Source organism: Meleagris gallopavo, chromosome 4 (genome assembly GCF_905368555.1).
Source record: "Meleagris gallopavo chromosome 4, MGAL_WU_HG_1.1, whole genome shotgun sequence".
Taxonomy (NCBI): domain Eukaryota; kingdom Metazoa; phylum Chordata; class Aves; order Galliformes; family Phasianidae; genus Meleagris; species Meleagris gallopavo.
This window is the reverse complement of record NC_139407.1, coordinates 22066850-22643565: the sequence shown is the minus strand read 5'-3', so window position 1 is coordinate 22643565 and position 576716 is coordinate 22066850. Positions and strand designations below refer to the sequence as shown.

The 576716-nt window shown below is 35.8% G+C and overlaps 3 protein-coding genes and 1 long non-coding RNA gene across 6 annotated transcripts; 1 reads left to right on the top strand and 3 right to left on the bottom strand.

The window, feature by feature from the left end:
* Positions 1-172743: 172743 nt before the first annotated feature.
* Positions 172744-398809, bottom strand: LOC146544439 (uncharacterized). The gene is made up of 7 exons (XR_014882906.1): positions 398535-398809; positions 389328-389464; positions 253170-253254; positions 250582-250726; positions 175065-175496; positions 174493-174589; positions 172744-172870 (listed from the first exon to the last, which is right to left on the bottom strand). It is a non-coding gene; the product is annotated as an uncharacterized LOC146544439 (long non-coding RNA).
* On the top strand, positions 398770-414665 carry NEIL3 (nei like DNA glycosylase 3). 3 transcript variants are annotated; one of them, XR_014882905.1, is made up of 11 exons: positions 398770-398948; positions 400000-400115; positions 401131-401265; positions 402363-402576; positions 403467-403541; positions 405667-405833; positions 408895-409064; positions 410011-410422; positions 412576-412750; positions 413592-414146; positions 414534-414665. XR_014882905.1 is itself a non-coding variant. In XM_003205527.5 (10 exons), exons 1-10 carry the CDS (start codon positions 398832-398834, stop codon positions 413766-413768), a joined length of 1758 nt encoding a protein of 585 aa, XP_003205575.2. In that variant the 5' UTR covers positions 398770-398831; the 3' UTR covers positions 413769-414353. The 3 variants fall into 3 exon arrangements, 2 of the variants coding, with proteins under 2 accessions (XP_003205575.2, XP_010708064.1); XM_003205527.5 differs by lacking the exon at positions 414534-414665 and having other exon boundaries at positions 413592-414353; XM_010709762.4 differs by lacking the exon at positions 414534-414665 and having other exon boundaries at positions 398944-399074; positions 413592-414353.
* An 8264-nt stretch (positions 414666-422929) lies between these two features.
* On the bottom strand, positions 422930-436242 carry AGA (aspartylglucosaminidase). The gene is made up of 9 exons (XM_010709867.3): positions 436053-436242; positions 434179-434332; positions 433466-433578; positions 431698-431810; positions 430629-430740; positions 429864-429939; positions 428933-429040; positions 426650-426783; positions 422930-425855 (listed from the first exon to the last, which is right to left on the bottom strand). The coding sequence occupies exons 1-9, from the start codon at positions 436174-436176 to the stop codon at positions 425755-425757; spliced, it is 1035 nt and encodes a 344-aa protein (XP_010708169.2). The 5' UTR covers positions 436177-436242; the 3' UTR covers positions 422930-425754.
* Positions 436243-488937: 52695 nt separating this feature from the next.
* On the bottom strand, positions 488938-490738 carry LOC146544438 (uncharacterized). Its single transcript, XM_085221910.1, has 3 exons — positions 490027-490738; positions 489264-489337; positions 488938-489070 (listed from the first exon to the last, which is right to left on the bottom strand). Exons 1-3 carry the CDS (start codon positions 490393-490395, stop codon positions 488980-488982), a joined length of 534 nt encoding a protein of 177 aa, XP_085078036.1. The 5' UTR covers positions 490396-490738; the 3' UTR covers positions 488938-488979.
* Between the last annotated feature and the right edge of the window lie 85978 nt (positions 490739-576716).

Here is a 576716-nt window from a genome sequence, read left to right as displayed (position 1 = left end):
GACTCCAAATACCAGCCTAAAATAGTTCCTACTTAATTAACTGAAACTCAGAAACTAATTACCAGATTTGCGTGAGACATCACAGAAAAAAACCCCAAAACTTTAAAAATTGTTTAGTTGCAAAGAAAAAAAAAGTGATTTGAAGACATTTTTCAGATGAAACAAAGAAAATGAGTTTCTATTTGAGTGTATAAAATAAAAAATTCTGTACCAACATAGAGGTCAAGTCTATTCAGCAATAATAATTAGCTTGAGGCAAACAAAACAGGCACATATAAATTCAATAATTGCAATTATTTAACTGCATTTTTGTTCTTTAATATAACACTATTATATGTCACGTTTAAGTTTCACATTAACTAACAATGTTAATTTAAGAAAAAAATTTACTTTTCTGCATACACAAACCCCATTTTCCATCTTAGTCTCCAGGTTTGAGCAAAGTAATGACCTCAACTTAAAAACTTCAATCTAAAAAGACATCCGCTTTGAATTCTAGCCACTGCACTGACATTCTGCGTCAGAATTCAAACATCCATATTTATGCTGCCTATTCATCTATTTGAAGTCAACAAAGTCACCTTCCACTGTAATCTCTAGATTATTACTCAATATAAAGGAGAGCGGAAAGACTTCTGAACTAATTCAACCACCATTACTGAATGTTTGCTTCAGCTATTTCTAAATATGTTGCATGACCAAAAATAATTAATAGGTAAATACATTAGCTGGGAGAAGGTTGTTAGAAACTAATTTCTTTTTTGGTTTATTTTAAAACCTTACGAAGAGGTAGTAACTTATACAAAAATGTAGAACCTTTTTTAAGCACTGAGAAAAAGCGGCAAAGAACTTTAAGACCAAGAGGGATTTAAAGCACTGAAGAAATAATTTGTGGAGAAGGAAAGGGGCCTCTGGAAATGAATGTTTATTATACTGCTGAAATCATAATAAAAGAAGCACAGGCAGTGTGCAAATTCTCTAATAAAAGAAAAGGGTATCAGATTAAGATGGAAATTAAAAGCATGACTGATGGCAACTACTATTTATTAAAAACCATAAGAAAAGTGATCTTTTTTCGTTTGTCAGGAACACAGAGACAACAGTTTCATGTATTTATTATAACTTCAGTAATGATAATCCTCCAATAAAAATAAGTTGCAACATCTTTAATGCAATTAAAAGATTACTGGTATGAAGTTCAGTCTGAAAAATCTACAGCTAGGGAAATTGAATTTAAATGACAGTAGAATACAGTTTTGAGTTTTTAAAAATGAAAGACTCAAAAATTCTTTCAACCTCCCAAATGAAAGACAAGTACTATCACTTGTCACATAAATCATTAAAAGAAAAAAAAAAACATTCCTTACTGTAAGGAAAGGCAGTGGCAGATAACCAGTTCTAATTTACTGAAAAAGGGTAACGATCAGGATCCAGTTATATATAGAAAGATTTTCTTACCCATCCCAAGGAACAGGGCCCAACAAATACTCCAAAAGGAAGATATCTCCAATAGAGATGTGTCATGTAGTTAACTAGATCAATCTATGCCCATAACAGGGAGGCATACAGAACTCCCAGTGCACTACATCACATTATGATGTGGAATATTGAAAATCAAAAAACAAAACCATGACAAGATGCTTCCCATGTGGCAGCCAGCCCTTAGTGAGGCTTAGGGAGGGGTTGAACCTAGTGAATTTCTTTCACCTGTGCTCCCAGGGCTGGCTATATCCCTTCACCAGGTGCTCAATTATTGGTTCACACTGACTTAGCAGTTCCCATACACTGAATTTGCTACGTGATTTTACAATTTCTATTTTATTTCAGAATATTGTATTGCATTTACATTATTTTCAATTTACATGGAAGAAGGGAAGAAAGCAGCAATGATAGCAAGAAAAACAATCAATGGCTTACTGTGAATGCAAATATGAAGCACTGAATTTGTTTGCTCAAAACCAAGAGCTAATTTTAATTGTTTTTATTACATATAAAGACACTATAGACCAGATCATATGTAAGCCCAGTGGATTCTTCAGTCTATCCTTTTAAAAGTTAGACATTTGTTTCAGGAGTGTTACTTGGATGTTACGTATGCATAACGTATCCAATAACTTTAAAATATCATTTGAATTTTTTGGAAACAAATCATTTGATTATTTTAAAAATGCTTTCAATGTTATCATCATATATTCCGCTTGAAAATAAAGCAGAATTTAACAGATGTGCATAGAAAACTATCATAGAATCACTTTTTTTATGGCTGCACTGCACGTAAGAAGAGTCTTTACCATCTAGTATCTAGGTGACCACAAAAATTTGGCAGGCAGTAGTATCATTCCAAAATTCTTAAATACACTTAATGAATCTCATTCAAACTTTCATTAAAATGCTTTGACAATTTTCTATGAGTGGTTACACAAGAACATTTCAAGCATCTAATTTGACCAGCTCAAGTCACTATTCAAAGAATGTGAAGAGACTTTTTCCAGACTATGCAGCAATATTTGTAGCAAATGCAAAGTAAAAAAAAAATCCCCAAACAACTTGAGTTACACCTGGTACTTTCCATCTAGGAACAAAAATATAAGTCTAGACAGTAATTGGAACCTATGCCAAAGAATAGCATCTGATAGACTCCCTAAGTTGTTTTATTGTTTCTCGATTAGACGCCAAATAATTTCCACAAAGCAAATTCCTCCTTGACAGCATTCTTTTCTTGTTAGAGACAATGAATGAAAATGAAATTAATGAAATTAATGAAAATGTTCTCCTTTTCCACTATAATTGGTGGTCAGTTTCCCTTATTAGAATTTGCTCAGGTTCTTTAACCCAACCTTTGACTCAAAGCAAGATTTCTACAATGTGAATGTAAGCCAGCCACATGTTAAAATCTCCACAGTGTCCATTATTTGTTGTACAGCTAACCAGCTTCTTCAAGAATTATAATTCCTCATTTTATTCTTAAAAGTTCTATCTTTTGGAAAAAGAAATAAATGCAAGATTGGTGAAAACAGACCATCAGAAAGACCGGAAGTTTATCAGCTCTTCTAACTAAGTGATTTGTCCAGCATGTGTTGTTTCCTCCCTCTGCACACCAGAAGTTTCTTCTTTCTTTAAGAAAATTACAAATTTTTTAGTATTGCTGCAACAGTGTTTGTAACAAATCCTCAGTATAAGTAATCTGAGGCAGGCAGGTATTGTTCTTTACAAATGAGAGAGACAGCTTACAGAACAGCAACCTTGCATAAGCTTGTATAGAAAAAGAATCTGAACATAAGGTAAGTTTACATCTCAGGAGTTTCTTCCAAGGTCTGCCAGTCATGTTTTGTCTTCTTGTTCCTTGCTTGAGTCTGCTCTAAACTCAACAGCTGCTTGGGCTAACCCACTTGAAAAGCTCATTGCAAATTCTGGCAGGGGGCAAGCACAGATATTACTAATGCATAATCAGTAAAAGTTGGTCAAGGACATATTTTCACATCATTCTTCCAAAGAGATAAATCTTTTCTTTACTGTTTCCACAGTTCCTGTGAGCATATAGGTTAGCACAGTCTGAGCGTTCCTAAATTGCTGAAGAAATTTTGCTGTGCTGGGACTTGTCCATGCAACTTGTTTGTGAAGGTTGCTTTCTCAACAACTGAGTTCAAAATCTACTCCAGTTTGTCTAATGTGTTAACCTGCTGACTAAAGATCCATTTCACACTTTTAATTCTGCAGTGACAGCTCTATAGGCATGTCAGTAGTTTTTAAGCTAGTTTTGAAACAAGAATACATTTTGCCATAACATAATAGTCTGTAGTACACTTACTGTTTCAGTAGTGAGCACACTCCTCAGAATTACATGAAATAGACTGTTTTGTGACACTCACTTGCCTTGTCTTCTATCTCCTCTGTATTTTTCACTTATATACCTGCTTCTGAAAAACTGAGATTTAAAAAAAATGCGCTACTAACAGAGCTAGGGAAAATGTAATTGCTATTCAAATGTATCAAGATCCAATACGTATTTCCTAATATTGGATTCATAGCCATTTTGTTATCCACTTTGTGAAGTTCCTTTCTTCTATCAGCACTACAGCTAAAAGGCTTTCTTTTTCAAAAATTTTTTTTTTCTTTTTTTTTCCCTGATAAATATCAATGACTAACCTACATTTTTTTCAGGTACCATCAGCAAAACAATTATGGAAAAGCCTGTCAAGACCATCCTAAAACCCACAAGACTGCTTGGTAAGAGAAATACCACTATCACTAATCATTTAGGCCTCAGCCAGAGCTGTCTCCTATCCACAGGAAAATGCGTATGCAAATACAAGAAAGAGACAATTTCAGAAAGACGTTTTGAAAGATCTGGTCAGCGTTTTATGATGTGTCAGAGCAATCTCACTAATAAGAGAAGTTCTTAACATAGATTTCAGCTAGATGTCTGCACTCAAATGATTGCACTCAATGACTTAATATCCATATGGAGACCAGGTAAAAAAGGCATTTCCGAGGGGTTTGTATTGGGACTGAAACTGTTGAGTATCTTTGTTGATGACAGACAGCAGGATTGAAAGCATCTTCTACAAGAGTACCAATCACACCAAGTTTTGTGGTGAGTTTAGCACACTGGAGGGGAGGAATTCCACCTAGAGAGGCCTTTGCATTCTTGCGAGGTGGGTCCATGTAAACTTCTTGAGTATCAACAATGTCAAGTACAACGTCCTATACTTGGGTCAGGGAAGTTCCAGACATAATCTCACTTTGTATTACAAAATAACATAATGCATAAAGTAATCATGTCACAAAGAAAATGTGAATACTTATCTTGCCATTACCAGCAGGCTGATCATCATTTACACCAGGTAGCTTTGACTTTGTATATTGAACGGCATTTCCAACATTAATGGGAATGATAGAACCCTTACCTTTTCAAAGGAATATCTGCTCTGTTTGCTTCCTGTTATTTTAAAAATAATCCTCTTCTTGCAGTTCACTCACCCCTATAAAGCAACTTAACTCCTGTGACTATTATGGCAATTAATATTTTAAAAGCCTTAGACAAGTTGTAATAAAGTACGGACTTAACTAAAAATTCATAGACAAACGTGTTTTCTTTAAGAAATTCTTTACTCACTATTTAACCATTCCAACCTATTACCAACTAAAAATATGGGATGGTGTTTAGAGAACCAAAAAAAAGCATTATTAGTTAGAACTGCAAAGAACAGTAGTAAATCAGATACATGCTAGACAGATAGACAAAGCCAATAAACAAAATAACTTCTGAAACCTCAAAACATAAGGTTTGCTTTTGGTAGAGAACAAACACAAACTGAAAAAAGAGAAGAAAACAGTAACTGATTCTTGCTGCTCTTTCTAAGCAAGAAAATAAGGAAGAAATCTTTCCTTCTCCTCATGCATACACCTATCACCTTTTCACTGCATGTAAACTAGGAACAAAAATAATCCTGAAAGAGATCACCAGAATTACTAAATCTAGTTCCCCAGAATGGCACAAAAGTTATAACTCTAAACAACACCTATCTCAGCACATTTGAAAACACTGAAATTACTCTTATACAAAGGGCAAAAAAAAAAAAAAATTATCTCCTAAGAGCTAATGTGGAAATTCCAGAGCTATTATTATTAAGAATGCTAATTACTGCATTTCCAGAGTTAAGAAAGCCTTTCATTTATTTATGCTATAAGTGTGAATACTATTGCATTACCTGCTCTTAAGAAGTGCTGTTTTTGACCAGTTCTTGGTTGAACCATTTAGGATTCATCACAGCTGAAGTGGACCTCTCCAGGTTCAGGAACACCTGTGGAAATTCATGCATATTCATACACAACACCTAAATACAATATTTTTATAAATCAAACCATTTTGCAGATTCAGTTAGTGCTTTGATACTGCATAGAAAATATTTAAATGTTTCCTTTTAATAGAAACTCTTCTCGAGCAAGCTAGCTTATGCAAGAATAATGTTTCTCAACTGACCCAGGTTGGAATGGTAACAAAGTTTGTAAAGGGAGAATATTTCATAATTTGTTGGCAAGGGAATCACACCTATTTTCAGCAGTGAGATCAAGGTCAGCTGCTGTTCAAATTAAAATAAGGCAGGCTTTAATAATGGAAGTTGCATCAGACAAATTTAATAAGCATACTTGTTATAAGGCCTTAAGTCTAAAAGTTTCTCACCCACCTTTCTTAAATAATTCATTAAAAAGATTAAGATTACTCAAATTTGCAAGCACACTTTGTGAAGTCAGTCTATACTAAAAAACTCAAATATTTTTCTTACAAGTGTCTGAGTATCTGAAACTAGTATATATTTGAAAACTTACAGCAGCTGATAATATTCAGCACACTTACCTAATTTATTTCCTTCAGCTTTCATTAATTCTAATAGTTTACTAATATGAGTTTATATCTAAATTCTAATTACCACATGACATCAGCAATACAGGAAATTGAAAGCAGAGCACCAATTCTCTTTGGGACTAGGTATAAAAGAGATTTTGCAATTCTACCCAGACCAGAGGTTCCTCAGCATTTATCTGACATGAAGCAAAGTGACTTCCAGAGTACTATGTTACAGTGATGTTAAAATTAGACGGTCAATTTCCATCTTCATTTCGTAAGTATTGACTATGAACATTAAAACAATTTGAAAATTCCACTGATTCCTAGAAGAACAGTATGGATATTGACACTCTTGTCAATGAGATTACTGTTTTATCAGTCTATTAAATACTGAAAGTAATCTCAAGTAGATTGGTTTTACCGCAGGCATGTATTCTGGTCATGGAAATCAAGGGTTTTTTTTATGCCTCATAGTACAACTCAACATATACAGGAAAAAATAAATAAATAAAATCACTTTTCGGTGTTCAGGATTTACTTCATGTCTTAAGATGCTGAAGTAATCTAAGATTATGTTGTTACTATAGCAAGCAGGGTAAGCATAATCTTTGTGCATCTACCCCAGCTCATCTAAAATTCACAGATTCCTGTACTGCTCCATTGTTGCCATTGCAGCCCACAGCTCAGCTTTTGTCATCAAGGCTCCAGCAGGATACTGCAGCTACATGGAACCTCATACACATACCCGTACATAAGCCAAGAATTTTCAAGTTAGGTTCGGCTATATCATATATTTAAATGCAGTGCTATCATTCCTAACTTGTTTAGGATTGTTCATAACTGAGCTCCTATCTGAAAGTATTTGCAATGACACGGCATAGCAACTACGTAATTTTGAATACCAAAAAGTTATTTCGCAGTGTTTACATACAAAACACATCCAGAACATGCATTTCATTTTCAAATTAATATGGTTCCAATTGTGCTGTTTTTCTTCTCAGTAGTCTTTAGCATAATTTATTGTTTACATATTTGTAATTCCTTCAGACAAAAAGTTGCATTGATTTAAACACAGAATCACAGAATTGTAGGGGTTGGAAGGGACCTCTAGAGATCATCGAGACCAACCCCCCTGCCAAAGCAGGTTCCCTACACCAGGTCGCACAGGTAGGCGTCCAGGCGAGACTTGAACACAAGTGAAAAGAGTTAATCCAGCTCAGTTCTACTACAGTTATGGGCAAATAGTTGAGTATAGCAGTAGTAGACTAAAGGAATACAACTAATTATTATTTATTTTTACTTCAAAGTGTCCAAGAGGCAACCCTTTTGGTGTGACTATGTTTGTTTGCCTAGAAATCTTAAGAAACTTCAAGAAACAGATCAGTAACAAATGCTACATCACGAGAAGTTTAAAATCGTATGTCCATGCTAGAAAAATTGTATTTACTTTTTTTAGTGAGGAAATTCCAATAAAATCTTGTTGAATAAGGAGAAAAGAAACCAAAAAACACATCTGCCTTTAGTTTAGTAATAAATCAGAAATTGTTAAGCACAATTTAACATTTTTGCTTATGGTACAACAAAATACATAATGCTGCCATTCAATTCCCAAAAGATCATTTTGGGACATATTCCATAAATAGAGGAAAATCCTGATATAGCAGTCAAAGAGTATCACCCTGGCGTAATAACTGCTGTCTCTTCTGCACTTGCCTCCAGAATTACTTGTCTTGCAGAGTCAGCTAGTGTAATGCTATAATGGGATGGGAAGTACCACAATAATAGGGGGGTGGAAAAGTCTTTGGCTACAGCAAATGAGAACAAGCTGAAATGCAACAGCCATGGATGCAGAAATGAAGAAAAAGAGCTGCTTACCTTTGAAAGGCCTCAGGTAGACAGGGATCTCCAGCAAGAGATGCCCTTGCCTCCGCAGCCAACCCTTAAATGAGGTCTGGGAAGGGGTGGATCCTGGCTACACCCCTTCAGTCACTCAGATCCATTGCATGCATCTGAGCTCCCCTGGGTTAGCCTTGCCTTCCTACCAGGTACTCAGTCACTATTTCAGGCCACGACTTAGCATTTCTGCTACAGCTTGCTAGCAGTAGAACTTAGACATAGTTGCTCCTTAACTGCCATATATTTCAAATGTTTACTATCACATCTCAGAATGTACCTCTGACTCCCAAATGTCTTCCTAGACTTATTAGAAAATCTGAAATTCTCTGAAAGATTCACACATTCTTGAAGAATAAATTTGTATGTGGTAGAACTACCCAAGGAAATTTAAAATATACTCCAATGTTCTTCTTTGTAGAACTATCACTGAATTTCAATCTGAAATACAGTCATCTGCTGAAAAGAAATTGCACTTTGGTTTTCCCTGTCTTGTGAAAGAGCACTTAACAAAAACGCACTGCCAGGCACAAGGCAAATGGAAAGCCTAGTTGTGTCATAGAGAGAAAAACTGTTAAGGAGAAAAAAATAATTTTTTAAAAATTCCTTTTAGTTCAAGAGTTTCTTCCTCAATTACAGAAAAATAATAAAAGATGGCAAAATCCAAGATGCCAAAGAGACATTAAGGTTTTTTTTTCTGTATCCTTTGGTGATTTTAACTGTGTTAGAGGTTAAAGAAGTGATGCAAAAGCATCTCAGAACAGCAATAGATCTCAGAACCTCAGGTCATTTTTTACCTTGAAAAGACAAAAAGCTTTTTTGATACACTTAAGAGCTCAAAAAGTAACTCTTGTCTATTTTTCCTTTTAAACTTCAAAAGAAAATGCTATAAGTTTCATTCAATGAGTTTCATTGATAAGATGTGAAATATCCTACTTGCTTTATCTCTTTCATTTACTGTTTTCCCCAGGGTAGGCTATCTTATCACATCTACTATTAATAATCATTCGTTCTAATCATATATTCTACCAAATATATTAATTTGTTCATTCCTATGGCTTTACAGCATTTCTAATCATCTCTCATCCTTTGTTTTGGATTAAGAGGTTCCTGACATTTTTATTACATTATCATTCATATCTCTGGATTAGATGAATTCTGCTTAAATTATCTCCTACGAATTCCAGTTTGTGTCAAGTAACAGCATTTTGCATCATGATTTGTATTTATGATGACTATTGACAATATAATGTTGGGCATTCAGGTAATAACGTTATTTAATCAATGGATATACAGATGGTATATATATCCAGGAGCTTGGCTAATATAATTCACATTGGAGGAAATGAGAGAAAGTCACTCACCCTGTCCTGGGCTCACGAGATGAATTCCTGATGGAGCAGATCTCCAGAGAGAGATCCTTCCCCACTGGCAGTCAGCTCTTAAATGGGTCTAGGAGAGGTGGAGCCAGGCTCCACCCCTTCCTGCAGCACAGGTGAATTGCCTTCACCTGTGCTCCCGTGGCTGACTCATTGCTCACCTCAGGTGATCAATCAAAGGTTCAGGCCGTGATTCACCAGCCCCATACAAACGTTAACAAATTTTGTTATTGTTACCAATAACCACAGCAATGTTTATTGAAGCAGGCATAAAAACTAATGCAAGATACCACTGATATTAAGATCATTTGTTGATGTTTTAGACTTCCTACTGGATATATGATTTTTACTTGCTAAAGAAAGTTTTAATACAAAGATATGTTACATAATGTTGAATTTCCTAATTCCTGTTAAGAATAGGAATAAAATATAAATACAATCACTTTTGCAAGGTTAGGTTTTGTTTTGAAGTCTTCTACTTTTAACTACACTTTTTGTTTCTGTTCCCTCCCCCCCAGATTTTTATTTTTATTTTTTTAAGTTTCTGTGAATAACCTTTTTATTTCTGCCGTATTGCAACACCAAATCTCCCTCACTTGACAAATGCTCTCCTCTTGGGGAAAAGAACGAACTAGAACAAGTACATGATTTTTTTTTCTATGTGACATCAACATTTTTTGTGGATACATTCTTATGATTTATTTTATATACAGATAAGACACGAGTTTGATTCAGAGATTTTTTTTGGAGAATATAATATAGTGAAGCCAGTAAGTTTCACTATGACATGTATAGTGGTTGTGATACAGCTATATACCACAGCAACACAGAACAGTAATAGTCTGGGGTAGTTTGCCTTTTATATCAGTGTAATTTTGTTTTGGAGAGGATGAAATGCAAGCATTGGAGAAGCTGAATAAAGATGAGCATCTTCCCAGTACTTAGTTTGTTGAGGGTGCTGACATTCTCCATCCTTCTAAATCATGCTTACTACTTGCAGGATAGCTGTATATATTTATATGCACTATAACATGAGAACCAATAAAATATATTTTTAACATTTCAGTTTTTAGATTTTTGAAACAGAACCATCAGTAAAACTGTAAAGGAGACAGTGTTCTAATATATTTTAAGGCATAAGATATTTGCCCTGTTTGACAAGTGCCAAATTCTGGGTAATTACAGGGATAGCATTTAGTACTCTTCCATCTATACACTATCTAGCTATGCCATTACATATAGCAGCACCTTGACACACTATATTTGGGGCTCTGTTTCATGGTTCAGCAAGACTAAGACTGCTGCAATTGGACAATCCAAAGGAAACCATAGTACAAGTTTCCCCTCATTATCAAGGTCACATTCCCACAGGATCCAGATAGGACCATGTTAGTGGCATGGGACCAATCTATGTGCTCAGACAAGGTGAGGTAATGAATGAGGACCACTGTCTATGGTGTTCTGTCACAAGAAGACAGACATCCAAAGATAGGAGTGTACACAAAACTATTTAAGTGTAAGTCCATAGTTGAGCTAGGAAAATGAGCCTGCAAGCAGGATCAGCTCTGACATAGCTCAGATGAAGACATGTATGCCCAGGAGCTTAAATGGGGCTCCTCTAGAATGTGTAGATTGATGCCCTGGCAAAGATATTCAGAATACTTAAGATGTAGTAGCATTCTCAAGACCCTGACATCAAGACAGCACACAGGGCAATACCATTGCCTGAAGCTTAAAGCAGTTTAACCTATGTTTGTATACATTATTTAACAGCAGTAACTCTGAGGTGGATTTTAGGTGACAAAAAGTATATTCATTCCCAGGTTATGAGGATGGCAAAAAGTGAATAAAGTGGTAAAGAGTTCTCCTTCAATAAAATATTTATTTTTAAGGAAACAGATCTAAGATTGAGTTTATAACAGATTCCTAGGAATTTGCTCTAATACAATTCCTCCAGTGCAGTAGTTAACCCAGCAATATAGATTTAGTGTGTTGCATCTCACTAAACACCTCACATTTAATGTTGGTGGGAATTAATCTAGTCTAGTATAGGACTCTCTTCCAATTTAGCCTAGAACTGCAATAGTTAGTATATGAGCAAGATAAATAGACAGCATGCATGTTTGACCATCTAGTCAATTCATATGTATGACTGATTTGCAGATTTGTAAAAAGAAAATTAATTATTACTGAAAGCATCACTAAGATGATTTTTTTCTTAGTAAACATTTCTTGTCACATAGAGGAAAATAAAGGAGATTTAGAACTGATAGAACCATTGAAATTAGAAAATATTTAAGATCATCTATGCCAACCATCCACCTATCATCAATATTGCCCAAGAAAAACATGTTCCTCAGTACAACATCTACATGTCTTGACTACTTCCAGTGACAGTTACTCCAACCCTGCCCTGGGCAGTCTGTTCCAGCACCTGATCACACTCTTTTGGAGAAGCAACTTCTCCTAATATCCAACCTGAACTACTCCTGGTGCAACTTCAGGCCATTCCCTCTCATTCTACCACTAGTTAGATAGGAGAAGAATGGGAACTCTGGGGAAAAAAAAAAAAAAAAAAAAAAAGTAATAAAAAAATAGGCTAATCAATCAATCACAACAAGGCACTTTTTAGAAGGCTTCTTAATTTTAGAGAGAATTGAAGTTGCTGTCTGAGTAGGAGCTGACAGTGAAAGAAGTTACTGCGTCAACTCATCCTGCTTTGGGCTCAGAAGGGAACCAGATGTTCATATCTTTCTGTAAAGAAAGGGATGTTTTCCATGTTCAGTTTTACATACTTTCCTAGCTAAAGATCAGTGACAATCCTTGTGTAGATGAGATTACCATACTAAATAGTATTTGTAATAATTACTGATATTTCAACTCCAGAGTGAAACGTCAACTACTTTGTAACCCTCTTTACCTTCCTTCACATGTACTAAGGATGCAAGCAGGAACCCAAAGAAGTAAATGTTTTGATTGCCTTCAAATGTCAAGCTATATACATTTATATAGTCAACGAATAGAAGGATGTTATAATTATGAAATAAACCAGAGAGTTCGGCAAAGCAGATTATAATAACAAAAAGAGAATAGATAGAAAGCTTATCCATGTCCTAGGCTCACTACAAGACTCCAGTAGAATGGATCTCCAGAAGAGATCCTTCCCTACTGGCAGTCAGCTCTGAAATGGGTCTAGGAGAGGTGGAGCCAGGGTCCACCCCTTCTACCAGCACAGGTGAATGGCCTTCACCTGTGCTCCCGTGGCTGACTCATTGCTCACCTCAGGTGATCAATCAGAGGTTCAGGCTGTGATTCAGCAGTTCCCATACAACATTCAAGTGAAAGATTCTGCTCAGCTCCTATTCAATTGAAAACAGTGTTCTGCTCTGCTAGTTCTCAGGTTCCAGATACTTGTTTTCCTGGTTTAGCACTGACAATACTTTGGGCTAATTAAGAGAATATATTTTCATATTAAACATTTGGAATAAACACCAGAATCTCCTGAGCGTTGTACCAGAGATGAAATGCAAGGTGGAACATTCAGTTTCAAGTGTGAACATGTACTTATCACTCATCTGCCTCACAAACTCCAGCCTAATTAGGCACACATGCAGTAAAAGAAAAAGGTGAAGTTCCTTAGTACTTCTGAGATTTTTAGTAGGCAATCTTCACTCAGAAAAGATACCCCAAATAAATACAGAATAAAAACTGTCTGACTATTCTGCAAACTGTGCAGATGTGCCAGTTTGTTCAGCATGATGCACCCTAAGCCATTCAGCTTAACAGCAGGGGACTCATCAATTTTCACTTCCTTCCCAAAGTGCCCAGCTCAGCAGGACTGTTAAGTATATTTTAACTGTAATCTCAACATTAACTACCCGCTCACTTGCCATCACCTCAGGTTTACATGTGAGACACATGGGAACAAAATGTAACGTACTTCGCAAGTAGAAATGATTCTGTCAGCTTACATTGCAACACATTTCCCTGTGTTTCTGTACATGGGCCAAACTCTAAGCTGCCAGAAAATTAATTTTGAGAGATTAATAAGGTTTCAAATATTCAATAAACTTTTTAATCATATGGGAACACAAGGCTGTTAAATTAGAGTTATCCATTATCTGGCCAGCACTCCAATGTAAATGCCTAAATCCCTGCATTTTCTACAAGTTGTTTAAATATTCTGGGCTTAAACTTTGAACTCATTGAAGCCTACCTCATCAGAAATTTCTGTCCAGACACCAGGAATTAATAGGTAATAACATAAATGAGATCTAATGTAAGTCATACAATACTCTTGGAGAATAAAAAATTAATCTTTTCTGGCAAACAAAACACTCTCAGATCCACCTATATAGCTGCCCAGCTATCTGAGAGAGATTGAAGAGAAACAGAAAGTGACGTGCCTCCAATTTTTATTCCCTTCTGACCCAGCTTTCATCTCCTCAGGCTTCAAAAGTCACAGACCTGTCTCTCTATCTGAAAGGCTTGTGATTTTCTGCTGCTGTAGTCATTAGTGGAGAAGCATAATTCTGTCCTCCTCCATCCACATTCCTGACTGATTTCTCTGTGGTAACACCTGCTGTAGGAGCTGCAGAAGAACTAAGAGTAGTCACTCCCTACCAATAACAGAAAAACTCAAAGTTTGCAGTTGCTAGGCTAAGCACATAGAGTTTCAAGTTTTCAGCTTAGACAAATTTGAGTAGATTTCTCACATGTCAAAAGACATTTCTTCACAGAACCATTTCTCTGTCAAGTTTTAAATTCTCGGTATTAAAGAAAGATTCTAGAATTATGCTGTATAAAGCAATACGAAATAATGTAGTAACAAAACATAAGAAGCAGAGCTTCAGAATTTATCTTTATTGTACAACAAACATTTGCAGCCTGGCTTGGCTTTCATACACAGATGAGCAAAGCAGAGTTTAACATATCTAAAGTAGTCAAAACTTAGGGCAGGTACATAGCATGGAAGACATCAATCCAGATGTTTAGCATTTAACAACAATACAAGTGACAAAAAACAGTCTTGTTACAGGAAATTAATGCTACTAGAGCATTGCAGAGCTCACACTTCCAGTAACACTGAGGTAGCTTTTATTCCTTGTCATCAGTCCTAATTTACTTTATATGTTTGGAAAACATTTCTGTGTGAATTTCTGTCATGTTGGCTGCTACTTATCAGTTTAACAAAGAATGTAATTCTGACAGTATGCTGGAGGCTAGATGAAAGTTATCAACATAGTGCTTTCTACCCTTCCACATGGAAGTTCTTTATGATAGCATAGTTGGAAACTGCTACTCCATTGCTACTGCTGCTTCTTTTTCCCATTGCGCACTTTGGAAGAAAGGAAAACAACAATAAGCTGAAAGTAGTGAAATATTTAGTCTCCACTTCTGATGGAATCCATCTGACACGATAAAAAACTTGATGTCTGTCCGCCAGAGATCTAGGTTTTAAATTCTTAGAACATAAGCCAATAGTCATCAGTGATCAGTTAAGCAAAGGTATAGCAACCTTCGGATTAAAATTAAGAATCTTGACTGTATCAGGGCTGCTCCGAGTGTAACACCTCCTGTTTCACGTTGTTGGCCCATGACATCAGAGGCAGATGTTTATGGCACAGCAGTAGAGATTGAACTTTCCCACCAGTGTTCTGTTACATGTTGTTGCTATGTGACAGATGGCAGCAGAGGGGCGCTTTGGGACCTGCACACCAGAGCTGGTAGTTTCTGTCCAACAGAGCTTCGTGTTATTATTTATATGCTCTTATGGATGCTCTATCCAGGGATTAAATATCAGTGTTAAAGCATTACAGCAAAGAGGCAGAGTTCAGCAAACATGAGATACAATGTGGAATATAATAAGGACTACTAGGACAATACAGTATTTTTATAGAAGTCAAAGCCAAGAGCACAGATAAATCTATATTAAAGCAAGAAGTTACCTCTCATCTATCATCGGAATTGTCTTCTTAACTAGCATTTTTTTTAAAAAAATGCTAGAGTTTAGAGCTGGTTAAAAAAGAAAAAAAAAAACTTTCTGGAGAACATTTTGATAGCCATACTTGTATTTAAACTTTCTTTTTTTCTTGGCTTTTTTTAGTATGATGTGCATTTGATTGACAGTTCTGAAGTCTTTCAGATAAAAAACTGAATTTATATTCTTATGGATTGTAAGAATCAGGTCACTATCTAAAACACATTCTAGACAATTTTAACATTAATATTAAACACTAGTGTAAATAAGCAGAATTTTAGGTGAGATGTTCATGATCAGAAATAAAACGTAAAAAAAAAAAAAAATGCATGGAGATGATATGTTTTTAAATAACAATCCTTTTTTCCCTTTCTTATTTGACTTACTCAGTGGGACCCTTCCATGTTCTGTTTTGAATCATGTGTACCTTCACTGAATTACATTTCCATTATGCCAGTTTAATATCAAAGAGATTTGATCTCCAAAGCAACTGGTATACAACATAGTTGGTAGTTGGTGCATACATTTCCTTCCTTGATTCATGAATATCACTTATTACATTAGCCTTTGCCTAGAGGATTTCAGCTGTGCATTGATGTCTAATGCCTTCCCAAAAGACTCTGTCATGAAGAATAAATACTTTGATTGACTTGGGGGAGAAAATGCACAGATAATAAGCAAGTCAGCAACATAAAATTTTATTTTCAGAGAAATGGCCTAAAATCTATGGCTTGCTCTCCCTAGAGATCAAAAAGGATCATAAGATTTAGTGAACTGGAAATAGAGTTGGTTTTTTTTTTTTTCCCCTTCAAGCGATGTTGGAACTTCTGGGGTCTCGGGGCAAATACTGTAAGCAGAGACAATGGTCTTTACATTTATTCCTCAACAGGAAATCTGATAACACATTTTCTGAGAGCTGAAACACTTTAGGGGAAGATTCTTATCCAAAATCTTCTTTCAGGGTTTCTGAAAGTTGAGATATTTGAAACACTGATAAGGACTGATGAAGTCAGTGTAATATGAGGGTCTGGGTTACCAGAAGATTAGATATTTTAGACAAATCAAAGTGAATTAAAATTTACAGAGAAGACTTCTCTTTCATTTAACCTCAGTGATGCAGTAAGAATAAGTGCTCTAAAGAAATTTATCCTTGTGAACTTATGCGTAAGTGAACAAGCCTTGCCTATACTTAATGTCCTTTAAAACGTACCAACTGGCAAACACTTTGATAGTCCTTTATTATCTACATAAAGAAAATATCTCAGTACAAATAACTAAAAAAAACGGCCTTTTCTTCAGCATTTGTGAATTAACCCTGGTTCCTTTTGTGGAACACCAGGATACAGTTGTTCCTGTTAGTACAGTGACAAATAACTGTATTTGTTGGTTATGGATGTCAATGAGAATGAACTTGTAGAGGTCATCAGCAGTGTTTGCTCTTGTTTTTGTCTTTTAACACATATTGCAAAGGTGAATTAGTTCTGCTTTTTTTCCTTTTCACCATAGCTAAGTGTGTTTCCGTTAATTGTCTTTACTGTATTAGGAAAGATAACCAAGTGTGTATTTCCCATGTTCTTTGGATAGCACCAAATTATTCTTGCAGCAGAGCAGGTGCAGCTTACACCAATGATAGTCCTGAAGCTGGATCATCATATTCATTCAACTGATGAACACTTGATTATATGCTGAATATATTTGTTTGCAAATTGTTCTCATGCAGATTATCTTCAGATAAAAATTGCACTTACCTCTAAACCACAAGGACCAGATTCTATCATCTTTACTAAATCATCTTGCATCTTTATTATAACAATGAATAATTGAAATCAGCAGCAGCACAGGGTTTGGGGAATCTGTTCTTAAATAAAATTTGGAACAAAATGTTTTCCTTAAAAGTTTTATGGAAAAAACTCAATGCCTTTATTGTCCCCAAAACAGCACTTAAAAATCTGATTCAGAAATACTATATATTTCTCCCCCTCTAAATACCTTTACCTTTCCCATGAAAGAGAAAAACACAATTCAATTTGGAAACGCTCAAGTCCACAAACGCACACGAGGTTGCTTTGTATTCCCAAATGTTGCCTTACAGAATTCAGGCACTTAATCATAATCATTTGCATTTGAAAACTAAAGTACCTGAAGAATGAGTGAAGCAGAAACTCTAACATAGGCAGATATGTTGAATACTCCTGTTCTTCAAGTTGATTTTAATGGCTATTAAATGAAAGCTAGACAGAAATTCCCCCCAGAAGGCTTGAGGTACTTGGTTCTAATTCTTATCCCACTTGTTTCACAACCTTTGGCAGAAACTGAAACTGGAGAATGCCTTATGTATTCTTTATTCTCTTTTCGAACATCTTCATTAATTAAAATACAACAGGAATCAAAGGGAAAAGATGTAGGCTTCAAAAATTGACATTTGTGTGTGGAAATCATTCAACTGAACATCCAAGAGCACAGCTCATGTGCTTTAGTGGAAAAAAAGCTTTTAAACAAGCTCAAGTTCTTTCTCCTCATCTAACTACAAGCTGTGGTGGCTAACTGAGGACTTTATCAGATATACAGCTTTAGGCTGATGCCCTGTTCATTCTTTGCTGACTAGCAGTATCACAGCTGCACCCTATCTGATGGATAACTAATAGTGCTTTAGCAAGGATACTTACGGTAGTATGTTTTGAAATGTAGCTACAGCTGCCAGTGCACTCTGGTATTACAGAGTAGTACCTACTCGAAACACCTGCCTTTCTCTCCTCTTTTGTAACATCACATACTGTGTAACACATAGGAAAGTGCATCAGTAACAGCAAAACAGCAAGATCCCAGGCCACAGTGAGTGGCTGCAACAGCAGTAGGCACAGAGATAAGGGAAAGAAACTCCTTACCTTAAGAGGGCCTCAGACATACACAGAGTTCCAGAGAAACACCCTTACTTCCACTGCCAACTTTAAATGAGGTCTGGGAGGGATGGATCCTGGCTCCACTCCTTCTGGTCACTCGGACACACTGCATGCACCTGAGTTCCCCTGGGTTGGCCCTGCCTTGCCACCATGTGCTCAATCACTGGTTCAGGCTGTGACTTAGCATTTCCTCTACAACTGTACTCTTACCTTGAACATTCATACACTTATGACAGTATTTAATCTGATGTTAGTTAATCAACCGTCAAAATTAAGGCAAAAGTAAGCCAACATTAAATGTAGATGATTTCAGCAACGGTGGGTCATTGGAGATTCCACTTTCATGGTAAACTTGAAATTAGTAAGTACATCTCCCCTAATTACTACTTGCTTCCTTGTTTTTTGAAAGTTCTTCACAAATAGGCAAGTGGTCAGTGCTGCTATTTTTCAGGGGCATATTCTTTGTTCTTGCCCAGCCCCAGGACAAACTCCCTCCCTGTCCTTGTGGGCATAAAGATTTCCATGATCATCTTCAACACCTTGGATGACATAGCAGTTACTTTGAAATGATTCATTGTTAGTAATTTGACTGTGAGCAGTTTCTCATTGCAATCGTTAGATAAAATCTGACAAATGGATCTTCTTACACATCTTGTTTCTGGTGGGCTCAGAATATTTTAGAAATAGAAATGTCATGACATATACAAACATTCTTTTTAACATCACCATTTGATAGAGAATAATGGTGAATCTGCTTTGTAGGGCTTTTGAAGCTTGACCAGTCTGTTAACTTGAGAGAAGTTATAGCTTGTCCCGCTACAGACTTGCCTTGGCCACAGATCAAAGCTAAGGGAAAAGTCATAAAACCTATTATGCGAGTAATCTTGGAGTGATGTTTTTCCTCCTATAATTCTCCATAGGTTTCCCTATCTGGCCAGTCTTTGTAAGGATAAGTATTCCCTTCATATTCTTTCAGCAGCCTATGTATATCAATATAGTTTTAAAAAAGCTATCTGATTATATTCTATTAAAAATAATTATGAAAAGTCTTATAACTTGAAACAGGAAAACATTCATTTGACAAATCAGAGGTTTTTGCTTAAATGGATGCTATACATATTAAGCTGGAAACAATCCAGACAGTAGATTGACTGTTCACAATAAATGTAGTCTAGGAGAATATTTTAGATTAAACTTTTCAGAGAATAAAAAGCAAAAGAAGTAGAAGCTTTTGAGATTTATCTCATTTTCAAAATAATAGATTTTTTCAAGGTTATATTTCACTACATTTGGAAAAGGTGGTGCTAGTGCAATGCTTTGTCCACATAGCAGACAATCCTCAAGGGTCAGTCTGTCAGCCTTCACTCTAACCACTCTCATCTGTCATTTTCACACCAGTGATGATAGTTCTTCAGCGGGAGCCTTCAGTGAACAACTCAGTGAGAGCAGATAAAGTGAAATCAAGGAAGGAGGTATGCCTATTAAGAAAATAATCATTAAAAATTATTAAAGATATTCTTTGTGTGAAAATATAAAATTGGTACTTTTTGCTAGAATTAAACTCACTGAAACAAAAGAAAGGTCTTAATTATTCCATGACACTAAAATTATATGTCTGTCTACAAGGAATTAAATAGAAGTCAAAATCTTCCCTTCTCTATCCCTTCCCAGTGTTAAATGGCTGTATGATGAATTATCTTGGCTAGCTGAAAAATATTTTTCCTTTATATATTATTATAGATATCATAATAAAATCAAACTAATATGAGTGCCGCAACAAACAGAGATTAAAAATTTTGGTAAATGGCACAGTGGGTTTAAAGACAGTAAAAAAAAAAAACTGATCCAGAACATTCCTTTTCAAATAGTCTAATGACTGCTTTTTTTTCTGTGTTTGAAGGAAGAAACAATTTGCTGTACTATTTCTTAATAAAGAAAGAAAAATCAATGCAGGTTGTGTAATTAATTTATGTACTATGATGCAGCACAGGACATTTGTCATGCAGTAAATTTTACCTTAATGCTGCCTGGGCATTTAAGATATTGATCACTTGCAATTGAATTGCACTGAGTTTTCCATAACAATGGAATCTATATCAAGCACAGTATTCCTTGTTCTCTGTCAGAGGATACATATATTCAAGATAAAGATCTTGGAAAAATGTTTATTAGGACTTCAAAGAAGAGAGACTGCGAATCATAGTAAATAGTCCTGGTTAGTCTTCAAAAACATAAATATGGCAACCATATTTTAAATCAGACACCAGAAAGCAGGTATGTGCTCCCTGCAGCCAGGTTTCCAGAAGAGAATTTTGTCATTGATACATTAAAAAAAAAAAAAAAAAAAAAAAAAGGAGGATGAGCTAGAATTTCAGTATGCAGAAAAAATAATATATTTTGCTGCTGATAATATTTTATTTTTCCTTATTTCTTTCAGGGCATGGTAGAAAACATGGAAACTTGTACTTTGAAAATTACTGGATTCCCCTGGCTATCTCCCAAGCACATGCATTCAACTTCACAACAGTGTCCTCTTCCTTCGTCAATCACAGACTGTTTTTTTTCCAATGAAGAATATTTGGATTATTTTGTTATTTGCTCAGGAGGATATTTTATTCACCACTGGAAAGCATGTAAATTATTAAAGCCATCCTTGAAACTATGCAATTGAATAGAATTTCTAATCCTTGTTTGAAAACATAAATTATTCATTGCAGGATTTCATTTAAAAGTTGTCTATGTCATTCCTATAGTTGTTTACATTAGTGAAATTCTAGTGAAATTTAGAACATGAATTAATTCCACTAGGTTTTGTTAGACACCTTCTGACTTGTTGTATCTGAAGATTGTCTTTCAATTTCTTTAAATATGTAATCTCTTTGTTTTTTGCTTCCTGTATCAAAATAAAATATAGATAAAAAGAGAAAGTTGCTTAGTGCCTTCAGCAATAGCATTTCACTGGAAGCTGCAATCCATTCACACTGGCTAAAGTTGACTCTTGGATGAGAAACACCCAGAGGAAAATTGATATCTAAAGTGATAGTACTATTTTTGTATATTATGTTTCACTGTGAGCAAGAAACTTATGTGCTCAGACCCCAATAATATCAAAGTACTGAATAGTCTATATCAATTTTGAAAGAGGAGAAATTGAATTTGTGGTCTAGATTAATTTTGTTTGGATAATTTTATCCTTTATAAATGTTCTGTACCCCAATATCCATTCTATTCTAATGTTTTAGGAACATTATTATTATAATAGCTTAACACTAAAGTTACTGCAGTAATTAAGCAATGTATTTTCTCTTTCATGCTATAATGTTGCTTTTAACAGATTAATTTATAGAGATGATTTCACATGTGCTGTGTTCTGCCTATAATTCATTCCTGTTTTTTCTGACACAAAACTTTTTCCAAGCCACTCCTGTAGCATGATGTTATAGTATGGTTTAGGTGTAAATTCTTAGTTTCAAAACACTAGTTTATATTGAAAATCCACACTCAAAAACAGTTGTGTTTGTCTTAAATTGTGTGATGTTTCGATTTGTTACCATGCCCCAAGAAGATTTACATGCTTTAATTCTATGTATTGTCCCCATTACAGGCCTGGAAAAATCACGCAGATCCAGTTTTAATACACCTCAATCATTTCAAAATTATATCAGAAATTTGCCTCTCTCTTCTTTTAAAACAGAAGAATTAAATAGATAGTGTATTAAAAATGTTAGCTGGCAGCAAACAGAATAAGGCACTAGTAAAAGGAACACTGCAAAGTTGTTGTATGTGTCAGCAAGTCTGAGAACTGAGTTTGTGTCATTCTCATTTTATCACTTTAACAAAGCAGGGCCTGAGTTTCATGGAATCATAGAATTACCAAGGCTGGAAAAGCCCTCCAAGATCATCTAGCACAACCATCAGCCTATCACCAATATTCCCCCACTAAAACACATCTAAACATTTCTTGAGCACATCCAGGGACAGTGACCACGTCCCTAGCCAGTCCACTCAGTGACTCACCACTCTTTCAAAGAATAAATTTTTTCTATCATCCAATCTGTGTACCTGGGTACACAGCTGACTCACATTCAGACAAGCATTGACGAACTCCCCCAGGTCCATTTCTTCTGTACAGTCTTGCAGTCATTCTGATTCAAGCTTGTAGTGTTGCTTGGAATTGTTGTGACCAAAGTGCAAGATCCTGCACTTGGTCTTGTTGAACTTCATCCCATCAACCCAGCCTGTCCAGAGCCCTCCGTGGGGCCTTCCTATCTCCAGTCAACTTCGCGTCATCTGCAAATTTACTGAGGCTGTACTCAAACATCTGGAAAAGAGCAAGTCAGATGAACTTCCATCTTTCTTCCAAACTCTCCTTCCTCATGATGTCATATGGTATGACATCATCAGCCAGTTTAAGCCAGATGTTTTGATTCTGTTCCCTCCCAGCTCCTTGGAACTCACGCTTCATTAGTAGTAGCTGAGAAACTAGAATGGCCTTGGCTCTGAACAACATTACTTAGTGATAACTAGGAATTCTGATGTGTTATCAACATTGCTTTCTTCCTGAAAAGAAAGTAAAGCATCAGACACTCCAAAGAAAAACAGTTGTTTCAGCTAAAACTAAAATACTTTATTGACTGTAAGAGAATATTTGCAATTAGTATTTTAATACAATGTATTTTATGTTTGATTTGGTGTTTGTTCCTTTTTTTCACCCCGTTCTTCTGTTCACCTCAGATATCAATATATGAAACAGCCTGATGCTAAAAACAAAGCCAATGGTTTTCTGTGATTCTGTTTGCACACCCCAGTGAATCCTTCATTGTATTCTAGTTCTAGAAAGTTGGTTATATCATTCTCAGTAGCTTCAAGCCTTCAGCTAGGGCCTGTCAAATACGCAGTTTTGCAGTCCTTTCTAAGATACTGTCCTTTATATTCTTAGACTCCTCCTTTCAAAATCATGTATGTAAAACAGTAAGAAATGCTTTTCTCTTCTATAGTTATAACATTTTAGGATCTTTATGGAAAAGAGAAAACAATTCTTCTACTCAAACACTGAAGAATTTGCACATTTCCCTCCCATAACCATTTATATAGCCTGGACATATACAGCATTTCCAGTCACATAAAATTTTCTCTGAAGTTCAGTATTAACATGTATAGAATTTAAAAAAAAAAAAAAAATGTTCCACAGTGCACCTTTGCTGTGAAGGGCCTTCTAAGTCATTGTATTCTGGAAACAAGTAAAGATGCGGATTTTCTTCCTTCCAGACTAGGCTTTCTAGAATAGCTTCTTTTCAAAATCATCATGCATACTCTCTAGGGACTTGGCTTATACTTTAGCTTTCAGGAAGCAGACTTCGGAAGATAAGAACATAAGATCAACAGTTGCAAGTCAGACAAATTGTCAGCCTGTATTCTTTGGCTAATAGCAGATGCCAAGGGAAATGTGTGAGATCAGAACAAGTGCCTAATGATGTACTGCCCTACATTACTTGCCCAGCAACCAACAATTTGTAGCTTAACTATTATTGAATCAAAGGTAGTTCCTTTTCTTTTTAAGATGTTGTGCTCTGTCAATCGCTTCTTGAAATACTGTAAGCTCCTAGACTCTGTAGCATCCTTTTGTTGAAGCTGCAAACACAAGCAGTGAGTGTAGGTTTTAAACTCAAGTATTTGCAAAAACTCTTTTGTTACATCTTTTAGAGAGGAAAAAAGGAAGTATTTATTTCCAACCTGAGGTATTAACATGTTTGATTGAGATTTTAATCAAGAACATTTTTGAGACCCACACTGAACTCTGAAGAAAGCTTTACTGGAAACAGACTTTTGACTTAGAAGTGAACAAATCAATATAGTCCTACTCTGCTGTGAAAGAAAATAGACTGTCTCATAGAACTGCTGCAGGACAGATTGTTATTATTCATCCACATGGTTGCAATACTTTTGATTAAGTGGGTATGCCTCCGTCACTATATGGAAGTAACGAGGCATATTTTGAAATGCTTATTTCATTGTCAGATTCATGGTTATCTCTATGGTTTGCAGAACAAATACAGATGAAAGAGACCTTACACAATTCTTCAGTCTCCCTTTTTGATATTAAAAATAGATGAACTAAATAAGGTGAAAATACAATGCATGAAGTTGCATCCTCCTCTAGTAAATATATTCCTTGTATACTCTGCTGATTTTTCTGATACACTGTTTCATATATCTCAGAGCACATCTCACAGTTTTGTTGTTGTTTGTTTTGCTTTGGCAAGGGAGCTGAGTGATGGTATGACATTTTCTCTGAGCCTTTCTGTATGTGGAAAAGGAACCATCCAATAACACAGACAGCATTTGCTTGTTTTTGTTAAGTAGAATATGTGAAATATAAAAAGGCAGCAAAAAACTAATCACATCCTGAAAAATGAGGGAAAGATCAGGCCACGTTAAATTGAGTAGCTAGACAGTGATTACGATTAACTTACTACTGCAGAAAAAGACCATATTTTTACAGTGAAAAAAAAACCCCTCTTAATAAATGCAAGGTGCTGCACTTGGGTCAGGGCAATCCCAGGTACTTACACAAACTGGGGGAAGATCTTCTTGAGAGCAGACCTGCGAAGAAGGACTTGGGAGTCCTGGCTGATGAGAAGCCAGACATGAGCTGGCAATGTGCACTTGCAGCCTGGAAGGCCAACTGCATTCTGGACTGCATTAAAAAAAGGGGTGGCCAACAGGAGAGGGAAGTTATTGTCCCCCTCTACTCAGCTCTTGTGAGGCCCCATCTGGAGTACGGTATCCAAGCCTAGGACCCTCAGTACAGGAAGGATGCAGAACTCTTGGAGTGTGTCCAGAGGAGGACCACTAAGATGATCAGAGTGGAAGTACCTTTCCTGTGAAGAAAGGTTGAGAGAACTGGACTTGTTTAGCTCAGAAAAGAGAAAGCTCTGGGGAGATCTCATTGTGGCCTTTCAATACTTGAAGGGAGCATATAAACAGGAGGAGGAATGACTCTTTACAAGGGTGAATAGTGCTAGGACAAGTACTGTGGTTCTTTTCAACCCAGGCCATTCTATGATTCTATGATAAATGGCCAAGGAGAATGCCTTGGTTCACAGTGCAAATGAGAAACTAAAGTTATGAGTCAAAAACAATGAGTGTCTTTACTGATCCCACAAAATATAAACAAGTTAAAGTCAGGCTTGTGAAGTGCTCCTAAGAGTGACCAATACTTTTGTGGGAGGTAGATTTTACAAACTAGAAAATGTGTAAATGCTACTGACTTGTGTTGTGTCTGATTCTGAGGCTGTCTTGAAATCATAGCTCCAAAGGAGAAAGGGTGTAGAAAAAAATTTCAGAGGAGTCTACGTTTTGTTTTGCATAGCAATATGAGCACTTGGAAACATAAGTCTAACTAATAGGACCTCTAATCCTTAGGGAATTTATGTTATTCTGCCTTGGGCATAATATACCTAAGTCCAGCATACTATTACAGACAACAGCACAAAAAGACATCTGTGTGGTACCTGAAATTAATACAGTTACACAAGTATCTTTCTAAACCTCAGTTCAGAATCTCTCCTGCTATGAAAATAGAAATACTTCTGTATAACGGTATTTCAAAGGCACAGCCTGGTAACAGTAATTTTTGTGATTCTCTTGACTGTACTGTTCCAGAAACATGGATATGCTCATGACACAGAATCACAGAATGGCCAGTGTTGGAAAGGACCTCAAGGATCATGAGTCTCCAACCCGCCTGCCACAGGCAGGGCCACCAAACTCCCCATTTAATACTAGAACAGGCTGCCCATGGTCCCATCCAATCTGGCCTTGAACACCTCTAGGGACGGAACATTCACAACCTCTCTGAGCAGCCTGTTCCAGCACCTCACCACTCTCTCTGTAAAGAACTTCCCCCTGACATCCAACCTAAGTCTTCCCTCCCTCAACTTAAAACCATTTCCCCTTGTCCTGCTGTTATCAACCCTTTCAAAGAGTTGATTCCCCTCCTGTTTGTAGGCTCCCCTTAGGTATTGAAAGGCTGCAGTGAGGTCACCCTGCAGCCGCCTTTTCTCCAGGCTGAACAAGCCTGGCTCCCTCAGCCTGTCTTCACAGGGTAGGTGATCCAGTCCCCTGAACTATTTCATGGTTCTCCTCTGGACCCTCTCCAACAGCTCTTTGTCTTTCTCCAGACCTGGACACAGTACTCTAGGTGGGGCCTCACAAGAGCAGAGTAAAGGGGGACAATCACCTCCCTTTCCCTGCTGGTCACTCCTCTTCTGATGGAGCCCAGGATACCATTTGCTTTCCGAGCTGCAAGAGCACCCTACTGGCTCGTGTTAAGCTTTGCATCCATCAAGACCCCCTTCTCTGCAGGGGTGCTCTCAAGGATTGCTCCTTCCAATCTGTATAGATGCCTGGGATTTCTCCCACCCAAGTGCAAAACCTTGCACTTTACTATGTTGAACTTCATCAGGTTCACCTGGGCACACCTTTCAAGCCTGTTGAGGTCCCTTTGAATGGCATCCCTTCCTTCCACCATGGCAACCGCACCACTCAGCTTGGTGTCATCAGCAAACTTTCTGAAGGTGCACTCAATTCTGTCATCGATGTCATTGATAAGGATGTTTAAGAGCACCAGTCCACCTTTTGGACACCCTCATTATATTTGTTTTATTATCTTTGATTCTAATTATATCGTATTATAGTGTATTATCATGCATTCTGATACCATATTTAGTAAACTAGTTTGTTTCGCCTCAGATTGTTGCCACTGTTTTTAATTATTTTGGGGTCACATTTCCCCTTTCTGGAGGCATGGATTCATGAATCCCTCCACCCTACTAGCCACAGAACTGGGCTAAACCAGCCCATAAACCGCTGACACAACTGAATTTATCATTGCTGCTGGAGATATCTTGCAATCACAATTTGGTTAACAATTCTGTTCATATGACAGTTAGAATAGAGTCTTTGTGTTGCTGGCTGCAATTAATTGTCAGCAAAGAAAGTAGATACACCTTGAAATTCTCACGCAATATATAGGTTCTCACAAAATATTATGAGAATGACATCTTGCTTGAACATTGCTAGGAACTATCTGTAACACTTCTGATTAAACCTTTAACCTTCTATTTTAGAGAAGTGGAAATATACTGTGGGCATACAATTTCAATAGTATTCTACTGGACTTTTTCTCAAACCTGTTGTAGTTTCCTCAGTTACATGAATAAAGAAAAATAAGAGCATGACTCAGAAGTTTCTATATGAAATGATTGCAAAGGTATCCTTCTTTCAAAAAGAAAATTTAGTTGTTTTTTTTTTAAACCACAGAATCAAATAAAAGCAGTGTTCAGAAACTGAATGCATACAAATAACTCCTTTAGATCTAATACACTAAAATTTCTAAACTTGATGGCCTTAACTGTGATTTTTTTTTTTTTAAGCCAGAAGTCTGATTCTGTAACTTAAGTTCTGTAAAGTATATTTTTCATTATGACGGGTTTTAGTAGATTCAAATAAATTTAAAATTATCCCATTCCTTTTGCATATTAAAAAAAATAAAAAAAAAAAATCACAACTTAATTAAAGAAAGAAAGAGTTACTTACCTGGGTCGAGAAGTAGGACTCACCAAGTACTCCAAAAGGAGTATTTGCCAGGTATAGAATCTTCCCTTACCGCAGACAGCCCTTAAATGAGGCTTAGGGAATGGTTGAACCTGTTTCCACCCTTGTGATTGCACATGTGAATTGCTTTCACCTGTGCTCCCAGGGCTGGCTGTGTCCCTTCATCAGGTGCTCAATCATTGGTTCAGGCCATGATTTAGCAGCTCCTATATTCCTATCTGCAGTGTTTAAAATTCAATTTTATTTTACTTGTTTATTTAAGCAGTTCTTATTCTGGAATGCGTTATATGAGAATTCCATTCCATAGAATGGAAGCATTCAGATTTACTATGTATACTTTGTATATTGCCTGATGTTTCTATATATTGTGTATCAAACAGCTATATGATGTTGTGAATTGTTATAAAATAATACAATCTTAAGGTTCACATACTGGGAACACAAATTCAAAATTCCAGTTTAAACTTAAATCAGTGACAAGTTTGAATGAGACAAAATACTGATTTAGACTTTGCCAAAATCATGAAATGCTGATTGATCCATTTCATATACTGAATGAATGTCATTGATTTTAGTAAAAAACTGTTCTGTACCTTGAGTAAGAATTAATACAATTTGCATTTAATGAGGCGAATATTCTTTCTTATACTTCTTTGAGCTCCTTGCCAAGTCTAGTATCACCCGGGCTTTGGCCTTCTTAACTTCATCTCTACACAGCCTAGCACCATCCATATATTTCTCCCAACCTATCTGCCCTCTTCCAATGCCTGTGCATTTTCTTCTTGCTCTCCTATTTGATCAGCAGGTTTTAGATCATACATGCTGCTCTCTTAACTTCTTTTCCTGACTTCCTACACGTGGGGATAGAGAGCTCTTGTGACAAGAAAGAAACAGATTTTGGTTTGCAGGTCAGGCTGACTTTTGGGGTTTGGGAGAAAATGACCAGTATGGGGACAGCGCGCATGTTCCTGAGCCCACCATGTAGCAGGTGTGTGATTGCTGTATGATTAACTGTCCATCACCTGGCAGGGGAACAGGTGCCATTGCCCCAAGCAACCAGAGGTGCATGAGTGCAGAACAAAGAGGATAAAAACTGAAGAGTTTGGAGGTAGAGTCGGTATTCTCTCCACCAAAATACAGCCATGCACATCAACAAGATGTCACTGACCAACTTGCAGCCCCCTACGGACCAACAAGACATTGCTGCTTCTATGGTGCTGAATATCACAGCTTTATAATCCATTCACTAGGAATCCTCTCTTTACTATTTCTCTCTCCCTTAATTTGTTAGAATTTGTAAAAAACTGTTTGGACAATATTTGATGGCATATTCAGTTTTTAATCTCACTCTGGAGATACATATAAATATACAATTTGAATAATCTCCTTCAATTATTGGAGCAAGATAGCTTCAACCACTATTTTGGGTGTATCATCCTGCTGCCTTTCTCATGGGTGTGGCAGGGAGTTGCTCCACCAGTCTCTTGAAGCTCCTTAACCTCTCCAACACCTCCTTGAGGTCTGCCACTATACTGAGCAGATCATCCACCTGCTTACCACTCACACAGGTGGAATTCCTGCCACCCTCCAGCAACAGGTTCAGGCACCCTGCAGCCAGTGAGCTGCCACGTTTTTGGGAAGGCACTCCATCTGAGTTGATACATTCTTTTTGGCAACAGCTTTCTGCCTAGTGGAGAACACAGCTAGATTGCTGTGATTGATTGTATGGGAGGCAGCTGATAGGTGAGCCAGTCTCTCAAGTAGGGAGGTATACTCTGCCCTCCTGCTCATCCTGCTAGCAAGAACTGCTTTGCAAACTGCTGTTTGCCCACTTCGTTCCCACCCCTCCTAATGCATTGGTATCTAACATCTGACACTTTAAGGATGTTGGACAGTTGAAAAAGCTACATTGTAGAAATTTTTAATAGATTAGGTGGTTTTTTGTTGTTTTTTTTTTTTTTTTTTTTTAACTGAGATGTCTTTTTTTTCCCCTTAAGATCTTTGTGATTTTCTTTTGCTTTGAAATGAATCTTCTTATCTTTCAGGATAAGATGATTTTATGTTTAGTTTACATTAATATGATTTAAAATAGAAGTTTTCTGAAATGCAGAAAATATTGTTTGTATCAAATAAATAATTTATTTGTGTTTTTAATGTTTCATCATTCTGATCACAGTGGGAGGAAACACCTAAACTATTAATCTTTCTTTTCTCTTTCTGTTCAGTCAGAAATCAGTTCAGTCCTTAAAAGGTCTAGTTGAAGTCCTGAGCAATTTTTAGCTCTTATTATCTCCTCAACTGCCCAGCTTCCTAAAGCTAATAGACAAGCCAGCTATAGATACAAAACAAAAGGACGGAAAAGATGGAATAAAAATTATCAATTTCCTAGGCTTTCCCTACTGACCTATAAAATCTAAAAAGGCACATGTTAACATCTGTTCTTGATATTACTTTTTCACTGTAGTACATCCATGTATTCAAGAATAATCATGTATCAGTAAACTTCTATAACAAAGGTAATGTCTTAAGTCTTTTACCTATAGATTTTTTAGAATTGATATTTGCTACAAACAATGTATACATATATATAAATTCTCTTTGTCCTTGCGTATTATTACTGTATTCAATATTTACATATCTTCTATTGGTGCCCATAGCAGTATAGATGCACTGTAGCTTTTCATTTGGAAACAGTAGTGTAAAGCACGAAGGGTTGCTCTTACCTCCTGTACCATGGAAGTTATCATTTCTGTGATGCTGTGTGAAGAACATTAAACAGCATAATGCTGTCTGTAGGATGAGACCTACAAAGAAGGATTTCAGTTAAATAACTTATTCCCATGAAATCATAGACTATCAGTCTAAATCAAAGAAATGAAAGGACGACATGAAAGATTTCTTTTTCCTGTGGTGATTTTTATTTATATTGTTTTTATGACTTCTTTTTTACCACCATCAAGTTTATTTATTTAACGTATTCCTCAGTTTATTTGTTAAATTGTTGAACGTGACATCTTGGGAATTAAAGGCATGTTTGTAAAAAAAGCTGTTTAGAAGGTAGGCTGCATAAACAAAAAGAAATCAAACGCTGATAGGTTCTGGACACTGGAGCTTGATTGTCTTGTTGATAAATTGTTGAAACAGTTTTGCCACAGTTATGACCCACAGACTTTCAAACAGTTCTCAGGTGCCATTCAGGTATTTGTGTGGCCAGGGGCTGCTTCCAAAAAGCAATTTGGATGCAGTCACCTCCTCTTACAGCACTAAGAGACTACAGAAGAAAAGTATTTAATGCCAAGATAGCCTCAGTGCCTAAGAATGGTCCTGAGCACCTTAAACATGTTAGTGAAAAAGTAGTTTTCCAATCTGTGCTACATGTAAAGGGGCAAAGAAGGGAAATCAATATATATAGGGCTTTTTATTTTCACAGAATATGCAACATGTTATGGAAAATCATTTTTTTTAAATTTATATTTTTCTCGGTGACAGATAGTTATCTCTGAAGACCTTTATATTTATTGCATTTTTATTTAAAACAACAACAAAATATCTATTTCTCTCACGTACCTTACTGGAAATATCTTCCTGTAATTTTTACATTCCCATTACGGTATAGTGAGTAGAGTTAATATGATTGAAGTTATGAATATTTTTTAAAAGGCTTCTTTTTCTCTCCTTTCCCCTGCCTTTTTTCCTCCTTATTAAATCACCTTTAACTTCCAGGCTGGTAAAGTCATCAAACCCACATCACCTATCTATATCTTAATCTAAGATATACTTTCCTAGAAGACAAAACAAAGTAAGCTAAGTAGTTTTCAAAATTATGAATAAAGGATAATGGACTATATTTAATTGTCCACTCAGTTTATGATAGACTCAGCAAGGGCATAGATTGGTAAGAGAGTGATTAGGGTTCCCTGAATCTCTGGTTTCCCCTTGGCTGCTGGTGAATAAATGATGCTTGTTCACTTTGCTGTATCTGCTGTGTGCGATGTGGATTGATGTGGCACATTTGATCACCTTTTCTACCTCTAAAAGTAGGAAGTTTCTAGCAGCTCCATCTTCTGCCAGTTTGAAACTTCTGTAGAAAAAGCAATAATGGTAAAGTAAAACTGATACATATAGAGTGGATCAATATCTGCAACAAATGCATTTTTTTGTACCTACCTGTTGGCTGTTTGATTTCATAGTGCAGTGATATTTTTGGTTATAATATTTTCTTTCCGTTCTACACAATATTTTCTTTTGACAGAAATGTGACTGCGAAGCCCAAACAGAGCTTCTCTACAGACCTTTTGTATTGAAGCCTGGGCAAAGATCTGAGCTCATTTATTTTAAGTTTTGGTCACTAGATGGTATGTTATCCTTTCTATGCAGTAAAAAATTGATTTCAGCACCTACAGAGGATGTCTAATTAAAGCCTTTGGGGTAAGCATTGTGAGCAATTCCAATGTTACATTTGATACAAGCAAAGTGGGGCCAAGGATTAATGGGTTTGCTCAAGGCTGGTGAATGAGCTAGAGATGAGGTTAGAATTTACTGCTCTCTCCTAGTTCTCTTGTACTTGTGGAAAAATGCAGAAAAATCCTGAGGCGGAGATAGAGCCCCCACCTATTTAAGGAACTCTGAAGGAAACAGAAATGAAAGCATAAGCTATAGTTTTATTCAGAAAAGAACCTGCCATACAAACTTGATTGCTCTCTGCTTTAGTAAGAAATGTAAATCACGAGAACAGCTTTTCTATATTGTGTGAACAGGCTTTTGCATAACTTGAGCCACTAAAAACTGAAGGATGGAGGCTTCCATAAATGTAAGCTCAAGAACAGAATGTGGAGGAGGCTGTGGAGCTTGTTGTCAAGTGAAGATAAGAAAGTAGAATAGATGTCTTGCTGTTGAAGATAAGATGGCAAAAGAGATGCTTCAGCTCAGCATAACATCAGTGGGAACTGGTTTGGGCTACTAATATCCCCTACTCCCCTCCCCCCAAAAAAGGGAAATTCACAGCAAGAATGCATCCCATGACCACCAGAGATGTTATTTCTGCCCATGTCCTTGAAATGTAATGAATACATATATGCTATGCCTTTAAATATGTAGTCACTGCTTCTCTTGGGGTGCATGTTCAGTGGGAGCAAACCCCTATGCACTCAGCGCTGTAATAAAGGGAATACTTCACTGTCATGTCAAGTTACTTTGTCAGTTTTCTCAGCTTCAAATGATAAAGTTAGTTGAGATTTGCATATATTGATTATGATGGCTAAGTTTTAGTATTGAGAACTTGTTTTTTGCTTTTGATTTCTGAGCACTTGGAGATTTTTGTTCTTGTACGTTTAAGTATCTCTGTATGCACAGGCATGTAAACAAAACGTACACGTATGGACATACAATAAAGGTATCTGACCACTTTGTATTCCAGCCAGCAAAGAGATCGATTGCAGAAGCCAGTTTCTGGGAATTGCTGACTCTAGCATCTTTCCACTACTCTTAATCCAGCAATTCTGTTTTACTTCCAGCCCTTGAGGCTGATAAGGTGATATTTTTGCCACTTTCCAGTCTCTACCTTTTAAAGTGAAGCTTAGGAACTGTTGCCTTAGAACTGATCTGCATTAGCAGAATAGCACAAAGTACCCAGAAACAAGAAAGAAATTCCATTAATTAATTGAAGATTTTCACCTTGGGTATAGCTATTAAAGATGAAGAACTGGCCAATAATTCAATGGGTGCAAATTTCACTGCAGGGCGATGCTGATCAAAAAGAGGTGAGGACTTGCTGAATGCACCTTCTATAGTCTTATTTTTAGATATAATGATTCATACTGCTATTGGCTATTATTGCATAGCGATCAATTTGTTAAATATGACAAAATGCTTAGCTTCTAGATCTTTAAGTTCTTTGTGATCCCCTACCCAGGCAACAGACTCTATACAAAAGTTCAACAATACTGAACAGATACAAAGAACCAGATTGAATAATAGAGATGATTCATTCTTCTCTGTACAGAAAGTAAAATAGAGGAACCATCTATCATCTCTTCTGTGGAGAAAATTGATGTAGTATTATTGTAGTTCTTCTCAGTCTGTAACACCTCCAACACTGAAAAAAGCTGATATTTGGTCCTATTTCAATATCTACGGGGACCTCAGAAGAATTATAAATTACATACATTCAAAATTATTTTATTTATAATATCCCATAGCAGCTCTTACCTTCTGTAGGAATTAAATTCACATCACTCAAGTGAATACCATGGATGCTTTTCCTATGAAAAATCAAGGCTCAAACTACTTCTGTAGGTCTGAGGATTATTGTAACATCTGAAAGCTCACTTCCACACAGTAAAGATGAGATAAAATCAAACTACTTGGCTGGCTTCTAGTATGATCATTATTTTTTTTTAATTTAAGTAGATAATTTTACATTATTGCTCCTACTACCATGTTTAGTTAAATGCTGAATTAATATTTTCATTTGGCCCAATTACCTTTAAGAATTCATAGGGGAAAAGTAGTTATGTGCCTTTTAATACATGAATCAACTAAGAATATCAAAATAATTGTGATTTATTTAAGTATATAATGAAGGGCAGAAAAGTGTCAAGATAATTTCATTCTTGGCACAGCTAGTTCAGAGGACTTTCTGAGAATTTTGTCTTGATTTGCCTATTGATTTCCTGTTGTGACTTCTATTTTACAAATAATAATTCTGTGCACTTGGGGTTTGCCTCCCAAATCTGTAAAAAATATGACTGCTTTTCAATGCTTTCATTTAACAAATTTAAAGCACATTAATTTCCCTTCATTATTAAGTTAATAGCAAAGCAATTTCCCATAGTATTGAGGACTCTTTTATAAACTAAAAGAAAAAAACTCCACTCATTAGTTAGTCATTCCCCCTGAAAAATAAAGCAATGCACACAGGTCAGCACAGTGTAGACATTTATCCTAATTTACTCAGTCCACAGAGTCTTCCTTTTTTTCTTCTTGAAATAAAAGCTGAGGAAATACAATCTCTGCGTTAGTTTTTTTCCTAGTCCAGTAAAATTAGCACTGATATCTCTGTTCTGGTCCTTAATTGGCATTGGCTGCTCTCTTTTCTTTTCTTTCTGAACCTTGAGAAAGCAGCTGATTCAATGGGAGGTACTAATTTCACTGCTATGTCAGTGAAGTACAAATGAAAGCAACCCCCTTTCCCCTTACCCCCCCCAAAAAAAACCCCACCTTTTTTTCTTAAAAATAAAACAATGGTCTTTGAACCAATCCTTTGCTGCTCTCAAATTAATAGCAAGTTGGCTTTATATTTGCTGGAAGTAATGGGAAATAGTTATTTCTCCTACTTCTTGTAATTGCTGAGCTAATCATTACTGTGATTTGTGACAGATGTCTCTGTAACTTGTCTCTGTTAGCTGCTTTCTGGAAATCAGGGTTCATATCTGAATAAACAGTAAGACCATTAAATGTAATTCCAGATATTGCATCATTCAAAGAGGGACAAGTTTGGAAGGAAAAAGAAAATATGAGCTGATATGTGATAAGAGTTTCTTTCCTACTGTAGATCCAAGGCCAGGAATACATCACAAATCACAAAGAAAACAGAGGGCTCTGTTCTCTGTTATTGGCAGAAAGCTACAGAGGACTATGTTTGGAACAACCTTACCCTTGTTATTCCAACAGCTATTTGATTCATTCTGACCCATTTTTATACTGTCTATCTCATTCAACTGTAGGCTTGCTTTCACTTCAACACTTCGTATTTTCAGTAACAGCTATGATACCAAAGCATTTTTTTCCCTACGTCTTGCTTAGGCACAGTATGCCGTTTCTGGAAGGAAGTTCTTCTTCTAGAGAAATTTTAAATGTTTTGCCAAGGCAGTTGAGTATGCACCAGTAATCTGTATTTCTGCGGGTTTTTTTTTTTTTTTTTTTTTTTGGTTATTTATTCTAGACCATAATTACAGAGCTCCCATTAGCCCTTTTTGTTAGTGTTCCTCAAACACAATTGTCTTTCTTTATTTATTTATAGGCAGTAAGATCCATTTTTTTAATCAATTTGAACATATACCTAAATGTTTATGGAGAGCTTGATGCTGCTCACGTTTTTGTAATAGCTTTACGGTTGGTTTCCAGTTCTTAACTAATGGACAATTTAAAACCAATTGAAAGCATCAAAATGTTCTATTGGAAATGCAGCCACTTTTGGATTGTCATCTTTCCATTGACATCCACTGCCTACAGACACATCTCTGAACTGATTATCTTCTTTTCTTCTACTTTTAACCTTTGAGAAAATGGACTCGCTCTAATTTCCTTTTCAATTTATTTTATTATTAACTCTGGGAATCAGTTAGGTTCTATGGTGAAGTCCTTATTGGTGAATTACCAGCTGCTGCTGTTCCTAGAAATAAATGCTTCTCTGACATCCTTTCTTCACTTTTCACAAGTTAGAAAAAAAATAAATAATTAAAGGAACAGTGCAATGGAGCACTGTTCAGTATTCATGCTGCAGTCATTACATCCATATACTGTCTTGAATGTATTTGCTTTAATGGTTTCTGATATGGTCAGGAAGAGCCAGGAAGGGCTCTTTCCATGGGCTGAGTTATTCAGTTCAGTGAACAGGGTACTGATTGGTTTGAAGGCAAAAATATCATTTAATAGTGAGAATACAAAATATTTTTCCTTTGCTTGTTCCAGCTTAAATATTTAATTATAGGAGTAGAGGGAATGGCCTCAAATTGTGCCAAGAGAGATTCAGGTTGGGTATTAGGATGAAAAAGTGGTCAGGCACTGGAACAGGCTGCCCAGGGATGTGGTGGAATCACCATCCCTGGAGGTGCTCAAGAAATGTGTAAATGTGGTACTAAGGGATATGGTTTAGAGGAGAAATACTGATGCTAGGTGGACAGTTGGACAGGATGATCTCGGATGCTTTTTTCAACCTTGGTGTTTCCATGATTCTACAGTTCTATGAATATGCAGCTGACGTTCTGAATCTTTTCTTGAGTAAAGCAAGCTGTCTTCATCCTTCTGAAAAAGAATTAACTGACTATCAAAAAACTCTTTTCTCAATACAGTTTTCATAGGTGATGAAGTTAGAGACAGATCATTGATGGGTTCAAAATGGAGCCGATGAGAGAGACTGCTCTCCAAAAAAGTGGAATGTGATTTCAAGAATGATCTCCATTCCTTTTTATTTGCATTGGAAATTTTTTACGCCAGGGAGTTAGTCTACAGGAATTCAGAAGAATAGAGATTTGGTCTACGGGGAATTAGAAGAAATTTTATTTAAATAAATAAAACATGGATAAAATTTTTAGTTTTACCAAAATCTTTAGGATGAGTCAAACTATGACCTTTTTTTTTTAATTATTATTTATTATTTTTTATTTTTTATTTTTTTTTTATTTAAAGCTTCAGCAACAAGTCAATAAAAATTTAAAATGCATATTTAAGAAAAGCATTTCATTTTGAAGAGAACACGGTATGCATATTACCGAGGACAAAAGTGCTTTTGCAATGTATTGTAATTAGTCTTTGCAAAATTTAAGCAACAGATAAGAGGCTAGCTCTACTTGCTCTCATTAATTGGTGCTTTATTTGGGTTTGTTTCTTTACCTTTTTAGCAGGACTAAGTTGCAGCTATATATTCGTTCTTGTTCATTCTTGATGGATGTTTCCTCTGGGAACAATGCATCTATTCTAAGAATTTTAGTTTTAAGGAGGATTGCAATGCAGAGAGAGTACCTTGATTAAGATGAACATTAATTAAGATAAATGATGGCTGCTTAGTCATCTGTTTGGCATGGTGAGACCTGTATCTTCAGACTAACGTTAGAAGTAATGAAAATTTTTCATTTTCTTAGCGAAAGCACAAATTAGATTTTGGCAGAATTGTTGCCCACCTGTCCTGATAAGTGTATACCTGTTAGAAAGCAGTAGTAAGCAATTTCATTCTACAGATTTTTCTGTTTAATGAATTTGTGTTATCTTCCCAGTATCCTATAAGAATACTTGTCAGCAGTATCTGTTCCAGGAATAATAATATTTAATCAAGGTTAAGCTTAATTGCTACTGATGCAAATAGATCTCATTTCTTAGTTCATAAAGGAGGTGGGGTGGTGATTTTTGATTTTGTAGAGAAGATGATCCATTCAGAAATCAAGATAAATTGATTAATGGAGAAAACTAAAGAATGTATATATTATTTAGGTGTGACACTTCTTCTTTGTTAGTAGTATTGAGCACATCAGTGTGAATAACAACCACTAGAGGTACAATTTTTGCTGTACATCCATAGTTAAATTTGGATCTTTTGCAATGAGGAACAATAGAAAATAGCTAGATCCTTAACGTAAGGTTTAAAGTGAACCATTATCTTTCTGGGAATAATTTTCAATACTACTGGGTTACTTGTTTTTTACAACAAAGCATTCTCAAGGTTCCACTTGAACAATAAATGTATGATCCAAATATGCCCCAGTGGATTTATGTCTGTCTTAAATAAAATCTTTATCCAAAATATAAACTCCTTAGACCCACCAAGGCCATGGAGAAAGTTCTGCCCTTTTTCTGGTCTCTGGGTTTTTCAGCAGAGTTCTACCTTTAGACCTCCTCAAACCCTCAGGTTTCTTCAAGGATGTGTATATGCAAAATATGACTTCAAATGAGTCATGCAAAATAGGTTGCAGCTCCCTTCTAGAGGGATAATACATAATACGAAGGTGCCATTTTTGTAGGCTTTCTACCCTTCTGTGAGAACAGTACTTGTCATAGATACAAGAGTCTACATTGTAATACAGACACATCAGTGAATCAGTGAATACCTTTTCTGCTACAAGCCTACAATGCAATCCTTACAGAGGAGGTCCACTATTCTCACCGGCAATTCTTACGTTCCAATTGTATGATTAGACAAATCACTTAGTGTGGCTTGTCCACATCCATCACATAAAGACCCTCTAATTGCACTCTTCAAGGTTTCATTGTAGTAAATCAGTGAAATTGGTAAGTGTCCTGTAAAAAACACAGCATGATCCAACTTAGTCCAGGGCTTGATTTAATAGAGAATTTGTTGAAAAATAGATTATGGCATCAAACATGTAAAATAAAGTTTTCTTCAGCAAGGCGTGTTTCCTATTACTTCTAAGGATGTCATTATTTTTTCACTCTGTTAGTAATGAATAGCTATTGGAATGAAACAACGTTTTTTGCAAGTCTAAATGTTTGTTGTTACAGTTGTCATACTAAATTTTAATGGTAATGTTTTCTTAATGTGAATACTTAGAGAAACAAGTGACTGGGAGAGAAGGAATAATAGTGTTACTCATTTTAGGTTTTATTTTAAACTACCATTTTCCCCCCTCAACTTTAATAGGATTTGAAAGAATGAGAAGTTCTTAGATTTTATTTTATAATACATGTATGCTTGGCTAGGTAAGATTTTTCAAAGGATATTTTTGAACCGTGAGCTTGAGGTAGTTGAATAATTATTAGTCATTTACTAACTCTTGTAAAGTGCTCTCAATAATACGTTCTGAAGTGCCAGAGAAAAAAAGTACTCAGAGGAAAGTGATTAGTGATACAGTAACAAAAAAAAAAAAAAAAAAAAAAAAAAAAACAGTCCATTTGATTGTGAAAATACTTAAAAAATACTTATAATAATACTTAAATACTTAAAAAAAAACCTGATCAGAACCATAATTTTATGAAAAATGCATATTTTGAGAAATTTTACAACTGCATAATTTATTATTTGGTTTCACTGTATACCATTTACTGCTATATACTGTTTTGCTGAAAGTATTTTTGATGTCCCAACAGATGGGTAAGGGGAAGAAATCTTATCACTTGGAAAAGCATCATTATTTTGAGATGTTAGTAGAGAAGTGGAAACCATATGTGAAAACTGTTCATTAATAAAAACATAATAAATGTGACCTATTTTCCTTATGAAATAGAATCAATATTTTCCATGGATGTTTTATTCATTTGGAATATTTGTTAAATATTTACACTCCAAGATTCATTTACAAAATGAGATTGTACTGCAGAAGGCTAATATATTTATTAACCTTTGATTTTGGCAAATAAAAAGCAACAGACTGTGTAAGAGTTGGCCAGTGTTTATCTATTTTAGGTAAAGAGGAACTCTATCTACAGATTTATGCATTGCAAGACAGGAAGAGGAAATAGGACAGTAACACTGCAACAAAGGCGGAAAGTTTTAGCAAAGGTGTAAGGCTGTCTGACATAGAATCAAAGAAGATATCCTGTGCTTCAAACAAACAAAACAAAAAAAACCCACTCTTTTCTGCTTCTTAACCGTTAGTAAATATCTGCAGCCTTCATCTTTTCTTACAGGTGCTTTCTAATCTGTAGATCAAAGTAGAATTAGGTATTTGATAATATAATAGCATCAAAAGTTTTAGGGGTTGAAATAACATCCGCACACCTTCTCCAGGACTATAGCTAGGTTTTAGTCATATTTATTTTTTGTTTTCATCTCATAGTTTCTTAGTGCTTCCCTCCCATCCTGGGTAGTAGGAGCAGGTAATGTCCAGAGGATTGGCTTAAACATCCTACTTCTGTGCAAGAAAATAAATAAATCTTTTCCTTCACAAGGTACAGGTTATGTTTTTATGTACAGAAGCGGTGTTCTCTTGTAATTTTAATCTCTTATGTTTAATGTCTGCATTGCCCACCTTTTCTTTATGCTGGAATGTCCTGCTACCTTCTTCTTTCTCCCTCCAAAGTATCCAAGTTTCAGTCAGCCAGTTTCTTTATTCTGCCTGCATAAGCCCAGAGCAAATTGGGATTTACAGTTTTTGTCTTTGATTCCTGAGGGGTTGATAAATGTTTTGTTTTGTTTTTAGTTATTTTATTCTACTTTTTCTGAGTAAAGTGCATGCACAAATGAGGGCATTGTCTTCTGCTCTCATGAGGCATCCTTTTGTTTCCCAGTGTTCCTGTTGACCAAGATGGAATGTAATGTTGATATTACTGTAGTAACTTCTTAAAAGTTACTCACACTTTCTGTGATTATTGTACCTGCAAAGCTGTAGCATCAGTTGGTAGAAGATGATTTGTAAATGGATAGCTTTTATATTTTATCATACGTTATGTAGCACAATTTATATGGGTGAAAATATATTTGTTCCCAAAGTATAAAGGAAAGAATTAGAAAGAATCTTACTGTTATCCTTTTTTTTTTTTTTTCCTTTTTTTTTTTTTTCCAAATAATAGAAATGTTATTTGAGGGCAAACTCGGTGAGAACTCACCTGTATTTTCATTAGTGTCTGCACAGTCAAGTGCTGGAAGGTATGTCTGGCTAACGCTTTCGCCAATTCTCATGAGCTCTGAGTGACAATCATTAAACCCCGGGCTACTTTCATTGACGTTCACAGCGTAGCAATGTTAATGAGGTTCAGTTATTGGTATGAACTGTCCTTTGGTTTAGAAATGTTGAGACCATGACAAAGAATAAGAATTGTCTGACTGACTGACTACTGATATGATTTTGTCACTGTTGTGATAGAACCTAATTTTCACTGTCTACTCCAAATTTATCCAATTGTCTCATTGTGAGATAAAACAGCAGCTGGCATCTGTGGGTGCTCTGTTTCTCACAACTAGCCAGCTACAATCAACTAAAAAAACATCTATCACTCTCACACTACAGATTTAGTTATGGATCACAGATTTGTGTAAACAAGGAAGAAAAAGATGAGAGTAAATCAGTAAAGAATACTATTCTTTGTGGGTTGTTAAAAACTCAACCAAGTAAAAAACAAAGGAAAAAAAATCAACATCAAATAAGTTATCTTATGTTGCCTTATTATCACCTGATGACTTCGGTGTGAGATATTACTTTCTAAATCTGTTAATCAGTAGAAATTATGTTTTGATCTTGTGTGTTCACTGACCTGCTTGGTAGCTGTTCTGGCCCAGGTCAGTTGTGTCTTGAGTTGATGTCTTGCTTTCAAGTTAATCAATATATACAGTACTTCCTATTAAAATTTTTTTACCTCTATGAGATGCTCTGTGAGAAGACAATTGAAGCAATGGAGGATATAGCCATAACTTTTGGGGAACATGAAGGAAACTATTCCTGATTGCTGGGGGTGATAAAACAATATTGTCATAACTGTTAGTAAATATTTATTTTTAATTAACTCTGGCAAATTAATGCATGTAAGTAACACTCGAAAATACAGAAACTATGGTAAGGCATCAGCATCATCTTCTCACCAAAGGGAATTTTAAGTTTGAGAAAAAGGTATCAACAGCAAATCATGCACACTATTAACAAGGTACACAAAACATGGCTAAGGAATGAAGCTTGTACTATGAAAAGCTTTAACCCTTTTAATTCAACAGTACTTCCTTTCTTGCAGCAGTATCTATAAATACATTTATTTTTTCCCTAAATTTAGACTGGCAGCAAACATTTATGTGAATTACTGAGTCTGACATCTAATTAACACAGTCTTTACAGGCTTAATGAGCAGAGATAAATTTCTATCTTTTCTTTGGCACATTTTAATTAGTTGTAATTACAAGCAGAGTGACCTGAGAAGATTGTTGTCTCACGGATTCATCAGAAATTTGTAAAATTTATATCTGTAAAAACAGAATGAGTTTTTATGGAACTGAAAAAACAAAGGTTATTTGAACTATTGCATCTGTCATATAACATCCTTCTATAAAACTCAGGTAAACGTAACAGTGGACGTAAGTATTTGACTTTATTGCAGGTGTTTCTTCATAAATTAAATTTACTGTCTTTTGCTTGTCTGTGGAATAATTATGAATTGAAATCTACTTCATCTGTTGCTCATAACTGAAACATTGACTGCTGACATTCATTTTTAGAGATATTATAAATTTAGAGATCAGTGTATGTGTTTGAAATATTTTTTATAAAGATTATAGCACTAAATAGTTGCTGAAGTGAAAGTCAAACAAACAAAAAAAATAACCTTAATTTAACATGAGTACAAAGCATTTTCCTTACTAAAGTCATCCTGCAAAAGTAATGAAGAATAAAACTTCTTAACAGTTACGACTATTATTCCTTCACAGGGAGTTCTGTATAGTCTCTAGAGAAAGACATGAAAGAATTGTCAATGAGATTAATGCAAACTTGCATTACCTAACACAGCATATGAAAGTAACTGAAAGGTTTGGCCATTAAAATAAATGTGTATTTCATAAAAACTGTAAAAATGAAACATGCTAACATTTTATAAAGCTCTCAGTCATGATCTGTGCTTTGATTAAATAGACAAGATTTCATAAAATGGGACTGCATGTAGCATTTCTCTCCTGTAAGGCTGATATTTCATCTCCTACATTAAAGGATGCTACAGGAGGGTATGCTAAGACAGGGCTGAAATCATTTTAGACTCAAAGCTGTAAAGTGCTACACTCTTAGGGAGCTGATGGGAAACAAAATGGTAATATGAAGCTGCTGTTCTCTACAGCAGGAGGCATGTTGTCCTACTCACAAAAAATGGCTCCCCCTGTAGTGCAAGTATCTCTGGTGTCTTTTTTTTTTTTTTTTCCCCCAAACCTGACAGCTACTATACCACTGTGCAAAACATCTGAAGATATAAAAGAGAGGAGATAACTTGTGGGTATTTTTTTGTGAATAAGGGAGCAAAGGAAATATCAGTTGTCAACTCAATGAGAAAAAAAATACGGTGTCTTAAAGGTGACTATAATAAACACATTGTGAAACTCAAGAACAATGTCTGAGTGTGTTTCTGTGATTTAGGCTCAAATTCTCTTTCCTGGAATGGTGATTGAAAGCACTGAACATATTCCTAGGCACTGCATTAACAGAGAACTTCGAATTCCTCTGGTGTCTGCTGCTATTTCAGGTTGAGTCAACAGAGCTTTTGGAAGCTGCTGCCAAAAATATATATATTTTTGGTAACGCTTCTTAGAAAGCTCTTTGTTTGAATCCACGTCTCTCATATGGGGAACTTGCAAGTGGCAGGGCTGGAGTGGAGCAGTAGGAACCACTCTGGCTGTTTTTCCAGTCTGTTTCCCATTGACTGTAGCTAATGATGGTTTGAAACTCTTATTTGATCTAAGCTGTGGTTTCAGTGAACCCAAGAATTATCACTGGACTAATGTGAAGTGAAATACATGACAGCAGAATTCAACAAATGGTGACGGTAAAGACTACAATCTGAAATAGTGATATTAAAACATTTTTAAAAGATACTATTAAAATAAGGATACTAGTAAAATAAAGTTGTGTCACTGTCAAGCTCAATCTCTGTTGTAGTGCCTGCTTTTAATAAACAGTGTTAACTATCTTTGTAGTCTGCCTTCATTTTCACTGTAATTTTTCTTTTATGAAAAATAAGTAAGTTGCTCTTATTTGCTTTGCATAATGATTGATGACAGTGTCTTGCTTAAATATTTTTTTATTTTTCATTTTTTTTCTGACACCATTGCGCTCTGCAAGCAAAGTGTTTAGTATTTGTTAATACAGACGTGACAAAGAGCTCACTTGATGAGGAAGCTGCATTAGATCTCATGTGAAACTGCACGTTGGCTTCCTACGAAACATTTGCTGTTGCTATATCAGGCTAGTTTTAAAAAGTGCAAAGGGTAGAGTACATAAGCTTTCTTCAGAGCCCAGATAAGAACTGATCAGTAGACTGTACTCTCTTTCACAGCCATCCTAAATCTTTTCCTTGTATATGGTCTGCGAATTCTCAGAAAATTAACAGAAGCTGATATTTCAGTACTAAAAAGCATAAGTAATGTTTTAAAATATTTTATTCTGAAATTAGTTTATTAATATCAGAGTAGTTCTTTGCAAAGGACTGTTAGATGGTACATGAGAAGTATGACCTCATATTTTACCAATTTGCTTTGAGTCTCATAAAACTATTTTCATAATCTGGATCATTTGAGTCATTAACATAATGTCATTCCAAGGTCTGTTTGCTCCCCTAGTAAATTTGATCAGTAGCCTTTCCTTTATTTCATTTTGTTTGTTTGTTTAGTGAACCTAACTAACTTTAGCTTTTACTTCATTAAAGACAGCCTTTTTTCTTCAGCTGCACTATCCTATAAAATAATAAATCAATAACATTTTTGATGTAGCATTTTAAAATTGAACTGTGAAGACTTAAAAGAGAGCCTTAGCAGATGAACCTCAGACATTTTCTAAGACTGAAAATTCACTTCTCCCAGTAACACCTTTGAATACAAGGGAATGAGAGTTTAGTGTGTTGATTTGCTGAGCTGGCTTTTTTTCTCTGGTGAATTCATCAGGAGCAAAAGATGAAATAAAATATTATAAGAATCAAAATAAAATTATCCAACCTGTGAGAATGAGATAGGTCCCAGAATAATTACCTTTCCTCACGTACTGCTGCTCAGATCTTTTCCACTGCTATTTTTTCTTGTACCATCATCAAGGAGAAAAATATTTTCATCCTAAATTTTCTTCACTACAGAGATGAAAAGAGATAATGAAAACTCCTTGCTCTCCATTTGGAGATGCAGTTTGACCTTTCTTGTAATTCTGTCAAAACTACTCTGTAAATGGAGAAGGAACAGTGACAGAGGAAATACATCATTGTCCCTACTTAATCTGCAGAGACTACTTAGAAAAGATAATGATGATACACATTAATTCTGACAGGTATCATTTCCAAACAGTGTAACTTCCTTTTGGGGAAGTGTATAATACGTTTATAACACAGTGCATTTTGTGCACAGCCTGGCAATGCTGTTTTCAACTCTTTATACCCATTTGTTTACCATATGTATGGGAACTGTTATGTCACGACCTGCACCAGTGACTGAACACCTGATGAAGAGGCACAGCTATCCCTGGGAGCTCAGGTGCAAGCAATTTATCTGCATGACTGGAAGGAAGGGACACAGGGTCTACCCCTCTCTAACCTCATCTAAGGGCTGGTAGCCAAGAGGGAAGCATCTCTACTTGGAGATTGCCTTCCGTGGAGTGTTTGATGAGCCCTGATCCTTAAAGGAGTAAGCTATTACGTTGTTGTTACTGGACTGTGACCAATACTTTTTTTGAGTGACCCAAAAACTTGTCAAGGGCAATTATATCTGCTGCTTCCTTTCCTTGCACCATGAAAGCAAATACCTCTCCCACTACGATCATGCAGAGGGAAGATATGGTCTGAATGGTCTGTGCATGGAATTAAACAAGTATTAGCTCAAAAAAGTTATTTTACAGCTTTGCAAAAAGATGAGTAGAAACTGCATTTAGTGTATGCAATACCTTTTCCTCATAAATGATTCTGAATTGTTTTTAGAATGTATCTGTGTTGATACAAGAATTCATGAAGTAAATCTTTCCACTTAAAAATGGTCTGACTCAGCCACACCACTGAAATGGGTGAGACAGTGAAGAGGATAGCAACATATTCTTTGGAGAATTAGCACTCTATATTCTAGTTCTACTGTATATTTATTGCTTCTTAAAAAATTGTACAGGGCCTTATTCTTAAAAGTATTTATTCATCTTTTCAGAGTTTGACTGACTTAATCTAAATTTCATCAGCAATGAATGATACAGAAAGCTTGAACTAGTATGATTTATGTAATTTAGTCATCCTTAAGTTTTGTTTCAGGCATTTAAGTCATTGTTAAAAACTCAGAACATGAGAGTTAAATAGATCCCACCTTCTTGCATTTTTAAATTTCTGTATATACAGAAAGTAGTTCTAGCATTGCTTAAATCCTAGCAGGGTCTAGCAACTAGATGATGCTCTTCCCAAATTTTCTGTAGTCCCAATTATTATACCTCTTAAACACAGGTAAGATCTTGCTCCTCTTGAAGTGTAGTTGACACCCTTGTGTTTCAGGGGAAGGTCTGTGATGATACACTTCATGAAACAAACCTATTGTGATGCAGGTCATTTATCTAAACATATAAAATAGAACCAGTGGTCATTCAGAAGAGAAATAGACCAGAATGACCTGTGTGAGTGAAGAGTACAATGCCTTTTTAAATTTTTCCTGTGTGTTTTGTCTCATTATAATTATTAAATTCTCTTTTTAGAAAAGTAATTTCTTAATTATTTCAAGTAAGAGTTGAATTCATGTGTGCTTATACATCTGAGATTTGTAACTCTCTCTTCAGACATACTCAGCAGTCATAGTTACAATATTCCCAAGTTGGACTAGCTTCTACTTTAGGTTCTTTATGATGCTACTATATCTGGAAGTAGGGGGATTAATTCCAAGATTAGATTATTTTGTAAAAATCTGTATGTGAAGCTGCAAGGGGGAGAGAATTGTTATGTTTTATATATGCTGGTATCTTTCTATTCTCGTTTATTGACTTTGTGAGCCTCTCATTGTCAAGGTGTAGATCTGGAATTTGCATAGCTGCTAATGTTGCTAGCCTTCCTTCCTGGTTGTACTGTGTCATCTCAAAGGATTGTCCTTTTCTGACTGGCTTTTCTAGTAACGCTTTCTGTGTCCAGGTAGTTTTAAACAGAAAATACTACGCTGAAATTTAGGGATCTGAAGTAATTTCATGAGACCCCTTACCACTTTACCATTTTACCATGGAAAGATTGAATTCACTGTGCTAACATTCTTTTCCTGGACTGGATAAACGAATAAAATTTAACTCAAAACAAATAAAGAGCAATTTATTGCAATCTGCATTCATTGAATCCACCCAGAAGTACATTTCACTGGAAGTAATTTTTTTACATTTTTTTTTATATTATATATAACTATAGCTTAGTAAGTCCAGATTGTTTGTTTTTTAAATCTGTGATTCTGACCATTGGGTCTGGCCATCATCCCACCAAATTTTGTCAGTTACTAAAAATAGAAGTTAATGTACTGTCTTGTATTGTCATTCAGGACAATTGTCTACACCATCAAGGCAGCAGAAAGCAGAAGTCCACGTGCTTTGCATGGACCTGTCAGAGCTAAATGCGCTTTCTGAGTTACAGTGAAAGACTTTTTCGAAGAGAAGAAAAACAGATTCTTAAGAGGTGATAGGTGAAAAGATGATGCATAATGTAGTAATAAAATCTTTCTAATACTAAACTAATGCTGTATACTATACAGGAAGTAGTAAAACATGGATGCAAATTAACAGTGTAATAAATGAAATTTTAATTTTAAAATATTTAGAAATTTTACTTTAATAAACTTTCCAAATGATGAATAATAACTATCTTTCAATGATTTTTTTTTCAGATGTGAAAACTTAAATAAATGAAATTAAGTGATTAATGGTAGCATGTACCGTTCCTGTCCAAATTAAAAAAATATGTTCAGATAAGAAACTGCATACACAGGGGAAAGAAATCTTCATTACTATTAGAGTGCAAAGTGAAAGATAATCCTTTAAAAAGTTAGCACATGCTTAGAAGAAATGTTATGGCATGATGTTTGGTGACAAAATGCCATCCTCTAAAATCTAGTCAGGGTTGGTTTTTTTTGTTTTGTTTTGTTTTTTTTTTGCAAAAATCAGCATTTGTCTCAAATAAGACATAATAAGGAAACTAAGATGCTACTCAGACAGGTCAAACGTTATCAGAGAAAACAGCAAGTAGACATGTTCTACACTATTTATTTGGAAGTCTCATCACTTATCAACAAGAAAATTAGAACTGTATAAATACCAGCTTTGCAAAAAAAAATTCCACCTTTTCATATAATTAGGCACTTTTGTTTTGACAGAAACTGGATAGCTATACAGAGTCCAATCTAGGTGAATGAGCTGCCAGACAAGCTACCACAAGGGTAATCTTCCCACACTTGTTTTTCTAGGCTGTTCAGTTTTGTTTGAATCTGTACTCAGGATGCTTTAAATGCCAATACTTGTAACCACTTCGGTTGGATTTAGGGTATATGGACCTAAAGCATGACTGGAAGTTATTTTATCAGGCACCCAACAGATAAATGTATTTTTGAGGAAGTGAGGGAGCCCAAACAGCCTGGTTGTATCCAGTTTTCAATCACAGAAGCCTAATTTTTCTATTTAGTTATCCCTGGTGTACACTTCATTTTTTATGTCTCCATTCGTTTCATCTTTCCTAAGTAACTTGAAGACTGTAGGATATTTTTCCAGTCTAACAAGTTTTACTAGCTGAAAGCTTTTGAGATACAGGCCTTCCCTTTTATTTCATCTCATGTGACATTCCCTCTCCAAGTAAACAGAGATAGAAGTTGTCTTGTGTGCTTCATTTTTTTTTCATTATATTCGTGTTTTTTCTTTATAAAAAGGTAGTTGTTCTCTTACAACAGCCGCCCTCTGCGTGCTCCCATTTACTTTCTGCTACATTAAAAATGAAATGGAAAAGCATGTTCTTAGCACAGTCTTATGGGTGTCATATGGCAGAGGCACCACCTGCTTGTTTAATGACATGGTACATCTGCTTTATTAAGACTTCATTTTCATACCTGCCTATCTACATTTGATTTTCTCTTCATTTCCAACATATGAAGATTGCTGTCCTAGTTCCTTCTCTTCTGTAGAAGAAATGTACATACTGCTATCTCATATTTTTCATTTCCACATTTTCTTCAGCTTAGAATTAAATTGTTTTACCTGTATTTCTAATGCATCTGGTACTAATTCTAATTAGTAGAATTCTGTATCCTCACCTACTAATACCACCTATGAATTTCACTAGTATTTATGTAATTCATTAATTGAAAATTTGACTACAAGTTTATACAGTTTTCTTGCAGTACATCTATGATTTTCTTGGGAGATTTTATTGTGGGAATCAATTCAATCAATTCTGGAAAACAAGTTGGCTATCTAAAATTTTCTTTGAAATTGAAGAAAGCATCTATATACTTGCATGTATTGTTTCCCTCATTTACCTTGCTTTGAATTTTTGTCTACAAAATTTTTACCTGAACTGTAGGAAAAAATGTTAATTATAGTTTCACTCCTGAGAAATCCTAACCAAGAAAGAATTATTCCAGGTTGAAACATTCCAAGTTCCAAAATAACAGTATTTCAAATTCTTCAATAATAGTTTGGAAGTCACTTCTGAAGTATGTTGATGATTAGTCTTAGTATTACATTAACTAGCATCTGCATCACAATCCCAGCTGTGTATATTTACCTATTAACACCTTTCTGCCAGTCTCAGTGCATAGAACAAGAAATTAGGAAAAGAGATGTTCAGTCATTCTGTCATGAACCCATCTTCTGCTCGATTGACACTGAACTATTTATTCCAAAGACAACAGTACTGTTTTTCTTTAAAAAATTAAACAAGCAAAAAAAAATAAAGTTAAAATTATAAAACTAAATATGTATACACGTTTACCATCTTGTAGAACTATTTGTGAAATCTTCCATGAAATCTGATCTTCAAATGCTGTCTATCTTAATCCTATCAGACTACTCAGAAGGGCAATTCCATTTGGAAGGGATCTCAGGAGCTCCGTAGTCAGTCTTCTGAAAGCAACATCTGCAAGGTTAGATCAGGTTGCTTTGAGTTTTATATAGTTAGATGTTGAAACCTCCAAGGATGGCAGCTAAACAATCTGTGATTAACCACTTTACTGCTAAGCATTTCCTATAGCAAAAGCCAGTCCAAAACTATTCAAAATTATGTCTTTATAATTGGGAATCCCAAAACTGGATGCAGTGTTTTATATATGGTTTTAGAGGCAACTGAGTGTTTTTAAGATTTCTAGTTTTTTCATCCCTCTTGTTTAAAAAAAAAAAATAAAAAAAATTCCCACTGCTGAAGGTACTGGATTTAGGACACTGTTTTCTTAATCCTCAGTAAGTTTTGCAGATCTTTCTTCCTGGGGAGAAATCTTGCTTCTAATTACACTCAGGAGATACAGTGTGAATAACTGGAGGAGAAAAGCAAAGAGCATTCTTTCGACTGAATTCATTATATTTAGCAGCAGCATGTTGCATATAGGATTCTCCTTTGACACAGCTCACTTGCTGGGGGATATCACCCAGAGTCTAACAGTCAGTGCTCTTGAATATCATATTTAAAGAGACAGAGCGTGGCAGAAATCAGGTATTTGAATGTATTAGCAGAATTGTATTATTACTGAGGAAAAAGAGTTATCTTTTTCAGGATGACTAAAAGCAATAATAGGCTCCAGGTCCTGTAGGCCATTTATATTGTCTCCCTCTAAACTTCTCCTGCCCCACAGAAGCAGTTTCCTACTTCTCTCTAAGCAAGTTCTCTTCTTCCAAAATGCAGATGTTTGACTTTCCTCCTTGGGCAGAAGCTGACCAACCCCACACACGTACCTTCCCTCTCTTATTCTTTATTCACTGTATTCAAATTACTTCCTCCCTTAGAAAAACACAACACATACAGATCAGTCCTTTTGCCCTTCCTCTTGCAACACTACTGTGGCATGGCATTAGTGAGCCTCTCAGCAACTGAGATGTGGTAGGTGCAGCAAAAACTGTTGGAACAGCAGGTTCCAACAGGGAGAAAAATAAAAGTTTGAATCGAAAACTCTTGTAGGATTTCTGGTGGACCATGATGATTTCTGTCAAAGATGGATATCTTAAAATGTTCAGCTCTTTTGTGGTGAACAGCTGGGAACTTTAAGATCTGAATGTACTTCATTCATCCCAAAGGAAGCATCTCTGTATAGCTTTAATAGAAAACAGATGCTGTGCCTGGTAGGGTTCTTTCCTGCCTAAAATACAGCAGCTTCACAGCTGTATCAGGGCTCTTCAGAACTCTGTTAGCTGCTGTTCTGGTCCAGTGGACATTAATGGATGGGCTGGCTGAGGTGACTGCTCAGTGAAGATTTCTCTTTCTAACTGAATATCTCAACCTTTTCAGCACTGAATAAATGGGTAAGGATGGGAAGGAAGAGACAAAGAGAAAAGAATGGGCTTCTTATGAGGGGAGACAGAGGCTAGAAACATGCTGGGAGCCACAGATAATGAAAACTACTTTATATAAATAGTTTTCTGTCCTAGCTTATTTGCTTAGTCAGAAATGATCACACAAAATCAAACGAAGAAAAACAACAAAATTTTGTTAAATATTTTCCTCCAGATATGATACCTTTGTTTATTTTTTCAAGTTTATTTTAAAGCTGATGTCATAGCTCTAAAACATACTAAAAATGCATCACATCCTGCAACAGCTCACAGTACCTGACGCTTTTACGAATCTAGTTTTTGATATGTCCTTTCTTTTATATTAAGCATACATCAGAATGGATACAGGTTCTTATCGAGATCCTTGGCTAAACAGTTAAATCTGCAGTACTGCAGTATTTGATGAGGAGTCTCCTCAGAGAGAATGCTGCAATATTACTAAAAATAAAGAAAGAGAAAATACATGTCTAGCCCTTTTATCCACTTTGTCATGTAATTTGAACATTCTGGATCTGTTTTAATCTGGAATATGATAATACTGAGATTTCTGAGATTCAGATGAGTGATTGTTTTATTAGGAGAAGGCAAACTTGGTTTCCATTGGGTTTGAACTTTGATCATTCCATTCCTGAAGTTGCATCACTATTCTAGAATATAGAAGTATCTGATTAAAGTCTCCACTTCATCTGCTCCACAGCAGAATTTTAGAGTTCTGTTATCCTATTCTCTGCTTGTCCTTCAGAAGTGACCAGGGAATCCCAGAACTCCGTAGGAGGTAACTACTGCACAAGATACTCCAAACAACCAGTGCAAATAGCTCTGCATCATGATAAGCACACATGAAAGTTAAAATTGATCAGACCTTGTTCGGTCAAAATGTTGGGAAAAACAATGGCAGATAACCAATTCTAAAACTATCAAAAAGAGTGATAATCATAATTCAGTTAAAGAAAAAAACATTTTTGCTTACCTGTCCCAAGAATCAATACTCACTAAATATTCCAAAAGGAGGGATCTCCAGTTAGAAACCCTACCTTTGTCTCAGCTCAGCTTTAGGGAGGAGAAGAACCTGGTTTCAATTTTTCTAGTTGCACAGGTGAACTGCTTTTACCTGTGCTCCTAGAGCTGGCTGTGTCCCTTCACCAGGTGCTCAATCACTGGTTCAGGCAATTAGTACTTACTTAAAACTTAGCAATTCTCATACACCAAGTATGGAATACCTGAAGAAGATGACCCTGTATATCTTAAGAGCATATATTGGTTTCCCTGGGAGGAACTTTAGCTATTCATGATGAAGAAACATTCCTTTTTTTTTTTTTTTTTTTTTTTTACTTTATACTGTTAGCAAAGAGGTGAAGATCAATAACATGTAACAGCCACCTTGGCATTTTAATAAGAATTGTTACTATTCATTATGATTGAGCTTTCAATTTTATTTTTATATTTTTGATTGTAATTTTATCCAGTAACTGTGAAAGACTAATTTGTTCCTGACAGTTTACAACAAATTTGTTTATCATCCCAAGCTGGAATATAATCAACCACCCAGAAAAAGCACAAATGAGGTGCATTAGTAGGGTGGAAATAGGACCACTCCCAGCATCAACCCCTGGGGAACACCACTCATTATAGGCCTCCAACCAGCCTCTGCACCACTGATGACAACTCTCTGAGCTATGCCAGTCAGTCAGTTCTCAATCCACTTTGCTGTCCACTCATCCATCCCACAGTTTCTAAGCTTCATTAGAGGAATGTTGTGGGGAGACAGTGTCAAATGCCACGCTGAAGTCAAGGTGTGCAATATCCACTGTTCTCCCCCCATCCACTCAGCCAGTGATGACTTCACAGAAAATTACCACGTTGGTTGAGCATTGTTTGCCTTTGGTCAACCCATGCTGACTTCTCCTGATAGCCTTCTGCACTTCTAATTGCTTGGAGATAGCATCCAGAACAAGTTATTCCATCATCTTACCAGGATGGAGGTGAGGCTGACTGGCATGTAGTTTCCTGGATCCCCCTTCTTGCACTTTTTGAAAACTGGAGTGACATTAGCTATCCTCCAGTCTTCAGTCTCCTCTTTCATTCACCAAGACCTTCCAAAGATGACAGAGATCTGTTTGGCAATCACTTCTGCCAGCTCCTGCAGCACACACAGTTGCATCCCACTGGGGCCCATGGGATTGTGTGCATTGATTTTTAAGTAGACATTCTCTGATCAGATCCATCTCAACCAAGGGGAAGCCTTCAGTTCTCCAGACTTTCCCTCTTACCTCCAGAGTCTGGGATTCCCAAAGAGCAGTATTTGTAGACTGAAGCAAAGAAGGCATTCAGTATCTCTGCCTTTTCACTGTTTCCTGTTACCAAGACATCTACCTCATTCAGTAGCAGACCCATGTTTTCCATAGTCCTCCTTTTACTTCTGTACATATTTACAGAAGTCTTTCTTGTTATCCTTGATTTTCTTTACTAGATTTAATTCCAACTGGACCTTAGCCTTCCTCATTTCATCCCTGCTGGCCCTGACACACTAGTGGATCTTCCCACTGCTTTTTCATTGCCCTCAAATCCTCTAAGTATCATGTGCTGCTATGGCGACTTCAGGAGTAGATATGATTAGCCTGGGGAATCTTAAACAAGAATATTTTAGGCAATTTATAGGTGTGTCCACATTAGCGTTTTGTATTAGGTGAGGAGACTCTTTACAATTGTGCTTTGGCTTGCCAGTATTTTTGGAGTGCTCTTACTCAATTATTTCCTGATGACTGAATTGGTAGGAGATGCTGTGCAGAAAGAGCACAGCTAATGAGCTCTAACTCCTAATAGGCAGTTTGTTCACAGGATCAAACTGGAACTAGTCAGGAATAACACTTTCAAATATATATAACTTAGATTGCTCATCCTCTGCAGCAAATAATTCATTGTAAAGATTTCACTCTTGTGCCATGTACTTGCTAAATTACACATAGCCTATATTCATCCTTCTTCCATTGTATTTTCTATTGCTTCAGCAACAGTGGAAATATATGTTCTCTACCCCATATGTGGAGGAAAGGATCTGTAAAGGGACACTAAGCTTTTAAAGAGAAACAGCCATTTTTAGATGCAGTGATCTCAGCTGGGTTTCGCTTCAGAAGTATCAATGACAGCATAAGAGAGAGATAAAAATAGCGTAGGCATTTAAGACTTGATGCACTTATTTTAATTCCAATATCTGATAAGAATGCTATGCCTGAAATGATTTCTTCACTTGGTAGTAAATGCACATTCCACTGATTTCAGCAGAGATTACATGACAAAGTCAGAGTTCAGCTTTCATCTAAAAGTTGCTTCTGCTGTGAGTAACAGAAACTCAGTTCAAGCTTTCAACTCAGGTAAACAAGCACATTTTTAAACTTGACAGTTTTAAGCTAATTTTTCAAGGTGTGAAAAAATCACTAGGGAAGAACAAAAGTGTAATTTATTGACTGTAGCAATATTTTTCAAATTATAGAAATGTTATTCCTTTCTCCATCCTTTCTCTGAACAGACTATGCTATGCCTTACTGAAGACTAAAAATCTAGGTTATGATGATCATCTCCATGAGAATGAGTTTCATTATTCAGAAGACTGAAGTACATTACAAGGTCATCATATTCCCAGAAATAAACCCAGAAATAATGCTGTTTCCCCTATGTTTGGTAAAGACTAAGAAAGCAGAAAACCAAGTATATTTGAAACTGACTCCAGCTGAATTTCTGTAGAATTGTCAACTACTCATTGTATAACGGCAACACACAATTTAACAGGGCCTTCTGAGCTGATGACCACTGCCTGTTCTTCTGTCCTTACTAAGATCCATCTTTCTCTCATTCTTTTGTCTTGAAGCTGGCATACTCTGGTACTCTCAACAAATCATGCAAAAAGAAATTGTTTACAGTTCTTGGTTTCTCAACTCTCCATTTGGGGATTTTGCAATACTTTCCAGACTTTGTTTCATGCCCCTTACATTCCTCAGTAACCCGTGAATTCTGCTCAGGAGTTTTGTTTCACAGCTGAGAACATTTCTACACTTCTCATTTCACTGATCAACTGTAGAAATAATCTGTATCTCCTGGAGTCCTTTCAGGCTTGTTTCACTGGTTTTGGGCTGCTTGTTCCATAAATCTTTTACATGAACTTTATTAGGCTTGCTATCGTTCTACTTAAAACTGCCAGAAGATTGATTAAAGCTCTTCTTGGGACCACCAGAAGAAGATGAAGGAGGGAGAATGTAATCAGGATACAAGAAATATTTACACATATCCTATGCTAAATTTTCTATTAAAATATTCTTGTGAAAAGTATTTGACATATTCTTGTGAAAAATATTCCTTAATAGTTGACTTTAAACACTGTGTAATGTTTAACTGCAATGTGTAATTTTACGGAGTTCTTGAAACGCTTATGCGACATTGATTTGGGTCTTGTTTTATATAAGATATATGGCTAAGTAGCCATAACTTTCAGAGCTAACATTGCTCAGATCAAAAAATAAGCTTGAATTAGAAAGTGGAAAATTACTGTTGTGATGGACAAAACCCCCCCTCTGCTCTCCTGCTTTAAAATGTTGCAGATAATGACAGAAAACAATTGGCATTGGCTGTAGGTTGTTTCTGATTTTGTTGTACTTTCCCCCCTCTTTTCATTCTTCATTATGGGAACATGTTATAATCTTATAAAGTGCACATTCATACAAGTTTTTGAAGATGTAGTAAACAGCATGTTCATCCTCTGTGAAGAAAACTTTGAAGGAAACTGGATAGCCACTCTGTTTACTGCATACTCTGCCAACTGTGTTGCAAATTAATGTACTGACTACTGCTGGGCAAAATGGTTTGCAGGTTTTCAGTACGAATGTGGACTGTTGCCATAAATATAGATTTATAGATCAAACACTTGGCAATGCAGAGAACTGAGAATGATGACATCTGTCCACAGACAGAAGCAGTATTTTGCATGACCTTTCAGGCATCTTCCATGTGGATTAGCACGGACACAGTCTCTGGATTGACAATTACAGGCACAAGCTTTGTAAGAAAGGAATATGTGTTTATTACTGAAGGGTAAAGGAGCATATTTGCACCTTCAGTGTAGCGTCCTTCCTTTCTCTAAAGTACTGTGGTTTCCTATCTTCCAGTTCCAGTTCTCAAAACTGCTCTGAGAAAAACAAATGTAGTACATTAGTCATTGCAGCTTATGTGAACAGGTTCAGAAGCTGTGATGTTGACAAAGAAACTAGGTTTGAGTTTGGGTCTAATTCTTCAGTGAAGTAAAAACTCTTAGTTCCACTAAGATCTGAGGATTCAACATTTTTCTACAAGCAATTCAACACCCTGTGGAATTAAAATCATAGGAACTTTAGATTTTATGATTCTAATTCCACAAGGTGTTGAATTGCACTGAAGAATTGCACTGAAGAATTAGGCCCAAACTCAGAACTTTATTATCAGTGTTACAGCTTCTGAACCTGTTTACATTGGCTGCAAAGATTAATTAGTTTCTGGCTGAATTTAGATGATGTGCACAGAAGAAGTAATTATGCTGAACAGGTATTAAAAAAATCTGTGACATTTAAGATACAGTCAAAGAGATGCTGTTACGGTTAGTCACTAACATTCTTGAAAAAAGAAAACAGTAACACAAAGAGTGCTTTCATTCTATTAACTGCTTTCTAATAAAACCAAGAACCTAAATAATTTCTTGTGAATTTCAGAAGTATGCGGAGGGAACATCGTCACAAAGAAACAAGAGAGAAAATTTTACAAATGACTGGCTGAATGAGAGTAAACTCAGCTCACTTCTTGCATGACTGAAGTGACTTCAGTATATGTGACCTAGGTATAAATTCTTAGAATTACAAAAGCCTTATGAAAGGTTTTGGATGCGTAACTGATGCACTTACTGATACTAAAGACAATAATTGAAAACTTTTCTTTTTGGGAAAAATTGAATGAAATGGCTGACACCTAACATGTGATGTCTGAAGATATGCATAGATTGCTGCAAAGAAGAGTTCTTTGCTAAGAAATAGCTTCACCCTGAAAGTATGTGTGAAATCATGGTCTATTGTTAGCAGTGCTGTGAATACGCTTGTAAAATACTGTACTAAACCAATAATAAGTATTGATATATGGTAGTTCTTTTAGCATAATTTATCACTATTGGCAATGACAAAGAGTATTTAGCTTTTTTTTTTTCATGACTTCTCTGGGCATTTTCATGTGGCAATTTAAGATCCAAATGGAACTTTAGATTTAAATCTTAAACTGCCCTTTTCAAAGTGATGAAATCTCTCTGTTGATGGGATAGGAACTTTGCCAGTGACATGTAAACAACATCTATATGTGATGAATTGTGTTAGTTTAAGCCTGTCTTATTTAGAGATTTTCACCCCCTGTCTTTCTGGGGCTGTTTTTGCTGTTCACAGACAATAATGGCTAGGAAAAGGATCTCAAAATTGTTAAGGGCTGATTTCAAGAAAGTCATAAGAAGGACAAGCAGAATGGTAGTATATCAATCCACAGAATATTTTAATTGTTACTAATTTGAGAAGTAAAAGAAAAAACAGGAAGAGCGGAAGTCTTAATTAGTAATCGCAACAGTTACTCAATTGGCATATGAGAGAATCACAGTAGGATAATTCACATGATTAGAGTATTAATGAGTATAATTGCTCCAGAAACATCTGCAAGGGATGAAAATGAGAGAGTCGGTTTTTTGTGTTTCTTTTTTTGGAAGGCAGTTAGATCCAAAAAGAGAACATACACATTTTCTGGATAAGGATGAAATGATCAGATCAGCTGTAAAACAGCAATTAAGATGTGATTCTTGAGGGAGATAAGAGTTTTTTTCTGGAATAAAGAAGAGGAGAAAAGAAAGTAAAAAAAAATCAACTTTCAACTGTGTAGACAATCGTAGTAAAAGTTTTTAATAAATAGGTATGGCAAAGCAAAGAATATCCAGCATATTTTTATATGAAAAAAAGAGTGGATATAATAAAAAGAATGGTAAATATCTGATTCTAGACATCAGAGAGGAATGGCAGAAAATAAGAAAGTGGCAAAAAACCTGCGAGAGAATGAACATGAAAAGAGAGAGACTATAGCCCGTAGAAAGGAAATAAAGTCTCCTACAAAATAGTGAAATAGAGTTCAAGAAAGTAGACTTAAATTTAGGGAAATGGTAGGAAAATGGAATGGGATGAAAGTCTAGATAGAAAGGGAATTTGGATCAGAGCAGTTCCTATTCCTCAAACAGACTAAGTTATGCATGCATTTATTCTAAAGTAGACAAAGACTAAAAAATACAAGCAGAGGTGAATTTGGTACTGTAATGAAAGCTCCAGTGATCTCAAACAACATAGCACATACAGAATGTGGAAAATACATTGAACTATTAAAATCATTAAAACAAAAAACAACATTAAAACCTAGGCACAAAATCAGAAGTGCCAAGGTGGAAAATGAGATACAGTTAGCAGAACATTATGAAGGAAAAAAATAAAATCTCATTGCGTGAGATTTCTCCACTTAGTGCTAAGAGAAAGACTACAGAAAGATTAGATTTTTAAATCAATGTGAGGGAGAACCTACTGAAAAATGACAGCTGCAGCTCACTTAAAAGTTTTCAATGTGATTTTATTTCATTAAAATTAGTCTGTCAAAGATCTAAGGTGACACCAAAATCTCGAACTGAGAATATAATTCTGAATTTATTTATTTACTTCTAGTGTAGATAGGTATTTTTGTACTTAAATTCTATTACATTTTTCAAAGTTTATGTGTAACTTCTCATTTTTTTTTCTCATTGTACAGAGATAAACTGTTCTCATACTGCTAGTTGTTAACAATCAAAAGTGGGAAAAAAAATTTTTTTTGAAAAAAATATTATTGTGGAGCAGATATCAACACCATTAACCCATCTCCATAAATTTGTATGTAATGAGTTCTTTCCCTTGAGATCTTGCTTTATTTTAGTATTAGTATTCTCAGATTAGCCTTTGTTATATATTTAATCTTGAGTATAGATTCTAAAAAGGTAACATTTTAAAAAATTACTTTAGTTCTAACTTGCAAGTTGAATAGTAGAGCTGTATCTTCATCAGAATATTATTAGTTTTCTTGCCACATTCTGCCTTCTGCTTCTCCGATTGCTTTAAAAAACATTGTCTTCAGTATCACAGAATCACAGAATCACAGAATCACAGAATTGTAGGGGTTGGAAGGGACCTCTAGAGATCATCGAGACCAACCCCCCTGCCAAAGCAGGTTCCCTACACCAGGTCGCACAGGTAGGCGTCCAGGCGAGACTTGAATATCTCCAGAGAAGGAGACTCCACAACCTCCCTGGGCAGCCTGTTCCAGTGCTCCGTCACCCTCACCGTGAAGAAGTTCTTACGCACATTCGTGCAAAACTTCCTGTGCTGCAGCTTATGTCCGTTTCCCCTCGTCCTGTCTCCACGTACCACTGAAAAGAGACTGGCCTCACCACTATGGCCGCCACACCTCAGATATTTATAAACCTGGATCAAGTCCCCTCTCAGTCGTCTTTTCTCAAGGCTAAACAGACCCAGTTCACTTAGCCTTTCTTCATAGGGGAGATGCTCCAGGCCCTTCACCATCTTTGTGGCCCTCCACTGGACTCTTTCCAAGAGATCCCTGTCTTTTTTGTACTGGGGAGCCCAGAACTGGACACAGTACTCCAGATGAGGCCTTACCAGGGCAGAGTAGAGGGGGAGGATCACCTCCCTCAACCTGCTGGACACGCTCTTCTTAATGCACCCCAGAATGCCATTGGCCTTTTTGGCCACGAGGGCACACTGCTGGCTCATGGCCAACCTGTCATCCACGAGGACGCCCAGGTCCCTCTCTGCAGAGCTCCTCTCCAGCAGCTCATCCCCCAGCCTGTATTGGTGCATGCAATTATTCCTCCCTAGGTGTAAGACCCTACACTTGCTTTTGTTGAACCTCATCCGGTTTCTTACTGCCCAGCTCTCCAGCCTGTCCAGGTCTCGCTGAATGGCAGCACAGCCTTCAGGCGTGTCAGCCAATCCTCCCAACTTCGTATCATCAGCAAACTTGCTGAGGGTGGCCACTATCCCCTCATCAAGGTCATTGATGAAGATGTTGAACAAGACCGGACCCAGCACAGACCCCTGGGGGACACCACTGGTTACAGGTCTCCAGCTATCTATCATTGATAGATAACTATCATCTATCTATAACTATAGATAACTATCATCTATCATTGATAGTTAATCACTGATGCAGAGGAAAATAGAATAAGGGACATCATTTTTACAAAAAGAAGAAACAAGCTCTATTATCATTTAAAAATCTCGGGCTTATTAGATATTTTTGTGCTCCAGCACTCAAAATAAGTCTTATATGTCAGGCATGGTATTTCTATGATTCTTTCAGCCTATTATTCCAGCTCTAATAAATATTCAGATTTCACAGGGGAGTTCAGTTTTCCCTCTCATTCCCCACTCTATTCAGCTAAGAAATTTGCTTGTGGGCTTGTTATTAAGTTGCAGAGACTCCTTCACAGTTTCTCCTGGTCTCTTGGTCTCTCTGTTGGTCTCTCTTGGCTACGGTGTTCCCATCCTCATCATAGACGTGTTCTGAGATGTTATGTAGGAAAAGTGTCACTGACCAGTTTTCAGGAAAGAAGCAAAAGAGGCCTTGCCAATGGCAATTCGTTGTAGCAGTTTCTGTCTGAAAGAAAGTGAAATTGCAGGTGACCGAACACTGGCACAGGCTGCCCAGAGAAGCTGTGGAGTTTTCCTCCTCAGAGATCTTTGAAACCTGCGTGGACGTGGGATCTCTGCTCTGGGTGGCCCTGCTGGTTCAGGGGTTGGAGCAGATGGACTCAGAAGGCTCTGCCAGTATTAGCCGTTCTGAGATCCTGTGAAGCAGGCAGACAGAAATGGTACAAAAAAACTCACATAAAAAGGGATTCAGGGAACCTTACCTTTACCCTACAGGTAAGGTGATGGAGATAAACAGTTACTGCACATTTCTGAATGCCATTTGATCTGTAGGAGGTTTACATATGGCAGCTATTTCCTTGGGTTCATACGTATGTCAGTTCCAGTGATAGTTAACAGGGTCACACAGACCTGTATCATCCACTACAGCTCTCCAGGATCAAGCAAGCTGAAGTAGCAGAAGCAAGGACCAAGGGGGAGACCTGAAGTAGCTCTGGAGTCAAGCAGATTCCCTCCACAATGCTCTTACGTCTTTAAAGACTTCACAGTGTTGTGTATCAAGACATACACCACATCAAAGAGCTTCAGGCCCTGACCATTTGCAAAAATAGTGTTCTGGTATGCAGAACAATATTGAAAAGAATTTTGAAGAAATATTTATAGGCAAAATCTACTAATCTAAAAGTCTACTCAGGAGATGTATAATTACAAGAAACAAACAGTGGCTCCTGTGGACAGTGTATTATCAGTGTATTATCTATGCATTTATTCTATACGAAATTAACTAAAGTAAAGCAGTAATTAATATTTTAGGTGTTCTTTTAAAAGTGCTTAAACATTTTTTTTTTTTTTCCCACTAGAAACAAGTGTATTTTCCTTTTAATGTGGAAATTCAAATCACATTCTTTAGGATATCACCACGTTGTCTTGCTTAAGTGGTTATTGCAAAGTCCCCAGTGGCTGGAAAATGGGAAACATCACTCCCTTAGTCAAGAAAGAGAGAAAGGAATACTTGGGAAACAAGAAGACAGTGAATCTCACGTCTGTGCCTGGGGATATCATGGATAGATCCTCTTGGAAGAGATGTAATGGCACATGTGAGATGAGGAGGTGATCCGAGACAGCCAGTATAGTTTCACCTGGGGCAGATTGTGCCTGACTAGTCTGATGGCCTTCTCTGATGGAGTGAAGGCATTGGTGGACAGGGAGAGGTTGGTGATTGTTCCCCATCTGGAGTACTCAAGTACTGGGAGTACTCAAGCCTGGGACTCTCAGCACAAGAAGGATGAAGAGCTGCTGGAGTGGGTTTGAAGGAAGACCACAAAGATGATTAAAGGGTTGGAGCACCTCTCTTATGAAGAAGGCTGAGGGAGTTGGGTTTACTTAGCTTGAAGAAGAGAATGCTTCACTGCAGCCTTCCAGTATTTGAAGGAAACTTACAAGCAGGAAAGAGACAATTTTTTTACAGAGTCTGATAGGGACAGGACAAGGCGGAATGGTTTTAAAATAAAAGAGGGTAGATTTAGAAGTCAGAGGGAAGTTTTTCACTGAGATTGTGGTGAGGTGCTGGAACCATCTCTGGATGCATTCAGGGTTGGGTTGAATCAGACCCTGGGAATCTTGATCTAGCGGTTGGCAACCCTGTCTATGGCAGGGCGGTTGGAACTACGTGATTTTTAAGGTCTCATCCAACCTAAGTCATTTTATGATTCTATAGTCATAATTCTAATGCAAAGAGGGCTGGTCACTGAGAAGCTGTTTTGGTTTGGTTTTCTAGGCCATGTGTCATCCCAGTGCTTTTTTTGGTATCAATTTTTTTGCAAAGAGTGCAGTGACATCTGAATTACCATTTTCAAGTAGAATTATCTGTAACAAAAAGGACATTCTGAATTATGTACCTTTTGAATTTGAAAACCTTTGTCCTTCTCTTGCTCCTTTGTTTGTACTAGGTATTTCATTTCCAGTGGATGTTGAAAGAACATCCCTATTGTTAAGCATTCGTAAGGATGTTCCTCTTAATCCTCAGACTTCAGGCCACTAGATTCACATTCAGCACAAAATACAATATGGATGACATACTTCTGTGAAGTGTCCTCACTCCTACAGGTTGTGTTTATGCTCAGTTAATGAGATTAAACTACTAAGTGTAGCTTGAAATTTCAGATATGTGTGGAGTCTATTATTTATAGAAAGATTTTATAACTCTTTCTTTACAGTAGAGATATTAATCTAGTACATCTATACAAACATACAAAGAATGTCCAAGGATATTTTATACAATCATAGAATGATCCAGGTCAGAAATACCTTCAAGGTCATCAAGTCCAGTCATGCATATATTTTCAACCAACTGCCTACATATTTGTAGTACAGCTTCCATTTAGTATGAACACACAGTGTGAGAGTGATCATGTGCTTGCTCAAGGGAAACAAGTCCCTGTGAACTGTTAAAAACAAATAGTATATTTTTTTATTAGTTTGTTTTAATGAAAAACAGTGATTTATGTTGCAGATATTGAACAACTCTAATTATGTTTTATAGCTGCTTTATAGTTTATGGCAGAAACTTGTATTTCAAATTGATAGCAAAGAAATTTAATAATTATTAATTATATTGGTTATTGTATTATGTAGATGATCAAGTCTCCTTGCCTGATTAAACAGCTGACAGAATACTAAAAATGTATCATTGAAAAGATCTTCTGTTTGCCATATATCTATCTCATACATTTGTTTTGAGATATTCAATTTGTATTTGTGAATAACTTTTATATACATGAGTATGAAAGGCTACTTAATTTTAAACTGCCTACAGAGTTCATATAAAAAATGGACTTTAAAAACAGGCCTCTCTAACAGCTAGGTCTTGCTTCCTCCCTCATCCTTCAAAGCCATATTGCAGTTTTTGTTCACTTCTATAAGAGATAAAAGCTCTTCCCAAAGAGCTAGTTTTTCGCTTTCTGCTTTCACAGACATAACTGATACTTAATCTCTTTTTGATATGTTTCTGTCCTATCTCCTTATTTCTCAGCAATTCTTCTGAGTACATACTGCTTGCAGTAATTTTCTTTTATTACTCTTTTCAGCTCCTTTGCCATTTACCTTCTATATCATATCAACATTGTAACATTAATTTTAAAATTCAAACTCATTCCACTACTTATTTCTTAGTATATCATTTATTTAACTTTCCATCTCCTGTTCCTTTTCGTATTCCTTTTTTTCCCTCTTTTTTGCAAGAGTTTTTTTACTGTTCCTGCACTATCTCATCACCTTTACCTATGTCCACAGGGACATAGCCAGAGGTAGATAAAGGGGAAGGGCTAGCACTTTTGAAATCATCTCTGCTCTTTGTTGAATTGCATTATATGAAGGCTGCTTGGAAAGCAATGCCTCCTATTTTATGATGTTGGCCCATAACATCAGAGGTGGATATTGGTGGTACGGCAAGAGGCTGAACCTTCCCACTCATATTCCATTACATGCTGTTGACATGTGACAGATGGCAGCAGAGAGGCAGTCTGACAAAATGTCATGTGGTATGGAAGTGTGGATGAAGCAAAGGTGTGTTGTTGAACTCATCCATGCAGAAAAATGGCACCCATTGATATTCTTTGATGCTGGTTGACTTCTATGGAGAACAAACAGTGGACATTAGTGCAGTGAGGCACTGGATGGTGAATTTCAATACTGGTGACAGTAACAGTCCAGATTTTGATGAGTGCAGCATGCAGGTTCTTGTTCACCACTGGCAAAAATGCACAGCTAATGATGGTGATTATTGAAAAATAATGTTTTGTAACTGAGAATCTGTTCTATCTAGTAGTAGTATTGTCCATGGAAATAAACAGGAGACATTACTTTTGGAGCAGCCTACATACTTACGTATTTATACAAGCATCTGAGATGTTATATATAATTTAATACACCTATATAATAAATGTATGATAATTTACTAATTTATTAATTGGTTTAAGGGTAATCTTATATATGCAGCTCCTGAGAATGAGAGCTATTAGTTTCACGTTATGACAGGCAAAAACATATATAACCTCTGTGATAATTTGCCCAAGAATAAAATCACTGATTCATAGAAATGATGATACAGACAGGGATGAAAATGGTAAACAGTTTACAAAGGAATTGCAATTGCCTTTGTATTCTCTGCCCAACAAAACAAAGCCTCACAACTTTTCTCAGAATATTAGCCAAGAACCTTTTGAAGAAGGTTTAACCTAAGAAACTAGTGCAGCAGTCTGCGAAAGTGCGAGCTATTGAGCTGGAGAGTGGATATGATGCTGTAGCTGTGTAATACAGAGGTGAGATGAATACGAGCAGACAGTACAAAACTTCAGTCAACATTTCTTTAAGTGTAGATGAAAAACTTTCAGTATTCAATAGATAGCTACAAAACTGTTTTGTCTGATACTTAAATAAATTTATTCTAGATATCAGGAAAATAACTGAGAGATGATCTTATTTATAGTCACAGAAAAACAGAGAAGAAACAAAAGTTCATTAAAAAAAGCATATAAAAAGATAAGAACCAATGTGTAGATTTTACCACTGGTAAAATTTAAGCATAAATTACCTAGCTATTTGTTATGAGGATGATTCAATTCTGGAATAAATGTTGTTGGCATTAATCTCTGTTACCTCGCTTAGATCAAGAAAAGAATCACAGAATCCTTTTGATTGGAAAAGACCTCTACGATCATCAAGTCCAACTATTAACTTAGCATTGCCTAATTACCATTAAACCACATCCCTACGTATAACATCTACATATCTTAAATGCCTCCAGGGATGGTGACAACTTGAACAGTCCATTGAAATGTTTCACAACAGTATGGGAAGAAATTTTTCCTAATATCCAACTTAAACTTCCTGTGGTACAATTTGAAGACACTTCCCCTTATTCTGTTTCTCCACACCTCTCTATGGCCTCCTTTGTGGTATTTGTAGAGAGCAGTAAGGTCTCTCTCCCAGCTGCTTGTCATAAGCCTTATGCTTCAGGCTCTTCACCAGCCTCGTTGCTCTTCTCTGGACATGCTCCAGCACCTCAATCTCTTTCTTGTACTGAGGGACCCAAAACTGAACACAGTACTCGAGGTGCAACCTCATCAGTGCTGAAGGAGGATAATCACTGTCCTAGCTCCAGTGGCCACACCATCCCTGCTAAAAGCCAGAATGCTGCTTGCCCCTCTGGCCTCCTGAGAACACTGCTGGTCCATCCAACCAGTACATCCTGGTCCTTTTCTACCAAGCATCTCTCTGGTCCATCTTCCATCAGCATGTCTGTGGAGAAGTTCTGAATCATAGAATCATAGAATTGCTCAGGTTGGAAAAGACCTTAAAGATCATCGAGTCCAACCACAACCTAACCAAACTACCCTAACTTTAACAACCCTTCACTAAATCATGTCCCTGAGCACCACATTCAAACAGTTTTTAAACACATCCAGGGATGGTGACTCAGCCATCTCCCTGGGGAGCCTATTCCAGTGCTTAACAACCCCTTCTGTAAAGAATTTCTTCCTGATATCCAACCTAAACTTATCCTGGTCCGACTTGAGGCCATTTCCCCTTGTCCTGTCACATGTCACCAGTGAGAAGAGACCAACCCCGCTCTTGCTGTAAGCACCTTTCAGATATTGGAAGAGAGCAATAAGGTCTCCCCTCAGACTCCTTTTCCCCAGACTGCACAGCTCTGTTCCTTCAGTCACAATTAGCAAAAACACCGCAAAAACAAACAGCATAAAGACAGAGTGAATTACAGGTTATTCTTTTGGTTTTAAAAGATCTGTATTTTAAAATAATATCTGACCTCACAGTAATGTAACACATATTCCTGGCTCAGAAAATAATTAAAATTTGTTTTATCAAGTTTATAGATGTGACACATTTTATTACTTTCTGTGTCTCAGCTTAATCAGTAGAGATCAAAACTTGTGTTCTGATCTGTCTTGATTTTGAAAGGGTTCAAAAATGGGAAGAAAGATACAGAGTACTTTATAATAATATTCTTCTAAAGGAAATTAATTTTTTCAACTCACATTCACTACTACCAAGTTAGTATATATCAATTTTATATGATTGCTATCAGTTGCTCATTCAGAAGAACTTATAAATGAATTCAGAGAGCTTAACAAAAATTCATATTACTATTTCTTTATATGAAATCAGCACCATGATCAATTTTCCAGCAACTCTGAACACATAGAGCAGAAACCATTTAAGTCTCCAAGCAAACTGTCTACACTAAAAATCAATGAAATAAGAGATTGATCTGTCTTGATTAAGCTAATATATTTCTCCATAATGCTCACTTTTTTCAAAACGTGTAGGGCAGAAGCTCTCAGTATTTCACATTTTTGCTCAGTAGTTCAGGACTTAGAACACCTAGAGAGTGGTTTAATTCCCTCTTCTTCCTTACTAACTTCCACAGACTTCCACAGCTCCTCATTCCTGAAACATTCCTTAACTACACCACTGATTAACCTGAAGTCACTATCATAATCCTTTACACAAAAATTCCTTATATCTTCTTGGAAGATGTGAGGACTATGGAAATCAGAGCGAGTATAAAAGAGTACAGAAGTCTGTCCATCTTCTCTTTTGGTCAGACATTCCTTGGTTGGGGGTAGGTCTGAGCTATCTGCCAGAAAAAAAACTGATTATTAAATTCTGTTCAAAATCACATTTTTGAAAAATGCTCTTCTCCAAGGCAGAACCACCCCAAAGTTTGCTGTTATATTTCAATTCAGACAGCTGTTCTCAAGTATCTTTTAAGAGTTTCTCCACATATTGCACCTATGCTGTAGAATGCTTCTGTTGATAACAGTTCTGCATTTAAGGTGGTAGCTTAACCTATTCATTCAGCAGATATCCAGAGTTATCTCAAGACAGAATTGGTTTTGCACTTATGCGCTAATCAAGGCTAACAGAGAGAACTCAGTCATGGAACTGGGATCCCAAATTTAAAAAAAAGATTGCCAGTTATGTGGCTCATGTAAGTAAATCAGAAATCAAGGCATTAGGTTTGAGAATGCAGTCCTCTAGGAATAATGTAATTCTTCAATATGGTGATAAAAATCAGTGACAATTCCCACCTGATGAGGGAAGAAAGGCCTAAAAGAATACAGACTGTTATGGGATATAGGATACTTGTTTCTCTTTTGTATGTGGCCTGACCCACTTATTTCTGTCCCAGCTGTAACAGTAAGTAGAGGAACAACTTGCTGGAAGGTTTTGCACTTTGCATTAATATAGTGCCCACAATCCATGCTCACATGTAGATTTTACCTGCAACACTAATATGAATAAGACTGTGTTAAAAAGTATACTACTATTGTTTTTAAATATATTTGTCCTGGAATTAATAGATTAATAGATCAAATTCTGACTTATATCAGTTACCTGTATTTGGACCTGTATTACAATTGGAATTTTGGCTGATGTTCAACATATGTCATTGATTTCTACTTAAAAGACTTGTTTTTCCTCTCATGAAAAATGTGAGTTCTTTAAACAAACTTCTGAAGGTAAGGAATTTATTTATTTATTTATTTATCCATCCATCTATTTATTTATTTATTTATTGTATTTGAATAGCAATCTGTACTGATTAGCATTTATGCTGTTGTGCAATATTTCGAGTGCCTAATCCCTATGATTTTGTCACACACAAATTACATTTTTCAGCCCTACTGTTTTTCTTGTAAAGTTCTCTACTTTTCAACTTAAAATTAGAAAATAAAATTAATAAAAATAAAAAAAAATTAATATTTCTCACTATGTTTCTCAGAATCCCAATAAACAGTGCTAAAACTAGACAGAATACTGAGTATATATTTTACAGTCAGTGCAGATGTTGTTGCTGCCATTTGTAACACACTGATTAAATTCCATGTGCTCTATTCACTGAATTTGTTTGGTTATTTTAAATTTAAGCATTGTAAAAGTATTATGCCGAATCTGGAAATCACCATGAAATTTATGGGGAAAAATGATATAAAATGAGTTATTATACTTCAACATTCAAGTGAGAGTCTGCAAGAGAAAAGTTATAATATGGAGAGATTACATAGTAACACATTTTCCATAGTCATGTTACTTTTTTTTGTAATATTATGAACAGGTCATTTTGTATTGTATATGGTGTATGCGACTAGACACAAATAAATACACTTTTCACAAAAGCAACTCTACTTTTGCTGGTGCAGTAAACAGAGAAAGTCAGCAGAGTTGTATCAGAGATTAATCTGAGCTACATATTGAGTAGCTATTCATTTTAACCTGACTTTTGAGAGATAAAGACATATAGTTACTGATCTAGAAATAAAATAAAAACAAAGGAAGGTAGGAGTTTCAACTGTTGTTCAATTTTCCTATTGGTAAACTACTTAAGGAGACTTCATAGGAACTTAGCCAAAATATAAGACATTTTATGTTTCTCTTTCATGAGTGAAACTCAAACTCTAAACTCCTTTACTTGAAATCTAGCAGGTACTATTTTTCAGAAACCATGTATGTTTGCAGAAAAGAAAGAGATGGAAAATGTTAGTTTCTAGAAGAATTGAGTATTAGGCTTTGGATGGAACAAGAAACCTAAACCAGCAAATTATTCCTATCGTCTCTAAAATACAGAAATTAAGTACCTGTGTAGAATAGCCAGAGTTCATGGGCTTTATCTAATTTTCTGCAAATGAACAATAATACATTTTTCCAAACAATAATCGATTGGTACCTGAATGGTATCTCCGGTGCATTTCATACCGCATGTCTGCCCATATGCAAGAAAATAACATCTATCAGATCTATCATTTCTTTTTAGTGAATCTAAGTCTTTTCAGTGAGTATTCTAACCACAAAGCATTCATGCAAAAATTACTTTTGTATACGCCAGATCATTTTTACAGTAACCTGAGGAAGAAAAACAGTGTCTAAAACCAAACGATCAAGATATTTGTTAACAAACAGTGCTGATCACTGGAGTTCCTTCCAGTCCAAGCAACATGTGGTTAAGAAATTGCCCAAGAACGGTCAGGTCACAATTGGTATCTCATTAGGGAAGGACACATAAACTAAATGTTCTAAGCCATTTGGACCTGACATCCCTTATGTTTACCGAATTCCTTCTCTAAGGTTCTAGATTACTCTTAACTTCTAACATTCTCTTACCTTTTCTCCTTTTACATTTTAAAATTATTCATTAAATAGAAAAAGTATATCTTTCAGACCAGTATGATAATCACACAATCCTCCAGTGACCTTAAAAATTTACTAGAACATTATGATGAAATTTCATGTTGCTCAATAAGTTGGAGAGTATATCTAGGATTTCTCTTTCATTTTCTAGTATTTGAATACTCATACTAGGCATGATCTATTCTGCCGTTCCTTAGATTTGTCATACAGTATGAATAGTTCCCTCCACAATTTTATAAGAGAGGAAATTATGATAATGTGGAAAGGTTCATATAAACAATGGATAAAATGTGTAGATTAGCATTGTTATGGTCCTTTTATATACTTGTTTTACCATGTGTTTCTCTTGTGTTTTTCAAAAAGGAACAGGTATATATTGAGGAGATTTTTAAACTTATTTTTCAAAATTTTAGAAGAATACTAATGGAGATGTTGACATATATATTTAATTACCTGTAATTTCTACTGGTGTGAGAACTTAAGAGGCAGAGTTTCCTCCTCTTGGGAAGATAAACAAAACTTCAAAGTCATGTTTAACTTGATGACTTGAAATGAATCATGTGATGATTGGTGGGTTACCTCTTTGCTTGACTGACAACTGAGATCACATAGCTTGGAACAACCTTTCCAGCAGAAAGGTTTCACTTTTAAACAACTCATTTCAAGAGAAGCAGACATCATTTTACCATATATATCCTTAAAATAAAACAAAAGAAAAAAGAAAAACAACATGACAGTTCTAAACAACAGGATTTCTATTATGTTCTCATATCCTAAGTATGAATGGAATGGTTGCAGATAATATTTTTTAAATACCAGAAACTTGGCTAGATCAGCAAATTGGCTGCTGAACACACTGGCATCATGAATATAATGCTTATCAGCAAGTGAGCCAGCTGACTAACAAGACTGCCAGTTACAGGTTGTCTTTTACCTCTTTAGCAGATTGACTTTTCAGGAAGATTGAATCTCTAAAACTGTCTTAGAAACTGACAGAAGGGGATCAAAGCAGCATTTGAAACTGTGTAGGTATTACCTAAACAAAATAATCTAGCACAAAAAAAAAAAAAAGCAGTCTACACGAAAGCAAATTCACAAGGGTGAAACACAAGGAATAAAAAAAAAAGAAGGGAAATATTAATGTATAAAAATTAGAGCATACAAAGGTCTGCAGCTGTTGTCTGTGTGTGATGAAGGGGAAGGGAGGGAGCTGCAGAACAATGAAAGATATAGCATGTACTTTATATGTTTCACATGCATTATCTCCTTAGGTTATTATTATTTTTTTTTAGTTGTGTATTTCATTTGCCTTAATTTTTTTGTGTTTTGTGTAGGGCTTTTTGTACTTTTGTTCCTTTGTTTCTATTAACAAAAAATACCTTTCATACACAATAGAAGAAATGTACAGGAGCAAGTCACAGCAAAGAAAAATGTTCAGAAAGTCTTCTGAAGACTTACTTAGGTATAAAGAAATTCACATTTTGTTGACCAAACTACCTTCTGCCTGTCACTTGTTTTTCTGTTTTTTTTTTTTTTTTTCCCCTCACTTCTAAACAATCAGCATCCTATTAATCACAAACATAAAGTATGGCTCAAATTTCAGTTTTCTATATAGTGTGTACCTTCATTGCATCGTTGTCATTTTATCCTATATTTTATAGGGTATTTAGGGTGAGCTGAGAGAATACGTGATAAAATCTGTGGACAGCACAACTACTGAAGTCAATTTCACTTAAAAAAGATTTTGAAAAACAGAAGACCTACAGGTATTGACTGCTTCAAAAATGAGCTGAAACAACTTGGATGCAAGCATAACCGTAGATAGCTCATGAAAATGTCAGTTCATTGCACAACAGTCAGAAACCAAATGTAAGAGGTGTGTAAAGAGATGAGAATAATAAACGCATTAAAATGACATTATATAAATTAATGAAATTGAATCTCTTTGAAAATTCTGTTCAGCTTGATTAGCTAACCTCTAAATGGTAAAAACAGAAATAGAATAGTTCCAAAGGAGGTCAATGAGTCTGGTTACAACATGGACAAATTCACAAATTCTCAAACGAAGAGAAATTTTTAGAGACTACTGTTTAGGTCTAAGGCAAGAAGAATAGGAGGTGATTTACAAGGCTACAAAAAAAAAAAAAAAAAAAAAAACCAAAAAACCCCACACAAATACCATAGAAAAAAAATGTCAGTCAATAGCTGTTTCTATAATTAAAGAAGAGCAGAGGTCACATCCAAAGAGGAATCAAAACATGATTTTGATAAAATGAAATATTTTTTAATGTACTGCACAGCTAATCCTTCGAACTTCAATTTTATTGTGAAATTCAAGGGGTTAGCAGGTATCCATAAAGATTACAGTATATTAAACAGACTGGACAAATTCGGTTGTAATTATATATTAGCATGAAAGAACCTATGGGACAGGAATCTTCAGCTCAGCAGAATCTCTGTCTTGAACCAGTAACAGGACTTGACACTGTTTGCTTCATGCACCTGATATCAACCACACTTGAAGAGAGGGAGTGCAAATATCAAAAATTCTGCCACAGTTTACAGGCTGAAGTCACAATGACTTCAGTTTAATAAATGCTCTTACTGTCCTTTCCCTAAAGCCATAAAAGTCTCAGAACAAGTTTACATTAACAAGTGATGAAAACAAATGGGAGCAGTCCTATAGAGCTAAAAAGCCTTTGCACAAAATATAAACTCCAGAGTACATACCTAGCCAGAACATTTACTCCAGACAATTCAAACCTTGTCCTTTGGACTGAATATCCTTTTTCTGCATGGACCACTGCAGGTATTTTCTGGGAGTGCTGCTTCCACCTAGATTCATCCCAAAATACCTAACTTGTGCAAGTGATGCTTCTCTACTGTAGAGACTAGTCAGTGGGGAGGACTGGAAAAACTTTCAGGGTGCTTTTCTAATTCAAAGGATGTTATTAGAGACACCTCTTAAATCTAAAATGATCATCCAAAGAAAACCTTCACAAAATTCTAAGCCAAAGAAAATCCCTTTCTATATACGGAATGGTCATCTAGAAAACTCAGTGTAACATCAATGGAAAAAAAGGGGGTGGGCAACAAAGGCTTGCAGAGGGAGAAACTGAGAAATATGTAGTAACGCTATGAGCAGAAAAATTATTCTAATCATTGTTTGTAGCAAATGTAGCAATAAACAAGTACAAAAATCAAGGGAAGGCTATATTAGTTTGTGTTTTATTACTGATGACCATGAATATTTTCTACTGAGAAAGTCTCTTAGTCCCTTTTTAAATTAAGTTTGTACATGCATGGAAATACCTTCTCTGATTTATTATAGTACTAAGTATGGCATATCTCCAAGGTATTCAGTATTATAGTTCTTCTGAAGTAATATTTCAAATAGCTTCACTTTCTTTACTGACTAGCAGTTTACAGGAATTTTCCAATTGAGCAAGTTAGCAGAAATAAAAAATATATATATGCTCATCTCAGTGTGTTTTCTTAGATCATTGTTTCTAAATAATTACCACGAACTAGAATGGAAGAATGAGTCATGAATAATTAATAAGCTCTCTGAGAGTATCAACATTTCTATCATGTTACTCATTTAAGAACATTTTGATTCAATAAGAGATGGGTAGGAAAATAAGAACAAGTGAGTATTACAGTTTAGTTTGATGTAGGACCATATAACTCTGGTTTAATTCTTTGTCTTAACATCGTATCAATTTCAATTCTATGCTTCTATTTCTTTACTCACCCGGTATTAATTTCATGCCTAAGTGCCTAAATGCCCTTAAATTCATCAGTCTAAAATCAGTAGCTGGAAGAGGTTATAGCAGCAGGAGCATGATAAAAAGTAAGATTCACTGAACCAAATACAGGTTTGAAAGTTAGATATTCCTTAAAACAGTTGTATCTGGCAATTAAGAGAAAGGCCTAAATATTGACCTGTGTTAGTTTGCATTTAGAGAGAATGGAATTTCAGTTATTTTTCTATATAATCTCCTATGATGGTTCCACTGCAGCTGAAAAAAAACTCATTTTCATTAAGAACATTTCATTTGATTTGTTGCCTCTAAGTTCATTACCATTAATCACCAAAAATTCCTTCCAACTTAGATGGACTTTCTCAGCAGGACACAGTATCCAGTTCATAGCATGCTAAAGTACTATGTCTGAGCAATCACTGTGCCTCCTAAATGACTCAAAAAATTAAACCTGGAATAATCTGACCTTTTCTATGTATTTAGAGGAAAGAACATCACAGTGTTAAAAACTCTCAAAGCAACCAGAACCACACTCTATATTATTCTTGCCTCAATTTTTTTCTAAGGTAGACATACGTTAATGTTTATATGTTAATAAAATAATAATAATTAAAACATCTCATTTTGGGAATTAAGTCCTTTCTACTCTGTCTTGTCCTTTTGCTCCAAGATGACTTCTATCTACCTCTCCCTAAATCTAATCCTTATTGCACTAAATAGTGAACAAATATAGTAAAAAGCAATTCTCATTTCTAAGGATCTTTTAGTTCTGCAGTCATGGGAAAAAAAAGGTTTTTACAGAGGATTTGATTTGAAAAAAGACCTAGAATGAAACTTATAGTAATATAATAACACAAAATTTCCCAGAAATAAAGGTTGTGAAAAAAAACCAACAAACAACTCTGTTTCTAAAACCCAAGTTACAGTTGTGTCTCAAGACTTAGTTCTGTCACAGAATCTATAAAGCCCAACTAGAGGCACTTAGTCACTGGAGTAGGTCTTTAAAAATTATTTTGTCAGCTGGAGATTCAATGCTCTTGTTATGTACTTTTGATTTGAGACTTCACAGAAATTCCTCTAAGAGTGGAATAGTGTACAGATAGTTAAGATATGACTGGAAATATTTCATAATATAGAATACAACTCTTTCATGCACAGAACCATGTTGTCTCTTCTTCATAACTTAATATTTTCAGTGTTGCTACTGACAGATCACAATAAAATGACACTGGTTGCTTTGAGAAGATGCTTAAAGCCAATCAACAAGAAAAACCTTTCACAATGATCTTGAAGTATAATTATCCAGCAAAATTGGTTCTATGTAAACCAAGATATAGCTTCACAATACAGTAAAATTTGGTAACATAGTGGTAAACAAGGAAGGTAGAGTTACCTTTTAATGTATTGCTAAAGTAAGTAAATAAAATTTTCCTTTGCTGAACTATGATATAGCCAAGCAATTCTCAATAAACCTATTTAATATTCTCTCATTAACCAAATAAGATTTAGCTATAATGTGCTTAGAAGATGCCAAGACTTGAAATAAAAGATAGAAGTAGATTCCTAACAGGAAAATCAACAGTACCATAGCAATTTGTATGGCTCATGCCACCCCTCTTCAGACAGTTAAAAAATAATGAATAACTTTCTCATCATGTTCTTGTGCTTCTGTTATTATTTCTCAAAACAACAACAACAACAAAAACAAAAAAAAAAAAAACAAAAAACAACCAACCCTAAGAAGTATAGATATATACTGAAAAAGCATGTTAGTATCTCTCCTAATTTGATTAGAATGAGGTAGGTCAGTGAATGAGTCCAAGAGACATCTTTCTTTTCTTATTATAATAATTTGCTCCCAGCTTGCTTATTTCTCTGTTCTTGTTTACGTGTTAATATTATTTACCTGCAAAATGTTTTGTACCTTTTGTGTTATTTTAAATTCACTACTCTCCTAAAACATCACTACAGTTTCCAAAACATGGATTTTGTCTCCCAAAGACTTCTGAGTTTCATCCTCCCTCACTTGCAGATCTGCTTGCCTAGTTAATACATTTGCCATGTAATATTTTTATTTGTTTCTGTTTCCTGTGTTTTTTCTTCTTATTGTACTAAACTTTTAGTTCTGGGGAATGTTTGAGATAAATTTTATTGAACAAGTTAAGTAATCAAATCTGCTTTGCACTGCAATTTTAATCTAGTTAAGTATTAAATTACATTTAGAGAAATGCCAAAGGGAGAAAACGAAGATACTGGGTTTCAGAATAACAGGGTTTAAGGGAAGAAACTCAACAGGTTGAGTGCAATTGAGTATAATAAAATAGCAGAGAGGAAACAGCAGAGAGAGAAACTGAAACGTGTGTAATGAGATTAAAGTGTGCCCAAAGGATATGGAATGCATAACATGCAGCAATAAAATGAGGAGTTTAAAAAGCCAATGCTTTCAAAGGAGGAAAGGCAAGGGAAAAAAACAAACAAACAAACAAACAAACAAAAACCCACAAAAAATACAAAACACAAAGTAAGAAAAAGCACTACAGCTGGAGTCTCACCAGCTGTAGACATCAAAAGATTCATTTGGTCATCTTGACCTGCAGGTTATGATAATATTTCGCTCAGCAGGTAGAGAGAAAAATTTGAAGGAATATCAGGAGAAATTGTGAATATTAAAAGCCAATTAAAATAAACAAACAAACAAAAAAAAAAAACAACAAAGCCACAGTTTAAAAGATAGCCACGCAAATAATGACATAAACAAAAAAATGTCATGGGACCAATGCAAGAACTGGCAGAATTCACAAACAATTCCTTTTGTGTTTGGTTATGAAAATTCTAAAACTAGGGGGCAGAAGAATGGGAGGGAGGAGGAGAAGTTTTCAGAAGTGCATTTTCTGTTATAAACCAATTATCCCCAAAATTCCATCACAAATGAACTTTTTTGAAATCTGTCATTACCAGCAGAAAACTACAAAGCACAGCCTACTCACTGAACTATGCCACTGTTTACTTCTCTGCTTCTCTGGTTGCATTTAAGTCTGAGTTCTTCTGCCATGTAAGTGACTCACAGTGGTACTCTGACCACTCAGACTAAAGATGTATGTTTCCTACCACTTGACCCATTAGCCTTCAGAAATAAGAGAGTTGCGTTTCTCCAAAATATCATTCAGAAGATGTGAGTTGTGATCCTTCTGTGAATCATTTTCTAGAGCCTCACTGTTTAGGAACCCAGGGGAAGCCTAAAGAGACAAGCTGAACAAGACAGATTCATGAAGTTGAGCAGGTTAACGTTGTTTTACTACCTTATGCAGACACCTCAAAATAGAAACTCTGTAGTGAACTTCCAGGGATAAATATTTTTTATTAGAAGAGATATATCAAGTCAATAGTTAAGCTATATATTCTCTATATAAATACAGGTTTATACATAACTTAAAATTTTCATTTAAATAATAAAGGGAGGAGTACATTTCTGAAAAACAGTAAAAATCTAGCTTTAGATCAACCAGTCTGTATTTTAAAAAGCTTCATTTAAGCATTGATTTGAGAATTCCACGCATGTCTTCCTTACTGACCACTGATAGGAGTACTGAGCTAACTGACCTAGTAGGGAAAGCAAGGAAAAAAAAGTCAAAGGAATAATTCAACCAAATGACAAGAAAAAAGTAGTTTGAGAGAGTTATAGCTCATGTGTCATTCAGATGTATGATCTGTTTCTGACTACAATTTATCAGTGTTGCAACCAGCAGGAAACTTTACAAATAAATCTATAAATCTCTGAAGTCATAAATCAGCAGTGCTGAGGTTCTTGTACAATACAGCAATTCAGAGAATTACATAGTTCCTGTCTCCAGTTTTTGGTATTGTAGCACAGATGGCTGGAGTGGCAACTGACCCTTAATTAAGCATACCTACTGTCCATAATAATTCAATATTGTTTCAACAAGATAAATCATGGAAATTTCGCCATAGAGAAAAACAGGGATTTTTTTTTTCAACTGGAAAAAAAATACTTAAAAACACCAGATTTATGATTTTAGCCGTACTTAGGGGGAAGGGAAAGCTGACATAGAAAATAAGATAAACTACATTTTCTAACATCAGATTCAGCACAGCTCTATTTCAGGCATACTACTAATTGTCAAGTTTATGACTGTTACTTGTCATCACTCAAATTAAATAATTTGAAAAGGAACCCAAATCAAAATCTGGATTTCAAAATCAGCTCAGCATGTAAGGTACTCTTGGTGGAGTTTTAAATTGTACATTGAAGAAATATCTACTTCAGGTCAAAAAAAGAAAAAAAAAAACATTTCAAAAACCATAACATATCACAAAGCAATATTCTTTCCCCCTCCCCCCAGACTAAATAGAAAAAAAAGTGTAAAAATATTTTAAATAAATGCACGTGAATTATGATTTTAATTGAAGATTTCATATAACAGCTCTTTTTTTTACAGCCAACTGCCCATCTCTGCCAAATTAAATCTCTTGATTAATTCTTAGACTTTTCTTTCTATGTAAGCAGCTCATCACCTTCAAAGACACAGAAGGGCAGACAAGTCTCCATGACTTCCTAGGAATCTGTTTTGATTATCTTGTTTGAGTGGCATCTTTTATCTCGGCACAAGCAACTGAATTGTGGTCTGTTATACTTGGGTAAATAAATATTAAGCTCTAAATAAGTGCTTGGCACTGAGAAAATAGCTAATTTAACTAAACATATTGATAAAGAAAAGACTTTTATTGGAAGAACAGCCCAGCAATAAGGAGCCTCAGCACAAACAAGACAACTATGGTACAGCTGTCTTCTTTCCTTATTGACTCATAGCATTTTAAAAGCCACAGTTTTTATCTCTGGTAGCCAAAGAATGGATATATATACACCCTAGCACTTGCAACTGGTACATGCCTTGCTATCATGACATGGTAAAAGGTTAATCTAGAGGCTTCCTATGCTACTGTTATTAGATGTTTAAATGATACCTTACACATTTTAGAATTTGCTTCCACTAGAAAACAGTTTTTCGTACTGGACTAGTATGTTGCAACTTTCATTCCAAAAATACAATCTTTTAAGCTCACATTTCACTCTGAGTTCAGAAATCATCCTTATATACCTCTTAGAAAACTTCTCTAAGGAGTATGCTCTCAGCTGGAGAATTTAAATAATTTTTACAGAATTGCATTGTAAATCTATTTTTCCTGGCTCCTGAAAGAGTAATAAACCTAACACTTTCCCAAAATATTGTATTTGTTTATTATTTACAGCAGAACAAATTTCCACTATAAATGTAAAACTTTGCCCATAGACAAATATGCAAAAGTAACCTGATAAAATCAGCAATAGAAAAATGGATGTGTATGGCATACAAATTTATTGTATTGAAGACAATCAAAGAGATGTGCCTTCTTACATAGTTAAGAAATACAGTCCAATTCTTTCAGTGTACAAGTGTAAAATTACATGAAATTCAGCCAAACTGAGCAGTGCCAAATCAGGACTCTTGAAGCCTTACCTATTTAATCAATGAGAATGTAATGACTTATTGTATGTTCTCATCACTCTCTCTACAGTATGTTTGGCAATAGTTCTTAATATGATTATTGGGGTTAATAATGAGTCATATCAGAGTTTTCTCTTCCCCAACAGTCTCTCACATTGTTGTATTTTAACCCAGCAGGTAGAGTCGTTTGCTCACTCCCCCCCTTCCCAATGGGATAGAAAAAGAAGAAGTAGAACTTGTTAGTTGAGATAAAACCATTTACTAAGATAGAGAAAAGAAAAAGGAAAATAGTTATGACTATGTATATATATTTATATGAATGTAGAGAACAAATGATGCACAAGGAATCACTCACCACTCGCCAACTGATGCCCCACTTGCCCCTGAGCAATGGAAGAGAGCGAGATGAACTCCCACCCCCTTCAAAACTCCTTTTGCATGATGCAATATGATATGAATACCACCTTGGCCAGTTTGAGTCAGCTCTGTTTTCTCTCAGCTCTTTTGGCTCCTCACTGCAAATGACCTACTAAGCCACTACTTAATGGAAACGATAAACATCAGTGTGTTATCAGCATTATTTTTCTTCTAGATCCTAAACATAGCATCATACCAGACACTCTGAAGAAAGCAGTTTCATCCCATTTTAACTAAGACACATGTATTAATATGTATTAACACACAGTACAGTGAAATTATTGTTTCACTGCCCACCATCTGCCTTACTTGGTAAAATTCATGCGTTGAACAGACTTTTGAGCCATTATCTTTTATCTTGTAATAATAAAATGCATTCCATTTTTATGTAGTGTCCATAATGCAGACTGCAACAAAAAAACATTTATAAATAGAGTTTTACAGATTAAAGAGAAAAAGGGGAGAATATTTTATAGTCTTCAAAATACTGTGCAGCATCTCTTATGCTTTCTGTGCCATTATAATCAATGGGCTGAAGTTAGAAATGTTAGCTATTGACACCACTTCAGTTGATAAATTGTATTTATTCTTTTTAAAAGAAATTTGTAATTCTAGAGTTGATTTTTATATACATTTATCTAGAGAGAATAACTTTTAGTCACAAGCAGCTTATTAGAGAGAATTATATTCTTCATACAAACACTTTCCATTTAATGCAAACATAAATGTTTATAATGTACTGCATTGCATACAGTAAGAACAGCTTTTGACCACTAAGACTAAAGTGAGTATTTGGCACATTAAAACAATACATAACATGTAAATGCAGCTGCTGCAGTATCTGCATTTTGAAAGCAGCATGATTCCTTCCTCATATTACCTGATGTGTTCTTAGTGATTGTACATACTATCATCAGCTTTGTGGTTGATATAAAGTTCCAGCTTGCACACTAATCTCTCACAAATTCATATGAGCTCTTTGATTTGATAGTAACAGACAGGATTACATTTCAGAAGCTGAAGAAGAGCTCTGGTTGTTGGATAAAAAATTAACACCTCAAAACCTTTAGTTTTTGTCAGACATTACTAAAATGCGTTTATCCTCGAATCTGGCATAGAAAGTTGCAATGGACTCCAATCCTTGTGGATTTGAATTTCTGGAATAACTGGATGACAGAGGCTGACTGAAATCTGTTTCACCTTTGTGGAGCAGAAAAACTGACAAGCATTATCAATGTAATAGTTAGCACAGTCAGCAACAAGACCCTAAACTGGCTAGGCATTTAAGATGGATTGGACAAGGAAAAAAAAAAAAAGAAAGAAAAACATCTGGTAAAGTTTTGTGAATGTTTGAAATTTACTGTAGGTTGGAATGATATTGCTTCATAGTCAAACATGCCTCTAGACTATGATTTGACCAGAGCTGCCGGAGTGTTTACACTAATGGAAATCCTAGACCTACTGAAGGCATTAGGAGAAATATGTACAAAGCACAGACTTAACTGTTCAGTTTCATTATTCCCTTACTATTAAATCTCTCATTAGTTCAGTGATACTCTGCTACTTTATAGTATAAAATCAGAATTCACTCATTACCATTGTTAAATTTTAAAAGTAAAGACTACTAATATGGTCTTTTATATCAAAGTAGAGCTATGGTGTTCTGATCTCAACCTAGAAACTTTGCAAAAACCAGAATTGTTTAAAAAAAAAAAAAGTTACATAAGTTTTTCATTATAAGGAAACTTATGATGAAAACAAAACTTGATGCCATAGTGACTGGGTAACCTTTAGGATTTTTAGTTCTGTCAAGTCACATATGTTCTTTTCTCTTTCATGTGATTATGCCTATATTTGAGTTGACAGAGCTTAATTTCTACATCTGCCAGAGGTATTGCTATTGCAAACTTATCTAGAAGGTACTATGTCATATTCCAGTTGCTTGCCTTACACACTGAATTCATGTTGTCTAAAGGAGAACATAAAGTTGAGCACTGAATAGCAAAGAAATAAATAACTTTTAACTTTGATCCTCAGTTACTAGTATCATTATCTCAAATTTTGACTTGACAGAGATCAAATCATGCTTACGTTCATGCTCTTGTAGAAGTTTTGCACAAAAATCTGGATGTATTGAGAGGAAAAGAGAAAGCCTGTGAGGCAGGAAATTATACTGTTTCAATTTCATCTATGATCAAGAGATCCACTAGCCAAGATTTATACCTATCAGTATAGGTATATCAGTAAGCCTGATAGCAGGTGTGAGGCAAAGCTGGGAATAGATCCAAGAAGGAAAAAAATAAAATAAAATCATTTCTTTGTTGCAGTTTAACTTATTCTCTGAAAAAATTAGACTGCAGAGAGTGTCATGTATTTGGTTATTATTTATTCCTCACTAATTTACAGCAGTAGTCAGCTCTTAATTTTTGAGTCTCTTCTACACTTTCCCTTTGGCTCTAGAGAATGCCTGATCCATTGGATTCTGATGATAGTATGTGACTCACTATCCATCACATAAACTGGGTCATTAAAAAGGAAATGTTTGATGGCAATACATCAACCAGAGTACATTTCTACTGTCTTAGGCAACTGGCAAGGGAAAAAATCTTTCAAGTCTCTTACAAAAATTTAACTAAGAAATTTATTTCTTACCAAGAAAGGAAAAAAAAAAATACCAAAAAGCTTAGAACAAAGGTTTATTTTGGCTAAACAGTTTTTTCTCCTTATTCATAATTAAGAAATTAATGAAACAAATCGATTCAAATGAATTAGGGCATAGGAAAGAGAAATATGAGCAAAGTTTAAAAAAATGGTGGGGAGGGAGATTGTAGGTGGTTTACATAACTGTCTGCTATCAAGAATGATGTTTTTTCAGTGGTTCTCTATTTACTTCAATGTTCTCAGGTTTACTTCATGTCTTAGAGGTTTAATTCGCCCTTTTAATAAATCAAGTCATTTGAAAATTAATCACAGTAATCTGTTTTACATTCAAAGTAATGTCTGATGTGTGTAAGTCTTCGAAAAATCTTTCTCTAAGTGCTTAGATTTCTTGAATTTCTTAAATTCCTCTAGCTAAATCTCTGTAAAGAATACTGTATATTTTTAATAGCAATCCCACTTTGTTTATACAGTTTTTTTTTCACCCAACCATTTATCCATAAGTAAATTGGAGCCAAAGAAATGGAAACAAAATCACCCAAGTCATCAAAGAGAAGAGATCAGCACTTGTCCCTCCACTCCCCTCATGAGGAATCTGTACACTATGAGCTCTCCCCTCAGTCTCCTCCTCGCTATCCTGAACAAATGAAGTCACCTCAGTCTCCTCCTATGTCTTGTCCCCTATAATGATTTTCAATGGTAGGAAAAACCTTGTTTTGCTTATGGCAGAGATGAGAACTCTGAAATTGTGAACAAGTTCATATTAATGCTAACTCATTTCCCATCTTAACCATATTTTCTATATAATTTTATTTCCTGAAGTCCATAACAATTCTGAAATATGTTTTTAGACTCCTTTGTATTGTCTTATGTAATTTCCCTGATTCCTTTGCTGAAAGCTGAGGACACGAACAAAAGGAAATTATAATACAAGAAAAAACTCAAGAGTTCATGGTGTTTCTTTCAACCCTCATGTCCAGAGGAAAATTCCTGAAATTCAGCATAACTCTCTGGACAGAATAGCCTACTAACATCATAATGATACTTAATGTGACTAAAAAGGACATTTTAAGAAGTTGAAATGGCAGTACTGCCACTATTACATTCCAATTTAATGAATAACAATCTATTTTCTTAGTTTAAATCACCCTGTCAACCTGTCTCTTTGTCTTAATATAAAATACAGGTAATACACTTAAAAAAAAAAAAAAAAAAAAAAAAAAACCACTTCAAGATTAGGAGTGGAAATACCCTTTGCAGTACTGACAAAATGACAATTGCTTGTGAAGCAATAGATCTGACAAGCAGCAATCTGCTGTTGACCTGACCTGTCCTCGATCTACTGGTTCAGAATGCATGGTTCTCCTGTGAGTGTTGTGTCAAATCTAGTGGAATCATATATGCCCTTCACATATTCCTGGACACCTCAGATAGCACTAAATGCCTTTTCCTGACAACTGAATTAGGCTCTGTGTTATGTCCCATATGATATTTAAAAAAAAAAAAAAAAAAAAAGAAAGTTATCTAAGTAGTTGTGTATTCATGATGTTCATGTCTAACCTCTTCTTATAGTCAAGAGTAGATTGGTCAATGAAGTCATAGATGTTGAGAATCATTTGACCAACAACTAGGTGTTTGCTTTAAGGTGAGTTGGACAGTTCTCTCTGTTATAGTGAATGCACCAACAAGATATTCAGTTGTCTAAATACAGTGAACTAATAGAATTTGATAAGATCAGTGTGAGCCAGCAGTGTGTGCTTGCACCTGTCCACGAAGAAAGGCTGAGGAAGCTGGATTTGTTTAGCTTGGAGAAGGAAAGGCTCTAGGGCAGGCATGTCCAACCCACAGCCTCTGGGCCACATGGGGCCTGGTACAGCTGGCATTGTGACCCATTCCTTGCCCTGTGCCCCCTGCTACCTCTATGGCTCTGCCCACAGAGCAGTCTGGCCTGGCCCGTGGGAGCACACCCACTGTTCACCCACAGCGAAACATCAGTGTGTTATTAATGCTGTCTGAGCTGCAGCCAGGACGTGGAAAGAATGCTAGCTCAAGTTATAGCAAAAAACTGCATGCATTTTGATTCATTGGCTAAACACAGTTCTGTGAACAACAACAACAACAAAATGCAGCCCTGATTTCCATTTTGATAAAGGAATTTGAGAACAGATTTCAGATTGCTAGAAAAATCAATTTTTTTTTTGTATATTTGCAACTCCATTATCAGTTGACATAAATACATTACCTGCACATTTTCAAAAGGAACGTATAGAATTGCAATCAGATGTTCAACACAAAAATATGACCACATCTCTTTATGTTTATAAGCCCTACCTCACCAGAGAAAAACATTCCTCACCTCACAATCACACCTTTTTCAAGTCACTGCCTTTTGGCAGTACATATATTTGTGAACAGCTACTTTCAAGGATGAGGTACGTGAGGAGTAAATTTCATCAAAAATCTCTGACAAACACCTTGATGGCTCACTAAGAATTGCAGTCACTGTCACTGAACCAGCCTGGATTGTTAATTCACACCAACAGGGTCATATATCCCATTATTTCTGTGTTTTTGTTGCTCTTTTTTTTTTTTTTTTTTTTTAATATTTTTCATACAAAATATTAAAGAGTAAGATGTCTTGTTACTTAAATACATTTACTATATTGTATATTTAATGGGAGTTGCTCCAAAAGTAATGCCTGCTATTTTATTATAGCATATATATAAATAGCATATATATGCATGATCTTAGAAGTCTTTTCCAACGTTAGCGATTCCATGTCTTTGTGATCATACTGGCCTACAAAGTCAGAGGTAGATGGTGGAAGTATAGCAGCAGAGGCTGAACATTCCCACCAATATTCCATTACATTTTGTTACTGTGTGACAGATGGCAAGAGAGGGGCAGTCTATTGAAATAGTGCCTAATGTGAAAGCACACATGAAGCAAACTGAATTCCTCCATGTGGAAGAAAATAGCACCCATTGACATTGACTGATGCCTAACGAACATTTAGGGAGACCAAACAGTAGATGCGTGTGTGGAGATGAGTGGCACTTTCCAGCTGTGGTGACAGCAACAGCGTTAACACCACTGATACAGATTGCTATAAGCACAGCATGCAGGCTCTTGTTCATTACCGGCAAAAAACCATATAGCAAATGGTGGTGACTGTACTGAAAAAAAAAGTGTTTTGAAGCTGAGAATTTACTATATCAAATAGTGTTATTGTGCTCTCTGTATCAGCTGTATTTCCACAGGAATAAATAGGAGGCATTACTCTCAGAGCAAATTATGTGGCCCAAGACAATTCTTCTTCACTCAGTGTGGCCAAGCCAAAAGGTTGGACACCCATGCTGTAGCGAGACCTCACTGTGGCCTCCAGTCTTTTAAGGGAGGTTATAAACAGAAGGGGAGTGACTTTTTACACAGTCTAACAGTAATAAGACAAGGAGCAATGGCTTTAAACTAAAAGAGCGGATATTTAGGTTTGAAGTTAGGAGAAAATTCTCTACTCAGAGAGTGTTGTGGTACAGGCTGCTCTGAGAAGTTGTGGATGCTCCACCCCTGGAGACATTCTAGGCCAGGCTGCATGGAGCCGTGGACAGCTGATCTAATAGTTGGCAACCCAATTTACAACACAGGGATTGGAGCCCAATAATCTTCAAGGTCACGTTTTAACCTAAGCCATTCTACAATTCTATGAGATATCCCAGTGTGCTTGAGGTATCTATATGTAGAAGGAAGTTCAATCACTGAGTCAATGGGAGAACTCATGTTTGCACATAGAGAATTAACTTCAGATGTCTTAAACTCAAACACTCAACAAACAGGTGGTCAGCAGAAGTCAGTTAATAAAGAGGTTCACCGTTTCAGTCCAGAACAATAATCTGTAAGTTTAGGAGGGAAGAAACTTTAGAATCAGCTTGGTCTTGTAACTCTTATGACCTGCAGAGGGAATCTTTCTGTAGTAATGAGAACAACACTACTGCTTTTACTGAAGAAAGAATATGTACAGTATTATGAAAGAATATTATAGAACAAATATTTTAAAGGCAAGACATATGTAGTATTTGGAACTTGTTCAGTTTTAACAACAAGCAATTCAGTAACAGAAAAGGTGAAAGATTTAAGAAGGTGATATCCTGTTGAACCATAAGGAAACAAGCAGGGAGAATTATGGGATTTGTTAAACTAATAGAAGATACGCTTTTATTTTTTCTGAGAAGAGAGGAAGTGCAATGCTCTTTTAAGACTGGTTTTTCAAGAGTCTGTAAGAGATTATTCTTATATAGCTCGCCAGTGGAATGACAGGTGAAACATTTTAAAGAACAATTTAATAGAGTTATTAATTCAAAACCCTTCCTGAGAGATTCAAGTGTCCAGTTGGACAGTGGCTGCTTAGCCTGAAAAGAATGAAATAAATGTTAAGAATAACACAAAGCTATCAACATTTGAGACAGACATGCTGCCAACAGAAACAAGACCACAAACTCACATACAGGGAGCAAGTAAAAAAATCCATCCATATATATATATATATATATAATCCAAAGAGAAAGAAAATCTCTTGCTCCCACTAACAGTGCTGAAATCATACAATCCTATGTCTCCATGGATCATTTTTCTTTATTTTCTTCTCACTTTCAGTGAGAGTATGATATGAAATTAAACACTCTGTACATTTGTTTTTTGTTGAAGTGTGATATTCTTTCTGGCCTATAATTTGTAAGTAACATTCTCAGAAGAAAAAAAAAAGGGTTGAAGGAACTGTTATCGCGATTTCTCTGTTTTCTTCTATAAATTTTATGAAGAAAGATGATTGTATTGTTACTAGGAACTAAACAACTGAAATTTTTTAGGCAAACAGCAAATTAGTTGCACGTTATTGTTTGAAGTGGGTATCCTGTGAATACAGGGATGACTTCTGTGCTGGAAGGAAGAAAAGGGGAAAGGAGGTGTGGTATTTTCCATTTGGTTGGAGCTGTGTTATCATGTTCAGCTATAAATCTGCTGTTTGTACCACTGATCAATAACTATAACAATGAGCATTACTAGTCACCAGCTTGACAGTGATGAATGAAATAACCAAGAATGGGAAAAATCTCCAGATAATGACATCTAGCCTCAAAAAATAATCAATTCTCCACTTACTTTCTCTTGGGCCTTATTGCAGGCTGTTGTTGCTCTAAATAGAAGCTGCTCCCTTTTTTGTCAGCTCTTAGTACTTATTAGTGCTAAGGTTCTTCTTAGTACTAATTTTGCTTTAGTGCTGTCTTGCACACATTCATCTTCCTATACAATTCGCCAATTAATCCATCTTTCCATAGCAATTTCTAAAATGTAAGCAACAGCTTAAAAAGATACGTTGTTCTACTTTCCTGCAATGAGTTTCAGAAACTAGAAACAGGAACAGAAATTTTCATTCAGTAAAATTAGCACTCCATAGATAAATAGACAAGAAATCTTTAGGCTAGCAGTTGAAAACATACTTCTATTAACTCCTGGGAGAACAGGGTAACATTTAAGCATATATGCAATATATTTTACGTGTTAAAAGTCATCTATTTCTTCATCTATAGATTTCATTATTTTTGGGAGATCACGTAACTTTGACATTATGTTACCAAGTCCAACAAGTAATACTGCTCACTGGTGGCATCAATAACTTATGACAGCATGAGCTAAGATAGTAGAGTTAGACATGCACATCAGTAGTTACATTATCTATTTATCATATTACAAAATTCAGACTTATGTTGAATTTCTCATCAGTGGAAAAAAAAAATAATCAAGCAAGAACAAAAAACTCTTACTCTTCACACTTATCCCTCGAGATTTTTACTAAATTGCTTCAGAGGAGGAGTTCAGGCACACTGATAGTGGAAAATACTAATTATATAATTTCATCTATAACAAAATTTAGTTTCTGCTTTTGTTTAATTGTTGTAAAGTATGAATGGAATAATGTGCTATTTTCATGTGATTAGTAAAATTCAATTATAATTCTAGCTTTGTTGAATGCAGTCTTGTTTTTCTGTTCCAATGTAGTTTTCTGCAAACACATGCCTTTTATAGCATTAAAGATTCAGGTCTAGTCTCTATAAAATGGAAAACTCTATCCCCATCTGTAGAAAAAAGAATTATCCTGCTTTTCTATCAATATATTTTTTTTGTCATTGTTATTTTTTGTTTATCTGATCTCAATGCTGTTGCTTTTAAAGAGCCCAGAATCATTTTTAAAAAGACAAATGGCAAAAGATATTGACCTGGAGATACCAAATTTTCTTCAACTCCATTGAACTAGAAAAGTCCATTCTCAAGATTACAACTTAGAAGGGAGGTGAAAACAAAACACTGCGTAGTTCTGGGACAAAACAATCTTCAAGTGTTTTAAGAGATCAGGAGCTACATTGCTACACTCCTCCATTGTCTGCTGGCTAAGAATTTGAGTCATGTAGGTACTGATTCATTTTGTGACATCTCATCTGACATTGCAATCGTACCTTTCAATTCATCTTCAGTTTGGAGGGCACAAAGAGGACCTTCTCAGTGATAGCCTCTTAGATATCCTTTGGTATCCTTTGTGCTCAAGTGTTCCTCTGAAGAATTGTTACAGTCTCAAATGGGCTTTAGAGGAAAGAGTTAAGTACATTTTACGGACAAGTCACGTCCCAGTAATCTTATTCTTATGCCTGACACCTGTCATAGGTGGTACTTTCACAGAAAAGTCACAAGCTAAAGCATCCCACCATATTTGGAAAGCACAATCACATCCTGGAAAACCTTACCTATTTTTAACAAAGCTGTACATCTTATTGTCCTTCTCAAATACATCAAGCAACCCTAAAAGCCTTCAGCTATATTCTATATATAGATCTTCCTATGGTTAATCTGAAATTTACATTAAATTCTTTCCCTTTGCATTCCAATGTCTGTACCACTTTGGTCTCCATTGCTTCTTCACTGCAGGCTGGATGGGTGCACGCTTCCTAAGTCAAACTGAATATCAAATAAAGGTCTGCAAATTACAGAAAATGTTCTAAATATGTGCCGTATTGAAGATTACAGTAGCTTTACTGGAAGACTGCAGCATTTTTAAGGAGAAAGCACCACAGTAGTAAAGCTCTTGTGCTGAAAACAACAGAAACATCCCACACATAGGCTAGAAAGGTGTTTTTTTCGTTGTTGTTGTTTTGTTTTGTTTTTTTAACCAGTTCTCAGCTTTTTAGTAATTGCAAACTGTAATAGTTGTTTTCATAGTTTTTTTATGAGATACTTTTTTGCCAGTTAAATGATATGGTAAGCTCAGATTTAGATAAGACGACATTTTCAGTGATGATGGTATGATCTTACAGCAGGACCCAAATTGAATTCCTATTTTATTGTAAATTTTAGAAAACACAGAAACTGAATAATTGTGATCCTCTCCTGTCATCTTTTTCTTTCATTTCATAGACATATAAATATGACAGAATATTTCCTGTATGGCCTTCACCAAAATAAAAGCATGCAATTGTTTTCACATACTATTTTCATATTCAGGTTAGCATTTTCAATCACTTTTCAGATATCAACTTTTTTGAACTACTCAGCCAAAAGACAGTTGTTTGAACATACTATCAGCTTGATAAGAATTTTTTTTAAAGGTTACTTCTCATTTCAGTAACCAAAGTTACTTACTAAATTATAAAACTTCTCCTTTTCCTGTGTGTTTTAATTTCACACCAGCACTGTTTTTTTCTTTTATTTGTCTTTTTCAAAGGCAGCTTTCTCTCATCAATGGGACAAGAAATTATAAACACCATACAGACCACAACTTCCAGATAACTGGAAATTATGATACTGCAGAAAGCTGTAGATAGGTGTTATATTCATCACAGTAAGAGCAAAAAATGAGATGACTGCAATATCGCATTCTCAATATATTGAAGTGGCAGAGCATATGTTAATGTTATTAGATTAGCAAAAAAAAAAAAAGTGATCAGATTTCTATTTTTTATCACCATTAATTAGCAGTGGGCTCTTCCCACTTCCCATCTCAGGCATTTATTATCTCATATCTGCTTGCATTACTGCTTTCTTTTCTAACTTATTTATTCCATATAAGACTAGTTTAGAGCAAGCATACACAAATCACTACCTAATGGCACACTTGTTAGTGTCTTCTGTCATGCATGTACAGTTTAATAATCTTTTATGAATCAGGCAGTTGCAGAACGTGTACTGACTGTAGATCTAATGCAACTGAAGCAGCAAGCAGGACGAACTAAAAAGTAAATCCTTGTGGGAGAAGACAAGCTTAACATTTCTTCAGGGTGACAAAGAAATGCCCAATCAGAAGTGTTTTGAAATTGTTACTGATAGTATCTATGAAACTATCAGTCTTCTGCCAGTGTGTTCCGAGTGTGCCCATTTTCACTGCACACAATAATTTCACATTATCTAGCACACAATGCCTTTGATCAGAAAACAGAATGCAAAAAAATGAGGTTGGAGGTTTTCTTCGGTATCCTAAGACAATTCCTTCCTAGGATTGATCAACTAAGTGTTTGCACATTACATTGCACTAAACCAGGTGTCATTAACTCAAATCCATTCATTTCAGTAAGTTCGTACTTCCATTATGACCCTCCTTCCTTTCCACTCCAGTCAAAGACAGAGTTTTATTTCACGTCAATAGCAAAGGGCTGCTATGCTTCTCTATCAGTAGGTAAGCTTTCATTTACAACCACTGAGTTTTTACTTTTGCTGGAAATCTGGATGGACACTGAACTCTACCATCCACTTGCTCTTTCTTCATTTTGGTCTTGTAATTAGATTTTTATTTATCTAATAGCATACAGTGCAGACACTACCTCATCATTTCACTTATATTTAACTTCCACCATCACATGGAAGAAAAAAAAAAACATGCATCCTATCTCAAAGATTTATATTTCATACTAAAGAATTGTTTTCTTTTAGCTGTGGAGTCACAACTGCCTGCCTCTCTTTCCCAATATACTAGTTAACCACAAAGTAAACATCAGGGCAAACATCTGCACATTCACTTCATAAGAAAAAAATTAAAATTATATTGTCCTTTTAAAGAACAAAATATTTATCTAATAGATGTTTAGGAAGAAAGACAATTGATTCAAAGGCATGGCAATACAAAATGGTTTTGGTGGTGGTTGCTTTTGCATTGTTTTGCTTTTAAAAAAAAAAAAAAACAAACACGAAAGGTATATACTTTACAATAAAACATCAGTAGCATTTTAGGTAAGCCTAAGTAGAGCCCTTGGACACTCCAAAGCCAATGCTTGTTTCAAACCTTAAAAGACAGAGAAAGAATATAGAATTGGTGAAAAGGGAAAAGGGAAAGTTGAGACAAATAAACATTATCCCAAGCCTGAACTGAAACACTGCCTATTTTTTTTTTTTTTTTTTTTTACAGTACACAGTTACTTTGTTCACCTACTTTTTCAGATAGGATTCAAATCAGAAATCCCAGAGCACTTTAAGACAGACTAGTTAGCTCAGAAAGGGAACATCTGCTCCAGAATTTAAGCCCCCATCTATCATCTCTAGTTTGTCTTAGCAGTTCAACTGTCATGAGTAGATTTAGAAATATTCCCTTTTTCATCTGTGCACATTCTGGTAGTGATTAAACTCTCTTTCAATGTCCCATTAAAGTTTTGAAATGCAGTTTTACTGCGTCTTCATTTATTCTTTGAGAGAAATTGTTAAGGAATTATAGTCATACTAACACACATACACAAGAATTCCATCTTGTTACAGCATAGTTAAATGCTGTTATTGTAATACAATGTCTTAGGTACACATGCAAGTATTTTATCTTAAGTGAAAGAGAACTAACACAAGTTAACCACCTTATAGAGAAAAATTGCTCATTTTGAATTTTGATGTGAACTACCTAAAAATTTAGGAAAAAATAAGAATTACCATATCTCAGGATCAGTGGGGTTGGAGGGGACATCTGGAGATCATGGAGTCCAACTCTCCTGCTAAAGCAGGTTCTCTATACAGGTCACACATGTAGTTGTACAGGACGTCTTTTAATATCTCTAAAGAATGAGGCTTCAGAACTTCCCTGGGCAGCCAGTGCCACTACTGCATCACCCTCACAATGAAGATCTTCCACATGTTTGTATGGAACTTCCTGTGTTCCAGTTAGTGCCCATTGCCCTTTGTCTTGTCACTGCACATCCCTGAAAAGAGTCTCACCCCATCCATTTAACCCCTGTAGTTTAGATATTTATGAACAGTGATCAGTTCACCCCTGTCTGTTTTGATTTGGGGAGCCCAGAACCTTGCAAAAAGTTCTTGAACAGGTAAGTAATGGGAAAATATAATTACCATTGAGCTAATTTTTTCCCACTTCCAGCCATCAGTAGAACACTAATAGTCAGAACAATAAAGTGAATGAACTAAATCAAAGTACTTTCAATTGTTATTTGCAGAGTCAAAAAGTGTTTTATTTTCCCTTTCCAGGAAAAAGCTATCAACCAAAAGCTCTGCCATTAGATTAATACAACAATAAAGTAAAAGAGTGATTCAGAAAACAAATCACACTTGGTTGTCTTAAGGAAATGATTAGCAGGGAGGAAATCAGAGTAAAGCCGGTCTTCATAAAATAATGTCATGAAAGTCATACATTTCTACATCTGGCAAAAGTGAAGGCCTATATTATTACTCTTCTGTATATCAATATCTCTAAAAGCTCTTTTTTGTTTTTCTGGACCCATTTGGGATTTCCTTCATATTTCATATACCGTAGCATCACACAAATGTGATTTTTGAGAAGTGAGCACATATTTTGGCACTTTGCTCACAAGCAGACAAATTTTAAATACTCACAGAGCCAGTTGATCACTTCTTCCAAACACTCCAGTAATAATATCTTCTAACCTGACTGACAGCTCAAACCAGGCTACATAATACTAACAATATCTACTGGCTTCAGGATATTTTTAAATAATTAAGTAAAATTAGCTATTTCTAATAATCATATAGCATTTTGGAGAATTATGATAATGGGCAAATTACAATATACAGAAAGATGTGCAGCTTTGCATTTAGGAAAAAATGAGGTTTTTCCTCTGAAGATGGAAATCCTGTGCTTGACAGTTCATATATATTAAAAGCGTATTTGAGGAAAAAAAAGAAAAAAATCAGTCAAAAAGCAGTTGTTTTGATCATCTATAGCATGAATAAGAAAGCCAGAATAATAATATTCATGCTTACATATAAGAGTTATATTAAATGTACCGTACATATTGAGACCATGACAGTCAAGTGCCTTAGGCTCTGATAATCTTTCAATAAAAATCAATCTGTGGAATTATTTTAAAATTGTTCTCCTGGACATAGGCTAACAAGAATAAACTTACAATGGATGAAAAGGCAAGATCATTAAAATCACCGAATAAAAGATATACAGAAGGCAGGTAAGCCAAAGACACAAGCCACAGGAAAGAGTTCACTAATAAGTGTTTTAGCTTCTCCCTCTGCAATTCAAAGTGGTATCTGATTCAATGTTGCAAGATTAATTCTTAGCTGGAAAAATGATAGCAATAGAAGTGATATGCATTCTTTACAAATTTGGCTCATATAGCGTTAAGTTTAAGTTCCTTGCATTTTGAGTTTAGTAATTGTAGATAGCATAGCTTGTAGTCTCTCACACAAGCACACACCTCTATTCACTTCTGCTCTATTCACTTTTGCTTGCATTACAACACTGCAAAATAAGCATTCAGCAAGTATTCCTTAAATAGTCTGGAGGTTTATATCTTCCTGACCTCATTTCCCCAGAGGAAGAATTAAAACTATTTTAAGAGAAATTGATAAAGTTAAAGCATACAGATCCCATGCCTTTGTAGACATTTTGTCAGAGGGAGGAATAGTACTGACTGAAATCAGCTCTGATACTTTCAGTTCCCTCCACCTCAAACTTCCACACTAAGGTATAGAAAGACATTGGAAAAGGTTTAGGGGTGAACACAGAATACTGGTAACGGAAAAAAAAAATCACTTTATTTAAGGTACTACTTAAGACCTTAAGTAGAATCTCCTCATGCCAGAGAAAGCTAGAAACAGTTTAAGGAGTAAATATTCTAAGCATTGTACGGGAATCACTTATTCACTTTCTTAATCTGATACAAAAACCAGGAGGTCAGCAAGTGAAAGCAGACGATGGCAAGTTCCAAACACACGTGAAGAACTGGCAACTGATAGCAAACCAGTAGGACTAGCTGCCAGAGAATATTCTAATAGACATCTGGATAGATTCAAGAGGACACTCAGCAATTACTTAAATGGAAAATCCACTAAGGGACATAAAAATACACAAATATGTCTACATCATTTGAGAACTCCCAAAGTTGGAAAGATCTGGAGGATGGGAAATTACTGCTATCATCCTTGACATTTTACAGAAAGTATGTGTTGGCATACTGCACTTTTTGAAGATTTTGTTCTGTCTTCAGGGCCATTATTTGACAGCTGTAATCAAACGCATCATTTTTTAATAATAAAATAGTTGCACGCTTTCTAGGAACTCTCTACTTGGAACCTCAAATACTTTAGGAAGTATCAACAGAAGTTTACAGGGATGGAAATACTTTGGGTATGATTTTGGGGAGCATGCTGATGTTATGAACATTATCAGCCTCAAGAGAATCCAGACACGATTTGAATAGAAAACCTGAATATCAGTACAACAAAAAAGAAGTCGCATTAAGAGATATATACATCTATGTGGTGCAATTTAATTTTAAACAAATAAAGCTATTTATAGGAGAAGAGCTCTGTGGCATCTAGATCAGCCTTACCACCTGTTATCAAACGAAATTAGTGTCACATCAGATTTTATGAATGGAAGCTTTGAACTAGGGTTTGCTTAAACTTGCATGCCATTCTGCTTTTCTCTACTCTCTGAAGTGTTGCAAACTGAACAGGACAGAAACAGCTATTGAGACTATGAGATAAATCTGTATCTTTTAAAACTAAGAGTCTTAGAACATTAATTTTAAGAACTATTTTTGCAGGCAGTTAATCTGTAACTAAATTTGTCACATTTTATTTATTGTGCTCCACAAATTTTTCTTTTAATTGAAATGCATAGATTTTCATAGCTTTGAGTTCTTTAGTAGGGCAAGTAAAAAGAAGAAACCAAATTATTGCATACATTTTTAAGAATTAATGTGGAAAAAAAAAAATCACTGTAGGATGAAATTAAAACAACTATAGTATCATAAACTAAGAATGAGAGGTATTTTTTCAAAATTGAACAGTTAGGATTTCCAGGTCATGTTGATGTAGTCCATTTCCCTGGACTTGATTGACAAGTACAATAAAAAGTTGAAATATGCTGAAGTTCAACTTCTAAGGATGATTAATAAACAGCTTCAACTTCTGAGTGAAACTTTCTAGGGTTTGCTCAGAAACCTTAAAACACTGAGTGAAAGTCTTCTGCTAATCCTTTTCACAGTTCCACTGCTGAATACAAACAGAATCATTTAATTGCTCAGGCTGGAAAAGACCTTAAAGATCATCAAGTCCAGCCACAACCTAACCATACTACCCTAATTCTAACAGCACTCCACTAAATCATGTCCCTGAGCACCTCATCCAAATGATTTTTAAACACATCCAGGGATGGTGACTCAGCCACCTCACTGGGAAGCCTATTCCAGTGCTTAACACCCCTTTCTGTAAAGAAGTTTTTTTCCCCCGATATCCAACCTAAACTTCCCCTGGCACAACTTGTGACATGACAAGGCGAAGTGGCCTCCAGTGAGAAGAGACCAACCCCAGTCTGGAAGAGAGCAATAAGGTCTCCCCTCAGCCTCCTTTTCCCCAGACTAAACAGCCCCTTCAGTTGTTCCTTGTAGGGCATTGTCTCCCTTATATTTGGGTAATCTTTCAGCACCTCAAAAACAGACTAAACACACCAGAGACCCTGGAGCTCAAAGCTGAGCATAGGATTTCCATTTTCCCCTGGAATCTGGAGATGGTTCTTCAGTATTCTTTAAACTTACTGAGCAGTTGCATTGCTATTCATCCAACATTTATCTACACATAGAAAATTTTACTAATATAAATTACCTTGTGGTTTTTAAAGCTATGTTTAGTTTGTGTACACACACAGTTTTTAGTACCTAGAACATAAATTCATTTAACTGCAAAAGAATTAATATTTACTTATAGACACAATACAATCAGGAAGTCATTATAAAACCTAGTTGAAAGTTTTTCTGTTATTAGGCAAACAAGCTATGCTGTGAACTCAAAATCAACTTTTCCTTGATCTTTTCAAAGCTTCTAAAAAGCACAGTACCTAGACATCTACCACCTAAATATCCATGCAGACAATTAAATAACACCAGTTGACAATTACAGAGTAGACCAGATATGAAACCAATTTCTAATTCATAGAATTCTTAGAATTGAAAGGGATCTCTGAGGGCAATCTAATCCAACTCCCCTGCAATGAACATGGACAACATAGCTAGATCAGGTTGCCCAGGGCCTTATCCAGCCTCACCTTGAAAGTGTCCAAGGATGGGGCACCAATCACAGCACTAGGTAGCCTGTTCCAATCTCTCTTTTACATCCTTACTGTAAAACATTTTTTTCTCATATCTAACATAAATATACTCTCCCTGAGCTTGAAGCCATTTCCCCTTGCTCTATCACCACAGACCCTGCTAAATAGTTTGTCCCATAATTGGAATGAAACAAAGTGAAATAAATTTATCAGGGTAGTGGATACAGATTTGATCCCTAGTCTTGCATAAAAAGTAATTACAAAAGAAATCTCATAGTTCTAAACTGGAGCTCTTAAACATTCACATATGTTTTGTTGCATGACAACAGTGAGAAGAAGTGCAAAGGTAACAATGATCAGTGCAAAATTACGTGCATGTTGGCCTTGTTTGTTGTGTTTTTGGACTTTTCGCTATCTTATCTTTCTATAAGAGAATTTCAAAGCACTAAACATACACTCTATAACCTTCTTAGAACCCAACCTGGAGAACTGAATTAATTCATTTGCAGCAAATGTCTCAGTAATCACAGTGCTCTACAATGAAATCATGATTTCTAAACCTATTCTGAAAACCACATCACACTTCCTTTTCTGCCTTTCTCTAATCTTCAGTGTAGTGCCCTGGTGAATTAGCATTTATTTTTCTAGCTCTTTCATCTATATTCTCAGTGCCTCAAGAGGGCAATAGGCATTTTCCTAGGACAAGGAATAAAACGCTGCAAAAGGAATAGTTTTGACTGCATTTTTCTTACTGTAACATTCAGATTATGTGAACATCTTGTTATAAAAGTCTGATGTATTCAACCTATAGGAAAGACTAAAAGAAGCAATTTTGTTGTGCTATTTAATTTGTTTGAAGTCAGATTACTAGTAACAAGAGAAAGAAGGCATATTACTTATTATGCAAGTGAATGAAAGAGCTGCATCACAATTACTATAAAAAGATGAGGAAAAATGCTGTGACATTCAGTTTATTGTCATTTAAACAAACATTCTTATTTCATATTCTTTGTGATCATGACCTTAAGTCTACCAGGTTATGAAATCAATTTACAGGCAGACCACACTCAAAAGGATAATCTTTAAATGACTTCAGTGAGACAGAAATTTTCCTGGAATGTCTGCAGTCTAAATATTTCATCTTTCCCACCTTTTTTGACACAATTCTTTTGTGATTGATTGTATGAAAGTATAAAAAGTTTATTAAGTCTTATCTTACAAAATAGGAAGAATTATGAACTAGCATATCCACTAGCATTAGAATGCTGCAAGATCAAAGGGAATGGTGACCACTGACTTTCATCAAGAAGTAGGAATAAAATCTAGATAGCCCTGTTTTCTCTTAGAAGGCCAGAACACCAATTAAGTAAACATAAATAACACCTGCCTTAAGTATTGCATGACTCAAAGATTTAGACATTAAAATAGGTTTTTAAAGTAGCTTCTTAAGCTAAAGAAAAAATATTAATGGAAAGATTCCAGACAGTGTTCTACAGTGCTATGTAAGGTCTTGGTACTCTAGCAAATACTAATGTTTCATTCCAAATTTAAAATACGCTCTCTCTTACTCAAGAATGCTGCTCAGATGACGTACTCACCATATACTGGATTCCATAACTTATTTCCCTAAAAAAATTTACTCTTCTATAGATCAAAATACTGACACTAAATATATTTCATGTAACTTTATAATAATATCATCAAAGGTAATTAGCACTACAGTGGGGTAAGGAAGCATACAATTAACAAATATACAGTTAGAAGACTAGCATGATATTTTACAGGTTTATAGTTAGAAAGATTATCGTGGTGGAAAGAAAAAATCTTCACCCATATCCTAGGCTCGCAATAAAAAAAAACTCCAAAAGAAGGGATCTCCAGAAAGTGATCCTGCCTAGGAATAGTCAGCCCTTACATGGGGTCTAGAAGAGGTGGAGCCAGGCTCCACCCCTTCTGGTCACACAGGTGAATTGCCTTCACCTGTGCTCCCAGGGCTGACTCAGTCCTTGCCTCAGGTGATCAATCAGTGGTTCAGGCCGTGACTCAATACTTCCCATACAGGAAGAAAGAAAAGCGTTTCCAGAAATAAGATCCAAGTTTAAAACTCAATCAATTTCATCTATGTTAAAAAGTTGATACAGGGTACATTTCTCACCTTGCAATGTCAGCTGGGTTATTCAGCATGCGCTGCATATCAGACTGCAGCATGAACAAAGTCAAAATAAGTGAAAAAAAAAGATAATTCATAAAAATGCTAAATAAAACTTTATGCTTTAACTGCTGCTTATCTGTGACAAGTAACAGTCCATGTAGGTTAAATTCCTTCTTTCCCTTTCTACTTAAATGAATGAAATCCATTATCTTGGATAATAGATCCATACAGGTAAACCTCACAAGAGAACAATTCCTGTTAACTCAGTAGAATTTAGTCTTGAATAAAGGGGTCATACTGTCCTCTTAATTAGCAATATCTTGAGAGCAATAAGTATAGATAACACTCAATAAATCTGATGTCTTAAAAAAAATGATTAAAACTGCAATTACGGTATAGAACAAAAGCATTTTATTAAATAGAAATCAGTTGAATTTCATCAATAACGACAATTCCACCTTCATTAAGCTCTTAATGCTATAGCAAACACAGGTGTAAGTAGTTCCCTGTTCATTTTACCTCTCATTAACAATATTACATTTTTCATTATATGAAGCAGCAGGGGAAAGGAGAAAAAGCAGTCACTGTCTTTTCATTCATTTAAAGTGATGAGGAAGGACAGTATATTTCTCCTAATTAATGTTTATCTGATTCAAATTCCTGACTCATGTAAATAACACCAAGGTTCTCCAACTTTAAGAAATAATTCCTTGTTTTGATAAATCATACAGGCATGTGGTAGGACACAACTATATATCAGATTAGCCACTTGATGATCAACATACAGTTCTTAGATTAAACTAAGATTAAACGTCAAGAGAAAAAAACAAACAAACAAAAAACATCAGCAGTCCTGTTGTTGCCTCTTCGTTGATGTCAGAGCAGAATACAAATTGCATCCATATCAGAACTCTCCAGAGGAAAAAAAACAGTCTTTTTCTTAGGAATGCTAAGATTTTTGAAAGTGGAAATGTTGTGACAGATGTAGTTTGCCTGCATCTTTAAGATCCATTTAATTTCCAGTGTTATGTTGCCAAACTGTAAAGCAAAGATATTTTCACATTTCCTCTGGAAATTCCTGAAAGAAGGGTGCAGGGATAGCACCTGAGCTTGCATTACTGGAGTATGAGGATTTTAGTACTGGTCTATAACCTACGAAAGAAGTCCATGTACTTAATTCCAACAACTGTAGCAGGGGCTCCTGACTTTCCCCACTTTTCAGGCTTTTTGTAGAAATACATCACAAAGCACTTCCCTGTTCTGCTAGATGTCCTCGGAGTACCTAGAATTCTTCCCCTAGAATATTCTGATTTCAAACCAACCAACAAACATACAGCAAAAGAGAAAACAGAAATTTGTCAAGCAGTGTCTTGTATCTTAAAATATCTTTGTAAATACCTTCTAGGACAAATTGAAATCTATCATTCATATTTTACCACATTATCAAATGTTGCTAGTGAAATTCACTCCAGCGACAGAGGACAAAATTTGTAAATTAGTTCAATACCTTACTCACCCTTTGGCCACCTTACAACAGTAGTCTTAAAACACTCAAAAAGGTCATTACAACGATCGACAATCTAGTATTGTTAATCCTCACCACTGAAAAGGAATAATAATGCATGTTATTCAGCAGAGCACTCTTTTCTGCTATGGGATAGGAAATTAGTAGAAACAGGCTTGAGATACTACATATAGCCTACATAGATACTACATACAGAGTTTGTTTTGCGTTAAGCTCAAGTTGCTGCTCTTACTGCTTCCACAGGTACATGTGCCTTCACCGCATGCGTTCAAGCTGTTCTCATACTGACAGCTATGCAGCTAGGAGAATTCCTGTTCAATTAGCCTTTAAACTATGGAAGTTATGTTTTGTTCAGTCTCATGCTTTTAGTACATTATTTATAGCCAGACCTCAAAGACAAAAGTTTGGAATAACATTATACCTTTATCATCATTAATTTTGGCCTTCTGTAACAATGCCAACAAGAAAGATCACTTTGATGTCTCTGCATTCAAAACAGCATATGTAATGATATTTAAAAGTCTGATGAACAGCAAAAACTAAGACCTTTGCCATTTGCTGTCTTCCTGCTACATGACCACCAAATGCTCCACAGCAAAATTTACTGCAATTAATACTGTACACAAATTATTTATCTATGATAACCCAGGTACAGCACATAATCCTAAATACCCTGGAGTCATTACATAACTACTACAAAAAGCAGCTGAACTTCTTGGCAATCACTGAAAAGACAAACTATCACGTTTTGTGAATTGTACTAAAGATTGCTTTATGAGGAGTCTGAAAAACAAGTAACAGGAAATCCACTGTACTGCTTTGCTACCTAAGTGTACTGTCTTGAAATATGATCTTTTAGTACACTAAGTATTTCCCATTAATTTACCTTGAAGACTCCACATTTCTGTCTGAGATCCACAACTTGCACCTCTACCCCCCACAGTTAATAAATAATAAGTAATATAAATAAAAAGTAGAATACGTGCATATACATAAAATTAAAAATTGGTAAGACTAACAAGCCATGCAAGAATGCAAAGAAAACCATAAAAATTATGTGGAGATATCAATAACTCCTTTGAAATTATTTCAGAGAAAGAGCACAAGCTGGAACAAGAGTTCCAAGTAATGCAAACACTTCTCAAAAAGGAAATGGATGTTTTTCATTATAAAGCTTCTCATGTGTTGTATCATAGTGCTTAAAATTCAAAGCAGCTAAGACTACATTCCATCCAATGCACTTGTCAGTTGTATTTCTTGGGTATATAATTTACTTGACAGGCACAGTTTAAATGCTTTAAAATAAACCATTGTACCAAGAACTGATGCAGTCTAGTAATACAGCTTTAAGTTTTATTAGGCTTTTAAATGCAACCAATTTGTTAGGGTGAAATCTTTAGAAATGACCCCTAAAACCTGTCAGTGTAAGAATCCATTTGAATAGCCTCTTCTCCCCTCATTGAACCACTCAAACCTTTTGTATTATTCATATGCAAAGTCCCCTGTAATATATTATCTATATTGTAGAAGACACCCTCTACTATGACTGTGGCTCCTATAACTAATGTAACTCATGAATGAGTGCTGCTGAAAACCAGAGTCAGCGAAATATTCTAAATACTTCAAAAGTTAAAAGTGATTTAAGTTTTACACTTCTACACCTTCCATCCATCATATATTGAACATTAAATAATCTTAATTTTTCTTTTGGGAGGAGACTTAGTTGGTTCGTTTTATGTTGTTTTTGTTTTATTTATTTTCAAAGCAAGCTACTTTAGATCTAAAACTGTATCTTCCAAACACAGTGAAGAGGTTACGAAACTACAAGTATAAAACATGTATCTCTTCTAAAGAAAATAAAGCTTATTTCTTCTTAGTTTTAATAAACATGGCACTAGTCGAAGGGGGGCTTAATTCTTCTAGATACTAATTCAGCTGCACTTCCTTAAATTTTACTCCAATTGCATTATCAATCTATTGGTCTCATCCTGAAAACAGCAAATCATGCTAAACACACTACCTGAAATTGTTCTTTATTGAAATAAACATATATAAAATAAATGAAAAAAATTACATTCATTACAAAACCGCAGATGGAAAATAGAAACAAAAAATAGTCATTCTCTGAAATGTGCATTTTCCAGAACAATTTAATTATCCCATAATAAGGTACCAAAGCAATGGGGTTAAACATTGTCTTAATTAAACTTCAGTATAAATTTAATTAAGTTTAGTTTAAACTTGATTAATCTCTAAAGTTTAGACACCTTCTAGAAAAAAAGAAAAAGAAAAAAGATTGCAGCATTGCTTAAATCTTAGATTTCTCTGCCACTGTAAAACATTTCCATGCTCTAAAATATGTCTGTTTCATTCTCTTCCTTGGCTTGTTGAGAATGATTTTCTAATTTCTTTCTATCTGTATTGCATTTGAGCTGCCTTAGTGATTTCTCAAGGTTATATACTCTTTTTTTATAATCTTCTATTGACTAACCACTCAATTTTATTGATTCTATGCAGCTGAATTTTTGTTGTTTTGTTCTTTAAAACATTTTTAGAACAAAACAATGTTCCATTTGCCACACACATAAGTGTGGTATCTACACACTTATAGACAACCTTACTTGAAAGTCTATGGAGGGCCTAAAAAACTAAACTAAACAAGAGTGACATGAAGCAAATCAATGCATTCAAGTACAAAGGAGTAGGTAATCATGGAAAAGATAGCTATTAATTTGTATCGCAAACACACATAAACAATACAGATGTGAATAAACAAAATTGATTATATGCAAAGACTTCTGGTTTCTCGTGGGGCAGTTTCTAGACTAAAACAAAAGATGTCAGATAGACAACTATCATGGAAAAGAGATTTAGGTGCTCTGCATAATCTGAACAGGTGCAAGTGTTTTTAAATGTACACTGCATGCAGCTTTTCTTCAGAGTCTTCCCATTATTATCTACCCATTCATTCCTCTTCCTTAGGAACATGTAGTACAAAGCAGGTCTTTACATAAGAAATAACAAGACATCTAAAACAAAGATACATGAAGGAACCACAGAAATAGTCATAAGTAGTTAATTGGAGGGATTTTCAAGTTTATTATCAAAGTTCAAATTTCTACAGAACTGATATATCAAAACTACTTGTTAATATGTGCTAGTAAGATTTGTGAATGCCAGTACAGTACTGCATTCTTTGCAGTAGCACTACTTTATCACTCATTAACTGAGTGCTTTACAGTGAAGCAAAATGAAGGGATTCCCCAGACTGCCATGAAAGAGTATAGGGTCCTGTCATCCTGGGTTGAGTGTAGGAAGACTTGATAGTCATAATTAATAAATCTTACATATTAGCGTCTACTTTCAAAACTACTTGTATGCTTTTTGTTAAACGTCAGCATTTACATCTATGTGTATATATTAGATACCTATGTAGGTATTTATTACTTTAATCATAAGAGTTCAGGGCAACCACACTAAAAACTGCCAAAGCAACAGAGAAGGTAACCAAAAGTGTTGATAGGTTCTGAATTCCACTGGTTTGTGCTTAGTTAGTTTTGCAAAATAGACTTTGCAAAAGACTTTTACTTTGAGAGAGAGCATCTCCATCACTCCTGTTGAAAGTATTTCAAGTTTCAAAAACCAGTATCTGTAATGTCGAGGGAATGAGACATTCAGGACACGGGGACCAATTTCTTGATCCTAACCAACTTGATCCTAACAGTCTTTTGTGACATGACAGTCTAATAGGGTTCAAGCTTGCATACTTCAAGTTGTTTGTTCTTTTTTTTTCCAACTCCCTCCCTGTGCACTGTCAGTTTCCATAGAAAAAGTACTGGTTTGTGGCATGTCAGCTGGACAGGAGCAAAGTTATACTTTTTCAAAATGTTCTTTTCATCTTCAAATAAATACAGAAATCCTTTAAAATGCTTTTGTTTCCTTCTCATCTCTTCCTCTTGATGACTGAATTTAATTAAAAAAAAGTAACAACAACAACAAAAATCAAAACATGAATTACAGGAGTTGCTTTCCTTCAGTACAACAAACCTATCAAGTTGGCCCAAAGATCATGTATCTGTGATTGATAATAAGACTCTCACAAGCAGTGAAATTAATAACTGTTTCTCAATGTGATAGCTGACCTAGAGTCCCGTGGTTTTTCTCAAATTCACTATTTCAAAATTACCCTGTAGAGGTTTCACATGACACAGGGATTCTTTTGTACTTGTCAGAAAGTCAAGGTGGCCTCTCATCAACAATATGGCATCAGGTTGATTTTGTTTCTACTTTTCAGAGTCCATTTCCCTCCTCTGAATACAGATTAGTACAGACACCTACTTTGCTCCTTTCTATGACTTTCAATCTTTCAATTTTAACAGAGTCAAACAAATTCAACTTTGTGAAGACAGCAACTAGAAAAGTGACTGTATGAGGCAGGAGTATGTGAAATCCCTAAGATTAAAGGGATTGTCTATTCCCTAATGCATTCTTACAGTACCATTCCTCAAAATTGGTGTGAAGAAAATGCACTTCTATCTTTCTCCAGAACGTCTTGCACACACTGTGACACTTGACAAGAATAACCTAGTGTTACTTTTTTATTGCTAATCTTTCTTCATAGCATAGCAAGAGAAGTGGAAACTTGCCGAAATAACATTTCATGGAGGGAAAATTACAGACATCGAATTAAATATGTCTGATGTTAAGTTCTTGCACACCAAGACGTGCTGACATTTTAAAGCATGCACACAACATGTTTCTGTGTTGATATTGTGTGATCATCAATTATTTTTCTCCATTAGAAGTTTCCTTGCATCAGTAGCTCCGCTCACTGCAAAAAAGAATTTTCAACATTGACTTCATGCTTTATTTTCATAACACTAACCAGGTTTTTCGAGCATCCAGAATGGTTTCCTTTCTTATTAAGTGTGTAGTGTTTAGTCCTTATTACTGTCAGAATGAAAATAATCAAAATAAGAGAAAATGTATCTGTAGTTTGTATATGGGGAAAAAAAAGTGATAGGATGTCAGAAAAATCAGGAGAGAAAGCAGGCTTGTTTTAAGCACATTGTTATGTGCAGAAGCTTTCACAATCCTCAATCCTATCATCTGACACTTGAAGGGAAGAAACAGATATTTTTTTTTTTCTTTTTTCCCTGACCACTGATTCAAGAGATTTTCACAGCATCTCAGAGGAGATCTGCAGCAGAAAAGATTTAAAAAATAAATTATCCATTTCCCCTGAAATTATTTTTTCTTTACAATATTTTTTATTAATTGTGAAATCTTATACATTTCATAGAGAAATAATTAAGTAGGGAATCAGTTTGAACAGATGTGTCAGGGACTTAACGGTCCTGACCAAAGAATAATCCTGAGTTTTAAAAAATAAAAAATTAGAAAAAAAAGAAAAAAGAAAAAGTGTATGTCTATGTGCTGCCCTGAGTGAGTAGTTGCTTGCCTCTACTCCTGGCACATACTGTCTCTCAGATCCAAACGTACCCTGAAATAACAGGCAGTTTCACTACTGAGCTCTCATAATTATCAGACAGAGACTAGCCTGAAAGGCTAGCTACTGAAGGTGGAAGTAAATAAATAAGCAAACTAGCTTTAAAAGAGACTTAACAGAACAAGTTCCATTGGCATTCCTACATACAGATAATTTCAAGCACATTTTTGACTAAAAGAAGTACAAGCAACCACACCAAAGTAAGACAGAACCCAGAATATTAGCCAGTCCTTATGAACTGTTTCAAACAAATAAGAGAATAAACAGAAATATTTCTCCTCCTATACACATTTGTTGCAAGAACTTAGAATAAAAATAGTAAGAGACTATAAAAGCAGGTATTCTTTATGTTCTAAATCATTCTATATAAATTGGTAAGATCTTAATACAAAGCTGAAAGTGTCTAGAAGAGAAGCAAGATCAGATTTACTTTACAAGCACAAAATTAAGCATAAACATTTTCAGGGATTTTCTATTCTCTCAACAGAATAGAAACTTCAGTTCTGATATAGTCAAATTATTGCAAGTTATCTGACTAAGGAGCAATTCATACAGGCAATCACTTTTATCTCAAACCATAATAGTATTTAGGATTAGCAATATGATACTGAATCTCAAGCGTCCTCTGTAATAACTCCCATTCATTTCTAGATTCACATGGGGAAAGTGGGAGAGAGGAAGATAAACAGAGAGGGCACAAAGAAAATAGGGAATTAATTTGTTCAAACATAATAAGGTAGAGTAAGGAAAGTATCTGAGTGAGTGGATTTGGGTAAATAAATATCATGTGCACAAAACTCTCCACAAAAGAGTTGCTTAAGGTCACAAAAAGTGTGATTATTTCAGGAACGTAGATCTACCTTTATCTAAAAAAAATAATCCCGCTAGTTCTTGTTCCTTTCTGTACAAAATGAACACACACATTCCTCCCCTCCCCCCCCCCCAAAAAAAAAAAGATAATTGTGTACTGGTGGCAGTGAAGTGAGAATCAGGATATGTGAACGTGTTCTTTACCATTTATGAGGAAAAAGGAAACAAAGAAAAATAACCCACAACACTACCACATTGCACAAAGGATTAAGATAAGTCCACAAAGGTTTTAAAACAGTATATGTAAACTAAACGTCATACAGCAGCTTGATCATATAGGCATTTATTTCACAAACACTTCTGAGAAGGTGATCAAAAGAGATTCAGATTTTTAATTTTAGTAGAAGCCTTCAATATAACAGCACAAAACAGGAGCTGCACCAGTTGAAAACATGCAGAATATGTTGCACAGTTTATGTGAGTACGAACATTTATCAGCCACTGAAATGGAATTAGTCAGTCTTTTAATCCCCAAAGGGCTGTGGACCTATTTCCTATTTCCACATCAGTGGATTCAGTGGAAGCTTTGACACAAAAAATGCAAGTCTGGACTCTACCAAGCACGCTGTAGGCTATCGTGTCACTCTAGGCAGTGAGATATAGACAGCATGCAAACTACTTCTGGTATTAATAACTCATGAGTTATTGTAGGAGTCACTATAGCCTAGAAAGACATTTCAGTCACAGTTTTCCCTCCCAGTTTCTTTCTCTGAGAGCATATCTGTTTTGAAAGACATCCTCAGTGACTTACCATTCACTCTGTCCTACTTCAAGCCAATCTAGCCAGTAAACAGGACTGAAGGCAGTGCTAAGATCACATTTATTCCTCATTAGTTCCCAGATGTGGGAAAAGGGCATTCAGGGAGGCTCTGACATACAATCAATGACTTATCTTGAAGAGCAAGACTATGGAACCAGGATACAGGGTATTCCTGTTCTTCCTCAGACCTACACACAGAATGATGGAGAGCCTGGGAGATTAACTAATACAAAACTCTGCTCAAAGCAAGGCCACCTACAGTAGGTTTAATGTGAGGGCTGTAATCTCTATATCTTTTTTCCAATTACTTTTGACACCTGAGATGTACGATCAAGCATAAATCTACATTTCTAGAATACACAAGAAGGTAGCAGAATATAACCTGTGGGAGAAGGTAACAAATGATTAAATGTATAGGAAGAAATATTAAGAATCATTAACAAGCTCAATAAAAGCTACATAGAGAAAACTGTTTACATTTCAGGAAAGATTTGAAGTAGACTGAAGAGGACAAGCTGAGGAAAAAGGGCTTCAGAAGATAAAACTTTTTTTTTGCTCTCCAGCCTGACCAGGGAAGAAAGTTGGACTGAATTAAAGAAATATCTACAGGCATCCCTTCCGTGGATATCCAAGACAGAGACTAGACTGGACTATAACCAGGTAAATAGAGAGGAAAGCCGGAGAACAGTTTCCTAATTTTTAAAATGTGAAAAATTAAAAATTAAAAAAAGGGGGATGATCCCATAGCAGGCTGAACACTTTTCCAGAAGAGAAGCAAAAAGTCAGAAAGAGAATGGAGTCACTAAAAAAAAACCTGCTGAGAAAATGATTGTTTTCCTCCGTTATCTGAACTAAAAATACAGTATACCTATTACATTAACTAAAAATAGACTGTTAGTACTGTTTTGATATCTTCTTAATGCAAATTTAGTCTCAGAATATTCAATTCTTATCAGGCCAGACTACTTTCCTTTTCTGTAAGTCATGAAATATTAATGTCAGAAGAGAACTTATTTCAGAAGGAAGGAATAAGTATCTCTTGAAACATAATATTCAGAAAAACAAACCCAACGCTTTACTATTTAGCACTAGTGAAACAAACAAGTAGACCCATAAGAAAGCAGAGAGCTGTAAGAGAACAACCTCAGCTGCTATGAATTTGTATTTTTCCTTAAACATATCATCAAATAAAGACCACTGTTGCATAACAGAGAAAAGAAAAGAAAATTGGTGAAATCCAAGTCATCTTTTAGTATTTCCAAGGTAAATGATGCTGCTTTATGACCTTTGTTCAATGTTCTTTCCATCACTGTTAATATAGAGTAGATGCATAGTCGCTAAACTTTAAGAATAATATTTTGAGTTTTAATAGCATGGGTTAGGGAGGAACGCCAGTCAAAATTCTCTAATATTTGTTTTCTGACAACTAGGCAATAAGATATACGCTTCATGCAGTTACACAGTGGTAAAACAGGAAGAACTCCACTATAAAGCATAGGATAAGTCCTGAATTTGTACAGGTAATATTAAATCTTAGTTGAAATTCACTAATATTTATTTTTTATAAGATAGGAAATATCTTCTACTGGCAGAAGTGAACAAAATGTAAACAGTGTGGACATAGCCTACCTAGACTTCAGTAAAGCCTTTAACACTCTCTCCCATAGCATTCTGAAGAAACTGGCAGCTCATGGCTTAGATAGGTGTTACTCTTCATTAGTTTCACAAAAACAAGACCAAATATGCCAATAGTTTTGTGGATTTTTTTGTTTGTTTCTTTTTTAATGCTTTAATAAAAATATTAAAAACTAAAATAAGCTTTGTTACTTAATATACATTTACTATATTATATCCTCTATAGGAGCTGCTCTAAAAGTTATGTTTCCTGTTTTATTACTCTGGTCCACAAGGTCAAAGGCAGATGGCGGTGGTGTGGCAGGAGAGGCTGAATCTTATCAATATTCTGTAATACATTGTTGCCATGTGATAGATAGCAGCAGAGGGACAGTCCGATAGAATGGCATCTAACATGGATTCTAACATGGACGTGTATGTCACTGAACTCCTCCATGTGGAAAAAATTGTATCTATTGACATACACTGGCATTTGCCGAATGTTTCTGGAGACCAAACAGTGAATGTGAGCATACTGAAGAGGTGTGTTTCAGCTGTGGTAACAACAGAAGTGTGTCACCTCCACTGTAGCAGGTTTTGACAAGCATGGCATGCAGGCTCTTTTTCATCACTGGTGAAAATAACAAAATTACAGAATCCTAGGGATTTGAAGGGAGTCCAGCTCCTATGGTAAAGCAAATTCCCTTCAGTATGCTGCATAGGAAAGTGTTCAGGTGGGTCCTTCAGAGGAGATCCACAACCTCTCTGAACACTGAGCAGCCTGTTCCAGTGCTCTGGAAAATACTAATGGTGTTGATTATTTAAAAAAATAGTGTTCTGCAGCTGAGAAGTTGCTCTAATAAATATTGTTATTGTGCTCTTTGTATCTGTCATTTCCATGGAAAAAAAATGGGAAGCATTACTTTTGGTGTGACCTACAGATATGTGGCTCAAGACAATTCTTCTTCACTCAGTGGAGCCCAGGCAAGCCAAATGGTTGTACATCCAGAGAGTAGATGGTCTTAGAGGTCTTTTCCAACCTTGATTCTACGATTCTATACTCAAAAACTATTCTTAAATACACATTTTTTAGTTCCTCATGTAGTTTTCATATCACTATTTAATTGCACATTGTTAAATACTCCAGAAGAAGTATAGCTCTTATGACTGATAATGTAAGGAGGAAAACCAAGTATTAGAAAAACCAAGGTTGATTTGGAGTTGAAGTTGGCATGGGATGCAAAGGGCAACAAAAAGGGATTCTACAAATATATAAACATTAAAGGGAGGACATGGAAGAAGAGAACAGAGAAAAAATCTGAGATGACAAATTTCTCTGCCTTTAGGAATCACAGGCCTTGAGAGCAGAGGGAAAATCTGAAAGAAGACAGACTTACCCTTAGCGGAGGAAGACCACTTCAGGGAGCATTTCTGAAAACAAGGATTCTAAAAATACATCTTAAGCCTAAGTTAACTGGAAATTGAGGGAAAAGAAACATGGCATGAAGTAACTATTGGAAATACCCACTTGGTGCTACTGCAGAATGAACACAAAGTGCCCAAAGAACTTCTCTGCAGACCTTGGTTAACCTGTGAAACATTATTACTGGATACAAACTAAGATAAGTCCCAAAAAGCACTGATGCTCAGAAAAAAGATTAGAGATTTTTATGAATAGGAAGAATATCTATATCTGTGTGTTAAAATATAAATACTAATCATCCTTCCTGAAAAGGAACATTATTTGTAGGGACAATGAGCAAATACATCATCAAGCAGGTTATCCTGTAATTTCCAGTATCAAACTGATTCATTTTCTCTGGAACACTGTTATCAGTGTCTGTATCTACCCTGAGCAAAGACAAATAGTTCTACACTGACAGTAGTTTGTTCTCCTAATTGATAGGATTCATCTGAATTTACAGCTACAAGAGAGAAATAGAAGACAGAAATCTAGTTTGGAAATTATTAATTTAGGTATCTGAACAGTCTTACAAGTGTCACTATAACAAGCAGCACCAGCAGTTTGCCTTTCAGTATCAGTCCTCTAAATTATCATGCAAACGTTACAATTAGTGCAAAAAAAATGTGAAGTCTTTATTGAGTGTAACAATTAAGACCAGTAAGTTTACACTAGCTCTTAGACTTGCCTAATCTAAATATTAAAAACAGATTCAGAAGTCAGATGCTTGCATATAACTTCTTCCCACAAGTCTATCTTCACCAATATAGCAGAATACAAAGCGTGGGTTAGTGCAGTTAGTGCATACTACATATTTCTTAGTTTCTCCTTTCTTTCATCAAATGGAATAAATCACAGTACTTGGAGACTACATGAACAAGCTAACAAGCCTGTTACACTTGTTAGCAGAAGTATCAAAAGACTTCATGGAAGGTAATCAGTGTGAATACTTATACAAGGCACAGGGTAAGAGAGGTTGAACTTACTGGTCAGTTATGAAGAAGGGAGTCCTGCATTAAATATTTAAGTATACACATATGATATTCACTCTGAAAACATTTGGGAAATTTTGGTTTGCAGGGAATATAGCAGAAAGAAAACAAATGCCAAGACCTTGAAAGTTATTGTGGACACACTGTCCTCTGCCAGGCACAACAAAACCAAAATCTAGTGTGATCTCTTCTCTCCCACATTGTTCTCCAGGCTCTCATCTTGAAAGGACCACATCAGATAACACCAATAATATTATCTCCTCTTGATTGGAACATGCTTTAAAAATATATATCTATGCAAATTTGTTAATTTAAGTTAATAAATGAAGAACAAAGTGAAGGAAAAAAATTAAGGATGATTACTGCTCTTCAAAGTAAATGAGAAAGTATGTCCAGCTGTATCTAAAAGCAGAGAGATGTTAATAAAATGAGATTTCTTCTTTCCCTTGAAGTGTGCTGTAAATAAGCAACGGCATCCCCACACCTGAGAGAAGAATTGGGTATGAATTTATGCATTATTTATACTGTCTGGAATAGATTTAGGTTCTTTTAGACATTCTGTGAATTTTGCAGTCAAGATGCAATCTTTCAATAATTCAGATCTCATCAGAAGAGAATAAGAAACCTTGTTTGGATATATTCTAGTAAACAACTTAAAAGTGATGGATACAGTTCAAGGACAAGGCAAAGTTACTGTTTAGTCGATATGTGAATTTAATTTTTTATATTATTAGGTTGATTATAAGCTACAAAAGGAACAGTTTAAAACTATTATTCCTGTGGAGAAGTAGGATGAACTAGAATTTCTTATGCTATGTATGTAGCATGTTGTGGAGATGTTCTAAAGGTAAGTGTAAATACTGAAAGAAAGAGAGCATGAAACCAAGGGTCATCACTGAATATATGAACATCTCCGTATGGATTTTAATTCTGACTAATTCAAGAAAGTTGACTGTTTGAAAATTAAATACTTTTCTAAAAAAAATACAAAAACAAAACAACAAACTCAAGAAAATATCAATGGTAACTGGGCATGCAAAATTTTGTACGGATTTTATCCAGTGAATAGTAATAACTTTTGCCAGCTTAGCACTCCCTGATTATATTCTCCCTATTTCCAGTAATTACTGATCTTTCCTCCTCAAGCATAGCTACACTCAGAACTTTGAGATAGAGTTGTCCCTAGTTTTCCCTAAGATGAGCTTATAATACTTAGCCTAGACAGTCTTTAAATATGACTCACATTATGACACAACTACTGACCTGAAACAAGATATATCTGAGCAAAAATGTGAGAAATCATTGATGAAGCAGATAAGACATCCCCTCTGGCTAGTATCTTTAGTACCTTTCCTTTCATTTTATTTTCTAGTGTAGACATTCTACTCACTGTCTTTGTTGAACTCCAAGTCCTCTTGAACTCTTAGAAAAGCTTTGTTCCTTCTGCCCTAGAGAAACTTTGGCCTGCCAAGGAACCTGCTCCTCAGTCTGGGGAAGGAGAACTCAACCAGGCATTTCTCCACATCCTCCCCAGCAATCATTAGGGCTGGGTGCTGTGTAATGAACCCAGTATACACACAGGTCATTACTAAAATGATGAACAAGATATTTTTTCTCCCCCACAAATATACAGTGTAGAAAAGGAAAGCTCACCCTAGGCTGTCACTCCATTTAGTTAACCTAAGTTAAATCCCTGTCTCCCCCTTCCTGTTCTCCTTTTAGGTGGCTGATGCTGTACAAGACTCCCTTCACCATGGTAATGCAGCATTTTTAAGTTGGAAAGACAGAGTGGACACATTACAGCAGCTGTTTTTACCTCAGGCAGCATTAAGAGGAGTGGACATCTGCTGTGTTCCAGAAATAGTCACTCTTACAAGTCCCTCCTAAGATTATAGAAAGATCCATGGGGTTTTTAGTGACCTTCAGCTGACAGCACCAGTCATAGCAGAGTATTTTATCCCATCAGATACCCTCAGTTCAAGGCCACAAAAATGATGCAAGGGAAGGAACAACTCTCTTATGAGAAGAGAAGGCTCCTGGAGATCTGATAGCAGTCTTTCAGTATCTAAAGGGGGGTGTAAGAAAGAAGGGGATAGACTCTTTAGCAGGGTCTGCTGTGATTTAGCCCAGCAAGTGGCTGAGCATCATACAATTGTTTCCTCGCTTCCTCCTTCCAAGTGGGATGGCAGAGAGAATCAAAAAAACAAAGTAAAACCCATGGGTTGAAAAATAACTAAGATAAAGATAATAATTACGATAAATATGTATATATATAAATGTATATAACAAATGATGCACAAGGAATTGCTCACCACCTGATGACCGATACTCATCTTACTCCCTGAGCAATGGGAAGAGCAAGATGCACTCCTACCCCCTTCAAAAATTCCTTTCACATGATTTCATATGGTATGGAATATCTCTTTGGCTAGTACAAGTCAGCTGTCCTAATTCTTTTCTCTCCCAACTCCTTGGGACTTTGTTGCAAATGGCCTTGGTTCTGTATATAGCAGCAGCTATAAACATCGGTATATTATTAGCATTGTTTTTCTTCTAGAACCAAAATACAGCATTATACCAGACACTCTGAAGAAAACAATTTAATCCCAACTGAAGCTAAAGCAGAGGACAAGGGGAAATGGTTTCAGATTAAGAGAGGGGAGATTTAGATTGGATATAAGGAAAAAGTTTTTTACAATAAGGGTGGTGAGCACTGGCACAGAATGCCCAGAGAGGTGGTAGATGTCCCAGATGTCCCATCTTTGGAGACATTCAAGGTCAGGCTGGTCAAGGCTCTGAGCATCTGATGGAACTGTGGGTGTTCCTGTTCACTGTAGGGGACAATGCAGGGAATTGGAACAGATAACCTTTAAGGCACCCTTCTAAATCAAATGACTCTATGATTTCACTAATTCAGCTCTCCTATACCATCAAGAGGTAGGAAGAGGATCAGATTCAAAACAAGGCTGCAAACGGAGGTGATAAAACTCAGCATCCAAGCATGATTCCCCATATCCTTTTACCTCTGCTGAGGATGTGTTCCAGCAAGTCCTGAGCTAGAAGACACCGTGCAACACAGAGCTGAATATAAAGCCAAGTGGATTAGCATGCAGCATTGGAAAGCAGCTGTGTTGGTGTTAGAAAGGTTTGCTTTAGGTTATTTCTCTGTTCTTACACACTAGAGTCCTTTCAGCTTCACATGTATAACATGGATGTAAATCTACTTTTTACTTCTGGAACAAATTGGATTCCACTGATGTAACTACTCTAAGGACAAAACCTATACATGCTATAGCACTTGTACCTATTGGTTGTCTTTTGACTTTTTTAAATTTTTTAATTTTTTTTTTATTTTACCTTTTTACTGAAGAAAAAGAAATAAATTGAATTATTGTATAATAAATGCCACACAGTCTTCATATTTATGGAGCGCTAAATTAAAGCATTAACTAAATACTGACAGCTTGAGCAAATATTTTTTTATCAGTTTACAGTTTATCTGCAGCACAGCAGTGGAGAGATGCATGCAAATAATACCCTAAGACACTTGTAGCCTCCTGCTGATGTGTCACATTTGATGGCCAGATATAAAGTGCATTTACTAGGAGTCTATGCCTTAAGATGGAAAAAACAGCAAATGACTTCTTCTTTTCTTCTAGAATAATTGGGGTTAAAAGTTTAGAGAAAACAATGACAAAAATTAAAGAAAGAGTATACATATATTTACTCTGAGGTGCAGAAAGCTTTCATAGACTTTTCTGGAGACTGCAGTTTCTTTCGACACCAAAGGTTTACTCAGGGAAAAACAAGAAGTGATGCCTGAGCAAAATATGCACTGTTCTTGTGCTAAAGTCTGTTCTTACGCAGGTATATCCCAATCCTCTAAGCTTACAGACTTCAATGTAGAGTAAATCTCTTGAAGGATTCTTCCTGCCTGAGGAAGGTACGTAGATTTCTGGATGTGGCTTAAAACATAGAGAGCAAGGCAGTCTTTAAAGCTGGTTTACAGCGGGATGAGGTGTGGAGAAGACTACTCTAAAAAGCTCTGAAGCACTTAAACCTCGTCACCTTCTCTCTCTACCTGAGAACAATTCTAGGTTGTTTCTTCTGAGCAACATAGATGTTTTCCTCACATCTTAAATTTCAGTGTCTTGATGTTATTTTCCTGATAATCAGACAGATTGCAAGAAGGAAAAAAAAAAAAAAAAGCCTGGAACAATTTTCTGGTTTAAATATCCCATCCCAAATATAAACTTAAAAGATGGACTATTCTGTGTTTACAGATTTATTTTTTTTTTAATTTTCACTGCTGTTATTTGTGACTGCTTTCACTATTTCTGTGCACACAAAATGTTTACAGAAAGGATAGACACATGTTGATCCCCTAAACATAATTTGAGTAATTGGTAAGTAGGTAAACCGCTTCCAGAATCACATTTACTTTAGTATTAGTTACACTTCTATCCCCTGCTATTAATTAATGCTAGTTAATTACAGGTCTAATTTCATAAGAAGATATGCACCATTTCATCAATTTTCATTTCCCCTAAAGGATGACAGTAGGAAAGAAATGAAGTAAAGAGAAATACATAACGGAAGGCAATAATGAAGACCAGGACTTAGAGCTTGGGATGTGCCGGTAATTCACTGACTAATTAAAAGAACCTAACCAAATAGAACAAGTTTCAGGTCTTGTTACAACATCAAGCATGTCATTTTTATTAAAAACACTGAAATTTAAGGTAAGACCTGCAAGATTTGTGGAAGCATAGTGCTTCAAAATGCTACAATACATGGTAAATAACTAAACACTGCAAGTGTGAACATAAGCATTTCTGTAGAGCTGGCTGTAACTACACGCCTATATGTTAATCAAAGATATGATTCCTTTTGGAAACATCTTCTTAAAGATCCCTGAGTTCTGACATTCTCAAAATTTGCTATACGAAGTTTTTTGTAATTCGTTTTCTTATTTTCATTATCTTACGTGGAAACTTTTCCTCAGAAGCTTGTTCTTTACCTGGAGTAATAATATTTTGAAAGAAAAAAATGGTTGTGATGTCAAAGAGGTAAATCAAGAAGCTGTGATGCTTAAGTGGTTCTTTTAATAATGAGGGACTGTGAATATCCTAATGATTAGTTCAGAATGAAACATCTCAAGTACTAGCAGGCTTCAAAACAAGCAATAATTTGGAAAGAGATTTCATTTCAATTTAAACATATTTTCCTTCTTTCTCTGTTTTAAAAGGGCAATTTCCATCCTAAATTTTCCTTTCAGTTATTTGGTGTCTCAAAATAATACCTTACATTTCAGTCTACCTTAAGAGTATAGGAGGTAGTATTAAGTCTCAGCCATGTAGGAAGTAATATTAATCAAGAAGTAACACACTGTTACACTGGAGATTGGTCTGGATGCATTTATGGACACCGTGCCATCTCTTCTCAAACGTGTTCTGTTCTCCCTGAAATATCAGTGTCTTTCCTTTGCCTACAGTGCTATCCACTATAAAGCCTCTGTAACTCCTACCCATTTTTCAGTCAGTGAACTGTATCAACTCTCTTTTAACCATGTTCCTGCAGGTACCCTTTCCATATATGACTTCAATACCCTTCTGTAAAGAGAAGCACAGACTGAAATTGCTATTGACCATTTATTCAAGATTAATCAGGCCAACTGAACAGTGAGCAGAGGGCAAAATATCCATCACTGACTTAAAAATTAGGTGAAAGACAATTAGCTGAAAAAATTATGAAAAATAGCAGTAAAAGTAAATCACATAGGAGCAAGAAAAATGATATATATTTTTTAAATTTTAAAATTCCATTGCTTTTTAATCATGTATTTTGTTTTCACATGTCCATATTTATTAATTAGAATCAAATGACGTCACAATTCTTTTTTTTTTTTTTTAAATTCTCTTAATAAGCAGAGATTACTCCCAATAGTTACACTTAAGAAGGTTAGCATAAGAAGTAGTACATATTGGAGAGACAATTTTGTGAAAGCTATTATAACAAAAAGATTGAAATTACATAGATTTGGAACATTCAAGGCTGAATTCAGATTTAAGTTTCCTTTTAGCATCACTGAAGTTCAAATTATAACTCAGGCTTTTGTTTCAGAAGAGTAGCATCATGAGGTTGTAAACAAAAGTTCAACTTATTAACAACATCTAGAGATCGAGTTCTGCTCTATTTTATACTTTATGCACCACAACCATCACAACAGTAGATTTAAAGGTATCTTGAAAGTAACAAACAACAATTTGCTAAGCATGTCACAGATTTGGAACTGAGCATATTTTAGAGTCTATTGTTGCTTTTTTTTTTTTTTTTTTTTTTTAAATCAAGATGGTATCTTGGCATAGCGATAACACCACAACAACATTATATCCGTAAAAAAGCCTAAATATATGCACAGCAAATAGAAGAATACATTATTTACTGAAAAAGAGTATTATTCTTTATGGAATTTTTCCAAAATCATACTATTTTTTTCTTCTCCCTGCTTTTATTAAAAAAAAAGCAATCAGGTAATTATATATTATTTATTTAAAAGTTTGGAAGTGAAAATCTCCTGTTCTCTAGATCCAGTATTTAAGAATGTAATGGCTTACTTCTGTAGTAAATTTATCTCAAGAAACAGAAAGAAAATCAAATAAAAAAAAAATTAAAAAATCTGATAGCTCTGAGTCCCTTCTCCAATACTGGAGAGATACATACAGCCCTCTTCCATGAGTGATCAGTCTTTGTACCATCTAGATGTACCTATTTTCTTTTGCATTCTTGTTAAAAGGAAAGAGAATGATGCTTTACACTGGACTACATCTGGATGTGAATGGAAAAATATACAAACCAGTTTAATAAGAAAGGGTGCTGGAAACTTTACTGTTTCTTCCTCTACTGCAAACTGCAGAAGGTGGGTAAGCAAGAGCTAAATGGAATCCAATCCCCATTTCCTACACTGCAGGGAAGTTCTCAGCAGCATAGGATAAATTACTCCAATCACAGGTCATCTTTAATGTTTATAGAGCATTTTCCTTGTGAATGGTCCCAGAGTGGGTCATGAAAATTACAAACTAATTACACTAACATTACACAGTGGCTTGAGCTTGCCAAAAATAAAAGAAATTCAGTATGCAAATGATGCACTGAAAATTCTTAGCTAAATAACATTTTTACTTTCAAATACTAAAAAATTATTTCACAAAAATGTAACTAGCCCAAATATACTCAATTTGAAATAGAAGTTAGTGTTAGTCAAAAGAAAAATACCTAACCTTAGCCCTGAATCTTGGCCAAGACTAATTGTTTCTTTCTATCCTTCAGTAGAAATTGCTGGACAGTTTAGCCACTAGATAAATTCCTTAAACTACTGCTGTTCTTTTAACACCTTTGCCACTTGTGATTGTTGGCCAAGGTTTTTCTTTGTCTGTTTTTACAGAGTTTACATTCCCCTGTTTTATCATTCAGACTTCCTTAAGTAATCTGAAGAACTGGCCACATAAATTACTTTATAGTATAAAGAGTGTCACATAGGAGAATCAGAAAATACTAATTGGGCATGGGAAAGAAGGGATGCTTCATAAAAGAAAAACAAAAAGAATGTAACACAAATATTTTCTTCCCTTCTGCCACTCCCCAAAGAACATAAGTTCTGTGGAAGTGTAAGAAACTTACTGCCTTCTTTTATACATGCTGTAAAAAAACAACAAAAAACACTTTCTGGGGTGTGCTTGGTATATCTCAAGCACTTGAAGTGCAAAGCCATCATCATGATAACCAGCTGAAGGCTGATATCAGCAAGTATATCCTGTCCTCTAACTGGCTTAGCCTTCCTGCAAGAAAATTTTGGCTATAAACTTACTTTTGACAAACTTGTTTTTGCAACCTTGGGATAGTGCAGCATACCTGCAAAAGTAGCAGGCATAAAAGGATGCCTCATAAGGAATCCAAGGGGTTGTCTTCTTGGTGGTCATTGTTGCTGTTTGCTGGTTGGAGACTACAACCTCCTCATCCCTTCTCCAGCACAGCAGGCCAACACTGGAACTCTTTGGAACAGACTGGTGATCAATCTTTCTCCTGTTCATTTTCTGACTATTGTTTTTACTCCGTTTTCCTTAGTTTGCTTTTTTCATTCTTTTTCTCTCATAAAACTAAGTAATTGCAAGGCCTATTTTGGTTTCTTAAAAGCTGTATCTCTCAGAAAGGTGTTAAGTATTTGTGAGACTTATTTTGGTTCCTTAAGGTCGTATAGGTAGCCACACAGATTAAGATAGGTTCTAAACATTAGATTGCCAGTATTTTGGGGATAATTGTACACATAGATTCTCATTAAAATTGATGATTGTGTGAGGAACTCTGCACATTGTTTTATCTTAATCCAACCAGAGGTATTCATGAAATCTGAAAACATGACTATCCCTCCCTTTATGAGTCAGATGTGACGCATGCCTAGGAAACCCAGACATGAAAATGAAAGCTACATTCTTTGTAACTCATCCACTTTCCTGATAGATAAGTTCAGTGAGTCTTTCTGTATTTTCATGCACTGACCAGCAAAGCTGACAAGTGATCATAAAAGCCAACAAGTTTTATTTACAAACATTATACATACTGCATTTTTATGTCTAGCTGCACCTGCTCTTTTTTCCATACTCGTATTAAAGCACTCACACAAAAGCCTTTGTAGAGCATCATCTCAATACACAATTTCATTTAAACCTCCTATTTCCAGTTCATTTCCCATTCACCATTTTCTCTGCCTCCATTCCCAAGAGACACTTCTTGCCACACACTTTGAGAATGCATTGGTGGATCACAAACCTGTTACTTGACATAGATTTAATCTGTGACTGTTTAGGGAAACAAGGGTGTCTGGTTTTGTTTTTAGAAAAGTTCCCTAAGATAAACCAGTGGATCAGTCACTCAAGAAAACTACGCAATAATCAATTTATTCTTTTTTTCATAAAAGGAAAGATTTCCTTGACAGTATTCTTCATAGCACTGGCATCATTACAATTATTTGTTTGGAAAAACAAAAAAATACACTCCTCTGGCCTCCTGCTGCTTCAAGTATTTTATTTTTTGAAACATAGAAGGATATAGATTGCTTAACAGTTTACAGATATATGTTCCTGTTCACTACTGAACTTCTACATTTTCTAATATAAAACCGGTTTCATCAATTTAATGTGATTAAAGTACCATGCTATCACTAAAACATGGTTTTGTCAAAGAGAGATTGATGTCACAAGAAAAATAATTATTAAGAGAACTACCGTAAGAAAAAGAGTTTATGTTATATGATGTAATGTCCACAGCTTAGTGTGCAACTACAAAGGAAAACCTTAGTTTCAAGTGTTTTCCTATGTTACCATTTCTGTTAGATACATAAAGGCAAATTCCTTGCTCAGCAGATTTTGCTACAGTGCTCTTATCCAAAATTAATGAAAGTCAGTAAGTCACTTGCAGCAGATTTTGCCAGCTGCAATGCTTCAAGCCTATTTTTCTTTATAAGAATCAAGGGTAGAGGAAAAGAGGCAGATAAATAAATAAATAAAATAAAATAAAATAAAATAAAATGCAAGTGTTAGCTGCTGCTTTTGGCTCACTTTCAGCTAAAGTACTATAAAATTCTCAAATTGTGTACTTTATGTTGTTAATAATTTAGGATAAGTAAGTTCTTGAGCAACTTTGCCTTTTCTGTTACAGACATTCTGGTTTCCAAAACCCACCAAAGCCTCTGTGCTTTCAGTATTAGTATCCAAAGCCCAAAGAAAAATGTAATTGCTCTTTAGAATTTCCATTGCAACTAGTTTATTCAACTTCACTACTACATTTTCGCTACAGCATTTCAGTGAAATCAAGAAATATCAATAGTACAGACTCTTATCCAAGTGCAGCATTATTAAAATCATATTAAAATTAGAAATACGCAAAAAAGAAGGAAGATCTAATACTATTGTCAAATAACTTAAAATATATCTTGCTCACTGATAACTTCAAGACATCTCCTGGTTTTACAGGTACTTGACTTCCTAGTTTTTCAAAGTTGAGTTTAAAAAAGAACAGTAATAATTAAAAATATTTCCTCATTTCTCAAAGGAAGAACAAGTTCTGGAGTTTATTCTGCTAGCATCACTCAGAACAGAAAGCATCGTTCAATTAATTTGGTGAATATATTTGGAGATTGTATTTCTCCAAAATATTCATCAGGTGTATCACACAGCAATTCAACATTTTTGGATTTTAAAAAATATTCACTTTAACAGCAAGCATATCCTATGCTAGTTCAGATTACTTTTTCCCACAGATCCAGATGCAAAACTTCCTTTAAAGTAAAAAAACAAGCAATAATATTTCCATGCTCAGTCTAAGCAGAATCACTTCATCACGTCCCATAAGGAGAGGGAAGCAGTGACCAGAGCCTAAACTGGGAGTATAACAACAGAGCTCTGAAAGGTATCTGAAGAGAACATTATCTTGTTCCCCTGCAGCAAGATAATAAAGCAATCCAAGGCCAGCACATACATGGCAGAGCAACATAAGGGGCAAAGTTGGGGGGAAGAACAGTATGTCAAGAAGCACGTTTCTATTTAATAAGACAAACTGATAGTCATTGAAAGCAAAAGAATTTCAAAATGGTAGCTAAGTTCTATAGTCAACAGCAGCGCTCTTAAAGGTTTCAGTCATTACACAGCCAAAGCTTTCCTTCTGAAATACTCCTGAAGCACCTCAGCCTCCCAAAACTATTTCCATCCTTCATGCTCCCATTCTTGCGGAAAAACACTGCAGTTGAAATCAGTGATTATGCTAGTGCAGATTACAAGTGGAATCCTTAGAACCAATTTGAGCTCAAGTACATTTTTTTCTACTTTTTCAAATACCCATGGAAAAAAAAATGGCTGACATGCGCTATGAAAGAATTCTAAAAACCAGACAGTTTTTATGAAAATAAATATGCAAGCATTTGTGAAATTAATTTAAGATGTAAAAGCCGAATTCCAAAATAAATAAAATGGTAATCTTTATTGAAATCATCAAATACTAAACAGATCTGGAGATGCTGCATTTGCATTTCTTACCATTCTTAGATAATTTGAGGGCATAATCCAAAGTTCCTGAGTATTTTGTTCCATTTTCTTTTTCCTGCTGAAGACGCTCCCACTAGTTTTAAGCCACTCTCTTGTTTCTAACCTATTTTTCTTTTCTTAGAATAATAACTAAGAAATTGTATTGCTATTTAATGAGCCATAAGAAGTTAAAAGCATTCTTTAAATTACCAAAACAAAAGACCACCAAAAAAACAGTCAGTGATAGTTAAGCAGGTATACAAAGTTTAAGGAGCCTACTAGTATCCTAGTTGAAACAGAGGAAATGTAGAAGACAGAAGAAAGAGGAAGTGTTCCATGTTTACACAAGCATCTGAATCTAATTTGATTCAAATGCAATTACTTGATAAAATTGTGTAAAACAGCTAAAGTAAAATAAATAAATAAATAAAAATTTAAAGATACTTTAAGCAGCAAAAAAGTGGAAAATACGATGCAAATTTTCAAGCATATTATGGTTGCTGTAACAGTGCTAAGGATTACCTAGACACTAACAGATGGAATTGATGAGAGATGTGAAGTCAGCAGGGCAACAAGTCAGCAGGGAGAATACCAAGCTGGTGCTAATAGCAATGAAAAAAGTGGATTGGTCTTATAAGACTAATGAAATAAGGACCTTGAACCCCAAAATAGCCCTATACCAACATTTCTGAAGTATTTTAGGATACTTGAGTAAATACTGAAGTTGTTCCTAGTTAGACTAATATCTCTTCATTGCTATCTTTCTAACAACATCAGAAAGAACAGAAATCTTGAAGCATAGTGCAGTAATACGCAACAAATATAGCTTACATCCATGAATTAAATTACTAAAGTGCTTCAGGTGCTTTTCTCCAAGAATTTCAGTTTAATAGGGAGGAAATTGGCTGCTTTATCTCTTTAGGACTTTTTGAATCTAGTTTACAGAATAGTACTTGAACACCAGAAGACTAAAATAGCATTGATTATGCCCTAAATAACTTTGTTCCGAGTTTCCCAACCATCTCAGAGGATGTTTTTAAGGTTTTCTGTCTCTGTTGGCCTACTCATAGTTTTACTCAGTAAAGTATGAGGTAGAATAGTCTTCAGAAGTGTAATTTCTATGGTAAGAAAAGTTGTGGCACTAACAGTTTTCTTGTACAAACATTGTTTATATACCAAAATTCTGAAGAAGAAGTTCTAAAAGGAAGAGTAAGCCAGAACAACGTATTCTGCAAAAATAAGAATTAGCTTTAATCATTTAACAAAGGCCAGTGATTTTGAACAAGTCATCTACAAGATTAGTGAGCTGATAGGTTATTCACACTTATTCAAGAACCAATTCATACATCTAAAAGTTTGGTACAATAGTGGAGCACTGTGCTGCCGTACTTATGGACGTGTGACATGCATGAGATTGTCAAACCTAATCGTTACAGAGGATAAAAAGTAAAGAAGCTTAGCTGAAGGATATGATTTCAATACAACATATAGAAAAAGTATGATCCAACACCGTCACTACACATTTTTCCCTGGAGGAGTTCCCCAGATATTACTTCTTTTGAATGGCCTAACTTTTCCAAACTTTTCTTAGGGCAGAGACCAAATTCACATGGAACTTTCTGGGGAAATGAATTAGCTAAAAGCATCTCTCAGAAGGAGGAAGCATTTAAACTAAATAGTAGGACACGAGAAATTCAATTTTTATTGGCTACTGCAGTGTTTGTTCTCTTCTAATACAACTGGAAACATAGGAGCATCATGTCTATTAGCTTTATAAAAATAAACATTGGCCTGGGACAAGAAACAGACATTATAAAATTTATAATTTTATTTTATGATATTATATTTAGGACATTTGTTTTAATAAAACAGAGGCATGCACCTGAAATGTTAGGATACTAGTACTTCTACATAAAGACTGTCCTCAACTTTGTGTGTAAAAGCAATTTCCACAGCCAAATAAAATGGCCAGTGCAGAATCAACAGTAAGATCCATGTACCTTGAGAGAAATAAAACATGCATATGATGAAAGATAGTTTTTCTTCAGTGCTTGATTACCTATATATATCACTGTTATTTCAGATTCTTATCAGTATCTATAAATTCAGTGAGTAATGTGAAAACATACCAGCCAGGCAGCTTATTCATTATTAACCAGCATATAAAAATCAGCTAAACAGATAATGTTATTTGCTGTCTCTTTTTTAAGCAAGCCAAACCTAAGGATATTTTAAGAACAGGATGTTCATGCTGGTCTACTTAAACATTAATACACAGACATAAAAACTCGTGCTTCTAGAGCAGTACATAGAACAATGCTTATTTTGGCCTGATACATAGCTACCAGTACTTTAAATCTTTGTAACACCCTACTTATATATGAAGAGAAAAAACATGCTGAGGCATTCTTTCATGCTTTGGGATATGAAGCTATTTAAGTTGTTTTAAAACCTCTATACTCTTTTTCTGATAGAGATGCCTTAATTAGAGAGGACAGCACGCCTCCTCTTGAAAGCAGTCACGTGCTAATGACCTGTTCTTCTGCTTTCTGCTTTCTTGGGGAACAGAGATTAACACAATGGCAGTTCTCTGGCAGTAATAGCACAATGCTCTTTGAAAAATTTTATATTTAGCTCATTATCAAGGACAGGAAAAACTGCTGCTGATAAAAGAGAAACTTTAATCTGATAATATTACTGTAATATTTACTTTATGCTTTGTTAATGTCAGATGTGTAATAATCAAAACCTGTGAGGATCTAATAACAATAGGTGAGAAAGGCTGCTGATCTTTCTTGATGTCTCTTTGCCTTAGTAGCTAACAATTTAAACCATAATATGAGCCATGCAAGTCCTGCCTTCTATTTATGTTACGCTCAGTATAAAGGTGATGGGTCATATTTAGTTTCAGATTCTAATCTGTAAGCATCTGCAGAGTTCAGTGACTTTTACAACCAACAGTGCCATTAATATTACGTGTCACTAACCCAGAATCTCTGCTGCCTATCCTACTGGGATCAGTTTTATTCAGGTGAGAATGAATTGCCTTTCTTAACAGATGTCAGAAACTTCATCTTTATTTCTTGCTCTCCTCTCTATATGTACACATAAATCTAACTAGATTACAAACTCAGGTGAAAATTTTTGACAAAACTCCAACTTTTAAGAGAGTTATTCTGGAGAAGCCTCATTACTGGATCTTAACACAATAAAAATACATCATAAAGTGAAAAGTAGACAAAGAAAATAGCTCAGTTCCACATACTTTTGTGGGGTCAGGAGAGGAGCCTTGGCAAACAGATTACATAACGTAGTAGCATTTGGGAGCTTCCACAAATAGGAGAAATAGTGAGAGAAATACAGAGCAATTCACAAAAACAGTATTTCCCACTGAGTAATAGAGACCTCTAGGAGGCTAACAAATGAAAAATACAACAAAATCAGCAACAGCTAACAGGGAAGAATTACATTGTTGTGAAAATGAAGTGACTGTTTCTGATGAAATTTTACCCAGAAACACTCCAAAACAATCACATATGCATCCTTGCATATATGCAAGAAGAAACCTCAGCAAAAATATCTTCTTCTCATAGCATTCATAAGATTCTTCAGTGGGCAATGTGTTAGCTGAAACTACAGTGAAACCCTTCACAGCATCTCCTGACAGGAATGCTGGCTATGTGAGAGAAAAGCAAAATGAGCTAACTTCAAAGAATGAAAAACAACACACACCTGAATAATTTCAGCAAATTACATGGGTCTGGAATTTCTCTTACTTGACCTGCAGACAAGTGTAAAGCATAAGACATTTTCCAAAATCCAATGGACTAGCTGACGAATACAGCTAAGCCTATACTAGCAAATCACAGGTCTCTGTTTAAGAAAACATCTTCAGTGTGAATTCACCTCAGAAAACAGCTGAAGGACACCACAGGAAACCAAAGTTTCACTGCGTCTTTTAAAGAATGCTAAATCAAGCATAGTTGCTTTACTCCTTCTATTCAGGAAATGTGAAACCTGAGGGAAAAAAAAATATATATAATCACAGGAATGGAGGTGTTTTAGAAAAAGAGTCAAAATCAATTTTATGCATTCACTCTAAGACAAGAGAACAGCAGAAAATATTCAGAGTTACTTCAGCTTGAATTTAAAAAAAGCTCATAACAAAAGTGCTAGTAGTTTAATCTCAGTAAGAGTTGAGTTTAAGCTTCTTTATTGCCCGTAGAATTTTTTTCCTTTTCGCTTTTGTTTTCCCATAGGTTTGTACATATTATTATTATTATTTTTAGAAGTAATAGAATTCACATTTACATTTAGGGTATTTGTTAGTTCATAGCTGTCCAACCTTTTGGCTTGCCTGGGCTGCATTAAGAGAAAAAGAATTGTCTTGGGCTGCATATATATAGGTCGCTCAAATGCAATGCCTCCATTGCATTTCACTTCCATGGAAAACACAGATGCAAAGATCATGTTAATACTACTTGATGGAGCAAATTCTCAACTGCAAAGTACTTTTTTTTTGTCAGCATAGTCACCATCATTAGCTCAGCATTTTCATCAGCGATGAAGAAGAGCTTGCATGCTATGCTCATAAAACCTGTACCACTGTTGCTATTGTCACTAGGGAAATGCACCACCTGCCACCCCACTGTGCACACATCCACTGTTTGGTCTCCATAAACACTGAGTAAACATCAGTGAATGTCAGCAGGTACCATTTTTTCCACCATTTAATTCCATGCCTTTATTTCATATACACTACCACGTTCAACTCCATTCTATCAGACTGCCCCTCTACTGCACACAGCAACACGTCATTGGATAGTGGTGGGAAGGTTCAACCTTTACTGCTATACCTCCAACATCTGACTCTGATGCATGGATCAGCATAATAAAATAGTAGGCATTACTTTCAAAGCAGCCCTCATAAAACTATATCTGTATCTATCTATCTATCAAACAAGAGCAACAAATCCATAGAACTAGTGGGATATTTGACCTTATTTTTGTGAACTAATACATTAGTGTAATTCCATGAATGTGGTTTAAATTCTTAGTGAGTTCTGAAAGTGTTCATCAGAGGCTTTTGATGAAGTTTTATTTCTCCTGTGCTTCATCCTTGAAAACAGTTGTTCACAAATGTACATACTACCAAAAAGCAATGACATAAACAAAGCATGACAGTGCAATGGGGGATGTTTTCCCTCCTAAGATAGGGCTTAGATAAGTCCAGTAGAGAAACATGATCAGCTTTTTTTAGTTGAATATCCAATTGAAGTTCTACACATTCCATATTAAAATCTGCAGCTCACGTATTTACACTGACTAGAAATTGATTCAGAAACATACAAAAAAATAATATATATTTTTTGTAAACATGAAACTTGTTTTCAAATTCCCTTATTGAAACAGAAAGCATGGCTAAATACTTTTTGTTGTTCATAGGACTGAGCTTAGCCAACATATCAAAATGTGTACAACTATTTGCCATTACTTGGCACTGCACCGGCATCCTTTTTTCAGTCCAGATAGAGATAGGGAACCAATGTTCAGTTGGTGCCAAGCAATGGGTGTGCAACTGCATCTGGGACCAGGCTGGGCAACTCAGCATGGCAGGCTGCATCGTGAGCTGTGCTGGGCAGCATTTGGCTATGGGTTGTAGATTGGACATGTCTGTGTTAGTCTATTTCTCCTACAACATACACTCTGACTGTATTTGAAAATTTCTCTGTGACATAACCCACAGCATCTCTTCCATCTTCTCCTAAATGCTCACAGATATCCTGGATTTAGATTCCAGGTATTTCTTTGCGTATATTGATTTAGATCTTCCAGTATTCTCATATTATTATGCAGTCTCTTTATCATGGTGAAATTGTCATGGTCTTATTTTTCTCCCATAAATTTCACTCCATGCCAGATGATTTTCCTTGCTGAAACTCTTTTTTCATTTGAAAGTAACCTTAGATCTATTAAAAATGGGTAGATCCCTGTGCAATCTAGTGAGTTCTGTTTCTCTTTATTCATCAAGCTAACAAAGGAAAAAAAAAAAAAAAAAAAGCAAGAATATTTCTAACTAGAAACAGATTAAAAAAAAAGTCAGCTACATTCAGTTACAGAGTGTATTGATCCATGTAAACAGGAATGACCTTCAGATGTAACTAGGTGCTTCACACAAAAATAAACAGAAAACATTTTGGTAAATCAATCTCAAAGCATGCAGGTATATTTTCTTATAACTGTACTTTACAGATACAGGAAGGACTTATAGCATCCCCAAGGGACCTAAGATTTACTTTAAAAGCATCTTACTTTTTCACTGTGGATCTTCTAGGTGAATTCTCTGTGTCAGAGGGAGAATCCAATCAGAAGAAAGGTATGTGGAGAATGTAATTAAATAACACATTACTACCACTGAATTAATGAACTTCAAGACATATTTTGAAAATATTGTTCAAAAACTTAAGGTTGTTGTTAACCTGCAGTTTTCTGTATCACTTTATCTGCAGATCTGGCAATAACCTGACATGTGCATTATTCCTTTATGTTACCTAATCCTTGGATGTATGATGGCCTGTTTTTCTTGTGTTTAAATATATGAGAGCAACATGTGAGAGAGACGCATTTTTAAGTAAAAAAAAAAAAAAAGTTCACTTTCATTCTCAATAAGGCAAAAAAATTACCACCATAAAATAAGGAATTCAATATTTCCTTTCCTAGAATACTAGGATTGGCAACAATCAGATTTTTAGAAATTAAATGGTTTAAAGCTTGAGAGCAATGTTCTTAGACACGCTGAACACGACCATAATTTTTGTGTGAGCAGTTAGCAATCTAAGCCCTCCTTCTGCAAAACACTCCACCATAACAAGAGCAGGAAGCATCCTTTATCTTCCTTTCCCTTAAAGACAAGCTTTAAGCAGCAGTTGTTTAAGATACATGCTTGGAAGAGAACAACAGCATCAGAGGAAACTATCTTGGTCTTCAAATCAGCCTTTTTTTTCATTGAGTAATCATGGATTGTAACTCTTACAGCTATATAGAGATAAATGGAAAAAAAAACAAAACAAAACAAATGCATTCCGCATTATTTTAAAAGCCTTATCACTCATTGTCCTGAACTGTTCATGTATGAATTTATAATGGCAAAACCAAAGCTGTTTGAGCTGCTTTCTTTTAGAAGATAAAAAACAAAAAGAACCAAAATGGACTGAAATTGCCAACTGTGCATCTGTAAAGTTTAAAGGGATAGCTTTGTGAGACAGGGGAAAAAAAAAAAAAAAAAAAAAAAGAGATAACACAGAACTCTGACCCCTGTTAACACAAAAAAAGGAGGCACTGTCACTATGGCAACCCACTTTGATTACAGATGGAGGTAGTTGACATTTTTCCCTTTTTTTTTCCCCTCTGTGTAATCTCCCTAAAGGCTAAAGAAGAACTCAGGAAAATGTGTCTTTTCTGGAGGTATAGATTTTTGTTTCAAACTGCATTGCTGAATTTTATCCACTGTGCAGCACTGTTACAACAAACTGAAAATGTGAGAAGAACCAAATGGCTCCATGGACCTTACATTCAGTAATGTCACTGAATGCAGAGGGCTTGCATTCATTTATACTCACTATGAATTTCAGACAACCTCTGGTGTCATTGCAAATCAGAAGATATACCAAATCCCTAAGTTTACATTAATTTCACCATTTCATGCCTTTTAAAAGCCTCCTTTCACTATGAAACAGGCTATTAATCCTCAATTTTTTTTTTCCTGCACTTCATAAAAGGGACTCAACATGACTGAAACAGTTGATAAACACTTTCCTGTAACATACACATGCACAGGAGCCGGTCTCTCTATTCTTCCTTTCTTGGACAGAGTGAAATGTCCTATGAGTTATACTGGCATTATCATTGTGAAAATGGGCTTATTGGCTTCTTAGCTGGATTATCAAGAATGACTTACTTTATATTAGTACTAAGTAGTAAGTAATTTATGAACTTCTCTTATTGGAATGCATTCCCATCCAAGAGACTAAGCTTGGCAAACGGCATTAATTTTCACAGAAAACAGAGGACCCTGCAACAAAATCATGATTTCAAACATAGTTTGTTTAGCACTTGTAGAAGGGCTAATGAACTTTGGATTCTCTATATTTAATATCTATACATATCCTGAAGGTAGCATCACTACTCAGTTAAAATTGTTCCATGTTTTGCAAGCTAAAGACTATAAAAAGTCGGGTTTTTTTTTTTTTTTTTTTTTTAATGAACACAAATGAGTTTTCCTACAAAAAAAACCAATCTCCTTAATCTTATCAATAAATAGTCAATGCCAAATGAAATATTGCCTCTGTGAATAACATCTTTAAATTTACAAATACAAATGCAGATTTTTCTTTAAAATTTATATTAGCATTGAAGTATTTCAGGTGCCAAAGAATTGTAATTATAAATCCTAAATTCCTGTTGTTTTTTTTATATATATATTAGTCTTAACTGTAAACTCAGATTGCTAGACAGTTTAATAGAGTTGTAATCTGCAGGGCTTTCTTCATCATTTTTCATTTGACAATTCTTTTATAAGGGTCATAAAGGCTATGGTCTGTAAAATCTATTTCAGGTTTTCCTGTTCAGTTGTACTAATCTTGGTATCTTTTTCTTTTCTATAAGAGGCTGATGTCTTTCTTTTTTCAATTAGAATTCTCTGAATGATTCTTCATGATGTGGAAAGTCTTCATCTCTTGAAGGAATCCGATTCAGTTAACCTAAAGTGACCTCAATTTTGTACACAATAGAAATAATTTGTTTTCTTTACCTCTACCTTTTAGCACAGTCATGCTTAGATGATCTTTTCTGGTAACCTCAGTAGGAACTTAAAAAGAGGATTTAGGTAAAACATTATAAGAACAGAAAAGCTAATTGAAATTTCAATAAAAAAATAATTGCCACAGCCTACTACAATAAAGAGGTCAAATCATCCTCTTACACTCATAGTGTACACTGTCAAAAATACACTGATGCAAAAAAAAAAAAAACAAAACAATAATGGAACCATTGATCTTGCATTCATTTGCAATTGGGAAGAGGATAAAACAAAACATTTATAACCCTGTTCTCACAGCACAGTGAGCATACAAAGAGGAACAGAAGATGTCCAGCTATACGCTATCAGATTTACACTAGTTCTCAATATTTTATAGAAGCATGTGCTTATATAGACATAGGCTATTTTGGAATGCTTCTGATCATGCCTTTCTATCAGATAAGCAAGGAATGCTCTGGAATATGGCCTGGAAGTTTTCTTTGTACTCCGACAGATTTAAAACACAGTGTGATGGGTTTTATCTTCCAGTTGTGCTTTCCCCCATTAAAATACACATGTTCACTGAGGAGAGAATCTTCACACTAATTATTGTCCTTCTCAGTGCAAACTAGTTTTCTACCCTTGACGTACTCAGGTCTTTCCCATCCAGGCACTGGTGACTGCTGTTGTCAGAATTTTGACAGACATCAGCTAATGGCCTACTTCTATTACAAGAGGAATGTATAACATCAACATCATATTTTCTACAACTGCACCTATTATCTTCTCATTCTGTACTAATAATAGAGTCTTACCATTCATGTTTGTTTAATCTACCATGATACATGAAGGAACAACTGTATAAGCAGTAATTTGGAAAAGGAATGGAAATTTGCCTGGATCTTTTATTAAATCCCATCAAAAGTAATGATTGTGGCTACATTTCTTATGAAAAGCATTTTATTATGGACTTTTTTACTCGATTTTGATCACTTGATAGAACTACAAGAACAGAGATGTTAAGCCTACCTATTTTGAGAGTCACTATATATGAGCAATACAGAAAATTATACATAGTCCCTAAAGAAAATAGAAAAGATCTCGAGTCAGAGAGATGAATCATCTCAGTATTCAAGAAGAGCTACTTAAGAAAAAGATTTCCTTTATTCTTCTCCAGGCAAGTCTTACATGTTGTAAAAGTCATGGTTTCTGCTAAATAGCATTGAACATTGGGTTAAATAGTATTGAAACTGGCATGTATCATTCCCTGTTTGCCACCCAAGACCAAATGAATAAGCAACTAATTGCCCACTATACCAGCAGCAGACCAGGGGGGCAATGTCATGTTTTGTAGGTAAGAGCTAAATAGCAAAGGCAGACAGCTAAGTAGTGGGTTTAGCAAGTGTTTCAGTAACAAAATAGAGAAAAAGGTGATTTTGGGGAAACTGAAACAACTAATTCCTGCTCTTTATCTTTCCTTGCTTTCTCTCTTCATTAAATCTTGAAGATAGATTTTTTTTCACCTCAATCTGTACTGAAAACAGCATGAAACTGAAAAGGTAATGGCTTTTACTGCATTCTTCATGCTTAGGGTTTAGAATGATTTTTTTTTTGTTGTTCGTTTTAAGTAAAAAAAATTAATCAAACTCGACACCTGTTTCTCTTCCTAATTTGTACAGCCAAATTTGGACAACCTTCAGTTAATTTAAGTGTTCATTCCCCTATATTCTCAATAGCTAATAAACCCATTTCAAGGAAAGATATGTGGAATTAAACATAGACTTGAAGTCTGCCGACTGGATATACAGCATGTTAATATCATTACCAACCAAAAAGAAAAGAATTAATACAATTGAAGTTATTGAATGTATGACAGCTAGACCATTGCTGATTTCAGAAGGAGCATAAGTAGAGGAAGGCAGATAATTGCAGTGAAATTCAAATTGAGAGACTCAGAGAAGCACCAATAAACCATATTGGGAAGGTTAAAGAAGAGGAGGAAACTAGATAGGATATATCAGAAGACTTTTTTCAGTCATACAGTGAAAGAAATAAATCTGGTTATGACGACAACATGACATGAATAAGGCTTTAATAGTCAGTTTCAAGTCTGCTTAACATAAAATCATGTCTTAAGCATTGCACCATCTAGGATGCACCTAATACACATTTTCTATGGAAATAAAAATTGTGTGTGCTGGTTTCTCATTTAGCCAGGGATCATCAGGTATAAGCATTATTGCAGGGAATTTTATTCAGTACTCAAGGTACAATGAACTGACTCACTTTTCTTTTGAATAATTGCATTTAAAAAGCCAGGGAAGTTTAAATAGTTTTATTCCTATGTACTGTATTTTCCTCAGAACTGTCCCCAGTGTCAATACTTACTCTAAGCCTAAATTCACACTACAGGTAAGGAAACAAAATGAGAAAAAGAAATAGATTTCCAATCCCTCACTACTAAAAACCTAACCATTTTTTTGCAAGTATCTCTGCCAGTTCAACGGAACATGAGCATAATACACCATAGATAATGCACCATCAAGTGCAATCAATGGTATTTGCTGACAAGAACATTTTAATTATGCATTACAGAAATGTAGTTAATTTTAGAGGATCTTTGTACTTGTAGCCTCAATTCATAATTATTTCAAGAGTTCCATATGTCACAGCTTGATCAATTGAAGGGCAAGGAAGCACTGATGTATACATTACAATGATACAATATCTGTAATAAAAATGCAGCACACAGCAATCTTCCTCACCACCACTTGCAATATAGTTTAATCTGTGTTATTAACACTCATGCTACGTACCCAGTGATAACGGCAAGCCTAGCCATTATTCCTTTGCAAGAACTAGCCAAACATAATGACCAAGACATAAAACCATAATCTGTCTAAAAGTGTCAATAGACTTCAAAAAAACTCTGTGCACTGAAATAATTTCCTCATTAGCACGAGACTGTGATTTCCACCCAAAGACCCTGCAGGCAGCAACATTTTCTACAGCCACATCAGAAAAGAGTCTTTCCACCTTGATTCTATTAACTCCCAGTTGCCAAACTGGCGTCATGCACAGCAAAGCTGAGCTCTGACTACATAATTTTCAGGTCCTTCCATGGCAAAGAGGAAAACTGTCATTGCTCAGAACACTTCTGTCTGCACATTTAGCACCAAGGGGCTGATGCAGGACAGGTAATGTGCCACCTAAACCACCTTTCACTGGAGCTGTGAAGCACAAATAAGCTTGACATCTTGAATTTTAGTCAGCAGCAGCAGAGTCATATCTGAAAGCAGGCTGACAAAGAAAGGTCAAATGTGATGGGAAGATCTAGAAGGTGTCAGTTCAGGGGTGGTATTTAGCAATACTGTCTGTAAATGGGAACCAATGAGGTGGCCTGAGGACAGTCCATAGGAGAAAGAGGAAGAAGAATGAGTCTCAGATCTCTAATGGAAATGGAAAGCAGACAAAAGTTAAAAAGAAGTGCTTCTTTGATTCTACAAACAGAAAGGAAGCTAGTAGGGTACGCAATACCAGTCTAGATAAATGAGAAGGAGATGACAGATCATAGGATTTGAGAGAAAAACTAAGGTTATGAAGCCTGATAAATGTTCTCAACACTGTACCATTTTCATGACAGAATTTTTCAGAGAAAAAACTAAGATAATTTAAAAGAAAATTAAAAAAATAATAATAGTTATAAGATACTATAGCTTTTTCTTTTGAAGTTCTTCCCAACTGCTGAAATAAATTACTATTTATACAGTGAAAAAAAAAACACCACAAAACAGTGTCTCTGCATAGCCCATCCCCCTCTCTGTCACAACCAATTTGATATGGGATAGGATATCATACATCAGATCCCTGATACTGTATGGCAGTTTATAACAAATATGTGGCTTGTGTAATCCTGTAACTCGCTAATACAGGTGATAGAAACTTCATTGCATTGCACTGGAACCAGGATTCTGCATTCTCTTTTCAGGTCAGAGTTGTAAGAGAGGGGCTATTGTCTTATGTCTTCTCTCAAAGCCCAGTGGTTCTTGAAATTTTGGTCCATATTGGGATTTTCCAAAAAAAGTCATTCCTTATAGACTAGAACAACATAGGATATTCTCACAGAAGACTGAGGATGTACACTTGAAATCTCTCTGAAATAGAAGGTATGAAATTTCTCTCCCCTATATTCTGGGCAAGTAGTGTTCTAACTACCAAATTACTGTGGGACGCTAAGATAACCTACGGGAAGAAACAAGCTGAAAGAGGTTTGAAAGAAATCACTCAAGAAAGAAATCCAGCTTGTAAATCTTGAGTGAAGAGTATCTAAAGCCTCAAATAAAGTGGACAAAATTCACAGGAGAGAAGAATTCAAGATGTATCCACACTGTCTGTGCTTTTCATCTCCCTCTAACAAGGCAACAGTTTATTTAAATTGTATACAATATGAAGCCCTTTTCAACCCTACAAACATGACCTACAACAAACAACCCTACAAACAGCAGTAGTTGCTGTACCTTACACTGTTATATAACATCAACATAAGAATCCAGTCAAATAAAGCAGAAGTAAAATCCATACTGTTTTCTAAACTGATTCTTCAGAGAGTTAAAAATTACACTGCATTCAAATAGTCTACTAATCTAAGTAGACTTTTGACTTTACACCTGGAAGACCAAAAATGTGTAGTGAAGTTTTGTAAGTATTTGCAAAGTAACAGAAGCATTGCTCTCTTGTTCCATTAGGAACACTAATGAAAATTTAAAATTCCAGTTATTTTGAGAGTCTGTTCTTAGAACTGCTGATACAGAAGAGAGAATGAAACTACATACTGAAAGAAAAAAGACACAGTCCAATATGTATTGTGAGACAGGATGGTGGTTCTTTACCTCAAAAAAAAAAAAAAAAAAGTTACTTTACCCTTGTCATGGACCCTTTTACCTTCTGTCCTTTTATTCATCTGACATTTTGAAATGGAAGATCTATAGCAGAAGATAAAATAAAATCTATGGCTATTTGAATCAGTTGAACTTTTGTCCTATAACCAACATGGGGCAGGGGGGAATTAACTTTGTGTATTGCATTCAGAAGACATCTCATAGAAAGTAGTGTCAAATTTAAGATCTCTTGCACTTCCCAGTAGAAGAATTATGTATTAATACTTAACCTGATGATAATGCTTTTGGAGAGTTACAGAAAAAGATGACTATTATTATTAGCTAAAGATAAGCTAGCAAATATCATTCCTACTGAAAAGATGGAATAAGTTACATCACTATATAAATGTCTTCTTAACATTGAAATGCGCATTTTTTTTTTTTTGCAAACCAGTCTGATTTGGATACCAGAGTGGAACCATTGTTAAAAAATACGAAACTTATTAAGTATATATATATATATATATATATATATATATTCAGTTGCTTTGTTTGAAGTGGGTGAGGTATATGTGTGTAAGTCTGTATAAAAGCATTCAGCAAACCCCAGCCTGCTTTTGCTAACAATCATGTTTATATAGTCAATTATTGATATCAAGTCTTTAAAAAAATGCTAGTTGTATTCTGCTCCAACATACCCCCTAAGAAACATCCTTAACCACTGCAGAAATAAAACAAATTTGAAGATATAAAAGACCACTCCACCTTCCAGATCTGATCTTGAGCAATTTATTCAATTCTATCTTGGAGAAGATGACCTCAAGAGGGTCTATTATTGAAAAGGCATTAGGTAGAAAGAAATATATGCAGGAAAGAGGGCACAATGTAAATGTTTTAGTGCAAACACAAGAGAGGTAGCTTTGACCAAATTTTATGTACAGATACCTGTATTTATTAAATATATATATTATATATATATATAAATGTACAATCAGGTTCACTTAAAATTAACCGGAAAACTGCCACTTAAGAACAACAAAGGAAAACAAGTTGAGAGAAAAATGTTTCCTTCCTCATGTAAATATTTTTTTCTTATTGTCATGGCCACACAAAAGAATAAAGGCTTACGCATGATTTGCTATTGACTGACAAGTTTGCAGTTATGCATAGGGAGAAAAGGTTCCATTCAGTCTCCTTTTCTGCTTTCTCCCATCCCCTCAGTTTCTACTTTTAAATTTACTGCCACTAAACACAGGATGCTTTCAAACCCTTTTACTCTGTGATTCCTTGAAAAATCATTGTGAGATAAAAAGGAACAGCATCCAATCATCCCCTACTAAATCAAGGTGAAATTCCCCACCTCAGCCTGCAAGAATATCAAAAGTTCATCTCTATTTCTTGTGCTTTTCTCTCCTATCACTTTCAGCTTTGTCCCTTTGGCTTTGTCAGTCTGCTGTTCCTTTTTCAAATTCTGTCTTCATTTGTTTCTTTTGCCCTGCTCTTAGGGTGGCTCAGGCTCTTGCTCCCCCTTGAAAGACTCCTAGGCTTCCTTCTTTCAAAAGTTACTCCAAATAGCCACTCTCCTGAAGAACAACCTGTTTTCTCTATGATTTGATGCTGATTTTTGTCTGTACACACAGAAAGCTACAGTAAAGTAATTTTTTCTGTCTTATAGTCTCAAAGCATCTCAGATTAGATACCTTTATTTGTGGTTCATTTATTACTCACAAGCTCACATTTAAACTAATTATCTGGAATTTGTCTTTCCAATGTGCTACAATGTATAAAGTATTTGTTATAGTTGGCGTTTCAGCTGGAAAAATTATCGTAGTGAAAATGGGAAAAGAAACAAGCAGAGGAGGAATGCTCACCTCCATCTGAAGATCAAGATTTGCAGAAAAGACTCCAGAGAGGAGGGATCTCCAGAAAGAGAACCTTCCCCAGTGGCAGTCAGTCTTTAAATGGGGTCTAGGAAAAGTGGAGCCAGGCTCCATCCCTTCCAGTCACACAGGTGAATTGTCTTTACCTGTGCTCCCAGGGCTGACACAGACCTTTCTCAGGTGATTAATCAGTGGTTCAGGCTATGACTCAACAGTTCTCGTACAGTATTTAAAATAAAAATGTATTTAAAACTGGTTAGTTAGCAGGCAAAATGGAAATTTCTCAATTTAGACCTTGTCTTTTACTCTATGCAAGTAGGCAGCAGTAACCATCAAACCATACTGAGCAGTAGTGAGTGGAAAGCACATTGCTTTAGACTGCACAGAGAAACTTTTGCATTAATTGTTCAGAGCTTTTTCTAGTAGAAGAAATCAGTATAACTGGACCAAAGCTTTAGATTAAGCAGAAGTAAATAAATGCACTGTGTATTTTCATATGTGCATATATACATATGCATATATACAAGGTTATGTAGTAGGAGGTATCCATGCATATTAATTGTTCAGCTGCAACTTCATAAATATACAGAAGCAGCAGAGGCTGATAGTTAGGCTTGATTTTGAGAGTTAATCCAGCAAACTGGATTGGTGGGTACAGAAGACGCTTGCTCTTTTCTAAAAAGTCTATTAGAGAACTACGGACAATAGTCAAGAGTTTTACATTAAAAAAATTAGTTGATGGCACATCATTTTCAGACTCTAACACTTTGACAAATAACAGGAAAATATTTTTAAATAATAATGAGAAACTTCAAAATGCAGGCGTTTTTCACAATGAAGTACATTTAATAAGTTAAAAAATATGAGCAGACCTAAAAACATTCTAATATGAAGTGAAAATGTTAAAATCCCAAAATAAATAACTACTTTGTCAAAACATCTCAAATTATTAAAAAAATTAAAATGTTTTAGGGCTTTCTCTTTGTGACTTATTCATAAACATGATGTCTTTTCCCTTTGCAAAAGGATTTTTCCTCTTTTACAAAGCTCCTATGTCTTGCTGTTCACTGGGATATTAATTCTACAGGACAATGAAGAAGAACAACAAATCGCCTCTGAAATGTATCAAATCCCAAACACAGAATTCTGATGCTGAGTGCCTTGGTGCCCTATAGCCTTAGGAGCATGAAAGCCCCATTATCTGCATCTTTGCCTTCCCTTACCTCCCATTTTCCATATCTGTTTATCTGAGAAATATAAACACCATGCAAAACATGTTAGATAAACACTGAAATACTTTGTAAATATTATCCAACAATGCATGCACACAGGATCTTAACAAACAAGCAGGATGCTATGACTGCACCAAGTTAGCATACTCCAATTGGCACTAGCAGCTTCACAAGCAAGAATGACCTTCAGGGAGACTGAGCAAGTCCCAGTGAAAAACATAAAACATGTTCCAGAGCATGCCATCAGCTACAGATCCCATTGTAACATCTTTTCATATGTGAAGTTGCCTCAACATTCCATGTCAAACAATGTAATTTAGATATCTATTGATAAATAAATACTATAGAATTTGGTTGGAACACTTAAATTTGAACACTTTTTTTTTTTTTAATCAGCCCTGTCAGACACAAATAGGTAATAACGGCGATGTGTCATTGCATTACCTGTCTGCACATAAGTTGAATATAAACTCAAACATTTTCAAAGTGATGTGGTTCCAAGCAGTAGGAAGCTTCTTTTAGCTGCCCTCTGCTACCTGCTAGCCTCAATGATGATCATTTTGATATGTTTCAGAAGAAGCTGAGTCTACCCTGAGGCATAAGGCTGCTTTTGAACCATCAAACCTTGCTGAAGTCCATACATACATACTCAGAGAAAAACTTTGGTATATTAGTGATTGCTGTATTAAAAGCAGATGTTCTATGCATCATGTGACATACCAAAAACCTCCAGTTAACAGTGAGTAAAACATTTCACAACCACTGACTTGATCTGATGCACTAATAACACAGTAAGTTTTGGATTTGTATTGGTGCCAGATATTCTTTTAAAGCAACTAAGTTAAATCCACTGTATGAAGAAATTGAAGATGCCAATCAAGATGGAAGGAAGCAGAAGTGACTTGCCACTACACGTGGCAGAGGCATGTTGATTATCATGCCCTTCTTGTCTGCTTCTGCTACTGATTTATAATCTGCTACTGATACCCTGATATGCCCCAGCTTTCATAAATATCCATAGACCTTTACACCACCTGTTAGGGTGTAATACTGCTGGATTCTTACGACTGTAACAGCTGTTTACTCATTTTTTAATCTTATTTTATTGGGAAAAGAGAGGAACTTGTAATCAGACTCATAGTCATTTGCTCTTAAAAGAAAAAAAGAGTGAGAAGCTGTATGCCAGCTTGACAAGAAACTCAAGATAGCTTGTGTTTTTTGTGTTTCAAGTCTTTACTTCAGTTTAGTTATAACTACATAAGTGCCCCTTCCTTGACAATGTGAAATTCTGAAAAGCATTTAATATATTTCACAAAATGTTTGTGTACCACCTCTTTGTTTATCACATTTTCCTAAATTTATTTTCTCACTTTGTTTGTATTTTAGTCTTACTACCTTTGCACCTTAATCTTCTTAGATTTTAAATCCACATAAAGATTTTGTTATGTCTTGTATGTATTTCTTAAGAAATATGATTTTTGATGCTATCTACTTGTTAGAATAAGAAGTACATTAAAAATACATTAAGTAATAAAGCATGAGGAGACAGAAAGCAGAGAAAAAAATTAAAAACTTACTGGAAAGTATTTCCAGGAAAGCATGGTTGCCTGAAAATGGAAATGGTCATTTTACAAAAGGAAGTTTTCATTTCTGTCATCACCTTCAATTCTAACATTTGAGCCTGTTTCAAGTTTGTCATTTCTCAAGGACATTGCTTATACATATAGTATAAGTGGTAAATAAATTTTATTCCTGTATCAAAAACCATCATAAGTTCATAACAAACATACAGCTGTCAGCTGAATTACTAATAGGGATTTCAGTCTCTGCTACTGTTTATGACTCATTCCACACTGCCAATATTCTTCTCTATAAATTGACTGATGCACTGAAATGTGCAACTCTTCACAAACAAACCTCTTTAACAAAATGGAAATACATTTCATAAAACATTTGCAATTCACATACATTTTTACAGACTTCCCACTGATGACTGACTGTGGAAGCAACAACAGTACACACCAAGAAGGCTGAAGGACAGTGAATGACAGCTTCACTTTGCCATGATTCAGCTTGCTCAACTTTGAAATTTGCATAAATTCTGAGCAGGCAGAGGCCTAAACATTAACAACAGGTTTAGACAGCTCGTTTTGAATACCTATGCTGATAACTGTTTCATCTTATACATCAGCTCCAAGCAGTCAAACTAGCCTTTACATTTTGTAAGTACTGAAAATTTAAGCATAAGCGAAAGACCATTAGCCCATCTAACAAGGAAGCATCTCCAGAGATAAGCAACAGCTGCTGCTGAGCCAGAACTTTCCTCAGTTTTTCTTTCTAAATGAGAGGAGATGAAGCATTTCTTAGACACTGAACAAGCATTTTCCTTGAATTAAAACAATACTCACATTTACAACTACTACCAATATTGAACCCACTACTGAACTAATCCATTGAGTACAAGTTTTTAAAAAATGGTTACATATGTAGACCTTGTACCATATCTATATGTGACATGACAATACAGAAGATAAAAATTAAAAGATATATGAAAAATGAATATATATTATTTTACCTTTTATTTCTCCTACCAAACTAGTTTTTTCCTTGTTTGTTTGTTTTGTCATTAAGCATGCTATTGTGATTTAAACATAACATCTAAAGCTGCAAGAGCTTTTATTTCTCTTTTTTTGGCAAAATCCCAGATCTTGCCCACTAAGTGAAAGAAGCCTTTCACTGCTGTAGTTTTTGCATCCATTTCTATACATCTCACTGGCCTGCTTCCTTCTCTGAAGAAATATAGCCTCTGAATCCAGGCAAAAAGCATTTGCTTTCAATGCAGCAGTGAAGCTAAACAGGCGGCAATGTCAGTAGGTATGAGCAATGCCCTTTTTCATCAAGATGGAATGTAGCAGAAAACTTGAGCCAACATAAAAATCAGACATGAAATATATTACAGAATGCCACATAAGTTTTGTTACGTTAAGGTTTTTGATTTTATGTACTGCTTACTCATTATTTCTGGTATGTTTTTAAGTACATCAGACTAACTCAATCAAGAATGGTTCCAGCTTATTGAAAAGACAACCATAAAAATTCATTAAGAAATAAATCGGGATAACTATGTGTAGTATCTCCAAGATTCATTAGGATGATGATATGTTAAAAATATAAAGACAATCTTTTAAAGTGAAATATCTAGCACTAGTCCATATCTCTGCAGTTTGAGGAAGATTTTAATTGTCAGTTACTGGCTAATAAAATATTTCCTTACAGTTACCTGCAGTTTGCAAACATACACCACGGGCAAAGGCTGACAATCCTTATTTTTAGCAGTATACTAAATTCAGCCATAATCTGAATTTACTACCACAAATAGGTCTAACGGATGGAAAGATCTTGTGAGAGGAAAATCTGAATAGACAAACTTCCAAGTGCTTTCAACAGGATTTAATCAATTTGAATCTAGAGTATTTGATCTGATCCTTACCTTCGAAGAACCCTTGGAGCAATCACCTCTGGCATGTAGATCTATCCTATACTCTTAAGGACTGAAGATGTTAGATGATGTAGGCCGGCAGTCAGACTATGTTGATAGAAGTGTTTTCATCAGCTTGAGTAATGTAGCTCTAAATGATGTGGACCAATTTTGACAGTAGTTGTGCTAAATTATGCTAACAGGAATCATAGAATTATAGAACCCTTAGAGTTGGAAGGGACTTTTAAAGGTCATCTAGTCCCCTGCAATGAACAGGCACATTCATAGCTCAGTCAGCTTGCTCAGAGCCCCATCCTGCCTGGCCTTGAAAGTCTCCAGGAAAGGGGCTTCCACCACATCTCTGGGCAATTTGTGTCAGTACCTCACCACCTCATAATCTATTCTATAAAAACACCGGAAATAAAATATACCAGAGTATGATACCTGCTCCTACTTCTGTTCATTATTCAAGGAGGAAGTTCATTATATAGGTTAAAATAATAAAATAGGAACTTTAGACAGTGACAATGCTTCTCCTCCTGTACTGTACTAACGTTTATATAGATGTTCCTGTTTGCAGACACACTAAAACAACTGTAAAACCTAGACAGTTAAAAAAGATTTCCTCCTAGCGATCAATTAATTGTGGTTTTTGTTGCATTTTTTTAAAGACATAAAAGTTGTCATGAAAAAAAAAAAAAAAACAAAAAACCAAAAAACCAAACTAGTTATTTCCGAACAAAATAGCCATCCAACAATGGAACCTACTGAAACTTCCATCTTAAATAAGTTGCTTAGTTGTTTCATTGACAATGGTTTTAAGTAAGATAGCCATTATGCATTGGTGCCAAACAGCACATAAACATTATATATATAAATAGACATAATTTATCACAATGAACAGCTTTGATCTTTACAACTGTGGGTGCTGCTTCAAGTTCTCTCCAGTATTTCCCAGATTTCATTCAGTTAAAGCGTTCTATCAAAACATTATCAGTTTCAACAGATGTTGAAATGTGAAGGATCAAAGGGAATGTGACCAGATCTTGAACTCCTACACAAATAACACAAATATGTTATAGCACAAACCATGCATTTACAGGTTTGCTGGACACTATATATCTGGGACATATAGTGGTAACTAGGCGCTGTGGCCCAAATCTTTGGAGATTTTAAGAATCTGCTAATTAGCACGAGGGCTGCTAACAACAGCTGTTAACAACAGTAGGCACTAAAATCTCCACACATCCCTGAAACAAGTGGATGAAAAAACAGTCCTGTAGTTTATTACTTGTAGTTTGCTATAGGTATGTAGTTGAGTACTTATTGCTGATCTTTGTACTTTTGCTTATTATTTTATGCATCATTTATGTATCATTCTATTTTTAACCCTTCAACCAAATATTCCATCATTCAGATAAATCACATTCATTGAAAAAGGAAAGGAAAGAAAAATACGAAACAAATAATGAAATCAATCATCAACTTTATTGTATTTTTCTGCGTACAAGTTCTCAGTTACTTAATTTCTCAAAGCTATACATTGTAACTTAGGGAGACTTATAGCTACAAGTGATACTTGTAGGAGCACTTTAACATATAAGCAAGGAATGTCTTAGTCAACTGCCAAATCTCAGCAAACATGGAAATTAATGACTGCTATAAACTCTTGACATGTTATGCAAAGCCCTTTCCATGTCTGAATTTATTCTTTGGAAAAAACAGTTCTACCTATCATTTTGCTTGGAGGAAATGCATTGATTATGAAATAGAGTTACTTACATGATCATGTGCCGCTTTATTTTCATTTCCCTGGTATCTCTACTTGTTTGACTTATTCATAAAGTTTCAAAGAAGATAAATTACCTTTAAGCATTTGTTAAAATTCTGTTCACAAAGGAATTTCAGAGAAAATGTCATGCAATAAGATCAGTCCACTTTTAAAAGTCTAATTAAAGCCATCAGAATGAAATGACCTGGGGGTAGAAAGAGCAGTTAATGGAAGTTTCTTGTCAGAAATTATGAAATGTGCTTTAGCAATGGGATTAAACATATTCATTGACATCATCATGTAATGACAACACTCACTGTTTGCCAGTTCAGACTATCGGAAAGAGAAATACTTTTCCATTTATTTTAGTTACGACACCGTTACACCTATGGTGACACAGGAACAGAAACATTTCTAAATTAAAAGAGACCAGCTTTACGTCTCCCTAACAAAAAGTAGGTTAGCTTTCTCTTTGCTCAACTCCAGCCTTCCTAGGAAATCTCTCAGACTTCCTTACTACTCCATTATGAATGAAGAGCCTTTCTTAAACACTGCATGATTTGGCTGTGGGTTGCAAGCTGGGAGACAGAGCCCTAAATGCTTCCCATCTTAATATTGTTGCTCTCATCATCAGTTTCATCATTTGACATCAGGACCATTTAGTTGTTCCCCACAGCAACAGGACTGCACACAGAAGTGGTTGTAATAGTGAGTCTCTCAGAAGATAGGTGGGTGAAATGGAGCAGGAGGACTCATAAAGGACCTCATGGGGCTTCCAGCTGCTCCTTCTATGATGACTGAGACATACAGATGCTGCAGAGCAAGCATGCATACATGTTGTGGCACAGCAAAACAGCACTTGGCACTGTGTGCTTTATGAGCCTTGAGGATGTCAAGACAATTTTTAACAACTCTAATCTCACTTAAAGACAAAGCAGAAACAGAAATTTCACAAAAGGAAAACACTAAAGCAATAATAATTCAAGTACATAAAAAATAATCTGAGTCTCATGAGAAAACTTCATGTTTAATTTTATGTGTGATGTGAAGACTAACTTTATTACAGGGTATCTATTAATCTTTCTATGAAATGTGTTAATTTTTTTTGCAATGCCCTGTAGACAGTGATAAATCACTGCAATTAAGATTAGGCTAAATGAATCTTGCGACTTTATTTTATGTCTGTCCTATTTCACTTGCTTTAGATGATCAGTTTTTAAATTCAGGGTGATGGCAGTGAATAGGTAATGTCACAACTCAGACAAAAAAAAAAAAAAAAGAGTATAATTACATATTGCCTTTAATGTAATTTGCAACATATGAGTTTCCTGTTTGTGATTCCTGTTGCCTGCTCTTCAAATAGCCAGCCTTCCTCACTGTGCAACCAATCTCAATGGCTACCCGCAGCCATACCAAAGACTCCAGAAATTCCAGAACACTGATCTCCAGCAAATACCAGCAGCCAAGGAATACTAACAAACAGTCAGTTAATCAGGGGGAGCTGATTCACCATGCTGGCCACAGTGTGGCCACATCAACTTCTGGAGATGTTTATTGTCTCTCCCAGGGACTAGCTTAATGCAGATGTCCCCTTCTGCAGTTCGAACCAACAGTGAGGCTGTATATCCAGTGTTAATGTTAACTTCATTCAAAAGCTGATAAAAAGGTATTGCAGAAAAGTTACCTGCTCAAAGACCTGAAAATAAAACTTTTAATTGGCACCTTATATATTGATAAGTGCATTTTAGATGCTGCCATTTTCAAGCATGCATTTTACTTTTTTTTTTTACTTTAAAGTCCCATTTCTTATTGTTTAGGGAATATTGGAAAAGCTACAATGAAGCCAGTCCTCATTTTGTTTTGCCTATTGTTACAACACAAGCAAATCTCCCCAGATCTGCAAAAGTTATCATTAGCAGGTCAAATTCTGACAGAGCTCTCAAGACAGCTTTCTTCACCTAAGGATAAGAACAAAAAATAGTCTTTGCCTATTTTCTCATTTTGCACTTCTTTTTCTCTATTCATAAATAATGGTATTCCATCTTAATAATTCCAAGCAGTAGCTACATATCAGCATAGAATACATATTATTGGGAACTACAAGCAAATTTTTACAAGCAACAATACAGCTGAAAAATAGCCCCAACCCTGGATATTACATATCCAGAACCCACTATTTGTGTTACATATTCTTTGCATTACACCAGCTTTTTTTCAGGTGTAACAACATGTTTGTTGATATACATTCCTAAGTTAGAAACAACTTTAAAACCAAAATTGTACTGAACTTAAAAAGATGAGAAAAAAAAAAACTTCAAAAAACAAGCAAATAGGTTTTTTTCAGGATCTTGTACCACCAAATCATTCCTATCTTGATGGTTACAAATAAAACACTTTATCCACAATTGTCCTCAGTGAATTCTTTAGTGAACATACAATATCTAAAGGATCAAAATCTTGAGCATCTATTGCTGATATTCTAATGTGAATGTTACGCTTATGTTTACAGAGCAATTGTACAACAATACTAACAATTCCAAACAAGTTTTATGATAACTGATAAAAAAAAATCCTGAAAAAGCAAACCTGACCATAAAGTGCCATGAAAAAGTGGTTGATGGTGGTTTGGTTGTTGTTATTGTTGTTGTTGTTTTTAATATTTGGAACTATTTCAAATTATTTTCGGCATTTTTCAGTGCATAAATGATTTTTAAAAGGGAGTATTACTAAATTTAGGCACACACCAAAAAAACAAATAAAATTAAAGTCAGTAATTCACATTGAGTGCCAGCAGGCAGCCCAGAACTGAGTGCTACAGACAGGCAAATTTGATGAGTGGGTATATATACATTAGGTCTTTTGAGAAAAAAAAAATACGATAAATGAGCATTAATATGATAAATAATACACAACATAGCATATGGCTTAGTGACTGTTGTGTCTTGCAAATGCGAATTTTTATGTATATATCCATATTTGCTGCTATTTTAGCTTTGTTAATATAGGCAAAAGTATCTTGACAGCTTATTAGAAGTGGGTTAAGTGCTTTTGCCTTCATAAATGTCATGATTTGATATTTAATAAATGCCAAGAATTCTCACCAGATGTCAAGTGTGCTTCTGGCTGACTTTCCATCAGCTCTTTAACACATAACCCTTACCCCATGGTAACTCCATGCTTTTCTAACCAACATCATCTTTTTTTTTTTTTTAATAAAAAATGGTTGTAAAATGTCAGATGTGAGTGACATGTCTAGACCACTGTTGTGCTAAACAATAGGTTATCACTTTACTGTAAAATAGCCTACTGATTGAGAAAGCTTAAATTAATAATAAATCAACCAGCTAATTAAAAACAAACTAAACTGAGACGGAGTTCCTATAAAACATTAGCAGTTAACTTATCAGAGATATGCAACTTTAACTAAAATTTCTGGACTAAACACTGACCATGTTGACGCATATGATCTAAAGAATTAAATTTTGCCCATTAGTAGTCTCAATGTTTGAACAAAAAGATAAAAGGACATTTCAGGCATGAGCTTGTATTAGCTACAAGGAACTTCATAAATAATTTCTACTCTCTCTCATAGTTCCCACACTTCCATTTGATTTTTCTCTGACAGGTTTTCTGTTCTATAAAAGGGAAGCTGCACTGTGAAGGATGACATCCCATACTTGTCTTACATATAGATTGAAAAAACAGTGTCAGTACAGTTAATTTTATGGGAATACCCTATTTTAGTGAGTAGAATTTGATTTTCATGTCATTAACTGAACTTTTATCTGGCCTAGCAGAATACTAAATTATCAGAGATAGGCCAGATTGCTAAAAAAAAGATGATAGTACTTACAATTTTGAAGAGTGTCTTTCTAAGCCATTGGTTTGTAGCAGCAATAGTTTGCAAAATGGGTAATTTGGCTTGCAGCTATCTGCGCCCCATACCAGACATGAAGATTAAGAGCTGATCAATGCATTTGGCTATGCCATATATTATAAACATTTTTAAGAGTTTAAGGAAGTTTATTTTTTCAAAAAGGTTTTTTCAAAACCTTTCTCTTTTTTTCAATTACGTGACAGTAATGAAAAAACAAATCTGGTAAGTAGTAGATATTATTTTAGCATGTCTTTGGTTTTGATTTGGTTTACTCTTTCGGGGAACTAAAATATAAAACCTAAGAAATTAGAAAGAGATTGATTAACTAGTCTGTTTTATTTATTACTGAGAGAGAGCTATTTTAATTTGTGTCTTAGCTAGAAGAAGGCATGTAATTGATACAGTACTCCAAGGAAATCTTAGCTCATTCAAGGCAATTACATTTATATTTGTTTAAATTATGGAAGCATTGAAAATGCTGCTTTATTTGCCAGTTTTGTAAAATAACATGTAACAGATGCTCAAAACTTGTTGTTCAGTTTATTTGAAATAAATGAGTGTGTTTTTATTTCATGTATTTACAAGAATGCACACCCACAGGAAGCATAATCTATGCATGTTTCCTCATACATTTCTCAAGTTGCCTAGGTGACATCTGGGCTCTCAGGATGATTTTTTTTTTTTTTTCTTTTATTTGCTATTTTTGTTACAGTAGGGAGAAGATTTCTGATGACCAATCTTGGGATTAACTGGATTTTTTAAATGTCTTCTCTGAAGATTTTCTGACTGAATGTGCTCTTGTACTGTTGGTTTAGTAGTGCAACTTCCATTTTGACCACTTACAGGCCAAAAATTGGAGATACAATCACTTAAAGACAGATGGGAGTTTCCACATTTAGTCAATTTGCCAGCAATTGTGATTCATATTCATTTATCTTATACTGAGACGACACTTCCTTCCTTGGCTATGGTTCTTTAGTCTAAGGGAAAATTATAATCATGTTAAGCTCTTAGGTGTCTTCTGCATAGCCTAGCCATGTCTCCTCATTTATATTTACTAACTAATTTATTTATAGAAATTACAATATTGTTTGCATGGCATCCCCTTCTAGAATACTAACTGCTTCCCATATTTTAGTTACTTATGTTTTTGAGTGTCTAGTTTAAAATACCTAAGAAAAAGGGATTTTTGTTTGCTTGCTTTGCTTCATCATTTACAGGAAGATGCTCTGTGTTAAGCTGAGGCAACAAGATGAGATCATTCAGACTCCAGGGTGATTCTTTTTGCCACAGAGGCAGGAAATAAGGCAGGAGAGAAAAAAGGCCTGGAAAGACTTCTGTTAAGGTCTGCGGACTTTGATTAACCTAATGCCAGAGAGTCATAATTTAGTATAACCTCAGTGCAAAAAGAAGAACATCTAATATATGTCATACTATAATCCTTCTTCATTTTTAATAAGAGTTATATTAACCTCTCCCATTAGCGGGATTAAATCAAAGAACCTACACACCTATACTACAGGTTGTAATAACTTTTATCCTATTCCCACTTCAGATAGGCCTTTCTCATTAAGTTTTAAATTGTGTTATTCTACCTGTAATATTAATATTTATATAGAAGACTCACATTTTTGATACATTCCTAAACTATACATTCAATAAATAACACATCCAGAAACATTATTTTATGCTACCGCAAAATGTGTTTTTCTTTACTTTTATTAAAGAATCAGCAAACCGCTTTCTTTCTCTGCTGTAGTAGATCCTTGAAATGAATAAGCAGAGGCCATAGGAGCTAAGGAATTTTGTTCCACAATTAAAAAATCTATGTGGGAATATTGTTTTTACCAAGAGATTCCCATCACACAGAATAAAGAACTCTTCTGCAACTGCATCTACAGTGACTACTTGTGTATGGTATATAAAAACAGTAGAAGTGACTTCAAAGGAAATCCTGTCTCAGTTTTCCTGGGTTTAGGGTGAGAAGGAAAAGAGATGCCACTCCACAACTTGATTACAAGGAAAGATATATGGGATGGATGACTTTGTTCTGATTTATGCTGACTTTAATTACCTGAGTTGACAAAATTTGAGCTTATGTTGAATAATAGCAGAAGTTGCTTGTAAAAAAACTGCATGCAACTCTTGCACTTCTGCCCATGGAGTTCAGTTTGTAACTTCTATACAGACATCACATCTGTGTACATCATAGCAGTTTACATAGAGTCTCTAACTAATGCTACCCAGTATATATTCTGCTCCACAAAGCATACGCAGACACCAAATCTCCTACACTGGAGATACAAGGAGAGAAATCCTCTCTTCTCTGGAGCAGTTTGAACTGAGAGGAATAAGGGGGTTCCACATTTTTTTCCATGCACAGAAGCCTTACTGATATCTCCTATAGAGATCAGTGTGAATCATGATCTCCTTTTCTTCCTCCCCTTAGGTCAAATGATTTTCTTTATGCAAGTTCAAAAAGAATGTCAGCTTCTGTGGAAGACAGAGGTACTTCAGCATTAGCTGAAGTAGTTTGTCACGTATTGGCACGGCAATGAGAATGGAGACAGCAGTGTTGGGACAATGCAGAAGGGATGTGCCCCATGCCACCAGCTGTCACAAGTTAGACCCCAGAGATACCTTTCGTGCTATGATGATACAGGCTGACAATGAATGAATGATAAGAATACAAGCTGTGAAGAGGGGGACAAATAGACAGGGTTCTCATTAAATAAACAGTGATACTGATACAGCCTGCAGTGAGTCATCATGTAGATAAATGACCAGATATGGGGGGTAACAGAGGGTGAATGATGCTCATATAATTGAAAAATACATTTGAAGCTTGCTGAGAATGTTCCAGCAGCAATTTAATGGTTTCATTCAGTTTTGAGGAACAATGAATTACTGGTTGGTTTTTTTTTCATAAATTTCATATTTGCTTTTTACCTTTTTTTTCACATGAATATTATAGATGTCACTGTGCTGAATTCAGTTACTCTTTCTTTCTAAAATAATTTTCTTATTATGTAAAAGGAATCATCAAATTTTTAGGAAATTTAGTCAGTACATTCCATCAAAGTATAAATCTTTGCAGGGATCATAATTCTAAATATATCTAAAATAAATTTAAACAAATTTAAATTAATGCTGCTATTCTCAAAAGACTGTCTGTTTCCCCAAAACATTCTGTCAACCATTTAAAAAATAAAGCCAGCAAAGCCAGAGCATTTACTAATCAACAAGAGAAACTGTACTATCCATTTTGCTCAGGGTAGTTGAACAAATCAATATCGCTTTATCAAAGACGCTTAGATTTAACTGCTTCCTAGATTAAATGTATTATAAATATTAAAATGCTTCCTTAAATAAACTCTTAAAATTATACTTCAGTTTTTCCCTAAAAAATTATTTACACAGTTACAGTATGCAGTATAGAACCAGAAGGGATTTCACATGAACAAAGAAAATTACTCAAAATTTGAGGACTCGAGGACTGATGGAGGACATGTTTTTTGTTTTGTTTTAAAGAAATAATGCATTTGAAATATACAAGTGGAGAAGAGAAAGTGAACAGATTACTTGTAATGGAGGCGTTGTACAAGGGTAACACAGCAGTGCAGAACAACTTAAGAGGTATTTTTTCACTTGGGTGGTTTGGATTTTTTGGTAACAATTATGGCTCATTTATTCCTTAATCCTCAGTCTGTGTAGACCTGGTCTATCTGGCAAGAGTTTTACTAGGCTGTACATGAGTTTTAGAACTACTGTGTTTATTCTCTCTTTGATTCAGCAAGAAAAATTTCCCTGAAATGGATGAGCACTCTTCCCAATTCATCCCTCTATATAGTTTTTAAAATTAATATGCTGAAATCCTACGAGTAGTTTTTGTAGGTCTGGTTTAGAAAACATCTGACTTTAACATGTAAACTAGATAATGTTCATACATTGTTTCTAATGTTGCCTTTATCAATCCATATTTGTTTAACAGGAAATAGATGTTGCTGTCTCCAGGACTTACTTGCTGTTATAGTTTAACCCGGCAGCAGCTCAACACTACATAAACGTTCCCTCTCTCCCCTCCTAAGTGGGGCGCAGAAGAGAACTGGAAATAAAATAGAGTTTCTGGGTTGAGATAAAAACTATTTTCTAAGACAGAAAAAGAAAATGGAAATAAAACCAATGACACTCTGCTACCAATGCAAGATCTCCCCACCCACTGATCAGCACTCAGCTAATCCCTGAGCAGTATTTAGGCCACCTTGTCAACACAACACATTTTCCCCACACAGACCTTTCACACGTGACACTGTATGGAACAACCCTCTGTCTAATTCAGAACAACTATCTTGGCTCTATCCCCCACAGTACTGCCCCATCATAATGGCAGGGCTCTTTTCCACCCAGAAATTGATCCTGGACCCAGATGGGCTTCTATCACTCAACTAGAACCAAAACACTGGTGTGTTATTAATGCTGTCTTAGCTGAAACCAGGACACTCACCATAATGCTGTCTTGTGGATTTCCAGATAACGCCACATAAACTTTAAAGGTCAGGCTTCACTAAGGATGGAATGACTGCAGCAGTATAAGAAACACCACTCTAAATTATATGTTTCCAAAACCACTAAGTTGATAGCATAGTCAAATGAAGGTCAAGCCTTTCTTCCTTGTGACAAAAGAAGAAGAAAGAATAATAATGATAAAGAACAAACATGCAAAAAACCCCACAACACTACCATACGCACAAACACAGCTTAAGCAGTATAATAAAGTATGAGAGCAGTACAAAAGTATATTTTAAAATCACTTGTGGTTTTATAACGTTGCTTTGATCAGACAGAGTGGAGTACAGTGGTAAAAGAAAAGCAGGGATAGAAACTGAAATACAAGAAGTTTTGTATAGCATGATATCTAAAGGGTGTGTCTGACAATTTATAAACAGATTTGGTCAATAATGTAGTAGGAAACCAAGTACAAAATGATTGATGACATAATGTGTGAGCAGGTATATCGTAAAATACATAAATGTAAATGTGTGACCATTTGGAGATCATTCACATGTTTCTGTCAATTCATATGAATAGCAGTGTACATGTAAAATCATGGGGATACATGGGGATCCCATTCCTCATCAGATAAGCAACTGCACTGAAGCAGATACCTGAAGAGGAGTTACTGAGATTTTAGATGTTTGTTTATATGTCTCAGCCACATCATGCTGAGCGCTTCTGTGTAATGAAATGATAACCATTACAGTAACAAAAACGAAGCCATTAAAGAATAGCAAATGTGGAAGAGGACAATGCAATATCTACAGATTTCTGGTGAGCAATGATTTATGGTTGACAATTAATGAACACAAAGTTATTAATGATTTTTAGCATGCCAATATCTGTCCAAGTTGTCGTAAACTCACAAACTGTACTGAATTGTTTCTTTTTTTTGAAAGTAGGAAAAGATGGATAGTGATCTGAAGAGTCTGTGGATTATTTTCTACTACTGTATGTGCTGTACTTAGGAAGAACAGCAAACAGAAAAGTAGAGCAGTACAATGATGTAATAAATGTACCTGGCTGATGGAAAAATGATAAAAAATGGAGATAAATGTAGACTAATGAGTTTGGATTAAAAAAAGAAGAGACAGTGTATAGCTGCTAAGTGGAAAGAACAAACAAACAAACAAGCAATGTGGCATTGACCTAAAAAGAGATTTGGGAGTGATTATAGGCAAATTCTTGAACTTTATAGCCCATTATGTGGCTAAACTGAGAAATACAAATGAGATTGCTCGGATAAAGCTAAAAGCACAAAATATAAATCAAAGTATAAACCTAATTTAGCTAACGAAACCTCATTCTCGTTACATATTAGTTAAACCTCAGAGACTGGATCCCAAATCAACCCCTAAGTGTGATGATCCTTAAAGATGGATGGCAAAAATTTGATCTAAATACAGTCTCAGAAGCTCACAGGCAGATTTAATTTTAAGAAGGATAAATACGTGGCAACTTTCATTCAAATAAACTCAGGTGCCTACTTCTCTAATTGGTAAAAACAAAGCACAGAAAAAACTATATTTCTTAGTATTTCCAGATAGAGATCCAGATTTTATGGTGAAGCAGTTTAGTGCAAATCTGGAGAAATCAACATGCCTACACTTGAACTCACAGCAGATATCTAGATTGTCTTGGGCAAAGAAAACAAAAAACAATCCTGATATTACTGTTAGTACACCACGATACTTTGTGTTTTTTGCATATGACCTCAAAATGGTCTTAAACATAACTGGCCATCAGTGTTCTATACTGGTGGTTTTATTTATGTATTTATGTGTATATATAAGTGTGTGCATATGTGTATACAGTGTACATATTATATGTTGTAAAAATTACATATGTATTCTGAACTGTATTAAAAACTGATGAGTTTAGGATAATGGTTTTGCTGAAAGCTGTTCCTTTTCCAGTGCATATATTCACTAAATGTTGTCAGTGAATCACTTGCATAAGAGAATTATTTGTGAGCTGTAGTCTAAGTACTTATCACATATAACTGGCTTTTATTATATTTTTATTTTAAGGTTTTAGCGTTCTAACATTTCCTTGACAAAGTTAATAATAAGAGAGAAAAATACTAAGGTATACAAGTGAGTGTTATTTATTTTATATATTGGTTAATAAGGTCTTAATGTTACAAACCTATCTGAATTTTCTTAAAATATTAGTAGATAACAGTAACCTAAATCTCACAAAACTAAATTTATCCAAGATCAGCCTGAAGAGAGGATTTCCCGGTTAAATCAAACCCTGCTCTCTGAGTTGCTCTTTCCCAAAGACTCAGTCCAAAATGCCCAACTCCAACAGATATCTTCTCCTCTCTGCAGGACTCTCTTCAAAGACAATGGGGTACATTTGTTGAACTGCCTGCAGTTCTCACTTCTGAAATCTACTTTCTCCTACCATCAATTATCTCTTTTGCTCTCTTTAGATCTCTTATAAGAAGAGAAAATCACCTTGCCATTACGCTAGGTATGTGAAATCATTTGGCTGGGCAAAATCTGCAGCTTTTTCAACCAAATACTTCTGAGTTTACAGAACTTCTTTGTTGTTTAAGATAATTATTTGATCAAAATTATGCTTTATTCTCTGAGATAACTCATTTTCCTACAGTAGTCAGATCCCATATCTATCACTTTATATAGTCATGATAGAAATGTTAATTTCTTAGACAGGAAAAAGATATTTGCCTTCCAAGTTGCAAGTCCTCATACAGCAGCTGAAGACTTTCAGTGTGCTGCGGCGCCATTTAAGGATAAAACTAGAGGTGGGTAAGGAAAGTAAATGCCATTCAGAAGGCTATTAATAGTGAGTATGAACCAGTGTAATGCCCAGAGCAAAATTACCATGTCAAAAACAAAGATTTTTTTTGAAAATTGTGTAATCATAAAGGTTTAACAAATTGATAAAATCCCTTTTACATCTGCATATAGTCACTGTGAAAGTTATATATTTATGCATATCATAAATTACCGGGTAATATCCTCTAACATAAAATCAGCTTCAGTACCCATCCATCTATAAATGTCACAGTGTATTAATCACTGAGACTGCAAACAGCTATCTTATCCCTGATGGGACATCTGGCACAACAGACAGTCAGGCATACTTACATTCAGTCATTGACGCCTCAGCAAATTACATTTGAAGCCCTAGATTTTGAAAGTACTTCTCTTTAAATGCAGCCCTCTTTGGTAATGATTATATGATAAAACATAATAAAGGAGTTTTTATAGTTCCAATATGGATGTGAAGTATACTATGTGGAAATATTAAAAGTATTCATCTCTAAATGTCACTCAACTACAAAGCTTGATGACTGCACAAACTCGCCCAAACAGCAACGTAGGGAGCAATACAAAATCCTCATTTTGGACTTACTTTGACAGGCAGTTGGGGACTACAAAAACACATTGCAGCCATTGTCTGACTCTCACTATGTTGTAAACAGAGAGCTCTGTGTACGGTAACACAATATAAAATAGTGCATTTGTTCAAACAGTGATGGGAACTTAATGGTAAGCTGCTCCTCCAGAAACATACACATCTTTCTAAACCTACTGACATTTGGAGCAAAAATAAAACTTTAGAAGGACTTCTGCAGAAATTATAGATAACTGTTCTGCATGCTGCAACCGTGATCAAGCAAAATTCTTTAAACACATACTTTGCTTTCCACTTGAATAAACCACTGATTGACTTCTATTGACTTCACTCACATAATTGAAGAAAAGAATCCATAGATGTCCTTTGCTGGATTGTTTATTAAATTCCTCCTCCTTGCCATAAAATTCTGAACATAACTGCCAATTCTTTTAATTGGATTAAAAACAGACAACTAATATAGCAAAGAAACAGCCTCAGAAATACTGCCATTAATGTCAGTGGAGAAATGAATTCTCCCTTCTTTTCATACAAACATCTCCTTGAGTAGTAATATTGCATGATCAAGCACTACTGAGATTCAATGTGAGTTTTGATATTGATTTCAGGAGGGGAAGACCCATGGTGAGAAAAGAAAACAAAAAAGAGTAGAGCGCTCTGTAGATTCTGGACCAAACTTCATACTGAAATCAATGAGGCTTTATGTGGTATAAAGCCAAAACAGAATTCAGACTGTATAATTTTGAGTAATTAGAAGTACCCAGACTTGCGTGGTACCAGTCTCCTATTGATTTTTTCATTACGTTGCAATGCGTCTTTTAATGGCAATTATATTTTCTGGCAAGCTTTTTTTTTCTCTCTCAGCATCTGAATTGTTGCTTCTTGATTAGTCAACAGGAAAAATCAATACTCCATACATTACACTTCCAAACTTTAATTCAATTACCATCTGTGAACTAATCAAACATTGATCTACCTATGTCAGTAAGTAGAAGACAAATTTTTTATACTGTGATCTTCCCTTGTCATTAAAGATTACATTTTAAATCATTCACTATAAGTCTAAAATATTTACTGTAGCTGAAGGAAACCTCTGCTTTTCAACTTCAATTTCACTTAATTAGTAATGTATAAAACCTTTTATGCCCTATTGTCTATTTTCTGCTACTCATGCCCTGTGAATGCATAACTATTTCCTACTCAGTACCTCAAATTTCTTTTTCCAGTGTGATTTTAATAGACTGAAACAACAGGGAACATTTCCTTTTTCCATCTTGTCCGAAGTTACTTTCTTTTATCTTCCTTCCAACCCTACTGGCATAGGCTTCCTTTTCATTTATTAGCTACTCTGTCCATCCAACTAAGGTAAAGTCTAAGGAACATGAGAAGTTGCTTTGAAAGAGGCAAATATCATTGAACAGAAACTGTCCTGAATTTAATTGCACTATTCCTTCCTTTTCAACAAATGTCAGCTCATGCCTCCCCTCTGAGCACGTAATCACTGAAGAATTTGATATTTTATTAGAATTAATTTCTTTATTATGTTGCAACCTCAGTTATTTGCATCAGCTTTATCTAGATGTTTTAAAAGTAGTCTTATGGAATGACTTAAATTTCTTCAGTTATCCCTTAAAAAAATAGCCCTATTTTTTTGCATTTACTCATTATCAATCTTGGACAATATTGACATTTTATTTGACTTGAATAATAAGTGCTTATTTTTCTTTTATTTCAAGAAATCTAAAAGATTGGATTGTGTTAGCAGCCTCTGGAAAGAATGCTCTGGATTTACCGTGTTTGGAAGGAGTTTCTTCAAGCACTGTGAGATAATTACTTACTCCAACTGACAGTAACATGGTAACAATGGGATTGCTCCCATTACTAAAGTGATGCAATGGATAATTATAAGATCTTCAGGAGGGATAGGAAAGGAAAGAGGGGTGTTGGTGTGGTTCTCTATGTTAGAAAGTGTTTTGACATGCCGGAAATGATAGAGTTAATCCTATGGTTAAAGATCAGGGAAGGGTCAACAAAGCTGACATCTTGGTGGGGTTCTATTGTACATTGCCTAACCAGGATGAAGAGATAGACAAGGTGTTCTACCAGCAGCTGGCAGATGTGCAATAGCCAGCTCTTGTTCTCACGGGGAACTTCAGCTGCCCTCATATATAACGGAAATACAATTTTACAGAGAAGGAACAGTCTAGGTTTCTAGAGTATGTGGAGGATAACTTCCTGATGCAACTGGTAAGAGAGTCTACCAGGGGAAGTGGCGCACTGGATCTGCTGTTCACAAACAGAGGAGGGCTGGTGGGATATGTGGAAGCTGGGGCTGTCTTGGGCAGAGTGACCATGAAATGGTAGAGCTCTTGATTCTTGGAGAAGTCAGGAGAGGGGACAGAAAAACCGCTACCTTGGAATTCTGGAGAGTGGACTGTGAACTCTTCAGGACACTGGTACGGAGGGTCTCTTGGGAGTCTGTTCTGAGGGATAAAAGGGTCCAGGAAAGTTGGACCCTGTTCAAGAATGAAGTCTTAAAGGCACAGGGGCAGGCTGTCTTTGTGTGCTGTAAGAAGAGCCAGCGGGGAAGAAGATCAGAGTAAATCAATAGGGAACTTTTCTGAGACTTCAGCAGAAAAAGACAATTTACCTCCTAGGAAAGAAGAAACAGGCAACTTGGGGTGAAAACAAAGAATTTGCTAGGATACACATTGAGAAAATTAGAAAGGCAAAAGCCAGGCTTAAACTCGACCTGGCCACTGTAGTAAGACAATTTTTTTTTTTTTTTTAATAAACGTATTAACAGTAAGATGAGAGCTAAGGAGAATCTCCATCCTTTCCTGGATGCAGTGGGGAATATGACCACTGAGGATAAGGAAGAGGCTGAGGTTCTCAGTGCCTTCTTTACATCAGCCTTTAAAAGTCAGACCAATTATCCTTGGGATACACTATCCCCTGACCTAGAAGTCTGGGATGGGGAACAGAATAAAATCCTCCATGATTCAGGTGGAGACAGTTAGAGACCTCCTATTCCACCTGGACTGTCACAAGTCCATGGAGCCGGATGGGTGCTGAGGGAGCTCATAGAGATAATTATCAAGCTGCTTTTCACCATCCATCAGCATTCCTGGTCAACTGGAGTGGTTCCAGAGGAATGTGGAGGCTTGCCAGCATGACTCCCATCTACAGGCCTGTCAGCCTGACCTCAGTGCCAGGGAAGGTTATGGAACACAGACCATTTTGAGTGAAATCACATGGCATGTGTGGAACAAATGGGGGACCTTATTCACTCTAGAACTCCCTAAAAGGAGATCGTGGTGAGGTGGGGGTCAGCCTCTTCTCCTGGGTAACTAGCAATAGGATGAGAAGGAATGGCCTCAAGTTGCACAACAGGTGGTTCAGGTTTGATACTAGGAAAAATTTCTTCTCCAAAAAAGTAGTCAAGCACCGGAACAGCTGCCCAGGGAGATACTCAAGTCACCATCCCTGGAGGTGTTCAAGAAATGTTTAGATGCTGTACTAAGAGATATGATTTAGGGAAATACTCGTAGTAGGTGAACCGTTGGACTAGGTGACTTTGGAGATCTTTCCCACCTTAATGATTCTATTATAATATTTTTACTAATAATAAGTTGTATTATCAAATGATCTCAATATATTTTTCATAAGTGTTGTAAATATTCATATATAAATATATTAAGAAATTATTACATGAAGGTTATATGAAGATACACAACTTTCACAACACATCTTAAAAGCCTCTTGTCATCTTAGCCGTAAAGAAACGCCAAGATTTATTGCACTGAGAGGAAATACGAGTCAAATAAAAATGGTTTTACTATGTTCTTTTAAGGAAAATATTATTCTACAAATCAGAAGTCTTTACTTGTGAAACGAATAGAAACAAGTTCTTTTTGTAGTAGCATTCACGATTCTAATTAGGATTTCAATACCATTATGTTTGTCCTTTTTTCTCAGTAAGGTATTCTTAGGTAGCCCTGCACTAAGTATATTTTAAAATGAAATATAAGCGACTTTTCTTCAGCTATAAGTATTTCCAATATTCCAATTCTCCCAAACAGTCTAGTTTCTGAGGAAACACTCTGTTGGAATGGTGCTTTGCACACTTATGACTTGCATTTCAAAGGAAAAAAAGTAATCAGTAATCAATAATTATTCTTCAACAGTACATAAAATAAATAGAGAATTAAAGTGGCATGTAAATTAAGGAAATCCGCATTTCAGAGTCTGCACAAATTCTGGCATTTCATGATCTTGAATTGTATCTTCCCTTACACCACCTTAGGCATAGCATGAGACTCAAGAAGCCTTCCCTAAATTAGCAAAGTATTGCAAGAAAATAAACAGATGAAACACAAAAATCTACAGTACTGTATCTAACTTCAAGGTAGCAAGAATATACAATTTTAAATATCTTGTAAATGTTAAAAGTGCACAAAAAGATATTGCAGTGGTCTAATTTCACAATATTATCTGTTTTGTTAAAAATCCATTTTCATGCTGCGGAATGAATGCATGCACGCATGCTCTGTTCTCTGAAATTCTGAATAACTTCAAAAATAGAGATTCTGTTGACTTTCTTGATAGCTTTCCCCAGTACTTCACCACAATCATTGTGAAAAACAATTTTTTCTTCTTTTATATCAAGTAGAAATTTTCTTTTGGCTGTGTCTTGTGACTATAATCTCATTTATTTCATGTACCCTTTTGAAAATGCTGGTCCCAGTTCTTCCTGAAATCTTTTAGTGGAACAAAACAATTAGATGTCCTCTTGGTTTACTTTTCTCATTCTAAGCTTTAAAAAAAAAAAAAAAAAAAAAAGCCAGTTGTCTAGAACTGTATATAATATGCTAGGTACGACCGAAAGAAAGAAAATGAAGGATGTGGATGAGATTTAGCCTGGTCAAAGGCATCTCTGCCCATGGCAGGGCTGTTGGAACTAGATGGTCTTTAAGGCTCCTTCCAACCCAAACCATTCAACAATTCTAAGAAATTGGGACCAGAAAAGGGCACTTTCAGTGGAGTCAGTAAATTCAAAGGTTATTATATGCTTAAAAACTGTTTTGAATGGGGCTGGACTTAAATATTGTTCTACATTTGTTCCTGATCACAGGTCTCCAAGCACTGGCAAAGCAAATTCAGATAAATAACTTAACTGAAATTTGGTTCAAAGGAATGGATCATATTTACAGACAATACTAACATATACATGTATTTTAGATAGATGATATTCAATACTAGGATCCTACTCCCACGGCTATCAGATTAACTGTGTCAAATGAAGATGAGCAGTGCTGCCATTCACCAGAATTGAATCCAACACTTGGAGCTTTGGAAAATACCATTATATACCAGTGGTATAGAATGAAGCCAGCAAGACCATTTCAAATACAGATTTTTTTTTTTATTCGTATATTGCTTTCATTCTCATTTGTTTAACATTTCTGTGGAATAAGTTTCCCAAATCTACATTATGTAATTCTTATCATATTTTTTAGCTAACATGACCTTGTCCCACTAAACTCACTTTGTAAAAATGTCCTCAGTTCTTAGCTTTAAAATGACCTCTGTGCTTAGTCCATTCTTTCATAAAAGACATTTTGTGGGATAAATTCAATCTTCCTTTCATCCCAAGTACAAGTAATGAGACTCTTTCTTTTGAAATTTCTGTAATAGTGCAGCACACCCACCAGGCAGCTTAAACAAATTACTACAAACGTAACAGTAAATGTTTTTAGCACATGTTTTGGACTCCAACACAGAACTATATTACATATTTTATTAGATCATTTACCATCTACTAGGTTATATTATTAGCTAATTCATTGAACACAATACGTGTTAGGTAGATTTGGCTTCCACTTTAACTCTTAACTGAATCTGCTTTGCATTTTTGTGAATCCACAAAAGTCAGTTCTACTGTGTTTTTATAAATAAAAAATAAGCCTCAGAGATGTAGGAAAGCATAAAATTAAAATATAGGCTCTACTTGTCCCTGTCAAAATACTGTTTTATAGAAGTAATTGATTTACTCATTGTCTTTGTTCAATAGATCTGATTTGCATCCCATTATGGTTAATGAAAGCAAAGGACCCATGAGTGAAACCTGAACTTCACTTTGGTCATTGTTAGCATTAACACTGACTCTGGGAACTGGGATTTCAGTACACATCAGTAAAAGTGGCAGAATCTAAATCAAACAAATCCCTTTAGACTTGAAATTTGGTGGGACACGTCATATAAAACTCTCCAGTTCTGCTGAATATTCTCATTCTAAAAAAAAATTAAGCTAGATTTTAATAGTCTAGTACTGCCAAGCATTAATTGTATAATTACATGAATAAAGAGTGACTGTGATGCCAGGAATATCTTTCTCTGCTAAAATAGGGATTATAAAAGTCTGGTAAAGAGGCAAGATCAGATTTTTGCGTTGAATATGAGATTGCAACTCTGTATGTTTCATTTTGAAATTTTGCAGGTCATGTATTTATATCAACTGAAAATGGTCTCGCAAATGTAAATTGATGTTTTTTTGGCAGTCTTGAAACCCTAAGCTGTGTGGTGCAGTTGACACTCTCAATGGATGGGATGCCATTCAGAGAAATCTAGACAGGCTGAGCAGCAGACACAGGAGAACCTCAAAAGGTTCAACAAAACCAAATATGCAGCCTGGAGAAGAGAAGACATTGAGATGACCTGATAGCTGCCTTTCAGTATCTGAAAAGGAGCTGTAAGAAGGAAGGGGACAGACTCTGCAGACTCTTTTGCAGTCTGTGGTGATAGGACAAGGAAAAACAGTCTCAGACTTCAAGAGGGGAGATTTAGGTTGAATATAAGGAAAAAAATCTTTTATAGTGAGAGTGGTGAGGCATTGGCACAGGTTGCCCAAAGAGGTGATGCATGCCCCATCCCTGGAGACATTCATGGTGAGGCTGGAGGGGACTCGGTGCAATCTGATCAAGTTGTGGATGCCCCTGTTCATTACATGGGGGTTGGATTAGATGACCTTTAAAAGCCCATTCCAACTGACATGATTTTGTGAATCTAGTTTCAAATTCTTTGATCAAAATGGAAAGCACAGCTATGTGTTCTTTGCTGCTCAGAGTCCTTTGTGTAGTCAATGTATCAAAATGCATAGTTATGAGCCATTACTTGAGTCAGCACTGCGCACACTGCCCTCCTCATGCCCTGCTTTCTGTCAACACAGCATTAATAGCACACTGTTTGTGGGCTGCACTGCCAGCTGTGCTGGGCTGCATGTGGGCTGGACATGCCTGTTAAAGCCTTATGTTCAGTTCAGGTTAATAACAATAACCAAATCCTGCACACCACTGTATAATATATGGATATTTTAGGGATTGTCATCCCCAATAGCTGGTTCTGCCTTAATAAAGCCTGAGCTTGCACTATTAAGGAGCATAACTTGAAGGGAATTTGCAGTTTATTCTTGCTGCTATTATCTTAGAGAAAGTAAGTTTTTAATAATACATAGCTTTTTAATAAAACACAGCTTTTCTCATAGTAGCTGGCAAATATGTTTATAATAAAAGCTCTGGATTCTGAAGGGCAGCACTGTGATCCATAAATACGTTTGACACTTCCATGGTACTAAAGAGACTTAAGAAATTCACTGGGGAGCTTAACGTTATTAAGAATGAGCAGCAAGGAAACGTGCTACACAGTGAACTGGTCTGAGAATGGAAAATGAGGACCATTAGTTAGAGTAAGAACAAAAAATGAATGATGAAGAGGAAGGCTGTTACAGCAACCATCAAGCAGAAAAGATCTTCAGTTTTAAATTAAGAAACGATGATGCAGGGCTGCGGTTTTATGCTTTTTGTTATCGGTATTCTACAAAATAACATCATATAGTGCACTGGGAGTTAGAGAGTTAATGCTGGTGGATTGTCCGATAGTTCTGACAGATACCTGTCCCAGAAGAGATGAATGAACTACAGCTCCCAGAAGACTTCACTGTTCCATTCCAGTTTTCTGTTCAGAGGGAAAGATAAAATTGACTGGGAGTCATGAGACTGCCCTTTTTTTTTTTTTTTCCTACTCATCTCTGCAGCGTGCACTCCCTAGCCATCTCACCTATAGCATTACAGTAAGACCTTCAGTTTGGATGCTCTCTCTTTCATTTATTAGATTGATTAGCTTCGATTCCAATTGTACTATATTATATTGTGTTATCTCACATTCTGCTATCATATTTATTAAATTGGTTTTCTTCCTTAGCTTGTTGCTGCTGTTTTCCTCCTCTGGGTCCACCTCCCTATCTTTTCCCCTCCCCCTTTCCCAGGGCATGAGACCCTCTGCCCCATTAGTCATGGAATTAGGCTGAACTGAGGTGTAATCATCGACATACAGCCATGCCCTAAGAGGGAGTCAGCTTAAAGAATGACATGAGATCAAAGAGTGAGCATAAGTAAAGTCTAAAGTGAAAGCAACATACTGACAAACAAAGTTGTGACAGCATTCAAAAATAGCTAATAAGACAGAATTAATTAATTAAATGGAAAGAGAAAGTGAAGATGTGGAAGAACAAGAGTTTGGAACTGAAGCAATGGCAATGTAACAATAAAAAAGAGAGACTGCCTTTGAATGTATTAAGTGCTTTTGACTTTAGAATTAACAAGATTGGGAATCACATTTTAATCAGGTTTGGAAGTGAAGAAATGTCTGATAAGACAATCAAATCTAATAGGAAATAATAGAATGGACTGAAAAGAACAGGAAACAGAGCACATCACCATTCCTCCTGTGATTCAGAGAAAGTCCTTTTATGGCCTGTGCAATTATGGTGCCATGGGGTAATATCCTGACTTACATCTTAAAATAAATGTAACCTCTATAATTGCCCACCATCACAGGTATGTTGTACTTTAGGATATTGCAAACTGAGAATTACAGTGTGAGACATAATATTCCTATCTGTGGGCCAGAATCTTAACTCTTGTATTTCTCACTGAGGAGGATTTATCCGTACTTACTGGAATATCACATCCTTATGAAAGCATCTTCACAGCACCTCAGCCGAAATGCTTTTACATAGAAAAAGATTCATAAATAGAAGAAAAAGCCATATTGGTAAGTCTGTGAAAACATAATACCCAGCTTGCCAGGCTCCCCAGACTTTTATATTTCTGCTTGCAGAAGAACCTCTGAACTTTGAGCAGATCTAAGTATTCCCTTGGTAAGAAGCAATGGTTCAGGAGTTTTGATTTTTTATTTTTTTTTTTTTTAACTTTTGTTGCCGTTTTTTGTTGGTTTGCTTTCTTTCAGAGACACAGCATAATAATAATTATTATTTTATATGCATATAAAACTAAATCTCCTTTCACCCCACCTTCTTGCAAATGAGGCCTATGAGGTATCAGACTATTCAACGTCAAAGCCTCATCTGGTCTCTGACAATCACCTGTCTAAGTGAGAAATCCCAATGGACAACTGTACCATGGTTCTAGCAGTCTCCCAGCCTCACCAGCTCCTGGCCACGACTACTTTCTCTCCTGCTTGTTACCAGCTACAGCAGCAGAACTTCCTTTACAGGTGTGCTCAGCAGTTGCCCTCCTGCTAGAAGGGTCCACCTGAACTAATCATTCCTCTATTGAAATAATGAGGCATAGAAACCAAAACAAAAGAGTAAGAAAATCCTGTTTATAATTCTGTCTCTCACTAGCACATCTGTGCTGATTCCATCTGGAGGACTTAAACCAAGCCTAGAAACTTCAGATAAATTCCTGTGTGACAACAATCTGAGGCAACATTAAAAAAAAAAAAAAAAGAAAAAAAAGGCAAGCAGCATTCAAGTAGGAAACAGCCCTAGAACACACCCACTGACATTCAAAGAGTGGTCAGTTAAATGAATGGAATTATATCTGCTTCCTGAGCTGTGCTGCAATATGACTGGAAGTCTTCAGCTTCCCAGGGCACTGCTGCTAGCACAATTATTCTGCATATCAGGATTTTGCTAAGTGATACTATGGAGAGAAACACACGACTTCTATCTGCAAGCCAGACTTTTAACACTTGTATTTCCAATTTTGCCCCATGAAAAAGCTTGCCAGCTGTGTTGCTTCAACATTCTCAGTGGTGAGGTTCTGCAGCATCCAGCAAAAGCTGTGGCTATGAAGAAAACCAAATTCTCCAAGGTAGATATTCATTGGAAGAACTTCAGACTATAAAAAAGAGTTTAATTTCTTATAGTTAGCATAATTAAAGGTACATCAATTTGATGGTTACCCAGATGGTTTTTGTTCATCTAACACTATTCTGCACTTCACTCATTTCTTTCTCATCAAAATGGTTCAAGGGTAGGGATCAATGATGTTAAAGCATGTACTTTCAAGATTTCTCGGAAAAAAACAAAACAAAACAAAACCAAAAACATTCTTCCATTTTTCCACTGTATTCCTTTTTGCTTTGTGGAGTGTAGGAGAGCATGTTAGCATGACCGATTATTCTAGCGGTGCCAAGAAAGCTTTAGTTTTTTATTTGGCCTCTCTTAGGCATGCAATCAGCGCCAGTTGCCTTTTTGCCTCATAGCCTTTTCTACAAAGAGAGATGAAAGAGAAGCCTTACTGATACGCACAGGATGGCAGTGTGGTCACCACACTGGCATGATTAAGCTTTTCTCCTGTCATTTCCCTTAATGCATGCCAATTTGGCCTTGTCAGTCATTTTATCAAGTCTGACAGGAGCTTTTATCCAAATAACATCTCCAGAAACAATCTAAAAGCACTATTTCAAACAGGGTTTGAAATATTTTTCATGTACTGAGAACTTCTTTTGTTTAATTTAAATAATAATAATAAACTAAGCATTCTCTACTACTGTATTGTCAATAGTGTATCAAATTTTAGAATTTGTCTGAATATGCACAGTATAGTTTTTTTTTAATCTACCAGGATTAGTTGTCTTAAAAAGGAACATATTTCTCTTAATGATTCACATGAAATAGAAAAGCATTAGGTCTTTTGCCCAAGAAATTGATCTGAAATGTCCACCCTTCCTCCTACAGCAGCTTATTCAGTTAGACCCTAAGCATTTTACTTTCAGTGCACCACATCTCCCAAGGATTTTTGCCATGTGGTTAACAGTGCATTTAGCAGGCTGTTTCTTTACTAAAGATAAAATTTGTTTGCCGTACTGTCAGGCAAAGCATCTTCAAGGTTGTCCCTTCATTCTTCTTTTTCAAAGATTTTTATTTGCAAAAAAATTATCAAAGCATCACCAAGGTTGGAAAAGATCTACAAGATCATCCAGTCCAACCATCCACCTATCTCCAAAGTTCTCACTAAACCATATCCCTCAACACAAAATCCAAACATTTCTTGAACACCTCCAGGATCGGTGACTCCACCTCCCTGGGCAACCTATTCCAGTGCCTGACCACTCTTTCACAGAAGTAGTAGTTCCTAATGTCCAGCCTAAATCTTCCCTGGTGCAGCTTGAAGCCATTCCCTCTAGTTCTATCACTGTTTACATGAGAGAAGAGGCTGACTCCCAGCTCACTACAACCTCCCTTCAGGTAATTATAGAGAGCAATTCAAAGTAAAGAAGATTAATTATTAAAGATTGAACAAGAGAATTTTTTTCTTTCAGCTTTCCTAACGCTTATAAATTTCATAGACAATTCTGCAGTGTGTTGCAGTGTGTAGCTGCTTGTGAGTTGCAGAAGCCAAGTCCAATTGTCTGGTCCATTTCACTGCTTAATGATACTAACGGTCCATTCTGAGTCTAGGGACTTTTTTTTATTTGATAGAGGGGAAAAAAAAAAAGCAATCCTGGATGAAAAAATGACTTCTTCAGAGAATAAAACAAGGTGGATGGTAGATGTTTTCTGCTGCTTCTTTAATTTTCCAAGATGAACCTTAAACAACTCTAGTCTTTGCAAGGAAACTTTCAGACTTTGAATGAAATACAGAGGACAATGAATAGGAAACTGAATTAATCACAGCTGAGTCCATTATGAAATGGACAAGAAGGAGTTAAAGTAAAATAAGTGTTGCCTTATAAGCTACGAAACATTTACACATAACAGCATACATTTACTTAGTTCTCTAATCCCTGTGACATCCTTGTGAATAAATAAGGCTGAAAATGCTGACAGCATGCCCTCCCTTTTGTGTTTGCAGATAAGCAGACATTATGCCTACCATGCTTGGAAAGAAAATAAAATGCAGGAAAGCATAGGAGCAAGCCCAGTAATTTTTAACTTAGACAGGAAAAAATATATGTATATATAACAAGCTTAATTTGGAAAGGAGCCTGAAGTTTTGACTCTTTTGTTCAGTGTAATACACATGGTTCTTGGTAAGAAGATAACTTTGAATGTCTGAACCTTTCTAGTTACAACTACAACAAAATATACTGCACTACCCCTGTTGATGTTGTTTGTGTAAACAGACAACCAAGTTCAACAGCCCTGAGCAAGTACTGATGTGCCTTTCAAAATGGAGTGGCAGACACTGTATTTAACCTTGTCTGCAGTTCTTCAGTTTACTTTGCCAGCTGAACTTCCTAATAGCAGAATTTGAACAATATATATTTGTCTGGTCCCATCTGTCAGCAATGGATCTAATTGTGCTACTGGGTCCTTCCTGGCCTAAGTGTTTCAGCAAATTTTGCAGTCCTCCCAATCCTCTACCAAGTCTGAACTAGACAAAAACATTTGACCAGATTTAAGCTTTTCTGATCCTTCTTTCCAAAAGCATGTAGCCAGTCACAAGGTAAAACAAAGTATTATGAATGCTTTGATAAAAACAAAATGCTTAAGGGAAGGAAAGGACTGTAAAACAAGCAATGTGAACACCTGTCTTGCCATTCCCAGTGGTTAGTTAACCAAGACTAGATAAGGATTTTCTCTGTCAATGTTGAAAGACCTGTCTTCAGAATAGATGATTTAAGCACAATGCTACTGCTGGGAAGTAAGATAAGAAAGCATCTGTGCTGGCTTGACAACAATCCAGCTGAGACCCACAGGATTACAGTCATACACAAACAGCAAAGCAGATACATTGGTAAAGTCCACACAGACAAATCAATAAACTGGAGGCTACCACATGCAGCCACAATTAAGCTGCGCTCTGCCCTAAACTACCACATCCATGAGGCACAGTGCAGCAGCACAGTAAATGCAGACACACCTTGCAAGTACCTGCACAACCACCCACCCTTTTGGAGAGTAACCTCCCATCTAAAGTCACTGAAGTTCCTTGATGCCCTATAGGGAATTTGTTTGCGTCTCTGACATCACCACATAATTAATCTTAAGCAGCCCTGAGAGATTTCTCATGAGAATATCTAAACCATGCCAAAATCCAAACTGCACATAAAGCAAACGACAATCTTACCAGTAGCGAGCCTTACACTGCTGCACAGCAGCTCCGGGTCTCACCACTTACTACATCAGCTTTCCTATATTGGTGAAAGATAAGCTCAAATGACTCTCAATCTTTTTCATATCTCAGCAGAAGAGCTGCCTGCCTATAGGGTCATAAAGAGTATCCTTTAAGATTTTCTGGTCTCTGAGACCTTACACCTGCTCAAGTTCAATAGAGCAAAGTCTTTTTTCCATCAAGACACTATTGCTAATACAGTAAACTATAAGTCTTGTCTCTGTGTCTAAAGGAATATCAGCAGTCAGTTCTACAGATTAGAAGCTACTTTAATTGAAGTAATTTCACATGCATTGAAATACACTATGACTGTTAAAGAAATATGCACATCTATTTGTTCTGTCATCTGGATACCTACAGTGCACCTGCCAAATAGTGAGTTAAACAAACTATGGGGATTATAAGCAAACGGAAATTACACTGAAATTCCAGAGAGATAATAGCTTTGTAGAGGATGAGAGAAAAAAAAGTTCTTTGAATTTCATCAAATTCACGAAGTTTTGTTTCTGTAATGGATACACATTAAAACAGATACTCTGCAGCATTCATTCAAGAGAGATGAATGGCCATATTAACCTTTTGAAATCTATAAACCAGATTTATCCCTTTGCAATTGGTGTGATAATGTTACATATAGCAATCTTTTTAAAAAAGTGAACTGAAACAGAATCCAAGTCTATTTTCTTCATTCAATGGCTGCATCATCACATAAACACAAAGATTTACAGGGGTATATGAGTGAAGAAGTATGTATAAAGAAACCTTACTTGACATTTCATCCCATAAATGAAGTAGCGCAATTAGAGACATGATAATAAGACATTTTTAAGTGTTTGAAAACCATTCCAGAACAAACTTCAGAATTATAAACATTGTTACCATTCCCTTTAAGAAAATTTAAATGCATAGACACAACCAAGTCAATTTCTTAGAAGGTACTAAATTGAAGAGCATTTCCTACATCTTTGACGCTACTTACATAAAATAAAAATACGTTGTAATGTGAAATGAATTAACCAGGAAGAAATAGAAAAAAATGTGGAAATATATTTTTTCTTACAACTGTCCCACAAGTTAATGCTTAGATGTAGTTTTTTAAAGAACTCTTTTTTTTGTTGTTCTAAGCAACTGACATGATTTCTGCTCAATTTGCCTCCTTGAAAATGTCAATTTTCCCTCTTATCTAAGATGTTTGAAGAAAAATGAAATCTGTTAAATACTGGATATGTCAGACTCCTTGAAAAATTCTTCCACCACAATATTTGAAACAATATATCAATGAGGTAATTTTATCTATGTCAAAATAAATACTCAGAAGAAAACAAATGCTTAGTAGAAGCAAAATAAAGGGAAAAAAATAATCAAAATTCACATTTCAATAAAGTTGCCTGTGCATTGCTACCTACCGTAAACAACATCTCTATGAGACAGGTTATTAAATAACTAGTCCAGGAGACCAGCTGTGTGAGCCGTGCACCTATACCTCCTTTATCTACACTCCTTGCTCCAATTCATCTTCACTGGACTGAATGCTTGCAAGAAGGGGGAACCCAAACTTTTAAATAAATCTCACACTAGCTCAAATTCTAAAGCATCACATAGACCAGCTTTGGAATCAGTAGTCTGAAAAGTCACAAGATCACAAGTATCTGAGAAGCCATTTCACTGACCTTTAGACAACTTGAGAGTCAAATGACAATTCTTCAGCTCAGGTTGGACACCTTGGCTCTTCTACAGCAAGTGAAGGACATGAGCATCTAGAAAAGGTGATTTTCCATGTTCTAAGAGCCCCTTCATTCTTTAACATCAAGTTCTATCCTACCACGAATGAACACAGGAGAAGAATCACAAATGATATTTCAAGGTAAAGCAACAAGAATTATAAAATATGAAGTCTTACTGCTGATATTTATACCATACATGCCCCCAGGTGATAGCTAAATTAAATAATACAGTGTTCAATAAAGCAACAATACTGTTTCATATGTAATACTTACTTTTATCAATCTATTAACAAGGATCTTTCAAAATTTCCCAAAGTTCTTGCATCTCAATGGCTGCTCCAAAAGTAATGCCTCCAATTTTATTCTGTTAGCCCACAGTATCCGAGATGGACTTTGGTGGTATGGCAGTAGAACTTGAACCTTCCTACTAATATTTCATTACATCTGTTGCCATATGACAGATCACAGCAGAGGGACACTCTGACAGAATGGCATCTGACATGGAAGTACCAATGAAGCAAAGATGTGGAAGTGAATTCCTTCATGCAGAAAAAATGACACCACTCACATTCACTGATGCTCGCTGAATATGGAAACCAAACAATGGATGTGAGCACAGTGAGCAGTGGGTGGTGCATTTCAGCAGTGGTGACCTCTTAGGCCTCTTCCACTTTCCAGCGTCTACTTATAACTCTGGTTTTATCTAGATATTTGCAAACGTAGTAACTTAGATTTTTCCTTAGGATCAAGGGAAGAAAAAAAAAAGATTAACATGATCAAAGTAGGGCCAGTGGAAATAATAGGAAGTTTAGGAAAGGCTTGTCAGGGGAGTAAGAAAAGAAAAAAAAAAAAAAAAAAGAGGATGATTTTGCTTCTAGCAGAATTTTTGGAAAATATGTAGGACAGGCAAGAACACAAGTCTGACAAAACTAGAGATGGCCTAAAAATGGTATAGGAAGCAACAATAAAGTTCCCGTACACACGGGCTTCAGAAGAGTCTTCTTCATGGAAGCATTCAGTCGAATATCATTTATCACAGATGAAAGAATTTCATATAATTTTTTTTGAAGAAAAACATTCTATTAAAAATTTCCATAAAACCTCCACAACAGTTAACTTCCCACATAAAGTTTTTTTTTTTTTTTTTTTTTACTGATATGGACACTTAAAAGACTTTTAAAAGAATTTATGACTCACTGAAGTGAACCACCTGCTGACTAATCCCAGTATCATACATTACAGGCAGCATTTATGCACCTGAGACAGATCAAGGAAATAGTTTTAGAACTAAAAGATTTCTTCTCAAAACAAGCACAATTTGCCAGAAAACCAACATCCTTCTGTTTTTTTTGTAATGTGTCCTCTTGCAAGTTTGTGTATTTCATTTTGCAGATTGGGAAGGAAACAGGAAGATAAGAACTCTAATTTGGCAATAACTAACATTTTATCACAAAAAGAGCATAGAAAAGATGAAAAACAGGCACATAAACCACAGTCAGATACGGATTTTTAAATATTTCCTTCAATGTCAACTTTATTTGCTAGTTATGTTATTAATACTGAACATTATATGGCAACCAATTAATACTTGTCTCTCTCAAGTCAGAACAGCTAAGTGAAAAAAAAAAAGCAACCTTTCTCAACCTTGCATTTTCCATTTTCATTTCTAGACTTAAGCTGCATGCAAGAGTAGGAGATAACCTGATGAGTACTCACAGTGATAATGTGCCTAGAGAGGAAGAACGGAGGCAGGAGTCCGAGTGAAAAGGTGCAAATGGTCGGACGGTGACAGAAGCAAGCAGTACAGGAGAGCCTGCAAAAAAAAAAAAAAAAAAAAAGCAAGAGTAAGGAACAGTGAGAGCAAAAACCAAGAAAAAGACTAGGGGATAATTTTTTTCCTACTGAAATGGGAAAAATAGAAACAAATTTTATTTAATCAAAGTAAGGATTTTGCTTGACTAAATAAGAGATACTTGAGAGAGGCTTTGACTAGAACCTCCATGTTAAGAAATATTAGGTTATAAATATTAATTTTCAATTTAAGTGAAATATATAACAGCTTTACTGATATAAGCATCAACATATCTGTGCAATAAATACAGTTTCCAGTTCTGCTGTTAAACCATTTGAGGAGGTTAGACGATTTTTTCTTGCAAAATTTAGTTCTCTTTGTTATAAACTGAGGAAGAGAGATGCAAGTAGCAACAAGGTACAGTCTTTTTTAAACTGCAAGTTTAACATTTGAGGTAAGTTAGATTCACAGTTATCTTTGCACCTTTGCACCTTACCTTAGCAACACAGAAGCATTAAGTATGTGATCACACACCAGTCTATGAGAATCTTCCTATCAGGATGTAACATAAATGTTTTCTAGGTCTATAGAAATGCATTTGTCTGTAACACCTCTGTAGCAATAACGGCCAGCTGGCACCTTTCAAATGTGAGGATGGCTGGATACTGTTTTGTAAAACTGGATTCTCATGTGGTTTCTTCTCTCTGGCAATCCAGTAGTTTCAGACTGTGGTCTTGACATGCAGCCAGGATTTGTAAGGATCTTGATCTGAAGGTCTGAGCCGTTAAAACAGAGTTCACAGTTGCAGATGAAACCACTGGGAAATGTAGTTTCCTTCTCCCCTTACAAGGTGTAAATCACATTCCTTGCACAGAGAGTTTTAACAATAAATTGACCAAGTATTGCTTGTGTTGTACTGCTGAGAAACCTGAAAAGGTTATGAAGAAATTAATATCCTGCTTTTAGAGTATGATATAGATGATTTGTAAGTCAAAATCCAAACCACACATTTCAAGAGAAAATCAAGTACAAATCATGTCTGACTTCTTTTCATTTAGAGAGTCTGGTTCAGTTGATACCTTGAGGACAGCAGAGATTCTGGAAGAATATCAAAATATGTAATGATATAAATAACTTTAAAGGATATATTTCACAACACAACTAAGATATAGTAATTATGACACAGGCAAGTTTCGAGTGCCTTGTTTTGTTAACGTTTTTTCTTCCTGCATATATTTAGAGATTTATTTATTTATTTTTAAATACCGTAAGGTAAACACTGAAGTAAATTATAATAAGTAAATCATAGAAAAGAATATAGTCAAATTCAGAAAGTTACAGTACTGATTCCTTAGGGACCAGGCAACAGCTTAGCAGGGTTTCCAGGACCATAATTTTCAATTTAACTGCCTGAGTGCTGATGAGTAATTCTGGTGCTTGCAATCCTTTCTGCAGCCCAGCACAAGAAATCTCTGCCATTCAAACACTCCACAGACCCAATCAAATGACAAAAGCCACCAATTTTTACATGTGAGACATAATAAGGCATGTAGATATACAGAAAGAAGAATAGGACAGAGTTCTGGGTAGCATAAAAGTCAAAATTTTAACAGTCTTCAAAAATCACTTCACTATATGTAAAATCTCCAGTCATAGTAATAAGATTAATAGTATGAATAAAACAAATACTGGTGGTAAGATTCTTCTCTGCTTCTTTCACATCAATGTGGATTTGAAGGCTAGACGATTCAGTGGAAAAAGAATTGGTTGAAAAGTTGCAGCCAGAGGGTTGTGGTTATCAGATATACGTTTAGGTGGAGGCCAGCCATGAATAGAGTTCCTCACTCTCTTGGAACCAGTGTTGGAGGCCTCTAGTTGGAGGCAATCCTGCTATGACAATCAGATTGGAACTAGATAACCTTTAAGGTCTCTTCCAACCCAAGCCATTCTACAATATGATTCTATTGCATATTTGTGATATGCTACAATGCATGTAGTGATTTTTATCTTAGTGACTCAGACGTATATCTTCTGCCAGAGCTAATGGGAAAACTGGACAACTAATTCTTTAGAAACTGTGTTAAAAAACACACTATGCAGCTATATTACAGATTTCAGATGCATAAAAATAGTTGTATTAAAACATTTAATCATTTAATGACTGCATAAATGTTTCTTAAGTGTCTCTTTATAACACCAGCTTATGAAGTGCACACCTGTATCTTGTTGGCAATGCAGAAGGAAATATAATGGGACAGATAAAGGAAATGCAAACAGATGTACAAAAAAGAGACAATAACACATTGTTTACAGTCTGTTTTTCAGAATCTGCATAGAAACTCAGAGGTGCTCCTGTTAAGCTGAAATTCCGCTAGTGAAATCCCCTGTAGTCTGGTGAACACAACACAGATTTTGCAGTGAATTGGAGGCAATTCATTCCAGGCATATATATATATTTTTTTTTTCCATGACACTCATTGTGAAAATACTAGTAATGGAAGCTCAGCAACTAGGCTCCACATTAATGTACTATATGCAATAGTCTTCAGGTGTACACAGAAGTATGGCACTACTACTTATATGCACCAAAACTTCAACACTTGAATATTTTAAGATAATGTGCATTAGCTGCTACTAAGATACTCCTCAAAGAAATGTTTGAAATGTCAGTCTAAAACCTAACAGCACACTAAAACAATCAGCAGCAAACAGATTATGTTCCAGATCAAGTACTAGTAATGATTCTAAATGCCCTAAGCTCCCTGAAGCGTTTTCAGCAATAACAGTTGTCAGGGAGGAAGCTCACATAAGACAGAGTTGTGTGACTGGAGCATTTATCCATGACAGGTATACAGTGCATCACTTCGATGGTGGAGACTCTGGGGGTTGTCTTTTTTAATAAGAGAAAATGCCAAGAGATCAAAGAGAACCATCTACCAGCAGGATACCTGTACATTCCAAAAGTTGTCTCAGTCCTTAGCTTTGTCAATTTTGGCACCACACATTTGCCTGAATGAAATAGATACAAAATAAATTGAAAAAAGACAAGAGGAGCAGAATAAGGTCAGAGAATATTAGGTAGAAAATCCAGTATATGTAGGTCACTCCAAAAGTAATGTCATTTCAATTGGAACAAATAAGAGACGACAGATACAATGAGCACAATAACACTTTTTGGTAAATTCTCAACTAATAAACACTACTTTTCTACATAGTCACCATCATTAGCTATGCATTTTCATTAGCAACAAACGAGCCTGCATGCCATACTCTTCAAAATCTGCATGGCTGTCCAAAACATAGCCTGTCTTTCATGTCACTGTCACAACTGCTGAAATGCACCACTCACTGCTTCATTGTGCTCCTATCCCCTGCTTGGTATTCATAAATGTTCAGCAAACAACAACAACGGTTAATGTATGCAATTTTTTCCAAAAGGAAGGAATTCAATGACACATCTTTGCTTCATATGCACTTCCATGTTAGACACCATTTTGTCAGACTGTCCCTCTGCTGCTTTCTGTGCACAGTAACTAAATGTAATGGAATATTGGTGGAAAGGTTTGACCTCTACTACTGTACCACCAACCACCGCTTCTGATGTTGTAGGCCAACAGAATAAAATCGGAGGCATTACTTTCAGAGCAATCTTTGCACTTCATTAAGCACCCTCTCTGCAGGGCACAACCCAAGGTAGAAGATACAATGGACTCCATTCTATTAGATCAGTTAAAAGAGAATCCCAGCTTTGTTATTTTCTTATTAAGGAATATCATTTGATTCTAGTTTACTCATATGTTTGTGACATTCTAGTTTACTCATATATTTGTGTTTGTGATTCGCTCAGCACTGAAGGAACATTTTGTTGCCCAATTTCCTGAGGAAGCATCAGACAACAGTTAGATTTAATAATACCTTCCTTGGCTGAAATTCAGACAGGCTCAGAGAAAGCGCTTCACCAGAAGGATGGAGTCTTTAACCTACCTACCCATTCCCCAACACAGCTCCTTTTCCATATAGTCAGTTCTAATTGCATTAAATTATATGCACTGATTTTCTCCATAGCCGACAAAAGTTCAGCGTTTGATGCTCCTGGATACGGGGGATCCAGTCAGAAAACTGAAGAATTTACACAATCTAGATTTTCCCTTAGAGAGATAGCTACAGATTTTGAAATGCTAAGTCCGTTCACATTTAACATTGATTCTGCCTCAGACAAGAAAAGGAAAGGACAGTAAATTAGCAGCTTTGGAAATCAACACAGTCAACAGTAATGATATTATGAATAATCTCTGGAAGAACTTCTATAACAGTCACAATCCTGCCATTTTCAGCAGCTGTCAGGGTGATCAGACATCTTTCTAATGGTTTTCATAATTAATGACCACAACTGTAATGGTTATCTAATGGCAGTCATAGCTCAGCATGCAGGCTTGAAGGCCTCCACATGGTGGACATTTCAAGAAAGCTTTTCCAGCACTAATGATGATATTGCCAGCTATGTTTTCCCCTGCCAGCAAGCAAGAGCTACTCAAACTCAATATCCTCAGCAAAACAACCTGTGCTGCTCCATCGTGATTGGACCACTTACCACTTACAGCAAACCCTCAGAGGAAACAGTGGCAGGCAAGATCCCAAATCTGTAAATCATACCGGACTTTCTCCCCTTCCAGTGCCTCATTCTGAGGCTCTGTGCTCTTGCTACAGGAAGGCACTACTAAGAATAAACTTTACAATAAGGATGACAGATAACAACCTCAAAACAATTTCTAGCAAATACTGGCTTCAACTCAATTTCAAATTTCCTCAAACCACATAAGAACGTATTTGCAAATAAGAGCTCTTTTCTTTCAGCTTTCCTACAAATACCATCAAGAGTTTCCAACAAAAAACTCCTTACTCCTTTGTAAATATGCTTATTTTATTCCCTTATTATCTCAGTAATGTGGAGATGCATTTATGCATAGGTGTCAAAAAGATAAAAGCACAAGCTTTGCTAAACGTAAATATATAAATAAAAGTACACTTCATTCTTTAAGACCTACTTTTAAGCACAATACCTCTATTCTTTTTTTCTTAAATCTGTATTCCTTCATCTGTATTCACAAAAGAAGGTTTGTCTCCAAAGATAGTTATTCAGGCTATTTATCAGTTAGGCACACTTCAAAACAACAAACACTTCTTCCTTTGTGGAATCTGACAACAGAAAAAGTCTACAAAAGCCTTTTTTATCATCTCGTTCAATCATTCTTATCCAATAACTTCCTTAATAGCTCAAATTAAGAAAAATACAGAAATTGAAATAAAAATAGTAAACAGCTCACCCTTCTCTCCTTTCAGTTCTCTCTATACAGCAAAATAAACATATTGAGAAATAAACCAACCGAAAAAAAAAAAAACAATAGAATGAAAAGTCAGAAAATAACCTTAAGTAGGACATAAATATTTGCAATTTGCCGGATCAATTTTTAACCTAGATCCATATTCACTATTAGCTTAAATAGATATATAGATAGATAGATCTCTCTATATATCTATACATATCTCTCTCTCTCTCTCTATATATATAAATATATATAAAAGGAGTAGGAGCACATTCTAATTACTATTGTAACACATCATTACTGGTCAAACAGCAAATTTTTATTGATTAGGAACAAGAAAAAGCTCAATACATCCTGCGTTGAGCAAAGCTTACAGTTCTTGACAGGACCAAATGTCATTTGGTATTTGAGTATTTGTTACAGCTATTGCTGGAACACATCTTTTGAAATAACCTTCTCTATCTATTGACAGACACTCAGTACTGCTTTTCTTCATGATCTCTCACATCTGGTGGGTATTACTGTATTTTTACAGAGTGGAGAAGACCCAGTAGAAGAAAAGGGCAAAAAGTATTGCCAATATATGCCATAAATCACTTGCAAGGTGACAGTTTTGAGATCTAAACTTAAAAATAGTTCTGAAGTGAGTAGACTGTACTGACAGAATACTGAATGGGATCTTTAGTATATCAAACCTCCAGAGCTTTTGGACAAAAGACTTCTGGCCATACAGGGAATCTAATTATTATTGTTTTAAAAGGGAAGACTAGAGGTGGAACTGTCCATTGCAGACAAGTAGCAAGTTAAATCTGTAACATAGGCTGAATTATCAATATTACAAATAGATTTGTATGCTGAGAAATAGTTTGAAACTCTGAGTTGCTTGGCTTAAAAACAGACATCAGAGAACTGGTGACACTCAACATTAAAGGGAAAAAAGCACAATAAAACTGCTATCAAAAAAGCCTGCACAGCTGATCTAGTTCATATGCAAGAACATAAACGAAGTGGAAATCAAAATAAATAATATCAAAATATTTCAATAATACTGTAATGGAAATTTAGAAACAAGAATGGCGTGTGTCCAGAATTCCATATTTTGAGGCAATACACCCAATACAGTTTGATTTTTTTTCCCCTATTTATCAAAGCGGAGATTTTTTGTTTCTCTTTCATCACAGCTGACTTTTTCCCATTTCTTTAAGAAAGCTTAATTCCAGCTTGAGCAGTTTCATTTTTTTTCTTATATCTTTAAACCTCAGTTGTAATTGAGTCAACAGAAGTACTATCTAATCATATTGTTCTGCTATTTATGAAGCTTTCTAAATCTCTCAGCAAGTAAATTAGTGTCATATCAAACTGCTGAGCTTGAATTTTGCTGGCAGAGACAGATGTAGGGCATTTTCCTTTAGTGTGTAACAACAGATCCTGTTATAAAAATAACTCTTCTCCACCCCTCAAACTTCATAATCCAATCTATTCAGGAACAGGATTCTGTTATGTGGGTCAACGACAACCAAGATGAAGCCAGTTAAGATGCAGCTTTCCCAAAGTATGTGTCACTTCTTCATTCTAATGTAATCATTACTGCTAATCAGAAATCAACATTTTCACTTCTACTATTAAGGTTATATTAAATCTTACTGTAAAAAAAAAAAACACAAACAAAAAAAGATTCTGCATCCTTGTGACAAAATCAGCTTCCATGAAAGATTATTAGCGATGTCATAGTAACAGAAAAACAAAATAAGAAATCTAAATGCAATTTCAACTTCTATTATTAAAAAAAAAAAAGAAAAAAAGAGCAATCTCCTACAACAAAATCTATTATTTACTGAAATTATACTAATTCATTTGTCTCCTTGCAAATTGCTGACATTTACTTGTTTGTCATAGGTTTGGTTATCAGCATCCAAACATGTGTATTGACTTTAAGGACTGTTGACCTAACAGAATTTGATTTTAAATGTCAATAGATTTTACATAATATTTTGGACTTTATTTTCTTTAATATATACTACCAAGATATTTTTTACAAACTCTTTCAGAAGGAAATGAGTAAAGATGCTGATCGCCTGGAAGAAGTATTTTGCATGAGCTAGTAATCCTGAAATAATTTTCCTCCCCCAATTCTTTTTTTTTAAAAAACTTCTGAAAATGATATGACATTTATGATTGCAATAAGGTGTTGCATATAAGAAAAATATTGAAAATAACATTCATTGTTACATACCAAATTTGTAGCATAAGACACAATAGTGAACTCTTTAGAGTTTTATTTAATGCACTAAAGGGCATGGTGCTATAGACACATGCTTCACACTATGGCTAACATTTCTAAGTAAGGCTAAGCCTATTGGTAGCTTCTGTAATAAAAGTTCTGATCACTTCTCAGAAGTAACAAAAACAAAATCAACAGTTCTGATAATCAGACAACTCATTTCAACAAAGAAGGTTGCATTATGAGAGAAAATGAGTTTGAAATATTTGAGTTTGAAATATTTCCATTTTTATACAATACATACATCTACTTTTAATTAGCTCATTCAACTTATGATTTACACATAAGGCTTAGCTACCCCAAACCCTCCAGTCTAAATCCTAGCTTGAGGGGCACCCTGTCAGACTATTAACTCCGAAAGAATACAATCTCAGCTATTCAACATACATGCAGATATCCTAAGTTACTTTCACATATATTGAATTCAGGTGGCTACTGTGGGCAAAGCCCAAGCTCCAAAGGATTTGATTTGTAAAGAATTAAGATTATAGGATTAAGCATAGAGAGTTTTTGATCATCCTTGTTTTGCTGTTTTGTTTGTTTTAAATGCATGTTTTCTATAAAAATTAAGCTCTACCAATGCTACCAGTCACTTCCAAAAATACTTAACCAGCCACTAGGTGGTATGCCTTTCCAGTGTCTTTCCATTGTTTGTGCTGTAGTTATCAGGACAGCACTTCTTTATGTTGCTTTATAAACAACTGAAGCTTTTGTCATGTCAGATAATTGAGAATCGTTCAGCTTACTCATTTCCTCTGACATTAAACTTTCTCATGGAAGCTGAGCATCTTTCAACATGAGTCCACAGAATAAGAATATTTAAGACTACTTCAAAAAAGGAACTGAATGACAAATATGATTTTATGAGATTAGATGGGGAGCAATTGAGGAAGCATGGCAAATAGTGATTTAATCCCTCTGATAGAAGGGAAACATCTGTTAAAAGTTACATTCAATTAACCTTAAATTCTAATAAAAAGATTAACTTTTATAGGAAAAATGTAAAACAAGTCCAGATCTAAATAAATTACAGATAAATCTGCCTGAAATTTAGAGTTCTGTTGACAAGGCTGACTAATAAATAAAATTCTTCTTTTGCTTCAACAACTATTTACACACAAAAAAATCAAGTGGTGTAACATGCTAATCAATCAAAATAATAGTTCAAAGATTTTCTTTCAAGTAGTTTCTCTTGACAATAAATTTTCTTATAATATTTGTATCCTGGTGTGATGTATATTAAACTTATGTCTTCTGTGATTCTTAAAAAAAAAAAAAATACTCCAGTTATCCCAAAATTGAAGTTTCTCTTTTCATACACAGCTATTTACATGCATACACATGCTATTTATGTAAATCTTTATAAGCTTCTTAATTTATAGGATTTATGTTTATTTATGGCACACCATCTTCTTCCTCTTCTCATCACGTTGTTTCATATTTAAGTCCTCCAGCTGTGCTTCATGCACTGATGCAGTGGGAGATTTGGACCATAGATGTAAGCAAGTAGCTTCTGCAAACTAATCTCAAATTATTTTATACCTACTGTCAGTTCTCAGTACCAGACAAATGTTCTGCTGATTGATTAAAAAAAAAAAACAAAAGAGAAAAATGTTCAAATCTTGTTACAACATACTTCAGCATTTCAGTTACTTGCCCTTTCTATCCAAGATTTTCTTTATGTGGAAAACTCATAATAGGCGTGTTTGTTATTGCTCTTTTTGATATTATTATGTTTCTTTCCCAGAGTTTCAGGCAACAAACTTCAACCCCCTCCATCTGCCAACCACTTTGGTTGGTGGGAGGTAATTTTATATGCTACATTTATATCAACAATAATGAATTCTTAATGAAAAGAAAACCTATTTCATTTAGGGAATATGGTGATAACCAATCTGTTAAACATTTACAACTCTATAAAGTAAAATTATTCCTTGAGAGGACACATTCTAAAACATACTGCTTATTAAAACGCATATTGTCTGTTTGTTCTCCATGTAGAAGGGGCCATTCTCAAATACCCTCAATTCATCCCACAGGTGAAGACATGGTTTCAAAAATATCTCTGAGGAAAGATTTATGTCATAAAGTTTTCCATTGAAAACTATCAGGGCTGGAATGATCTGCATATATTTGAGGCGTTACAACCAAGGTTCACTGCTTACTATAAGGCAAGCAAATCCAATGGAAAAAAGGATGACACTATACAATAAACCACATTACGTCTTTACGTCTTGTTGACCAGACCTTAAATACTGATGACTTAAAGCTTTCAGAAGGGAGAAGACCAGCATTCAGAATGGTGAAGATAACAAAGAAAACAATGAAAGAGTCCTAAAGTCTTCAAATATCCTAGTCTGGAAGCGACCCCCCCAAGGATCACCAAGTCCAACTCCTGAATCCATACAGGATCACCCAAAATTCAAAACCTATCTAACAGCATTGTCCAATGCTTCTTGAACTCCAGCAGGTTTAGTGCCAAGACCACTGCCCTGAAGATCCTGTTCCAGTGCCTGAGTATTACTGTAGGAAATTTCCCATGTCAGAAAAATAACTGTGGACCCTGTATATTGCTGCTTTCCCCTCCTCCCCACAAAAAGCTGACATTCAGTGATTTTTTTGCACAATGTTAGTCTGTTCAGCCATTGTTGTGTATGTTAGATTGCCACAAAGTTCTCCAAAGAAGAAATGACCAGAATCTGCTAAGTAATTTATCTGTGCCCTGCTGATTCCAGGAGCAACCAACTCAAGATACAACTTCTCTCCCATTTCAGTAGGCCAGTGTTTACAAGAGAACTTAAGTTAGAAAAATCCATCCTCTTCTGAACTCAGGGCATCAGTCAAATTTTGGCAGTTTCTTACTTTTACTTCATAAAAGAGACCATAGCCACCCTCTTGCTTATAACAAAAGGTCCACTTGGAAGCATATCATCTGTCTGTTCATCCCCCACATTTCATTTCTACAGGTACATGAATGTTACTTTATCTGGGAACTAGTTCTCTTAACCCAGATTTTAAATATGGTATAAAATTCTTGTCTTTTCTTTTGAGAATTACTTCCTGTTTTTCAGTAAAGAATATTTCTTTCAATTACTTAAAAAAAAAAAAACACGTGAACACTTTTTTTAATACATTAAGATGTGTATAGCTGCACAATCTAGTTCTATATAGCTTATTATTGCAGAGTAAGCAGCACAGCAGGCTACTGAGCAAACACATTGATCACTGATTCTTACACTCTTTCCTAGGGAAACCATAAGGTATTACCAAAAAAAAAAAAAAAAGAAAGAAAAACAGAAAAACAGACACATAATGGGGGAAATGCATCAATGACATTTTACTTGAAAAGGGTACATGTATCTGATTTCAGGGAAGGGAAATTGATCAGGTTGGAATCCCCTTCTACTTTACCTTGGCAAGTTCTTAAGTAAAACACCATTATTCCAGCAACCTCTAATAGTTTCAGAGTCAACTATTTGTGCACATTTGAAAGCAGAGTTTGACCTACAATGCTGAACTTTGTAACTCAATTTCCAGAACATCCTCAGAGCTCCACTGTTGTCTTTTTTGCTCACAGTGCACAAGTGTCCTTGCAATTTACTGTTGATATTTTCACCCATATCCAGAATACAATGAAAAGTAGCAAGTTATGAATAGACTTCTCTTAATGCTAATGTTGAAATAGTTCAGTGCTTCCCAATTCAATCAAAATGTTTCAGAAAGAAACCACTGCTAAGAGTGACAGATCCATTGATGCTGTCGTATGCACTAGAAATGAAATCTGTAAAAGCTTTGCTGTCCTTTAGCAGTTGGTAGGTGAAGATTGCTAATCTTGAAGTTTTAAAGTGGTATATTTGATGAACTGAATAGATACACAACGGTCTCCTGACAGCTTCCTACCTTCACTGATTTTAAAGCACAGTAACAATCTGTAGTATACATGCTTGCAGAGCACTCTATATGGGCTGGAATCATCTCTTATCTTAAAGTGTTTCAAAGTTTAACTGAATAATAGTAACCTTATGGAGCTCAACATTTACTAGGAGCTTAAGGCAGTGAGCACACTTATTTCTTTCAGTGTGGAAATGCCAAGCCAAAACTGTCAGTGCAATTTCACTGACTTCTAGGTTTGTATTTGACACACTGTAAAATGCCTCTGTTGATTTATCTCTAAGTTATCTTACAATTTTTAAAGACTTAGTTGTTAATACACTTACGAAGTTTTTTAATCTTTTTCACAATAAACATGCTGATGATCTCAAGGGACTTAATCAACTGCATGACATAGGAAGTTAGCATTATATGAATGCCTTCAGGCAAAAATTAGCTCAGGCTTAAGATCTATCATGCTGAGATTTTAGGGAGAAGATGCTCATAATTGTTACCTTTTTGCATGACAAACAGGCAGGATAAGTCAGAAGAGAGAAACTATACATGCCTTGCCAAGAAAATGACCGTATGTTGTGGCAGAGAGAGAAAATAATTGAATGTTGCATCCAATATTTAACCTCACAGACATATAGAACCTGTAAAAGCAAGACAAGACATTCATATGGTCTCAATCAGCATGACCTTGCAGACTATGTGACTATTAAATGATTGAAAATGTAGTGCAAAGCAAAGAACAAAACAGGTGATGAAGAAATTGGAGTGGCAGTTTTTTCTTACTTCACACTTGCAGTTACCACTGGAAGCATCTGTTTTAACCTGACAAGCTTACTAAGTACTTCTACAGACAAATTCTTGAACAGGAGGAGCTTAAGATTCTTTCATACCTTTGCATTATTTATGTTATGAAATACCATAAAATCATACTTGAATACTTTCCATGACAGCTGTTTCTCCCTTTGCATTAACATTTCTTGGTTGCATGCTCAAGATGTATTTTTATATTTAGACAAAGCAGTAGTAAATAGTAGGAAACACCTGAATGGCAAATACAGCCCAGGAAGGACAGACATCTGAGAGATCACAGAACTGCAAGATTTGGCAGGGACCTCAAGAGATCATTGAGTCCAATCCCCTGCTAAGGCTGGTTCCCAACAATAGGTCACATAGGCAGGCATCCAGATGGGTCTTGAATATCTTCACAGAACCAGACTCCACTGCCTCTCTGGGTAACCTGTTCCAGTCCTTGGGGAGTTTCATTAAAAATATTCCTGGATGCTGCCTTGGTCCAATTTCACTTGCTCCCAGACAGCAGTGCTTGGACCACAGCTATCTGGTTGCCCCTCCTCCAATATACCTGACTCTAAAGCATACAGTTACTTCCCCTGACTATATTGTAGCCATAACTACTTCAGTGGGAAAGAAGAATTTTAAGGACATTTCACAGAAATCTTAATGAAAGGCAAAAAATTCTGTTCAAATAAATAAATTGGACGCAGAAAACAAGGTAAGAAGGTATTCACTTATAGAATTCAACTTTTACCTTCAGCAGAAGTAATACTTTCAATTATTTTAACAATGTGGCATTATCTTTTGATTTGCAGATTAATTACTTTTTCTTTAGCTGAAGTTGTATATTTATATAAATCTAAAAGTATTGCTAGAAGTTAAGGTACTGGAAAGTGACCTGACATTTTCAGTAGGAAACTCATGATGTTTTTCAGGGTTCTGAAGATATCACATTCCAGAGTAATGAACAATATATTTGATTTTATTCTTCTTAAGAACATCAATTAAAAGATGAAATTATCTCCAGATGAGAAACAGAGGTTGTTAAGGTGAAAAATATACAGTGTACTGAAGAGAATGATGCGTAATGATGAATACAGTGGAAAATAAAAGCAAAGTATAACATTTAACATAGCAGCCATGGTGCTTGAATTTTGACAAAGAGGACTGCAGCCTGTGAAGATGCCTCCCTTTTCTTATTAAAATTGCTTCTCCACAGTGATATCACTAGAAAAAAATACAAAACAAAAAAAGAACTGTCTTGAGAAAATTATAAATATGATTTTTCCAATATGATTTTTCTCTCTGATTATACTATTACACTCTTAGGGGATGAACAAAGCTTGCTCTCTTATATAGCAGCAATTATAGACTACCTCGCATTGCATCACACCCTGCTGGGCAGAATGAAGAATATCCTAGTCAATCATATGCCACGTTACCCCTAGAGGAAACTTCTGTCTTCATAAATCAAAGGATTAGTAAAGCTAGTAAGGACACTGAGAAATTGACAGGCACAAGGGGCAAAATATAATTCTCAGTGGGCATAACATCTTCTGACTCAGAATTTCAGCTTTCAGTCTCTTCAATAAATAACATATGTTTGATAGGTCTACTAGATTGTCAGCTTTTGTACTGAACACCTTTCATGGATATAGAAGATTCAGCAAAGCAGGAAAAACAAAGAATAGATTAGATAGGATAAACAGGATGATATAAGATGAACGAGCTTGTAGGTACTGAAATAACCTTTGATTAATTTGATTAATACTTGCATCATTCTATCAATGCATAAGGAATTTTGAAGGTATGGACAAGTGTGTTTCTCAAGAGTTTGAGATTCTAAGATACAAAACGTATGGAAAAAAACATTTGACTTTTTATTATAAAATTTCAGTTAGCCCTTATGCTTTGAGCTGTCTTAAATGATTGTTGTTTCTTTTTATCTAAATAAATTGGAAGAATGATAAAATAATTTCAATATAAACATACATCTTTTTATCATCTTCTATTCTTTAGAAATTTCCTTGTTTTATTTCAGATTTAAATTAGTAATCCTACAATTCAGATCAAAAACTACCACATCCTTTTTGCCTCTCCTGCTCATAACCAGCCTCTCAACTACAGGCTGAAATTACTGTGTCAGTTTAAAGTAGCTAATACCTCACTATCATAGAAATCTCACTGGCTAGAAATATAAGCAAAGCTCCTAGCTCAGACAATATGACTTTGAAATAAGCAGAGAATCATAGTAACTCTTTGCCAGCAGGAATGGACCGTCACACTGATACTTTGACATCCAAAAGACACACCATTTTTAATTAGGATTTAGATAATGCTGAATCTCCGCTAACCTAACATGATTTTTTTCCTTAATACCTGAAAAATATCATTTTTTTTTCTAAAAATTGATCAAGTCTCTTATTCCATTTTATTTCTCTAGGAGAACATCTTGTACACATTTCTGATTTTATTACAGGTCATCTTTCCTGTTGCCATTTTTTTTTTTACCATCTAACTTTCTTTTTTTTTTTTTAATCTCACATACTTATAAATAATTATCTATATCTTGTCATCCAAAGAAGAGGTTGTATATTATTCCCACTTTAAGATTATCTTTTCTTTTAAATGCACACACAGACACAAAAAACACAGATAGGACACAGAGTTAAAGATTAGATGCACCTCATCCATTTCACAGGCAAGTCCAATGAAATTATGGAATATCTGCCAGTTTTTCTCTGAAATATATAAAAAAACCAATACCCTACTTCTTACAGAATTCTAGAACATAACCTGTATCAAATTACACAAATCAGAAACAAAAAACAGAGGATGGGTCACAAAGTCTACATGCAATCAAATATTGCCCCCAGAAGACCATAGATTGTTTCTTGTTCACACACACAAAAAATCCTGCTACTTTTTTTTTTTTTTTTTTTTTTTTTTTTTTTGAGTATATCACTGTATTCCAAATTCATTGTTTGCTTCACTGTTGTTGTCATTTTCTTTTAGGAAAAGATTAAACCTTTCTGGTCAGTTATTACTGCTTCACCATTTTTCTCTGTGTGAGATACAATGAGTTTGTGCTTTAACTTTCAAAGACAAGCACTAGAATTCCTTGCATATAACTAGATAGCTGTCTTCACATAATGCATCTTAAAGATGATTTCTTCATTTTCTTGTGTATTTAAAACACACATGGTAAAAATTGTAAATTCACCTCTGCAGATATGCTCTGGCAGTGCCTTAGCAAGAGAAATATGGAAAAGACAGTTGTGTTGTCCACAAAGTAATCTTCATAGCAAAGCAATTCCTTTGTACTGTTAAGAGATGAGGAGAAAAGTCTCTTCATCTCCACCAAGAGCCAGTGACCTGGACACTAAAAAGCTATATATAATTTTATGTATTTCTTAATACCAGATTATAAGTGCCTAGGGAGCAATCTCAGCTGTTGCCTAAAGCAATCTTTCTACTAAGATAGGACTCACATTATAGAAGTTCTTGAAAACTTTTTGCCAATAGTGTGCAATGCTGCAGTAAGAATAGATTTTAAAACTACTAGGCACACTGGTCCAGCTGTAGGTTATTGTTGCCTATGAGAAACTACAAGGTGCTCTTCGCAGATGATATTGACACAGAAAGACCACTGATAAAGGTAAGAGCTTACGCTTGCTTAAGCTCCTTCCTATGATAATTGTTGGTAAAAACTTACTACTTCTTGAAGATTACCTGACAAAAACGTGGAAGAAGGAAACTAAACTTCTCGGTATTATCTTTAGATTAAAAAAAGGAAAATAGTTTATTTAAATCTGTGACAGTGATGTGCAGTGAAAATGAAAGTGCTAGGATGCCACTCTATGGCTGATCACACTCAAACAATTCATTCCAGAGAGAGAGACCAAAAAAAAAAAAAAAAAAAAATCAGATTTTTCCCTGATAGTCCCCGAGAATAATAATAGTAAACTAAAAATGAAAATTCTGCCAGTTACAGTAAACTCCATATGCCCTGTCCATATACAAAAAAATTTCATCGGATTGTAACTTTGTTTTCTAACATCAGCTGAGATGAATAAGTATAACAATACTCTAGACTTCGGGTGAGACAGATTGTCTAATTTCTCATTATAATTTTAGCTACTACAAATATTGTTCATGTTAACACATTATTTGTATATGCAAATAGAGTTAAGAAAAATTATAACAGACTATACTACACATCAAGTCTTATCTGTACATAATAATGAAATACATCAAAACCTATTGTTTAGAATATTCAGGTTGGACAGACTTCAGGGCTCATCTCTGATAAAAGGTTTTTCAAAGTGACTTGAGCTATTGCTAAGTGGATTTTATGGGATTCCTTCCAAAATGCTGCTTCCCACCAAACCTCAAAGTTACTGGTAGAAATGCCAGCTGAAAGGTGACAGCAGAGTCAAAATGCATAATTTTTTTCACTCAACTGCTTCCTTAAGGGATCATCCTGAAGAGAAGCTTAAACATATAAATAGAAGCATTGGTTTTGTCAGAAATAATAAAAATCGGCTGAATTAACCAACCATATTGTTGCAGAGCTCTTTATTTGGTTTCACTTTGGTCATGCCACCTGTATTCTGTTCTTTAATCTTACATATCATTATTTAAGTATTAACAGAAGCAAAGGAGCAAGATAAACAGCAAACACAAATATGCTCACACACAAGTAAATAAGCTTTTATACAGAATCACAGAATTACAGAGGACGGAAGGGAGAGGACATCATCTAGTCTAACTCCCCCTGTGAAAACAGGTCCCCTAGAGGACATTATGCAGGAAACCATCCAGGTGGGGTTTCGAATATCTCCAGAGAAGGAGACTCCACACCTCCCTGGGCAGCCTGTTCCAGTGCTCTGTCACCATCTCAGTAAAGTTTTTCCTCATGATTATAGGGAACTTCCCATTTTCCAGTTTGTGCCCATTTATAGCCCAAATACCTTAAACTGGCTGAGGTGAATAGATACAAAAGTAAATGAAAAGGAGACAGATGGGATTCACACTCAGATTAAAAGCCTCTAGAAAACTGCTGCATCCCCCTAAACTCTTCAAATAAGATGAATTAGTTAAACTTCATGCTAAACTGATCTGCCAGAAATGCCAGTTCACTCACCCTTATCTAAAAGGGCTTGTTTGGAAGAGTTTGAATCTCTGGTGAACAGCCTGATACAGCATTAATCAAAAGGCGCATTGTAAGATCAAGTTTTCACTGAAACTGATATTCATTTCAGCTTCAAACCATCAGTAATAAATTGCCACCAGCCAGTAAAAAGTTCACCATAAAGAATTACGTCCCTTCTGCCCTTGATCACAGCTACTGTGTTATCTACAGTAAGCAATTTTCCTCACATGCTCTTCAGAAGGTCATTCAAAACACTGCTGGTGCAAATTTTTGTGATCATAGAATGCAGACTCTTGTTCAGCACTGGCAAAAAATGTATTGCTAATGATGACGACTACGTCAAAAAATAATGTTTTATAGCTGAGAATTTGCTCTATTAAAGTGTTATTGTGCTTTGTACCCATCGAAGTGCAATAGATAACAATCAGAGGCATTTCTTTCAGAGCAACCTACAAAATTCTGAAGGATACATAATAAGCTTGAAAAGTTACATACTAAAAAACCCTCCTACGATTTTTTCATTGTTAATTTTTATGAGTTTGTAGTCCATAGATTAAAAAAAAATCAAGCTGTGTAAATTTTAATAGAAGAGAGGGCAATTTTCTATTTTTTTTAATTGTTGCTATTTTTTTTCCTGTTGTTGCTACCATTCTCTTCAAGCCAAAGTTATGATGTATGATACAAAATAAATTTAACAGCTAGCTCTCACTTTATATTCAGTCATTACTTCTTTTTAAAATAATTTGAATGACCGCTTGACAAATATGTATTCCCCCCATACAAACATAAATGACTAGCACTCAACTTCCTTTTGAATGCACATGATTTTTGAGAGCCAGCAGCTGTGTTCACAAGTTCCAAACTTACAGATTTACTACTTCTGACACTAGTAACATTAGAAAAGACCATAGAAGGGATTTTTAAGAAAATGCACTTCAGCTAAAAAGGACTAAATGGAAACAAGAGTACTTCTTCCCCTCCAGACATCTGATTTTCTGCTTTTTGTTTATTTTAATGTGTCTATGATTGTTCTTCTGAAAGAATGGCCTTAAAAAGATGAGTGATGTAGGTAGCTTAGACCTTGCACGAAACATGTGAGAACCACATGTTGCCCAAGTATTCAGATGCCTAGCAGAGAGTGTGCCCATAAAAGAGAAAACTTGATTCAGATTTACAGTAACCTTTTGTATACTCAATATTTTGACACCCTTTAAAAAAATAAATGAAGATGAACTGAACAGTCCTAGAATACACAGATAGATCTGCTCAGGGCTGGACAAAGTGTTGTAGCTATAATTGTTGCCACAGGCTGAGAGGGAAAAGAGAGAGGGGAAAGAATAGACATTGGGTGGACAAAAATGTCTGTCAGATCTATCATACATAACTGGCACTCAGCTATCAACAGCAATAACAAACCTTTCCCCTAATGCAAACCCACGGGTTGCTTTTAGTCTTTCACCTTCACTTAATAAATATCTCACGTGTCTGATCGAAGCTGGTAGGATAGTGCTGGTTTGTAATTGCACTGGTTAGTTTCAGGCCAAGGTTTATTATCTATTTAATAGGCACTCATAAAAAAGAAAACCTAGTACTTTCCTAAAGCTCATCACAAGAAAGTAATAGTGTGAAGCACTTACATGAAACTCCTGAAGGCTTCACACACACACATTGTAACTTCAGTTCTGTCAAAGGCATTTTCAACTTCCTATGAAGGAAAATAGACTTACGGAAGAAGCCTGCCCTGCCTTCCCATACACAGAAGGCCAAATAGGGCTATTCAAAGTTGTGGTCCAAATTTATAACTGGCAAGGGAAAAAAAAAAAAAATGAGATTTTTGATATATATTTTTTTACAATCCTTCCAGCAATGTCAACTGACAATACAATTTTATTAAATACAAATGTGTGTTCAAATGCTGTCATGTTTCTGCCAGAATGGTCACAATTTTTATGTAAAAACAGATGGCATTGAAAAATTTTGAATGTTTACAGCTAAATTTGTGAATCGTACATAGTATAAACAAAATCTAAAAGAAACATTAAGAATCTAATAGCATCAAAAGAATTCCCATCTACAAGTAGACCCCTAAAAGAAGCTCCATGATTTTGCTGAAATGAAAGGATCCTTTCCTGTATTTTCTAAATAACTGATGTGCGGAAAATAACTGGCAAGAATATAACGATTACACAGCAATACAAGATGCAACAACAGTTTCTCCAGCACATACTTTCATAACCACTTTCTAAGCACTCCTCTTGAAACAAATGGCCATTGTTTAAGAGTTTATGTTCAGCCTGCAAACCTTCAACATGTCAATGTTCCGTTACATTGTCACTAACTACTGTTAAGGGCAGGAGATCCAGCCTTTGTGAGTGCTTCCTTCTGAGGGCTTCAATAATGACTAAAATCACCATTCCTTTTCAGTCTCATTCTCCAAGGCAGAGCAGCAGACTATATTTGTTGTTGTTTGTTTGTTTTGTTGTTTTTTTTTTGTTGTTGTTGTTGTTTGTTTTTGCTTCAGTAAGTGTTCTGGTTTAAAGCTATTACTACTCAAGAGCAGACATGATCACTACCTGAATCTTCATTAGCTTCTCCCTATCCCACCCTGAAACAAAACCGTAAGGCTATGTCAAGCTTTTATCAATTGTAATTTACACCACTGCATCAAGACATGAGGAATTATGAAGCACATGAAGTGAAGGGAGCTTATAACCAGGAGGGAGAAAGATTTCTTGTACAGTCTGATAATAACAGATCAGCGGGACCTAAGAGGAAATGACATTAGGGATTAAAAGGAAAATCTTAACTCAGAGGGCAGTGAGGCACTGGCACAGGTTGCCCTGAGAAGTTGTGGATGCCCTATCCCTGGAGGTGCTCAAGGCCATGTTGGATGGGGCAGCATTATCTGGTGTTAGGCAACAGCAGCAGGGTTGGAACTAAGTGACCTTCCAACTCAAGCCATTCTATGATTCTATTAGTACTTAATAATAGAATAAATGATCAAAATGCAAAGTATAATCAATATAAGCATCTAACATGAGAATCTGTTTCAAAATATGACAGTGAATCAGAACACTACTTCAGTCAAACCATTATATTGGCAAGTAAACAGGAGAAACTGAAAGAAACTAGAATGGTTACCCAGAGAAGTTAGGGGCATATCTAATAATTCTAACTTGAATTCTAAATAGTTAGCAAAACACTCATAACTTTAAAGGTGTTCAGGCTTAGACTCCTAAAATAAAAATAATACCACATTTCAGGTTACTGTACATTTCCACATTAATTAAAATTAGCAAGGAATATGAACACCTTTGGGGAAAAAGACAATCTATTTTTATTTAATTATCATTATCTTAAAATATATGCATTTCTAAGAGTGTGAGTTCTCAATCCCATCTTCATTCTTCTGATGACTAGTTATTATGCATTTTATGAAATACCTCTATACCTTAGCAACTCAATATTGAAGTGCCCTTAAAACCCTCTTTTAAGTTTCAATTAGTCTGGAAATTGTTCATTTCCTAGCACATACAATTACATGAGCTACACTCACAAAAGCTCATCAATTTAGGATTTTCATGTTTCCTGCTCTTATTGTTTCAAAACTGTAAGTTAACTTCCATTTTTATACTTTAAGTATCAAGAAATGCAGAGATCTAGAAAGGAACAAATACCATTTAATCTAATCTTTCAACTTGGTGTTTTATAAAAGAATTGGCAATACAGGCATGATTGAAAGTGTACATTGTTATTTAAATTCTTTGAGTTTACCTTTTATTTGAGAAAAGATTGCCTTTATAGAAGTACTGCAACAATAACACAAAGAACACTGAGCAAGATGATCTCACTGGGAAGATGACCAATATAGAAATACAAACTAGTTCAACTGTTGTTGAAAAAGCTCAGGGAGGTCAAAAGGCATCTTGTCAAAACCTACTCATTAATAGCTTGTCTATACAAGCCCGAACAAAAATAAATCAACTGCACTGTATTCCATAGCTACTATTTCTGGAAAACAAATTCTTCTGACTTGCATAAAAACGGAACTTCTTACTCGTATCTAATAAGAAAGGCAATTATTTGTGCACAGTCATTACTTGCTTATGAAAACAATGTTTTAAGATGTCTAAAAATTATGTATGAAACCAGCAACACTTTTTCCTTAAAGTTATGTCAGTGGAAATCAAGAAGTGCCACATTTAAGTGGTATATGGTACACCAAATGTCTAGAACACCACAAGTGTGAAAAAAAACAAGCTGTGAAATAATAAGGCTCATTTTAGTATGTTGTTTCAGACATTGTAGAAATTGTTTTATTGCATTTTAACGTAATAAATTTATTGAAGTTGCTTATGGTTTTCAAAGAATGTATCTTTTATAGTTGTATGAATAAGTTACAAATTTAATACAAATCAGTTGAACAATATAATCTCTCTAGCTCATTCTACTTGTAATTTCACTTTAAAAGTGCCAAAGAAACTATTTAAATTTATGATTGCTTATTAAACCTGTAACAGTCTGTGTTAATTGGATGTCACCCTTTGTAATTCATTTATGTGTTTGCTGACAATAAAAGCCACATGATTTAAAAGCTTTTGATTCTAAAGTCGTTATTTACTGTCTTCAGTGAAGTTCTGAGACTGAAGCTGACAACTATTAAGGGTCAACTCTTTAAAAAAAAAAAAAAGATGAAACAAACAATTGTTATACATTGAATAGAGGAAAAAAAAATGGAAGTTCAAAACCCCATGAATACTTCTTGTATTTTAAAAGCCATAATTCAGTGTCAAAAAAAAGAAAGCCAAAAACATAGCAGAAGCTGGTGTGCTTTTGGCAAGCTGAATACCTAAAGCAGCACAGTTTAACTCCAGTGCTCATGAAGTAAGAGACTGATATTTTGGTAACCACACTGAAAGTAGAGGAATGGTTGAGAAGTGCTTGGGGAAGAATAGAAATTAATAGTAAATGATAGAGTTGTACTTTAACTAATGATAAAAGCAGATGCATATGTATACACATCCCACAAAAAAAGTTTTTAATAGTTAGAAAGCTTCAGAGCAATGTATAATATGAAATATTACTCGTGTCACACAACAATAAGGTTAGAGTAATAATGCAGTACAAGATTTTTTTTTTTTAAAAAAAGCACATTAGATATGGAAGTAATCATTTAAAGCAAACTTAAAACAAAAAGAAAGAGGGAGAGGACTGTCATGCTGTTAAAGAAATTTTGCTCTCAGATTTTCCTAATAGTGTCTTAAAACTCAGAATCTCTCTCCAGAACAAAGCTATCAAAAACTTAAACATTATTAAGAGTAACATCACAAAAATGACTCATGATTTAAAGTTATATTAACTTCTTAGTAAACTGATAGTGCAGAAGGTAAGATCCACACCATCCATGTGCCCTTGAAAGGGAATGCACCAGCTCTTCCTCAAAATCTGGTTGCATAGACATGATAAGCCACGTACTACTTCAAGTTGTTCTTCTTATAAGCCAAGAAGCCATTAATATTCTGCTCAATATTTTAGTAGACTGGGCAACCTGCTTTAGCACAGGAATTGACCTCCCAAGCCCTATTCTGACCTCAACCAGTTGTTGATAAATCAACAACTAAATTGAGCATTCAAGTTACTGTTGTCTTTCATGCTCACAGATTTCATATTAGATTTGCAGTGCTATACTATTTTTTCCTGTGTCTATAACAAAGAGTAAAATGGCCATTCATTATTTGGTTACTTGATTTTTTCTTTTTTTAATAGAAATATGAACTTCCTCTCCCCCCACATATAACATCTGTTTCTTTATAGATTAGATAGCATAATGATAGATTTATGATTGTACTATTTCCCATTTGATCATTCAGACAAAAAGAGTAGACTCCAAAATAGCCTTAAAATTTTGTCAGATTCAATTCACTCTACGTTATATAGATAGAAGTGACCAGCTTCTACTATTCTCTGATCAAAGGGTTCCCTTGACCATTCCTGCATCTTCCCTTAGGGACTTGTTCCTCATACTCTGAAAAATACTAAGCCTATTCATCTTATCTAAAATCTTATGATTAAAATAGACCATGAAATAACACAAGTCAAAAATATATTCTTAGGGAAAAAATCTGTTAGAAAGCATTCTTAATTATCACTTATTATAATAAGCAGCAATTTTGTTGTCAGTCTGTAATTATATCAATGACATAGCATGCTCATTACAAATTAAGTTCTTGATCTGAGGTGTTAGAAGTGCCACAAAATAAATTATCAATTCAATTTTGAAGAGTGGAAATTTAGTAAGATACTTATTTTAGACATCTGCATTATGGAGATCATGACAAGCTCATCTTAAAGCAAGACGTGCCGAGAACCAAGTCAGAACATCAAAATTCACTCAGTTGTGAGGCGCAGGACAAAGGGTGAACATTTTTCAGCAGGAGATGGATATTCAGAAATTATCCCATACACAATGCACTACAAAACAAAATAGTCTATCACAAGCAGATGGAATATGATGTGAATGCATTGTAATTGTCTGTGAATGAGTGAGTGACAGCTGGCTGAATTGAGTAGAAAGACAGAAATAGCACATTCTATTTGGGGGTAGAGGGAATACAATAAGAACTAGAAGTGTAATTTTTTGCAGCTGCAAAGCTTTTTTTGACAGCTATTCACTTCCAATCGCTTTCAAGTAATGCATGAATAAAATAGTCAATGTCATTAAAATAATTTACTAGTCATCAGGAATAATAAAAGAATAGAATAATTGACTATTCACATGCATCAGTTGCTAATATAGACACCTAAAACATGTGGTTGGAGACAGTACTCTGCATGCTAACATGTCAGGCATGATGTTGAAATCTGCTCCTCAGACAAATAGTAGTGCTGGAAAAAAAAAAAGCACTGACAGCAATAGCTTCAGTGATATTTCTCAACCATCTTCCAGTGGATTCCTTCACAGATTGCTCCTAGAAATAAACCTTTAGAATTATTGAAATTGTACTAACCTGATGTACCCTAAGCATGACAAGAAGGAAAGCAGACCTTCATACACACAGACAGGCTGTCTATTGGAAGTTAAATGCTTGTAGAAAAATTAGCGTTTAAATCTAATTTTTATATTAAAAAATTCAGAGGCTTCTGAAACCCACTTGGTGCTTTCCCACTCTGGATTTACAACTTCATCTGACCAGGTAACAGACTACCGTCAAGGGATCAACTTGTCAACAAGCCAATGAAGAAAATAAAATTGTATAATAAAATCCACATGTTTAAAAACTAAAACCTGTCCAAATGTCATGTTGACGAGCTATGTCAAGAATCATAAGCATGTGTTACTACAGACTTAAACATCTAGGAGTTCAAAGTCTACATTCACACTCTACACAGACCACTGCAAAAGTGTCACTGAACTCAAAAGATAGCTGATTTACTAAAACAAGTTTCAAAAAAAAGTTAGAGGAACCTTTAGATTTTATTCCAGCCTGTAAAAAGTTGCATGAAAGGGGAAGAAATTGTTGGCTGTTTCACTTTCTTATACCGTCTTCTGTTTAATCTTCTATTTTATGTAACCAATTGCCACCAAATAAAAAAAGTACATAAGAACCCCCAAAAGCTAAGATATTCCGTCTTCTTTTAAAAGCCTCCCTGTTTCAAAACACTTTTTGAGTATGTATTAATCTCCAATGAAATTGCGCTCATCTAGACACTGAATATAATTTGATTCCACATCAAGATATAATGATGAAAAAATACATATAATATAGTGGTATCATGAAGCCTTAATATAGGAGTAATATAGTCTTACTCCCACAGTGGGAAAGAGTTTGCTCTGTTCTCATTTCATTCATAAATACAGATCTGACTCCACATTTTCAGACACAGTTTATTCTGCACTTAGAGCGAACAGTATGTCTTCATGTACAAGAAGTGCACTAAAATTCCTCTTAATATTGAAGTACAGAAAAAAATCTTACAAATTGACAAAAAAATCTGCAGGCTAATTTAGAAGTGTAACAAGTCTTAAAATAGCCTTTTAAAGATACTTACTAGATATAAAAGGTACTTTCTCCTTACATAAATTTAGCAAAGAACTGATCACAGAGTTTTGGTTTTGTATATCATTTGCAACACAGCATGGGGAAGGTAAACTACATTTTTAAGATTCCACCTAAAACTTAAAAAAATTCTCTTTGAATAGAGCCAAGAGTAATGTTCTCAGTTACGTAAGCTTCAAGAGAATTGTATAGTAATTTGGAGAAAAGTGAGTTTAAAGTAGTTTAATAATTCTAACAGCACAGTGATCTTATACCAGATTTGGGTGACTTTTCATGGCACCCATATGTACAGGCTAATTGTGCTCCTGTTATAATCGGATACACCACCTCTTCTCATTCTGTCTTTGATTCCTGACAGACGAGAAGATAAGTTTCCCTGAGGTATATGAACATACATCAGCAGGCCAAGGGAAGAAATGAGTTTCTGCTAATGCTGTTCTACTGCCCCCAGACACCTGAAAGAACTTAGATCAGCAGCAGTTCCTCTTGAAGATTTTAGATGATGATTTAATAGTCCCACATAAGCGTTTGAAAGATCATAATTAAAGCTGGACTGCAAAACCTGCATTTAAACATTATAAATATAATATATACATATGACTCCTTTTTAAGGCTTCATACTATTTTTTCATAATCTTTTTACAGCATCACTTTATGACACCATAGATTCGTTAGTTCTCAATTGATGGTCATCTCTAGGGAGATGGTGGAGTCACTATCCCTGGAGGCATTTAAGGAAAAGAAATAGATGTAGTACTTCGGATGTAGTTTAGTGGGGAAATACTGGTGGTAGGTGGACAGCTGGACTAAGATGATCATAGAGGTCTTTTCCAACCTTAATAATTCTATGATAAACCTGTTCTTTCAACATAAATTATCTAGTTATTGTCTTACTACTGTGAGAGAAAGACAATTCAGTAGTACTGGAAAATGATAGTTACTGGAAATTGAAATAAATTCTACTTTTGTGAACTACATAAAAAGTTTATAATCTCAAATACAGATGCCAAAACCAGTCGTCTTTTTCCTTCTATAAGTAGACCCATGGAAGTAACAATAATGAGAGAAATAAAAATGCAGTCAAAAACTTCACCCAGTGATGGTCTCTTCTATTTAGGAAGTACAAAACAGATATGAAACAAAGTCATAACATTGTTTTTCACATTGTTAGCAAGTAAGTGAAATGAAAAAAGGCTTTGCTAACTACTTCAGAAGTCCTATGTTTTACTGAAGTGTTCCTTCTATACGTATAAAAGATTGTGAAGCATGTTTTTTTTAGTAATGCTAAATTAGTTTGAAGTAGCTAAAAATTTGGAGAATAATACTAGACTTTTAGTGACAGCTCAAGCATTTTCTATTGCTTTTAATGCAAGCCTTGAATCAGGTCTCTCTCAGCATACTCTTTGAAATCAAAGCCAATATCACAATGAAATAAGCTTTTGTCCTGCAAGTAAATCAAATGACACTTTCATAGTCTCATGCTGTATTGTCAGTTGGAAATCTTCAGTGTTTTTACTAGCTATCACATGATGGGGTTATAAATGAGTCAGAAGATAAAATTTCTACAATAAGAAACTAAGAATTAAAGAATCAGAATAAATTAGTCTTTGAAGAGATACAGTTGTTCCTTAATTCCAAACAGAAAATTAAGGAGTGAAGATATATTCATTACACTGAAGTCACTCAAATTAGCATCTAATATCTAAATCAGAATTAAACTATCAATTGGTTTGCGGAAAAGTAGTTCGTAGATGTGGACAGCTATCACTATTATTAATAAAGTTAAGCAAAGTTATTAGCCAAGTTAATGGAAGTAACTTTAATTTAAAAAAAAAGTTTAATCTCAGATACAGGAAAAACGAACAAAAATCAGCCTTCTACTGGATGACTTTTTTTTTTCTTAAATGAAAGAAACTCAGATCAGCGGTCTTCCAAGTTGGTTTCTCACAAAAACTGAAAACTCCCAAAGTGCTCCCTCTGGAAGAACTGGCAATGTACCAACTCAAATACATACCTTCAAATAAAATCTGAAATGGCTCACATAGGTTTTTAATTTACAGAAGGTAAGCATTTTACCTGGACGGTAGACTCAGCTGCCTTCAAAACAAACAATGTAAATCAAGACCGTCAATAAGACAACAGTGTCTGCAACAGACAGTAATTCCCAAATAAGGCAGAAAGAAGGTCAAAGAAGGAAAGAAGCCAACCAGATCATTGAGTTGAAATGGAGCCCAAATGGTCTGGCTTTACACATTCTGGGTAATGTCATTTGCGAATCAATGAACAGATAAACCAGATTTAGTTGTTTCAGCATTTTGAATAATTAATTTGAGGAACCAGAACACAAAGTCTATTTTCCATAAGTACAGGTGTCACTAAGGAGTGTCCTGCTCTTTCCTCACCATTAAGTCACTGAAATATTCTTTGCCTTAAGATAGCAATATTTTCTTCCCTAATAATTTAGTTTTCCAAAAGGTGTTCCATTCTATCATACGTAAGTATCCAGCTTCAAAAGTACTTCTCCTTTTAGAAATAAACTAAACGTAAATGTTATTCTATAACTGGGCTATTTTCTCAGGATTGCCACCCTTCCATTTGTTATTTATCACCTACTACCTTCATATCTGTCACAGTATGATTTATTATTAAAATAAAAGTGACCATTATCTCTGCATCAATAAATCCCTAGGAACTATACTTTTCCAGCACATAGAAATGACAGACTTATCAAATAATATTTTGCTCCCTAATACATACCCTTTATTCACTGCTTTTTCAAAATAAATACTGCAGGCATTCATAGTTATTGCAAAGATTTATTCATTTATCTTCCATTGGCTGCTTTTAGGGTGATTACTTTTCGCGTGGATGAGCATTAAACAGCTATCGGATTTGTCCAAAAATTTTTAGAGAGCCAATCATCTTTCTGAAAGTACAGACCAGTTTGCATTATTTATACATTAATGGTCAGGGTCACGCTGTCAAGTCATTTCTAAACTCCTGCTTACTAAAAGGAAAGGAAAAACAACCTTAAATAATTCAGATATCATTGAAGAGAAATTGGAAGACTTGTTGGGCAAATATCAAAGCAATCTGGAGGTGGCATGCGTGGATAACATACTGTGAAATGACGAGTTCATATTTTGGGAATACTTCTACTTGCACTGAAAAGTTTAATAGACCACTGAGATGACTGTGAGAGATGTCTTCCACTTCTCTTCCTTTCATTTCTATCTACAGTACTTGTAATTCTAATATTTCCTCTAAGGAATAATGTTTATTATTTATTGCTTGACTTCACTAGCCCCTGCCAGTGCAATCAAAGAAGCAAAGACAAATTCATAGTCATATGCTTTAAAAATAAAAATAAATGAGAGAATGAGTTGTTTAAAAGCCATGCACACTTGCAGGAATTTCATCCTTACTTCTAATACAATATGGTATAGCCCAAAAAAACAGAAGTTAAAGTTACTTAAGACCATGAGTGAGCACAGAAATGCATAGGTCACTCTGAAAGTAACGTCTCCTATTTATTTTCATGGAAAATATAGGAGCACAGTAACTCTATTTGATAGAGCAAGCTGTCAGCTGTAAAAGACTATTTGTCAACATACCATTGTCAACAGACCATTAATTTTTACCAATAATAAATACAGCAATGAACAAGATCCTGCATGCTGTGCTTGTAAAAGTTTGCACGACCACCCAGAACATGTCTTGACTCACATTTACTGGCTGTTACCCATAAACATGCAGCAAGCTTCAAGGAATGTCAGTAGGTGCAGTTTTTTCCTGAATGGAGGAATTAAATAATATCTTTGCATTACATGTACTTCCATGTTAGACATCACTTTATCAGACTGCCCCTTTGCTGCCATCTGTCACAAAGCAAGAAAATGTAATATAATATTGGTAGGAAGGTTCAACTTTTACTGCCATACTACTTCAGAGGCATCTGCTTCTGAAGTTATGTGCCAACATAATAAAATAGGAGGCATTACTTTCAGAGCAGGCCTCGTAAACATGTTCTTTAATTAAATTTGTGAATCTGAGGGAAAAATGAAAAATCCAGGAATTCTGTTCTGGGTGTACATCAAGGATGTTTCTATAAAAAGGTGTAAGTACTGAAACATATACTTTCCTCATGATAGTCTTTTACCCTGTATACCTGTGTGAAGATTTTATCATGAAATATGAGACTCAAAGACAAGAAGATTCAAACTCTTCTTCTACTTTTCTATATTTAAACCAAAAATAATAAGTTCAGGAAATTGCTCTAAATCTTCAGTTAAAAAGGCACCTGCACTCACATGCCTCTCAGATCTTCTGTTGAAGGTTTCACCTATGCAAATATACCACCTGTTTTTAATCACTCTGCATAGCAGGTCAAAAAGACAAGTATGCATTCACCCCCTTCTAGGTCAACTCACTGCCAGGTAACAGTGACACAGGACACTGACATTTTTGATATATGCAATACAGCTGGGCCAAACATCGACAGGAATGTCCTCTAGTGACAGGTGGTAGTATATATATAACGTTACATACAGAGTAGTAAAACATCTAATAGTATAAAGAGGATGAGATACAAAAAATACTTTCTTTTATGTTGAACTGGATGCATTATCATCATTTCCCGATGCTTGTCTCTGATAAGATGAAGACCAGAAAGCCCTACACTGAGGTTACAGAAGTCGCCTATAACCCCTACCCTATCAGAAGTTACCAACAGCGCATGTCAAGGATCCTGAGCAGAAATGACAGCTCCTTGTTAAACTGTGTTTGAACAGTCACTTAACTAAACACTAACTGAGCACAACTGCTTCAATAACGAGCTGCTCAGACTTGCAGGCTAAAACCATGAACCAGGAGTACCAAAGAGTTCTCCAGTGTCCTGTTACCAAGTAGTAACACAGTCCTCTACACAGACTGTTGAATGCAGTCAGAAAAAAAAAAATGTGCTGCCTCTCTAGAACAGATGACTTAGCAATCCTCTATTTTTCTTTATAACATTTTCATTTCTGTATTCATGTACTGTAGATCAGAGATCTCCATTAAAGTCATTACAAACAACACCTCAGTCCTGATCCCATTAAGGAGCTCTGCATTCATGTAAATGATTGCTAAGCAGTAGTGTTTTCTCAGGAACCAATATGTTAATAAATACTTCTGTATTTGTGTGTAGTAGTAGTAATAAATGCTCTCAAGCATTGAAATATGTACATATACAGTATGCCTGAATTAATCTTCAAGAAGCTTTGTGTACTGTATGCCAGAAACAGTATAAGCAAGCAAGTTAACTAATACGTTGCATTTGATTAGTATTGGCATAAAAACCATCACATTACTATTTGTTTCTTTTTTGAAACTCAGGATTTAAGTGGAAGTCCTGTAACAATGTATGTACGTACAACAAAATTGAATATTCAATTCAGCAGAAAAATAACATTATAATAAACCTGATGGGAAAATTACTATTACCTCAAATGCAGTTTGGAGTAAGAATACTTAAAAGGTAAAAACATTTCAAAAAAAGGAAAATGTGCTGCCTGATGAAAAGCATTGTTTTAAACAACTGCTTGTGCAATATGCTTTAAAAAGCTGTACTTCAAAGAAATACACTGAAAATATTATATTCAGGTGATTTTTCTCCTTAATTCCTGCACCATTATGAAATCATGTAGTATGTATCCAAATGTTAAGCATATTTGTTTAACTCAGAATTTCAATAAAGTCAATACAGAACATTAAATGCAATTTAGAATATACACTCAACAATCACTGTGTCCCATTTCATTTATATACAGGGTTTAGTTTTTGCCTCATTTAAGAGACAAAATTGCTCCCTTGTGCCATAAAACATATCCTTCAGTTATATAAACCTTTTAAGGATTGTAATGTGTGCTAGTAAAGAGGGAATACAATCAAGTTCAAAAACTCAATGAAATACTTGCTCAAATGAGCTTACACATCTTTAGAAAGTTGATGAGCAGATTTGAAGTCTTTTTCCCCCAGCTCTCCACTTCTGAAAAGTAACCTTAAATGGTACATTGATATTAATAGCTATGATTTTCAGTACCCCTTATTTTCTATCCCTATTTCCTCTTCAAGAAGAGGACACAGGTCCCTGTTTTCTGTATAATACCTTGAAGCCGTTACAACCTCATTTCTCTCCCATATCATCATTTCATGTGACCACTGCTTACTGACACTCCTGTACCACAATGGGCAGCCTGTCAGCCTGCACTCTCACCTTTATAAAGGCTGCAGAAACTCAAATTAAGGAAGAGCTGGCTTCTGATATATTCACAGTTACAACAAATTATTTCCTTAGCCTGTTGCTGTGCCTCCTCAATCTGTAGTCTGGAAGTGTTCTTACACACAATTTTAAAAGTGTTTCTTCCCTTCTGCTTGAGGTAATTCAGTTTGCCTTGCATTTTCTTTTCCCCATGCAAACTCAGCCTTGAAGCTCAAAAAAAAAAAAAAAAGCTCCTTCTTCTCTTTGACATGTAATAGTATTACCAAAAATTCTTAATACTTAGAAGTGTAGTTTATACACTACAGAGATATTGTGATGAGAATTATCACAGTAGGGAAAGAAAGTGATATTTTTAGCCAACTAGCATCAGACAGTGCTGTGGGAATTCAGTTTGAAGACATGAAGCATAGCAAAGAAAGCACTGTTGACATCAGCACCCCTGAAACAAGCCCCAGAGCAAAGTTAGTTTTTAAGTATTATTGAATCAGATGATACTGCAAGACACAGAGCATGTCAGATTTAGTATTCCATTCAAACATCTGAACTACTGCTAGACAAAAAGCCTGACAGTAAGCTAGTTTTGTAAGTTTTAATGAAAAAAGGAAACACTTTGCCTTTTAAAATTCCTTTCATTTTTGCATGTTGATATACATAGTAAATACATTCAAATTCATTTTACAGCTTGGATAATATCTTCTCTCTTGAAGAATATCTGAGAAGTTACCAGGAGCACTTGTAGCACTGACATACATTAACGATGTAAATAATTCAGCCTAGATATGAGTAGAATAACATGTTAGATGCTTTTTTTGGAATTATTCTAGAAATAACACCCTCATAAAACCATGGGGATGTGGAAGGAAAGAACACCAGAACCTAAAGCATTTCAAAGCATTAGAGTAATTATCAACCTATGGAATATCTATGCAAAAAAAAAAAATCCTCTAAAAAACAAAAACAAAAAACAACCAGAAGGTTTTCAGCTTTGATGTGAAATCAGCATAAGACTTCATGAATCATCTGTAGTAGTTATCTGATATCACTCCTTACATGCAAGCCTCACACACACTAACTGAAACAATAAGAAAATAAAGCATGATTACTACCTAAAATTAATTTTTGTTACATAATATAATCAGGCTTATACACAGTACTGTACATATTACATCTTAATGATACTTTCACCTTCTAGTAAGAAAAAAATAAGTGAAGCTATTTTTTTCTGTGATGAGTATTTTCATTCGGAACATCCTGCTTTCAATTTTCTAATTACACAAACAGCCTGATTGAGTCCCTTCAGGTTCAATCCCACCAACAGCCTAAGTTTTCTCACTGAACAGCATTCTGTTAACCTCAGTGATACTTGCTGGGTAACCTCTCAATGCTTTTTATTCTTCCATATAAAGCAAAGCCAAGCTAGAAGTCTGCATATGCCATTAAAAAAGGTCCAAGGAACACAAGCATAAGAGTCACCTGCTAACTCAGCTAGCAGTTTTCAACTGAAGTTTCTCTTTTCTTTTTAGATCTAATCTAGAAACTACTTTCAGCTGAAATACTTTTCCTGCAAAACAGACATCTTAAATTTTGGTCATCTATGGTAGAAGTATTTGTATGTCACAATATCGTTCCCAAAATGCGATTTTCCAGTTTTCCTTTTGGTTTTTAAACAAAGGGAAACAACTTCAACCAACTCTTATTCCTAGCACTGTTTGACAGAAATACATAGCCTACCTGCAGCACATAGTGTTGTATTAAACCTGCAGTTAAGAGCAAGTGTTCAAACTTAACTCCTTAATTACAAGCCCAGTCACTGTCAGGGAAGAGGGGCTACCTTCAGGATGAGTTGTCATAGAATTAGTAAATTCTGAAAACAAAAGCTGTGAGACCTAAAAAAAAAAAAAAAACAACAAAAAAACACTTGTGCTCAAATCTAGTCTTTTTTAAAAACGCGGAGAAATGCAATAGATGAGGCAGCTAGTGTCACAAATTCAGATTCATAACTGTCTCAATTTATTATTATGTAAATAATACCATGGGAGAATAGTCAACAGTTTACTTGAATTCAGTTGCACTTCTCAGCGAGATAATACATTATTAAAAAAAGTCTCATCCCTACTTCATGCAGCTTGCCTCTTAAGGGAACTGCCATTCTCGGGAAGAAGTCAGCAGTATTTCCTTAGGGACTTATCCTCAAGGCATAACCATGAGCCTTGGTGAATAATTTTAACACCACAACTATGTATGTTATGATTATTAAAAAAAGATACAGACATAACCCCCTGTTCTACAGTGCTGCCAAAACTCTCTCTCACATCTTCACTTAAAGATAATAGTTTTCTTTTATGCACAACATACTACTCAATACATGGGAGAAATCATCCTCTTACATTTTCAGTGCTAAAAAAAATATAGATTAAACTTTGAGGAAAATAGATTCAATTTTCCTTTTACAGTTTCCTTTCCTGTGAAAATTATTTTTCTGTGCAGCTTACTACATAAAAGCAAGGACACACATTGTGGCTCAGCATGACAGCAGCTCAGCACCACACAGTTGTGCAATCACTTCACTCTGTCCCAGTGGGGTGGGGGAGAGACAGGAAAACAAAAGTAGAACTCTTAACTTGAGATAAAAACTATTCTCTAAGACAAAAAAAAAGAGAATGCAATTGCTCACCATCTACTGACCAATACCCAGCTCGCCCCTGAAGCTTACCCAGCAAACTCTCCACAGTTTTTATAGTTTAATCACATGATGCCACATGGTACAGGATGTCCTGGTTCTGTCCACTCACCTCTTTGTGAACCCCTACTCCTTGCTGGCATGACAGTATGAGAAGCTGAAATGTCCTTGGATTTATGCAGCACTGCTCATCAACAGCTCAAGACACTGAAGTATTATCAATATTGTGTTTCTCCCAAAGCCAAAACATACAACCATACCAGATGCTACAAAGAATCCTGTCTCAGCTGAAACCATTACAGTACATCAATAAGAATGATGAAAAAAAATAAAAAAATCACTGTCTAGTAAAGGGAAATCCAAGAGAAAGCAAAGATGCTCAGTTGGGAATGTGGTAAATACATTTTACCGAAGATGATGATGAACAAGACAACATAACAGGAAACTAAGAATGACAGGTACCATTTCCCAAATACAAGTATATTGAACAATGTTTCAGTGCCCAATATGGAGAACGCCATTGGCAATAGAAGACCGTGGCTCAAAACTGCCTTCTAGAGTTGTTCTAGAACCTTTGAATGTTGTTTCTGGTCAGCATGTAGAGTTCCCTGCTATTACAGTTCTGTGGTGTTGATGAGATGAAGTCTGTTTTTAAGCACTGTGTGACTAAATCCTGTTCGATATTTTTCTGTTAATTATGTACTTTATATTAGCATTACTCCTTTAAACTTTCATTTTTTCACAAAAAAAGAATCACATTTTTGGTAATCTGAGAAATAAAATGGATATTTAACATTTCTGATCTTTCAGTATATTTGACACATTTTTTCCATTTTCTTCTTTCTTTTTTGGCTCAATGTCTTTGTTTACCATTAAAGAACGAACACTGTGCACGGTTCCTTGCTTCACTTTCATCTTCTCCTTGTGCTCATTACACTTCTTCAAATGAAAAATGATATCAGTCAGTAAAAAAAGAGTAGTTAACAGGAAAAAAAACCAAGAAAGTAGAATTAACTAAAGTAGAAAAAAGTTTCCAAAGCATTTTTTCATCTGAATATAATTTTAAAATGCTGTTTTCAAGCATGTTCTAGTTTTCAACATTTTCCTCAACCGTTTCTAACTCAGCTCCTTAAGACAGGAATTTTTTTTACTGTCAACTACGAGTTTGTTTCTCCTTCCTGCAAAGTCTGTATTACACCTATCAGTAATATTTGCAAAAACAAAACAAACAAAGAAAACATGTAGGTGGTAAGTTCCTAGTACAGCTCTGCACAAAACATGAAGCTATAGATCCTTAACCTCTGCAAATCTGTGAAGCGGTGCATTCTGCTGAGTGGTGGTCAGCAGCCAGTTTGCCAGTGAGCATACTTCGAGAAAGCAGTAAATAGAAGGTGACTCTTCACTGCCTGGTAGCAATAATAATTGAGGAGCTGGGACACAAGATCCTGGACTGACACCTAGGTTGGGAATGAGATTTTGCTTCCTCAGCTACTACTTATCATCCTAAATGCTCAAACATGCAAGCTGAATGGCTGTGGCTTAGCCACTTTGTATAAACAAGTCATTATCTAGGAGGCTGTCTCCTAAACTCTGGGAAGAAAATCTATGAAAAAATCCATTCATGGAAGGAATGTCTGCTGTCTACACATAAAACATCATACGCAGTCTTATCATTTGTCAAGTTACATAGCTTGAATCTTCACATCCCCTAGACATCTCAAACTGTGCTTATATTATAGAGCAGCTCTGAAAATCTACTTCCTTTAACAGTGTTATCAGAAAATTTAAGTCTATGTGGATTTGAGTTAGACCATATCTACTTCTGCACATTTTTACTAGTATGTGTAAGATTATACAATCAAGTCCATTATAATTACATTGGAGAATAATAGTACTCTGCAATTTCTATGCCACTAGCATTTCAAAAGCATCCATAATAAATTTATAGCCATAATCCAACAAATTTCCTGTCTTTGAAATCAGATTTTCTTCTTTCCTGAAGGTGAAAAACCTATTTGCATTTCCAAAGTTCAAAACTGAGTTAGACTTCAATTTTAATGCAATTTGTTTTCTTAGTATAATTAAATCAATAACTATCTTTCAATAAATGCATTAACACCACAAAATGAGAGATTCATTAACATTTTAATCCCCAATTATGTTCTTCCAGCCACTAAATTTCTTCCCTTCCTAAGGCATCTATGAGGAAAACATATTCAATTGCATTTTAAAATGCCCAGAGGGCAGGCATAAGCACAAGGGTTCCTATTGACAAAAGCAGACCCTTTCTGCATAACCATTTATCTGAAATACTGTTTATTAAATGACCCAGTGGGACTACTGCATTAATTACTTGTTAATTTTAGTTTCCTTTTGGCTCCCTTCCTTTCAGAACCCTGGTTGTCATCTCATCCACTATTTGTCTCCATGAGAAGAATCAGGAAAGAAAAATAACCAATCACAAGATTTCCAGACAATTTCAGAGATAAACGTTCATCTATGCTGGTGATTTTTTTTTTTCCAATATTACAGAACAATGTATTTTAACAATATTATATAAAAATTCTGCCATTCCTAAGAAGTGTTCTTTTATTTACACGACCAAGCTACCACTTGAAGTACACACATCTTTGTTACAGAGAAATCCAGAAGAAACAATGAGACTTAGGCAAGAACTTTAGAAGGCACAAAGGCAAGTATAAAGATATTTGATTTTCTGAAGACCGTGAATTATTCATTACTTGGAAATGGACAGTATAAGCCATTTTACCTACATGCAGAAGTCTTCTACAGAGAACGCACTGAAACTTCATGCTAACTATTTCACATAAGCTCAACCTCAACTTTGTCTAAGAAAAATATAACATGGCTTACTCTGAATGCACTGTTCTTCTAGTATTGACTTTTAGTTATTCATAACAAGACGAATCATTAAAAAAAAAAGCCTCACTATTTGTAGCATCTGCTAACATTGACATCCATTTTTAATCCATCAGTCTTTTACAGAGATCTCTTCTACTGGCAAATCACTGATTCTCAGAGCACTCTGTACACAGTTTTTTGATGCACTAATATTCAGTTGCTTTGTTATTTTCTTCGCAATCTACAATGCACTGCAATAAAGACGAAAGGGATTGTTTAGCTCATTGGTAATCACAATAGAACAGTTCCATAATGTACGAGTATGCAAGTCTCAAAAAGGTCTCTTTTGAGAAACAATAAGGATAAACTGTTTCCTGCTATAGAATGTCAGTAATGTAATTAAAAATCTATATATCCAGCAATTTCCACGAATTTAACTGCCTTTACTTTAAAAGGTTCAGAGAAAAATTAGATCTAAAGTTCTAAGACAGGAGCTCCAAAGTGCCTTTGAATATCTATGTATATTCTTGTCTCTGTGCTTTTATGCTGCTTTAAATGGTTCAATATACTATCTTTCTAATATTTTAAAGATTACCTGCAGCATACATAAAGTTTTCATTTAGTTAACATGGCATACCAGGCAAGAAGAGGTATGAAATTACTTTCAACCAGTTTCAGGATGACCAATGAAAGGTACTAGTGATAAGCCAGTAAAGAGAAAAAAAAATAACTCACCCTGTTCTGAAGGCAAGGGCTCACTGAAAACTCCCTAAAGGAACCAGTGTCCAAATAGAGATGCTCCCCTTTTGGCTACAAGCCCCTAAATGAGGTTAGGAAGGGACGGAGTACAGGGAGCAGCGTATTGTTGCTTCAAATTACTCTTTGTCTGAGGGCGTTAATACACTCAGTATGTTATAATTATAACATTTTCTACAGTGTTAATAACTCTTCACAGGTCCTTAATAAATTTTTCCACAGGAAAGGTGAATGTTTCTCTTAAGTTGTAACACACTTGAGTAACATATTAAAACCATGTCCAGTTCAAGTCTATTTATAGCCTACCACTAGTCACCTCTCTAATCTTTAACAGCTACTATAATGGATTATATGTTATATCATATCCCTTACCTCTACTATTTTCAGCTGCAGAGTTGGACATGGTCATCAATATTTTACTTTTTAATTCAACTGCATTATTTGAGTGAATTTCTTAGTCTGTACCCTTATTTTACCCCAAAAAGCAAAAGTGAGAAAAGGGATTTTAGGAAAGAATTAAAGTGTTTATTCCTCCAGAGAGCACTGCAATGTTATTTATCATCTGAACTCATGTGAAACTCAAACATCAATAAATCTCTCACCATGTCCCACAGCACTAACAGTGGCAGCAAGCAAAATTAAAAGCAACCCCAACTACCACAGAACATTTTATCTATCAACTTTTTTCCCCCATGTCGGCACTAAACTAAAATAGTACCCAAATCCAAAGACCTTTCAACATAAACCTTGATATACCAAGGCAGTCCCAGGTCAGCAAAAGCCATGTCTTCAAAATCTGACACAGAGCATATTACTATTACTAAACTCAATCTATCTTTTTAGGGCATAGTAAGAACTTCTTACTATATGAACATGTGAGTTTATGGGGAAAATTCAAGTTGTGGTTTTATCAGTTTGGCATTGTTTTTATTGCATGCTTGTTAACTTCTCCAAATCTCCTATTTTATCTGAAATTCATCCCTAGCTAGTGTTACAGGAGTTATATTAGGAACTCTGGTGCAGTACACTGAAATCAAATCCTGCAGTCTGAAATTTGATTTTGTACTTCCAGTAGTTGCTATTCAATGGAAGTATGCTTAAGAATGTTATTCCCTCTTCACAGAAAGTCACAGAATTTGTTGTTTCTGTGCATTATTCAACAGTCATCACTAGAAATAGAGCTAATGGAGAAATTCTGAAAACTAGGCTGCTTAGTTAAAGTCAGAGCATTTAATAAAACTGGATTATGTTGTAATTCAATGTCAAAAAGCTAGAAAATTAAGCTCTGAAAAAAACACTAGGAGGTGCTTTATCTTTTTCATTTTCAAATTACTATTACAGCCTCCAAGATACGTAATAGCTTAATAAAATATTTAAATTTTAAAACAACACATTGCTTTTGTCACAGTGACACGTTTAGACAAACGTAACCCCCTGAAAATCTATACTTTCCTAGCAGCATGAAAGGGTTTGTTGATTTAGGGGGGGGAAAAGTTTGTCTTCCACTCTTTGCAAAATATCTCTTCTCATACCTTTCACCCTGTTCTGTAGATATCCAGTTTAAAAACTACATTCAGACAGAATTCAAGGAAATTTTTAGCAAGCGAAGGAAAGGACAAAAGATTTGAAATATCAGATAATTTGAAAAAGCCTGATTAAAATGAGAAGCTATTTTGGTAGCAGAACTACTTCAGTTTTCAATATCTCTGCGCTCCAAAGAAGGAGAACTCCCCATTTAGAATTTTACTGCAATCTGATGCACAAATGCCTGTTAAGATTGATAGGGAAAAAAGTGTTTTTTTAGTCATCTTGAATGTTTTCAGACATCAGTGAGGAATATTACAGAATAAAGACCTGAATAAATACATTGCTTTTGATTTACAGAATAGTTCAAGAAAAAAAAAATGAAACTTGAAAAAAAGATCAAAAAATAGTCGGTGAGAAATAAATCAAAATATTCCAAGGACATCAGATTTGCAATGAAAGTTACATTACTAAGTTTGGCCTGAATTAACTCTTTCTACAGAAACAAGGAGGTTCTCCTGTCAAGGTGCTCTCTTACTCCTTTACTTTTCATTGTTTTTTAAAACAGTGGATGAAATTAGCTAAGTGTTTCAGTAGTTAAGAAGCCAAAATAATTATTAGCAACAAACATACAGCTGGAAATCAACTCAGCAGCTGAAACAGAACTTGCAAGACAATCAACTCCATGACTTCTTGACCTCACCTCCAAACCTGTGTTCCAGTGATTAGGTATGGCTGTGCACTACACACATAGTTTCCATTGAACTATTCTGTAAGCCTATCATTACAGCTTTTGTTGAGGCTAGAGCAGGTGACAGGCTTCAATGTAGTGTTAAGTTCTCTACTACCTGTAGGGTAAGCTTGCTCCATTTAATGAATGGGATAATTAACTCCAGAGTTTGTTTTCTACTCCCGTCTGAATGCTATGGGGACAACAAGGTAGGGCCCCACAGCCAGGCTTCATCCCACTGAGACAGCCCCTGCCCTTGCACTGGAGATGGAGCCAGACTAAGGCTGGGCCAGGACCTGGACCTGCAGGGCTGTGGAAAGTTGAAAGCTACTCTTGCTACGGGCTCTATGGGCTGAAATGGTGTTGCGGACAGGGACACGGCAATTCTAATTACAAACGGCACTACAAAACAGCAAGCTTTGAAATTACATTGTGTTATTTATAAATACAAGTATCAACACTGTCATCAGATTTTTTTTTTTTAATGGTTCTTTGTTTCCTTTAGACTACTTGCTTTTTTCTTCACTGTGGAGCCAGCTAGATATTTCAGCTTTACTTCTGCCCTTGTTCAGCCTCTTCCTCCTTCTGTTGTACATTCCACCTCACCATCTCAGATTAAAAGTTGCACTGAGAAAGCCCCTGACTGCATACAAAATGTTATTTCGGTCTCACACATTATTAAAAAACAGAAAAACATACAGGCAGTTACTAACCTTGACATCCTACTTCCCTCTTCCTTGAGAAACAGAAAAATAGAAAGTAGAAAAAGTCCTGAGGGATTACCTAGGCCTATATACCAAAACAGAATCAGTGGCATTCAAAACATTTTGACATATAGTCTCCTTCACGAAAGCAAAAGTGTAATTTTACCCTTCCCCCATCACCAATAAAATTCTTATTGTCATAATCAAGACTTCTAGATCAAAAAAGAATTTTACTTTATGACACAGCTGTACTTTACAGGCCAGAGATCATTAGTCACATACATCTTTATTCTTCAAATAAAAAGAGATACCTGCTCACATAAGACCACCCCACTGTCACGTAAAACACCTGTGTGATGCACTGTACATAGGCAGATTGTACTTTGTAACTAAGAAAGGTAGAAGTCCAAAGAAAGACGTCGTAATGCAAAGGAAAGCGCAACAATGAAAGCAAAGTAGCAAGATTCCAGGCCACAGCAAATGAGGATGCACTCAAATGCAACAACAGCAGATACAGAGATAAAGAACCAGCTTACCTTCAGAAGACCACAGATACACAGGGAACCCCCCAGAAAGATACCTCCACTGTCAACACTTGAATGAGGTCTAGGAAGGGGTGGAACCTGGTCACTCCTTCTGTTCACTCAGGCACATTGCATGCACCTGAGTTCCCCTGGGTTGGCCCTGCCTTCTCGTCAGGTGCTCAATCACTGGTTCAAATTGTGACTCAACATTTCCACTACAGATGTGAAACTATACAAGTTCTCAATAACCAAAATTTTTGCTATGATCCTTAGATTCAGCAAAACAACATCCTTAAACTTGTTGCCATTGTCTTTGTAAACGTTAGGTAACCCTGTTACCTGTTCATTGTACTAGAAGAGGTGCTTAAGATAGCAAAAGGTATTCCATTGGTTTCTGTTACTTTAACAGGTAAAGCACAAAAATGCTTTTACAAAACAATAAAGGAGTCTTTCAAAGAAATTCCTAAGACATTTGAATAGCAATAATCTAACAAGGATTTTTGCTACTTCTAAAGTTTCAGTCTTAAAAAGGAAGAGCACAATGGGAGACAGAATAGATATTTGTATGATCATTTAAAAATGTACCTGGAGACCAAATAGTAAAATAGTAACAATTCAAAGTCTGTAAGGAACTCACTGTTGTTCTTTAGAGTGAAAAGTTACCTTGATATGACTCACTTCTCTATGTCAGGTGACAACTACTCACATTAATCAAGGTGCACATCTGTCTAAATGCTTGCAGCTTCACATCTTTAAATTATAAAAATATAATGAAGTATCAACAAAATTGAATTTACATCAATGATGAATAATTTGGTATTTCTTCCAGCATAGAAAGAAGTATGTCAGGGTTGTTGCAAAGGCAACAATCTCAAACACTTAGGTTTTACCATTGAATAGAATACAGGCTTCCCAAAAGTTTTTGTTTACAATTCATAAAGCTTATGAAAATATGGGTGCAAAACTTTGACATTAAATTCATAGGTATTCATTCTTTATCACATCTTTGGTTTAATGTCTAAGAAAATACAGATTAGACAGTTCATGTTGTATGATAATACCTATGCTATATGAAGAAGATCAAGCACAACTAATGCATTATATCAAGTCCTGAAATTTTATTACCTATCATACCTAATTTTCTGCTTAGGTAGTAAATCCTTTGATGAGAGACTGTTTTTTGTTTTTGCTTCTGTAATTTGTAGAAAGGTGGAAAGCTGGTCCACGATAAGATAATCTTATTTACCAGGAAATGGCAAATAACTAAAGTAATAGTATCTGATTTATTCTGGAGATTTCTCTCAAGTAGTTTTCTCCATATAATTTTCATTCAATGCTCTTTGGCTTCTGAATAGTAGAACATGCTTTATATTCTATGTTCAACAAACTTTATTCAAAAATTAGTTATTTGATGATTCTAAATATCCTTGAACAACAAAACACAATGGAAATCCTAAGTCTTCATAGTCTTTTATCATGACTTTTATTGTTCTAAATTCTGGGAAAGACTTGCATAATTCCAAAAAACTAAATTTATTCTTGACTTTTTCTAATTGGAACTTAGTGGAACGTAGCTAAATGCTTGAGTGAAAATATCAATATTTTCTCAAAAATTTCAGATAGAAAACAACTCCAAAAAGGAAAGTATCTAGGGAAACCATTCAATGCAACCTCAGACAAGGGCTACTGCCATCTGTGATCCAAAGCCCCATTTAGAGCAAAATAGCTGCATGACCTCTGGTCAGTCTGCTCAGAAAACTGCTGAAATGATAGAAAGTAAATAAGCAAAAAGCTTATGTGAGATAAAAAAGAAAAAAAGTAAAAACACAGAACAAAGTCTAAATGTGGATATACAGAGACAGCAGCATGAGGACTCAGGAGGAAAAAATACTGCTGCTAGAAGGTCTAAAAGCCTCAAATAATGGGGAATCAGATGATATTATCTCAGCAGCATTAAAGATTAGCTCAATCTAAGGATCAAAGCTGGTTGACCTGTCCTCACCTGATTTACAACTACCCACACAGTAAGGACTCATCAGATGTCTCATCAGAGTGGTGATCATATAATGCTCAGTCCAGTAACATTAACCCTTAGACTACTGGCTCAGTAGTCCTCACTACCAATCAATAATTGCTTAACAGTTAATAATTGTACTGTACTCTGCAGTTGTGCAAACTCTGTGCTTCTTGCTCACAGTAAAATGAATGCAAGGAATAAATGTTGCCAGTATCTTCAAGCTTATCTGACTTCTTAATTTTGGTCTGACCAGTTGAGAATTTACACCATATGTGTTTTCTGCAGCCATTGCTTGCTTCTAACCAAAATTAACTTTTAAGCAAGCCAAGAAATTCTGAACAGGAAGAGTGCAGTTCACATTTAGCTGGCTAGTTGAACTGTGATTAATTTCATATTATCTCCTGGACACCAGAATTTTGACAAGAGAATATCACATTTTGCTCTCAGCTCATATATTGCCCTGGGACTCTGAGAAGCTGTTCTATCACAGCTAGAGTGTCTGGTCCTTCCTTGTCTTTCAGACGAAAGATGTAGAAGCATAGCCTGAGATTCTTTGGTGGCCCAGCTGCATCACAACTTGTAATCTGTACTGCAGAGTGGTAGTTTGAGATGGTTTTTCCCATTACACCAGTATGAAACTCTTTCTAACATCCTATTTATGGATGGGAAGCACTAAACAATTTGTCTGCCTTCTTGGTGCTTTGCCTAATGCAAGTCACTTGCCAAAGCCTAAACTGCACAAAACTGTAATAACAGATAATGTTCTGAAGTTTATTTGCTGAATAAAAAGGGAATAAGCAGTCTCATACAAACTTGCACAGGTTCTCCAAATGATACATAACATATGGATTCATAAACAACAGAACAGCACAAATGCCTATGTCCCTTTACACAGAGTTAAAAGCATATTTTTCCTGATAGTACTGCTCTCACAACTAATCAATAATCACAGTGAGAAAAGGATGTAAAGCTGGCCACAAATAAATATCCTGTATTTACCAGCTATCAAAATTTGACAAAGTCTGCACTTCCAAGAAATTATTTTGTGCTGAAGTAGCTGGGTTAATGCAGTAAAGAAAAGAACACTTGGACTTAAAATTCACATTGGCCAGTTCTCAGCACCACTAAGTTTACATGCAAAAAAAAAAAAAAAGATTAAAGCACAGAAAAATGCTTTCTCTGCATTTGTTTAGGAGGCTGCAGATGTAGAAAATTGTTGTGTGTGTGTGTCTGTGTGTGTGTGTGTGTCTGATTCAGCAGCCCCATACACCCCTGCCAATAAAAATGGAAAAAAAAAAGATTAAGATGACGTTTTTGGGGGAGTTTGACATGATTGCAGTGACTTTAAGACTCTAAATTCAAAAAAGACATAAAATATCTTCCCCAGTTATGTCCACACCAGCAGTTAGTACTGTACTATCACAAAGGTGTCTTCAAACCTTTTCCTTGATGAATTCATTCTTCAGTAGATGGCAGTACTCTTCTGGAAAGCAATTTCCAGCAGGTACTTAAGAGCTTTCCTGAGTAGAGATGAACTTATACAGATATTTGGAATATATAGCTGCTCTTCAACATAGCTAAAACTGAAAATATTTTTCTCTGAGCGATATTAAGATATTCTGAAAGATATTCTGATCATCTGCTATTTACTCTATAGATAAAAACACTACAACCAGCTAACTGGGAGAGAAAGCAAGTGAATATTATGCATTATGTGCTCTCTGAAAACTGCTACCTGTTAACCATTTAGTATCACTATATATGACAGCTGTCAAGGTGTAAGGCAGGTACCTCAGGTGACTGAACTCTGGAAATGCAGACAGCTGCCTTTTGCTGCCATCATTAGCAGCATTACTCCTCATGGAAGCAAGACATTTCCCATACCCACCTTACTTCCAGGAAGGAAATGGCAGTAGAAAAGCTCTTTCCATGGAAGACCCAGCCCCACCATTAGCCTTGGGGAGATCAATTTGCTATTATGCTATGGACTTGTCTAGAATCACCACTGAGCAGGTAGATCTAAGTCAGTCAGATCAGTTCACTAAACTGTATGAAAGATAACATCAGATCAAACTTGTAAGTATAAGAAGAGAAGCATAACTGAATTTTGTGAGGTTCTATCAATTTAAATCATCCTGAATTAAGGCTTTTGTATATCAGGTAATTATGAACAAAGTCATTTCCAAAGTTTTCCATCTTTGTTCAAATGGTGTCAAGTTCCTCAAGTTGTTTTTTTTTTTTTTTCCAAAACGATGCATTGTTCACCTTTTAATTAGTATTATTATCTCTTTGATATTATCCCTGAGTTTTTCAAGTGGATAAAAAAGAAAAACAGAAGTCAAGATCTTGTTAAACAGAAAAGTAAGCAGATTTAATTCACTTTATTTATCAGAACTTACTTTCATGCCCACTGTATAAAAATCAGTCTTCTGATCAAGCAAAAACTTTCAACATGAAACTCCTGGAGTTTCAAAGACCCTTCAAAGATGGGTCTCCCCCATCTGCCATTAGCTGGCTCTCCAATTTCGTATAAAAGCCTTTTTCCTTTGAAAGCATGAAGTTTTTTACTGTGACATTAAGTAGTAAATCTTTAAGAGAAGTAAATCTTTTCAGAAACCTGCTGGGACTCCAGAAATTGAGAACGTTAATTCCTGGCACATTTGAGCATGCAGTGGCACATTTGAGCATGCAGCAACTCAAAATGTAAAACAAAGGCTTTGACAATCCATCTCCCCTGACTCAAAGCTTTTAGGCAGATCATATTTTACTGTAATATGAAAACATATTATAATGAACACATTACTGAAGAAGAAGAATATGAAATAAACTTTTTCTTGTTCTTTGAAAAATATGAAGTGCTACTTACCTTGCCACATGGTACAAGGAGAATGACAGGAAGACAATCTGGAAAAAAATATCCCTCTTCCAAGAGGGAAGGAGGAGCTCTAGCTCCTTTCATGGGAAATGAAAGCATTTCTGTCCATGTTTTCTTTTTCACTTGGTTCTGGGGATAGTGATATGGAGGAGCCAGCAGAAGACAATAACTGAACTGACACATTCTCTAGCTTTCTTGGCTCTCTGTTATAAATTTCCAGATGCAAAAGCAGATGTGACTGGCCTCCAAACTCACAATGTTAGAGAAAAAAAGAAAAACATAGTTGAAGTTGACTGTGCAAGCAAGTTCCAAGACACTTGCACAACTAGCAAGTAGACTAAGGGTAAGCAAGAGGCTGGGAGCGAACACAGCCAAGATAGCTGATCCAAACAGACAAAAGAGATATTCCATTAAAAAGAATATCATGCTTAGCAATAAAACTGGGTGATGGAAGAAGAAGGAAGTGGGTCGGGAGGTTGTCTTTCAAAGATGGTTGCTGCTTGGAGGCTGGTTAGGTATTGCCTTAGAGTGGCTTGCCTTATTATTATTTGTTTAAGCACATTACTTATTAAACTATCTTTATCTCAATCCACAAGTTTTCTCATGTTTGCTCTTCCTGTTCTCTCCCCTGTCCTGCTGAAGGGGTGAGGGGGAAGTGTGCAAAAATCTGTATGGGTGCTTTGCTGCCAGCCAGGGTCTATCCAACATACATACTGTGATAAAAAATGTGTCTGTGCTTCAAGAATGTAACTCTTCCTTGGGAATGATATTCAAGTCGCTCCTACAAAGACTTGATCACAATATCTACTCCAACTACTTCACTCTCTTTCATTGCATGGGAGAGAAACATACAAAGACAATATGGCACAATTTTTAATATGTAATTTGCCTCCAGTTATTAATAGTTTTTTCCAACATTTTAAAATAATTTAAAAACTGTATTGCTTATTATAAGACCCATTTTTTTTCACATAAATAATGTTAAACAGCAGACTCCCATATGAACCCTTGAAAAAAGGGTTTTTGTTTTTGTTTTTTTTAATTAAAAGTGAAAATAGCATAAGCAATTCAGATGGATTCATAGATTTACAGAAATCATTTTCTATTGATCAAATGGATCAATGAAGATTATGAAAGCACAACATTTATTTACCACCAAGTCATCATTCATAACATAAATATCTGCAGTGGACTAGAATCACATTGATACTTGATAAGTTAAACATAATGTTTGCATAACAATAAATGCTGTGAAAATGTATTTATATTTGGTGTGAATTAAAGTGAAAAATGTGTAATGACTTCTTTTTTTTTTCTCCCAAGCTTTACATTTTCTTTTCAAGTTATAAAATTTTGTGCCCAAAAGCTACCTGACTTTGCAAGTTCCCCAACTATGAGGTCTAAAAATTTTCCAAAGTACTCACTGCAAAATGAGATAAAGATCGCAACAGCAAAAAGATCACACTCGTGGAAAAAGATCAACTATTCCAGACCAAGCTAGTATAATGGTATATAGTCTAATTCTATTCTCACATGGAAGACTGAGTGCATCAGATTCTCACTACTGTCTTATTTATTTAAGAAAAGCTAATCTGCACTGCTGATCATGCTATATATATTCACTTTCTTTTTTCTTCCTTATTCTCCCAAAAAGAGCAAATTTTTGCTGTTATTACCTCCCGCCTCCCCCTCCCCCAGTACCTCCCATCTTTCCCATAATCACTATGATAAGGCAACAGAGCAGATTGTTTTTGGTCTTTAATAGCCACATTCTCCCTTTTTTTCTGGGCTGTATGCATTATCACTGCTATCTGATTCAATCACTCTTACTGGAGTCCTCTGACAGCTCTGATATCACCTAAGCTTAATCTATCAGAAAAATATCTGACAATTAAGTGTGCTAAAGTATATTTTTCCAAAATAGAATAGTAGAATCATAGTATGGCTAAGGAAGAAGAAAAGATCTCTAAGACTATCCATTCCGGCTGCCCACATATCACCAGTATTTCCCACTAAGCCATACCCCTCAGTACAAAATCTAAACATTTCTTGAACATCTCAAGGCTTGGTTATTCCACTACTTCCGTGGGCAGCATATTCCAGTGTCTGACCACTCTCTTGGAGAAGTACCTCCTAATGTCCAACCTGAATCTCTTCTGGTGCAAATAATCCACAATCAAACTAATGTTGAACATCCATCTGTGCAATCAAGGAAGAAAGAGAGAAAGAGAAAGAGAGAGAGAGAGAAAGAAAGGAAGAAAGAAGGGACAGAAGGAAGAAAAAAAGGAAGGAAAAGAAAGGAAGAAAGAAAGAAAGAAAGAAAGAAGAAGAAAGAAAGAAAGAAAGAGAAAGAAAGAAGAAGAAAGAAAGAAAGAAAGAAAGAAAGAAAGAAAGAAAGAAAGAAAGAAAGAAAGAAAGAAAGAAAGAAAGAAAGAAAGAAAGAAAGAAAGGAAGAAGTGCTTCAGTTTAAAAAAAAAAAAAACACTAAGTCTAAACGAAAATTCAGCTCTAGGTAAAAGCAGAATAAGAAAAAACAGTCACAAACTTCTACTTCATTTTAGGTAGTTTTAGTGGGTTTAGTCATTTTTTCACCACTCTGCTCTGAAAAGTACTGAACATAATTTAAACCTATCCCTGCAATTATTACTTATACACAGAAATAAATATGAACTTCTTTCCTTGAATTTTTAATAGACTTTTTACAATGCTGAGTTTTGTTTCACTGTTGTTTCTTATTTTCTTTTAATGCAAAATGAACAGTCAGTTGCTGAAAACATAATGAATATTGTTTCCAAGCGAGAAGTTTTACTACATGAAAAAATTTTACTACATGGTGAAGTTTTCAATAAGATTTGTTTGCACCAGAAAGGAAACAAAACTGCACAGGAAAGAAGCCAAATGTAAACAAATTCTTCACGATGATTTGACAAGATTATGTTATCATTTTCAATGCACAAAGCAATAACTTCCCCTTCTTCATTTAAATGCATTCAATTTTGATAGTCATAATGATATTTAATACATTTTTCCACTGTTTGCTATTTATAGGACTCATGGGTAACTACAAAACAGAGCCAGACTTGCTTTAAAGAAAATATTAAGTTTCCCATGATTAATTTTTGAGTTTCCTTTAAAAATACTTCCCATGCCAGCTCCCTACTGTTACATATCAGCATGTATGTAATGGAAAGACTGGAGTGACTGACAGGAGTTAACAGAAATTTCTCACTAACTTTAATAGCTGTGGGTTTAACTTCATGCAAATTGCTGAAAATTCCATTCTGCTTTCTGAAAGAAAAGCTTTTGTTTCCGAGAACTATACTATAAATGAAATACTTGATGTAAATCAAATGATAATTTAATACCTAATTCATCATTTCTGCAAAGATAAATCATGCCATGCTGGGTTTGCTTAGGTATTGTACACTGATTCCTTTAGTTTGATTTGAAGGACTTGATCCATTCTACTAAAATCAACAAAAGTTTTAACTGAAATTTCTCTTTCAATTATATTGGTTAATCTTTAATACTCATATATGTTCCAGAAGCCTCTTGAAATATAAGGACCTGAGATCTTGTCTTAAGAATAATAAAATAACAATGAAAATCAGAAATGTTTGATTAGTAGCATTAATTGACCATTAAAGAAGATAATTACCATAATTTTCCAAGAGTGGAAATCATTGCATACAAATACACATATACTCAGCTTAAAAACTGCTCTACAAAATTTAGTATAGACAATTTAGTGTAGCCTCATAGGCATTTAGTTTCTTTGTACATTCACTTCGTTCCTCTTTTATTGGAATTTACACTTTTTAAAATAATTTCAGTTGATACATCATCTGTTTTGGACACATTCTAGTGAAACACTAGCAAAGTTCATATTTTCTTATTTCCTGCTTCAGCCTTCTCTCCTTTAATAAAGATCTTTTATTCAAGTTTTGCACATCCCCAAAGTGCTTAGCTTTACTGCTCCAGCAACTTTGCGGACAAACCAGGCAAATCAGAGACTTTTGCTGTTTATTTGATGTTTTTTTGTGTTTTTTCTTTGTTTGCTTTTTATTTTGTTTTTTGTTGTTGTTGTTGTTGTTGTTGTTGTTTGTTTGTTTGTTTTAATCTATGTGGAGTCCATTAGAAGCCAAAGCTAAATCCTGAGCACCCTTGACTTGAGAGGAATTTGGCTGCTACATTCTCCCAGTATGACATCAGAGAATATTACTGGTGGAGAAAAATGTTTTCCCTTTATTTGACTGCATTGTTTGATAGCTTTACTCATATTCCATTCTGAAATTTTCCATTGCTATATCATACAATTCGATTGCCTTAAAACAACCTGAAGTATTTTAGTAGCATGTAGATAACAGAAAGAAAAAAGCCACTCATCAAGAGATCTCCCTCTCCCCTTTTTCCCTATCAAAAGATACCGTTCTTCAGAAAAGAAAAAAAAAAGAAAATGGTGCAGTGCTCTCCCTGCTCCACTACCTTGAGCAAGCACACAAGTACCCACTAATTCTGATGCCAGTCCCCTTGATCAAGATCTCACCCTCCATTTAGCTCACACTGATTAGGGTATAGATTTAGTGGAGTATTACAAAGACAGTCTATCTTGTAGGGTAAGCTGAAAGAAGAGCTAAATCAGCTTACCTCATAAAGTTCTCACAGTTTGCTGAGACAAGTGAACCTCTTCAAGGAGAGATTCAAATTAATGTCTTTGATTTTGTTCGGGCAGAAAAAAAACTGCCACTGCCTAGGCAGGCATGTTTACTCTCAATTTGTTAGCTATTCCATAACAACTTGCTATCTATGTTTTTATTCATAGAACTGTTCTCATCAAAACATGGTGACTCATATGAAGCAGCCTCACAATATCCACATGGATAGGTAAAGCATAGTACAGCAGATAAAAACTCCACAAACAGATAAAACTCCACGAAAAGCCACGATGAGCATTCAGCACACAAAAACAGCCCTTTGCAGAGACCATTGTAAAACGGTCTGCTCATTTGTTGCTAATCTTTTACATAACAGTTATGGAGTGAAGTGAGGAAAAGCAGCATTGAGTTGGCTGCATTGCGATTATATTGTTTTATATCAAACATAAATATTTATTGACATATTTTTAATATTAAGAGAATATATTTCCATGAATTTCAATATTTAAGTCATTAAGCCATATATAAAACAAAATAGTGTTACAAAGAAGCAAAAACATTTGATAATGAGTAATTAAATTTATAAGTATGTATTTGAATCAAGCATTTCTAATGTTCTTATTGCGTATTTTAACTGTGTGTAGTATACAGATATTGTATGTATCACAGTTTTGATAAGTGAGCTGTCATTAACAACTGAGGCTGGACTTCTGACTCTGCTGATGCAACAAAATACTTGACCATGATGTTTTAATTAACAGTAGGGAAGCCACTGCACTGGAGGTGGGCAGATTCAGAGACAAAGCAGGTTTACTCCAAAAATAGGTAGTAGCAGGCAGCTAGCTGCCTGTGGGGATTCTGAAAGCACCACTGGAAGTATGGACATTAATGAGCTTGCTATCAGAGCAGAAAAAGCAAGGCATAGCAAAACCAAAGAGAATATCAATCTGGCCATTTTTTTCCCTCCTTCTCCCATCTACTCATTCTCAGGGGAGGACAGATGATAATATCTCACTGTCAGAAGCTAAAGACAGACTAAAATGCAGTCTTTCTTTCTGGTCTCTGGAATATACTTCAGACAGACAGCTCACTGACCATCATAGTTTATTAACATATCTAATTAAGTGCAAAACAAATATTGTAAACCAGGAGAGGAATTTTTTAAAAACTGCTTTGGTCAGAATTTTCCCACTTTATAATTTCAAATCTGAAACATTTTAAAAAATGAGGCAAATTTGTTATCTAGTTTGTTACTCTGTCTTCGCAATTACATTTATTGTTTTTACATTTTGTCCCAGATGTTTAAAGACAACTAGCAATTGTATCATAGAGATTGATAGCTGTGGATGGGGAAAAGGATTGGAGTGGGAGTTAAGATTTGGCTTGGCTACATTTTATTCAAATTTGTTTATCTCATAAGATGATAATGTGAGAACATATCACAGTTCCCCAGAGGTAAAATGTTCCAAAAATGGGAAATCAGAGGTTGATGGAAACCAGCCATTCTGCATATTTACATAAATTCAGGGCTAAATCCTTTAGCAGTTGCAATAAAACACTTGGTCTTCTTGATAGCAAGAGAGGTTAAATGTCTGACTTTATTAGTAAAAATTAATCTTATTACATCACTAGACAGCTCAAAAGATAATTAGATTCTGAAGATGTAATTCTATAGAAGAGGACTATATCAACATCCTCTTTTATATAACCTCTTTTTATTATGTATTGAAATGTGGAGTAGTTCAGTAGGTATTCATTCTGTAAATCTGTTTAGCTGAAATAAAAGTCAAAACATACTAGGACATTTCCATTACAGTACTTCAACAGGTTTCATGCAGAGTATATAATGAATTTGTCTCCTGAGCTCTTAGGTAAAGATGATGAGAGTATCCCAGAGATTCATGGTCTCTTTAAATGGCAGAAAATGCAAATTAATCTTTTGAACTACAAGCCAGTTTCAGCCTTATATTCTTTGAGTCATATGAGTGATTGTACCATCAAACTACATGCCTAATGAGCTGCCAAATCATCAACACAGACAATTTTCAGTTTGGGCCACATAATTCAGTATGAAGACTCTTAACAAAGAAAAGAGCATTTTATGAAGTTACGAGGCAGAGAGGCAGTCTAATTGGATGAGAATAAGATCCATAGGAGGATCCATAAGCCCTGAAGATCCATAAGCCCCCATGTTAGGTACAAAAGAGAGGCCATTCTACTCATGAAAACATAAAAAGGAGCACCAAGTTTCAGCTATTTATTGCATTACAAATCTGTCTATCATCATGTCTATACTATAAGAATTACGTAAACTAATGGATTTCTCTTTCTTCAGCTGGTGAGGATCAGCTTGACAAAAATAGATTTTTTTTTCTGATGAAATATTTTGTACAAACTGAAAATCCCTCCTCCCAGAAGATACCCAAGAGAAAATATTTGGCCAAGCATCAGCTCAGCATTAGCTTTGTATTCCTGACTGAGAGTGTTTGAAAAGGGCTGCAGAATGCCTTTCATTCCTGATGAAGCCCTTCCCAACACTTAAGTGAGACTTCTGCTCAACCGCATTTGCTGCAGCAAGTTCCAGTGGCTATTCTGGCTCTTGATGGAGTGTTCACATTCCAGCAGCATTCTTGATTACTTAATTGTCCATTTTCACCAATACATAAGACTTAGACAAACATTTCCAAATTTGCAAACTACATTTTTCTGTGTCTAAGACAAAAAGAAGCACCATTACACCTTACCAATTTTTTAGAAACATTAATTTTCAGAGGATGGGGTATCATTGGTTAGCATACCCTTATTTTCTTTTTATGCTCTTTGAAAAACATATTTCAATCATTACTTCAACTTGTATACAGCTTTAACATTCCACTTGTGTTTTCTTCATAATGTTCCATGATATAATAAATCCCAGGAAGTCTTTTTTTAAATTATTTTTTTCTTCTTTTATTAACAGTGCTATGTCTCAGATTTAGGAAAATACTCAATTAAATTAATGATACAGGGAAAGTATTAGTTATCATCAAACCTGAATTCCATAGAAAAATTTAAAATAAAATTTTGGAATGATGTTAAAGTATTTTGCTTTGTGTATTCAAACTACAAGGCAAGTAAAACCACCATATAGAAAAGAACGAGAATTATTATGAGTTATCAGTGCCTTGGTTATCCTGATTTTGCTGTAACCTCGCGATTTATTCTATTGACTTACTAGGTTTAATGTTAACCCTTAATGTGATCCATGTATATGATGAACATCTACAGGCTGAAGTTTGTACATGACATCTCAAAATTGCCAGAACTGTCATTGATTAGCAGCATAGCAGTGCATTTCTGATGCAGGGTAATATCTCAAATTTCTGAGGTTTTGAGAATTATGTTCTGAACTGATTTTGCTCTTGCAGCACCAATTTTCTTAGTCTAGAATCTCTTTGGACTAACATCAAACATTACAGGACTCTAGGTTAGAGTTTCAGTCCCACTGCACAGTAATACTGCTAAATTTAAGTTTCAATGACCGTAATACATTTTCCCTTGAAGAAACAGGGGCTCTAGACATCTATCACTTACTTTGCAGTACCTTACCTTTCCACTGGGTGCTTTGGAATACAAACGAGGGTAACAAACTGTGGCAAGAGCAGCTGCGACTCAGTTGACAACCAGCCTAATAAATGTTTATTGATTTAAATTACAGATTATACACATGCATGAGATAGTGAAATAATTTAAATCAGAGCTGGTTGTGCATCTGTCTTCACTTGGCTGTATGTCTAAAATGATTATGGTAATATTTGAAGCCAGGCAAAATGGTTAATACATTGAGGAAGCAGCCGGTAGGTTGCATTTTTCTTTCTGAAGGTGCTAATCAGCTACAGTACCCCTAGAAGGAGGTTTCTGAATATACCCCCTAAAACTGAAGACAACTTCTGAAGTGCTAACTTTCTGTTTGATTTCAAGGACGCAAGGAGAGATAATGGCCCTTATGCTATGACTTTGCAGTAAGTCTGGCTTTATGCCTCACTGCTTTGTGACATGTTTCCATGGCTGTATTGTTAAATTAGTAATTAATTTTTCTCTTCCTGAATGAACTGTTGATTCTAATCAATGATTAGGCTTACAGTGCATATAGCTATCATAACAATTTTCTTGTATGTTTTGTGCACAACTATAATTTCTCTTATTATTTTTCCTGATCTTTAATCTTTATCCAAGACTCTGATTCACAGGTTTGTCACTCACACAGGACATAATTTTGTTCATAACAAAAGCACATCTGAAAGATCTGTATTGTAAATCACAGCATTCCAGCTATGACTCCTCGACACTTGCAAATAAGTTCACTTCTGTGTGACTGCTATAACTAATTGAAATAATACAGAAATAATTCAGATACTGTGTGACTGTAGTCTCAAATCATCTGTTTCAGAGTCTCTCTTCCTAAGCTAAGCAGTACTTACTCCAGAATGAATGTTGTGCCTACGTGGGAATATTATTTTATATTAATTTTATAAACTATTCAAAATGATTTAGTTTTGCTGATGGACTGCATTCTGCAGTACAGCACAGTAGATTATGGTTATGCTAACAGGTAGAAACAAATTTATGGTTCTAGCTTCGTGATACTTTTCATGTATCACACATGGCCCCAGAATTCATTCAAATAATCTTTAGGTTCCAGTCTTTGGTGAAAATTAGACATTTCAGGAGGTAGATTTCTTACTTTTTGAAGTACTTCAAAATCCTTGTGTAGATCTTGGACAGCTGAAGTCATAAGTTACTGTTTCTCCCTGAGATGTTTTAATCAGTTTTTCTCCTACAAGGGAATTAGTCTTATAATTTTCTATGCTCAGTGTACTTGCTCAAGGAAAGTAAGGATTTTGGGAGTACTGCTTGATATTTGGAGAGGTTCAGAGACTTGATATCCACATGAAGATATTAAATCCCACAGGAAAGTGAGATGTAAGATATAATCTGGTGTAAGAACAACTGTCATCAGTGTTTCTTCTTAATTGGTTTCACAATTAATGTAAACAGATTGATCAGAGCAGCCTTGCCACTCTGAGTTCTACAACTATATAGCTCAAGACTGGGGATGTTCCTTCCAGCTATCACACAGTGACAAGATTACAGCCCAGTGCATCTGCCCAGGAAGGAAGATGTGGCTGATTTACAGCTCTGTGCTGCTGAAACTGCTCAAAAAGGATGATTATGGTTCTAACTTTTCTCAATGCAGAAGTCCAGAAGGCAGAGAGGTGAGGGGCTGTCAGGAGGCATTTCAAGGCCAGGCTGGTTGGGGCTGTGAACAACCTGGTCTAGAGGGAGGTGTCCCTGCCTATAGCAGGGGGCTGGAACTAGATGATCTTAAAGCCTAACCCTTTTATGATATACTTTATGTATATTCTGAAACTGAGGTGGGCAAAGGAGATGATCCAGCTGAAAAGCAACCATACTGACTCTCCTCCATACTCTAATTTGGATGGATATGTTTGGAATGTACCAAGTGTTACACTTTGAAGTGTTTTTTAGCTAGATCAGTTCCACTGTCTGACTTACCAGACATTAGCAGAGGCTCATGGTACAAATGCTGGTGTAGGCAGACAAATGGTGTGAAGGTGAGGAAAGGATAACAGGGAGCTGAGTGGCTAAATTAATTTTTTTAATTATTCTGAAATTCTAAGATAGCAAGTTGCATTGGTAACAATTAATACAGTTAGTGTTAAATATCATCCAACTTCAGTATTATTGTTATGGGTTTAGGGCCTTTTGTCCTGTGGCAGGGGTCCTCCCCACCACGGAAAGCTGGCAGATGAGTGAAAAGAAGGGATTGTGGTTCAATTGAGATAAAGAGAAACTAATTTACTAGAAATTGTAAAATAATGTGAGGTAATATGATATAAAAGGAATCAAAGGTATTAAGTCAAACAAATGGGAGAGAGTTGCCTTTCTAACCATGCTGAAAATGGCATTAAGGTTGGAAGTAAGGCCATGGTTATGCCACCTCCTTTCCTTCCAGAAACCATGTGGGAATGACCAGAGCTGGGAACAGCCTGGGAACTGTAGGTCCCATCCAGCAGCAGCACTAGGAATTACAGCTTCCCAGTAGCCATCCCAATTCTGACAACTTACTGCATGATGCCATAACATAGAATACCTATGGAAAACTATAACACATTCATGCCTTTTAATAAAAGAATGGTAATAAAATGTAACGTTCACTGATATTTTTGAGTTTTTCATTGTGTCTTTTTAAAAGCTTCTTTTTCTGCTACTTGCCTCCATGACTACTTGGCAGGCATATTACCAGATAAATTTCTAAAAATGAAGTTCATAAAAAAGCACTGAAAATAAATATTGAAATATTGAGAAAGTACTGAAAGGCAATTGTAGCTCAAATATACGGAATAATTAAAGAAAGAGCGTATTGTTTGCATAAAGCATCAAGAAAATAGCAATAGTTACAATAATATTTTGGATTAAATACAAGAGTCTTCTAAGATCATTAAAGTGCAATATAGTGTTCTACATTTGAAATCACAAGTTGTTACACATTTTTGTAATAGGGGATGCTGCATAAAACAAATACCTGAAATACCAGTCTACTGGAATTAAGAGTGGAATGACAATTTCTGCAAGCACTATACTTTAAATAGCAAATCACAGCATAAGATTAGAAAACAAAATGTTTTCTTCTTGAACGTAGGCAGTGAAAAAACATCACCACTGCAGCAATACTGGATTTTAAGGACAGTAGAATGTTAGATATGATACTGCATGCACTAATAAAACTTGAGCGGTGGGCAGCTAGCCTTCATTTCCCTTCCATAAGAAAGTGTATTCTGCTGAGTGATTTCTGTGATTTTTACTGTGTAATTTTTTCACTGTAATTTTACTATGTAATTATTATGGATGCTTCTCGCTCATCATGAATGTTATGTTATCCCTTCTCAGTGTAAAAAGTTGAAGTTGAGAACACACCCTTACACAGGAAAACTGGCTTCTACACTGCAAACTAAATCACTCCTAAATAGCCCAGTTATTCTAGAAATGAAATTTCTGGGGTCTGCAACCTGCTTGCCTGCCTTAAGTTTGCTGAGTACAAAGGACTAAACATTTATATTGAACCTGATCTCTCACTGCCTTAATTCCTTACATTGATGTTTCTTAACCTTTTTCTGGCTGTCCCACTGTTTGACTTCTGTTCTAACATTGTTCTTTTACAAATGAGAATGTCTGAATTGTTTGTTCTGTTTGATTTAATAGTGGGAAATGATGTTCAGAATACAGCTTGTTCTCACTGTGCTTTGTTCAGAACTTGTAGAGGAAGATTTTCTTACACCCTTCTGCGCTTGAACCTCAAAAGCAAAACAAAGTCAGTCAGAAAGTCTAAGCTGTAGTAAATTATGTAGGTAGTTGTTCAGTGTTGCTACATCATTAGTTCTTGATCAATTACACAGAATCACTTTTTCACATTTTCCCTTGTACTAGTTCTTCATATCCTTCATATTTCTATGATTAGCACAGGCTACAACATTTTATTTCATTTTATCTATCTCAATTTTACTCTAGCAGTGAAGCCTACACTGCTTTGACAAATAAATCTTTATCCATTATTACATTATCATAATTCACTTATCCAGCCTTTTTGTAGGATAGTGTACCTAGATACATATTACTTCTACGCTGGGCATCTACTCGATTCAGGCATTTTGGACCTCTTTTGAAATCAGATATATGAGGGGTGTTCTGAAAGCAATAAGCAATACCTCCCTTTTCATTTTGTTGGCCCACAACATCAGAAATGGATGTTGGTGGTATGGCAATAGAAGCTGAACCTTCTCATCAGTATTCTGTTACATTTTGTTGCCATGTGGCAGATGTAAGCAGAGAGGCAGTGTGATAAAATGGCATCAGATATGGAAGTGTGGATAAAGCAAAGGTGTGTCACTGAATTCCACCGCGCTAAAAAAATTGTACCTATTGACATTCATAAATGCTTACAGAATGTTTATGGAGACCAACAGTGGATATGAGTACAGTGATGCAGTGGGTGGTACATTTCAGCAGTGCTGACAGCAATGTGAAAGATAAGCCATGTACCTGATGGCCATGCAGATTTTTTTATGAGTTCAGCAGGTAAGCCCTTGTCCATTGCTGGCAAAAAAAATCATAGATAATGGTAGTGACTATGTTGAAGAATAGCATTTTGTAGCTTAGAACCTGATATATCAGATAGTGTTGTGCTTTTGGTATTTTTTTTAGTTTACATGGAAATAAATAGGAGGTACTACCTTCAGTGCAACCTACTTATTTTTCAAAAAATATTAATTCTTACAACAAGATTAGATATTTTCTATTTGAGTACCTCATCCTAATTTGTTCCTGTTCTTACTGTCAGCTTTCTCTTTAGTTCAGTACTTCAGCATCGCTTTTTCCTATCCATTAACTGCTAGCATAGAATCATAGAATCACCACGGTTGAAAAAAACCTCTAAGATCACCTAGTCCAACCCTCTACCTATCATCAGTATTCTTCTACTTAACCATATCTCTCAGTACAACAGTTAAACATTTCTTGAACATCTCGAGGATTGGTGACTCCACCACCACTCTGGGCAGCCCACTTTAGTGCCTGAACACTCTGTTAGAGAAGAAGTATTTCCTAATGTCCAATCTGAATCTTCCCTGGTGCAACTTGAAGCCATTCCCCCTAGTCTTGTTGCTAGTTACATGGAGAAGAGGCTGACTCCCATCTCACCACCCTCTCAGATAGTCAGGTAGATAAGGTCTCCCCTGAGTGTCCTCCTCCCTGGACTAAACAATCCCAACTCCCTTGGCCACAGCTTATAAGGCTTGTGCTCCAGACCCCTCACCAGCTTCATTGCCCTTCTCTGGATACACTATAGGGTAGAATTCATGAGTTTGTTTAAAAAAATTCATTGCCACTTTTTCCCTCTCTTTCACACTTATCATTCCTCACATTTGACAGAATAAAATTTATAACAAGACTCAACCCTAATTATAGTTAATATCAAATGCAAAACCATTGGTTGGCACAAAAATTCCAGGATGGCTTCTGTGGAATGCTAGGGTAGAATATGAAACCTGCAAAGAAGAAGTACTGTACTTAAGTATATTGAATATATATATGAGTATATATATATATGAGTATATGAGTGTTCAGTATAACAGAACAGTTCATTAAGAAGTAAAAGTATTTCAAGATGGTTTTCAAACCAACCTCCTTCCAGACATATCTTTCAAAGACAGCTGTGGACTCCAACAAATTCACCAGCTTTTCTGTGAAAGTGATGGTGAAAAGCAGTTCTGGGAAAACAGAGAAAGAATATAAGCTGGAAAGGGTCAAAAGTGCAGGCATGATGGACCCTGCTGTGCTGCTTTAAGAACTATTTGCTTTGATGATCACTTTCACTGAATCAGTTTGCTTTTGGAGGTTGCTTTATTGTGGAACAATCAGTTCCATGATTTGAACGTAAAACTGTTGTTAGACCCCTGTCCTGCCTAATAATCACAGTGGCTTACTAAGTCTTAGTCTTCTACCCCAAAATAAGGATTCTTCAATTCTGAGCTGGGAGAGAGGGAAAAGCCAGAGAGTAACCTCTCTTTCACTGAGAATGATTTATATACATATACCTTCTTCCTGGCTGGAGGGAATTTACTTGCAATTTACTTAGCCACAGATCTCCTGAGGAAAGACTCAAAGATATGATACAGACCTCTTGTATATCTATGTGGCCAAGTAGAGTGCCTGAATTATTTTACTGAAACCTCAGAAAGATCTTGATTCTTTAGGATAAGGTACTGTTTGAGGGTGGTTAGCTGTATGCTTGAAGACCATTCTATTTATTCACTTCTTTCAGTGTAAACTAACCAACTAGATCATTGATAGCTCAAATGCTTATTCATGCATAATAAGAGAATTCTAAATGCCATGTATGAGTGTTAAGTTCTTCTCTAAAGAAAAAAAAATTCTTTCAGTTCAGAAACCTTTGGAAATCATTATGATCTTCTGTTTCTCTTGCATTTTACCAACCTTTGTGTCTGCCTTATGCTATATTGTGAAAGATAGTATTGAGACATGCACCCATGGCCCAGATGCTACCATTACGCTTTTCACAGAACACCCACTGGTGTAAATAATTTGCTGGAAAATGATTTTTAATGAAAGGAGATGAGGCTTAAAGTACAGAACTGTATTACAGTGTGAATTAGGGACTATTTTTACTGTGTGGACATTCCAGATATACACCAGGTATATCAATCAGTTTTCACGATAGAAAAATTGTTATAATTTTTTTGTAAAAAGAAAATAGAAGCTGAGTAGCACCACTTTGAAGTAGTCAAATAACAGCATAACAAGTAACAGCATACATTGTTTTCTTAGACAGCAATATATTGTCTTCCATTTAAACACAAAACATTTCCTGAAATGAAAAAATAACTATTTCAAGAATTTAGTGGCTATAAATAATCTGTTATCTAATTAAAATTTAGTGCAATATTTTTCTGATCAACTGCTCTAACTTTTGATAGGAAAGCACCAAACTCAATAAAATAAAAGTTTAACTAACATATCTATGTAAACTGATACTGCATTTATACAAAATAGAAAACTTTTCTTGTCACAGTCAGCAAAACCAGGTTTTTTTACTGAAAAAGAAATAAAAATCTGATATATAGAAAAATGTTTTAGATATAAATCATCAGAACTTGACTCTTATTCATCATCATACCAATTTTTATAGTCCAGAGAGAATGATGATGAGAGTGACACTCTAGCCTGCTAGAGAGCATATTCATCTGAGATATGTGGGTTCCAGGCTTTCCTTTAATGAATACTGAAATGTTTTGCACAAAATTGAACAGCTTCAACAGAACAGACTGAGAAAGAATCTAAAGATTTAAATACCTTCTCATACATTATTCTCTTCCTAAACTTTAAGCTTAACCATGGATCACAGGGAAAAAAAAAAAAAAAAAATCTTTTTAATATTTTTAGTACAACCCCATCAGCCAGCACTGCTAGTACTGAACCAGGAATCCTATGTGCTGAATAATAAAATTCTAAACCTATACTTTTATATGTTACAATATCTTTAAAAAAATGGATTTTACAAAATGAAACAATCCTGTGTTCTAGAAAGCATCACCATATTTGGAATTGCTATATACTTTTAAAGAAGCTGAGTAAATACCCAGTAAATGTATATAAAGGTCTAGCTACTACTTTAAGTATTCTATCGTGTGTGTTCATCACTGCAATTGGTCTTGAACATTTCAAACTCCAATAAATCTGACTTCCCTTTCATTCAACCTTATCTTAATGGCTTTGCTTTTAGCTTACTTCTACCAATCTTGATGTTACTTCTTTTTAGCTACTAATGCCTCTGATCATAATGCTGCACAGAACAATACCACAACCTTTCAAAAACCACCACTGCCTTGTTAATTTTTTGAAAAATGTGATCAGATCACAAAATGTTTGTCAGGAAATTTCCTTAAGATATTTGTGCTTTTGTTTGCTATTAAAAATATCATGCACTTATATTTGAATCAAACATAAGTTATGAAACATCTATTTTCATAATTGGCTTTCTTCCATTCCATATTTAAAAATGTTCTTAAAACTGCCCTAGTAGTTCAATGTCATTTAAGTCCTACCTAGACATTGAATTTTTTTTCCAGACGAGAATTTTCAATGAACGTCTTCTGAATAACTAAAAAATATATGGGGAGGTAAAAAAGAGAATTGTAGTGAAGTTTTCCTGCTCAGTGCATAGTCTGAAGAAGATATCTTGCATGGATGGCTAGACTAATTCAGTAATATGACAATTTTTTTTCCTCGCAAATATATCTGACTGTGAGGATGATATCTACATAATTTAGAGAGGTCAGTTCTCTTCTAAAAAATAAAACACTTCACTTTGGATGGTTGTCCTACAGAGTAAGGTAAGAAGAATCTTACCTTCTCCTGGACATTGTGTCTGTACGTTTGGACGGATGATTTTCAGACATGAGTTCCCCTTAGCTGAAGCTCCTTCCACTAACAAAAGGAGTCTCTAAGATTATGTATACATTTGTGCATATAAGTAAGATGTGTCATCCAAATAAGCTGAGAAGCCAGTCTTGGCTTTACATGCATATAATATTCCTGTAATTCTATGCCATTTAATTTTTAAAATGTAAACTAGATGCACTATTTGAGTGCATCTCAACATTTTATAAGACACATCAAGATATGAAAATAATTCAATTCATTAAAAATGAAGTGAAAATGTAATTTTAAATGTCAAGTGAAGCTCCCATTATGAATCAATCATCCTAAATAACCTGTATTAGTTTTGAAAGAAGTTAAAATGGTACAAGCTGTAAATATGCCTGAGTTGTGCTTAATAATATGCAGCATACTGCTACTATTTGATTATTTTCACACTTCTGTACTGATGAGTCTTTGATCATTTAACTTGGGACAATAAATTCAATCCTGTGGCTGCTGCACACTATGTAAGAGCTGTTATTAATTATCTAATCTGCAGAGTTGCCACAGGAAGGGATCTTGCTGCAGTTCTTGGGAGGCATCTGCCAGGAATTTTACCTAAATGCATGTTTCACTGTCAGGCCCAGACTAACACAGCAAATGAGATGTTTGAGGCAATATGTCTCTTCTTCTTTCTAAGGCCCAGAGACAAAACAAATGAGAAACAGACCACAGGAGTGTTAACATTAGAACATCAACAAGCATCTGCTTGTTACTAGCAGACACAAAGAGATTCTATCATTGATTTAGCAATTAAGGCAATGCTGAAGGCATCATAAACTGGTGTTTAAGAGTCAGACTCACAGAAAACATGTGCAATGTGTCCATATTGATCTTGTCATCAAAATTGTGTGGGTAGTAGATACTTGCACTTCACAAAAATCTTTTCATTGGTATATAACTTCCTTTGTACATACAAAGTCTGTTGCAGCAGTAAGACCTTATTTTGCAATGACAGTGTATATCCAGTTAAAGAATGTTGGATACTTATGTATTCACAGATAAATAAAAAAAACCTTTTTTTAATGAATTTGCCCCATAGCATCTACTTCATGCATGGTAATATTCTTCTGCAACAACAGTGCAATAAATTCACTTTTTTTTTTTTTTTAATGTACTCTTCTTCCTAAGCATACTTTTTGACTGGTGCATGGAAAGAACAGAATAAAAATAATCCAGGAGGCGTTAAGACCTGTTAAAGTGCTAGGTATGGAATGGCTGTCACACTTTCACTACTACAGGCATAATTATTGCTGATAAATAGTTGATAGGCTGGAGGCAATTTTTACATTCTAAATGCTAAGAGTGGATTATGGCAGCAATAAATACCTATCAGCAATAGCTTTTACATACTAAAAGAACATCTGCTTGTATCTGGTCAGATAAATAAAATCACACGAAAGTTCAAAAATTAACTGACTGGTTGGCAAGCACACACTGTGGGTTTCTCAAGCTTTTCGTCCTCCAGAATCCCCAAGTCCTTCACCACAGGACTGCTCTCAATGTGTTTTGTACACATATCTGGGATTGATCTAACCCAAGTGCTACACCTTTCCTTTGGCCCTGTTGTATCTCATTAGGTTCATGTAGCCTCATTTTTCAAGACTGTCCATGTCCCTTTGGATAGCATCCCTTCTTTCTACTTTTTTGTTGCATTTCCTTTCCATCCCCGTGGAGTTGCAGTGCTCTTTTGCCATGCTGACGGGGATAGTGTTATGATTCAGCCCCACTATGGATATTATGATGGGAACTGTGTCAATGAGAACAAATCCTGGCATTTGTGTGTTAACTCCTCCACTTTGCTCAGTCTGGGTATGTGATGGCTAGGGTCTGTGTTGCTCTAGTTGGTGTTAGTGGAAACTATCCTGCTAAGCTGGATGCAAATCCAGCTGGGAGCTTTCTCTACAGTTGCTTTCTTTTTTCTTTTTAGCTTTAGATGCTTGGAACCCATAAACCTTAGTTTCCCACCTGCCCCTGCTTAAATTTTGTTTTTTTTAAGCTACACCCACCTTCTGTTTCTCCACAAAAGTAACTTCTTTGGTAATTGGGTACATCATCCTCAGAAACAACACAAGCAGGCTACTGGAGTTTTCCTACAGGAGCCTAGCTCAGAGTTTCCACTGCAGTTATTGCTATCCTTAGCTGTCCTACACTATCAACAGAAACATACTGCTTCCATGCAGCTGCAACATTAGTAGATACACTTCTTGCCAAGCATTTGTAGAATGGCTTTGTCATGGTTTTCCATAAGTATTTGTTGACATCATGTAATGAAATGGATCTGGGACAGTTGCTAAGGAAGAACTACAGTACCCAATATGCTCTGGTACATCTTATATGTACCGGGAGGAACAGAGAAAGTGACATAGTAGTGCAAGGAAGTCTCTTTTTCCATACTGCCAAGTAGTGCAGTTAGGAGACATTCTCTTTCTCAATTGTTTGATTTATTACCCTTGATTCCTTTTATATTGTATTATCTCACATTACCATTTTCTTAGTAAAATAGTTTCTTTTTTATCTGAATTGAGCCACAACCCCTCCTTTTCACTTCTCCACCAGCTTCCTTCGGGGAAGGTGGGTCTAGGCCTTCTGCCATGCAACAGAACACCCTCAACCTGCAACAGGCTTTAATTCAAACTTTGACAATCTTTGCAGCATAAAACTGATACTCCTGAGTATCAGCATCTCCTGAGATTCCTGATGAATCAAGTGACAGGAAAACTAATAATAGTGCAGATCACAGTACTTATAAGATTTCCCAGTGGTAGAACAGCTGGTAATTTACAGGCATCTTATGAACATAATGCTATCCATTTCCTCTAAGAAACTCTAAGAAGTATTCACCTCTGTCAAAGCTCAGCAATACCCCATCTTGCCATTACACTGTGTCCCCTAGTACTTTTCCTTCTTGACAGACCTCTCCAAACATGTTTCCACTACACTGTTCACTTAAAAAGAAACTGCTTGCCAGCCACATTCTCAAAGTGTACATTTCATGTGAAGGGCACAGAGGTTATTCCACTACAGCCTGGATCTGAACTTCCTCCCCCCATCTTTCAGGGAAGAGCCCTTTCCTTGTTTTGCACATTACAGGAACCTGGCTTCAGCAGCTCTGGAAAACTGCACTCAGAAGTTGTATTCTTCAAAACACACATCAAGCCATTGCAGATAAACAGGCAGGGAATGCAAACTCCACACTGCAATTTCTCTGCAGCCCTATGCACACTGACCATTTCTTCACAGAAGCCCACACTCTCAGAGGGACATTTGCCAGTACCTGCCTAGCCCATATAGAAAAATTTCCTAATATTCCCAACCTCATGCATGTCATTTTCCCACCTACTTTTACAAATTAGTGTTCATTTGCTTTATTTTGCCAGTACCATACTTCATACTGTTTAAACATATGACATACCATTTATGCTGTTTTTATTCTGTACTGTTTATGCTGTACTTTGTACTGGTTGCTACAGAGCTTCTAAGCTGTGTGCACTGCCTCACAGTAGATTTTGTGGTTACAGCAATAAAAGTCTGCAAGGGCTTTTTAGATTCATTTTTCAAAGATGAAAAGGCCAGCTCCTGCATGAGCTGTGTTTGAGTTAAATACAAAGAGATTGTCACGTCCCCTAAAATCAGAACAACATTGAGAACCTTCCCAGGATAGGATTTTATCTAAAATAAACCCTGGACTTCATTCCCTCCTATCTATACTGTCCTGAAATGATCTCCAAAAAGCCCCAAAGCTGAAGGGATACACTTCTGACACTCTCACCCACCTGCAGAGAGCGTATCTTTCAGACAGGGTTAGGAAAGTGAAGGCAAGGAAGCTTCAACAGCAGCTGCTCTGCCATGTCCTGAGCCTGCAGTGTCACACAGGATTCAGGTTCTGGGGATAAAAGGGTGCTCACCAACACCTCCCCACCTCCTTGCAGAAAGCATCTCCTTTTCTACTGACTGCAGCCCCATGGCCAAGGACAGCCCAAGTCCCTGCCTTTGGCAGTCAGTCTGGAGTGGATCTGGTATCAGGATTGCTTAAAAGTGGTGCCCAGGCAGGACCACCTGCCTCAGAGAGCTCCCCAAAAAGCCCTTTTCTGTTCGTTCATTAAACACTGAAACCATTTTTAAACAAAATGAATGCAACTTTAGAAATAACAGCTCCATGTTTCTGGAATTACATTAACATCTTATAAAGGAGATATGTAAAGTAACCAGCCAGAGAAGCAAAACAGAACTGAAAGGTCTCATACACATATGAATGATCAATTTCAGCATTACAGAGTAGACAGGGAATCGGGATGGTGAAGGGGGACATAGAAGCACTTTTTCCCTCTGTGTGGTGGGTCTAAAATGGTGGAAAAACAAATGTGTTCCTGTTCCAAAAGCTGCCTAAATTTGCAGGTTGGCTATGTGTGCTACTGCTTTTCAATGGAGTAATTAAGTGCTCCGTACTGTGAAGTTCACACTCTGCTACATAGGATGAGAGAACTTCTCTGCCCACAGGTTGGTCTCTCTTTGGGTGGGAGACCTCAGTGTTTCTGCGCAGCACATAAAGGGAAATAATAGGAAAGATTTATGAGTGGACCCTTAAAGGAAGGAACTGAAAAGTAGATACTGCTTATCTAAGTGATTTAATCAATTGACACTGTTAAGATATCCTGAAGGGAAAAATTAACACTGAAATCTCACCTTTCTTGGTTAGAGCTCTATGAATCTTACAAAAGTAGAGTGCACTTTTCTGCGATTACAGTATGTTAAATTTAGAGTTCCTTCATGCACATCTTCTAAGTTTTCCATTTTGTTTTTCAAGTACTTACAAGCCAAATTTGGTACCCTTCAATTTCTACTCACATCTGCTTCCTTCCTGTATTTAGACTAGTTTGGCTGAAGAGCGATTAACTATTGTGACACTCACTGTATTTTTCTCAGTCAGTGACCACCAGCTTTGTTCCTGTCCTGCTCAGTGTATTTTTGAGTTTTTCATTTACTCAAGACTTAAATTCTCTTGATGGATAACTTGGATTTAGGTTATGAATGGATTTGAATAATTATTCTAGAATAATTGTTTATAAGCTACAGAATTGTCACAATAGCTTATCTAACAAACCATATTCAAACTGGATCATGTTAAACCAGATGTGGCACTTTTGTCCTGAAACAAGAGCATTTGCTGATGAATTATTCAGAGACTGCTGTTCTGGAAAAGCCATTCTTGAGTAAGCGTTCCTGAGAAAATCACGTACAGACAAGCTTTTCTGCTGATGTTCTTCACAACTCACTCATCACTCACAACATTTACTGTAACAGCAGTCTGGAAGCAGAGGTGAAAAGAACCACAAATCTCACTTGATGTGCCACGTGGGTTGTTTTTCCTGCAAGCAGCTTAGATGTTCCTTTAAGGCCATTAAGAGTTTATTAAAATGCATGAGACACATCCATTATAAACCAAAAAAAGAATCCATTAATATTGCATATCAAATAAGAGTTATATTCACCTTCCAATACAAAACAAACAAACAAACAAAAAAAAAAAAAAAAAACTAAACCAAACATGTTTATGTTTAGAAATTTTAAAAAGAAAGGTAAATATTTTTGTACTGTACTAATTGAATATTAAACTACTAATATGTGGATCAATAATGGATGTGGCCCTTCTGCCTGGAAATCCAGACAGTTTCAAAGAGCAATGGCTTGGTTCCTTGATGCTATGGTTCAGCTGACTTTTCCTGACCTTATATTCTTTACATACATAGATAGTAAAAAAATATCTTTTTTGTTGCTGTGTCCTTCCTGTTGTCTCCATCAGACATGTTCCAGTTTCTGTCTGTTTACACTTGCCCCTTGTCCTACTGTTGTTCACCACTGATAAGAGTCTGCCCCCGGTGATGTGACTCCTTCTCTTCAGATATTTATAAACAGTGATGAGATCTCCTTTCAGTCTTCTGCAGACTGAAGACTCCCACGTCTCTCAGCCTTTCCTCAGACTCCTTCTAGGAGATCCTTGACTTTTTTGAACTAAGGAGCCCAGAACTAGACACAGAATTCCAGATATGGCCTCACCAGGGCAGAGTAGAGCTGCAGAATCACCTCCCTCAACCTGCCAGCTGTGCTCTTTTTAATGCACCCCGGGGTATCATTGGCCTTCTTGGCAACAAGGACACACTGCTTGATCATGGCCAACCTGTTGTCCACCAAAACACTTAAGTCCTTCTCTGCAGGGCTCCTTTCCAGCAGCTCATCCCCAGACCTATACTGACTCATGCAGTTATTTCTTCCCAGGTGCAGGACCCTAAACTTGTACTAGTTGAACCTCATCAGGTTCCTCTCTTCCCAACTCTCCAGTTTGTCCAGATCTTGGATGACAGCACAGCCTTCTGGTGTGACAGCCACTCCTCCCGGCTTCATCATCAGCAAACTTGCTGAGAGTAGACTCTATCCCTTCATCCAGGTCATTGATGAAGATGTAGGACTAGACTGGAACCAGCACTGACCTCTGGGGAACACCACTACTTACAGGCCTCCAGCCAGACTGCACAGCTGAGCACAACCCTCTGGGCTCAGCCAGTCAGCCTGTTCTCAATCCAAAAGATGTTACTGTTTTCTTTGTAGTCAGCCCCGATTGTTTTTTACTTCTTGGCCCCTATGAGACTTTTTACTGCAGTTCCCTTAGAAAACCATGTTTTTATTTTTTGTGGTATGTGTGATACTAGTATATCTGTGTAATTTCTGCAGTGCTGCTCAGCAGGCTTTTGCTATTTAGCAGCTTTCAAGATAACTTCTTACTGGTCTCCTCTGGAAGCAACTGATCAGTAGCTCAGTTTTAAGCAAAATATTTTTCCAAACTATTTCTCCCTAAATAAGCATTTCTTAGCTTGTAACCATTTTAATTCTTCCACAAATTACATTTTGTGAGAAGAATTGCTCTTATTCCAGCACTAGCAAATCAATGTGCTCTGATCTCAGCTAGCATAGCCAAAGGTGTCTATGAAACATGCCAGGTGGATAAGCTGCTTTGCTATTAAAGATGAATCATCCCTTGTTTGCATTTATTTTATTTTGTATCTCTGAAAGATTAAGAATAAATAAATTAGGTTTTAAAAATTATTGTCCTCCTTTCTGTCAGCTTGAACAATTATGCTGCAAAACCTAATCCTTACTTGCAGCTGAATCTCAGTTTTTGCAGTATCCCCCAGTACTGCAGAACAGTATTTTAGGCGGTCTTCTCCGGGCAGAAGTTGTGAATTAAAATTTCTGCATAGACATTAATCTGCTACTACAGAGTTTACTTAAGAGGTCTGAAAACCACTTTGTCCACTGAAACAGCACAAACATTTAACAGAAAAATATGAACCATAACATGAATGACCACAAATCCTCTCTATCTTTAAAAATTGTATGTTTTCTTCTAGTTATTATATTAGTCAAATGGACACCACAAACAAGTGCAAAATATCCTGATTTTACAGGCACAATGAACTGGAAATGCCTTGGATTCAACGTGTCAACTCTTCTTACAAATTAGGTCACAATCAATTTTCTTCCAAAATTTTCAGTTATATTTTAGCATGTCAGCCAGGTGTAAGATAAGTAATAGCTGATGTACAAAATTCCTGTTTTTCAAGCTCCATTGCTGCATGAGTACATATTGCAGTAATCGATTTATTGAGCTGTGCTGTTTGGTTTTGAATCAAGAAGAAAAAGTAAAATTGCCATAAAGCAGTGTATATTTTCTATATTCAAAGCTTAAAAATGATACTGAATATGCAGTAGCAGATTTATAGTGTTGAGCTATTTTTTTGGAATACTGTTATAACAGAAGGGATGGAACTAAATGAGATCATCTTCAGTGAAAACTGTTGAAGGTTTAGATTGCTAACTGTTCTGTTATATGATTGTAATGTCTGTATTAATTAAACTATATGTCAGACATCCTTCTGTAATGATTTATGTTCTTCAGCTGCAACTTTAAAATGCTCAGATACAACCTGTTATAGTTTAGATAGTAAGGGAGAAAAATTTGGGGCAAAAATTGCACTCTATAAATCTAGTTCAGGTGTATTACACATTTACCTATCCTCTTTCGCAATCTGGGATTTGATATAAAAGACAAAAGAACCTGGAACTGGATGTTACATGGTGTTTCAATGATGGAGTCACGGTGTTTAGAATGAAGCCACTTAGGCGTATAAATCTTCTGAATATTAATGTATGTCTTGATAGTTGAATAATATAAGCAGAAAGCTTACTTTTTATTCACATATAAATTGCTGCCACTAATTCTATCTAGAATAGCACCTAAACTTCAGATGTTATCACAGTTTTCTGTGGACATTTGCAAAGGTTAGTGGCAACTGATTATCTGATCCAAATTTAGATGCATTTAATCAGAGAAACTCTGTAGTGATAAATACAAAGAAATTCTTTGTTAACTCTTCCCTTAGCACATTTCTGCCCACTGAAACTATGTGCTTATCTGCAGAGAACTTTGAAGTTTTTCCTAACTTTGTTGGGTTATTTAGGGATGGACTCTTGTTTTCTTTTTTAGTTTCAGCTACTTCCAAAATTTAACATTTTTCTGCCCTCTGTCTTGTAAACTATCTATAAAAACATTTAGTAACATAGCATTTAATCCTTGCATTTTCCCTCTAGATAGAGAAACTGATTTGAGCTTGCTTACTCTGAAAGCCCAGCGTATTTCTAATTCAGTTTTAAATCCTGTTTGTAAAACACTGCTATATTTATTCGACTTTTGGATTCAACTCTTAGGCATTATCCAGACAGAACATTAAATTTAAGTTTAATTTTGAAGCAGGACTAGGAACGTTAAAGAGCACTAAACACTCGTTTAATTATAGAAAAAGGTTACGTTTCTGTGGCTATGAATGTGAACATAGCTTGTTTGGAATGAGTACCCTTTGAAAATCTGAGCTATGCATGTCATTTCCAGTAATTTTCAATAGGAGTTGGCTTTCTACTCCTTTGCAGATCTCATTTAAAGAACGTATTCAAATCTGTGTTAAAGTAGCATCAATTTGCAGGAATGTTGCAGCAAGCTTCAGAAATTAACAAATCCCTCCTTGAGAATCCGTGGCATGATTTTAAGGTTTAGATAGCACAGGCACCTAAAGTTTCAATGACTTTTTTGAAATGAATACTTTTACAAGTATATAAGGAAATGAACATTCTGCTCAGACTAAGCAGGGTATTTAAATTTCATGTAATGAATAGAAGTAGATGGGAGAGCAGTAAAATGAATTAGAAACAAGCCCAGCAGATTGTAGATGAAAAAGATATAATTATGTACAAGTCCATTTTTTGAACTACCAGCTGACAATCATATTGATTAAGTGATTGAGAGCATCAGAAAAACAAGTTCTCATGCTAAGCACTGTAATTTATCTCCTTGGATATAAACCATCGTGATTTATTTTACTCATTGCTTCTTTCCTCTTTAAAGGTGCAGAATATTACATGTGTTTGTTTTGTTTTGTTTTTAAGTAGATATCTCCTAAAGGGGAGGGATGGGTAGTACATACTAAAAGTGCTCTGAGACCCCACTCTCAGCAGAAATTGAATTGGATGCAGATAAAAAAAAAAAAAAAGCAAAAAGCAAAAAACATAAATCAGAGTCATATATTTGCACAGATAAAATACTTTGGTCCTTTTGTACTTAAATTTAAAATTCCACACTTCAATGACACAATGCTCAACAAATACAGATAACATAAATAAAGGTATTAGCTAGTCCTTGATGACTCTTTGTTTGTCCCTTCTTTGCATATTTAAGTTTTATTCCACCATACAATCGTGTTGTTGTACCCAAGCACATTGTGAATCACTGTTTATGCAGTGTCATTAATGTATAACAAACACAAGAAATTATTCTTTGCACAGATCCTAAACAAACAGAAATAAACAATCTCCTTCCGTTCCACAAAGGTCTCTTCACTCTTTGTTTCAACAGCTGCAGTGCTTTACTGGAGGATACTAGGAACTTGAAATCTAACAATTTTCTAGTCCCTGGTCACAGAAGTGCTTTTGGGTGACCTGGTGAGGCTCTGAGAGGGGACAGTTCCTACACTCAAGACTGCTAGTTTGTCTACACTGAGAGGCTGTATTGCTCACTAGCCTCAGAAAAACACATTACACTAGATACAATGTGAGATTATCCCCACTGTGAACAATTCTAGTTTAATCTAAGTAAGATTACATACTTTTAAAAAATTTTTGAAAAGCACAGAGAGAGCATATCTACGCTATTGAGCAGAATACGACGGGCAGCCTGCAGCTACTTCTGACAAAGCTTATAGATTCACACGACATGCTGAAGAGCTATTAACCAAATCAATCTGTAAGAAGTATAGCCACATTAGCTTCATGGCAGTGCAGCTCTGACATAACCACACTGCTTCAATTTCTGCTTCTTCACCAGGTAGATGTGTGCTCTGAAATTGTCTATGCAAGCAGTGAGTATAAAGAGATTACTCAGAACAAATTACAGAGATGAACATACAGCTTACCTCACTTGCAGCAATTCCCCATTGTAGGTAATACCTTTTATTCCGCAAGGTTTGTTTGTATCCTGATTTGGATTGAACAGCCAAGAAATTGAGTGCAGAAATCTGAAAAGCTTATATCGCCATCAAAGAATAATGTGATATGGACAAAAAATTGAGATTTCAGCATCTGGATGAGTTGGGGTTTGCTTTCTTTTCTTTCCTTCCTCCCTTACTAGTAAGTAACATATAGGAATACGCAAGCAGCTTTTCAGTGTAGTCATCTTTGCCATCTAATTCTAGTTTTAGGAATCATAATCCTAAATTAAGATAGTGAGTAAACAGTGACTTCTTGATAATTCCACAATTTCTTCAATGTTATATTTTGAATACAACAATGATCAAGAGATAGTCTGGAAGATGTCCGGTGGAAAGAACATAGATTGTGCTTTACAAAGCACTTCAAGCAATGCATAGAGACATGGTAATGAGAATGAATTTTCACAACAACATAACTGAAAGAAATCTGTTAAACTTCTTGAAGCGTCTGCAATTGAATAAGCTCAGTAAACAAGAGTGTCAATCAACATCTTTGAAAGATAAGTGGGAACTTGAGAAGAAAACAAAAGCCAAGATAGATCAAGTGCCAGGTCCTGCATTTTGGTCACAACCCCAAGCTACGCTACAGGCTTAGGGCAGAGTGGCTAAAAGAAAGTGTAGAGGAAATGGACCTAGCGGTGTTAGTCAGCACTTGGCTGAATGTGAACCAGTAGTGTGCTCACGTACCCAAGAAGGCCAACAGCATCCTGGCTTGTATCAGAAATAGTGTTGTCAGCAGGAGCAGGGAAGTGATCATCATTCTGTACTCAGCATTGGTGAGGACGCACCTCAAGTACTGTGTTCAATTTTGGGCCCCTCAGTGAAGTTGATTTTTCCTTCATAGTGTCTGGTACAATCCTGCTTTTGTTTCAGGAGAAAAACAATGTTGCTGAGCAGTGCTGCACAGAGCCAAGGAAATTTCAGGTTCTTGGCTTCTTATAATATCCTGCCAGTGAAAGGGGCTAAGGGGGAACAAAGAGATGGGAGAGAACAGATCCAAGACAGCTGATGCAAGCTGGCCAAATTGATATTCCATATCATATGACAAAATGTGAAGGGATTAGATGAGGCTGTTTGAATAGTTCACTTAAAGATGGTTAAAATGTTACCTACTCTCTTATTCTTCACTAAATTTCAAGAAAGGCACAGCAAGTGTAAAAAAAAATCATTTCTCATCACTCCCTCTTAATTTTCTCCTGGTTGAAAATATGCAAAAACGCATACAATTTCCATCAATAATCCAAGCTGTCCACAGCACTATAGAACATTTTCCATTTAAACAAGTATACCCGTATGAAAGAGAGAGAAATGCAAGCTGCAACACACAGAGAGAAGGAGTTAAGAATGATACAGGGAAAGAAGTGTCAAAATGCTGTATTATATTTGTAGATTTTCATGAGAGGTTATTATGTCAATACTAATGTCTGGAGAAAACAAAGGCCCACAGCCAAGTGCTTAGTTTTGCTATTTCTGTTTTTACTAAAAGATTAATAAAAGATTTCACCAAGACCATTGTTTTACTCTCAGAATTCATTTTTCCATCTACTTAAAATCCTCCTTATACAGCAATAAACTGGGGCTGAACATCCTAAGACCAGCATGCCTTAAATTCCCACCAAATGCTTCATATGACCAATGCAACCTCAGAACCAACAATAAGAGGCTTCTGTACCAGGAGATGGTAGCAGAAGAAGAGCTCACGAGTACAAAAAATCCCTATTTAACTGTTTCCATATTCTATAAATAAAATAAGTTACATCAATTAAACACATCCAGTTTACTCTTATAATTGAAACTTCAAGCCTGAGTATTGTGAAGCTTAGGTAAAAAACTGGTAATAATAATGCTTTCTTCAACATTCTATTTCATGTTAAAGCCCCTAAAAAACAAATCCCATTGCAGTGAATGTCAGCAACACAGGAACCTTGTGATCAAAACTGTGGATCTGAGCCTAAGGAGAAATGACTAAGACTTTTTTGTTTGGCTTAAGTATGGTTCACTAATGAAGCAGAACGTTACATCTATCAATAACACATCTGTAAAATTAGTGGCACAAACAACAGTCAAGAAATCTTGGGGGGGGGGGAGGAGGAGGGGGGAAGGTATAATCCAGAAGTTTGCAATTAATCTCAGAGAAAAAATATTACTCTTCAGCCCAAATGCTTAACCTGTTCATCTGTTCTTTTTACTTCCTTTCTTAAAAATAAATAAATAAATATGTAATAGTAAGCACAGTCGTAAGAGTAGTATAAGTTAAATACACTGAACTGGAATCTGAACATACCAAGTACTTATCTTGAATTCCAGAGGTCTTAATCAAGAAAAAGGTCTTCCTAGAGCAGGACTTCCTTTCCCATTGTGCAGTGTTGACATAGAACTGAAGTCGTTCCAATGACCTTGCTTACCACAAGGCTATGCAGACCTGTCAGCTGAAGCAGAATGTTATTACCTTTGGGGACTGGAGTAATTACAGTCAATTTACTGTGTTGATTGGCCAGTGACCTCTTCTTCAACTTCTTCACTTAACAATACAAAAAAAGCTCTGAATGAAGTGAGTGAAGGTCCATAAAGTGATCTGACATTTGAAGAAATATAGCCACGTAATTGCTGAAAACTGTATTTAATAGCCATTTGAAGCTTTAGAGACCCTGCTAATTCTCTTTTGCTTTCACCTATTGTGACCCTTTAGGAGATAGAGCTTCAGTGTCACCTGAAGGAGGGAATAATGTTATTAGCAATGACCATTTTGTGCTATTCATATGAAGACTAAGTCGTGAGCTCAAAGTAAAACAGTTCTTCTGGTTGTGGTCTCACTTAAACTACTCTTACCACTGTAATTTCTTGGATTTATGTGGTGGACTGCTGTCTGACAGTTAGCTTCACAAAATAGGAAGGAAAAACACCTTTTCACTGATAAAGTATTTTAAAAACAGAGCCACAAACCAGTCAGAAATAGACTCTTGGAAGCTTCAGATGTTTACATTTGATTTATTATTTAACTGTACCTGGCCAAATGAACTTCTTTTCTAATGAATTCTGTGTTCTAGATTCTTCTGCAAGCCATTTTCAGTAGGAAATCAGCATTTGAGCTGAGCGTTTTCAAGTCAGGTCTCATTCAACTGCAAATTACCATAGCTGAATTATATAACCAGTGAGATCAGGCTTTAAAGTAAACTTCTTCAGTCTCTAACAGGCAATACTGCTGAGTTTGATTGCAATTATGGCTAAACCAACCCCCACATACAAACCCCTAATGCTCTGTGTCTTCTGCTATCAACAAATAATGTTTTCCCAATTTAGTTGGTTGTTGTCAAATATATAATCTGCCTCAGATTCAAATTAATAAATGACTGGAATTATGTCCTGTCAATAACACCTCTTTAGGAATAAGTGAAAAAGGAGCACAAATAAAAAAAATAAAGGTACACAAAGATGATCTCAGGACATTTTTTTTTTATCTTGTGTAATAAAGCATTATTGAATCAGGGTAAGAATCTGGAAGGAAAGGAATACTCAATGTAGTCTTCTGTACAAAATGAGAAAGTTGGAGTTCTTCAGTGTGGAGAAGAGAAGGCTCCAAAAGGACCTTATAGCAGTCTTCAGTACCTGAAGGGAGCCTACAGGAATGCTAGGGAGGGACAATTTATAAGGGCACGTAGTGACAGGACAAGGGAAAATCGTTTGAAAGTGGAAGAGAGTAGATTTAGACAAGATATTAGGAAGAAATTCTTCACTGTGAGGGTGGTGAGACACTGGAACAGGTTGCCCAGAGAGGCTGTGGAAGCCCCCTGGATGTCCCCTCCATGGAAGCATTGAAGACCAGGCTGGATGGGGCTTTGAGGAACCTGGATTAGCAGGAACTGTTCCTGCCTACATCAGGGGAGTTGGAACTAGATGATCTTAAGGGTTCCTTTCAACCCAAATCATTCTATGATTCTGTGATGGGACACAAAATGTTATTTTATCCATAACTGCAACTTCTTTTTGCTTTATATTTGTAATTTTTCTTTTTTTTTTTTTCAGTCTATTGCTTGGCAGCTGGTTAGCACAAGAAAATCATTTTTGTGGAACCATGATTAATGGATGTGGTCTAGTGCCACAATCAAAGCAGAAGAATTTCCTTGATATCATGTTAGTGACCATTTCTGATAGTAAATTATATAATAAAGAAAAAAAAATTGTCTATTTGAAGTAGATTTGAGTTAGACTTTTTCCATTAGATGTTTTTCGACATTTTTATTGTATTTGGCGGAGTGCTTTACACTGGAGTTAGTACTAAAATTTCCTTGTTTATTTTAGAGAAATCCATAACAGTTGCATGTACAGAGCCAATTCTGTAAATCATTAATACCATGTAAATTCTGCCCCCTCCATTCTGCCCTGGTGAGACCTGGAATAATGTGTTCAGTTCTGGGCTCCCCAGTTCCAAAAATGTAGGGAGAAAATTCCAAAAATGTAGAAGGAGTCTAGCGGAGGGCCACAAAGATGATTAAGGGCCTAGAGCATCTCCCTTTTGAGGAAAGGCTGAGTAACCTGGGTCTCATCACTGTTCATAAATATCTTAAACAATATATAAAATGTTAATATAACATAATATAGAAATATTCTATTATCTATATTATAATATAATAAAATACATAAATATAAATATCTTAAGAGCAGGAGTCAAGTGAGTGGGGGTGGACTCTTTTCAGTGGTGCACACAAACAGAACAAGGGGCAATGGGCAGAAACTGAAACACAGGAAGTTCCACAGTAACACAAGGAAGCACTTTTTTTTACTGCCTGAATGAAAAAGCACTGGAGCAGGTTGCCTAGAGAGGTTGTGGAGTCTCCTTCTCTGTAAATATTCAAGACCCGCCTGGATGCCTACCTGTGTGACCTGCCTTAGTAGGAAGCTGGACTCAATGATCTCTTCAGGTACCTTCCCACTCCTGCAATTCTGTGAGTCTGTGATTCTGTGTGAGAAAAATTAACATTACAAGTGAGAGAAGAAAGACTGAAGATAAACCATCAGTTAAGTGTATCTAGAGTGGTAAAACATGAAGAGATTAATATAGATTATAGCCCAGGAAGTACTGAAGCTAGTAAAACCAGACATTGGATAAGCATGCCCTGAGAAGTACTGCTGTGCTACTGGTTGTCCCTAAAGATTTCCTACAAACACATGCTGCTGGGCTAAATGAACACCTGATCTGACCCAAGACTACCATTCTTAGATTACTATTAGTAGGTACATTTGTTCCTGGTAGTGTCACTTATTACAAATATCCATCAAAGAAATGAGAATTAGCCAACCGGCCCCAGGACATAGGCACAAATCTTCAGTGCATCTGAATGGCTGTAATTTTCTTGCTGTCAAAATTGCTATGGTGATTTATATCATCCTACAATCTTGCCCTGCAGATCTGTTTGACCGGGTTGATTTTACCATGGTATTATGACAGCATATATTTGAAAAAAAAATAGTCAAAGGGTAACTTTTAATTTTAGGAGAAAATAAGTATGTATATATATATATATATATAAAAGTCAATTTCAAATTAACAAAAAAAAAAAAAAAAAGAAGAAGAAGAAGAAGAAAAGAAGAAAAAAAAACACACCAAGAAAAGCTACTTTCCCAGTGTATTTTCAGATTTATAGTCATGTTTTCACAGTGCATTCAGTAAATCCTTATAGCTACACAGTATTTTTTTTTTTCCACTGGTACCTCTTGCTTCTGCATTAATGCTACAAGTTCTGTTAAAAAATGTTTTCTTTGAAATCATACCTCTCGTATACAACAAAATTGTCTAGAATTAATGAATTTCACAAAAGCATTCTGTATGGAAATTTTGAGAAATCAATTTTCAGGGCTATAGTTATAGGTACCTTAGCTAAACAAGGAGAATAGTAGGGCAAAGAACGCTTATGGATTCTGTTAAAAACTATTTTAAGAGTACACAATGCTGTTGGATAATAGAAAGTGTATTATAGAATTTTTTGTTGTGTGTTTCTTGAGCACAAAGTGCACTAGGACCCTAGACAATAGATAAGAGCTTGTAGGCCATGGCAGAATGCATGTGAAGAATAGCATGACATATAGTTGAGAATATATACATCATTATTTATTAGATCTTTCTAAAATGTCTTTAAAATTTCTTAATTTTGAAACTGTTTCTCAGCTGTTTCCTTTTTGGCACCTAGAGGAGAAACTAATTTAACTAGTTAAAAATGAGTGGAATCTACTTAATTACCCTTTGAAAAGAATAATTTGTCAAGACCTGGAAACAGTCAGTGGCATCTGAGAACTGTGCAAATGAGGCTGTCTCTTGACAGAATTGAGAGAAGAAGGATGTGGACTGCTATGGAGAAGAAAGAGTGTAGCTGTTCACAATATAGGCATGATGTTCTAAACTGGTCTTCTCCACATCTTCGGTAAAACTAAGCATTTGAGAAATTTGGCTAGGTACAATCAAAAGCTGATCATCTATTACATCTATTATTAAAGACAAACAATTGCCCAAATAGTTCTGACATCATTCTGTAACTTGACTGCTGTTTTCCTAGCCACAAGGGCAGAAAAGGTGAACAGATGGTTGGTTTCTAAGTATGCAGTGACTTTTTGACTGTGTTGTATCCCAGCTTGGTAGCTATTTAAAGAATTTCACAACTACTGTAAAACTTCACATAAAAAGGAGAGGATATGATAGGTGAGGTGTTTCTCTCATTGCTACTTACATCCTATGAAAAACTGTACAGAACGTCAGGCTTGACCTAATGGCACTGAAAAAGGAAAGAACTTTACCATATTATCTCCTTGGAAATGCTGCCTTTTCTTTATAGGGTATCTGCCCCTTATATATATGCTAGTAGAAACACTTGGTAAATTCTTAGCCAACAAAGAACAAAACGGTGTCAAAAGAAAAATACTGTTGTCCTACTGAAATACATACCAACATTATATTTAGCAATAAATATGAGACTGAAATATGCTCCTAATCGGAGTTTAACTTAAATATGAACACAGTTGCAACCAAGTGTTTTGCATTTCTAAGTAATTATAGCTTTGTTTTGTAAGCAGACTCTCGGAAAAGAGGTAGTAAATATAGCGAGGAAAATTAGTGTGGGAAATAAAGGTAAACAGAACTGAATTCCATTTAGACCAACATACTCTTCAACAGGCAACAAAAATGGATGCTTGAATAGGAGTAGCAGAACAAGGTGAGCATATTTGCAAAGCAACTGCACAGCAGCTGACCACTGCAGACCTTGGGGTTACTAAGACAAATATGATTAACTTGTATTTAGCAATCTCAAAGGATAACTGGGCTTATTTTAACCCCATGTAGCTCATTGCCATTCCATATCTTGTGGCAAAAGCTCTAATGCTTTTCCTATAAACTAGCCTTCTCCTCAGCCTTTTATTTTGAACTCGCATTCTGATATCGTGATGAGATGTCCATTACTTTTCATAAAACTGATTTTTTTCTAAGATGTTCCCCAGTATTTCCCAGGTTGAATTACTCAGGGTATTACTCATTATTTTTTAATTACTTGTCAACAGATTTAAATGAATGTTACATCCATCATGCCAGTTTGAAGACTGCTTCTGCTCTGAAAAAATTCATGGAGTTGTCATCATGAGATTTTGCATTCCTTGCTCTGCCAGTAATAACAGTTTCTAATGCTGCCACTTGTGCACAAACAAAGCAGAGGAGAAAGTGTTTCCAAATGCCAACACTGCAGGCAATCTAGAATTTAAAAGCCAATCTGGATTCCTGCCTTCTCTGGTATCACACCATCTAGTTTTGCAGAACAATTTATGCTTTCAGTCAAATCTGGGCAATCCATGCTTTCATTGAAGAGTGCCAAATCAGTAATGTTTTTCAAGTCTTATTGACAGCAATGTAAAAATTGCACAAAATAATTTGAAAACCTAATAGAGCAGAGTTACCTTAGTGACATTCAATCCATTTGTGGATTGTGCAGTCCTTGTGACTGATGTTTCTCCACAAGATCTTGTTTGTCATTCCATAAAAGAGCTCTGTACATTCAAGCTGCTACTTCATGTAAATAGTGTACACCCCTCCTCATCTTACTCACCATTATTTCCACAAGAGCCTGTACCTCTGTAGCACAGAATACAGTTATCTAATCCATCCTGCTGTATCTCAGTTTTTACAAAAGCCCCACAGTTTGCTATCTGCACACTTCCTGCTCGTCTCTCCAGCTTTCAGCTACAAGAACTCAAGGTGAGCCTCCTTTTCACCTATTCTGCCCTTCTTGAGGTCTCAGTCTTGCCTATTACCTTGCTCCCCTCACTAACCACCCTGACCTTCACTGACTAACTTAGCTGCAATCTATTATCACCATTCACCAGTATGAGTCATTGGAATTTTTAGGAATAATTTTAAATTATCCTGTAAAATCACTAATGTTTATGGAACATAAATTGAGAGAACAAAACACACCAAAGTTATGTAAAATTATATTATTTGCTCCATGCTTTCCTTTCTTAAATGGACTACAAGCTTATATGTAACTGCTTCTCTGTGCAGGAGGATGAGAATCCGAATACTGTCACATTCAAATAATAGTTTTTAAACTCATTCCTGAACAAAGCCTGGAAGAATTTTCTTAAAGATGCAGCAGTTGTGTACTTAGATCCCCAGTGAACTTCAGGGATTGTGATCAGAAGAACTTGTCTGTATGTAAACTCATAATAAACTAATTTTAATTGTAAAAGTCTAATGGCAAAGGCTTTGTGTGACCGTATTTCTGTTCACATCCAGAGAACTGAATCATATACAATGTAAAGCAGTTTTACCCGACTGCTAGTTAAGCAGTGATCAAGAATATATCCTAAAATGACATATGCAGTCCAATAAATAACATTAATCTTTTCAGGCGAACAAGTGCTCTGGGAATGCTCCTTATATAAATAAGGCCCAAGATCCTTATTTTTTTTTATCGATGCTGAGAATTTATATTTGTTTGACTCAAATGTCCATTAAAAAAAAAAGCTGCACCAATTTATCATGTTAGTATAAAATCACATCAAATAAATGGAGGTGGTTGTGTACACCAAGAGAACTAAACCTTTATTTATGTCATACTTTATATTAAATGAAAATAAATTATTTTCCAGAAGTGTCTAACACGCTACGGCTTTCTAGCGGAAAAATAATGCCAACTTAACTACTTTACTCTTCACTCTCTCCCCATTCTTCCATCTCACTTTGCCATTGTAAGGCCATGGTTAACAGGTTGTTGAGTTCTGAGGAAACTCAGATTAAATTATGCAAAAAAAAAAAAAGTATACACAAATTTAAGTATGAGCGATTTTGCACCTAATACAAGAAAAACTTCAAAATACTCAAAGTTAATAATTTACTACTAGTTTAGATTCAGAAAAACAGCTGCTTTGTCAGAGGACAGCTGAAGCACAAAATCTCAGTTTATTGTCTCTGTGAACTGCAGGTAAATAGAAAGGATCTGTGCTCAGGGAACAGAGGGTTTATGGATGGGCACTAGAGAAAGTGTTTAATAATGCAGGCAGTATCATCTTGCTAGAGAAAGCGTTCTGGAAAAACACCTTTTCGGACAAAATTAATGGCTTAGTTCAAGTATACTCAGCTTAACAATTAATCAGAGGAAGTTCTGTGAAAAACTGCCGAAGGAAATGGTGGAGGTGAAACACTTCAGGGATTTACCATACTTTTAATTTCTAGAAAGCAGCAGGTTCACAGATCTGCAGCCTTGAAGTCAGAGGCCCGTATAGCTTTGAATGCATTTCATTACAGTATATTCAACAATATAGCCTGTTTGCTATTAGCCACAATGGCTTGGCTGATAGATAATATAATGTAATTCTGAGTTTGATTGAAGTTAACAGAACTGTTTCAGTACAACTGTACATAACAGTTGTTCCTTTATAGCCCAAGCAAGGAATAATTTTTCATGACCTTATTGCCACAAGGCATATGTGTAGAAAAGTAACACCAGAGTGATAAACAGTGTAATAGAGCTAATTATGCAAGTACTGGAGAACAGTGTTAAAGGTAAGAGTTCACAGGCACTGGATGCATGTGGGCAAGATGTCTTTATATGAAATGACTCAATCCCATTCAGCTTTTTATATTTTTTTTTCATGCAAATGTCATGAGTTTGTTGAAGATTACTGTCCAAATAAAGATTACCATTGAATTCACTGGAGTCTGGATCATATACTTCATTCTTTGCATGTATTTAAGTACACAAAATCTCGTTCATAGTCTGACAACATAATGGGAATTAGAGTGATTGAAACTGAACTTGTTAAGTATATCAATGGGTATCAACTAAATATGGAAATGGCATGTAACTTGCACAAGTTCGCAGGAAGACTCTTACGGAACACTAAAACAGCTGTCCTCTAAGCATTTCTATTTCTACTGCAATTGCTTAGAAATAGAACTATTTTCAACACAGACAAAAAGGTGAATCAACTTCAAAAAATAATGCCGACCATCTTGAGATTGAGATTTGGTGCAAAGATTTCTACCAGTGGGACTCTAACCTGACCAAGCCTGTTTTGCCCAATATGTTCCAACACATCCAACATTAGGCTACATTTATTCAAACTTTTCTGAAAGAATTTCTTTCCTTTTGGAAAGGCTCATTCATTTCCTTTAGGATGTGTTAAAAGCAATGAGCTATATCTTAAATTAACTTCATCCGGTAAGTTCGCAGAGACTTTTACAGGGATACAAGCCCTAAAAAGCAATAATTGGATGTTCTTTTAGTAAGTCAGCATGCATAAATACCACATTTTCCTCAGACAGTCAAAAAGCACAGTTCTTCACAGCAATATTCTTCATAAAAAAGGTAGAATATTTAAAGATTGTATGATCTTTAAGAGATGAGTATTTCACATAATAAATATCTCAATGGAGGCCACCACAGATTGTATTAAGGAACAGATAAAGAACATCCATGAAGCAAAAAACAATCTTTTAAATTATGACAAAGTACTTTTCCTGTTTCAATTAGGCAATTTATTTATGAAAGGCTGTTCTGCAGCCATTATGCCAATATTATTTTTCATTAGCCTGTACTAACAATGTAACGTATTCTTCTTTTTTGTGTTAATAGACTCAGAGGACTCAAATTTAAGACAGTACAGTATGACACTCAAAATTATTTAATATTGCCATCAGACACTTCTAGGCCTAAATAAAATGAGTATATGAATGGATAGAGATGTGGAATGGAAAAATAGTACTGTGTCATGCTGAAAGTACTTTCAGGGGAAAAAAAAAGTCTCACTTCCAATCAGATGTAATTTCGTAAGTACTATCTATAACATCATGAAGTATACAGACCAGTCTGTGATTCAAACCCTAAAAAGTACCTAAAAAGTTAACCCAGATGACAACATCACTATCGTAGCTAGAACTATAACTTATCAAAAACAGAAAAACTAGGGATGTATCAATCACAGCAGCCCAACAGCACCCTACAATCTCCTTATCTGGAGTGTAACAATAGTGATAAAGAGCACACAGAGCTTTTTAGACAACAGTTATTGGCAAAAGCTAAATATTCAGAAATCATTTCTAGATACACATTTGGTTATTCTTTGACATAGTCGCAGTCATGGATATTTATTTCTGTTTGAAATTTTTACTGATTTCTGATGTAATGCACATGCCTTAAGTCCAGAAAATAGAGGTAATGTTAAACAAATTCTCTTTTGTATTTTATGTTTAATTCTAGAAGCTGGCAATCCTCAATATTTAAGTTGAAGGCCGCTATAAGTACACTAAAAAGAAACATTAGACTAATTAAAAAATGTATTTACTTTATAAAGTATTATAGGTAGCAAGTTTGGAAGTAATGATATTGAAAGGGAGAAACTACTCGAATCAATAGGACCTTACAAACTTGTGTATGTTGCTCTCCTTCAATTCTTCACACACAGTGTTCTTTCCCTCTTCCTTGACTGTTGGAAGTAGATTGACTGCAAAGAACTGGGCCACACCATGAAGTCAAACAACAGGAAAAATGATGATGGACATAGCTGGATGAAGCAGGATACAGGCATTTTGATAGGGGATGGCTTAGTTCTCCCTGTAATATAATCTTTCTATTAACTTGGACTGAAGTCTACACATGAGAAAGAAGCATATATAACTTCCTATGCTTGAAAACAGGTTGAGTGAACTTTGACAACTTTGATTTTTACAAATTCATGTAAAAATCCTTTGTACTTCTGTGAAAACTCAGGAGAAGAGATCAGCAGCTGAAATGGAGGCAGAGAAGTATTAACATAGTGAGATAGACTGAAGATAAAAATGAAGAGTATATATGTTCTGTGTTATAAAGTAGTATAGAAAGAATTTAATCTTTGCTGACTATCTCTGTTACCATTAAAAAGATGAATACACTTGTTTCTGCTCATTCTCTTGGCTACTGCTTCCCATGAGAAGGCACCCAGAGATTTAGTTCTCTCTACACTATAAATAAAATGAAAAGGAACACCATAAGCTCAATATACATAATAAGACTGTGTTTGGACTTGAAATGGCCTGATCTAAGACTGCCACAGGCAAAAGTGGCTGTTGGCACTGATTTTAAGATTTTTTAATATGTCACTCAGGATAAGTTGTTTAAAGTATGATTGCTCTGCCTACTTTGATCGCATTTAAATGCAAGATTGGGACTGTCAGGTGTGACTGGATTTTTCAATGACTCAGAAGGATACAGAGAAAATTAAAAGACTACAAAATAAATGATTTGGGAAGTTAATTATAAATAATATAATCTGTCTATGCAAATTTTAAATGCATTTATTCAATTAAATAACTGCAGAATTTTAAATTTCTTTCTGGCTTCTTTGACATGTCATCCTATCAGGCTGTTTCTTGGGGATATAATTACTTAGCAAAATGATTAACTGAATGCTGTTATACATATTAGCCATTCTATGCTTTAAGCATATGAAAATGTTTTGTCGGTATTCTAACTGGGGACCAATCTAATTGTGAAAGGTTATACTGAGGAAGAAGAAAAGTCATCAGCTAAAAAAAGTATATGATACAGATGTTTGCAGTCACTTTTTGAAGGTCATTTGTAAGTTGTACACATAATATTACTGAGTCCTTCAGACCCATTCAGAAGTTGCATTGGCTTGGAAGCCTCAAAGCAGTCAAACTCATTAATTATTCAGATAGGAAGAGTGTGGAGTAATTTTTACATATTACCTTTAGAATTGAATGCATATGAAAAATCTGCCACTACAGAAGTAATAACAGGTAATGATTTTAGCGATGTTGTATGTACTTTCCACTAGCATTTCTTCTTATTTCTTCCTTACCTGGCTGATATTTTGCTTTACAGTAAGTGAAATAATACATAAAATGATAAACAATTTCTCAGTTTCTGTGCCTCTTCCTTCCAGAGGACAGACTCAATCCAGTGAACTACAATATCCACAGACCATTCACCACGAAGTGAACTTCTAACATACTGCTGCACAGTGAAAAAGCAAGACTTCATGAAACTGCAAGCTCACTGCTTCATTTCTTACTTTTATGACATATTAGACAGCCACTGTCAGAAGAGATCTATTTATGACTTACATGTTCACAGCATGAGCCTGAACTTCAACGCGGTCTTAACTTTCAGTGCCATATTTTGATAGCCCTTAACTGACATAAAATAATGTGTTGCTTTTTAATGGCCTGTCAGTGTTAATACACCTGGTTCACAATTTAATTCCTTGGACTCCTAGGTTTGCTCAAGCATGCATTTGCAGATTATTCCAGCCAAGGCATTCCCTGGATAGTACTTCTCAGGTTTTGACAATACACAAAGATGGTTGTACTCAATACACAGCTAAGTTCTTGTATTCTATTATTATTTCAAGTCAACTTTGAAATAAGAAAAGAAAAAGAAACCTTTTAATGAACAACTTACTTTTTCCTTGTTACCATAGAACAACTTTCTCTCTTTTTTCTGTCTATGGCAACGTCCAGAATAGCTGTTTTTCTTGAAATCTTTAGCTTTCCTGGTCACTACTAGTAAGACTGCACCAGCATCAGAGGGATTGAGTAAGATAAATATATTTAAAAAAAAAACAATCAAAACTAGATAACTGGCCATGAGGATGTAGCTTTCTATACTCAAAATTATGCTGCTAGTTGCTAATACAAAACAGTTTTCGTGATAAACTACTTCAATATCACCAACAACTTTCCAGAACAATCGTAATCAAGCAGATAGTTTCCATGATGGTTCTATTACTGAGGACAATTTATTTCCTAAGTGTCAAGAAAAACATATCTTTAAGAGAGTAGAACTGACTAAAAATTTATTTTTTAACTGGATATCAAATCCTGCATTCCTCAAAAAACTGCATGATTTTTAAATGTACTTTTTAAAATGGGACATTTGAATAGAAAACATTTTGCTACATTAAAAAAAATGTTCTTTAATGCCAAATATCATTTCTAAATATATCCCTCAGTGAGGAGAACTGAATGCCTGAACAGATCTCTGCTGTTAAAGATCTCTGCTTTTCAGCTAATCCTGTATTTATACTGGTTTTAAAATGATGCCAGGGAAGCTGTATCTAATATAAATTAAAATCCAAATTAGTCACAAGGGCTGAAAAATTAGCATGGCAAACTTCTACTTTCTGCTACTTGGTGTCCTTGCAAAAGGACTTCCAGTGAAGCACATATCATATACATATCTGTATAAGAAATGCAACAGCAGCAGCAGAGGCAGGCCCACAGGAGCCAGCTGTGTGGCAATGAAGCTGACAGCATCCCCAGCTGCAGAGTGGATTTCACAGAATCACAGAATCACAGAATTGTAGGGGTTGGAAGGGACCTCTAGAGATCATCGAGACCAACCCCCCTGCCAAAGCAGGTTCCCTACGCCAGGTCGCACAGGTAGGCGTCCAGGCGAGACTTGAATATCTCCAGAGAAGGAGACTCCACAACCTCCCTGGGCAGCCTGTTCCAGTGCTCCGTCACCCTCACCGTGAAGAAGTTCTTACGCACATTCGTGCGAAACTTCCTATGCTGCAGCTTATGTCGTTTCCCCTCGTCCTGTCTCCACGTACCACTGAAAAGAGACTGGCCTCACCGCTATGGCCGCCACACCTCAGATATTTATAAACCTGGATCAGGTCCCCTCTCAGTCTTCTTTTCTCAAGGCTAAACAGATCCAGTTCACTTAGCCTTTCTTCATAGGGGAGATGCTCCAGGCCCTTCACCATCTTTGTGGCCCTCCGCTGGACTCTTTCCAAGAGATCCCTGTCTTTTTTGTACTATGGAGCCCAGAACTGGACACAGTACTCTAGATGAGGCCTTACCAGGGCAGAGTAGAGGAGGAGGATCACCTCCCTCGACCTGCTGGACACGCTCTTCTTAATGCACCCCAGAATGCCATTGGCCTTTTTGGCCACGAGGGCACACTGCTGGCTCATGGCCAACCTGTCGTCCACCAGGACGCCCAGGTCCCTCTCTGCAGAGCTCAGCTCCTGTTACTGTTCTGACCACTGCGTAGACACTCTAGGCCAGCAGGATCACAGTTCATTAGGAAACCTTTCCTTTAAGACCACAGGAACAAATTGCATCAGGATTATGAAAATGAAATTTAGTGTCTCGTCATTCAGTCTGTAAGTAAAGAATAATTATGTACAGATTTTTTCAGTAAATAAATGGGTTAAACGTGATAAGTGCGCAATTTTTTTTTTCATAGCACTAAAAGTGCAGTTTTTTTCTTAAACAGAAGAATGAGAAACAAGGAAAGTTTCTTCATTACTTTAAAATAGGAGACACTATATTCAAGTAAATATGTAAAATTAGGAATGATAATTTATGCAAGTGTTGCTGCAGAGAAGAACTATATCATGACTACAATCAGATTAAGTTACATGACAGCCATGAACGTCTGCAGAACAAGCTCCCCTTGCCTTTTAGAAGAACCAGAGTGTCTGCTGCCACTTATCTTTTCATTATAGCACCTACTTTCTCAGGCAAATTTAGCCACAAAAATGTGCAGAGAGCACAGCAACTCAGTCAGCTCCTTTAGTGTGGCTCATCCCCAGCTACAATGGACTCACTTTTTGATTGGCTTAGTTGGTACTCACTGTCTGATTTCCTCCATCAAACAATACTTGTAATTTTTATGATTGGTGCTTTCTGATATTCCCTATTTCCAGCTTGTACATACTCGAAAGAAATGAGAGCAATGGATGAGGTAGAGATAGAAAAGCTTTTATACACAACTAAAAGTGTAAGGTTACCTAAAATACTGGAAAGCAAGAAGGCCTAAGTGCAATCTGGCATTGGATGGGATATTTTTGCACTTCTTGTCCATGGTATAGAGTTATGTCCTGCATCACCTTATCTGTTTAGATTGTAAACAATTTAGGAAAAGGATTTGTCTTCCAGTAGAGTTTTGTACTAAATCAGAATGGGGAAACTTCATCCTTCTTATATGCCCCCCTGGCCCTGACTCTTTACATTCCTTCTCAGCATGCATACATCCTGCTCACCATGCCCTCCTTTCTCTAAAGTCTCCACTGCAAACAGAAGCTCCTCTCCATACACTGATTCCAGGACCAATTATTTTTCTACTTACATTTCCTCCAAGGACTGTTTTGTGCCCACAGTTTGTTCAACCATAAAATTGTCATTGCAAGGCGAAAAACCACAGAAGGGCATTAGAAACAATAACTTGTGAACATTGTGCACAAAGGACATAACAGGGAAAGAGACAGAACACTAAAAAAAACCCACAAAAGCAAAGACTACTATTTCTCTTTGAACCTCAGCTGAGTTGGGAAGTTCTCATTTCCCTTTTTTTTCATTTTAAATATTCAAACAGCAAAGGGACTTTCTGAGTACGTAAGACGTGTCATGCTACATTTATCTGGCATTACTAATTCCTTTATGCTCCCTACAAAACCGGAGTGACAAGACTTTGCTGTCACCAATACGAATGAATTGACAGCTGAGAGCACTCAGATCTCTGCTGTCAATGCAACAAAGATGATCATGATTTGTGAGGAAAAGATCATCACAGTGGCAATGGTGATTCTTCTCCCTGGTTGAAAATCACTGATGTTACCAGCTTACACCTTACAAACAGCACTGCATTACTGCCAGATCCCATTCCAGACATGAAACACAAGTAAAAGGCTTTTTCTCCCATCTGCAGCCCACTCAGCTGTCCACTCTTCTGTAATGAACTTTGTTTCTTAGCAGTAGTATGCACCACACATTAAAGACTTATATTTGCATCAGAATAAACCTTAAAAATAATTAATGTAATGTATTTCTGCTTTTCAAGTTATACAGAGATGTAGCAAATGGTGTTTGTGAAGAATGGTGGAATGGGAGAAACTCTTCCAATTTAAAATTTAATTGTAGAAGCCCAATTATCAAATTTTAATTTCCACTATCATCTGCCTTGAATATTTATCTTATCTAGCAGCTATTTTATTCATAATGGAAACCTTTGATGGCTTCTTTGTTATGCTATTCTGAGTCATGGATAATGCACACTACACTGGATTAAATTTATATGGAAAATAGGCTATACTGGCTTACATCTGAAGTTAGATGCAGCTAACTTAATTTTGCTGACATGTAAAAGGAAGGAAGCTTTGTCTGAAAAGAGAAAAGAAAAAGAAATAAATTCACTTAAAATCTCATAAAATATTTCACTTGGTATCACATCTGCCTAAAGTATAAATCTATAGAAGCTTAAAAAGCAATTTACTGGAAATCAAAACAGGACCTCTGGGGTATTCACTCTGTCCTGATTAAGACTGCACATACTGAGTATTTAATAATGTTGTAAATTCAATGTTGTGACTATTTAGTGCAGTTCAAAAAGCTATTTTTTTAAAGCTAGAAAATTCAGATTCATGCTTATCCACAGTTACAAACTTCAGTGTTCTAAAGCAGCCTCGCACATTAAATATTTCAGTCTTCAAAAAAGAAGAAATAGGGCATAGGGTAGATAAGCACAGATTCTCCATTACAAGGATATTTCCATAAAGCAGATTTGCTGCAAGATACAAATTGAGGAAGTATATACAGCGGGACAAAGATGTCTTTTTTTAATTACTGTGGACAAAGAAATCACCACCACTTGTACTTCAGAAGTATGATATTTTCAGAAAATTAGGTGGGCTATGGATGGTGTAATATTATCATTTGCAGCAAAAAATACGTGAGAATATCCAAGGCTTTAAGCTTAATGTGATTTTAGCTTAGTCATTAGCAATCAGATCAGGAGGATCTGTTCCATGATTTTCCCAGGCACAGAGGTGAGCCTCACTGGGCTGTCGTTCTCCAGGTCCTCCCTCCTCCCTTTCTTTTAAATGGGAGTGATGCTTCAGTGAAACTGATTCAGGTGTAATATGTAATTTGAAATGAGAACACTTGCTTTTTAATACTGCAGTAGGCAAGTATCTTCTCCCTCCTTCATCCAATACACTCATGCATATTTCCTTTCCAACTTTTTTTCTGTCAGTGCCTCACTAAGCACATTATTTTCCCTTAAGATATTTATTTTAAAGCAATGTTTAGACTTTCTACAAATGGCAATTCAATTGTAAAATTTTCAGTCTGTCTGCTGTACAGATGACAAGTTCACTCAGCCTCACGCTCAAATTCTTCAGTTTTTATTCACATGAAAAAGTCACAGTATAAAAAAAAAAGCCATATAAGCATACAGCTCAGTAAAATTCTAATTTGCTTCAGTTTCACTTCAGTGTAATTCAGAGGTAATTTTAAATGCAAGTCAAAAGATTCTGCATGAGAACACTAACACATATGAATATACACATGAAACACTGATCTATTTGACAACATGATTACAGGTTTTCCAAAGAGCTTCCAGTTTCTTCAGCATATAGGTCATCTAACATCACAGTCATTTTTAAAAGACAGAGTATGAAATTAATTGATCAAGTTCAAAAAATACTCAATACGAATTTTCAGAATATGACATTTTGGTGTGTTCCAGAAACAGGATCAGAAAAGTAATATCTTTCGTTTCTCTTTCAACACTTTTTTCATTATGCTAAACCAAATTCCACCTAATTAAATTGCTAATTTAAACTTTCTAATTTATTAAACTCCTGAGTCCTTGAGACATAGGAATGTTCCCCTACCTCCTTTTTTTCAGAATCTGCCCTCATATGTTACTTTTAAGTTATTTATAAATACATCTCTCCTACAGTCTCTACCAGCAGGGCACTTATACATTAGAATTTAATAAGGCTCAGGTATAAGTCATGAGTCTCTGAAGAGAACTATTACCTGATCTGTTTAATTTCTACCAATGATCATACCATTACCTATAGCTTCTGTTTTTAATTAATGTTATCTAATGATTAAGACTGGCCAATTTGCATCCAATTATGTGTCCTGAAAAATTAGAAATAGATGAAAAGGCTGAATGCAATTAATCATTCTGCAATATGAATTTGCTTAAGTATAAAGAATGAATATGTTGTACTTTCTTAAATAAGATTTCACTGAAGACATATAGTGTCTGGTTATGAAGCAAAAGCATGACACTTCCCATGGCAGTAAGAAATCTGGATATTAAACACTACGGAATTACCAAATTCATTCACATAAACCCTACTAATAATGATTAAAAAAAAAAAAAAAAAAAGATGCAGCTGGTCCTAATTACAATCTGGATCCATATGTTACAAAAACAACTAAAAACAATAAGCAAGATAAATTTTCAAGACATACAGAAGAATCTAGTCTTGTCTGAGACAAACCTCGATTCTATTAGTCTTTATGCCTCATCTTTTCTTTCATCCTTAGGAAGTATAGACTTGGAAAATATACTGTTCCTCCTTCAGAGCAAATAATGCTACTAAGCTACAAGATTTTTGATGAGCATAACAAATTTAAGAAAAGTTATAAATTATAAAAATATTTACTATCACCTCCCTACCATTAATGTAAAAAAAGTAAAAATTATATGATGTCTTAACAGATGATGGCAATAAGATGCTTTTAATGGAGAGTTCTTTCTTGTGCACCTGCCTCTCTGATAAATTCAAAAGAAATCTCATATAAATACAAACACACTAATTACCACTGGTGAGACTACTTTTCCACAGTGGTGAAGTTATTTTGTCCCTCAGAGAAAATTAAAATAATTTGACAATTATTTTAGTTTAGATCTCGTACTTACAGGCATAGAACAGGGCAGCAACCTAAGCTTAATTTACAAAAATAGATTGCAATACATTACTTCATTTCTCTGTCCTGAAACTTGCAAATTGAAGCATGATTCAATACATTGTGAAGATTTAAAAAAAAATAGAGTTAAGCTGAATGAAATCTTTTGGAAAAAGAAAACAATGAAAATAGGGTTTCAGACAAGTAAAGATCTCAAGTAACACTCAATATATATTTTCTGACTTTCAGCATGCAAAAAGACAAGCTTTTGACTTCTAAGACCTTGTTTTTGCCCAGGAGAGAGAAAAATGTCTATTTCAGTGTTGTTTAGAACATCACCCAACAATTTCTACCTGCATTACTCACCTTTAACAAATCTCTGCTCTTGTTCTTCTCCATTTCAAATAATTTCTCCAGTTTATAGCTCTACTGACAGAAGTTTTGTATTCTTGTTCATAATACCTAGGGCATTACTTTTATTGCCTTTATACTTGTACTCTTCTAACCCATTTTTTGTGTAGGACTCAGGTCAGTTTTTAACCTATTAACATTTTGCGCTGCTCTTTGGGAAGAAGTACAGAATTTAGATGGAAGGAAAGGTTATGTTGCAGATATTAGCTGATTGGTGTTTGCTCACGCTTGGAAGTGTCATTACTCCTTTGATTAGCAACATTGCCAATAGAAGTTAAAAGAAGTTAAGTTCTTTTTAGGTAAGCTCTTGTATTCATTATGCCAAGCATCACACAATTTATTTTAGAGATATTTGGTCCTTGTCATCTCTGTTCCTACTTCACATAAAATCAAAAAAGCTCCAGCATGTTATTTTAAGGTGTCTGACTTGCCTGAAGTGCTCTGCTTTTGAACATGAGCCTCATTTACAGTGGCTGTACCGACAAACTGCAACAATGCTTCAATTCCAATTATTTTAAGAAGCCAAAAAGTAAGATCTAAAGGCTTATCTGGTTTTGGTTAGGATGGACGCATGTATATTATTGGTTAGACTTCACAAAACATCCTGCAGTGATTACCAGTAGACTTACTGTTTCAGGTGTAACAGACTGCTATTTTTTTTAGTAGAAATTTCTTAAACTCTCTCATTAAAAAATGGATCATTTCCTAGTGTCATAGACACTGTATTACCATGTACCCCTATACATTTACCTTGAATCACTTTACTGATTAAATTGACAGCTGCATACATGTCTAACTCAACTGACTGAATACGGCTAGATGAAACTCTTTACCAGTTTTTTTACCAGTGCAATTACCTAGCTAAAGCTGAACATGTTAACCCATTTAACTTTCCTATTCACCACCAGCTGGAAAAATAAGCAAATAAGTACTAAAATTCATGCTATGAGCAAAAGCAAAAGGTATTGAAGTGTAATAGCAAGATCTGTGACAAATTAATGAATTTTAAAGACTGCAAGCAAAATACATACTACTAGGAAATGAACATCATCAACTTCACAGAAGCAAATCACAGTCCATATCAATCCAGTGCATTATTATTTTGCATTTCACTTATTTCTGCAAGAATCTCTACAGAAAATCTTGAAGAGTGGTATTTCTTCAGAGTACAGCATTACCAATGGTTTGTGGGAAGAGACTAAGTTCTTTAGGATTTGCCATGCATAATAGGTCACTCCAAAAGTAATGCCTCCTATTATTTTTTTTTTTCCCATGGAAAATACATATGTATATTTAGTCCAGGGGGTGGCTTTGATCATTACAAGATCATAGTGAATGCAAATCATTTTGATACTAGGAAGTGAAAAGCATGTAGCCTGAATGTGTGACTTCACACAGGACAACAGAGTCCTGTAAGATGAGTTACTTATAAGTAACTTATGAGTTACTTGTAAGGTAACTCATCTTACATTCTCTTAAAGATGATTACTTGAAGAATGATTAAAGACCTGCCTGGACAATTTCCTGTGCAACTAACTATAGCTAATCTGTTTTAGCAGGAGGGTTGGACTCAATGAGGTCCAGAGGTCCTTTGCAACTCCTATGATTCCGTACCATCAAGTCCAAGTCTTGGATTTTTGACACAGTCAAAAATCAGACCATATGACAGAGTTGTCCAGACTCTTCTTGAACTCCAGCAAGTTTCCGGAGAGCCTGTTCTAGTGCCCAATCAGCCTCTAGTGCAGAACCTTTACTTTATAAACCATCCTGTACCTCCGCTTTTGCAGCTTCATGCCAAACCCTTAGGCCTTATCACTGGTCACCAGAAAGAAGAGATTAGTACCTGTCCCTCTGATCCCCCTAGTGAGCAAGCCGTAGGCCATAGTGAGCTCTCCCTTCCGTCCCCTCTTTGCTGTGCAGAACAAACATCTTCCACTCTACACATTTCACAGTCTTCACTACCCTCATTTGGACACTCTAATAGTATTACATCCTTTTTGTACTGTGGTGCCTAAATCTGCAAGCAGTATTTGAGATAATGCCACACCAGAGCAGGACAATCACTTCCCTCAACCTGCTGACAGTGCCATACTTCATACATCCCAGGGTATGGTTGGCCTTCCTAGCTGCCTGAGATTTGCAACAAAAGAGGGATTAAAATATTTACATCTTGTTTGCTCAGCAGAATGAGGTTTCTCATCAGCCTGTGCAGGGAAAAAGTTAGTGTGCAAACTGTGCTGCAAAAGCTTTTACTAGCCATCCTCAACAGCTGCTCTGCCAAAGAAGCAAGGAAACAGTAGTAGAACAGTGTCTTAGTTTCAGATGGGAGAGAACTGTTCTTCTCCATAGTGTCTGGTATGATCCTATATATTGGTTTTAGTAGAAAAACCATGCTGATAATATATCTATTTTTCTAGCTGTTGCTCAGCAATGCTATATAGAGACAAGGATATTTCAGTTTTCTCAGTTTTTCTTACTGCCCTACCAATAACGCAGGGGGCACAAGGAGCTGGGAGTCACAGGGGGCCCAAGGAACTACCACAGGATAGAATTAGGACAGATGACCTAATTTGTCCAAAGGGATATTCCATATCACATACCATATGACATCATGGTTAAGAAAAGTTTTGAATTAGGGGTTGCAGGAGAGTTCATCAGGCTCTCTTCCACTTCTTGGGGGCTAGCTGGGCATCAGCCAAAAGGTGGTGAGCAATTGCTTGTCATAACTATTTCTTCCTTGTCTCTGTTATAGTGAATAGTTTTCTCTCAGTCCATGAGTTCTATTTTGTGTTTATTTTATTCTCTCCCCCATCCTGCTGGGAAGCGGAGGAGTGAGCAAAAGATTGTGTGGTGCTTAACCACCTGCTGGGTCAAACCACAACAAACAGACTCATCCGAAGGGACTACAGCAATGCAGCTCTGGGTTTCCCTATATTTAATACGGGACTTTCACTCTTCAAAACTCCTTATTAGGCCCTGAAATTAAAATGTGGGCCTCAACCACATCTATATCCAAAGCTTATGTGGTGCTAGGGAACGGGGAGGAGGGTGTGCCAGTAACTTGTTTCTGGTTTCTTTTGGCAAATTTATTTAAAAAGATTCCTAACAGATTCATCTATATTTGTAAGAACCTTGTCACCTACAATGAGAGCTTGACTATTGATTTTTTCATGAGTTTTTGATGGAATGAAGAAATTGTCTAGAATAAAAATTTAGCACAAGGAGTCTGTACACCCTCGATTACAACCCATTTAAGTCACTCAATCACTACAACCTTGTATGCTTAGTAAAAATTAATAGTGATAATTCAGTAACAGTAGAAGTACTTGGTTAGCCAAAAATGAGGCTGTTTTGTCACTATAAGAGGGCAAGCTTCCTTGAGCTACTTTAAGCAAATGCAACTCATTCTGCTTTTACTATCTGCTCTTTGTATGAAAAACTCCTGACTCCAGCTTTTGTGCATAAGGAATGAAAAACTAGCCCAGGAACAAGACAATAGTGCATATACTCGTTTGTTTTGTGAAGTAAGAAGGGAGGGGTAGGGGGCAGATGTTACCTTCATGCAAAGTTGCACAGTGGCTAAAACCACAGCAATAAAAAGCAGGCATAAATTACTGATATAGGCCAATACTTATGCACTGGCTTCCAAGGCAGAATATAACAGGAGGGAGGACTGTGTTGAACTAAGTTTTGGAGTCAGGGCTTCCTGAGGCTTCTTACAAACAGCACAGCATTTCACTTGCTTGGGGCTGTATTTAAAACAAACACAGCCTGGAGGCATCAAGAGTGGCTCTGCCAATATAAATGTACTTTCTGAAAGGCTTGCCAGTTGTTTGGTTTTTTTATTTATTTACGACAGCACTTACATTGCCAAATGTGTGTTTGAACTGTGATTGCTTTGGACACGGAGTGCCAAAAAGTAGGAGCTGGCCAGAAATCTCAAACCCAACCTTCCTCTTCACTGTGCCCCTCCTGTCCTACCCTCAAAATGAAGCACCTCAGAGTTCCCAGATGTTATTCAAAATGTCTTACCCTGCAGCTCAAGGCATTTCAGGTGAAATAGATCTGTAATGATTGTCTGTATTTTAAATTAACACAGACGATTACCGTGTAGAAGCACTCCAGCGAGACAGAAGTGTATATCAGCTGAACCCAGGGTATTCCCCTGGCACCGACAAAACAGACGCACCATTGAGCAGAACTGATAGGATGTTTGCAAATGACATAAAACACCCAGTTAACTTGTTACTGTAGAGAGAATCAGAGGCAGCCTATTCATTGAAATAAACGTTGTTTTTCTTTTTGTTCTTTCAGTATTATAAACCATAAGTAATAACTTAATGACTTCTTAAACCTACATTTCTACATAACCTGTCTCCCCGCATTCGTGCTGTGGATTCATGAATGGGGACATCCCCAAATGGCACCCAGGGGCTTTGTCCACAAGACACAGAATTACGGAATGTCGCCGATCAATGTAGAATCTATGAAGGGCAGTTTAGCTTCTTGAAGGCACATTGTCAAAACATTCAACAGAAACTGAGACAAGAAAAGTAAGCCAGATAAGTTTTGCTTGCTAAGGCACAGTGTATGTAGAGACCCTACAGGAAAAGATTACCTATACATGCAAAGAACCCCTTCCCTTCTCTATAAATAGGGGTGTTCTGCTATCTTTGACATACACCAACTATGAAAGGTATCATCATGACTAAGGATTATCACACATTGCAGTGTTAGTTGCAGTCAGTTCTTGAGACCTTTTTCATTTCAGATTAAGGAAGAATAGTCCGTATTATTTCTAATTCTGCCACAGGATGCTTGCATTAGCCACCAAGTTAGATAAAAATAAAGATGTAGTCATTAAACTGAGGGTCTTTTTCCTCTTGTATCTACTTTCAGGAGAATAAACTAGGAAATCCTGCAGGACATGGCAAGGTAATATCACGGAATTGAAAAAATATGCCAGAATTGAAATGTGAGCCACTGTGCAATCGATTTTTAGCCAAGATCAGGAGAAACATACATAACAAGTGCTTTATTTAAACATAATCAACTTTTAAAAAGGCATGAATTAATTTCTTCCAGACATCATTAACTTTCAAGTTTTGTTTTACGAACTGTCTTGAAATATGAGAAGCCTACAGCAAGCAAAGCTTAGCAGGTAGAATTCAGCCTCTTTTTCTTCCCCTACCCTCCCCATAAAAAAACAAACAAACAAACAAACAAACAACAACAACAACAAAAAAAACAACTGTGAGAAAGTATGTCTCATTTCAATAGAAAAACTGCATACACCTCAGGAGAAGTAGGAATTAAAATTCTTCAATAAAAAAAATGAGTTTTGGCTTTTTGAATACACTGCTCGCCTTTGATACTCAGAAAATAATACTTCATATCCTTTTGTCTCTACCACTCTCTTTTTCTTTGGGTCAGCATAAGCAAAAAGTGTAGAAACAGTGAACAAAATCAAAATATGACTTCAAAGCAATCTGGAGATACCTGGAAACCTATGAGAACAAACAATCTATGTGATCAGAGCAGCAGTGAAGTCAGGGAGGGGATAGAATGCAAGCAACAAACCTCCCTTGAATTCTTGCAGCTACACTGACCTTGGGACTGTTACAAAATCTTTTTATGCATAGTCCCAGACACAGTTTTTGCTTTGTGATTTTTTTTCACCTGGGCACTACTTAGTTTCAGAGGGGAGAAGAGATCTGAGGTTTGATAAATGGATATCTGAATTAAGCTTGCCTTACACTGAAATCAATTAAATCAGATTGAGTGGATCAAGAGACATTTCTAGGTTCATGCTGAATAATCAGAAAGTATTAATAGTATTTTGAACAAAAAAAAAAAAGTATGGAAAAAACATGTTTGCGGAAAGAGGAAATTTTGAATTGATGGAAATTTAGATTAGTAAGTGGTTTCAAGGAGCTAGAAAAAAAAATCACGATGTATCTGTCAAACAATGTTTTTTAAACAAGAAAACAAATGCAAAAAAATTAACAGTTAGAAACAAGGCTGAGAGCACACAATTTGCATGTAGAAATAACTGAGATCTACAACTTTATGCTGTAAGTGAAGATTTTGCTTTGTTTCTTTTGTGCGTGTATATACCCTGTCCTCATGTCACAATCTTATTACTCCCTTTCTCTTCATATGCTCCTGGACCATGGGAGAGCTTGCTAATCCCTCCTCCTGACACATAGAGAACAGGAACCCCAACGCAGAATTGGTTTCATTCTCCCATCAAACCTCCATGAAATGAGAAAGTGAGTTCTTCAAAAAAACCTTCCTGATTTCACAAATGTGTAGTATTTTCCAGCTTCTCTTTCTACACTTGCAGAACTCCTGACAGAACACTATTACAAGAGTCGAGAGAGGGAGATAAAACTTCTCATCTATGGCCTCCAAGAGTCCCTTTCATTATCTACAGAAATAAGGTCAGAAAGTAAAAGGAAATATTTAAAAAATAATAAATGGAAGTCATGGGTCAAAATAATTCCTTTCAAAGCTTTCTACTATTTTAGTTGAAAGCCATTTCTCTTCTCTTGACTGACCGACCTTCATTTTCCTTTCAGCCTCTGCATGAAAGAAGAGGACTTGTTAACATTACTGAGAGCTGTTTTAACTACCCTTATGGATACAGCTGTTACTGACCAACTGTGAGGTATATTTCAAGACTTGGGAGCACAATTATTCCTAGTCCAGTTAGACTGGATTGTCATTTCAAATACTCTCCTCGGTGCTTTATAACCACACTCCACGGCAGCCAGAAAAGAGAGAGCTTTTTCAGATGAGCTGTTTTCTTTTAGGAACTGCAGTTATAATTGGGCAAAACCATGACAGTACTTTCCCAGCTGGAAAACAAAAACAAAAACAAAAACAAAACACAAACACACACACACACACACACACACACACACACACAAAAACGCCTAAAAACACAAATATTTCAGCCTTTAGTTTGAAGCAGCATTTCTGAGTTTACTTGGAATGTAGCAAAAAATCCTGTTAAAAATATCAAAAGCTTCTTTCCAAGTTGAACAAAGTATCTCTTAAGAAACACACTTTTTTCCTGCTCTCAAGAAGAAACAGGAAAAGCCATCTCTGTGACTTACATTTCACCATATTTTTGTAAAACAAAAGACAAAAAGGACAAATTCAGTTTTCAGTTTTCCAGGCCTTAATCACATGATTTTACAATCATGCAAAAACTGCATTTCTACAATTCCTGATATTTTTACAAAAGTGAACTTCTTACAAAAAAAATAAACACAAAGAAACAAACATTAATCAGAACTATGCAAGCAGATTGTAAACAAATGCTACATGCAAGTCCTTGGTCCTGTACTTCAGATTCCTATGAAGATCCATCCGGTATAATTTACTAATAAGAACAGAGATAAAGAACACACCTTCTTCTTACATGATTGCTATTAAAGCAAATAGTACTGTTCTGACTTTACCATAAGCATACATAATTATTTAATTAAAAAAAATCTCTTTCACCAATTTAAAGTATTTTTTAACTGTAAAATACTCTTTTTGTGCTTACTAGAGTTTTTGATAAGTCAGAATAATTTCAAGAACCACATAAATTCCAAGTTAAACGTTATAATTCTCTGCTTGCATATAATACAGGCTAATTATTCCCAAAAACACCTGACATTTTAAGGTAAACATTTATTGCAAGTGGCAAAGAACCAAGAGGGAATACTTCAGATCTTAAATCCCAACTCAGACATTCATTCAATGTCTGTGTGACCTCAGGCAAGAGACTTGACCTCCTTCTGGTTCAGTCATTTCAACTAGCTAAGAGCAGGAAATCTTTGAAAACCAGATGCTGCATCTAAAAGCAGATCTTCTCTGGGTAAATAAATTACAAGCAAGCCAGAGGGATGAAGGAATATAGTGTTTCTTATTGTAAGAGTCAGGTAGGCATATGGAAGTAAATTAGAAATAAGCAAAAGGTCTAAAAGCCTCAAGCTTTACTTTCATATTGGAAAAATAGGATTTTTATTGCTGTACAGAATAGGGTTTTTTTTGTTTTGTTTTGTTTTTGTTTTTTTGCTAGACTGCAAGGTTGGACTATCTCTATTCAAATATATTCAAATAACATAACAAAAAATATGTGTATGCCTTAATTTGTCCCAATTGCTGTTCACAAATCTCTGAAATACACCTGATGACATTTGTAATGTTGCAAGACAATTTTAAAAATTCATCCTTTAGGGATCTAGGGATCTTTAGAAAATGGAATACTAGGAGAGTTTGGGCAACATTTTCCTGGAGAAGAATCCTTGCAGCTTCCAGTACTGGTTCATGCAGTTATTCTTTTCCAGCTGCAAGACTCTACACTTGCTCTTGTTGAATCTCATTAGGTTTCTTCCTGCCTACCTCTGTAGCATGTCCAGGTCTCGTTGAATGGCAGCACAGCCTTCTGATGTGTCAGCCACTGCTTGCAGCTTTGTATCATCAGCAAACTTGCTGAGGATGGATTCTACTCTTTCAACTAGGTCACTGATGAAGATGTAGAACAAGACTCAGCACTGACTCTTGGGGAACACCACTAGTTACAGGCCTCCAATCAGACTGCACAGCTGAGCACAACCCTCTGAGCTCTCCCAGTCAACCTGTTCTCAAATCCACCTCACTGTCCACTCAATTATCCCATACTTCCTAAACTTACCTACGAGGACATTACGCGAGAGTGTCAAGCATTGCTGAAGTCAAAGTGGACAAATCCACTGCCCTCCCTCTATCTACCCAGCTAGAACATCATAAAGGTCTACCAGATTTGTCGAGCATGATTTCCCCCTTGGTAAGTCCACGTTGACTATTGCTGACGATCTTCTTCTCTTCCAGTTGCTTAGGAAACAAATTGTTTCATCATCTTTCCAGGGATGGAGGTGAGGCTAACTGGCCTGTAGTTTCCTGGATCCTCTTTCTTGCCCTTTTTGAAGACTTGAGTGACACTGGCTTCCATCAAGTCATCAGGCTTCTCTGCACTACTTACACTACATCCTTCACAAAAATCAAACTATACTTGCCAAAAAATGAATGAATTTACATCTGCCAACAGCCTGGGTACCAAGATTTTAAAACCCTGTTTGTAATCTTTAATTGTCACAAAACTGTAAGTAGCATGCTCTTAAATTCTGTAAACTCATATATAATCCCATAAACATTTTAACATGTACTTCGTTGATTTTTCTGACACTAAACTTTCTTTAAGTAAAAGAAGACAACAACATTATAGCTCCCACCCTTTAAAGGGGTTCTATAAGAAAATAGTGGACAGATTCTTTCTAGGATTATTCAGAAAATCACAGAATGTCCAAGGTTGGAAGGAACCTAAAGGATCATGAATCTCCAACTCCCCTGCCACATGTAGGGCCACCCCCCCCTCATTTAATACTAGAACAGGCTGCCCAGGACCCCATTCAATCTGGCCTTGAACACCTCCAGGGATGGGGCATCCACATCCTCTCTGGGCAGCCGGTTCCATCACCTCACCACTCCCTCTGTAAGGAACTTCCCCCTGACATCCAACCTAAATCTTCCCTCCCTCAACTCCAAACCATTTCCCCTTGTTCTGCAGTTATCAACCCTTTCAAAGAGTTGATTCCCCTCCTGTTTGTAGGCTCCCCTTAGGTATTGAAAGGCTGCAATGAGGTCACCCTGCAGCCTTCTTTTCTTCAGGGCTGAACAAGACCAGCTCCCTCAGCCTGTCTTCATAGGGGAGCTGATCCAACCCTCTGATCATCTTTGCGGCTCTCCCCTGGAGCCTCTCCAACAGCTCCCTGTCTTTCTTGTACTGGGGGCTCCAGCCCTGGACACAGTACTCCAGATGGGGCCTCACAAGAGCAGAGCAAAGGGGGACAATCACCTCCTTGTCCCTGCTGGCCACCCCTCTTCTGATGGAGTCCAGGATACCATTTGTCTTCTGAGTCGCAAGGACATATTGCTGGCTCATGTTAAGTTTTTCATCCATCAAGACCTCCAGGTCCTTCTCTGCAGGGCTGCTCGCAAAGACTGCTCCTTCCAGTCTGTATGGATGCCTGGTATTCCTCCCACCCAAGTGCAAAACCTTGCACCTTGTTGTGTTGAAAGTCATTAGCTTCACCTGGGCCCACCTTTCTAGCCTGTTGAGGTCCCTCTGAATGGCATCCCTTCCTTCTACCGTGTCAACCGCACCACTCAGCTTGGTGTCATCAGCAAACTTGCTGAGGGTGCACTTGATTCCGTCATCGATATCATTGATAAAGATGTTAAAGAGCACTGGTCCCAAGACAGACCCCTGGGGGATGCCACTTGTTACCAGCCTCCACCTGGACATAGAGCTATTGATCACCACCCTCTGTCTGCGACGTTTGAACCAGTTTCTTATCCATCGAGTGGTCCACCCATCAAATCCACATCCCTCCAATTTGGAGATAAGGATGTGGTGGGGGACCATGTCAAAGGCCTTGCTCAAGTCCAGCTAAATGACATCGGTCTCCTTCCCCTTGTCCACCAATGCCGTCACTCCATCATAGAAGGCCAACAGATTGGTCAAGCACGATCTTCCCCTGGTGAAGCCGTGCTGGCTGTCTCCAATCACACTCTCATTCCTCATGTGATCAACCATGTCATCCAGGATGATCTGTTCCATGATCTCCCCAGGCACAGAGGTGAGACTCATCGACCCCGGGATACTCTTTGCTCCCTTTCTTGTAAATGGGAGTGACGTGACCCTTCCTCCAGTCATCCGGGACCTCACCTGACAGCCACGACTTTTCAAATATGATGGAGAGCGGCTCAGCAACCACCTCAGCCAGCTCTTCCAGAACCCTGGGATGCACACCATCCGGCCCCATAGATTTGTACATATTCAGTCTCATGAGATGGTCTTGGACCTGCTCTGTCTTCACAGTGGGGGGGATTTACCACCCCGGCCTCCACCTAGAGGTTTAGGGATGCAGGACTCAGGGACATGAAAAGTACTGGAATCCTGGCCGCCAGTGATGACCAAGGCAAAGAACTCATTCAGTACCTCAGCTTTCTCTTTGTCCATTGAAGCCAGTTCTCCTTTTACATTTACCAAAGGAGGTACACTCGCTTTGACCTGTCTCTTCTGGCCAACGTACCTGTAGAAAGTCTTCCTGTTGTTTTTCACGTCCCTCGCCAAGTTCAGTTCCTCCTGCACCTTGGCTTTCCTAATCCCACATCTCCAAGTCTGGACGGCACCCGTGTATTCTTCCCAGGTGACACGCCTTTGTTTCCAGAGCTTGTACGTACCTTCCTTCGCCCTCAGCATACCCAGCAGGTCCTTACCGAGCCATGCCGGCTTCCTACCTCCTCTGCCCGCTTTCTTATTCAGAGGGATTATTATGATAGGATGAGGAAATTATTTCATATTAAAAGAGGTGAGATTTAGATGGATATAAGGAAAAGGTTTTTTGCAATAAGGGTAGCAAAGCAGCAGAACAGGTTGCCTAAAGAGGTGGTGGAAAACCTGTTCTTGAGTACATTCAATGTCAGGCTGGATCAGGCTCTGAAATCTGATCAAGCTGTAGGTGTCCTTGTTCACTGCATGGGAGTTGCATTAAATCACCTTTAAAGGTCCCGTCCAACTCAAGCAATTCTGTGATAACATTGTAACAAAGAGAATGCATTGAAACTGCAGAAATCTGAGTTAAGTTCTTAACTTAAAAAGAAAACACAGAGAGATACTCACTGCACTTGGCACTGCTGATATAAGGGCTACCATAATCTCCCCAGTAAGGACAGGCAGAGAGAGTTTGGACTGGGGCTCTTCAGGAGAAGAGAAAGGCTCTGGGGGATGTTACAGTGGCCTTCCAGTACTTGAAGGGGGCCTACAGGAAAGCTAGGGAGGGACGATTTATAAGGGCGTGTAGTGACAGGACAAGGGGAAATCATTTTAAAGTGGAAGAGGGTAGATTTAGAAAGATATTAGGAAGAAATTCTTCACTATGAGGGTGGTGAGACACTGGAACAGGCTGTGGATGCCTCCTCCATGGAAGCATTCACGGCTAGGCTGGATGTGGCTCTGAGCAGCCTGGTCTAGTGGGAACTGGTCCTGCCTATATCAGGGGAGTTGGAACTAGATGATCTTAAGGGTTCCTTCCAACCCAAACTATTCTACGACTCTACAATTTTGTTCCACTCTGATAGATGAAGTAGAAACTACCAAAACTTTTGAAACAATGACAACAACAAAAGAGAATTACCTCTCTTTTAGTAAAATAAAAAATAAAAATGAAAGATAGCCTCTTATCATAAATAGATACAAAATGATATAACTACTTTTCCTGTAATCAAGATTGCAGATAATGTAAATCATTATCTTTCTATGTTAGATAATTTAGTAATACTTTTGTTTAGTTTTACCTATTAAATATCAGTCCTTGTAGAAAAGGCCAATACAAGCTTTTAACAACACAAAGAAATAAATGACTCATTTATCGTCCCATTTCCTGGAAGCGCTCAGCTTCCTGATCCAATTAGAAACAGAGAGTATGTCAAGGAAATAAGTGTTTTCACTACACACTCCTTTACAGCAAGGTTCAGAAAACAATTTAGGCACCATGAAACTGAATTTGTGCAGTTATGGGAGTACTAAACGTTGAAACTCCAAGTCATGCGGAATCCCTATACGGAAACAGGCATTCTAAACCAGAATCTAACACTCAAGATGAAAAGCATGAACTAAAAAAAGCAATCCCTTCAGTTCCTTACTTCTGGTTCAGCGCACTACTTCTTGCCTACCAGATCAGCTCCTTCTTCCTATTAAGAGCCCCCAACTTAGTAGTTGTTGCCTGAATCCCATCTCCTACATTCAGTCATTTAGGGATATTATATTTTGTTTTGAAAATGAGGGCAGCTCACTCCCTCTCTCTAATGAGATCAAAATTGTGTTCACTTTAAGAGAATCGAACCCACACAGCCCTGCTCTGCCATCTGCTTAAAGGGGAACTTCCAGGCCTCACCAAGTCTTTCAGATGAAGAAGCCCACAAAAGCCAGATATGGAAGTGAGATTGCTTTTGTCAAAATGTAAAATGTGGTACTGAATAATGAGGCGTTAATTCTTTTTTTCGCTATTTTTTTTTTTTCCCCACCAGCTATATTGTCATAGCTTGTTTGTGTATTTAATGAACACAAAAGTATTAACAAGAGATGAGCAACAGTTACAAGGGAACAAGAACAAGAGGTCAACACTTAATGTGGACTGTAAGTACAGAAGTCTTGATTTATGTTAAATTTTCTGAACTTCTTGAGATATTCCAAGAAATGAAAGAGATATCCTAGAACTTTCTCACAAATAAAAGAAAAAATGAGAACTCAATTTATCACTGAAGTTCCTTTACAGACTTGGTGCTTCCATTATTAGTTGATAGCTGAGCTTACGATTACTCTTTTTGGAGTTAGACATCTACATTTCACTATTTCTTCCTAAATCATCCCCTTCCCTCCCCCCCCCTTTTTTTTTTTTTCCTTATTCTATATATGCATGAATCTCATTCTCTCTCTTTTCCTTCACATATTCAAATCATTGGTGAGAAAATCTTGTTCAAAGGGAAGACATTGACAGAAGTCTCAGAAGGGTTGTACTACTGGAGATGTTTTCAAAGATGTCAGTGAGAACTCCAGTTGGCCCTGGAGCATATAAAATGGTATTAATGTTACTTTACTGTACTGCAAGGTCTTTTTTTAAAGTGCTTTGCAATTTTGAGAATGTGGTAAGATGTCCTGAAAGTCCTTTCTGAAAAGGATTTTCATGAGGTGCCCATTTTCTAGCTTCTTTCGCAGGAAGCTCTAAGGAAAGGTTTGATCTTTGTGTTTGGAAAAAGCCTGTATGCAATAACTGAGCACTGACAAGCAAAGATAGCAGTGACATACCTGGAACACTTGGGACTTCACAGAAAAATGCAGCAGGCAAAAAATTGAAGTTATATTTCAAATGCCAAAGGGATTATGTTAAATTATGTAAGTCTTAAAGGACTAAATTCAAAACAGATGTTGCAAAGGAAGGTTGAGACAAGTGACTGGAAAATAAAAGCAGAAGTGAGAAAAGCAACAGAACTCAAATTTAAACTGTAGCAGTTAGCAAATCTAAGGAAAATATTCAGATGTTAATTGGACAATAACGATAACAAGAACAATCACAGTGATTTAAGGATATTGCATTGTTTCAGAAAATGATGTCAAATTATATACAATGAATGAATTAGACAAGAAAGAATAATTGACCTTTAATTGTGACCTTTAAATTGTTTCAATTATTTCCTGATGTCAACAAACCAGTAATTGAACTATACTAAATGACATTGCCTTAACATCCAGTTAACAGCTTGCACCAACAACCATAAATTTAGCACTATCTTTTTACCAGATAATTAGTGGCAACTGTAAGACCTGTAGCAAGCTTCACATTATGTTTGGCTTAAAATTATTTCTTATTAAGTAATGGAGATATATTCTCACAGCAAATACTTTACAAGATAAGTGAGAAACTCACGAAGCATTTTTATTTAATATAATTAGCTGAATCACCAACAGGACAGAAGACTATTTTAAAATAACATTAACAGTATGATCTAGAATATTCTTCATTTCAGCCCCATGTGATGTTCTGGTTCTGCACATGATTTAGATTCCTCATTTGCATGCCTGAGTCAGCTTTGAAATCTGTGTATGGAAGGACTTGGAAATCACTAAAACAGAGTGTGGAATATACTGAAAGTGGTACTTGTCTGTGAAATCCATCCAGACAAAACAATAAAAAACAGACAAAACAAAAAAATACTTGTTGAGTATTTGCTCCCTAAAGCTCCCCACACTGGGGCATTCACTGAAGAAAAAAGCTCCTGTCCATCTTGAATTTATTTAAGGCACAACTATGTTCAAAACTGATAGTAAAGAAAGAATAGCTATACTACATGCCTTATCAATTTAGTTAATGGTTAACTGGAGACATCACCTTAGTTTTCAAACTCAGAATGCCTTTACACTCTGTGAGTGTTTCACTGAAGCCTGAAAAAAATAAGAAGTATACAAATTTTGGAAGAATGAGTACCTTTCAATCTTCTATTGAATCCTTCCTTCCTCAATGTGTGTCCTTTATAAAAATCTCAGTGATGGGAATGATACATCTTTCTTTCTCTACATGACATGGGACAATTTTTTCTCAAAAATATCAAGTGGGAAGAGATTTAACCATCAATTAATAACATCAGTAATAACTTTGAAAATCAAAGCTGTTTTTTCTGATCAATTTCCTAATTTTCATGTTTTCATTTTCCATTCAGTTTTACTGCTTGTAACAAACAACTGGTTTGTAGGATTAGATTGCCTCATATAAGGGTGTTGGGGTTCGAAGTGGCCATTCTAAATTCTAAATTCTCATTCTAAATTCTAAATTCTCATTCAAAAAAGCTGTGTTCCAAGGCCAAAATATTCAGACCTTGTCTGGACTCTTTTAATGCAATTTCAAAAAGCTTCAAAACATTAAAGGTATCTAGAGCCTGATATTCATATCTCCAATTGTAAACAGATTACTCTTTTTAAAGACATAGTACAGACCATTTATGACCTCTGAAACACAAGACCCTGAAATAATCTAGTTTAGATTTAGGTTATATTTTGAGAAATTTGATTTTAAAAGCCTTACAGAAAGAGAAAAGGACTCAATTCTTTACTATTTCTGATCTCAACTGGACCATGCAGGCAACAGAAATGACTGATGAAATCATTCTGATGAACCACTATTCTCATCCATAGCAAAATGAGCTCAGTTTTTATACAATCCAGAGCTTCTCTCCCAGTGTTTCTGCAAATGCTTGCCAATCTCATATTCATTATTCATATTAAGGATTCATCAGTTATAATATTCCAACTCCATTGCCTTGCCTACATCCTAGGAGCAGCTACAGAGATTGGAAGGCTCAGCCGAACATTATCTGTTCCTCTTAACACCACGCAATCAAAGCAAGATCAATCACAGCTGACCAAGAAATGTCAGCAAATGAATTTCCACTTAATTTCTAGCACATTCAGGCCATTATCAAGAGTGGAACCCACTTTTAATACAATACTGATTCTGTTGGCACCAAAAAATAACATAGGATATATCAATATCAAGAGACTCCTGCAGAAAAAATGGAAAATAATGAGTTATAAAAATCCTTACACTTCAGTTTTTTGTTAGCCCAGCAAATAAATAGCAACTTTCTGAAAAGTGTGCTGTTGTTGTGGGTTGGGAAAACAGTAAGACAATTCCAAGCACAATGAAGCTTGGAAAACAATTTTTTTATCCAAAATATCTGTCAGATCAGCTGAAGATGTGACAACTATCATGTGTAGGTATGTGTATAAATGTGTGTATATATACACACACATTATACATATACACAATCTAGACCAGAAAAGAGAAATTATTCTGATATATCATTGTAACATAGTTCCCACCAAATTACTGAACTGACTTAAACCTGGTAGAGCTGGATGGACTTCAGATCCTTGACTTCGCTGCAGCAAACAGTTTGCAGTGAGCAATACAGCACAGACTTTCTCCCAGCAGGGACTGGCCACAACTGAGGAGGTTCAAAGACAACAGAAAGCTATTTTTGTACTCTGCTTTCCTCTCAAAACTATAGCAATAAAGTTAATTCAATCCAATGTGTTGATAATTACGGGAAAATATTACTTCTGCTCACTGGTTTTGCAAAGACTGTTATCACAAAACATGCAGTGCACAATCATGACATGATTCTCAACAGATTGGAAAACCATTGCCTACCACTGACAATGAGTTTTGGCAAATCATTGAGAGAATCTGTCTATTAAGAAAAAATCCCATTTTATATTTTCTTACTCATTCTAGTTAGTGGCCCAGGTGAAGCCAGCATCCTTGTTTCCACTCAGCATGCTAATGTCAAAGGCACAAGTAGAATCCCTTTCATTTACTATGTATTAGCGCTAATACACTTTTCAACATAAAGCCCTTGTGTAAACAAAGCATTGATATTCTGGGACCCTAATGGGATACGTTAATTACAAGTAGTATAAGAAAAGAGGATTACTAAAATGCATGCTGGAAACAGAAAATGAGATTAAAAGGGGGCATTTTGGCTAACGTTCTTCAGTCTATTAAAAAAAAAATACAAGATGATTAGTCAAGGAGAAACTAGAAAGACTATAAGTGAAAAACACTGAGGGTCAAGGATAATCTGGGAAAAGAGATTTATGGCTAAAAGTGGAAAAGAATACAGCTAGAAAAAGAAAGGAAATTAAAGGATAAATAGTATGGTATTTGAAATACTACAAAGCCCTATTCTCCAGAGGAGAGCAGAGCCAAAGACCAGATATTGCAGATGTTTAAGCATGTGAATGACTGTGATAACTTTAATTATGGTTATGGTGAAATAATTAAATCCTTCCAATTTAGTTATTGGAATGGAAACACCAACCTCTTCCAGTTATCTTCATATAACTGTGAAAACACTTCTTTGTTTTCCACCACCATAAGATAACTGCATCCATGTGTGTGCAAGCAGAGGAATCAAGAAAGCATAGTGAGGTAACTTACAGTGTGACCAACATTAGAAAGGGTTTAGAAGTGATCGTGAAGGAACAAATTCAGTACCAGAAAACATTATAGACATTACAGAAGATGCAAGGAGATCAAAAAGTTAATTAAGGAAAACCTAAATAAAATGTGGAAGGAAGTTTTGCTAATGAAGCCTAGTATATAACAGGAAAAAAAGTGTATCACTAGAAGCAGACTAAGGTATTTAAAAGCATAAACTTTTATGATGTCTTCCTACAAAAACAGCTGATTTTCTGTAATTGGCAACTCTAAAAAAAATACTGAGTATATCTATTTAATTAAGGTTATGTAGGACACACCAGGGTGAAGAAACTTCCTGTGCAGCCTATTACAAAGTCAGACTACTCATCCTTTTCCTGTAATGTATCCAGAAAGAACAATTCTTCACACACAAGAACTGAAAGAAAAAAAGAAAAAAGACAAGCATACATGAACCATTTTATTTTCAGTAATTACAATCCACGAACAGCAGTCCCATGGTATTACACTTATAACTGTCAACTCGTAAAGAAAGGATCTATCTACATAGTAACTGATATAAGAAAATATAACATACATTGAACTGCAACTGTAGGCAAATAACTGAAATAGAGAACAGGAGACATTTGTTCTACCATTCCTAATTGCATTCATCCACAACCTGGATGAAGGAATAGAGTCCACACTCAGCAAGTTTGCTGATGATACAAAGCTGGGAGGAGTGGCTGATGCACCAGAAGACTGTGCTGCCATTCAACAAGACCTGGACAAACTGGAGAGTTGGGCAGAGAGGAACTTGATGAGGTTTAACTATACCAAGTACAGGGCCCTACACTTAGTGTGCATGTGCATCAGTACAAGTTAAGGTCTGGAAAGGAGCTCTGCAAAGAAGGACCTGGGTGTTCTGGTGGACAACATGTTGACTATTAGCCAGCAGTGTGGCCAAGAAGGCCACATGCAGTTTGATCTGTTAGCTTTCCTCCAAGATAAAACTGCCAAAGAAAGATAAGAGACTAGAGAGTGTGTAACATTTTCCTAGTATGAGCAGATGTAATGAAAGACAAGCAAGAAGTGGGATCTCTAAGGCCAAACCTTACTGACTAAACTTCAAATGTTCTGTTTCAGAACAATTGAGATTGCTGCAATGATACATTGTGAAATGCGGAACAACAGGGACTAGCAGGCAATCAATTTTGAGAGTTTTTATCCTCTTTATACATTCAACTACTATAGCACAACCCAGGGAAGGAGAAACCAAATGTACCACTTGACTGCAAAAATCACAGCTGAGGAAAGGATTTTATAAGAAGGATTATTTATTTATTTATTTTTAATGGAACAAAATAATCAACAAGAGGGGACCTAAAATGAGTTATTCATCTTTTAATTATTTTTTTTTTTTTTTGTTAAGCAGAAAAGATGTCCCAGTTAAGGGATTATATCTGCAGTTTTAACCACAGGACATATTTTTTATTGGAAAGTGAAGCAATGTAGCATAGACTTAAACAGTTTAAGGGTATATAAAGAAAATGTTTTTATTAACGCGCTATTTTAACTACCAGATACTTCTGAAACTAGGATAGGTAGAATTTATTTAGTACATAGAAAACCCAGTATCCTTATTCCATGGTATACAGCTAAACATCTGCATTCCACAGTAAAATATACAGCAAAAGCAGCTTATTGAATCACATGCTGTTATGAACTGTGCTATCAAGAAACCCAAGTCAACCCAAAAGTAGTATAAGCTCACCAGCTGAAGTAACTGTTATTTTTGTTATAATCTTAAAAATAAAGTATCTTCAATTGTATTTAGAATTTTGTATTTTGTATTTTCCTGTCAAAAACAACTGTGCTTTGGCAAAAATAAAATAAAATAAAATAAAATTTAAATGTATTGAGAATAAATGAAAAAGTAAACACTATGTGAAAGTACAGAATAAAACCCAACAATTTTTGCCCTTTTGCCTACTGCAAAAGTGCTTCTATTTACTCATTAAGCAGGGAGTTATGGAGACGGCTTCCAGAGTTTTCTTATATCTTCTTCCCCCATAAATTCAAATAACTTCCATCGCTATAAAGGAGAAACATCATAACTTGATACCCGTGTAATTATTCTCTCTCCTGCAGGTTGTATTCACTTGCTTGCCTGCCTTTCCTCAAAGACTTTTTTATGTGAAGATAAGGATCCTCTTTGATCTCTTGCTATATCCTTGGGGGCATAAGACATCATTTTCTCTGTGGAGCCACCCTGGTAATTTTGCTCCTGTTGTCAGTGCAGCTACAGTCTTCTCAGGAAACTTTATCTTTGCTGCTTTTTTCTTACACAGAACTTGAACTGGGTTATGTTTTATCTTATTATTTCAAGGGTACAGAAAAATTCAGATTAAACCTATATATATGGGAAGTGACATATTTGTGTATGGAAATATTTTTGTCACTGGTATCTTATCAGTGCAAGTCTTCATAAAAGTGGAATAGGTGGCACAGTGTGCATGCTTTGGTTTTCAGCTATATGTTGAAGACTGAGTGACTTTTCTGAAAGATGTGATATTCAACCTTACTGTTTAATTTTCCATATTAATATAACTGTTTCAAGCGCTTTAAGGGGGAAAATAAAAAAGACAAACAAGCATAAAAAATAAGCAATGTTAAAAAAAACATTTTCACTGCGAGTCCTTTGCTCAGTGTGCATCCCCCCCCAAGACAAATGACATCAGCACATACCTAAATGTTTTCAAGTTGCTCTGTGGATTTCAAATTCTTTATTTCATTCCACCTGTATCCACTGGTGTTCTATCACAGATTGAAAACATGAGTCTAAATAAAGATAAAAGTAGCCTGACAGCTGCACAAAGAACTAAGAAAGAACTTCTTTACATTTACTTTAAACCACATAATCAGTGTAGAAATGCATGAATCAGATAGTATCTTCTTAATATCTTCACAACACAAAGTTAATAACCATCACATTTATTTCAAGTCATTCAAGAGGTGTCATTTTCCTTATTTTCTTAAAATTATTTTCAGGGCCACAGTTCAGTTTAATACTTCACTAGCAGCTCCTTGGAACTTATGAGACTGGACACTCCAATTCACAACTAATTTTGTGTTTTCAATTTTTGTAAATAATTGCAAATTGTTTTTGTTAGTTACAAACAATGCTCATAACCTCAAACCTCTTCAATAATTAGCTACATCAAGAACTTGATCTATGTATACCTATTTATTTTTAAATTCCATGCTTATGTTAACCCTTTAACTTCACACTTTGTATAGCTCTCTAAACAGCCACTCACATTGGTGCCTTTAAATGCATCGTGAGTGGCACTTGTGTTGCAGTTTTATCCTTAACTTCCTTTAACCTAAGTTTTGTTTTCCTCTTCATTCTTTTAAATTCAGCAAAATCCCATGGAGCCTAGCAGAAATTCCTTGGACTACCTTCGTAAGAAAGAGAAGCTATAGCCACAAGAAATTGTTTTGTAGGACTAGAGAAAAGTTGCCATAAATCAAGCATAACCTTCAATCACTTGCTTGCTGAAGAGTGTACTAAGTGTACTGCTGAAGAGTCTTCTAAGCTGTATGAGAAGAAAGCACCAGACATGTATCTAGCCTGTTTCAAAGTTAGTCTAAGCAAGTTAGGTTCAAAGAACAAATATGTGCATTCTTTAATCCTAAAGAGGCTTTCTGTCCACGCTTGTACACAAAACCCTCAAAAGAACAGTTGACAGTGTTCAAGAAAGTTTTCAATCCTGGCTAGTTTCACACTAGCAGCTCTTTTGTTTTTTCACCTCTGGTATAGCCACAGCATAACAAGAAGCACTGACATTAGGATTGACATCAAAGTAACAAGAGAAAAAAATATATATTTGTTTGTTTCTGAAAACTCATTCTTTCTATATTCCCATGAATTCTTGGCTGAGGGAGAGAGAGAGAGAAGGCCAGTCAACATTTAGATTCTTTTTATGATGACAGAGTCATATTTTAAATCATTGAATCTAGATAGGCTTAGAAAGTACTTGTAACTGCTAATGATAAAAGGCTTTGACATGACGGACCTGCTATTCCTGTCAGACGAAAACCATTTTGAATGGCACATCAAGATAGTCCACTACTTGAATATGCTTCAGATAATAGGATGTTATAACTTTAAAAGGTACGCTGTCAAAGAATACAGGAATAGTGCAAGACTTAATTATGCCCTCAGAATGTTTTAAATGTATTTAATGGGCTATATAGGCTGGATCCAAAGATTACAGTACTCTATGGAAAGACTCCTATTGACATGAAAGGTGCTGTGAAGCAATTATTCAGTTACTGGAAACTCTTTTTCTATTTGCAAAGCTATTCAGCAGATCTGTCATTTACAAACTGTCAGTTTACTGTGCAGGGAGCAAGAGTTCAGAATTAATGTATTTTTATAAAATTACTTAGTCACATAAGAAACAGACAGGCATGGTTGCTGCTATGAAAGACATCCAACAAAAGAATTTTGATAACTTTGAAAGTCAGTTGGCATGAATGAACACCTCCTTTGTCTATGGGAATCTGGAGGCAGAAGTACGGTTCAGATTAAGAAACCAAAAAAAAAAAAAAAATGAGACCAAGAGAAAGCAAGAATGCATACACTCAATAGCTAAGGTGAAAATTGTAAAATATGAGCTCTATAAGTGTGAGCATACAGAATCATTTTCCAATTTTAGCAAAAAGCAAAAAAAACAAACAAACAACAAAGAGAATGTTAAAATATATGATACTACGTTGCCAGACACATCCAACTAACATTTTATTGTTTTTAAAATAGAGTTGACAAAAGAATTCTTCACACTTTGAGGCTGTCACACTAGAGTTTGGTTTTGGTAAATCTGAAGATTCTGAGGACACCTTTTGGCAAACTTCAATTTTTCCGCCAATGTCAACTGGCTGAATTATAACATTAAACTGTAAGCTGTTTTTAACTGAGCTGAAAGCCTGAATCAATCTGCTACAAATGGCAAATTACTCCTTTATCTTTCCTTGTACTTCACATGTTTCACATAATCCTTGGAAGCTAAAGTACAAATGAACAAAAGTCCAAAGACAATTTTTTCCCAGTATATCACCGAATAGTGCTAGCCAGAAAACAAACATCTAGTTACACAAGCAAATCTTATAATCACAAGACAAAAACAAATCATGAAAGTATGACTCACAGTCTAGTCATTCTAAGAAAATCTGAGTTTACTTTTGTGAACAGCAAAGTGGTGGCTATCTCCATCCTTCAGAGAATCAAACAGATAATACAGAAGCCGCTGTAAACTGATTCCCACTTGGAAACTCATCATGAAGACAGGTATAAAACTGGTAGCAGGTATAAAGACTTGGTAGCAGTACTGCACTGACCAAATGGATAAATAACCTCCTGCCAAGGTAAAGAAGAAAATTCACCCCCCAAAAAAGGCTAATTTTATTTTATTTTATTTTTTTTAAGATTGACTCCTCTACCGATACTTAGAATAAGATGGCCAATAGAAAAAAAGATAAAGAAATGTAAAAAAGAACTGAACCACTACTGCAGCAAGAATCAAGTCATAGGAGTTACTATAAATTAGTATTGCACTCCTTCTGCAAATATACCATTTAAGGTTCTCTCCAGAATATATAGCCTAGTAAGGAGGCCTAAACAACTTTTATTGTCTAAAGATTTATACTTTTCCTTTCAAGGAAGGATCCTACGTAATAGTTTAATGATAATGCACACAACTCATCATCCAAACTTCCTTTTAGCAAATAAGACACATAGCAGTATTAATCACATAAATCTACACCCTTGAAGCAATAACTGCTTTAATAACTTCAAATTTCAAGAAAGATTCCAAAATCTCACTAGGAACATTTAAAATATCCCACAGTAAGATCTTATAAAATGTAATTTCAGGTTTCATTTATTTTTTCTTTAGATCAGACATTTATTGAAGAAAAATTACTTTGAGGTAAGCAAGTTTAAGAAATAACAAGAAGCAGACAATGTATTTAATAGAGAAAGAAGTAAATCCCTTAGAACCAAACTCGATTTATTTTCAGCTATCTAGACCAGCTTCTTTCAGTGAGACTTTCATCTACTTAGATTTAACCAGATATCTTGTTCCTTACAGAAGCAGGATATTACTCACTGTCTCTTTTCTCACAAGGTTGGAAGAAAGAAAATGTGCTGTAGTAAATAGCCAAGAGTAGGCTTAATCTCTGCCACGGTTTGACTTTGTTTTTAATCTGAATGCACTTTAGGATGACTGCCTGATTTGAATGCCTAGTTTGTCTCATTCATACTTTAAAATTCAGATTTAAGGCTGTTAAAGAAGTTTTAGGAATTGTAATTTAATAACATGCTTTTAAAACATTAACTAAGTATTTAAAAAGCAGAATGTTCTCATTGATACACACAATGATGGAGAGAATTTGATTTTCGTTTTACATCTAGGTACAAATGTATAATAGTCAAAATCATATGATGCCCAAGAAGGGGAAAAATCGTTCATGGAAGTCATGTGAAATGCATCAGAGAGGACAAGTTTCATATCAACTTTTACAATGTTGGGTAGCTAAATAGGAAAATAAATCTCTGTCCAAGATAACAGAATTATAGGCTGTTAAGGACTAACTACTTAGTTCCTGAACACTCTTGAAAGCAATTCAAGACATTAACATATTAACTGAGTGTCCTTATTACTTTCCAGTTATGATCTTGTCATAGCTTTTAGCACTCTGTAGAAAACTTCCCAAGAAAAACTTTTTAAACCCAGGTCTATTTTCCACTGCATGGTGATCAGCCGTAAGACTGTAAGGTGATTATCATTTCATATAGAATTCTGTGGAGAAAAAGACCTTTTACTGGGGGAAGATGATATATATAGCATTTGCTGACGAGAATACAAAAAATAGTAATTGAAAGCTGGTGATAAACTCAGCTAGTCTACAAAAAGTGGAAACTTTCCAAGAGAATGATGAAAATGAATAAACATTGAAATAGGTTATTTCATATGGTAGATTTATCATTTTCAAAGAAGAATTGCTTTCTTCTTTTCCCTAAGATATATGCTTGGATCCATCTTCCCTGGGGAAGTATTTGGCCTGCTTGAATAAAGAATCTCTATTCCAGTCTCTCTTCTAACACGATCATCACTCTTTGAATAATGGGTTGTTCATTGTACCCAACATAGTCATGAATTTTTAGGCTATTAAGGTAATTCTTCCAGTAAAGAATTTAGCCAGTCCTCTACATGACTGAACAAATTTTCTGACCTATCTCCTCCCTAATTAATAACTTACAGAAGGATTGTTGCAAGCATAGTTTTTTTTCTATAGAAGCATAACAGATAGACTAGAGCTGGATCAATGGTACTGAAGCAATTGGCTGTCTGAAGGACTCCAAACTCTAGAACATGGATGTCCATCCTTTTGGCTTTCCTAGGCCACACTGATTAAGGAAGAATTGTTTCGGGCTCCATATAAAATATGCAATATAGTTAACGTATGCAAGTAACAAAACAGAAAGGCAACAAAAGCATAAAACTAGTGGGTTGGATTTGTATACTGTAGAGCATTCCTTCCCACTACCAGGTGATATTCGTGCTCATATATGACCATATAAGACAACAGGAAGGAATTTCTTCAAAATCCCCTTCAAACTTGCTTGTTTTCTACAACAACAGAGTTGAGCTTTGAGAGCTACCCCCCAGTCGTCCTCAGGCTCCCTCAGATCCTAAGAGTCATCAGCATCTAACTAAAATTGGTGAGATCTCATTATGGACTGCCACAATCTAACTACTAAACCTATAAACTACTAATCTCTAAATTACTAATTACAAATTAGTTCAGTTTTATTAACTTACTGGAGCCAGGTTTGACATGAAATGAATAGTTCTCATCTGTTATCTGAAAAAATCTTGGCAAACATGAGATTCTTCCTCCAACTAAACCAAGGTGAAAACATCCATATGGACATGTGAAAGCCTGCTGAGTATACTAACATGGGTACTCATGGCTACACTCCAAATTTTTATTCTTGATAATTTAGGCAACTGGACTTAGAGGCTTGCTTGTGAAGGATTTCCTCCCTTTCCCTCAATCTTCTTTCAGATCTGCTGAAGAATGATTGGTATGTTCTGAAAACCATTCCTAAAACCAAATAATCTCCTTTTTCATAGCCATAAAGAGTAGACCAATGTTTCAAACCCTCTGTTAAAGCACGTGTCAACACATGAACGTTCTGCCCTGCTTGGCTGTCATGGGAAGAAAAGCTTTCTAAGGGCATCTGACTCTATCATTTTGTTACATCAGGACACAGAATCTCAGCTAAAAAATGCCATGCTGATTTATCTCTCACTAAGAGAGCTGACTCTTACTGTGGTACTATAAACTTCTAATTCATTAAAAATTTTTGGCATCATTAGCAGCAATTTGACTTGTTATAGTCAACCTCACAATATGTAAATAAGACCACTGAAAGAGAAATCTCATTTGCAACAGCTGTGGGAAACTCATCTCATGTGCAGCACTATGACCTTGCAAATTATTTGTTCCTAGAGACATGCACTAAGGTTACAATGAAAATCAAAATGCTAAAAATCAGGAAAGCAAGAGTATGTTATTGCCTCTAGCAGTGAATGCTGATGAATTATCAATTATGCTCTGCTGATATGTCTCACAATTTCATAAGGAAAAGGTTGTGGCAGAATGATTTAAACTTAATTCCTAATGACACTATTCAGAACTTTCCTTTACTCCTTGCATAATGCTAGCTACTACTGCATTAGCAATTATAACAACATTGCACAGTCCTAAACAAGTACACTAAGTATCACACAAGTCTCCTCAGCAGAACAGCAAATGCATCTACAGGGAATGCAGTAGCCTAATGTGCTCTTTTAAAAACAACTTCATATGGCGAAGAAAATATAGAAGGCAAGACAATATATTAATACTGATTTTCCAGAATACAGATACAAAATTAAGCACCAACAGCCATACATTCTCATAAAATTAAATCTTTGTTGTCCATAATAGTTAGAGGAAAACAGCAGGTTCCTCTCATATGTTCAGATTTTTTTAATCTTTTATGAGGCTTTTTTTTTTTCTTTTTTTTTTCTTTTTCTTTTTTTTTTAAAATAAAAATCTCTAAGGTACAGATACACTGAGTAGCAGAAAATTACTTTAAATGTTCCACTTCTGGTAAACACCAGACACTGCATCTATTTCTAAAGATACATCAATAATGATTATTTTCTTTTAAAATTTAAATTTAAGTAGTTATGTAACATAAGACACTAATGCAACATCACAAACGTGCACACATGCTAAGATCAAGTATATTTAAAATTGCTTCATTTTATCAAAAACTTGGAGATAGTCAAAATGTAACAAATACTGTATTCAGTCAGTCTACTTCATGGGGAAGTTACTTTTTCCTTACTAGAAATAGAATTTTATTCCTGTACGTCATGATCCAACTGCCAAACTCTCCGGAACTATATTTAAGTAGGTGACATTGCAAGGTGCATTTTTACCTACCACTATTTTATTTTCCTATGCTTTTGTACCTCATCATCAGAAAATCATAATATCTAGTCATAATTCATAAGATTTAGTCTAGAGAAAGATCCAGCTGTGCAGAACCCATTAGCCAAACTGCTATCACTACGTGTATTCCCATCACTGTACAAGACAGGCATCAAGGTACAACCCATTTAGCCTGGGTTGCCATGCTTCCTAGAGGCAGCATTACAGCTAAGCTCCCTCAGCTCCACTTGTTACACAGAGCATAGGCTCAGGCTGTATTTTGTGCTTGCAATTTTATTTTCTGTACTAACAGCAATCTCTAAGACAGTACAAGAATTATGTCTGAAAATTAAAACAAAGCATGTGTTTAAAAGCTTTACTCAATGCAGGTCGTAATGTTTAGTGTCTTCTTTGTCTCTTCTGGTGTTACTGAACTGGAAAAAGGGCTGTAGGATCAACTACCCTCAGTGTTGAAATGTATCACTGCAATTTTCATTTTATACAGCAGATTTTACTTTATGCACTGCTAGCTAAACTCTTTTGTTTTCCTCACCATTAGCAGGGAGTTAGAAAGTTACCATTAAATAATGATGATCACTTCATATACTTTTCCATTTAATACCATATGCAAGACAAAAGGCAATGAACTTATCTTTAGAATATATAGTGTAAAAATAACACCAGCACTCTTTGGGGGAAATTTCTGGTATTTGTTTGTGGGTTTTTTTGTTGCTGTTTTTTGTTTGTTTTTCTGTTATGTAATTGTAACGATTTAGAAATCAGAATAAGGCATAGTCTTTTCCTGTTGAGTCTACACTGTTGCATAGAAAAGAATCTACTCAGAAATAGCTTAGTCACAGGAATATGTCATGTTTGTCACGCTCTCCTGTTAGTTCTCACAATAAAGAAATCCTATCTCTATCACTCGAAAATGTGCAATTGTCATTATCATGTTTTCATACTTGTTCCCTTTACTTGTATCTATAAGCCCCTATTAAACACTGCATATGCTAAAACTCTCTACTTTGGAATCTGTAACATTGAATTTTGCCAAGCTGATTATCAATGGTGTTGATTTACTCCAATTCATTTTCCTGACTACTGACATTAAATCTAGAGTTGGCACTTCATAATTTAGCTAAGAAGGATTCTGACAAGGCATCTTAAATTGAAAAACAATGCTGTATTCTGAATAAAGTGTGTCAATAAAGACGAATCCCTTCTCTATTTAAATCTTTGGGAAAACACCAAAAATAAGAGAGGAAGACAAGAGAGGATTCAGTAAGGTATCATTTTGAATCCTGTTGGCAGTAAAAGAATAAGAAAAAAAAAGATTCACTACAATCACATTAGTAAGATCTGTTTTTCTAAATCAGTTTCCTCAACTATGGTTGTCCTAAATTCTCCGTCTTCTTCTCATTTTAGGCATTAAGCAAATGCTGTCTTCCTAAGCAAGCCAATTTCAGAGGATCTCAATGTCTTTGCATTTCCAAAGTGAATATGTAATCCCATTGTAAACTTAGGATAACAAGTACACAAAAATAGCAACACTAGAAGTAATGAGAGTGATGTCATATAGCATTACTGTAGTGAGTTTTAAAAGCTTTCAGATAAGTTATAGTGTTATCCACTTTCTTGCAATTTTGATTAAACAGGGGATTCTCCACTAAGAACTGGTTTTCTTGGAAGAATCATGTTATGGCACAATATGGGAGTTAATTAGATCACAGATTTGATTATCAGACAATAATGCATTGGTTCTTTCCCATGTGCTGTCCATAGCTTAAGGGAAACCATCAGTCACATTTACATCTTAGGAGCCAGCTGAGCTCATATGTCAATAACAGAAAACCCATGTCATGGGAAAGAAAGTGCATATAGGGAAGAGACTTCTGAACATACTTCTCTAGCAAAAGCCATTCCACACAGTACTGAAAGCAAATTTTTGTAAACCTGGCTCAAGAAAATACTATCAAAGCTCAACACGGTTATGATGACAAAGGGGATAAAAACAGCCCACTTCAGAAATTGAAACCACGTCAACTCTCTTGGTCTCTCTTCAGTATTTTCTTTCAAAACCTGTTTGGTTTGGATTGAAAAAAATTAACTAGTGGACAGCCGCTGTTCATTTCTACTACTTCTGAGACTCAAAATTTTTTCTTTACCATAACCCGTGGATTGAGCCTTACACAATAAACCTAGCAGCTATGGAGCCCAAAGGCAGCCAAACTCTTGTTGCAACCTGGACTTCTGTTTGACTGCCCTCATCTGACGCTGAGATGCCCCAGATATATCCAGTATTAACAATTTCTCAAGATAACTCCACTGTGGACAAAATTTTTGTCTGGGTGACAGATGTTGGGTGATTTTTACATTGGTTAACAGTAATTAGGATTAGGATTGACAAAGACTAAGCTCCAGTTGCATTGGTCTGGAAAGCAGCTTCTCAGGAAAAGTGTAAGATGCAACTTGGGTGGGAGAAACTCCAGGTTGTGACTGACAGTGCTTTGCCCCAGGCTATGTAGAAAGCAAGGGTTACATCCAAGATCCAGAGAAAGCACAGAGCTCCAGCAGGAATGGTGCTGGCAAGGGGTTGCCAAAGTAGGAGTTGGCAGAGGGCTGTGCCAGCAGAAATTTCATATCTGGGCCTTGTCTGAGGATTGAACTATCGCAGCTAGCTGTAACTTCAATGCAGTGGTAAACCAACAACAAAAGTGCAACAGCTTATTTAAAGAACAGTCAATTCTGCTTGCATGAACTCCAAAGCCAAGTACACAATCTAACCTAAACATCCAGAGCACCATGAAACTCTTTTATCACACTTAAGCTTCAGTAAGTATTACAGCTGAGAGTTGTATGACTCTTCTCCATATACACTGCCAAGCAGAGTTTGAAGGAAGAGCAACCAGTACTCTAGAATCAACTGCAGTCAATTTCTGCATTAGTTATTCCCTGATTTCTGGAGTCATATGCAACACTTGTTTTAACAGCTTTATATTCCACTTATATCTAAGTAGCTGCCAGAAGAAAAAAAAGAAGTGTCTACACAAAATCACAATTCTAAAACACTAAGATGCATTCATTCAAACTGAAAGATGTAGAAATGCCAAATTTGTTCTTCACTCCATCATTAAAGACCATCTATTCAGTAGACACATTCACTGCAATACGAGTTTGCTTATATGTATTCTGTACAAAAGAAAGTAAAAAAGAAGCAAGAAAGGAACTTAAAATATTTGTTTTGCTTGATCTGGAATAAAATTCCAGAAATGAAAACATCTATTATGGTTAGAATTAAGAAATAAAAAGGTAAGGGTGCTATCATCTTAATTGGCTGCTTCAAAACAAATTTAGATTTTCTTTTTGAAATTTAATATGTTCTAAGCAAGTGATTTTACCAATCCATTTTCCTGAAATCATATTGTACACCTCTGCCATGATAATGAATGTCTTTTAGATTTTATGGTAATGGCTATATAGAAGCAAATGTCTGCTTGTGTACCTGGTCTAACATACACAACTGTGTTTACCCTGTGAAGAGTTCCTGTTTCTGGAAACTGGGCAGTTTTCATGTGTTTTGATGTGTTTCGACTTTTTTGTGACACGGTTAGTAACTGAGTCTGCAATAGACTGTGATAATCCAATCCTCAACTACACTTCTTTTATCCATTCTCACTCCTCATTTTGAATTTTGACATGCTCTTATTTAGTAGACTGCGTTCCAAGGCTGAATTCCTACAGAATTGGGTTTTCTCTTAAGACACTTGCACTACTCAAAAAGAAGAGGCAAGCAGAAAACACATTAGTAGAATGGTGAATTTTTCCAAAAAAATAAATAAAATAAAAGGTCCGCATTAGCTTTTACAGAAGTGTAAACATAAATTGAATACATTTTGTGCATATTAACCTAAAAAACAGACATAGAAGTACACTTCAGGAAAGGACAAATCTGTGACAAAATGTCAAAAGCAATAAAACTAATCATGGTTGGCATTCATTTTTCAGCTGAGCCTAACGCTGTGGATATGGTAGCAGATCCAAAATGCAATATTTCATCAGGTTCTCAGCACCTTTTAAAATTCAGGCATAACAGACCGCTTTCAGAGTTGATTGTTTGAATTTTCTTATTTGTAATGTCTCTCTAGAAGAAGATCCAGTCTTGTATAATTATTCTTATAATCCCTTTTTTTTTTCTTCTTCTTTTTGGTAGTGTTAAACAAGGAACAGTTATGACTCTCCTATGTAAGTTCTGATTTTTATTCTTTAATGAAGATCCATGAAGGCCTTGTACTTTCATTTTCAGGCTAAAAAAAAAAACAAGTAGCTGCCTCACTTACTGAGATGAGCTGTGTATACTGGTAAGAAGCCATAAATAGACAGCAAGCTTACAGCAAAGATGGAAACAGAACAATTCTTACATGAGTTCTCAATATGTTCTCTAATAGTCAAAACCTCTTTTACCTTCCCTTCTGTTTCCCACTTTAAGTGTAACATTACCAATAATCAGGCAGGCACCAAGCTTTTGGATAACATTATTACTATAATTCTTCGATTTAGCAGTTGCCAATAGTTTTCCTAGAGGCTTCTGCTTTCAATATTTTCGGGGCTTCTAAACCCTTAACAAAGACTCATCCGACAGGTTTTGCTAATGTCATCTAATTTATCCACATTAAGCTTATCTAAGGAACACTAGCTGCCCCTAGCTGTATGGAGAAGTGCAGCATTCTATCAATCGCGTACGATCGATTACATACAATATTTTCAGTACTGTGTAATATATAAAACAATACAGTATAACATTTTTATGTAGAAGACCTTTCTTAGTGGAATTCTGCAAATCATATTTCTTCTTAACCAATAGACTGCAATGGAGATCTGATGCCCTTGAGAACTATCAGGCAAGTCACTATCAATTATTCCAGTTTCTGGGAAAAACTAGCATGGAATACTTAATTATTTGGTTTAGAGCCTAGAGCTACAGCAAAGTAGGCATTCTGTGTTGTGTGTGCTCACTGGAGCCCACATCTTCAGATTCTCATCTGGTTCTTCTAGCAGCTATAAGAGTATACCCATAATTATAGAAAAAAAATTGTGTTTGTTCTAAATATGATTCAGAAGTGAAATGGCCATCTAGTTAGGAACCTGAGCCTTCACCTTCCAAGTGCACATGGACATAGTGCATGCATGCCAACAGTCTATGTAAAATGTGACAAGATTTTACAAATTGTTAAAAACATAGTACGTGGTTTCTCCCTCCCCCCCCCCCCCCCTTTTTTTTTTTAATTCCTCAGTTAGCTTGTGTTAATTTTAAACACCATAAGCATGGAAATATGGGCTTTCTTCAAAATCATTTACCTAGGAAGTAAAAGGGTTTGTGACTTTTTATTAACAATTACACAAGATATCAAATAAAACCTCCAGAAGGTTAGAAAACTGAAGAATACAAGATGCAAGGAAATAGAATCTGCAAAGGAGCACATACAAATCTTTGACTTTCGTTTTTATACTCAACACGAATCACTCATCCTTTCCCATTCCCACACACCACTCTAAAGGTGACTCTGATCTGCTTTGACAGATTAGTTAGGCCTGTGCTTAAAAGAACAAAAGAAAAGACACATGAAAATTGACAAATTAAGAAATAAAATATAACGCAGCATAAAGTTTTAAAGTACTCCTTAAAGTGTATCATGTTCATAAATTACAGACAAGTAAAATCTATTTTCATCTACAGGAAGATAGCCAACAAGTTGAAAATTCGATATAAGGTATGCGAGGTAGAGCACTGCTCATAGCAGACCCAACATACAGATGCCCCTGTAGTTTTAATAAGCATTTTAAGGATCAAAAGAACAGAAGAGAAAGAGTACTTGTCTGATCATTTTTTCTGGTTGGTACGAGTCTAGGTATACTCAATCCTTCATGAAATGCAGCGTGACCATGATGTAAAACTTCTAATTTTTGAATGGTTAGTTTATGTTAACGTGCAAATAAAACTTCAGGAAAATCTGAGAACAGTATTTTTACTGTGTTAAGGTGCATAAATCTGAAGTTTACGTTAGTTATCAAAAAATAAGTTATGATAGTCCAAATTCCCTTTTATGACATTTTGGCACAGGTAGTGACTAACAGCTTCATCCACCCTCTCCTAAACATAAGTAGTTTTCAACTTATGTAAATAAATTTTTTGTGACAGCCTGATCTAATACAGATATACTTCACCCAGATTTTCAGCTGGGGATATGAGATTAAAGGATTTTTACCAATCCTTTGAAAATTGTCATTCTGACTTTTCAATTCCGATATTTGGCAACCTGCTTCTTTTTGATAGTTTACAAAATGGCTCAGGGAATTTGACAGTTATCAGGAACTAACTACACCTGTAGAAAAAATGTAAAACATATTGTTGATCAGATAAAAGTCTGGTTCTATCCTTCTTTTCATTTGTCTTGGTTCTGAGAAAGCAGAAAAAGGAAGGCATGAATTTGAAGGAAGCAAAGAAGCACAAAGAGGAGATAGCTTCTGGAGCCTTGATAAACTGGTATCAGGAAGGGACTGCTGCAGTTACGTCAGAGACTGATTTCAACAAAAGTCCAGGAAAGAGCTGAATCCAGATCTAGCTCGATTATAAAGGTAACACTGATCCCAGAGCCTTCAAGATAGGAGAAAGAAAAATGCCCATAAACTCAGCTAAGAAGTCCTTGGAATGGTCATTGGAAAACTGAGCAGAAAATACAGAAAAATGGAGCACAAAGACAGCCACAGAGCACAGATCTGATCTTTTCAGGTTAAAGCTCATTGTATGATGTTTACATTCCATATCAATGTACAGTCTTTGATCACTCCCAATTTCACACAGCCTTGCACAAATTTACTCTCAGAGATTTCAAAGCAAATCTTAATTCTACTTTTCTTTCCCATGCTTTCAAAGTTTCATAGAAACGTCTTCCTTCATGTAGTTCCACACAGTAGCATATGCATTACAATAAGCCTATACAAGGCCAAGTCTCATTTAAAAATTGAAGATGTTCACAAGTTTTCATTCAAATTTCTTACATAATGAGATGCACTTAAGGCAGTGAAAATCTTTTTCTAGAATGAATTTGTAAGAGAATTTCCCCACTGCATATCTGGTATTTTCCTCTTATCAGATGCAATGTCACAGATTTTATTTCAAGTTCTCATTGTGGCATGGAATGGTTCACTTCTGCTAAGGTAGTTTAGTGAAAGCAGTTTCTACTTATGCATTGTTCTGGAATAAAATCAGATTATTTGGGGGGAAAAAAAATGTAGCTTAAGTTTTCTCTCTGCCTTACTCTTCAATCAGGTCTTGCCACAAAATCATAACATTATTAAAGCTACAGGAAAAAAAATGTACTTTGATCATTTCACAGACAGTCTACAACAGCTTTAAAAATGCAAAGCATTTTTTACTTTTTGAGTAAGGTGGAAAGTCAGCATCATCAAAGTTTTGGTAACAAATGAATCATCAGAATAGAAATTGGTCAAATCCAAAAAAAGTAGATCTCAAAGACATTCATTTCTTTTTTTTTTTTCCTTTTTTTTTTTTTTTTTTTTAATAGACAAACTGAGAAATAGTTTGAACATTTTAGAGCTCAACTGGAACAAAATCTTTAGGGAGGTTTTATAAATCTTGTTCTCATTCATGACTTCTGAAACAAACAAAAAGTCTCCCAGAACTTAATTTTCCCACACTGAGAAGCTGTTAAATGACATTTCTCTTCATTCCAGTTCACAGACTAATGTATGCTTACAACTAAAAAATACAGAGCATACGAAAGTAGCACCAATATTAGTATGTATGCCATCCAGGCAGAATGTAAGAACTTTGTACCTGCAAACCTTCTGAAAACACCTGGCTGAGTTTTGCCTTAAGAAGAAAACCTGTGTTGAACTGAGCTTTGTTTAGGTAAAAAATTTTCATATTGCTTTTCCTATGAAAACATTCTAATTCATCCACAGTGACCCCAGATATTTGCATTAGGGTGGTAAGATCCCTTACTGTTAAATACTTTTTTTCTATTTAAATCTATCTGCTTGGCTAAAACACCTAACAAGGGTTCTCATTCTTGTCTTTTACAATCAGAACATTTTATACTAATTGGTAGTACTAGTAAAGGGAGTAGGAATTCTACTTAATTTTTCATACATAAACTGACAATCAAGTGTTGGGTTGATGGTTGGACTTGGTGATCTTAATGGACTTTTCCAACCAAGATAATTCTATGATTCTATTTCTTGAAGATTAGAAAAAAATACTTAAATGCAATACATTGATCCCACCACACACTCCCAACTTTTTTTCCATTATATTTAAGTACAAAAGGATCTAAGACAGAAAACAGCTGCCCTCTGCTCTTCCTTGACTCAAAGTTGTAAAGGGTACTATGATTAAATGAATTACAGATATGAAGGTTTTCGTATCTTTCCGCATGTAGATTTTTTCATAATCTGTCTTGGGTCTAACTGAACAATTTGTTATGCTTTGGTATTAAAGATTATCTAAAAAGGAAGATTATTTTTTTTAAGTATGAAATATAGCACACATAGTATAAAAATTACCCTGCAAAAATTATCTTTTTGAACCTAAGATTTCTTTGTCCAACTATCTGCTATACATATAAGTGAATATTACTCACATCCCAAAAAATATGAATTACATACCATTATCTCCTCATCATCAATCAAGTCAGATACGGCCAATGTCAATGGAGTTTCAACAGAATAAATCTCATACATCATGTTTATTCTGCAAACAACATTTCTTTGCAGAAATTGAAATGCAGCTGCACAGAACCAGAGTTAGCTTACTATCTAAAAAAAAGTCCAAGTAGACAAATATTTTAGTTAATGTGCTATCATTAATCGAGAAATAAATTAGTCATGATACATTTGCAATCAACCTGCATGCATAAAACATTGGGAATATTTTGAGTATCCAAACAAGCTATGTTTAATAGCTCACTTTTTCCAATTAAAAGTATCTACCATGGAAAGGGAAGAGAGGAAGAAAATACTGTTCTCTTGTATACTAATATTTAGTACTCTGTTACATCCTCCATTTTTTACATTTCTGCATACTCACACATCTCCTGAAATATCTGCAGTACTTTGTCTCATAAGCATATTCCTGAAGCCAACATAAGATAAAGCACTTTTTTATTAAAAAAAAAAAAAAGTACTGCACTTTATAAACTGGTGTTACATGTTCAGCCTATCCACCACGATCAAATAAAAGTGCTAACACCTCAGACTCATCTTATAATTTATGAATAATATCGAGAATATTTTTATAGCAATTTCATCAACAGTGTAATTATAAGCCTGATTATAGATAATATGTACAAGAGTACATGAGATACCCATCTAGAGAGAATGCTCAAGTTCAGTGTCAGTTGTAAAATGTAAATTAATATTCTTTAATATGTACATGTCTGATTCTCACAATTTTAGTCTTATTTTCACCAAACCAGAATGGACTTATCTCTTTGGATGTTCCCTCCCTTTCTGAAATGATTATTATCTTTACTATTGACTATGATTATTCTGAAATGATTACTACTTCGAAGATTACTATCTTTAAGACATTGGTGATCAGCTAAGTTGGCTACAAACCAGGTATGCCTTTGTATGTTGTAATTATACTTCTCACTACGCTGTAGATACAGATATGAAATACACAAAATGAATGAGGTACTTAGACATTTTGCCTCTAGGTTTTTTTCTCTCTAGGAAGTATTTTGATTTATTCTCTTTCTAATTGCAACTCAAAATTACTCTTATTGCAATTCTTGCACAAAGGTTGAACGTAATGTAATTTTATTCCTGCTGCTGCAGGCAGTTCTGTGTATCCAACAGTTAATTTGTTCAGCCATCCAGAAAGATTTCAGCCTTATCTAGACATTGGTCCCCTTCATCATAACAGAGATGCACGCACTTATTACATGAGATGGCCCAAAGCAAACAGTGACATTTATGAATCCGTACAACACGTAGAGTCAACAATATGTAGGCCAAATAATGTGAAGCATATGGGTTTTCTTGAGTAGTGCTTAATGTGATAACGTCTTTAGAATTTAATATAATTTATCAATAATTATTGTGGGAGGAGGGGTAAGTGTGTTAGCTCTGGTGACATTGTCTGCACTCAAACTTTAAAGCCTTTGCCATGAGCGCTGTGGTAGCATTTGTTGCATGCAAACGTCAAAACAGAACTTAAGAGTGTGAGCATCTATTTTTGAGGTGAAATGTGTAACATTCCCATTGGTCATAATCACAACTCTATCCCTTATGTAACATGCATCTGTGGGCTTTTGCACAGCTGACACTTATTTTTTATTAAAAGACATTTTTATACCAATATATACTAGACTATATACACTTCCACAGACATCTTTTTTGTGTGCAACTGCAGAGGTTTTAAAAAATACATACACTTCTACAGCTTGTTTTTTTTTTTTTTTCCCCCCAAGAGAGGATTTCATAGTTGACAATTTAGCTGCTTGAAAGAAGAAATTTTCTGAAAGTGTCATACGTTTATTCTTACAAAGCTTTGATCATCATTCTTGGTAATAAATACAAAAATGCAAATCTTCTGGTTGCCACACCTTCATTTTCAGACTGAATAAAAAATGGCTTGTTCTAGTTAACAAATGAACAAGGAATTGACAGCAGGTTTCAACACTAATTAATCTAGCAGTTCTACACAAGCAGCAATGGGATGTCTCCTCTCACTGCATCCTTTCCTCTAGCTGTGGAAAAACAAGCCAGAAAAAATTACCTTTTATTGCTCTCAGAAATTCATTAACTTCTTGTGAATCTCTTATTTTTATACTAGGATAATACCAAGAGTGGCAACCACACTTTATGAACTGAAGAAAAACGATGACACCAAGCTACAAAACCATAAGCACCAGAAACAGGTTTAAGATCTGTATTCCCTGTACCTGTAACACACTAAATATAATTTAATTGCCCATTGAATTTTTCTTTCTTGAGCCAACTACCATTTTCTATTTTCCCGAATAAATAAAGATGACTTTCCATCAGCTACAGCGGCCCTCTGAGACATAGGAGTTATGTATAAACACCTGACTAATGGAGTAGGAATTCTTCTCTTCCTATGGAAAACAAAAATGCACAGCCATACCAAAAGCCCAGAAGCCTATGCATTAACAGGCTCTTGGCAGTAAACTCAGTCACCTCCATTCTCTACAGCACCGGTCTTGTTCTCATAATTCATTACATAATGAATTACTGGTAATAAGAAATATGGGGAAAACACAAGGCTGACGTTTCAAGACTATTTTAAATTGCAATTCAAAGAGTTAAACCTGTCAAGAAATTAATAGTAATGTAATTTTAAGGACAAATTATCCATTAGAGCTAAAGAAGAAGTAAACGTTGCTGGTTGCTTATTTTTTCTTTCTTTTCCTTACAAGTTTTCTCCTTGATGATTCCTTGGTTAAAATCAATTTACTTTGTAAAAACAGACAAATGGTTCAACAACAGTGATTACAGGGCATACTGATCTGACTAACGTGTTATTAACCCACAGATTTATTAGTCTGATTTGGGAGTCTATCTACTTCCCTCAGAGTGAGCAGTTTAATTACCAGTCCAGGACTGTCTGGGTCTTGTTTTTTTTTGTGTTTTTTTTTTTTTTAATTTTATTTTAAAGCAATGCTGCCCTCACCTGGGAGTTAAATGTACAATCTCCTCCACCTCCTGATTACAGCTCTTACTCCATCCTGCCTGAAACACATTTTTATAAATTTTATAAATGCGATCAATGTATCTTCTAGTTTAATGTACTTGAAAAATGTTTCTAATAGATTTTAACTGAAAATCTACAGAGAAGAGCTTCAACTAGTATTCCAAAAATTCAAAATTGTTGTTACTGAATATGCATACACTGATTAAGTGCAAGGTAAATGTATTTTGTGATGTGCTACTGATATGCAGTGCTAAATATTTTTATTCCAAATTTTACCAAGAAGCTTTTGACAATTTTTTCTGCAAGAAAGTATTAGAACAGGTTAAAAATGAAAGAAATAATATTGGATGTTAATTATACTGCTTCAGTGTACAATCAAAACAACCATATCTTTGTTGATGATTATTTGCTAAGAATATTAGCATAATACAACAAATGCAGTGAATGTATCAGTCAGATTATTACTGGTTTACAGAGTTAAGTGTTAGTCTTGTGCAGGTAAAATGAAATTAGATTGTTTTTTCCACTGGCAAGGATGATTTTATCAACTAATAGCATACTTCGATATATTGAAATTGTAGTACTGCATATGAAACTACATGCTTATCCCTATTTATGCCTTTTTTTTTTTTCTTTTTTCCCTCTACTCACCTTACTCTAAGGGCTGTAAATGTTATCTATTGTGACAATGAATAACTTCACAGCTTGCTAGAAGAAACCCAGACTGGAGTTTTTAAATGGCCTCTGTACTAAAACTGCGTTACTGTGTTGAGAGTCTGTTATGTTACCCCTTAAATTCTGTCAGCCAGCAGACAAAATTTCTGAGGAATTTAGACCAGAAGAAAAAATCCAGGCGTTTGTCAGCACCCACACACTAGTGTATGACACCAAATCTAGGGACACACACTCTTCCCCACTGAAATTCTGCTAAGTGTACTGAGGCTTAGAGGGAGGGCTGTCAGAGAGCTGATCTTTCTTCCCCTGTCCCACAGCTCAGATACTGCTGCAAGACATGAACTGGTGAATGCTGGGCTGGTCTCAGATGCCACCTCGATACAGAAGTTGCATGTTGCCTGAGCAGTGTAGATGTGTCAGATTGTATTCTGAACAATCCATCCTACTGGCTGAAATAGTAAGAACAAATACGTAGTGTTATGTGCATGAACAGCAGATGCAATTTGAGCTAGTTCTATATCTCTCCTGTGGCTATACATGTTCAAAGAAGCATAATCTCCATATGCATTAAGTTGCAAGGAGGTAAAGACCACCAGAGCATTGCTTAACGCAAGTAATTTATCAGCCCAGTAAATCTAACCGTGTACAGTTTGCAATTTCAAGGACTAGGTTGAGTGCTGATGCGGGGTTTAATCACAGGAAAGGCTAAAAAGGAAGAAAATACAAGTAAAATGTCATAGCTGTCTCTTATGAAGCACTATGGCGGTATTTTCCCACTTGCATGAAAGATCTGTCTTCTTACTGCCACAGTCCAGACCATGCCAAATAACTGCAGATTAGTAAAATATTCCTTTAAATTGATACCTCAGGTATACACATCCAGACTTTGATGTCATCCGTCAGATACCTTTTTCCAAAGCATGGAAAATATTGTTTGTGTTAGACATACATGTCTCCTTTCTGCAATAGTTTCTCTAATAATTAAAGCTTGGCCTGAGAATAGTCTAGCCAAACTTGTAATGACACTCATAGATAAAATCCTTTTTCTGGGGAAGGGGGTAAAAAACAAAAAAAAAGAGAGACTGGCACAATACTACATACATCCTGTGTGTTTTGTATAATGACTTAGCTATTGTTAAAAAAGATTTCTTTTGGGTCCTGTGAAAAGTTAGCTTTTCATTGCAGTAGGAGTTCATTTATTGCTACATTCTACAAACTACATAAAGTTTATGGCTTTTTTTTTTTTTACTAGTACGATGATAAATATTTGGTACTGCATTATAAAATAGCAAACTTTGTACTGCTATAATTACTTCCCCTAGGAGTACAACATATCCTTTTGTCACTTTAATAGCATTGGTATTCTCAAACAGAAGCAGTAGGGCTAAAGGAGATGGATGCATACATAAAGAGCTTCTAATCATAGGCATGAACATATCTAGAAAGCAGTGTTATTCTTCAAAAAAAAAAAAAAAAAAAAAAAGTGTCTGTAGCTCCAAATCAGGTATTTTTAAATTTTCTAAACTACTGAGTAAGAAAATCTGAGTTCTGGCTCTGTTTTAGACAAAAATAAATAAACCAGAATTGCAAGCATCAAAGAACCAGCACCTAGACAGTAACCAAACTGCAAAAAGTTGTCAGTCACTATATACAGCATATTTATGCCTTGCCATTATCACTGTGGAGTTAAAACTACTGTAAAATATAGATAAAATGTAATAGAATCAAAGTCTTCTTGCTATTCCTTCACTCCCAGTTCCATATCATGCATTGTAATATGAGTATTATTGTCTATCTCTACTAATTAACTCTGCTTTGAAGGAGAGGAGGTACACATTGTAGGAATGTTAGATATCACTTCATGGTAGCTCAGCGTCATAAAATCTCACTTTCTTAGCAAAGTGATTGCTCTCATCTTTGGTTCCTCCCTAATTTATGATGCTAGGAATCGCAAAAACAAAACCAAAATTGTTGGGCTTCAGGATAAAACACAAAACTATCAAAATAAATTGACTTCACATGCATCATTGCAAATATTCATAATGTACTCTTAGTTTTCTTTGAACAGAGGGCCATTTCCTTTTCAAGACAGACTAAAAAGCATAGCTTATATGTAGGAAGTATCATGACACTGCATGATAATGTGAAAGAATAATATTTACTTGCAGGGAGTTTATACAAGATAATGCTGGAAATAAGCTATAATTTTTCCTTGTAAGAAAAATTTGTTTCCTTACAGTATTGCTTTGATTTCTTTATCTCATGCAGATTATTTTTTATGTGTAGCCATGGATTCTAAATGACACGAAGAACAAAGGTTTGAAAAGAATCTCATTAATAAGTTAAATGGTTGAACATCATAGAGCACAATCTGAGAAACTCAGGAACTGTGATGTTACAGATCCATAAAACCAAGACTTCCCAAATGCTTAACTGAGCAAATGCAACATTATGTTATTGCTAGAATTGTTGTTGACTTATTAATGAGCCAAAACTTGATTTAAATAGTATATTTCATTCATTCACAGAAAAATTGGATCATTACTGACTTCTTGCTTCAATATGATATAATTACTACTTAAAGGAGGGTCTAACAGATGGGAGATCAATTTTTGTTTCAAGTGTACAGCAATAATGCCATTGATCTTTATGAACAGTACTCCATCTTGAATATGACAAATATTTTTAACAATCATTTAAAAAAATCTCTGAATAAAAATCTGAGCACCATAATTAAATATGATTAAATCAATTAAATAGATATCAATCAATAAATTAAATATAATTCAACAAACCAATCTCTTAGAAGCAAAAAATACTAGCACTTGAGATCTCAGAATACTGAGATACTGATGTATTATAATCTTCTGGGAGAGATCATAGAGGTATAGCCTTTAGCATTATGGTTGCTGCTGCAGTTCAGCTTCCCAGAAGACAAGCATCCACAGTCAATTACCAACCTCAGTCACATTTACGTATCATTTTTTCTAAAACTTCCTTTCAAGCACTTCTTGCAAGATAAAATTCACCTTTTATTTTCAGCTTGAACTGAATACTGTTCGTTGTGATGTGCATTCATGAGGTACATTTTTATGACAATGACTTGGATATTTCTGATTTCACAGGCCACTGAATTAGAAGCATGATGAAAGGAACTGACTGGACCATTCCCAATGAACATAAGTTATCAGTTGATATGAGTCAGCAGGTATGGGCATACTTCTTTATTTGTCATATCCATTGTCACAAAGTGAGTGAACCATCACCCTGAACTCTTTTACCCTGGAGTTAATGCAGTCTTGTACATCCATGGCTACACAATATGAACATGCATCCAGAGGCTCAAATACAGTTAGATGGAATTTGTGATGTTTCTACCCTTTAAAATTGTCAGTCCAAGCTTTTCCTCCACTGAATTTCGAAACATCACTTTAATATAAATTCACAGGACTTCTAGTGAAATAAAACACTACTTCAACATGTAAAAACATATTACGTGAATTTGCAACAGAACCTAAAGATGCCTCCTCTACAAAATCAATCTATCATAATTCAGAATTTGTGGAGAAATTTCAATTTTCTTGCTGCATCATCACAATGAAATGTTTAAATTTTCTCTTGGACAAATTAGCATTCTGTTTTCAAAAATCCAGAAATTATAATGGTAGAGATTTTAGAAGCTTTATATTCTAAATATGTGTGGATTTTTACTGTGCCTTGATGTGGATGATTTCAAATTAAAAGCTGATAAAGAGATACTGATAAAGAGAATTTAAAAAAAAAAAAAAAAGGCACAGAAAAGATGTAAAGGATAAGGTTAAACTTCTGCAGCATTACATAAATTTGCATTTGTATTTGCGGGATTCCGCATTTACATGTACTAGTACTGACAAAGAATGTTTGGTGATCCAGATTCAGACCTGTGTGACTACTTTATCTTGCCACTGGAGGAAAGAAACAGTGGAATAAACTTCAAGATTCCTTGGCTTCTTGTCATGTGACAGGATAAATTTGATTCCAAAGTGGAGACTTTGAAATGTTTGAAGTGAGCAGCTGAATATGCATCCCAAAGTACATAGCTTCAAAATTATCTCCAAGAAATTTTCTTTATTTTGTCCTTAAGCTGAGCAACTCACACCAGATTAACCTGAGGCCAAAGCAGCATTCTGGTCCTGTCCATGGAATTGACATGATAATTAACAATAATTAAGAGGACTAGTCATAAGGAGAAAGATTTCACACCTGTCTCTTGATAATTTATTTTCATCTATTCTGTTTATAGGAGCAGACACAGTCAGCTGAACTAGCAGATGCAGGAAAAAAAAAGTTCATGTTGTTGTTAAGAAAAAAAGTATGAAAGAAAATCTGTGGTATTCGATATCTGACATTTTAAAAGCTTTTAATCCCTTGACATGTAACAGAAAATACAGATCTGAAAAGAATATACCCAATTAGCACCGCAGTATTAGATATCAGTCTACAGACTACATCCTGCAGTACTTGGAGTGAAGATAATCAAGGAAAATCTTGAATATGAGCATGTATCTATGATTTTTATATACCTTCATTGAGTACACAAAAGAAAATTGCTTAAACAAAGGCAAGACATGAGAGGTAGGAAAGAATCTCCATCTGTCAAGCTCTGACTCTAATCTAGCTCTAATCATTTCCTTCTTTGAAAGGAAAAAATGTCTTTCTAAAACAGCACGTAAATTAAAGTCCTCAGATAGCTGGTGACAGCATCGTCCATATCAAAGGACGTACATCAGAAGTTTTATTCTGTGTTGTTTTGCTCAGCCCTTCAAGATAGCATTACTTGGTTCTCCCATGAATAATGCTCTTTGGGGTTGCTAAAATTCTAAATGCACTTCTATGAAGAGTCACTAACACATCCTAATCTAGTGACCTCAGGTTCAGGTAAGTACATTACAGATATAATTAAACCCAGGAAAAAAATAGCTGTTCTGCCCATATTCTATTATACGTCCAACAAGACAGTTATACTATATACTATCTAGTAGCCACAGAAGTTTCAGATAACACTGACACTTGTTATAGCATATAATCTAGTTGGAGTTTCTTCTATTTTTGACAAGAGTCACCATATAATCAAATACCCTTTTCTGTGTTTTCTATATAAGCAATATTTCCATAGACAATAGCACATGCTAAAAATGTTCCCAGATGCCCTGTATTTTGACTGGGCAACTCGTAAGGATCTGAATTTAACATTTTTAGTATTCAATTGAGAATTTGCCCCTCAAATTACATGCATTGGGATGGCTATCTGACATATTTCACTACTGTGGAAATAACAATCATATTTTACAGGATACAGAAACACTTAGGCTGTAGACCAAGGCCTTAAGCTTTCCTTAAGCATGCTAACATATACAATATTATTTTTTAGATATTGAATGACGTTATATATTAATTCTGATATTTGCTTAATCGTATCATTTACCTCTTTTCAGAGAATTTGGCCTTTCCTAGATTATTTCCACATTTTCATGTAGTTTGTTTTTTTTCCTCTACAGTTTTATTTTATCTACAGCTATTCCTCTTGTTCTGTTACAGTAATGTCTGAATTTCATTTTCTACGCTCGAATATCATTTTCTCAAGAAATCCCATCTAGCTTACAGACATATTTAGTAAGCATGTTCCTTCATTGTGCAAGCTGAGACACAAACACCTGCCTATGTTTAAAAATGAGGTTGTATGTTTTTTTTAAACTTTAACTATAGAGTATTAGTTTCTGTATGACTGTGCAAATTTATAAGCATATAACATTTATTTGTGCTCAAAATGATATAATTTAGTCACTAGACAGAACTAACTATAAGAAAACTTCTCACAATTACTTTCCTCTGCTGCAAAAAAAAATTATGTTTTGTTTCTCCTTAGCTATTTTCCATTTTTACTTTAAGGCTTCAGCACACCTCTCTCACTTCCTACAGTTACCTGTTTAAAAACTGGGCAGGTTAAGACAATATTTTGATACATGATGTGTGAAATCAACTACTTTTTTTCTTATAAACATTTCTGATTATAACATTAAGTGCCGCTTAGATTCAATAATCATAACGTCCTATAATCTTGTTCATTTTTATAGTCTGATCCCATTCTCTGCAGCAAAAAAAAATCCATTTTTTCTGCACAGTCAGAACATTCTGGCAGTAATTTTTTCTTAAAACACAATGCTCCATTATAACAGTTTCCTGATAAGGTTTCTGCCTGCCTCAAAACCCACATGTACATCATGTGAAAATCTCAAATCTTTCGAAACATTTCTAAAGTTTATTGATCCTGTTTCAATTTTAAATCTCTCAAAAATTCCTTCCACAAATTATGGTCTCACTCCCTTATTCTTTACCAGTTTGATAACTGGATTGCATATTGCGTGTCAAATAAATTAATTCCTGTAACTTCACTGACTCAAGAGGTCTTGTATCCTTGTTCCTCCTCATATTGTCTACAACAATTTTTATTTCTAGCCCTGATGACAATAAAAGAAAATTCTGAGCCAGAACTAATACCAAAGAATAGCCTTTTTTCTACCTACAGGAAAACTAACATTCAGAAAGAAAATTAGAAGTAGTATCTTTAGTCATACAGCTGCTAGAATTTCAGTCCAGAATGTTCCTAGCCAGTCAATATACAAATATCACTTTCATGTAAAATTCCTTTAAAAAAAAAAAGTAAATATCAACCACAAAGGATGAAATATCTACTCTTTGGGTCACATTCCGATTTTATTCCCCAGTACTGCTAGTGCAGTGTGAGCAACTGAATACATGAAATCAGAGAATCATTAAGGTTGGAAAAGATCTCCAAGATCATCTAGTCCAACCACTGACATATCACTATCATGTCTGCTAAACCATGACCCTCAGCACTACATCGATACAGTTCTTCAACATTTACAGGAACAGTAACTACCAGTTCCCTGGACAGTCTATTCCAGTGCTTGACCACTCTTTCAGGGAAGAGATTTTTCCTAATATTCAATCTGAACACCCCCTGGCACAACTATTATCTCATCAACAATACATCTAATCTGACTTGTAATAGTTCTTAACCATATGAGGAGAAGCTTCTGCTGGCATGAAATCCACGTTATTGGATTCGTACAACTGCCATTATCACACCTTATGCAATTATACAATCCAAATTTCTTAGTAAAGCTGAATAATCAACTCCTTGCATTGTGTGATTCAAATTTCCTGTATTCTTTTTTTAAGACTACTGCCTCAAAGTTGCACACAAGAAAAAACAGGAACGTTATTTTTTTTGCTGACTTTTCATTGCAAGAAAGGATGTGCACTAAATCCATTTAACACACTGATTTTGAATAGACATTTGCAACTTTTCAGCACAGACCTGCACTTCAAATATAGGTCAACAGAAGGTAAGACTGCATAGGAGGATCACTTAAGAAATTAAAGCTAATTAGATATTACTAATCAGGAAATTTGAATTAAAGATAACTGTAAATACAGTGTGAAATTATAGAATATAATGAAAAGAGCATTGAAAAGTGGATTTTCAGCAATAGAATTGCTTATTCTGAAACGTTTACTAGTAGAATATCCACTCCATTAAAATGCATAGATAGCTACTTTATTAATCCTTTTTAATAGTCCACTGTCATTCAGATACCTTTTTTGCTGATCTCAGAGAGCTTAGTTCAACCGATTAAGAGCACAGAAAAGTGTCAGCATAGAAATGTCAGTATGCTCTGCCTATGAAATATGAAAATACATATTCAGAAATATTAAGGCTGCTGTCCTTTCACATCAAAAAATTGAAAAGGACAAAGACTAGCTGGAACATAAGAAGGTTTATTTTTTCACACAACAGTTGCCCTGTCCCAGGTGCAGAGTTCTTTGCACTTGCTCTTGTCAAATTTCATGCATTTGTTGATTGCCCAGCTCTCCAGTTTGATCTCCCTACAGTGCCTCTCAGCCCTTAAGGGAATAAATGTCTTCTACCAATTTAGTATCTTCTGCTAATCTGTTTAGTATACCTTTGAGTCTTGTATCCAAGTCATTTATGAAAACATTAAAGAGAACCAGCTCTAAAATTGAGCACTGTGGAAAAAAAAACAAAACACCAAAGTTTCCCAATGTTTACTAAGCACAGAATCAGTAAAAAGAAAAAAAAAAAAAAAGTGTTAAATTTAGGTGCTTGAAGAAACATTACATACCATATCTATAAGATAACAAAATGACTGATACCCTTCTGGATACCTACAAATTTTACTGCTACTGAAGACACATGGCTAAGAAAACTTATCTTATTGCAATGACTTAACAATTCATATTTCAGGTTCATTGAGTAACTTTAAGTATCGTTATGGATTGATCAAGTATTTTAGTTAAAAGGAGACAGTAGTAACTCCTTCCAAAATTGTTTTGTTTGTCCAGTTGAAGTTTATCAACAGAGCAAGTATAACTTCCTATTTTGCAGTAATAAGGTTGAAAAAAAGAAACATAAATTTCCTATTACTAAATAACAAATTAAAGAAATATATTGTACTTCCTAAGTTTGTTCTATTATTTTTCTTCTTTGTTAATTATACTCACACTAACACACTATCAGGCTACGTCAGTCAGTATCATCAGAAAATAGTACTGATGGAGCTTTAATGGAGGTATCCAGGCCACATCCCTGCCCTAAAACAGGGTCAAGAACAGCTGTATATACCTAACCTCTTCTTTCACCCCCTGACAGAGGGTTCAGAACTTTCCCAGACAATCTATCCATTTGTTTCAAGAGCAGGAAAATTTGTTTCCTCGTGAGCAGGAAAATCACTCGTCTAATTCTCCTTACTGCAGCCTAAGTAATAATTAGGAAAGAGAGTGGAATATTAAAAGGTAGATAAAGTAGATGGAATTTTGAGTGTTTGGTTGAGAATTTCCCACTTAAGAAAAACTTCTTTCAATTTGATTGAAGCAGTCACTACAAACAAGTCATATGCTCAGTATGCTTCAGTATGCTCTCCTAGTGCAGATTTGTAGGCTGCTCATATACTTGACAGCCTGTACTTATCTGACCAAAATAAAACCAAAACAGATTACGAAGAGAGTTAGTTCCTGGAAATCTTCAAAAAGAAGATAACTGCAATTGTTCAACAGTAATACTAGTTCGTGGTCTAGAGACTTTCCTGAGTTCAGATATAACTTCAACACAACTATTCAAACACAAAAAAAAAAAAAAAAAAAAAGCTGATCAAGAAAGCTCGGAATCAGAATTAACCTATTCAGACTTAAATGCTTCTAAACAAATGCAGGAAGAAACATGTAGTTGAACTGTTCCTGTTAGTTAGCTGTATGGTTTTTCCTTGTGAGGAGGAGTAAACATTACTTAATTCAGAAGGTTCCCTTCAGAAATAACTAAATTTAAGTCACGATTCACTAAGAACAGTGGAAATTGGCAGTCCAAGAAGAGTGCACAGTACAGAATTTTATTTTTTAAGAAATTAAAAAAACAACTAACATTGATTCTGACAGTTTTACAAGTGCTTTATACTAAGTTCAGTGAAAATCTGCTGGTAACAAATTTGTGTACTTAGTTGTTGTACAGTTGTCCATATTTTTTTTGTTGCTTTTAAAGTACAATCAGTACCACAATTTCCAGCGCAGCTCTTGTATATGATAACAGGACTTATAGGACAGGAATATTAAAACAAAAACAAACAAACAAAAAAAACCCCAGCAACAACAAAAAACCCACAACGTTTTGTCTAGCAGTTTTAATCCTCACAAGCCCAAAAATCAATTTTAATTAGTGAAATAGCTTGAGAAATCATGTTCATATACAACGTTTCTGATCCCATGGAAGCTGATAGCAGAGTTACTATTGACTTAAAAGCAAATAGGGTTCAATTCAGCAACCTCAGACATTTTCCTTATTAATTTCTATAAGGCTGAGTCTCAATGAGCAAAACATGAATGTATTTTTCAGTCATGTCTACTCAATGGAATGGGCTTGATGCAATTGAAAGGTTCAGTTAAGGAGCAAGCTAGAAAATCTGAAGGCATATTCACTGACCAAATTAAAGATACTTTAATCATGATAATTTCATTCAACTAACCTAACAAGATTGGAAGAGATGCACATTTGCTTATGAAGATAATACTCTGTTTCAGCAGTGGCATGACACATCGATTTGCTAGAAGAAAAAGTGACAGAAACATTGCATGCAATTGCGCAACTTATATACTGTATCCAGAAAACTGCTCTGTTATACACACACACACACACACACACACACACACACACACACACACACACACATATATATATATGTTTTTATCAGCAATTCACAGTGCACAGCAAAATGCCAGTTGTGATGAATACGGAAGCTTACAGACCATTTATAATTTCGGTCTGAGACTGAACTCTCTACACTTTCAGAACTATAGCCCCTACTTCACTCACAGATTTAGTAGTGGCTCTGGCTTAAGTGCTCAGCACCACACAGCCATTCAGTCACTGCCCCATAAGTGTTCTATTTACATTCAAACACTCTGTAATTTTATCCATCAGAAAAGGCTGCAGTACATGCAAGAGGAAAAAAACAGCAAACCATGAGTTAATCTTCTAGGGAATTTCCAGATAATCCAAACAAAACAAAACAATAAAAACGCAAATCATGTTGAAAATTTCTATCATTTCTGGATGGATCTGCATGCATCCTCTACAACCTGTGCTTGTTTAGAATACCGTTTTGCAAATGCTGAGTAGAACGGAAGGATCACATCTCCTCACCTACTTCACCAAATGTATCTTAGAATATTGTCAGTCTTCTTTGTGGCAAAGACTGCTACCAAGACTCCATGCCTTTGCTTGATTCAAAATAATGAAAACGAACAAATATTTTTATGTGGGCTTTTGCATAAGGATGCAATTCATTATGTTTTGTCAGAATTACAGTGTAATGCTGCAATTACACTGGTTATATTAGTGCTCAAAAGAGTCTATTGCATTAACTGCTCATACAACAATGAACCCTGCTAGACATACTATGGAACTTTGATGTTACTTAGCAAGGTAGATAGAGATAGCAGAGAAGATGCAAAGTTAGGAAAACATGTATCATATGTATGAGAATAAATAAATTATCTCAAGCTCTAGTATAGCAATTCCTATTGTAGCATTCCTTAGACTGATAAAAATATATATATTTCAGTCTATTCCACATTACATTTTTCCTACAGCATATTGTATTCTTAAAGTAACAAACTACTGATCTTGAGCCTTAAATCTGTATTTCTGAATTCCATGCTTAGTGGTTCAGTTTCTCCATAGGAGCTGCACTTGTTCAATATTAAAAACAAGGAAACAATTCTTTCCTTTAATAACTTTTAACTTCAAATATATTTGAATTGAAGTAGTTAAGTTTTATGTGTCTCACAGGCTGTGTATTATGTAGTTCGTCAGAATTAAAGTTATTCTATTCCCGCATATTTGAAGATTGTTTACTCCATCACCTCCTCTTCTATTGCTTGTGGAATAACCTCCAGTGCTCTATCTGTAAGAGACACATTACCACTGTACTAGGTGAGAAAAACTTAAGAGATGTTCCCTTCAAAATTAGCTGAAGATGCATGAAGTAAACATTCTTTTTGAATCTATAAATAGACATCAAGCTAATAGTTATTACATTCAATAATTTAGCATGATATGCATGACAGCTTCAACCTCCAAAATAATTTAGCGCCTTGAGCTGAGATTAAATGCAGAACATTAATTTTTCCCTCTGGTTGTCAGGCCAACCAAGAGGCCCGTCAAATCCATTTAAATAAAGTCTGCATCATGTAATAATATTAAAGAGGATAAAGTATTAATACGGGACTGTGATAGAACAGTAGACAAAATAGCTTCAGTAAGAAGCTTTAATTTACTATATCCATGATATGTCTTTGTACTGAAAGCAGGATTTAAAAGTCTAAAGAAAATCATATTTGAGTTTATAAGACATGCATTTATAAAATGTTACTGATTTTCAATAGCTGAGAATATTTATCATTATCATGTAGAAGGAATGATAGTTCCTAATTTTATTGAAATGATGTAAAAAAAAAAAATATTGGACAAAAGATTCCTTCACACAGAGGTGTTATTTCAGTGATAGCAATATGGCCATATCCATTTAGTGTCAGTAATGAATTTTTTATTCAGTTGAAGAATAAATATAATGCAAAGCCTCAACAATTTGTTCACTCAAAAGAAAAAAGAATGAGAAGGTAGGTAGGCTCACAGATCAAACTCTAAACATTTAGGCGACAGATGCTTTATGAAAATAGTAGGTTTCGTGTAATCAGCACATAACTACTATGAAAAATAACTAAGAAAAAATAAAAGCAAATTTCTAAAGCTTCCTGTTGAAAAACAAACTTGTGCATTTAAACGTCTAATTTACACGGTCAGTGTGATTGAACATATTTATATAAAGAATATCAGAAACGCAGTTATGAGAAAAGAGCCTAAAGTTGAGCTGGGGTAGTTTAGATTGGATATCTGGAAGAATTTCTTCACCAAAAGGGTTGTTAGGCGCTGGAGCAGGCTTCCACTGAAAGTGATGGAGTTGTCATCTGCACAGATACTTAGGAGATGTGTAGACACGGCACTTAGAGACAATGTTTAGTTGTGCACTTGGTTGTGTTAGGTTGGTGATCTAGGGACTAGATGACCTTTAGGTTCTTTTCCAACCTAAACTGTTCTATGATCACAAGCAGAGTGTATTCAGTGTCACATTCTTTTATTCCATTACAGTTACTTCAGATTTTTGTTTGTTTGTTTATTGTTTTTAAGAACTCTTTCCAAAGAATTTACTGGTCTAGATACAAAGTTGGAATCCCAACAAAAAAAATCAACTTTTAAGAATTTATCCTATGTCATCTAAATTCACATAAGTATACTGCACATTGAAGCTTACAAAAGCATTGCTGATGATGACTATCCCAAAGACACGATCAAGACTAGAAACTGCATTTGTGGCATAGCTCCAAGTTCTACCCCAAACATGCTGATGCTTCTTGCATAGTTCGTCCACCAAGACTAGCCAAATGTACTATATCTGACCAAAGATTACTATCCTTAGGAGACTAAAACATTGGACTGTCTAATATTCCTTAAAATACATTCCCTTAAAATGCATTCAATGCAAGCTCAACCTTCATAACTGTACAGGTTCTGGACTGGCAGAGGAGACCACTCTGGGTAAGCTGAACCACAAAAACTTCTTAGTAGATATTTCTAAATGGTTGATATAAAACAACATCCCCGATGGCTGCTGTAAGCCACCATTAGTAACTGCTTACCTAGATGGTTTAGTCTGTTTTAGTTCCCATATTAGTTGGTTTGGGTTGTGCTGTTTTTGTTTGTTTTTTTGCTTGTTTGTTTTTAAATATTCACCCATACTGTTCAATATACATAGCACTCACATTCCATATCCATATCACAAAGCTCCCCGAGTCTTCTCCCACACAAGGAGGTAAAAGCCACCCACAATGAACACAACATGAGCTTGCTTCCTGTCACTCTCATTGCTCACACTTTTCCCACAACATCAACATTACAAAATAAGGATCTCTGGATGCTCCAGAGATGTTTGAACTTCATGCATTTTGATTCTGATAGAAACTCACCACTCACACTCCGTATAGATAAGTGGATTGCTCTTCATACTTTCTAGATGGTAAAATAGATTATTTATGCTTGAACTAATTGCTTTGATCCAAATCATAACTTCCACCAAATGAAGCCTAAGCTATAGAAACTTTAGGGATGCAAGACCAACACATTTACAGCTTTGACTCCACATTCTTCTCCACATTCTTCTAATATGAAGGAAGAGCTTAAGATTATTATATTTTGGAAAGTGTCAAACAAATGGGAAATCATCCCTTCATGCTGTTTTCATGGAAGTGAGAGGGGTATGATTTCTTAAGAAACCTCCTTGAAAAAACATTTCAAAGACAGCACTGCTGTGAAGAGTGAAACTAAATATTCTGAATCCATTCTCCAAAGCAATTTAGTTCCCACTTTAAGGTTGATATAATTGATAAATACTGAGTAAAGGGTAATAAACACAGAAGTTTTACTAAAACCAGCAGAGATGCATTGAAGCTTGCTATTTGTTTGCTGGTAACATTTGTTGGTTGGTTTTGTTTGTTTCCTTAAAGCATACTTTTTATTGTTGTGTATTCGTATTTCACATCTGTAATTATGTAGCTGTCTTTCACAATTAAAGTTAGAGAGGCTGCTACAGCTATGCAGAGGAAAAAAAAAAAAATTACCTAAGAGAAAAATTTCCTTTGGTATTAATTCCATTCTTACCCATAATGCTTCAGAAAAAGCACAGGGAAAAAAAAAAAATAAAGAACAAGGGCCAACGCAAAGATTTCTAAACTTTAAGATGCTATGTTTAGGGCAGCAACACTCATGTATTCAACACAATGATCTTAACATTCTCAGAATGCCTGCTTTACTCTTGTATGTTCTGAGGCAATTCCTCCGTAACTACTACAATGTACTTGAAGAATATATATAGATACATACTTTACTTAACAAAACCTATTATTTGTCAATTTGACCGCATCTCTGACCAGCACATGTGAAGGATATTTCTTATTTTCAGAAAAGATGTACTTAGTATTTTTGAACTTGCATTTGACCATCTCAGTGTGAGCCCTAAGCACATCCTAAAACTATGCAAGGGGAGTGCAAAGTCACAAAGCGTTTTCCTGCCTGTCTTAGTGTGTACTCTGGCAGGGACAGCACCAAGCTGAGCGCCTAAAGAAACAAATCACCTTGAAAAGACTGTGAGAGCAGAACTACAAGTTCCAATGCAGCACTTCAGCCATACAGAGCACAAAAATCAGTTAACTGCAGTAGTACCAAACTGGAATACTTAGTCTTGAAACACTCACAGAAGATATATAGAATACATTTTTTGTTTGTTTGTTTATTTGATTGGTTTTTTTTTGTTTGGTTGGTTTTTTGCACCTTTGCCTGGAAGTGCCGAAATAGATCTGTGCTTGCTTTATGTTGTGGATGATTCCCATGCATTTTAGTTTGCCTGTTCAGGTATGATGCCAGGTTCATCAATATCATGTATTTCCATAAATGAGTAGTGCTGTTGACATTTTGCAATACTCTTAATTATAATAAAACAGAAGCACACAGAATTTCTCTTTACTATATTGTATGACACTGGAAATAGCTTTAAGAAGAGGTGTTACAATAGATCCCAAAGGCAGTGGTATTTTCAGCTATCAAAAACCATGTCAGATCTAAAACACACCAAATGTCCTGCTAAGATATTCCATGTTTTTTACTTAAAATTACATAATAGGTCAGGACAGTTGGAACCAATGGCAAAGTATCACCTCCTTAGACTTGCTTCTGCTTGATCTTTTGAAGGATCAGAACTTTCAGTATGACCTCACGTCAGAGGAGTATGCAGGGCAGGATCTTCAGGCATCACCATATGGCAAAGCAAACAGCTGCTCCAATTCAACTGAAACTTTTCTGAGCATACCTAGAAGCAGCAGTCATCCTAAAGCTTGACAGCTTATCATTATCCTTTCTTCTATTCTCCTCCTCACTACAAAATTAAATCCCCAAGAGACCTGAATCTGGCAGAAAGCCAAAAGCAACTTCAATAATAGCAGCTTGAAGCCTCAGGGCTTAGATTCATAAAGGGCCAATACAGGTCATCTGTTCATCCTGCTGAGAGGATGAATAGGAAATTGGAAAATTCCTCTACACCTACAACAAAAAGTGATAACTTTACCTGTAATTTTAATTAGTATCACTAGGTGTAAACAAACCTTACCATCTAATTTTGCAACTCTAGCTACAGAAGCAATTCAAAACATGTGAGCTGAGTAACAGTCCTGTACCTAACAGTGTAAGTGGAGCAAAGTCTCTGCTTTGGAGAACTGACAGAATCTGAGACAGAAGCACTGAAGAATGAAAATAGCAATAATGAAGGGAAGCAGACACAAGGAAAGCAGCAGCACTCTGCATGGAGATATCTTCCTTTAGCTGATCCTCAATTTTTCTGACAACAAGTAGAGATTTAAACTTCCAAACTGAACTATTCAGGCTGACACACATCTGCTGATCATTTTCTAAACATCTCCCTTAGGCCTTAATTCATCAAGCAACTTAAATATCTGCATAGCATTTATCAAGGAATTACTCCAAGTCATACACATTAAACATCTTCAGAAAAGGTCAGCAACAGATAAAATTATTCTAGATGTCACAATTTCATAGCGCCACCAATACAAAGCTGGAATCAGTCACTAAAGATACTCAAACGAGTGCTTTATTCAAATATACGGCAGAAATAATTAATAGCATATGTGATAATAAAACTTAAGGACAGCTAATCGTCCTCTTTCAGAGAATACCTATTAAGTACAGGAACTTCTGAGTCCTTTTAATATTTATTTTAGTGAAACAGAAGTTCTACCTACTTCACACCTTAGACATGTTTAATCAAAGTTTACTGTAATCCACTCTAACCTTCAAATACTTAGACAACACAGTTTCTGTAATGATATTATTGTAAACTTTGAGAACACACCCATTTTTTTTAATGATGCAACTTCACTTTTTTTTTTAAACAAAAATCCTGTTCATGAGATTTCCAGTAAAATACCTGTTGGACCCAAATATACTTCCTAGAACATATTCTCGTGTTATATTTTGTTACAGGCTAAGCAGTTATTCTATTAATCAGTCACGCAGCCTCAGGCAGAAGATGGACATTGCTTCATGCTTATTTATTCAAGCTGAACAGTTGCATTGATTCGACTACCATGAAGAAATTCAACTTTTGGTTCTCCTTACCAAGTCTTAAAAAAAAAAAAATAAAATAAAATAAAAATTGGTCTGCTACATTTTCTGTAGAGGCAACAGTATCCACCATCAATATTCCAGCATCTCACCACTCACACAGTAAAGAATTCCTTCCTAGTATCTAGTCTAAATCTACCTTCTTCCAGCATAAAACTGCTTCCTCTCAACCCATCACTACATGTCCTTGTGAGAAGTCTCTCCCCAGCTTTCCCGTAGGCCCCTTTGGGTACTGGAAGGCCACTGTAACATCAGTCTGGAACCTTCTCATTTCCAGACTGAAGAGCCCCAGCTCTCTCAGCCTGTCCCCATACGGGAAATGCTCTAGCCCCCTGATCATCTTTGTGGCCCTGCTCTGGATCTGCTCCAACAGCTCCATGCTCTTCTTTTGTTGGGGCCCCCAGAGCTGGATGGGATACTCTGATGCTCTTTCTGTTATAGATTTCTGTCTTGTGGCTAATTGATAATTTTACCTGCATTATAAGACAAGACAGTATTTATATGGAGTAGTAATACTTTGTTAGATCAACTAATACCATAAAGCAGAACAATTTTGATCACACAAGCCTTCTTGACATCTCCACAATTAAAAGTATAAACTCTCTTCTTATTAGACATCAGAGAATCTAAAACAAAAAGCATGCTTAACTGAGGATTACACTGACTGGTAAATCCAGCAGAATATCTAATCATCTTTGGTTATTATTAACAGCTTCCCTCGAGAATTCTGTTGTAACCAATAAGTTTAAATTCACACAGCAAACTCTCAGTTGTGAGAAATAAATTATTTTCTCTGCTTTGCTACTTTTTTTCATGAAATTTTAAGGCAATCATCTTCCAGCTCCCCACTCTACTGTCAAACTTGGCTGAAACTGATCAGACAACACAGTCAAAATTCAGTTTATGTTAGACTGCAAGTCAAAAAAAATCCCATACAAATATCAATAGACAGACAAAACTATACAGGACTGGATTTATTACCATAGTATAAATCAGAAGCATTACTCCTGAAGTCAGTCGTGAAAATAAAATCTGTACTTAAACATAGAACTGCAGATCTCAAATTGCCATTTAGAGACTTACAAGCATGCAAAAAAAAAAAAAAAGATACATGATGCAATTTATTCTTAATATGGCAGAGAATAGTAACTAAAATCAGTTGTGATCTTTAGAATAAGATAACTATGGACAGTGGAGTCTAATTCTGTCCTATTAAATCAGCAAACATGAGATTCTTTTCTGGCTAAGTAAGGACTACAGAATTCAGTTCTTTGCCACCTAAAGTGGCATTTTGAAAAATGATGTTAGTTTGGTTTGCAGCCTCAGCTGACATAGGAAAACGCTAAGATGAATTGCAAACATTTCTGCATGAGCTTTGGACAGGATGATGTAATTTGCTGAAAAGACCAAACAACAGGAAACAGCACAGGAGCAAACAAATGCTGAAAGAAACCCTTGTAGTCCAAGAGTGATTAACTGCCTGCTCTGATAAAATAGGAAAACCCTTCCAGTGCCAGGAAGCTACTTACCCTGGACATAAAATATGAAACTTAATATTCTTGAATAAAGTCTGCCTAATCTTCATTGTTCCAGTCTATAAAAAAGGTCTGTCTTCAAGACACAATGGTAGATAAATGGAGAAGCTACAACATCATTGACCATTCAAGAAAAAGTATATAAAAGTATTTCAGTCAACTCCAATGCTGTCAGCTGGATCAAGCAAGCAATTCATATTAGTAATTAAGTAGATTTCTTAAAATATATTATCTGGAGAAGTAAGGTGCAAAAGGAATTATAGAATGGCTTAGGATGAAAGCTATCATAGAGATCATCTAGTTTCAACCCCTGCCTTAGACAGGGCTGCCACCCACTAGATTAGGCAGCTCAGGGCCCCATCCAACATGGCCTTGAACACCTCTAGGGATGAGGCATCCACAGCTTTTTCAGGCAGCCTCTGTCAGTGCCTCACCACCCTCTGAGCGAAAAATTGCTTCCTAAAATCTAAAGTAAATCCCTCCTCTTTTAGTTTAAAACTGTTACCAGTTGTCCTATCAGTCAGACTTCTCCTACTGCCCCAGCAATCACTGCCTCATCATCATAGGATTTCATATGTGTTGCAGTGTTGCCAGCACCTCTCTGGACAGCAGGTTCTCTAAGGCCCCTGCCAGCACCTCTACTATAGCTATGTCACTGCATACCTTATCATGGGAAGGTTCTCTATCCCCTTCATCCCTCTTCAGATCTAGTTTAAGGCCCTCCCAATGAGCTCTGCTAGCTTATCTTGAAGGACCCTTCTCCCCTTTTGAGAAAGATGAGCCCCATCTGGTATCCACAAACTTGGCCATTTTGTTGTCAAAAACAAAGTTCTGGCAGCAGCACCAGCCACAGAGATAGGTATTTAGAGAGAAGATCCTTTGGTTTGTCTCCCAGTACAGGAGGCAGAGAAGAAAAAGATGATCTTATGCTCTCAATTCCTTCAGCCATTGTCCTGAGTCCCTTCTGATGGCCCTTGATCCACAATGTAGCTGGTTCATCTCTCCCTGTATGTAAAAGCAGTAAGGACTTGTGGTCTGTCACCTGTACCAGACTAGGTAGTTTCCTGGTGACATCCTTTACCCAAGCCCCAGAGAGACATCCAGCTTCTCTATGAAGAGGTTCTGCTCAGCATTCAGTTCCTTGGAGGGATGAATCATCTACAACTAATACTCATCTCTTCTTTGATGATGCAGCCTTGATGTTGCAGGAAGGTTTTCCCAGGTTTGGTTTTGTTGGTTTGTCTAGCCGGAGTGGCCTGTTATCACCCACGGATGGGCTTTTCACATCCAGGGCCTCATACCCATTGTAGAGAGGCACCTGGATGGTGGAGCAGGTAAGGAGGGTTTTTATTTGCAGCTCCAAGCACAGAGTTGCCTCCATCCAATTCTTTTCCTTTGTATTCTTTCCTCCAGCCTGACAAATTTTTCCTCAAGGTGGAACACAGGCTGCCTTAGGTTATTTCAAAGGAAAAAACACAAGACCCATCTCTGCACAGGTGAATTGTAATTTCCTTGCTCCTTCTTTTTGGCTGTGACACTTTTTAAAGTATATAGAAGATCATCCACCTGTTCACATCTCACACAGTTCTGATTGCTGCCCCACAATGCCTGTGACTGTAAAGAGCCAAATGCAAGTCACATTTTCTGAAGTCACAGAAAATTAATGATAAACCTCTTAATAGTTCTCTTTTCTGCTACCAGTTCCTTACTTGAAAGAATGAGGTGAAACTCCATAGCTGGTTTTGAGCACCTCCGGGATCAAAAGGGAATGAGAACAATGTGGATTGCAATTAATTTCGGATATTAATCTCTCCCTAGAAAAAGCTTTAATTTATGCCAATACTGAAAACTGTTACATTGTTCTGATATAGGTCTACAGCTCTGAATCTCTTCAAGGTTGATTTTTGTTTGCTTTTTTTTCCCTTTGATAAAAACTCTCTGTAACGGAACTTCTAAACATCAGAATGACTTTTGCCATTTCTCAAAGCTGCATGATAACAAAAGGTCACAGGCTGGCTCCACTTCCCTTGTATTTAACAAAATAATGTGGCTCGGAACAGAAAAGCTCAACTTAAAGGTCATAACAAAATCTATTTTTATCCACTGTATTATACAGAATATTTCCCATACTCCCATCCCACCAGGTTTCAAAATTATCCAAGGCAACATATTTTCTAAAGACTACCAATTTTCTCTTCCCATCCTTTTTTTTTTTTGAAGAGGGGGAAAGGGGTTGTTGGGGAGGAGGGTTAAGGGTTCGGGGTAGGAGGGTTGGGGAAGGCAGGGGACAGAGGAACAGAGAGAAGCCATGGGAAAGTAACATTTATCACAAAGTGTCTGAATCAAGTGCCAGAAAACTTACACATCCTAAATGCTACAGCAAACTGAATTAACACTAGCTCATATCAAAGTCAGCTGTCATAACTTTAGAAGATTCAAACATCTCATCATCCGTTTCCAGTTCAAAATGGATTTTTCAGGTAAATGAACACACCACATATCAGACAAAAACAGCCTTTCTAGGCATTTTGCTCATCTTCTCATTCAAGAGAACACTGAAGTATGAGGTTGAGCATATGCCTTTTGTCTTGTTCATTTGGGATCAGATCTGAGTAACAAGGTCAAGTGGAAAACTACTAGAACATAGCTAAAGTTTTATTTTAAGGGTTTTCTATTGAGCAAAAATTAGCATCGATTTTTGTTATAGAGAATAAGCTTAGAGTGCAATTGTACTCTCTGAGGCATGGGATAAAACCTGTTCTCAAACTTTTTCGTGGTGCTTTTGAATAAATTGCCACTCAGACTGGTGTCACAAAACAACTTAGTGAAGTACACAGTCATATACATTACCAATAAGATCATTATTGATATAGAGATTGAAGAGGCTCAGTAAGATGATTCTAATAAAGCAGTGCTAAGTGTTCGGATTTTGGTTCTGGGTGGGTATATTTTTTTGTTGTTTTTTGTTGTTGCTTGTTGCCTTTCTGGTGAAGACAAAATACCTTGACTTAAGCTTTGATCTTTAAAAGCAACACCTTACATGCAAAATACTTCAGGATAACTGAAACAATTACTTACACAGATAACTTACACAGTTAAAAACCTATTACCCAAGGATATAATTATACAGCAGGAAAAGCAAAGCATATTTTCTTGTCCAAATTAAAAAAAAAAAAAAAAAAAAAAAACAGCAAAGAACAGTAGCTCTTGTTCTAGACATGGAACATCATAAAATCACACCAAAGAGTAGGGGCACCAATGCATAGAACTACTGCATGTAAAAGACCTGGTAAGAGCTATATTACTAGCCTGTAACTGAGCAAGAACGTAAGCTTAATTCTTTCTTTATTTCTTGATTCCTACAGAAACCAGAAACTAATGTAGAGTTATCTCAGAAAAAGTGTGTTATAAATAAAACCAAGCTTATATCTGTACAAACTGTCTTAGCTTGCCCAAGTTTTTGTTTCCAATTTGCAGGGAACTAATACTGGTTAAAACAGAAAAAGCACTGCATGACTGACCACTTCCAAGTCAAGAAAAGTGATAGTTTTCTTCCTTAATTCTTTTACAAGTCTTATTTTATGGGCATCAACTGTTCTTATTCAAAAATTAATCTTCCAGCAGTAGTCATATATACTTCTAGTTAGGTTACAATTATGGTCTTCTTAACCCAAGCTGAATTAGTAGCCAGACTACACAAATGTCTTTTTTTTTTCTTTTCCTTTTTCTTTTCTTTTTTTTTTCTTTTATACGAATTAAAAGCAATTGCTAGATTTGAGAACAACCAACCCCTTTCCCCCCACCTCTGAAGAGCTGATTTTCCTCAAGCTTCTACTTCTTAAGTGAGAGGGTTTTTGTTCTTAAGGTTTGAGTTTCTTTAAGGAAGAAAAGCAAATATTTTTCTTACTCTTCACATTCTTGTATAGGATCAGCAAAAACTGATTGGCCTCTTTTTACATGCACGCTTCATACTCAGCTCTATATATCATCATGCCATCTGGGCTTTTTTTTCCCTTCTTTCTGACATCAGCAATCTTCATAACGCAAAGCAGATTTCTTGCATGCTAAGGCTAGAACGATCAGGCCACAATGTTTTTCCATATTTAGACAGCCAGATAAACTCCTAATCATCTTCACCACATGCTACTGAAAAGTTAAGATTCTCCTATGGAAGCTCAACATCTTATAAGAAAAATTGATGCAGTATTTAAGCATTGTTGTACTGTCAGTTTGTGGTTGCTTCAGCAAGCATGAGTAAGTAGATTGCCTGATCTGATGGGTATTTACAAAGAAAAAATATTAAAAAATATATATGAAATACATAAGTTCAGATTCAGGTCATATCTACACTCCACTGAAGTCTGCAAGATTCTTTTCACTCTGTCTTGTAATCAGCATTCCTTATAAGAATTTATGTGAGGATTTTAGAAAATAAAGGACACAGAAATACACACTCATGTTGACATGTCCAGAGCCTCTTGTAAAGCCCTGACAGCTTTCAAGGCGTGGCTATTGCTTGTTTTCACATAGAGAGTAGACTTATTAAGACACTATTTAATATCTTCTTTACTGCCCATTGTAGATTTTAGTAATAAAATTTTAGAAAGAAAACAACTCATTTAAAACTTGAAAAGAAGAAATGTGGACTTAGGGCTGGTACACAAGAAGTTTAAGTTAATTTCTTCTAATAATAAATGATACAAATCAACTACTACTACTAAAAGTTACATCAAGCAATGATATAGTACTTATCATTCATAAGCTCCAAAATATCTACAAGAAAAATTTCCTTACTGATAACAATAACATTCTCTTGTAACTAAGTTGATTTGGAGGTATTTAATACCACCTTGAATAATCAAGATGCTAGGGTTTTTGGTTTTGGTTTTGTTTTTTTTGCTGTAAGGGATGTGCTACGATCTTGAAGTTTACACGTCACACCCTGGCCAGACATCACTGTTTCAGATAAATCACTTATGCACAGAGATATGCACTGCTCAAAGAAAATTTTGTGTCCTATTATGATAAAAACAGTTCAACTTAAGTAAAGTAAAAGCAAAACCAAAGAATTCACTCAGCCAAAGGCTCTAAAAACATGAAAGATAAAGAATGTATTACTGGTGGATTATAGAACTTCAGTAACCACAGAGGATGAAGTCACATGGTAGAAAGCAACGATCATTATTTCTTCTAGATCCTTTTCCACTTGAAATTCTGCATGCTGCTCTGGTAATATTCACTATCAGACTGAGGAGTAACATGAGCAGTAAGAAACTGGTTTATGAGGAAAGATTAAACATGTACCTTTGCTAACTAAGCCTGAAGATTGAGCACGAGCATCCATGAATATTTAATAGATGAAACTTCTAAGGAAGAGAAGTTCTATCTAGGATTAAAAGGATTCAAAGTAAAACAACGACTACCAGAAAAGAAAAATTTTTATATAGGTTTCCCTGGTGAGATTATTCATCAGTGAAATAAATACATTGTAAAATCATTCCTTTTTCCAGGCAATCACAGATAAGTTTTGAGGCACACTGCAGAAAGCAGTTTCACTTTGGTGGTAATACAGGCTTACTAGGCAGCAACTTCTTCTAGGCTGAAAGATAGACCTGCTTAAGTTTGGAGGGACAAACAATAGCTGATGGGTCAAGGCAAGTGTTCCTTGTCCTATCCTGCTGCCTTCTTAACTTTCTTTCCTAACTTTCTATATACCCAAAAACCTCAGTTTTTCTTGCCTGCTCCCTTAAACACACAGCTACTACTTCTAGCCCTGTACATAGATACAGCAACAACAGAAAAAGACAAGCTGGTATGGATGTGGAACTACATACATACACATCCAACTCCAGAATCGATGTGTTATCCCAGAAAAAATTCATTAACACATTACCCATAGAGATTTATGAAATACAGGTATTTTATGAACTAGAAATCAAAGCACAACAACATAAAAAATTCAGCTTGCCAAAATGAGAAAAGATTATTCAAAGGATTTGTCTTCTTCCAAGTGAAGTTTCACACTGACACCAAACTGACTTCCACACACACAACGTACAGACAAAATACTGGTAAGTCCGTTGACCTTCAATATGCAAAAGGTGGCTAGCTTTTGTTTTACTGAGTTGGTACAATACTGAAGTTACAATTTATACTAGAGATACTAAAAGAGCTATATTTTTATGCCCTGTAAAATAAATTTATGAGATTCACAGTTGCCACAGTTTAGTGAAGTGAATAATTTAGTAAAATTCAAGAAAAAAAGAAATGATAAAATACCTACAGAGACCTTCATAAAACTAGCTCAAGGACAAGAAGTTTGGCCAAGAATAATTGTTTAATTACAGTTGATAGAATAAAGTTATAAGAATTATTAAGCTAAATGCTTGAAGTAGAAGATCAAAAATTTCTTACAGAATTCATGCCTTTTACTTAAGTGCTGAATTATAAACATCACAGAAATATTTGAATTATTACAAGTAAAGAAACTTTCCTCTGAAGCTCCTATGAAAAGCAATTGTTAAGCATAACTCACAAGAATAGATACATTAATTTGTTTTCTGATGTGCCTACCCTTGATACCTTGTTTTACAAAGAGCACTGAAAGACTAAATATATTATTAATTTGGTATGGGGATAGGAAGAACACATTTGTCTCATTATTTTACTTTTCCATAAAATAAAATGGGAAGGGGAAATTGGTGCCACTGGAACATCTTTGACTGGTTTTCAGCATTTTGCCATGCTTGAATTGTTATCCTTCCAGCAGGATTTCTTCATATATTTTCCCTGCAGGTATATAAAAATCATGTCAAGCATCTCAGTGCCTGATTTGCTGAGGAGGACTGAGCTAAGAGCAAGGCAGGTCTCTATTTCTGCATGACTAGGATTATTCACACAGCATGCCAATTTGTTCACATATGAAAAACAGAAGAAAAGGAGTACCCAAGGATGCTCTTGGGTAAACATAACGGCTAGGGAGCAGCAGGTCAAAAGGTTTATTGAAACGTAACAGACAAGTCTCGAAATCTCCCTGGAATGTCATATCTGAAAATTGGTTTTCACACAATTTCCCACTAAGGATAAATAGGTATACTGTGTCGTAATAGCCTGAAATACAGTTTTCCAAGATTACGCAGGAAAATTGAGCATCTTTCCCACTCCTTGTCAAACAGATTTTTTCCTTCAAAACCAAAGGTACCAACATATGGGGTAAGATGCAAGTCACATAATGGGTATATAGAACCTCGCCATGTATATTACACTGTCTTTCACATCATATTCAAATATTCAGTCAACGTTAATGTTGAAAGTAACATTAATGTTAAAAGTAAACAATCATTTTGAAGGGTGACCAACATCAGTTGCCTGATAAACCAACCAAAATTGTACTAGACACCATGGAACCTTCACATGATCATCTGCAAGAAGTCCTTCTTGGAATTTCAGTGTTTCAAAGATCTTCACTGTACAACTGCATATCATTACTTATAGGCTTAGGTTCTCTGTCTTTCTACTAATGATGTGAAATGTGTTGCAACTTTTACATCCAGTTAATTAGCTTTAAACAATTCCATCTTCACAGAAAAATGCATCAACCATCTGTCCACTGGAACTATGAAGGAAGAAGGCACCATTCTATTAGCAGTGTTAAAAGAAGAAGAAAATGTGTCACATTTGAATACGTTAATATTTCTTCTGTTTCTCTTCTCCTCATCCTATAATGGGATTAGCATGGAAGGTCTGACCTATACAGACTTCTGCATAGACACATACTAAACTAATAAGAAATAACCCTGCATTTCTGGAAATTCATACTGATTTAAAGTGTTAAATTACAAACTCTGAAAACTCCTGGAATGCAGGAGTCATAGAGACAAATAGCCTTCAGAGAATTACGTAAAGAATGCTTGAATCTAGAATCCTCCCTCTCTATCATAAAAATAGTGTTTAGACAGATGTTAAAGTGAAAATTGTCCTTGATTTCACTACTAAAAAAATTATATAGAGAAACTCTCTAACTTCACTGTCCCAACTCACCAGCCTTCGCTATATCGCTATTATAACGCTAATTTAAGAAGACGAAATGAGAAGATGTTTATCAAGCAAAATAAATGGGCATCAGCATTCTATTCAGAGATGAAGGATTTGATATGTAGCCAGTATGTTTCTATCTGTAATTAAGTTCTTATTTAAAATTATTTCAGCGACTACTAATCTTGCAAACCCACAGCTATGAACTAGAAAACCCATGTTAACTTTCATAGTGTAGTGTAAAGCTCATTGTTTAATGATTTAATTCTCTTAAAACTAAAATTAATAACAAATAAACATGGATATACTTTAACTTCTGCCAAATAAATTTTATCTATGATATATATTTTTGGACAGTTCATAAAATTCCCTAGAAACTCATAGAACTTGCAAAATCCTTACATGAAATCCCTTCCTCATCAAGTAGGATCGAAACATGAAGTCTTTAAATAGAACTGCATGTGTTATACCCTAGTTCTAAACTTATTATGTGCTTTTTCCCATTGCAATAGACAAGGTTGCTCTGTCCCAGTCATATAACATTTTATAAACTGCATGCCTGGAGAAATTTCAGAATATGCTTCTAGTCTAATGACAATTTTCAGGAGGTCCAATTACACAATATCAGCCACAATAAGAAAAATATCCAAACAGAAATGACAGATTCAAGAAACAAACAATTATTTACAATCCAAGTAGGAGAAGAAAGTGTGGAATATGCTGGCATTTTAATCCCAAATACAGAAGAGATTCATTTGACAGCATGGCTAGCTACAAGAACAATGATCTGTGTATAAGTGCTACTATGGTTAAGACAACGGAATAGAACAGGAGATATTTTCAGCAAGAGTCTGAAACTACTCAGGGGTCAGATTGTCTGTGTTGTAGTTCACTTTATATTTGAAAAGCTACAGTTAAACAAATGATCAAAATAGCAGTTTGTTCAACGGAAGAGACGCAAGTAGAAATGCATCCAACACATGACCTTTGGTCAAGTTTAAAAAAAAATGTTTTATTCCTAACAATGAAACAACACTGAAATAAGTACTAGAATATTTTATGTGTCAATGTGATTATCTTATTTCATTTAAAATAGTCCCATAAACTGTGAATCCACAACAAAATTCCTACATACTGAATAACAGATTTTTAACATGTATGGTATCTTCAGGCTCATTTATTTTCTTCTGACTATAACTATAGAGTAAGACCTCAGAGTATTTCTCACTCAGACCTTACTTCACAGTCCTCTTGCCTTCACCCTTTCATACGAAATAAAGGTGAGTATACAGATGGGAAGAAGCAAAAGTAACCAGCCACATACCCAAAGCCAGAGGTTTGATACATAGAGATGAAAAGCATTTTAGCAACAAACCTGTTCCTCAAGGATAAGCTAAGCCTATAGTTTGCAGAGAAGGTAGATTTTAGGCCTCATATGAAGCTACATCTTCAATAAGGCTATGATGATTCAGTAATTTCCCTCCTTTTATGGTGACTTCAACAGAAGTACACAAGCTAGGGGAAAATAAAAAAAAACAAAACAAAACAACTCAGCCTCAAACCACTTGCTCATAACTGTCTCTCTGGAGTTCTGTAAGCCACACAAAACTTAGTCTAGACATCTGCTTCAGCCAGACCCCACAGCTAGCTTCTTTTGAGACAAACAGCTACTTATCCGTGATTTCACACAATTCATTACAGCCTCTCCAAGCAGGAACCACACCTGCAATAGGGCAAGGTGAAAGGAAATGGGTAATTTGATAAACATTACAATAATTTATTCAACAGGCTCTTGCTCATCACTGGCAAATATACATAGCTAATGGTGATGGCTATGTTGAAAAATATTGCTTTACAGTAGAGAATTTACTCTATCAAATAGTGTTGTTTTTCTCTTTGAATCTGTAGCAGTTTCCATGGAAGCAAATAGGAAGCATAACTTTCAGAGCAACATATATAATTTGTCTTTCATTATGACCTGCTCAAATTTCTGAGGAAAGTTTTCATTTGATTCAAATCCCTTCAGACAAATTCCACCATTATCAGAGCCCTAAAACTTAATTCTCAGTCACGCTGCTATTAGTGTTATTTCTATGATACCAGTGATACACTCAATGTCAAAGTTAGGAACCTGAACAGCAAGCTGCACAAATGCATAAAACCTAAGACTTCTAAACTCTTAATGTGTGAAATATTTACAAATGCTCACAGGATTCTTTCTGCTCATGGAGAGCAAGAATGTCCAACCCTAGAAGTCTATTCAGAACAAGACCCCTGTTTATATCTTTTACCTCATTACCAGAAGGAACTTACTTCTGTTAGCTATTAAGAATTAGGTTACTAATGTCGGAGGTAACCCAATCTAGCCCAATGTTCCCTTCCAGAGGACATTAAAAAAATAAAAATAAAAAATTACAACTAGAAACGTTACTGTTCTGCACACTCAAAAGTAAGATAACTGCTAAATCATTAATCTCCTTATTGACAAAATCAATTTGACTCTAGCTCTGAGCAAGCCATGTGCCTTTTTTTTTTTTTTTTTGGTAGTATTATTATGTTAGTGATTTGTTTATTGACTTGTCCCTGACTTACTTCCATTATCTGTGGAAAATATTTTCTGATAATTTAATGGTAAAATGTGTTTTTGACTAATGAAGACTAGTGGAAAGGTAAGGGAGGAAGTCATCTGTAGTCAAGAGAATCATTGAAGACTCCATTAATGCTGGCAATTTTTTCACCTGACAGTAATACTTGCTGAATGTACAGTCTTGTGTGCTGATAGAAATAAACAAAGTCCCACTGTGTGGTGTTTTAATATTGTGACTTCTTTAAGTAGCAGAGCAGTAGCAAAATGTAATGGATCCTAATTTGTACAGTGACAACATATGAAGAGATGGCTAGCTGTCCTGCTACATGCTGATTTTATCTTTGCATTGTGATTCTCTATTCTTCCCTTAGTCTTGCGACATATGATAAAGAACAGGAGTCCAGGATATTGCCATCTCAGGATAAGTAGAGACAAGCTGTTTATAGGAAACACTATCTGAAGGTGGTAAAACATCTCCATTGTCTTCATGACCACACTGTTAACTCCTCTACTGTGTAAAATCATTTTTCCAGAAAAAACAGTATTATGCCTCAAAGTCTAGTTTTCATTAGAGGGATTTTTTGTTAATATGAGTTAGACAAGAAAATGATCAATTTCAGAAGTTATAATGGAACTATGAGCACCTTTGTTTTGAAAGGGAGCAAAAAAAAGCTGTAGAAAATAGGCATAAATAATGTTGTCTTATTTAGGAAGACTTCTTTACACAAGTACTCTTCCAAAAGTAACAGTTGATGTTAACAAACAATTTGGATTAAATGTGAAATCCTAATCAAATTCTATTGGTTTCAGTGAGACAAGGATTTTTTTCACCATGAGGCCCGCCTTAAAAGACATTCGAACTACATGTAAATGATGCTTTTGTTAGCAAGCAGAAGACAAGAAGAAAAGGGACAAGATGAAAATTCACTATTTAGTTAGGTGGGAGGGAAGACATGAGAAGGATCAACAAGTGTCCTAATACTGATAAAATCAGAGAAAAAGGAAAATAAACACATTTACGCTAAACCCACCTGGCAACACTGTTCAGATGCCTTACTTTTGCATTTTAAAAAGGTACTCTCACCTACTTGAAATCTGGGGCTCTTACTCATGAATAATGCTTTGAAAATGGTTGAGCAGATATGGCTGGCTGTTGCTTTAGGTGCTAAACTGCTGAAAATTAGCCCAGATTGTAGGGATCTTTGTTATCTGCCAGCTGAACTAGTTTCCACTCTGTGACAAGCAAAACTCCTCACTTGAAGCTGTTGCACTTCCTAAGGGAATAAGGGCTTCAGTGAGCAACAGCCTGGAAACGCACACTGCAGATCAAGAGGTGAGGGCAGCAAGCTGTATTCCAATTTCTGCTTCAGAGCATATTTCATGTCTCACTGAATAGGGACTAACATAACCTTCCATCCACAAACAGTAATTATCATCCAGTCTGAATAACAAATTTTACTATCACAAGATTAACAACTTCAAACATCGCCAAACATTTGCAGCTTTGCAGCCAGGACCTTTTACTGAGCAAGGAAATTGGAATCTCTTATCTAGTACCTCAGCAAGCGCTCTAACCATTGCCAGCCTTCTTCCAAGAAACACAAGTCCATTTTTAACTACAGCCAAAACCCAGTGACGCTACAAGGAAAGGATCCTGAATATCAAGGGCAGAAATACAAGTATCAGTCAGATATCCGTGCACTGGGATCCCATACTCACAACCAGGCTCACCCTTCCCACGTGTTGCTTGGGATATCTAGGTGTCTAACTTGGGATAGTAAATTCCAGAAAGCATCAAGGTTGAAATGAGATGCTGTGATGTTAAGTGCTATGACAGCTCAATATTTTCAGCAACTGAAATTAACAAAACTAGTTGTTGAGTTTTTTTTCCCAGTATTTTAGAAATGCCCATACTAAGTACACAGGTATCATGACATTACTTTCTTCAGAGGACACAATAATATAAGAATGTAACCTTCTTTATGGATAACCAAAGGTCTGGAATCTGGAAAGTTTGGATTACATACCCCAAGTACCCATAACAAGTAAAATAATGCACCTGGTGTAAGAGTGTTTGACAGAAACAGTAATGTTTAATGAGATAAATATGAGTGTACTAGTAAAAAACCTTCTGTAAAAAAACTATAACTGCAATGTAGTTTCTTATCTCTGGCTTCTGGTCTGAGAGATCTGTTTTTTTAAGTAACTGTCAAGATACAAGAAAATATGACTTCATTTGAAATTTAAAAACAGATTTTTCTAATCAAGTACTTGCAACAGTCTTCTACAAACAGGCTTTTAAGAGCCTTCCTCACACTGTGAACAAGCCATTGTTTAGACAAACTTTTTAGACATGCTGAGAAGCATTTTTTAAATAGCAAAGGACATTTTAACTGTGGGTGACATGAATCAACTATCTGAAAGAACAGCTGCATCTTCAGATGACATGAGAAGTGTGATCTGGATGTAAAGTACAATAAAAGTGTTTTCTCTTCCATTTGCCATCTTGTGCCAGATCTCCCATCTCCTAGAAATTTAATTTTGACTTAACAAATAAGCTAGAGGGGGAAATAAAACAGTAGGGAAAGAGCTTTATGTGCCACTAAAGTCTACATTAATCTGTTTCAAAGATTACCTTAAAAATTATTTTCTGTTCACTGAACCACATTGATTAATAAAAGTCAAGGATGAGAGAACTCAATGTTGAATAATTCCAATTTCATGAGACTAAAAACTGAGCCTTCTCATCTTATGCTATATAATCGGAAGCAAACATTGGAGTCCAAACAATTATGAAATTAATTCTTTGCAGCTTTGGCATATTTTACTTATTCTTGTAGGATTATTACTGTCTTATACATAAGATGTCACATACAGGAAAGAGCCTGAAGAATTTAGACAAAAGGTGCATTACAAAGCATGCCTTGGACTAAAATAATTGATTAGTGCGCCGTCATCATTAGTCATCAGGGCTTGGTACTTCAGATACCATAAATAAATAAATAAATAAATAAATGCAGAACTCGAGATTAACATGCATTCTAAATAACATTTTATATCTGTGTACTCTATTGTTCTAGATACTGCAGACACCATTCACTCCTAGACATAGAAATAACAAGGCCATCATTACAGATCTGTATTAGGTTCTGAAGATTGAAGACATAGGGACTTCTATATTTTTTTTTTTTTTTCATTCACAGAATACAGTACAATTTATAAAATAGCAGAAGAGCTTCAAGCCTGAGAGCTTAGCATTTCTCTTGCAGTCTATTCTGGGAGCTGACAAATACGTCTACGCACAGTACAACCAACGATTACCGGGTGAAGGAAGGCAATATAAACCACTTAGAATGATAAAAAGAAATATTACTCAAGCTGTGTAACTTGTGTAACTGAGTAACTTTAAACTACCAGATGTAGTAACATTAGTATCAGCAAAAAAGAAGGAAAACTGTTCACAGATGTTTCCAAAATCTCATCAGAGCAGATTCTTTAAGGGCTTTCTTAACAAACTCTTGGTTTAGAAAAAAATCAGTCAGCCCATTGAAGTAGGCAAATCCAAGAGAAATAAATAGCAAAACTTCAAGAGAAATATCAAGTTATATCAAAATCAAAGTTTCATAAAATGAATGTCAGTTTTATCAATAGCATACTCGACAGGGGAAGAGTCTGAAATGTGAGGAAAATGAGGAAGAATTTGTAATAGAAGTTATAAAAAGTATTTCAATCAAGCTGAAGAATTTGAGCCCCTTCTTTTAGAAATTTTTTGAGTTATCATATACATCACTTTAATCTTAAAATTCTGTCATAAAATACACCATTGCATTCGCCACATAGCACCAGACATAAAGTAAGCCATAATTTTAACAACTGTATTTATTGAAAACTTACTGCCATTTTCACAGGAACTTGTAAAACTAAAGTTATACCTGAATAGAGAGAAGTCATTTGGCCATCAAGCAATCAAGCATTTCTCTACGGAAAGCCTAACACGGCTTATAAAATTTATAGGGCTATATGTGGCCCAGCCTGTAGGGACATTGAGTAAAGGAATAGAGTTAATAACTGCCAAGGAAATATTCACTTTCTGTGCGCTGTACAAGTTTTGCTCAAAATATGAGTTCATAGATTAGTCTGATCCAAGATCCTTCATAGATCCTTACACAGTTCACAAGTGACTCTTAGTAATACTAGAAAATTATTCCTACACTCTACATGAATCCCATTTAACAATAAAAAACCTTTATGAGTCGTAAGATCAAATTTTCCAAGAAGCTTTCTTAAACAAATTGATTTTTAGCTTGTGTTTTATTTTCCAATGCTAATCTCAGAACTCTTTTTCCATCTACGCACACATTTTGGAAATACAGATAGTCAAGAGGCTTTATTTTGCAACTGCAATTTCTTCTGCTGGGATGAAGTGATGTAGATACAAGATATGGACAGAGAACAGATAAGTAAGACCTCAACTCAATATTTCAAACCATAACATTCTCTGCCTTTGAAGTGTTATTCACAGGCAGGGGAAAGAAGTTTCTGCCTTTTACTACAGGAACACACACAGGCTGCAGCCCAGAAGACTAAAAGTTGTTTACAGCTCATCTATACAACTTTCATTCTGACATTTGGGTCTCACTCCTTCCACACCGAGGGGCTCACTGCTTGTATTTATAGCACTCTTATCCCCATTCTCTCCTATCAACAGTACTTTACAACCTCCAGATGCTTTAGTGTCAACGTACTAATGTCATAAAAGTCAGAACCATCAAGCAAACTCATAGCTAGAGAAAGCTAGAGCATTCCTTTTGACAGGGAGCTCTCAAAATGTCTAATGCCTCAGTCCTGACAGCCTCAGAAGCTGTGATAGAAGAAAGTATTTTCTCAAGCATGACAAGTCTAAGGCCCAACAGCAAATATCCAGGACAGCATCTCAAGAGTCTTTTTTTTTTTTTTTTTTTTTTTTTTAAATACGAGAAACATAAAGTGGAGAAAATTTCAAACACCTTCAGTCTAAGAGTTTAGTCTTATATTGACTTCAAAATAGTAAGTACATAAAGCTCACTGGTAATAGACATGGGTAATGTGAAGGAGTATAACAGTTCAACTACGCAGAAGCAAATTTCAAAACTGTATGATGCACTTAGTTTTCCAAATGATATTTTGATTACTTGTTTCACCTCTGCATCTATGTATGGCAAGTATAGTCAGAGCAAAATCAGCACCTGGTTAGGATTTAAACATTAGGGACAGTGGAACCATGCTAATACAAATATAGTTTTCTTAAAAGTAAATAGCAAGTCTTACCTGCATGGACAATATGCAACTGTCCTTAAAGCCAAAGGATAATCACACAGATCCTGATACAAGGTACGTCAGGGTATCCTAAAGCATTCACCAGTTTTTCTAACCAAGCATCAAGCTCATGTTTATGTGGTAATCTCTCCTAAGAACTCCTGCACTCTGCAGGAATAAAGTACCTCTCTCAATTCATATATGGATTAGTATTTCATGGTGCACAACCCCTGGAATCTCAAGGATACTCTCATAAACACAACTAATCAGGCAATACTGCTGCACAACATGATATATCTGAAAACATCAGCAACAGTATCTCCTCCATCTTCCTTCCTCCCCCCACCCACACCCCAGCTTCATGATTTCACAGGTATGGTATTAGCTAAAATTCAGACATTCTTTACAAGAAGATAAACTATTTTGTCAGTCACTGAATTTGCCTTATCAATATTCTGATTTTTCTATGTTTACTTCCATCGCTCTCCAGGTCATCTTACTCTACACCTACAGATCTCTCAGTTTTACTAATTAATTGGACTGACTTATATGACTTGAAAAATTAGCTTTCACAGTTCAATTACTGAATGTTAGGAAAGCACTTTCTAAATCCATTTTAAAAGCAGTGATTTATAACACAAAAGCAAACTGGGAGCAAGACAAAGCAATAACAGAGCTAAGAGGTTTTGAAGAACACTAAAATGCAGTCCATAGTCTACATAATACAGTCAATTTTGTCATTCTCTCTGTGAATGCAATTCTTTTTCTGAATGTGCTGACAGACATACAAGTCTATGGATTGCTTGCTGTTGCTTGCAGAACTGCTTATCTTTTTTTTTTTTTTTTTAAATTTAGTGATGTACGGAAAAGAAAAAACACAGAAAGCTAGTGTGATTCTTCAAAACATGATCATAAAAACAAACTTGGCTGAGGCAGCCACTTTGTGGATTTTGATAAAACAAAAAGTAAAGAAATGAAGAACTTGTCTGAGACATAAACACTGAGAAACAAACAAACAAACAAATTAAACAATGACAGCACAATCAAGACTCAGGAATAAAGTTGTTTTACAAGAGATTTTGATGAGTTCAACAACAGAAGAAAGTAACTATGCTTAGTAAAATTATGATAAAATTATTCCTCCTATAACTTCCTTTTTATTACTTGCTGATAAATTAACAATCTTATTCAATCTGTATCTACCACCATCCAGGTGTTATTTCAATGTGCACTAAATCTGTAGAACTCAGATTTAGCTTCCATCTGTACTATTATTTTAATAGATACACATCATTCTCTTTGTCCTACAAAAGTTACACTGCACACTATATTATTAGACATTTTGCAGCAGCAGCAGCAAAACAGAGTTGGCCACTACCTTATATAGTTTATCAGAGATGACATTTGGTACAAAGTAGCATGCAGACAAGAAAGCAAACCCCTATTACAACAGAGGTGGCTATAACCCATACAGGTTTCTTAAGCATCCCCTCTGAAATCAGAGAAGGAGTCTGGATCTGATTTAACTGTGAAGCTATTCCAAGTAATATAAAAGAAAGCAAAAACAAAGAGAAAGTTCAAGGACCAAAGACACAGCTATAGGTACAGCTGAAAAGTGGGAATGGGAAAAGAAAAAAAAACAAACAACAGATGATATGCAAAAACAATTATACAGCATTGAAGAGTTCAGACATGAATATATTTCATAAAAAAGGATCACATTGCTCATTTTTTCACTCCCACAATTGCAGTGATCAGCACCTTTTTAAATTAGTATCTTTTTTTAGTCTGCAATCCTATAATTAGAACAGACCTTCCTTCAACCTGAATTAGCAAATTAGCATTATCAGAACAACTGGGTGCTTAAAAATTCTGTTAGAGGAGTCGCAAGATGTGGTGATTGTCTGCAGAAGATACTCAACACAGAACCCTGAGTGTGTTTTGACAGACACAGGTGAATGATGTTTTCAAGCAAGAGAGAAAAGGACAAAATAAGAAATTGTTTGAGAAAAAAGCAGGTGACAGGTTTACCCAAAGTATCCTTGACATACACCTGTAGATGGACAGCATTCACCTTCTCAGTTCTTCTCTCCATCTCTCCCTTGTCATTTTTTTCCTGCTTTCTTCAAATATTCTGAAGAACATTTAACCTTCATTAGAGATTAACCCGCTATCTACTCCATAGAAATTGTTCTATCAACAGAAGAATTCAGCATCTCCTGCAGCTTCTCATTTATTTTATGTTTGAATCTCAAAGGTATTAGCTAAAAGCAATGTAAATGTATTACCATGTTTGACATGCTGTGATGTTAAAAAACAGATACATGCTGACTGTAAAGTTTGGCTTGCAATAGGATAAAAGATAGTCTGAATTATTTTTATGTTTATATAAGCCAAACCCAGAAATCAAAATTAATAACTAAATGCCCATGTCAAGACAAACTTACTCTCACAACAAGAAGCTGAATTCTAATTGCAAAATAACAGCATTGAAAAGCAATTTGAAGAACACTACACTGGATGTGAAAACAGAGCATTCAATGTTGACTAGAACAGACAAACTTCAAAATGCACATGAAGAAATACAGCAAACCAGTTTTTATCACACCCATGAAATACCTTTTCTCAGGGCAATGACAAGAATGAAGCATCATCACCACTTCTCTTTGAATTTGTCCTGTCTTCAGGATCATTCCTTATCCCATGACACTCTTGCTTCATTCAGAAGAAAACATATGACCTTGCTAAGAACAGAGCACACAGGGCCAGGGGAGAAAAGCTTCCACTTAACAAATGAAAGCATGCAATAAAGGCTGAGCCCAGGGAATAAAGTATGTAACAAATAATAGCGAGTACCCACTTCCTAGGAAATTTACACAATAGAGTTCACACGTCAGCAACTGTTTCCCCATAACATAAATTCAAATTGACAAGACTGAGGTTTTATGGAACAGCATTTATCTCAAGTTTGTCAGGAGAAGCCATTTCATTTCTTATGATTCATTTCATTTATACGTTAGTGTATTAACTGGATACGTTATTGATCCTTGTTCCATCCAATTTCAGTTCCTACAGCGTGGGCAAAGTAATCTGAGAAATCTCTCTTCTGGCTTCTTTAAGCAAATAAGTATCTGTTGCAAATAGAAGTCTAGGAAAACTTCTTAAATTGCTTTAGGCATTGTTTCAGAGGCATGCATTCTGGCACAAACAAGTCCTTCTGAAGGAATTCCTTACTGCAAAAGCCAAGTTTTCTAGAATCTGTGCTGGAACACCTAGAAAGCCTTTTCCAGATACAGTGCTCTCCCTTGCTTGAGTGGAAAAAGGAAAAGATGGAAGCAATGATAACAGAGCTAGTACAGAAAAAAAAAAAAAAAAAAAAAAAAAAGATTGACAGTCTCAGACCACACCATATCTGGGTGCAACAACATTTCAAGCGCAGAGACATACTCAAGACATATAGAAACCCCAGCTGCCCATCTGCAGAACCATAAGTCAGTATAATTTGACAGCCATTATGAATATTATGAATGCCCTATTACTTTCATCTGCCAGTCTCAGGAGCATAGTAAGAATCCAGCAGTAAATAAGTGGGAAAAAAAGCATAGCAAAAAGTACAAGCAGAACACACACTGGCATTATAAGAATATCCTCCTAACTCTGGAGGTAGTAAACAAAAAGTAATAGCATATAGATGAGCTGAGACTTGTTTAATTATATGTGGGTAAGCCACAGGACTTGCAACCATTCCTTAAGTCCCTCCACATTCTGGGGATGCATCAAGTTTTCAACCTGGTTGAAGGCACTATAAATGACTTTACTATGGGGTTGCCTCAAAAGAGAGAGGAGAAAGTTGCAGCATTATACTTGTTTGACAGTAGTTTTGCTGAGCTGTCACAGCATGATCAGCATCTCACCATGGAGGCGCTACATAAAGGAAGAAGAAAAGGATAACTTTCTCAAGAGTTCATGATAAAGACAGAAAGAGTCAGGAAATCATTCTAGTGATTTGCAAGCCAAGGGACAATGAGACACATCCAGACAGAGCCAGAATCTACCTAGCAGCTTCTGCTTCCCACAGGAGTAATTATGTTGGCAGATGTTCACATCCTCAATTCATAGCGTTGTGTACTATTGAAATCTTCATGGTCTTTGTGGTTGGTATGAAACTACTCTTCTGCTGCACATCTGTGATATTTCATTGCACGCAGGACTTTTTGCAATACCGAAGTACTGCTGCAGTTGTCATTATCAACCAAAAATTAACCCGTTGATTGAAACGCAGACAGCTTAGCTGTTCTGGTAGCAATGAAATAAAATATGCCATTGTTATTAGATACGAAGTTGTCATTTCGCTGGCGCGCACTGTTTGGAAACATAGTGCCTCGGCGCCATCTAGTGGACGGCGAGAGCTGGTGCTGGCCCACAGCTCCAAGAGCTCCGCAGCATGCCGCGGGTGCCACCCAGCGCTCCCGCACCGCCACTGCCGGCGGAGCTTGGGCACGTATTTCAATACGATAACAGTGTGATTAGCTAAGAGATCTAAGCCCAAAGAAAGCACTGGAAATCTTTCCTTAGCCTTCTCTGCTTTGGTCTGTGCCATGAACAACAACACTAATAGCCTGGTTGTCAGTTACACCACAACAAGGTCACACCACAAGCAGCTCCAATGCAACTGGTGTTTTTCCAGCAGCTCCCTTTGCGGCCCATACACCACATCATTCTTATATGTCCACTTTTTTTTTTTTTTTTTTTTTTTTTTTTTTTTTTTTTTTTGTCTTAACTGCTTCACACTGTTAGAAGGGAGTTAGTAAAATCTGAACATGAAATCCTCAGGCTGTAAAGGTCAGCAGTGAAATCTGATTTTCATTGTACCAGTGACCATGCTCAAATTCAGCAAACAGTGCTTCCTCACCTACCTTACAGAAATCAGGAAGGGATAACATTTTTATTTCATTCCATCTAATTATGCAAGCTGTCAGTAGATCCTAACACAGTACAAAGTCAACTGGGTACAACAAAAAATGGCAAGGTGTCCTGCAGCACCTCCCTTTTGTGCTAAAGACTTTTCATTCTCACACCTCAGCCCTGCCCACAGCAGGTTTCGAAGCTTGCCAGCTAAAACATGCTTTGAGCACTGGGCACCTTAGCACCTATTGATTGGATGTAAAGCATGCTGGCATGCTGGCATGCTTTGTCCCTGCAGCTCTCCCCTCCAAGAGGGCAAGCTTACTGATGATAAACTTTAGTCAAGATTTCTACATTTGGAAATTGGTCTTTAAAACATTGTGGAAAGAAGGGGAGAAGAGAGGCCTTTCCTGGCTTCCTAGCCAACTACCACATTCCCCAGATCAGTGCTGTTACCTGAACAGTAGCATCTGGCCTTATCTCACTGTGATCACATCAGCTGGAGGCTGTGACACAGCCAATTTGTATTAAGTAGAAAACCCTTCAATTCCAAAAGAAAAAAGCCCAAGACTGTCCTTAATATGAATAAACTGACATTTATGATATTTATGGACATGACACACAGAAGGCATTACTTGTGGCAGATGCATGTACCAAAAGCACTAGGGATCCTATTCACTAAATAAAAACTCCTTAACATTCAACTAATTGCTCTTTCCCCATAGACATGAATTATTCTTTGTTCATCACAAGTATGAGAGAAGCAAGAAAAGCATCTCCAGTAAGGGTTCAGAACATACATCTGTTCTTCACAGGTTCACTTAAGGATATCATTCTGTGCTCTGGACTTCACTGAGATAATGTGAGTGAGACATGAGAAGGCTTGAGAGAAAACCTGCCAGCTGCAAACTAACAAATATTTGTGGGGCCAATTAACCACTTCAACTTTTAAACTTGAGATGTCAAGTACATAAAAAGAAGAAAAAGAAAAAAAAAAAGAGTAGCCTTGAATCATTTCCAAAATCTAGAAAGAAGAAATAGTATTGCTGTCAAAAGCTTGCTTCTGAAAGCTCCTTTGCTGCTGCTGCTTCTGAAGCAGGGTTTTTTTGGCACAGTTTGCTACTGAATTGTCATACACTCATTGCCCAGGAACAAACAATTGATGGTATTTTGAAAAGGAGCCCCAGCATGTTTGTTCCCACCTAATGCATATAAGTTCCCCATCCCCAAATCAGTGTTATTACACTTTCCTTTTCTCTACTGTACTGCTATCCTTAGGCTACCTTCCTTCATTTGTACTTCATGTCTAAAGCTATTATTCACCTTTAGCTTGTTTCAAGATGGATAGGAAACAACTTCACAAAACAATTCTCTCTCAAAACCACATGAGATTTCGTTGAAGGACAAAGAGAGAAAGACTAATGTGGCAATTTGTTTGATAAGCAGAGTAGAACACACTGGTCATGTCATTCTTAAATTTATTGTGTCTACATGAAGTTTTGCATCTATTACTGTATATGTTTCTCATACCCATCTTTCCTTCCTGCCACACTGGAAAAAGGTTGCCAGGACAAGTTTATTTTTTATATATATTTGATATGGAACTGTTCACAGATATATTGCCTTTTCAATTCCCATTGAAAAATATCAGTGATGCTTTCTTTTCACAGTGTCAAATATTAACTATAATTATTTCTAGATGATGATTTGTTTATTGGAATTAGAAATACTTCAAGGAAGAAATTAATCTGTGACCTTGATAAGAATGTCAGAAAAAGAAATATCCTGATTATTTTTTATAGTAATATTGTGCTTGGAGTTCATTGAATTTACAGACTGAATAGAGCTTACAAAATAAGACCCAACTGCCCACTCTTAATGTTTGTCTTTTATGATTCTTTACACATTATGAAAAAAATTGCAGATATCAGCCAAAATAAAATAATAAGCAAGCAGATTAAGGCCAAACTGAACATTTCTATTTAGTATAGAAAGCTTGTAATAAGATAATTAAGTGAACTGAAAGTTATAGTAGAACATAGATGCTCATACTTTGCTAATTGATTGTTAGGACACATTTTAAAAGACAACTAATCATAGAATCATCAAGGTTGGAAAAGACTTCCAAGATCACTTAGTCCAACCATCTACCGACCACCAATACTTCCCCACTAAACCATGTCCCTTAGTACAACAACTAAACATTTCTTGAGCTCCTTCAGGGATGGTGACTCTACCACATCTCTGGGCAGCCCATTTCAGAGCCTGACTACTCTCTCAGAGAAGAAATTTTTTCTAATATCCTACATGAACTACCCTGGGGAAAACTAAAGGCCATCCCCCTCATCCTATCGCTTAATTATGTGGGAGAAGAGACTCACCTTGCCACAGTCTCCTTTCAGGCAGTCACAGAGAGTGATAATGTCTCCCCTGAGCCTCCTTTTCTCCAGACTAAACAATCCCAGTTTCTTTTCCACTCCTCATAAGACTTGTGGTCTATACCCCTCACCAGCCTCACTGCCCTTCTCTGGACATGCTTTCAAGCCCTCAGTGTCTTTCTTGTACTGAGGGGAATAAAACTGTATACAGTATTCAAGGTGCGACCTCACCAGAGCTGAGTACAGAGGGACAATCACCTCCCTGCTCCTGCTGACAACACTATTTCTGACACAAGCCAGAATGCCAATAGCCTTCTTGGCCAAAGAAGATGTATTTTAATGTAAGTGACAACGAAAAGCACTTCAGGAATACAAAATAAAAAAAATTTCTACTTTTCTTGTGCTTAACTACTTCAGTTCCTCTCAAAACATCTGTCACAATTTAAACACTAATTGAATAGAATTCAGGGAAACACATGGACAGCAAAAAGAAAAGCTCACTCAGCATTATTGAAAGAGCTGGGAATTTTCTCAATTCAGTTTTAATGAGTAAATTATCATAAATTTAAATTACTTTTTCATACATTTAATTTCATATTAAAAAGCTAAGGTAAAAAGCAAGAGTCTCTTTAAAGCCTGAAGATTCCAAATTATTAAGTGGTTTGGAGTGTCTGAAAATGTAAATACAGTTGGTGTTTCAAAAAGTTGAAGTTAAGGAGACAAGAAACTACCAGTTCAAATCATAGAATCAGAGAATTGCTCAGGCTGGAAAAGACCTTAAAGATCATCAAGTCCAGCTGCAACTTAACCATACTACCCTAAAACCTCAATAGAACTGTCTTATGAAGTTTAATGGTCACAATATATGCTAGAAAACCCACCTGAAATGTATTTTCATTAAAATACATTTTCTGAAAGCAAAACAAATTAAAAAAAACAACAAATATTGACCTCTAAAGTCAACAGATAAAAGTTTTTGAGCTCAAAGAGGAAGAAACAATACAAAAATGTGGTGAACTGTGTTCTAGGTCAAGTTACATCGTGTCTGTTCCAGCAAGAAAAAGTTATACAGCTCAAACCACTAGATCTCCAACTACTTCAGACCACTCATGCACCCACTGAAGGAGCTATTGTTTTACACCACACATTTAAGCATTTAAACTATCAAAGAAAAAATGTTTATAATGTCATTAAAAGAAACGGGTGTAATAAATGCAGTTAAATTGGACTTAGGAACACATAATAAAATAGAAAAAAGAGTGAAAAAATGATGAGCTCTAATGGAGTTTCAGAAAATGCCTAACATTGGAGTGTACTGCAGGGGCAGTAAGCAGGGAAAGCAGGGTCAGGGATGACTTAGAACTTATTTTATTCTAAATTATTACCATTTAGTAGTTCCATGTTTTTTCCTGCTATAAATATGTCAAAATATATGTTTATCCATATTTTTTCACTAGTTCTTTTTCAATTAAGTGCTCTGTTAGCCTCTGATTAAATTCAATAGCTCTCATGAGATTACATTAAACTTTCACTTATTTTTCTGTATCAGAATCTTGATAATAATGAACACATCATACAGGTAACATTGAAACAGGTAGATTATAATACAAGAGTTGACTTTTAGTCAAAATCTTCAGGAGATCAATGACAGTTGTCAAAATATTCTGACACCTTTTTGAGTGTAAAGTGCAAAGTACATCCATTATATATGCCTGTGAATACAAAGGTTTTGCTCTGATAAGCTGTAAATAGCAGAACTCAGATTCAGATACCCAAATGCCTTTATTTTGAAATGTTTCTTTTTTAGGGTAAAAAAAAAAAAAAAAAAAAAAAAAAAATTGCCAGTGGAAACATTAGAGAAATTTTAAAGTTGTTATAATGAGCTATTTAAAAGAAAAAAGCTTCTTTCTGACCAATTAAGCAAAACATGATGACTCAATTGCATTGTTTTTTGACAGGTGGTAATATCATGTGCCCTTCTGCAACTGCCTTATTTTTGAAGAACAGACTTTGCCAAATTATCAGGTGCAGTTTGGGTAAGCAATCCATCAGAATAGAGATAAACCCCATAGTTTGTTTAGCATCTTAGGGAAACAAAAAAAACTGTAGAAATACCATATTTCACTTAATAACTTAATAAACTAAAACGTGTAGAACTGTGTTCATCTGATCAAAATGATAATAATTCAGTTTATTTTCTGAACATAAAAAAAATAATTTTGAGGCAACGGGCACTTAGCAAAAAAAAAAAAAAAAAAAAAAGCAGAAGTCAAGAGCCAGTAAAATAGGAAATACTTGTGTTACATGCAAACTATTCTATTATGTTTCTTACATACCACTGGAGTTTTTATATTAAAATGACAATTTTATCATTATTTAGGAAAAAAAACATGCTACACCTTAAAATTTCAATGCAATAAGAGAACTTTGGTAGTGCTTCAAAACACATTATCTCCTAATATTATCCATACACTGCCAAACTACTCAGAATAAGTAAAACATGGGGGGAAACCCTATAAAAGTAAGAGAAAGGGAAAAAAATCTCATAAAGTTAAAAACTAGTGCTACATCTGACCTTCTCTAACTACAGTCTGAATATTGCCTTCTCTGGAAAAAAAAAAAAAAAAAAAAAAAAAAAAACCACAAGAAAAATCAGTAATCATCCTGATCTGATTAATTTTTCATGTTAGCTTTTCCTTCCATGGGAGAATGTGGAAATAAATTTGTACTCCTGTGACTGCTCCAATAAAGTCACCTTTCATAGCAAATTTATGCTTCTGTTAAACTAAATTCAGTACCTTTTTGTTTAAATAACAAATTCTTAAGATGCTAAGTTTACTTTCTACCTACAGTAGAAAATATAACAAAATACTTCCATAACAATAACAGATATTCTAAGTAGCTTTTAGTATAGTTTGGGGAGTAATTGTAAAAGGTTATGAACTTCAATCAGTCTTATGGAAAAGGGTTAGAAGAGTGATATTAAGATACTACTCGATACATTATACAAACATCAGCGATTTTTCAGCTTTGTAGCATAAAACATAATATCATATTTAAGAATAAAAACTGTGGACAAATGCTGTATATATACTGTGTGATTTTAAAATATCATCAGTAAGAAAATGACTCAGTATTATAAAAAAAAAAAGCAAACCTCATATGCATATGTCAGTGGCAGTAGATCCATATTTCTTCACTGCACTGCATTTTATGCAGTATCTTGATAGCTTTGCTGATATTGGTAATTCAAAATTCAGTCTGATTTGAATTGAAACAGAAAAAACAATGTTTGTAAGAAAGAGGTATTATTACCAGGTAGGCAGGGTTTCCCATCAGGCAAAACCACAAAGGCATTCTTTGAAAGAAAATTCTTGGATGTAAGCTCAGGACCCTGAAGGTAATATCATCCCCCACTGTTCCTGCTCCAGGGCCTCTCCGCACCCTTCCTACAGCCCATGCAAATGTGGTTAGGGAGAGTGAATGACTGTACGTGTCCATGAAAATCAGCTGTGCAATTGAAGCTATTGTTACTACAGGTGATAATTTCCTCAGAAAGTTGCAAACATAGCGCTGAAAGCTCTATCATAATGCTGAGAAGTAAACATATGACCAAATCTTTTCCTTGGACTCAAATCTGTTCATACAAGTAAAACTACCCCCACATTAAGAGTTTTTCTATATCACAGCAATTCACTCCATCAATCAAGTCTGGTGGTTGTTTGGGAGTGCTAAAACTATGCTATGTAACTCAAATAAATTGTAGAATATATGTTTTCCATTCACACAGAAAACAGTATTTAGTCACCAATATCCAGGTCAGTTTCAATGACGAATTCCAATCAGAGGTAGAGAAGATGGTCTGATCCTCTTCTGCTATAACAGAGCCTTACATAAAATAAGGCTAAAGTAAGGATATCTTTCTAAAACTCATTATTCGCTTACACACATAAACAAACTTGGCAGATTTACGTAACACTGCCCTCCAGTGAAACTTTCTATAATATTTCTACTTTGAAAAGCATCCTTATCTCTGCTCTTTTCATATTACTGTATTCTTCTTAATGAAGAAATGGCATGCCTTTAATATTAATACAATTCTATGCATTTAAATACAAAGACCTAATACTGTATTAAACTTAAAAATCTAGAATATTCTGAAGTTACTTATTCTTTATATTATCAGTGAGATTTTCAGGGTAGACTAACAATAGACTTGGATTCTAAACACACAGTCACTTTCATATTTAAGGTCATATCAGAAATAAATTTTAAACATATCCATATTTTTTTAACCTCTTACTTGGTTACTTGTGTTTTTCAGAGAATTTCCTGGGGCAGAAAGTGTCGGTCTATTTACACTCTTCAAAGTTATTCTTTAAGTAATCTTGCTTCACGTTACTGTTGAGCATTTTGAATTATTCCCTTATCTATTATAGTGTGAAATCTATAGATGATTTGCCTGTTGAAAGCTAAATCCCTCAAGTCTTCCTGAAGATAAGTAATTGCAGTCACCCAGCACAACAGAAAACAACAGTGGTTTTCCATATAAGTTCACGTATAAATATATGTATACAAAGCCTTGTCATTATACCAAGTATATTTGAAAAGTAAAACAAGTGTGTCACTTGATTATATTTGTTTTCTCTCTCAATTTTTAATAATATTTTGATTTTTACCTTAAAATGGAAGTCACTGTGAAAAGACTTTTGGCACCCAGGTGGCAGTACTGTCATAGACGAGGCAGTCTTTATCATCAAGACCTTGCTTTAGTCTTAGCTTCTGCATGGCATCTTGCCAGCCTAACAGATGGGCACCAGTAATGGCAGTAGTGTGCCCTTGCCTGTGTCTGCACAACTACTGCATTTGCCTAGGGAAAGGCTTCCATCCAAGACTGTCCCAACAGCTGTTCATTCTGAGTTTCTATCAGCATTGTTAAGAAGAGATGTCAACACTAATTCATTTTTGAACTAGATTAATGGAAAAGGAAAAAGGAAAAAGGAAAAAGGAAAAAGGAAAGAAAAGGAAAAAGGAAAAAGGAAAAAGGAAAAAGGAAAAAGGAAAAAGGAAAAAGGAAAAAGGAAAAAGGAAAAAGGAAAAAGGAAAAAGGAAAAAGGAAAAAGGAAAAAGGAAAAAGGAAAAAGGAAAAAGGAAAAAGGAAAAAGGAAAAAGGAAAAAGGAAAAAGGAAAAAGGAAAAAGGAAAAAGGAAAAAGGAAAAAGGAGAGCTTTTTAGTTGGTAGCATGTGAACAAAGTCAGTATCTTTACAAAAGTATATAATTTTCATAAAGTTCTCAACTCCATTTTACAAATTAAAGAAAAACTGAAAAGAAACAGTTACACGTGATAAAAGCAAGTTAGTACAACTATTGCTATATATACAACTATAATGAGCAAGCCCACAAACAGAAAGACAGTTTAGCTTGATTCTACGGCCAGATTCCAGCACACTTATGTCTCTGTGACCAAGTAGTGGCAAACAGCACAACCACTGCTTCATACAACAGTTCTTAGAGGGATCGTGTTCCCTTCCTAGTGGTTTCTTTATTACATCCTTCTTCTAAATATGCTACACTACAACAGATATGAGGTGAAACAAGAAGAAATAACCAATGAGAAACCATTACATGCCACACTGCTGTACTAAGCCTAATCCTACCTTCACTGCAGTGATGAATTAAACTCAACAATATAAAGTTGTCTGGTACACCAGAATTTGCTTTCTCCAGTATGCCTCACTGGCATTAAATGAGTGCCTGCAAACCCACAAAAGACCAACAAGCCAAAGCTTCTCCCATTGACAGTTCATTTAACCGATACCCCATATGAGCATCATCACAATGAGAATCTGAGCTGTGAACTGCCCAGATCTTGAGGCTTTCAGTTCATTCATCTAAGTCATTGACAAATGAAAGCTCTGAAGCTTGCTGACTGGGTAGCTCTAAAAGAGTGGGCTGTATACATGCAGTATCCAGGAACTGTCACGTTATCTTTCTGAAGTCTTTGGAATGACAACAAAATTTAGGCTTCACTGTCTGACCCAGAACACTTGGCCTGGGGGCGGGGGGAGGGGGTTGATATAAAAATATTGAAATCTGAAAATTGGTGGGGTTCCCCTTTGGATTGCAGGCCATATATAAAAACCCTATTTAGTTATGTGGATCTCATTTTGATTATGCATCTCTATATTTTCTAAAAGATTTTTATTAGATGCTTGAGAACATGAAATTATTACTGAGTTAACGACTAGAAATCTGTTACATTTTCCTGTAGCTTAATATTTTTTCTCCTAATTGTTTCACATTGCCTTCCAGCAGAACTTATTCTCTCTGTTGAAGTTGTTCCCTACTTCTGCAAACTATATCTGATATGTACACACACACACACACACACACAATAACCTATTTAGATGCTTTTCAAAGATGAATTGAAAAAAGAATGGCACGTGTTAGTCAGAAGACATCTAGTGCAGATTCCAATCTAACCCCTCCTTCTTTCTAATGGTAATTTTTCAGGGGGTAGTATATAATGGACTCTCAAGAAGCACACCAAAAAGAAGCAGAAAAAGTACGATTTTCATTAAAACAAAAACAACTCTTTGGGGAACCTAAGGTTTTATTCTTGTATTTTATAGCAGTAGAATATCCTTCACATGTGGGTGGCAACATGCTGGCTGCTAGTTGGAAGATATCTGGAACACATTTCAGAAAATGAATTTATTCCTTTCTGTATTATGTGATAATTATCTTTGCCACCTATCACTTTCAGTGTTCCTTGAAAACTCATTAAAGCATTTACAAATTGAATTTCCACATCAAAACCTAAGGTATCCATGTTGTGTCTTATTCGTTTGTGAAAGACCCAACAACTCCATATCAGTCCAGTAGATCTTTGGCTCCTGTTTACCCAGTCTCCTAAAGATAACATTTTCTACTGTAACTCAAGATTGTTTGTTTCCTTGACAACGTTTCTCACGTAGACACAAGTGTCTCTAGACTTGGTATCAATAACAGATTTCTCATTAAAAAAAAAAATAATAAAAAAAATAAAAATTGAACATTTTGTAAATATCCACCATGTCAGTGTCAACACAGCAAGCAGGAAAAAGCAAAGGCAGCCGGAAGAACTTTTTATTCTCCCTCATTGCATGGCAGTGAGGTTTCTCACTCTACTGATATTTCTTTTTATGTTTAAACGGTGTTACTTATAGGAAGGCAGAGTCTGATCCTCTAAATTTTATTCCACCTGACATAAAGGCAACTGAAGTCTTTCTGACTACTTGAACAAGCCTTCAAAGAGCCTTTTATGTCAAGTGAAGCTTGTGACTGAATGTACAGCATTATATCTTACATGTTTGTTCATGCTCAAGCAGATATCTATTCAGCTAGACTTGTACACAGGCTATATAGTTCATAATTTTAATTCACAAAAAGAAACTACGATGATCAAGAATTCTTTGGGGGTAGTGATGAACAGTCTTCTGGGCATAAGAAACTTCCTGGCCAAAGAACTGCCATTCTTAGACTGAATAAGGGAAACAGAATTTGTAAATAAGAAAACAGAAAACTTCATTCTTCTTTTTCAGAAAGGCTGGTCCCTTCTGCATCTCGTTATCTTTGCATACCTTCTAGGATGTATGCAATCATTTCTAACAAGGGTTGTTAGAATTATATCTAATGCCCCACCAGCCCTTGGAATTAGAGTTGAAGCTATTATTTTGCTTGTCCTCAGTTACTTTTTCCTCACTTCAGACCTTTCAAGTTTCTCTCTTGCTTCTGGTTTTGAGTACTGACAATGTAGCAGATATTTGGTCCTTTATTTGCACATTATGCCCAACCAAATGGCTAGTAATTTTCTAATGATAACAACAGTTCTATACTTAGTTGCAGTGCCTCATGTTTTACTAATCTGCTTTGCCTTTGCCAAGAAATTTCAGAAAGGTCTTCAAGGCTTTTCTGCTCTAGTAGTTCATAAAACCAATATGAAAACAGTTTTGAAGACCAGTGATCACATTTTCATTAAATGAATCCTCCTACTCAATTTCTTGTTACTATATATTGCATTACAAGAAACTGCTACAGTTAGAATGTGGAGGGCAGCTGAAATCTATGCATTTGTCATGTTCTGGCTGGGGACAACTCAGACTTTTCTCCCTAAAGCACAGGCACCCACAGCACAAATTACATCTGTACTTATCAGTCACAACTTGGTTTGTGTAGCACAGAAGGAAACGGGTACTTTTGGAGTAAGATTCACCTACCCAAATAAAGATGCCAACTTGCGGTAAAACGAAGAAGACTCAGATTTTGCTGAATACATTGACTTACCATTGGCTATAAAAAGAGATGCATGCAACTGGTTGAGACTGGACAACAAATAATAGGGAAAATTAACCTGGCTTTCTCTCTGTATGTGATACAGAACCACACAAATATGTTTCCGTCTGGGAACTCACAGAAACCCATATGGGTACCTGAAATTAACTCCTAGCAAACTGTTCAGCCCATCTACTTCTTTCCCTCAAACCATGCAAGTAATATGGATCAGCTAGAAATCCATTTTCAATAGCCTCTGCGTTGAATACCACATCCAACAACAGTATGAAATACCCCTCGTTCACACTTCTGATGGTATGCATTAAAATGTAAAGCACAATATGAAAATTTATGTCCAAATCCTTCTGAATGTATATTCATTAAAATGCAGCTTTAAGTTCACAAAGCATATGTTACTTCAAGTAAATGCATTCTTAAGAATGAACTTCTTCCACTTACAGTTCTAGTTTTGCGTAATAATGTTATACAGATAACACAGTTAAGAAAAATTACAAATTAGAACAGTCATGTGTTTAGTATGAAAAATACACGCTGTGAGTGTGAAGAATATTGGTGCTTATCTTGCCAACATTAAGCAAACCTGAAAATCTAGATAACTCTGGAATTTGTACTTTAGTATCTAGAGCACTCCATTGCTCTACAATATTGCACACATAATGTAGCTCATTTACCTGGTATCATGTGAGGATAAACATTCAAATGCTCACTTCATGGTTCCACACATGACAAATGCTCTTTCACACAGGCAACTTTTCCAGTACAAACTACATATTTAAATTTGGTTCTGATATTTTCCACTCTGGATGGTTTATTTTTAGGAAACTATACTCAGATAAATGGTCTACACACATGCAGGTGTTCAATTTAGTTACTTTTCCATTATTTATATAAAGAATCATAGAATCACCAAGGTTGGAAAAGACCAACAAGATCATGCAGTCCAACTGTCCACCTATCACCAATAGTTCTCACTAAACCATGTCCTCAACACAACATCTAATCAAAATGTCTTAAACATCTCCAGTTTAGTGACTCCACCACCTCCCCACGTTGCCCATTCCAGTGCCTGAACACTCTTTCAGAATAGTATTTCCTACGTCTAAAAAAACTATTTCCTAATGTCTAAAAAATTTTTACATCGCAAAAGGCAGTACTTTTAATAAACTAAATAAATCAAAATGAGGGGAAAACAAGTAAGTGTAAAACAAAGAAAAATTTTAGCGTTTTAGAAGTTAGTCTGGAATGTTAATTCTTTCATTGTACTTGTCAGTACTGACAATTTTTGCAATTTAATAATTGTAATTATCAGGTTGGTTTACCTATGCATAAATTAAATATACAAATCGCATAGTTTCACAGATAAAAACATTAAGTAGGAAGCTTTGTTTGTAAGAAGAATGTAATAGAGAAACATACCCTGTTTTGGATGTTGAACTTATGAGAGTTCATTTTCTTTTTTAATCAGCCTAAATTGGAATTGGTTTTATTGAACAATAACAAAACACACAGAATTAAATAAAATCAAATTAATTACGCCTATAGTAGATCAACATAGATATGCCAATTTTCCAGATTATATAGTTTTGAAAGCATACCAATTTATTTCCTGAAGAGTGTGTTAAAACCAAATTCTGCTTCTATTATACTTGAGCTAGTTCAATAGCATTTTGAACTTCCTTTTGTTTCTCTTCATCAATAGTCTATAAGTTCTAACAGACTTTTTACACAACAGTGGTCTTCCAAATAATGCCTGCTTTAAAAGTTAGACTGTAAATAACTCAGAAATTATACTGCAGGAGTTGAAGCCAATGAAATCTATCTTTCGTTCTCGGATCAGTTTTCATTAAGTAGAAATCATATTTTCCAAGTTACTGAAAATGAAGTATGCATGGAAACTGACTTGGCACCTGTTTCATCTGGTTTGGATTTAGAATATTTATACAACATTAGAAGAAAATAATGCTTTGAAAACATTTTTGTTATCAATTGTCTCCAAACAGTTCTGTAGGGCTGTATCTGGCTGTGAATGTTCATACTTCTGAATTCTTTTGTGGCTGTAAATCATCTTTCCTTTCTCTTCATAATACAGTGCTAATTTATGAGTGATATCTGAAAATTCTATTTTAATAATAGAAACCTAAACATGGCATCCACCAAAAATGTTATGTTTGTATAGACGTATATATGTATATATTACACATATATGTATAAATATATACATGAGATATAATGGCTACAGAAAAGAGGTTGTTTAGATAATCCAACATGACATAAAATCACATATACATGATCTTTGTGAAAAAAGTTCTGCAGGCTGAAATGTGAACTAAGCACACATGAAATGCAAATGTTAACTCATGCCACCAATTCTATTGCATTAAGTTCTTTCATCACCTATTCAGTCTTAATTTTGTAGCACGATATAATGTTCAGTTATATATATAAATATAGCCTTTGAAATATGGAAAAAATAATCACAGAGATTTGATTAGCTGATAGGAACAATGAATAAATAAAGTAGTTTGGGATGCACAAGCAATCCTGTACTACTTTTCAGGCAGTTCTGTGCAGTGTTTTTTCTTTTTTTTTTTTTTTTTCTAAGCCATTCAGACTCATTACCACAGTACTAAAGTACAAAATACCAGCTGTGACACTGCAGAATGCTTTTTAGCATATTAAATTTCTTTAATCACATTCTGGAAATACTTGATTGGCTCTGACTTTGCCTTCTTATACTTGCACATTTGCAGAGTTTGGACACATGAGTGTAGAAAAGCTATGCCAGAACTTATGGCCAAAGGTAGCTATGAGATTTGCCTTCACTGGATGCTTGTTAGAGCAAGCTTCAAGCTATTGTAACCTGGAATTAGAAAACAGAGACCTAACTAGATCCTGGATAACTTCCTAAATTGCTTAAACAGTCTTCAATGGCTTGTATTCTAAAGGGTAACTAGATACTGTTGTGACTGATATATAATAAACTATAAAAGATAGAAACAGAAACTGGAACACCTCCAATTGTTACTGGAAAGCATTTGCAAAGAATTAAATAATCATGTGTGGCATTGCCAGCACAGCAAAGAAACAGAATTCCCTAAAACACAAGGAATAGATACAGATAATGATAAATAGGAACAACAACAACAACAACGAATGGTTCAGAGAGCAATTTCATAGGGATTTTTCTGACTGAATTAAGCTTCTTGAAATACAATGCCAGCAGTCTTGCAGGGAACAGGATGAGTGCATTTATTACGGATAAGTAATATCTGATATACTGATACTGCCAGGCAACCCACGCTTGTCATTTCAAAACAAATGAAAGCAGGCAGCCAAATCTATCACTCATGCTTTCCCTAACTCTGAAACAAATGATGTGTTTCATTAGCCTATTTTGCTACAAATAGCAAACTGATATCAAAATATTGGGATATTTTTTTTTAATCAAATAATTACAAATCACTGGCATGTGTATGAAAAAATTGAAACTTATGTCAGAATCACAAAAAGTTCAAAGTATTATGCACATGCTCATGTAACAACTTGTCTGTCATTGATATGCAGTGAAATATTTGCTATTCAACAACCACCACTCCTATCTGCCCACTGCCACGCAATTCAATGGTGATATTGCCACTCATCAAATTCTTATGCTGGTGGTCAATAAAAGCCAACATATCTAAGGACAGTGTTCATTCAAGAGCTCAACAGCATGCTACAGATATGGGTAAAAAAAAATGAGTTGGAACTAGACTCTACTTAGTGCTCCCTCACAAACTTGTAGCAAAGAAAAGTGTAATTTACTGTCAACAGACAACAATGATTTCTGCAATTTCCACTCTGTGCTGCAAAATCTTCCTAGGTCTCCATGACCTCTGCTTTGCCAGTCTCTGGAGCCTTTTGGGCAGCCACTGGAAAAAAAAAACAAAACAAAACAAAACAAAACAAAACAAAACAAAACAAAACAAAACAAAAACAGTTTTACTCAGGACCAGAACATGATTTAAACAAGAACCAGAACACAAGTCAGACTTTGACTGCCAAACGCATGTCCTGGAATCTCCTCCAGTTCCTGGACAAATTCTGTTAAGATGGTAAGTTATTTCAGGTTAACTTGTTTTTCAGGTTAACTACACAGTATTTTGAGATAATGGCATTTTTGTTCCCTACATAATTACATTATGCTTATTTCAAAATGTTTACGGACTAGAGGAAAATCACTTGTCACCTCCCAAGCAAATGCCACTATGCCTTGCTGCTTTCACCCCTGTCTTTAACTGTCACGCTCTTGAAATACTGTCTCACTGCAAGACAGGGCAGGATCCAAGAACTGCTACGCTATATCACCAGCAGTACCTAGGTCCGTATGCATGTTCTGAGTTTCCTTAACAAAAAAACATTTGATTTCTTAGAAGAGGCAATTCTGGATATCTTTTTTTTAAGTATCGTTACACCTTCATTTCTACTTCCTTAACTGTTACGCTCTGCAGACTGCAAAGTGCCATCGCCACCAGTTTACAAAGAAACATACGTATACTTGGAAATCCTACCCCCCAGAAAAGAACGCTCTGCTCATCAGCTTAATGGTGCAGTATTCCCTTCTGCATAGCAGGAGTAATGGGGCCAGAAATTAAGTTTTGCAAGAGAGAGTACATGACTCTGTCTTAACTGTTAGCAAATGCCCCTGCAGATACAGAAGAAGCCAGACATAGGAATCCTTCACTGCAGCTGAGAAGTCCGTTGATCTACTTTGACATTCACCTTGACATCTACTTTGACAATGGAACAGTAACCTTTCCTACTTGTGTAGCACTGGCTACTTCAGTGTAAATTTCATGTAATCATATTATTTAATGGAGGAGAATTTAGCAGATGGTAGTCTCTTTCCCTGAAAGTGAATTTACTTACCTTACACTGGCTAGTCACTAATTACAAGGAGGCACAGAATGTAAAGCTCTGTGGGAAAACAACTACTACACTGAACTATTCTTGGATCAGCAATCAGGATATAAATAGTCTAGTTTCAAATCATCTAAGGAATACTACCCTACTTTCATTTTCCCTTGATTTGTGAATTAAAGTGAATCTTTAATTCTTTATAACAGCTTTCACAGGAGAGTTATTAGTATATAGATCCACGTGATAAGGGCAATACAGAAAAAACAGAAATTTAAGGAATCTGAACTCTACAAATTACTGCACCCTTAAAGGGGAAATAACTAAATCTAAGTCAACTTGATGAGATTCTAGTGTTTACTAGGATGAAGAGAAAATTTCACCTATGTAAACTGACCTTGCCTGTACCACTGTTACCTGTTAACATGAAAATTATTCATACTGAGTGAAAGGAAGAACATGAGCACTTATTAAAAGGAGAAAACTGCATCCTATAACTGTCACACAGAGAGAGGCACTTAAGCGGTTTAAGAGTTTAATCTATATCTTTTGGATAGAATATCTTCTCAGGTGGAGAGATCTGACCTGGGTATGTTTACGCTAAAAGTTGAGTAACTTGGCTGTCCAAGATGGACTGATTCCATTCTGAGACATCTGATTTTGTCAAATCAGACTCAGAATCTAACTCACTGTGGACTGGATTGCAAAGCAGGTGCCTAAATGAGAAATGGTACAATACACAGCACTGTCATACAGATATCCTCCTGTTTTCAGTACATTCAATACATTTCAGTATTTACAAATTATTTCAAACATTGCTCATCTACAGTAGTATTTGGTGGACAGAGCTCTGAATAGGTATTGAATAATAATTGCCCATCTTATTTTCAATAATTCCTGGAAATTCACTGGAAATTGTTAAGTTTGGTATTATATTGATTGAAGGAGTACAGGGCTTTAATTTGATTACAGGCAATTCTTTTTTTGATTATTTGACTGCAATATTTACTCAATAATTGTATTGCTGTTGTTTTTTTTTCCCCCCTTGCACTGATAGTAAACACTAATTGCAAACTTATCTACATGTTCAGAAACATTTCAAGGCACAGTGTTCAGTAAGTTTTATATCTACCAACAACTAATTTATCACGATCATTCAAAAATTGTAAGGTGAAAGTAGAGAGGTAAAGGTTATTTCACCTCACTTAGCGAAAACAAATGTAACTTGATTATCTCATTTATCTTTTAAATCAATAGGTGAGAAGCATATTGATTTATCAGCAGAGGCTTCTCATCAATACTATATATCTTGTTTACTTTCCCTTACCTGTTCACACACTACAAAACTGAAATGACAAAACTATTGATTTTTGAAAGAACTACAAGCATCAAAGCAATTACAGTTACAGTTGTGAACTTTTACAATTGTATAAATTAAGTAAAATTAAGTTGATTCCAAATGGGCTCATTTCCAGGCATTTATAGACGGGAAATAGCAACGTTTATTTCCATGCGCCTCCAGCCTCAAATTAAATGTATATGCAAAGAGAACCATGTAATAATTGCCCAACAGACATAAGTAAGTGATCAGTGTCTGGTTAAAGCTTTTCTAACAATATCTTCCACATAAACATTACCATTCATCCATACAGTTATAACAAAATAAACCAATTGAAATGAGCTAATTAACTGAAGCATCATAGGCAATCAATCCATAGCAATACTTTGCTTCAGAAAGTGAGAATTCTCATTCTTTCTTGGTACTCAAAAAGACTGTACTTTTGAAATGTTTCTCTACTACTCATCCAATCCAGGTACGGCAGCAGAGTGACCTTGTTTTCCTTTTGTTACTTTAATGCCTTTAAAAATGAGCTAGTTTAGTAATTGAATTCATAGAGATGTGCTGACCAAATACAAATCTATGCAAAGAACAAAATATTACGTGTAAGATTTGATTTAGCCTGTTCTTTCTACTTGCACTCTTTCCCCTTCAATAATTCAGCTTTTGACATAGTATTAGAGATTAAATTCTTTCAATTCATATCAGATACATTAAAGTGTCTTATTTGGGTGGTTTTTTTTTTTTTGCAATCATAATATTTTTTTCTTTTTAATTACCTACAGTCATAAAAATTCTAAGCAAGTATCTGTCTTTGTTTTAATTCATAAAATCTTAACACATAGGAATTTGTGGAACAGAATTACAAAATCAGTTTCACAACATTTTTCAGTCTACCAAAAGCACATATGTATTATTAAATAGGTTCTTCAGCTACAGAGCTGTATTACAGATGAATTCTCTGAAATTCTTCAAATTATTGTTCTTGAAGACATATTTCTTTTTACTCCTACATTCATGATTTTTTAAATCATCAAAAGTTAACAGAAATTTGCAGGTACTTTTTAATTTGTTTTAGGTATTAATATTGTGATTCAGCGAATTTTAAACTATAAGTGCCTAAGAGAATTTAGGAATTGTTTTTATTTGACAATCCAGAATTTGTGATCCATCAAAAAAATCAGTAAGACTATTAGCACAGTTGATTAGACTCATGAGTGACAGAAGATCAACACTGAATAGATGATATTACACAAGAATGTCTGCTAAAGAATGACAGTATCTTTGTATAGAATTACATAGTATAAAAAGTATTGCATGCTTAAGACTATGAAAGAACATGAAATGTGACAAATATGTAATGAAAAACAATGAGAATGAATTTGTCTGTGCCTGACATCAAAGTTTCTAAAGCATAGGCAGACTTCGCTGGTTAAGTCTTTTCACTTTAGTCCAAATAGGAAAAAAGCCCAAACCTTTCCTATTCTAGCACAATTTCAAACGTCTTGGGGTACAGAAATTACAGTTACAGTATCAGCTAGCGACTTCATGTCTGGTACAGATTCCTTTAATTCAGTGATTGATCACTATTATTTCAATTCCTCAAAAAATTTTAAACATCAAACTCTTCTTATGGTAACAAATATTTTCTACAGCATAATCTTGTTTTCAAGACATTAGACAACCAAACAGAAACTCTAAAGGGATACAACTATAGTCTAGTTTATTTCTCCAGTACTTGTTTTACAAAGTGTCTTAAACACATTAAACCATACAAAATAAACCAGTATGCTTCAGAAGTAATTAAAAATACACTTTACATCTTACACCACTGATTTAAATCCAATTGACTAAGACAATGAAGTGTCACTTGATATACAAAAATTTGACAGAAGATAGAACATAGTTAATCATTCAGTAATGAAATAAATGTCTCCAAAACAAGCAAATGAAATAAACAACCCCTCTTTTTCCCTAGCTGCTATAGAGAATCCAGTAAAATCCTTATGACAAAACCCTTCAGATGAAATCTTTTAAATGCCTCGGGTATCATCATTTTTACTTAGTTTTAGCTGCAAACTAAGGTAAAGATTCCGTGGAGGAGCCTGAAGTGACAGAAATTTTAGAGGCAGACTTGAAATAAGAGGGCTGTTCCAAAAGTAGAGTATTCTATTTTATTTTGCTGGCCCACAGCTTCAGAGGTAAATTTTGGTAGTACAGCAGTAGAGGTTGAATCTTCCTGTCAATATGCTGTTAAATTGTGCTGCAATGTGACAGATGGCAGCAAAAGGGCAGTCTGACAGAACAGCATTTGACATGGAAATGTGTATGAAGGAAAGGGATATAACTGAATTCCTCCATGTAGAAAACATTGCACCCAATGACATATTCTGATGCTTACTGAATATTTATGGAAACCAAATAGGTGTTGTTAGCACAGCAAGGGAGCAAGTAGTGCATTTCAGCAGTAGGCTTGAACCAATGCAACAGTGAAAGTATAGTTCACTGGGATTGTATCATTATCAGTGATGAAACATTGTGTCACCACTATGAGGTGGAATGAAAATGACAGTTGATGAAGCACTTGTGAATTCCTCGTCAAATGAAAAGCTCAAAACACAGCCCTCAACAGGTGAAATTATATGCATTGTCTTTTGGGATAGGAAAGGGGCAATCCTTCTGAATTTCCCAGAACCTGGGCAAACCATCAATTCTGATCACTACATCAAGATGCTAACTAAACTGAAGGCTAGAGATTTGAGTCAGGTCAGAGAAGACAACCTTACTCTTGGATAACACCAGGCCCCATACCAGTTTGAAGACTGGAGTATACTGCCAGTCTTGGCTGGATTATTTTACCACACCCACCATACAGTCCCAGTTTGGTCTGATTTTCATCTGTTCAGGCAATGAAGGACGGACGGCGCGGGAAACGTTTTCCTAGCAGCACCATCATAACAGCTGTGATACAGTGGGTCACCTCCACTGGTGCAGATTTTTGAGTACAACATGCAGATTCTTGTTCATTGCTGGAGAAAATGCATACCTTAATAGTGGTCACTATGTTGAAAATGTATTTTGTAGCTGAGAATTTGCTCTATCAAATAGTGCTACAGTGTTCTTTAATAGCTGTTGCAGTTTGAATAGAAATAAAAAGGAAGCAATCTCTTCAAAGCAGCCTATACATAAGATACTACATTATTCTAGTCAGCACATTAATTTTACCTCCTGAGAGGTACTCAAATGACTGGAATTATATTGTCCAGCTGATATTCCCACACACTGAGGAAATGCAAATATGATAAATTAACATTTCAATTTAATCTACGATGTGATAAATTATGTAGCATATAAACCGCACTGCATACCAAACATTTCTGGGACACACACAGTCATAATATTTTGACATTTAAAAACACATTAAATAAAGTGAAGAAATATTACTTTTTACCACCACCAGATAGTATTTCCAATTACTCTGAAGTTCACACCTTACATGCTAGTCTCACATTTTTAGAGGGTCAAGAGCCTTTTGTCCATTGAGAAACAAAGGTATTCTTGCCACTTGGCTGTATAAATATTCTTCTTATCCAGTTCTGATTTCTGCTTCAGTGAGATGGCCCAACATACTCACAGACAGACTATTGTTTTTCCATGCCAATAGGAACTCAGTAGAATTTCTAGATAAACATTGTTTCAGCCCAGCAGACAAAGAGCAATGGAAATACATTTTAAAATAGCCAAATGTCTTCACGCTAGATAAACTAATCTGGCACTGAAGAAGGCCAATGACATCAGATAATGGCAAATATTTTAAAATGTTATAGTAGTTTTCCTTTCTGCAACTTCTCCTTTGAGTACAGAAACCAAGAGTCACAAGTCACCCATCATCTAACTCAAGGAAAACCAAACTTTCTGAGAAAATGAACTGACTTCAATAGCTAAGTGATATTTTTAACAGAAATGGTCCTTGTTGGCCACTTTTTACCACAGCATGCCACATTATATAATATATAATGGTAACTTGATTTTTTACCTCACCCACTCACATTTCCAACAACAGGGTTTTTTTCTATTGTTTTTTTTTTTTTTTTTTTTTTTTTTTTTTTTTTTTTTTCCCCCCCATTAGGTAACTACATTATAGTCACAGAACTGCTTTGTGGCTCAGCAATTGAATTTGGCTTGTCCACATTCAATCTACCTTGCACTACCAAACTCTCAGACTTTGGCACTGGACTCTAAGATGTAAACACGACCTTTTTTTTTCCCCTGTATGTTTATACACACATCACAGATTTTCAAGAGTACCCCTGAAAGAGCAGTAGAGACAAGGTTGCTAACCATCTTGAAAAAATTTATAACTTCTGTAACAAGAAAAGTGAGAAAATACTCTTTAAAAATAACCTGTTTTTAACTTCATTATTAAAGGGTTAAAATTTGATTCTCAAAAGTTAAAAATCGACATGGATGAATGGAACATTAAAAGATATTTTTAAGAAGATCTCATAACTGGAAGATCTATCTTTGCTTTAATATTCCTAAAGATGGTGGTTATGAGTAAAGAATTTTGATACTAACTAGCCAGTTACAAATTCAAAAGGTGAAAGTTCAGCTTTTATATTCTTACAAAAATAGTTATCTGTTTAAGATAGATTTTAGCTAGAAAATATGTAAATGTTAATTTTGAAGATATGAAAATTTTGTTTCTCTGGATTAGACTGCCATTAACAAAGATCTCCCTTACGGTAGTCTTCATTTATCCTACCTTCTAAAAACTTACTCTGTATTTATTAACTTGCCATAATTATGAGAGGAACAGGCATTAGTAAAAGTTCTTATTTCTTATTCAAGTAATTTCACAACTGTATTCATTTTATATGATTGAAACATGTTTTCATTATACCTAAATTACTTACTGCAATTCCCTACACATAATACACAATCTGATTTTTAAACAGTTTTCAAAAAAAATCCTAAAGGGCCCAAATAGCAGTTTAGGCAACACTAGAATGATTAGCATTTAAAACAAATGTTCCAAAATAACCCTAAAAATCAATGGGGTGTTTTAGTAGGACTAATCTATCCAACATTCTGGAGATATACAAGTCTGTATTTGGCTGGTTTTCAGCATTACAGATCAGACTTCAAAGTGAATTTCTTCTGGCTAATAAGTGCCCAGAATAGGACTGTTCACAAGTTTGCCTAATTAGGTCAGTCTTTATGACTTTAAATTGACTCTATAAAGAGCTATACCATAAGGCAAGTTACACATCAAGTTCTCCTGACATTAAGTGAATTTAAGAAATCCACATTAACTAAGTAACACAAGCTACATAAAAATTGTCTGTCTTCACATAAGGTTCTCATCGTGGTTTAAACAATATTTTAAGTGAGAAATAGTCATATTTCAGAAAGAAACAGGAAAAATTATGAAGAACCTTCCCAATCATTATAACTATATAGAGGAATACATTAAGTCTAGTTAGTTAACTGCAGACTAAAACCAAGTCACCTGAAAAACCAGAAAGTGCTCAGAGAGTCTGGGCAAGGCACTTGCAATTCTAACACAATTTCACAGAGCTCCCAGGGCAAATTAGTGAGATCCATAGTGAATACTGCAATCATAATTGCAGAAATCAAGTGAAAGATATTTGCAATATGGTCTTCGTAGCTTCACTGGCTGTGCTGCTTCTAATAAAAATACTAGGACCCTAATACTCACTCTACTGCAAAAACCAGGAGAACTGCTGATTATATAGAAGTTGCTTCTAGTTCACAAAAGACAGAGAAACTGTCCAGTTATTTTAATCAGCAGCATGATGAAAGTTTTTGTTAAGGAAGTTTGTACTACCCATGCATTTCAAAAAAAAAAAAAAAAAAAAAAAAAAAAAAAGCCAGACCAGACCAAAACCCAGCAGCCCAACTCTGCTCGTGAAGCCTTCAACTGTGCAGCATTAGAGTAACAGCAAATACAATCTTTCAAAGATGAAATATATATTCTTTCACTGAAATAAAAGTTAAAAAGTTATTTCCATTCAGCATGGTGCACTGTTACTCCAAAAACATTTTATTGGATAATTCTGGAATGATACTAGAACTATTATAAAAAGCATTACCTGACATGCTTTTATGGCAGTTAAATAGTTTGATAAAGAAAATACAGGGAATTAAAATTTATTATATGGAGGATGCAAAGTAAAAAGAGTAATGGAAATACACAGTGGTTAAATTCTGAACCTCAAAATAGGTATCTGAGCTCCTTGTACAACTACAATATAATTTAGGAATATATGGAAAGACCAGTAGAAGCTGATGAATAGCTGGGAATAAACGGTACTGAAGAGTAAGCCTTAGCATGCGGCCTCACCGAAATAACTATTCCCCTCAGTTGTGATCTAAAACATCCTGAATTTGGTATCCTAATGTAGGTAGTCTGTCACTGAAAGCCTTTAACGAAATAAGAAAAAAAAAAAAAGGACTCTCAAACCACAGGACTAGAGAACTTTCCTGGATGGGAAACTATAGCTTCAAACCTGCTTATTAATTATACTGTTCTGTATGCAAAGCAGTAACTTGAAGTACTACCTTGAACGATGAGACTAACTGTCCATTTACTGAAGTGAAAAGGAAATCAATCACAAAGGTTCTCCAGTTGACAACATTAAAGTTTCTAAATACTGGCCATCACAGTGCAGGACATAAGCAGGAATGATCATCTCAGCTCACCTAGGATGCTGGAAACCATATGCATCTCTTTTGTTTCTTTATTCATTTGTATATTATTTCTTTAAAAAAAAAAGTACCTATATTCTGAGCGCAGTATATAAAAAGATCATTTCTACAAAGAACAAAAAGTAGATCCTACATTTATGCTCTTTATAATGTAGTATTACAGATATCTAGACTAAACACAGCTATGCAAAAAGCTTAACAAGTATTCTTATGATTTTTCTCTTCATTCATGTAGACTATGTCACTAAAAAGTATAACAAAGCTTGTATTCTAGCAATTGATTTCAGTGCCTTTTGAATGGTTTTACCTCATTCTGAACCTCTGTTATTCTTGCTTTGTAATTGAATAATTAAGAACATATTGTAGGGATTTAACAACAAAAATATTACTCTGCCAACAAACATGTTTCAAAAAGGAACTAAACTTCACATTATGATCTTTCCAGCAACTACTTTTATATAAGAACATCAGTGAGACAGAGTAGAGTGGAAATCTAGTCCTTTATTTTTCTTATTTGTTGAAAAAACAAACAAAAAAAAAACAACTTTCCCATACTATAATAATAGATTCACAAACGTCTTGCCTATACCAGATTAATTGAATATATCAAAATGCTTCAGGTAAAAGCAAACAATATAGAAGGGAAAAGCACATCTTCCAATTACCTCTCCTCACCCCCAGCCTTCTTATTTTCTTTGCTATTTTATTAATTTTATTTTGCTTAGAGAAAGCAGACACTGAGTAGGTGACTGAACTATTTACTTTCCACATATGATAACTTTTGAGGGATGTTATCTCAAGAAGAGGCAACCCAGCATTATCCAGAAAGAACATAAAACTTTCTGTCTTGGAAAAGAAGCTAGCAGTATTTTGATATTTTCTGAAAGAGCATTAAAAATTTATCCAAAGTTAGAGCTGGCAGGAAGAGTTAATCTTCTCTTTAAAACTGTAGTTCCCAAACCACCGTGGTTCACTATGTTAAGTTGCCTCTATTATTTGATAAAAGAATTTCAAAAAAGAAAATTGTGTAATATACCAGCAAACTATGTTTTTGTCACCCTGAAAAAACATTGAGTAACAGCAGTGAAAAGCATTGCAGATGTCAAACAAGCATACTGTGTTTGTAAAAGGTCATGCAAGAATTACATTCTATAAGCAAAAATCAGCACTGCCAATTGAATTTTAGAAAGCAGAAGAGCAGTACATTACTCCCAGACTGTTGAAAGTGACAGACTATCTAATCTGAGCATCTCAAACATAATACTGTAGCAACCTTCTGTACAAATGTGTCACTCCTCAAGAAGCATCTAACCCTGAAACAAGTTTTAACATGGAATTGTATGTCAAAGTATACAGGTGAACTTGCAAAGGGTCTTGTAAATGTGTTCTTTTATTTCTCACTTTCATAAGTTTTGGTTCACAAATACTGCAAAAAAAATGGAAAGGATAGTTCTAACTAGTGATATGTTAGTGAAAATAAGTCAGCTGATGAGCAATTTGAATTTAGGGGTAATCTTAAAATGCTAATTAGAGCTCTCAAAATTATTACTGATCGTATATTCAACAGCTACAGGTTTAAGGTCTTCCTTCAGAAAAAAAAAAAAGTTTCATCTGTTCTATGCCGCAATTTCTCCCAACAAACATTACAATACACCGGTACAGACCGTGTGCTCACATCTCCCTCTAGTGCCCATATCCACATATTTTTAAATGGATTTTAAAAGGCAACAGTCAGTAGAGACTGAAGTTTCAAAAAGTCATCACAAAATTCAAGCAAGAAGAAACAGATTAGAAGTTAAATATTTGCTATGTGCCTATAAATACTTGTTTTACTTGTTTACCTGTTTGTTCACTTTGGAGAGGAGTGATGTTTAAGGTAAAGGGCAAATAAAGAAAATAGGAACATGATTCATATTTTAGTTTGTGATTCTTTTCAGTAAACTTTTCTTTGTCTTTACTTTCAATCAACTAGCCACTTCCTTCAGTGAAAAAATGTGCTATTAAGAGCAATTATTTAAACTTTTTCGTGGTGTAAAAAAAACATATCACCATTAAATGTAGAGATGACTTGAAGAGTTCATGTTTGCATTTTAAAAAAGCCGACAAAAGTTTGGTTCAAGTAGACGTTGCAAACAACTGGCCTCTTGCAATGTGAAAGACAGAAGCATACACAGAGTTCTTTTTTCCTACTCCCTTTTATTACTGTTTAAATTACTACTAGCAGGAAAATATGTAATTGTGTTTGCAGTACATCACATCAGTCATATATCACATCTACTATTATCAGATATTACAGTTAGTAGTTACTGCTGCTTAATATCATATTAGAAGATAATGGGAAATAGACAAATTATTTTGAATGAGACTGAAAAATTCCTTTAATAATCACCATTCTCCAGTAAACTGCATTTGCAAATATAACTTAAGCTTCACAGGGTTGTTGTTGTTTTTTTTTTGTTTGTTTGTTTGTTTTTGTATTTGCAAACTGGAACATAAAGGGTTCATGACTCATAGAGGCAGCAATAAAATCACTGTAGTTTTCTGACATCTTCCATATTGAAAACATTACTAAACAGCCTATAATACTATGTCATTTTACCTCTATCAAAGTAAAATGTCAGACTGAATGTATGGATGTTGATTTTCTTAAGTTGTTTATCATAACTAAGAAAAAGACATTGGTTTTGTGTCAGCACTGAATTCAGCAGAGCACTCTCCCCTGTATTACATGGGCAGTATATTTCATCTTATTTTCTATAGTTTAAATAAAAAGAAGAAAAATGAGCTGGTTAAATTCATACCAGTCAAAGATGAGGCAATACTTCAAAACAATACTTTCCTGAGTATATCAATTCTGAAAACAAAAACAAACAAACAAAACCAGTCTATTCTGCTAGTTAACACTTCTGTTATGCTTCTGTTACTCCAAGTAATTTTACACTCTATACTCAGCCTACTTACTTTACAATTCACAAATTAAAATTAGTAGCCAGAATGTTAAAAATCTAAGTCAAATAATTCTACTGTGTGAACACCTAGGAAGTCAATGTCCTATCAGGTTTCCCACCCAGTGAGATAAGCGAAGCTATTTTACTTGGAAAGCATTGCCTCATACCTAGGACAGGCTGGACGAGGTTTTGAGTAAACTGGTCTAGTGAGAGGTATTCCTGCCTATAGCAGGGGGAGTGGAATTAGTTGATCTCAAAGGTTCCCTTCCAATCCAAACTATTCTACAGTATTTTTACTGCGATCTGATAATTAACTGTATTCCCACAATTCCCTTGTGTTTTGCATGAATTTTGGTCAGTTATAATCATTTACTTTTGTTCACTATTTATAACTAAAAGACAAACATTTTTATATAACTACAGTCTCCTCCTCTCTGGTTATTCTTTCACCCTTCCCTGCCCTTCAATTTTAAATGTTCTTTTCCTTTCTATCACGTCTGAATCACTCTTAGAAAAAACGTGGGGATGCCTTCTGAAATCTGAGGCTACATACCCAGTCAGTTTATTTGCATACAAATAAGTCTCAGACAGGAAAGATAGGGAGAGCGCTGTTATATTATTAGTTACCGTTCTCAACCAGAAATGGTACTTTAAAGAAAACTCTGTGGATGCTGAGAGTGTACTAACCACTATGCTCTCATTAAATAAAACTCTCTCATCCAATAAAACAGGTAAGTAGAAGAAGAATGTAAGTTTAAGTGGTTTTTATATCATAATACCTGTTTTTCACAATATAAAAATGCTTCTTCAAGAATTTTTACGTCTAAATATCTATCAGAAATATGCACACAAAGAATAATGTCAAGATCCAGGCCTCTGTGCAGGGAGCTTTGCATGCCTATGGCCTCTCTGGCACTGGAACAGAATTTGCTGTTTCTATCAAGAGTGTGAAGAAAAATCCCTACTAGTATCTCCTCTGCGGGAGTAGCTGCTCAGATGTTTCCTCTCACCATCTACAACAATCAAGATCCAAGCAACACTGGCAGTCACACACTTGGGCTGCGTTTAATACTGGCCTACTTTTGTTTAGTTAATTCAGTTATTTTTTCCATCTTGCTTCAAACTAAGGTTTGGGAAACAAGAGCAAAAGCAGAGTCCAAAGAAAAACACTTTCTTCATGCAACTCTGATGGATGTGACAAAGTTCCCTTCTCAGCCCTCACAAAGTCAATAAAGGTTCACTGACTAGAATTAATCAACCTTTACTAAAAAATATCAGTTAATTAGATATCAAGTTTTTCTTCTATTTCAGAGTGGTTTTGCACTTTATTACAAAAAAATCCAAAGATACACGACCAATTGTATTTAATCACTGAAAGAAGGTAGATGCATCTCTCTGCGTCAATGTTTAATTGCCCAATAACAAAGAAAATCCCTGAAATACAATACTAACACTTGCTGGTCAATTTATCAATTACACTGCAGGAGAAAATCAGTTGAGTAACAACTTGCTCAGCATTCTCAAAATGGAAGTGCATCTCTAGTCTGCATTTTGAATGCCTGCACAATACACAAACAGAATCAGATCATGATCTTGATGACCTTGCTAATGGTAATTTTAATAATACCATCATATAACACAGTTTGCTTATATATCTATTCTGTAGAAGGAAAAAAAATGTCATTTTCCTCCCACTGAAATCAACTAGCTTGCTTTCTGTTGCAGTATATAGTATTTATAGGTCAGGATCTGAATAAAGATAAATCTATGTAAATCTATGCCTAGACCTTCATACCACATTATTTCCTGTAAGAATAATTGTTATTTACCTAAAAAAGCATCTTATATAGCATTGTGTTTAGGAAGTCTCAACTGCACCCATAAAAGTCATACAGACAGTGGTTGTCACAACACATTAATTAGTAGAATTGAAAGATTTCTACCTGCTCCAGTCTAGATTTGCTATATCTTTTGAGGTCACTTTGAGAGTAAGCTTTAAGTGAAGTACTGCAGTTGAAACTCAGCTGTTTTAAGATGTTTATTTTTGCACATCAGATATAATTTTCATGTCTGGTACATGACATACATCAATACATGTAAATTTCTGGACAGATTCACATGGGTTTAATGATTTTCAGTAGGTAAAAAAGCAAACAAAAGGACTACCTAATTTCACTTCATTTTGAAGCATTGCCATTGAATACAAAGTGTTCTGGTACATTTTTATTTACTTTTTACACTTGCCAAGCTTTTTGTTCATTAGGAAACAAGTGCATGCAAAAAATTGAAGGTCATCTTCTATAATGTACTCCTTTGCTAGTTTATGTCTCTAATGCTTTTTCTTTGTATTACTGGAGAAATGCATGCATTGCTGTAACTTCTTATGGACTGTACTTGTGGAGAACAATAACATAAAGACATACATAAATGGAGAAAAGGAGAACACAGATGTGTGAAGGCATTATTTCTCATGATTGGCTACAAGGAAAGTGATATATTACTCATAATCAAATTTACATGATATGTCAGCATGCTACTACACTCGTTACATGTAGCACCACTACGTATGAAGAAAATATTTTAAGAGAATTATTTTTCAGGTTTTAGCTGTAGTAAAATAAAAAACTCCTTAACTGGCATATTGAATCACTGGAATAACAGTAACAAGTCAGTGGCAGATCCCAATATTTATTAAGAACAGTACTTACTGGCTTCATAGGAAAGCAGGATGTTGCTTCCTGTGAAGTGAATAAACTTCATAGAATGATTTTTTTTTTTTTTGAGTAGAATATTCATTATTATTTGTCTTTTTTCTTTCACCTACACGTATGGAAGGGTGAGGATCTGACACTTGCCAGCCAAATAACATTTAAACTGTTCCTTGAAACCATCCCACACCACAGCAAGGGAAAGACATAGGAAAAATTGTGATTGAGTCATAATTCTTTTCCTGACTGAAAGTGTAATTTCACATTGAACATTTCTCACTATCCCCACTGCATAGGGTGGACCAGAGAAACAATATTTAAATAACAAATATTAGACCTTAAAATGTAATCAAGGGAGTACAGCAAGTCAGCTGTAACTGCTAACAAATACAGCTGTCTGCATACAAGTACAAAATCAACTCTTTGAACTTGACAGCCCTAAAAAAACCAAACATTTGCTTTAATCTTTTCTAAGTCTACAAATTAAACACACCTAGTACAACCACTTGACGAACTTCAGACAGAACTGTGCTTTTAGAGAAGTCTTTAGTTTCAATTCAAAGTCATACAAATTGTTCCTCACTAACACTTGGCACAAAAATCCCTAAGTCCACTAATTCAGAGAAGCCCACATGTGTACTATGTGGGAGAACAATAGTAAAGTCTCCTAGAGTCTTGAAGGATCAGCACGAGCACACAGTTTTCATTAAAGCTGAGTGCATTTGAGCCTTGGGGTGTTCTAGTTCTTAAATCCATCTCCAGGACTTCTAAACTCACTGACTTTTTGTCCTAGGAGGGGTTCTTTTCCCCTCCCCCCCAGCCCAATAATGAAACTTACATAGTTTCATTTATAATAGAAAATTTTGAAATCTCAAGTAAATTGAATTATTCCCTAAACAAAAAAAATTTTTTTAGAAAGACATCTATCAGTTGGTAATCAGCTTTTATGACTTTGCACATCCTACTGATATATTTCTAGTAATAGATTATGTACTTCATTGCAAGGTTGAAGCTAGAAGTATTTAACCTAAAAAAAAAAGTCAGATTTGATATTCAAATCGTTCCAAAACATTATTTAATTATTTTAAAAGGAGAAGACGTAGTCTTAAATGTTTAGACTTTAGAACTTCCTAAGAAAGAAAATACTTTAAAATAATCTTTTAGCTGGATCAGATTTGAATGTGGTTGAACAACAGAAGAACAAAGACAAAATCATCACTAACTACCCATTTAACAACACAACTAAATAGTACTGCAGTAAGTTGTGCTTCTATGCATCTTTCTTTTTGTCTAGTTGCCAACGGTTTATGGGCTGGTTCGGCCCAGTTCCAAGACTAGAAGGACGGAGGGATCCGCAGATCCACGCCCCCGGAAAAGGAAAATAGGGGACCCCGAAATAATTGAAAACAGCGGCAACAATCTGAGGTGAAACAAACTAATTTACTAAATATAGATCAGCAGAATATAAGGAGAGAGAGAGTGTGTGTGTCCGGAAGGTGGATCAGCCTCACCACAACGCTGAGATGAGAAGTGCAGTCCAGTTGAGCCGATGAAGAAGCGCAGGCAGAGAAGCGAACATCAGGTGACCTTGCCGGGATTTATATCTCCTCGCTGACCGCAAAGCCCCCTGGGGAAATGTAGCTGCTCTTCTCCTCCGGACAGGCACCCGGAACTTGAGCATCAGCAGTCAAATCCCCAGTGCATTACATGATGTTATGATGTGGAATACTGATAACCAAAAATCATGAAAGCATGACACTAGTTCTCTGTGACAGCTAACTGTACCAGGAATGTATCAAGATCTACTAAGCTGTGAATGAGACTTGCCACAAAGTTCTGAGCAAGAAGGAAAAGAAAGGCTAGGTTTAAAGAGAGACAGCATGTGGTTATGTGCAATTATCTAAAAAGAGACCAAAGAAAAAGAAATAATCAGCAAAACAAATTTTTGTTCAAAATTCATTATTATTACAATTTAATAAGAATTATTTTTTTCCCCACACAATCATTGTATCCTGGTGTAGAAACAACCCAAGAATAAGGTTAAACACAATTATAGTAAAATAGTATGTATGAAAAGACAAGATTAGATCAACAAGAAAACTCATCAAGGAATGAAAGGTATAAGGTCATAGTAAACATGAAGAATTTTTAATTCCATGTGTTCCAGAAAACCGTGATCAGAAATAGGTAAAAAAGGAAAAGAAAGGATATGAAATTAGAGCAAATGCATTTATTTTAAATTACTGTTTTGAATCTCTGAAGGAAATATGAAGCACCCCAAAACTGCAACAGATGGTAATATCAGGAAAAATAGGTGTAAAAAATAAGAAAACAGAATAACTTAAGCTTGGAGAAAAAGATATTCTATCATGACAAAAAGAATGGATTTGCCTTTCAGCTAGAGTCACTAGTATAATACTGAATTTACTCCGCTGTCAACACTCAGACACAAAGTTGTTAAGCTCAGAAACAGGCCAGTTTTTGCCTTACATACATTTTTTGAGAAAAGATTTGCATGTTCTTATCATCACTGAACTCTCATGTGAAAGCAGAGTGCAGGCAGACTGTCCCCACAGTTTACATGAGGAAAAGATTTCTGTTTATCATAGTGATCTCTTGCATAAAAACTTTCTAAATTACTGCTAGAAAGACATCTGCATTTGAAACCCCTCTTCCAGCTGTGTATTGCTCAGTTGTTGGTTTTTCAAGGCATTCAGGAATTGATGTAATTAGACTGAAGGGATGTTGGGTCACACTCAACAATTAACTCTGCTAATATAGCTATGTGTCCAAATGTTTCTTAGGGGTATTTGTGTAAACATCTTCTCTTGACAATTCTCTACTCTTCTTATCATAATGGCTTGGCAGCTCCTACCAATATCTTCAGTCCATATTTATCAGTTTTTAAGATAAATATATTAGGATGCAACTTCTTTATAAATAAACAGTGAAAAATAATATTGTGAAAAAGTGACCTCAGAAAGCAGACTGTGAATTTATAATACCTCCAAGTGGACATCAAAATTTATAATTATCTGTAAAGAAGGATTAAAAAAATCTAGACTGATGAATACTTCTAAAATTGCAGCTCCATTGACTCAATGACACATAATTCAACTGATGTATTGCAGTTTTTAGATCATTTACATTGCAGTTAAACTACCTTTGATCCCACAGTGAGCTAAAGTTTGAGTTAATAGAGGTAACGAAACTCAGTATTTTACAGAGCTGGGCTAGAGACAGCAAACCTTGTAGCTCTTAAAGCACAAGAAGGGCCAGAAAGTTGTTAGAATAATGGAGTATTTTTAAAAACAACCAAGCTATTTTGCAAAAAAAAAAAAAAAAAAAAAAAAAAAAAAAAAAAAAGTAGAAAACATACACATGAAAGTTATACAGCTAAACGATGTATTATGATATCACCACCATCACATAGCAGCAGAGAAGGGCATAAGTAATTCTACTGGGAAGAAAAGCAACATGAACTGAACTGCCACTACACTACTGAGACAAACACTCATATCCTGTTCCACCTTGTTTCCACTGAAATAAGATAAAGTATTTCTCCTCTCTTATCTGTTATTCTGGTATTATATTCTCCAGAGCAATATTTCTCGGTATTTTTGTACAGTGCTTAGCAGAATCAGGAATGATTCTCATACAAAAACACTAGCCACATAGAAATAATTGGAATATCTGAACTAAAAATCAATTAAAAATCTGTTGTTACTGATACTGGAAAGAGCCTAATTTGCTGAGTATCACCCTGCTTATCTTGTTAAATCAGTACCTGATTTGCATGTAATTGACATAAAAAAATTGTACCATTCAAAAAACAAAGTAATGCAAAAGCTGAGTCCAGAGCTAGCAGGCATTTTCAGGTCATGCCAAACATGCACCAACACCTGTGACTGCTATGACCATGTTTGTGGAAAGAAACAGCAGGAATGCAGCCGTAGTCTTCCTATACAGGAAGGAGGAAGTCAGGGCCTGCCACCTTATTTACCCAGCTCATGATCCTCTGAGATGTCTACTTGATCTCTAATTCCACTTGCGTCTGTACCACCAAGGTATTCCACACTGAGATCTGCATTAAGGTTTTATTTTAGACCTGCATTACACTGTTTTTGTGAATATCTCCTCATTCCCACTTACTGTGCCATGCATCAGATCACAGTTTTTTTTCATTTCTTTCAGAGGAAGCTCAGCTATAAGATTCAGCCCAGTTGCCATCAAATACTTTCTATGGAAGATTCTCTTGGGAAGAAACTACCACTGGCAAGAGAATCACCACTGCTCCCCTCCTTGTTACTCATTTTCAAAATTTTAGTTAGCTTTAAAGAAAGCAGTGTGCAGAGTAATCAATATTAAAACGTTCAGGAAATATTATCCAATAACATTAGTAACCAGAATGCAACATTTGCACCTATTTATCATACTCCAATCATTGCTAACGCCATCAGAAACAAGATCAATAGAGAATGAGCAAATCTGCACAAAAATTGTTTAGTACAAGAGAAACAGCATGATATAAAATTGTCATCATCCTCACTTCATAATCATCACCTGCTGCACTCTCTTCCTCTTGAATTAGCTCCCCCTATTTAAGTCGATGCATGCCATGAGCTACTATGGACCCCACTAAGAAACCTTTGTGCCTATCTCTGTTAGATTGTCTCAGTAAGATGTATGCAGAAAGATAGGAAGAAATGCTCCTGGGATCACAAACTAAGTTAATTAATGATTAACTAAAAATAGGAAAAAATATGAGGTATTAATGAGATCATGTTCTGCTAATGCAAATTCTTACAATTTGCCATTATCAGTGAACGCAGTCCTATTGTACAAATGTAATAATAAAAAACAAGAAGTCCTTTCCTGCTCTTAGCTCATCACAGAAGACGACCTGCCCATGTAAGAGTCTTGAGCTCTTGTTTCCAAAATATAAAGACACTTTAAGATAAGCAACATGAGAAGAAGTCTCTGCAGCTATGGCCATCAGTGAACAGCATCTGATCTTCAGGAACACAGATTCTTGACACTGACGCTGCAGGATTGATTAATGCTTCAGATTGTTACTATTACAGTAAAAATCTAATTGCAAGCATGTTTACTATAAACTTATGTAAACAGATAAAATAGTGACTCTATATTCTAGGGGTTTTAAAACACTCAATACCACTGAAATTCTGTTCTCTGAAACATTTCATCACAATAGGTTTCCATCTCTATGAAGCATGCAAGTTTCATTCACCTTCCTGAAATTACCCTAATTTATTCTAGATACCCATGAAATCTTTTGTGCTTTATATTGGAACAACTCAGAGGGAAATGGTGACATGAGGTAATGCTACGCACCTGCACCTTACAACACATGTAATAGGACTTGCACAGCATTCCACCTGAGCAGCCAGCTTATTTGTCCCTTTGGGATAGGGAGTCAGAGAGTTCATTTAACTATTTTATCTTACCAAACACAAAACCAAAACATGGTGAATTATGAAGAATGTCTTCCCTATTCCTACAGATAATGTGAAAGCATTTTTCTCTGTGATAAAAACAAATTTTCCAGTTTCCATATAAGTAACAAGGAAGGAAACCTTATTCTTTCCAGTGCTCATTTAGCAGCTAGACTTCAAACGTTCTCTGAAAAGCAAAAACTCCAGGAAAAGGCAAGTTGAAACACAGCAAGCACACTGAACAGATATAAGGTTCCATAGCTAATATTTGAAGTAACAGGCTTTGTAGTTGTTGCAGGATTACATACAAGTTTATGTCTCTAGAGATGTAACAACTAAGAAATTAGATTTCAAATATAGAGTAGTAAGGCATGAGACAGATACGACTTCAAGAAAGGTAAACATATCTAATAAGTATTTAATAATACAGATAGTATTTGAAATTTGCTGGTAACCACAATATAAGACCTCTGGTAATTCTGTGCACATGTTTGGGTTGCGTAAGCCTGTGTAGTAGTATGGTTACAGCCTTTGTGAGACTAATTAATTTCACTAAATATATATTGTGGTGTGATCATGCAGTTATTTGGGCAGACAAGCCTAATAAAATGATATTAAACTTCCCAACCAATTACAGAAGAAGCCTAGGAAGGGACAGACAATATAGTTGAATATTCCTTGTTTGCCGGAACAGTCAGATGTAGACCACTGGCATCTGCTGCATATTAGAGAACATAGCCTTTCATTATAAAATGAAGTATTTTCTTCAAGGTCTAAAAGTGTATACCAAGAAATTCAATTAGATAATGAAACTTTTAGAAGAAATGTATTGTGCTGATTTGTCTTTACTGAAGAAGGACATCTTAGTACTGAACTATATCTTTTGTTCTTATTTAAATATGGGTCAGGTGACACCAGTGTGAGTTTGCATTCATAATTCCTTTCTGAAAAGATAATTTGACATGCTCTCCTTTTTCACTTTGCCGTGTATTCAGCTTTAGTTGCAAAGATCATTTACTGTGTTAATGCCTTTCCCCTTCAAAAACGTCTATGCATGCCATGTCTCATGATGAATACCCATTTGTAAACAAAGTAGTGATTCATTATTATAGCTGAAGGGCATCGTTTTACCTGGATGTAAATTCATCATTTTTTAATGCCTCACAGCTTGATGCTTGAAATCTCATCAAGCACTTTGAAAGCTTTGTTGACATAGATTGATGTTCCAAACAATTAACTTAATAACGGCATCAACAACTGAAGGTTAGAATCAACTAAAGAAAGTGAGCCAAGTTCATCCCTCCTGTAAACCTAACGAAGTCAAAGGAGGTAAGCTAGAGTTCTATTTATTGCAAACAATATATTTGACCTCCATTTTTCCTGCTCTGAACTAATTTTATGAGTCTAGCCATACTGCATTAAGTACTCTGTAAAAAACAAATTGAACCTTTTTTTTTTTTTTAAATAGTCCTAGGCACTATAAACAACCATGATTTCTCAGAATAGTTTCAGAAAAAAAACTAATCATCTGTGAGTATTCTGTTGGGATTCAGACAGAGATAACTGCATCTCAAGTGGGGGTAGTAATTAACAGCTAAGATACGTGGTAGTTGCTCACATACGTATTTCTGCTCTTATACATTATAAAATAGCATACGGTAAAACCCTCAATCTCTTGCTTTTCTGGCTTATGGATTGTCTGCCTCAAGGCATCTCCACTTAACCTGAAATCAACTAATGAACTCAAGGCATCATTTGAATTCAGGTCAAATCACAATTGTCTGAAGAAAGAACTTCTATGGACTTAAGGACTGTAATCATGACAACTGCCTCATTATCACCTTTGCTATCAATCTTTGGACAGCGTATGTTATACAAACCTCAACCTTTAAAGAAATCCACAGTACTAAACTTAAAATTAGTGACCCTGGTTATTCCCTAGAAGGGAACATAATGTTTTCTGTCAACTGATATAATCATACCTGGCAAACAGTGCCTGGGAATAGCCAGTTTCAAGCTGCAGATTGACAGATGAATAGTTTTTATTTCTGAAGAGAGCCAGGTGCTTGGAGTTAGATGAAAAGGACTTGCGTATTGTCCAGAAGCTAAGCTGTTTGTCCTTCTCTTTGATAGCAATAAACGGGAAAATTTCACAAGTCATATGAAAGTACTCCAACTCCAAAGATGACATCTTTCAAAACCTGTGTTGTGCTGTTGTTTCTTTAATTCAAATTTTTTTTTTTTTTTTTATGATATTGATAATTTCTACAGCCTTCTACAGCCTACATTACTTTCCTCTAACACAGTTACTTTAATTCAGATTTAATTTTTCAGATATTTCACAGGACTTAAGTCTTTAATGGTACAGTTAAGGTTCCCATGTAAACACTAATGCTTTTCCACTTGTACATCCGTCACTACAAAAAAAAGTTAAGCGCTTAGCAAAGTGATTTTCCTGCCTATAGAATTCATGCACTACTATACGTGGGCAGCTGCTTGCATCTGCCATGTCAGCTGCACACACTGGTGACCTTGCAGTTGCAATCTAGTAGCAGGAACAGCAACAGCAAAAACATACATGATAGATACGAATATACTATTCGGTAATTTAGGAATAATTATTTGTAATAATTTTAGTACAGCTATTAGCAAGTTAGTAAGGGCAAGTTCTGTGTAGTTGTAATGAACTTTGTCTTAAGATGCTAGGTATGCTCAGTATGAGATTGTGTTCAAGAGAATCAAAAGTCATTTGATCTGATTCTACAGAAAGGCTATTAAGGACAACATAACATAGAAATTGAGATGATAATATTCCTTACGTAGTCAAAAAGAAGAGGAACTATCAGGGAGCATACTGATGTACAGCAAGGTCATTAGTAGATCAACTTATGATCCTAAAGCACAATAAGCTTCTTCGCTACTGCTCATAATTTCTGATAAGCAATGAATGTAAGTTGAAGGTTACGAAGTAAATTTATTTTCTTTTGTTATATAAGAGCAAAGAGACATTTTAGAAATCTGAAAAACATGTATGAAGTTAAAAGATAGAATTCTGTAAAGCACTTATTTAATACATTGAACTCTCTACCATAATAATTGTAGTAGCAGCAGACAGTATCATTGTATGTGTTTTTCTAGAAAAACACAGTAAAGGACTTGGCTACTTCTGCATACACAGAATAACTAAGTCTTAAACTTAAATCAGAGGTACGTGTGTAGCCCACTGATTATGTATATATTGTTTTCATGCTTAGTGATTTATATTAGCACCAAAATTTCCTGTATAGGATATACAACATAAAAGCACTAAGATTTTTCTTACACGTTGTTTCTATTTCTAACAAGAAGTTGCAATTAGAATTCTTGTTCTTAGTTTGCACTGAGAATAGAAAAAAGTGCTATAAAACATGCCATGCCATTTTATAGACACAGCAATAATGAAAACATTACTAAAGCAATGAAATTTGCCAACCACTGATGAGACTCAGGAGAAATTCTTTAACAGATGTTTCCTACATCAAAATGATACTTTGTTTGCCCAGATTGCAACAATCATGAGAATTCATTATTTGATTCAATGATCAACACCTCTTCAGTAGCCTTATAAAAAACAAATTCTTGCAATAGATTTTCCTTCCACACAGCAGCTGGTAAATACATTTATAGCCCTGAGTCCCTTATGACAAAGTTGTATTGCAGCATTCTTGTGTTCGTGACATAATTAGGGTTGCATCAGCACATCAGTCATATTCTGACAAATGCAAATCTTATTGCCTTTGTCTTTTTATAAGCTACCATCTTTGCAGCGAGCAGTGACCACTGTAACATAAGTTGACCTGACCAACATATTGAAAATTTCTACTGCTGTGCTTCAAGATGATTTATTGCTATTTACTGCAAACCTACTTCAGCACGCTTCCTTTGACAGCTGTTATTCATTGTTTTTATATGACCTCTAATCTACAGTGCACTATTCAGTATTCACTATTCCTTCTAGATAAACTTCTATTCTTCAAATTTCATCCTTAAGTGTTATTGAGGCATGTTTCCAAAATCCATCCAAAAATGAGCTCCAGAATAAGAATTCAACACCAGAGGTGAGAGTTTTGGCAGCTAGGACTGCAATTAGCCCTACCAGAACGAAAATATAGTAGCTGGAAATAATAAACTTGGAAACAAAATATCCAGTATCTAGTTGTCTCATATTTGTTGCTTGTTTTTTGTTGTTGTTGTTTTTTTTTTTTCAAATTTATTTTTAGGAGTCTCTAAATCTATGACAATGATAATAATAGTTTGCGTCTATAACATATATTTCATGCCAACAGTAGTTGCAAAAATACAAAATACACATGGCACATGTGACTGTATTGAAGTACATGAATTTTTACAAAAATACTTTGAAACAATAACAATCAGACACTAGAAGACCTCTCGCCAAGGAAATATGAATTCAGGTTATTAAAATATTTTGAGTTACATAGCAGGTGGTTTGTTTTTTTTTTTTTTAAAAAAAACCTGTTTACTCCTTCTATTTTCACTGATTTTCATAAAGAAAATACCACCGCTCAATTTAGTTATGAATAATGCAGGTGCCTTGCATGGCATGATTTATTCTCACTACCTAGCACAGTATCTTAAGACTGGGCTGAAAACAGGCATCTTGGATCAGGACAAATGTCTTCTCTTAAAAATATGTATCTTTATAGTAAGTATTTTTAATCAAATTAAAATTTTTTACATTTATTAAGATAAATCGGGAATAATTGTAATTGAAATTAATGGACCTTTTTGGCATATAAGTGGCATAAAAAAAAAACCCTTTGAATCACAATAAATACTTCTAAACAGCAAATCATCCCATTTAGTCTGGATCACAAGTGACAGCAAATCACTGAAAACTGAATAAGTCCAGCAACGCAGATTTTTATTTTTATTTTTTAATTACAGTGTTTATCCTGGACAGCAGTGAAATTGCATATATGAACTCAGCTTAGCACCTTAATACATACATTTTAAAAAAACATCACCTTGCCTGCCTCTTGCACATAAATCATGAAGTGCCACCTTGCCTTTGCAACCCTTACCTTCTCAACTGCTAAAAATTGTTGGCATCATTAACTCACTTCATATTATGCTATTTCTCTTTCTGTCCAACCTGTCACCTCCTCATTTTCTCCTGCATCCCATGGTTTGACAGATGCACTTGTAGGAATGCTTCTCTATTTCTTGCCTTATTCAGATTCTGCTATGTTGCCAGCTTCCTCCTGAGAGCGCTGCTGCATCATAAGCTGCTTTCTATGCTTATAAATAGAACTACAGAAAATTTCCAAGCACCACAAGAGCTGTAATACTGTGCCCTACAGATACACAACTTATTTCCAACATAACTTAGGCTGTGTGGGTTTATTCCCAATTCACAAAAACAACTGACTTTTCCAAACAAAAAGCATACAGCCCAGATCACTGTGGCCTGGGCAGTTCTGTCTCTCTGACACAAGCAGGGAATATGCTCTACGTATACACAGTCCATACAGAATATTATACAAGAAGTACATTCACAAATTCTTAAAAACCAAGCAGATTTGCATTCTATGTTGTTTGATTTTAAATGCTTGATCCATAGATTGCTGCTGATAACTATACTTCTGTGTACCTTAAATGGTCTTACATAAAAACTGGCATATAACAAACAGCAAGTTTCATTTAACTTTTCAAAATAAATGTAAAAGGGAAATTAGACTGTATTGGTGATTGTATGGACTGATATGAAACTTTATCAAAATCATGAAATTGGTGATACAACATTAGATCAGAAAGGAATTAAAGTGAGAACAAGAAAAAACAAAACAAAACAAAAAAACACCATAATTTCCAGCAAATCTTATAGCCAAGCAAGTTTGATGATCAGGTAAGAAACCAAAACATGCAGCTAAAGGCAAGGAAGCCCTATCTTGTGTAACTGTTACTTCTCTCAAAATGATGAATGTTTGCTGAAAATCAAACAGTTTGAACATGCAGGTGATACAAAGCTCACTCTTCAGATGCCACTCCAAGCAGAAAGAAACTGGTATTTCCCCAAATTATTCTTATTTTCTTATTAGCAGTCTTTACTTTTAGTCTGCATATCTTCTAGTCCAGCTAGGATCTTAAACTATTTCTGTGCAATATCTGACAGTTTAATTAATGATCTGCTTAGTCCCTCTTCCAGATCATTAGTGAAGATGTTAACTAAGACCAGCTCAAACAGTAATCCCATGGTGCCTCGGCAGACACCTCTCCTCACAACATAATTTATCATATATTTTGTTTGGAAATTGTTTGGAAGATACAGTGACACAAAAGGACACTGCCCACCTGCTTAGCTGTGTTAACCACAGGGAGCACATTACATCAATTATAAGAAAACTTCACTGACTTTATTTGCTACTCACTGCAAGTCAGGAAACAGAAAATATTGATAAGGTTTTAAAGAAGGGCTCTAAATTTTTTGGTTCTCAGCATCTAAGAGATAGTTCGGCAATCAGACTTTGTTAAATGCTTTGGACTATAATTCACAGAACCAGATCCCCACATTCTAAAAAGAAGCAGTGCTGAGTTACCTGAGATACGAACTCAGTAAAAAAAGACTAAGTAAAAAAAAACTTAAAAACTTCAACTACTAGAGGAAAGTAAGTATGTTTCTTTAAGTGCTCCCAAACAAATACACATTAGACTGGTGACTTATGAGAGGTCAGCTTTCTCTGCATTTCTGAGGGCAAAAATTAGCAGTAGCTTAATGACTTTGTACAGTCTTCTACAGATGGAGGATTCTCAAGATATTTTTTCCCCAGATAAAGACACAGGTAATGTTCTTACCTATTCGGGGTATTTGATTCTTTTTTTCTTCCACTGGGTGTTTGCAATTCTTCTTATAATCTCCGGTTATCATTTGATGATATAGGTTTCCTCTATGGTAAATCAAACTTCAGATGGTAAAAGCAAGATCTTTCACACTTTAGGGAGAAAAAAGAAAAGAAAAAATATATATATATATAAAATAAGACTTAGGTTTATTTTACGGAGTTCTGTAGCAGAAATGCTACGTCACAGCTTGAAACAGTGATTGAGCACCTGGTAAGAAGGCAGGGCCAAGCCAGGGGAGTTCAGGTGCATGCAATGTACCTGAGTGATTAGAAGGTGTGGATTCAGGATCCACCCCTTCCCAGACCTCAATGAAGGGCTGGCAGTGGGGGCAAAGGTGTTTTCTTGGAGATCTTTGCCTTCTTGAGGCCTTCTGAAGGGAAGTAGTTTCTTTCTTTTGTTTCTGCACATGTGGCTGTTGCATTTGAGCAAGTCTTCCTTTATTGTGTTCTAGGACCTTGCTGCTCTGCTATTATTGCAATGCTTTCCATGGTATTATAAGTTCTCTTTTTTTTCCTACTGGATTCTACTTAATAGTAGCAAATATTAACATTTTCCTAATATGCTATTCTCCAAAGCCTTCTATAATGCTTACCCTTTTATTCACTCTCTTACATGGCTTATTTTTTCCTTAGATGTAATTCCTCCTAAGCCTGAAATGGGCCATACTCATTAAATTTGTATTTATTAATACAAAATTCTAACCATTTATGAAGTCAACGTGGGGAATCTCAAAACAGAGGCTGCCAAAGCAACACTCTCTCCACTTCACAAATTGTGAGAAATTTCTATTACACAGAAGCCCACCTCTTACAGCCACAGCAATTGAATCAGCAACCCTATGTTGATAGTTATCCACCAGCAGCTCTTAAAAAATCAGTTTTTCAGTATCAGAAGGGAAAGAAAAAAAAAGGAGCTTCAGCGCACGTCACCTTCTACTGAAGAATTTAAAACTACATAGATGCATTGGCAGATGTGAAACTATAAGAGAAGTAATTATGTGCTTTGATATGTTGGCTATCGTCTTTCTAACACAGCACCAAATGCATTTGGCAGTCTTTGCCACAAGAGCATGAAGCTGGCTCACTTTCTGTGATCAGCCACACTCCTCTAGACTCTGTCTTGCAGAGCAGTAGTCCAAAATGACCAAAAATTCAGGTACTGGACTTGCTTTGAAAAAGAAGCTTCTTTACAAGCCCAGACTTTCCTGTTTTTGAGTTTTTTTCAATGTTAGAAAATACACTACAAAAATACTCTACAACCTTTCACTCTGAAACCTAGCAAGCCATCTACTCTTTAACAGTGACATTTGTTTTCTTTCCTTCTGCTTCCTACTACTTCTTAGCCCTAGAGGGAAAAGAAAATAAATCCTGGCTGATCCTTCTCCTCTTTCCAAGCCAGGAATAAAATGAGAACCTCAACTATAGCTCTGATAGGCTGCTCCTATCCAGCCAGAAGGAGAAACCTGTTTTGCTCTCCACAAAGAAAGGAAGAAATTCATTTAGAGCTAAAGCTTTTTGCTATTTTTCAAATCTGTCTCTAGCCTTTCTCAAACTCATTCTTTTCCGCTACCCTTGACTGATGGTTCAAGATTTAAGTAGCAAGTGTAAGGTTTTTGAACAAGGGCTTGTATGGCTTCATCGAGGAATCTTACACCACTTCTGAGCATAATGAAACAAAAAGTATTTCAAAAAAAAAACGAAACAAAACTAGAAATGAAGTTCTAAGAAGGAACATTCACATTACTTTCATGAGCTAACTTGAGTTCTGTTATTCTGTTCTTACCTAACTTGTTGATGGAGTGAAAGATGATAAATAAATGCATGTATGGAAGGCATCTAGTTTGTTTAATTTATAGGCATTGTTTGAGAATCTATGAATCATGTCAGAGATTTAAAGGGATTACTGATAGAGAAGAGGTAACCTTTCTTTCAGTGCAACAGCTGTTATGAAAAATTTCCATAATAACAGTTGCGTTTAATTATATAAAGATCTGCAAAGCCTTTTTAGCTTCATATCAATAATGCAGCTATGATTCAAAGGTTGCTAAAGAGATAATCCTCTGTTTTTTTTTTCTCAGTCAAGGCCGTTTTGTGAATGGCCATGATTCAAATCACTGTTTCTATTTGTTTTTCCCTTAAATTGGAACAGAAAAAAATAATGTTTACCAAGCATTATTTATCCCAAGAGTCCCTCAAGAAATGCTACCAATGCTTAAAAAAATACATTTACAATAAAAATATCCAAAATACTGCACAGGCATGAGGGAGAAAAAAAATCATAAAATATCTAGTCTGATATTACTGATAGACCCCCAATATCTAAAATTTGTGTCTTTCACTAAAGAAGGATTACTTTAGTAATTTTGAAGACCCAGAAAAGTCAGTGAAAATTGTGCTGCTTCACCTTCTGCTCTTCCTTCTTCTCCCTGGATTTGAACACTGGCTTCTGACTGCTTAATGCTTACTCATTTCTCATTTTCTGAGCAGATGACTAGTTTGTGAAGATAATTAGAGACCTCTGCTATTCCTTCTACGTCTCAAATCTTGAGACTAATTAAAATAGAGCATTGCATGTACACAGGCACCAGATAAAGGCTTGCAGCAAGGTACAAGAACTGTAGTACTTGTGTAAGTAACAGAAGAAAAAATAGAAGAAAAAGAAAAGGTGCATGCCCTTTGGACAGTTTCTGTTAACACCCTCACTGCACATTTCACTACAAACCTCTCTTGGTTAGTTCTGTTTTTAGAGCTTCAGGGACCTTGTAATATTGTCTAAGTTTTTAAACAAATATTCTCCCAATGTTTTAAAGATAGTATTAAAGTTCAACCTCTAAACCTGAAGTAAAGGTGGCAAGCTTTTCATTCCATGATCGTTTTCTCATATCTCATATTTCCTTGTGGTGTTACTTTTAAAAGTAAACATCCATTGTACGAGAATACACCTCAGAGCACTGTGTGTATAAATGCAGTGCAAAAAAGCTATAAAGAATGTTTCTGTCTCTCTCCAAGCACCAATTTTCTCTTTTTCCTACTGTCTGTTTTAGTATGTAGATAGCCTAGGGGCACTGCTGGACTTTTCTTTAAATATCTTCAAGGATTTACTCTTTGAATAAACTATCGCAAGTTTTAAATATTTTTTTTTCTCCTCCAGATAAATACAGTAACTTTCACTTTATTTGGCAGGAGCCAGTGTCTGTCAACAACAACAAAAGTCCTGCTGGCTCCAAGCAGTCTCAAGACGCAGTAGTTATGAGTGCTGTTCTTAAGCTGCTGGGTAAGTTGTCTGTATGTATTCCAAGAATATCCAGCTTCAATGAGATCTACTGTTCATATCCTAAGGCAGTTCCACACTGCTGTCAAACTTCTCCAAACGTTTCTCCAAATGAAGTTAAACTATGACAGTAAATCAGATTATGCTATTCTGAATGGGCAGAGGTACCTATACTGATAGACCTGACTACCTGAAAGAAACTAGAGGATTTAACCGGGATGGAACGATAGCCTTGGAGGAATTTTATAATTTTTAAAACAAACTTAGAAAACTTTCTGCTTTTTTAAATTTCTCAACATTTTATTTCTGAATTTAGGTAGGGCCTTGGTCCATTCTTCTCCAATATTTCTCTGTTCACAAACTGCAAAATATGTTTTGCCCTGTTGGGCAAAATATTTTGGAAAGAAACATTCAGGAAAGAGACTGGATATTGTTTTGTATGGTTATAGAGCTCTGAAATGCTAGAACTCATACACGACACTGAACATTTCTGAAGGAATACATATATTTTCAGATCAATCTTTTTCTTGAGATCTATTTTCTCGCACCACAGAAAGATAATAGATAGTCTGCTGTCTGATACCTACGCATAACTGGTCCAGAAACAGGGCTTCCCACATTCAACTTTGATGGAACCTAAGCCTGAAGATACCTATGTTCCCAGGAAGCTAAGTTTCTGCTGTGGCCATATTTTTTCCTCTAGGATATACACAAGCATCAAGACTTGAAGATGGAAGTTTCTTTTTACCTCCTGTGTAGATGGAATTTACCAATTCATTTCTACATGTCTTGCTTTTGGAGTTGCTCCAAGATTAAGTTTCTTGCACCATTTGCCAGGTAAACTCACCAACAGAAATGTAGTGAAAAGAGCATTACAGCAGCCTCAACAACTCTTTATGGCTTAAAAACTGACACAAGAAACAACATATGCAAGTTCAAAGCACTCAGGTTTTTTTGGAACAGCATATGGACAGTTGGTTTCCTGCCATCAGTGTAACTGCCGTTATCACTGGGTTATTAAATTTTTTGTGGACTGAGAAAGTGGGATCTCTCTAGCAGTAAAATATTTTCTTTCAACACAAAAACACATATATATGGATATAGATGGATACTGCATGCTTAATAACTTAATAACTTCATCATTAGAACTCAGATTTACTCCCAACGTGCCAGAATTAAATTCAGACTCAAAAGCTCCTATTACAGTTAACAACAAGATCACAGAGTAAAACAAGAATATCCTTCCAGAGTTAGGTATATTGTGAAAGATGAAGTCAGTGGTGGCTATGTATACCAATCAGATGCCGAAAAATAGATTTGATAATTCCAGATAATTTAGATAATAATCTAAATGGTCTTGGTTCCTATAATTAGTTAAATACTAAGTGTGCTATGCAAAACAAAAGCACTTTGACAAGGGAGACTAAGTTAGCCTCAGTTTAGAACACTATACATTCTGTTTCCGCATGTTTCCTCAGAAGTTTGAAATTCTAGGATCAACTTCTCCCAAGTTCCAAGGGAAGGATGCTCCACTAGTTCACCCAGGTATCAAGACATTGTTTTAATAGCTTGAATAAAGAGAGAAGCTGACATATTCTGATTATTGAACTTTCAGCAAAGTGAATAGCTTGCTTCTCTCTCTTTAAGCCCATGTCTACTTGTGGATGTAACTCTTTGGTTTACACAATTTTATTTTTTTTTTTAAATGAAAGCTGAAAATTGGATGCAGTACTTGTAAGAAATACTTCAATTTTGGTATTTAAAATCAATCCATACCTAATTTTCTATTCTTGACCAAAAAAGGCAAAATTACTCTGCTGAAAACTATATATAAAACTATATATATATAAAACTATATATAAAACTAGCCAATGCTTTCAAAGATTATTAATATTTGTTCGTCTGAAGGGAAATCAAGAACTGATGTGGAAATAAAATATTTTTGCCTAGTGACTTGCTTACAGTCACTCATTTACAGATGACTCTGTTAAAGGTTAGTCAAGGAAATCCTTGCATTGTTGTGACAACATCAAAATATTTTTGTTAACAAGTCTATATATGATTTGCATTCTCTGCCTATCTCATGTTCTGTTTTGGCCACCTAAATTACAATATGTTAAATGTATAAATTAGAAAATGACTTTCTTTTTTAGTATATGCATTGGAATCCTAAGAATACATTTCTGTGCATCCACTTTTCAGCTGGTATCTTCAACTGTTCACACAGACGCTTATCCAATCAGAGCCATGAGACATTCTTTCTTCTTTGAGAGCTGTCCTTGTTCTCATGCTGTTTATCTTGCTCCACAGCTTCTGCTCTGAACAGTTTTTCTTGTATTCTCACAATCCATTAAACAAAAATATTTTCAGCCCACAGTCCATGTTTAGGGTGAACAGTACATAAGCTCTAGCATTTTCCTGTGACTGCAGATTAATAATATATAACAGGATAAATGCAGGAAATTCCCAGACTAAAACTGTCACTGACAGCTTAATAATCTTATTTTGATATTTTACTGCAATTCTGAAAGCCCCTCCTATATATAGTTTACAGTACATGGAGCTGTTAAAAGTTACTGTAATATGTTTTCTCTAATGGAGGTACAAAACTGGATCTCACCAGTCAAGACATTGCTTATTTTGAGGTAACTACCGAAAATCAAATTAACCATGTTTCTATATCAAAATTGCATGACCTTCAAAATACTCTGGCAGACCAGAAAACCTTAACACTCCCTGCACAACACACCAATTTGGATTAACTGCATTAACAAACTTAATTTAGAAGGATTTGGGAATGTTTTTACAGGGTTTAGGAAGGATTTCACTAGGATTACTTGATGAGTAACTTTGAGTGTGCTTAACCGTTCACATTAACTCTAGGCATGAAACAGGTAAACTATCCACTATCCACTGCTTACTAGTTCTCGTACAAAATTTTGTTACCATGAATGGAATGTCCTTGCAGTTCACTGTACAATTTAGCTAGCCAGAAAAAAAAAAAAAAAAAAACAACCTGTCCTGCTTATTGGGTTTAGAAGAGCAGAGACTGTTTCTCTTCTGCATATTTCTGTTCTCTTGTGTTCCATTCAGAGAAATTGAACTTTAGTATGGCTTAAAATTACATTCCGTTCGAATTAAATTATTTTGCCATACAATGCCACCATCTTTTTTTTTTTTTTTTTCATATGTATTTAAACTCTGTACCATTGTTCTAGAGAGAGTACATTAATCCTAGGGAGAAAATGCACATAAAAAAAAAAAAGTTGGAGCATTTGGATGTTTGGAGCTCTACTCTTGCAAACTGATCACATCACATCAATTTTATATCAAATGTCCTGCAACACAAATTAGTATAGCAAGGCAGTGAATTGGTGCTTGCATGCAAGTTCTTGAAAATGGAAACAAACAAATAAAAGGATATGCATGCTTTTCATAATTCTAGGAAATCTGAAATTTTTAAAATAAATGTACCTTTTTATTTTCTAATGGGATCATAACCACAATAATGTCTCAACTATGGCAGTAACAATATGAGTGTCCAGTTCTGAGCACATTGTTCTACAGTATGCTAATGTCTGAATGTAAATATTGCAAATACATAAATAAATCAAGAAATGATGCCTGAGAATGCCATTGGGAAATGCAACATGGGCAGCTGTGCAAACAACTATAATATTGGGGCAAATTTATGATCATATGTAGATACACTCATTTTCTGCTTCAAAAGAAGGTTTTACCTCTCACTGCAGGTGATTTGACATTATTTGCCATATCCATCATCACAGTACAGTAGAATGATGGGATTTCATTGTTGGAACAGAAGACGGGAAGTAAAAAATAGCCAAATATTAAACTTATACTCTAGTGGAATTTATTTGCTCGTTTGTTCTTGAAATCTGCACATTTAATTACCTGTGGGAGAGATTATTTCTTGTGGCCATTGGATTTTTCAAAGTCAAAATAATGTGTAAACAACTGCTGATGAAATTACCTGCCACAAAATGTAATATTCTAGCAAAGAACTCTGACATAAATTAAACAAAAACTTTTATATTGTATACAGTCCTTCAGCCACCTTTTAAAACTTGCCTCTTACAAAACACCTTCCCCTTGGTATAAGTAACTTGGAACTAGAGTACCAAAACTGAATGGCAGCAACCGATATTTCCTGACTTGAGAAACTACTGCTGCAAAGCAGCCAAAATTATTCTAGTTAGAACTCTATAAAACACAAGTGGTTATGTATTTCTATCTTGACTGCACTACTATTTTATTTAAAATCTTTATCAGCAGTGATTTTGCTCAAATACTGTTGATCATTCAGCTGCTGTTCTGGAGGTCCTTCACACTGGGACAAAAGCATTGATGGTTCTTCAGTGTTGATTGTTTGAAACCATAGAACAGTCAGACTGGTATCTGTTACTGTGCTGCCTCCACTCTTCTATTTCAAATGCATTCCTAAAGTATTTCCTTAAAGTAAAGAAAGTCCCAAATCTTTATCAACAACCACCAGACACTTTAATATGAAGCTCACCAACAATGTTTGTACGAAATTTGAGTTCAACTTCTAGTGCATGTAAAAGTTGAGTTATTGCAGATTCTCTAACTAAAATTCACTTGTATACATGAGCAGGAAAGGGAGTAGAACCTCATTAAATTGTTAGCATTGGAATGTCTAATTGGAAATTAGATGTGAGATTAAAAGTCCAACCTGTAGCAACACATTGCAGAAGCAATTAACAGAAAAATATCCACTTATGAACTCCCTGATCACAAAATACAGTATATTTAATAACGAAATAATGGGAGTTGTTGGTATATTTTTAAGGTGTTAACGTCTGAATATAGAAAATTATATTAAGCACTGATTTCTAACTGCCTAGGAAAAACAGTAAGGTAGGAGGAACATAGGAACAGCAGAAGAATCAGTTTAAGTTTCTCCACCTTTTGGATCTCTGCTCTCTGACTAGTGAGTCTGATTCTCTCATAGTTATTGTTTAACATTATAATGGTAACCACACACACACACACACAGAAGGAAAGGGATTACATTTATTGGTATATCCTAATTATATAATAGCATATACTAAATTCATTCAGTAGCATATCTGAATTCTTTTTTTTTTTTTTTTTTTGTAAACTTCATTTAGTCACATCCCTTAAGGGAACTAGTAGTCATCCTTTCAGGATTTGCACACATTGTAATCAAGGCTTGAGCTTTGATAGAAGACTGTACAAACTGCTTATGTAAGAAATAATCACCACAGAGATGTTTGAGTACACCCCATGAGGTGCATGTTAGGAAATGGCATCCAATGCTCTATCTTTGATCCTAAGGTCCTTCAGTATTTTGTTAAGCTTGTGGAGTTTATTATATTTATTTTTACCTAAACAGCATCAGGAAAAAGAACATTTTCCATTGTGTACACAGAGTTGAACTGGCTGCAAAAGCCTGTTAAATATTGACTCCTTTAAGGGCTGAAATTAATTTCCAGTTGTGCATTAAGTTAGTCCTACAAAAAAAATGCACTTGCAAGGCTTTTTAGGGAACAAAAAGAAGACTGCAATCACTAATCAGGCATTAAACTGGAAGAGGGTAGATTTAGACTGGATATTAGGAAGAAACTATTTACTGTGAGGATGGTGAGACACCAGAACAGGTGTCTGTGGATGCCCAGGTGTCTGCCCAGGGAGTCTGTGGATGCCCTGGAAGCGTTGAAGACCAAGCAGTACGGGGCTTTGAGCAACTTGTTCTATGGAGGGTGTCCCTGTCTACAGAAGGAGGTTGGAGCGAGATGATCTTAAGGGTCCCTTCCAACCCAAACCATTCTATGACAAGAAGGCATTAGAACTGCATTCCTAAGAACAAAAATGAATAAGATATACCGTGTTTTCTCTGAAGGGTCTCGCAGAACAAAGCGTTTTGCTTAACGTTCATACGGCTTTTGCTCCCAGCCGCGAAAACGGTTCCAGATTCAAACCACACCGCGTGCCGAGGGGGGCGGGGCTGCGAGTGCAAACAATGCTGAGACGTGCCCGGCCCTGTCCGCCCCTCGGGGCCTTTTAGGGTTATGCCGGGACATTCATCCCTAGCGTAACCGCCTCCTCCCTCGGCGCTCACCAGGGCGGCCCGGCAGCTCCGCCCCACAGCGAGCGGGAGATTCGAAGGGAAGAGGCGGCGCCATGGTGGAAGGCCCGTGCTGCGTGCTGTTCGCGGAGCGGCTGCGGGCGCGAGTGCGCCGGGGCCAGGCGGTGCGCAGCGCACGGGGCAGCGCTCTGCCGGCTGGGGCTCGCGCTGCGGTGAGGAACCGGGTGGCAGCTCGAATTCTTGGGTGTGCGTGGTGCTGGGTCCTGCTAGGCTGGGGGAGAGCTTTTAGAGACGCTCTCCTTTGCTTCAGACTTTGCTGGGGCTTGTGAATCCTTCCGGTGAGGAAACAGGTTGGGATATAGTCTGGCTCTCATTAGGGGTGTGGTTGGGGCTGTTTGCAACACCTGTTTGTGCTTTGCTGCAAGGGGCTGTGTGTACTTTCATCGTAAGCGTGCTGGGTATCCCGGAGTAGAAGGCTGGGGAGCCCCCCGGCATGTATACATCCCTTTTGGTGTGGATAAGACGGCACGAGAACTTGTGATTAAGGCTCAGAAAGGTAATGCCTAAACAGACTTAAGAAGGAGTGGACTTCTAGATAAATCTGTTTGAATTATGCCATCAACAGGTTAGTCTGTAGCTTTGTATCCCTTAGGACTGAGCTTTTTAAAAGTAAGGAGTTATTTCATAGAGAAATTTCATTCCCTTCAGTGCTCGTTATGCACTGCAGCAGAGGTCACCTCGGGTTGCCTTTATTCATCAAGAAATGGCCATCGCGGGCTGTAAACTATAGCTGAGGCTTTGGCCACTGCTGCAACAGTACTAAGGGCACCCACACTGTGCTATTAGTTCTGAAGTGGCAAGGGTATAACTTGGAATATTTTGAATGTCATGTTCACTTTTCATCTCTGTCACTTCTTACTCTGGTTTGTTTTAAACAAACCTGAGCAGATTAAGTAAAAAGAAAGCTTGCTGTGTAGTATCTTACTCAAATACTCTTATTGGAAGGGATTAATAGTTGATGTAAGGGTGAAATGAGAGTGCTTTCTTATTTCTATAAAGGTGAAGTAAATGATGTTCATGTCATGCAAAAAAAAAAAAAAAAAATTGTTGTTTTTCTACTCAATAACTGCAGAAAGGGACCTTTAGAGCCCCTGAGTCCCCACTCAGAGGGACCTTGACAGGAGAGGAAAATAAGCTGTCAGAAACTTGTGAAGTTCAGTGTTTGTTCATTCTGTTTTAATCTTTTTGTGTGCTCATTTTCAGACTGCCGCAAGTGAGGAGAGAACCTCTAGTCATGATTTCCTTAGTGGACAAGTTTTCAGGGGTGTGGAAACATTGGGAAAGGAATTTTTTATGTATTTTGATCAAAAAGCTTTGAGGTAAGAGATGAAGAAGATGTTTACTATGTGTTTTTAGAGGATCTTTTTGTTCTTGTCCAGAGATTTAGAAAGTTTGTGTTATGGAGAAACTTCTGTACAGACTCATTTTAAATGCTTGAAACTCTCTGTAACTCTATATCAATTTATAATGGAGTCTTTAATCTATAATTGTACTTTCAGTACAGTAGTTAACACAGTATATCAAAAGACTCATCACTCAAAGTTCATTCTAGAGAGTATTACTGATGGTTTAAGAACCCATTCACGTTGTATAGAAGATTTCTAACTGCAGCTTTAAGATGGTCATTTTTTCCTGGCTTTCATAAGACAATGTCTTTGAGGGGGGAAATGCGTTGCTAGTGAACCCTTAGGCAAAAAGTACTTTAAAACAACAAAAAATCACCGTCTTACTACTAGCTATAATTGAATAATAGATCCTAAGTTTAATTAGTGTTTTTTTTCTATTTGTAATTAAAATAAGAATTCTGTTTTACTTGATTTCAGCAGATTAAAGGTAATGAAACACAATAGAGTGAAATCTTGTAACTTTCTAAAGCCTTCTAATATAAACATAGCAATGATCATGAAATATTTTTCTCATCATGACTGACTATGACTAACATTTCTTTTAAATAGTGTAGTGAAGCTTGGCTAATGAAATGATCAGCTATGACGATGAATGTAGTCTTAAAAAAGGCACTTTCTTGAAGTTTTAGTGCAATATTTTGGCTTATACTTTTCTTGACTAGTTAATGGCACTTCAGGACTGTAAATAGGTAACAGAAGCAGATGCAGCTGGAATAACTAAACTAACTGAACTGATTTGTAAGAAGAAAGCCTTGGTCACGGGCCTTTGAAAATTAATAAGTAATGTTTCTCTTAGCAACTAGAATTTATGTACATGCTTACTGACTTGGTTAGGTGAGAACAGCTCCTAACTATAAAAACTAGACTAGCAAATGCTTGAGAACATTGTTAAGATAAAATACCCATAAGAATTTTCTTTCTTTCCAAGGATTCACTTTGGTATGAATGGTTCCATGCGCATTAATCCTGACAGAAGTAAAGACAGAAATGGAGCATTACCAGTTTTGGAGATACAACTTATAGAAGATACTATTTGTTTCTTTGAGGTGACAGCAGAGTATAGGTAAGGCAGAAACTAACCAACTTTGAATGACAACAGAAAACAACAGAACAAAAGAGGAAAAAAAAAAAAAATAAACACGGCTTGGTTTATAACATTCTTCTAAGGATGAAGTAAAAAAAATAAAAAAGACCGTGTTAATTGTTTGGCTGAAAGCCATCATAGATAAAAGAAATAAATCAAAACTTACTAAAACGTTTATTGATATGGAGATCTAATTTTGTCACTTTTTGTATCACAGTTTGTAAGGAGTTAAAGTAGTTCTATACCACAGTCTCATTAGATATTGTTGAGCCTGGGAATGAAACTTGGATTTAATTCAGTCCTTTGATCTGAAAGCTGAAACCTATTCTTGCTAAGAAAGTTATATTTAAAATTTAAGAAGTAATAAGTATCTGTAGCAATTACTGTTTTCAAACTTTTGTGGCCCCAAGGTTATGTTTGTTGGGTTTTTGTGACAGCAATTTGGTTTGGTTTTACTAATTAATGTTATGTAGCTATATTTGTCCTTTAGCACTGTACTTCCTGCTGGTAATAAAATTAATGTAGCAAGCTTAATTTTAAAGCATTTTAAATTGTTGGGTGAAAAGGAACATGTAAATTCAAGTAATATATCTATATCATATGTAAGCTTAATACTATGGAACAGATAGCTTCTACTGAATTTTCTTGCAACTATATGTTCTTCAGTTTGATTGTAGTTAGCCTAAAAAAATCAAGGTTTAAGAAAATATAAATTTCTTGTCACGTTGAAATCTGCTGAAGCCATGTACCTGTATACCTTATGGTTGATGGTCCAAACACATGATTCTTATATTGCAAATAGATTTAACTAGTTCTCAAGCTAATTTGAACTAAATGAGAATGGTTTCTTGCATGTTGGACAGATACTTTTATGTTCTACATATGTATCACTGAACTGTCTCGTAAGGGAGGGGTTTATATAACTTCTGGGCCTCTTCCCCTGAGTGGTATTTTCATGTTTTGTGTTATCTGCAAATAATAACCTGTTACACTTTCATATATTGTTTTTTTTTTTAAGTTGCTAAATTATAAGTAAGATTAAAAAATTATACATCTTGTTGGTTTTTCTTTTCCAGAAATGTAGCAGAGTGTGAGCAGAAAGTGAGAATGATGGAAAGCTTGGATGTCTGCTCTCCAAAGTTTAGCTTCTTAAGAGCAGAAAGTGAGGTTAAGCAGCAGAAAACCCAGATGTTATGTGATGTGTTACTGGATCAAACAGTATTACCTGGAGTTGGAAATATCATAAAAAACGAAGCACTATTTGACAGCGGTCTCCATCCAGCTGCTAAAGTAGGTGGATTGCATCAAGACTGTTTTCAATTATCCCAAAGTATTAGGAGAATAAATATATGTTTATATAAAATTTTGTTATCTTCTAATCTTCCTTTGTTTTATTATCTATCATTAACTAAATTTTAGTTCCATCATTCTGATTGGAAGAACTTGATATAGCTTTCCTTGAAACCTGTTACTGTTCTCCTGTCTCCCAGGTTAGACATTTATTGCACCAAGCCTGTTTTACAGCTTGGAACTTCTTTTCTAGGGAATTAATTTAACTTTAAAGTCCTGACTTTATCCAGCATCATGTTCTGCTGCCTTTAAATTGTCTATAAATAAAACTAAGAATGCCTGGGGTTTCTTTGCTCATGTGCTTTTCTATAGCTAATTCTGTAGAATTAGCGAAGGAAACTGAGATTACATAAAATGCAGAGGAAAGCAAGTGAAAATAGTAGGAATTATTGTTAAACATAATATTTCTGGAAGTTTTTCATAGAATCAGTCTGAACTTTAACCCTAATTAGAACTGTATGATTACATTCATGGATATGATGACTATCCATTTGAAGCGAGTTTTAGGTTCAAGGGGAGTCATCTCTTTATTCCCAGCAGAGTGAATTCTGTTGCCAGCTCATATGATCTCTATAATCAGGAACTCTTAGGTCAATAAAGAAGTAGAACACTGAAGTTTTTACCTAATATTTTGCATGATTGAGGCAAAGTACATTATTTGTTATTTACATAATGAGTTTGTGTGGTGTATAATATGAAAGAGTACTATTTTTTTCCTTGCTAAGAGAATTCATTGAAAGGTGTTTGGAGTGCCTGTGTCTATACAGATATCTTTACTGATGTCAGTTGATATAGCGATATTGTAAAAATTATACTTGCTTTATTTGCAGGTTTGCCAATTAACAGATGAGCATATACGTCACTTAGTGAAAATGACACGTGACTTTACACTGCTTTTTTATAAGGTATGGACAGATTTCTAAGAAACCTCCAAAACTTGATTACAGCATCACAGCTGTATTTCATCAGGGAAAAGAGGAAAAGAAATAAAACAAGTGTTTCAGTGAATAGGAGTCTTGCTTTGCGTTTTATTGCAAATTATCAAGAGATGGAAGAGTGGGGAAATCTAGACTGTAAGAATGTGCAGAACTTTGGCCAAGTTGCAGCAGGAAGAATGACATGGGCCAATTCAGTACAGTTTTGCTGTACATATGAAGTCACTCTGAATGTGTCAGAATTAATATAGGTTAGGCACATACATGTAAGGTGACAGCTCTTCAAACTAGGAGCTACTGCTTGCCCCTGGGAATTTTTATGGGAATTCAATTAATGCAACTTTATGAAACGTGAAATAAGTACATTTATATGAATGAATACATTGTAAATCCTAACATTTCTTCCTAACTGTGACAAATTCTTTGGTTGATAAAGCAAAATAAACTCAAGCTGTTCCCTACTCCCATTCAATAGGATTTAATTTCTTCTCTTGTCAACCTTGTAATTCCTAGTGGCTCTTCCTCTTTGCAAAACAGAATGAACGAACTGGGCCTAATTCTTGTATGTTGCTGCATTCTTGTTTTTCTTTAAGCTGCACGCAGAGGAATGAAAGAGGATTGAAATGCTTGTCTGTTTCTCAAAGTTGTTCATGAAAGACAAGGAGCTAGCGTTGCTAGAAGTTCTTTTTGGTAAGCTAGGAGAAAAAGATTTAACATTTCTAATACATTCTTACAGTGGTAGAGGTTATAAATGAATTACATTTTAGCCTATTTAAATCTCTGCTTTCTGTTAACCTGTCAAAGAGTAGCGATTAATCTAGCTAGATTTGAAATCTTTTCATTATCCAAACTTCATAGGGAAGCCTACCAATAAACAGAGAGCAAGTGGTTCTGCATCAGCATACAATACTAAGGATAGGCATGTCACAACCATTTAGACTAACAATAAACAATTTACATTTTCTGTAGCTCAGTTTACTTACCTTAAATTTTTATAACTAAGCCTTCTAAGTATTCATCAGCTAAGTACTTTTTAAGGATGAACTTGCCCCCAAAGCCTCTTGAAGATAAAAACATAACAAAAACAGATTAATATGTAGTAGTGATGATCATTGTTTATAGAATGTCAGCATACTGTAATTATTATAGTAATCATTCTACACTTTGATTTGTAGTTTAACACCTTACAGACATAAATATGTGGGACCTAGTTCATATAGTAAAGCTGTTATTTTTGTCTGGTTTTAATAACCAATGGAACAAAACTAATAAAAAATGGACTTCTAAAGGAGAAATTTACAAAAAAAATTGCTTGTGAATATTCATGCAAACACTTTATCAGTAATTCCTTCTGACTGAATTACTGGCTGTATCTCTACTGGGCTCTTCCTGATTTTACTTTTTTTTTCCTTCTGTCAGTTTTAACTGGGGTTTGCCTGTGTTGACTTTGCATGAACTGTCTCATGAAATATGCCTGCTTGTCAACTCTTTGGGGTCTCATTAGGTCACTGTGTCCTTTGAGTTTGTTCTGTTCCTACTTTAACATGACTTTCTGCCAGCTCCTGGGGATGGGGATCTTGCCATTGTGCCAACTAGCATTTCACAAGCCAGCCTGTCTGGTGTGATGAGCACTAGGATGAAACTGAGCAACTTTATTGGGCTCAAGCTGACTCTTATTCATTTTCTCTGCTGTGTTGATTGGAGCTCATGAGCTCTCCCAGTGTATTTTTGCAGCTGACAGGTCAAAGAAGACTGCTGTTAAAGTTAGATGGTCCATCTAAATGCAAGAGATCCCTAGCATATGTCTGCTGATGCCATGCTAGTATGTCTTTTTTGTGTATTTCTTTCTTTATTCCAATACTCAGAAAATTTTGCACCATGATATACCAGATTTAATTTTTGAAATAAAAGAAGATGAAATACAGGATGTAGCCCTCATGGACATGTCTCTAATGTCTTTGTTTAATCATTAAGCTATTAGTCTACACAGGTATTTTTTTTTTTTAATTTTAGTTTAGTTTCAGATGAGCTGTAGAAAAGCTACCATAATTTATATAGTATCTGTAACTTGGTTTTTAAACGTGTTCTATTTTAGTGCCGCAAAACTGGGTCTCCACTCTACAAACACTACAAAGTATACAGGCGCCAAACCTGCGGTCAGTGCAATGAGAAAATCACTGTGTGTCGTTTAGGAGAGAATAACAGGATGACTTACTTCTGCTCTCGATGTCAAAAGGCTGATCCTCAGCTTGTCAGTGTTAGGTATGATTATATCTTTATAACACTGAAGTACTGGTGTCCTGAAAGTGCTGTTATGGTAACAATAGAAAGCAAATAGAATGGCTGCACGCAAACCAGTATGTGTTTTGTATCTAAGCTCACTTGTACTTATTAAAAACGGCTAAAAGCTTTGATTTAGAATACTTGTCTTAAAGATCCCTTCTGCTATAAACTAGCTAATCAAATGTGAAAATCATAAAAACAACAAAAAGTACTCAGAATTATTCACTGCTTTTAGAAAAATTGTTCTCTCTTCTCAGTTAGAAACATAATAGACTTGGATGCTTGCATGTGAGTGAGTTGAATGGCATGAGGAAGGTAAGAATCTGTGTCTCCTTTCTTTTAGGAAGCCCTCAGGAATAACTACGAATAACTACATCTACATAATTTTGCTCTAGATGTAGAGAGATACTGAGGAAAATCAAGGAAAGTAAATTCAGAATGCAGCAAGTACTGTAGAGCTTCAGACTTTTTTACTATAAGTGTGCCATAGAGACTTTCAGTTGCATATAAATTACGCTAGCAGCAGCCTTCCTTTTATTTCAGAAAAAGCAAAAATGCGTTTGATATCACAGAAGGGCAAAAGGTAAAAGTTTCAAAAGCACATTACTTGCAGATTCTTCCACACCTAAGTTATTCTAGTAAATTTTCATCTGAGGCCTCAGTCTTGCTTTTTTTGTATTGAACTCTGTCAGTCTGATGAAAGACACGATTTCCATTTAAAAAACTTTGTTTTCATTAGTGTGTGTGTGTTTGTGTTTGTGCATGGATATATATGTATAGAGAGAGAAGTTGTTGGTTTTTTTAATAGGATTTACAGAAAAATATAGAAGTTTTACACCAAATTATCTTACTCTGCCACCCTCCCTTCCAACTTTCTTCAAGATTCAGATGGCCAAAGGGATTTTGCTTAAAGCTTAAAAATCACTTCTCAGTGCAGATCAAACATAGAAAATTCCAGCATAGAAGATAAATATTTCACATGCTGATAACATCAATCTCTTGGGTTGTTTGGTTTTTTTTTTCTCTGAAAGTTATGAGAAGTACTTTGAAAAACAGTAGAGAGGTGGAAATGTTCCACTGAGTCACACAACCATGAAATTATGCAAGGGGAAGAAATAACTTTTTCTCCGTTCTAGAAGAAGCAGTGTCTTTCTGAAAACAAACAATTAAGCAATTGTATATTTTAGTTAAAATTGTGTTAATAGTAACTCTAGAAACACGAAGGCTGCTCTGGAAGTATTGTCTCTTATTTTCAGCACTGGCAACAGTGAAGTGAAATACAAGCCATGTTCTGACAGCCATACAGATTTTTATAAGAGTGGTATGTGGGCTGTTGTATATCAGTGATGAAAACAGGTAGTTACTGGTACTGACTTTGTTGAAAAATAGTGTTTTGTAGCTGAAAATCTGCTCTATCAAGTAGTGTTACTGTGTTCCTCAGCTCTGTGCAAATTCCTCAGAAATGAATAGGAGGCATGCTTTCAGAATGACCTCCCTGCAAGGCTGTTTCCAGTACTGTCTTCATCTTTATGGTCAGACTGCTACATTATACTGCTCTTTCTGCTACACAGTAACTTTTACCACTTTAATGTGTCCTTATCTCTCAGGTGGCTTTTCTGCAAGTCCAACCTTCTCATGTTTGAAGGTGAACGGGAGCCTATGTAATCAAACTGATGTGCTACAGATCATAAACTGTAGAATTTAACTCAGTGATTCCTGGGTTAAGTCCAGTAGCTTATGTTTTTGCTCAAATGACAAAATAAAGACAGGAGCCATTATAAGCAACTTCATCAAATTCAAGTATACCTTGAATCTTTAAAATACATCTTTTGGATAGTGAAATATGGAAAAATGTTAAGGGGGAGGAGTATTATACTTGTAAAGAAGACATGCTGAATAATTTCAGTCTGATAATGCTCATTTGACTGCTGAGTAGTAGAAATTATTAGATAGTATTAAAAATAGGCATTTTTAAATTACTAGTTAGGCTGTTTTGTTATCTACTCCAATATATTGGGAATGATACTGCAATGTCTATTATAACTCCTCCTTATTTTGTGAAAGAGCTGTGGTAGAGATCTCAACTATTGGGGGGGTGGGAGGAGAAGCATTTTAGATACCTAGCCTGTTAAAGAGAGTGATAATTACAGAGTAAGTATAAGTCTAAGGAGTGTCACAACAGTTCACCAATTATGGAGACAAATGTTTGATGACTTAGCAAACGTAGTACCTAAAACTTTGCATGTCATGGAACTGATAGTTTCATTTTGCACGCTAACAATTTTTGAATAGTATGACAAAACTAGTCCTTCATAGCATGCAGTGATTAAAACAGTAACTATGGTCCTAAATAGATGTACCAACATATGAATACAGTAATTTAAACGAAAAATAACTACAGAAAAACTCTATAGAACTATTTGCAATACAGCTTTGTCTTACCAGTTATAACTGAACAAGCACCTACATGTTTAAAAATAAAAAATCAGGAAATGGAGAGACAAAAGAGAGATTTTGTAGCTTTAACATTTTCAATTATGTTGGCTTTTATGACAACAAATTGGCCTAATGGATGCTGTTTACATGAGAGAAAAAAAAAAATTGTTGAAACTTGTTAGATTGTGTGACTTTCTGTAGCAACTTCTGATTAGTTCTTCATTCAGTAATGCATTTATTAGTAAATATTCTGTACAACAGATGGGGAGAAATGTACAGAAGTGATTGTCCTTTCTTGCCAAATTTCTTGCTACTCTATTCGAGAACAGTAGGGAATTTGAGAGAGGCTGTAGCATTGTATTGCAGAGCATCTCTGTTGATTGTTAACCTTTTGTCGGTGTTAGTTTGAATATTTGTATTCCTTGGGAAAGATTTGCCCTTTAGGTAAAGAAGAAAATCAAACTCTTACAGTGACATGCTGTTAGGCAGGTATAGCATGCTGTACTGCTTGTTCTCTAGGTTCTTGCCTCCCTGAACATGGCGATGTAAGGTAATTTGTAGAGGAAACGTCACAAAAGACTAACATCATTCTTCTGTTTCACAGCAAACTGCCAACTAGAAATAGCCTAATTGGCTGGGCATGTGGCAGGGGGTCATGTTCTAATGAACACATAGCTCAGAAATCTGAAGAAGAGTGGACGTGTATGCGCTGCACCCTAATAAACAAGCCTTCTGCTGAAGCTTGTGATGCCTGTTTGACTTCAAGGCCTGAAGGTATTGAAAGGTTGCCTGGAGCCCATACTGGGGAAAGGAGGGTTGTGGTTTTGGTGCAGTTTTTAGAACTATAGAACTGTAGAAATGACTTACTGTGAATTGTATTTATATAACTTTAGCAGACTTAAAGTCAGATTTGGAGGAAATCTTACACAGATGATCATAGAAACTGTCTTGTCTTAAACCCTAGAGGTGTCTTGCCTTCCAGCTTTATTTGCAGGTGGGGATTCTACAGACAATTCTCTGTGGTGATCGTTTATTTTTGCTGGGGCAAAGAGTGAAACAAAATACCATACTTTAAACTCTCATTAAAGTTGTTAGACACTTGCAGGAAATGCCTGGCAGATAAATCAGTGGTGCAGAGAAGTAATTCACATTCCTTCACGTGAACAAAACCAGAAGGGGAGTAGATATTTTGGTACCCTTTCCAAAGCACTGCTGGATTTCTCAGGAGCTAGTTTTTTGTTTTGTTTTGTTTTCCTCTGAGTTCAGATTAAGGAGGATTTTGGACTAAATTTGTTGGTATCTCTTACTGGAGCTTTAAGGCTACTATCTAGACCTCTCAGTGGGCAGAAAGCAGATGTGAATGAGACCTATAAAGACACAAAGATTGCTACCTTCTGTGCAGACTTCTGTATTTAGATATTAAGAAGAGATAAAAGAGGTAGTGGACAGACTTTCCACTGAGACCTGTTTTCTCTCTGAAGGGGAACTTTGTATTCTCCTTCACCTTTTGTAGAAAAGTAATTAAGATGTTCACTGAAGGGATTTACAGCAAGTTATTTGGGTCAAGAGTCTTGTAGGAACAAAAAAGGAACATGTATTCCAAGAAACAAAGTTTAGAGTTGTGTGTGGTGTTAGGGGTAAAGCTAATCCTATAATCATTCCATACTTAAACTTTTCTACCTCAAGAACTAATGCTGTACTTATTTCACATTTTGCATAGTGAGTTCTTCATTGAAGACAGAGAAAGTTGAAGATTCCACAGATTTTAACATAAATCTCATTAAATATCCTTGTAATGACTTCAGAAAACCAAGCAGAGAAATAAAGATCAACAGAAAAGCTGCATTTGGAACTACAACTCTTGTCCTAACAGATCTTGGTAATAAAGCAGTATTGAAAGATGATATCCAACTATCTGATGGATGCTCTGAGTATGTTGCTCCGAAAGGCAATCTCAGCCAGAATCAGAATAATGTCTACCACTCAGGAACAGGCATAGACAAGTATTGCTCAACAAATGTAACTTCTGTGGCTTCATCTTCCTGTCAGGAGCCTCTCTCTTTCAAGCCCGCAAAGAAGAAGCAGAAAACTCATCACGTATCCTCTGTTCACCAACATAATGTAATGATTGGGTATGTATTCTAAAATGCAAAATAATAAAACTTGTTTGTAATTACATAAACCATCTTTATTCCTGAATATTAATGGAATATAGTTGTAAAATTCACACAGTGCTGTCTTTGCATTTCTGCTAAAGGTAATTTCATCTTGAGTAATTAAAACTACACTGAGACCTCAAAAGCACTGAAGGATCTAGGCTATTGCTGGAAAAGTCCTGAGTTTGGCATCTAGCCAGTACTGCTGTTATCTGAACAGCTGTTCATAGTTCAGGTATTCCCTTGAATAGAAAAGATTTGCTCAAACAGGTAAACTAGCACAGTTCTATCAAAGGAGTTGTCTGATTGCTGCTTGCCTTTACTATTTGTTTGGAGAAACCTTGAAATCATCATGAAAAATAACAAGTATGTAAACTGAAGTGCTTATCAGACAGGTGATTTTTTTTTTTCTCTACTGTCTTGATTATTAACTTGTTTTCCCTGTGTAAACACAGGGCCTTTAGTCTTTTGCTTTCTTTCATTATTTGCAAAAGAATGTATTCTCAACATGTTTCTTAAATATAACCTAAAGAGAAACAGGTAGATGATGGAAGACTCTTAAAATGTGCTAGCTATCTAAAAATAAATTAGAGGTGCTAGAGATGGACTTACTATTTCACATTAAATGTGTGAATTCTCATACCATAAGGAAAGTAACTGAATTGCTTGTATATTTTAATTGAAAATATTTGTCAGCTAGCAATTTTCAAATTCCTTCCATGATACAAACTTCTGATCAAGTTAACTTAATGAACCTACTGTCACTATTTTCTCTTAACTTCCCTCCCTGCCCTATATGCATTTACTTTAGTGCTCCACCCATCCTGAATTTTAAGTTACACTGCCTGGACAGGCACATCCACTCCCAGTGAAGAGAAATGTGAGAACATGATAGGATTGTTAAGGAAAACTTGAGCAGACATAAACAGCAGTAATGGGAGTGCAAAGTAGATTTCACTGATAGTGGTAAAGTATGCAGGGGGAATGTGAAAGATGTTTGTGATACACTACAGAGTTCTTGGTCCTGTGTCTGTTCTGAAATACAGAAGTTATTTAATACATTGTTGAGGCACCGTTTTGAAACTGGACCTTACTAACAAGTTGGTGCTCTGTGAATAAGTATTCTACTTGCTTTCTCAGTAGAAGACTACACAGGAAAAATGTAGATGGGATGAGAATAACAGAGCAACAAGAATAAATGGGATATCAATAACAATAGCAGGTTGTTATCCAAGGCCACCAACTTACACATTACAGAAAACAAACAAACTTTGAACCACAAAGTACATGAAGTGTAGGAGTTTCATGGGGTTTTGGTTTTTGTTTTTTTTTTTCCTGATGAGGCATAGGGGGAGAATGTTTTAATGAGGTATTGGAATAAAACTTTGCCTACAAGACTATAATCTTCCAGACAAATCTCCTAGCTGAAAACTTTACAAGAATGGAAATAAATAATTGATCTTTTCAGCTTTCTCTGTGGCTTCATCGCTGCTATTCTGCTCTATAAATTGGATTTATAAATATTAGAAATATTTCAAAGAGCATAAATATTCTTCTCCTTGTTACCATTTCTAAATAAAACCTCATGTATTGCATTCACATAATCTGTACCTCAATCAAGAAAGAGAAACTGGACAGCACTGTTTCCTCCCCTTAGTCAGATTACTTCTTGTCAGAATACAAGCGTTACAATCATTTTTTAGTAAAGAGAATAGGAAAATTCTGGGAAGCATACAAATACCTTCAACTTTGACTAATTACTTGGTATTGATCTTCTTCCTACCAAAAGCAGAATATTCTTTTAAAATGTGGGATTTAGGGTGGGCAGTATAACATAAGTAGTATGATTTTTGTTTCGTAGCTGAATTTAGGAATACATTGAAATAGCTTAAAACCAAGGCTAATGCTGGGCAAAGTTGATATGATACCTTCTAGATTTAGTTTATTCACTCCCTGTTATCATTCAGCTTTAAAGGAGCAATAAGCTGCATTAGAGAAGCAGTACTTTGTCATTATATGCAAACATGCACTGAGCATGTTATAACAACAATAGGAGAGAGTTCTTTGACTGATGTGTTGGTAATCCCTTTAACGTTATGCACAAGTCATTTTGTTACCTGTCATTACAGCAAACCTCAAGTTAATTCAGCAGATGATATTCATACACTGAGCACAGGCCCTCCTCATTGCAGTAAACATGGTCACCTCTGCAAACTCAGAATTGTGAGGAAGGATGGAGAAAACAAGGGCAGGATGTTTTATAGCTGTCCTCTACCCTCAGAAACTCAGTGCAACTATTTTCAAGTAAGTATAGGACTTCATAGCCTGAAATGTTTCCCACTTTTTCTTTAATTCAAATCACTTTTTCATGCAGCCACCTTACCCCAATCATCTATAACTGTGCACAAGTGTTTAAAATTATCTCATGCTTTTAATGAATCATATCTGTTCACACTGAATTGAAACTAAGAGCATAATCATGGCTGTAAGCTTATTGTTTCAGTTACTCTTCTTACATCTGAGAACATACCTGCTTGTGCAAATGCTCTTGATCTGCTTCAGCGTAATGTAAGGCAGATGCATAGTAGAATTATTGATTTGGTGGGACTTGTACAGCTCAGTTATCTTCAGCCTCTGGGTGGAAGAAGGAGTGCTGCAAACTTTTTAGATCTGGACATCAGCTATGTCTCTGTCAAGACAAAACCTTGAAAACCTCTGAGGGAACATATCCTGTAGTCTGTCTGGACTGTTGCTTTCATAACTGCACTGCTGTGCAACCCAGCCTTTATGGCTACAACCTGCGGTCTCAGTGTCTCACTGTGTGAATGTACATGACTCGGAAGAGTTTAGGTCACCTACCAACAGAAAGAATATATAAATTTAAGTCAATAATGACTATGATGCCTTAATTTGTAGAAAACTGTCCATTAACATCAGTTAAACTTACAAAGCCTAGTTATAATATTTAACATCAATTAAAGTGTATACAGCGCACTGATCACTGGAGAAATCAGACTATCCTTAGTAGCAAGAATTTCTGTTAAAGCCTTTCTTGTAGATCTACCTCCATTTTTAATTTTAAAATAACGAGCTCAGAGCCAACATATATGATAAAACCATAGCTAAAAATTGTTTCTTTTGACAGTGGGCTGACTTGAATTTTCCATTTTGTCACCATGGCAAGCGATGCGTTATGAAGATGGTGCTGAAGCTTGGTCCCAATAATGGAAGGAACTTTTTTGTGTGCCCCTTAAGAAAGGAAAAACAGTGTGGCTTTTTTCAGTGGGCAGAAAATAAGCCAGTTACACAGTCTACTCCTTGATGTTATAGTTATTTAAGATATCCTAAGAAATAGATAAGTACAACTCTCATTGGTCATTTCTGTTTTGTTGTTACTTCTGTTTTTACTGTTCACTGATTCATCAGTCAAATTGCTCCCATAACTAAGTAAAAACTACAGATTACTCTATCCCAATTTTAAAGAGTTCTATAACATTAAACACTGGATGTATGCTGCATGCTAACTTGCAATATATTGTGACACATTGTTATATTTCCAGTCAAATAATTGAACCGCTTTCTATTTTTTATGTAAGTGTCACTGCACTATCAGCACTGCAGATTTTCAAGATGATATGCATTATGGAATGGATAACTTAATTGGAATTTGTACTTGAAATTGGTAGAGTCTTATAAACAGGTATTTAATGAATAAAATTTACATCCCTCTTCAATATAGCCTCATGCTTTATTTTGTCAGAGCTTGAAAAGAAACAACAGACTGTACATTTTAAATTTCACTATAGCAGAATGTTTGACCTTGCTAGATTTGGAAAACAGACACACACTGCCCCACAGTTAATAACATGACTCTGCAGTTTTCTTAATTATATGTTTTCAATCTGGATCTTAACATTTGATTCTGGTTGCTATTCAATCTTCTTCCCTAATTTATGTTAAATGTGTAATAAAACCATTGCACACCATTCCACTTTGGTGTTAAAACAGAACTGAAAACTTGTAAATGGTTTACCGCTCGATATTGCTTTTCTTTAACTTGATTTTTTTTTTTTTTTTTGGTTGGAAGGAGTGGCAGGGAAGATTATACTTGAAATTAAAGAAAACTTAATTTCCCTGAGAAATCTGTGGAACTACAGTCCAGTTTAAAGTCTCAATGCCATGCTGTGAGTGAAACCAATTAATTTTTGTCCTTGCCATCAACTTCAGAGGAAACTTTCTTCATTCTCTTGTTCAGTAGCATATACCACATTTCAAGACCTTTACCATCACATAAGGAAACATTTAATCTTCCTTTAAAAAAAAAAAAAAATCAGGCTGTAGAAAGTATAATTTTTATGTTGCTTTGTGTATTCTTTCCAACTTATATATATCTTTCATGAAGCCTGTTATTTAAAGTGGTGTACTGAACCCTACCTGAGAACAAAACAACCTACTTCACATGGTGAAGACTTTTTATATAAAACACACCAATGATACTTATTGCTATGAGGGTACATCACTGTTCTAAGCTAGTTTGGGTTATACATCTAAATCTTCAGAACTGTCTTATTTTTACAATTGATTATTATGAGAAGGTGATTATTTTTACATATGGTTGGGTGTCTTGCACAGGGATAAATCTTCAATAGTTCAGCTAAACATGAAAAAATACAACTACTTTTGATCATTTGCCTTTAACAAATGCGAAGCTAGAACTTAAATGACTTTTTCAGACTTTGACACTTCAAAGATAACAGGCTGTCTCTTTTTAAATCTTACTCGTGAGACAAGAAGTAAACGAATATTTGTTTACATATAACACATACTAGCTTTAAAGGATTAGCTGCTTTTATTAGCTACTGCAGTTACTTTCTTTTGTATTTCCTTATTTCTAGAACATGCTGTGTGTGAAATAAGTAAATGCATAAGCAATATTGAAATTTACTTGGACAATGAAGCAGTAATATATAAAGTGCATTTACCATTCTTTAATGAAATGTGTATTCTGTCCTGCTTAAACTAAGGAAATGTATACAAGCCAAAATATTTTGTACTGATCGGTGGTTCATCCATTTAAAAAACAATTTCTCCTGAAGTCTGAATACTTTAAATGTATGAGAAATCATCTAGATGATATTATTAAAAAATGTTTTATCTTTGAATATAAGTTGTTTTATTAAAAAAAAAATTCTGAAACATCTAATTGCTGCTGTTTTCTGTTTGTTTAACTGCAACTGTTAACATGTGCTAACTTATGTTTATTATCTCAAATACAACATAATAGGCTAGCACAAGCTATCCAATTCAAGTAATCAGAGCTGGCTGCATAATGTAGCTTTAACAAATTCATGTCACAACATGTCAGTGAAAATGCAAGTGGCAAAGGGCAAGGACAGCTAAAGCTCATCAAACCAACACATAGAGGAATCTAAGATATTTGTACTCCGGTGAAGCAAGAGACTAAGTAAAAGACAGTTAATTCTAGATCACCACCTGTCTCTGCATAACTTATTGGTTCTGCCAGTGCCTCTTTTCCCCTCCAGCCTACTATTTTTCCTCCTCCTTAGGGAAAGAGAGCATTACACTACTTGTTTAACAAGCTGTGGCTGATATTTGATATTTTAAAAAGTTTTTGATAAATAAAGTTTTAAGAAAACTTAAAATACATCCTCCTGAAAAGAAAAGCAATCAAGGGTTCAAAGCAGTAGGTGGTTCTTGAAAGGATTTCTTGTTTGTTCAAAAGTCCTGATTTTGCCTTTTGTCCTAGTATTTTACAAATGAGGCTGTTGTGTTTTTGTTTTCACATGGTTTTATCTATTACAGCGCAAATGATGAAATAAATACACATACATCAGATTCTTATATTGCTTACCTTTTTGGATGTTGTGTTGGATACAACCAGTTGTGGCAGCTAAAAAGAACGATGAAATGATAGTCAAAAGAGGGAACTGTCTATCCCAAAAGTTTCCTGATTTCTGTTCCTCATGAAATCTATTTTAAGTGATTTAAAAATGTAGTCATTTTCAAAGGCTTTGGGATTCTGACATAGAGTTGTTACTTTAACCTCCTGCATCTGTACTTAGCAAAGAAACAAGCTGTGTTACAAGTTTCTCCAGGAAGCTGTCAGAACTGACAGGCTCACATAAGCTTCTTTGGCTTGATACCTTTCAAACAAGAAGATAATTGCAGCTCTACAGCTAGCTTCACTGGAAGATTTTGTTCATAAATACTCTTACAATTTTTGGAGATTTTTTAGACATCAGCATTACAACATGTGACTGTGTGACTCACAAAAGAAGTTTGTATTTAACATTTTTCTAGCTTTGTTTATGACAAAGCTATCCTCATAGAGGATCCAACCGAGGTCACAAGATGTGAAGTAAAGACTAAACCCAGAAAACCCTAATGCCATAACTATTTTCTGCTCTACAGCAGACAATTTAGTTACTATCACAGTTTAAATTTAAGCAGAGTACATCTTTCATTATCAAAGTAATATTTTCCAGTTGTGACATAGGTTAGAACCACACACTTTTCCATCTTTCAGCCCTTTGTGTCCTTATTTAAACTACTTTTATTATCAGCTATTTGTTAAAGGCATATGTTTTTCTTAACCTATATATGTACAACTACAATTTGATGGCAATATGAATTCAGAAAATAGACTGAGACCTGGAGTAATGGTCTTACATTACTAATTTACTGAATCATAAATTTACACCTAAAATAAATACTCAAGTTTTGAGCGATGACTATATCACAGCTGTAAATACAGACCTTTAATATTATACACAACTTTATTTCTGCATCCACCCATCTGTGTAAAATGTAGCCCTGGTTCTCACTTATTTTTCTGAAATGGAAAACAATGAAAAATGTTTTAGGTTGATGGGAGAACGGGATGTTCAAAGAAGTTGAAGATGCCATCCTTTCATCTGCTAAATATGTGCATGAAATGTTCATTACTTTCACATGAAATCAAAAGGTATTGCAAAGTATTTCACAGACTTCATAGCAACTGCAGGCCCTCTCTCTAAACAAAATCCCTTTGCTGGAAGATTTAAGACTCTATTCAACTCATCCCCGTGTCTTTCTGCACTATACAATTTTACTTGTCAGCTACAATTGTGCTGACATTTGGTGATGAAAGCTCAAGTTAAACATCTAGCATATTAATATCCTGCAAGTATTTATTTTTATTCCTTTAATATTTGAAAGGTTGTTTACTATGTCCAATTTTCACTTAAATATTCAGAACATACATTCAAGATCCATTTATAAAAGGCTGGAAATACACTCTATTTTGTACTGAGCTCAGACTAATCAGTGTTCAGCCTCAGTTTATGAGTGAATATAACCACACACTTCATTGGATTAAAAACTGGCCTATGCATACATTTTGCTGACAGATCTGTACTCAAGGCTGACTCCAGCCATCTGCAAAAATACTCAAAGTGGGCCTTAGAGTAGCAGGTTGAACATCATATCTTCAGGTAAGAACTCATTTGTACTCCATTAGTTTGTAGTTTATGCACAGCCAAATAAAGATTTTCAAAGAAAACTGCATATGCATACTACACTGGACAGCAACTTGAGTAGGAGCTGATCCCACTGCAGAGTCAGGCTGCAGAGCTCCACACCTTGTTTTGCAGTGCAAAAGGAATCAGAAGGATAAAAAAAACTCTATGCTCCTAAACTATTCAGGTATGCAGATACTACAGCAACAACAGAATATAAATAGTTAAAGCTTTTGTAAATTATTACTTGTTTCACATATAGTATAGTGTGGTAGGACAGCAATTAAAATATGGAAACACAGAATTAGGATCCTATGCGAGCAGCCAGTATCTACAGAACTTTAAGTACTTATAGGGTAAAACAGACAAGGTGGAATTCAGGCAGCTTAAAAAACAAACAAACAAAAACAACAACAACAAAAAAAAAACCTGAAATTGTAATGTGCTTACACAAAAGGAGGCAAAAAAAACAAACAACAGAGCAGTTAGATCACTAATTATACACTCAAAACATTATTTAGAAAGTCCCAGCTCACAGCAGTGTGATGTTCGTTCGCATGTAATAAATTAAGTACTGCTGCAAATCGAAACAAATAATATTTTTTCTTTACTCGCTGCTCCAGCTTTAGCTAGTACCCATTAATTTCAAATTCAAAGTCTCGAGTCCACAGATGAATTAACTTTATTTTTGATTTAATACTATATCAATAAATGAAGCACATGAAAAAATTCAAGCACTTGAACTTTGTTACTTAAATCTCCAAAGGCCAGCTAAAGCCTATTTTACATACAACCACTCACCTATATCTATCACAAAGTCTCTTCAACATAACACAGTATGCTGGATCGACAGTTCTGATGGTAATAAATACTGAAAAAGGCCATTCTTGAGATAGCACTATTAATCAAGCCACATTCAGCTATTTGGTCAAAAACACCAGTCATTCTGTTAATTGCAAGGCTTCAAGTGACAATCAGCTAGCAGGCTCTGCTGATTGAGATGAACCATTTAATGATAGCTTAGGTGATTACCTTCAATTTCTATTTAAAGATTGCTTAGGGTGCTTGATCAAAATTACTGATGAAAAACCTGTCACTGAGGTCGGCATTGTTTCCTGGGAACAGGAATGATACTGGGCAGCAGATAAACTCTACTGCTTAGTATGCTGCTCTCAAGCTTCCACTCCTGTGGCAGCTCTACAGGCTGAGCCACCAACCCGCAGTAGAACTCAAGTCCACTCATCACTGGAGAGTGATGTACAGAGCTCATAACAGCTCTAGTTAACAAAAGAGTACGTTGGGAACCATCTCTAAGATTCCCATACATTCTCCATCCCATTTGTGATCGTACAAAGAGAAAGATTCCACCTAGCATGACTAGTCAATAGCATTTTGAAATGATAGAATATTTATCTGGCATTAGCACTTACATTATCACAACAACACGCTACATCGTTGTTATAAAACTTTATAACAATTTGATTGTTGTAATCAATAGATTGAATTTCTATTCTCAACTCTGAAAGAGACTTGATTTTTCAAATTAAGTTAGAGTTGTAGATCTATTTTTGAATGCAATTGGAGATACCTTAGCTCAGCTGAGCAAACAGGCACTTATCTCAGGTCTAAACGTGTTCGTGATTCAGTAACATAACAGCCCTTTGATAAACCCCCGTCCCACCCTCCCCTCCCAAATACAGCAGTCAGCCAAAAACAAGGTAATATTTACACAAAGCATAAAACACAGTGATTTTCAATTACATAGTTAAGAATTCACAGTGCTCACATTTTCACAAGAGCACTGTGAAACCTCAGTTGCTTCGAAATATGACATTTTCAGTCATACAATCTCCTTATGGGAAAGTCAGATTCATATTTTAATCAAGAGAAAGGCATTAAAAAAAATATCTGTTGCACGGAGGTTCTGCACTTACCCATTTTGAAAATGGAAAACGGGTATTAAAGAATTAACAACTTAAAAGACAGAACAGAAAGATGTGACAAGACAGAAGAAAAACAAGACAACAGCTTGTTGATGAGAACTCTACCTGAAGTAGAAATTCTTGATAGAAACCCTGATTTCTCACTTAGCTGAATTTTACTAGGGAGAAATGGCTAGGATGGGCTTGAGGGCTGAATCATGAAGCCTGTTGAAAGACAGGCACCTTACTTCAGTGAGCAGGAAAGCTGTGAAGAAGTTACTTTTGCCAATCTGAAAATGTACTGTCACCAGCTAAAAAACTTACTGCATTCCTCAGTTTCCTACTGCACATGCTGTTTTTCTTCCTGCATTATGCTTTTTGTAGGTATTAGCAGCTGGGTGACAAACAAAACAGCCTGTTTACTCACACTCCAAGGAAGAGCTAAAAAAAATAATTAAAAAAAAAAGGTTTTCAGCCAGACAAGCAAGCTGATGCATTTTTTTGGACTGCAAAATCACAAGAACGAATTACATAAATGCATACTGGGGGGTGGAAGTATCATCACTCCTTCGGAGGCTCCAAAATCTTGACCTAACTGAAATCAAGCATTGAAGTTGGACAGAGCTCAAAACTTAGCCTTCTCTTCAGCACCTTACTGGCTAATCACTCTCTGTGCATTATAATGGCTTTTACTGGATTTCATTACCACCGCTGTAACTATGCGTTTAGAATCATGAGATGGTATTCTACACATACCTGAGGGGATGTGACAGATACTCCTCCAAAAAGCTGCAACCAAACTGCCCTAGAGCTATTTGTTACTTCTCTTTCGTCAACAATTATGAACCCCACAGCAGAACCATTGGACAGGAATGCAGGCATCTGCTATTCTGCGCTAACTGCAGATGGAGGCCAGAGAAGTTAGACTGCTGGATCTGACATGAGGATGTTCAGGTGCACTCTAGATCCTGAACCAGGTCTGGCAGAAAAGTAACCACCAGAAAAGAGCAGACAAGAAGGAAAAAAAAAAAAATCACATAAAGCTGTTAGCATCCTAAAGCCTGTGCAATAGTGATGTCACCTGCCTAAAGTCTCATTTTGTGAAGTTACCACTTCGACTAAGCAGTAACTGAAACTGTCAGAATTATAGCCAAGCAGCAAGATCGTGTCATTTCATGTTGACAGGTTCATGAGAATAGCAAGAAATTGGATTTCAACATTTACTGTTTGTTGGCATTGCAGCTACTCTAATATAATTTCTTTTTTACTTCACAACATGAAAATTAGTCTTCAGTAACAACCAAATTAACAAAACATTACTGTATATGAATTAGACATGTTTATAATAAATTTTACATTCATCCTTTTAATCTACAGTGCTGTATTTCATCTATTACTGTGAATCCTTAAGAAAAAAATGTGACTTCAGAATTGATTAGGCAACAAAAACAGGCAAATTAATTCCATGTCACTTCTTAATTCTCAGAAAGAGTGCTGCTGATATAAATATTAATTTATGGAAAGTTTTAGTTGCTTTGTACTTTTCCATGCATCACCTTGCCAATCAAAACTTCATTCTCAGAGATTATTATAATTTGCCATGGAATTTTTCCCATAACAGTGAATATCCAGGAGCAGTGTTAAGCAAAAAGCACAAGAAGAACACATTTTTATTGTCAAATATAGCCTGTCACATTGTACTCCATAAATAACATATATCATAAATTGACTATTTATGAACAAGTGTTTACGACCTAGCTTAGAAAATCCTAAGTGCCATAGTGCAATCTACGTGATACTGTCTCTCAACTTGCTCAAAAATGCAGCTTCTATAGTCATCATTTAAATCGCTAAGTCACTACTTACTTCAATAGGTAACCCTAAATATGTTTTTTTTTTACTTACAAACAAACAAAAAATGTTTTCACTGGGCAGGAAAGCACACAGGACAGTTTTAGTGACAAAAGAAAACAGCTTGCCTAAAAACCTAATTTACTGCACAAAGCTGAGTAGAATCTAATTTACTAAGGTCCTGTGCAATAGCAGAGAACCTATTAAACAATTTAAATGAAGGTTATGAATAAAACGAGTGCAGTAATATAGCCTGTGGAAATTAACAGGAAGGCAAACATTCCTGACACTTTCAAACAATAAAACATCCAGATTATAAAACTCTACATGAGAGAAACTACTTAGCTTATATTTCCCATTTCAGTTTTACAATTACAAGCTGATTTAATATTATGGTTACTTAATACTATGAAATATTACTGTAACTTGTAAATGTGTATATGTAAACATATAATTTCATTTCTTTTAAATACTTCCCAATAAAGAAGTATTCTGAGTATTTAATTTCATAACAACAAGAAGAGCCAAAGTCAGAGCACCGTGCTGCACCTTCCATGATCGGTTACCCCCACATACTACAAAGGTTAATACAGTTTGCAAATATAATCAGAAAGTCTCACTTAAGCTGCCACTTTCACAAAAGCTTTCCTCCCATTTGGAGAGTTAGGTTTTATAACAACCTCTGTGTGCCTATCTTCTAAAAGTAGGCAAGCGCAGGTTCTTTCCATCTGTACCTAAGAATATTCAAATACACCAACATTACCGTTCATATTACTAAACTAAAGTTCTTCTTCCTTAAGGTCTTCAAATGACAAATGCTAAGAAAGTATAAATTTAAAACACAACTCAACTTTGCAACTATGTTCAAGTGCCAGAACTCACAGTTTTTCATGTTTTAAACAACAGAAGCAATCAAAACAAGATTTGGCAGCAAACGAGATTCCAGCTGAAACATAATTTGGAGTCTGCCTGGAAAATATGCAGCATTGTTACAAGAGCTCATCATTTCTAAACAGTAAAAGGCCTTCATACTTACAACACATTTGTTTTTGTAAAACTCTACCTGGGAAAAAGAATAATTAAAAACAAAACAAACAACCAACTCATCTTTAAAATGCTTATTCCCCCATCCTACTAAGAAAAAAAATAAATAAAATCACCAGTAAGAGGAAATGTCACAGCAATTGGCACACTTTGAAATTGCTAATTGCTTTTATTTCACATATCAGCATCTGTCACTGTAAATACTAGCTAATCACACCAAGAGTATTGCACCAAGAGAATTCACCTACATTGCTTCCAGCTGGCTGGGAAAAGAAAAAAAGAAAAAAGAAAACAAAAACACAGCAAATATTGCTAAATGCTCAAACATCTAAAAGCGTTTGCCACTTGACTCAGCAGCTCAAACAGTATCAATGAAACTGGTCATAAAATCCCGAGATTCTGTCACATCTGCTCTGTAGTTATTTCGCAATGCTGTTTTGCTGTAAACTTAATGGGACTTATGTACAAGAATGAGTAGACCCCCTAGCAAGAACATTTGTAGTTTAGTGCTTGACATATATCACTTCCATATCAGAGCTAGAGTAAATGTAACGGTATCATCGAGGTGTTTCCCTCTCCCATTACATCAGATGAAATAATAATTTGGTAGGAAGCATTAGAAAGAAGCAGGTTAGTTTGAACCTAATGAACTTTAAACGAAGACTTCAAAAAAAAAAAAAACAAAAAAAAAACACAGACATGAGGCATTCAACCCTGTCACTAACTTGCAAGTGCTAATCCATTCATTTATGATAACTAAATCAGTATGACAAAGCAATTTACATCATTAAACTGCATGTATTAAATATGTATCTCCCATGGACATGAATAATTTTTTCTCAGGTATGGATGAGCAGACTATGCAGAAAGTTAGGACTCTAACTCAGTGACTTCTACAGAACACTTTCAGCATGTAGTCATAACCTCTGTTTATGCTAGCTAACACAGTGACATAAACACACTAGAAAGCATGTCACCAGTGTTCTCAAGCTCTCAGAAAAATGAATCCTGGATTCACTTGCTGCAGAACTGAACTATGTTCACTATTTGCAACATTATCTTTGAAGAAATAATCATTGGGATTTTACTTATCTATTTGTACTTGACTTCCTGAAATTACAGGTACAGATACTGCTTCATTCATTCCATCTTAAAATACAGCAGCTATGGCAGAATGGCTGTAGGTAGGAGAGATAGAAAACACCATATGCAGCTGCAGATATATACAATAAGAGCTCTTTTGACAAAAGCTTGATGTGGCCTATTGTGAATTCTGTATTATTAGGTGCTCTAAAGATGCAGTGACAGAAGTGAATCTTCCAAATAAATAAGTTTCTTGACCTAGTTCAACAGCAGACCATTAAAGATGACTACTGTAGTTTGAATGTTTTCTCCAGCTTCTAAACATACATCTTGGAACATAAGGTAAGAATCATTCTAAGGCACAGTACACAAGCACCAAACAACCTGACTTAAAAAAAAAAAAAAGATACATTAAAGTGTGCTTTTATTACCAAAACATTCTATTAAAGTAGACAAAGAATAATTCAACTGTTTTTGAAAAGGTGTACTCATTTTGCTTGCTTGACTTCAATCCCCCCCCTTTAAAATTTTTTTTAATTTTTTCCTATTAAACTCATGGTTACACACAGATCACACGTACCCCTAAAACAATCCTCAAGGTGCTAAAGAAAGTGATTAAATCAGTTTTTGTTTGTTTGCTTTTTGTTTTGTTTTTTTTTAAACTACCATGCTTTAGGTAAGCAACTCCATGTTTGCAGTGGTAAGGTGCTATAGGGAAATGTAAACACACAGCGCACTTGTGACAAATCACTGTGATTAAGATTCATAATTTAATTTGCAATGTGGAAAATCAATCTCACATCCCATTTACTATCAGTAGATTTCAACACTCCTTGAAAACGTGTACTAACTGGATTTCCTCTTCATCCAAAGACATTTTCAGCTATTCTCAAAAAAAGTTCTCTCATTTCTCAATCTTTTAATTGAGACTTCAAAATCTTCACCACTACTCTTCAATTCTCTTTCCTTCCTTGCTAACATTTGCATGTAATTTTCTTTTCAAGAGAAAGGAAAACCAGGACTAAATCTCAGAAAAACAATTAAACATTCTTTAAATAAATCTCCTGTGTACATGCAGAGCCCTTTCTCCTCCCTGCCCTTTATTCCAGATTTCTGCCAAATACTTGTTTTTAAATGGAAAAGTGAATGTCTAGATAGTGTTATTATAGATCACTTTTGTTTATTTAGCTCTTAAGAAAGCAGATAGAGTAGAAAAGCTGTTAGACACTTCATCTCTGTACATGCCGTACGATTACTTGTCTACTTTATGAGCCTTTTTTGAAAGTCTTTTTTCCAATGACCAAATCTCTACTTCCCCAAAAAATGGATGAAACGTGGCATTATTTGGAAGCGAATATACAATAGATAACTTCGTGCAGTACTGAGAACCACAGTTTAACTGTTAGGTTTGCAAAAAAGAGTTGAGATGTAAGGTAACGTCTATTAAATTCCTGACTTAAGTGATTTCAGTAGTGAGACACATTAATTTCAGCCATTTCACTTAAATGTTGATTTTTAAATAAAGCAGAATCCTTCCATACTAACTGTGAACGTGCCAGCGCTAAAAATAATTTTGCAGTTTTATCCACTTTCCTTAAAGTGCACAGAGTCTATTTTTTTTTTTAAATCTTGCTCTCAAATACCTCCCTGAAATCATTTAGAAATAATTTGGCAAATTAATGAGATGAAAAAATTACAGCTTAAGTTTAACAGCACTACACAATATGAAAAAGAACATATTAAAAACAGAAAAGCATCCACATCAACATATATTTGTACTTGTTCACATGATTTCAAAACAACAAAATTAAAGAAATATTTTAAAAAGTGATACCTTGGGAATATTAGCACTTTCCCCCTCTAAGTTTAGATGTCAATAGGGTAAAAGAAATTAAATGCAATCTACTACTTGCTCAGCAGGCTGACTTTGCAAAGGGCTAAAAACCATGAAGTGAAACTGAGTGAATCCTGGAATTTTATTACATGCAGCACCTAGGGAAGAAAAAATACATAACTTAATAAATTTAGGATTAGAGTACTTTATCTAAATATACCTAAATATATCTAAATATACTAGCAAACATCCAACTTCTAATTCTTTTACAATGGTGTAATATTTAAAAAAAATCTGTTTAACCCAAGACATCTTGAAAGTATTTAAGTAAAAATACTGTGCTACTGTATGATACAACTCAAAACAGTACCATAAGTTAGGAAAAAATATATCTATATTTCAATCCTGATTAAGTTAATCAGTTCCTCCAACTCTAATCTCTTAAACACAGAACTATGCGAAATAAAAGATCAAAGAATGGCAATAAGCAGTCCAACTAAATAAGCTGTGTTGATTAGCAAATTATATTTGCTACTGATCTGAGAGTTTGCTAATGAGATGCCTGGCACAATGACTGATCTTGGATTGCTTTGAAGCTATGCTTAACAACCACGATCTCCCTGCCTTATGCCATATTTTTTAAAAAACCTTTAAATTAATCTTACACAATCTAGGAGAATACAAAAAGGTTGTAAATATTATTGATTTTTATGAAGTCTCACATAAATTTTGTAAACATCTAAAATATAAAAATACAGAGGAGAAATTAAAATATCTCAATTTCACATGAGGACAGTTGTCCTGATGACCAGCCTTTGATATTATGAGTAGCCATGTCACTGCAGTACTTAAGGAGCAATTAGTGACTTGTGTTTTAAAGTCTACCATAAATTTTGCTTATCTGTGACTTATTCAGTGTCAACAATATTTGCCTGTTGAGCAAGATACATACCATAACTTCCAGTTATATTGGCACATATAACAGCACCAAAGAAGTTTGGAACATGCTTCTGAATCCTGGAAATAACTTTCTGACAGGCTACTGTCGGGTCTGTTCCCATCCTCATATACTCCACTGCTTGATAGCTAAAGCAATTAAAATAAAATGAAATAAAAACATCTCCCATCCAGACAATTAGCCAAACTCAAGTTAGATATTACCTTGAGAGATTTACAGTGCTTTGAGTTATGGAAACAAACTACAAATCAGCAATTATTATTCAATAAAGTGTTATTAGAAACAGTACTAAAAGGGATTTCAAGATGTCATTTATACCATCTGCTATTCTAAGGCAAGACCAAACCTATGGTAACCTAATCATTTGCAGTAGAAGAGGATAAGCCACAGATCAGTTTAACAACTGTGAAGAAGTAGCTGAAGAGTTACTGGCTTTTATTTTTTATTGTATAACTAAGTTTCACATGAGGAATTATTACTAGTTTTCAAAATGACCTATCTGTAGGCAATCTCATTTGTTAAAAAACAACACCACCACCACCACCACCACCACCACCAAAACAACCTATGAAATTACACATAACTCACCCCTATTTATTTATTCCAGTAAGCATTAAAAATATTTTTCAGGAAATGCAAGTTTCAGAAAAAACCTCAGAAAAAAACTTTCATAAATATGAAGGTATTATGTTCAGATAAAGACTCCGAGCTACCTTCAAAATTTTTGTGAGATAATTTTTTAAAAATAATAATAAATCTTATTCTAAATGCAAAATAATCGAGATGAATTTCCCTTGCATCACTCTACAAATGACAACAGAGGCAAAGATCTTTGAGATGGATCACTTGCATTTCCAAGATGTCATCAGTGGGAAAACCTACCAACAATCCAACCTTTTATTGATGTTTACTTTCAGAAACAGAAGATTAAATGACAATGCATAATTTACTCAAAAGCAAACAGCACTAAATTTTGTCTTGATGGAAGATACATAAATAAATACCTCAGCTTGTTACACTAACAAACAGTCATCCACAGATAGCATTAACTATAGATGTCAAAGTGCCTCAGAAGAGACCTTTCCTTGCATTCTCTTATATTAGCCTTGTTTTTTAATACTAATCAGAAAGGTTCAAGTTATCAAACTGTATCTATCTAAACTTAAAGCTAGATTTCACAGATGTATCCTCAATAATCAAAACAAAATAAGATGTCATTGTCTCAAAAAAAAAAAGTCAGAAACTATTAGAAATTTTGCCCTTGATTTGACACCTCTTGGTTTTCTGATAGATCAATTCTATTCTTACGAGAATGTGTCTTCATTTTTATTTGGGAATACTTAAATATCATGAAATTAAGAAAGATCTGATCTTTCAAGGAACCTGCAACTGTCTAGTCTGAGCTCCTAAAACCAAATGAAGCAAACATTAAACGTTTTAAGCATTACAAACAAAGGAGCAATGTACATTTTTACTGATTAATCTCATAGTGAAATCCAACTCAAAACTATTGTCAGTACCTGATTCCTCAAAATAATATAAACAAATAAAAGTAAACTCTTAATTATTTTGCCTTTTATTTCAAGACTGTCTTGGAACAGTTTCACACTCATTCAGGACTACAACTTTTAAAAATATGCATCTGTCAGAAGGCATCCATAACTGTCAGAGTTTCAGAAGAAATTAGTATTACTCAAGTATTTCAAGAATCCATTCAAGAATGGAATCTAGATTCCATAAAGCATCAGTGCTCATTATGTTCAGCTTAGGCTACTATAAAGCTTTCCTTTTGAGACTGGCCCACTAGAATGACTGTCAAAACTCAACGATGTAAACCACCATATTTTACCAGTTTATGCAGCCACAATGACAGCACTAAGCCATCTCTTCCAGTTTCAAATTAGATATCACATAGTCCTTTTACAGTGACACTCCCCTACATTCCTCAGTAATCTGATAGTCACTCATCATATTTTCTACAGTTTATAAGACTTATTTCTCCCATACCAAAACACTTTGGAGAAAAAGTTCATCTGTTCTGTTAAAGAACATTCAGGTTGGTAATACACCCATTACTGCTGCCTGTCTGCTCTCAGCTAGGCAGAATTTGGTGTTAAGTTGAAGGATGACTTGATCTTGCTACTGTTCTTCCCCCTTACATTCCTTTCTCTCCCATTTCAAGAACCAATAAGTCAGACAGTCTTTCAGTCAACTACACAATTAGCTGAGCTTCCACTTTGCTTTTGAAAGCTAGGAAAGTCTGCCCTATGGACAAACCTGGGTAAGAAACGCATCATGGTGTCACCATCTCCAGTAGCTGCAGCTCCTCCAGCTGTGCTATCAGCATAGGATCCTGCTCCAGCTATTGGAGAATCTCCAACACGGCTGCAGTGAACAATGAAGAAAAGTATTTTTACTAAAGAGAACTGAAATTTACTAATATCAGTGAGATTATACTAATGTAATAGCTCTTGATCTGATATCTGCTATAAGATGTGATATAAGAAAGTTCTTATGGCTCGAGTACACCTTTAACTTTGTCAACTTAATCACCTTCAGCTGGGTTAGCATTAAACCTATAGGAGAACAGAACAGGTAAAGAGGTCACTTTACTGCAGTCAGAAATCTTGACATAAAAACTACTGACAAAAGAGATCTGCGATGACTTTACTGATCTGAAACTTAGTCCTCCTTCAGTGTATGCCTCTTTGTTATTATCCTGAATATAGTTAGGATAGTAAGTTTTAGCCAGTGGGCAACAATGAGCAGCTAGGGCAACTACTATGTTCAATAACTCCTACTAAATTCAGAAGTTGTTTGAATTGGTAGAAAAACACAATTCCTAACTGGGGCAAAAAATCTCAAAGACAAAAAACAGGCCTGAGGCTCTGATTCTATATACATTTACTTAGAGAATGCGCACCTTTCAAAAAGGCTCACTCATTTCTAGTGACTTGGCTTAAATTTATTTCACAAATACACCAGTTTTTTATATGCCTACATGGGCAGTTAAAACAACCAGAAAAACAGTTCTTCACACATGTTTTATCTGTTTCTTAGCATTTGGATTTATGGTAGTGCCTTGCAATAACTAAGATGGTTTTGTGGATGTCACTCTCTAAAATATAAGCTTATATTACGGTGAAACAGCATAACACAGGAAATGAAACGAAAAACAAGCTTTCTTAGCAAAATTAGAGATACTAACCCCGGAATTTTGTGGACGCCACCATTGGTAGATGTCCCAGAAACAACGGTTCCATTCTTACCAATTACAACCATACCTAAAATTTTCAACATGAAACATACTCAGACACACTGCAGAGCAATTTGTTAAACCGTCACTTTATGTCTTACCATCAAATAGAACCATGATATACAGACTTTTAAAAGTTATCAATATGCTGAAATACAGAAAAATTGTATTCTTGAAGAAATTATTTGTAAAGTTTTCCTATTCTGTAAACAGAATAGAAGAAAAATGTAAGTATGCTTTATTTTATACATTCAAGAACAATTTGACAAACTCTGCCTTTGGCAACAAGTCTAAGTTCTTATTCATTTCTCCCACTTCTGCAAAACCTTTTAAGTTAGTCTGACAGCTACATGGGAGACGCGATCTAAGTTCACTACGGTCAAGATAAAAATAACTATTTTTAACCTTGATCAGTTTTCTAAGCATATATACTTGCCCAGCCTGTTGTGCTAAAGTGTCTGAGGGAGAAGCAGTAGGGTAATAACAAATAAGAGACAATAAAAAAGGAAGGAAGTGGCAGTGCACTGGAAAAATATATCCTATGTTTAGGAACTTGATCCTAACAAATAAATAATGCGGTCGTGAAATCACTATAAGTAGGAATGAAAGATTATGAATTCAGTTTTTGTAAGAAATACTTTGCTTTAAACTCAGCCTGAGTTAATTAACAGAGGAATGAGGAAAAAAATAGGAACAGAGTTATCAAAAAGTTGTTACCAATAGTATCATGATTACGAATGTTTTTTTGAGAAATGGTCTCTTCTTCAAATGAAACTTTTTCAAGCCGCTTATATGGTCCACAGGATTTTGAAGAATCTGGTACCACATTCTGTAATTATACGCATGAATAATAAATTATACTGTATAACAGAATAACGTGAAACTATTACACTCATTATCTATAAACTACTACACAATTCTGCAGCTGTACTGATGTCCTACACTTGGTTTGCTTAAAGAGTGAAGACTGACTTCTGGTATTATCAGGTGAAAAGATTTTTCAAGTAAATTGTTAGATATCACTAGATATTCTATTTTGCTTCACAGACTGACTGGTCAAAAAAGTTCATTCTTCAGTAAAATGAAGGGTTGTTTTTTTTTTTTTTTTTTTTTGCTTTTTAAAGAAAAGCTTTAAACAAGGATAAATTGAATTTACTTCAATAATTTCAAGATATTACATCAAGTCAGTGCTAAAGATATTTTCACAATTGAAAGTGAGAATATGTATTGGTTTAAAATGGCTCAGCAATGCAGCATTTTAGACGCAAGAAACAAAAAAGACACTGGACAAATACAAACCTACAATAGCTATACCAAAATAAAGTAAGCCCACAAAAAGGCAAGTTTTAAAAACAGACAGCTGCACTGATCTAACATGCCCGCAGTTCAGCATAAAGCCACTGTATTTAAGGCAGCTAACTTCTACTGTAAGATTCCTTCCAGAACCTTATTCATGCATCAGAAAGTACTCTCACTTTTTTGTTTAGCATGAGAAGTTCTGCCCAAATTTAGAGTTTTAAATAAATGTGTGTATATATATATATCCCATACCAAAACTGTGCAAGCAAGGTCAAAACTGCAAGATTTAATAAGTAGGAGCTATTCATATACTCTTTCTGAGTCCAAGCATTTGACAAATCCAGGTGTGTTCTGTGTGTTACATGGAACAGTTATTGTCCACATGTGCAAAAGCAAAACTTCAATGTAAGCTGAAAGGAAGAGGTAATGTTGCAGTAACATTACTGTGGCTACCAAATTCCACCCCTTCACCATGATTGCATTGTACCTTCCAGTAATTTGGCTGACAGCTTTGATTAAGCCACCTTGAAAACACTGAAAGAGATCTTTGGGTAGTTAAATCTTCATATGGAAACCCCATGCGTACAGCAAACAGGGAGGCTTTAAAAACAAAACAAAACAAAATATTAAATACAGATGCAATCAAAGCCTCTTTACACATAGAATAATGGAAATTCTTATGAAACACATTAATGTTTACAATTCTAAAAAAAATACTTTTTTTTTTAAATGAAATTGTGCACATTTATGTTTCATCATCCTTTCATGATTTCTAAAGCTCTGTTTCTATTCCAAGAAGCAGAGTTGTTATTTTTTCTTGTCTGAACTTTCTCACTTGGATATTGGTCTAAGTATTGCAAGAACAAAAGAAGAAAAGGTCAGCCTCACGGTGATTATGAAACTCTCCAATCTATTTGAGACAAAACTGAAAATTTCCCAGCAGACGATAACCAAAATAATGTTTTTTCTCACTTGTAATTATTCTGCACTGAATCTACCTCACCAGACTCAGTTCTGTGTTGGTACACTCAACATAACAGCCTTGTCCATATGACTTTATTATGCAATAATTATTTTCCTAAACTGAATAATATAATTTTAACCAGTATTTAATTCTTCAGTTTCTTTTTCATCTTTCTTCTGTTCTCTGTTCATTCTACAATCATCAATTAAAGTACACAGATATTTGCCTGTGATTGGTAATGAAACTTTCTGAACATTTATTCCTTCTCTTTACTACCTGACTAATTTTTTTTTCTCAGCACTATCCATTAAATCTCTTACCAAAACCACCTGTAATCTAACTGGCCAAGTGCTTGAATTAAATAGCATCTGCAAATCCATCTCCCTTTTTTCACGTCTTCTGTCAAAACACTCATCACCTGCTCTATTGCCATACTTTACTCCTTTGTACAGTAATAGAAAAAGCTGGGTTGCATTAATTTCTCTATCATTCTGTACACATTAAAATCTTCAAGGGTCTTGTATTTCATCAGCTTCAAAGCAGCAATTTTTAAAGTTCAAGCATCTCTTTTTAAGTCCCAACTTCCACAATTGTATAGGCATTTCTTTTGGAGCAGCCCCATACATTTTGAAAATCTTCAGTGACGAGCTAAGTAACCTTTCATTAACTAGTAAATACTTTCCTGCAACATATATCTCTTCCGAAACTAGTGTTATTCTAAAAGCAGCAGTTTGTTCTTTAAAACCTAAACTATTCCTCAAGCTTGCAATTTTGCTCCTTTATGATGCCCAGGAACACACCTCCTAAAGTGATTTTCTATATTCAGATCTTCACAACTGTTCTTAAACTATAAAAAACTATATATAAAAATATAGTATTTGTGTTCAATATACACTAAAATAGTAATATGGCACTGTAGCATCTTATTTCTGTCATTCTTTAGACAGTTACTCTCTGATTTTAAATGAAATATTTGCAGCTAGCAGCTTCAGTCTCTATAGTGTGTTGAATCAAATCATTATTATATCTGCTATCAGTATTATTAGCTAACCCTTGGGACTACAAGTGAATGATTGGAGTTAAATCGGTAAAATATCATAAAGCTATGTTTTTCTTTTCACATGGAAATGATGGATTAAAATCTAATTCATACACATGTGATGATAAACACTTCAGCACTATTTAACAAGATTTACTTGTTTGTCAGGGAATACCTCCACTCAAGAGTAACAAATAATAATTTTATAACATAAAGAGGTTAAGACCCAGAAAAAGTAAAAGGAAGAATTACCTGACTCTCCCACTAATAATGTATGCTTAGTGTGCTCAATGACCTTTCGTGCTACACCAATTGCATTTTTCACATGTTTGAGATCTGCAACTGCCCCAACTTCCATAGTGTTGCTGGAAGCAAGACATATTTAGAACTTATTAAAAAAATAACATAAATAGTCGCATAATTTGTATTTGGCAAAATATTTTTTCGTGAAAACTGAAAAATCTGTTGCTTTAACGCATTGCTTTAATTCTCCTGCGTCATGAATAGGTGGGCATCACATTAGTGGAGAAGAAATTCACATGTACATTGATACATTGTAGCCTTGCACAGGTTGGGGATGTTGCCCAAGTAACAGTTACTCTACCTAGAATATTTTCGATAGGGTAACTGCCTTGTTACACAAACTCATAGCCAAACCAAACACCAGCAATTACTTTCTAAACAGGACAGCCTACAATGGTAAATAAAGTGCAGAAGACAATGGCTACAGAAGTGAAACACTTACAGAATTAATCTAAAGGGAAAGCTTAGTGTGCTTCTCTTTGTAACTTTTATCAAGAGCTGGATTACTAAGTGCAAAAACTCCCTAATAGACATATTTGGTCATTCTTCCACCAAGTGAAAGAAGAACTTGCCCATGGTTAAACCAATAAGACCACTGTGACACATTTTACATTAAAATGTGCTAAAAATTACAGATATCTTCCCCGCTCCCCCCATCTTACCCATCCATAATCATTGCATCCAGTGTTGTTTCCCCACTTTCATCTGGGCTTCCTCCATATCCCACACTCCCATCACACTGGTCAATCTCACACTGACCACAGCCCTTCTCAACAGCATCCAGCTCAGAACCGCCCAACTGTAATGTTCTCCATGCTGTAATCAACAAAATAATTCAAGGTCACCAGTGAAAATAGTCTCCAGCACTAAGACTGTTTTAAGACTGTTTTCTAGATGGACACTATGAAAATGTTCTATATATGTGGATTTAAAAAACAAAAACAAAAACAAACAAACAAACAAAAAGACCTCATACCACTATTACTCATAAGTTAAATAAAGGCAAAATATAAACACATATTCAGGATAAAGTAAATTATTAATTTTCTAGACACTGTTGTGGGTTTTTTTTTTTTAAATATCTAATCAGTGTTTCTGCTTTTTTTCCTGACTGAGAATGTATTGTTATTAATGTATTGTTTAATTACAATTTATTATCTATTATTTTATTATTTAATAATTATATTTATGTATTATTTATATATTATTTAGTAATGATAAAAACTTCTGTATATTAAATAGCCTCTATTCAGAACCAACAAACAGTGTCTATTTAAAGTTTGTTTTTTGTTTTTTTTTAAATGAGGAGTCAGAGGGTGAAGCAGGCTAAGCAAAACTTTCACGAAAACAAAACTGCAGAATAGAAAGATCTGAAGATTTAAAACAGTGATCTAAAAGTTCATCAGTAACCATGTAAGAACAAACAAATATCAGTCTACACCTTCCCTTGTTCAACTCTAGGTCTTCTATTCTTCACCATCTACCTCACTGGACTGTTTTGTAAGACATCACAGGTGTGCCAACTGTACACAACTTCAATAAACTGGGCCTGTAGGCTCTGTACACGTGCAGCATTTCACAAGGTTGGACTTCAGGCAACATTTTCAGGATGCCTGAACTGTCTGCTACTGGTGGTTGCAATTTCCTCCTCCTGCTGCTGGCTCTGGTGCTCCGCATCTGCCATACGCAGCACAGCAGAGGCAGGAGAAACACATTACTCAGTCACAGCCACCTCCAGATGTCCCATCTCACACATTCACAGAATTGCAGGGGCTGGAAGGGACCTCTAGAGAACACTAGTCTAACCCCCTGCCAAAGCAGGCTCCCTAGACAAGGCTCCACAGGTAGACATCCAGGCAGATCTTGAATATCTCCAGAGAAGGAGGCTCTGCAACCCCTTTGTGTGGCCTGTTCCAGTGCTCTGTCACCCTTACCATAAATTCTTACGCACATTTGTGCAGAACTTCTTATGAACTTCCTATCTTCAACAACACTGAATGCAATTGCATGAAAACTGGCCAAGGGGAAAACAAACAAACAGCAAGAAAAAAGTAACAAAGCCTAGCACCCAACTCTGCATATACTTGTCTTTAATGAACGTGGGGAGTACTGCTCCAATTCCTACTCCATCTATTGCTGTCAGCAGTCTTCACAGGTTTTTTAAAGCTGCGAAACAAAGGCCTTGCAGTTCTCCGGTCAGTATTTCACTCGTGACTGACGCAAGGCTTCACTGGTAACTAATTTCACGACTTCCCTAAAGAGTTACTTACAATCCAACTAGGCTAAAACAACCTATAAGCCCCTTTAAATCACTATGCACATTTAATTTACGCCAGCAGATTTGCACTAGGGAAACCAGCTTTCATTATTAACAGGAGTGATCCCAGTCTCACTCCGCAGCCCTTTAATGGGACGTCTGCCGACCCGCCCCCCCCCCCCCCACCAGCTCCCCGAGCCCCCCCATACACCCCAGCGGCCGCTCCGCAAGAGGAGCACCCAGCGGCCGGCACTGCCCGTGCCCTCCCCCCCAGAACACCTGTCTCTGTAGCCTTCCTAAACGCCCAAGTATTGATGACTACGGGCAGAACGGCGCCGGCCGCCCCACACGGGCCCACCAGCTGCAGGGCGATCACCACAAGGCAAACTACCACCGTCGCCATCACTGCGCTCCGCCCGGCGGAGCCTTCACGACATGGGCGGGGAGGCCGCGCATGCGCGGGGCCGGGCAGTGGCAGCCGACAGTCGCTGCAGGCAGACCGGGCGTTGGGTGGGCTGCATCTGGCGTCGGTCGCCGAAAAGTCCGCTTGCGTTGCAAAGCCATAAAGCACGTGTGTTGCCTTAGTGGTCTGAGGGACCTTAGCTGACTGCGGGTGCATTCAGGGTTGGCTGTGTTCAGGCAATTGCTCGGCAGCAGCGTTAAAAACCGTGGCTTCTGCGTCTACCAGAGGGAGTGGAGATAAAATACGTTACTTAGTAAAACAAACAAACAAAACAAAAAAAGAAAAAAAAAGGAAAAAGGAAAGAAAAATTCAGCTCAGTGTCCCCAGTTCTTTGCAATAAATAAAACAAAAACTCATTGCAGCTTTCCAGTGCTTGAAGGGAGCTTGCAGGCAGAAGGGGGACTGACTTCGTACATGTCTGATAGCGATGGGACAAAGAGGAAGGGCTTTAAACTAAAAGAGAGGAAGTTTTAATTAGATGTTAGGAAAACATTTTTTACTCAGAGAATTGGTGAGGTGGACAGGCTGCCTGAAGAGGTTGTGGATGCCTCATTTGTGGAGATGCCCATGGCTGGGACGGATGTGCCTTGGGCAGCCTGCTTGTGGGGAGCACACAGCCCACGGTCGGAGGTGGGACTGGGTGGTCATTAGGGACCATCCAGCCAAAGCCATTCTATGATGATTCTATGATACTGAGCCAACCTCAGTTACACTTTACCATCACTCTAGCAGGTCTTGTATTTACAGTAAACAGATAAGTGGATCTTGCCTGACAAGATCAAAAATTGTAGGTATGCATAAATTAAGTGTGCCCAAGCTGGCTCAGTAAGCCCTAAGGCGATATTATTTTTATTACACCAAATGATTCACACCCTTTGGAATTAAGTGGTGGTCACAAAACAAATGTACTATCCTTTGCAACAGAAGTCAGAAAATAATAAAATACAGTTACACTATTGAGTCTGAGTTTAGTACTAATGGCCTTGGTTTCTGCCAGTTCCCTACAGTAAAACTGCAGGTAACCCAGAGAAAACTCTACTCAAGTAAGCACTGTTGGCTGAGTTCTGATATTACTATTCTGATATTACTGTCATGTATTTCTCCATAAAGCTTTTAGGGAAGAAATAAGGGCCAAAATAAAAAATCTGATTTAATGTTAGCTGAAGGAAAACAGAGAACAAGATTTTTGGCAAAGTAATTCAAGTAATAAGTGAAGAGGAAAATATATCAAACTTGCTCTTAAAGTTGATACATTCATGATGTTTTTCAAATATTGTTTTCTTTTAACCAGATAAAATTAATCATTATGAAGTAATAATACCATGCCACTGGGCCGACCATAATCCCTTCTGGATGACATCTTGATTATCAGATGGTTGATAGTATTATTCTGGTTTTATATGCTAAATTGTGAGAATGATTTTCCCAGTATGTGTCAAACTCTGAGTCAGTTCTGCCACATATATCTGGATGCTTGATTTGCCCTTTGTCTCTGATACAAAGTATTTAAAAAACGGTCTTTGAATTTAAAATTTGTTTGTATTGTCATAATAATTAGGTGGTCTTTCCAGTTAGTTCTTCCTATGCCAAAAGTAAAAATGTACTTCATCTCCTGATACTAGTACCTTGCAGCCTGTATCTAAATAAATGGTGAGACGTTTAAGTGTTTCTGCATCTGGAAAGCAAATCAATCGTTCAATTATCAGAATCTTCCCTCAAATGTGTAATATTGAAATAGTATTCTAGAGAAAGGCTTCTATGCACAAGGGATTACTGAGAGGATCTACAACAGAAAGCACTGAGATCAAATGGCACTGAGTTATTAATGAAAAAATACAGGAAGAAATTCACCTCTTTCATAGAGTGTCTATACCTACAGTGACCATAATCTGACCTCAATTACCTCTGTGTGACCTAATCTAGCACCACCTGTTCAAAAGTGCATACCTAGCTCCTTTTTGCTGTCTCAATTTTTCCTAAGTGTGCTTTGAAATCTAATTAAGTATGGTAGTTATATTTTTGATTTGTTTACAGTTTTATCTTGATTTTATTTACACATTTGAATATTAACACATACAAACATGTAGAAACCAAACCTGAGAGTAATTTTCTTAATAAAAATTATTGACTGCTTGATAAACATTTGCTATGAAGCTTAGAATTTTGAATCCATCTCGCTTGTAATTAAAATGCATTTTCAAATTACCTCCCTAAGCTGCAGTTTTATGCCTTGGGTAAATGTATGGAAGAACTATGCTCTCCATTTTTGAAATCTTTTCTTTTTCCCTCTGATGCCTTTCATGGCTTTGTCTCGTGCTACATATTTTCTGTCATTGACCAAATGATACTGGAAGAGTTGGAGAGATTTATTTATCATGGATATCCCCATCATCTGCCTATTAAGTCTTCTAGGAAATATTTTTATGCTCTCTCTTAGGAATAGTGTGAGAAGAGCCCTTTGTACATATTTTCAAAGCTACTTAGTTATCCTCCTCTGAATCCTCCTTAAAACTTAACATCAGCTTGAGATCTGTCAAAATGTGCAATGTTGAAGTCAGAGTATTATCAAGACCTTTACTTCCCACACTTTTTTCATGTTTTCTTATCTTCCTCTTTTTCCATGTGTTATGCGTGTTTTACTTGCACTGTAAGCTCTTTTGGGTAAATGTTGCCATTTTATTTACACTGGTGTGTCCTAGTTTTACACTCCTTGATGATACGTTAATGCGTATTAATATATGTATTAAGAAAAAATACAGATGCTGATTAAAATAACCACACAACTATTAATGGTATCTAAACAACAATTAATATTTGTATCTCCACTGCTAAAGCTGTTTTTGTTGCCTATGTTTTTAATCATGTTGGTCAATTGCCATAGCTTACATTCTTACTTTTTAACCTCAAAATAATTATTAAATATTACAGAATATCATGTTCACACAGTATTGTTTTGGCCTGTTGTAGTGTTCTGTCTCAAAACAAGCTAGGTGAAATATATTTCTTTCCCATAATTGTTACACTGGTCCACTGCAGTAATAAAGTTGTCATATGGAACATGTAATGGGCCACTTTACACTGTTGAAACTGCTTTTTTATTACAACTGTTTGTAACTTTATGATGTCTTCATAAATGTGATCCATGACAATAATAAAATTGTTGAACAAATACAGCAAGTTACTGTTTGCTTCCTTGAACTCTGAAAGTTGTCTCAACTTTGTTGATGATCATACTTCAAGCTCTCAATGTTAAGAGGAAGTTAACCAGAAACTTCTATTATAAATACATGTAGCAGCTTAGAGCATCCATGTCTATTTCAGGTGATTTGACTATGTTTACCAAGACTTTTAAATGAGATTGTCTTTGAGTTACCATTGTCTAAGACAAGAGAGCATATCAATATGTGCAGCACTGTGGTGTTTTCGGGGTGAGAACACTATAAAGTAATAGGTAATTTCTCTGGTAGATAATTTACAATTTTTGAGCCCTGATTTCAAAAAGAAAACTGTGTGATGTCTATACAGAGTTCTCTGTCCAAAGTGTTTTCTCTGCACTAAATAACTGTTGCTTAGGACACACTAATACCTCTCTGTACCTTTCTGTATGTTCCCTTGTTAGTCTGCGTGTACTGCTGTATTGCCCTTGTTTTATTCTGGCTTCTGTGTCTCTTACTGAAGTTCATCTACATAAAGCTTGCTGAGTTGTCACAGCCATGCAATATTCAATGTAAACATGGTTGAAAAATTTAAAGATATTTTAAGAATGGGGATATGTAGTGGTAAAGTGCTAGTTTCTACTTTGTGATGTCTGAATTGAATCTATCTTCAGTTCTGAAGCTCTACTAAGCCACTGCAGAGGTGTACAAATCAGGTCAAAGTCATTTTGAGAATCTATTTCAGCCATTCAACCATTTCATACCAACCATTCAGTTATTGTCCTTTGGAAGTTTCTCTGGACTCAGATACTAACCACGGGGGTTATTAAGTGGAAATTGCATCTTTTTTGCCTTCAGACAGACAAGCTTGAATGTCTGACAAAAACCCTCTAGATAGCATTTTACCAACTATATTTTAAGATGAATTGACTGAGACACAAAGCACAGAAATACAAAGTTATGAGCTAGCACTACATTTCTGAGTTCACTTTTGTGTCAGAAATTGACCTTCTGTACTGATTAAATCATAGGATATGATGCCTGGAGACAACAGGGCAAGCCAACAGCAGTAGCTATGAGTTTGGGTTTACTTATTTTGTGAGAATTTAACCTGATTGTTTGAGTATAATAATCTCAACCTTTCACGGTCACACCATTGCAGAACCAAAGAATACAAAGGAGACTGCATAGATTGAAACAAGAGCAGCAGTTTTTCTTCTGATTTTGCGTGTTTTCATCCAGTGTAACTGTTTATCAATTCAGAAGCTTTTTCTTCAGGAAAAGAAATTGTTTCTTACATTTGCTGTCTTTGATATCCACTTTTGGAATAAATTCATGTGTTAAACTCACCACATTGCCTAGATAAATCTCAATATACTATGTCCCTTCCTCTCTCCAGGGTTGTGGTTTTATATTGCATTCAAGATTTAGATTTTAGAGACACACTGAAAGTTTAGGCTACATTGCTTTTGTATTATAAATATGAATTCAGATTGTGAATAAATAATAGTTGAACTGACTGTCAGACCCTCACTGGTGTAGATGGTCCCACTGGCTTTTTTGGAAAAGTATCCAGTAAATGACTACTCTCTCATCAGCAGAATTAATTCAACTAAGAGATACACAGGGCTACTGCCTGGAGCTCTATGCCAAGCAGGGTGCATAAGGTCATTTAAAAAAAGGGATGCATACCTTTCCTTCTGACCTGGGACTCAATTAGTTGGAAGCAATACATGTAATGGCATACAACGTAGCTATTACTAAATCAGCTTAGAATTGTCTATAGTCATCTTTTCATTGTCTTGACTTTCATGAACACGTTCATATGTGCCTTTTCAGATAAAAATGATCTTCTAAAATGTTAATCAAAAGCATCACTAAGCTAAAAATTCCTGTTGGTCAAGTCCAGTGTCCTTATTGTCTGTTCATCTCCCAGTAGCCTTGGAGTTCTTTATTTACAAACAAATCTAGTCCAGCTCAAAAATTTGAAATTTTACAACCTTGCCAATCACCATAACGATAACATCTGTAGATCTATTCAGAAAGGTAGCCTCATCATGTAGGCTTTACTTAAAAGCAGAATTTCATAGTTTTATGTTTCCATATTGTTATGGATCTCTTGTCATTGCTTTTTTATTTCTAGGATATACATTTTAACGCATGTCTGTTACCCAAATTATTATCCATATGTTTAGAAATGGTGGTTGCATCCTCCTTTCTGTTTAGTTTTTAGTTTATGCACCAGTTATTCTATTTTATTAAACCAGTCTAACGCAAGTTAAACACCATTAATTTGAGTGATAAACAGAGGCATAATAATACTAAGAGACTGGAATTATAAAAAACTTGAATTAGAATGTATATTATCTGACTTTCTTGGGTTTATCTACTAAATATATTTTTTTTATGCAATAATGGGGATTAATTCTGGAATTTTGATTAAAAAGCTTCAGAACCTTCATAAAAATAGTGAATAGAAAATGCAATACTTTTGTTACATTCTACCACTGGTAGCACTGAACACAACACAGCCTTTTGCTGTTTTTCTCACAGAAATTTCCTGTACTTAAGTGTACATACACACACATATGTAAATAACCTGCTCAAATTGGCAGATTAAGTTATAGAAAAGTGGAAAGTTATTAGGACTTTGTTTCACTTAGCATATTTGAAATATCCTAAAACTTAATATAAAGTCATATAAAGAATAATGTCATACTTACACTATAGAGTTGTTGTACAGACCTCCATCCAAACAGGTCATAATTTTGAGCTGCTATGCTATAAGATGCCTTATTATGACTCAATAAAATAAAATGATCAAGCTTCAAAATAGAAATAATACTTCTGGGGTTTGTTTGTAAAAATAGTCTGTCAGAATTTTCACTTAAAACATGTATTTGCTATGTAACATTTCTTGTCAAGAGGAGCGACATTAACTTTCTTCCCCCCATTTATTGCAACACATTTCTTGTATTACATATATTCTACTATGTATTATCTGTATTCATATATGAAAGGCAACTCTGTGACTTTAAGATTGGAATTCATAATAACAAGCAATAAAAATATGTGGGTGTCTTTCATTCTACAGACATTACTCCACTAATTTGTTTTAGTGAAATCCATTTCAAGAATAATAGATGGTGCATTGTGGCTTGAATTAACCCTTGTACTGGTAATTCACTCTCCAGAAAGTGCTCAGAATTTGCATGAATATGTTACTTCACATAATAGGACTAATTTATCACGTCTGACTCCCTTGGAGTCAGAATAACAAGATATAATGAGAAAACACATCATTTATATTTACAAGATTATACTTAGAAAGAGTACTGTATGACAGCTCAAAGAAATGATAGTTTGCAGTAGTCAGGTTTAAAATGTGCATATCCTACACAATGCCAGCTATTGACTCATGCTTAGTTTCTAAACTCCCAACTATGTGAAATTATGGACAAAGTAGTAAGCAGGAATCCAAATCCCTTTTCGAGTGTGACTGATATCTGGTTTCTAAAAATGGAGACTGATGTGGAAGGTAAGCATTTGAGTTCAAAACAGTGAACCTCCAAATAACTGCTCAGCCTGGACTTAAATCTGCTATCTGGGCATACTAGCTCTAGTTCTACATCTTCTAGTTCAGGGATGAGCAAAACAGCCTGCAGCTTCTTTCACATCTGTAAGATCAATATGTAAGCATTTTCAGGGAACTCTCCTGGCATCCACCAGAGCCTGCCCAGTTGCACAGAGTCTCTGAGTGAAGACCTGTGGTTTTGTGTGGGTTTGTAAGTGACTGAAGAGAAGCAGCACATTAAATGAGACAGAGATATTAGCAGAGGTATATAGAATAGCAAAGTGGATGATAGAAATACTCCCACCCTGTATTTTCTTCTCTACAAAATACAATTGAACTTCATTTATTTTTTTTCTTTTATATTAGATGCATCATCTTTCTTTATTGTACTCCTTTGAGGAACTGCATGCATTACTTGGAGGCTAGAAAAGGTTGTGGAAACATGCCAATTTAATGATCTTTAATCAAGCAAGTTATTGGGACTATGTCAACAAAGGAGAGGAACAGGTGATTGCGAGAAATTGTCCTTGCCCTATGTCATAACAACTCAAACAAAATTTCACTGATTTTTCCATCTCATTTATTATGTTGTTGTTATTTTTTTGTTGAGTTGTAAGAAATTTTCATAAATACTGAAGTATTGACTTAATCCATAGATGTCACGGTATTTAGTGGAATTTTGTCCAAAAGACTTATCCCAGTAAACACTGTTTAAAATTATACTACTTGCAGACTTTGAGAGAAAATACATCATTTTATTTGTATAGAAATCTTTCCTAGCATTTTTTAAATTTCAGTAATCCTTGAATTGAAAATATGATCATGCCTAAGTAACGTACCTCCTGGGAGATACTTTAATCAGTAAAATCATTATTGGAACAAAGGTGGTTGCTGTCTTTTAAGCTTTGACTGAAAAAGTGCCATCACTTTTCTCTAAGTGATTGCTAAAGTTGTTCTATGCTATATTTATTGTTGTTATGAGAGTTTGCTCCAATCAAGCATGCATTCTAATAGACTTTAGTGTGTAATTTCATGTCAGGCATACAAATTGTTCCATTCTACACACACACAAAAAGTATATAGAATCAGGGATTGTGCTACCTTCTAGTACCAGAAATATGTCGTAGTATCCAGTGCTTTGTTAAAAACAGCTTCATCAATGTAAGATAGTGATAGCACATTCTTTTCACATGCTTACTCTGGCAAATGATTCACATTCTTTGTGTGAAAGGCTGGTGTCAACTTGGTTTGTGATTTTTATCACCTTAGCAGTTTCAATTTTCTTTCCTGTAACATTTGCTTTGAAATTTAAACTGTTACCCTTTCTGTCCTTATTTGTTGTTGTTGTTGTTGTTGTTTGTTTGTTTGTTTTTCTGTGATTTCCCCATAGTGGTTTGTGTACTACTAAACTGTCAGATAGTTCTGTGACACTCCCAATTGCTACATGGGTATGTGAAATTAAATGAGACTGAGTCTGTTCAGCCATTTGAAATAAAATCTGTTGTGCTAGAATATTAATCAGGTATTAAATAGATCAGATAATGTGAAAGGAGTACATTTGTAGTTTTAAAAATTAGCATGTCCTTTTTCTGCAATTTATTTTTTGATCTTTGAAAGATATTCCACCAAAAGCATCATCTTTGAATAGTGTTTACTCCTAAAGCTATAGAAGCATTAGTTATAAATAAAGCTTCTACTTGTTTTTAAGATCTTACATTCATTAGCTTTGTACATATCTGGCTTTGAAGTAGCAAATACAGACTCCTGCTAGTCTACAGAAAGTATGAAATTATGATTCTATCTACAGTGTATCAGAAGTAGCAGAAGAAAAAGAATATCATTTCAGTGTCTCGCTCATGAAAACAGGTTTCAGTCAAGGAGAAAAACAGATTAAAAATCAATTTGTGTAATAAACATAATACTCAGAAGCTGAAAAATATATCTAGGAGATGTAATAAAATTCCCTTGAAACCAGATGGGACATAGAACTTCCCCTACGTTTGACATAGTCAGATATGTGCATGGACTTTCGATCAGAATTTTTCAGTGTTTGTCTTGTGAAACAGAAGCAGCACTAGAGTCCGTGAGCTGTATGTATTTAAGTGAATTCTAATGATTTTAAACTAACGGAAACAAACTCAACAGAGTAAGGATACCACTGAGAATGACTCTTGATTAACAAATGACATTGTAGTTACATACACAGCTGGATCATCTGCATCTGGTCGTGCTGACCACTACTGTCTTATAGAGCAGTAAAGATTAATAAATATTTGTGTATATATGCACACAAACAGACTTTGAAATTAAAATTAATGAATTATAGGTTATCACTTAATTTCACTGTGATGTCCATATGTTCCAGTTAAAATTAAGGATATCATTGCAAGAAATGCCTTTCATTTCCAGCTGATAGTTAAACATATTTCACTTTTTACTACTCCAGAATTGTAAAATCCTGATTATCAGAATTAAAAATTTGACAATACTAGAAAAAAATAAATAAAAAAAAATCCAGGTTGAAATAAATGCCATGAGTAATTTACATTTGTTTCATGTTAGGAGTTGTGATTTTGTATGGTTACATCCTCCTATACAAATGCACTAGTACACAGAGAATGAGAGCATTACATTAGTCTTTCTATGCATTGATCTGGAATATGCCAAGCAGACAATCCATGTCACGTAATTCATTTTGTCATCTTTTCCTCAGGAACTGGATGTTTCCTCCAGGAAAGAGTAATGATAAACAGGTCCTTAAACTTTTCGTATCTTGACGATGAATTCTTGGCAGAGAGCGGCAGTGAAGAAGATGTCATCTGAAACAACTCTTTGGTAATCACAGTGATAGGAGTACATTCAAAAATTTTTGCTGTACAGCACTGCCTTGTGCCTTCATAATCTCTGATCAGCACATTTTCATTGCGTCTACTCTTGTCTGGCATTGCCATGTCCCATGTCAGTCCCTAAACTGCCTTGAGCATGACACGAAAGCTCATATGGAGGTTGTCAAGATATCACTTGCAATTTGTCAAGAACTTCACCACAGAACTTTTATCCATACAGCCTTTGTTGGAAGCCATGTCAAATCTTCTGGTAGACCAGCTTGTTGGTAGCAGAGTCCAAGTAAACTAGCATAGTCTGATTGGTGTTACATTTTTATCTAAGCAGATTTTGAGCTGTCTTGGCACTCTGAACAAATTTGATGTAATGTCACCTAGGCATAGGTGGTGTGATGGCAAGCATCACATAGGGTTTCTGTTTTTCCTTAACACTGATGGCAGCAAATGCATATTTTTAAGGTAAAACTTACATTCATTAAAAGGGACAGTCTGCAAATACAGTCAAAACAATGCATGTGCACATTGTGATTAGGCAGGACAATGTACAAGTGCACACACACGCAGACCCAAAAAATATGATGTCCAGTAAGCACCAGCTCACACCATATAGTTATCATGAGGGAGCCACATATCTGTGAATTTACAGGATACTATATCATAAACTTACTGCTGCATACTGTTTTTTTATTTTAGTTGAATTTCCACACTTATTCACTAGGTGGCAATGTAGTATGCAATTTGCAGCAAATTTGCAGCAGAGCAGTTCTGATCTGAGATGATTGCACCAGGTAATTGTTTCACTCTGGATTGCAATTGAGAAATGTTGGTTAACTCAGTCTTTTTTTCTTTTCTCTTTTTCTTTCTTTTTTTTTTCTTTTTTTTTTCTTTTTTTCTTTCTTTCTTTTTTCTTTTTTTTTTTCTGATAAGAATTAAAACCTTATGTAGAAAAGACATGAGACCAGGATGGGTTGCAAATTTTGTACGAACTGCATAATCTGTCTTAAAGTAGTTCCAGAGGGACAGTAGACTCTCCCTTATCTCTGCTCTTATGCCTGAACTGCCTAAAATGGAGTATAGTATCAACGGGAGCACATGTAGGTCAGTCAGCTCAGTGGGAAAAGTTAATCTCCTGGCTATGTCAGAAACCAGGTTACAGTCAGGAATTAGCAATATTTGCTGATTGGAAGGAGTTTCTGAAGCATACCTACTCTGATTGTGTTAGTGTTATAAGCATGATGAACAGAACAATGTGGATAGTGTCATCTATGAATTCCTTTTTTTTATTCCCTTGGAGCTCAGAGAAATCTCAGAGAGATGGGCAGGAGGCAGTAGAGTCACCAGCTAGAGGGAGCTGGTAGCTCTCTCCTGAAAACTTGCAGCAGGACCAGGTCTGGTAGAGCCAAAGGACTGCAGTGGTGGAGACAGCCAGTGGGACTAGTTGCAATTCCGCTTCTAAGATTCACAGTGCATAAAATGGATAGGCTGCCTGCAGGATTTGATCATCTCAATATTCAATCTTATTTTTATGGACATAAAATATGAAGCATTAAAATACAGATACTATCTTTTATAGACCCACTATGTTCTTTTTCTCATTTGCCCTGTGAATTAAAGAAACACTTTATGTCAGACAGATTTGAGATTTGCTGGCTTTAAGCATGGCCTCGTGTAAAGCCAAATGCCTGTTTAGGTCTCTGTAGGCAGCCTTTTGTTTTCTTAAATTTCATTACATGACTTGAATGGTTAATTTTGTTGTCTTTTAAGTAGTCCATATTTTTTTTTCTCCAGGGTAATAGACAATGCTTATGTTTAAGAGTGTTTTCTTCCATGGTGCTTTATTACCCTCACAGATTATTCTGCCTGACCCAGCATTGTTTTGGCCTGGGAAATTTTTCTTAAACTGTCTCAGTTATCCCTGCATTACTTTGACAGACTGTGTCCCTGCTGTAATTGTCAAGTGGACAATAATTTGGGACACTTCATTATTTTTGGATTAGGCCTGCTATATATCTCTGAGTTTCCGCTGTTTTTGATTTGTTTTCTTAGGGGACTAGCTAAGAAGTAGCCATTGGCTATTGTTAAAATACATGCTGTAATTCAGCATGACTCATACTATATTTTATATTTCTTTTTACAGTCTATATTAAAAGCAGACCATCCTCCCAAACTTCAGAAGTCTTCTGCAATCAGAGGACACTCTCAGCCTGGGGAGATTAGGATCAACCCCCCACCAGAACTTTATGAACCCTGCTACAACAATTCTTTATTATTTTGTCTTAGTAGGAACGTGCAGTGGCATCAGAGCTTTAAGAAGAGTATAGGCTGTTTATCATCAGCGTAGAACTAGTGAAGCATGAATATCAACTCCTTAAGTACTTACAAACGCAAAAATGGACAGACACCTGCAAAAGTTCTGCAATTCCATTACAACTTTTTTTTTTTTTTTTCATGAAATCTTCCTTGAGCTGCTGCGGGCTCTGCAGGTGTTGAGATCAGCAGTGTAGTACCTCATGTGCAATGATTTGTATGTAATAGATTTCCATACTGATGTATATATTAAGTGTAAACGCACAGTTTTGGGCACTGCTGAGCCTTCCCAGTAGCCCTGAGTGGGGTCTCCTTTGATTTATATGTGTGTAAACACAGACACACATGCAGGTACACACAAGCCTGCTAGGAGTTTTTCTTTTGAGATGCCCACCAGCATCCTTAAAATGTATTTGTTCTTAATTCACTCCTACTTTACACAGAATCACAGAATCAAGAATGGCCCGGGTCGGAAGGGAACTCAAGGATCATGAATCTCCAGCCCTCCTGCCACAGGCAGGGCCATCAACCTCCCCATTTAATACTAGACCAGGCTGCCCAGGGCCCCATCCAATCTGGCCTTGAACACCTCCAGGGACGGGGCATCCACAGCCTCTCTGGGCAGCCTGTTCCAGCACCTCACCACTCTCTATGTAAAGAACTTCCTCCTGACATCCAAATCTTCCCTCCCTCAACTTCAAACCATTTCCCTCTGTCCTGCCGTTATCTACCCTTTCAAAGAGTTGAACTTTAACTTCAAAATATGTAATTAGAAGTAACTTAATTACACAGGAACCTTTTATCACTGAGCAGTTGGATATAAATATTTGTCTTTTGCACTGAAAAACAGGAAAGCCGTTCCCTACATGGCTTTATCAAGGTTTATTTTTCTAGCAAAGCACTTCTCACAGCTTTTAGATAGGTATATAGATTGGTTTTCTCTAGATTGAATTTACAATGGGATGTTTGGAGAGCAGGTTTTGTTGTACTATCTTCATACTTACCGATGCAAAGGCAAAATTTTTTTTTTTAACAGTAGGAACATCTATGGTTGTTTATTTTAATAGCAAGAACAAGAATCTCTCAAATCTCCTGCCCATTTCACGTAAGGTGGTTTTTTTCCTGTAGAACTAGAAGGGAGAGTGTAAATAATCAATTTACTGTCTGTTTTTATCTTTCATCTATACATGGCTGAAGTGGAGACACCCAGCTATAGTGACTGTGGCCCTAGTTCTACAAAAAACAGTATATATCCTTACTTAATATGAAGCCTACGCCATGATACCACCCTTCATTGTGAGCCTTGTAAAATCTGATGTTCTTGCTCTTAAAACTCTCTTTGTGAATCACATGTTCAAGAATGAATATCAGCTTTCAGCTAAGAAAATATTTACACTTTTATCTTCCTATTAACAGAAGGATGTTTGAAAATATGACTTGAATATACTAAAAGGCTTTTAAAGTCAGCAGATAAAAGAATAAAAAGTATTTTCAAATGATTATGATATTTAAAGAAAATCTTATATTTTTGGAAGGCAGTGATTACTGAATCCTGGGCATTCAGGGGACAGACAAAAGAAGAGCTTCTAAGTGGAGGTGAGACTTTCAAAAATACCAGCAGGCACAATTATCCTGTGCTTTGCTGATTTCAATGAAGCTGACTTTCCAAGCAGCTGATAAGAAAACAGCTGCTTTCTGGTAATGGTAGAATTAGTACCCTGTACAATCAGTATGAATATAACTCCTGCCCTTCAGAGTGACTGGCACTCCTGACATATAATAGCAATGGTATTTACATTATATTTACTGGGTAATGAAACTGAGCAGAGGCTATAGGATTCTCAGGGCTTTTGAGTACTGATAACAGAAACTCCTGATGGAGCATGTAGTTGGTAATAACAAACAATAACTGTTCTTTGTTTTATATATTTGAATCCATATCTATTGAGCTGAGTGGAGCTGTCGATATATTTCCCAAGTATTAAGATTTCTTGAAAAGTGGGGAAGAAAAGGTGATGTTGAATCTAAGATATAAAAGATAAAAGGAAACTACAAAATTAACAGTTCTGAATTTACCTTCTCTGATTCTGTTAGAGAAAAATACATCATGATGGATCTGACATCCCAAGAGAGTTGCAGCTCTGTGCCCCTAGGATCAGTGTGTACTCTTTCACACCTGTATGCTGAAGCTGAGGTTCTGCTGGGGCAGCCCTGAGTTAGACTTGGACAGAGTGTTTATTCCTTGGGAGTGAGTAATTTGTGTTCCTACCTGATTTTGTGCCTCTGTAGTCCTCTGGGTTTGTGGAGATGGGCCTCTGATGGGCTGCTGGTTTGTGGTGGGTCTAGGAATAGCCCAGCAAGACACTAATTGGGATCCCTCTGGCTGTTGTTTCCTTAGATTCCTTTGTGGATGTGCACAGGGGGTTTTATCACATATGCTGATATGCTGCAGTGGCACTTGCTTAAAAAGATCCAGGATATCTCAGTTGCTGTATGTTAAAATTACTTGTAGATAGAATACATTGCTTGCATGAACTCTGTCACCTAGGAAAAGATGGTGATATCATTTATTGCAGGTTTTTTTTTAGGTAAATACAAGGTGAATATATGTAATTACATTTACTTTCTGCATGGGAATTGCCAGGTCACAGACTGAACCAATGGTTGAGTACCAGGTGAGAAGGTGTGGCTAACCTAAGGAGCTCAGGTGCAAGAAATGCACCTGAGTGACCAGACCAGAGTGACCTTTTTTGTCCTCTTCCATCACTTCATTGTTCTTGCATTCCAGTAGAAGGTACTGTCATCCCCTTCCTTTGTTCCACTTGCTTTACAAAAATTTCTGAAATTTAAAACTGGCAGTAACATAACATAGCAGTTATACCTGATGTAGGGCTTACTTTCTTAAAGCTCACTGTAGCCTTGTTTGCTCAAATGCTTGATGAAGAGAAATAATAATTGAAAAAACAGTGCTCATTTCTAGCTATGTCAGTGAAACCCGTTGACTAGTGACTGCAGTTCAGGATGTATGTTGTTGGTTTTTTGATGCTGTAAGTACTATCAATCTTATTTGAAAGCCGTAGTCCTTATAAAATACTTTAGAAATACTGTAGTATATTCAGAAATAGTTTAGAGTTAGTTTAGTTTACTTTAGAGATACTATGATGTTAATGCTATCTTTTTTTTGGCTCAAGAGATTTGTGAAGCAGAAGTTCTAGAATTTCTTACCAAGAAAACTGAAGTGCTATTAGGTCACGTAGTGCATTTGTTTGAGAAATGCTTGGAAAATACCCCATTGGTGTTGGTATGAAATGATGTGTTTTGTAAAATAACACAGAGATGACTTTCACTCTCCTGAATGCTTTTTAAAATCTAACCTAGTATACTTGCAAGAAATTATAAGCAGGTCAACAAGGGCCAAATCTTGAGGTCTCTCATCAGTTCTTATTCAGGCTTGTCTCTGATAAAGTTGTTACTCACTCCTGTGCAGGTTTTGCCAGATCCAAGTGCTATGTAAAGGTTACAATGCCAGGATTTAGCCCATAAAAAATTATTAGCTCAGGTTGCTGTCTAGGCTTTCTGCTGTAATTTATCTTTCACTTACTTATTTATAAAAGTGCAGAGGTGATAAAGAAGTCATCTCTCAGGTCATATAGCAGTTTAAACTACAATGTTTCTGATTAAGCATCATAGACAAAAAAGAATAAGAAGATTCAAGGGAAGATAAGAAGAGTAGAAGTAAAAAGCTTGCACAGCTATTGGAAATAAGACATTATTTTGCTCCAGACTCAGTAGGAGCATCTGATCCCCGTTTCCTATGAAGTCTAGTTCTGAGTGCCCCAAAATTGCTTTAAACATGAAAAAGATGAGACCACTGTGCTTAATAATGCTGTTAACAGTGTGTCTGAAGATTTGTCCCTTCACTGTACCACACATAAATACTGCTTGGTCTTCATCTGTGCAGATAGAGGTAAACTTTAATTGAGGGTTTCTCTTTGGGGATCATGTGCGTTCAAGGGGAACAAAACTCTTATTATCAACCTGGAAATATAACAAGTTTGAGAGCATTGTCACATCGAGATACTGAAACGTTAATTCATGCTTCTGTGACATCTTGTCTGGATTACTATAATTCCCTGCTTGCAGGTTTCACTCAGCCCTCCTTTCACAAAATAAGAACTTGTATAATAATGTAACCACTGAGATTTTAAGCATGCACAATAGCTGGTCATTATACATCTCTGTGCTGAGATCTCAGTGCTGCCTGCCATCAGGTACTGGATCGATTTGAAGATCCTGGTGATGTGTTTTAAAAACACTGCATGTATCCAAATGAGTTTTTGGTTCCCTATTGCCCAGGCCTAGTTTTACCGAAGTGTAAAAATGTTGCTCTTTCATTTGCTCAGAGCGAGAATTATACATTGCTGTGTCCCATAGCTTTTTTTCATGCAACTACGGAGTGCACTTTGCCAGAAGAGGTTTGGCATGTCAGCCTTGTCATTGACTTGAGGTCAAGATGATAGTGGGTTTCTTAACTTTTCTTTCTCCCACCAGTGTTGCTGCTGGTGTCAGAACATATTTAATGGAGCACCATAAGGCTTCTTTTTCAAAAGATGTTTCAGATTTGCAGCATCCCTGTACTTTACAAGAAGACTTTTCAGATTTGTTTTTGACTTACTTTCTCTTCCTTTTTATGTTTTGGAGTACAATACAAACTGTTCTGTTTACACTGACTGTATGCATCACTCCAATGCATAGAAAATTTCCTGTACAGCTAAAATAGAATATAAAAGTATTTTTCCTTTGAAAACTGTCATTACACAGGCTTTGACCACTGTAGTTAAGTCTTTTTTCTGTTCCACTTTTGACTGTTTTATACTGCTCATCCTGTGTATTGTACTTCATCTTAAGTACTGAACTTACATTTGAAATGTAATGTTTCTGCCACTAAGGTTGATTAGCATAAAGCATCATCTGTGTATTTAAGCTTTGTTGATAAAGCTGTGATCAGAAGCAAAATTAAAAATAATTTTAAAAAAGACTGTAGCCCAGTGAACAGCTAGTTAATTTAAGTTTTTTAATATTCCACTGAAATGAATGATTGTAGGCAGCCTGACACCTAAATAACCCTATGAATCAGTCCTTAAGTGTTTTGCCTTTATCCTTGCTCAGGGCCAATGTATAGTACTTTCTTGTTTTTTTGTTTTTTTTTTTTTTCTCTAGCATTTAACTTTCAGTCTATGTACCTCTTCCATGCATATGTAAGATTCCTTTTTTTATTATTATTTTTAACCTGCTCTCTAGTTTTTTTCCTGTCAGTTGATGTTTTGATTATTGTGGCAAAGTAAGAAAAATAAGTTATCATCCAGCATAACATATCACCTGCAGTGAGCAAAGAAAGGACAGAGTATTTAACCTAAGGCAAGCTCAGTATACTGTTACAAGCAGACATGCTGAAGTTTGCAGTTTTAAGTCTAAAGCCCACTGTTGGTAGCACTTGGTTTCTCAGTTAAGAAACAAAAGGATAAGCCATACTCTTGTCCTCAAAGAGTAACAAATCTTTATCACCCTTACAGACTTGCAGGCTTCCTGTGGCATCCCATCTCGTGGTTTCTCGTGCTTTGGACCTTTCTACAGTGGTTCAAAGCAGGATTGTATTTCATAGGGTGTTGGGTTTGATATCTCTTGGAGACATTTTGCTGCCAGCAATTCTGTTGGACTTTAAGAGATTTGGTGAAACTTTCTTTTCCATGGAAACTGTAAGGTCTCTGTCTTTTGCTATTATTCTCATTTGACCCTGAATGAAAGGGAGGAGATATCCTCCTCCTTGCTGTGCCTATTCTTTTCTGCACTGCCTACACAAAGTTTCTCCACCAGAAGTTAATTTTTCCTTTCTGTGTTTGCCTCTGTATCTGTATTCATGGCCAAATTCAGAAGTGGTGCACATTACTAGGAACAATTCAAAAGGTCCCCTCAGACTCTGCTGGATCTATTTATACCATCTCTATCAATGTATAACATAGTCTGTAATTTACATACCAAGGAATTGCAAGAGGATTTCAATTTAAATAAGAGACTCTTCTTTCATTTACACCTACTCGCAAGCCCTTATTATGAAAGCTGTAACAAGTCAGATTGACATTTGATGAACAAAGGGCAATTGTCTTCAGCAGAAAAGAACAATCGTGTTCCAGTAGTTTTTTGAAGCATGTTTTCGCTCTTATCGCTGTCATTTTCATCTTCCAGGGTTTGGTGATTCTAACGTTTCATCCAGTGAATTGATATTGATCTCTTATGGTTAGTATCTTGCAGTTATGTGGAGGGAAAAACAACTTATTTCTTTTACTTTTGTACATTACCTGAATATATTAGTTTGGTTGGTACACAGATTTTTGAATGTCCCTAGTTTAGTACACTCTATCTTTCTTTCCTGCTAGTCTACTTTTGTTCAGTGTAGTGTTATGGTGAATATAGTAATACTTCTGGCTGGCAAGACACTGGGAATCCGGGAGTGAATGTATGTGGATCTGCATTTTTACATTCTTTTTTAAGTTATGAAAGAACCTAGGTAAATTCCAAGTACTTGTGTGTTAAAAGTCTTTCATACTTTTTCCCCTTGTGGTAAAGACATAATTACCTCACTGAAAATTCTGGAGGTTGCTAGAAACCTTTCTGATATTGATCCTTTGTGTGTGTTCAAGTATCTGACTCTAGGTACTGTCAGTTGGGAGGAAAACCATTTCCTCTGTCTTTGTGGATATCTGCCTTTGATGTGTATCAGACCATATGGCCTCTATAGATGAGGTGAGTTAGGAAAGCATTAGAGATTGCAAATGATGTCCTACTCAAATAATGTGTTAACTGGAGGTGTTCTTCTGATGTTTAACTTAACAATTTTTGGCTCTGCTCTCCTGGCTTTGTTAGTGACCTGAAAAGAGATTTATACTGTGGCCACTGAGAGTATCAAGGATTCTCAGTGAAGCGAATAGGTTCAGTGTAACCAAAACATTTCCTTTGTACTTACCAACTTTAGAGATCCAATACAGAAATTGAATCTCAATCTTCTTCCTTTTTTTTTTTTTTTTTTTTTTTTTTCTCTCTAGAATCCTTTGTGAAGCTTCAAACTTTCAGAAAACTTAGAGGGAAAACAGTTAATTTTTAGTAGTTTATAATTTTTTTTTAATGAATACCTTTTAACTTTATTATTATTTCCCCAAGGCAACCGTATCTTTGTGCCTTATTGATGATTTGCAACAAAAAGTTTCACCCTGGACTTGAATTATATACTTTGGCTTCTTTGCTAGCTGTCTTAGTGAAAAGTTTGCTGTTTATGCACAATTAATAAAGCCAAACTGATCATTAAGGATTCCAATGAAATTCTGTATGAGAAGACCTGGTCAGAATAACTCTTCAGAGAAGGTAAATGCTGTCTCTGAACTTAGCTGAAGTGAATTTCAAAACATCTGTACTTCAAAATGTTAGAGATTATCACATTTCTTCCAAATTCTTCTAAGTTCAGTGGTAACACTGACATTATTTTTCTGTGGGTTTATCCCCCACATCCCTGCTTACCTGTTGTGTTTTGTTCTTTTTATTAAGTAGACTGAATAAGGTCCTGCTGCAGTGGCTGTCCTGCTGCAGTAATAGAGTATATTCTGAATTCCTCACTCTATGCCGTCTTACGGGAAAGAAGATGAATGTTTGATTTGTCTGTCAGTCATGTCAAAACACATTTCTTTGCAGTTCTATGATTTCAGTGGGACTTGAAATACGCTCTCTTTTGTAAGTCACTCAGATTTGCATCCTGCTGGGTATCTTTTTCAGTTTATTCTCTGCTTGCTGCCTATTGGCTTCAACAGTAGCTCAAAGCACTCGTTACTATGCAAGATCAGGTCCTTTTTGTTTGGAGAGTGTATATATACATATATATCTCACCATTAAAGAATGCCTTACAAAATGAAAGAAACTTGCTATAAAGGTACTTTTGTTCTCCTAATTACTTAATAAATAAATAAATAAATAAAAATCTGCAGGTGTAAGAAGAAAATCAAGTAAATACAGCCATACCCAATCACCTTACAAATCATCCATAAAATTGTGTGAAAACAAATGTTCAACTAAATCACAAATGAAACAGTTCCGATTATCTCTTAAAAATAAAATAAAAAAAAAAATAGAGATGTTCTTCTTTGGATGATAAGCATTGTATTCCATAATTAAGGGTGTGGGGTGTTGCTGTACTCTTGGAATGAAGCCTTTCATGTAACTTTCCAGTTTCCAGACCACTGAATCTTTGTAAAGTTAATTTTTATCTGCAAATATAGGAAGCTTAACACAACAATAGCAGTTCAAAGCCACACAGGTAAAGAGCCTTCAAAGAGTAATTCGCAATACAAATTCATAAAAGTCAACAGTTTAGACTGCTCAATTGCTTTTAAGATTTTCATCAAATACAACTCAGCAGTGGGAACTTACCACTGATGCCTCCCAACTGAGTTAAAATCAGAAAACACTGACATCGTTACCTTAACTTTTCTGTAGGTTTTAGACAGCAAAAGATAGTAATTGAACTTTGCCACAATTTACTTCATATCTTTATGACTCTGATCAATGGTACCTGCACAAGTTGCATGTTCTATTTAGTACAATAAATATGGGCATTTCATGCTGCAATCAAGTTTATAAATTACTAATTACTAGAATGTGAATTGCCCAAAAAATGAATTGCTCATATAAACGTTATCTACTTTGTGTTACTAAATTTATTTTAAATATGGGTAAGTGCTCCCACATTTCTTTCTGATATCTTGAAAGATCCATATTATAAGATCAAAGTAATTTTAGAAGATATTCAGCATTTTGGGAGCATTCTAGATTTTCATAAGATGAATAATCTTATTATTAGTGGGACAATAGTGATTTTTTTTTTTCCTTTTGGCAGCAGTAGAATTTTTCTTTTGGATGTTACCAAGTTGTTGCCCAATTTTACTGATTCACTGTGCATTATCTCAACAGAATCAGAAATTAGCTGTGTTACCAGAGAAGTGCAATTAACCGCTCTATGTCTGGGATCATTTCTGTTGGGCAAGATTTCCAGACCAGAGTTTAGTGAATTGAGTTGTGCTTTTAGAGTGTTGTTTTTTTTTTTAATTAAAAATATTGTTATTTAACTGTAACACAGTTCCTTAATTTCTGCCTCAGTAGCCATCTGGTTGTCTCTTCTTGTGTGAGATTTGCAGTAGTTTAAAAGCTGCTGTATCTGATGTCTGTTTTCAGTTTTGTGTACATACACATAGAAACTTCATCCAGTCAAGGGCCACAAAGATGAAAAAGGCCCTGGAGCTTCTCCTGTGTGAGGAAAGGCTGAATGACCTGTATCTATTCAACCTGGGGAAGAGAAGACTGAGAGGGGATCTGTAAAATGTTTGTAAATATCTAAAGAGAGTTGGGAGGCAAATGGATGAGGCCAGGCTCTTCTCAGGACAAGGAGCAATGGCCTAAAACTTGAACATAGGAAGTTCTTTACAAAAACGTGGAAGAACTTTATGGTAAGGGTGACAAACCACTGGGGCAGGTTTTCCAGGGTAGTTGTGGAGTTTCCTTCTGGGCAGATATTCGAGACTCGTCTGGATGCTTACTTGTGTAGGGAATCTGCTTTAGCAGGAGGGTTGGAGTCAAGCTCTTGAGATCCCTTCCAACCTCTGCAATTCTGTGGTTCTGTGAAAGTTGTAATCTTATTGAATAATGAGTTCTGTGTTGACATGAGGCCCTCATCAGTTTTGTTTCAGCACTGCTGTGTCAAGCAGATCTCAGTAAGTTAAGTCATGACAGTACTATCTGTTCCTACAAGATACTTATATTTATCATAGGATTGTTTTGGTTGAACCTTTATTTGCTTAATAAGTAGAAGAACTGTGCCTTGGAATATCAATATAATAAATAATATGTACTGATTATAATAGCAGCAGGGTGGTAAAAAAAAAAAAAAAGAAAGAAAGAAAATAAGTTGGTTATTCTTAGTTTTTGATTACTAAAGGGTAAAGTTTTTAACCAAACCTTTGAGCCCAGTGATTGCAGAAGACCGCAGAAAGAGAAGAGGCTTTCTCATGAGAACTTATTTTTTCTCTTTCTTTCTATTAGGAAAAAGAAAACAAAACAGCCAACAAACCTTTAAAGCATTGCTTTTTTTTTTTTTTTTTTTTTTGCTTCCTTCTGGGCAAGACAGAAGTGTAACAGTAGAATAAAAGGAATACTTTTTCCCCTTTGCTTGGCAATCAATCTTGAGGTTCAGTGGAGTTCAGCTCCTCTTCTGTTTAGCCTTGAGGAAGCAGAGGATTTTTCTGTGCAACTCCACAATCCATAAAGAAAATATCCCAGACATTCTCTGTACGATAGATGCAAGGGGAATCGTTTACATTTGGAGATTCTTTCTACTTGCAGAATTGGCAGTACAGGTTTATTTTCAGGTGCTGTTCTTCCTAACATACTTCTAAAAGGCTGGCACTCTAGGGGATGTCTTGGTGCTTTGACTGGAAAAAGATGATTTCCCCATTTGGTAAAAATAGGGAGTGTGATTTCTCTTGTTACTATGGGCTGCAGGACTGGGGGTGAGTGTTGACAATAAAAGCTCATATCAAGCACTGTGCTGCCTTGTGGCCTTCTGGCTTCTGCTCGGATACTTCCTTGGCCATGCGGGCAGTTTCCTCCTTCCAAAAGTCATGCCTTTCTCTTGCTGGCTGCCCAGTGAATTCTGCAGCTGCTGACCCACTCGTAACTATGTTCTAGCTGTAACCCCAACAACTTCTCAGTGCTCAGCCATTTCATCATGGGATTTGCACCAGAGATAATCAGAGCTCCCTGCAGTTATATCATGCAACCAATCTTCCAGTTAAAAGACCTGAATATCTTTAACATTTGAACCTGAATAATTTACCAACCAGAAGTCTGATCCTGCAACATGCTGAAGGGAAAGTGCTGCTTGTACAGTCTGCTCTATAAAACTCATCAGAGTATTTGCATTACTGTGGACAAGGTGAGACCCAGAGCTGGTCAAGACATCATTAAAAGATAGAAATCGTAATGAAAGCACTTGAGGTTTGAGTGTGAGAAAGGACGATTTAGGAAATAAATAAATAAACATAAGATTTCAATTAGGATTTCAGCAGTCAAGAGCAAAAAGAACAATGTGCTAGGATATGGTAGGGATTTGCTCTCGGGGATTCATGCTGAACCTATATAACATTGTAGTAATGAAAAGCTGTATATCAGAACATGAGCTGGCTCCCTGTCAGTCAAAACATTTCCTCTAGCTATCAGTGCAAATAAGAGGGGAATTTGGACTTCATATATGTTGTATTAAAATTCTTATCGGGAGGTGTCTATGCAAAGTCACAGCCAATATTGTTTCAGGTTTGTTTTCTCTTCCTTTTTCCCCTTTTACTCATGGTACACAGCCAGTGCATGTCAAATTTGACGTGGCCTCTGGCTTTATCAGTCTGGGGAAGGACCAGAGTTTTAAAAACTCTAAAACCTAGAGGGTGTGTGGTGGGATTTTCTTGTAACACAAGTAGAATTCCACTGGGCCCTCCCTTCTATCATTAGGTGCTTGCACAGCTCTGCCCCTCTCTGCAGCTGATGCTTTAAACTTATCTCACTAAATGGCCATGGAGAGCACCACAGTTGCCCTGTCAGTAGGGAGGCAGGGATGCATAATGAGCTGCTCCCTACTTGGATTGGAACTGAAAAAAGTACGGACTACACAGGTGAGAGGAAAAGTAACAACTCACTTCTCTTCGTGTACTCTCTCTACAGCCTGCTTTGCTTTTCTATCAATGGTAAAAGCATTCTCTTTCCTAAGATTATTACTTATGAGAAATCTATCTGTATTTTTTCCACACTTTTACCTCTGATAATCCCGAGGCTCTTTTACCCTATTCTGAGACGATTGCTCCCTTTATCTTTGGTGCTCCTTCATACCCTCACTGCCTCCTCAGCTTGCCATGGGAGCACTATTGACCTGTTGACCCAGAGAGGGGACAGGGACACAGTAACACCCTGCCCAGCTGTGGCCACAACGTATGCCCCATCTGCATGAAACGATGCCCTCAGCAAACTGTATGGAGATTTAAGGTATAGCGGCAAATTCATATTGTTTTTGTCCAATAAGGTTGGTTTCAAATTCTGATCTGAAACTGCTGCATGCTGCTCTGATTGAAAGACTGAAAATTGTTGTGGGTCAGAATAAATAATAAAAAATATTCTTACTGAATTTATTTTGGAAGTGTTTAAGCAACAAGTTTAGATGTTCCTCTTTGTCACTACAGAATGCTTATTTGATGGTGAAGGTATTTAACATCATCCTTCCTTTTTCATTCATTTTCCCCTGACACTTATTATCCTGATGTTTCCATCAACAGATGATTCCTAAGTACGACTGATAGAGCACTCATGCAGACATCATTTGTATTGTTTTTAGCCCAACTATCGTGTTCAAGCATTGTTTTAGAGTGAAGGAACCTGGAAGCATTCAGGACAAACTTAGCGAGAACTGTTTTAATATCTTTCACTGTAGAATCAGCTGTAAAGGAGTACATGTATGTCTGAAAACCCACATTTTAGAATAAGATTGTGGACTCACTTCTCTTCGTGTACTCTCTCTACAGCCTGCTTTGCTTTTCTATCAATGGTAAAAGCATTCTCTGTGGACTGGGACATGTCTTGTGAACATGGAACAGGTAGGGAAAAGACAGCTTTGGTTTCTTATTAGCAGACAAGAACCTGTGAAAATAGTCGGGGGACTTGAAAGTACATTTATTTGTGTCAATTTATCAAATGGTAAGAAATGGAGGATGAAAAAAGTTGATTTTTTTTTTAATGAGCTTACATAATTAAATGAGATTCCAGAGTAATTCTAAACAAAGAAACTGAAAATAAAATATGTAAAAGGTGCTGAATTCAGAGTGTGATTTTACTTTATCCCATGTGCTTGGAAAACATTTTGAGCTAGGCCAATGGCAGTAATTATTGAGATATTACAATCAGTAAGGTGTTTTCATTACAAAGCTCAGATTTCCAAATCTAAGAAAGTGCCAGGTACAGCTCACATGTTCGGTGCACCGTTATTTTATGTATTTTAGTATATACATATATATAGATGTCTGTATAAACAAGTGTATACCCCATATACATATACCCTATTTTTCATGAAAAGTGTCCATATTTTCCAGATGCAACTGCTTGCTATTCTATATAACCTGCCTAAACAATGCATTTGGAGATACTCAGCAGTCTTGTCCTTGAGAGCCAAACATTTTGCATGTTCTAGTCAAGTGCATCCTTCTCAGCCTGACAAGGTCGTGGACACTGTCAGAAGAAAAGACCAAAAAAAAAGAATGCAAGATTAACAATAGACAGTTTAAAATGATAGGAGATTAATTTCTTTATCCTGAACAACACTGTCACTTGCAATTAATTTTAACTCTGAGCCCAGTAGAGTACGTAAGAGATATTTTGAAAATGAAGAATAGAATCAAGCAGTGTGTAGAGACTGTTTCTACTATTGTATTTTATTACTGTATTATATTATTATATTTGATTCTGTCTTTTCTAAATACTATACCTGCCATGGAAGCTAGATGGATTAAGATGCTTAGAGGGATTTCTCACAGATGTACTTTAATAAGTGTTACTTATTACTTTACTTTCACTTTGATAAATATTCTGCTTTGTTACTTATTATGTTAATAACTGCAGAAAAATTACAATGTGTGGTTCTTCAGCATTCAGTTTTTTTCTCAGCTTCATTTTCTGAGTCCTTTATTGGAGTGTTTTCCATAGTGTATGCTACTAATCTAAGGGATGCATTGTCTTTTTATCGCCAACTCCTTCTTTTAGGTGCTTCTACCTTTCTCAAAGGTTGTTCTCATTCAGGAATCTTCATAATTACCAGTTTCTTATAGGCCAAAGTCTCTTAGAACAGCCATTATTATGTTTTACAGTGAACTGAAATCCTCCTCAGATATATCCGGCTGTTCAATATTCTCATATATATCCTTCAGCATGGTCTCCATCTATTACATTAAGGGCAGGTGGACACATTTTTCTCTTTTGCTGCCTAGTAAGCAAAGATTAGAGTTCAACTTGTCCCAAATCAGCTTATCCTTCTACAGGGTAGTCAAAGCCCACTTACAAACACTCTGCTGCAGTTTTACATTTTTGCCTCCCACCAGCATTCAAACCTGGGTGAATGTCTTTCTCTGTCAAAGCAGCAGTGGGAGGTGAAAATGAAAGTCCTTTTTTTTTTCTTTTCCTGAGAAATTGGACTGTAAAAAGCTGTCAGTTTAAAAATGACATAGTGGCACAGCATTTCTATAAGGTGGCTCCTTTCATTTTTGACTCCTGCTGTCTCTCTGACAGTTGAAGTTTCAGCAGGAGGTAAAAACTAAAATGAGCACTGCTGGCATTTGCCCTCAAGCACAAAATTAATAATGGAAGAAACAGGACGATGTCCAAAAAACACCCAGTATGGGATGTCAGCCAATGAGGTTTCAATACTTCCATAATAAGATGACCAGAGCAATGCCCATTATTCCAAATATGATCATATTCCCTATTACCTAATCTTGGATCTATTTTCCTCATTTTATATTTGATTCCCTGCTCTATGAGTTAAAGAATATTGCAGTATTCTTTAAGCAATATACTATGACTCTATATGTTTTCCCCCTCTGAATCCTAGAGCTGGCAAAATTTTATGGATGTTGTCTGTACTCAAGCTTTATACATCTCAACCTTTTTGCACAGAGAATTCATTCCTGAATCACTGTTTGACTATGTCCTTTTCATATATACACACAAAACTCAGAACCTATTGAATTGATAGCCTTTGGAGTAATTAGTCACAGGATCAAAAAGCTGACATGTTTTTATTCTTGAAAACTCACTCAAGAGCCGAGCATTTCCTGCCATCATTAAGAAAAAAATGAGCCGTTATTAGGAAGCTCAGAGAAAGGGGAATCTCTTCTAAAATTCTTCTAGCAGATAATGGGTCCTTCTTACATAAGGGACTCAGTATGTGAAATTCTTATCAAAATTAGTGTAAATAGGCAGAAGATCTGTTAATCATTTTCTGATTTTTATAGACATTTTGGTGGTACACGTTATCTTATTTTGCCTATTCATGAGGTAATATTTCAGGGTTGCAACTGTTGACTTACTGGGATATAACGTTCCTATATTGCATGGAAAACCCACCATACCATGCAGTCTTTCTGCAGAGCTTATGTTTGATGGCAGCCTCTGACAGCAGCATACCTAACTTTTTCTATCAGAGGCTATTTAACATCTTGCTATATTCTATACCTTTTCCTTTTCTCTTCCAGCTTTGCTAATGCTTTTATTGGCATATATTTTTCCTTTGTACAGATCAAGAAAGGGGGCAAACTTTGAGCATATCAGTGATGTGAATAATTCTTGAGAGCTGACAAATAAACAAAATAAACGCAGCATAAAGAAAGCATCTTATTTCTTCATGTACTGTTGACGGTGTGAACCAGTTGTCTAGCCCACAGCTTAAAACAGCTTTTGTCTATTATTAGAGAGTGGGAATGACTCGATGCTTCAGCTGTACCCATTGATCTCATTGATTTCAACATCTGTTAATGACAAAGGGAAGCTGGACTGGATAAACACTTCAAGTTTGTTACAATTATCTTTAGTGGTTCCTTCTGCAATTTCTAAAAGTCTTTTATTATATGTTTCAATCCTTTCTGCAATTTAACTTCCATTCCTGTCATTTTTCCTTGAATCTTCCTTGCAAACTTAATTCTATGATTTTTTTTATTCTCAGATGCTTATGCTTTTTCTCCTTACTTTTTTTTTTTTTTTTTTTTTTTGTCAGAGTTGGTCCAGTTGTCTCTACAAATTCATTCACTGTGGGAAGAACCACAGAGCAGTTCGGCATATATATATATATATACATACTAATTATTTATCATTCTCTGTTTTTCTTTTGTACTCTTTTATGCTATTGTTCTATCTTACCCACTTCTCCCCGTGTCTTCAATGTCCCTCTCAGATTTCTTTGATTAATTCTAGTCCATTTGTATCCACGTGTGTATGCTCACCAGTGTAATTATGAACACAAATGCTTATGCTTTTTGCTGTTTAGCTACACCTCCATGTACATCCCTAAGTATCACAGATTGATTTACTGATATTTTTTTTTCCTTCTGTTTAACGCACTCTACTTCTGGACTGGGGAGCTCCTTGAAAATTATCATTGTCTATAGAGCTTTTCCTTTTTAAAAACTCTTTTATGTGTATTTTATATATCATCAGATCTTGTTGCTTGTTTGGTGATACTTGGTTTCCTTTAATTTCAAGCTGTAATTCTGCACAGAGAGATACTATTCTTTTTTCTCTAACATGAACATTTTGTAGCATTGCTCAATCAAATAACTTATTGCAGAGCTCAATCTTGCTTCAGTGGGATGAGACAAAGACTACTGATCTTAGATCAGATTCTTCTGGTCTTGTTCACAAAGTTCCCTTTATCTTGATATTGAACTTTACTAAAGTAAGCAGGATTTGAATCCCTGTCACTGCATACAATTTCACTTTGCTTTTTTTCCTTTAATCTAAATTGCTCATTAACAACACAATATTTCTGTCTTTAGCTGAGGTTTCAAACTAACCCACTATCTAGATATTCCCTTCTCATACACACACTTTTGAGACTTTCATTTTCATAGATCTTAAAAATCTCTCCTCTGAATTACTCCAACATAGGGGTTTGCTTTGTAGAAGCAAAAGATGTTTCCAAGTTTTTGGCTCTCAGATTTCATGAAATATTTGAGAAGGATATTCCTTCCAGTGTGTGAAGGAATTAATCTGTCTGAAAAGGCAAAATAGAGAAACTTTATCCTTGTGTCTTTGGACCTCAAATTCTTCTCTTAAATATATATCCGTGTGCGCAGGCATCTACCCTCATTTTTACCATTTTGATTCATTTTAACATTTTAAGCAAATGAAATGATGTAAGGGGAGTTATCCAAGGTAGTCTCAGGTATATGATAACGCAGGTAAGACTTCCAAGAGCACATATGTTGTCAGGGGTCTGCTGATAGCAAATCTACTCTTTTTTACCTTGATCAGAGGGTTGGCTTTCAGCACAAATATTTATTTATTTATTTATTTTACTGTCTGGCATAATGCAGGAAAAGATTTTGGTGCTAAGAGATCTGAAGGGTGGCCTCCTCTCTGGGGTTCAAAGCACTCAATTTCTTGAGTGCCATCTGCACCTGTTCCTAACTGGTCTGTCTGGTGCACCCAACCATGCCAGCTCCTCGTGGGCAGCATGGCTGAGGGGCAGATTTTCCTCTCTCCTCCCCCCGGGATCCTGTAAAGCCCAGTGGCCTTCTGCACCTCGAAGTGCAGTGCTCCCTGACCTGCTCCTGCCCAGTGAGATGCTGTGGCCTTGTGCTCAAGAGCAAATAAGAGCTCAGCAAAAGAGTGAAAACCTTGAACAGTACTCATAGATGCTGTGTGTATAGGTATCATGAGTGTAGAGCATCTGCAGAAAGAACTGGCTTCCTTCACCTCACAAATAGGACTGTTTCCCTGACAACCCTATAGCTGGGTACTTATTTCTCCGAAAAGCCACCCAAATCCTACAAAGTACATTTCAGAGTCTGACACTGCAACACACATCTCACAGGAGAGGAAACATCATCAGTACCTATCAATGCTGAAATAAACTGATTAAGTTTAATTTAATCTTAGTGTCTGCACTGCATTAGCTCTTCCTATTCTCCCTTGCTTACTTGGCTGCAGCTCATGCATGTGCTTTGAATGTCCCCAATGTGCAGTGACTCCTCTTCCCCTCAATAGTCATGAAGCAGGAACAGCAGGAGACTCAATTTGTAGCATATGACTGATTAGCCTAGGTTTTCCCCAAAGTGATTAATAACCCCACAACCTGAATTGCCTGTCCAGCAACATGTTAGGAAATGCTTTTTTATTTTTACTATTTGAAAATACCATCTTCCAAGTGCTGGTCTCCTTGAAGCAATCTCCCTTGAAAGTCTGAAAAATCGAAGTACCTCAAATCGTGACATATTCCTGACAAATTGTGCCCAACTGCCGTGTTAGGTACACAAAATATGCTGTAAATCCCAGCTCTGTTTTTAATGAGGTTAGAATAAACACCTTAGATGAGTAGGCAACCGATGACAGCAGTTTCTTTTAAGTAATCCCTTTCAAAGGTTAAGTGATTTATTTGTAGATTCAAAATTTTTCTATATTTTTCCAATGCTAATGTACTATAAAAATAAAAACTAGCAAATAAGAAGCCTTGCATGGGGAAAAAATATACCGTGGTACACTGTAAAAAAACAAATAAAAAGGATGATCTGGCAGTTCTTCCTTACAGGAAGTGCTTCTCGAACACATTTGTTGAACTAATTAACTTAGTGTTAAATGTGGGAATTAGTCTCACCTCTCTGAATTGACCAAAGTTCAAATTAAATGGTTAAATGTCTCAACTTACTGCTAGTCTTTTTGGAAGTTACTGTCATAAAACCCAAAATATATTCGTGTTCCATAAACAATCCTCTGCTCTGATGTTATTGTTATTCCTGGCCCATAGCACATTGTTTCCCTGAGGTATATTCTGAAATTAACACTAATTGAGCATGATTATCTGATAAGCTTTAACAGGGTACTGTGTAGGGTTAATTTTACTTACAAGTGCAGATTTAATTGCATATATCAAAATAATCCAGATAAATTTTCCAAAGCAGAAAATTATGGGGAGACAGCATTAAAAACCAAGAGGAACTAGAAATACGAAAATAACATATCTCTGAATTTATAAAAATTAAGATTAAATTTATACTTTTTCAGTCACTTTAGACAGCATACCTCTGTGTTTGTGCTGAATGAAACACAACTTACCAAGTGGCTGTTACAAATTACCTTAAAAGAGATTTCCTTTCTTTTTTGTAACTGCAGTACATCTGTTTGGATAGGAACTATTGTATTGTCCTTCCTAATACTGCTGGAAGAGTATTTCAACATAAAACTCACACTGAATGGAACAACTGAAGTACTGTCATTCTTGACGACTTTGTAAATGCACCTCTTTTTACCTGTCGTGTATTGTATTTTTTTCAGCTGTGGCAAAGGGAAGATAAAGAGCCTTGTTTCTTTGTGATATATATAATCTTATCTCACTGACTTTTTTTCTTTCTTCGTTACTTCTGTATGAAATCTGGAAGACCTCTCTTTCCACTCAGCTTCCACAGCTCTTTAGTCCATGGGAGTCATTCAGCCTGTGCTGGCAATGTGCCTCAGATCAGATCTGACTTCTCTGGCCACCAGAAGGCAGCAGAACCTAGAAAGCTGCATTTAACAGGCTGGCAGCTTTAAGGCAACTTTAGGGTCTGAATCCTGAAGAGAAAGCTGAGGGGGAATCACGCTGATGTTCATAAATATCTCAAATGTGGGAGCCAAGTTGATACAACAGTTCTTCTTGGTGGTGTGAAGCAACAGAACAAGCGGCAGTGGGCAGAAACTGGAACACAGGAAGTTCCATACTAACATGAGGAAGAACTTCTTTCAGATTGATGGAGCCCTGGAACAGGTGCCCAGAGGTTGTGGAGTCTCCTTCTATAGAGATATTCAAGATCTGTCAGGACTCCACCTGTGTGACCTATTGTAGGGAACCTGCTTTAGCCAGGGGTGTTGGACTCAATGATCTCTTAAGGTCCCTTCCAAACCCTACAGTTCTGTGATTCATTGTTCCCTGAGGGTTTTCCTCTCTTCTCATGTAAAAACTGCATTGTGTGTGGACTCTATGGCTCTGCCGAACTTCAGAGTCAGTCGGAATGGACTGAGGTTGCTGTGCCATGCTACTGTGGGCTGTGTAAAATGAACTTTTTTAAAAAAAAACTAGGTTACTGTAAGTAGATCAGTTGCTGATAGGTGGGTTCTCAAAAACATCTGTTGAAACAGTGTCTACCTGTTGGTATTACGAACAGTGGAATTGAAAGAAGTTATTCCAAAAACAGTACACTAGGAATAGCTCTATATATCTATATGTGTGTTATATCTATATGTGTGTTATATCTATATGTGTGGTGTTTTTTTTTGTTTTTTTTTTTTTAACAATGTAGCATATGTCTCAGATCAATGAGAAGTTCTGCCATGATATAGGACTTACTCAGCGAAACTCTGTGATCTGTGCAATAAGGAGGCTGAGATGCTGATAATATCCTATAGTGACCTTAAAATTTATGTATGAAGGAAACATCTTTTTCAACATGAGAGATTCAAGACTGTATTTTTAAAAAGGACCTGAGAGGCTGTATATGTCTTTCTGAAAGCATCCTGCCATTTTTCATTTTCTCCCTGCAAAAAGGCTGATTGTCATTCCATTGTAATTTCCACTTCGTTACTATTAATGCTAAGAGTCTGATTTTGGTATATTAGGTATATTCATCTATTATGTTTTATATATAGCTATGTGCCTGTCAAACAGTGAATATAACAGCGAAAAGAATAAAGAAAGTGAAGCAAAAATCATGTTCTTTCTTTTGCTATTCCTGTTAACACACATGGATATTTCGGAGACTCAGAAACCTAAAATAGAACTTTACAGATTGTGTGAGCCGCCTTCTTTGCTTCATTCCCCAACCTCAGTTCAGTAGGCTTTCTTCTGCTTGTTCCCTGCTCTTTGGATCAGCCCTGTGCTGTGTTTTATGACTGCCAGCTAAGTTATGCTGGGATACATTGAAATATAAGGGAAGAGTGCAGTGTTCAGGTAGGTCTTACAAATGGAATCGAAATAAAGGAAGAGAAGTAAAAGCTTGCTTTAGGGGAGGAAGAAAGACTGCCTCCCTTTTGGGGATTAGTACCTAGCACTTTATAAATTGGCTTGCATCAGCCAAGTACAGCACAAAATGTACTGCACATAAGAGCAGCTATTATGTACAGTAGTCAATTCGCTGATTGCAATCAATGTCACAGATTAGAGTGATTTTTTGGCTTGAGATGTGTCAGAGCTGAAGTTTGTGTAGAGATTCACACTGTCTGGACACCCAGCTTCTAGCCACCCTGTCTTATCCTCAGCAATTTTTTTGTTTTTTTGCTTCTTTATTTTTTAAATGGATCTCTACCCGTTCTTCCTTTTAAGTATGAACTGATCATAATTACATCCAAGTGGTATTTAACACTAAAGAGGAGCTACCATCATTGCTTCTTTAGCTTATATTGAAATATATATATATAGTTATTTGTTTTTTAGAAGCAGAATTTGACTTCTGAAGTGGCAAGATATATCAGCTTTATCCAGAACTTTGAACAAAAATTTAATACTTATTTGCTTGTCTCTTGCTGTGTTATTCTTTTTCCAAAAGCCTGCTGATGGTCTTTCCATTCCAGTCACTTGTTCTCCTAATAGTTGTGCCATGCTTTGAATATTACTTCTGCTGCATCCATTTGATTAAATCCAATTGTAAAAGTAGCATTTTGCACACTGTTTTGCTTATAGCCTTTATTTTTTTGTCAGGTGGGATGTCAGTATTCACACAAGGATAAACATATAGCTTCTCTTCATACTGAAGTGTGTGACTAGAAACATTTGGCCTATTCAGGGAGAATAACACGTGGAGCTGCTTCTCAGAACCTTACAGTGATGCTCAGTTTCAGGGGATTAAGACCATTCACATCTATGGATGTTCACACTCGGGAGGTTTTATTTGTTTGCTTATTAACATAACATTTAACATTTAATTTACTATTTCTCTGGCATGAGTTCAGGTCATAGATACTATTGATATTATTGAACTTCAATAGCTTTTTTTTTAAAAAAAAAAAAAAAAGAAAGAAAGGATCCTTGCTTAAGAATTGCATTCTTTCTCTGAGTGGAAATTGCAGCATGATAGGACTCTGGTCCAAAAGCATATTCTCTAAGACATGACTAAAAATTTTAGGAACAGCTGACACACAAGCCATTCTCCCCAAGATGTCTTAAATCAAAGTTAGTTTAATAATAGTGTTGGTCTTTGGCTGACTTTGCCAGCACTTGACAGTATACTTCAGCATGCAAGTCAGGAGAAAAATAAAAAAGCAACACCTAAGAGAGGGCCAGACCTTTGCCTGTCACACAAATATTTGGAAGGGAACTTTTTATGCTTTCAGCTGTCCCTGGCCATTGGAAAGCATTAGCACATCTGCACTCTCTCTTTCCTGAGTTCTTCATTTCTGATGGACTTTGTGGATGTGGGAATCTACTATTAAGGATGAAAGAGAACTGGACTTGGAGAAATACATTATGCTGTCTTCAGGCAGAACATGATGACTTCCTAATGCAGATTAAAAGAGAGGATTAGCAGAACACTGCTCAGAGGATGTAAATTGTGTGGTGATGGGAATCAAAATCCACAGTCAAACAGGATATAAATAAATTCCTCTCACTTAAGACCACTTTACAATGTCTTAAGAACAGAGTAGGGTGATACAAAGGTGAGATGAGGCATGAAAGAAGATGCCAAAGGAAAATTGTTACAAGAAGTACATGAGGAGCATCTCCTTTATTTCCTCCTTACAGGACTTCCAGCCATTTTCTTCATTACAGAAGGTTACTCTGCCTTACTACTGACAGACAGCAGCTAGCAGTAATTCACTTCTTTAGCCTTATATGAATTTCAAGATTACTCGTATCTGAAAGCAAGTGCCTATGGAGGTACATCCTTGTTCTAGGCTGGTTCTTCACAAATTCCAAACAAAGGCAAGATCCAATTCCAGTCTGTAGCCTTATCAGATTGTCCCTTCCTTTTTCTTTCCTGGTGTACAGGAGAGATTATCAGGCAATGAAGAAATAGAACAATAATATCCAGGTGCTTGAGTGCTTGCCTTTTATGCTGTAATTACATATGAAACTTTACTTGGCATCTTCTGTCATCATTCTGTTAGATCAGTAACTGTAATCAAGTATAAGATAGGATTAGTATGGCCCATGAAAGATGGAGTTACCTAGTCATCCACATAAATTCCACTTTGAATGTTATATTAGGAAATCAGAGGTCAATCAGAGAAGAATATTTCAATGTGGGAAGTGTAGCGAAGGAGCACAAAGGACTTAAGCTATAAGGACATGTTTTCCAAGGAACATCAGCAGTTTATATAAAAAGATGGGAAAATATAATAGAAAGGGAAAACATTTCTAATTTAATTTGTGATGACAGATGAAAGTAATGTTATATGGTATAAGACTGCAAACATAGCATGACTATGCACCCCCAGAGGAGTTTGTACACAGTTCTGTGCTTTAAAATGTGTAGCTTGAGTCTGCCTATCTTATTTCTCAATGCGGTGTGGTAAATCTCATCTCCTCTGTATTACCATTTTGGTTTACTTTCTCTTTGTTTCAGTCACTCTCTAGCATAATATCTAAACTATAAAAACAGATTTATTTATTTTTTTTTTTTTCCCACATTGCAACATGCACTGTCTAGTATTTAAATTATTGCTGAAAGATACTCTGGCATAAAATCTCCTTTAATTTAGTTTGGGCAGGTGTGTTCATTTCTCCAAGAAGTCTCAGTAATCCAATGCCCACTTTGATTTTGATCTTTGCTTCATTTCCTCCACTTAATATATGTAATTTTCTCCATTCCTTTTAGTAAACAGAGTACACCTTAGTAGTAGAAGATTGTTTTTGACCTCTAGAAATGCAAAGTTAGATAAATCTAGGGAAATATAAAGTGTACATGTAATAAAATATGCACATGTACATGTAATAAAATATGCTGTGAATATTTTCTTATATCTCTACCAATAACATATTGAATGAAGATCATGACTGAAAAGTTCATAAGCACAAAATGTGCAGTGCACATGGGGTTTTAAATACCTGCTTTAGCTCTCTACCATGCTGTCAATTTAGATGCACGATGGGATTTATTTAAAGGGACAAAATCAACTTGAAAATAATAGTGCAGTCTGAAAAATTGTTACAGAATGTAATTATAAGTAACAGCTAAGATTACTATAATTGAAAAAAGTTAATGAAAAAAACCCTCTGCTTTTCTGATTAGTTTACTTTGTGCATTTGACAGCTCTTGTAATAATTATAATACCTACCTTTTATACAGCACTTTCCATCAGCAGACCACAGAAGCTTTGCAAAACTATGGTTTGTTTCCTATTCTGTATAGACACTTTTACTGTCTCCTGCACAGTCAGTCAATTTCCTCCTGTCTGAAAGAATTTTATAAACATTGACTCATAATTAAAAAAAAAAAATCCAAAGCATTTAATGAAATGAAAATGTACTCTTTGAAAAAAAAAAAGATTGTTATCAGCTGCGTTTAATGAGCCGTATCATAAAGAAAAGGTTGAAAATGTGTTGAGATTGTAAAATTGGAACAAGAAGTCAATTGTTTTGTACCTTGATAATTTAAAATCAGTCTTGGATTTCTGGTGTTCTTGTTATTTTATGCATTCCATTGCTCTCCTTCAGAGTTGCATTAGGGATTCAAGAAGAGAACATCACAACCACCAAAATTAACATATACATGTCAGAAATGAATTGATGGAGCATTCTTTATGCTTCTGAAGGCAAGGACATCTAGAAACAAAAGCTTTTCCTTTCTTTTCATGAAACCATGTTATCTTTTCCCTTTATCTCGGTATTTCCTATTTAGAATCCCGAGCTTTTAACTATTTGCTGCTATTGTGTGCAAAACCTTGCATTTTCAACTTTCAGAGAGAAGATGTCTTGACTCCTTAATGTGAAGTTTGTCAAGATTGTTGCCTCTGTGGAGGAATGCACATGAAATGCTTCTGAGCTGTTCAAGAGGTGAAATAAGTACATGGAACAATGTTTGGTACGTTTTGCTTTTCAAAAGATGTTAGATCTCATAACCACACTCTCTTAAAAGCTTTTGCTATACACTCAGCAGCATGTTCTGCTTTTTTGTTAGATTCATCTTTTTGGCCTAGTTTTCAAACTATATTTTAACTCCAACTCTTTTCCCTTTCCTTCTGTTTGCTGAAGCTAGCAATCCCATGCTGAGTAAATAATCTATAGTCCATGATCTACTATCCTATCAGCCTTGTTATCCTGGCTCCAAACCCCAAAATGTTGGATATCTAGCTGGCAAGTATTCCCAGGAAGGCTTCCTAATGACCTTCCCCACTGGTTGCTATCATCATTGCTTATACACAGATAGAACTATCCTGTAATACACTGACTATATTTGGAAAAATTAATTGGGAGTTCTTACAGTGTTTTTGTTGGGAAAAGTGACATTTTTGAAGATAAGAAAAATATCCCAATTCACCATCTTTCATTAAGTATAGCAAAACAGTGCTATATAAAATATATTCGCAGATGTAATGGTACTTCATTCTCTTTCAATAAAAGCAACTTGGGATCCAAATCAGTCAGTGGATGAGATTATTGCAGTCATTTGGCTGCCCTGCCATTTTTAAAACATATTTGACTGCATTTATAAAGCATTTAATATATGCTTAAGTGTAGTGCAAATATAGCATTACTTATTAAATTGTATAACATAATGAAAAAAGCTTTATATGTACATTAAATATTAGGAGAATGAAAAAGACTCTCTGTAACTGATGAAAAGTTATTTCAGCTCAGCTGAGAAGCCTGTGTATAAACCTTATACCTTTAGTAACCTAATTTGAATAAAAACATGAACTCTTCTGGGAAAGAAACTTTATCTGGGCTAGATATAAGAATTTATAACTCAGCCACCAAGAGTGTAACAAAATGTCTTTCAAGTATAAGAATGGGTGGTGAAGTTCTTTTAGTATTTTGTGTTGTCTCTGGATAAATAAAAAATGAATACAACTCTTAGCATACGAGAAGAAATGAAGAAAACCAAATCATTCTACACTGTTGACTATCTAGGCAGTGCCAGGATATACTGCCAGGACTATACTGGCAGTGCCCTTCTATCTGTATGTCTATGGAAGAGATTTCCAGAATGAGACCATACTTAAGGCCAGCCAGCTAGAGCTTAAGCATGTCTTTAAAGATGTACAGGGCATATGTGTGGATTCAGGTTTTTATGATTATCTCCTGTTATTGGAGCCTTCTCTAAAAAGGAATTTCAGCTTTATCTGTTTCCATTTAACAGGTTCCCCTTTCCTATTAGTCAAGAGACTAGAAAACACTGGAAGAAGTCAGTTATATGCAAACTGAATAACTAATTACACTGCATAGTTATGCTGGAAGAAGTTTCCTGGGTGCCAGAAACAAGGTTGCGGTGGCACACAGAAGTGCTGCCCAGCACATTCCATTTGCAGTGTGAGTGTGAACTGCAAACATTTTACATGTGTATGATGGATGCCTCAAACTATGCATGACTACAGATTTCTTAGTGATAACATACTTCACAAGTGAGAACTCCAAAACATCCTAGCCACACCAAAATTCATCTGTCATTTGGCTCTTTCAGACATGTATAATCAGTGGAAGCATGAGAAAGGAGCAAGAATTCAGCCTCCACTAAATCTGGAGAGACTTTCCTAGTGCAGAACAGTTATGGTAAGAACCCATGAATTGCTTATATCTGGGAAAGTTGATCAGAATCTAACCATAACCTTGGCCATATGTATATGTGAAAAGTGAAGCACAGAGGAAAATATATGAGATATGCATTTCTGATCTACTCAGGTAGATCAGAGCAAACCTATAAACATAACTGTTATATTCAATAGAGAAGTATGTCCTTGTGAAATTCTATTTTTGTAATGCTGGACTGCAATGAGCCAAATTATTGTCAGAATGTTCAGAGACATCAAAAATCAGATGGAATCAAGATTCCACAGAATTTTAAGGTATGGAATAGATTTCTGAAGATTATCTAGTCCAACTCCCCTTCTACAGCAAGTTCCCTGGAGCAGATTACACAAGAAAGTGTCCAGGCAGATTTTGAATATCTCCAAAAAAGCAGAGAGAAAGAGGCACACAACCTTCGCAACCTCTCTGGGTACCCTTTTCCAGTGCTCTGTCATCCTCACAGTAAAGAAATTCTTCCTCATGTTTGTGAAGAACTTTCTGTGTTCCAGTTTGTGCCCATTGTCTTTCTTTCTGTTGCTGGGCACCACTGAAAAGAGCCTGGCCCCATTCGCTTGACACCCACCCTTCAGATATTTATAAGCTTTGATAAAATCTGTTTTTTAAACTTGGGTGCCCAGAACTGGACACAGCCCTCCAGATGTGGCCTCACCATGGCAGAGAAGAGGGAGAGGATGACCTCCCTTATGCAGCTGTTAAGTGCACCCCGGGATACAATTGGCCATCTTGGCTACAATAACACACTGCTGGCTTATGGCCAGCCTGTTGACCACCAGGATCCTTTTCCACAGACCTCCTCTTCAGCAGGTCAGCCCCTAACCTGTACTGATGCATGCAGTTAAACCTTCTTACCTGTTGGACTATACACTTGACCTCACTGAACTTCATACGGTTTCTCCACATCCTACTCTCCAGTTTGTCCATGTCTTGTTGAATGGTAGCACAGCCTTCTGGTGTGTCAGCCACTCATCCCACCTCTGTATCATCAGCAAACTTGCTGAGGGTGGACTCTATCCCTTCATCCAGGTCACTGATGAAGGTGTTGAACAAGAGCAGACCCCTGGGGAACACCATTAATTATATGTCTCCAAGCATACTCTGCACCACTGATTAAAAACCTTACAGCTCTGCCAGTCAACTAGTTCTCAACCTACCTCATGGTCTATTCACCTATCCCAAACCTCCTAAATTCACCTACGAGAATGTTATGGGAGATGGTGTCAAATGTCTTGCTGAAGTCAAGGTACACAATATCCAACATTCTCTCCTCATCCACCTAGCTAGCTTCTGGTATAGTTTCTTCTTACAGGTCTTGATCATGGTTGTCATGGGCATCTATAGCTGTAAGAGCTTTGTATATGTTTTAAGGATTGAAGCTGGAGGGTGGGGACTGCAGCAGATGAGAACAAAACTCAGGCTGCGAAGGCTCTGTTGACATGATAATGAGTACAAAAAGCAGATGAAATGTTACAGCTCAAGCTAGTATCAATTCTCAATCTCCTTGCACAAGATTTCATTATTTTTCACAGTTTTTAATCTATCTTTTTGTTTCATGAAGTTTTTACTTTCAGCTCTGAATGCAAAGCCAAGATAAGGAATAATTTATTTCATTTTTTCCTGCAATTGCTTTCATCTGATAGAGTATTTGTATCAATTGATGATTTCTTTGGCAAAGAGCCATGCCACACTTCTGCTTTTCCAACATTCCACCTTCTCAGCTGACACTGTGTCCCGCTTCTCAAAAGAGGGGATATGACTTTAATGTTATCTTCACATATTTGAAGAGGGCAGTATCAAAATATACCAAATTTCAACAAAAACATATTTTGAAAATATAACAGTGAGCAATTATTTTACCTCAAATACACTGCCCAAGAGAATATTTAGTATTTAAGAAAACTAATAAATTATCTACTTGGTCTCACTGATTTGTAACATTTGGATAATCTGAGGATCTATATTAACATTTACTTTTCAGTGCTGCTCTGTACTAATACTTCTTCTATTGGTGCTATCATTATTACTATTCATGTTGACTTGAAATTTCAAAGCATCTAGAAATTATATTTCTGAACCAGATTGTCATTGTATTCAGTTAAAAAGAAAAAAAGAAATTTCAGTTTAAAAGAGGGATAACTTAAGAGCTTAAGAGCCACAGCCATAGCTAGATGACATTCACTTGGAAACTATAAAAGTTTGATGAGATTTGTGTTTCCTGACATTCAATAGTGATTCCAAATGTGAGACTGCAACTTAATTATATATTCCAGTAAAACAGTTTTGATGTCCAAAAAAGTTAATGAGAATGTAGTCTTTTCTCCCAAAGTATAATTTTCCACATTTCTCATTTAGTATTCAAGTTTCTAGCTCAAGGGTCACACACTGAAAAAGAACATTTTCCTAGCCTACATTCTGGTAGGTAAATGTTTAAATTTGACAGAGATGTCTAGGAGCAGTTTTGTAGCCATCATCTATTGTACAGGTTCCCACTTTATTTTCTTGTTTCCTGGAGTGTAAATTCCTCCAAGATTCCCCTTTTTCTTACTGTATAGCTTGTGCATTTAAATGCAAAGAGAAAGTATGAAACAGTGACAGAAATAAGTGCTGCAAAATTTTACTAGGTTAAAAAATAGTGGTTAGCATTATAGAGTTATTTCTAATATAGGGTTATTTCTATGTAAAAAGGTGTCTTTCAGAGGGACAAGTAGACCTGGCTGTAATGTATAGGAAACAGAGTTCTGTGGGAGTTCTGCAGGCATAAACATGTGTAAGCTGTCAATGTCCTCAGTGTTAATAAAAACAAATCTGTATAATAAATCAAAATCAGTGGTTGGTGAATGATGACAGTGACTAATGTGTGGATATTATGATTAATAGAATCTCACTCAATGTACACATGCTCTTACACACATTTGTGCACTTTTCTGGCATGAGAAATGCTTTCCCATCTTTGCTCTCAGCCTGAACCATTGTGCATATGTTATTCAGTCATCTATTTTTACACTCTCATCTATGGAGTTCATGAACAGTATGAATGTGGGTAATAGAGGGAAGACTCCTTGTTTTAAGGTAAGAGTTGATGAGGTGTTTTATATGTTCCTGATTGCATCCATCATGCAGATGAAGATGTCTGTTATAAGTGCATTTTATCAGATCTTACAGTCAGAAATTGAAATTGTTTGAACACATAGAAGGCAGACAACTGTTTTCACAAAGCTTTTTCTTAATGGCTGGGATTTGTAATTAATATGATAGCCAGTGTATGATCAGATAATTGTATACTTTTAGTGAATAGTGAGATTCAGTTAGGCTAGTTAAATAGAGCAGATATATTTTCTATAAGGAAGATTCATGTAAGAAATAAAAAACGGTCTAGATTTGAAAACTACAGAACTTTTGGATGATAATAGGAATGTTGGTGTTGTTCAGACAGAAAAAGAAGATAAACGTCCCTACAAAAAATCTCCTAGTTGGTTACTTGTTTACGATTATACCATTTGAAGTATTGCTGTATTCTTTCTTTGTCAGAAAAACTGAGATTTAAAATTCTCTGACAGCAATTGGTTTCTGCTTTACTTTAGCTTTCTGCTTTCATAATTTGGCTCTTTATAAAAGATTCATTCAAGATTTACATTTACTGTGGCTGGAGAATCAGGTCCATTACATTTCATTGTGAGCTTCAGGAAATGTGGTTAAGCACAGTATGTTTTCTGGATGAGCTAAAAAATAATTTGTAAGGTTCTCCGTTTCATCAAACTTTTTTTTCCAGAATCTCTTAAGATTTTGAAACCCTAAGTCTATGTATGTATGTCTTGAAATGTTGAAAGGTGACCCCAGGTACATTAGTAAAATCCAGTTCTGAAGATATGTATCTTTGAGATGCGATAAGTTTTCCCTTTTCAGGAACTTCAAATCATTATTACTTGTTTGGTGTAAGAAGGATGATGACAACTGTATCAGCTGGATGACATGCTATTTCCAGTCCATCCTACACAATAGAATCACTAGTTTATAGGGGAATTATGAGCTTAGAATAACAGTAGTTTGGGTCTTCTCAGAGAAATCACTTCTCAAACAAATCCAGAATGGATTATAGAAATTGTGGAAATACTTGAGAGGAACTTGAGTGGATAGTGAGTAGTCTGGCTTAATTTTTAATAACCGGTCTAAAGTTATACAAAATGAAGTTTGTCATTTGTTGAAAGGAGCTTTAACAAGGGAAAAAAGAATAGAGAGGTAGGCTGAAAGAGTTCTGATGCCTTGTATTTAAGAATGAGCAAAATCATTTTTTCTGTCTTTGTTTTTTCCTAATCTATCTTGTTCACTTGATTGAAATATCTAGTAAGGCCAGTAGAGTCCATGATATGTAACTTGACTACATTGCTTTTTTTGTTTTGAAAAAAGCTCTGGGTTGGCAATATGGCCAAATGAAAAAAACTGTTCAGTGATGCTTGACTGCTCATGCTTTTGAGCAATTCTATTTTCAGATGAACTGGTTTCATGTCTAACAAAGCTTTTCTTCTCAAAAGGAATGGTAATTTTTCTTCAGAGAAAGTGTGAAGAGCTAGTTTACCTCCTAGGTAGAAAAAGTTACTGCAGTTTAAATTGAACTTGAAACTGGTGTAGAATAGTCAGAACAGAAGCTTGTGCTTTACTGTATGCTAGAAAAGGTTTCACAGAAGTTTCAGACCTTTCCAACATGGACTGGATGCCTTTTTTTCTATTCATTTTCTTAAGCTGTGTATGGTCAGACTCATATCATGTCATAGTTAAGTTATCATGGCACAGATCTCTTAGCAACCTCGTGGTTCTGAATATATTTTGCTTTCCTGGTATCTATTAAGAAATTAATATTTGTTCTCTGTAAGCAGGTGTGAGACTGCAAGTTATGCAGACTGTGACCTCCTCATGAGAAATAGATTTCCTCTTGCAAGTTGGTTCATGCTGGTATGCAGGACAGATGGGAAAGTACAATGTATGTGCATTTAAATGCAGATGTTTTACAGAAGCTCATTAATACTATCAATTTGTTATTGTAAAAATAACTGGAATTCTGTGTATTTCCTTTCCATGAAGATTAGGCTCACCCTAATCTATAGCTACAGCTCACTAGATCCTATATTTCTATATTTGCTATATTTGTAGTTTCCATTTGTACAGAGGCTGATAGCTTAATTCACACCAGTTTGCACAAGAACAACAGGCAGTCGTGTTGTCAGGGCTTGCAGGTCACCAGAGCAGTGCTGAATTCTAAAGTACAGGCTGTTCATCTTCCTTGAGTGTGAGAAGGAAAAGCTCCCTACTGTAGCCAAGGTGCCCTTGGAAATACATGCTGTGGAGATGAAGTTTGCTCCAAACAACCCCAGTGATGCAGGCAGTAAGGAGTGAACATTAGTGAAAAGCAGCCTATAATGAGTTTCCCAAAGAATCACACACTGAAGAATCAGAAGGTCATGATGAAATTGAGAACATTCGGGAAAACAGAATGGTGTAACATCATTTTCTGCCATGAGCAATGCTGCAGAGAAGAATAAAAACCAAGAGCAATAGCTGCAGCATGAATCTCACTCAGTACTTCATCTATTTCAGACCAGAAAACAGTACTGTGGATTTCCAGGAGATAAATTTTACTTAAACAGAGAAACAGAACAGTCACACCTCCTCATCATGTTAGGGAACAGAGCTGAAGTTCAAATAGCAAAGTAGTGGCCTGAGGCCATTTTTCTCAGATGAAACAGTTGCTGTATTATGTTGTAGTAAAAAGACCTGTATTCTGTTTTCATTGTTGTCGATGACTGTTGTTTTTCTAAACTTCCCTAATTGGAAAAAAAATAAATAAAAGGAAAGAAAGAAAGGAAGAAAAAGTTTTCCTCTAATTTGGGGAGATTGAAAGATCAGGGAAACTTTATTCTGAAAATGTCCTGAAGATGGCACAATAGGCACGTGCTACTGCGTGGCTTGCTTGAGGTCGTGAATGTGAATTTTTTTCTAAAAGTGAATTTTTTTCTAAAACATGAACTCCTTGAAGGAGCTCTTCAAAAAACAGAATGAAATGTAAACGTTTTTAGGTGCAGACTATCAATAAAAATAAAAATAAAAAATAAATCTTACAAGTGGGCTACAAGCTGTTAATTTCATACTTCCTTAAAAGTCAATATAAACAAGTGAGCAGATAGGGAGTTGACATGGTCAGGTGTTCTCAGCAAGAATGAGTTTAAATTGTGTTATTTTTTTATCAACATATTTCCTTTTTAGTTGTAAAACAATTGATAACTTCATCTGTTATCTCCAGGAAAAAAAAAAGAAAAAAGAAAAAAGAAAAAAAAAAAACATTTAATCCACATCTAAATGCCAATCTTTATGAGGCTCATTATGAATTTGGGAGAGATTACATTCAATCTGTATTTCTTAAAATAAAATAATGCCTCCTATTTATTTCCATGGAAACTAGAACAGATGGAAAGAGCAAAATGACACTATTTGAAAGACCAAATGCTCAGCTACAAAACACTATTGTTCAACAGTCACCATCATTAGCTATACATTTTCATCAGTGATTTCACCAGTGAGCTGCATATCATACTCAGAAAAATCTGTACCAATGGAAGTGACCCAATGTCACCAGTGTTGAAGTGTACCATCCACCACCTCACTGTACTCACATCCACTGCTTGGTTTCCATAAACATTCAGCAAGTGTTGATGAATGTTAACAGGTGCCATTTTTTCCACATGGAAGAGTACAATGACATGTCTTTGCTTCACATGCACTTTCATGTCTGACACCGTTCTGTCAGTGCCCCTCTGCTGCCATCTGTCATACAGCAACAACATGTAATGGAATACTGGTGAGAAGGTTCAACCTCTACTGACATGTTACCAACATCCTCCTCTCACACTACGGACCAATATCATAAAACTGGAAGCATTGTTTTTGGAGCGGCCCTCTTATAAGAAATATTATTGAACTTTTTTATTAAAAAAAGAAAATACTGCATGTATTAGTGAATGAATAAATCTAGATTATAGATGAATTAACCAAGCATTCACTCTCCTCAACATTCTTAGGCACCCTGATAATATTTTCTAGAACATGGGGGTAATTTCACACATTTGGTAGCTAATAGCTAAGGGCGATTCAGCTGATATGCTATACTTGGGTCTTCAGAATGTGTCTAACAAAAGCCCTGCACTGAAAGCTTATATGGAATCATAGCTGTTTTATGGCAAAAGGGAAGAGTTGCTTTATGATTTGCTACATGAGAGACAGAGAAGTGAGAGGGTAGGACGAATAATCTATTCTATTGTGGTAAAGGGTTATCACTGGAAACTCACAGGAGCCTTTACTTTGATCCTTCACATGCCCATAAATAATGAAGAAAGGGGGAAGGAAGTAAGCTGACAAAATTTGCTAGTGAGATTACAATTAAAATAGAAGGCAGCACTGAAGAGGATCTTCTGGCATTGCATGACAAAAGAGTAAAAGGATAGCTGAAGTCTGATATGGGTAATTACATGCCATGTGATTTGCATGGGGAAAGCTAACTGTAACTGTGTACAGCAGCTCTGCGTTTTACATTAACTATTACTACTCAGGAAGGTGATGTACTGATATTGTAAAACATTGATTACTACAGTCATCTCCAATAGAAGTTGGTAACAAGCAAAATCAGGGCCACATAAACAAAGAAAAAAAGGCATTTGAAAGAAGAGGCACAGTTTCAAAGACAAACCTGGCATGTATTACATGTTTTCTCAGCTGCTATGTGCTGTGGCAAACTGTATGAATTCCTAGAGGTGGAAGTCAAATAACTTCAGTAACACAAATACTAGGTTTATAAATAATTGTATTTAGTCTACTTTTATAACAGATGTAGAGAGTCATGTTCTTTCAGATCATGATTCATCCCAAGTAGTTGTCTACAGCAGATACAATGAAACACTCTCCATCCAACCATGCTCTGCACAGTGAACAAAAACATACTGGATTGTGCTTTAACCTGACAAGCACCTAAACACTACCAAGCTTTTCACTTCTGCCCTTTCTTCCCAGTGGGATGGGGGAGTGAATCAGGCAAAAAAAGAGAAGAACTCTTGTGTTGACATAAAATCTATTTACTGACACTATAAAAGGAAGAAATAACAGTAATAATAATAATGTGTATATATACGTGTATATATACATAAAATGAGTGACGCACAACACAATTACTCACCATGCACAGAATGATGCCCAGCCAGACCTCAAGCAGTGGATGCTTCTTCAGCCAACACCACCCTCCTCCCCCCCCCTTCCCCCCCGTTTTATAGTTCCACATGATGTTATGTGGGATGGAGTATCCCTTTGGCCAGTCCTGGTCAGCTGCCCTGGTTCTGTCGCTTCCCAGCTTCTTGTACTTCCCAGTCCTTTCACTAGCAGGACAGTAGGAAAAGATGACAAACTGAAACATCCTTGGCTCTGCACAATACTGCTCAGCAACAACTAAAACATTGGTGTGTTACCAACACTGTTTTTCTCCCAAAGCCAAAACACAGCATCACACCAGACACTATGAAGATAATCAATTCTGTCCCAGTGGAAACCAGAACATTCTGCAACTTTACTCTTACACTGCATCTCACACTTATGCAGATCCAGTCAATTAAATGAATATGTTTCAAGTGTCTAAATTCCCTCTGATTAAGATACATAGCCTCAGATTTTGCCCAGGGGCAGCTCAATCCCATTATACTGTAGATTCATCATAGTGGAGAACCTTTATTTATTTTTCTTTTTGTTTGTTTAGTTGGTTTTGTGGTTGTTGTTTTTTTTTTTCTTTCTCTCTTCCTCCCATCTATTTATACCTCTCTATGCTAAAAAATGCTCTTCTTCTGCTTGTTCTCACTTGAGCACTGCAAATTTCCAAGCCTTTCTGCATGGGCTCACAGCTGATTAAAACTATGCTGTTTGTCAGATGAGTGAAATGATTCCAGTTAAAACACATTATTTGAGGGGTGATAACTTAATTGCTTGTTTTATGGCAGAATGGCCTCACAGTGGCGTTGCTCCACACCCGAAGACACATGAATGTGAGAAAGAATGAGGGGAGAAAGAAGAGAAGATGGGAACTTTTTCAGCAGCTCCCTCACTGAAACCAGCATACTGCGGGCTCTTGACAGCAATGAGCACTGCTTAAGTGCCTTTCTGGTGCTTAATCCCAAGCAGGGCATTCTCAGAGGAGTATTTTTTAATCTCTCCTCTAGGAGCTTTTTCTCTTTGTGTAAATATTCATTGGCGCACTGACTGAAATGCTGGTTTCCCAGGAGAAGGGAGTACCCACAGGACTGCAGCATCCTTCTCGCTCTGCAGGTTCATGTATTTATTTCTATATTTTAAAAGTGGTGAAATTGCTTCAGAAAGGGAGGATGACGGATCCCACTGACAAGGTATTCTCATGCCCTAGGAAAAGGAGAATGTGGGTGATTGTTTTCATCCACATCAGTGATTTTAAGGTATGGTGTTTACAGCCTAATATGAACGCTGTAGCCATCAGGCATTAAATGCTAGTTCCTGTATTGTACTTGTTTCTAAATGAAAACAGTGAAGACTCCTGGTAGTGCATGGTAAGTGAGGAAGCATGTTTTATTTCACCAGATTCTTACTAGGGGATAGAACTTGTTCTCCATTCCCAGCATCTCAGAGTTGGTGTAAGCAGCCCTCTTTCCAGCACAAACCTCTTGGTGAGTCTCCCTCTCTCCACAAAAACAACTCTTTCTCTGCTCTATATTTCTCTCAGGCTGAGTGTCTGGCTGAGGGCTCTGAGCGCTCCAAGCAGTAAGGATTTTAAAAACAGTTGAGAAGTTTTCCAAAGGAGCAGGAGAGAAAATGTTACTCTGAGCAGAAATGTACAATGGACACTAAGGCTGGGAGCACCTGTGTCCCACATGGGTGCTCTTTCCTGCAAGCTGTGAATATAGCGCTTTTCCTCATGTCCTTTTTCCTGCCCATGTTCAGCTGGATGGATTTCTGCTTAGATAGGTTTTCTTAGAGCTTTGGAACAGTTATCTCCATCTGTGAGTATAAATGCAGTCTTCTGTAGAAGATTTGTGGTGAGAATCAAGCTGCTTTGCAAGGTGAAAATGGGAGCAGAATGCAGCCCCTCAGTACCCAAATGGGGAAGCTGGAATGGAATCACTAATGGTTACCAGTATCAACCCCAGCCTGCTGACACTAGCCTTGGTTGTAGTAATGGGTTGGCATCAAGCTGGGAATCATTAGCATCAGTGAGGTGTGTGGCTGGGGTTGGACATACCAACAGCAAATCTCAGGCAAGGGAGGGTGAGGGTTCTGACTTAAATACAGCTCCTCAGCAAAGGAGGGAGGGTCAAGCTCCTGTTAGTTTCCAACAAAACATTGGTTTTTTTTTCACATTTTTTGCTCTGTTATTAATGATTCTATTATCTCAACATTATTCTGCTCTGTTGCCAGGGTTTCTTCTGTTCCCCTGAAAGTGACTGAAGCTAATCTGTCTGCTTTCCATGGGAACTGAGTACAGCCACCCATATGGATGATTAGGGTGTTCCAGCTGCGTGGGGGGTGTAATTTCCAGCTGTGGGGTGGTAGTAAACAGTTGGGGGTGGTAATTTCTCTAACTGCTCCAGCTACATTCACAGCATATGTCTATGCCCTGAGGACTTCCAGAGAACTAACTGTAGTATTTGCAGTATTTGGAGCATTTCTTATTTCAAATGTACAAAGTAAAAGAAAATATTGCATATTCTGAGATAAGTTTATCTTATTGTAAGCAAAACTGCCAAATATTTAAGGGCAACAGCTGCGGCTACTTCTGCTTGCAAGCATTTCTATTACCAGCTGGGAAGTGAGAAAGTAAAATACAATGAAACACCATAAAAATTGGTAGCACGCTTCCTGAATCCACTCTGCCACTCAAATTTCCTAATCAATCAAGTTTGTTAATAGCGCTGTTAAAATTTACAGCATGAACTGAGTGCAGTGCAGGTCTGAATAGGCAGAAGTGGAATTCAGAAGATTTTCCTGAGAGTTGCTGTGTGTTAATACTGAAACTTTCACACTAACGGATTTATTATGAATATTCAGTTTTATGCCTCTACAGACTAATCTTGTGGCACACTCCTTTTTGGATATTTTCTCTGGAAAAAAAAAAAAAGCACGCAGGTATAGAATGCAATGATAACACATATAATAGTCCATCTTTTACATTAATCTTGTGCAGTATCCTATAAAACTAATATATTGCTACCGAGATATAAATAGCAAGTCCTAGTTATTTCCAGAGACCGATGCGGTAGAACAGAGAGCTGCTCTGCACACCTGTGACTGCACAAGAGTCAGGGCTGCGGAGGATGAAAACAGCAGCATACAAATGCATAAGGCACTGGATGGTGGCACTTCTGCCATGATGAGATTGCTTGTGTCATGTAGGGCAACTAGAAGTGCTAAGTGTCTGCAAAATAAGGCCCCTGATTTAAGGTCCTAAATATAGCTTTCGAGACTTGCTTCAGGCTCTTAACTTTGACTATTTTGACTTAACTGCTTGCAGCACCATGGCTGATCGTTTCTGGTGAAATTTTTCAGCCAACTCATATGAGTTTACTCAAAAAAGAGTTGTTACCGAAATTCTGATGGACCTCAACGTCCTATGCATGTGCACTGTGCAGTGGTATTATTGTCAAGAATTCTCAAGAGAAATCATAGCAACCTTGCCCTCTTCCACTGCCTGAAATTTGTCACACAATTAAAAAACATTGTGGCTGCAGAAAATTCTGGTTCAATTGAGGTAGGCAGCAGCTGTGATGGTTTTACATGTTCTATTGCTGTACGATAAAATGGATTTGTTTATTAGCTTCAGCACGGAAAGATTCAAAAGAATTTAACAACTGATGTTTTCAAAATACCATCTTCTGCTGATTCTTTTATTGTTTCAAGATATTTTTGATATGGAACAGTAATAATAATCATAATTCATGTATAGGATTCCTTTCAATTCTGAATCTCAGTAATGTGCATTAATAAATTAAGCCTCACGGCAGCTCTGCAATTTACAGGGTTTTTTAATCTGTATTTGACAGATGGAGAAACAAAGGTACTGAGAATTATATATGTATTTATGAAGGTGTGATTAGGCTGTATAGAAGAGAATACGAATGCAGCATTCAGAGTACTCCAGAATTACAGAGAATTTTCAAGAATAGGAATTAAGATCTTTGGGAAACATGGGCCTCCCTCCTCAGGGTATGTAGGCAAGTCAGCATGGTACTGCACTGCTCTTTGTGGTGTATTGATTTCACTGTGCTTTCTCCACTGCTGCTCTTTTTGTGCTACAGATCGACATTCTGACACCCATCTCAGCAGCAGGTGAGTATTTCATGACTCCACTACAATCTCGTCCCCACACTTGAATTCATGTAAATGATACTCTTCAATATCATGAATAATCCACACAGCACCAATAACACTGCAAACACCCTGCAAAGCAAATGATAATTGCTCACAAGCTTTCTGTCACTAAGTACCGTGATGGCAAGAAAGCTCCTGACCCAGTTTGGGTGGATACCAGCTCTGGAGGCAAACGACTTCCTACTTTGTGCCAAGCAAAATATGCATGCCAGCGCACACATCAGGCAGCACACAAGCACAGCTGAAGATGTGCTCCTTGCAGATTGGGGACGCCTCCTCTGTACTAGGTCAGGGTTATCCCAGCAGCTCTCGTGCAAATGGGAAGGGACAGCTCGGACATTGCACAAGTTCCCTGGCTCTGTGAAGATCTGGTATGTTTCCCAGGGGACAGAAATTCTTTTCAGCTTCATGTTTCATATCTTTGGCAGCTCACTGACTCCTGGAAATCATTTAGTAAAGGTGAACACATCAGCATTAGGGTGCCATTAAGTCCTGTGACAGCTTCCTTCTAAAAATCCTGGTATCACTTCTCAAGCGCTACAAGGCAAATCAGAAACCAAATAACATCTTTTCAGCTCCAGAGATCCTCTCCTCAACTGTGTACAGATAGAAGGAAAAACATTCCATTTTCATCTTTTGTTCTTTTTCCATGCAGAACTAGAATGCTATTTAAAACCGTGAATAGTAGAACATGCATGCAAAAACAAATGAATACAATGGCTCTTTAGTCTTTGATAAAATATTAATTACCACCCATCAGAGGTAGGCAGAAATGATTGAATCTAACAGCACTTGTCACTTAGTGTTTGTCTTATTCTCAGACTCTGAACTTCTCATCTTAATGTCTCTGTTGAAGCAAATAACCTCAGTATATTAGAAAGAAAAAAATTAGTCCCTGCAATTGTTCTGTGCATGACTAAAGACATCTTTAAAAATCACTGTAAAGGGATTAACGTTTACTTGAATATTCATTTTGGTCTTAAGGGTCCGTCAAAATAAGCTGAGGAAAAAATGCTGTAAACAAATTTTCATTCTTGTTACATGCAAGTTTCTACCTTAAGAAGGAGAATAATGCTAAGATCATACTATCTGTGAATTCTAAATGTGTGTGAGACCAATAAATTGAAAGGATAGCAGAGATTGTTCATGCTCTTGCTGGACACCAATACCACATGCTTATTTTTGTATTTACCATTTCGTTTCTTTTATTTTCTAACTGTTACGTAGCATTTTGTTGGGAAAAGGTGAATTTAAGCCTCAGTGGTCCTGCTGACCAAGACAAGACTGTCTGGTAATAAAGGAAACCGACATTCCTATCTCTGGATTGTAGGATGAGCAACACATCTGCACTTCTGTCCATGTTCCTGCTTTGCACTGGATATGTTTTCATCCAGTGAGTCTGTGATCTGAGACATCTGGGATTGATTGGCAAAGGTGCATACAGTAGAAAGGAAAGCAATTCTATTCACTGCCTCATGACTCAGTCTTGAGGGAGCCGGGCTGTAACTTGCAGAGATCTCCTTTCAGGGAGAGGTTTGGGCAGGTGTGTTCCTGCAACCAGAAAGACATTCCTGCAGCCAACTTCCTCCCCTCCAGCCTTAGAGTGGCCCTTCCTCCCCTTTTCATTTCCCACATCACAGGGTTTAAGGAAGGAAACACAAAATGGTTACTCTGCCTTTGTGCAGTTCAAGAACTCCCTGCTCTGAGAAACCACTAGCTGCTCCTTCAAGGTGCTGTTAAGTGCCTATTGTGCTACTGGAGTTAAAATACATTTAATTAATTAAGGCTGAGGCTCTTGCTCATTCAGTGCTTTTATTTTAAAAATATTTAGGCGACTGATCAGCTGGACTGGCTCTTCTCCATTTCCTTATCTAGAAGATCTCTTTGAGTTTCCCTGGTGCGTGGGATGTTTTTCTCCCCCATATCCATGCTGTGCGTAAAAATAAACACGTTAATTATGTCTCAAACAGCCTTATGAGGAATGCAGATAATATGAAAATGATCTCAAACCAAGAGAAACATAATATTTGTAGTCATAATAGTTAAAATATATAGTGCTTTTAAGGCAAGGTATTGCAGTAAATTTCTCCACAGTTAATTAAGAAAGAAAGTTTTAGGCTTACTTTACTCCATCCAGAGCACCGAGTTTCAGAGTTGTCATTTTCAATTCCTTCTTCCCTCTCCTTTCTGCACCTGTCTGGTTGATGGATGGATAACAACAATCAGCTATCAGCCACCTTCTTCCAGTGCTTTTCCCTGTGCATTCCCTCGTCATTAACATCCCACACTCGAGTGCAGGCTCTTTTCATTGTTTGCCTTTTTAGTGTTTGAATGAAACAGAATTAGAACACTTTCAAGTGAGTTTATGAAAAACGCTTTGGTGTCAGTGAACAGATAAGAAGTTTCTCTGTTCTGCTCTTGACAAGTTGGTCATACCCTACGCTGAGCTTATTGGAAGCAGCACCTGCTGGTGGGCCAGCATTCTCCTTACATGTATCTTAATTGTTTCAGATATCTCAGTACCCTGCACCTTTCAATTCTAGTTGATATTTTACATTTTAATTTGCTTCTTTTCCTGTTTCCTAACAGCTCTTGTACTACAGTGTGTCAGTAGTTGTGTGATAGATTCCCCCTGATAAGCAGCTAAACTCCAGCACGCTGCTCTCTCACTCCCCATCCTCAAAGGAAGAGGGGTAGAAAATATGATGGAAAAGTGCTCAAGGGTCAAGATAAGGACAAGGAAATTGCTCATTAATTACCGCCATGGTCAAAACAAACTCAATATGTGGAGACTGATGCAATTTAATAACTATTACTATCAGACTAGAGTTGCGAGAAGTAAAAGCAAACCAAAAATACCCTTCCCCACCCACTTCCCTCTACTACCCCGAACGCTGCTCGGGGGCTGCTGTAAGCCCGGAACGCTTGGTCTCTGTCCCCTCTACGCTCAGTCTCTGCCGATGTTCGGCGCGGGGTCCCTCCCACGGCACGCAGTCCTTCCGGAACTGATCCTGCATGCACTCCCGCAGGCTGCGATTCACTCGAAAACGCTCCGACGCAGATTCCTACCACGGGGGCCAAACCACTAGGAGCGCACTGTTCCAACACAGCCCTTCCGCCCCACCAAGGCCCACCCCCCACGGTGCCGCCCCTGCGGGGCTTTCCGTGGTCTACAGTCTCCCCGGGCCCCATCCGCTGCTGCACTGCGGGCTCCTCCACGACCGCAAGTGGCGACGTGCTCGGCGCAGTGTCCATGGGCTGCGGGAGCACGGCCCGCTCCTCCTTTGGTCGCAGGGACTGCTGCTTCCAGAGCACCTCCTGCGCTGCTCGCGTCCCCGCAGGGCCGCTTCTCTCCGTTGCTCACTCCTCTCTCCCAGCTACTGTGGCATAGCGCTTTTCTCATCTTCGGTCTGCTCTGCCAGATCACGCCCGGCCTCGATCACAGCTCAGCTCTGGCAGGGCTGGGTCCCTCGGGAGCAGCGGGAGCCACTTTGCTCTGTCACGGGCAGTGCTGGACTCTGCTCATCTCTGTGGTGCCCCTGCGAACAAAAGCTTGCCACATAAAACCAATACAGGGTTGTAAACTACTTTTGTTTGATTGTTTTCTTGTTTTTAACCTTGAGCCATTTTTGTCCTGCCCTTCAGCTTGCTTTCAGCTTGCTCCTCCTCGTTTTTCTTTTAAGAGTTTCACTGTTTCCCATTTCCTTACTTACCATACCACCATATTCCCTTACAGCTGAGACCATACCTTGTGTCATTTCTGGCTGTTTCTCTGCTACTCATCCTTAACATCCAAGCTACCTACAAATTCCCTCTGAAGCAGCGCTGAAGACCCAATCATTTTTATTTGCTGAGGCAGCTAAAATTTTCCCAAGCTTCTTCAGTTTTCTCTCCAGCTGTGACCTCTTTGGCATCTTTCATTCTATATTATCTCACCCTTTCCCTACCCTTCCTAGCACTTCATTCAGATCACTGATGTTAAAACATAGCTCATTGCTGTCATATTGCCTTTTGAACCTTTGCTTTTCTTTTTGCCTTTCTGATCTCTCTCTTTTAATTGCTTTTGCTTTTTTTTTAATTTAATTGTTGAGAATTTACGAAATTGCCAAAGGCTTTGTTGTTTTTTTTTTTCCCCATCTCTTTCACTTTGCTGCTTTTTTTCTTTTTCTATTTCTTAATGTACTTTTTTTGTTTCCCAATATTCCCTTAGTTTGCAGAATTCTTCTTTATCTCATCTATAAAGTATTTAGCCTTCCTCTTCACATTTTTGCATACAAGTATGAAATACCTAAGGGATAAGTTAATGTAAGCTACAGTCCCATCAAACCTGTCATAGAATCATAGAATGGCTTCGGTTGAAAGGGACTTCAAGGATCATCAAGTTCCAACCCTCCTGCCACAGGCAGGACTGCCAGCTTCTAGATCAAGCACTAGACCAGACTGCCCAAGGCCCCATCCAACCTGACCTTGAACACCTCCATGGATGCAGCATCCATAGCCTCACTAGACAAGCTGTGCCAGCACCTCACCACTATCTTAGTAAAATTCTTCCCCCTTACATCTAATCTAAACCTGCCCTTATTTAGATTAAAACCATTCCTCATTGTCCTATCTCCATCCATCTATCCATCCATCCATCGGATATCAACCTTTGAAGAGTAGCCATACCAGTCAGACCCCATCCTTAAACTATCATTAATCTACAGTTATGGCATACATAATACCAGCTTTTAGATTCCTTGGAGGAGGATTCCCAAATTTCTATTTTGGTCAAAATGAAATACACGTATGTATGCAAATCTGTTCAGGACAATGAATGAACATAAAATGTAGACAACTTATTCTGAGATTCTCTCTAAGCACATCCCCTTATTCTAAAATACTATTTGTTTGGTCCCAAACTCTGTATTTCCTTCAAATGCAATATATGAGGCCAAATGCAAAACTCTTCCAGCCATTTAGTCCATGCCAGTATTTGACTTGGTATACAGTCCTTTTTCTTTGTTTTTCTCATGGGCATGGAGTGTCGGGTATTGTGCATTTGAGTAAAGATGCATGTACAGAGCCCATTTCCTTCCTTAATAAATGAATTACTTTCTAGAACCACAGACCTTTCTGTAACTTCAGCTCATTTTTGAACATAGGAGAGAGAGAGCCTTTCCTCTGCTGTTCTGCAATTTTCATATTCATCACTAATATATTTGGTACAAGTTTATAAAATCACATGGAAAAAGCTTATTTTAAAAGGGAAAAGGCATTGAGAGCAGGATAGGAAAGGAAAATAGTGTTCATATGCATGCTTGCACACAACTATAGCTGATTACAGCATCTATTTGCATGAAAGTGATGAAAGGAAATACAGTGTGAAAACCTTAGCGCTAGAGGTCACTAAACACAGCAATTTCAAAGGGTGTGTAAACTGTGCTTTTTTTTTTTTTTTTTTGCTTTTCTTTTTTTGCTTTTCTTTTTAACGGAACAATTCATTTGCATTACTACAGTTACAGCCCTCGGGAGATAGCAGTAGGTTAGCAGCTGTCAGCTCCTATTTATAAATGGGGAAGATGGGGACAATGCAGCTGCTCAGCTGCGACCACCCCTCATGATGCGGCAGCCTTTGCCTTGCCGCTGACTGATAAGTGGCAGGAAGAGATACATCACCTAATTTCACTTTTGTTCCAACGTTGTAATCCAGGCATGATATAAGGAAATTGGGTAGGTGTTCAGATAGGTAGGCGGTTATGCCCTTGCGGGAGAGAGTGGCTTGGAAAACTTAGATTCTGTTAGAAAAATAAGTGTTAATTCAAAGTCGAAGGAATAGGTGAAATTAAAGAGAAACAGACATTTCAATGCATACTCAGAATTTAATAGCAGGGCTATGCATCTTACATACATCTTAGATGCATCAATATCATCTTAATAGCAATATCTTCTTCAGAGGCTGTCTGTATTTAATGGAATGTTTTTCACGAGACTTATCAAGACCAAAAGAACTTGCCAAAGTTCTCAGACATTAAAAAAAAATCAAAGAGCTATTGGATATCTGGCTTTGAATCTAATAGAAAAACTAATAGTGTGTGTTGTTAGTATGACTATATTAAATGCTTTCTCAAAACATTTTCACATCTTTGTGGTGTTATCCTTCATCTCTTATAACGTGAAGTTTCTGTGAGATAGAAGGGGATTATCGCAGGAAAATAGGTGTAAAAGAGAGGAGCCAGTGAGTTTGGGATCACTCTTATGGGGATAGAAAGATGCAGGCAAAGAATGTCTTGTTTTCCAAAGAATGAGGTGCCCTGAAAGACCTGTACTGGAATTTAGGCATGACATGCCATTCCCCCAGTACTAACAAATACCTGAGAATCTCCCTCAACTGTCTTGCTCTGTCCTATTTCTGGTCCACATCACAGCCCATAAACTATTGCCGCAGTCAGATACTCTTTCAGCTGAAGTAGCACAAAGTTTTCTTATCCTGATGTAAACCCTTGCTGCTTTCAGATTTGTACTATGTGAAAGATTTTTTCTTAATTACAATTTTAGATATTTTCAAGAAAAAAAAGAACCCTTATAGAGATTTTATTAGCATAAGTTAAACAGTCACTTCATAGACCATTTCAGAATTCATTCTACTTTTCTAATGTTAGGTTTGCCTTCTGCACATGCTACAGTCTTTAATTGTATAGCGTCTGCGTGTTTTTAATAAAGAGTCCAAGTCTCTGTACAAGAGGAAAGAAATGTGCATTGAAGGATACTATTGTGTATAGACACCAAATTAGTAGACCTTGTTGACCTTAATTTTTCTGCTCTTCAATGCTCTGTAGCCTTGCAGGAGTGTTATGAACACTGGTTAATTAATATTTTTAATTGTTTAGGTACTGTAGTGTTGAGCACCAGAGAGAAACTCATGAGGAAATTAACAATTCTGTCTTGAGAGAAGAGTTTGAATAGTGTGCAGTAAATAAGGCCTTGGGTCACACATTTAAAAACAAGGAGAAAACAAAATATTGAGTAGTTGCTCATTATGAGAACATTCTGTGCACCAAATGAAGCAGAGGTCCTGTAGAAGAGAAAAGTAATCACATAATTAAGTTTTGTTATGATGTTAATGCAAAAAGAGTGCTGGAAGAAAAATACACAGGGAACTTATATCTAAGCATTTTTTTAACATTTGAAAACTTGTCTCAATACTCTCTTGTGTTGTTTCAAAGTAATGATTGGATTTTGTTGAACTTCTGTGTGTGCATTTGTTTTATGGGTATGTGCAAAAGGAATTTCTCATTTCTTTGGAATGCACGAACTCTTTAAGAACTGACATGACAAATCCTGAATGAAAATTTAGTGTTATGTCCAGCATTATTAGGGAGAATTGGAAAAATAAATAATAAGATGAAGAACACATTCTGCATCTTTCAGAATATTTCATACCTGTTTAAGATCAGCACTTGAAATTTTTAGGGCACAACTGCAAGAAAAAATGATTTTCTTTAAATTATTCTTCCAGTAAGTTTTCTACATCGCTTTGTGGCTGATGGATTGTTCTGACTATACTCTGAAAATGTCAATCTAGAAAGAGCTGCTCCCTGTCAAAGATTACTTTTCAAGTAAGCATTTAGGTGTGAGGACATTAAAAAATGTGCACTTCAACAGAAACTAATTTGAAGACAAGCAGATAGAATTCATTTTTTATGAGACAATAACGAACTTGTAATACATAGTCGCACCTACATGTGTGATACTAGCTTAATAAATTTCTGCATGCTGCTGGAAATACAGTTTTCATCTAGATGTATGCAGATAGTTACTGGATTCTCTGTTGCTAGCTCTAGAGGAGAGATAATCAGATAATTTCTTTGAAAACACGGCAGAGAAATGAAAAAAAGTTTTTGAGTTTTCTTTTGACAGTAGATGTTTTAAAGACTTTTGGAAGATGGACAGTTGTGAAGTGATTGGGCAGAGTCCAGAAAACTTTTATTTGGATTTTAAATTAAAAGTTGGCTACTGCAAAGAAGAATTAAGGTGTTTTTGTTTTTTTTTCTTGAAGAATTATGTCACAAAAAGGAGAAGACTAGGCTGTTATAAAGCAAACATAAAGCATGTTCAGTAGTTCTAGGTATCAAAATCTGCTGTGAAATAAAATGGGCTTTCCTATTAATATCTCTTGACTTTTCCTGACTAAGGCTTTTGTACTTGATATGGCTCATTCAGCAATATATTTAACACATCTTTACAATAGTTTTTGTCAATGAATACACTCATAAAAATTATTCATCACTCTTTCAATGTCAAATTGTCCTAAGATTACCTATGATTTGGCAATCACCTTAACTGCTTAGTATTTCATAGAGCTATAGGGTTTCTTCTTCACTCGTAATGTTGTTTCAGAAATCAGAAAATAAGTTTTTAAACTTGGTGATTTGAAAATATTATCTACCTTAAAAAATTGAGGCTATTTTCTTCCCAGGGAATCTAATGAACTACACAGAACAGGAGACTGTACCTTCAGTAATACTTTTCATTGTGTTTCAAGAGGAGACTTGAATGCATGGACATTTCTGTCACATATTATTCCTGGGGAGCAACTGGATTTTCTAGATTATTTTGGCAGTAACACTAACAATGGCTATATTTCTTTTGATGTTTTCTCCCAGATAGTTTATTTTTATCTTGACATTTTGCCCATCCTGTGAATTTTGTCATGGGAAAGCAACAGCAGTTTGTCTCAGAGCAGTTCAATTTCAATCTCTAGGTGACAAGTTGATATTTCTTTCCTCTGAAGAAGCTTTTAATATGATGTGTTAAATGTCAAGGAAACTCTTCAATATATATTGAACTTTACTAACCTTATTCCTCTTAATATTAATGACATATTGACAGCATGTTTTGAAAAATGAACACTTCTCACAGATGTCAGGATGCTATACTCACATTATTCCTACAGGAATCCCACATTCCAGTTGCTATTGCTCAGAACTGTAGACTTTTACAAAGACTGTATTTTCTAACAAAGACTTCTAGAGACATTTAAAAAATGCATTTAACAACTTTTTTTTTTTAAAATTAAATGGTAACATTGCTGAACTAAAGGATAAGAGATCTTCAGTTTGTTTAGTAAGTAAGTTTTGAAAAAATGTTTAATTTGGATCTGAGGTTTCTGAAATGGAGTCTCATGATAACTTACTTAGTGACTAAGTGAGGGCATCCTTTAAGTCCTATTACACAGGAGAAGGAAGTGGAATTTTCATCATGTAAAACAGCAAGTATCCGTATTGAAGTTGGTTTCTGGATGGACAGTGCTGAAGATTCATAGCAGATGACATTTATAGAGGACAAAAGGTTAGTAATCACACAAAGCTCAGCCTAAAATAGTCACAGGCATTGACTGAATTGAATAAATATTGGGTTCTATGCCATTTGCAATGTTGCAGACTGAGACACCTGTACTGGGTGGGCAAATTCAAGACCTTTTAGTGGGAGTCCCCAGAGCCTTTCTGTCTTTACCCATAGTCAGGATACCCAAGGCTACTAAAAACCTTTTTTCTGGGCCTGTTTACTCTACTTATTGAGATGTCAGTCCTTTAGCTCATAAGTAGGTTCTTACATGTAGATGTTTACGTTGTCTTAATACACAACTGGAACGTAGCCATGATGTTTCCTTCCAGAATCCTTTCATCACTTTTTCTGGCTGTCATCTTTCTATTTTATTGCATGTTAATTATACATTTTTATACATCTTCCAGACAGATTAAAAATAAAAAAAATCAACATCATCCTATTTGGAAAAAAATAAGTTGAGTATGTAAACGGAAGCAGTTCTACTTTGAGTACATTATAGCCAAGATAACAATTCAGGTGCAATTGTACTGTAACAATTATACTGGCTGTTTACAAGGTTTTGAAAATCTCTAGTATTTGCTCAAAATTTATTATTTTTGTACAACATCTGTCTTTTCATCTGAACATATTTGATAATGAATTTCCATGGATTCAGACAACAGAATTGATTAAAATTTGGTAGTTTTAGTCTAAAATACCTGAAAGAAATAGGGCGATACTCAAATTTCAGTTTCTGGGTTATAATTACAGTTTTGTCTCAAGATTTCCATAAATTGTCAAAATATATGAATTAAAGACGTTAGCTACAGAACTTAAAACGCTGCCTTTTGTCAACCACTTATTTTCTTATTCCTTCTTTCTCTTTCTGCCTTTGTTGAATGTGCTGCATAAATTACCTGTGATTTTACATTGATTGTATTGCATTAATGGAAAGTCTAATTATTGGGCCTGAATTATACTGTACGGTATTTTTGCAGCTCTTACTTTCATTTTAATACAGGATAATACAGTGTTAAATGCACCTAATGTCAACAATGGGAAATATGTAATCTGTAGAAGAAGAAAATATGATTCAATAAAATTATGGTGATTTAAATATATTTGTGAGACTTTTAAATTACAGTGAGACACAAATACCAACAAAAAATACTGTATTTTTTTGAACTTGTAATAATATTAATAAAAATAATAATCTGAGCATACCAGCAAAATATTCAAAGGTATATTCATTAAGATCTGGTCATTAATTTGGTTTCAATAAATTTTTTTCATGGGCCAAAAAAAAAAGAAAAAAAAAAAATTCCCATGAGAAATCCATAGCATGATATAAAAATATTATGCCTGTCTGCAGAAAAGCTGCTCCTGCTCCCATTTACAGTGTATTGTATTTGCTTGGAGCTCTAAAAGCATTTGTTTGGGAGGATAGGGTTCAGAGTTAGCAAAATCAATTTATTTATTTCTTTATTTATTGTGAAATATTCAGAAAGATCTACCCTTGTGTCTGGAAGTCTACACAGATAGTAAAAGTTTCAGGATAAATATCCTTAGAGAAAATCACGATTGCCCAAGGCCATGACATTCCATGTTGGTATCAGAGATTGGGTTACTTAGATCCTGAATCGTGTAGTATGAAAAGTAATGTAACATCATCAGATACCTCGGGTGACCACCTGAGAAAAATACAATAAAAGACAACAATAAGGAAAAGTTAAGAAGACTGTGAGCAAGAAGGAATAAAATATGATTGCTGACTGTTAGCTGCAGGAGACCGTCAAGGTCTTGGAACAGGGTGAGTTGTCCCTCACTGACACTGCTACTGCCATAGCAGTAGCATATAGAAAAGAGAAATTTAATTTTCTGAGCACGTTTTGGTTTCCTGGAGAACGTTATGTGCTTCCACTGCTGTAATGTCATGTCCACAGCAGCACGTGGGCTACATAATGCACACCAGGAGAAGGAGAGATGGGAGAAGCCTATCCTCTTTCCAGCATGATATAAAAGCAGGGTTGGAGTTCTGCAGCCGCTGAACGGGATGCTAGCTATTAACTAAAGCTAAGGAGATCAACGTATTAATAGCAGCTAATTGGCAAATCCTGATCTCAGTTGCACTACTTATAAAGTGGAGCAACAACAGAATTCACAAAAAGTAGAATGCATCTGGGGACATTATCTGGCTTTGCATTCAGATGCAAACACATTGTTTGACTCAGCTTTTTAGAAATAAAGGCTTCATTTAGCGGCGATGTAACACAATGTGGTTTTTGCATTGAACTGTATCCTTTAAGCATTCAGAAAGCAATCTGGCTATTCATAATCTTGCAAACTGGATCAACTGTTCTCTTCCTCGGTGTTCCATTTAATGTGAGAATGATGGAGGGGAAGGCACTGTCAATTTTAATAAAATTAACTTTGTAGTGTTACTTCAGTGCTTCATAATAAGTTTATATGATGCCCAGAGGGCAGCTGTGTGTGTACTGAAGTGTCTTGATCACTGTTTTGTTAGGGTAGAATCACTTGGCTTTATTTTCCTTTCTTTCTTAATAGCCTGAACTCAAGCTGTTTTGTAGCTGCCCTATGATACAAATAGATGCATTCTCAGGGCACTGATTATGGTTTTTATGTTTTAGAAATACGGTTCTACAATCATGTTGGAGCAAGTATACATCTAAACAATTGATATCTGTGCCATTTTCAAATCAAGGTGCAAGAAAAAATATTCTGGAGCAAAGATAACTTATATTTTTCTTAAAATACTATTTCTGCATACTAATTAGTTGTAACCATGGGAAGCAGTATTAACAGTATACTTTTCATTTTAAACCAGGCTCTCTTGTGCTCCACTTGATTAATTGTCACAGAGTGTAATTTTATCATAGTTAAAACTAATTCAAGCCCATTTCCCTATAGTAATATATATATTTTTTGGATGGGAGAAATTAATATTCCTCAAAAACTAATTAATGATCTCCAAAGAATCATTTGCGTAAAGGCTGTTAGAGTTTTACAGCAATTATGCATTGTATGTAACTCATTAAAAGGTCCGTTTTCATTACTGGATTTAGCAATGAGGTGACAGGCGTAACCACTCCAAATGGCCAGGCAAAATGCAAAGTGAGACTGGGAAATCCTTGAGTTTAAAGCCGTCAGTGTACCCAAATTATTTCTTCCATCCTGAAACTCTGAGGAAAAAAAAGGCTCTGAAATGAACAATGAGGTCATTTGAAGGTTACCTCCTCTCTGATAAAAAGCGTGGCATATTCCATTTGAAAGAATATGCTTCTGATAGTACTTTGAGGAGCCCTGCTAGTGGTCTGGATTATGTTACACTTATCCTCACTGCATAATATCTCCTTCAACAGTCACTTGAAGCTTTATGAAACACAGGATGCCAAGCAATTGTGAAGAATGGTGGAGGCAGCCACGATGGGCTGTAGGCTACAAAACTCCATAGCAAGATCAAATGTTTCACATCCATGTAAGTCATTCTTCTGATGAAGAGCAATAGTTTGCATAAAGTTTTAAAGTGACAGTTGTCATCAAAAACTGGCTCAGAAATGGGCCTATCATTCTATTGCACTGAAAATGACTGCGCATCACAAATTTTAATATGTTTCATTTGTCTGAGACATCATTAAAGCCCACCAGGCTAGCTGTGCAAAAGGCAGCATAATTCATGGCAGACAGAAGATCCATTCATTATTCCTGCCATAATTACAGAAAGAGCATTACTGATAAATCAAATTCTTTTGAGAAAATGCAGTGTTTGTGGCTTTCTAACAAAGCAGGAAGAGACTGTGTGTAAAATCGATCTTTCCCATCTCATGTCTGTTGGGACTTGGACTTCTGAAACACAGAACAAAAACATTCTCACCTTTTCACACATATATTTCATCTCAGGCAATATCAACATATAAAGAATCAGATATTACAGCTCAAAACATGCATTTTTCTCTCTTTCACCCCTGCCCCCACGTTCCTCAGTAAATCAGCGTTAATAATATCTGAGGTCCTAATCCAGCAAAACACTTAAGCGCATACTTAACCTTAAACACATGAGTAGTCTCATTATAATCAGCAAGATCCTCATGCTTTAAAGTTAAGCTCATTTTAAAGTGCTTTGTTGAATGGTAGCCAAAATGAAGTAGTACAAACCAAGGTGTTTACTGCATTGAAATAGAAATACAAAGACACAGTTTTAATACCGTACTTAACAATGATGACAAAAAGCACTCCTGGAAGTGTGAATTACGAGAACACTATTAATTCACCCTCATGGGGCTACCCTCTAGCAAAGCATGCTCTGTAGATGGGATTTTCAAGGCTGAATGTATTTAAGAGTGCTAGGCACAAGCGAATAGAAAAATAGTTATGCTGGCAGTCACCTATGATTTCTGAGTCCACTATGATTTCTATCACGTTCAGTTACACCTGTCTCTATTATTATCATATACTCAGTATTTTTGTTTTAAATCCCAGGGAGTGTGATTCCACCAGGCAGCTAATATCATAATGTTATTGGTACAGTGGGTCCCCAACAGTGTTTGGGCTCACAATAGCAGAACAAATACTAAATGAGAACAATCTTTAATTTGATACTGGAAGGAGGGCATTCCCCCTGAATTCCTGCCTTTTTTTTTTTTTTTTTTTTTGTGAAAAATAACTTTTTCTTCATATTCCCATAGAGGTGATCGAATTGTGCAAACTAACTCCAAGCAGTAGGAAATCATATAAACATTTTAAAAAAAAATCTCAAATAAAATAAGCTTGTTTTCGATTTTTTTTTAAATTGCTATAGTTAAAGAGGTGCATTCAGTGTGCAATTAGCTTCCAAGTAAGAGCTAGCCTAATGGTAATCCCACTGGAATTTTAATATTTTAGAAGTGTGATCTAAGGCTAATTTGTATCTGCATATAAAATGAAGGCAATTAAGGAAGGAGGGAAGAAGGAGGATCTGATGATGAGGCCCCTCTCCTATTATTCTTTATTAATTTGGATAACTGTTAAGGTCTAATTATTTTCTGTACTAGGATATTGGAGGTAGCACTTCCTTCTTCTCTGTAAATTCAGCTATAGATTAATTCTTCTTGAATTTGGCTAGTGTCTGCAGAGTTTGTATGCGTCTTCACAGAATCACAGAATTGCAGGGGTTGTAAAGGACATCTAGAGGTCACTGAGTCCAACGCCCCTAGTAAAGCAGGTTGTCTTACAGCTGGTCGCACAGATAGGCATCCAGACAGGTCTTGAATATCTCCAGAGAAGGAGACTCCACAACTTCTCTGGGCAGCCTGTTCCAGTGCTCCATCACCCTCACAGTAAAGAAGTTCTTCATGTTTGTGTAGAACTTCCAGCGTGTTCAAGTTTGTGCCCATTGCCCTTCTTTCTGTCACTGGACACCATTGAAAAGATCCTGGCCCCACTACCTGACGTCCACCATTTAGATATTTGTAAGCATTGATGAGATCCTCTCTTAGTCTTCTCCAGATTGAATAGTCCCAGATCTCTCAGCCTTTCTTCATATGGGAGATGCTTCTGTCCCCTCATCAATTTTCTGGCCCTTCACTGGACTCTTTCTAGGAGATCCCTGTCCTTTTTGAACCAAGGAACCCAGAACTGAACACAGCGCTCCAGATGCAGCCTCACCAGGGCAGAATAGAGGAAAAAGACCACTCTTGATCTGCTGGATATGCTCTTTTTAATATACCCCAGGATACCATTGGCCTTCTTGGCCACAAGGGCACACTGCTGGCTCATGGCCAACCTGTTTTCAACCAGAACACCCAACTCCTCTCCAGCAAGCCATCCCCAAATCTGTACTGATGCATGCAGTTCTTCCTCTCCAGGTGCGGGACTCTACACTTGCTCTTGTTGAGCTTTATCATGCTCCAGTCTGTCCAGGTCTCACTGAATGGCAGCACAGCCTTCTGGTGTGTCAGACACTCCTCACAGCTTCACATCATCAGCAAACTTGCTGAGGGTGGACTCCCCCTTCGTCCAGGTTATGAATGAAGATGTTGAATAAGACCAGACTCAGCACCAACCCCTGGGGAACACCACTAGTTACAGGCCTCGAACTGGACTCTGTGCCACTGATCACACCCCTCTGAGGTCTACCAGTTCTCAATCCATCTCACCATTCATTCATCTATCCCATACTTTCTAAGTTTCGTAACATGATGTTGTGGGAGACAGTGTCAAATGCCTTTCTGAAGTCAAGATACAGAACATCCACTGTTCTCTCCCCTTATACCCAACCAATGGCGCCATCATAGAAGGATATCAGGTCGGCCAAATATGATTTCCCCTTGGTGAAACCATGTTGACTACTCCTGATAACCTCTTCAAGTTACTTATCTTGTTTATCATCATCTAACATTTTCTCCCACAATTATGTTCTTTGAGCTATGCTGTTAGAACTAGAAAAAAAGCACTATTATTAACTAACTTATTTTCAACTGTCAAAAAACTTCTAGTATACAAATGCCATCACTGAAATTTCAAGCTGACTCATGAAGATGAAACAAGAATGCTTTAATGTCAGAATTATTGCAGAGTTGCATTAAATCATCAAGAAAACACGTGAATGCTGGTAGTCTCTCAATTCTTGGGAGCTTCACTTGTTTGTTAACATTTTATTCACTTATTTATTTCCTCTAGCTCAGAGGTTACTTTCTGGATAAACTGCTCTGTTGCCCAAATATATGCTATTGTAGCATTTGGCTTTTATATAGCTTAGAATTTCCATGCCATTTGCTAAAGCCAGGAGGTAACCTTCTGAGCCTTTGCACACCTGAGCTTTTGGTTAATTAGTGTGAAGCCATTACAAATTCACGTGGACCTGAAAGAACAAAGAACAATAGAGTCTGTAAATAATACATCTCTGCTAACAGAATGAAGGAGAATGTTCATAAAGTTGCACCTTGGAAGATAATGATTTTGAAGGTGAAAGAGAACTATTAAAACAACACCCTTCAGATGAATACACCTGCTCCTTTTCAGTGGGAGAGAGGACAGTATTCTCCTTTTTCCCCAAGCATATGTTGTGTATAAAAGGTAGTATTCATGACAACTCAGAGTCTGGTGAAGAAAATCAGACAAATGTTTGGATCCAGAGTCAGCTTTACCTATAGCATTAAGCTGTCAGTCAATGTATTTAAGCAAAAACATCCTTCATCCAGGTTCCCCAAACAAATTTAACGAAGGTATAAAGGAACAGATGTTGTCCACTCACTAACTTTGTGAGCAACAAGTAACAGCTGTTTCAGTGAGAGGTAAGATAATCTGCTTCCTAATAGCAGTTTTGAAAAGTTTCTAATGGAAAAAAAAAAAAAAAAAAAAAAAATTGTACAGCTGAGATGTAAAGATTTCCATCTTTCTTATGTATTTTGAAGCAGTTCCTGTCTTAAGATTTTTCTTTTCCTCTTCCTGAGTCTTTCTAAAACAATGGCTTTAAGTCTGTTTTGTGGTAATAATTCTCATGCAATAATTCTTTTTGTGGAAACATTTTATCTTGGTGTTTGTTTGTTTGTTTTTTACCACCTGTTTTCATTTATTTCTTTTTCTTCAGAAAAAACCTGCCCACTTAACTTTTTTCTTCTGAATGAATGTCTCCTACTCTTTCCATTCTCTTTGTAGATTGGGATTTTTGAAGACTGCAATTATTCTCATCATCCTCACATATAGTTTCTCTACTCACAAAGCAAACTAAGAGATAAAGATAAGACATTGTCATGACATGACATCAGCGCATTCTCTGAGTGTAAATTATTTTGAGAGATAAATTTTCTGATACCTCTTTCACATAATTTTTTCCAGCTTTTCTCTGTCATTAGGAAAAACATCTCCGAAAGAGAGGGTGCATACCAGAAAAGCTGACCAATGAAGCTGGTGCAGACACTATCCCTGGAGGTGTTCAAGAACCCTGGGGATGTAGCACTGGGGAACATAGTTTAGTGAGTGTTGTGGGGATGAGTTGATGGTTGGAGTTGGTGATTTGGAAGTCTTTCACAACATTAATATTTCTATGATTCAAGTTATTTAATTAATGTATTATCAAGCCAAGGAAAACTTAGGTTTGTCAAGGAAAGATTTACTGTTTTTAAAGTGTCTTATTTGATGGTCCTATCTGATTATTGTTCACTGAAGATATTTAAGGATTTAATTATTGTTCTAACCTTTTTCAAAAGTCAATAAATGGAGACTGGCTCTCCTGGGGTATGTTTTCAAGTCTTCACTGAGGAAGATTGCCTTCTGGAGGTGCTTGTGTTTTTTTTTTTTGTTTGTTTGTTTGTTTTTTGGAAGTGACCTGGAAAGTGTAAATGACTCAGGCAAGTGTAATTAGGCTTGTAAGCATAATAGATTTAGAGTTAGACTATTCATTTACTGGGAGAAAAAATAAGTACCAGAACTAGGGATTGCTAAGACTTGTGCTGTATTTCTAGCTGCATCAGTGTAAATTAGTGATTTTTTTAGGTGGACGCTATTACGTAGTCTCAGAAATTGATCTAATGCCTGTTTGAAGTCACTGCAGATACTCTTGTTGATAGCAGCTATCTTCGAGACTTTCTATGAGATAATAAATATAAGAACTACTTGAACAGAATTTATTAGAAAAATAAATCAATTAATTGACAGTCTTCTTTTGTTTGGTGTAGTATTTGTTGTCCAGTCATGCATACTGAGAATTGATTAAACACGAATGCTTGCCTAGTAGTACGTGCAGATTATTCTCATTTGTAAGATGTCTTCACAATATTCAGTGTTCATTTCCTCTATTGTTCAGTCATATTGTGTTGTCCGTAGCACAGCACACTTTCTTCTAATGGACTGCACACCTAAAAGCTATTAATTCGAGCATAACAAATAATGAATCAGTAGCAAGGAGTGGAACTGGAGTACATATATGGAACTCTAGAGATTTGCAAAGACTGTGAGCAGTTAATACCAGTATTTCTGAATGATTAATATTGTAATGCCACAGACAAAAGAAAATTGAATAACGTTGCCTATTGATGGAAAATTATCTGTTATAATTTCACTTGGTGACCTATGTACAAGGGCTGCTACAAAAGTGATGTCTCTTTATTTTACTATGTAGACCCACAGTATCAAAGGAGAAGGTTGGTGGTATGGCAGTAGTGGTTGAATTTTTTAGCCAATATCCAGTTACATTTTGTTGCCGTGTGACAGATGGCATCTGACATGGAAGTGTGCATGTGAAGCATAAATGTGTAATTTAATTCCTCCATGTGGATAAAATGGCACCCATTGACATTCATCAGTGCTTGTCAGACATTCATGGAGGCCAAGCAGTGGGTATGAGCACAACGATGGGGTGGGTGGTGCATTTCAGCAGTGGTGACACTGACAGTGGGTCACCTCCACTTGTGCAGATTCTTATGCGTGTGGCATGCAGCCTCCTGTTTATTGCTGGTGAAAATGCCTTCTTGGTGGTGGGGACTAAGTTAAAAAATAGTGTTTTGTAGCTGATAATTTGCTCTATAAGGAAGTGCTGTTGTGCTCTTTGTTGTAGTTTCCATGGAAATAAATGGGAGTCATTACTTTGGGAGCAACCTGTGTGCATATGTATACTTGTTTATTTTTTCTAATACATATGATAAACACAAATATTTTTGTGTGTTTAAACCAGAGATTTAAAAGAATACAAATTATACTAGTGGTTTAAAAAAATATATTCATCAGTAGTATCTCACAGAGTACATATGCTGATCATGGGACATATATACATAAATTTTAGGTCAGTGCTTCAAATCCTGTAATGGAAACCATATGCTGCAATGTACTTTTCTTTGTGAAAAGGTCAGTTTCAATGGGGAACTCTTTGAACTAGGAGTTCAAAACTGCTAGCTCTCTCTAGGAGTCTGGATTATTTGAAATAGATGATGAGACTGTACTCTGTGGAAATATTCAAGCACTTCAATTGCTTGAATTGACTAGACAGAAAGACCTTGACGAAAATTACAAATGTGTGTAAACCCAAATTAAATGGCCACAAAAAGGGAATGTAATTTTGAAAATGACATAGATGGTGTCCCATGCCTGAGTAACACTGCATATCCCTAAATATGATAGACTGAGCCCATATCATATATGATGTATATATACATAGTGTATATCACATAGATTGGGCTCATATAGAAAGCAGAAGAAAAGCTGGAAAACTAATCTTCTAAGTTTTTTAAAGTATAAACATAGAAATGCTAGGTGAAGAAGCTATCCACCTTTTTAAATGTGAACGTGATTTTAGACTATGATTCTGTCACCGCATGGACATGTCTAAAGAGTATAGTATGCGATACTTCAGCTGGTGTCAAAATAGCTCTAAGACTAAAATAAGTTACTAGCCATCTTTTCCCTATGGAGTAAAGAGTTCTTTTTTGCCTATTGCTTACAAAACAGTACAGTACAACCAACTCCATTTAGACATTAACTGCTAATGGTTTCCTTCTTATCGATTCTAAATGGTGGATTTACTGAATCATACTAAGCTTGCTCCTCCAGGGGGTATGTAAGAACAAGCTTTTGTATCCTTAGGAACAAACTGCAAATCAGCAGTTTTAATGCTGCCTAAGGTCCACTGTTGTTAGTTGGTTGGATTTTTTTTTTCTGTGTTTTGTTTTAATTACTAACATACATCAACTCTATGTTAATAGTATGAAAACAGAAATATTCAGTAATGTTTAAGGAACTAAAAGTAGTTAACCTAATGCTAAGCTGCAAAATATTAGAAGAGTCAGCATGTTAAAGGAGGTGCAAAATTATAGTGGGACTTTGCCTTTACTGGTGTTCAGCTTTTGTATGAAACTACATTAAACTTATTTTGCTAAATATGCTAATGAACCTTTTCCAAATATCATTTCCTTTACGTTCCTTCTCTCTCACTCCCACAGTTTCCTTTTTCACCCTTGCGTAATCATCTAACAGGTCACCTTTGCTTAGTTAAAAATATAACTTAAATTTGTTTCTCCCCAGGTGTGCAATACAAACACTTATTTTTTCATTCTGGATGGTGACTTTGTAAATTTTTATTCACAATGATAAAGAACAAACATTTTTGTAAGAAAGAAAATTACTCAGTCGCTTGTTGCCCTGCAAAAATCAGTGCAAAAAAGATGTGGCGTACCACTCACTGGTGTACTCCCAGGAGTGCTAATGCAGTAATACTGTACATTCTGTACTGTACATTCTGTGCAAATCTGCAAAAGAAAAGGAAAACCTTACGTATGCATATTCACTTATAAGGGTAAATAGATTTGGGTAATATAAACTAATGGTTACTTAATCTTCTAGAGTATTGATTTATTACTTTCTCTGAAAATCCAAAAAGCTGCATAAATTGGTGGCATTCAAAATTGTGCAGTAGATTATGTGGCTACAAGTGGTGAATAATTTCCAGGACTATGGACACAGCTGAGCTAATTCAGCTTATTTTATGGCTGTAGGCAAAGAAGGTTGAATTTAATTCATATGTGCTTGATGTTATTTTGTTGGAGTAAATGTCTTCCTTTGAAATACCTCAATGATTGCATAACGCACTGCAATGTGTCACATTTCAGAAAATTTTACATTGAAAAACATTAATTAACATTTGAATCAAAGGCATGGTGATAGTAGAAGTAAGCAAGCTTCTTTATTTTCAGAGGATGTTGGTGTTTTAAATTTATAAGCATACATTACAGTGTGTATATCTCTAGTGAAAGAGTTCACAGTTCCACAGTGTGACAGTGTTGAGATATCCTCATGCTGAGTTATGGAAAAGGTGAAACAGGAGAAAGAGAGAGAAAAGAATGCTCTAAATTATTCTGGGTTTTGCAGAAATATATGAATCAACATGTATTTTTGTGTTACTGAAAATGTATCTGTACACCGATTTTTAAGGAAAGCATTCTGAAAGAAGATGCTTATCTGCCAAGTCAGAAGTCTCTTTAAAAATAAAAATAAAGGCATAGAAAGTTACCATGCAAGCATTTTGTTTTACCTGTTAAGACAGAACAGATAGGGAATAACAAAGATCAACACAAACTACCCGCCTACCGGTGAGTACTTTCAATAAAAAGTATGTCTAGCTTCTGCATTGCAAAACTGCTTGAGTAAGAATGCAAAAGTCATGACAAATCACTTTTTCCTATAATGTAAAAACATCATTTTCTCCTTAATTGGTCCCTGTGAAAAATCTGTGGCTTTGCTTGAAAAGTGGTCTGTTTGTTTAGTTTTAATGAATACGGTGTCTCTGAATGGTCCTATATTGACAACTGTGAAGACTTGTATCATCTCTTTTTTATCTAAGGAAACATATACCTGGGGCAGTGACACTGCTTGTATCACCAAGGTGCCATGCTTATGCCTTTATCTCAAATAATGACAGGTTTGTTCTGTCTCCTTGACTTATCATTTCCTTAGCTCCCTATTGTGAGAGAGGCCCAGCTTATAGCCAATTAGTATCAGATGATGCAGTGATGTTTCTGAGCCTGTATATTTTTGGCCTTTGGGAGCTGAGTTGAACACTCCAAACTCCTTACAAAAGGAATGTTAACTCCTATTTGATGGCAGTATGATTTGTTCACTCTTTTGTGTTTGACCTATGATCCTATATACATGTGGAGTCATTGAGTTCCTGTGGAAATAGATTGTAAGAATTAACAAAAAAGATTAGGAGGCACATTTGTTTCTTGCTATAGCCCTTTGCTAGGTGAGTCTGCGCTTTAGCAAGGAAATTAGAGAGACTTTTAGATTTTCTTTTTGGTAGAAAGTGTTCATATAATCAGAATAGCAAAATTTTTTTGCAAATGCATTTTTTTATGAGTAAATAACCATTTCCAAACAAAGGAGTGCTATCTGCTTATTATGTAACAAAAAACCAAGCACAGTTTCTCTAGGAACTATTATATTATAGTAAGCTCTAATAAGTCATTTAGTAAAAACCCAAACTTTACAGTTCTAACTCTCAGCAGGTTTTTAAATGTAATCTTATAAATTCAAAGCATAGTATTCGCATCATCCTGATTATTGTTAGATGGGAAGAAAAACGGTGATACTGCAAAAATCTTGTGGTTTAATTTGCATTTAAAGCTCTTGCAAATGCATTTTAATTAACATTATGTTCCACATCACTTATTACTGACAAAGTGGTTTTAATCTGTACATTTTTAAAGAGTGCTATTCAAAACTAAAGTATACAGTAGAGTTTTGTAGCAAAGCTCAAAGAATTAATTTCTTTTCAACACATTAATAGTCTGTGGGAATACCTGTGTCATGCTTTGCTAGTGACTGTAATTAAGACATGGAGAATACAGTCCAGACTCCTCCTGGCTGTTTTGTGAATACTCAGAGAAGAAATAGTGCAAGGAACATTCCTGGGGGCAAAATTCCTGTTCTACTCCATTCGTGTACCCATAAATGAAGAGATGAAGAGTACTGCCCACTGATTCTGTGTCTGTCCCACTGCTGATAGCTGAATAAATGTGTGTGAGAAAGTATAAGCAATGTGCCAGGAGTTCTTTTCCTCTGCGTAAGGAGGACAATTCTCTTAGGATGCAAATCTTAATTTTCAGAGATATTATTGCAGCCTCCAAACCTGGGTTCTCCTTACAAAAAAAGTGGTCATGGTCTGCAGTTTTGCTAAATCTGGTTCATGCAAAATATCATCTTGGCAAATTTTAAGCAATTAACAAGTTGCTCTAAAAATCCTTCCTCTCTGATTCTGAGATTTCTGAGCTGGTAAAAGACAGTAGAATCCTACCTCTCTTGCTTGTATCAGAAAATAAAGGACAAAAATGGATTTGTAGGCATACTCTAGCATAGGAAAAATAATTCATGACTAAGTCTTTCTTCGAAAAGCCGCCTTTATGCTCCTTCCCCTAGTGGCAATATCATTTTAGATCCTGATCTTTATTTCTGCTCTTCTTTCCCCTCTCCCTCAGTTATGCCAATAATGTTCCTGGGACTGCACTGGAACAGAATACAGTAAGTACTGATGTAAAAAATACTCCTACAGGGAAAGTAATGGATAGGTTTCTTAGAAGGGTTTCCAAACTGTACAATTAATATTCTGGTGGGAATGGGTTTCCAAAAGTGAAGTGAAGAACAAAATCCACATAAAAGGCAACATCTGCTAAGAAAAGAAAAAACTGTTCATATTAAAGAATTCAGATGTGTGTTAATGGAGATGCAAAGCTTCTGGCAGAAGTTTTGTGTTTTGCCAAAGAGAAGCCTGAATATCTCCAGAATCTCCTAAATTTTAGTTTTAGATTTTTCTTCACATATTTCCTTTCTTTCTTCTATATTTTATCATGGTCTATTTGTTCAGGAAGATAAGTATGTAAAATAAAAGGATTGAAATGTATTCAGTTGTGGAGATCTCTATTACAAACTTAAATTGCATGCTTAACTTAAAGGCTAGATACCTATCTAGGGGACATGGGCACGCAAGAAAGGGTTTATAGCTTTGTCTTTAGTTTAGCAAAGTGCCTTTGAAGTAGTTTGACTACGGGCTAAGTAGACTTAAAATTAAAGCTTATTTAACTTGTACTGAATGCAGGCAAATCTCTCTGTAAACATTAGCTGCTAATAATAATGGAAAATGCTTCTAATCCTGACATGGATAAGGTAACAAATAGGAAAGAGCACTTGTTTACATTATTTATAACTTTTGTGAACAAGGTTCTTCTCATTAACTAACCTAATGTAAATGGAGACCTAAAAAGTTGAGCAAAAGTGTTAGCACTTTTATCTGCTTACTGAGAAGGGGAAATAAGAGTGACAGATCTACAAAATCTCTCTACCAAGAGACTGTCTTAAATGTATTCTAGGGTTGCTAAGGATGTTAAATGATGTGGGAGGTGCAGCTCGATTCTTTTTTTTTTTTTTTTGTTTGTTTTTTTTTGTTTCCTTTCTCTCTACCTAGGCTCCTCTTTCTTTTCTGATTTACACCCTTTGATAGAGTCTGGACAGAACAGAGACTGGTATTTGCAACAGCATGCTTGGCTTTCCCAACATTCTCCTTTGATCTGGCCATCATGTACAGCACCTTGCTCAAGCAGAAAATGAGTGCAGTACTGGTAATGTTTCAGGTGTTGCTAAGACTGATAACAACCCCAAATTTTTCTCAAGCTGGCAGCTGAAAGAACTGATGTCAGACACTTGATTCAACAACTGAGGGACAACTGATTGTGTGCTAAATACTACAACTATACACCAATTATCTTACCTTATAAATAATGAGCAGCTGTAAGGGATGAGCCCCAAGTGACTGCAAAGGTGAGCCCAGAATACACTCTGTGTGACAATCAAGCCACAGGGAGCAACAGGCTGTCCCTTCCCTTAATTTGACTGATCTCTACCACTCCTGGCAGAGTCCGTACTCTGACTATATTCTAGGATTCAGTTTTTCTGTTTAAGTGCCCAAGGAATAGTCAACACACAAAAGGGGCTTGTCTAATGCCTCAACCAATGCTGGCACTGGAGTAATTATCAACAGGAAGAGAAGGGAGGCCTTCTTTTCCCTTTCTGCACTGATAATATAAATAGAAGCTGGAGAGGGTAGGGAAGAAATTTTTTACAATAAGGACTGTGAGGCACTAGCACAAGTTGCCCAGAGAGGTGGTATACACTCTGTCCTTGGGGAGATTCAAGGTCAGGCTGAACGGGGTTCTGCACAACCTGGTGGAGCTGTTCATTGCTTAACTTCAGGGAAGTTAAGGCTAACTTCCGACTCAAAACATTCTATGATGAATGGATCCTTTGGCAGTAAATAATCAAGCCATTCCTTCCCTTTTCCAATCCTCTTAAGTCACTGTCTTACAATTAAGCTTTTTTATATCATTTTATTACATTAGTAAATATATTCCTGCCTCTCTCTTATGAGCGCAGTGTGGTTTCCACCTGTGACAATACCACCTAAGACTGTGTATGATTTGCATCGTTTTTTACATTTGTTTAGTAAAAAAATAAAAATAAAAAATTCAAGTCATTCTAGGAATAAAATACTATCTTTCCAATTTCCTGAGGGAAATAGTTTATTTTGACTCATTTCAAAACAGACGGAAAATTTGTCAATATTTTGAGGGAGGGAGAAGGAGGAGCTGAGGAGGAGAAAGTGAAGAGAGCTCATTGCTTCATAGCAAAGTTTTTTGATAAAAAATTCTCTATCATCTCTTTCTCTTGACCAGTCAGAATGGAAGATGTTAAGAAGCTTGTATTTAATTCTGTGGGGACTCAACTTCCCACAGTTCTGTAGGAATTCACCTCTAATATTCCTTGCATTTCTTAATTGGTGGTTTTACGTGACTTTATGCTTTTCATAAAATTTTATTCAGTATGCCTTGCTTTGTGTTGCCTTGACTTAGAATTCAGTCGAGTCTAATGCATTGTACTGGCATTCAGGTAGTACAGGTAGACTTATTCGAGCTCTGGTTTATTTGAGCTCTGTAAGATTGACATTGAAAGGAACAGATTGGAAATGCTACAGTTCTGAATATATTCCAGGATTCAGTTCTGTTTAAATTACAGAAATTGCCTAGATGTCTTGAAATGATTAAGGCATCATTATCCTGAAAAACTGACATTTATTAGGAGGAAAAGAATGTTGTTGGGTTACAGCAAGGTGGACAGATTCCTTCCCTAAAATGGATGAGGGCAACTCCTGCATCATGTGTGGTTATCTTCTGCCATCACTGTGTTTTTCAGTATCCTTCAACCAGCAGGAAATGGTAACATTCTGACAGCATACCAGACTCCCTTGTAACATCCTTCTCACCAAACTGGAATGATACGGATTTTACAGGTGGGCTGTTTGATGGATGAGGAACTGTTTATAAGATCATACCCAACGAGTGGTGGTCAATGGCTCAATGTCCAGTTGAAGATTAGTGACTAGTGGTGTCCCTCAGGGCTCCTTAGTGGGACCAGTGCTCTTTAACGTCTTCATCAGTGGCATCAACAGTGGGAAACTAGTGCACCCTCAGCAACTTTGCGGATGACATCAAGCTATTTGACATGCCTGAAGAATGGAATTTCGGAGACACTTAAATATGCTCAAGTGGTGAGCCCAAGAGAAACTCACGTGGTTCAGTAAATTCAAGTGAAAGTTCTTGCACCTGGATCACAGCAACTTCTGCTGTCAGTACGTGCTTGGAAGATAGAATGGAAATTTTTCTGTTACTCATCCTGTTCTATGCTGTGTTATCCTGTTATAAATAATCTCAGATTTCTTGTGGTAATTAATATGTTTAAAGGCTGCTGAAGTTCCAGAAATCAATGTGATCCTCTAATGTAAACTTTCATAGCAAAGTTGTAGGATTTGACAGCATCCATTCCTGTTAAATTCTAAACAGCTATATTTGAACTGGAGGACACCTTCTTAAAAATAAATAAATAAATGAAAGCCCTTCAACAATTCTTAAAAAATACATCACTAATTACTTTTATATGTTATCTGGTTTCTAGGTTGAATTTCAGCTGCTAGCCATCTGGCATATTAACTTATATCTGCTAGATTTAGGTGTTCTGTGATCAACTTCTCTCTTTGAGTCTCTCTTGAAGACTTTTGCTTAGGATGAATTTTTCATCCTCCAGTCATTCTTTGCCCCTTTGGTAACTTTTAAACATTTTTTTCAATCTGTAGATATAGGATTAAACCTGACAGCAATCAAACTTGTGTGCTCTTATTTCATGTTCACTTACTTTTACATCTAAGGGGTTGTTCTGTTTTACTGGGCAGAGCATCACACAAGAAGTTCACATGCAGCCTAATAGTCACTGTAACTCTTTAATCTTGTAGAGTTGTTATTAAGTGGAATATATAGTGTGGAGGATTTTTGCTGCTTCTATGTCTGCCTTTATAATTTGGCTCATTGAAATGAAGCAGAAGTTGAAATGAAATGATCATACTTCCATTAATAACATCATATCTATGATAATCCCTGCCTTCCAGGAGACAATTAATGATGTCAAATAGAATAGAACAGAGAGTATATACTAAGAAACACAACTAAATAGTAAAACTGCTCTTGGAATAATTCTTCTGTTCTTACTGACATTCTAATACATGTATTTCCTGTTTATTTTGTATCAGTTTACAGGTTGCGATATCCTATAGCGGGAAGTCTATTACCTTACTGATATCTGTATATTGCAACAACATTGTCTTTGCAAAATTCCAGCTTGGCAAATTTGTGAGACTTTGTGTCTAGGTATTTGAAATTATCCAAAATGCAGTTTCACCTTTAGAATTTATTCCTGCTAACCTGGAAGAAGGGCTTCATTTATGTGTAAAGAGTTCCCAGAAAAAGGTACTAGAATGTTAAACCATTAAAAATTGCAGTGCTGACAGGCAGAAGAGGTTGCAGCGTGCATTTCAGAGGGTTCATAGATTTAGACTTGCTCTAAGGAAAACATCAACTTTGAGATTTTTCTCTTGAGCATTCCAGTCTTGCACTTATTTAGCTTGATGATGATCTAAAGTTATGTGTGTACATGTTATCTACTTGTACATAACTTGTAAAGTTACATGTATTCCACTTGAAAGTAGAGTACAAACCATGTTGTTGGCATCTGTGAGCTCTATCTGCTGCATTCATTCCACAGATGAAGTGTTCAAAGTAACAGCTTCAATTCATAATATATTAGATCCAAGCAATAGTTATATTTCCCTCCAGTAAACAGTGATTGATGTCAAAAAGGCATCCTACTTTTGCAATTTTCAGTGCATTTTTTTCCTTCTTTTCTGTTCACAGTTATCATTAACTAGGACAGGGAAAAATGTAGTATGAACTAGAAGTGGGAAGATGCTCCACAGATAATGTTTAGGTTGAGTGGGGGTTGTCTGACAAGGGAGATGATATTGACCATTTCTTCCTCATGTGGGAGTGGGTATTTGCTGCACACAAAAGATGTCTGTGACCTCTGCTTGCTATCAGACGGAGAACATAGAAGCATTGAAAATATGATTACAGTTAACAGCATTTCAGTTGAGGCTTTTCCTGCTTTATTGCTGACTTCTAAGTGGCAAAACTGAAACATGTCTTCTAATAGATTCAGTGTCATTAATGGTATTACACCTGTAGAATATTTCCTAGAAATTGTATTCACGATATTTTAGAATTTAGTCCATTTCCATTAAATAGAGCATCAATCTATATATGCCCATGTGAGTAGGACTACAGAATAGGGTTCCAAATCAAAATCAGGATTAGTATCAAATTAATATAAAAAAGTAGTATGTCAAAATGCATTTGAGTGAGGGCAGAAAGTGGCTTGTTTTTAGCAGATTCATGGTAGTCACATTACTTTTAGGAGTGTCCCTGTAGTGATGATGTAGTATTTTGGGTGTCCAGTTTCTAAAGGCGGTTATTCAAAAGAGTTGTACATTTTGTGTTCCACTATATATTAGCTATGCTGAATGCACTGGCAGATTTCTTTAGAAGAAAATCTCAGATATTAAAGCTAGTATGATGTCATTGTTATGACTTTAGTCCTTCAGTTAGAACCTTATTTAATGACAGGGGACAGAGAAAGCTACAGAATGATTCAGCACAGGAAAGGAAAACTATGAGAACTAGAACACAAGTGTAAGGTACCTGCAGTATCTTTAAGGCTATGCAAAGCAGTGATGGTTTTCCTTATATTTTTATGTTTCCCTTTAATTCACTGCTGACTTATTTAAAGTCTTGCTTTTTATGAAAACTAAAAATGAGTACAGGAAGAAGAGAAAAAAGTCTAGAAGGCATTCAGCCCTTACTGGAAAACTTCAATTTACTTACACTTTCTGAGTTTTATAGAAATGGCAGCTGAAACAGCTGTTTAATATTGCACTGTATCCAGGAGAGAAATGAGAGGTGTAATGAGTTCTAGACAAATAAGAACAGTCATTCTGTCAATTACTGAGTAATGGAAAGAAGTGTAATTGAGGATTTATCATCAGAAAGCATGCAAAAGTGTTAAACAGCTGTTTATCTTCTTCTCTGTATCATTCCAACTACTATTTTCATTATCTGTACAAATTCTCCTAGAAGAGATCTTGTCTATCTTGATTTTGATGTGCACTTTCAGGCTTGCAGAGATTTGCATGTGATTTTTCTCTGTTCCTCCTATGGTTAGGTTCTGCACTAATATTTTTGTGGAAACTAATCCCTTCTGAAGTCTGACAGAAAACTTGCCTGTCTTTATGTGTGCAAATACTAAACAGAAGATATTGTGAGTAGGATATTTCAATGTTCTAAATATATACTGTATTCTGAACAGTATCAGCTGGTCAGTATCTGGACAGGCACATTCAGGGAGCAGGATACTCATAAGTGCCATGCCCAAATCTAGGAGTTGGGAGTATGTTTCAGCAGTAATTATTAGGAGAAATTTCAGATTTATGCTGTTAAAAACCAGTCAGCTTGGCTGGCAGAATGGTAATAAGGTGCTAAAACTAGAGTCCTGTTACTAGTGTCATTTTAGGGGCTAGAATAACATCACAGAGAAAAATATTCCAACTAGCCCTAAGTAGGGAAATGGTTAAATTTTTTAGCCTAGAGAAAAATACTATGCATATAAGCAGATTCAGATGGAAGGCTGAATTCACAGCTAATTGAGGAGAGGTAAAAAGTAAAGATATGGGTGAGCTGTTAGGAGTTTGCTATTTATTTTCCAAAGTATAATGGTCCCTCCCAATATACATTATAGGAATGCAGTGGTATTGGCTACTTAACAAGCTGCAGTTTCAATTTGGATTGATTTTTTTTTTTTCTTTTTTGTTTTTCCCCCCTAAGGTTTTCTTTCTGAGCCTGCTGTTCCCTAATCAGACTGAGAGTATGGCCTTAAGGCTGCTTGTCCAGGTGCAAGGTCTGCTTCAGCAGGGAGATCTGTTTCAGGGGTTAAGTGCTTTTCGTTGCATGATTTATTGATTGGCTTCCCCTTTGATGCTGTCTGTACCTTCTGCCTGTTGTGCAAAACATCTGACTAACCCTGCTTGAGGGCTTGCCATGCACAACAATTAGCTTGGAGTTGAAGGCAGGGGCCAGTACACATTTGCACTTCCTACTGAAGGGGAATGGAGATGAAGCGTGCCAGGGTTCACCATTGTACGGGCATCCTGAGGTTTTTGCAATGCACTTTTAGTTGTATAGCTGTGCATTTAATCCTTGCCTCTGCCAGGTTTTTCAATATACTTTTGTGCTGAAGGTGATTAAGAGTGGATTTCGCACAGTTGTGTTTGTAGCACTCATGTGGCAACATGGCTGGGATCCTTTGGTGAGGTAGAACGCACAGCGACAGGTCTTTATGTACAGTGAAGGTGAGGATCGTTGAAATGGAGTTGCTTGAGTGGAGTGATTAACCAGCTGTATATGAACACACATGTGGCTTCCAGGGCATAGGAGCTCAGAGTATAAACGCTTTCAACAACATAGAAACCTGGACAATTGTGAAATGATATGGGAAAAGAAATTGAATTTAACATTTTGGAGGCTGGGTAAGAGACAAATTATGAGTGATAATCTTATGCTATGATACAGAGAGCAAGTATGCAATATCTCTTGGAGCTGAAAATCAAAGTTCTTTCATCAGATGTATTCTTCCTCAAAGAAGAACTTTTCACATTAAGGAAAAGCCGAAGCCCTTCTTTTTGGAATGCTTCTCTCAAAGAACTATGAAAATTAAGATAATGACATAAAATTATATCCTTCTAAAATTAGATCAACTTCAATAGGAATAGATTTTTTTTTCTGTTTTTAAGATAGAGATTAGGGAGACCATGTGGGTTGATATAATCACTGTGAATAATAAATCCATTTGGTATACCAACCAAAGGGTTGATATAAACAACAAGGACTTGATTCTGTCTTGGAATAAGTTTACATCCAGTAGTAGTGATTCTGATTGCATTTTTCACAGGACAGTCTGGCACTGTGCATATGCAAGGAAGCAGGGCTGAACCATCTTATTCCATGAAAAGGAATTTAAACTTAATGTGTTTATTTTTAGACCAGATATTTCACTGATCTTACAGATTACTTTCCTCCTATTTGATGTAACGTTGTCTTGGAAATACATGACTCTATTGAAAGTCGTACAAGATTCACTGGGGACAGGAGAGAGTCAACTAGATTGATAAGCTGTTGCTTGAGAATTAAGAACATGAAAATAAATTCAAAGTATTGGAGATGGATGCTGCAACTGTTACCAGTATTAAAACTTTGTGGACATCTGATACACAACAAATTCATTTCAGAATGTGCAGAACAGAAGTTATTTGGTTTATATGAACTAAACAACCTGAATAAGGATGTAAAAGCAACAATGACTAAATAAATGTAGAGAATAATACATTAAAATCTATTAAATGTTAGTAAGACACACGATTTTTTTAATGAATGCAGGCCCATTCTTATCTGAATGGTTTCTGACACTGAGGATTCAGTTCGTTCCTACTATGGATCTATAGGTTTACTCTAAAGCATTTGAGGCCCAGAGTAATGTGACTAGCTGTAAATCTGGTATTCATGGTATTCACAGAATCACAGAGTGGCCAGGGTTGGAAGGGAACTCAAGGATCATGAATCTCCAACCCCCCCGACACATGCAGGGCCACGAACCTCCCCATTTAATATTAGATCATGCTTCCCAGGACCCCATCCAATTTGGCCTTGAACACCTCTAGGGACGGGGCATCCATAACCTCTCTGGGCAGTCTGTTCCAGCACCTCACCACTCTCTCTGTAAAGAACTTCCCTCTGACATCCAACCTAAATCTTCCCTCCCTCAACTTAAAACCATTTCCCCTTGTCCTGCTATTCGGGCTAGAGCAAGTTTTGCTGTAACACTTCATCTCCCATTTGTATTTGTGGGCTGATCTATATCTGCTTGAACACTCTTTAAAGAGTTATTTGTGTTCCTTTTCTTGTCTTTCCTTTTCTCTTCAAATTATCTATCTCTTCTTTGAAGAACTATTTAATTCCATTAGGAGCTCTGAGATGATAGGCCACATAATCCTCCGTACATATGGCTTGTTACTGATACAAGCAATTGACTAGTAAATCTTTTTGTAGTTTTCTTATTGATTTTATCAGGTACCTATCTAAAAGATCTGTTGTTTTATGAACCTATTTGTATGTTGCAAGTGAATACTCAGAAATGAAACACGCTTCTTACATTCAAAGTTATAAGTCCTTTAATATCATATGTTTGTATACATTCTAAGCCTCACTTCTAGAACTGTTGATATTAAGTTAAAGGTTGAGAACTTATATCTTTTATAAAAGTATATATGTTTTTTATGTTGTAAAGGAGAGCCTAAGGAAAGCTTAGAGATATCTCCAGTAGGCATTTCGTTCTTTGTATGACATTTTAAATTAAAACAATATTCTTATGATATCTTAAACCAGTCTCTTGTGATTTGGGGAGGGAAGAAAGAGTTCTTAAGCCATGGGTCTGAACTTTGGGACCAGATAAAGAAGCCCTTATAGGCACACTTCTTCCTCTGTTCTGAATATCTGTAATCAGCTACTTAGCATTCCTCTATGAGTTTAAAGGAGAAAGCTTTGTTCTCTCCTCTATCTATTTTCAAATAAGTCACATAGAGCTTTCAGAAATAGCATCTTTCTCCCATGTGTCAGATTCTCTGTGGGATGAAAGTGAAGCCTTTCTAAAAAAGAGTTATTACTGAAGACTCTCATAAGGATGTCAGAACAAAAGGCTGCTTGTTCATTTCCTATTATTAGTTTGGCCCACATTAAAGTCTTCTGTTTCCTTAGTACAGGGAGTTCAGAATCAGTCACACTTACATATGTCTACAGTAAACACCTCTCTGTCTCACCACACCCACAAAACATGCCATTCAGTTTTCCTCCTTAATTAATAAATATAGTTGAAGAAATCCAAAATTTGATTTGAAAAGTGAACACAGGAACTCCTTCCTCCATCACCATCTCGTAAGCTACAAAAGTCATGATAATAAAAAAAAAAAAAAAAAAAAAGAATCATTCCCTGTGACAAAATTTCTTTAAAGTAGGGCAGGTAGAGCTGATGTTTCTATTGTTTTCATTTGCTTCTGTCACCTGTCTTCCTGGGACTCCATCAGTGTCGTAAAAAGCAAATTGTTCTACCTGTCAGCTTTTATCAGAAAACACAAACACATCAAAACTAAGCTTGGAAAAAAATGCTTGCTTGTGATTCGTTCGTTTTCACACTAGGCTTGAGCTACACCTTATTACTTTCTATACATGCTGTTTTGCTGTTCAGCTTGGGATTTAAAAAGTACATATATATTTATTTTGGGTTAGAATGTCACTACATACCCTGCAGTGCTGTAAACAGGAAACTAAAGAAAAAGAAACTCATGTTTCTGCACAAAATTAATGACAGCTGACACTCCAAAGTCCTAATTTCTGTATTTAATGTGAACCCCTACCACCTTGGCCTCCTAGAGGGTGCGAAATAGTTTTAAAAGCTTCACTTTATAAACTTGTAAGCATGGAAGTGTTTGCTTACATTGCTATAATTATGTCAGCACTTCTACTGCCAACTCTATTTTTTATGGAGATAACATTTGACTCTCAAAATGATCCTGGCTGAATCTTTTAAATTAATGTTGATCTATTCCTTACGCTGTCTCAAGCCAAAGTTATTATATGGGAGCTAAGAAAAGGAAGCCATTCTTAATAGTTTATGCTATCGATTCCTGTTTCTATGATTAAAAAGAAATAGAACCCCAGAATCTATTTGCACAAGGGCAGCTCTTTCTCTGTTGGCTGAATGTGTTCCTAATGATGGCATATGTGCTTAACCTTTGGAACGTAGGAGTACTATTTCCCTTGCTACAAATGGTTCTATCTCCACTATTACAAAATATTACAAAATGTGTGCATTAAGAAGGCTGTTTTAATCCCCGCTCCTTTTTTTTTTCTTCTCCTCCCCCCACCCCTCCCATACAGAGAAAAGTATAATTCACCTGAATTTACTGCAACCCTCCCTAGCATTTTCAACTCTGCTAAATTATGTTCTGTTTCCTCTCTGCCCTGTCTGGCCCTCAGCATTTTTATGTGAACTTCTTTCTGCTTCCTGCCCTTCTGCATGCCAACCTGCACTCCTCCATGTGAAATGGGACATGATGGGATGTTCAACATGTTGTTTTCAGAGCCTGGATCTGTTATCTGGTTCTGCACCTCTCTTTGGTGTATGAACATCTTACTACAGATAGATTTTCCTTTGAATTCTGGCCAAGTCTTAACTGCTAAGGAATCTGACATTAAATTAAAAAATACTAAATGGACTGATCAGTCTATAAAATTGAGATCAAGATATGTAATGAACAGGTGCCACAGAGCTTATGAACAATTCACACTGCTAAATGATAAAGTTGACAGCTACAGATGATATTGGAACAAAGAGCTACATGATAGCAGATTAAAGAATCCCTTCCCATACCAAAATACAGTATCTCATCTGTTTCATGTCCAAGGTATATAGTGTGAACAAAATGATTGGCTGGGATGTGTTTTCCCAAGCTGTAATGGAAATGGCTTGAACCAGTGATTGAGCACCTAGGGGGAAGGCAGTGCCAACCCAGGGGAGCTCATGTGCGTGCAATGTACCTGAGTGACAAGAAGGAGTGGAGCCGGGATCCACTCCTTCCCATACTTCATTTTAGGGTTAGCATTCCTAGGTATTTATACAAACTGGGGGAATATCTCCCTGAAAGCAGCCCTTTGGAGAACTCATGTCCATGAGAAGCTGGACATGAGTCAGCAGTGTGTGCTTGCAGCCTGAAAGTCCAACTGTGTTCTGGACCCCATTAAAAAAGGAGGGAGGTGATTGTCCCCTGCTATTTAGCTCTTGTGAGGCCCCACCTGCAATACTGTGTCCAGGCCTGGGGCCCCCAGTACAGCAAGGATGTGGAGCACTTAGGGTGGGTCCAGAGAAGGGCCACTAAGATGATCAGAGGGCTGGAGCACCTATGATGAAAGGTTGACGGAACTGGGTTTGTTTAGCTTGGAGAAGAGAAGGCTTTGGGGAGGCCTCATTGTGGCCTTCCACTACTTGAAGGGAGCATATAAACAGGAGGGGGAATGACTATTTACAAGGGTGGATAGTGATAGGACAAGGGGGAATGGTATTAAACTGAGTCAGGGGAAATTTAGATTTAGAGAATAATTATTAGTGCAATCAACAAAGAATTATCTTTAATCAGAAAATGGAACAGCATGAGCCTGTAAAGTAGAATTAATTTACAATATTTACAATGTTAACCATCTTATGTATTTTAAATAAAATTTATAAACAAGCTCCAAATACGTGGATAACTTTATATGTATATAATGTTTATGTTGATGTAGTTGATAAAAAATGCATAGGAAAAATACGGCTGATATTGGCTTTCATATGTAAATTACTTTTTTCTTGCTCACGTATATAAATTCAACTAATACATGCACTTAAATAACAAATTTAGTAACAATATTCCCAATAAGGCTGAAGAGCAAACAGTTTAGAAGCTCAGTGAGTTAAAGTTGTTTTATGTTCAATTTCAATAGCTAAATACAGTAATCCTTGCTAAAACTTTATTTAAGGCTCACATATCCACTTCTATAGGATGTAGCAGATAATGATTAGCAGAGAAATTTTGACAAGAGAAACATTTCTTGTACTCTCTGAAGATCTGTGTTAATATCATTCCATTAGAGTTTTGACAGGAAAAAAAATACAAAAACCTTAGTAATTGTATTAAACAATGTGGGAGTCATTCACTAGAAATTGTCAAATATTTATTCAGGAATAGACTGTTTCTTGTACGTGAGGGATGCTTTAATATGACAGCCTGTCAGTGAGGTATTGCAATAAAATAGTGTAGATTTTGGTTAATGTTGTTATTGTCTCAATAAAAGATGGAAAATACTCTAGTCACATAGTTGAACATGACAGGTAATTGTTTGTACTAGTTGCACCATTGTTAATGGTCTGAAAGACTGCGTTTCTAGATACATCTCTAAAACCTATTTAGATTTTAGGTCTGAATAAGTTTAATGAATTTGTCTTGCATGTTGTTGTTTCATTGCCTCAAAATATGAGCCCCAAATTTTTCATTAAATAACAACTGGAAGCCTGTGCAAAAGTATTTGTTTATTTGCTAAAACTGCTTGTAAAGTTTTACTTCCCTGAATGTGGTAGGGGAAGAAGAACAAAAAGAAAACCAAGCATACGAACATCTATTTTTTTCCAAGTATTCAACTTGCACCCAACCTGTGCAGAAGATGATGTTTTCCATGTTCTTTTAAGTCTTGCCAAAAATCCTACTTTCACATTTTGGTTAAGCAGGAAACTTTAGGCTTGCCAGACCTTATTTTCTTATCCATTTGCTTTTAGCAGCAAAAGGTGGTGATTTGCTGTTCAAAAAGGGGAAATAACTGTAGCTTTTCTTATTCCTGTTAAGGAGTTCTTGACACATCCTTTGATTTTAATGGAATAGGAGACTGGACCCAAGACTTCAGTTAGTACTTTTCAGCGTGATAATGCACTGTATTAGCATGCAAAAAGTTTTCTATGAAATCTCATTTTTGTGTGCTGGTACCAATTATATTTGTTGACTACTATTGACTACTGAAAGCTTTACTTTATGTTCACCAAGTGAGATGGTGTAGAACTGCTGTTATTACTAATACTCAAGGAAGTTGTGAAGACTTTGAAAGACTTTCATCTTTACAAGCATGAAAGAACATTACTAAGCCACAGAGAAGTTTGTTCACAAAAATAATTGTGTGTGTATATATACACTTTTGTCTGAAATGGAAGAAACAATGAAATCCTTCTGGAACCATACAGGAAAAACTATATGAGGGCTAGTAAGTGAAGTAGATAGTAGAGTTTATCACAGCAGAGAAAATGACATGAATTACCAGCAGAGTAATAGAGGTGATACAGCTCATAATAGCCTGGATTAGCTCCTAGGAAGTGTTAAAGTAGACCTTGTGATTGTGGCCTGTTTGCATAACAGTGGTTGAGAAAGGGAATTGAAAGGAGTTCTAGAGGGAAAACTTAGGTTTCTTGGAAAAAAAGCTGAAAAAATAGTACTGATTAGTGGCATTCTATGAAATACTGCATTTGACTTCCAGGGCATATCTGGAGATAGAGAATGCTATATATATATATATATATATATAAATATAAATCACATAGTCAGAACCTGCTCAGGAAGGACAGCAATCATCAGAGACACGAGGGATTGAAGCTGCTGTCCTTTGAAGGAGTGCTTGAATTGAAACATCGAGGTGCAGAAGCGAACAAGAAAACACCTACAACAGAAACATTATCCCAGAGAATTAAGATATTGAAAACAAACATGTTCTAGTGCTATCTTCTCAAAGGGTGCTGTGAACCACACTTTGACTGATGCCCATGACCTCTGTGGAACTCTGTGAAGAGTTTCCACCGCATGTTCCTATGTGCCCTGGAATCAGCTCTGAGTACAGGACAGCTTGCTGAGGTTCTTCATCCTCTCCCTTTGGACAAAGATGTAGTAATAGGTAAGGCAATGAAAGGGATGGACTGTGTGTAAGGAGATTACTGTGGTGTTTTTTTTAGAGGTAGACTGGGTGGGGCCTGCTAACCCAGTGTGTGGTTTGGTGGAGGAGAGCTGTGGGGCACGTGTTCAAAGGACTTCAGTGGCCTCAGGATGCTAGTGGGAACCTACCTTCTGGAAATGCTGCTAAGTAGATCTCTGTTCTGGCCTGCTTTTAACTGATTTTGTGTTCTCAGATAACCTAGTGTGCACTCAGAATTGTGTTACTGATCCTGAGTATAGGCTCTAGCTGTCTTGACAGCCTCTAAATACAATATTTAAATATCAAGCCTTTAAATACTAAGGCAAATGAAATCTTGGTAGTGTCTTGACCGGTAGGTAGGAATGGCACTCTGAAAATTTCCTCACAATCTGATGAGATAAATGTAGGTCGGTCTTTGTAAAACTGAAATGGGCAGAAGGAAAATCATATCCTGTCATATCAAGGAATGCACACCGGGCAGTTAGTATGAGCATATAGCCTGAAACACCATATGCATTGGTGATATGTCATCAAAGTGTGACAGAAGCAGTACAGGCCTAATAGAGCATAAAGTATATTTGATGCTATTACTGTTTATGGAGAGAGAAGAATGAAATTTAAGAACATTACAAAATAAAGAAGCATGAGAGAACAGTCAAATCAAAATTATTTCTTCATTCAGAGCTGGAATGATAAAAATATTTACAATGTGTCTGGTCAATAAAACAGGGGATTATGTATTTCTCAATATAATAATTTCAGCTATATTAGATAAACAGCACTTACGTTACAACTGATTCACAGATGCTTGATAAAAATAAAATCATCTGGTCCATTCATCTAGGTGAAAAATATTAACAGCAGTAGAAAATCTAGAGGCAATTATGAGGCTGACAAGGAATGAAAATATTTCTAGTGTTAAAAAAATATCCAAAGACATGCTGTTTTTTGCGTGTATGTTTATTCTTAATTACTCTTTCCCTGGGCAAGCTGAATGTTGCAAAACCGAGTGTTTGAGGGTAAAATTGGGTATTTATACACACAAAAATGACTTCATTCTTTTTTATTTTGAAGTTGAGATAAAAACAATGAATTAACAAAGGGCAAAGTAAATGGACATAAAAAATGCTTGAGTTCTTACAGAAATAGTTGATATCGATTACAAAGGCTCTTTAAAGAGATATAATTTGAAGGTGACAGTTTCTTTCAAAGTAAAAAGCAGGTGGTAGATGAAAACTGCTTAGGAATCAATGTTCTATAATACTAATGTTATGAATTAAGTGGAATTTTGAGGATAAAAATAAAAATCTGAAGTAAAGGGGAGGTAGGATTTTTTTCTGTGGATCTCAAATCCATTTTTCTGATTTTGCTTTTGCAGTGAAAGTACTGCTCTCAAGGATTTAGCAGAATATTAAGAGGTAGCTAGGATTCCAGATAGGAAGGATTTTCTTTTCCAAAATCTATTATACATTTCAAATAATTCCAGTAAACCTTACATGTGGTTTATGGATAACAGGCAATAATGTAATGACTTAGATTAAGTCAAGGACTTGTTGCATAGTATCAATTCCCTGAATTCATTTATTTTCTCTAGTCGTGGGTTCTGTATTTTTTTCCAGAATTATTTGTACAGAGACCAAAGTATTGTTCCATCATCTATTATGTTCTCATCATAATTCCCCTAGTATGAAATACTTTAAAAACGTCTGGTAAACACTAGACTTTTAAAGTGAATGTTGTAAGTTTGGGACAGGACAGGTGAGCTCGACAAAACAAAATGAAGATAATGCATAGATGTAGCATATTCATTCATTGTTTCCAGAGGAAAAAGCTGATACAGAAAGTGAAAAATACAAGTCATCTTTGAGTATTGGTATGAGCAGGGCTTGTAGGAGTCATCTAAATTTTGTTTGTTCAATGTGAAGTTCTGTTTCAGAAGAAAACCTTCATAAAACATTTCCATCCTTGCCTTCATGGGTATTATTCTAGAAACCTATATGGAAAAAAAAGACTTCAACATTAAAATTTCTGATTTCGGTCAAGTTCTCTAGGACATGTATATTTCAGCCACATCCAAAAGAACATACACTTTCTAAGCTTTTAGCTGAAGATATTTGGAGTCAGTGTAGGCCTTTCTCATAACTATCTTGTGTTTTGATTCTGGTTGTGTAAGTGTGTTTGGAGCATATTTGCTGTAGGATGCTGTGGAAGTGTGCAGGGAAGTGATTTTTTTTTTCCTGCCTATTAAGCAGCATCTCTCTTCTACATTCTGTGTTGCACCAATTAGAGTAGATAAGGTTCTGGTGTAGGAAGGGAAAGTCTTCTTCCATCAGTGTGTCTACAGAAACTCAGTATACTGTGCTCATCAGAAAACTGTGTTTCAGTACAGGGAAATCTCTCAATTTTTCTTCCAAGAACAAATTTATTTTTAAAGTGATTGGACATTTGTTGGGCCAAAACATGAGACAGACATAGCAAGCAGACCAACAGAGAGTGGTGACACACTGGAACAGTTGCCCAAAGAGGTTGTGGATGCCCCATCCCTGGAGGCATTCAAGGCCAGGCTGAATGTGGCTCTAGGCAGCCTGGTTGAGTGGTTGGCGACCCTGTGCATTGCAGGGGGGTTGAAACTAGATGATCATTGTGGTCCTTTTCAACCCAGGCCATTCTATGATGTGAAATTACAGCTTAGTATTTCCAGTTTTTTGCTGCAATTAATGTATGTTACAAGATACTGAGAACAGAAGACTAGAACCAATATTTTATTCTTGTTTTGTCCCTGAGATACACAAGCAGGGTACCCTGAATGATAGGCAACAGTATAAAATCATATCTTTGGCTGTCTCCTGGTTAACAATATAACTCCAGGAAGAGAGCTTATGCATCCCTGCCTTTCTACTTCTACGGCTTGGGTCAGATGGAAGCTTTCCTTTGGCAGTCTGTCTTGGTTACTACAGGGTCTTTTGAGCTTTTGGTTTTTATTTCCCGCATGTGGTCCTGTGTTGTAGCATCCTTCAGAACACTAGCAGTCATGTTAAGCTCATCTATTAATCTGTTTTCCGTAGGGTTTTCCATGATAACATAATGGTTTTATGTCTGAGCTGTGAAGAGAACAAGTACAGAAGTACTTGTTACATGATTGAGTAATCCGGGGAAAACATACAATCTTTAAAGACGACTAATTCCCATTTTTCTTCTGGTAGAGCTGTAATAAGTTGCTCGCATCTCTGGTATTAAAAATGGCATGCTAGATTCTCAGCTGGTGAAAGCCAATGATACAGATCTAATACAGATAGAAACTTGGCAGGCTGGATGAATGAGTTAGGCATTTTCCAAAGGCAGATTCACACTGACTGCAGACAAATTGTTTTTTACTATCAGATAATTTATAATAAAGCTGCAAGATGATAGAACTATGTTCAGCATCTTTCAAGAAGCTGTTTGTCAAAATTGACCTTTCCTTTGGAAATATCTACAATTATTAGTTGATTCAATTATCAAAGTCATATCAGGAAAGAAAAAATTGTGTCTGCCAATCAGCATGGTTTTGATCTAGCAACTACTTTAGAAATGTGAAAGTCCTTGTGTCTTTTACACCAAGGCTGAAAACACCCGTAGGGCTAAATAGGGCACTTCATTCAGTACCACAGTAACATAAGTGAAGGATTTCTTTCCTTCACTAAGATAATCACGTACTGGGGAAAAATAAATTACTTTTTTTCTTCTGCCAGGGAGAGAAGCTTTTATGGTGACATCTCTTGACAGGGCATCCAAGTTTCCTTGCCCTCAAAATAATGCTCTGTGACAGCATTTGCACAATCCTGTAAAGCAGGCCACTGTGGTTTATTCAGGGAAAGATGCCACAGGAGATGGAGTAAAACACCAGTTAATTTTCCATGCTTGAGTCATAGCCTCAAAGCCCTAATCCTTATTCTCTTGCATTTTTTCTGCAATAGTATTTTGTTCATAGCTATCTCTGTCAGAAATATTTGTTAGTTGGAGATGAACTTAAAATGGTTATAGCGATATTTCAGTGGCATTGACTTAGAGAGAATTAATATGTATAAATAACTAAGAATTTGCATTAAGTAAAGATCTTTGCAAATGCCAGGTTAGCTAACGTCCATTACCTCCAAATCTGTAACAGTAATTTAAAAACTTGTATCACAAAATAGCTAAGGATCAAAAGTATAAATTATAAAGGTTAGTGAGTGGCAATGCTGGAAAAAACAAAGTCTGTCACTTGAAAAAGTTTCATAGAGAATTAACAGGAAAAGAGGCTTAAAAGAAGACACTGTTAGACTTATCAGTTTACACGCACAATTAAGCCTGTACCTTTTGTATAGAATGGGCAGACTTTGTTATGCAGAAGGTGTTGAATTCAACATAAGATAAATCTGGAGGTAATTAAATCAGCTAGATTTTGGTCACTGCCTATTGACTAATCTTTATCAACTGATTACTTACAATGCAAGCAAGCCAGTGAAAATGCTGATCAGTATACATATATACATATATACATGTATATGCATTTAAACAGTAAGATTATGGTTTCAGAATTTTCCAAAGAGTCTGAATGAATATGATTTGCAGGGGAAAAAAAAAAAAAAAAGAAGAACAGAAATAAAAAGGGAAAATTCTCTAGGGAAAGATTAGACATCCAACATCTATACCACTACAGTGAAATGGAAGACCCTACAGGGTTTCAAGGTGGAAATAAGGTAAATTCTGTTATAAATGGAAAGATTTATAAGATAAAAAATACATAAAAATATCGGGAAAATATCCACAGCTGGCATTGCTAAGGATAATGTAAATCCAGTTCTATAGTATAAGGGCTGCTCCAAAATGCCTCTTATTTTTATTATGTTGGCCCACAATGTCAGAAGCAGCTGTTGGTGTCATGGTAGTAGAAGTTGAACCTTTGCACCAGTTTTCAGTTGCATGTTGTTTGCAACAGATGGCAGCAGAAATGCGGTACAGCAAAACGGAGTCTGACATGGTAGTGTGCACATGAAGAAAAAGTGTGTAATTTAATTTTTCTATGTGGATAAAATGGCACCTATTGACATTTATCAACCCTTGCTGAATGCCTGTGGAGACCAAACAATGGATGAGAGCACAGTGAAGCAGTGGGTGGTGCATTTCAACAATGGTGATGGTGGCAACAGGTCACCCCTGCTGGTACAGACATTTATGTATGAAACGTGTAGGCTCTTCTTCATTGCTGATGAAAATCAATAGCTAATTGTGGTGACTTTCTTGAAAAAAATAGTGTTTTGTAGCTGAGAATTTGCTTTATCACATAGTTGTCTTGCTCTTTGTTTTAGTTTTCATAGAAATAAATAAGAAGCATTACTTTCAGAGCGATCTATGTACATTTGAAACAAAATGAATCTCAGGTTTGATATAAACAAGATAAGAAATACAGGTGGTAAAACTGTTAGCAGTGATGTTGAAAAAACTGAAGCGCTGAATAAATATTTTTTACTTCTCTTGGAATAAGGAGGATAATACACTTATATAAAGTATGTTCTAGTCCATTAGTAACTGGAGAAAATAGAATGAACTGCAGGATAACCTTTTAAAATTTACAGGTCCAAATAACTCCCAGTCAGGAGTACTGAAATCATGAGGCAAGTACTTCAGGGATCTACTGGTGATAGTTATTACTGTGTATTAAATAAAGGGGATAATATAAGATGCCAAAAGAATGAGAGCACTGTGCTAAGCATTCAAAGCACTCATACCAACTGTATGGGTGTATATGGGGCAGAGCAGCTCTGGAGATAAATACAGACTGGGGGACAAGAAATTGAAAAGCATCTCCACAGAAGAAGGTGAGTGGTAAGCTTGGATTGGCTGCTCTTACATCAGCAACAGGTTACATAAGCAAAAAGTGACACAGAATTTGATTTTTAACCATCAGAATGAAAGAATGTTACTACAGTCAATAAGAGGTGAAAAAATTATATGGAAATAAAAATCTATCAAATAGATCTAATTTTTTATTTTAGAGATTTTTGTGATTTCCTGATTAAAATTAGTTGTAGTTACTCTTATGTTTTTGTTTTAAGCCAGACACTGTTGAATAACTATTTAAGAATTAGGTGATGGATTAATACAAAAGACTTTAAAAAGGATTCTGTCAGAATAACAGGTGTGGTGTCATGATATGTAAAAATAGAAGGGAATACACTCCAGGTGGAATCTAATATATGGGATTGAAGAATACCCTATGTATGGGGCTGCTGAATCATGGCCTGAACCTCTGATTAGTTGCCTGAGGTGAGCAATGAGTCAGCCACGGGAGCACAGGTGAAGGCAATTCCCCTTCTGCTGCAAGAAGAGCCTGGCTCCACCTCTCCTAGACCCATTTAAGAGCTGACTGCCGATGGGGAAGGATCTCTTCTGGAGATCCACTCCACGGGAGTTTCCCATATGAACTTGGGTTAGGGTGAGTGTCCTTTTCTGCTCTAGTGTAATAATTGCATAAGCCAAGCTCTCAAGTATACTATATCATCTGTATATTCATTGATCATACATCCTGTTATGCTGCTACTTGAAAAATGATGTTGAGAAAAAATGAAAAAGATACAAAACATTTTTTGGTAGCTTTTGGTTTTTATTCTTTTAAAGATGTGTTAAAGAACATAATGAAGATGAGAAAAGCTGTGAAAATTTGCTTAAAAGGGGAAAGAATGTATTAATTTGTAATAGTATAACAAATAAACATGTGGCAAAAACAAAACTGAAAGTTGAACAGGAATACAACCTTCATTTAGAAACATTTTTAATATTGATGACAATTCACACCTAAAACAAGGTGTTAAAATAGATAGATTATACATCTTGGTGTGACAGTAGAAAAAAAGATGGCATGTTTCTCCTGAAAAGACATTTTCGAAAAAGACTTGACAATTGCTGATCTAATGAGATGAATTGTATGGCCTTGAACTCTAAGAAGTCAGAGCATAAGCTTATTCAAGTTTTCAATTATTTGAATGTGTCAATAAGTTTCTCAATCTTTATATGGACTTTTGAAAGCCATTGGTGTCAGTTTCCTAAAATGTAGTAAAAGTGACCCTAACTTCAAAACATGTTTAAAAAATAAACAACAAAATAGGCTTTGGAAGTAATACTCGGAAGAGTATTCAAAAGAATGATGGAATAGAAAACAGAAAATGCACTAAAATTATTGGAATACGATCACATCTAGTACAAAAAAAAAAAAAAAGGGGGAAAAAAAAAGAATAGGATGGGACCTATCACACTCTATGATTTTATTCTTTCTGCCTAAGTCTACTTTATTGCTAAGAACATCCCTTTGGAAAAACTAATGTGCTGTGTAATGGCTGTAGCTGTATTAAGAACTACAAGGAGAGCTAAAAATACTTTTTATCTTTGAACTGCTCTGTAGCATGGGAGATGTCACCTTGAAGATAGAAGAAAACAGCTCTTTCTAGAGGAGCAGGAAATAAGTCCTTGCTGCAGCTGCAAAATGGGCCTTTCCCAATTAAGCACAGTGTAGTTAAGGAGTAAAAGCTTTGAATAGGTTTGCTGCCAACACTTCCTAACTGGCCTTGTTAACTTTTGTGTTTAACAGTTTGCCAAACTGAGTATGTATTCTCAGGTGGTTAGTATGTAACTAACGATGATTACAGTGACAGGATAAAGCTCAAGAGCTGCAGTGAAAAAGCAATACAATAGTATATAGAGCAGTCTTGGTCTACAACATGAATCAACAGCTCTGAAATGACTTTGGTATATATATACATATACATATATATATATATATATATATATATATATAAATATTTTCTTTCAAATGTCTACATTGATCTTTTTTAGAAAATCTCTGCTGGTAGTAGTTGTGCGTAACTGGGACTCAAATTGAGATAAATGATAGAGTATTGCCAGTTTTAATTGTATATGGAAACTGGTAGAAAGAGCTCACAATGTAAGCATTAAGAAAAGTAAAAAAGTTTTGCTCATAGGATCTCTAGTCTACTATGATCTATGTTGAATAATTTTTTTTTCTTACACTTAGTATTTTGCATTTGTCTATTTTCTTTATTTTTATTTTAAAATATTAAAATATCAGGAATTCTCATTCAATTTCTTTCAGAGCAGAGCTGAAGCTAAAAAAAAAAAAGCTTGCAGTATATATAAATTTTGCTGGCTTTGCTTGAGTTCAATTTTAATAAAAAGTAAATTTAGAAACACTTTCCCTTTGGATAGTATTACCAGTTGGAATAAGATAATTAAATTAAATGACCGTGTACTCCCTCAAGGAAGCTGTGGTTTCCTTTCAACCAGTCTCTTAAATACTGTGACTTTACTTTATAACTAAGCAATTATTACAGCATATAAAAATGGATTTATTTCTAGATAATGTTTTTATATAAAATATTTCAAGTCAATTTTAAGCTAATAGCAAAGAAATGTATCTAAGAAATTTAAATTAAGAAAACATATTTCTGCTGTGTTGGTATCCACTTTGGCAACCTGAGGTTTTATTTAGAGAAAGTCTTTAAACAATTTGGCCAAGACGAAGTTTTATTTCTCAGATATGTATGAGATTTATTGTTTTCCTGGAGGCTTATATTACTTACTTATGGCAACAGTCTAATGAGCTTATGACCTTGCGGTAAACTTCCTCACTGAAATATTTCTTTTATATTTGTATGGTTAAATAAAACATACAGTGAGGGAAAAATCTAAAAAGAACTGATTAAAATTCTAAGAAATGTATCATAGATTTTATCATCATTACTGACAATGAGAACCCATGTGTAATGATGATGTCAAAAATAATCCCTGTTAATTTGATCTCCTTTTATATTAGGCTTGACAATTCAGATCTAGTGTAACAAAATGAAAAAAAATCAGTGATACATATTTCAAAGTGGCAGATTAGAAACGTAACAACTTGGTTATATTATCAAACTATGACTGCTACAACCATCAGGGAATTCCTCAGTGGTATATAAGGTAAGTGTCTGAAGTAGATTGTAGGCAATAATGACATAACCCTGAAGTGATACGGCATCCATGGGTACCAGTGTAAACATCTGTTTCTTTCAGTTAACTTGATATATTAAGATTCTGTTTTGTTATAAAATGTGCTTATATATATGTACATCAGTATGGATCATAATCATTTTGAAATGTCCTAATAAGTTTTCATAACATTTGTGCTTTCTCTTGTGATGTTACCTCAGAGGGCATTGAGTTGTGTATCAGTTTTGTTACTGATAGTAGGAGGCCTCAGGATATGTACTGGCTTGGTTGCACAGATGAGACTTATCAGACAGTGCCTATATTTGCCATGCCCTGCCTGAAGCTTTAGTGTTTTGTTGTTTTTATTTTTTGTCTGGAACAGCCATTTTTCTGATTGCCTGTGGCTATGCTTAGTTTGTTTTACTTTTGAACAAGTAATTGATAAATATAAGATGTGTAATATAGGGTCAATGTGGATAAATGGTCAGAGAAGAAAGAATAGATATAGGCATTGTCAGTAAGCACAGAAAAAACCCAAGTGAGTTCTAGAGAGTGAAGGAAAGACCATCACAGTCTTTCCAAGAGGGTGTTGATGTTATCAGAGAAAAAGGGAGTAGGTGCTCATATTGTGTAATGATTTTAATTTTATTATTGATTATTAAAACTCTTAAATCTTTGTCATGCTCCGATTTATGGGAGGGAGATGAGGCTCTTTTAATATTATACACCCAGCGTGAGATTAAGAAACAACTGTTCAAATGTTGGTCCAACCAGTTTATTATAAATATTAATTAGGGAGATGGAGAAAGGGAGGACGGACATTATTATGAATTAGGGTAATGGGGAAGGAGGGCGATAGAAAAGATGGGGGAAAAAAGAAGCAAGGAGTCTTTATAGGCAGCAGGAGGGAGATAGTCACCACCATGGATCCAGCGTGGTTTGTAGTTCAGTCATTGATCTTCAGTAGTGGTGGATTGTCAGGCATTGTTGTTCTGTTGACAACAACAGTGACCATGGCAATGATGGCCCCTTTTCAATGTTTTCAAAGTGGTCCAGTCAGCTGTCTTTGGAGTGACAGCTCAAACCCAAAGTGGTTGAGGCCGCTCTTCTTGGAGTGGCAGCTTCTGGCTTTGGGATCTAAGTGGAAACTCCTTTGTTCCTATCTCCTTGGCCTTGCCAGCAGATAAGAGGGAGCAGGGATGCCCATCTGCATTCTGTTTTTCACAGGATGGTGTCATTCCCCAGTTTTCCCATACCAAGCTGGAGCTATTTAGTCAGGCCAGATCTTCCACCAGTAAACACACCTGAGCAGTCTCTTCCGGAGGCAAGCAGCTCTGGAGGAAGGGGCTTTCAAATGTTCCCAAAGTCATGTTGATTGTCACATGGTAGCACCCATCACTTGGCTCCTCAACAAATCAATCAGAGTCTTATCACAAGAAATACCTCAGGAAGCAAGCTTTGAGCCAGAAAACAAAGAAGGATTCTCACAGTCTTGAAGAAAGACTGTCAGCTGCTGTTAATCTTTTAAACCTGTATATATGCAAAACTGTATTGCGTGTCTAGAAGTGTCCCATTCATATATTTACAAGAAATAAGAAAAAGTAGAGTGTTTAATCTTCTCATGCACTATGCATAATGTCCTGAAATCTTTTGGTTTGTCTGTGTTTTTCTTCGTGGCTACGTCATCTGAGCCTCTGTGATATTATCCCATCTCCAGGCTCATTGTGACTATGTATTCTGTGCAATAAACTGGAAGAACAATTTAGCAGTCCACAAACTAAAACTATTAAAACTTAATTCATTTGTTCTGCTTCTCTGTATTTTTTTCAACACTATAGTAATCAGTTTTACACAGCTTTGAAATCGCATAAGAACTTGTGCTTAAATTTACTGTGTATACAAAAGCCATGACTGATTAGCTGTTTCTTCAGTCTCATGTGCAGTTTAATCAAACTGGGAAGCAAATTTGTATCGGGTCCTGGTCTTTCTCCTTCCAGGCAAATAATATTTCCTGGAAATACAGGTTTTAATAGTCTAAATCTGGTTTCCACTGGTTCTTATGTTGGTGTCCTCCATGCAGTGCAAAGTGATAAGTGTATTCACTTTGGAATACACTTAAATTTCTGCATGTATAAAATGAAGGCTGAATGTAGTGCCTCCCGTTTCATTATAGCATCCTGCAATGTCAGAGGCAGATGTTGTTGGTATGGAAATAAAGGGTGAACCTTCCTACCACTATTCCACAATATTTTGTTGTTGTGTGACAGATGGGCAGTCTGATAAAATGGCACTGAACATGCAAGTGTGTGTGAAGGAAGAGTGTGTCATTGAATTCCTCCCTGTGGAAAAAGCACACGTTGGCATTCCTCAGTACTTGCTGAACTTTGATATGGAAGTGACCACAGGCTGCGAGTGGTGCATTTCAACAACACTATTGTCATTGCCACTATGAAATAGTGGATCATCTTTGCTGGTGTAGATTTTTTTACATGCGTGGCTTGGCATGCACACATTTGTTCATCACTGGCAAAAATGCATAGCTAATTATAGTGACTTGAAAAATAGCGCTCTGTAGCTAAGTATTTGCTTTATCAAATAGCGTTATTCTGTTCTTTTTTCTGTTGTAGCTTCTGTAGAAACAAATACTAGAAATAAACACTTTCAGAACAACCTATGTGTATGGGGCTGCTGAATTGTGGCCTGAACCTCTGATTAATCACCTGAGGTGAGCAATGAGTTGGCCACAGGAGCACAGGTGAAGGCAATTCACCTGTGCTGCAGGAAGGGGTGGAGCCTGGCTCCACCTCTCCTAGACCCATTTAAGAACTGACTGCCAATGGGGAAGAATCTCTTCTGGAGATCCACTCCACGGGAGTTTCCTATGCAAGCCCAGGATAGGGTGAGTGTCCTTTCCTGCTCTAGTATAATAATTGCATAAGCCAAGCTCTCAAGTATACTATATCATCTGTATATTCATTGATTGTACACCTATGTAATTGGATATACAGGCCCTGAATTAGAGGGGGGGCTCCATGACATAGACACTTTGCATAGAGAACAGCTGTTCATTGAAATTTCCAATCTGAAGTCAATAATTGGCCAGTGGGTTAACCTCATGCACATTTTCCCGCATACAAAATAAGTAGAGAAAATGTGGAATTATTACTACCATCCTAAGTGACAGAACTTAAGCCCCAAAAAAACTTGAATTTATTTTGATAAAGTGCTACCTTAAACAGTTATTTTTAAGTAAATATTTGTTCTAATTCTTACTTAGTGAGCTTATACTGATATGTTCTTCATATCTAAATGAAATATGCAATTCACAAGCTTTAATACATTTCAGGATTTTTGTTCTACTTATTAGTAAACCTTTCTAAATGTAGAAAGGAATCTTCATGAACTTAAAGTATAGTTACAATGCTGAGCTTTGGCTCAAATGACTTGTTTATATCCACATTTGAGTCCTAAACTGATTTAGGTTTTGTGATTGATAATCTAGCCTTTACCATAAAAACCTCTGTAATGGTAGGTTTTACATATGCAAAACCTACATAAACAAGTGAAATTCAGATGTTAAAATTCTCTTATTTTGTATTGAAAAGCAATATTGCAAGAATATTAATCACACAGATCCTAGAGAAACTGAAATTGCAGTCTAAATCATGACTATAATTCAAGCTCTTCTGATGCACATATGTTTCTGATTTTTACATACAGACTTCATATTTACTATTTCACTGATATTTATGAATCTAGCTTTGGTAGCTATAGGTAAATGATGCTCATTTTCTGCCAAAAACTAGCTTGCACAATGGTAGTTCTTTAAGCCTTGCCCTATCACGTCTTCATATCTTCAATATCCTATTCATTACCTTCTTCAAAACTACCATAGTAGCTTGTAGTAGCAGTGGTAATGGGAGGATGGTTGGACTAGACGATCTTGCAGGTCATTTCCAACCTTGTGATTCTATGATTCTATGATTGAGTTTAGCTGGTAGTTTTCTCATTTCTCTCCTTGGCTTCTGTAGAACTCTAAAATGTAATTCCTCTGAGCCCAGAGCTTATGTTGCTTTGTATAGCTGCAGTTGCTTAATTATCTATTCTATGCAAAATAGAGAGAACTTTTAACATTTTTCTACCTCCTTTTGGGGGTTGGTTTCTAGCCTTTACTCTTGTTGTATTTTTTTTTTTTTGAAGTGATGTTATGTTTATCCATCTCCAACACCAGAATATACCTTTCCTCCTCTTCTTCTGTTTGCTTTCTATGGGTATGTAAATAGAAGAACACTTTACAGTATATCTTGATTTATCCTGCTATCTTTATTTTGTTAGGTGCTTTTCTGCAACCTTCCTTATTAATTTTCCATAGACTCTCAGACATCTGTCCACCATTCATTGTTTTCTTTTTTGGACCTTTAGATGTTCAACAAAGCAAATCTTTTTCTCTAAACACTTTGTGTTATTTATACCCATTCTTTGCTTTATTTCTGGTGTATTTTTACTAAGTGTCATTATTATGCATGCATCGTTTGTCTTTACTAAGTATGTCTACCGTGCATCTTCCACCCAGGTTGACTTAAGGAAACTTCTTTTTTTTCCTGTTTTTATTTTGATTACAAGCAGAGAAACTTACCTCCTTTCACAGATTTGCTTTTATATCTTCAAGCATATTCTCTGTATTACTTCCTACCAAGAAAATTACTGTGCTGTTATTTATTTTCAGAGTTGAATGTGAATACTGCTTCATATTATAAGTGTGTATCTAACTGTTCCTCCAATCTCATTACTGCACTTAATGTACTCCCGGCTTTACCTAGGTAATAAAAAAATCTTTCTTAGTACTTTGGCCTCTTCATACTTTTATTTACTCAGCTAGTTTATAGTCTACTTGCCCTTTCTTTGTAGAGGAATTATAATAGGTTTTTGTAACTACAATAGTTTGCTCTTTGGAACATCTTCAGTCTCAGCTCATAAAGACTTCAGCTGATATAGTTTCCACCTAGCCTAATACTTGTAAGTAGATCTAATAAAGACATACTGTTAGCAGAATACGTGTCTTCTGCTGTTTGCATTATACCTTTATGCAGGTGATAGAGATAAAATGCTATGGTAACTCAAGATTAAATTCTGTTTGCTGAAATCTGACAGAAGGTGTATTGCAATACGTCCCAATGTCCAGGAGTTTGATACTGACCCATTCTTCATTATTCTTTGAAAAAACATTCTGATCACTTTAAAAGAAATGAAGAATTTATATACTGAGTTGGACATGGACATCCCATGATGAAAGAAAACTGTCTGAAGAAGAAAGTCTTGAGTCAGAAAGAGTGTGATATTTTAAAGAGCATTAAAATAAAGTGTAGATATTCAGTAGCATTCTTTGATTACACACCTGAAGTTAAGATCACTGCATGAATCTCTCAGGGGAGTGTTATGAAGTCTAATACTCGTTCAGTAATGCTGCTGGAAAACTACTTTGTTTCATATTTCTGCTGAATTTATTTTGTACTACTTATGAGGGGTTTACCATTGAGCTTGTGCATTAACTTTTCTGCCAAGAATATTCTGATATAAGACTTACTAATTTACAGATTGTTAAGGTTTTTGCACTAATAATTCAAAACCATTCATAGTGAAACAGAATGCCCACCACTCTCTGTCACAAAACCTTTCCCCAACCCACACCTGACTCTCTCCTGGCACAGCTCCATGCTGTTCCCTTGGGTCCTGTTGTTGTCACCACAGTAGAGGTCAGTGCTGCCTCTTCACTCCCTGTGAGGAGCTGTAGGCAGCCATGAAGCCTCCCCTCAGCCTCCTCTGCTCTGGGCTGAGCGAACCAAGGTGTCTCAGCTGCTCCTCTTGCCCTCTGGACTCTTGTCTGTCTTTGTTGCCCTGCTTTGGATGCTCTATTGCTAAGTCACAGCCTGAACCAGTGATTGAGCACCTGGTGAAGGGGCATGGCCCTGAGAACACAGTGAAAGCAATTTACCTGTGCAACCAGAAGGAGTGGAACCTAGTTTCTCCTCTCCCTAAGCCTCATTTAAGGGCTGGCTGCCACAAGGGAAGGATCTCTACATAGGAAGTCAATTATTTTCTCTTTCCAGAATTACATTTTAGACTAACCAGTTATGGTAATCATTGCTTGACTGTTTTAGAAATTGAGCGGAGTGTTATGTAGCTTTAGAGACAAAGCTTCAATATTTTGTTTCTGAAACTGTCCTGTTTTTCTTGAAAATTTTTCAGAGTATGCACATGTTAATTGCTATCCCTGAACTTAACACTCTTTGATATGTGTCATTGTTCACATACAATTTATTTCAATAGTGTATTCTTCGTAACGGTCTTTCCTTTCCCTGATAGCACCCTCTAAAAGTAATACTTCTCTAAAAGAACCTCAACAGTCTGCCTCAACACACATGGTTTGTGTCCAGTGCATCCTATTTTATTTGTAATAAAACAAAAAAATTGTTTAATGATTTTATTCTTATTTTCTTTAGGGCATATTTGCTAGTCTTAAAACATTATGATCTTTCAACCTAATACATTATAGATTTTTAAGTGCCTTATTTGTTGTGCACTAAAATCATTGTTTAAAATGTTAACTGTGCTATTTTTCAAGGCAGGAATTTTTGTGCTAGTTCTTGTTCGTAATGGTAGAACTAACTTTGCTGAAACATTTTCTGATGTAGCAGACCATACACTGTGCAGATGGTGGAATGGGAAAAACTGATAATAATCTCAAGAGACACTAGAGTATGTCTATAATATGTGGTGCACTGTTGTGAAGAAATCCCAGAGCTCTGAATGAGATGATTTTGGATCTGGAAGCACTATGTCGTGTGAGGTAACTGAGGATCCAAGCTTGGCATCGCTGGATGTCATGTGGTTATATTAGTATGCCTGGCATTAATGCAGGCATCTCTAACAAAGCACTGCTATGAAGCATCTGTTCTTAATTTCCTATCCATTTTTAATCTGTGAGATTAATGCTGCATACTGAGGAAATACTTTGTGGGCTGTTCCATATAAATATAATTCATAATTATGGATGCATTACCTGAGTAATTATTTGCTTTTTCTTTCCACATGTAGTTTGAAGAAACAATCCCGGTATCTCTGAGCATGAATAAATATTAGTTAAAAAATTAGTTAAAAAATCATCTTAATAGATGACTTGTGTAAATACATTCTAGCCTGTCACTCTGCAGGCAACATATTGCTTTTGTTTTTTGTACAATTTGTAATAAATTAAGTCTATGCTTCTGATTTGTATTCTAATATTTTCAAAACAGTGGGATAACCATTAGTTTGAGCATATAGTGGTAGTACACATTCTTATTGTATGTAGTAACTTTTTGTCCAAAATTTCTCTTCAGCAAGGCTGGACAAGAGTTTGATGCTGGAAATATCAGTGTAACAATGATTCTTTTCATTATACTGTCAATTTATTATTATTATTTTTTAAATCGGAGGGATTTCTTCATCTTAGATCAGGAGAAGGTCTGTCCTATTAGCCCTTCCCTTATTTGTTTTCTTTGAAATCAGCCATCTGCTTCAAACAGAAGATATCAGAAACAATTACTATGCTGCAGTAAAGTGTTTTCTTAAGTACTCCAGATTTATTTTTGTTACAGCTAATCATAAAAAGAAATGTGTAGGAGCTAAATCAAATAGAGAGGAAATCAGAGGCAATAAGTATTTTAAAGTGTTGGATAATATGGTGAAGTTGACATTCAGGTTGTATACGTTGGTTCGTACCCATATATTATAAAACATTACAATTTATACTCTCACAGACTGCATGTGTTATAAAAGCATAACGGTATTTTTCTTTCATGATTGTACTGACATGAGAAAAATACTTCAGATTCCCTATCAGAGCCTAGAGTGTCATCAGATGTTACTGTTATAAAATACACCTCTGTGCAGAGCAATGGAATATAGTTGAGTTTGTCACTTTTTTTTTGCAGTGTATGAAAAGAAACTTATGTTTGTTATTTACAGCTGGTATATCTTAGTGGATCCTTGTCTTCAGACTCATTTTCATGGGTGCTGCCATTTGTAGAACATTGCACCTGGCTGGTGCTGAATGACAGGTCTGAAGATGGCATCTGCTGGCCAATGTTTTGTTGTGTAATGTGGAGGTTTTTAGCAATCTATATAACAGAGCTGCACCACAAGCTAGAAGGTGGACAGTGCTCTTATGTTCCTTTCTTATAATTCTATATCCATCGCCTGTTCAATTTTTACCACACAAATCAAATGAAAACGTACTATGAATATTCATGTCTGAAATTTCAGCATTCAGTACCGTGCAGAGTAGCAGATTCTAACTATACCTTTGAAATGAATACATCTTAACTGTATGTTTTGATTAAATATGATTATTTCTGCTGGTTAGTAACTTTGCAGCAATAGCTGTGTTCTTGGTGATGATGGACTCCCATGTTATGTTGGTTTTGCATTCTAGAACTTCTGCATTGCTCAAAACTTTATTTAATACCAGTAAGAAACTGTAAAACTAACTTGGTTTATGTGTTTAATTCTTCACCTAAAAAATATTTAATTTTTCAATTGTTAATATTCATTGAAATTGTCTGACATCTGACACAACACTCTATGTAATCATAATTCTCAGTAGAGTATGATTTCTTGTGATAATTATCTGTGCTACACTCCTATTTCCTTTCCTTTCTCCTTTCAGATAAAGTAGCTTAACTTTCTGGTAGGATAAGTGAAAAGTAATCTCATCTCATTTTGTTTGATTTTGTCACTTTTTCTTAAATTTATTTATTTTTTCTCATGTATCCTCAAGTAAATCAAAGTGAAATAAATAGATGACTAGCTGACAGGTGGAAAATATCTATCTAATTAGCGATCAGTAATTCTCAAATGTTTTAAGCAAGGCTTTAGCATCTGTTTGGTCAAGTTCCAGGTCTACTTCAGCAAGTTCAGAAGTTGTCAGTTGTATCCTCTCTCATTTGTCTCAGCACTGTTGGGGAGCTCACTGCTGAAGTGGGATGTGCTGAAGTTTAAGATTAACCGTCTTTTTCTTATTGTCTATATTCTCCTCTTCAATCATTTGATCTCTCAAAGATGTCTAGAGATGCATTCTGAGCTTCCATTTTTAAGATGGATGTGGCTATCTGGGAAATGCATTACTTGTGCATTTAGGAGGCAGTTAAGTAGCATGCATTGTTCAGCCTATGTGCATAGAAGTCCAGGAAGTCATAGCATGGTTAAAATTCAGGCATAGCATTCTGTCCCCTTCCCCTGATGCTCCTATTAATTTCAGAGCAACTTCTATCATGACAACATAAGCATTTCAAAATGCTGTTAAGTTTCCATTATTGCTCTCTCTAAAGAAAGTAAGGCATACTTTGAGTCTATGTGCATTTCATGAAAATGAGTGATTGTAAAAGACTGTATCAAAATGACCTTGGCAGATGTCAACACCAGCATTGCTGATGCATTTAAGTGCCTTTTCTAAGTGGGAGTCATCAGCTATGGAATTATCTGGTAGTCAAGGAAGAAAACTTTTTTCATACTAAGTGAATGGTATAGGACTTGCAGAACTTGACTATGTAGTTACAAGGTTATCTTGCCATTACTCTGCAGATCTCTGATGACAAATCTTACATATGTTTTTTGTTAAGCTTCACTGTGCAGTTTTTATCAAAAATTTAGGAAAGGTAAAAGTTGGATGGTGTCATCTTGACAATGATATCTTAAAATACAGTAAAAACTAATTGAATGTACAAAAAATGTGTACATTTATTTTAATAGAATACATAACGTAGACAATACAGAAAATGAATACAAATTCTTGTTTGAGAGTATCTTCTACATGTTTAAAGATGTTCAGAAATCACTTTTTTCTTACTTAAAGATGAGTTAGCTAAAAAAATGTTTTGAAGTTGAATTTCTCTATATAAAGTATGAAAATTATACATTCATCCTAATGTATCCAAGCCAATTCTACCTAGAAATCGTTAGGTATCTCAAAAGACTAGTCTGTCTTATATTAACTGAATATCTTTGTTTCTCTATAATCAGGATATTTTAAGACTTTATAAACTCTTACTGGCACATTACCTTTATGAAATATTAAACCTGGATTTCTTCTTTCTAGTATTTTCTTTCACCTCAGCTTTAATAACCACAGCTTGAGCAGCTCCTATTTTGTGAATGTGTATGTGTTTACTTAAATCACTTGTTATCCATTATTAACACTACTACAGGGGTAAGATCTCAGCCTCATCTGAGATTGCGCTACTTTGTTATAAAGAGAAGTCAGTGAATGCAGTCTGCTATTATCCTATTATTTGTTATGATGCAAAAAAGTGTTATTACTGTAAATTAATTTTAGCCATCACAGATATTTGTAGCACAGATCAGTGCACAGTATGTCAAACTTTGACCCCAAGACCAGAAAAAATATGGGTCATGAGTCAGGTGAATTAGCAAACCTGTGTGGAATTCCACTTAGCAGGTGTCTGCAGTACAAGCAGTTTCCTCTCATGAACAGGGCTATTAATTAGACATACTATCATAAAATCACTCTCTAAACAGTTATTTCTGAACGTCTTAATATCCCTACACCATCATGTCAGAAGCTATGGCAACAACAACTCTAAACATACGGAAAGTTTATCAATGGATTTCTGTGTAATTTAGGAGCTTTTGAGGAGCTGAGTTGAAATAATTGCTTGTCATCTAACTGCTTACTTAAAATTTAGTGTTTGATGTCTGCTGGGATAAAGGGATAGACTGCATATGTTTTTGGCTAGAATGTGTATGAGCTAGATGTGAACTAGAGATGAGTGAGAAGACTGGAAAAAAATGCTGCTAATCCTCAGTTTCAGAACTGGCTTTTTTTTTTTAATTGAGCATGCTGATAACCTATTTTTTTTCCTGCTTGTTTCAAAGTAGTACTGCTTTACGGATGAAAATGATGAAGAAACAGCTGCATGTTTTTAATACTGAGCTTTGCAAATTTGCACTGTTATTGTTATGCAACTAATATTGATAACTATGGATAGATAAATACAACATGAATTCCTTAATGCTACTTTAGTCAGTAGGTTCCAAAAGAGGACTTTAAGTATCTAAAATGGAAAAAAAAAAAAAAATCTGACACAGCATACTAGAGTAATACCCAAATCTTAGGTTCAACCAAGAGCAGTTAGAAGCACGGGTGAATAAAATGTGTATAAAGGTATAAAGTGAAGCTTAGCCTATACCTGTTATACTCACTGCTGAAAGATCCCTGAATAACTCCATGAAAATGTGGAAACAATTAAAAAAAAGAAACAATTAGTGGCTATGCATATGCAACAAGTATATTAGCCTACATGAAGGGAATATATGTAACTCCTGTGAAGGGAAAATTTGCTTCTTGCAGAATTTAAAGAGCGTGTATAAAAGTGTTAATACAGTGTACTGGATTTCTTCACAATATATATCTCACAAAAGATTTAAGGAATGGCATTCATTTCAGAAGATCCTTTCATAGGTAAGTAATTTTTTAGATAAAAATAGTTAAAAACTTGTCTAAAGGACAAGAAGGACTTTCTTGAAAGGGTGGGTATCACAGTGAACTTTTGCAAAACCTGTACTGTTCAAAACAGTGAAAATGACCCCAGAAAGGAAGAGAATAGTGAGATGGGATTATGTGCTGTTGATACAAAGTTATTCACAGCAATGGTGGTGAGAAAGCGCTGAATAATTACAGATGGACATTATGGAGCTGAGTAACTAGCTAGCAAAAAAGTTCATAAAAATCATTGTAGACAAATATCAAGTGATGCTTATGTAGAGGGAAAAATAATCTTAATTTTGCATTAAATATGACGAACTCTTATGTGACTATTACCATTCAAGACTGAGACTTTTGTAGTAGATTGTATCATCAAAATATCAGCTCAGTACTCAATAGCAATCCAAAAAGCATGCCAAATTAGTAATTACTGGGGAAAAAAATGTAGGAAATCAGTCGAAGAATCTTATTATCCTACTAATCATATCCTTCATAATGCAGTCCATACTGGTCCCCTCATCTCAAATAGATTATTTTGCAATTTGAAATACTGCAGAAGAAGGACAGAGTGTCAAAAGTATAGTAAGGCTGCCCATTTTAGAACGCTTCTGTAGGGATAGGATTCTCAATTTAGGGGGGGGGGGAAAGATCATGGAGAAGGTACATTCTAGAGATGTTTCACATTTTGAATGGTGAGAAGAAGGTAAACAGGTGGTTTATTCATTATTTGCTCTAATGTGGGAATAAAGGGCCTCCAAAAACCTAGCTAAATATATACCTCAGAAGATATTATTCACTCACTGGACAGCAGACTTGTGGAATTTCTTGCTGAAAGCTATTTTACATGTAGTCAGGTGCAGAGGAGGAAAGATTAAAGCTTGGAAAAGTAAAAGTTTGGACTACTAGACAGATTTAACACAGTAAGCTCAGGAAATTTTTGAAGCTAAGCGTATTTCATAAAATCATAGAATGGCTTGGGTTGGAATGGACCTCAAAGATCGAGTTACAACCTCCTGCTTCAGGAAGGGTTGCCACCCACTAAAACAGGCAATAGAAAAGGGTCCCATCCAGCATGGTCTTGAATGCCTCCAGGAATGGGGGTATTCACAGCTTCTCTGGTCAGCCTGTTACAATGCCTCACCATCTTAGTAAAAAAATTCCCCCCCTCACATCTAAGTCATCCATATTTTAATTTAAAACGTTGATTTCCCTCCTATTTTAAGCTCCCTGTAAATATTGAAAGATCACAGTGAGGCCTCCCCACAGCCTTCTCTTCTCTAGGCTAAACAAGACCAGGTCCCTCAACCTTTCTTCATAGGAAAGGCGCTCCAGCCCTCTAATCATCTTAATGGCCCTCCTCTGGATCCATTCCAAGATCTCTCAGTCTTTCTTGTGCTGGGGCACTAAGTCTGGATTCAGTACTCCAGATGGGGCCTCACAAAGACTGAGAAGGAGGAGAAGGAGGCAGTCGCCTCCCTCTCCCTGCTGACCACCCTTTTTTTAGTGCAGTCCTGGTTATAGTTGGGTTTCCAGGCTACAAGCATCACTGCTGGCTCGTGTCCAGCTGCTTGTCCACTAGGACCCCCAAGTCATTCTCCACAGGGCTGCTCTTGAGGAGTTCTTCTCCTAGTCTGTATAAATATCTGGGATTGCCCTGGCCCAAGTGCAACACCTTTCACTTGGGCTTGTTGAATCTCATTCTCAGCCAATAGGCTTGAAATATACATGAGGGTTTCAACTTCAACCCTTAAGCTGCAGGTAGATTTTCATTGAGATCAGTAGCAGATGTGCTTGCTCATCATCTTAGGGCTGGGGCTCTAGTTTTCACCACTACAAAAAAATGCTGCTTGTTTTTTACTACAAAAGCATAATTACTAACAGATCACAGTTACAAAATACTATGAGTAGGTTAATGCACAATAAAATTACTCATCAAAAACCAAGGAAATAAACTAATAAGTATGCAAAAAGGCAATGATAGGACAACATTATGCAGTGAAGTCAAATTTTCAGACAATATAGTCACTTGTGAATGCTCTGGAGAAAAGCCAAGTAACATGTGTGGAACATATACTATAATGAAATGCTAAAAAGCATAGCTAGGATGAAGAGAGATGTGATTTTTTTTTTTTTCCTGTAATACAGACTGTTCCATGTAAGATGAGTGTGCATATTCTCAAGATGGCTTATCTCTTATATCTTTGAGCTTTTTTTTACATATCTGTCAAATCAATTTGAGTTACTTTAGCTGCTCTGTCAAAAATGAAACTCATGACTTATGCATAATTTCACAAAATTTCTGTGGATAACATAAACTAAATAGTATAGAAATCATTATGAGAAGAACCTCAAAATGCAAGATGAGAGACAATTTTGTCTGCTGGTATAAATTCACTTGCAATAATTTGTTTTATTGAAGAATTAAATGCAGGGAATTAAAGACCTGCCAATTTTTCAATTAGGAACAATAGCAAAACAATCTTTAGTGAAATTTAAGAGAAAAAAAAGCAGTATGTTTACCATGAAAACATAAGAACAGAAATTGAAAAAGACTTCTTAGCATACAATTTTTAAACCTGAATGCTATGCTAGCAGTTCAATATGATCAGTTTAAATGAACACGTTATTAGAATGTTTCACTTTGCTGTCTTTAAAAGTGCAGTATAATGGAAGTTCACACAATTTGATTTAGTAAGTTTACAACTGTTAAAAGTTTTGCAGCCTTAACAGTTCTAAATAGCTTGCATATAATAAATACTTACAGAATTAAAAATATATATTATTAATTAATTTATGCATATTTTGGAATGCTTACTCAGTTTGTTGCATCAGCTACCTGTAAATTACAAGCTGCATTAAAATATCCTTTGACAGAAACTCAAATCTGGTGTTTTTTCTCAACTTTAATTCCCTAAGTATTATTTTTGTTGTTGTTTTTTATTTGCTTTCTTTATAAAAGTTGTTGAGTCTTTCCTAGGAAGGTGTTCTATGTCTTTACTGCAGTAAACAAAGGCAAATGAGTCACTTTTCAGGAAGTGATGTTCCCGAGTGTTACAAATGTTACGATAATTTTGAGAAAATATTGATGTGTCAGGTACAAAAAAAATTCAAAAGAAAAGTTTTTGAATTTGGAGATCTCAGACTGGATTAATTACAGCTTCAAATGTTTCTCAACTGTTACTACACACCAATTTTTAATTTGCTTTGTTAGAGGCTTAAATTTAGTAAAACTGAAAAAATTTTATTGAATATGCCTTAGTAATTATTTATAAATTCTGCCAATTGATTATAAGCCTGAACCACTCTGGAAAGGAAAATTTTTTTCTAATGTGGAAAGATGGTCAGCTGAATTATGGGAACTAAACTACCTGCTAAATTTGAGTTTATAGAGGCTTTAGAAAAGCATTTTTGTCCTTCTTAAGGACCACTGTCTCTGGAAAAAGGAGAAAAAAAGCCAAACCGACCAAAAACCAAACAAACAGCCAAAAAACCCCAATAGTAGAAAATGAGTCTGTTGAGTTTTGAGACAAAATGTTGGAGATCTCTCCTCCATTCTGTGTCTAGCCAAAATCTTCGATGTCAATTTGACCAACTCACTCTATTGCTCTAAACCCAAATTTTCTATCTCCCTATCCCTTAAGTCTCTTTCCCTCAGTTCTTTGAGGAGCTCAACTATTCTTGGTTAAGATTTCTATATGCTCTTTTAACCTAAACAATGCTTTGTCTTGATTCAAGTTTATGTCAGGTTTGATTTCAACCTATATCTTTCTATAACTATTATAAAAACTTTATACCAACTGGATGGCATGTATTTTTTATTTGCTGAACTACAGGTGTCTTTTTTACAGAAACACAGAGAAGCTATTCCTTTTTCTTTTCATCCATGAACATAGATATTGCCTCTTTGTTTGTGCCTTAAGTTTTACAATGGGTGCTCTAGTGATAAAGATAATGTACTTAGTATGATCATAAGCATAATCTCCAATTTGTTTGGGGCTGAAACCTTGCTGACGTAGTAATGGTTGAGAGAGACTGGGCCACTTCATCAACTTTTTATAAAACTAAGAAGCATCAAATATGGAGCAAAAACTCAGAAAAATTCTACCATTGCTACAAGCAATGTGACTGCTGCCTTTTAATCACATTTTCTCGACTCTGCTAATTCTGTAAAGTGCAATATGGTATAAATAGTGATTTATTTCTACATGGCAATAAGCTATATCAATAAGATGTATCAAATTAATTTCTTCCTTGCTATTATGGAAAACCTTGCCATGACTCTGGAGCTAAGGAGTTCGATTTTGCATTTAAATCAACTATTGAACATCTTGCATCTTTGAGAAATACTACATGTTCTTCACAAAATTACATTTATTCTTTGGGCACAGAGCTGATATGTGAAGTCATTAATTAACTTACATTAATTACATGAGAGATCCTGTGGGGAGTTTAGCAACTTTGTCCATCCTTTCTTTGTCACTATAGGTTTCAGCAAAATAATAGAGGCACTTTCTATGTATATGTTAAAATGGGTTGAAGTCTCATACAGATTCTGCCAGAATTGTAATCAGTCGTAGAATGGCTAAGGCTGTAAGGGATCTTAATGTTCATCTAGTTCCAGCTTCCTTGCCACCTTATAGATCAGGTAATTATCTTATTAATAGTGTTCATTGTATTTGTAGTCATTGTAGACAACAGATAATATATTCTGAACAATGGCTCAGCAAATTGTTAGGTCTATCATGGCAGAAGTAGTGGTGCAAGCAATTATTTAATTCCCTTCTAGAAAGCAGACTGCCAACATAGATGGGGCGCTCCCTGAGGTAGAAATACTGTAACCGCCTTTACTCTCTTCTCCAGGCTTTGCTGCCTGGCATCACTCATCAAGTAAAGGGAAAGAGAGCCCAGCAAGTCCAGAGCTTGGCTTCTGTTTGTTATCACTTTAAACAGGGAGACAGACTGGCAAAACGCGATCAGATTCAGCTCATTTCTCCTTGCTTAGGCAGCCAGCTCTCACATCAAAACAGTCTCCTTGTTTTCTGCTGGCACCTACGAATTTGTCCTTAAAATAAACCATTCAAAAATACTTATTTTTAATGCCTATTTATTTCACTTGGTTAAAGACCGCATACAGTAGCATTCATTTTGAATTTCTTTTTAGGTCCTCTTGGAAAGAAAAAAGAGTGCTAAGGCGGGATATGTGTGAATAATTTAAAGACATAAAACTTTACAGGAATTTTGTAATTATTTCCATAGTAAGGATTCAAGGCTTTCAAATTAAAGTTAATATACCTTTACAAGAATTCTAATCATTTTAAAATCAGAAGTGTGAGATTAAAGTCACCACACAGTCTTAATTTGGTCCAGCAATGATACCTAGTGAGAAAAAATTTATATAATAAAAAATATGCCATTAAATATCAGCTAAATCTAATCTGGAGTTTCCAACTTTAAAATGCATTTTTCCTAACTACATGCTTATTAGCTTGTGCCACTATAAAGCTGCGGTAAGGTTATTGCGTGTAGCATCTTAATATCTATTTTATCTGGGAGTTACATACATAATTCATATTTATTGAAATAGTTTATTATATGTCCAGGGTGAGTCAGTTGACCCTGAAATTCATGGTTTTAGGCCTTCTAAATGAAACTAGTAGGACTGTTCATTTGGTGCTATTAATGAAGCCAATGTTACAAAGATCAGAATTAGCCCATCAAGTGCGCACTGTTTTTGCATGGAGGTTTTGTCTCTGTGTCTTGCTGTCCCTCCTTCTCTACCGGTGGAGGTCTGGTATGAGTAGTAAGATCAAAACAGGACAGTAATGCCTACCAGGACAAGGTAGAGCTTGCTGCTGAGAAATATGTTTCCATAGCTCTTAATATACACTTATTTATAAATCATTTTTGAAAACTCCTTACTTTTCACCTGTCAAGGGTTTAATATAGAATATCTTTAATATAGAATATAGATATGAGTAAGCCAAATAATTTGCCAGGATAAGTTTAGGTTGAATATCAGGGAGAACTTCTTTACAGAAAGGATTGTTAAGCACTGGAATAGGCTCCCCGGGGAGGTGGTGGAGTCACCATCCCTGGGCGTATTTAAAAACCGTTTGGATGCGGTGCTCAGGGACATGATTTAGCAGAAGGTTGTTAGAGTTAGTGTAGTATGGTTAGGTTGCGGTTGGACTTGATGATCTTTAAGGTCTTTTCCAACCTGAGCAATTATATGATTCTGTGAAATTGTACAGCTGCATATACAACAATATATTAAAAGAAAAAAGTAACATATTCTTGAGTGCAGTTCTGTTGATCTATGATCAAATTCTTTGTTTATGAACAAGAAAAAAAAGAGTAAGTCATAAAACAGATACTGATACAGCAAATATGTATTAACATAGCACGAGGATATTCTCACATTTAGTTGGACAACAGAAAGAGAGAGAGAATTTTGGTCCATTTTTCTCCCATATGAACTCAGACAGCAAACTTAGAGGCAGATGTAGCTGTGACAATCCTATCATTGTCTGCTTGATGCCAACTTGCAAAGAGGAGTTTCCTTTCAATTAAAACTTCTTGTTTCTTGCTTGCTCTTTTGTTTCTGAACTATGGAGGTCATCCTAGAGTTCAGAGTTGATATTAATCTAATCTTAGCATTATTATGAGGATAGAATATTTGATTGTTCACATTCATAATTAATGACAAAGGTGTTTAAGGGGGCAGTATGCTTAATTAAGGATTCCTACACTTCATAAGCAAAGAAACTGCCTTTGAAAGAAATGTGGCATCTAAACTTCTAAGAGTTACAAATTGATGTGCTTGTAAGAATGGAAAGAAAATGAACAAAGGCTGGATGCTCAGCTGAGTGGAGAAATGATGTGGGTTTGGCCTCTGATCTTCCCTTAATGACCAAGTCTAATACTGACAACGTTCTTGGACACATGATGTGAATATCTTTGTAAGCCTACTCAGGTAGCCTTTCTCTTTTTCCCACCTGCATTCAGTTTTACAATCTCCACTCTTCCAAATTAAATAGTATTGGAAGTGTGGGAAACTTATGAACAATGAGCAATGGAGTGTCTCAGTTAGCAGTGGATGCAGTTGCTCATAAAATATCAAAAGCCAGAGAAGATAATAGAGAGGGTTATTAGGGAAAAAAGAAAGAAGGAAAATCATCTTAGATAAAGAGACAGGATGACATACTGGATCTACGCTAGATTTTTTTTTTTTTTTTTCTGTCACAGTTACTTTGGTTATTTCCCAGCTGTTTTATGATGCAGTCCAGCCAACAAAGCCCTTGCAGATTTGTAGATATATGAGCTCTTGACTTGTTAGCATATATTGCTTATTGAAATAATAGCTATAAGGAAAAGCACTTCTTTGCAAATATAACTATATCAATAGGAGGACAGTTTTAGGAGCAGAGCTGTGGCAGTAAAATTAAATCAGCTAAATCCTTAAATACCAGAAAAAATAACTGGATAGGGACTTAAAAGTTGGAAGTTACGCAAGAGAAACAGGAGGTAGAAAGTAGAACAATTGATTGCAAAGGATCTTCACAATTCAAAAGAATTTCCTCAGCAGCTATTTATACATCTAAAATGACATTTAATAGCAGAACTGATTAAAAAAAAAAAAAAAAACAACTAACATGCAAAAGAAGTTGTGGATGCGCTATCCCTGGAGGTTTTCAAGGCCAGATTGGATGGGGCCCTGACAGCCTGATCTGTTGGGAGCAACTCTGCCCACAGCATGGGGGTTGGAAATAGATTATCTTTAAGGTCTCTTCAAGCCCAAGACATTCTATGATTAAAAAAATGTTTCTCATATGTTGAATTGATAAAGTAAACCTAGCTTTTGGAAACTGAAAGACTTTGAGAAGTAGTTTCTGAGCAAAAAAGGAAACTTTGGTTTTGTGCTGTGAATACAACAGCACATCTGAAAGTTACTGGCAGTCTGGCAGCTAGGCTTCCCCTTGTGCCCTGTCTTTCAAATGACTAAATATTTATAGTATCTGAAGAGGCAACAGGATTTCTTCCCAAAGAGGAAGGGTCAGTTCTCCTTTTGGGATAGGTTGATATGTAATTCACTTTGATGTACTGTGACTACTATACAATAAGATTTCATATATGATTCCATCTTCCCTCAGAAACTCTCAAATTCTGGTTTCCCCCCTGAGTGTAAATCATGTCTCTTATTACTTTTTTCCTCACTGCACTCTGATTACCAGACAGATCAAGGTAGAAATATCGACCTATGGTAGAGTAAATGCTCTTCATCTGAAGTAGCAAAATTTCTCTTCAGCTGTATGGGAAATTATGGAACAGCAGTCTTTTCTATATGGATATTCTGTGTAAGTCTAATTTCTGAGTTGACATTGTTCAGTCCAAAAGATGAGATTGTTGAAGTGTTATTTCTAAAGCTAGAAAACTAAGTAAATAAAAATTCATGTGTTTAAACAAATGTATAGTGCCTTCAGGATGAGCCTTGGTAATTGAACAATGTCTGCTGGAGGTAAAAAAATAAATAAATAAAAAAATAAAAAAATTACTATTGTTGGCAAGGCAGTCACATGGCCCTGCAAAACACTGAGTGAAAAAAGGAGGGAGGTGGTGAAGCGAATCTGAAGCGATATGTGGAGAGTTTATTCATTCTGTACACTTTGACTGAGCCAGATCTGACAACGATGACAGACATGGTAAGAGGTTAGCGTTACATCATTTTACGAGGTGGATATTAGCTAATCTAACTCAGTAGATCTTAAACTTTCTGCCCCACAGCTGCCTTTTAGTCTCCCTATCCATGCGAAATAGAGCTGTCACTCACTGTTTTCGGTAGTAAGACCAGGACAGACAGGGTTTGCAAGCTGAAAGCTCATTTGTTTTCCTTTCTGGAAGGATATTCATATCTCCCAGATCAGAAAACCAGTAGATTGTAGTTGTATTACTGGTTTTGTCCTTCATATCTCTCCATGAACAACAAACTTGACAAAATGAGATCATCAGTAAGCTTGCCATTTGGGAAAAATGAATCTTTGTAGAAGAAACTACCAAAATTACTCTTTATAGAGGCTCTCCATACAAAAATTGTTGCATGAAATGAACAAACAGAGTTCCCTGCAGGTACGACAGCTCTGGATAATTGAGATCTGACACATACTGCATATCTCTAAAAATAACTTAATCACAATCTGATCAAAGTTTCATAAAACAGATAGTGCTTTACATTTGCTTAAGGCTTATGACAGTTAATTATAATTTTGATTATACCACCATGCTTTAGGCTTCTTTATATATCAGAAGGATTCCTTCTCTTATTAGAAAGAAGTTTACTTTTATTTTTCTTTGATGAGCTGCCCCTAGAGGACAGGTACCTTGTGCCTACTCATTTATGTGCATATGCTCAGTAATGACTCCAAATGACAAATGTAGTGTAAATAATTTTTCTATTTTAATTGTGTTGCATCATTTATAAACTGATAACTTGTGCTTAGTCAAAATATACACAGATAAGACAACTGTGCTCTGCTGTTGTTTTACCAAACCTAGTAAGTATTTTATTTGCAATAAAGAGACTGAAGGGCCATCAAAAATGTATACAGCCATCTGCTTCTGAAATTAGTTTCATATTAGGGATTTAAGTCTTGGTGATGCTCTTCTGTACAGGAAACTGAAAATACTCTTTTTTGTTTGTTTTTAAGTACACAGTTGAGTATTAAACGTGTAGAGTATTGGTAGCAACAGAGAGCTTGCTCCTGTGTCTCTTCATCTCAATTTGTGAGCACTGCTCTTTTATGTGGCACAAATATAGTTACAATTTGGAGCTTTTGCATGAGACATAAATCGCACCACTAGTGCTTAGAAAAGAGCTGACTTCCTCATTAAATATAAGAAAGCTACTGCCAAATATGATACATAACATGTGTAGTAATTATGGCAGAAAGCAAAATGCTTTAAGATGAAAGATCAGGTTTTAGGAAAAGGCAATGGAGCCAACTGTGGTATCTGCTGTACCAAAATCTTACTGCTGTGATACCAGCTCCAACTTGTTAAACCAAAAGGAAAAAAACATTAAAGCCCTATCTACATAGGTTGTTCAGAACATAATGCCTCCTATTTATTTCCACAGAAACTACAACTGATGCAAAGAGCACAATAACACTATTTGGGAGTGCAAATTCTTGTCTACAGAAAGCAGAATTTCAACATAGTCACCACCATTAGCTGCACATTTTTTTGCCAGAAGTGAACAAGAGCCTGCATGTCACATTTGTAACAATCTGCATCAGTAGTGGTAATCCAGTTTCATAGCTGCTATGAAAAGCACCACCCACTACTTCACTGTTTGGTCTCCGTAAATGCATTGATGAATGTCAGTGGGTGCAATTTTTTTACATGGAGGAATTCAGCAACATCGCTTTGCTTCATAGGCACTTCCATGTCAGACACTATTTTGTCAGAGTGCCACTCTGCTGCTGTCTGTCACATGGCAACAACATGTCATGGGATATTGGTGGGAAGGTTCAAGCTCTGCTGTTGTACCACCAACACCCATCTCTGATCTCATGGGGCAACATAATCAAGTAAGAGGCATTATTTTTGGAGCAAACCTGGTATTAAAAACTCTTAAGATAGTTCCATGAAAGTAAAATGGGACTTTGCAAAGGGTTGTTGATTTTGTTACGAGCCAGATGACATTTGGGGAAGGTTCACTACAGATATAGTTTCTTAACGTGGCAGTTAGTCTACTAAGTCCAAATTAAACATCGTTGCCATTAAAAAAAAAAAAAAAAATCCCATTTCAGCTGCTGTATTTCCTTTGTGCGGTCTGGAGTCCCTCAACACTGAATTTTCTGCCAGGACGTGTGTAGAGCTACCTAAATCTTTAATTACCTGGATTTTACTGTATCCATAGTCTGTGAGGGATTGAAAAGCGAGGCATTTTCTCATTTTAACTATCTTAGACTGTGTGAGCTAGGAGTTATGATCAGAGTGTTCTGTGTGTGTATTTGAGTTTTCAAGCCTTGGATGGGTTAGAATGCCTAAAGATCAGAACAAAGCAAAAAACTGTGAAGTGCAGTGAGGAAGAAGGAAGAACTGGAACTGGCTGAGGACAGAAATGCTTCTCTCCAAAGGCCGTGATTAGAAGAACTGTCAGGAGAGCCAGGCTTAAAACCCTGCCTTTTGTCAGCATTCTATCCTCAAGACAAGTCTAGCAATAAACATATGGATATTCTGTCATAGAAGTCTTTCAAATGTTCTTATCTTGAAGTTGATTTATATTCTATAAAGTAGATTGGTTTTTTGGTCTGGCTATAAGGCTGTTACGACTCCTTAGTTAGAGAAATGATCTAATGCTGCGATGCAAACTTATTAGTTAGTGAAAACACTGAACTGTGTAGCCTAAATTTAAATCTCATCTCCTGTGACTGGAGAATAGGAACAGTCAGGAGACTCAGCAGTGCTGTACCTCAGCTGCTGTGGGAGGTGTGTACTTAGGGATGATCTAGGCTTTGAAAAGGCAAAGATTGTTTCGGACCCTGACTCACTGATCAGATGGCTGCTCTTAATGGGATGAGAATATTTCTTAGCTTTTTGCAAAAATGCAAGAATACTTAGCAAGATTAAGAATGCTTCATTCTTTAGAATTATCACAATCCTCTGGCAAATAAATTTAGGATTGTTCTGGACATTTCTGACTGTTTGGATTGAAGTATCTGTTTGTCTGTGTCTTCAGCTTCTCTGTGTTCTGAGTCACAGGAATCTGCTTCTGAATCTGTGTTTGAATATTTCTGAAAGTCTGAGTTTTTTAAGTCTTGAAATAGATGACTTTCAATGTAGTGACAAATCAGATTGTGCAGCATGTTTATTTTATTTATCTTGATTAGATGTGTTATGTGGAAGACTTTAATAAATTCCAGAATTTTGTAGAACCCAGGGTGATATATTTTGTGTATTATACTATAAAGTTTATAGATTCTTTTTATAATGTGGAAATTCATTTTCATTTCTCCATGTTATTCTTCTGAAATTTCAAAACTTATATATAGTTCTCTTAGAAATGTATATAATAAAGTCAACTGAAGTATGTCCGACAATCCTAGATGGTATCACATCAAGCAGAGAAAATTCTGGGGTTCCTTGCTTCTTCAATAGAATTGTAGAATCATCATAGAATCATAGAATGACTTGAGCTGGAAGGAACTTAAGAGATCATCTATATCCAAACCCTCTGCCATGAGTAGGGCCACCAGCTACCAGACCAGGTTGCCCAGAGCCCCATCTAACATGGCCTTGAGAGCCTTCAGGGATGGGGTATCCACAGCTTCTCTGAGCATAGGACATAGATATAGCAAAATGGAGTTGGATTTATCTCCCAAATAATCTCAGACATGGAAAAAAGATTTAATACCTGGAAAAAAAACAGTCAGAAAGTCATAGCTCCTAGCAGCGAGAGCAGGAATTAGGAAGAGTGCACCAATCAGCTTAAAGAAACTTCTATCAGGTAGAAATGATAATAATGTTGCTTAGGATCTACAGTTTATGAAGAATTGTTTGATGGTTTTCATAATGATGAAAGTTGGCAGTTGGACATTACAAACAAATTTGTAAGAAAATATTTAAGGTAATGATAAAATGCAACAGCTAAGGTTATGTATTTGAAAGCTCGGACAGATCATTTATGATCCACCCATGAGAAACTCTTAGCATGCCAATGGAAAAGAGAATAAGTGTTGCTCAAATTTAGAATAACATCACACATACTTCTGAAAAGAACCTTTATTTTGACTTTATTCCAGCTACCACTAATAAATTTAATAGATACCAATCCCTTTCACATGACAGAACAGTCAATATTGATTACATTTTTTCAGCTTGAACTATATGAAGGTTGATTCCCAACTATGATTTCTGTGCAAATGTGTTGGTTGTTGTTTTTTTTGTCTTGTTTTGTTTTTTGAGGAACAGAAAACACTGCTAGTCATGGCCTTAGGATCAACCACATATCTGATGTGACTTGAAAGAGTTGTTTTTTTTTTTCAGAAGCTGAGTCTATCCAGATAAACTATTCATATTATCAATTTTGTATTTCCAATGCCATTTTCTATATTAGCAATAAGCAGCTGGGACAGAAATTTTGTTTCTCATTTATAATCATATTACTGTGCATTTTAGTGTGTTTTTCTGTGACAATGACAACTGAAGGATCCTCCAATATTTTTACGTTATCACTATCATTTTACATTACTCTTTACAGTTTTGTCTAGGGTGTAATGCACTCCATCCATTCTTGCAGAGCAACCAGCACATACCATCGCCAGTTTTGTCATGCACTAATTTATATTCACTTCCGGCCAATTCAGTGAATCCAATTACAATAATACTAATTGTCCCTGGGGGCTTGGCTGTGTACCCTGCACTTTGGACTGACATTTTTACTACCATCTGTCTTTTTTGTAATGCATTCTGCTATAATATATGCTGGTTTTCTTTTTCTGCAGCAATAAAATTCTCAGCTTCTATTCTGAGTCATTCTCTGTCAGTGCACATATAATTAGCTATATCTGTGATTTTTTTAAAACCTGTAGAGCCTTTTTTTCTGTGAATTTATGTCCATATGTTTATTCATGTTATGTTTCTAATGACTTGTTCTACTAGGACTATAGCTCTCATTTAATTTTGGAACAAAATTCAGGATCTTCTGTGCCATACACTTTCCTGCAATTACATACTTTTGTTCCATGGTACCCTTATTAGTTATGAGGCCACTTTTTCATGTTATCCCTGTTTCTAGCCTTAAGAAAATACTAGAATTGGAATAGTGCAATTCTAGATTCAAAATACATCAGTTACCTGAGATGTACATTACAAGTTCAACTTTGCTTTCAGCAAACTGCGTAACTCCTCAAACATTATTTCTGGGCTCTTTTCTTCCTTGTTTATGAACCTTTTGCTTCTCAAAAACTCTTAAGAGACTTCAGTTCCCAAATAAATCTTCTATTGCTCCTTTCTGTGCTCCAACAAATGTAACATTTGTACAGTTCCTTTGAGTATCTATGGATATATCCATATGATTTAACCTGGAGATTATTCCTTTCTCTTTCAAAAACAAATGAAAATTTGATTATTCAATTAATAAATTAATAAATTTCATTCTGCCCTCATGATTTGAGAATGTCTGCGTGAAAAGTGTAATGTAAGCTTTGCTTACATTAATTAATGTTTCAATGCTGTATTTCTGAAAAACAAAGACAACAAAGAACCAGAATGACAAAGAATCTGCTTAGGAAATTCTATTCTTATATCTTCCTTTATCTGACATTATACTTTATGCACAAAGCATAGTTATGTCTTTGCTATTACATATAAATGCCAGTAACAAAATAAATATAATATCAGACCCTTCTAAAACATGCTAATATGTGGTTTCATTTAATCTTCTCAACATTCATGAGGGGCTTTTCACTTTGCTCAATATAGCTTTGTCACTATAGAAAGTTTATTCACCTTTTTCCTGATCACCTTCACTGATGAGAATTAACCATTATTCTCATAATTTCTTCTATTGAAAAAACAACAACAACAAAAAAAACCAACAATTCACTGGCAAGTCTCAGAAAGTTCTTCCAGAGCATGCAGAAATAAAACTTTTAGCTTCCATTGTGTTCTTGCCAATGTTTTTTCAAATAAGTGTTCCTTATTTATTGTTCTCTTGCGGTGAAGAGTGTCATGCACTCTTCTTTTGCTTTCAAGAAATTAGTTATCATATTCTCAGTCTTCTTTATGAAACAAACTGAAAAGAATGATAAAAATATTCAAAGCATTACTTTCTAAATATTGCTGATCATCTGTATTTCTTCCATTTTGCTGTCTAAATACCTTCAGCTCCACTCACCTTTTGTGATATTACAATATGAAGTTTCAGTATTTTCTTTTTGGATATATTATTATTGAATTACTTATTTCCCCTTTCTCTCCTGTCTTCTATTTCAGCCACTGGATATTCTCAGTGATGGTTTTTGATGAGTGGTTTATTTATTTCCCACACTATTCTCTATTAATCTTTTGTATTTAGTAATATACTTGATGATGGGTCTTGCTAATTTATTTCTTTTAGCTACCCATCTGTTCAGGTAAAATATTAACAGTTGTTGTGTAACCTAAGTATTTCAAAACACAAAAAATATCCTTCCACTGTTTTGCTCAGCATAGAAATATATTCTTTACCAGACCGCAACCATTTCTGCTCTTCTTTTCTCTTATTGTTTTGGTTCCAAAGAATGACCACCAACATTTGCAAAATACTGCTTCAGTTTATCCTACCAGCAGCTGTGCACATTCTCCTGATGTTTCTGTCAATACCGGATGATGAGCTAGGCTATATATTCAGAGCAACATCTTCATGAATTTTCTTGCCATTTTTATTTTACTTCACCATGTTGAGAATGTTATCTCAGGAGTGCAGAGTTCCCATTCCTGGGCCTGAAAACACTTGGCAATATTATTGTACTGTTAACCTAAAATCATAGTCCAGTAGTAGATCATACATGGCACTGTTCTAAGGACTAGAACCACAGAGAACTAAAACATAACTTAATTTCAACTTTTATTATAATTTTGCCTTTAAAAACAATGTGCAGAATGTAGAAATGTATATGTGCTAGATTCCCTGCTATATGACCTTTTATTTGATGTTGTGCATCTTCTAAGTAGCATCAATTAATATTTAATCTTTAACGTATTTTCTTTTGTACTGTTACTTTCCTTCTGCCTTGTTTTATTGTGTGAGGCATGTTAGACTTACTATTCTATCTCTGGCACTTGTAATGATGGAACTAACTGCAAAATAATGAAGTCATAATGAGGTAAGGCATTCTTGGGTACTGAATTTTGGCTGGATGTTCATCGAAGCAAAAGGAGAGCGTGTGGGTGTATCTCTGTAAGAAGTGTCTATAGCCATAAAGCTATGTGTAATGAATTACTTCTGTGTCAGCTGACACAGCCAAGACATGGGTGCAAAATCAGATGTTCCCATGGTTGGATTTCAAAACCTTTATTGCTTTGTTACTACTGTCCAATTTAAGCAAACAGAATGAGGAGACTATGTAGTCAATTAAGAAACGACTGAGGGCATTTGGGTGGACGTGTCCACTAATGAAAGACGTTTCTGTCTGAGAAGATATTTGTTTGCATATGGGCTGAGGCAATACAGCTTGACCCCAATGTCATATGCCAAATTTGAGGAATACAGATTTAATCTAGATGATAGGCTCATCCAGTTAAGAACACAAAATACTTTACACTACTATGATGATCCAGATGCCAAAGTCATATGTTGGCCAGTACCTGTGCTCTGGAGTTATGCTGCACTGTGAAAGACTTTGGGTGCACGATCTGCTGTAAGATGGACTTCTTTGCTGGTGGAAAATAAAAGCCTAGATGTGTTACAGACATGCTAGAAGAGGTGCGCGACTGAGGAACTGTTAGTTGTGGACAGAGAAAGCCTGCAGCTCACTGTGAAGCAAAACTACTGGCCTAAATGTAAAGGAAAGCTGGTTTCAAACTTCATCTGTTTGTGCCTTGTATATGTCGCTGAGGGGAGAGGTTTTTTTGGGACTCAGTATTGTCTAGGGAACTAGCTAATCCTTGGCAAACTTAGCAGCATAAAAAAGTCTGGAGATAACTTTACAGAATAAGATATGTTCTCTAACGAATAGTGAGTAGGAAGAAAAAGCTCCTGCTCTTCAAGTTTCTTAAGATTGTTTCAATTTATACTTTAAATCTTTGTGTTAAAATATCCCTGTATTTACAATGAGTGCATTTTTGTAGAGTAATTTTTCTGAAGGGAGCTGCATGACTCTTGCTAGGGATTTTGGTATATTCATAGTAAATTTTAATTCTGTACAGCAGGATTTACAGGACTATTTCCTTATGTCTCTTTCTTACTTCAAAATGCATCAGTCTGATGGTTTGAGGCTGTTGTGGCTTTTTTTCCAGAGGAAGAGCCTTTTCTGAGGATTCTGATTGTGCCAACTATCCAGGAAAGTTTTGGAGATGCAGAGCGTTTTGGCCACATCTGACTGGTCCAAGAAAGCACTTAAATGTGAGAAGAGGTGAATGAAAAAGGGGAAAATGCAAGCTGATAGCAGGAGAAGAGAGTGGAAGCTGCAATATTTAAGATGAAATTTTTGCACTTTAAGAAAAAAGGAATTCGACGTTGTATGTACAACAACCTCAATGGTCAGAGTCCTCTTAAAAGGTATTGTCTTCCTTATGCAGTATTATAAATGTCAAACATTCCAGTCATTCTTTCTCTTCCATGCTTGCTTTTGAAGCATAATTCACATCCATACCCAAGACCTACACTGGAGATTCCACATTCTTTAAAGAGTAATGAATTTCTATTTGAATTATAGTACAGTTTATGGGTAAGACTCTAAATGAGCCTTAGCACCAGGTAGCAGTTAATTAAAAGAATTGATTGTCTCTCAAGCTAAACTGCATTTTCTTAAAACAGAGCTATGTTAAAGAAGAAGGTACATTTAGAAAATTTGAACAAATTGTAATTATCTACTGCTATGCACCTCTGGATTTGAGGGAATGATTATTTTTAATGACTTTTCTCCTTTTCAGTGATCATTTAGATATTATTTAGTCATCTTTCCTCATAGCATATTGCAAATTATGTTCTTCCACAATGATGACATTATAATTAAGAAAAGAAGTTACATTCATATTACACTTCGTATATTTTGACAAAGCACAATTAAAAAACTTTCTTTGGGGAACAATAAAATAAATGAAAGAAAATGTCCCACCAAATATTTCCCTTTTGGTATCCCCTGTTAATATTTTTATGAGCCTCTTAAGCTTATCTAAGAGATTTTTAATGCAGCAGGGTATGTTATTAGACTTGTATTTTTTTGCACAATATCATACATTTCAGTCTTTATCATAGTGGGAACAATAAAATAACAGACCGCAATGCATTAGCATCATAAAGAAAATGTAATAAATGGCTTTATAACTGTAGTAAAAGTTGCATGAGCACCAGCAGCTGTAACAGAGATGTTGCTACAGCAGCATTTTATGACCTAATAGCACTCAGTGGGCTGATAATATTATGTGTGTGTGTGTAATACCAGCAGTTGCCAGGGCTTAGATTTCAATTCAGATAAATAATTGAAAGCACTTTTAGACTTTTCCATAAAATGTTTAATAAGAGATCAAATCCTCCCTCCCTGTAGTGGAAAATTAAATAGTTTTTACAAGGATGTTTTATGATGAAACTCTAAATATTATCTATACGAAGAGGAGATATTGGTTTCTTTTTTAATGTTGTTGTTAGAAATAAAATACATTTGAAGCAAGCCTTGTTTGCTTCATCTCTGAATACCAGTAATAGAGAATAGTACTTGTTTTTACCCTAGGTTTCCATTCCATTGGAGGCAAGAACTATAATAGTAAGAATTACTAAAATACTTTGAATATGATAGTAATCATGGCACAATGTGTCTGCATTTCTGGAATGAGAAAAGGACGGAGAGCTGCAGAAGGGCCAATCTTTAGGAAATGACGGGATTGATAATCATACGGCATAAATGTGCAATTCAGCTGGAGTTCTCTCTCTTTTTTTTTTTTTTAAGTGATAAGTATTTTCCCATCTCCTTCTCAGAAGAGATGAAATGTGAAATGACTGTGAGATGGGTGGACGAAAATATCATACTTGTAGAGACTGAGATCATGTTTGCGTTAAAGCGCATACAATATGTATTACGCTATTCCTTTTTAAATAGGATTTTTGAATTACCTTCTCTATTTTACAAAGGCTTTATTTGTTTTAAAAATCTTGACTGAAAGAAATACATGGGTTTACATTACATTAACTACTCTGTTAAATGCTTTTGTTTGGCACATTAACCTGCTTTTCTGTTCTAATGTTACTGTTCTGAACATTTGCATAATTACTAATAAAAAAGTACTTGATTTTGTCAAAATGCAGCTTATTTGACTGTCATATCTCCTTTCAAGACGTCTCAAAACATCTTTTGAACTAGACAGAACTAGAACAATTTTGAAAGTGTGGAATGAAATCTGGCTTAGTTCTGACTGGGAAACTCTCTTAATCCTTTTGCACTAGCCAAAGCTAGAAGCAGGTGGGATGAGGAACAAATGAATTCTCCAACCATTATTCTCTTTTTCTTTTTGCTTGCTCTCTGTTCTCACAGGAGGGAGAAAAAAAAAAAGTATTGTAGTTTATACAAATGAACTATATTAGCATAAAGTTATCAAGGTCCCTTTAAATAATTTTATATTTGGATTCGGGAAAGTCTGAAAAAAAAAATGGGTAGAGGATAATGCCTTATAAAGTAGAGATTGTAAAGAAAGAAGGGCAAGAGGACATTCAGAGAGAAAAGAGAAGGGAGTTGAAATATACATGTTGAATTTTTTTGGAATTATCACTTTAATGTGCCTCTGAATTTTTATATTATGAAAGTTATAATAGATCATCTAGATCTTCCGAAAGGACTTCTTTATTATTTTAAATCTAAATGAATTAATATAGTAATAAAAAGAGATGGAAATATCATTTTTTAAAATTCATATATATGTAATGAAAAATCCACAGAATGATTTTGGATACATTCAATATAGTTTTAGGGGAGATAAAGTAATTCCTTCATGATAATCAAACATGATTTACTAGGATGTGACCTCATGCACATTCAGGTTAGTTGAAAGGTTTTCACTAAGGCATTCACCATTCAATCAAGATGAAACGTAAGCCATATACCTACCTTTTGCTATTTTCTCTTTACTATGTTGTGAACCTAATTTGGTGAGAAAAAATAAACAACAAAAACAAACAACGCCAAAAAAAAAAAAACAACAAAAAAAAACCCCAACAACAACAACCCAAACAACTGTGGCAACTTCCAAGATTATTAACAATACTTGAGGAAAGAAAGAACAGCATTGTGATTACTTCCATTCTTGTTGCAGAGAGTTTAATTCAGCTGCATCTCTACAACAGTATAAATTACAATTGCTTTTGGGTTGCTTAAAGTGCCAGAAATAAGAAATCTCCATATTTCACAGGTTTCCATAAGAAGTAACTCTTTTCCAAATCATTTGTTCTTTTCTTTTGTAACAACAGAAACAAACACCAATGGCCAGCTTGTTCTGCCCTATTATTCTCTCCTGAGACAGATGGCTCCTTTTGCTATCATTGTTTTTTAAAATCATATTTATGATACTTTACAGGTGAATGCAATATAAAATATTCACTTTTTCTATCAAGAATTGAAGGGTCTTCCTGCAAGACAGAAGTAGTAAGTTGTCAGAAAACAAAACATCCAAAAGATTCCTTGAGAGACAAGTGTGTCATTGCTCTGTGGAAAGAAATATAAACCATGTCTGTAAAGTGGAAAAGCAAACTCTTGTGCACTCCAAACTTGTTCTTTAAGAGCAATTATTATAAACTTCTACTTAGGTCACAATACATGCAGGAAGAAGAGCAAAATGTCCACGTGATTCCTGAGATAGGAAGGAAGCACTGAGCTCACAAAAGTGCTCTTGTGTCGTGAGATGCTTACTGTACAATAGGATAATAAGAATCTATAATTTCTATAATAAATAAATATTCATATTTATCTTGCAAATTAAATTGAGTGAATATAGGTTTCACAAACGAAAGCAGGTGTTTAGATGAATTTTTAGAACATTGAAATTATAACGATAGAAAGGACATTAAAGGACACAGTAAGAGGTATATTTTCCAGGTTAAGACTCCCAGGTTTTGTAATAAACACTATATCTTCATTAAACAGTTTATCTTCATTAAATGGTTAAATATGTAAATTCTACAATTCCATTTACTTAATTCTCATCATAGAAATCTTCTTGTGTTTCCTCATAGAGCAAGAAGAACTAATAAAGGTAAAGACACAAACTGATCAACATACATCAGTAAGGGAAAAAATAAAGGAATGCACTTTTAGCCTGTTCTTTTTTTCCACTTCCTGGCTTACCCTCAAATGAAGTCTAATAGATGAAGATAATGCTGTTGGGATAGTTGTGTGTTTTTCCATAGGTAGCTGTCAGTGCACAATTTTCTCACTCTGTGCACAGCTTTTTGTGTTGTGGCCATTGCTTACATAGGTAACTGCCTTGTAAGCATAGTCTTAATGAAGTGAAATGGTCTTTATAATTTTGAGTGTCCTTTGCACATTCTCAAACATAGCCCCAAATTAGGCTTGGACAAATCATCTTTCTGTCCCTAGGGAACTCCTACTCTTTTTATATGAAATTGATATTGACCTCACCTGTTTTCTTTCTAAGCCTTGCTTCTTTTTTTCAGAGTTTGACTGTAAATCCAGATGTGGCTGCAGCAGCTAATACCTTGTTCTGGTGACAGAAGGTGGCTGGGAGGTCTCTGAACAGTCACTTGTAATGTTAGTTTATTGTATGAGGGAGAATGAGCTAATCTTGAGAAACAAATGATGTGTCCATAGGAAGTATTGGGTACCCAAATAAAGTACTTCACATTGCATCTCTCTCTCCCAACCTCAGTCCCACACCTACAAACAAACCCATAAGCATGATGTGAAAGAATACTTCACTGCTTCATCCAGTGTATGCTCCAATCTCTAATTTTTCTTTCAGGTGCAGCTTTTGATTTATAAAGACCTCTGTGATTACTATCTTGGTTTCCTTAGAAACCACCTCATATTCGTTCCCTATTTATGTTTTACAAACACAGGTGCTATCAGCTGAGGTGTTTTGATAGAAGAGCCTGGATGAGGCCTCTGGAGGTAATGGTGACAGAGTTGTCTTGATGGACACTTCTTGCATTTGGTAAAAGTTGTTTGTTGTTTGTTTGCTTGTTTTCCTGAGGTGTTTCCAAGAAACACCTTAATGATGCCTGGAACACAATGCCCTCCTCTGTATTTGGATTTAATCTAATGAGGCTGACAGTGAAATAGATGAAGTTCAATTTATTTGACAATGGCTATATTTATGTTAGTATATTTGCTCCAGATTTACTAATGTTTTTAGTAATTAGACTATGTTTTATTACTTATTGATGTGTCTGTATATTTTCTGTGTTGTTGATTCTTTTCAGACAAAGCAAGGGTACTAGATATTTTTCTGCTGACATTTTCTTATTTATAACTCCAATGCATGTTATTATGTTGATCCCAAAGTAACTAATAAATTGAAAGCAGAAAGCAGTTTTCTACATAAAAATACTGAAGATGTTCATAAAGATTTTAAATTTTCATCTGTACATCTGCATGTATATATTTCCATATATTAGTAAAGGATCCACTGCAATATCCACACACAACACAGAATTAAATTTCTAAACTAAACATCTTTTTTTTGATATTTCTTAATTCTCTTTTTGTACTATCTCTAATCTTTACCTTTCTGATAAATCACATAAGGTGATTTTTTTCTTTTTTTCTTTTTAATTTGAGGCTCACTCCAGAAAAATGTTTGTAGCATATGTTTAGTTATGTGGAGCAAAATTGAAATTTAAATACATGCACATAAACCTTATCATTTTTTAAAATCAGAATTGATTATTTATTGCATATTTTCCTCCTGAAGGTGTGTTTTATGCTTGATCCCAAATGCCATTATATGTGTTTTACATTCCTCTGAGCAAAGAGATTCAAGGTAGCCAGCTGGGAGTATTTTTCTTTCATTCCTTACTGCATTTATCTCACTAAAGACCTGGCTAAGAAGTCCTTGCAGTGCGTGTCCACATATCCACTTGAAAAGCCTTTACAATTCAGCTGTGAATCTGAAAAGGAAAAAAATATACAGTTCCAGCCATCCCAATTTTTTCCCTGTTCCCTGCCTGAGCTCACCACCAAACACTGGATAGGTAGTCCAGAGTATCTGTTCTCACCCTGTGTACTGCATATATGAATGTAATGTGTGGTATGATGTATTAATGAAGAGTCAGAAGTGCTTTTGTTAAGGGAAGTTGTGCCTAGCATTTGAATAGAGCAAAACCACTTGATACAGCCTCCCTGAATTACCAAAAAGGCATTTCACAAAGTTCACTCACCAAATGTCTTAAAGATGCTAAGCTGGGTTATTATTGTATGTGAGTAGAGTTACTGTTCAATAACTGGTTAAAGAGCAACAAAAGGCAAGAAAAATGATTATTTCAGGGTAGACTGACCACTGCTAGAGATTGGCAGGGTTCAGTATCAGGTCTTATGATGTTTGTCATATTTGTAAATGATCTGGAAAAAAGGGAAGAAGGGACCAGCCGTGGCAGTGATAATAAATTGTCACAAAAGACTATATGAAGTTACTGATCTATTTCATGATACCAAGTGACCAGACAATAAAATGGCAGGTGACATTCAGTGACCACAGATATAAATGGGAAAAGCTATTCCAGTGATGCATTGTCAACTCAAAAAAAGGTCTTTGGTGTTTATAGTGGTCTGTGCTATGGAAAGATCAGTTCAATGCTCAGTAACAGCTAACAAAGCAAAAGGTAGCTACTAGCACTGGAATAGAAATATCTTTATGCTCTTAATGACAATTCTATGTTTTCTGTTCATCTTGGATTAATAAGTGTGCTGTTCTTGTACCATCAAAAGCTTCATAACAGAACTAGAAAAGTAGGTGATAAAGATGATAAAGGATATGGAGAGGATTCTGCAGAGAAATTTTTAAGGTTTTTCAGTCAGAAATATAAATGATTGATGGGAGGGATGATAGAAGTCAATCAGATCAGGAGAGAATAGTTAGAAACAATTATTTGCATTACCTTTGAGGAAGAATTTGAGGAAGAAAGGTGTTAGATGAAACTATCATATAGCAAAATCAAAACAACCACGCAGGGCACAGGTAAGCAGCAATCACTGCTTATGATGAAGTGACTCGGGACTCTATGGATCCTAGAAAAATTCATATATTAAAACAAAATAATTTAGGGAAGTCATGGAAGGAAAATCATTTAAGATTCATAAACCATAAAAAAACCAACATCTAGAAGTGCAGAATGTTGAAAGTTTAGAGGACATACTGGGGAAACATCCTTGAATGCGTGGCCACTTTCTTCATTTTCCTTAAGTATCTGTCCTTGCTGTCTCTATTGATCCACATCAGAGTAAGTCTGTTGTATCACCTGAATCTTTCCTCTAAAATCATCCATTCAATCTGATACATTCATGCTCATGTTAATGTTACACTCTGTTATGTCTGACTTTGAGGCTATTTAAAATTCTTTCTTCATTTAAAAAATTAAGTAGTCTATGTGAAATTCCATAACAATTTTTTTTTCAAGCGAAAGTGATAATTTCCACTTGATTTATCTTGTGTGATTTTATTTTTTTTTCCCATCAAAGAGATTTTGGTTTTACTCTAAAATTATGTTTTTCTCTGTGATTATTATTCAGATAGATGGTAGTTTACCCTGGCAGGAAAAAAATATGATAAATTAAAATATCATTTATTTTGTCTAAATTCTGCTAAATTAATAGAGAACTACTACCACCGAAGCGGAAAATAAGGTTGGATTTGAGTAATGAAAGATTCCTGGTTAATGACACTGAAGACTGATGGAGCAAGAGAGACACCATTTTCTCCACTGACTGGGGAGGGGGTTAGACTTAACAGAAAACTGTGAGACAGGATGCTGAGAGAGAAGAATATGTTATTTGTTGCAGAGAGCAAAAGACAAAAATTTGTAAATAAGTTAAAAAATAAGAGAGTCAAAGGAGGTCAAAAAGGCAGAAAATAAAAAATGAGAATGAGAGAAGGAAAAAAATGAGGAGACAAACCATCAACATAGTTTAAAAAAAAAAAAAAACAACAGGATTATGCTTGCTGTTTTCTGCCTTTAGCTATGCAGTGGAATATTTAGAATGTATGTCAATCACATGATCTGGTCAGAATCCCAGTCTAGAAACTGGGACAAAATCTGAAAATCTATGCTGTGTCTTTTTTTTTCCTTTCTTTCCCTCTTATCTGTATATTTTGCATATACTTCTGTATGGGGACCATTATGTTACAGCCTGAACCAATAATTGAGCATCTGGTGAAGGGATGTAGCCAGCCATGGGAGCGCAGGTGGAAGCAATTCACCTGAGTGACCAGAAGGCTCAGTGGTGGGTTGGGTGGAAGGATCCAGAGTCCGCCCCTCCTAACCTTTGGAGAGTTCAGTGAATCCTGGTTCTGGGAAAGTGATAAGTAATTTTTCCTGTTACTGATTTGTAACTGCTAACTTTGTAGGGTGATCTAGTTAAAAGTAGCTATTTCTGCTACTTCCTCTCCTTACAACTTCTCATAGGAAATTTTGGAGTATAATTAAAGTGGTAAGACTTAATTATCTACAGCTCTAGTTTATCTGTTGTAGTTCCTTTTGTTGGAGAGAATTTCTCTCTGCTCTTGGGGGGTATGATCTTTTTAAATTGTCCTATATAATATGACAGAGGTGACAAAAGTAAAGCTCTATAACTTGATTAACTTCTATACACCGCCCTCTTCGTTTTTACATTTCTATGTCACTCGTTTCATTGCTTTTCTGAATCTAAAAGGGTGATGAAAAGATCAAGTGCGTGTTTGACATTTTAACTCCCCTTAGAACGTTATGTTTCATTTTTCCTGGCTGTTTTACTTTATTTTCTTCTTTCTGAAGAGTGCTTGTCATTAAGAAAAAACAGTCTCGAATTAGCAGATCTGGAATGATGTGATGTAGGAGCTGCTGTGGAATTAAGAAAAAAATACAACCTAATTCATGTAATAAAAAAATGACCCAAGCTAATAAAAGTAGTGTCTGTGATACATTGTTCTGCTCCTCCTGACTTCCTTTCCCAAATAGGGACTGAAAACTGTGTAGGCTTTCACCACGTAGGACTAATTTGTTTTCAGTACCGTGTATACAATGCAGGTTTGTACCACAGATGTCTTTCATTTCGGAGTTTTGAGTACATACTCCTCCTTTGATTTAAAATGATGTGGCTATTTTTCAGTCTTATGACTTAGCTTGACTTGGCAAAGAGTAACAGCACTGCAAAATCCTGTAGCTGTGCTGACCTTGACTTCCATTGTGTGTGGCAGTGGCAGTTTTTGTAGGCAAGGCTTGTGGTCCCTTGAACTGCAGTACACTGAGCCTCACAGTGTCTAGCGAGCCTAGTGAGGCACCCATTAACTCATCTGTTCTGTGTAGATCTCATAGATTGCAGGATGGCTGGGAAACAGCAGACCTTGGGAGGGCCAGGAGGGATGGTTTTAAACTAAAGGAAGGGAGGTTTAGGTTAAATGTTGGAAGGAATATTTTTACTGAGAGATTAGTGAAGTGCTGGCACAGGCTGCCCAGAGAGGCTGTGAATGCCCTCTCCCTGAAGGTATTCAAGGCCAGGTTGGATAGAGCCCTGGGCATCCTGGTTTAGTGTTTGATCTAGTGGCTGGCAGCCCTGCCTGTGGCACAGCAGTTGGAACCTGATGATCCTTGTGGTCCCAGCCAACCCAAGCCACTGTATGATTTTGTATTATGCCAGCTGTTCCTGACTTGTGTTATTTGAGTTTTAATCTGTTCACATTAACGGGAAAGGTAGCAATTATGTTAAATTTGCAAGTGATGTTATATTTGTGCTCAGGATCTGACTTAACAATAAGTATTATTAGCTTACAAGTATTCCTGCTTTTGGTTAGTTAAATATTTTAGATATTTAAAACATTCTTAAGAATGTCAAGTGTTTGAACATTAAAGACATTTAACATTCTCACTTCTACAGATTTTATTCTAGAATAATTAATAAAACTACTACTGAAATCACTTCTATTTTCTATCTGTAAGAGCAGCAAGTATAAGACAATTACCAGGTCTTCAACTGACTTAAGGACTCAAATGGGTGACTCACATTCCTTAGAGCAATCACTTTCTTCTCATATATAAAACATGCAAAAAAAAAAAAAAAAAAAAAAAAATCCAAAAAACTATAAAACTACTATTTAGATATAAAATGTATACTGTTTTGAAGACCTGCTTGAAAATTAAGGGATTTATATTTGACACCTTGAAGAAGATAGTGTTGATGTCAAAATGACCTAAAATGTACTGTGAGAACTATTAGCCTTATATATAAGTACTGAAAGAAAAATTCTGAACAGAACTGTGGCTAAAAGTGCATAGAGCACATTGTTTCCACGATTATGGATCTATTCTTCTTTTCCTGTACAGGATTTAATTTTATGATGAACTTCTTTTTTTTTTTTCTTTCCTTCCCCTTGCAACTTAGTGTAACAGATATGCTTCTGTCTAACAATATCTTACTAATTTCATTAAGCACTGAGAAAACTACCTTGTGTGTGACTTCAGCTGATCATGTTCTATGGTGAACAAGACAAGAGGTGGTGAAAAAACGCTGGCTTAGCACTGAGTTATCACAACAGGAGTATGTGACTGACTTGGAAAAGTAGTCTATGACAGGGTACCTATTCTCTTTAAGTCTAAAATTATGCTGTTGTTGAAAACATAATTAAAAAAAAAAAAGTATTTGCCATGTTGTTTTGTAAAGTTCTGTTCATACCAAATGCTCATTAAGCTAAAATGACCATGCCTGCAAGTAGATGAGCCTTATTTGTGCTTTTACTTGATACTTTTCACATTTAGTTTGAGTTTTATCCTGATTAAAATGGGGCCCAATATCCTTGAGTATAGGCTAGAAGGCTAGTGATGCAGAGCAATGAGCTGGAGGCCACTGATGTGTGGCATGAAGCTGGAGGCACCAGTGTGAGACATAAGGAAGACAGTTTTATGGTGTAGCCTAGGTGGCTCCAGGGAGCAATCATATGCTAGAAAATGTTACCAGGGCACTCTACTCTGAAAATTACTAGAGGAAGACAGATGGATGGGATGACCGACAAAGGACAGAAATCTGTAGAATGGCTGATTGGAGAGAACTGGAAGGCTGAGTCTATCTGGAAAAAAAGCCAAGCGTGGAAGCCCACTGGAGCAGAAGCCAAGTGTTAAAAATCATTAAAGTGTGGTACAGGTGGGCTTTCCAAAAGCCTGATTAGCAGAGCACAGCCTGAGTGGGTCAGCCAAAGTAAACTTTGAAACCTAAATATCACTCAAGTTAGTCATCAAGTTAAAATACACGGTCTGTGTCGTGTGAAAAATGACAGACCAGGGGAAAAAAATTACACGCTATTTTCATAAGCAATGGTAGTATGCTGAGCTACTGTGATGCCGATCATTTAAGTGGCAGACCTCACTCTGACATAGACAAGTCACTCTGAACTATATGGATTGTGAGAGTGCTTAGAAGACACAGATTGAAACTCAGTGCCAGCGTAGATTTGTGTGCTGAGCAGAGATCTGCTCTTTTGAACATTCTAGTGCTGCATTGTGTGGTGCCAAACCCTTCGGCATTCAATTCAGCACCTGTGCCAAAAAATGGGATAAACTAGCTTGCAAGGAGCTGCATGCTGCTGCAGCATTTTGTAGTGAGTGCCTGAACTCACTTTACATATAGCCTCACTAGTATGTAGTTCAAGTACCTCTACCTTGTGTTGAATGCTATAAAATTTCTTACGAAAGAGTAGTAGATTATTTCAGAAATAATCTGTATCTTTTTCACCAGCAAAAAGCTTTAGTCAGAGCTCAGAAAGTTATGATGTTGTTAATACTCATTCAAGAATATTTATACATATAAAAATATAAATATATTTTTATTATTTAAGAGTTTCTTAACCAAGTAGCTAGATCAGCATCCTACTAATTCCTCTGCTTGTCTTATTGTTGGACTTTATGCCTGGAATTAGATTTTCATGTCTTAAGAAAATAAGAAAATAACAATTTGCATATGTAAGACGTTTCTCACTATTCTGATAATTTTTTCGTTCTGCAACATCAGAAAACTGTCATGTGAAAAAGCAATGAGATAAATCGGTGAATATGCATATACTTCATGTACTTATAGTGTAAATTCACATCTAGCTTTCATTTCTTGACATATGCTTCACTTAAGCATATTCATGCAAAGATTTTATAACATTCACCTCTTGATAAAGTTTAGAGTTTTGGTTTGGATTCTGAGATATTTATAAAATTTCCAGTTAGCTGGCTAAAACTGCTAAAAGTGCTCAGAAAATAAAAGGTTTCTTGTCTGCAGGAGAATAAATGAATGTTAGTGGGGAGGTTAATATTTTTATATTATGACTTCTCTTTCTCTCTAATCTGTGTGTGTATGTATTTCTTTTTTTTAATACTTGTATTTATGGATATGTTAGGAAATAGTCTGGGGTAGAGATTCTCCTTGATTAACAGTATTCTAGAAAGGGATTTGAAAGAGGCCAAAATTGAATTAGGCCAAACTTATAATTCAATGCTGTGATAATCTATAACATAAGAAACACTATTACATCAACAGGAAATGAAAAAGATTGCAGTTAGCCAAGCAACCATCACTCACCACAGAAGCTAAGTGATCCTTGAACTGGATAAATCAATCTAGATTGCCAAGGTCAATGAGTTGCCATACTCGAGGAAATATGAACATATGTGGTAGGAACCTAGCAATAAAATGAGCCATGGCTGCTTTTGTTAATAGGTGTTTTATCTGATTAAAGGAGGCAGTCGTTGTATCAGCAAATTTATATCAGGAATTTGGAGCCAATCGACCGACATGATCCAAAGAAGAGTTCTGAAGTAAAAATGTTGCAGTACAGTTGTTCACTGATAAGCTTTGTAGAAAGGTACTGCAGACATCAGACTTTAGTACTTCCATTCAGATTAAATAGGTATTAAATAGGTATTTTTAGTGTTAAAAGATTTTGTATGCTATTTTTTTTTTTCAGACAAGTTGGGTATAAAACTGAGAAATAAAAACATGTTATTGGACTTCTGAACCATACTTTTCTTCACCTTTACTTTGTTTTATTTTATTTTTTTCCATACCCTGGTGACTCTTTTGTTTTTCAATTCCAATCACTTTTGGTACTCTCATACTTATTTCACAAAATAGGATTTGCATACTGAACAATTTTGCAGAGATTCAAAATACAAATTAGTTTTTTCTCTGATAATGTAATGAAAGAAACTTTAAAAAGTATTCATCTTTGTGATTGGCACAATCAGCAGGGATGAAAGTTAAGTTATGTAGAAAGCTCAACAATCCTTTTAATTAGGATCTCCATATTTTCTAACTGGTCATTCTCAGTTGCATCATGCAAATGGAAAATATAGCTAAACATGATCCATTGTAGTATTTCCCACATATGATCATAATAATTCACTGCATTTTCAGTATCTTTATACTGGCTGCACTCATTTCTGTAGTCAAATGAACTTATTCAAACGTCCAGTACTAATAACAAGCTCTGTATTAGTGCTTTTAATTGTTAAGGACTCTCCTGTTTTTGTTGAGATTCTGGATTACAAAATGACTGTTCAAAAAAAGGATGGAAGAGAGACTGCTTGAAGGACAGTGATAAGAAATTGCAAGGCTTGCTGTTATGCAAGAAGCAGATTAAATAGAAATTGTTCCAACCTGAATGTTCACATCTGCCCCTGGTCAAAGTAAAAGCACTTGTAGCATGCTTCTGAATGCTTTTTCAGAGTGGTTTTCATATGGGAACATATGCATCTCTGAAGGCCGTGATTAAAAGGCAAGGGTTGCTATGGGTTAAGAAAATCTGTAGTGTGGCTTAGTGAGAACTTTTGAGTTTAATGCTGGCTAAAAGGAGTTGAAGATTTAGAAGAAACATGCACTTCCAATTGGATTCCTCTTATAATGAGGAAAATGTATTTTTCAGGATCTTTGCAAGCAGATAAGGATGTGTAGTAGAGACATTTATTTATCCCTTTTCAAAGAAACAGCATGCACGTTTAGATAATTGTCCACGTGAAAAGGGAAATGGTAAGTTGGGATCATCATATTGATGAGTAATTTCTTTAAACTGAAACAACAGGATAAAAACTAGCCATATTTCCTTTGGAGGATTTTTGGTGAACCTACGCATCGTAAACCCTATGGTTTATACAAAATTTGTAGAAACTTTGAAAATTACTACTCTATAACATACACTAGTAAAGTTATAGATTGTTGTGGTCCAGATTTAGCAGAGTAAACATTTTCATAGGATTCAGTTATCAACACTGTCATACCTTAGCCTCTGAAAATAAG

What these genes read in the sequence shown, in the direction of transcription:
- LOC146544438 (XM_085221910.1), bottom strand. Translation starts at nt 490,395, where the DNA reads ATGGACACTGCGCCGAGCACGTCGCCACTTGCGGTCGTGGAGGAGCCC. An exon ending in GCCCCCGAGCAGCGTTCGGG is followed by an intron (nt 489,338 to 490,026) that starts GTAGTAGAGGGA and finishes TCCATCAACCAG; the next exon opens with ACAGGTGCAGAAAGGAGAGG. An exon ending in GGTGCTCTGGATGGAGTAAA is followed by an intron (nt 489,071 to 489,263) that starts GTAAGCCTAAAA and finishes TTTTACGCACAG; the next exon opens with CATGGATATGGGGGAGAAAA.
- NEIL3 (XM_003205527.5), top strand. Translation starts at nt 398,832, where the DNA reads ATGGTGGAAGGCCCGTGCTGCGTGCTGTTCGCGGAGCGGCTGCGGGCG. An exon ending in CGGCTGGGGCTCGCGCTGCG is followed by an intron (nt 398,949 to 399,999) that starts GTGAGGAACCGG and finishes GCTCATTTTCAG; the next exon opens with ACTGCCGCAAGTGAGGAGAG. An exon ending in TTTGACTTCAAGGCCTGAAG is followed by an intron (nt 409,065 to 410,010) that starts GTATTGAAAGGT and finishes CATTTTGCATAG; the next exon opens with TGAGTTCTTCATTGAAGACA.
- AGA (XM_010709867.3), bottom strand. Translation starts at nt 436,176, where the DNA reads ATGGCGACGGTGGTAGTTTGCCTTGTGGTGATCGCCCTGCAGCTGGTG. An exon ending in GGCGTCCACAAAATTCCGGG is followed by an intron (nt 429,041 to 429,863) that starts GTTAGTATCTCT and finishes TGTTCACTGCAG; the next exon opens with CCGTGTTGGAGATTCTCCAA. An exon ending in CAATATAACTGGAAGTTATG is followed by an intron (nt 425,856 to 426,649) that starts GTATGTATCTTG and finishes TTTCTTCCCTAG; the next exon opens with GTGCTGCATGTAATAAAATT.